The following is a 576,716-nucleotide window of genomic DNA, read 5'->3' as shown; positions in this document are numbered from 1 at the left end:
TCATCTCATCATGTGCCCTCTCCCCACCCACCCCCTTCCACAACCCTTTGTTTCCCAGAGTTAGGAGTCTCTCATGGTTTGTCTTCCTCTCTAATTTTTCCCCACTCAGAACCCCCCCACACCCACCGCTTCTCTTACGGTCCCTTTCATTATTTCTTATATTCCACATATGAGTGAAACCATATGATAATTGTCTTTCTCCAATTGAGTTATTTCACTCAGCATAATACCCTCCAGTTCCATCTACATCGTGTAAATAGTAGGTATTCATCCTTTCTGATGGCTGAGTAATATTCCATTGGTATATTAGATACATATGTTGTAAGATAAAAAGCACATCTTTCTGAACACGTTTAACAAAACAAGAAAACCTTAATAACGTATTGTTAAGGCATACATATGTATCTGCAAAACTATAAATATAAGTATTGCAAAAGCAAGGAAGTGACAAACACAAAATTCAGGATATCGGTTCTCTCTGTGGGGAGGTAGGAAGACAGGATGAGAGAGGAGCGTATAGAGAAATATGAATTGGTGATAATGTGCTAGTGCTTTGGGTGAGGTATTGGATTCATGATGTTCCTTGTACAATTAAAAATAAATAAAAGAGGACCACATATGGATCAATAATGACAGTACATTATGAACCAAGATATGATGATCAATCTAATTGTATACTCGAGTGTCAGAATAAAACAAATGCTTAGCATAATCTTTTGGCATATAGTAAGTGCTCAATGAAGCTGTGAGTGTTGCTTCTATTCTCAGTCTCTCTGACTAAGCCTTCAGCCTGGGTGTTATCTCCTTCTCCAAGAGGCTTTCTCTGCTCCTCCAGGCTGTCAGGCTCCCCAACCCTGAAGTTGCTCAATTCCTTGGACTGGCTCAGATTATAACAGTTCCCAAGCCATATAGGAAAAGGCCTGTTTATTAACCTGCCTCCCCTAAAAGGCCATGCAATCCACGTGGCACTTTTTTGTTGTTGTTAATAAATACATTTATTTTGCCTTTCATACGGAACAACCAGAAGTCTACATCCTCACTTGACAGCTACCCAGGGTTTTACAGACAGTGTGTCCATCTCAACTTTATGGATGTGGGGAGTGGGGTCCACACAAACCCCAAGGGGGGAAGCAGGCATGGCCGAAGTGTATTTCAATTCTTTCTTAAAGAGAAAGCAGTAAAGCACTCTGAGTCACTGAAAACCTATGCAAATGGCCATGACCACCTCTGCATCTCCAACCCTTGCTTCCTGCCTGCTGCCTACCATGTTGTCACTGAGAGATCACGTGCAAGGCAAGTGAGATGGTGCCTGGACCCTAAGGAGGGGACTTTGGTGCAGAGACTGTGGCACAATCTCAGAGTTTCACAGGAGGCAGGGACCAGCCAAAGACAGCTCTGAGCCTCTGTCAGCCCCAGGGGTAGGAAATAAGGGGCACATTGTCTGCAGGCAGTGGACCAGCAGTGCTAAAACTGACAAGTCGATGTGCATTTATTATCACCAGGTGCTGGCAATTCTAAACAATGTCACTGATAAAACACTCCCTCCCAAAAAGAAATTTTTGTTAGTCTTAGTTCTAAAGAATTGTTGTGGGATCCCTGGGTGGCACAGCGGTTTGGCGTTTGCCTTTGGCCCAGGGCGTGATCCTGGAGACCCAGGATCGAGTCCCGCACCACCACCACCCCCGCCCCGCGTCGGGCTCCTGGTGCATGGAGCCTGCTTCTCCCTCTGCCTGTGTCTCTGCCTCTCTCTCTTCTCTCTGTGTGACTATCATAAAAAAAAATAAATAAATAAAGAATTGTTGCCATGATTGTTGAATTTTAATAACAAGCGAATGTGAAGTAAGCTTCCAATTAGCACATTTTTATTACTTAGACTTTAATAAACACTACATTCTACATGCAAGTTGGTTTGGAAAGCTCCCCTGACACTGGGTCCATTTTGAGACTAGTTCCTAACTTTTCAGAATCACTTAAACTCATTTTGAGCCTAGCCCGAATCCGCTCCCCAGGGCACTACATGTATATCCCCATGTTTAGAGGGTGATAGTGGGGTGATTGCAGAGATGAAGAAACAGACTGGGAGCCACTCCAATTCTCTCTTTTCTGTGACCACTTAGAGTTCAGAGCTAAAACATGCAACGGAGTGTAAATGGTGAGATGTGATTTTGTTTGAGTGCAAATCTCAGTTTATACATAGCTACTGAATGTGAATACTATTTTTAAAGGCAAAATTTATTCTTTTTTTGTTAATGATTAAAACAATAATTACTACTGCTTATTATTTAATAATTACTGAGAAGAATTTCAAAATACAGAGGAAGGGAGTTTAAAATTGACCCACGCTGGGTGCCACTGGCTGGGGCCCATGGACCAGAAGCTAGGTCTCAATAGAAACCAAAAGTGTGAGGATGGGTCAAGATCATGGTCCTCAGAGTGAAGTGCGTCTAATGAATCCCTTACCTGCATCCCCTTACCCGCATCCTCTCTTTCACCCCTAGCTACCGTGCCTTGAAAGTAAGCAATTGTCCAGCCCCTCCTATGCATCCTCCAAAGCCCCTGGGGAGGACGTTGGAGGGACACGACACCCACTAGCCCATGTGCTGCCCAGTGCTGGCTGCAGCAGAGAGACAGGTAAAGAGGTAATGACGCCCCAGTGGAGAGTGGTGTGGAGGTCAGTGCGGGGGTCTAGAAGAATGAAGTAGATGGGCCCCAAAGCCAGTCAACCAAGACTTGCAAGGCTTTACAAGCACATCTGCGACGAAGGGCCATTAGAGATGATATACTCCAAGCCCATCAGCATGGCGTGGTGGTTAAGATAGAGCATGCCTGGGGCATCAAATTCTGCTCCATCTCTGTTCCGGTGAGATTTTGACTAAGTCAGCTCTTGAGCTGAGTCCTACATCTGAAAAATAGGGATAGCAATTATTTCTGTGACACAGTGATGATGAGAGGAGGACCCAAAGAGCTCAGCCCAGTGGCTGGCATGAGGAAGCCAACAATAAACAATAGCTATAATCAGCATTTTCCAAACAAAATGTAGAGGCCCAGAGAAGGATGAAGACCTCTCCAGGGTCACACAGCAAATTGATGACAACACTGGGACCAGAATCCAGGTCTGCAGACTCATAGGTTAGTGCTCTTTCTACTGTAGCCTCTGGTTCAAGATGTGTTTGGAGCCTTCCAGAACAGGGCCTGTAGTCTGTCATCTTCCATTCTAGGGAACTGATGGGGTATGTCCTCTAAACCACCCTCATTCCCTTTTCCCAGACACCTGTCTGATTTCCCATGCTGTCTCCTCGCCTCTTTAGATAAAGGTCTGCTCTGATGTCAAGTAGGGCCTTTTATGTGGAGAGATGGGGGGCAGGGAGAAAGAGGGAGAGAGAGACAGAAAAAGAAGTGGGGGGACTGTGTGTGTATATGTGTGCATGTTGACGGGGTGTTGTTTATCTGACTTCAGAGTTGCAGAAGAGGACCTGAAAGCTATAGACATGGAGATCCGTTCACTGGACTGTAGAGGGGTGTGACCCAGCTACGTGGCCCAGATAAAGTCATTCACTCAGAGTGGCAATGCACCAGGCTGTGAGAGAGTTGAAGCTGAACATGATCAGGTCAGCTGGTTTCCTGGGCTGGAGCAGGCAGCTAGGGCCAAAAGTTTCCACCAGCAGAAGGAACCAAGCCCTCACATCCTGACACGTGACTGCCTGCTTGTCAATTCCATCCTATGTTCGTTAGCCCCAACATGCTTCAGGCCCTGAGTGGAGCCTCTGGCAAATCAGAGACCACTGAGCATATGCCAACCTGTGTGCAGGGTCCGAGGATTTGTTTGATAATTTTTCACTGAGCACCTACTGTGTGCTCAGTTCTGGGGATAAAGCCAAGGACACATAGGCGAGATTCCTGCACTGTGCTACGTAATGGCCACGTAGAGACCCGGGGACCGGTAAGAGCCTGGCCTGGCTTCCGTAGAACACTCAGCCTGATGAGGGTGGGAGTGGTGGGGACAGGAACATAGATCATTTCACTGACTCAAGAGAGTGATGGCACCCAAGAAGGCAGTCAGCTCTGCCTGAGGGGTCCGGGAAACATTGCCATGGGCGTGCCCATGAGTCAAGTTTTGGAAGAGAAGCCTGTTGTTTGAGGCAGTGGGAACAGCATGCGCAAAGGCAAGAGGTATAAAGGAACGGGAAGTGGCTGGCTTGGGGCGCTGTGAGGAGTTCTGCGCAGAAGAGCAGGAGCAGCAAGGTAGGAAGGGTTAACTTGTATCCAGGTGACCCACAGAGGAGCCTGAGAGAGGGCGGGGGAATGCTAATTGAGAGACCAGGGGATTATTGCCACGGCAGAGCCTGAGGTCGCTGGAGCCTGCTGGTGTCTCCCACCCACCCTGGAGCCTCAGAGAGCCCAGGCTGGGCCCCCTGCTCGGCAACCATCCCCCTCCCTCGGGCTGTCACCAGCTCTCGGCCTCTCCCTGCTGCTCCAACATTTTCCTCTTGTGATGGATGGAAATTTCCCTGCTTGGGTCAAGTCAAATTTCTCCTGATTTGTTGTTTTATACACACTGAGGCCGGAGGCGGATCCTGCATGATTCATAAAGAAAAACGCGCTGTCTGTGAGGGAGAGTAATTTATAGGTGACGTTTCCCCAGCTTCCAGAGATGGAACTTGCTGGGGAGGAAGAAGAGGAGGCCAAGGGACCTTCATCCACTGTGAGTGGCCAGTGTGGCTTCTGAAACTCCAGCTAGTCCCTCCGGTGGTGGCAGGTCTGGCTGCCCCGGGTCATTTGGCCCATAGCCAGACCTGGGAGACCAGGAGACAAGAGGGACCTGAGGCCCCTAGTACCCTTCCTTGCTCTCCCAGCCCCTCCTGCCCACCTCTCCCAGCCCCTCCTGCCCACCCCCTCTCCTGTATGAAAATAAATGAAGTCAGGTTTCCCAGCACTTCTGATCTGGAGGGGTGGAGGGGATGGGGCAGGCAGCTAAATGACACCCATGTATAGCCCAAGCCATCCATCAGGAGGGTCATGAGGCTGCTATGGACACAGGTGATGGGAACAGGTCTGATCAGTGGCCGCCAAGACCATAGGGTTGGACAGAATTTTATTTGAGGTGGGGTCGGTTGGAGGAAGGGTGTGAACTTTACAATCAGAGGAGAAAGAGACCAGAGACCACATAGGCCATGGAAGAAAGAAAGGAACCGAGCGCTCACTCTGTTCCAGGCACTGTGCCCAACGCTTCAAGTATAGAACCTCATCTCTGACCCAACGAGGTAGCAATAGCAACCCCCGTTTCAGAGATGAGGAAATTGAGGCTCAGCGGGAAGAGAGAGTGACATCACAAGCTGTGGGTTTGACCACATGCCCAGAAAGTGCCAACAGCAGAGCAGAGATCCCATGCATCCTGGGAGAGAGGAGGAAGCAGGCAGAAGCAGGAACCCAGAACGGGTTGGGGTGCATCTGAGGATGGTAGGAGTGTGAATGGGGCACCATGAGAATGAGCTAAACAAGGCAGCCCTCTGCTGGGTCTCATGTCTATATGTGTGAGATGAGAGGTAAGTAACCTCAGGATGGTGATTTCTAGCTGTCCCCAAGTATCCCCAGCCATGCCTTCTTTCCCACCATTAAAGCATACCTCCTAAGCCTGGTCCCCCTAATTACACAAACTCCATACCCAATTCCGATAGACTGCTCCTTTGGTCCATCATCCCGCAGGGCCTCAGCAGTTCCACCAACCTCCCTGAAGGCCGACACTCTTTCCGACCCCAGTCTTGTTCTTGCTCTCCCTCACTCGTGATTCACTGTGTGCCATGCCCTGAGCTGGGCTTTCAGAGGTGCGTTGCCACGGTCCCTGCCTCCAGGAGCTCACGATCTAGAAAGGGACATACCAGGTGGCCTGCCCCCAGATGGATGAACACAGGCCTTAGCAAGTTCCAAGGATATAGGGCCAACTCTGCCCAGAGCATTCAGGGAAGGTTGGAGCTGGGCTTTGAAGAATGAGTAGAAGTTTGCCAGACTAAAAAATAGAAGGATATACTAGGCAGCAGAACAACATGTGCAAAGCAGAAATATGAGTAGCTGTCCCTTCTCCTCATCCTGTCTACCTGCAAGCCTAAGCCCACACTCTGTGATCCTGACCCACCGTCTTCTCCCTTACCCTTTGGCCCCTTTTCTGCTGTAGGACCTGAAGTTCCCGCCAGGATGCAGCCAGGGCCACAGGCCCCTCCAGGATTTCCCACCATGTCCCCTGGTATATGCTCAGGGCACATGGGTGAACCATAAATTAAGCCTTCTGGGGATGGATTCCGCTGAATAAAAAGCACATTCAGTAGCGAGAATATTTGTTTTTGTTTTCCTTCTCCGAGTAAATGGAAACATGCACTGACCTCACTTTTCTCACAAGTACAGTAGCTTTCCTGAGCGGCCGTCAAGCCTGGGGTGCCAGGAAAAAGTGGTGGAACATTCGGCACCAGGAACAAGGGCCCCAGTGGCAGCTGTGGCCGGCCAGTGGAACACAGCTGTCAGGTCGCTGACATGAGTTTCCGAGGGGTGGGGAGGATCCGGCCTGGGCCTCCCAGGGGGCCTTGGGTATATTGCCAGGATGGGACTTCGAGACTGTTGTCTTCCCAGTTCATTTTCTGACAGTGCAGACAGGGGGTCCTAGGCAGCAGGCTGGGAGAAGAGCCACCAGAGGGGCCTTGGCATCAGGCAGACCTGCTTTTCCATCCTGGCTGCCACTTGCTGGCTCTGACCTCAGCTAGCTGTTCCACATTTCTGAGCCTCAGTTTCTTCATCCTCAGAGTGGAGGTGATTATACCAACCTCCTAGGGTCATATGAGTTTTAAATATGTCCAGGTACCAAGGAATATTAGTCCACAGTCCCTTCCTGACCTTCTCCCAACATATCTGACTCAACCCCTACTTCTGTGATGCCCTCCAGACCCAGTGACCTCTCCTAAGCAGAATCTAAGGTTCTTTTCTAGTTACACTGCCCTGTGATGATGGGCACATTTCTATAAGAGCAAGATAGCTATCCACCCACTCAACCATCCATCCATCCATCCATCCATCCATCCATCCATCTACCTATCTACCCACTCATCCATCTATGTATCCATCCATCCATCTATTGGTCCATCCATCTCTCAATCCATCCATCCATTCATCCACCCACCCATTTAGCCGTCTATGCACACAATTACTTTGGTGAGTGACTATTTTGAGGAGCTAAATACGCTCCCACTTTTGGGAAGGTGTGTTGCTTCCTGTGATCTGATCCTCATCACATGTAGACACAGTGCATACTGCCCTCTAAAGATTAAATGGGATCACCCTCAGTTTCCTCTGCAGCCAGCATGGCGGCTTAACACAGAACAGTCACTGGGATGGAAGAAAATCCAGACAAACAAGCTTAAGAAAATGTGAACCTAATGATTCACATAACTGGAAACACAGGTATAGGTCTCGCCGGCTTCAGATACAGTTTGATCCTCAAGTGATATTTCCAAGCCCTCCTCTCTGTTATCAGTGCTCCCTCCCTCCTGTAGCAGCCATGCTGACAGCAGCTATAGCCCCAAGCCCCACATCCATCCAGGTTCAAGTACAGCAGGGAAGGTTAAAAGTCTTCTCCAGAAACTACTGCCAGACCACCTGGTCTGAGAACAGGGACAGGTGGAATCCTGGGGTAAATGGGGAAGGCGATTGGATGCTAGAGAGGCAAACACCACAAGCCTAGGGCACCACCACCATGGAGGTAGTGGGGATCCTGAGTGAATAGGAAAGTTCTGTAAGGACCCGCCAGTGGAGGCAGGCTAACAAAACACAAATAAATACATCAACAAGATTACCTCAGACAGCCATACCTGCTAGGATGATGATAAAACAAGGCAGTGCAGTGGGAGTAATTGGGGGTGAGGTTCTTTTAAATAAATGGTTAGGGTTAGCCTCTCTGAGGAGACGACACTGAGATGAGAGGTTGGAAGGCTCAGACCAGGGAGGGTCTTGTGGATTCTGGTCAGGGGCTTGTATTTCATCTTCCAAGCAATGGGCAGTCGGTGTACAGTTTTAATGACATAGGACATGATCTCTCTTTCTAGGATCCTTTTCTTAAAAAAACTTGTCTTTTTATGAGGTCTAACCCACATAATGTAGAGTGGAAAAGCACATTTGTCCCAGGAGGACAGCTTAGGGCCTTTACTGATATAGACACCCATGTAACGCCCCACTCAGATCAAGAGATGGAACCCAGAAGGCTCCCAGGTGCTCCTGCCAAGTTGATCTCCCCTCCAAGAGATAACCATTATTCCGACTTTGATCATCATAGGTTGATTTTGCGTGTTTTTGAACTTTATATAAATGGAATCTTGCAGTATGCGGTCTTCTGCGTCTAGTTTCTTTTGCCCCACACTGTGTGCATGATTCATCTGTGGTGCTTAATTAATCCTTGTTAATTGCTGTGTAGTCTTCCATTTCTCCTGCTCTCCCAAGGCTGGGAGGAGATTGTTGTCTGCCTGTGACCTGATCGTTGGATGTGGACACCAAATGTACTGCCCCTGGAGGCCAACTGCCTGAGACCACCTCAGTTTCCTCCTTCGCCAGCACCAGGGTGAGCACAGGATGGAAACCATGTTGGCTGAGTAGGGCCAAGCTGAGAATTCCCTCACGACTGGACAGGTGATCTAAACTAGCAACTCCTAGACTCGCCCTCCCCAGGCCTGACACCTCTCAGGCTCTGGCCGTCCCTCCCATGCCCCCCCTCCTAACCAGGTTCAGGTGCTCCCACTTGGGCTCTTGACGGGGCAGGGGTTCTGGTGGTTGCCGAGCCCAGAGTCCCCGGTGGCCAGCGTGAGGGACGTCGCGGGAAATGAGAGATGCTACGGCCAGCCGCCAGGCAGTGACTCTATGCCCCAAAAATGTGCTCTTGGCCAGGCTCTCCTTCCTCTCTCCTCTCGGCCCTTCCAGGCAGTGAGGAGTTGGCAGGCCCGGGTGCAGATAACGGCGAGAGCCCCAGGCCCTCTTCTGTCATCGCCTCCCCAACGTGAAACCCAAGATCTTGTTTATTTATGAGGAAATTCTGTTCTGCTGCTCGACAAATGGTGTATGAGGGCCAGGCACATGGCGCGTGGAGCCGGCCCAGCCAGGCCTCAGCACGCTGTGCCTCTCTGCTGATGCAAGCTCAGAAGGTGCTGGCAGGGCCTAGAGGGCCGGCCGGCTTGGCACTCCCCAGGTGGGGGCTGGCGGTGCAGGGAGGGGTCCTCCCTTCCCCCTGCACGGCCAGAAACCCCCTGCTTCCCCCGAGAAACCCCCAGGAGTCCTCGGCGGGCTGATCAGGAAACCACAGACAGGAACAGCCTGGCGGCCGGTCCACTGAACCCACCTTCTGGGACTCCCTTCCTGCCTCCATTGCCGTGAGGACGAAATGAGATTCCATCAGTCCCCGAAGGATGGGAGAGGGAAAATAAAATTTAAAAATCTACCAAGGAAAAAAAATTAAATAAATAAATAAATAAAAATCTACCAAGGGCCCACAGCACGTTGGGAGTTGACATTCACCATGTCATTCAATCGGCCGGGGGAGCTAGCCGGTAGACGTGAGGGTCCTGGCTTTAGGACGAGGGACTGAAGGACAGAGTGATAAACTAGCTCACCCCCTGCCACCACATGCGGGAGGTGTGACCCCAGCCAGGACCTTCCGACTCTTACTCTACGGTCTGGGTAGAGCTGAGCGAGTGCTTACTCAGAGCAGGTGCCCAGCCGTGCAGACCAGAGTGGAGTTAGTCTGTGCCTGACTCAAAATCGACCTTCCTTCCATCACACCTCCCCGCCTCTCCAAGCAGAGCACCCTTTAGCTGTGTCTGATGGGGCCCCAAGGAGTGAGGCAGCATCAGCTTCGAGATGAAGATTGCTCATTTTAAATTTCCATTTACAACAGGCCTGGCACTAGCACAGCTCTTATCATCCAAAGCAGGGCGGCTCACTGCCTCTTCATTTTCTGTTCACATTTCACCTGCGTGGGTGGAGTTAGTGGCTATGTAGTTGTGGCAGGAGCATGTGTGTTTGCGAGGCCGACCCACTCATCTGCCCTGCCAGAGCTTTGGACCTACAGCAGCAGGGAAACATTTTTAATGACAGTAGTAAGACCAGGGGCGTCAGCTACAATGAAAATATAAATGGCTTAAATGCCTCTAGCAAAAGACAAAGGCTTTAGCTTCAGAACAACAAGCAAGATCATCCTTTTTTCTTAAGTTTTTAAAATATACTCGAACCAAATCTTCCGAGACACATCCCTGTCCTTCCTGGCCTCTGTGGACTCCTATATCTCTGATTTCTCTAACCCCAGCCTGTTTTGTTTTTACTATAAAATAGTTCAGACGAACCTCAAAGGATAGATCGTGTGACATTCATCGATCTACCACTGAGATTTAATAGATGCCGACATTTGCCGTATTTGTTTCAGATCTTTTTACAGGACCTTGTCCCTTCCCTCCCACTAATTTGTAGATGATGCATATAACAATTTCCATGCAAGTTTTATGCCTTTTCTACATATGGGTGTATTCACAAACTATATACGACATTGTTTTGTGTTTTTAGAATTTACCTGAAAATATCATGTACTAGGTATCTTTCTGCAATTTGCTTTGTGGGAGATTATACATTTTGAGACACATAGATGTCTCCCATTAATTTAAACTACCATATAGTGCTCACTGTAAAAATATATAACAGTTCATTTACCCATTTTCTCATCAATGGACAACTGTTTCTACTTTTTTTTTTTTCAATCGCAAACGTGCTTCAAGAGTCATCTTTGCCTGTTTCCTTGCACACTCAAGCTAGTATTTCTATGAAAGTCAAATTTCCCAGTTCGACTGGCTTTAACACTTACCTGGTATCTATTATCTGCTCTCTACTTTCCTCTCCAAGGACGTAGTCAAACAGGACTTCTTAACAGGATTTGAGTTGAGGCTTTAAGAGAGAGAAGTTGTGTTGCTATAAAGGAAAGTGACAGCATTCTAGAAAAAAAAGAAGCCACCGAGACTGAGAGTCACATGGTGTTGTGCCCGGCCACACTCTCTACTGTTAATTAACCCCGGGGCCCGACATGTGCATCTGTTATTATAGCTGAGGCCCTGGGGGAGCAGTCCTCACATTTGTTCTGTTGGCACTATATTAATTCTTGTATCAACTCCCACTTCAGAGCTGATGGTGGTGGTTTCTAAGCCTGGCTGTGGATCATAATCGCTCAGGGGACTTTAAAAATATACAGATTCCTGAGCCCACACCTGGAGATTCAGGTTCAGTGGTCTGGAACTGAGTCTGGGAATCTGTGCTTCTTAAAAACTCTCCCAGGTGATTCTGCTGCAGCCAGTCTGTGGTCAAGCCCTGGGGAAGTGGGTATCTAAACTGCCAGTGATGCCTGTTGGTAAAGCTGTCAAGAGGACGCAGCCTGTGGTTATGTGCTCAGATAACCTTGCCTACTCATCCCACTGCTGCACTGCTATACATCCGTGAGTACCATGGTCATGGCTTGCTCTGGTTGCCCTCAAAGCCCTCAGCTGCTCCTCACAGGGAGTGCTACTCCCTGCATTGCAGGAAACTGGCTGAGCCATGGAGGGACCACATTGTATCTCCCTGACGTGTGGTGGACCCTTGCCTTGTCCTTCTCCCTGTTTCCATGAGACAGGCTGGAGAAGCGGGCTTGGCCATGTGAGAGCCAGCCTGTACCACTGCCCATAAATTGCAATAAAAGCAATACGAACACAAACAACTGTCTCGGCAAGGAGGGAATACTATGATCCCCATTTTACAGACAAGGAAACTGAGGCACAGCTAGGAAATGGTGGAAGCAGGCAAACTGGCTTCAGTATCTGTGGGCAGAACGATTCTGCTAGCCCCTGCCATCTCCCCCCGCCGGTAGGGGAGGTCTCCCAGGAGTGCTGTCTTAAAAGGCACACTTATCTAGTCTACTCTCACTCCATTCTAGGGTGATATGGGGAGTCTCCAGTCTGTAATGCAACTTTTCTTATCTCAGTCTGCATTGAAAATAATTTGTAGCTGTATATATGTGAATAATACAGCAACTACCATTGCTTGAGCCCTTACTGCTACTATGTGCCAGACCCACAAAGGGATAGGTTCTGTGGGTCATCACATGCAACCCCCACTATGTCTGCCCACCAAACAGACACACACATAGCACTACATGGGCAGCTGAACAGTTCTCCTGGGAGAAAACAGCCCCAGAGAAGTGGGGCCCCTTGGCCTAGGGTCACATGGCCACTCTGCTGAGCTTGAAGAGCATCTCACCTTGGAGACTGTTCTTTCCACCACTTCATGAGTATTCTAGCTCCTTCTTCAGGGTGAGGTCAATGCATGTAATAGCAATGAACTGGCAGTAAAGAATCAGCAATAATATAGCCCTTCGCTGGAGGACTGGAACAAAGACCAGGTTTTTGGGACTCTTCTTCCAAGAGCAGAAGAAGCCAAGATGTCTTGACTGTGCCTTCAACTGCCTCATCTGACTCTGGGTTGATCACTGCAATGCTTCCTTCCTGCCCACCGCCCACTCTGAACTCGTGCCCTCAGATCTGTTCTCCAGTCAATACCAGAGCCATCTTCCCACATGCTAATCCAATGCTGTCATCCCCTTCTCAGAGAACCTCAGGAACTCCCTACTACTATTTCTCTTTCTGTGTAAGAAAGCTCAGTATGCCAGCTCTTTGCACATCTCAAATCTCTGAGCTATCCATGAGGCTGTTCCTTCACAACACTGAATGAGTCCCCCTAGGAACTGAGGGTAAAGAGGTAAGTAAAACCAAGAACAATAAATATTGGTGGGGGTGTCCCTTCCTCAACTATGTAACCAAGGCAGGCATTGCTAGCCGATCCCAGCACTTGGCCGCCCCTGTGAGCCCATGGATCAGCTCTCCCTCCTGCGCTCATTGGCCACATGCAGCTATTGAGCACTTCAGATATAGAAAGCACCACTAAGAAATTGAATTTTTAATTTTTTAGTTAATTTACATTTAACAACTGATCGTCTAGTTAGAAAACTTTATATTTGGAATAACTTGAGAATGCCAATCTACTTCTTCAACTACAAATTTTATGAAATGTAAAGAAGCAGCAAGTATTTCTGACGAAAACAGCATCTTCAGTGAGATATAAGTGTAATCCTCACCTGGGAATTGAAGACCTGGTCCAAAAAATATGACGTGAACTATCTCACTAATAATGTTTACATGTATTGTATATTGAAGTAATTGAATATACTGGGTTAAATAAAATGTATTATTGAAGTTAATTCCATTTGTCTACTTATCTTTCGAATGTAGCTACTGGAAATTTTTGTGTCCCCCTTTGCCATTATATTAGAATACTCTGCTCTAACTAATCAGAGCATTTTAGGCACCTACAACTAATCCACCAGAGCTGGGACAGTGATGTAAAATCTGTTTGCCATCCCTGGGTAAGGGATAGGCCCTCCTTAACGGACCCCTCAGGGCAGTTGGCTAACCTGGCATGATAATGAGGAGAGAAATGAGCAGTCAGGTGCAGGAGAGCAGAATGGTGGATCAATTGGTTCTGCCTGGCAGGACGTTTGGGGGGAACCTTGTAGGACCTGGCTTTTGAATGGAAGCCAGAGCAGACTAAGGGCATTCCAGGCCAGGAGAAAAGCAGGAAGAGAGGCACACAGGTGTGAGAGTGTGCAGCAGGTGGCTGAATGGGGGGAGGGTGGCAGCCACACTTGGGTGTGGCTGCAGCTTTGAGCTTGTGGGAGCACTACTTGAAGATGCTTGAGCTCTGTTTCTAGATGCTGAGAAGCAGAAAGGAAGAACCTAGCTTCGGTCCAATACCCACAGCTGACACTTCACAGATCTCTGCTCCTCTTCCTTACTCCCAGCTCCCACGCCTTTGATGAGGCTACACAAAAGTGCAAAAAGGAAAGCATATCCCAAAGGTTTGAAACACCAAAAAATCCCCAAACCCTGAAAGCAAGCTACCAAAGCCAGGGCTGGATAAGAGATGGGAATTAATTCATCTGTAGGAGTCTTGTAATTCATCTGTATCTCCCCTTGAGGCCCACGCTTTGGCTTCATAGGTGGCTCATTATTTTTATCCATTGGTCCAATCATCATCAATGTTGATGAAGCAGCTATTCAGGGCAATAAATTATGAAAGATAAACAAGGGTAAAGTCCAAACACAAAAATAGTTTACCAAGTTAGGGACTCAAGACATGCTTATTAAAAATTTAACTAATATTACAAAGGAACAAAGGGTAAACCTGATATAAAGTAGATGCTTGATAAGTATTTTCCAAGGCATATAAAGATGTTCATTACAGTATTGTTCATAAGAGTAAAAAGTAGAAACAAACTTCTGCCAATAGGGCAGCAGTTCATAAACTAGTGTATATCACCACTAAGTGTTTGTCTTCTGTTGAGAAGATGGATGGATGGGTGGTTGAGTACAAGTTCAGAGCAGAGAGAATGAAAGAAGTGAAAGGGGAAGGTTAGAGAAGGCATCATGGTGGCAACAACATGGGAGAAAATGCCTGGCACATAGTACACAGTCAGTCAATGCTGCCCACATAAACTAACTTTCCCCTGAGGTACGAAGTAAAGTAACCTCCAGCCCAAAGACCCCTAGGTATGTCCTGAGGACACCATGTGGGCCCATGAACACATCCCCTCTGCAAGGTCCTGGCTGCCCACTGTCTCCTGTGGCTACTGCACATAAATACTCAAGTTGGAGAAGTTGAATGGGAGACTGTGACCACAACAGGGAGGACAGCTCACTCCCTCTTTCAGGGCTACTTGGACCCCACTGTATTTTACAGAATTTTCCCTTTTACTGACAGTCTGCTGCTAACTTGTTGCTGAGGCCAGATATGAGTCCAGGGACTTGGGGTGGAGACAAATCCAGGAAGCATCTCTGTGACTTTCTCAAGGTTCCTCTCCTGGTCAGCCCTTTGTGCCCAAGTCTTTCTTCTTTCCCAGGGAACTCCTCATCCCTCCTGTATATCCATATATATGGGCCATCCCGTCAGTGCACCAGACCTGCTCCAAGGCATGTTTGATTTTCATATGAGCTGGGACAGTCCCTCCCCACACCCCCACTATCCTCCAACATACACACTTGTGTGTACACATTCTTACTTGTGGGATTGAATGAATAAACTGACTTTTGAGGAGAGGTGAAAGAAGTGATCATGGAGGTGGAAGTCTCCTCACATGGGGAAGAAATACCCTAAGTTGTCCCTTCCTCTGGTTCTCAAAAGGGAAGGACCATCTCCCTCAGAGTTGAGCACCAGGAGCAGATTCCCCTGGCAGGGGTATCTTTGCCCCACTACTCCTGCGCCCTTTACTCACCACTAACCCAGGGAACAAAGCAAATAGACTGCTGAAGGCAAGGTCTTGTTGCCTTTTAGATGAGCTCCACTCTGGTCAACCATTTTCAACCTCTGAGCTCAGGGGATCCAAGATAATAAAGATTACTCTGGCTCCAGAAGACTTTGAATAGGCATCAATTTGCTTTATTTGCGCCTCAATGCTGGGAAGTGTCAAAGGGAGAATTTTTGTGCCCATTTCATAAATGAAGAACCTTGAGGTCTTGGCTGGGAAGCTGTGTACCTAGAGACAGTCAGGAGCCAGATCTTGAAGAAAGAGCATGGGAGTGTGTTCCCTGGATTATCCACACCTACTCATCCTTGAGGCTATGAGGACATGCTTATAAGGATCAGACTTAGTCTGAATTCCTGAAGGCTCAGGACTATAGTGAAAAGAGCCACCAGCTTTGAGCCAGACCTGGGTTCAAATCCTGACTCTAGCATCAGTTCCCTGTGTGATCTTAGCCAAGTCACACTTCACCCTATAAATGGCCCCACACCCCCATCCCTAAATGCACACATACATATACATACCCAGAGAAGGAGCAAGGCTGTCTCAGAGAACAATTCAGATACCATATAAAAATGCTACACACCTACATTACAAAGCTATTTCTCATGGTGGCTTTATCCACCAACATGGTATCTGGAATTTCAAAGAAAAACCATTGCCAGGAAGGCTATGAGAGTCCTTCTTTGACCTTTAGGATTTGAAGGTTGTAATGAAAAGTAGATAACTTGGGGATACCCAACATCTATTTATCCTCCATAATAACATAAGAAAGTTTTCTCAGAAAACACCCGCACTCCCACCCTTTGTATGAATCCTTGGTAGAAAAGTAAATGCAAGTGCTGGCTTATCAATAAGAAAGCCAAGGGACTATATTCTTTTTTTCATAGGCTTGGTATGGTATGGGGCAGGTTATGGCAGCTAGACTGAACTCCCCATTAGGACTTTGAATCTTGATCCTCCAAGGAAGGAAGATGGCTAGAGGAAACTCACTATGGCAGTGGCAGAGTTTACAGGGCCTGCTACAGAAAGGCTACCATGGCTCCCGGAGATGCCCAGAATGCCAGACAACCTTCCTTTCTAAGCCTGTTCCTCTCATATTCCACCAATTTTATGGTCCTTCAGTATACTTCCTATGGCTACCCAGCCAGCACTGTTAGCCAGCCCTGGTTTCTGTTGCTTACAATCAGAGAACTCTGCAATAAAGGCAGATGCTGAGTATGCATTTAGTAAGTATTTGTTGAATGCATGCATGAATGAGTGAGGAAATGAATGTACATATGAATGAATGTACAAATGAATGAAGAATAATGAATGTCTCTCTATACACTTATCTCAATGCTCTTCCTCCACTCTGGCAATAGCTACGAGGACCTTCTTTCAGTGCTTTGATGTTCCAGGTTCCCTCCTTGTGCAGGGCCTTATCACATGCTGTCTCCTCTACTTGAGATGGTCCTTTGCTCTCCTTGGTAACTTTTAATCTTCAAATTCAGTCATTTACTTGGGAAAGCCCCCTGGCTCCCCAAACTAACACCACACTGGGCCTCCACATTGTCTGTCTCATAAGCCACTGTTGTTTTTCATCAAAGCAACATCTCGGTAAACTAAACATTTTTTTTGTATCACCATTTAATTAATGTATGATTCTGTCTAGACTCTGATCTGCATGAAGGTGGGACAATGCCTGCTTTGCTCAACACTCCCATGCCCAGCCCAGTACACTGAAGGCAGCAAGTATTCAAATGCCCATAAATATCTGTTACATAAATAAATGAAGATGTATTCCCCTCAGCAGGAAAGAACAGAAGATCCTGACCCCAATAAGCCCTCAATAAATGCCTGTTATTGAACTTGAACTTGACAGCTCAATCCCATGGATAGGGTCAGTTCCTGGAGATTAGTTGAGCACTAAGAGAGCCTGAGGTGAAAGTGAAGGAGGGAAGTGGTTATAAAAACCTCGAATGACAGGGGCCCAGAACAGAGGCAGGAGGTGGCCAAATGCCAACTTCTTCCTCTGCTCTTGGCTGTGGGCCAGCCAGGAACCCAGGTGTCCTGGTACCCAGTATGCTGCTTGTTCTATTAGGCATTAGGAAATCTGCTCTGAATATTACACAGCCTAAGCCTTAACTCCAGAAAGAAGGAAGAGCTCAGAGGAAAACAGATCTGTAGACCCCTTTGTTTGGAGTCCATCCTTCCAGACCTATCAAGTCTAAAGGGGGCATCCAAGTGGAAAAGAGCTCCATGGGCTAGATGGATGGCCTACTCTTGGGGTCACAAGCCCCTGTCTGGGAACATGCCTGGCTGTCCACAAGCCTCCTCTCAAGAAGGGTGACTCATCTCTTCATGGACCTTGACAACTCTGGTTGGCATCAACTCTGGTTGAGGAGCAGCTGATGAAGTCACATGCTCCTAAAAGCCAATTCTCCTGCCGAGAGGAGGAGGAAGCCCAGGGAATGGGAGTAGGGGCAAGAAGGCAAACCATGGTTCTGAATTTTAACAATTTTTGAAAGAAAATTAGTAAACTCAAGTTAGCTGCTAGTAATTTAGAATGATGAGGCTGTTTTCACTCTAGTACCTCATAAATAACTTTTGATTTAAAGTTTCCAGGGATTGACTGGGCACTTCAAAGGACCTCCGCAGGGAGGAAATGAGCCTCTCCCTCCATGCCCTCCCCACTCAGGTGAGGACTGAGATCACCAGCTGGAGGGGCACATCAGGGGTGTGACCCAACCAACTCACTGACAACTGACAGACTTACTGACTTACTGACTGACTGAAGAGCTAACTGACCAACAAGCTAATGGAGAGACTGACCAACTGGCTGACAGACTGGTGGAATTACCAAGTGATGATTGAGCCAATGGAGTGGTTGATATGCCAGCGAATGGACTAACAGCCCACTTGATAGACAGATGGATGAATGGCTGGCCAACAGACCAACTGACAAATGGCATATGGATCATTTTGTCAGTGATCCACTGGATTATAATGGCAACCTTCTTGCCTTCCTAAAGGCCTGGTTAACCAGCTGACCAAATGACAAACTGGCTATGAACCAACCTACTCAAATATTGATAGAATTTGTTGAACAGACAAGGGCATCTGCTGGTTAGGCTGGCCAAGCAACCATTGACCAACACAACTCAGAGAGAATGCAGTTGCCAGGACTCCACAAGATGAAGAATATTCTCAAAAGGAAGATCAGATACAATAAGAAAGAGGTAACAGAAGCAAAAACAAAACAAAACAAAACAAAACAAAACAAAAAACAAACAAACAAAAAAAACCCCAAAAACTGAAATGTCCACTAAAGAGTGAAAAAGGGAAAGGATTCTGGTGATCAGGTTGAAAGTAACCCTACATTGTTGATGTCCAGAGGTGCATAAAGGAACTGGAAGATTGCAACCCAATGTCAAGATGTGGTTTCTCTTGTGGTGACTGAATCAAGTTAGCAAATGAATGAATTAAAGCATGGCCTCTCTTTAACATCTTTCTGACCCTTCTCCTATATCCCCATCATGAACACAGCAGACTCATTCATTCTGCTAAAGTCTTAGATGTGGGGGGTCATAAAATGCAGTCATGATGCTGTTCTGGTTGTGGGATTATGAATGATTATTTTTCCTTTCATTTTCTAATTATAGCCATTAGTGGGACTATATTATTTTGCAATGGAAAAATCATATTTATAATTTTAGAAGGAAAAATAAAAACAAATTTGGTCCCTTCCTTTCTTTAGCTCCATACCCAATAAATATTTCTTGATTTATGGACCCAAGGAGTCTTCAAGACTTGCTTCTCCTTACTTTTTGATGTCAACATGGCCTTTTTCCTAGATTACTAGAACAGTCTCCACAGCCTCTCCCTGTTCAAGCCTGTCCTTCATGCAGATACTGAAAGACTTTCTGTCACACTTCTCCTTTTCAAGAACTTTCGTGGGCTTCTTAAAATTTATTTATGTATTTATTTATATTTTTGGAGGGGGGAAGTGCAGAGGGAGAGAGAGAGAGAGAGAGAGAATCCCAAGCAGGCTCACGCCCAATGCTGAGTCCAATGCAGGGCCCAATCTCATAACCATGAGATCATGACTTGAGCCAAATTCAAGTGTTGGTCACTTAACCTACTAAGCCATCCAGGTGACCCAAGAACTTCTATGGGCTTCTTGGTGACTGATTATGAACTTAAACTTTTACACATAGAATCGATGGACTTTGAATAATGTCCTCTCCTTGTGCTCATCTATCCATATCCAAATAAACAAACAAACACATACACACACACACGTACACATGAATGTACATTATTGTGCACACGCACACACACATGAACACTGCCATCCTCCCTATTCTAGCTTCTCATCGCTCTCAGGGTCCCTCTGAATTTTTGATCAGTTATAATCGCAGAGCTTTCCCTCAAACAGGAACAGGAATCTCACACCAGAGTTGTGTCCAGTCTAATAAATTTATCCATCAATCAAAAAGTGTTTACTAAATTTTTAAAATTCACCCACTGTCGTAGGTATTGAGGAATCTCCAAAGAGAAAAGGGAGAAGGGTCCTTTTATTGAGTGCTTACTATTGCAAGCATTGAATTCACACAGGTGATCTTTTAGTTTCCTCAGTGAAATGGTATCCCATTGTATAGATGAGGAAACAAAAACATAGAAAAGTCAGGAAACATCATCTACCCAAGGTCACATTGCTAGGAAGCAACCCAACTGTGATTTGAAACCAGATGTGCCTAATTACAGAGCCTTTGCTTTGCTGTCTGGTGGGGAAAGCCAGGCTATGTTTTTCACCCACTCACTTACTCATTCATCCTTTTAGCAAAAGTTTACTGAGCATCTAACACTATCACTATCTAACAATAATATGCTGGGATACAATCAATAGGAGCGAGATAGTCACGATGCATACATTCTTGCAATTCACTGTTTGGTGAGGGAGATAGACCCACAAAAGTGTGTGTATGTAACCGATGTATATATAAAAGAAATTACATGCCTATTTTGAATATTCCTGGTGAGGGTGAGATAGAGAATAACATAAGAAAAAGGTTTTTTGATTTTATATCATCTATCACAAGTATTGCTTTATGGTTTACAGAGCCCTTTACAAAGTTCATTGTGAACTGATTCTTGAAGGACAAGATTCTACAGATGAATTCAAGGGCAGGCTAAGTTATGACTACAGACGACTGATATCTAGTCCAGAGTTGCTAAGTGTTCCTTTGTGCAGCACAGAGCAGCAGGGCTACCACTGCACGAAGAGACAGCCCAGGTGTGAAGCTATCAGGGTAGCCTTCAGAGGGGTGGTGACCTGAGAGTGAATGGAGGCTACAGATAGACCAGGATGGAAGATGACAACACCTAAGCCTTCAGGACCGGCTTGAGGAGCACCCATCCAAAACCTTTGTGGAGGATCTCCACTCTCTGGGTCCATGACGCTTGAGATGTAGGGACCTTCCCCTAAAAAGAGCCACCAAAAAGCCCGTAAAAGAAGGCGTTTAAAAATAGGACTCTCAATAATGTCAAACTCAAATTGTTTCTGACTTGAGATAGCCAAAATAAAATAATAAATTGTTCGCAAGAGTCCCAACATGAAACACAATATACTTTGGGATTTGGGAAAGATAAGGAAAGGCAAGCCCCTGCTTGTTTCAAGACTTGTGCTTCTTGGCACAATGTAGAACAAGGACCACAAACAGCCTGTGTGGGCCAGGAGTTTCTCCTGGCTGCAGCTGGGATTCCAGGGCCATCTGCGTCTCCCACCCATCCTCCGCATTCTAGTTCCAGACCTGCTGCAAGGCTAACTTCCACCCATAAGGTCCCAACAAGAACCCAGGCTTGGGGGGAGGTTCCCACCCTGAATCTACCACTGACGCACCATGTGGCTTTGGCAAGTTCCCAGACTCTCTGGGCTTTTGTTTTCTATAAAATGAGAAAAAAATCATGACTACCTTTCAGGATTATCATGCGGATAAAGGTTAGGTTGTCCCCCTCTCTGCGTCTGTCTGTGTTTGCCTGCTCAGTACCCCCTCCTCGTTTTCTGGCAAGAGCATCCACTTTACCCTTGGATAATGAATGACTCCTTCTCTCCTCTCAGGCTGTGTTGACTGAGGCGGGGCTGATTCTACTTCCAGGCTCCTGGAATGAATATCTGATTAGGCTTCACATGTGATCCAAGCACATCGAAAGAAATTCAGTCCTAGGGCTTGTATTTGAACCTTGAGGAGGAGGTGATGAGCTAGTGAGTAGTCCTGAAGCTGGGGAGCCATCCTATCATCATGACAACAGAGCCTGCCTGAAGGTAAAACCAAGCTGGAAGAGAGTGAACTTAAGAAATGGGTGGAGATTAGCTGGGCATCTGGATCCAGCCATACCTGATGTACTATTATTCTTGTGAATTAGCTCCTTTATTAGCTTAAGACAGTTTGAGTTAGGTTTCTGTTCCTACAATCTAAAGAGCCCTGACCTATGCCCTCTCATAGGAAGAGATCTCCATGAACTGAGATATTAATGTGTTGGATTGTTCATATTCTCCAAGAATTCTGTCTATGATGGGTTGAAAGAGCCTGGGAAAGAGACCTAGGGACTTAGGATCCTCCTTGAAACTCTGCCCAGAGAGGGAAGAAAGGGCCCTGAAAGTTTAAGAAATGGTAGATTAAAATCATTTCTACCACTGATTGAATACCTATTACAGGCCAGACATATTTAAAATGTATTCGTTTGTCGTATATTTAGTGACACCTGCTGTGTGCCAGCACTGTTCTAGGGAGCTTCCATTCTAGTGGGAGAACCGAGTCTAACCTTGCCAAGCAGGTACTTCAAGTTCCATTTTACAGATGAGGAAAATTAGAGCTCAGAGAGGAGTGAGTTGCCTAATGTCCCACCTCTGGACAAGAGTGGATTCAAGACTCTAACTTGGATCTGTCGGACTTCAAATTCCATGCCCTTGTCATCACTCCAGGCCACCCTCTTTGTAAACTCTGCTCTTAGGAAACATCACTCGGTTCCTATCTTAGCCTGGGAAGGGAGAGGGGGAGGCAGGGGCTCCTGTATATAACCCCTGGCTCAAGAGCTGGGACCCACAGCGTCTCAGTGCTTGGCCATGTTTATGTTGCTGGTCAGACAGGCCTGAGTGTGTCTGCCCAAATGGACTGTGAGTTGCGTGATGGAAGCTAGAGATTTTGTCTGAGGATGCTCCAACAGCCCAAGAAACTGGCAGAGGGCTGAATTTGGCCACCCTGCCCAGCCTGTGGCTTTTCAGTTCACCCAGGATCCCAAGTTCCAAATGCACCCCATCTATTCCAGCCCCCCTCACTTGGGGAATACACTAATGGTAAGATGATAGTGGTAGAGAGACCTGGATTTGAATGCTACAGTGGTAACTGGAGCAAATCACTTAACTCTTCTGTGCCTCACTTACCAACATGAAAAATGGGAATCACGGGACCCACCTTATACGGTTGCTGCAGAAACAAGACAAGGTACAAAAAGGACGTGTTCCCAGGACCACATGTAGTGCATGGTAGGTCCCGTGTGAGCCCTAGTTATTTTCTTCCCCTCCAGGAGTCCTCTCCTTCACGTCTGGCTGGCTCACCTGAGCATCCTCCTGCAGCCCAGCCCCGCCCCCTACCCAGCCCTAACGACTTTTGCAGCCCATCCCTGGTGGCAGTAGCTGAGAGGCCCGGGACTCCCAGGGCCCCCGGGCTCTTTAATCAGCCTCTGCGAGGGCTGCAAGTGATTCAGCCTGCAAGTGATTCGGCACCGGGCGCAACAACAAACAGGCCTGCAGGGAATGGCTTCAGCAGAAAGATGTTGGCATGTCTCTATAGCAACTTGAGGAAAATATTTCATGCAAAAGTCCATCTGCTGTAACATAAAGGGAGTCCCAGCCAATAATCGAGTTGTAACTAGTTATAAATTATTCCTAATTTGCAAGCTTTACTTTACCAAACCACAAAACACAAACACATGCACACACACACACGTGCGTGTACATTAATAGAGAGACGTGCTTCTATATGTGCACACACAGACGTGTAGTCATGAGGCAACAGCAGTGCAAGCGGGTGATCATCTGGGGGCTGGATGCTGGAAGCAGACATCAGTGACCTCCACAGCCACAGTTAAGAGGACAGAGCAAGCTCACTATGTTACCTAGAGTTATTATGCAACCCAGAGCTAAAATCTTTTTGTTAGTTTTGTTGGTTTCTCTTAAGGAAAAAAAAATTTTTTTTGGTCCTGACATCCGTGTAAAGAAACATTTATATTGATTCATCAGTATAAAATGCTTTGTAGAGGCTATCAAAGTGGAAAAAAACAATGTGATAATTCGCATTGTGGTGCTTTTAATTGTATGTGTTGTCAACACTTCAAAGTAGGCCGGAGCCGGGCCTGGGAGATCTGGGGCATTTCTCATTGCACGTTGTATCTAGGCTGCAACTGTCTGCAACTCTAGAGCCTCCTGCACAACGCCTGCTCTGGCTTCAGATCTCCCTTTTTTTTTTTTTTCATTCCCTCCTTTCTATGTCTGCTCTGAAAAACTCATGTGGTCTGGATAAAGACAAAAGGTGGTGGTAAGTGGGAGAGAATGGAGTCAAGCAACACTGAGAGGTACAGCACCTTCTTCCTCTCAGAGAAACCAGTGGCTTCCCGGCTTCCCAGCTGACAATGCAACAAGACAAGGCCTTCCTAGGCTGTCTCAGGAATGGGGACTGGAGACTATGTTGCCACCTTGCTCCTCAAGAAGAATCACCATGACAGCTACCATCCCCCAAGCCACACACTGCGACAAAGGCTTGCAATGCGTGCAACTTAACCCTGTCCTCAACCCCTGGAGGATGGCGGCATTTTTATCTGCATTTTATAATATATTTCATGTAAAGTGGGACCCAGAGAGGTGGAGTGGGCTGAATCAGAATTCAAACCCCGTTTTGTCTGATTCTAGTGCCTTGGCTTCTTCCTGCAATGTCTAGAAAGACACAGAAGAGGCTGTTCCCCAAGAGAGAAATTTCTAGCAGTGGACTTCTACCTCAGAAAGTTAAAGTAGCATCAAAAACCATTTATTAACCTAGACCTGCACTTGTATTTCATCGTCTCATTTTGTTTCAACCTTGACATGTTCCACAGATGAGCACCCCGAGACTGAGAGAGCTCAAGACACTTTCCTGGGGGTAATGCAGCTGGCTAGAGTGTCAGGGAGCTGGCCTCTGCAGTCAGGATGCCAGACCCCAAAGCCCACAAGGCCCCCTCACACCTGTTTCCTTCCATCCGGCTGTCCCCAAGGCTTGGTGGCAGGAGACCGCGGGACGAGCAGGGCCCGTGGCCCACATGTGTGCCCGCTGCGGGGCTGAGCACAGATCTGGCCTGGGCTCTGAGAGTGTGTGGACTTGATGAAACACAGCAGGGGCAGGGCCCAGGCAGAAAGGTCAGTGAGGGGGAAAGGGCAGGAACACCCTGTTACCAGATCTGGAGAAGAAATGGAAAGTGAAATACTTGGAAAGTAACTTCGGCCGGCCCGAAGGAAAGTGTGTCAGGATGTTTCCAAAGGCCTGGATGAGCAAGCCTTTCCCCCCTGCCCCCCCCCCCAATGCCGACACCTCGCCAGAGGCACAGGGACGTGTGTAGAAATCATGGTGGAGGCTGCTTCTGGCCTCAGTCCCTGGGGTTCGGGTCACTTCCAGGGACAGTCTCTGGGGAGCCAAGAGATGCTGTCCGTGAGGCCCCTGGGAGCAGTGAAGACAGCCCCTGCTGCTCCTGACTTTGTCCTGTCCTCCTGGGAGGGTGGGAGCCTCAGCTGCAGGATCCTAGGTCCCCACCAGCCAAATCTCCTCTCAGGGGCCCAGAAAGGCCCTCCCTGCTGGGGTGACTCGATTTGCAATTAGCATCCAAGACCTTCCATCAGACCTGTTGAGTTGGGGCCTTGGAATGGGGGAACCTGCAGCTGCAGAGAAGGAAGGCCACCATCTGTCTGTCGGCGGAGTACTTTAGCAAGGCGGCCTCTCTTGCAGGCATGATGAGGATGAGCGGGTCAAGAAATTGGACTCAACAGACCAAGCCCCTAGTCGGCCTATTTTTCTATTTTTTCTTTCTCTTTCCTTTTGTTTTTTCCTAGCTTTTTTTTTTCTCCCCTAAGCATTAGAAGAAAGAGAACACCTTTCCAAGGCCAGCTTGTGGCCGCCTTCTGTGTGGCTGGATTTCCAGTGCTGAGCTGGTGTCTAAGCTGCTCTGTGGCATGTGAGGGGATGGAGCGGGCCCAGGAGGGCCGTAATGTCCCAGTACTCCCTCCTGAGTGCAAGAGGCCATTTCAGGATCTCTCGGACTGGCTGGGAATCCATCTCCCAGAGGGTGAGCCAAAGGCAGGGCCTCCACTGACCTCTGCCCTCCCTTAGCCCAGCCAGAAAAGAACAGTCCAGAACACCACAGGAAGCCCTTCAGTTAAGCAAGGCAAAAACTCCAGAAACTCCCATGCAAGCCCTAGAAAGCTCAGGCCAGATCTTTTGCGCGGAGGATCTGGCTTCAGTTAGCAGAGGCTTGAAGAGGCAGTGAGGCTCAGCCGCCCCCCCAGTGGCCCCCAACCCCTACCCCAACTTTGGCCTCCACCATCCCTGCATTCTCAGCCAGGATCCATCATCAAAAGCTGCCCTCAAGTGGCAGAAAGGTGTGCTCCCAGGAGCCAAAGGACAAACTTCTGGTGGGAAGCTGTGCAGTGGAGAGGCTAAGAGCCTGGGTTGAACTGGTTCCATCCCACATCTGCCACTGCTAGCTGTGGGGCCATTTATCCCACCTCAGGACACTCAGGTTCCTTATCTGTAAAATGGGCACAAAAATCTCACCCACTTCATGTGGTTGGTGAAAAGGTAAAATGAGATAATGCCATGAAGCACGCAGAACTTTGCATTCTGTGCCCAGGACAAAGAAAGAACGATGGTGGCCACATGTTGCCGTTTATTGTTGTTACCATTTCCAACCTTGGCTCTGAGATGCACTGCATGTGCGCAAGTGTGCACCCGCACACACGGACACAGACACACCAGCCAGTCGAGGAGCACCCTGTGGGCATAAGCCTGTATCTCCGCATCACCACAGGATTGACAGTTGGGTAGGGCCTTGGGAAAATATCTGAAACCAGAGAGGGGATGCGTCCTGGTAGTAGTCACTGGCCACAGCAGAGTGGGACTGAAATGCTATTCTTATTTTTTTAGACTCCCTCTCCTCATGTTATTTCCATTGCCCAGCACCCCACCGGCAGACTCTGGCTGGACCTGGGCCCCGAAGGTGAGCTAGAGGGTATAAGGGATGAGGCCCAGGCTTCCGGCACATCACACATCTATGCTCCCATCCTGTGCACAATTAGAATCTTGAATGTACCAAATGCTTCTGCTGTTTCTTTTCAGTTTGGGGTCTAAACTTGAGGGCAGGCCCCTCATGCCACTTATTCTGGGTAGGGGATTTGCATGTCCCAGCTCAGACCACACTGAGCCTTGCTTGTCCTCCTAGGGATCTGTCCCTCCCCATCAGACTCCATAGGCAGAGGGCTCCTCTGAGCCATAACAGTGTCTGGCACAGAGTTAAACTCAGTACATGGTGGTGAGATGAATGGTGAATGAATGATTGCACAGGGCAAATAGGGTCAGTAATTTGCTTGCTCATTTACTCATTCATCATGCATTTATCCTGAATCTATGCTGTGCTAGGCTCTCAGATACCGTCCCTGAGCTCAAAGAGCTCAGGAGCAATGCTTGACGTGTGTGCAGAGGCCAACGGGGCCCCAAAGAGAGTGTGATCAATTCAACTGGGAGGTGGGAGATGAGCAGGGTGACACCCAGACAAGGTGTGGACAGGCAAGATTACCAGGTAGACATAGAAAGAGAGACTTTCTGCGCAGAGAGACCCATGAGGGGAAAGGCCCTAAGGTGTGATACACTCTAGGAAACACCAGCTTTACCATCTGGCTGCTTTTAAAACAAGAACAACAATAATAATGGCAAATACTTGTGAGGTGCTTTGTGCCTAGTACTATTCTAAAGCTTTGTACATATTGATTCAATAAATCCTCTCCAATAACCGTATGACCCTGTCTTTTATTAGTCCCATTCTTCAGAAGAAAAAACTGAGGCACTGAGAAGTGAAGTAATTTGTCCCCAAGGTCTCATAGCTATTTAATAGCCAAACTTATTGGCAGACAGGAGACAGCCGGCCAGGGCAAAGAGAGTTTTAAATATCAGATAAAGGCATTGAACTCTATCCTGAGAGCAGGGGACAGCCCCTGAGGGATTTGGGGCAAGAAATGTCCTTCTCTGTTTTTCATTTTGACAGTTTCTTCTGGGGCAGTGAGGGGGATGGACTCAAGGTTCCTAGTAGCTGCTGTAACTCTCAACAGAACTAATCTTTCATACATGTTCAATAGAGAACATACACACACACTCACATTCATGCAGGCATTTTCCCAATAGCAGAAACACAAGTGCTTATCAACCGGAGAGTGAATGAATACAGACTCCTAGCTACACATTTTGGAATATTATGAAGCAGTGAAAAGGGATGAACTGCAAAAGCATACAACAATCTAGGCGTATGGGTTGATGATTACTGTGTAACAAATTACTCCGACATTAGTGGCCTAAACAGCCATTACTTATTTAATTCATAATTCGGAAGGTAGGTGTTTGGGGCTGGACTCAGCTGGGCAGTTCTGGTTTTAGCTGGGCTTCCTCATGAATCCAGGGTCAACAGAGAGTCTGCTAGGGTGATGATGTCAATTGGGCCACATGTTTCCCATCACCCAGTAAGCTGGCTTGTTCACATGGCTATGGAAGTTTCCAGGAGAACAAGGAAGGATCTAAAGCCTCTTAGCCTCTTAATGTCTAGCTCAGAAATGGCACAGGGCCGCTTCTGCCACATTCTATTAGTCAAAATAATAAGAAGGCCTGCAGAGATTTAAGAAGTAGGGTAAGAGACTCCACCTCTTAATGCTTCCATTGCATCCAGTCCCCTTGCAAAAGGGATGTGAAGGCAGGGATAGCTCCAGCCTACTTGCAAACAAACTGTGCATGGAAATACGATGTTAAGTGTGAAAAAAGTGAATTCCAAAAGATCACATACAAAATGACACATTTTCATAAAACTTAAAATTAGACTTTAGGGGTGGAGATCGATGAAAAAAGACTTTATTAAAAAGGATACAGCAGAGCAAATGACCCTGGATGTAGGACAGCTTCCCTGGAGGGTAGAAGGCAAGGGGATGGGATGGGGGAGTGATGTACTGGGAGTGCAGGTTACTATCAGAGTCCTCGCCTTTGTTTTCATCATTGAAAATAACACATTCTTTCAAGTGGGCCATATGAAAACTGGATTAGGCACATCACATGTACTTGAGGTCCAGAGAGAGAGAGAAAGAGAGATTGAGAGAGAGGACAGGGTCAACACAGGCCTCATTAAGGATCAGCTTGCCAAGACGTGGGACTCTTTTAGGTGTGAATATAGAGGGGGAAGGAGGATCACTTCTGGAACACCAGCTTGAGTGGCTGGGTGACAGAGTCAGCTCTGAGCCAGGGAACCCCATGGAGGAAGATGGTGTGGGGTGGATCAGGAGTTGTGTCTGGAGACTGTTGAGTTTGAATGCCTGTGAAGATCCGGGAAGCGAGGTCCCATAGGCTGCTGGTTTTCTGAAACTTGGGAGATGGGTCACGGCTAGAGAAACAGGAGCCTCAGCAGATCTAAAATGGAGACCATCCCAGAAAGCCCTGTGTTCCACCAGGATGGAAGGCCTCCCTTCAGCTGAGAGCCACCCCCAGCTGTCTGGCTTTGGTGGAGCCCTCGCCTCACCCAGCCCTTCCTGACAGCTCCTCAGGGCACGTCCACAGCCAGGTTTTCCCTCGTAGCAGTGAGGCCTCCACCCTGAAATCCTGGGCCAAGCGAGTAAGCTTGGGGTTGTGGCTGAGGGGGGCCCCAACAGCAGTCTCCTCCCCCGGCAGGGCCAATGGGACCCCTGAGGGGGCTGGATGTTTGTGCAGATGACATGTTTATGGCCCAACCTCTCCTTACTCATGCTTTTGGCTTCCCCTTGCTGATTTTGGTTGGGTGGATCCCAGTTCTGCTGCTGGATTTGGGAGCCTTGGGGCTGGGGCTGAACAGAGCTTCCTTTAGCGGTTCCAACCAAGGATGATTCCAGCCCCTTCCCCCAGTGCCCCTAGACCTCATATTTTCCCACACCCAACTTTATTACAGACTGCTAGCATCTCAGAGCTGGAAGGAGGCTCCTGCATTCTTGTGTCCAACACTTCCTTTCCTAGACGAAGAAACTGAGGCCCACAGAGAGGAAGGGACTTGCCCAAGGTCACCCAAGCAGGCAGAGACAGAAGATGCAGGCATCCTGTTGCACAGTTCAGGGCCTTGAAACCATCCCCCAAAACCCCAGCTTCCTTGGTTGCTGTTTTCTTTGGGAAAGGACAGTCCAACTTTCTCAAGCCTGCTGCAGTAACTTTCTCCCTTCCCAGGGAGGCAGCAGACAGTGACGGACTCTGCTTTTACACTTTAATTCCATAGGAAATTGGAAATTGCCTGTCAGAGGTGTCCGGGTGGCCCAGCTGCCCCACCTCGACCTGGCCGCCAAAGCCAAAGCGTCGACTTCTCTGTGCTCCTGGCATGGGGGCCTTTTTCAGAAGCTCTTCCGAGGGCTACTGTGGATTCTCTCCTTGCTCTTCCTCCCAGGGCAGGATGCTAGTGCAGAGCAGCCAGGCCTGGCTGGGGCCCTAAACCCTGACATTTAGCTGTGCTCTTTTCCAGCAGCCTCCGGCCCTGAGGTCCAGCCTGCCTTCAGTATCATCTCCTGCCCTGAGTTCCCAAGGACACTGGAGGAAGGGGCTCCCAGCCCTCCTCCGGGAATCCTGTGTCACCAAGTTTCCTTGAGGCACCCCGCCCTGCTCTCCCAGAACTCTTCACCTTCCCAGGGTTTCTGAGACTGCAGTGGGTTGCACTTACCTCTTCCCTTCTCTGAGCATCCCTTTCATTGGGATCTTGTATTGGCATGTCCATCATTTTTAAGAACCAGCCTGGAAGCTTCAGAAGTTCAGCGTTGCTATTGTGCAGTCTTTATAAGAGAAAGTCTCTGACATGTCGTGCCTGAAATGAACCCCCAAGTCACTGCTTTTGAACTCTCCCATTTTGGGTGAATCATTTCACTTCTTTATGCCTTAGCTGTCTCATCTGTAAAGTGGGGGTGATCTCAATACCAGATGTAAAGGGTTGTTGTGAAGGTTATTTTTTTTAGAGATTTTATTTGCTTATTGGAGAGAGAGAGAGAGAGAGAGAGACCAGAAGTAGGGAGAAGGGCAGGGAAGAGGGAGAAGTAGACTCCTCGCTGAGCAGGGAGCCCAATGTGGGGCTCCACCCCAGGATCCTGGGATTAGGACCTGAGCTAAAGGCAGATGTTTGACGGACTGAGCCACTCAGGTGCCCCTGTTTTGAGGATTATATAGGATAGTGCGTGTAGAGCATTCAATAAATGTTAGAATTGCTAATATTCTATTCTAGTATCCACCTCATCTGACCTCTCAGGGCCAAGCCCAGAACAAGGATATGAGAGTCAGTAAGTACTCATGAGCTGCCCCCTTAAACAACTGGTGGAAAATATGCAACACAAGCAGTCCCTAGCTTCCTGGGTCCTATTCAATGCAATGAATCCTCACTGCAGCTTATTATGTGTAAACACTATGCTTGAGACTAGAGACATAGTGATAAGCAAGATGGACACAGTCCCTGCCCTCCTGGCACTTCCATTCCAGAGAAGAGGAGGCAAGTCAGGGAGCACTCAGCACTGGGAGGAGACAACATGGTGGAAGTGAGCTCAGGGGTCTGTGGGCCCAGAGGAGGCAGGCACTCCTAACCCTCACTCAGGGGGCAGGGAGAGGAGTGAGTCTGCAGCTGTGACCTGATGTTTGAGCAGGTGTGTGTGAATGAGTGTGTGTGTGCATGTAGGGATGGGAGGCAGTGTCCCAGGCAAAAGGTGCATCATGCACATATGCCTGAGGGAGAAGTAGGAGAAGAAGGATGAGGCTGGGGGAGTGGAAAGAGGCCGGACCTCAAGGGCCTTACAGATTTGTCCTGAAGGCACTGGCGAGCCATTGAAGAGTATAGAGCAGAAGAGTAGCAAAGGAAGAGTAGCCTTCAGATTGCCTGTTCAGTGTGATGAGTGCACTGGAGGGGTGAGGCCTGGAGGCAGGGAGACACAATGAGGCCACTGAAGTAATCCAAGTGAGAGAAGATGGCAGAATCTTGGATAAAGCCCAGTCTGTAGGATGACACTAAGACCACTCTAAAACTGACCCACTGAACCTTCCCAGTCTCACCTCTTACTGAAACTGAGCTGTAAGAATCAAAGGATATCCATGGGTCTGCACAGGCCTTGTTAAGCGTAAAGCACAAGGGTGAGAAGTTGTTATCTTTGGGACTGTTAATGGTTGGTTTGCTAGACATACTGATATGAGCCTCCTGCTGAATTTAAGAGCAGCATCTCCTCCTTGAGAGAGGCCTGAGGATTTACTTCAGTTTGCCTCCAGAGGATCCTAATGGATCCTTGCAACTGGGGACACAAAATTGAATCCTATACCATCCGTTGCAACTTGATGTTTTCACTGGCCCTTACTCCCATAGGGCTTCTGGCTAACACACACACACACACACACACACACACACACACACACACACATCAGCCTATGAAGGCTGTAGGTGATGGGGAGGACAGAAGCAGTCTCTAATTTTCACTTTGGAGATTGAAGAGAATGTGGTATAAAGGAAATGTTAGAGTCTATTTCTACACTTAGGAACCTCAAGATCATTTAAATTCTAACAAACATGCCCTGCAAGGTTTAGCTCAAAGCTTTTAAAAGATTGAAAGAAATAACAAACTCCCTTTGTTATGATCCTCCAATATGCTGGATCAAAAGTGTACAGAAAAGCTATCTCAGTACAAACACTTAAAAATGCTGCATAAAATATTAAAATTGTCTTTGTATACATGGACAAGTCATTAGACATTCATTTTTATTGCCAGTCACTAAGAAAGGGCTTTTACTTTGAGAAATAAACAAAGAAAAGTACACTTCAGTCTTTACTGCTCTGTATACATAATATCTGGAATATAATAAAAATTTATGACACTTAAAGAGGCAAGGGGGAAAATATTATAACCAAGAGAAGACACAATTGATAGAAACAGATCACAAAGGATAGTTATTGGAATTGCCAGATAAGGGCTTTAGAACAACTATAATACATAAGTTTAAAATTTTAGAGGTGAAGAAAATGAAGAGATTGGGTATTTCTGCAAAAAACGGTAAACTCTAAAAAATAACAAAATGTAAATTTTGAAACTGAAATATGTAAAGTAAAAAAGGAATTAGAGGGAACAGTACATAAAGCTCAAAGAGAACCAGGAATTGAGACTCTTCTCATCAGCAAGACTGAAGAAACTCATAATTCAAGGGACAGAATATTCAGAAGGGTCTTACTTTAGTGGGAGAGGGCGATAATTAGCCTTAGAAGAAATATTGTTCATGTCCCATCTAAGAAATCATAAAAGCAAGACCTAAAAAGGTAAAACTGATTCTAAGTAACTAAACTTTATCCCAGAAAAGAAAAAAAATCCTCAAGACTATAGGAATGTAAAAACGTGCAACCAACAACATCAAATTCAAAATGTTTGGTGTCCAATAAAAAAATTACCAGGCAGGGAATCCCTGGGTGGCTCAGCGGTTTGGCACCTGCCTTTGGCTCAGGGTGCAATCCTGGGGTCCCAGGATCGAGTCCTGCGTCGGGCTCCCGGTGTGGAGCCTGCTTCTCCCTCTGCCTGTGTTTCTGCCTCTCTCTCTCTCTCTCTCTCTCTCTCTATGTCTATCATGAAAAAAAAAAATAAACAAATCTTTAAAAAAATTACCAGGCATTCAAGAAGGAAGACATAAAATACATAATACATAATGAAGGGAAAACTCAATAAAAACTGACAAAGGACTGACACAAACTTCAGGATTAGCAAACAAGGACATTAAATTAGCTATTATAATTATATTCCAGATGTTCAAAAAGTTAAGTAAAGGCATTAAAGATTTTAAAAGTCATGATGAATTTATAGAGATGAAATTTGCAATATCTAAGATGTCAAGATAACACTAAATGATATCAAAAGTATATTAGATATTGCAGAAGGAAATATGGTAACAATAGAAAGGACAGCAATAGAAGCTATGCAAAATGAGACATGGAGAGAAAAAAAAATGAAAAGAGCATGAGTGAGCTGTGGGACAATTTCAAGTAGCATAATATACGTAGTTGGAGTCCATGAAGGAGCAACAGGGACAGAAAAAAATACTTGAAGACATAATGACCATGAACTTTCTAAATTCGGTGAAAATTGTAAATCCAAAGAGCCAAGAAGCTCAACAAATCTCTAGCTCAATAAACCTGAAGAAAATTATACCAAGGCATATCATCATCAAACTATTAAAAAGTGGTGATAAAGAAAATAACCTACGAGCAGTCAGAGGGGAAAAAAGACATGTTACAGGCAGAGGTTCAAAGATAAGGATGACATCAGATTTGTTTTTGAAAACAATACAAAAAGACAATACAGCAACATCTTGAAGTACTCAAAAAAACAAAAGAAAACAAAACTCTAATAACCTAAAACTGTGTATTCATCCAACATATCTTTCAAAAATAGAGGCAAAATAAAGACTTTTTCAAACATGCAAAAACTGAAAGACTTCATCACAAGCCAACTGTAGAGCAAGAAATGTCTTTAAAAATCCTCCTTTAAGCAGAGGGAAAATGATACTAAAATGAAGTCTGGATCTACTCAAAAGAATGAAGGGCTCTAGAGAAGACACTAAACTGATAAGTCTGAAAGATTTCTTGAAGTGGTAATTTGGCTTTTAAGTAAACATGATAATATACAATGGTTCATAACTTACATATAAGTAAAATGCGTGACATTTAGCATAAAGACTGTGAAGGGAGAAATGGAAGCATACCACTATAAGGTTGTTGTACTCTGTGTGAAGTAATATAATATCATTTAAGAGTAGGCTTTGGTAAGTTAAAGATGTATACTATAAACTCTAAAATAAACCACTAAAATTACCAGAGAGCTATGGTTAATAACCCAACAAAGGAGATGAAATAGAACATAAAAAAGTTTCAATCCAAAAAAGGGCAGAAAAATAGAAAAACAAATATTAAGATGATAGACCTAAACCTGATCATATAATCACATTACATGTAAATGTTCTAGACATCCTCATTTAAAGGGCAGAGATTTTCACATTGTATTATGAGAAGAAGAAAAGACTCAACTACATCCTGTCTACGGGAAATATATTTTAAATATAAAGACAAAAATAAATTGAAAGTATAAGGATAAGAAAAGAGACGAGAAAAGAGTTATTCCTAATCAAAAGAAAGCTGGAATGGCTATATGAATATCAAAAAAAAAAAAAGTAGATTTCAGAGCAAAGAACATTAGTAGGGAAAAAGAAGCTCATTTTATTAGCTAAAGCAGATAAAGAGTTCAATTCATTAAGACGTAACAACTCCAAATGTTTAAACACCTGATAATAGAGCTTCAAAATACATGAAGCAAAACTGATAGAATCATAGTACAATGAGAAACAGGCAAATTAATCCTTAAAAATAAAAAATTTCAATGCCCTTCTCTCAAGAGTTGATAGAATAAGTAGACAGAAAATCAGTCAGGATATAGAAGACTTGAACAACACTATTAACCAACTTGACCTAATTGGCATTTATACAGCACTCCACCCAACAACAGCAGAATACACATTCTTTTCAAGTGCACAAGGAACATTTACCAAGAAAGACCATATTTTGGGCTATAAAGCAAGTCTAAATAAACTTAAAAGGATTCTAGTTTTACAAGTATGTTCTCTGACCACAATGAAATCAAATTATAAATTAATAACAAGATCTCTGGAAAATCTGCAAATATTTGAAACTAAATAACACATTTTTAAATAGTGAGAGGTCAAAGAAAAAAAATCAAAAGAGAAGCTAGAATGTATTTCAAACTGAATGAAAGTGAAAAGGCCACATATCAAAATTTGTGAGCTACCACTAAATCAGTACTTATGAGGAAATTTTTTTTCTTATAAGGAAATTTATAGCACTAATTGCCTCTATTAGAAAAGAAAGGAATTCTCAAATTAATGACCTCAGTTTCTATGTTAAGAAACTAGAAAAAAAAAAGAACAAATTAAACCCAAAGAAAGCAGAATTATAGAAATAATTTTAAAAAATTATACCATTCAATGAAATATAAAACAGAAAAACAATAGAAAAATCAGTGAAACCAAAAACTGGCTCCTTGAAATATCAGTAACATTGAAAATTTTCTAATTTAACTGGGAAAAGGGAAGAGATTATGCAAATCGCCAATATCAGAAACAAGAGAAGGACATCATCACAGATTATATCCCTAAAACTCTTAAAGAAAATAAATATTTAAAGATCATCCTAAAAACAAAACTCCAGACTCCATTTAGCTTCCTTGGTAAGCATCACTGAACATTTCAGAAAGAAATAGTATCTGTCGTACACAAACACTTCCAGAAAATTGAAGGGAAGGGAGTATTTTTCCAATTTACTCTACAAGGCCAGCAGTACCCTAATACCAAAACCAGGTTAATAAATAACAATATAAAGGAACCGTAGACCAATATCCATCATGAACATAGATGCAAAAATTCTGAAGATTTTCACATATCAAATTCAACAATATATAGAAAAGATAATGCATCATGATGGAATGGGTTTTAACTCTAGGAATATAGATTGATTTAATATCAAAAAGTAATCAGTGTCGTTTACCATAGTAAAAACTACGAAGAAAAACCATGTGATCTTCTCAATAGAGACGTAAAAGGAATTTGGCAAAAATCCAACATTTACTCCTGATTGAAAACAAAGCAAAGCAAACTCTCAGCAAACTAAGAATAGAAGGGAATTCCTCAATCTCATAAAGAATGTTTGTTTATTAGAAAAAGAGAGCACGTACATGTGGGGGGGGGGTGGGGGAAGGTTAGGGGGAAAGGACAGAGAGAAAGAGAAAATCATTTTTTTAAAGATTTTATTTACTTATTAGAGACACAGCATGAACAGAGGAGGAGGGAGATAAAGGACAAGCAGATTCTCTACTGAGCAGGGAACCAACACAGGGTTTGATCTCAGGACCCAGAGATCATGACCTGAGCTGAAGGCAGCTGCTTAGCCAACTGAACCCCCCAGATGCCTTGCCCATGAGAGAGAATCTTAAGCAGGCTCCATGCCCAGCGTGGAAATCAACATAGAGCTTGATCTCATGACACTAAGATCTTGACCTGAGCTGAAATCAAGAGCAAAAGCTTAACTGACTGAGCCACCTAGGTGCCTTGATAAAGAACATTTATCTTAAAACCCATAGCTAACATTATACTTAATCCAGAAGTACTAAGTATTTTCTCCCTAAGATCAGGAAAAACCCAAGGATGTTGATTTTTAACACTTCCATTTAGCATTATACGTGAGACCATTTGTGCACTTTATAATGTTAATTATAACTCAGTAAGGTTATATTCATAGGCAGAAAATATTGATTAGATTTTTAAAGTGATATTGAACTATATACTACAATCAGCTGATACGAATTATATACCATAATCAACGATCCATTCTAAATATGAACACTTAGAACAAAAAAAAAAAATTCTTACATTTTCAGACACAAGAAGTAGGAGAGATTACCATCAAGAGAGTTCCAAAGGATTTTATCCAAAAAATTATCTCAGAAGAAAAATTTGAAATGTGAGCAGGAATGGAAAACAAGCAGAAAGGTAAATATGGGCGAAATCTAAACATACATTTTTATGAAACACTATATATCTAGTTTGGCAGAAAAATGAAATAGAACAGAAAAAATGATGAAAATAACACTTTAGGAGGAGGTGATTGGAATTATAGCAGTTGAAGATTATTTTATTGTTCAGTAGGAAGGCTGAGATATTAACTTTCTACCTTATTTAGTTCAATATGCATGTTAAAATTTCTGGAGCAACCAACTGGAAAGTTAAAATAAATTTCTAAATAACTCATTGGTGTATGAAACAGCAATATATTCAAAATTTTAAATGCTTAAAGAAAAGTCATAATAAAATTTCCACAACATTGATAAGCTAAAACATTCAATAGCACAACCCTCCCCATTAAAAAAAGAGATATAATATTAAGAAAAGAAATTATTGAAAAATAAAACATATAATAAAAAGGATCAGTAAGGCCAAAAGTTTTCTCCTTGAAAAGGCTACTAGGCAAAAAAAAAAAAAAAAAAAAGAAAAAAGAAAAAAGAAAACCACATTAACATTCCAGTATCTTACAAATTGTTTTTATGGAGTTACATCTAAATGCATACATTCTATGTATACATATATTGTACTTTTTACAAAAATGGGACCATACTATACACATAATTGGCCTGTAACCTTTTTTTCTAATATTATTTTGTGAACATTCTTCTATGTCAACAAATATGTATCCTTGTCTAAAAAAAAACACTAGCTGAGTGAAATAAGTCAATCGGAGAAGGACAAACAGTGTATGTTCTCATTCATTTGGGGAATATGAATAATAGTGAAAGGGAATATAAAGGAAGGGAAAAGAAATGTTGGGAAATATCAGGAAGGGAGACAGAACATAAAGACTCCTAACTCGGGGAAACGAACTAGGGGTGGTGGAAGGGGAGGGGGGCGGGTGTTGGAGGGGAATGGGTGACGGGCACTGAGGTGGACACTTAATGGGATGAGCACTGGGTGTTTTTCTGTATGTTGGTAAATTGAACACCAATAAAAATTAATTTAAAAAATAAATAAATAAAAAAATAAAAAAATAAAAAAATAAAAAAAACACTAATAGGCAAATCTTTAGTTACACCAATCTAAAAAAAATGACATAATAAATAATATTAAGACATAAACACAGACGATATTAAATAGATAATACAAAGATATTATAAAAAATTTCCAGTTTATTTGAAAACCTAGACAAAAGGACAAATTCCTCAAAAATATAGTTCATTAAAACTGATTCATGAATAAAATAGAAAACAAAGTAGCCTAATGACCACAAAAGAAATAAAATTAGTAGTTTAAAATCTTCCTACCAAGAAAACTCAGGGCTGAACAACGACCAGTAAGTATCATAGGTACAGGAATAGGTCAAAATAACAGACCAATATAAAAGAATAGAAAGCCCAGAATGAGACTCGTGCAAATAAGGACACTGGGTTTATGCCAGGGTGGCATTGAAGATAGGTGATAAAAGATGGGCATTGGTATTGGAACTATCACCTATTCATATGGCAAAAGAATTAAATTGGATTCCTATTTTATAACATCATAAAAATCAATTTCAAGTGGATTAAAGTCTTAAATGTAAAAAAAATGTAGGAGAATACAATTATGACTTCAGAGAAAGGAAGGATTCCTCAAACAAGATGAAAAAAGTAAAAATCATTAAATATTAATAAATTTGAGTATGTTAAAATTAAGAACATCTGTTCATAAAATGTTACCATAAAGAAAATGAAAAAGTAAATCACAAATTGAATGTATTTGCAACACATATAACTGACAAAAGAATAATATCTGGAATATATAAAGAACACCAAAGAATCAATAAGGAGAAGACAAGTTGCACAACAGGAAATGGATAAAAGTCATAATCTCTTCAGAGAAGAGGAAACATCAATGGCCCGTGAAATATGAAAATATGCTCAACTCCAATAATCTCAAAATGCCAATTACAACCCTAATGAAATACCATCATACCCCCATGAGGCCTAACAATGCCAAATGTTAGTGAGAACGTAGTCATGAAAATTCTCATAAACTGCTGATGGGTTTTACTTTTCACATATAAATCGCATAACCGTAAACACTCAATAGCATTTGTAATTAATGAACTACGGCTTCTGTGCATGAACATGGATGCCACTCAAAATCACAATAGGAATGAAAGAAGAAAGTCACAAAAAAATACACAGTATAATTCGATTTATATGAAGCTTAAAGTCAGACAAAAATAAACAATATATCTTTTATTACTTCTTTTTTAAAAAGATCTTATTATTTATTTATTTGACAGAGAGAGAGAGCATAAGCAGGGGGAGTGGCAGAGGGAGAGGGAGAAAAAAGCTCCCCCCTGAGCAGGGAGCCTGATGTCTGGGCTCTATCCCAGGACCCTGAGATCATGATCTGAGCCAAAGGCAGTTGCTTAACTGACTGAGCCACCCAGGTGCCCTAAAAAATATTTTTTAGGAATATATATATATATATATATATATATATATATATAGTAAAATGGCAAAGAAGAGAAAATAAATTATAGGCACAAAATTCAGGGTAATCGTTTCCTGGAGTGTGGGTGTGAGGGTTGACAGGGAAATGCAATTGGAGAAGAAATCACAGGGTGCTTTGAAGTTACTGGAAATGATCTATTTCTTAAGTTGAGTGGATACTACCTGGATATTCATCTTCTCATTCTTCTTTATACTTGATAGATGTTATCTGTAATTTTCTTTGTGTGTGATACATTTGATGATATATTTTTAAATATTATAATTTAAAAGACTCTAGGCTTATATTACTATATAAAGCGTTCTGATAAAGTAGTAAGGGGAAGATCAACACTAATAGAAAAGATGAACAAAGCATTTGAATGGTTCCTGAAAAAAATTAATTGAATGACTCTGAACATACAAAAAGGTGCCCAATTTCACTCATAATAAAAGGAATGCAAATTAAATAAGATACAAGCTTTTTCCTGTCTTACACTCTTTTTCTTGCTTTCTGAAATATATGAAGGAAGCAAGCATTTTTTATACAAAGCTGATGAAAGTATAAACTGGTACATGTCTTAGAAGGACAGCTTGCTAAAACCTATCAAAATTTAAAAAATATTTTTAGGAATTTATTCTATAGATATAATTACTCATGTGTGCATAGAAGCAGGTGAGAGATTTAATCTCTCTGTGCCTTGGTTTCCTCATCCATAAAATGACAAAAGCAACTGCCATCTAGATTTACTTTTAAGATTAAATTAATACAGAAAAGTATATGAAATGGTGTCCAGCACTTGTTAAGAGCCCAACAAATGTTAACCACCGTTATTATTACTATTATCATTGTAAGAGTATTTTCTGCATTATTTGTAGACACCGGAAGTGGCAGCACCATAAATGTTCATCAATTCTGGTTTTACTGAGTAAGTTACAGTGCATTCATACAATGGCACACTATGTAGCCAGCAGGTAAACTGAGCCCTGGAAGTTAGAGACGAGAGTGAGATTTCTTTGGAGGATATACCCTTCTGTGCTGTTTGAACCTCTTCCCCAGGTGTACTAGATGTATGCATGAGGGAGAAGAGGAGACGGAGGGAAGAGGGAAGCAGCAGCAGAAGAGGGAGGAAAGGAGCAGGAAGGGGAAGCTGTGAGCATCTGGCCTGAGCCCCCTGAGCAACAGTGCTGGTTCTCACTGTACCTTCATGTTTTGTGCATCAACCTCAGGGACTTAGTCAACATAAGTTCATCCTCAGCCAGGGATCTATTCTCAATGTGGAGGCACCCTGGTGGTGAGATGACCCTGGACGGTGGCAACAAGAGGAGTATTCCCTGGTGGAGGTGGAGCCGGGAAGGTGGTCACATGCTGGCCCTCAGTTCCTACCTGTGGACCCCATCTAGCACTCTCCTTCCACATCTCTAGCGCTCATAGCTTTGCTGACCTTTCTCCTGGGGCTATCTGGCATCCAGGTCCTGGAGGAGTTGCCCACTCCCTGCTTCCACATTTCTGGGCTTTGCCACTTCATCGAGCTCCCAGTCTCTTATTCTGTAGACCAGTGGACTCTTTTTCTAGAGTGTTTATAAAGACAAATCTTCTAGCCACCGTTGCTCAGGCCAGATGTTCACAGCAGCTGGGCCAGCACACTCCACTGGTAGGTGATTCAGAGGACAGCATGGGCTCTGAAACATGGGTGAGAGAGAGGAACTCCTCCCTTGTTTCCCCCTCCCCTTCCCCTGCTTCTCAAGACCAACCAGCCAGCAAAACAATAGCATCCACCATTTATGGAGTGCTTACTAAGTGTCAACCCTGCACTAGTCATTCCATACCCTAATAGTGTTGGTCCTCGCAACTTTGGGGGAATATTTGAGATGCAGAGGGGTCAAATTACATGTCTTGGGTCACACAGCTAAGAAGTACTAGATTCTGGATTTGAAGACATATCTCTGTATCTTCAGAGTTCATGCTTTTAAATTCTGGGACGAAGTGCTTCCCACGGACTCCTCCCAAGGGGCTGCCGGTGGGAAATGTCTGTCCTTGTCACCATTTGTGATGAGTGAGGTTGGAAGATGATAGAATTTTAGTGCTGGCCTTTCTTGTCAGAAATATCTTTTCTAGGGGAAAAAAAATCACTCTGTCCTATGGTGTGTCTTTGGCTTCCTTCTCCTTCGCCAGTGCTAAAGTACAGCATATTCTCCCCAGAGTGTCCTGAGATGGGTGGAACTCACATGGAAGCAACACCCTTTCATTGTAGAGCCAAGCCTTGTTGCCGATACCTCCCCACCCACTCCTGCAACATCCTTCAGAGCAGAGTTTGAGACTAGATTCTCCATCCTGACTCTGATGCCTCCTGGACGAAGTCTGAAGGAGACCACATTACAATTTTATGTTTTCCTCAGTATAATAAACTTGCCCACCTCCTCCCTATTACCAAGTTTCAAGTGAATAAAACAGCCTTTGGTATCTGGACACAGCCGCAGGCATATCTCCCCAGTCTGAGAAAGGGACGCATTCCTTGATGAAGTGACAGAAAAAGGAACCAGGAAAGTGCTGTGTGATCAAAGGCAGGTGTGTCTCTATATACACGGATGGCTTTGAACGCCACCTCTGCTGACTGCATCCCCTTTTCTGGGATCTGGATATGGAAAGTTCTCTTGGGGGTGACTGGTTTGCTTCAAGATCTTGGGTAGGACCTCAGGCAGTTCTGGGGCCTCTTCTCTGGCAGAGGGAGGGATTAGCAGGTGGGGAGATGGTGGACCTCAAATCTTTTTTTTTTTTTTTTTTTAAGCAAAATGATCAAGAAGTTATAAAAAAAAAAAAGAGTCTTCTGAGGGCTGAGGTAGATGGGAACTGCCTGGGTGAAGGTGATAAGGAGGGAGAAATAGCAGGTTCAGTTCAAGACAGAGCTAAAAGAATGAGATGGGGACAGAGGGGTCCAGCTCTGCTCCCATAGAAGCACCCCTCCCGGCTCAGATGCCTTTCCTGTTAGGGTGAGTGGGAGGCCAAGGAATGATCTCAGGGCTGTGTCTTGGTCTCACCCCACCTTCCCCACCACCATATCCACTTCTGGGCAGATGTCACAGGTCATCAGATGCCTCCTTTGTGCTGACTCTGCCTTGTCAGCCTGGCAGGCATGTAAGGAGCTCAGTGCTGGAGTCCTTAGCTGTGTGACTTAGGTCCTTGGTGACTGCATCTCTTAAAGAATAGCAAAGATATCTCTCTGAGACCTGGTCTTTGGGGCTGAGCAGGGTATCTGGCTGGAGTAAACACTCAATAAGTAACATCTTTTGCCATTGTTATTATCATTCCAGTTCTTTTTCCTCCCCTTTCAACCCCACACTGTCCGGAAGCAACTCAGGAAGGAAAATTACAGAGCTTCTACCTACATGACAGAGTCTTCACAAAGATCAGGAAAACATAGGAAAGCAGCTTCTAGCTTCCACCCCTGAAGCTTCAACCCCCTTCAGAAGTAAGAGTTGGAAACACTTTGAATCTGGGAGATCCTCGTCTCCCTCCAACTAGCCTTCGTTTCTTTTTTATTCTCTTCTTTACTTTTTTTTTTTTTTATTGTCAGCTCTATTCTACATACTGAGAAGTATATAAAACATTATGTACTCTGTTAAGGTAGGCAAATGCCAACATGTCAATGGCTTCACTCAAAATAACCAGTCAAAACTGGTACTCCTAAGCAGCAATGGGGTGCCCGATAGGGAAGCCTCTGCTCCAGGGGGTGACTCAGGGATCCAGAATGATGGCATCTCCACCATCTTCATCACAGACTTCCATACTTACCTTGGGAATCAATACTCAGCAGATGAAAGGAGAGTGTGGCTTGACAGGCTAGGGCTAGAAGTGGTATACTGTACTTCTACCCATATTCCATCAGCCAGAATTCAGTTTCATGGCTAAGTTCACTGCAAGGGAGGCTGGGAAATGTGATGTGCTTGTGGTTCCAGAAGAAAGAGACAATGGTAGCCAGCTTTGGCATTTGTGCAGTTTAAAGCACACATCTGCAGAGTCACAGGCCGGGTCCAACAGCAAGAAAACTTAGTCCCTTTCATATCATAAACCCTCCCTTCCCTCAAAACCACCCCTCTGACCCTCCTGTTAATCACTTCCCTGTTTTCTGTTATCATTTTCCATGGAAGTACTCATTACTGGGTCTTTCATTTAAAAAAAAAAAAAAGGTAATAAGTTACTTTGTTTTTGAGGTTCATCTTTGAAAAACACTTTCAATAGTGACTTAAAAATCTCTCTGGGGATGCCTGGGTGGCTCAGCGGTTGAGTGTCTGCCTTTGGCTCGGGGTGTGATCCTGGAGTCCCAGGATCAAGTCCCACATCGGGCTCCCTGCATGGAGCCTGCTTCTCCCTCTGCCTGTGTCTCTGCCTCTCTCTGTGTCTCTCATGAATAAATAAATAAAATATTTTTTTAAATCTATCTGGATGCAAACTAATGCATAATAGCAGTAGTTGGTATCATGTAAAGAGTACTGACTAGTTCAGGCACTGTGCTAACTGTTCTACGTGGATTATCTCATTTAATTCTGGTTATTCTAGGAGCGAGGTATTAGTATTATCACTGGTCTTCAAATGCAAAATGTGAGCTTCAGAAGATCACATAGCTAATAATGGCAGGGCTGAGATTTATCCCAGAGAGCAGCCTAAGCTTTTAATTCACATAATATACTGCCATGAGTATTGTGGGCACCTTGTTGGTCTTACCACCCAATGTCCATTCTCCCTTTCCTAATACATGTTTCTCTCTAAAGAACTATCCTGTTTCCCACACTAAAGAACTATGCTATTCACATGGTGAATATGAGGTTCCATCTCAACTCCCAAAATAGACATGGGATACGGGCCTAGCCAGTTCCATCACTGTATTCCCCTGGCCATGGTAATTAGTTCAGGGATGAGTATGTGATCCAGCCAGAATCAATGAGTTACGCCAAGACCTTTGCAACTAGATGTGTTGTTTGGGTTTGTTTATTGGTTTGATTGTTTTTTGTTTTGTTTTGTTTTTTGTTTTTTGTTTTTTGGCAGAGCCAAGGAATGAAGAAAAAAGAAACTGGAGCTTAATGATCTTTCTTAATGCCCTGGATCAAGCCATTCCTGAAGTCCTAACCATTTTTGTATACATGAACTAATAAACTTCTTTTCAGCTAAGCCAATTTGAGTTGGGCTTCTGACCTTTAAAGAGACCTATCCCAAACTTTTACACTGAGTAAATGATATTCACAAATGCTATAGGAAATGTACTACGTTGAGGGTAAAATGTTCTCAAAATGCCTTCACAGTTAACAGTATTGATCATTTGAAGACTTAGATAATTTCTCTTCAAGGGATTGTTCCATCTTCTCTCCTAACGAAAGAACACAAAAAAGAATCCTGCCCAGCTGTAGAATAAGACCTCCCATTCTACCTACAGCCTCCACAGAAAAGGTAAGGCAGACAGATTTCTCTGTGAACATGGGCCAGTGAGATATCTGATCCCAGGAGATTTGAGGAGCTCAGTTTAAAAGGATAACAAAGCCAAAACTATTCTAAACGATGATTTTTTTCAATAAATATAAATCTAGAAGGATCCCACTTATAAAAAGAGTACGTTTTATTTTGCTATTTAAAATTATTTCAGTTATCTTGATCAGCTATGATTCAGAAAACAAGATTCTTGATTCTTCTTCATTTGAGATTATACCATTCCTTTTTCCACCCGGAGTTAGGAAAGAAAACATTCTCATTTCCAGTTCCTGGTTACCCATGCAGCAACCTCTGCCTACTGGCTCCGGCCCACACTCATTTTTACCCTGGGAGCCTCCAGGCCATAAATCTATCCTTTGGCATGAGTGGTCCCGGGGCTCCCTGAGCCAGCCCTTGGCCAACTCCTCTGTGCAGGGAGCCTCCAGCTCAGGGTCTAGAGTCAGGGAGCCGAAGCTCAGGAGTGAGAGAAAGGCTAAGTCCTGGGGCTGGCAGAAAACAGCTGGCAGAGGGGTGGAGGCAAATAACTTAACTCAGGTTTTAAAAACTTTTTTAATTGAAATATAATTCACATATCATAAAATCCACCCCCTTTAAAGTGGGCAATTGAATGGTTTTGAGGATATTCACAATGTTGTGCAACCATCACCACCATCTAATTCCAGAACCTTTTCATCACAGCACCCCCCCCCCCCCCAAATCTCATAGTCATTAGTAAGTCCATCATAAGGGAGAAAACGCCACTCCCATGTTCCTAATGTTGGGGTTTCCCCTTCCACCTGGACGGGAAGGAAACGTCCTTGTCTATTCTTCATACCAGAGAGGATTAAGTGGAGAAGCCACAGAGGCTAGTCACTAATTATTTCCTTTCCCTTGGGCTTTAACATTCAAACACAAGAACAAGATGCCCAAAGAGGGAGACTTCTAGAGATCCAGGAAACTGCATATGCATCTATGACAGATCACAGCCTGGGAGACAGTAAGTCCCTCCTTACATAAGCTGGGACTACACCTGGGAATGGCTTCTTGCTTTCCAAGTGAGTACTATTGTGAGGAAAGCAAGTGCCAAGGGTGAAAATGTAAGGGGGTCCTTACTTTCAGAGTCCTGCAAGGGCTGGATCCATTCCAAATTGGCTGGCTTTTAATTTGGGATTTTATACAAATCCCTAGAGATCTTGGGCAATTCAAGGGGAGGATGCTGCCCAAGAGGCAGATCTTGGGCTTCCTACCCATTTATCGTTTGAGAATTCCACCTTGTTTTCATGTAGGTTGAAAAATAAAGGACAAACCTCAGGTTTGTGAACTTAATCATAATAACTACTCCAGGGAAATCTCAACTGTGCTCTGTGTCTCATGATATAAACTCTAGGGTATAGATGGGATTGGGAAGAATCCAGGTTAGAAGGACTGACTTAGTGGGTGTAGTGTGCCGTTAGCAGAGAAATGTGTCTACATCTTCCTGACAAAGTGTGCTTTCATGTCAATGACTAACTTTACAAATTCACTTGAAATTATCTTCTGATGGCATTGTAAAGCTGATTTTCCTTCTTTCCTGATACCATTTCTTCATGCAACATTTGCTGAATACCTTCTATGATCCCGGCAGAGCACCAGGCAATTGGCATACAGAGAAAAATAAGATGCTCTTTATTTCCAAGGAGGTCAGTCTTAGAAACAGATCTTTATGATCCAGGTCTGTGACAGATACATGTACAAGAATGGGTGAATATAAAGAACCAACTTTAGGGAAGTTTAACATAGTGCTATTTATGGTAGTAAGAATCTATTTTGAAATAATATAAATATCTAATAATAGAGAAGTGGTTGGGGATAAAGTAAGGGGGTATTATCATTTAGTGTAATTGTATAGAAAACTATGTTCTATTTGTAACTGAAGGAAGAGTTCCACCATCCCCCAACACACACACATAAACACACACACACACACACACACACACACACACTTCCATTTATTTCTTATAGATTACATACAGAAGTCTTAGACTCAGTGCTGGCAAACATGTTAGGTTATACCTATATAGTGTTTAAATTTGGGTGTATCTACATTCTTTAATGAAAGAATTCAGATTTTTCAGAAGATAAAATGGTTTTCTGGCTTCCTTTGAAGCCACATGAGAAGATGTGACCACAGTAAGCCCCATTCCACACAGCAGTGCTTGGCTGGAGCTGTGTGGCGGGCTCCCTTGGTCATGTGCTGACCAGCCTGCCATTGTTCCCACTCACCTGCATCTCCCAAAAGAGGCTGTAGATTACCACTTATCATCCTACAATTGGCCCATTGTACTCTGTGATGTCATCTTTCTGATCACTGTATGTATGTATTTGAAATTTGTCCTGCTTGGAAAAGACAGGATTGTCTCGGACAATGAATATCTGGTAAAGGCATGGTGTGTGTATGTGTGTGTGTGTGTGTGTGTGTAAGAGAGAGACAGAGAGAGAGAAAGAGAGAAGGATCTAGAAGTTTGCCTATGAATGAGCAATTAAAGAAAGAATCATGTCTAGATCTCATAGTGGTGAGGAAATCTTAGAAGAGCAAGGCTTGGTGGACCCACAACAACCCTGGGCAGTTGTGCAGAACATAGCATGTCAAAACCTTACTTACTATCTCTTGTCTAGTGGGCCTTGTGGCCAGCATGGCATTATGTTGTGCCTTAGCAGATTAGACATGTGGGAATGTCCTGCTTTAGGAAAGAGGCATAGGCCCTGGGGCAGGACAAATACCGATGGGTCAGGAAAACAATTTTCCAAAATCTGGGTGAATTTTGAATGGACAGGCTCAAAGAGAGAAGCCAGAGACAGAAACAGAAACTCAGGACGATGTCCAGAAAGACACTTAGAAAAAGGTTAATGGGTTTCATGACCATTGAGGCAACTAACCAGGCAGCCAGATTTGTCTTCAAGGCCAAGGACACACATCTTATTCTCACATAAGAAGACAAACCAGAAGGGCAAAGAGGGCAGCTGGAGAGGTGCTACCTGAGTAATTCTGTGGAACCAGACACAGCAGTGACAGTGATGATCTGGGACCCAAGTTCCACTGCATAATCCCTGGATCTGAAACTCAGGGGAAGCTATAGCTATTGGGGCAGGCCCTTAGCACTCTCATGGAGCTGTATGTGTGTGTGTGTGTGTGTGCACGCGCGTGCACTCGGACATGCAAGTGTGTGTGCACCTCCCCACATCATTCAGCGCTACCTAGAATGGCAGACCACACTCTAAGCACTATGTTAAAGCTTCTGGACATGAAGAGTCTGTCATTAAAAAAAAAAAAAAAAAAAATATATATATATATATATATATATATATACACACACACACACATACATATATATGTATATATATATAAAACATATACAAAAACATATAACAGCATAGAATATATAAACATCTATATAAACACTACATAGATGATGTCATTTAACTAGAGCCCCCACCATGTGTCAAATACTCGTAGGCACTAGAAATGCAGCCGTGGGGCAGATGGACAAGTCCCTGCCCTCACAGACCCCATGTTCTCGTGCGGGATTAAAAATAAACAAGTAAAGCATTGAGTCAATGAGAAAATACATTAGGTGGTGAAAAACCAAAGCAAGTGATATGGTACGTTGTGGTAAGATGGGAGATATTTCAGACCAAAGGATGGAGACAGGCTGTTCCTGACAACAGGTAGGATAAGCTCCAAGCAGAGAGCCCTGCTACTGCAGAGGAACCTGGGGTATCTGGGGACGACCAGGGGACCCAAGTGGTGGAGCAGTGTGTGAGGCGTAGAGTCCAGGAGATGAGCTTAGAGAGGGAGGTAGGAGCCAGGCCAAGGGAAGCCTTGCAGGCCTTTGTGGAAAGTTCCAATTTCATTCTCAGGGCTATGGGAAGCTGTTGGAAGGTTGCAGACAAGGGAGTAACATGATCACAATTATTTTTATTAAGCTTCCGCTGGCTGCTCTGTAACAAGTGGATCACAGAGGGCAGGAGTGGAAACAGGAAGGCCAGGGTGGTGGCCGGCACAAAGGTCCAGGCAGCAAAGTCAGTGGGCAGAGGCCAGCCTCATTTCCCAGCTCAGCCTCAGGCTCTGTGGGGCGGCCGGTGGGTTACCCCTCTTTGCACGTCTCACGGGGAATGGTGCAGTGCTGGCACACACTCAGGAAACCTGGGAGTTAGAATGCTGGGTTTTGGAGTCAGATACTGGCTGACTCTGCGGCCTTGGGTGAGTAATTTACCTTCTCTGAGCCTCTGCTTTGTCAAGCTTTCCTCAGAACAGGGCTGCAGCTAAGGTGTCCCAAATGGAGCTGTGTCCATGTTCTCCCTGCCTTGTCTAGGGCCCCACTGGACAGCCACAGAGAAAACCTGAGTCTGTGCCCCTAGGAGGGAGAGGGAGGGGATAGACTATTGAGCCCAGCTCTAGGGCCCTGGATTACCCAGGCTGAACCCCACTGTTCCTTGAGCCACCTTGGCCTCACAGATCCATCTCTCAATGGGAAAAGTGAAGAAAGCAGGCAGGGCCAGAGTGGGAGCTGGCCCCGCTCTGAGAGACAGGGAAGGGCCAGGTGGAGGGAGGCAGAGAATGTGACTCACTTGGTCAGCCATAGAGGATCCCAGGAGGAGACGTTCAGGAAGTGGATCCACCCTCCTCTTGCTTCAGTGAGGACATGTAGCCAATCCTGCTCATGTCCCCAAACTCCCATACAGGGGGCAGTGGGCAGAGTTGAGCAAATGGAATGGGGTCAACGGAAGGTTAAATGAGAACACAAAGGGTCTTGAGGGAGGTTAGGGTAGGCAACTCATCAGGCATTGATGGACCTGTGAAAAGTCAGCCATCAGGGATCAGTGAGGGGGTCCTCGGGGTAAGAGAGGAGTGAACAATCAGTAGGAGCCCTGGGGGTGGTTGCATTGGTCACTTGGAGGGCTGGGGTGATCAGCAGAGAGGCAGATGCCCCTGCACATATGCCCTCAGCACTCATCATTTCCTTGCACATTGACCAAAAGGACACCAACTTGGAAGCTCCTATAAATCTGAAGGTTTCCTACAAACTGGACAGGCCAAAGTATTAGGGAGTTAACACCTGCTGTGGGACCCCTCAACCAGTAGCTCCTGCCCCTCTGATGGCCTGGGGCAGGTGTTCTATACCATCTTGCAGACTTGGGACATCAGTTGCCTACATTGACCTCCTGCCCTTGCCTGTCTCATGATACCATTTTCCTTGCCAGTACTTTCTGGAATCACCCTCCAAACAAACTATGTGTACTCATATCCTCACTTCAAAGTCTGTAGTGAGGGAGCCAAACTAAGACAAGAGAGGAGATAGAGGAAATGGTTCTAGAAAGTTGCAGATCATCAGTGAGAGAGAGTGGCTGAGGTGAGAGGGAGTAAATGATGGGTAGTGGGAGGTGGGGGTCAGCCTTTATGGTACGGCTGATGCCAAGACATGACCCCAGTGTTGTTGTATGCCCACCTGGGCCAGGCCTTACTCTCTTCTCTCTCTTTGCTCCTCTGTAGGATGGAGCTCATTACCAGGGAATGAGAGAGGATGAGGGTGAGGAGCCTCTGCTCAGGCCCTGTGGAGAAATCTCTTCCAGGACTAGAGTGATAGGGAGGCCATCAGGCTCAAGCCCCTTACCCTTCCCAACTTAAAAGGCCCAGTAGGAGGAATTTCAGAGAATAGGATGGTTGGAATTCCATCTTAGTTTTCCAGATACTCTAGGTCTAGATGAGGGCCCCAAGCGCCAAAGCCTTTGAACTGGGTTCAAAGTGGTTCTTATCAGGGGGTTCAGGACTCAAGTAGCTGCTAAGAGAGCAGTAACTTGGCTGAGGGAGGCTGGACACTGCCTTTCAGGCAGAGATTGTTCAAGAAAATTCACTCCTCCCACAGGAAGCCACCAAGAATTCCCACCTGCTTGTCTCCCTTCTTGAATTTATTGATTCAGCAGACACTGATTAAGCACTCTTGGGGTCTGGGCACCCTGGATGTCATGAAGGTAGTGCAAAGAACAAGATAGACATGCTCCTCACCTTCATAGGTCTTTCAGTTTCAGACAAAACCAGACTAGAATCAAGAAAACAATAAGTAGGGATGTCTGGGTGGCTCAGTGGTTGAGCGTCCGCCTCTGGCTCAGGGTGTGATCCTGGAGTCCCGGGATCGAGTCCCGTGTTGGGTTTCCCGCGGGGAGCCTGCTTCTTCCTCTGCCTGAGTCTCTGCCTCTCTCTCTATGTCTCTCATTAATAAATAAATAAAATCCTTTTGTAAAAAAGAAGACAATAGGCAAAGACTAAGTATGCCTAAGTGGAAAATGAAAAATAAAAAAATTCCTGTAAGTTTTCATTATTGTAGGCAATTGTGTCCACATCACTTACAAAGCTATTGCCAAATCTGTCCAAGGAAGCAGAGTTTGGGAGGGGAAGGGCACAAACTTGCAATAAGTAGTGCATAAGCCCTAGAAACCTAATGTACAGTATACTGAATATAGCTAATATTGTATTACAGCCAACAAACTTGCTAAAAGACTAAATCTTAATTTCTCCAACCACTTAAAAGAAATAATTATGTAACGTGAGAGGGGTGCTAATTATCACTACCATGGCAAACATACCACAATACATAAATGTATCAAGTCAATATGTGGTACACCTTAAGTTTGCACAATGTTACAGGTCAAGTATATTTCAATTAAAAAAAAACAAAACAAAACAAGAAGACAAACCAAATGATTGCAAATTAAGAAAAGGACTAGCAGGGAAACCAGATAACCATCAGGAGCTAAAAGGGAAGTTTGTTCTGAAAGTTGGTCAGGGAGGGCTCCTCTGACTTCCCAGTGACACCTGAGTTGAGACCAAAGAAGAAAAGGAATGAGATGCAGGAATACCACCTGCCCAGGGTGAATGGATCCTACTGACACACACTACTGCACTCAGAGCCTCATTTAATCCTCATAACTCTGGGAGGAAAATGTTGGTATTCCTTTCACAGAGGAGGAAACAGGCTCAGAGAGCGACACAACTGCCCAAGACGAGCACAGCCAGTGAGTGGCAGGATTCCTATCCTGGTAGACCTGGGTCTTGCCTCAAGGTCTTTGCCTGTAATTCTTTTGAACAGCATTCTACACTCTTCCTTCTCAGGTCCTGGCTAAATGCCACTTACCTAACTTGGAAATTACCTCTTCCAAGGAAGCCTTCCTTACTCTGCCATGCCTGAGTTAAGATCCTTTAGTGCATTACCACAGGCCGCTTGCAAAGTAGTAACTGCATAGTGTTAAAATTGTCTATTTCTGGGAATGTCTTTACTTCGTGTCATACACGCAGTGCCAACAGAATCCGCCAGGCTGGTAAGTTGGGCCTTCCCCTGGCTGCTGTGATTGGCTGAGGGGCAGACACCTGACACAAGCAAAGCCAATTAGAAACCTTCCCTGGGACCTTGAAATTGGAATCCAGAAAAAGGAATGGTCTCTGTGCAGATGGCTGAAGCTGAAAGCACGTGTAGGAGGAGCCACATTCTGTGCCTCGGCCAGGAGGCAGGAGAGAGGACTGGAGGCTGCTGTTGGGAGAGAAGTAGAGGTAAGAAAGCACTTCCTGGGTTCCCCAGGCCCAGGCTCAGGCTGTGACTCCAGCCCATCCCTGGCATGCATTCAGCTCTTGGAGGCCAGGACTGCCCACGGGGGCCTTCTCATCTCTGTTACTTATGACTGAATGACAACAAATACAAGTTGCTCAGTAAACATTTATTAAATGAACTAATCAGTCCAAACATGGTGTTGATTCCCCATCTCATCGAGTCCTTTCTTGATGGTATATTAATTTGGAAAAAAACAAAACAAAACAGTAAAACTGTTTTGGTTTGAGACTGAAAGACCCAGCTGGTAGGCTCCCTCAGTCGAGAACTGAGGAAGATGGCAGGCTAAGCCCCAGCAAGAGGCCCCATTGCGTGGCCTGGGGTTGACAAGCACCTCTTCCTAGGCTGTCTCCCCTCTCTGGGGAGGCACTGTCAGACACAAGGTCAAAGGCCTGAAATGGGTCCCTCCCAGTAACCTGGCCAAGCCTTGGATATGAGTTGGAGGAAGAGGCATGAGTTTGCCTGAGAGCCAGAGGTCACCAGTCAGAGCGGATGCTTTGAATTTAGACCTGGGTTTATGAGCCGCAGCGGCCGCCAGCCGAGGACAGGGCCCAGCCCTTCCCAGGCCAAGGGCTGCTGGGAGGAAGGCACTTTTAATGGAGTGCCTGTTTCTCCCAAATATTACGCTAGGCAGGGAGTTTGGACCAAAATGAAAGCAGAGGGTCTAATTTTAGACAGTACCTATGAATGAAACTTGACCCGAGCTGGGGAGGAAATACCTTCCCCAAGCCCGTGCCAGGACCAGTGTGTGTGATTTTCTGCTAAATTGGGCAGCTCCTGCAAACAGGTTACTGCGGGGACTCGGGCTTTTTTTTCCCTTCTCTCTCCACAAAGTTAGTCAGACTCTTTCTTTATAAATATACATCCCTCCTCCCCTTTGCCCCCTCCTTTTACAAAAGCTCCTGGTCACTGCATCCCTGCCTGCTCTGGTTAGTGAACTGCCCACTCGTCCTCTTTCTTCTGCCCTGCCCTTCCCTGGGTGGCCCTCCCTTAGGACCAGGAACTCCAGACATTAGGTCAAGCGACATGGGACTCCAGAGCCCTGCGTCCACAGTACCAGAGCCCAGGGTCAGCTTGGCTGGGATCAAACGGAAACCAGACCCAGACTGTGGACCCAGTGAAGGCAAGGTTCACATCTGCCCTGTGTCTTGCTGCCTCCTAGGTGCCTGGCACTTGGCCTGCCCAGGATTTAGTTTCAGTCAATAGCTATCAACTCTGAAAGAAAGGACATCTGCCTTTCTTGGTGGCTGTATACGGGCCCAATTTGCATAGAGTCCACAAGCCAACCTTTCTTTGCCTTTTTTCTGTACAATGACTTGGCAATGCCACCCAAGAGCAAAAGAAGAGCCTGAACTACCCAGACAGATGTCACAGTGGCAAAGACGGGAAAGGCCACCTTGAGAAGCTTACAGGCCAGGGCCTCTATTATGGTCATGTCTCTTCTGGCCTGCCGTCTTCAGTAAACTGTCCATAAAATGGGGAGAGCAATCCTGGCTTTTCCAAGTGGCCTGACTGGTGACCCTCCCCAGGACATTCCTCCACTTCTCTTCCCAGCTCCAGCTCCAACCAGGGGCCAGGCCAGACTTGGGGGCGAAGGCGGAATCATGTCAGCCAAGCAGGACAGAGGCTGGAACGCGGCTCCATTTTCAGTCTGGGGCGAGGCCGTGGCCCAGCTAAGGATCCGGTTCATCTGTAGCCAGGTTCTGTGGCTTTGGAGTGAAGGTCCATAGAGCATCCAGAGCAGCCTTGCAAACCAAGCAGGCTGGGCTGAGGAGAGTGTGTCAGTAGTGACACTCGTCGTGAAGATGAGCCTGAGCAATGTGGGCTCTCTCCCCAGCAAGCCCTGACCATTTGCTTGTCATATGTCAAATGACTCAGCCATTTGGGACCCATTTTCCCTTCTCTAGAAACCTTCCCGGCAATGTTTCTGAGGAGGGTAGAAGAAACCTCCCTAGATGTGTTTATCTCTGAGCATTTTGCACTTGCCAGCCTCCACAGTTGTGTGAGCCACAATTGTCTTCCTTAAAATAAATACGTCTCCCTCTGGAGAGCCCTGACTAATACAGGAGGAATACATCAACTCTTTTACCAATCCATGGCTTCAACAGAACTGAACTTTCCTCGTCCAGCAACAGCACAGGGGTGCCCCCTGGCCAACTCATAACAATCGGTGTGGCGCTGCCTTCCTCACCGAAGCCCTACCTCACTTCCTGCAAGAGCTTGCTTCTGTAAAACTGGATGTACATCTGGGTTTTCTTTGTGTAAACTGAAATCTCTTAAGTAAACTCAGAGTATCAAGCAGAATGCTTTCAGCAACAAAACCCCAAAACCCCAACTCATAAACCATAAGTAAATATTTAGCTCATGTATTAGAAAGTCCAGGTGCAGGGCAGGCTCTGCAACTGGCTAACTCAGCAGCTCAAGACTGCCATCAAAGCTGGCTCATTCCAGCCATCCTCCCCGTGCCTCACCCTCAGTCTGGTAGTAACATGGCCACGGTGGTTTCAGTCTCTCCACCAGACACCACCACATAAGGGGAGAGTAGGAGAACCTGGTCTTCTGTGGCTCTCGCTTAGGAGAGAAGAAACTCTTCTTGAAAGCCCACAGCAGATTCCCCATACATCTCATGGAGGCCACATGGCCAGTTCTGAAGCAATACCAGCAAGGTGGATGAAATCGTGCTAATTGACTTAGACTAACCACCTTGGATGATGCACTGGATGTTAGAATGAGTAACGAGAACAATTTAATCATCCTCCACACTTGGGGTAACCTCTATGAAAAGAATCCCTCTGCCTTATTCATCAGTGTGGCACAGGTTCTGTTAAAGACACAGGATCAGACAGGGCAGATTATTGCACATGTTAACAATTATTTTGAATTGTGTTTTACTATGTTGTACCCCTCCTCATATTTCTGGAGGCCGTAAATTGGTCACTCTCCACCAACCAAGATGTTGCTTTCTTCCAATGTGGCTTTCTCCAGCCTGTATGAGATCTCCAGTATGAGATCACATCACATCCTATGAGGATCAGGGCAGAAAGTGACAAAAATATACCTAGCACAGGATGTGCAGTGTGTCATTTAATTGCCTTATGAGCTCTAGAAAGTGGCTATCACGATCCCTCATGTTAGGGATGCTTCAGGTGCAAATAACAGAATACCCAAGTCCAACCAAGACTTAATTATCTCCTATAACAAGGAGTCCCAAGTTTGGTGCAATAGTTCAGCATTGTCATCGGAAGTGTTCTGTGCTTCACCTGTCCACACCAGCGCATGAACTTTTATTTATGGGCTCATCATCTCATGGTTGTAAGATGATTGCTTCAGCTACAACTATCATATCTTTGCACAGAGGAATTCAAGACAAAAAAGAAAGGAAGTAAAATGTTTGATGTAAACCTCCAGCCAGACTTCCTATTGTCCTGAACTTGGTTACAAGCCAACTCCTCAGCCAATCATTGTCTTAGACCAAATATAATGCATCCCTCCGTAGTAAGCACATTGCCACACGGATGAACCCTTTCTAGCAAGGAAAATGGAGTAATAGCTATTTGGTGGGCAACTAGGTGTCTGCCACATGCCTATTCTACAAATAACAAAACAGAGTCTCCAAAGGAGACCAGGAAATGTCCAAGGTCACCTGGGCAGCAAAGAGGCAGAAGTAAGGTTCAGACTCAAGTTGAAATGGTCCGGATCAAGCATCTTTTCACAATGCCACAATAGCAAGAGAGGATATATGTCCTGAAGCACTTTTTATTCACATCCGGAACCTTCCATTGGCCAATTACACACTCCCTGGTAGCTCTCTTTGGTCACCCCAAGTATGAACAGGACCCCACACCACATGGTCCCATTGCAGTTGCAGCCAACCCAACAAGGACTTCCAGTTTGCTATTTGGGGGTACCCAGACACACTTCTGCTGCTTTCCAAATGTAGTCATTAACATCCGGCTGTTAAAGGCACTGGCTCCCTATTTGCACTGAGCCATTTTTATGATATCCAGTGAACATGAGAGAACTGCAACCAGAACCATTTATAGACTTCATCCTAGAGTCTGCCATGATATATATGCTTTTTCCAGGTATGGACTGGGGGAGGCTGTGTGTATAAATCTTGAATTGATAGAAGACTGACACAGAAGGGTAGGGGCCACAGAACAACACAATAGACAAAACTTTGGTGAGAGACTCATGGCACCTCCTTCTAGTACCATCCCTGAGGCTTACCAGCTGCAGCGCCCCAAGCTGGCCACTTTTTTCTTCTCTCTGGCTGCTTCCTCTCACCTTCCTTGCTTTCGACCACAAATATACTGGAGGAAAGGAACTAATTCTTATTCATCTTTGTTTACTTTTCAACATCTAATGTCTGGCACATAAGTACTCAGAATTGGTTGAATCAATGAAAGAATGGGTACATAAATGAAATGAATGGACATCTCTCTCCCTTGAGGGAGAAGTAATATTTGATGTCTTTGTTCTGACCTGCAACAGAGAAGGAACTCAACCAGGTTAAATGAATGAATGAAATGTTTCAAATCTGGGGTTGTGTCCACTTAACTCCACTTGGCCACTGTACTTGTTGGTTCTTCTCTTTACAACTTTCCTCCTCTGACTCATTCAGGTCTCAGCTCAAATACCCCTTCTCAGGGATGCTATACCTCCAGTACCTCTTTATGCTTCATCTCTTTGTTCATTTTCCTTCCCAATACTTTTATCAGTATGCAATAATTTTTTTTGTTTATGGTCTATCTCCTCTGACAACAATACAAGCTCCTTGAGAGCAAAGCTGTTTGGATCTCCTTCACTGTAGTGCCCCCACACCACAGTGGAGAATGTCTGGCACATAGTGGAAGCTCAATAAGCATTTATTGGGATGCCTGGGTGGCTCAGTGGTTGAGCATCTGCCTTTGACTCAGGGCTGATCCTGGGGTCCTGGGACCTAGTCCTTCATCGGGCTCCCCACTGGGGAGCCTGCTTCTCCCTCTGCCTATGTCTCTTCCTGTTTCTCTGTGTCTCTCATGAATAAATAAATAAAATCTTTTAAAAAAGCATTTTTTGAGTGAATGAATACATGAATATGCCTCCTAACCTTTTATAAGCCTTTCAGTGGCCCTTCTCCAGAACCACAGGCCCTTTCTTGTCCCTCCATTCCTTTCAGGGCCTCTTGCAATATAAAGCATCTTAAAAGCCTTTCCAGCCTTGGCATCATAACCCCATACCTTGGCCCCTTACCCATCTGATCATGCTTTCGATCCTTCTCCTACCCCCAGGGCCCTACACTTCACCTTCTTGATTACTGGCTATCTCTGGTGCAGCCACACAATGGAATACAATACAGCTATTAAAAATGATAGCAAAGACGTTCATGTGTTGACATGGAAAGACACTCATGATATATTGCTAATTACATTACAACATTTTATATAAGTAGTTAGATTCTATGTCTGCCAAATCTCTATTTGTAAGTATATGTGCTTGCACCACATGGAAATAATCAGAAGATTATACAACAAAATCTTACCAATGATAATATCTGCATATTTCCTTTCTTTATAGTTTCTTCTGTTTTCTAATCTTCTTATGCTTCTGTATCCCTTGTATAATTTCTAAAAAAAATTAAGTTCAATGATATAAAATTACTATTTTGAAAGATCAAAAATAGTCAAGTATTCTCCAGTTCATATGATTAGATGAAATAAATAAACTAAAAGATCAATGAGCATTTAGGTAGAGTTACAGGTGAGGAGGCATTAGAGAGAATATAAACACTAGGAGACCCAAGATTGCATGCTGAGTGGAGCTGCTATAGGGAACAATCCCGCCAGCAGGACCAGGTTTGGGGAAAAAGAAACGGGTCAGGTCTTTTAAAGCCAAAAGACCATGAGTCATCTATGTCCTATATTAAGATAGTATAGTCCCAGGTCACTGTTAATCAACAGGTCATTGGGGTTATTGAGTAGGTAAACAGCAGGACAACTAGAGGTGATTTCCATGGTGTCTATGGCTTTCAGTGTTCCCTGCCTGGGCTCCATAAATAGAGTGCCCAATTTGGGAGTGATGTTGCCCAGTTACCACTTGAGCAGAAGTCAGCTCCACGCCATTGCCAGTAGCCTGGGAGAGTAAATCAAGATTCACCAAAGGAAGGAGAGGAACAGGGAGGAAAGGAAAAGGAGAAGGAAGAAAAATATTTATATTTCCCAAGCACAAAGGTCAATGGCAGGTGCTTTCGCCAGTGTGCTAAAGCCTTTCTACACCATAGTTTCTGAAAGGGGTGGTGACGCCATGCATCTACGACCATCATTTGAGAGAACTGAATGGTCAAAGAGTCTTTTATGAAGTTCCTGAGCAAGGACTCTGATGTGCTGTGGTATTTGTCATAAGGTTTTGTCACAGATAAGCACCTAGCTCAGAAGTGGGAAGCCAAAGGCAAAAGGGTGGAGTCTCCTGGAGGTTGGTGGTTCTGGGAAGAGTCAAAACCAGCCTCAGTCACTGCACCCAAACCACACACCAGTAGGCTTAGAACAATCAGTGCAAACATTCACTCTTAGGGCATGAAGGGAACTCCACCCAGCCTCTGGAAAACAAGAGCCGTGGAAGCCAAGGTGCATTTGAGGAAAAAGAGGAAAAACTAATGTAAGTTACCTGCAGATTAAAAAGAAAAAAGGGCAAAAAGGTTAAAATGAAAATGGCAAGATCTAAAATTTGAAAAAACAAATTTTCAACCAAAAATTACAAAGAACTAAAAAAAAGAATATTTGTTTTAAAACTATAAGGAGAGAGGGAATTCAACTTCAATAGAAATCAAAGAAATGCAAATTCAAATAGGAAGATGTCAATTCTTTGTCATCAAATCACCACCAATTTTAAAGGTTAAAAGCATGTAAGACCACATGCTAATGAGGATGGGTAATCTGGACACTGGATACTCACTTCTGCCCAGATGTGTAAATTTATGTATATAAATAAATATATATTTATCATATGTATTATATATTATGCATATAAATAAATATATTATATTATATTATATTATATTACAATATATAACCAAAGTTTTTTAAGAGTATTCGAGATTCCAGACCTTTGACCCAGTAATTCTATTTCTGAGCATCTACTTAGGAAAACAATCCTTTAAAAAAAAAATCATAAAACTTTAATTATTCATATTTGTTTAAAAGTTGAGACAACTTAAATCGTCAACAGTAGTCACATAAAATACTATTATAAAGATTTACAACAGGGTGACGGGTACTGAGGGGGGCACTTGACAGGAGGAGCACTGAGCGTTACACTATATGTTGGCAAATCGAACTCCAATAAAAAAATATACTATAAATAAATAAATAAATAAATAAAGCTTTACAACAATATATTTATAAAGCTGTATTAATAAAAACAAACACATAAAATTCTTATCATATAATATTAAGTGAAGAAAAATCAGGAACAAAACTGTACATATAGTAGAATCCAAAACTTCTAAAAATAAAATGAAATGGAGTAGAAATAACCCAACATGTGTACATTGGTTGGAGATGATTGAAACTGTCAGTGATTTGGGGGGTTTTCCTCAGACTCATCTTATTACTCAAGGGGTCTTTAATACTTTATGATGAAAAAAAGCCAGTTCTATTTTTTGGCAAGCAAAAAATTAAAAAGATAATTGCCAAATACTCTGCAATTTCTGTGTCACAAAAAAGTGCATGATGCCGAGTTTATCCGTGACATACCTATCACACCTTGTCTTCCTTCCCCGGAAAGTACTCTCACTTCCCTCCGTTAGGATAGAAGTGGGGTTGGGGCCAACTTGTTTAACAAACACATGGAGTGCATAAATATCAGCAAACTGAAACAAAAGGAAAAGAAGGCAAGAATACACCAAGGGGATCATTCTGATGAATCATATAAAGCCTCATCATCTTGATACATCAAGAAATGTGAAGGTAAGGTAGAAGCATCTCTTCTTGACTCGCCCTTAAAAAAAAAAATGAAAATAAAAAAAAAAAAAAAGAATTCCTGAACTGTTGAAAAGTGAGCAAACTAGAAAGAGACCGTAAAAGCAGACTGAAAAAAAATCTCAAAGAGGGTTGAAATTCTTATCTCAAAAGAAATAAGCATTTGAAATACGCAATATTGTCTCAAAAGGAAGGTAAATGGGCATATAATCCATGAATTTGGTGATAGGTAAATGGAAGTTTCTGTTTCCAGGGAAATGAGAACCAGCTTCTGGAATTTAGATCCCCACTGCTTCACATGTTGGCTGGGTGCACTCTGCAAGCCACTTCATCCCTTCCTGGAGGCTCGGTCTTCTCATCTGTAAAATGGGAAAACCATTCCCCCTCTCTGGGTCATTGCCAAGAGCCACTGCTCATTATTGCATATTTATTAAGCACTTTCTCTCTCTGCTGGCAATATGCTTCATGTGCATTATCTTAGTTCATCAATAGTAAGGTAATAAATGTCAAGGATGTATGGGTTTTATGAATTCTCTTTTTACCTCTCCTTGGTGAATTGGTTTCAGATAAACAGCCTGTACCCTGACTGCTCAGCAATAACACAAGAATATGACACGGTCAGTTGGCCCAATTCCCTGCACTCAAGCAGCCCCAGAGTTCTCCAACATCATCCAACGTGCCTTCCTTCCATCAGGACCTACTGTGTGCCAGACATGATGCTGTGTGCTGGAGAAATAACCATAGGCAGCAGTGGGCTTCGTGCTCCTAAAGTTCATAGTCTGGTGAGGGAGACAGACCAGGAAACAGGTCTTTGCAACAGATTGACATGTAAACTATTAGTAATCCCAGCTTCACCATCTACTGCCCACAAGATCTTAGACAAGTCACCCCACTTCTCTGTACCTCGGTTTTCTCACCTATAAAGTGGACAGTAATAATTCCTACTTTAAAGGGTATTTGAGAGGCTAAAATGGACATATAGGCCACTTAGAATAATGTTTGGCACGTATGAGAGCTTTAGGAGTGCTTGCCATCAGTATTAGTCCAGATTAGGGCTGGCAGTGGCAGTAGCAGCAACAAGTAGTAGTAGTAGTAGTAGTAGTAGTAGTAGTAGTAGTAGTAGTAATAGTAATATGACCATAAGGAAAGTGCTGGGGGCACAGAACAAAGATGCTTAATCCAGCCTGGAGGTGGGAGTGGGTGAGGAAGATTTCCTGGAGGAAGTGACATTTAAGCCGAGCCCCGAAGAGAGATTAGAAGGTCACTTGGTGAAGGCAATGGTGGAAATATATTCTAGGAAGAAGGAACCATGAACGTGAAGGCCCCTGGAGCTGAGAGAAAGCAGACTGCAGGCAGTTAACTCCGAGGCATCATGCGTGGCTGACGCAGAGATGGACAGAAACGTGGTGAGAGATGAAGCAGGCTGTCCAGGACAGAAAGGGCAGAGCCTAAGAGGCCTGTGAGCCCCTGTGGGCAGTTTGAACTCCATGGTGAAGTCGCTGCGGGCTTTCAGTAGGGAAGTCACAGGAGCAGCTTTGGGTTTTAGAAAGCTCTTCCTCATGGTCTCCTGGGGAAGACCTGAAGGAGGGCTGGCTGGAGGCAGGGAGGAGGCAGCTGCCATCATCCAGGGGAGGGAGGGTGACGACCCAAACTAGGGCCTTGGCAATGAAGTGAGGAGAAAGGGACAGATCTGAGAGAGTCTGAGGGCTGACAAGGGCCAAGCGGAAGAACCTAGTTTCTGATGGGATGAGGAGGAGGAGCAAGCCAGGGGCAAGCAGGCTCCTGGCTTGAGTGACAGGGACTTTGGTTTTAAGATCTGTTTTTAAGTTCTCATGTTTCCAGTCTTCTTCATAACAAGATAATGAGGTTCTTGGAGGGCAGGGCTGTTTTAAGCATCTGTGAATCCCCAAGGCCTGGTACACAGTGGGCGCTCAATGAATGTCTCCTTGATTCTGGCCCCTCCCAACCACTGGCTGTTCCATTGGACTGAGCCCCTGCCAAGGCCTTTACCACGGAAAACCAAACCGCAGTGGGTTTCCAGAAATGTGGAAAACATCCCCTCAGGAATCCAGACGTCCCCACGGTTCTCCTGTGCAGAGGAGAGGTGGCAGGAGGGAGAAGTCAGGCTGGTGAGGAAGGCTTGGTCCTGGAAGCCACCACTGCCTGGAAGAGCCATAAGAGGTCCATGGGGGATGCCTGAAAGCGAGGTTTGGGAGGGAAGGGAAAACAGTGTGGGTCTGTGGAGGGTCTACACACAGGCTCCTGGCACTCAAGACAGGCAGTAAAAACCCCAGGCTCCTACCCTCAACAGACATACACACACACATGTACACACACGTACACACACAGATCACCTCCTCGCCATAACCTATGGAGCATCTGTGAGGGAGTTAGGGAGGCACTGGGCTAGGGACCTCGCACACATTATCTCAGTGATCCTCTATCCCCTACAGCCCTGAGACTCAGAGATGATGAACAGGACCTGAGGTCCAGTGAGATGGACTCACTTGCCCAAGATCACACAGCTAGGAAGAGAGAAATTGTGGATTCAAACCCAGGCCTGTGGGATCCTAAAGCCACCATTCCAAAAGGCCAAAAGCCTGGAGCTGATGGCCCGTGAGGTCAGTTCAGCAGGCAGATATGTTTTGTTTGGACCTGATGCTGCTTTAAAAAGTGAGAAATTTCACATAAAAGTCCAGATTTCCGGCTTCTCCTTAGAAACCAGGTTTGGCAACCCTGGGCTCACCTTTCCTCCAGGCTGCAACTGACTAGGCTTGTGCCCTCTGCTCCCCGCTCCCAGCCCACAGCCCTCACTGATGTCTACCACCTGGCCCCCAAAGGCATCTGAGTTGGACTTTGGCAGGCCCAGGAGCTCTCCCTCAGGACAGAGACTCAAATCTTAACAGGAAAATTCTGAGCCCTTTTCTCAGCATCCTCTCCATACTCCCTTCTCTCTCTCTCTCTCTCTCTCTCTCTCTCTCTCATTAGGTACGTGATCTTTAGAGTCGGGGCTTTAGCCAGTGGCTTCCCCTTTCTGAGCCTCAGGTTCTAATGTGTAAAATGGGGATCATACTACTTATCTGATCAGACTATAGAGAGAATTACATGAACTTCCAAACTCTGGGTTTGGGTTTCCCCCTTTCTGTGGAACAGGACAGGTTCAAGAGGGTACTAGCAGCAACTCAGGCCCAGGCCTGGTGATGTTCATTACAGTGGAACTGGAACAGGCCGGGTTTGCAGGTGCTCCTGGGCTGGATGGTATCACACCTGGGCTCCTGCGGCCCTTGGCTGACCCTCTCCTGAAGCTTGTCAGCCTAGTGAACTTTTTAAAAAAATTTTGCTTAAATTCAATTGGCCAACATATAGTACCCAATGCTCATCCCATCAAGTGCCCTCCTCAGTGCCCGTCACCCACTTACCCCATCCTTTCACTAACCTCCCCTTCTACAACCCTTTGTTTCCCAGAGTTGGGAGTCTCTCATAGTTTGTCTCCCTCTCTAATTTTTCCCACTCATTTTCCCTTATAATCCCTTTCACTATTTCTTATATTCCACATATGAGTGAAACCATATGATGATTGTCCTTCTCCAACTGACTTATTTCATTCAGCATAATTCCCACCAGTTCCATCCACGTTGAAGCAAATGGTGAGTATTCGTCCTTTCTGATGGCTGAGTAATATTCCATTGTATATATAGACCACAGCTTCTTTATCCATTCATCTGTTGAAGGACATCATGGCTCCTTCCACAGTTTTAGCCTAAAACTGTGAACTTGCTGATTCCTACTATGTCTATCGCCCTCTTTAGAACACATGTTTTGTGAGGTCTGTGACTGTGTTTTCTTCCTATCTGTACCCTGTAGCCCTACTTTGTATTAGTAAAATCTCTTAGAGATGGAGGGCCCAAGGCTCAGGCCTTGGTCCTAATCTCCTCTCTGTTTACACGCGCTTTATTTATTTATTTATTTATTTATTTATTTGGGAGAGAGAGGAAAAAAAGAAAGCGTGAGCACAAGCAGAGGGAGGGGCAGAGGGAGAAGCAGACTCCCCTGCTGAGCAGGAAGCCTGTGGCAGGGCTCAATCCCAGGACCCTGGAATCATGACCTGAGCCAAAGGCAGATGTTTCACCCACTGAACCACCCAGGTGCCCCGACACTCACTCCCTTTGTGATTCTTCCACTCTCAAGGCTTTAAATACCATTCATACACCAGTGACTGCCAGATTTACCTCCAACCCAGACCTGCTCCTGACCCCAGACTGCATATCCAACTGCCCAGCATCATCACTTAGATAGCTAATGGATACCTCAGAGTCAGTGCATTCAAACATGAACTTCTGATCTTCTGTCCAAAACCTGCTCCAACCACAGCCTTTGCTCACTTGGGTGATGGCAACTCGATCCTTCAAGTCATTCAGGCATAAGGCTACCAAGTCATCCTTGATGCTTCTCTTCCTCCCACATCTTACCTTCGGTACCGGATGGTTCTTGCCACCTCCACTGTTATCACCTTGTTCTAAACCAATATCACCTCTTGTCTGAGTTATTATAATAGTTTCCTTACTGATCAGCATCCTGCTTGTACCCTTCCCTCCTTTCTCCCCTGACAAGTGAGTCTCTATACCAGAATCACAGTGATCCTTTTAAAATTTAAGTTGGATTTTGTCTCTCTGCTAGTCAAACCCACCACTGGTGCCCTCTTCCTCACATAAATACCCAGGTTCTCTACAATGACCTACAAAGCCCTCCATGGCCTGAAGCCCTCTCTGACCTCACTTACTGCTCTCCCCCACATTTACAAAGTTTCAGTAACTAGCACAAAGTCATCCAGCTAGCAAGGCAAAGAACCAGGACTAGAACTCAAGTCTGTTTTGACTTTTAGGCCCTTCTATGACAAGCACAACTTACCAGCAAGTCTCATTGCTTTTCCTGCACTATAATTTCCTCATCCAGAAATGAAAATACTCCTACCTGGATTACATAGCGGGGGATTGGACAAGACATTTAAGATGACATTTTATCTTTAATATTGGATGAATCTCAATGGGACTTGATCAGGAGCTGTGTTCTAGTCATTTCTATATCTCTGGCACTTGGCAAACAGGGTTGAATGGATGGAATGAATGTATGGGTAAAAAGATGGATAGATGGATGGGTGGATGATGGATGGGTGGTTGGTTGAATGGATGGGTGGAAGATGGTTGGATGGATGGATGGATGGATGGAGGTAGGTAAGCGGATGGATGAATAAATAAATGAATGGATAGATAGATGAATGGTTGGTTGAATGAAATAAATTAATGAATTAATTGATGCATAAATAAAGGAAACTCAGAAAGTTGAGCAGAGGAGAAAGTGGAGAGAAAATATTGCTGAAAGTGTTGTTTCCTGGACCTCTGGCTTGGAGTCAAAGGACTGAAATAATACCAAAGACAAGAGAGCCTCACTTACTTACCAGATGCTTGATGGAGGACAAAATGGGTGTTTGAGCAGCAGGCTATAACAGAGGACAGAGCCTAGACTTTAGAGTTAGAAGGACCTGGGTTCAAATTTTGTCACCCTACTTACTAGCTGTGTGACACCAAGCCCCAGTTTTCTCAGAGACCCTGGGGATAATATAATTCACCTCCCTTATGGTCCTTGTCAGGACTAAATGAGATATTATATAAACATACATTTTAAAGTGCCTGGCACATAATAGGTATGCATTAAAGGAGCTGCCATCATGGTTATGAAAGGCCTAAACCAGAAAGTGGGGCCTTGGTCGGGTCTGGCACCTCAGAGTGGACTCCCTGTCTTGAGGTTGCCTGAGGAGCTTTGATGAAGGGTTCCAGAAGCACAGGCCAAATACTCTGTCTATATCTGCCCATCTCCTGGCCATTGACTCTGTGGTCCAACTGGCCAGGGTCCTTGGAGAGTACACAGGTCAGGCCTCAGTGCAGAGCAAGTCTGACAGGTTCAGAAGGCTGTCTTAAGGGGCCAGCCACCTGCCCTGCCCCACCCGGCTTAAGGGGAGAATTTGGCATCAGAGTCCAGAGCCCCACTTCTCAGGAAGTTCTCAGACATGAGGAACTTTCCATTCACATTGCAGGAATTTTTTTGCAGAAAAAGGAAAAAACTAAAAACCTTCATCCTTTGGCCTCTGGGAGAATATTCCTTTTATGTGAAACTGGCAGGGAGGAAAATTCAAGATTCCTTCTCCTTCGCCTAATTGATATCAACATGAAATATTCTGGTGTTGTTTTAATAAGACTTTGGTTTTCCAGCAAGAGTAGGGGAAAAAAAGAAAAAAAGATCTTCTCCTGGATCAGAATATTTTTAGCGAAAATATTTTTGCTTGCATCCTCCCTGCCCCCTCCCTTCCCTGTTCCTGCCCTGGCTTCAAAGGCACAGCAGTGCCGTTCTGGGGTGCTAAGCAGCAGAGGCCCACACTCGGCAGCCCCCTCCTCCCCTTGCATGGCAGGCAGGCCGGCCAGGGAGTGCCAAGCCAGGAAGATATTTTTTCCAGAAGCGGCATCTGGCTCCTTGGCAGCCACACAAGCAGTTGTGCTGGCAGCCGAGGCTGGCCGGGGTCTGCCGTGTGTTTAGGCTGCTGCCTCTTCTGACTCTCTCCCACAGACACGATGTTCTCTCTCTTGGGCTGGGCCCCTCCTGCCTTCACCCCTCAGGAGGATGAGGGGGGGCCTCAGAGCACCTGAGAGTTTTGCCCCTCGCCTCCCAACAAGGTTTGACACTGAGATCCACCTGGGCTCCATCTCTTGCCAACTTGACGTTGGGCAGGTGGCTTAACTGCTCTGAGTCCTCAGTTTCCTCAACTGGGAAATATGAGTCATCACCATCTACATAAACTAATCTGCCTGTCTGATCTAGCCTGTCTCTAACTTTCCAACTGAATGTCTTACACTCTTCCTATTATACATGAAACCCCCTGCTAGCATGGCTTCCTTTGCTTTCTCTAGCCTCCAAAGTTTGCAACTCCAGGGCCTTTGCACTTGCTGTGTCCTCTTTGTCCAACTATAAACAGGTGGTTCCTTCTTGCCTTTCAGGTCACCACTCAGAGGCCACCTCCTTCGAGTGGCTTTCCTGGATTTCTCCGCCTCACACAGCCCCTTGAGCTGCTATCACAGTTTCCTGGACCTTTCCTTCAGGGCACTTATCACAAACTGTTCTGTATATTTGGTATTCTTTGCCCCTCCCCCACCCCCAATTTAGGGGCCCCATGAGGGCAGGGATCACATCTGTCTTGTCCATCACAATGCCCCAAACACTCCCACACTGGGCCTTTCCCAACAGCCTATGGATGAATGCAGGGACACCCAACCCGACTGGAGGTGCCTTCTGATTTTCCCCAAAGCCCTCAGGAATCACGATGCCCCTAGATTTTCCCCTCAGAGAAGGGGAAAAGGAAGCATGTGCTTCCAATATAACATATCAAGACTGCCTCTTATACCTTGAATCCTCCCCACCCCCCTGCAGATAGGAATTATCATTGCTGATTTACAAATGGAGATCCTGAGAAGCTGAGGGACTGGCCAGCTGTGCCTGACCCCATTGGCCTCTTTCTTCTACTCCTCATGGCTATTTCTGCCACCATCCCACATCAGTTGGAGACTCAGGCCCAAAGCCACAATAAATATTGATGACAGCTCTCACACAGTCTCTTGTGCTGAATGGGGTGTTTCCCATCCTTCATCTCATGAAACTCACAACAGCACCGCAGTTGACCATGAAAACCCACTGTATTGGAGGAAACTGAGACTCACAGGGGTGAAGTGGTTTCTCTGGGCACACACAAGAAGTAGGGATTTCCTTAAGTAGTCAATGGAATGGACCCACTGCCAGAGTGAGAGCCTTCTAGCATTTATGCCTGCTTTCTGATCACCTTCAGAGTCCATTATTGATCATACAGCTAGAATGTGCCTGTGCTCAACAATTAGTCATTAAGTGGATGGATGGAAGATGGATGGACGGATGGATAGATCCCAGAGTTGGATATGAATCTTGGCCTCCCAAGACAACAAGGACCAAAATCCTTATTCTGCCTCTACTCTCCACCCCAGGTCTAGACAAATGTCTAAACCCCATGGATGTCCAAGATGCCAGCTTCATGCTGTGTGGCCTCTCCCAGGGACTGGCCTCACAGTGAAGCCATTGCAACCAGCCCATGCAGCTGGCAGCCTGCCTGCCCTCAGTACCCCCCAGAGGGGCAGGGGGTGCCAGAACTGACAGCCATGACTAATAATTAAATCTAGTTCTCTAGCCACTTTATATGTGGGCACCCAACTCCACCTCTCCTTGAGACATCAGAATGACAACGTTGGAGAGCATCACTGAGTCCATGGGAAAACTGAGGCTAGGGAAGGGACCTTCATGGCTCAGGCTTAGGTCCTGGGGTTGACCTTGGTCTGCATGGGAAGGGCTTCAAATGCTGTTTTGCAGGCTTAGGTCCTGGGGTTGACCTTGGTCTGCATGGGAAGGGCTTCAAATGCTGTTTTGTGCCCAAGTAGGGGGGCCCTGCAGCTACCTGGACCCTCTGCCCTGGAAACATTACAGTTCTGTCTCTGCAGATGACAGATTTGTGCCCAGACACAGCCCTGGTGCTCATGAAGGGATAGGCCAGTCAGCCTCAAGACACCATTTTGCTTTACGGGCAGCCCTGACTGGCATCCCCAAGATGATCAGACACCTGTGGAAGAGTTTTCTAGGCCAGGAGCTGAGCCTGGAATAGCCCTCAGGTCGAGCAAAGTGTCCCCTTGCTTGCCCCTCCCCACCCTGGGCCCCTCTCCAGGTTTCGGACCACATCCCAGCCTCACGAACCCTGCCGACACTCCAGCAGTGCTAGAGCACTTGGCAAGGCCACCACAAATACTGTCTCTTCTGCCCCACACGTCCTTCTCTGCTGCTTGTCGGCGGATCTGTGAGCTTCATGCACGGAACCCTATCGAATAATCTTGACCCTCACCTCTGCCCTGTGCCTGCACAACCTGATGCATTCGGGAGGTGGTCGCTGAGCCCTGATTGTCAGAAGCCTTGCAGAAGTCAGTCTTGAGACGTGATTCGTTTATATATACTCTTGCTAATTTGGAGGAGCGCAGCCTTCCCTGCTTGCTCAGATAACGGAACGCACACGGGATCTGAGATGACCCAAGGCCTTTGCTCCCCTCGAGGTCCTCTCTTCTCCTTACCACCTCCCTGGCCTGCCCACCACGGTCTCCGCAGCACCCAGCCCCAGCCTGGCACATACATCTTCACAGGACGAAGGGATGAATGAACGCAGCTCCCAGCTCTGCAGCCTCCGAGCTGCCCAGGTTTGCAGCTTCCCCGTCTGCTAAGCAGCCGAGCGCGAATATCTTGAGTCTGGAGCTGAAGGGGCCCAGCCTTGGATCCTCCTGGTGCCTCTCCCCGGAGTGGGAAAGGGGCAAGTCATGGGAGTGACGGTGCATAAATGCGGAGTTTGTTTGAGACTCAAAGGTGTGAAGGCACCGAGCACACGAACGACTGCGGCTTCAGGAGGGTCTGACCTGCCATGGGCTGCCCTGCCTGCCCCGGGCCCTGCCTGCTGCGCCGGGCAGGTGGGTCTGGGAGGGCCTGCAGGCCGTTTCCGCCCCGCCCGCCCGCGCCCGCAGCCAGCTGTGTGGCAGACATTCCTGGGCCTGCTCATTGATATTCAGGAATGGAACTCGAGCCTGCTCGGCTCCGGGTGCCCAGAGCGGGCGTGCACTCAGGCCCTCTGCCTGGGCTCTTCCGCCCATGTTGGGAGGGCCTGAACACCCTCACCAGCCGGAGAGAGCATCCCAGGCCACGGACACCCGCAGCTGGATGGCCGGGGGAACTGAGGCCGGCCGGAGGACTTTCGACAGCCCCAGGGCACTGAGAAGTCAGGGCGGCGGTGGGGGTGGGGGCGGGCGGCCGAGAGTGGCTGGGGTCTCCGGACTCCCTGCACAGTGCTCCTCTTCAGCCAGCCCTCTGAGCTGCAGTGTCCTCGAAACTTCCTGCTCCTCCAGGTGCTTCCTAGCACCACGCGGCTCTCCCAAGGCCCTGCCCAAGGCCCTGCCCGAGGCCCCACGGGGGGAGGGGGGCTAGAGCAGGCCCAGGGCAGCCAGCCTTCCCACACCTTCTCAGCAGGAAGGCTGACCTACAGGGAGGCTTCTCTCTCACAGCCTCCATCCGTTTGCCAAGCCCCCACCTCACACCTCCAGGGTTTTGCAGATGGCCTTGTTTTTCCTTGGGGTGTGAAAGAGCCGGTCATTGCAGGGGCCTCCTCCCCTCTAAGCAGCTGGCTCTGGCTGCCAAGAACTCCCAGCTCCTGAAGAGACAGGCCCCTGACCCAGGGGTCATAGGCTGGGGCAGGGTGGCGCCCTCCCAGAGCCAGCTGGGACAGACCCTAGGGATGCAGCATAAAGGCCCTTCACCCCTTCCCTGGAGCACCAGTTAACCCGCCCCCACCGCCTTGCAGCTTCTGGTCACCCTTCCAGGCCTCAGCTGAGTCCTGCTGGGCCCAGGCACCCACTCTCCCACACCACCAGAAGGAGCCAGTACAAGGCCTCACATCTCTGAAGGGCAGCCCCTTCCTGTGGATTCTCATTCCCACACTCTTGGCATGCTCTCTCCCCTGGCCCAGCTTCCCACTTCCCCTCCTTCCAGAATCTTCTCATGGTGTGTTTCCCATCTCCAGCCCCACATGCAGCACACTCCCTCACATACATCCAGCTCCATCAGACCTGCCCCTCTCTGGAGAGCATTCTCTCCTCTTCCCTTCCCAGAGGAGGCTGGGATTCCTCAGAAAAGGAAAGTAGAGGAGGTGCCCCTTTGCTCCCTTTGGCCACTTTCTGGTCTTCATTGCACTACCCTCTTCCCAAAACATCCAACTTCTTTGGGGCTCAGGCTGACTGACTGCACTTTACCCCTGTGACTCTTGTCCACCAGCCTCTCTGTCACTCCTCACTCAAGGGGAACTTCCTCCCTCTTCCCCACTCTGGCCATTGCTCTGGGTCATCTGGACACCCCCATGGACGCCTCAAACAGTGCCCTGGCCTCTTGGACCTTGGACTTCCCTGGCACCAACAGTCCTTCTTCTGCTCCAAATCAGCTGTCATAACTTGTCACCACCAGAGACCACACTACTCCAACATCAAGGATACGAGCATTACCTTCACCAGCTACACCCCCTCTGTCTTTGGGCTCCCTTGCTCCTGTACCCCGGGTCAGAACAGTTTTCACACACACCCACATCACTGGCTCCAGCACCTCCCACCATTGCTCAGATACCTGAGCCCACATCCCATGGCCAGTTGCTGCCATCACTCCACACTCTCCCCTTCTAGCCCCTCTGCCTCGGTCACCCTCACCCAGTTGAACCAGGCCTGGATGAGCCCACCCTCACCTCCTCTGTTCCAGTCCCAAACAGCTGGTTCAACTGAGGAAGCTCACCCAGGTGGGCGGATGGCTTCTGGAGCCCCCTCCTCTGCCTGCACCAGGTGACCCCAGAGGGTGCACCTGCTTCAGCCAGCTTGCTATGCCTCTGCCTGCAATGGCTCCTGCCCCTCATCCCCACCCCCGGGGCTCTGACGGCCCTTCTCTCTTCTTCCTCACCCTCACCCAGGTCCCTGCTCCTTCCACTCAAAAGATGAGCAGTCTTGATCTTTATAAAGACAACAGAGGCCTTCAGATGGGAATTCAGCTGTCTCCTCTCACCCACCTGCCACCCCCTCTCCTCCTTCTCTCCTCTCACCATGGACATGGTGGCCCACTCTCTGCCCCGGACGTGGGCTCCCCTGTCTCATCTCTTCTGTCAGTCTGCAGGCCATCAGTGCCCTCTCTCCTGAACCTCCATGTATCCTTCTCTGCTGAGGCCCTCCCGGAAATGTGTTAAATGTTCCAGTCTCTCCCATCTTCAACCCACTGCAATCAGACGTTCAACCCCATTCCCAGAGGGTGGCATCATCCAGGCCATGGCGATGGCCACACTCCCAGGACTGCGTGTCTTGGCCATCCAGCAGCAATGGTGCCTACCCTTCCTTTCTTCAAACCTCTCCTCACTCTCCTGGTTTTCTCCCACCTCTGGTTGTTCCTCAGTCTCCTTTAGGGCCAAGATGGTCACATGTCCTGGTTTCCCAGGGACTGAGGTTCATTTGGTCATCCTATTTGGGGTGCTGCCTTCTCTCCCCATACTATGGTCCCTGAGCTTGGTCCCCAGCCCCTTTTATCCACACTCTGCCCTGCTGCTCCAAGGGTTGTCTCCCATCCCTGTAGATTAAATCATTGAAATAACATCAACAGCTCCCAGGAGTAGGTCTGCCACCCAGCCGACTTCCCTCCCCACCCCCCAGATGTTTATGTTGTCCTCGGACAGGGTCACATGTCACCCCATCCGCTGTCTGGTGACTGCACAGGGCCTGGGACTCTGTTGATAAAGTTAGTTTATGACAGCAGCCAACATGCATTGAATGCTCGCCATGTGCCAGGCACTGCCCAGTGTGTCTTATTTGAGGTAATGTATTTAATTCTCCATTTAAGAGGAAGGGAATGGAAGCCATAATGGAGCAGTGACTGGCCCAGGAGCACAGTCTAGAAAGCATGGAGCCAGGATGTGAACCCAAGCAGCCTGGCTCTGTGACTCCCCAGCCTGGTCTCTGTGGTACAGGGCCTCACCTTGCATAGCAAAGAATCATGACTTGTTTACTGAGTTGAATTTAAGTGAGTTACCTTCCCACCAGAGTAGAAGCAGAGACCCTACAGTCCAATCAACCTCCTCCTATTCTTAGAACTGTAGCCAGAGGTACCAGGTGCCAAGAAATAAAGAAATATATAAGGGAGTGGTTAAAAGCTTAATCTGGAGGGAGACATCTGGGTCTGAATGCCAGCGCTTCACTTACCAGCTCTTGGACCTTGCTCAAGCAAGTAATTTATTTCCCATCTCAATTTTCTCATCTTTAAAATGGGAGATAGGGCAGCCCAGGTGGCTAAGGGGTTTAGTGCCGCCTTTGGTCCAGGCGGCATGATCCTGGAGACCTGAGATCAAGTCCCACTTGTTAATTTATTTATTAATTAATAAATCTTATTTATTTATTTATTTATTTATTTATTTATAAATAAAATCTTAAATAAAATAAAATAAAATGGGAGATAGAAATAGTAAAGACTAAGTGAGATGATAGACATAAGGCACTTAACACAGCAGCAGGTACAGAGCTGATGAGCAGCAAATGTTTATTGAGCACCCACTATGTCATTAGCACTGAGCTGGATGCTGGAGTATGGATCGAAAAGCATCGACGGGGTTGGGAGGGGGTGGGGGAGGAGCATTTACAATCATAGGTATAGGAAAACCAAGCCCTATGAGATTTGGTTTCTTTGATAACTGAGTTTCCAAGCTGGATCTAAAACCAGCTTGTGCTTGGGGTGAAGCAGAAGCAACTTACTACTCATGCTCACGCCTCTATGCCTTTGTACAGGCTATTTTTCCTCTGCATGGGATATTCTTTCCTCATTCTTGTCTAACAGGAAAACTCCTACTCAACCTGTAATACCCAGCCCAAGTATTAACCCTTTGTGAAGTTGCCTTTGATTCCCACTAAGTAGAATCAGTCTCTGTTTCCTCCTGCTACTCTAGCACCTTGTATATGTTCTTACCAAAGTAACCCCTATCATTCACAAACTCGATAGATGATGATGATGATGATGATGATAGATAGATAGATAGATAGATAGATTATAGATAATTCTAAATAACAGCTAACCACAAAATCTATTATGTACTTACTGTGAGGCAGGCAGTTTTATTTTTTTTTTAAGATTTTATTTATTTATTCATGAGAGACACAGAGAGAGGCAGAGACATAGGCAGAGGGAGAAGCAGGCTCCATGCAGGGAGCCCTAGGTGAGACTCGATCCCAGGACCCCAGGATCATGACCTGAGCCAAAGCAGACCCTCAACCACTGAGCCACCCAGGTGCCCTGAGGCAGGCAGTTTTAAATGCTTTATGTATAATCTTCACAACAATCCTATAAGATAGGAGCTATGATTATCCCTGTTTAACAGATGGATACATTGAGGTCCAGAAAAGTTAAGCTACTAACTCAGGTCCCACAGCTAGTAAGTGGCAAAGCAGGGATTGCTGCCAGGCTCTTACTCACCCTACCAGATTGCTTCCTGCAGGCTGGATGAGTCAGTCCTTGCCCTAGAGTTTCAAGTACATCCACTGCTTATTTCTACGGTGACCCACCCGCCTGATTTGCCTGGGACTAGGGGGGTTTAGAGGATGTGAGACTTTCAGTGCCAAACATGGGAAAGTCCCAGGCAAATCAGGACAAGTTGGTTCACCCTAGTTTTCCCTCAAAAATGTCCTGGAACCAGATTCACACCCACGTCCATTGGACTCCACACCCACCCTCCCAAGAAGCCTCCAAAGGAAGAAAGGTCCAAGTGGGATCTTATCCAAAGGCAGGGAAGCCCCTCCAGGATGCTTGTCCTGGTCCTCTCAGTCCCCAAGGCCTGCAAGCTGGCGGAAATGGACACAAGGAGGGGCTGGCCTAAGGCCCACAAGCCAGGGAGGTGACCTCAGAGCAGGTGCGGGGCTCACCTCATCCCCAGAGCCAGCCAGAGTCACCGCCTCACCACCAAGGGGCACAGTTCCTGCCTCAACCCACTCCCCTTCCTGGGGCCTCCCCTCCCCTCTCAGCCTGACTGAGATGACGCTTTCCCCAATTCATCCACAAACTGGGGAGGACTTAGCTCTGCTTTCTCCCGGGTGCTGGCTGGCCCTTCTGGGGTAAAGCCTGGAAGAGAAGGCTGTCCAGGTAGGAGAAGATGTCTCTCCTCAGGGGCCCAAGTCCTCTTCCACCTCCACTCTCTGACCCTTGGGATCCACTCCGATACCCTTCTCCTCTCCAGAAAGTAGCTACTCAAGAGTGAAGAGATCTTGTAATCAACGAAAAACAAGGAGTAAACAGCACTGGTGCCTGGAAAGAGAAAGCCTTCAGTAAATGCTGACGCAACCCCATTAGCATAAAAACATGGCAAATTGTACCAAGTTTAAACTTAATTAACTTCTGGACTCCCCCCACACCCCACTGGTGATCACCCTGCTTTTCTTCTCTCCTTATGGTAGAGTGCCTCAAGAGTCTGTGCTAGCTGTCTCCACCTCCTCCCCACCCGTTCTCCTGACCTTGCTTCCATCATGCCTGCCTCCCCTGACTTCTGCTTTCTGGCCTGCCAAAGGCCTCTGGTGGCCACAGCCACTAGCCAGCTGGCAGTCCTCTCTCTCCTCCTCACCCCCCCAGCAGAGTTTGGCACAGATGATCCCTTCTTGCTTCCCAAAACCCAACTTTGTGCTTAGCTTCTGGGTGCACTCTCTCCTGGTTTTCCTCTTGACTTCTGAGCACTCCTTCCCTGTTGCCTTCATCCTGCTGGCCTTAAATAGTGGAGAGCCTCAAGGCTCAGCCCTCCAGCTACACAACTCCCTTGGGGGTGGACCTCTTGGGTCTTCCTCCTTCACATATGCTCTCTGAATATCAACGACTTCCAATGTCTCTCTTCAGTCCGGACCACTTCCAGACTTGCTGCTCTTTGAGTACCCCAAATATGTACCTACGCCAGCATCTCTGCTCTTTGTGTCTCTCTGCTTAATACCACAAATATCTGCAGAGCTAGTTCCAAGACTGCTTCTCCAACTATGCTATATAAACTAGCACACATCTCCATAAACACCTACCCCCAAACCTGCTTTATTTCTCTTCATATCATTTATCACAGCTTGTCATATTATATAGTTATTTGCTTATATCTCATAGAAGAGAATCTCCTTTCTTCAGTACACACACTTGCCTACTTTGTTTCCTACGTTAGCTCCACACCTTTAGTAAAGGCATATGTATATATACCTTTAACATATACACATGATATACTCTCTCCTGCTATATCAGAGCAGTACCTGGCACAGAGTCGTCACACAAATATTTGTGGAGTGGATGAATGAATGAATGAATGAATGAATGAATGAACAAAATCATAACTAACAAATAAGCAAGCCTTTGAATAATGAGTAAATCAATTAGTAAAGTAAAATGGTAGTGATAAATAAAAGGCAGCATACTATGGAATATCAGCCAGCAATTTAAAAGAATAGATTACTGATACATGGGGCAACAGGGTTGAATTTCCAAATCACTCATCAGAGTGACAGAGTCAGACACTGAAGAGTGCACGCTGTATGCTTCCATTTATATAAAATTCTGGAAATACAAACTAATCCACAGTGACAGGAAGCAGATCAGCAGTTGCCTGGGGATGGGGCTGGAGGGAGGGGTGGACTGCAAAATGGAATGAAAGTCTCTTGAGGGTGATGGAAATGTTCTGGATCTTGATCGTAGTGGTGGCTTCCATGGTGCATACATCTGTAGAAACTCATGAAATTATTCACTTTAAGTGGATGCAGTTTATGACACGTAAATCATACCGTCGTTAAGTTGATTTGAAATGAAAGAAATAAGTTAGTGAATGAATGAATCAATCAGTCCACACACTCACCAGCCTTCCTTTATCGACTGCTCCACTGGGGCTCAAAATACATAGATGTAACCCAAACTGGCACACCTTAGGTCAGTTTCCCAGCCAGACTTTTAGCAATGAGGATGGGAATTGGTATTTATTTAGTGCCCATTATGCACCAGACTCTGTTCACAAGTCTTTCAATTCTTCCTCAACAAAGATCTTATGAGGCAGGCAATATTGTTCTCATTTTAAAGACAAGGTCACGAAGTCTCGGAAAAGGAAAGGGACACCTCCAAAATCATACAGCCCCAGATTGGCAGGGCCAGGACTTGAACCTAGGGCTATATCATAAACTTCTTCCCACTGAGGGCCCTGATCGATACTTTGTGTATGTGCACGCACGCCCACATGTGGCCTTGTACACATCTCTCATTTCTCCAGGAGAAAATGTTGCCACTGCCAAAGGGACTAAATGTGTTTCTCATCATTTTTGAGTGTCATGAGAAGACTCGAGAAGAAGCAGTAGCCAGCCCCAGATGTTGTCTCTGGTCCACTGAGGACAGAGAAATCATCCCAGCTGGAACAAGAGGCTCAGCCAGTAGTGTCCTTTTTGAAATGAGAGAGGTTGGGGGGTTGGCGATTCTGTGCCCAAGTGTGGGGCTCGAGGGGTCATATCAGCAATGTCAGAGATATGTTTATGTTACAGCTAGGGGGGGTGGGGATCCAAAGGAGATCTCAGTATGACTTTACCCTGTAAATCATAACCTACCACCCAAGTGTAAGGAGGAAGGAGGGGGAAAGCCAGAGGAATGCAGAAAACTGTCATTTTTTTAGAACTTAATGGTATTCAGGGCACTGTGCCAGACACTTGCACACATATCTCACTTGTGCTTCATAGAACCCTGCCAGGTAAGAGTGTTTTTTCCCCATTTTTAGATCAAGAAATGGAGGCTCCGAAAAATGATGGAACTTGTATAAATCACATGAATGGTACATAACATGTTGCTTTCCTTCTACCAGCACTTTCTTCCATAGTCAAGACCTTGCTGTCTCCAGCATTTCTCAGTTTATCATTTCCCCAAAGAAATTCACTGCCAAATACATTTACCCACAAACCATCCACTCATTTACCCACCCTTTTATCCATTCATAGCTACATCTAATCTATGCACTTAATCATTCAATTATCCATCGATCCACTTCTGTACTCATCCAAGCATTTGCATGGCTATCCATCAATGCATGCATATATACAGCCACCAGCACTTCATCCAACCAGAGGTCCCACTGGTCACCATCCAACTACTCAACCAACCATTCAACCACCTGTCAATCCACCCACTCATGTATTTACTTCCCAACCAATCACTCATTTATATACATATCCACCTTATCTACTTACGTGTCCCCCGACCTGCTCTCTCAACCAACCATTCCACAACCATGAATTGTGGAATTCATCCACCCATCCATCCTCCCACCCAAACACATCACCAATCAGATGCTTTCCATCATTCCAAGCACATGTCCAATCATCCACTCATCATTCATGGATCCATTTGGCCATCCAGCCATATCCACATTCTGTGTATACAAAAATATACACACAGGGCTTGATGGTTAATTTTATGTATCAAGTTGGATAGGCCATGATACCTGAATATTTGGTCAAACACCAGTCTAGATATTTCTCTAATGATAGTTTTTAGATGAGATTAACATTTAAATAGTAGAGTTTGATTAAAGCAGATTATCCTCGTAATATGAGTGGGCCTCATCCAGTTGAGGCCTTAAGACAAAAAAATACTGAGGTCCCTTGAGGAAGAGACAATTCTGAGGTCTATATAGACTTGGGAGATATTTTTAAAGCAGCAATGGCAGGAGTTGGTGACTGAAAGAAGATGAGGTTATTAAGGAGGACCCCATGTTTCTGACTTGAGAGCCATGATAAGTGGAGGTGCCATTGCCCAAGAACAAGTTGATAGGACAGGAAAGAGAGGCAGTGGGCAGTTCAAGCTTGGCCAAGTTGGGCTGGCAGTTCCTGGGGAACCTCGGGAGGAACGTCGAGCAGCTGGGGAGAAGTGAACAGCTGGAGCTTCAGGAGCAGTGAACTGAGTGTAGAGGCCTGAATCCAACAGAATGGGTAGGTGACAATCCTATTTGAACGGAGAGGCCTCAGGGCCATAAACAGACTGCTGCAGGGGGAGTGATGTGGCAAGGGGATCCCAGAAGACTAGTTGCTCCCCTTGTTGGTGTCCTGACCTCCCCCTTCTCTGAGCTCCTGGGAGGAGTCCAGCCCCTACCAGGGGGCCCTCCAAGCCGCTCTCTCTTTCTCCGGGGTTCATGGAGGGTTCACAGGAGCAGACGGACCCTGTAGGGCTCCTGCACAGATGGGAAATGGGGCCATCTCAGGCTCCGGCCCAGGGGTGGGCCCCAGAGCTCCAGCTGGAAACCCCATTTGGGGGCTGCAGGGGTGTGTGTAAAATGCTCCCTGGGTGGTTCAGGCCCATGTAACTCAGAGAACAAACTGTTGTCTCTGCCATAAATCCCCTCGGCCATAAAGTCCCTTCCCCCCTGACCCCTTGGTTGGTGTGAGAAACTGAGGGCAGGGCAGGGCAGGGTGATGACCTCCTGACTCCGGGGCCACTGGCCTTCCAGCCCACCATGTCACTCCTTTCAAGGCCTCCTGCGCCCACCCAGGGGTCTGGCACAGAGGGACATAGGCCCAGCCTGGGAGCCAGAAACCTGGGTTCAAGACCCAGCAGTGCCCTGGATCCCCCCTCAGGTCATTCCCCCATCCGTATCTCAGTTTCTGACTAGCAAATTGTCTTTGAGAGTCCCTGCCTTGCCTCTGGAGGGAAGATGAGGGCCAAGGAAAGGGCAGTTTAGCGGTATCACAGCCGAGAAGAACGTCAGCAGGCCCACTGCCACTAGACCCCTCTGGGCCTCAGGCTTCTTATCTATAAAATTGGGGTCCTGATAAGACCTACATCAAGGGCTTGTGTGGATGTGATAATGCACTGAAGGAGCTGCTTCAGGGAAGGTGCAGGATCCCATGCTTTAGAGCAAAGCCTTTGGAAAGAAGATTATATGCATTTCCCTTTGTAAAAAGTTTAAAGGATGCTAAATTGCCTACTTCATGCTTTGATGATGAGGGAACAGGTGGTTAATCATAATTTTTTTGTAAATTGCCTGAGAAATGACATAGTCTTTTGCAGTTTCTCTTCATTTTCCTCCAATTTTTATTAATTTATTTTACATGTCTGTGTGTATATATGTAAACAACATGGGGAAAAACCAACAGTGGGAGTGAAACATAAGCCATCTCCACACCCCTATTTTCTAGCTACCTAGTTCCCGATGGTTGTTAATAGTTTTGGTGTATTCTTCCAGAAAACTTCACATACACACACATACACATAGAAAGGTGAGAGAAGGAGCCAGTATCGCCACAAGTGATGGGGATCACTGGTGCAGACAATAGGGATAAGAATGGAAGGTGGGGAATGTAAAGAGGAAGCAGTGGTGCTCAAGGAGATGGCTCCTTCCAAGAACAACACACTCATTCTTTGGCTTCACGCAGTGTTACCTGAGGATGGCACAAAGCTGAGTCACCTCTCAGGGAATTGCACTCAGACAAGGTGAGCCACCTCTGGCAAGGCTATCCCTTTCCCAGGGCTGCCCACATCCAAACAGTGGTCCCTGGCCTCCATTCCAACAATTTACAAAGTGGCATCCCAGCTCCAGAGGTCCCCATGGGATTGGGAAGGCCCTTGTTTCCACTGCATGGAGCTCAACTGCTCTTTCTGCTCCTGCTTGCTTTCCCCACCCCTTTGGAGGATCCCCCTACCATGCTGGAGTGGTCCAGCTCTAAAAACTCTCCCTAGTGGCAAAGTATGATGGGACTCCAGTGGAAGGGAATGCAGTACAAGTGCCTCTCAGATGCCCAGACGTTTGAAAGATTGGGGAGCGTGGCCGTAATAACAATCCTCGAGGCAGAGGACTGTTGCCACTTATCAGCAATGCAATGGAGGAAGACAGTAAGAGACTGACGGTGATTAATTTCCAATCAGAGGGGATGCATAAAAACCAGTTCTCGGGGGATCCCTGGGTGGCTCAGCAGTTTCGCGCCTGTCTTTGGCCCAGGGCGCAATCCTGGAGTCCCGGGATCAAGTCCTGCATCGGGCTCCCGGCATGGGCCCCAGCTTGGAAGGACTGGTATGGGGACATGTAGGTGGATGCACTTAAAAATCTAGAACCCTTGAGTTTTTCTGAACCCCATGATTGTCTAGAACCAATGCTTGTTAAAAACTAGCATTTTTCTCCCATTCAAAGGTGATGCCAAAGTCTCCACCTTGCAAAAACAATCTAGCTCGCTCAGAATCTACCCTCATCTCCCTCCTGGCTGCCAGACCAATGATTAGAGTTAATCGTAACATAACCGGGCCAGGGAAGTAACAGGCCTGCTAAAGGAGAACACAGGAACTACTACTAACTCAAGCAAGCAGCACCACTTGCAGCTGCCATGCTGGAGGTGGCATCATTGCTACAGCAGATGAAGATGGCATCAGGTGCATGGTCCATGGCTGTTGAGCTGGCACATGCATGCGCTCTATCCCTAATAAGAAAGAGAAACAGAAGCATTTCATACTCATTGAGTAACAGTGTTTTCCAGGGCTATGATAATTCTGTCATAATCCACTCCAAAGACATGTAGACAATCTAGACATTACATAGATGATCACAGCGGACCATTAAATTGGAAAGCCTGGTATTTTCATTAGATCACATGAACAAGTGGCAAGTATATTGGATACCTTGGTAAGAAAACTGCTTTAGGTTTCTTTCTTTCTCTCCTTACAGAGAGCAGGAGAAAAACTACATGAAGATTCCAAAACCCACTTTATCAGTGACATTTTAGGGATCTGGTAGTTCTAAACATGCTTAGTCAAATCCGTTGAAAGTAAAGAACAATTCATTGCATCTCACAGCTCTCCTACAATGCTTGGTAGGGCTCTCTGGATTCCAGAGGCAGTACATTTCACACTTGGAAATGCTATTCTGATCCATTTGCCAAATGATATGGAGGCTGAGCTGTGCCTGGGAAGTGAGCAAGGAAGGGAAACAGTGGTTGCAACTCTGAGCTCTGGAGCCAGGCTGCCTGGGTGTGAATCCTGGTTCTATCATTTATGGTTCTGTGACCTTGGGTGGGGAATAGCAAAGATGCCTACATCAAAAGGTATCTTGCTTCATACCACAAAAACTTGTGGTATGGTACCTGGCACATGGTAAATGCTAACTGAATGATTATAAATGGCAGAGCTCAGTTTCAAACACAGGTTTGAGCCACAGGTTCTTTCCACTACATCACCCAAGATATGGGACAGACCAGATCACATTAAAGTCAAGAGTGCCCATTAAAGGGAGAGGTGCCCATGTCAGGACTGTGGTAGGGACCCCTCAGCTATCACAGTGCAGCACAGAGTGGAGAGAATGAAAGAGAGAGGGAGCAGATTCCATGGCTTCAGTAAAAATGGCCTGTGAACTGATGACTAGAATATCAAAGTCCAGGCTGACTAGGTGGACTGCGGTAGTCAAGGTGACACTAGATACTGTAAAAAAAAAAAAAAAAAAAAAATATATATATATATATATATATATATATATTTTTTTTTTCAGTACAAAATCCCAAATGCTCTGTGGCTTAACTAAATATAAACTTACTTCTCGGGATCCCTGGGTGGCGCAGCGGTTTGGCGCCTGCCTTTGGCCCAGGGCGCGATCCTGGAGACCCGGGATCGAGTCCCACGTCGGGCTCCCGGTGCATGGAGCCTGCTTCTTCCTCTGCCTGTGTCTCTGCCTCTCTCTCTCTATCTGTGACTATCATAAATAAATAAATTAATTAAAAAAAAATAAAATAAAATAAACTTACTTCTCACTCACATCAAGTCTCCATGATGATGAGAGGTCGATGGCTGTGCTTCATGATGTCACTCAGGGACCCAAGATCTTTCTATCTTGTGACTCCAGCAACTCCTAGGGCCTCAGAGTCTTCTAGATCCTCTGTAGGTAGCTGAGAAATGGACGAGGAGCAGGAACATGAGGCTCCTGCAAGAGGCTGTAGCCTTATGGTGGCACCTCCACCACCACCCCTATTCCATTGACTGAATCTTATTCATGGCCTTACTTAGCTGCAAAGGAATGAGAAAATTTAGTCTAACTGTGACTCCAGGGAAAGAGAAAACAGATTTGGGGCACACTTAGCCTGTCTCTGCTGTAGGTTTTAAGTAGGGAAGCTAGAATGATGCCTCCCCTGGGCCATCTCACACTTGACACACAGCTAAGTGCTTGGAAGTCCCCACTGGTACCTGCCTCCCCGCAGAGCTGACATTCAGCTGGGATTCCTAACACAGAGGGCTGTTGACAGCTACCAACCACTCTGCTGGGTCAGAGACTGTCCTGTCTTTCACTGGATTGAACACTGCCCTGCCTCCCCTGGCTTGGAATGCTCCCCACTTGGAACTGCAGTTACCCCAGAGCACTTCAATATTTGGTTGTTAGAATCAGACTGCTGTGGGTGAAGCCCAGGCTCTGGCTACCTTGTTCAGTGCTCTTAACCTTAACCTTGTCTTTCTTCATCAGGCCCTGTGACCCCACTCATCTACTTCTGTAGCCCTCCATCCCCTCCCCAATGAATGAATGGAGTAGTATTATGAGGTCACTCTGTATTATAATCTGAGATACATCAACATCAACTTCAGCATCAGAATTCAGCCCAAACATACTCTTTGGCTTCAGCTTTGGAAAGCCAATAGTCAAATGCCAACTTCAGTGTCATTTTTAGCATCATTTTTAGCATTAAAAAAGCATAAATGGTTACAATTATCAGGATAAATGGTCATGTAATCACATAGATTTCTCATCATGTCCCATCATCACAGTGGCATCAATAATGCATACAGTAATAGTAGTACATATAAGACATACCATTCAGGCTTCTTGTTAATATCTGAATATTTACTTTCAAATATAGGCAATGATTCTAAGTGTAACTCAGAGTAGAAATTGTCTTGTGTGATTTATATCTTATCAGTCAATGAAAGAAAGGGTACTCTATCTGTTAAAAACATAAATGGTAGGCAGCCCGAGTGGCTCAGTGGTTTAGCGCCACCTTCAGCCCAGGGCATGATCCCAGAGACCCAGGATCAAGTCCCACGTCAGGCTCCCTGCATGGAGCCTGCTTCTGCCTCTGCCTGTGTCTCTGCCTCTCTCTCTCTCTCACTGCGTGCCTATCATAAATAAATAAAAAATTTAAAAAAATAAATACTATCCAGTATAACAAATAAAATGTCTTCCTTGGAAGCAAAAGTCAGGCAAGTTTTCTGCCCATTTTAAAGATCCTGTCCCCTTAACCTGGGGTTCCTCAGCTATGCTATAAGTCCACTGTGTGCAGCAACCACCTAGTCACCTCCACCCCCCTACTATCCATTGGTGAAGTTCATGCTATCTGCTGTGCTGTAGGTAATCATGTCTTCTGTCTCTGACCCAAGGGTCTTGTGTCTTCTGCCAGCATTCATGAAATAGTGAAAGCAAACTCGTTAACTTACAAGTAGGGAACATCTCAGACCCTTGACAGTTATGGACAACAGTTTATTTGAATATTAAGAAAGAGTTTGTCTTTAGATCAGTTCCCTGGGAAACTAAACTGATTCTGAGATTAGAGACATGATTGGATGGATGGATGGATGGATGGATGGATGGATGGATGGATATGTGGATGGACAGATGGAGAAAGAAAGTAGGGACTCCTTGACATTCAGGCAGGAGAGGTGACTCATTCCTCTTCAGGTCTGGGGAAGGGAAGCAGGTATGAAGCAGCAGGAGATGGTGAATTCCCAGATGCTGCTGCCCGACCCAGCACTTCTCCTGTTTCCAATCTGCATACTCACCCTTTCCAAGGAGGGTTGCAATTAAACCCAGCTGAACACCAAGCCCCAGGGATGGGAACTCAACAAATTCTGTACCCCAGTTGACAGGCAGTTGGTATTGTCAAGCAGAAAGAGGGAGGACTGCCCAGGACCAGGGCACAGACCTTTCCCTCTCAGTTGAAGACTTTAATCAAGGGATTATGCACATGACTACTTTTAGCCAGGTGAAATTTGTGGAAAGCAGACAGGGCTCAAAATGCAGCAGAAACCTGCTTTGAATTTACAGAGCAGACCTCCATCGGAGAGGCGGGGAGTTTATTGGGGGCCTCCCTTTCCAAGAGAAGATGGAAAAAATTTGAGAAAAAAGGTTGGGGAGGGCTCACCCCCACTGGACACCCACTGCATGCCAAGTAGGATACTCAAAGGCTTAGAAATGGCATCTCAGCATGGCCCAAACTCCAGTCACCCTTCTGCCATGTCCATATGCAAGGACCACCAGTATGTTGCTACTGCTAACAATGCAAGCTCTGATCAACAGATATAATGCCAGCAGTGGGATTGGCAAACTTTGTGTAGAGGGCCAGATAGTAAACATTTTGGGTTTTGCAGGCCATATGGTCTCTGTTGCAACGATTCCACTCTGCCATTGTAGTGTGAAAATAGGCATGGGAAATATATAAACAAATGGGTGTGGCTGTGTTCCAATAAAACTTTATTTGTATAAATAAAAGATATTTCATTTTGGGCTGAGTTAGGTCCACGTGCCATAGTTTGCCCATCCAAATGTTAACCTAGGTTTACAAAAACACTGTAGCCCATTTTATTTTATTTTTTAAAAAGATTTTATTTATTCATGAGACACACACATACACAAACCCACACACACACAGAGGCAGAGACACAGGCAGAGGGAGAAGCAGGCTCTATGCAGGGAGCCTGATGTGGGACTCGATCCCCCGTCTCCAGGGCCATGCCCTGGGTTGAAGGCAGGCGCTAAACCACTGAGCCATCCAGGGATCCCCTGTAGCCACTGAACAAATTAAGATTTTTAATCACACAAAATGCAAAATAGTCCAAAATAATTTCAGGACTTCTTAATAATATCAATCCATATAGCACTGTGAGCAGGGCAGTTAGATAAGTTGCATAGTGAAATTTATCTTCTCTTAATCCCATCAGGGTGGTTCTAGGGCAGTGTGTAGGGTGACTAGATGAAAAACAGGATGCCCAGTAAAATTCAAATTTCAGATAAATGACAAATCATGTTTTAATATAGTTTTGTGTATACTTAAGAGTTAGAAGAAACTAGAATATTTGGAACATACACTAAAAAAGTATTTGTTGTTTTTCTCAAAACATTTTTGTTTACTAAATCTGGCAATTATTGGCTAAATCTTTTTTTTTAATAATAATAAATTGATTTGTTATTGGTGTTCAATTTACCAACATACAGAATAACACCCAGTGCTCATCCCGTCAAGTGCCCCCCTCAGTGCCCGTCACACACTCACCCCCACCCCCCGCCCTCCTCCCCTTCCACCACCCCTAGTTCGTTTCCCAGAGTTAGGAGTCTTTATGTTCTGTCTCCCTTTCTGATATTTCCCACATATTTCTTCTCCCTTCCCTTCTATTCCCTTTCACTATTATTTATATTCCCCAAATGAATGAGAACATACACTGTTTGTCCTTCTCCAATTGACTTACTTCAACAGCATAATACCCTCCAGTTCCATCTACGTGGAAGCAAATGGTGGGTATTTGTCGTTTCTAATGGCTGAGTAATATTCCATTGTATACATAAACCACATCTTCTTTATCCATTCATCTTTCGATGGACACCGAGGCTCCTTCCACAGTTTGGCTATTGTGGACATTGCTGCTAGAAACATCGGGGTGCAGGTGTCCCAGCATTTCATTGCATCTGAATCTTTGGGGTAAATCCCCAACAGTGCAATAATTATTGGCTAAATCTAACTGTATGTATCATCTCATTTGAACAAACTGGAACATCTGCCTCTGCAGCCCTTCATGATAGTGAGGCCAGGGCCAAATAGATCTAGTGTCCCCAAACTCCTACTGCCACCTCACAAAGGCCCTGGAGCCAAAGTAGAGAAGTCACCTTTGAGGCAAGCAGACAGAGGTCCCTACACAAATTGCCTGGCACCGAGTAGGTCCTTCGTAAATTGTAGCTGTGGTGTTTATTCATTTGCAGTATCTTGATGTATTTTATGGTCCCTTTGTAAACTATCACCAGTTCTGTGACCTTGACCATGTTCCTTAACTTTTTCTGAGCCTTAGTTTCCCCATCTGTAACATGGGGATAATGAAGGCACCTCCTTAAGGGAGTCTGTGCAATGAATTAAATAAAGCAATGTTTGTCAAGTGCTCGGCATAGTGCCTGGCAACTAATATGCTTTCTAGAGATTTTTAGTAAAGCATAATAACTAGGGGTGCCTGGGTGGCTCAGCCAGTGAAGCATCTGCCTTCGGCTCAGGTCATGATCTCAGGGTCCCAGGACTGAGCCCCACATCGGGCTTCCTGCTCAGTGGGGAGCCTGCTTCCCCCTCTCCCTCTGCCTGCTGCTCCCCAGCTTCCCCTGCTTGTGTTCTCGCTTGCTCTGCTCTCTCAAATATGTAAAAAAAAATTTTTTTAAACCATAATAACGAATTCCACCTTCATATACACTCTTGCATTAAATCCTCAAAACAATCAGAGAGATGGCTAGCAAGATTCCTATTCAGACCAAGTAAACTGAAGCTCAAGAACTGACCTCACTCACAGGAAAGAAGTACCAGAAATACTAGTGGCTAGTGGTCCCGGCTACAACCAACCCAACAGCAGGCAGGGGTAGGCCTGCCCGATACCAGCAGGAACAGAAAAGGCAAACTAGGCTGCAGTTTGGCCTCCAAAGACCTCAGACACGAGACTCCCCACCCCCACCCCATCTGCTGAGCAAGCTCCCAGCTGCCCCACAGGTGCCACTTGCCCGAAGAACCAGCTCATTTTTACCTGGGTCAGGTTGAACCTGGAATCAGACCCTCCAGGCTTTACCGGCTGCTGCAGACAAGATGGGGGAGGCCCCCTCGGCCCCTCAATTACCCTGTCTCCCCCGCCTGGAGGATCCCTCCCACTGCCCTGTCTTAGGCCATAGGGCATGGAGGCTTGACCTCCCTTTCCCCCAGGCACCGTCCTTACCCATTTCTAGCCTTTCCCAGATCCTGTACTTTTCTCTAGCAGCACAGAACACACCGGAAATCATCCAATCAAGCCTGGGTAACCTCTGGTTTAGTGCCATCTTCCCCACTGGGCTGTGAGTGCCACACGGGTGGACACTCTGCCTGTGTGCTCCCTGCGCTGTCCCCACCTAGCCCAGTGGCTGGTAGTGGGCAGGAACCCGCCAAACACTTGTGGAATGACTGACAACCTGAGGCAACTAATATTTTCCAGGGACCTACCATGTCCTAAGCACCTGACCTCCACTTTCTTGTTGTGTTTTGAGGTTGGGATGGGCAGTTCCATTTGAGGGATGGAAAACGTAAGGCTCGGCCGCGGGCATAGAAGGCACTCCGACACAGCAGTTAAGAGCGAGACTTCGGCCACTTGCCGCCTGTGCTATCACAGGTGAATCCCCCCGCGGCTAAGCTAGGAACAACGTTACCTTCTGCAAAGGGCTGTTGGGGGGGACTCCGACAGAACACGGTAGAAAGTAATCAGCCAGGTCTCTGGAACCCAATGCCCTGTAATCATTACAGCGGTGACTTTTACTAACTGTCGCCGCGAATGAGTGCTGGTGCTGTGAACTCGTTTCACTGTGCATTCTACGATCCCAGAGACAAGCAAGATGAGAGCGGGGCAGTGGTGAGGCCTGGCGATCCATCCTTTTGTAACTCCAGCCCGACTCGGCTCCACACTGGACCATTCCCTAAGAAGAAAAACCCTAGCTTTGCGGATCCTGACTCAGTGGAGCTGGCAGGGCTGGCAGGTAGCCGGCCGGGAGCTTTGCCTGCCAGGCTTAGCTGTGCTGGGCGGCCCAGGCTGAGGCCCAGGCAGACTATGAAGAGCCCTGAAATGGGACAGGAGAGAAAAGGGAGAGCCCAAGGTCCGTACTTCTCGGCCCCTAGATGAGCCTTTCCTCTCTGTCCTCCCCTAAACCTGGAATGACAGCTTTCATGCTCCTGGGAAAGGCACAGGACTGAGATGAGTCCTCATAATGGGACCAGGCTCCCAGGTGTGCCTCTGACTCAACAAGCATCATGGGAAAGACCCAGGCTCTGGAGCTGGACACACCTGAGGTCAACCCCCCCTCACTGCACTCTCGCCGGAATGTGTCACCTTGGGCAGGCAGCTTTGGGCCTCGGCTTTATTCACAAAATGGGAGAAAACACATTGTACTGGGCTGCTGGGAGGATCAAAGAAAACAGACCGAAGAAATGCACTTGGTACACAGTAAGAGCTCCATATATGTCAGGTGGAGTTCCCTCACCCTCTGCTTCCACCTGTATCTCCTAGGTCTCATCTCCCTCTGGGTCTCTCTTCCCAGCTCATTTCAGGGCAGGAGTTGGAAAGAACAAGAAGACCATCTTGGAGGCAAGCCTTAGGCCCTGCAGAAGAGATCCAGGGCCAAACATAACATTCGATTATTAAAAATGCGGATTGTAAACACCAGCATAACTGGCCAGAACACAGTGGCCACCAGACCACAGCCCAGCTGCTCCTCATGCCCAGGGCCACACCTCCTGCTGCCCCTGGATCTGGGATGGATTCAGCTCCACAGGCATGGGCACAGGCTGGTGTGTTTTCCCTGAGCTGAGCCCAGGGGACCTGGCCAAACCCCATTCTCACAGTCAGAAGTACTGGGAAACAGTTGCAGGGCCTGTGCTCAGAGGAGCAAGGGCCTCCCACCCCACCCCTGACCTTGGCCTTCAGACAGGCCCTGAGGAGGTGACAAGAGACCAGGCCCCTCAGGATCTCTGACCTAACAGCATCATACTTCGTACAGTACACAGACCAGGATGGGAACCCCAACACCCCAGTTAGCAGCTGTGTGAGCTTGAGCAAGTCATTTGACCCCTCTGCACCCTACTTTCCTGATCTAGAGAAGGAGGATTTTAAGAACCACCCACTCCCCAGATTATGCTGGTAGGGTTAAATGAGATCATGCATGTAAAGCACAGTGCCTGGCAAAATAAAAGCATAATCCTCAGTTCAGCCCCAAGCTGGACAAGATCGAGGCTGGAGACCAAGATCTCATCATCATTAGGAGCTATGTGGTCACTGAAGTGACCACTTCATTAGCACCCAAAAGTGAGCAGCCTGGGGACAGGGGTGGGTGAACAAGCTTTGGAGCCAAACAGCTAGATTTGAACCCTGACCCCATGATGTCATAGTTGTCACTGCTCCAGCTGAGTCCAACCACCAAAAACAGTGTTTTCCTGGTGCACTGGCCTCACTTGCTCATTCAAGAAATTACTGAAATGATTACTGAGTACCTACATTGTATGAGCTCTAGCACTCATGGGTAATTAAGGCCAGGCCTCTGTCCTCAAGCTGTTGTAATGGTTCAAGGAGATACCGTGTGGACAATGCCTGGCATTTGGCAAGCGCTCAGTACGTCGCCTTTTCGTCATTCATTACTACCTGCCTCTTTCCTGCTTTTCTTCCTCCCTTCCTCCCCCTCCCTCCCTGCCTCTCCCTCCCATCCTTCCTTCCTTCCCCCTCCCTCCTACAATGAGGCATGAATCAGACATTGGCTCTCTGGGAATAACTCCTTGGAGAATAGGGGTAGAGAGTCCACCACCACCATCCCCCACCCCATGCCCCAAACAGGTGTCAAGTTGTTCTTGGCAGGTACAGACCAGGGCCTGGGAGGAAAAGACAGAGTTGGTGGCCACAATAGGAGAAAGGGTTTTGCAAAACAACCCACATGAGTTGCCTTGTAAAGGACTGCAGCTCTGTCTAGGAGATCTTGCTTGCAGCCCTGAACTTCCCAACCCTCAGCTCTGCAAGGGAAGGCGAGCAGGGGCTGGATGGCTCAGTGGCTCCCAGCAGTGTGTTTCAGTCCAGGGACCTGGGAAATCCTCTTTGAGGTGGGAGAAGACGCTGGTCACACTGCTGGGGCTGGCCTGGGACTCCCCAAAGTCATGCCAGGGTCACGACCTTACAGGGGAAGGGGCTGGGGGGGGCCCTCCCCAGCCACGCTTGGCCTCACCCACCCACCCATCGGCCTGTGTCACCGCCCAGCCTGGCTGAAACCTGAGCCAGAGCCAGAGCCCAGGCTGAGCCAGCCAGTTATGTCTTAATGTAATTTAGCTGTAATCGCAGCGTGTTTTCCTTCGCTATAATTAGTAAAATGTGGTTGTTTTCTGTGTTCCTGGAAGATGTCTGAACCAGAGCCAGCTCCCCGTAGCTTTTCTGACAAGCTCTCCCAAACAGGCCCACTAGCAACACCGTGGGTTTACCAACACTTTTTTTTTTTTTTTTTTTACCCCTTAACCTGAGTCCTCATGATTCTGGAGTTGGGGCTCTCCCTCCTGCCCTCCTGGCCCCTGAGGACAGGCCCTCAGGCTCAGCACAGTGCAGGCCATGCTGTAGGTGCCCCATAAAAGTTGGGTGCGTGACCCAGCCATCAACCCAGCAGCAACAACAAAAAGGTGCATAGGGAAGGAATTCTTTTTTTAGGAATTCCACAAGATCCTCAAAGAAACGTGTATGTGTATGAGTGGGTGGGTGTCTATGCACCGGTGTGTGCAGCTGTCCACACATGGGTGTTTATGTGATAACAAGCACAACCACCTGTGTGTGGGGCTCTACCTGCCTATGACTCTAGGTCTGTATGTGTCCACCTGAAAATGCTGGCGCCCTTGTGTTTAAATATGAGTGCTCTATGGGTTTGGGGGCCACCTGGAGAGTACCAGAACTAACCCTGAATGCCCTGACCACTGTGTGGAGGGTTGGGACAAGGCAAAGGATGTGGGGCACCCAAGTCCCACTGCTTGTAATCCATATCTTACATCCTCTGCCTTGGATTCTAATTAGGTATAGCCTTTTGTCTTGGCATTCAGGCATTCTGCAAACGTTTATTGGGCCCTACTGTGCATTGGCACATATCACTCTCGGTGGCTCTCCTTTGGGTGTCCCTACAGCATCTCACTCCCCCATCTATCCATTAGTTCAATGAGCATTTGTTAAATAATCATATAGGGTACGCTTTAGGATTGTGTGTGTGTGTTGTGTGTGTGTGTGTCTGCTTGCATGAAGGATCAAGAGTCCTCCCCAATGGGAGACATATTTAAGGTAGGTTTCAGATTTCGTATCATTATTTGATCAGTCAACAAATAAAATGAAGTGGTAATAGCCCCCCACCTCACAGACTTCTTGTGTACAGCTCACATCTAAAGTCCCTAGCACAGTACCTGGAACCCAGGAGGGACTCGTGAAACATCAGGAATGACAATTCCTATTTCACAGACGTGGTAGGGCAGTTGGGAGGAACGGCCCCACACCGCTGTGTGACCTCACGCAGGCTACTTAACCTCTCTGAAAGCATTTGGACCGCGATTTATGTGTAAATGCTCAGTGTATGTAAAGGGTGACCTTAGTAATAGTGTGGGCTTTACTTTTTCAATTAACTTGTAATTCTTAGCAAGCGCCCCTGCCAACCACTTCTCCACTTGAGCCCCTAAAGCTCTGTCATCGGCAGAAGTCAATCACCTGCTGCGACAGCCGGATTCTGGATCGGAGGAACGCGGAGCCCCGGTTGGCTGAGTTCCCCGAACGCTGAGCCTTCCGATTGGCTGCAACGCTGGGGCTGGGGCCCCGCTCCGGGGCGTGCTTAGCAGGAAAGCTTGGAGAGTGACGTCACACGGTGGCTTTGTCCTTTTACCTGGGTTATTGTTCTTCTTATCTGTTCTCAGGAAATCTCACCAATGTCCAGCTCTACGATTTCTGCAGATAGTTTCCTCCAAAACACATTTCGTCTTACAAAATGCGTAAACGTTGTGGTATTTACCCCACGGCACTTGCATGACTGAAGGGGAAACGTGCTGGTGTGCTAGGATGTGGAGTTCCACATTCTCACGTTAGGCAGGAGGGTGTTCTGGGGTCCTGGCGCCAGGCCCCTGCTCACAGGAGGAGCCTCCAGCTCTCCTAGCAAAAGGGCACTTCCCTCTGCCAAGCCCTCCTCTGGCCAGGCACAGAGATTCATTTTCAAACCAGGAAACACAATGGGGACGTTTTCCATACCCTGTATCATGTCTCAGGCCTGGAAGTGGTCATGCTTTTTCATTCATTAATTTATTTATTCAATCACCTGCTATGCTTTAAATGTTGTGCCAAGCTCTCAGCAGATATTTCGAAGAGATACAATCCAGGTAATGATACTGAGAATATATACAGCGTGCAATGAACTTTAAAGGTGAAGCAGAGAATGACAAAAGGCCCTTGAAATGTGAAAAAATTCTTCATCTCACCAGTTATCTTAAAACTTTATATTTAAGCAAAATGAATTGTCTGTCTCTTTTTTTGATGAAAATGTAAAAGGTTGATATTAGTACTGAAAGTATAAGAAAATGGGACCTCTCGTGTTGTATTAGTGGGAATGCAAATTGAATAAACATTTTCAGAAGATAATTGAGCAACTTCACATCTCAAATTCAACTCAAAGTAAAACTTGGGCAAACACACAAAGGTAAGAATTTTTGTGGTATTTATTAGAAATTTAAAAGGACACAAAAGACTATCAAGAGAGGATTAACTAAGTAAATTATGGTACAGTATACACCCATTGAAGAGAAGGAGGGGATGTTAATGGCAGTGAAAGATGTCTGAAACAATGTAAAAAGCAAGTTGTAGAAGTCTATAGTGCATATAACATTAATAATATATAATGTAGGTAGATATTTTGTAAAACATTCCAAAAGCATATATGCTGCTCTTGATAGTTATTCATTTGATGGAATGGTTTTTTATTTAATTAATTTTATTTATTAGAGCAATTTTACATTCATAGCAAAATTGAGGGAAAAGTCCACAGTTTCCCATCCATCCCCACCCTTCACATGGACACAACCTCCCCCACTTCCCGCCAGAGTGATGCATTTGTTACAATGATTGATTGACACATATTTATTATCCTAGTCCATAGGTTGCATTAGGGTTCACTCTTGGTGTTGTCCATTCTATGGGTTTTAACAGGTGCATGGTGACATGTATCCATCATTATAGTATCATACATGGTGGTTTCACTGCCCTCAAAATCCTCTGTGCTCCACCTCTTCATCCCTCCACTTCCCTAATTCCTGGCAATTTTTAATCTTTTTACTGTCTCTATAGTTATGGCTTTTCCAGAATGTCATATAGTTGGAATCATGCAGTATATAGGCTTTTCAGATTGGCTTCTTTTGCTTAGTAATACGCATTTAAGATTCCCACATGTCTTTTCAAAGCTTGATAGCTCATTTCTTTTTAGTGCTGAATAATATGCCATTGTAGGGATATACCACCATTTAGTAATCCTTTTGCCTACTCAAGGACATCTTGGTTTCTTTTGAGTTTTCACAATTATGAATAAAGCTTCTGTAAACATCCATGTGCAGGTTTTTGTGTGAACATATGTTTTCAGTTCATTTGGGTAAATATCAAGGAGCGCAGTTGCTGGATCATATGGGAAGAGTATGTTAAGTTTTATAAGAAACTGCCAAACTGTGTTCTATAGTGGCAGTACCATTTTTGCATTCCCACCAGGAATGAATGCGAGTTCCTGATGCTTCACATCCTCGCCAATATTTGGTGTTGTATTTTAGAGGTGTGTGGTGTTATCCTATTGTCATTTTAATTTGCAATTCCCTAATGATATATGATGTTGACTATCATTTCATATGCTTAATTTTCATCTGTGTATCTTCTTTGGTGAGATGTTTATTCAGCAGGTCTTTGGACTATTTTTTAATTAGTTTGTTCGTTTTCTTATTGCTAAGTTTTAAGTGTTCTTTCTATATTTTGGATAACAGTCCATTAGATGTGTCTATTGCAAATATTTCCTCACAGTCTGTGGCTTATCTTCTTGTTCTCTTGACACTATCCTTTACAGAGCAGAAGTTTTAATTTTAATGAAATACAGTTTATCAGTGATTTCGTTCATGGATTGTGCCTTTAGTGCTACATCTAAAAAGTCATCATCATACCCAAGGTCATCTAGGTTTTCTCCTATGCTACCTTCCAGGAGTTTTATAGTTTTGCATTTTACATATAGGTCTATGACCCATTTTGAGTTGATTTTTGTGAAGGGTATAAGAGCAGTGCCTAGATTGATTTATTTACTTATTTTTTGCATGTGGGTGTCCAGTTGTTCCAACAAAATTTGTTGAAAAACTATCTTTGCTTCATTGTATTGCTTTTGCTCCTTTATCAAAGATCAGTTGGCTATATTCATGTGGGTCTATTTCTGGGTTCTCTGTTCTGTTCCATTGGTCTATTTTTCTTTCAACAATACCACACTGTCTTGATTACTGCAGATTTATAGTTAAGTCGTGAAGTTGGGTAGTGTCCATTCTCCAACTCTATTCTTCTTCAATGCTGAGTTGGCTATTCTATTATTATTTTGAACAAAGTGTTATCTGATAGATCAATTAAGAATAAGAAAATAAAAGACTTTACCATCACTTATTCCTTCTTCAATGTTCTCCCTTTCTTTATGTGGATCTGAGTTTCTGACCTATATCATTTTTCTTCCCTTTGAAAAAGTTCTTTTGATGTTTTTTGCAAGGCAGGTTTACTGGCAACAAATTCCCTAGATTATTGTTTGAGAAAGCCATTATTTCCCCTTCACTTTTGGAGGATAATTTCACACAATGTAGACTTCTAGGTTGGTGAGTTTTTTTCCTAACACTTTAAATATTTCACTCCACTTGCTTGCACAGTTTCTGAGAAGTCTGATGAAATTCCTATCTTTGTACCTCCATAGGCAAGATGTTTTGCCCTCTAGCTTCTTTCAGGATTTTTTTTTCTTTATCTCTCATTTTCTGAAGTTTGAATATGATACGGTTAGCTATAGTTTTTGGCATCAATTCTGCTTCATGTTCTCTGAACTTCCTGGATCTGTGGCTTGATGTCTAACATAAATTTTGGGGAAATTCTCAGCCATTATTCCTTCAAATCTTGCTTCTGTCTGATTCTTTCTTTCTCTTCTGGCATTCCCATTGTGATAGGCTACAATTTGTGTAATTGTACCAATTTCTTGGATATTCTGTTCTGAGTTTGTTTAAATTTGGTGGGAGGGCTTTTTTTTTTCTCTTTGCTTTTCAGTTTTGGAAGTTCCTGTTGTCACATCTTCGAGCTCAGAGATTCTTCCCTCGGTCATGTCCAATCCACTAACGAGCTTCACTTTTCTTCATGTGCTTTTCTATCTCTTTTTCATTTCTTTTTCATTCTTTCTTAAAATTTCCATCTTTCTTCTTACCTTATCCATCTGTTCTCATGCGTTGTCTGCTTTTTCTATTAAAGACCTTAGCATATTCGTTATGGTTGTTTTTCTTAATTCCAACATCCCAGCCGTATCTGATTCTGGTTCTGATGCTTGCTCAGTCTCTTCAAGCTGTCTTTTGCCTTTTAGTGTGCCTTGTAATTCTTTGTTGAAAAGCAGACACGAGGTACTGGACAAAAAGAACTGCAGTAAATAGGCCTTTAGTAATGTGGTGGTACAGTGTTGAGGGAAGGGAAGTATGCTACAGCCCTATGATTAAGTCTAAACCTGTGCCCCTGGACTGTGAACTTCACCAGTGCCTCTCAGTTTTTTTTTTTTTTCCTTAGGTGGGACAGGACGGCTGTCCTGTTGCATTTTGTGTTGCTTCAAAATGTGATGTCTGGAAACTTGGTAAAAAATAATGCTCAAGTCACATGTAAATTAAGCTCTAGGTGAGAATGCATGTCCCTTTCCTCATGTAGAAGGCCAGAAAAACTGGAATTGAATATTTCTCTTCCACCAAGTCAGTTGGGTTCTGATGAAATCTCAACAGGTTTGGTTTGGGTAAAATAATTTCTCTGGAGAGCAGGCCTTGTTGAGAAAAATGGAGTCTTCCAGCAGATCTCAAAATGGTACCTTTTCTCCTCCCCCTGCTGGAAGAATGAGGCGTTTTTTCATTCACTGTGAGGACCTGGTAAAGTTCCTGGTAGAGCTTCTGCTAAAACTCATAGAAGTGTGGGGGCCTCTTGGTGACTGAGTCCCCGGGTGTTTTTAACTCTGTGTTGTCCACACTGAGCCCCCAGCAATTTATCAATTCCAGTTCAGGTTCTCCTACCCCAGTACTGGGTCCTGTGGAGACTTGCGCTCATGGTTTTCTGCTCCAGGAAATTGCGACTTTCTATAGCCACCTGCCTGTCTCTCCAAATTTGGGGGCTGTGGTTTTACCTTTTCACTTCTCTGAAAGATCCATGAGGAGTCTTTTATTTTTCAGACTTTTACTTGTTGTTAGAATGGAGTGGGGACTTCGAAACTCCTTACCTGCTGGACCAGAACCCAAAAGTCCCTGATGGGATGATTTTTAAAGAGTATTTTTGCTTTCCATCTGTATTAGTCAAACAGAACCAATATGATGTACAGAGAGAGAAAGTGATTCATTTTAAAGAATTGGCTCACACGATTATGGAGCCTGGCAAGCCCAAAATCTGTGGAGTGGGATGGCAGGCTGGAGACTCAGACAAGAGACAAAGTTGCAGTTCAGGTCCAAAAGCCATCTGCTACAGAATTCCCTCTTGCTCAAGGGATTTCATTCTCTTCAGATCTATCTATGCAGGCCTTCAACTGATTGGACAAGTCCCACCCACAGTATGGAGGGCATCTGCTTTACTCAAATTGCACCAATTTCAACATTAATCTCACCCCAAAACATCTTCAGAGTAATATGAATAACGTTTGACCACGTATCTGGGCACTGTGGCCCAGCCAAACTGACAATAAGATTAACCATCACACCATTTCTACAAGTTCACATTTGCTTGGAATGTTTATACAGTGTGTCTGTTTTGCTCATAATAAGAAAAAAAAAAGAACACAACAAGATTAAATAAAAAGCAATCAAATGTGGTAAGTAATACATTAAAATTCTAGGATGCACTTGTAATGTGTTGCTTCAAAATGTGATGTCTGGAAACTTGGTAAAAAATAATGCTCAAGTCATGTGTAAATTAAGCTCTAGGTGAGAATCCTAGGTAGGAAGACTCTCCAACAAGTAAGGAAAGCAACATGATGACTTCTATTTTGGTTGCTCAGACACCTTTTGTTTTTTCTTCCATTCTTGAATTATATGTCCAGATACATGAGGTGCCATTTGTAAGAGAAAATGTTCCATCTGAAACTGGAAACTGTTGGTGGACCTCAGTCAGGATCAGGCAATAGGACCAAAGAGAGAAGAGAGTGCATGGGAAGTGGAAAGCAGAGGAAAGCATGGAGTAAGTAGGGAGGGACTGGGTGAGAGAAGGAAGGCAGAAAACCTGCTCAGAAGTTGGAGCATCTGTAGCATACCTCACAGAGCTGGTATGGAAGAGAAGACCGAGGGTCCCAGTGGTGCCAGGACCACAGTCATTGTGCCAAAGGATATCCCAAGGACATCTCTTCAAGTGACTCCCCAAAGTTCTCATTTCCCAAATGTGGGTCTCACCTGTTCTCAACCCCCCTCCACCTAATTTAAGACTTTTACTGACTCTCTCATTCCACACAGAATGAAGCCGAAAACTTCTAGCCTGACACCCAAAGCCATGATGGTGTGACCCCAGGTTTTCCCAGCTGTGTCTCTTGCAGCAGCTGCTCCTTGAATGCTCATCAGTCCCCTCAGCCTAGAAGTCTTTCCAATGCCCCCGACACCCATGCGTGAGTCATCCCTCCCTCTGGGATGAGATGGAAACTTCCACCACCATGTGCAATACCTCGGGTCATCGTGGCTACCTCCTCCTCACCCTGCGCCCATGATGACAGAAACCATAGGCATTTATTCTGACATCTCTGGTGGCCGGCTATGCCATAGGTCTATGTCACATGGTTTGAGATCGCTCACCCACCGCTGCCTCCTCCACCTCTCCCCTATTCAGGCTACACTCGGTGCCGTGATCACTGTACATGGACCATGGCCTTCAGGGGGTAGCAGAGGGGAGGGAGGGCACACTAAATGATGCTAGCCCTAACTCTCAGTTACCGCGTGCTTGCCATGTTCCTGGCATGTTTTGAAACACTGCACATTAGTTCATTTAATCTTCATTAAGAACTTTATAAAGTAAAAAAAGAAAAGAATCTTATAAAGTCAGCACCGCTGTGAGCCCCGCGTACAGATGGTGAAACAGGCTGCGAATGTTGTCTTTGCCCCACATCTCATAGGTGGGGATGGTGGGGCTGGGATTTGTACCCACACTACTTGACTTCACAGCCCACACTAACTATAAGACCCCACAAACTTGTAGAATAACCAAAGAAGATCAAGTTTCTGGTCACAATTTTATGAAGTGATCCTAGAGTTCATCTGGAAGGCTAATTGTGACAAAAGCCACAAAATATGTGAGAAAAAGGGATGATTGGGGTGAGAGTGGTCTTGCTCTACCGGAAACTAAAATGCATTATAAAGTCACAATACTTAAAACGGTGGGATTGAGTCTCACCCCCCACCCCCTACCCCCAAGCACTTAGGGGGACAGAAGCATATAACGGAGAGGTTGCTTGGCCTCTATGGCATCTTGCAAGAGGAGTAGGGTGAGTATTTATGACTGTCAGCCTTGCATTGCCCTTTCACAGATGTGGAAACCGAGTCCCAGAGGGTAGGGTGAGTCACACATGACAATCAGGCCCTCTGAGGGCGAACTATGTGAAGTCTCGGAGGGAGGGGAACCCAGGGCAAGAGAACTCGAGGACAAAAACAAGAACTGCCTTTCCTTTCGGGGGTGCCAGCGAGCAGCAAGCCAGGAATGGCAACTGTCCCCGCATCCGCACCCTTAGCAGGCACCCCCGACCCACCTCGCCGCTCCTGGCTGAGCCCAGGCAGCCTGGGAGTCTTGTTCATGCAGAGCCGCGCCGTCAGCGAGGACTGACTCATGAGATGAAAATCCACCGTCTTAATCTGAGTCAAACCACCTTCCCCTGCAGACGATGACCTAGGGCGTGGAGCGGGGCTCCGTTCCACCACGCCGTGTCTGGAGCCCTCCTGGCAGCTCAACCCGATGCCATCTCATCATGTGTGACCCCAAGTCAGCGGGGGCCGCCCTTCCCCTGAACCTCCGGACGCGGCCGCTCCAGCCCCGCCGCTCACGGGGCCGCAGGAAAGGCACATCCAGATCCGCAGCGCCGCCCGCCCGGCCTGCCAGCCCTGTCTCCCCCAAAGCCCGCCGCCAGCCGCAGGTCCCTCTTCACCCCACTCTCGCCCAGGCGTGGAGGCAGCGCCCTCTTCTCCAGTCCCCAAAGCACCCCAAACACAGGGCTTTGAGCCATGAGAATTTGGGAATATTCCTGCAAAGAACAAAACTCAATTTAAAACGAGGCAGAGTATTATCTGTCCTTAGAGTTGGTCGGCGCTTTATCCCAACAAAGAGAATCCTTTGCGGTTTTCTTGGGAGATCCCACTCTCTCTCTCCTTTTCCCCCCAAAAGCCATAACTCCTATTTGGTGGCAGTTTCGCTCACAAGGGCGGTGGGTCACAGGGGCACCCTGATGGAGCCGGTACCTGGTACGTTCACAGAACCCGCCCCACACCTTCACTTAGGTGGTCCCCACTGCCTGATTCACTCTTCTGCTTCTCCTGCTCCCCTCTCCTAATCAATTCTCATCCTCAGGATAGTCTTCTCTTTATGGGAGGACCCTCCTCAGCTCACCCTGCCTCAGGGTCCCACAGAACCCCTTATAACATAGGTTGGAATCAGTCTACAGGTTTATCGGACTACTCAGATTTTTTAAATAAGCTTTTAGGGGTGCCTGGGTGGCTCAGTCGGTTAAGTGCCTGCCTTCGGCTCAGGTCATGATCTCAGGGTCCTGGGATAGAGCCCCATGTAGGACTCACTGCTCAGTGGGGAGCCTGCTTCTTCTTCTCCCTCTGCCCCTCCCCCTGCTTGTTCTCTCTCTCTCTCTCTCTTTCTCAAATAAATAAAATCTTTAAAAAATAACATAAATAAAATAAGTTTTTAATTCATTTTCCAGATTTTGGAAAATGAAAAAGTTCATACAAATATCAACAATTCTGTTTGACTTTAAAAACTAAAGGCTCTAGGGGCGCCTGGGTGGCTCAGGTGGTTAAGCATCTGAATCTTGGTTTTGGCTCAGGTCGTGATCTCAGGGTCATGAAATCGAGCCCCGCATCAGGCTCCCTGCTTAGGGCAGAGTCTGCATAAGTCTCTCCCTCTCCCTCTGTCCCTTCCCCAATGCGCTTTGTCTCTCTCTCAAATAAATATACAAACTTAAAAAAAAACCCTAAAGGTTTTAGTTTTGGGGCCCACGTGACAAGTGACTAGGCTAATAGCAGCCACCACCATTCAACCCTAAGGTGTGTCTCCACTGGTCAGCACAATACCCAGCATTCCCCATTATCCCCACACAGCCCCATTTGGCCCCGTACCATGTGGGCTTGTGGCCCCGGTGCTGTTTGGATCTGCCTTTGTCTCTCTGTCACTCATCTGCATAAAGGGGGTGGAAGGAGGGAGGTCCTACCTCACAGGGTTGTAAGGATTCAGTGCAGTAAGTAAATGCTTAGCATTGGTCTGCTCCCCAGGGGTGCACACATTACTCATTCTGGTGCCCCGAACCCTAGCTTAACCCACCAAGGGCTTGGTGGTCCACACTGCAGTTGAACTGAGTCACCCTAGTGTCAGCACGAAACTCAGAAAATCCCAAAGACTCAACTCTTGCAAAGGACCAGGGTAGACCCAAGGCAGGACCTGGGATGGAGAAGTTCTTACACCAAAAGAGAGCCTCACACAGTGCAGGGACCATATCCTACCCTAGCGCTCCAGTCCTGCACAAGCTGCCATGAGACCATTGGTTCAATTCCCACGGCCAGAGGCTGCTCCAGCATCTTACCCAGGAGAACTTTGGGGCTATACTCTTGGCAGAGGTGGGATTGGGGCTGGTGGTTTGGAATGCTTTGGGAAGAATGACTGAGACATTACAGGGGCCCAGGCAGTCACCCCTGCAGCCACCTCCGCTTCTTGACTACCACTGCCTGGGACAGCCCCTGTGTTCAGAGGTCTCCCGTCAGGGCTGAGGTGTCCTCCCTAGGGGAAAGACATTCACCATTCAGTCACTGGTGCCGGCACTGAGACAGGATTCTGAGCTTGTCTGGAAGTCAGTACAGCACACGGAGCAAGCCAGCAGTGGACAGGGGGCCAGGAGACCTGGGAGCTTCTCCCACTTTGCCCTGAACCGGGTCTGCATCCTCGACCAGGCTCCTACTCCTCTCTGGGACCCAGAAAGGGAACATATCCACCCAAGGGTCTTCCAGCTGTGGCCTGGGGAGTCTCAGGCTTCTGGGTCCCCACCTCTTCCACTTCTGCCTACATTTTGCTCTTAAATATTGGTATCCCAGGTAAGATTGATCTAAAACGAGACAGGCAGCGTTGTGTACCAGTGAACAATCACAAGCTCTGGAGGCAAATAGACCTGAGGGTTCGAATGAGTAAGTTCGGGCTGGCTTTGTTTCCCCACCTGTAAAATGGAAATCATGCTAAACATATCCCCACTGAGTAGTTTTAAGTATTAAGTGAGCTCATGTATACAGAACATTTGATGTTGTGCCTGGCACATGGTAAGTGCTTCAAGGATGTGACCTACTAGTGTAATGATTGACTCTGATGAATGTTTATTTTGAAGTTTACAACCATTCACTTTGGTGGTCTCTGGCCATCTCAGTCTTAGCTGCTATCTCTGGTCTCTATCCCAACCATCATCCTCCACCCACCTCGACGACTGATTCTAGGAGTCATTGAGTCCTCAGTCTGGGGCTTGAAATTGACCCTGGTTGGACATGAATCCTGGTCTCAGCCTTGTCTCTGCCAAACTGAGTGACCTTGAGTAAATCATTTCACTTCTCCCAACCTCAGTTTATCATCTGTTAAGTGGGGATGATGGTACTATGTACCTCCTAGTGGTGCTGTGGGGATTGGCATAGCACCTGATACATATGAATACTCAATGAATGACTGTTATCGTTAAATTCAGTTGGGATAAGCATTTTGGTTTTGTTTTTTAATCATGTTTTGGGGAGCAATGGGTGCCCTCTAGTGGTGGAGCCCCACATGAAGGGGTGTCTTAGCCTTTAGCCAGGGGGATAGGATGGTAGTGAAGGGAGGCTGGTTGGGGCCTAGGTCTTAGAGGTGGACCTTCTTGAGACTGAGAATGAGTCTCCATCCAAAGCCACCACAGGTGGGCCTGGGACCAGTGATCTGTAAGCTGCAATGGCAGGGAGGGCAGAGTAGAGAGGTCCAGTTTGGAACCCTGGGCAAACCTCTACAAAGAAAGAATGGTGCCCACCATGGAGCTAAGGGACAGGCATGAGAGGGTGCAAAGGCCAACTCTTCTGCTTCCTTCTTCTAGTGCTAGATGCACCCTCACCACCATCCTCCTGGTCCATTTTACAGATGGGGAAACTGAGGCCCACAGAGGGGAAGGGACCCTTGTGAGGTCACATAGGGCACCCAAGGCAGCAGACCAGAACTTTAGGTCCAGTGTTCTCTGCCCTACAAGGTCAGCTTGGCCAAGCCAAGCAATGGAGAGCAGAGGACATTTCATTGAATCATAGAGTGAAGTTTCGAAGGAGAAGAAAAAAAAGAAGCAGCAGGCGGAGTTCCCAGGGCTGGAGCCCTGCCCAGTTGGTCCCAGGGCTCAGGGAGGGCGGGAATGACGCAGCCTGGGCCCGTGGCGGTCTCAGGAGCACCATTCGCCGGGAATCTGCCTGAGGAGGCAGCCAGAGGGGCTACAGAGGCTCTGAGAAGGATGGTTGAGCCTGCAGCCTGGACTGACTCCACGGGGGCTGAGTGTGTGTGGTGCAGTGTGTGCTTAGGATCCCCCCACCCTTCAGCACCTCGCAGCACCCCCCCAACACACACACACACACACACACACACACACACACACAAGCACCCAGACCCAGCAAAGAGGGTGTGCCTGCGTGGGCAGCAGAAGCCTCCTCAGCAGGGAAGGGGTCAGCCTGGAGCAGGCCCATGAGAGGGGGCGGCCGTGAGCAGGACTCCAGGCCCAGCTGCCGGCTGAGGCTGAAGTCGGAGTCTGTCAGTGCAGCCAGCTCACTTCCCCGCTCCACAGGGCCCCTATCCTGTCCTCCAACCTGGGAGTCCTCGCCCACTGTATGTCCTAAGAACTTTCTCACTGTAGCTCAGCTGAGACTCACACTGCCTCTGTTGGATCTTCCCAGCCTACAGACAGGGAAGCTGAGGCACAGGGAGGGGAAGGGACTGCGGGGCTCCGGGGGTGTTTCCACCTGCCCCAACTGTCCATCATTCTTGGGATCTGTGGAATTCAGCTGGTGGGAGGGAAGAGTGGATTCTGTTCAGCCAGAGAGGGCCACTGGCCTCCAGGACCCTTGTGAGATGTCAGCTCTAGCTCCCACTCCAGCACTCACCAGTCACCAGCTCCTGAAATGTGTGCAATCCCATGGTTTGATCTATGGAAGGATCCAGCACATGACAGAAAGAAAGCTGGCTTGGGCACCAGCAGGACCTGGGTTCAAATCCTGCTACCATCTATTGTACCTGTGTAGCTGCATTTACTGATGGAATCCTTACAATAATCCTCTGAGACAGTGTCACTGATGGCTCTATTTACAGGTAAGGAAACTGAGACACAGCTGGGGATGGGCAGAGTGGGGATTTGAACTCTGCCTGTCTGGTCCCTTCAATACAAGCAAGCCTCAATGTCCATTTATGAAGTATGAAAAACACATCGTGGATGCTAGCTGTGCTATGGGGCTGGGAACTTTGGGTTGAGTGGAGGTGATATCACCAGAAGAGATGAAGACCTTGAGAGCTGGAGCGCTTGGAGAACAACCTAACCAGGGAACTCCCCCACCTCCCTGCCAGGATCCATTCTGACTGCCCAGGTATGCTAGATTTGGGAGACGAAAAGGAAACTGAGTCAGGGCAGGCCTCTGCTTAGAGTCTGGGGTCCTAATTCACAGCTCCAACCCCATTCCCTCACCAAAGTCCTCTGCTCCTTAGTAATTACTGATGTGCTCCTTTGAGCCTGGCCCAGGTCTAGACACTCAGGACAAGGCAGATGAGGGACTCAACTCCATGGACCTCTCAAGTGGGAACAGGCCCAGTGGGATGCCATTGTGGTGAGGAGGCAAGAAATCATTTCGTGTCTATGAGGGGGAGGCACTGAGCTCTGACCCCAGGGCCAAGAGGCTGGGATCTCTCACTCCCCATACCCAGCCCAAGAGCTGCCCCTCTAAGAGGTCTGGCCCCATCAAGAAGACAGATGGGCAAGGCCATTTCCCACCATGTCCCCCCTCGGGTTGTGGCTATAAGGCTCCTGCCTTCCTCAACCCCAGGCAGAGCAGGGGATAGGGAGCCCCCTGTTCCTCCCTCGACCTCTAGGCTGCCCCACAGCCTGCCCCTGCCCTAGGTCCCTGTGCCTTGGTCCTGGCCTCTCGGCCACCCCAGTCATCCCATCCGCTCTTGATCCCGTTCCCTGGCTAGGACTCCTGGCTGGGCTGCCTCGGCCCTTCCCTTCCCACTCCGTGCTTGGCAAAGGGGTGAGAGTCTGTTCTCAAGCCGGGGCCCAGGGGGCCAGCCAGGGCCAGCGAGAGGAAGGGGGGTGGAGGGCAGGGCTGTCTAGAGGGAACCCCCTTTCCTGAGCAGCTCGCTTCGCCCACCATGGGGCTGTGGGGTTAGGACAGGCAGAAGGGAAACTAGCCCACACTTGAAGGCTGGAGAGCATTTATCTCCATAGAAGATGGAACAAGTGGTTAGGCTTCTAGAAGAACTGATTAACCAAGGAGAGACCAGACTCCTGTGAGAACAGGAAGCCTCCATCTTCCTGGGCAGACTCAGCCTTCCATCACACGAAGGTAGGAAATTGGGAGCCCAGGTGAGCACCTACTCTGCTACCGGCAACGTATAGGCCTGTTGTTATAGGCCTGACAGCAGCCCACACCTATACCTGCCCCCTCCTTCCCACCTCAAGCTCTCACCCAACTAGGAGAAAAAGTTGAACCTGGGCTTTGGAGTTTGATAAATGCTGGGTTCAAATCCTAGCACCGCTTACTACCTGGGCGATCTTGAACAAATCATGTCACCTCTCTGGGCCTTGGCCTCCTCATCTAGAAAATGGGGATAATAGTACCTGCCTTAGCATGTTGTTGTAAAAAATGCCTGGCATGGAGGGTATGCTCACTCAATTCATTTTCATCTCTGTGGGTCTGTCTGCCCTGCACACCCACTTATCCGTGGGTCCTGAGGAGATGCAGGCAAGGATTCCTGACCTCCTCGGCAGTGGGGAAGTCCTTCCCCTTGACTCTGCTATCCTCCTGCCCATATACAGTGTATGTTCAGCAGGGATGCACAGAACTATATTACAGCCTCTTGCAGAAAGAACTGCAGACCCTCACCACAGAGGCTGCTGGGGACCCATCCCACAGCCTCCCCATTGCTGTCACCCACCCTGAATCAAAGGGAGGCAGAGAGGGGCCATGAGAGGGGGATGTTCTCCCCAAATCTGAGTCAGAAGCCCCAAGGTCAAAGCTTTGCCTGCCACTCTTAATAGAATGATCTCCCTTCTTCTGAGCCTTGCTTTCCCATCCTCGAAGTGGAGCACATGGGAAGGTCCCCAGAGACTCCAGCGTGAAGGTCGTTTGCGAGCCTCAGTTGAGCAAGGCCAAGGGCTGAAGATTCAGGCCTCACGGCTGCCCTTGCCTTTGTTTGCTTTATTGAGTAAAAGAAAATACTTTGAACATTTTATGAGGACTTGGGGAGGGGAGGAGGGGTCAGGGAGAGGCTTCATCCAAAAGAAACAGCCTCCAAGGAGGATCCTGCCAAGAAAACCCAAGGGCGGGGGCCAGGAGGGTTCTCCTCTATGCCTGGCCAAGGATGGGAGCTTGAAGGGACACAGGAGCCAGGAGAGAAGACAGAGCACTGTCTGTGCATGGGGGAAGGGACCCCGCCATCCATTGGGTCCTCCCCAAATAATGAGCCAAGACAGCCTCTTCCCCAGCCCATCCAAGCCTCCTTCTCTCCCACTGCTGTGACCTATGGCCCCAGGGCTCACCCCAGGACCCCCCAGCTCACCTACTCACTCTCATTCCAGCAAGTTCATTTATTCCCTCATGCCATCACTGACTCACTCATTCATTAGTACAAGCATCCACTCTTCTGTTCATTCATTTCCTCACTAGTGCATTCACTCATTCACTGATGCATTTGCTCAAAGGTGAACAGTCACAGACCCTGTTATCAAAGCATTCTCGGGTTAAGACATGCTCCCCACAGAATATCTCCAAGGCAGAACCCACCTGTAGAAGGCTGTAGGCTATAGAAGGCCAACAGGCCAGCTGCAAGGGCCTCACAGAGAAGGGTGGGCTCTGGAAAGATGAGGGGAGAGTACCAGGTGGTGCAGGGGGAGGAGACGGTAGACCAGGAAGATGGCAGAGAGGTGGGTAAGAGCACTGTGTGTTTCAGAAGGGAGACAGAAGCCAGCAAAGGGGCAGAGCTCACCATCCACAGAGAGGCTGACCTTGGCTCTAGCAAGGAACTTCGGTGTCCCCTGGGACCTCTATGCCCCTGACCACTAACCAGGTCAAGATCCCCTGGAATTTTCCAGCATTCCCTATGGACCTTCTTTCTCCAGCTGGATCTGGGGTCCTTGCTTCCCAAGGGCCTGAGGTCAGATTCTGGCTGGGCCTATTCCGTGCACCCCAAGGAAGCCCTGGAGTGCCCCATCTCCCCCACTCCTCAGGAACCCCTGGTGCTTCCTACTGTCTGGGTTGCAAAACTAAAAACCCTCCTCTGGGATCCCGTCCTCAGAGGCCCCAGGTCTTGACATTCAAGCTCAGAGACTGCCAAAGCAGCTTGGCAACTGCTCTTTTTCTGAAGGAAGAGGAGGAAGACAGGTAGACAATAAGGGCGAAGAAAAGAGGGAAAGCAGGCGAAGCTGGCTTCATGGTTCTGGGTATGTAAGTCAATGCCTGTCCCCTGCAACACAGGACATCCCCAGGGTACAGCTGAGCCGCTCCATGGTGAGGGCCCTGGTTCTAGGCTATGTCTCCACTCTGGGGTGTCGTTTAACCAATTGCATGTTTCTTCCCTGGAAAGTCATTCAGGCCCTATGCCTCAGCTTAGCACCTGAAGATGCTAAAAACTCTCAGGTCGCCACTTCTGCTGGGAGTACTGGTTGTCACCCAGAGCTCCGGGGAAAAGCCCAAGGTGACAGACAAGCCCTCTACTTACTCCTTAAAGCATAGCAGGAAGAGGAAGATTTGGACGCGAGGGCCATCTCTGCGCTTTACTGAGGGACCTTGGGTCAGTCAAGTACCCTCCCTGAATGCCAGTATCAATGGAGACAATGATAGATATGATGGTAATAAGAGTGTGGTCACCACTTTACAGATCAGGAAGCTAAACTCAGAGAAGTAATTTGCCCAAAGTGATCCAAGCAACAAAAGAAAGAGTGAGGACCCGGACCCAACCACTCCAACTCCAGAGCCTGAGGACTGACCTATCACACCAAAGCTCACAGTGTTTTGTGCATTCATTGAGTGAACAAACACAGAGCATTTCCTTGTCCCGGGCACCGGGCATAGAGAGAGAAATTTTGTGCCTGCTCTCAATGGAGCTTCCATCAAGTGAGATAGATAAGAAATTAATCATAATGGAGCTTGATTATTGTTCTAATAGATAAATGATAAGATGCTGGATGCTGGGTGTATTAAGGCATTCGATGTAAGCTGCTTTAACAAATAACCCCAGCCTCTCAATAGCTTAACAAGATAACACACAGTGCAATGCATTGGCAGGGGCTTCTGCTCCATGTAATCATTATGAGATCCAGGCCTCCTTGGAGTCTTCTACTGGAATCCTCTACTGGATGTCAGCCAACATGCAAGAGAGAGGCGTCAAGGAGGACTGCACAGAACGTTTTATGGCCTGGCCCAGAACTCACGTACCTCACTTGCCCATGTTCCATTGGCCAGAATCGGTCACACTGCCCCCCCTGAACTGCACAGAAGGCTAGAAATTAGGGAACCAGGACTGATGCTCCTCTAGCAGGTCTCTGCCACAATGTGGGAGACAACGGAGAAAGTAGCTAACCCTATCTTAGGGCAGAAGTTTCCCAGAGAAAGTGAGGATCGAACCGAGTCTGGCAGTGAAGTGGGCAGTGAGAGGGTATTTCAGGCAGAAAGAACTGCATGTGCAAAGAACAATGTAAGAGCATCTATCAAAAAATGCTTTGCAATGAATTCTATAAATCTAAGATCTAATGACTGAATAATTTCCTAGGAAGTAGAGGGAAGGAAGTTACCTTAGGTCAGCTGGCCCAGAGTTGTCTCTAAGCTAAGTATTTGAGGGGAAGTGATTTTTAAAGAACTGCTTTCAGGGATGCCTGAGTGGCTCAGTGGTTGAGCGTCTGCCTTCGGCTCAGGTCATGATCCCAGGGTTCTGGGATCAAGTCCTGCCTATGTCTCTGCCTCTCTCTGTGTCTGTCATGAATAAATAAATAAAATTAAATTTAAAAAAAAAAGGAACTGCTTACAGTAAGAAATTGAGAGGACAACAGGGGAGGGAAGGAGCCAAGCCAGGGTGCAAACTGAGGCAAAACCCCTCCCTCAGCCTGATCCCACAGGGAGACTCAGGAGTGGACATTATCGCTGAGCTTGTATGGACCAAGACACGCAGATTGGGCTTCTACATCCCAGTGCTAGTCATGGATGGCCATGGATGGCCTGCTACAGGGTGAATGGAGAATGCAAGTTCTAAGGTACAGCCATTTCTTGGCTGTGGGTGGGGCGTCCCCAGCCAGGCCAGCAGGCACAGAGAACACAGAAGCCAGAGGAGGGGCTCAGGGACGCAGGAAAAAGGAACAGAGTTGGGGGCTAGGTGGGGAAGAAGCCGAGCAGAGCAATGACAGTGTTGGGTGCAGTGACAGAGGGGTACCCCAGGGAAAGAGGGCCTGGCATGACACTAAGGCTTGGCAAATCCTGGTAAAGACCACATCCTTAGAGTCTCTCCAGCTGGAAGCAGGTAGAGTCAAGGAAGCAATGAGATTCCGAATTCTAATCCTGACTCTCCTACTGGATGAAGTGTGTGGACAACCATCTGAAGTCAACACCCTCATCTTCTTTACAAATAAGAATGAAACATTAATTTAAAGGGTCATGCTGAAGATAAGAGGCACGGCTTGGCGTACACAGCAGATGTTCAATAAATGCGGACCGTCCTTGCCATTTTGCTCCTTGAATCCACAGCCCTGAGCCTCAGGTGATCTATAGCAGTTACTTGCACAAGTTGTGAGGGTCTGTGTCCCAGTATGTGATGTGATTCCCATCAGCTTCCCAGTCCTGGAGACCCCAAGGGGAAGGGGAAAGGGAGGAGGAAAACCACAAAAAGCCTGTCCCAAACGGCACCGTCCCACCCAGTGACTTCCAGATCTACCATTCCCGCACCATCAGGAGTGGAAGGGACCTTACAGATCATTCAGGCCATTAATTAATATATGGGAAAACCAAGGCCCAGAGAGAGGAATGAATTTTCCCAAGGCCCCACAGTTCCCAAAACAGGACTGGCAAATAGGTTGCACCTCCCATGCCAACTCTGGTTGATTGGTAGTGGCTGCCTGGAGGATTATAATAAGAGTCCTGGGTCTTTAATCTGGGTGCAGGGGGAAAGAATGCCAGACTCCATTAATCATACTGCTTTGGGAGGGGTTGAGAGGATATAAGAGGAATGAACATTTCTGCAGAAGAAGATGAAACAATGCATTGGCCCGCCTCACTAGCCTCTGCCTTCTCCCTAACAGGTTTAGTGGCGTTCATAGAAGATGTTTCCAGAATAAGTCAAAAGGGACTGAAAGGGACAGAAATCTGATGTTCAAAATTGTGAAATCACTTAATAAATGTTAGAATGTAGCAACTGTAACTCTTGATGAAAACCCTGGAATCCAGTAAGGGGCTCAAGCGTCCTGAATTAGAGCAGTATGTGTTGTTCCTATTCCCCTTCCTAATAGAGTTCTAATTCCCTCTTGCAGGATTCTGTTCTCCACTGCGCACAGTCTACTGTATCTGTTCTAAGCTGCCCCTCACCACACCCAAGCCTACAATCTGAATCTTACACAGACACAGATGCTGGGATGGTGGGGGCTCCTCCGACAGTGGCTTCCTGATCAGCTATTCACAATCTAAATGAAGAGACGCCCCATTACACATATCTCCACTGCCTGTGTCTTCTGTGACGCAGTAAGCTCCTAAAGACCCGGCATTCTCTCTTGTTTACTAATGTATGTCCCAACCCCTAGCAAGATCCCTGAACATAGGGTTGCCTGGGTGGCTCAGTGGTTGAGCGCCTGCTTTTGGCTCAGGTCATGATCCTGGGGTCCAAGGATTGAGTCTTGCATTGGGCTCCTTGAGGGGAGCCTGCTTCTCCCTCTGCCTGTGTCTCTGCCTCTCTCTCAGTGTGAACCTCTGTCTTCTCATCTATAAAATGATACAATCACACTTCCCAGGATGGTTGAGAGGTTTAAATGAGACAATGGATGTGAGAGTGCTTTATGAATTGTGAGTAATATGCAGAGGGTAATTACTCTCTTCACTAAACTAAGGATCTTCCTTAGGTTGATAATAGGCCTGAATAATACAAATAAAAGTTCACCCTAGCATATAACTAGTGTCATGATGAAGTAGGCATTGTCCTTACTCCAAAATAGTCTGTTATTCAATGTCTGTGTCAAGTTAAAAGTCACAGAAAACTTAATTCAAAAATAAGGAGAATTTGTTGACTAAAGATACTACAAAGCTTTTGGCCTTGCTTTAGGTAAGGTTCGATCAAGGTGCTTGCTTAGTGTTAAATGACATCACTAAGAATCTAGTTTCTAAGCAGAAAGACTGTAGCTAAACACCAATTGGTGGCTTGGTGACTGAGTCATAATAAGATATAGAATGTTTTTGTTGAAAAAAAATTGCTCTTAACCTCACATATGGAACAAATAGAAACTTCGATGATTCAAGAATCAGGATCTTTGGTTGCATAGGACAGAACTAACTTAGGCAAAAGAAATTTATTGGTAGAACTGGATAGAGAGGCCAGTGAATAAGGCTTGGAAATGGACAGAAATCAATGATTGGCAAGGCCAGCTCCAGAAGGGCCTTTTAAGCACTGTAAAGAATCTGAAGGTCAATGAGAAAGCAGCCTGAGAGTGACATTGCTTATATTGGCATTTTAGAAAAGTCCCTCTGGCTGAACCTGCAGGAAAGATGGAAGGGAGAAAGAGTGAAAGAGGAGACCAAAGATGAGACTTTTGCTATGGTCCAGGTAAAAGGTGAGAGAGGCCCAGACTGGGCAGTAGTGAAAGCAAAACTGAACAGTGTAAGGACCCCCAGAGATGGTAACAAAGGCAATAAATGGGATATGGAGGCTGATTGGATGTGGCAAGAGTCAAGAGCTCCCTGCAGGATCCAAGACCAGGAGCAGAGTTTAGCAACTGCACCATTCACTAAAATGGGGGACATGAAGAGAAGATGGCTTTACCCCACTGGGTCTTGAGTAAGAGTGGTATAGCTGGCACCATTTGTCCTGCAGAAGGCCTAGGCCAGGCAGTCTGCCCATGGAACCGGCCAGAGAGGGATGGGCTAGAGAAGGATGCCCAGTTTGGTATCGGACGTCAGGGTAATTCCAAACTCTTTTGGGTACAGCGATGGGCCTCCAGAGCCAAGTTCTGGGATGCTCTCTGCCTCTGGCTTCCCGCCATGGGCATCATCTGCAGGGAATATTCAAAGATGTAAACATGATGATTTCATCAAGGTCCAAGTGTCAGGGGACACATGTGCAGGCGATGGCAGCCCATCAAACTGTGGAAATTCTGACCGGGGAGGTTCAGACACAACAATGTGGAGGCTTCCCTCCCCCGCATCCCCTCTGGCCTGCGCCCAGTTCTCAAACGTGGTTAATTAATGTAATGAATTATGACAAACGTGTATGGCGCCTCTGATTTGCTGACAGCTGATACAAACAGAGGTAGTGGCCAAGAATCCCAATGCGTACATTACACGCACACACACACACACACACACACACACACCACAACTCCACCAAAAATAGCTTGCAACTGGGTTTGTAATTCAGTGACTTTTCCATCTGTACTGGAACATGGCAAGAAGTGGCTGTTGCTGCAAAGGGTAAAGGGAAAAATTGGAAGTATGTTGCTCTCGATTTTTTACATTATAAAGCCTCCTTCTCCATACCACTGCCTCTCTCGTGACATACATTCACTGGTTACTTTAGCCAACCCTGCATTCCATAAAGGAAGACAACCACATTCATTGAGGCCCTACTATGTGCCAACGGTTTTCTCTACTAAGTCCGAACTCTTTGGGTTGCAAGCAACAGAATTCCCATTGAATTCTCCTAGGGTAAAACAAAAGGGGGTGGGATGTAGAAAGGACTTGGAAATATATAATCAAACAAAAATGGAATATTCAAACCATAAGAAAAGCAGAGAAATTGCTAGAGCCAGTGACGCAAACTCCCACCAGAGATGAAAGTGGGCTCTTTCTTTATCCATCTATCTTATAGCCATGGATTCTGTATATGTGAATTCACTTACTTGCTAAAATTTATTTGCAACCCCCAAATCAACATTTATAGCATTTTCACAGTCATTCGTGGATATGTGCAGAGTGGTAAAAAATTTGAGTCATCCAACACACACATTCTCAGCTTAGGTCACATGAGGTGGCCAGCTCGTCTCTGCTCTCATAAAGTAAACAAGTGTCCTTGTCATTGTCTATTTAGTGCCACGTTTTTCTCATTTTAGTGCTTTTTGATGGTGATTTCACTGTTGAAAATGGTCCCCAACCATAGTTCTGAAGAGCTGCTTAGCGATCCTAAGTGCAAGAAGGCTGGGATGTGCCTTACAGAGAAAACACATGTGCTAGATCAGCTTCATTCAGGCATAAGGTATGGCATGACTGACCATGAGTTTAATGTCAGTGGATAAACAATGTATATTAAATGAGGTGTCTTTAAACCAAAACACAAATAAAACAAGGTTATATATTGATGAGCTAATGAAAATGTTACAACCAGGGGCTTACAGGAACCTTGCCCTTGATTTCCCCTAGGAGCAATGGGTCAGTGGTCACTAATTCAGTTTGTGGCCGGTTTATAGAACATAACTACCATGAGTAATGAGAATTGACTAAATCTGCTATTTTTCCTTTTTTTTTTTTTTCCTTTTTGCCTGCCTCTGTCAGTCTAGGTCAGTGTCCTTGGTAGGGCAAGGAATAGGCCAACAGCTCTCAAGCCTCGTATTTCATAACATCGGCCACTGGAGTGGGGCTGTTCATGATTGGGAAAATCCTGACCAATTGAATACAGTGGGAGTAGGGAAGGTCATATATACATGGCATCTCCCAGAGAAACCACATAAAGCACAGAAACAGTAGTTCCTAAAAGAACACAAGTCCATGTGATTGAAAAAAGACTGAACAGATAAACGTACACACACATATGCACACATATGCACACATGCACATTATTTAATTATCATTGTGCAAGTTTTACTGTATCCACACACCACTACCAACTAGTTTTCCTAAATTAACTCTTTTTATTTCTTAAATACATTCTAAAGGAAAATTTGCATTTCTGTCATATATAAAAACATATAAAATTCAAGATAAACTCATAACTATCAAAATAAAAACTAATGTTCACCCATGATGTTAGTCTGTGAACCATCTAAAACTCTCTCCCCTGAAACCAAGCACATGTTTAGGATCAGAGGTTCTTGTTTGTGTCTCTGTCCCTGGACTGGGAGCTCCGTTCAGGGGGGGAACTCATTCACTTCAGCCTGGCACAAGGTCTGGCACAGAGTGAATACTGAATACACATTTTATATCTACACTAAGATGGCGTTACCTGCATCTCCCTCCCAGGTACATTTGGAGAATAAACAGGAATAAGAAGAGGACCCCCCTCAGGGGGAATGGAAGGACAGAGGGTGGCAAAGAAGGGACATGAGGTGCTGCCTAACCTGGCCAAATGCTGTCTTACCTCCCCTCTGAGAACTAGGCCTTCCATACACTTACTATGTACACTTCCTATTTTCTCACCACCTTTGTCTACATGCCTTTCCTAAAATGCCCTCTCCCTCTCCTTGGGACACATTCTTCAAATTCTCTCTCCTCCATTACATCAGTTGGGAAGCCTTCAGCAACCAATTAAAAAAGACTTAAATACAAGAACATTTTGTTGTATCAGACAATGAGAATTCTCAAGGAAGGCCCCACAGGGCTAAATCCAGCAGCTGTACCATGACATCAAGGACCCAATTTTATTCCATCACTTTGCTCTTCCATTGTCTGTGCAGCACCTGGTTTTCCTCACGGTAGCAAGATGGCTACAACAGATCCAGCCACCACATCCTCACCAAAATCCAGACTCAGAAAAAAGGATCATGACTTCCTTACGTATGTTTACAAGAGCTAAGAAACTTCACCTGGCACCACTACCTGCATATTTCCCCTCATAGCTCATTGGCCAGACTATAGTCATAGGCCCCTTATTAAGCCAAACACAGGGACAGGGAATGCAATTAGTGACATTGGCTTTGATGAATTAAGACTCAGCTGCTGAGGATGAAGGTGACATAAGGCTTCTCTGAAGTCCCCCGGGGGAGCAGGGAACATGAACCAAGTCTGTAGTCTGTAGTGAGAAGTCTCCCACCTTTCTTTTAAACCATTCGTTTAAACACTTTAAATAGCCATCTTTCAGGCCACTTGGATAAAGACCCTTTTTGGTCTCAGAAGCCTTATGTCTAAAGGTTCAAATGCTTCCACTCTTTTCTCCCTTCCTAGACTCTTCTGCAAAAAGATCACTCCACACCGTCTAGCTCCTTCGTTTGGACCTGTTGGATTACTTTGCCCTTATCACACTGCAGTGTGATTTGTAACTTATCTGTCTCTGTCACTAGGCTGTGAGATCCTTTTGGGATGGGCCAGATTGTACTAGGATCTAAAGGCCAGGCCTGCCTAACACCTGCCTAAGGTGGTGTGTGAATGCTAGTTACACTGAGTTTACCAAATTCGAGTGTGAGAGCAAGAGGAGGGGTAGGAAGAGGGAGAGAGAAGCAAGAAGGACAGAGAGAAGAGGACAAAGCGGTGAATAAAATACAGGCTTTGGCTGCAGACAAAGCATAGGATGCCTGAAGAGCCAATTCACTAACTGGGGCGGAGATACAATTGTGGGAAATAATCATTTGTTAACTTAAATAAACCCTTTTACCTCAATTAGGTGTGCTAAAATACAAAGTATTGACTCAGCCTGGAGAGGAAAGGAGAAGTTCAAACCCACCACCACTTCATTAGCAGGCACTAATTGCCCCAAGGCTTAGGTCAAAGGTTATGGCAGGATTAAAACTGACAGTGAAAACAAAAGCAGGGCCTTGACTCCTGAATTAGCTAATTGCTCCTCTCTTCTGCTTTATCCTGGCTTTTCATGGACGTGCTCTCCTGGCTGGCAGGTCCCTCTGCCCAACAAAGCACTACTTGCAAACCTCCCCTGGGTTACCTGAACCCTCATTATACTCAGACCTCACCCTAGACTGTCTGGAGGTACAGAAAGCAAGTGTTGGAATGTACAGGAGGTCGAGGGGAGAAAGGAAGTTGAAGAAACTTGGCAGAGAACCTGTCTTCAAAACCACAGCACTATGTCCCAGGCACTGTACGAACTGCTTCATAGGAAGCACCTCATTCCACCCTCTGTGAACCCTGACATTCTCTGCGAAAATGAAGCCAGGATCTGAAAGAAGTAGCTGATCCTGTGGTAGGAGGTGGGAAATGTGCAAGATCAACTGGGGACATCTTGCCCAGGAAGCAAAGAAGCCATCCGAATGCTAAGACAACAACAAAAGAACACAAGAGCCGTCCAAAGGAGCACTTACTGGCCAAAGAAAGGTAGGGGAGCTTGACCTTCAAAAAGAATAATGACGGCTATGGATTGAAAGACATTAATTAAGTTTTTGATAATTCCCATGGTAATACTGAAAAAAATGCATTGGTCATCTTTGGAGGATGCCCGTTAACTAATTATTCTGAATGGTGGTAACTAAAGAGAAAGAATCAAACATCTGCCTTTCCTATATGAATTACCTTTGGGGTAACCAAACTGTTCATGGTGGAAAGTTCTTAGTTCATAGGGGGCTCCTAGCTGACTAACACAGCAGAAATGAAAGAATTAGAAATTCATTATTTTGCCCCCCTCTGGAAAGAATGGATCTAGGACAAGTTTTCTAAGCCTCAGCACAAGTAATGTTCAGAGCCAGATAACTCTTTGTTTTCAGACCTGGCCTATACATTATGAGATGTTTATTCAGCAGCACCCCTGGACTCTGCCCCTAGATGCTAGTGGCAGCCCCCTGGTTGTGACAACTGAAAGCGTCTCCATACACTGCCACGTGTCCAGGGAGACAAAGTCACCCTCATTGGAAACCACTGATGCAGACCACCTTATGGCAGCTAAAACCACAAGGTGATATCTAGGAGGAACAGAACCACGCCTGGTTCTTCAGATCCTCCAGAGGTACTTGAGGCAGTACCCACCACAATCATCGATGTCTTTCAGCCTGGGTCCCCAGGCTCCCCCAACAAAACAGAGACCTAAGGTGAATCTTCTGGTGACATCGCTCGGGTTTTGCCAACCAAGTTGCCACTCCTCTAATCATAAATCCTCTCCTGGCCCCTTTCTGTGCTCTTCTGAAGGCTATAACTCTCTCCAGCCAGGTCTTTGTACATGCTGCTTCTTCTGCCTAAAAGCTTACTCCTCCTACACCCGCCAATTCCTGCCAACACTTTCTTATTCTTCAGGTCTCAGGTTCCATGGCTCTTCCTCTGGGAAGACCTCTCTGCTTCCCACTTTGTGCTATGCTTGTCCCTTGAGTCATGTGTCACAATGTGTGGTCACTGTGAACGGTCTGTCTCCTCAAGTAGCACTTGCAGGGGCAGAGACCTTGCCAGATTCATTGTTTTATCTCCCAGGAAGCCAATATAGAGTAGGCGCTCAGAGAACGGTGCAAGGAGGAGGGAGGGCTGCAGAGAGGCACGACCTGGAGGTCTATTAGTGCTGGTGCAGATAGGGTGAGCATGAACACAGATGTACGTGTGCCGTGAAGAAGGGCCATGCAAAAATGGGGGCCTACAGAAGCCACAGCCTTAACTCTCTTGCCTCTCTCCCCTCCCAGTCACACCTCCCACCACTGGACCTCACCTTTGCTGGCTCCTGCCACACCTTCACAGGGTTTTGTTCCTCTGTGCCTTTGCGCTTGCTCTTCCTTCTGCGTGGGCTGCCCTTCCTTGTTTTGCAGTTAAACCTCCACTCAGATTTCCAGTCTCCTGATCCCTCACTCCCCGCCCAGTTTGTCCCCTCATGCTCTGAGCATCCAACACTTCTGAGTCTCCACCTACACACTCTTTTCTTACTGCGTGATGGTCCTCTTGTTCGTAGCACTCAACTGTGAGCTCCCGAAGGGCCACCTCTTAGGGTCCCCACAGGGGGCTATGTTGTGGCACCTCTGTACTCCCAGCTGCAAGCAAGCCAGTGTTTCCAGACTGAGGCTGTACTGTCTCTCTGTGGGTGCCGAGTGCATGCATTGGACTAGAATGGGGTCTTCACATATTTTTTTTACTCATAAAACCCGTAATTTTGAAAATTATATCTTTTCAGTAGAATCCATGTCACGCACAATTAAATTCACCTAAATCTAATAAATACTCACTGAGAATGAGTAAGTGAAAAGGCAGCAGCAAATAAGAGATATACAAATAAGAGATCTATAGTAGCCAGTAATCTTTCTGCAAAAGTTAAAAGGAAAATATTTCCCCTACAAGTCTAAACAAATGTTCCAGAAAATATAAAGCAATAACTTCCACCTGATACAAGATCTTTTACTCAAAGATGGCCTGGAGGAAGTAAGCATGGAACATTTTACCTGCTCCTACTTGATTGGACAAAATAGTACACAGAGACACGGACCAAGAAAAGAATGGATGGGAAACATACCAGGTTCTTTTTCATTGCTGAGAGCAGTGGCAACATAGCAGGTGCACTTGTCCCAAACTCGTATTTCCCAGAATGCTTTTTCCAGGTTGTGAATATTGTCATTCTAAGATGGCTTGGTAGATAGATAGGTAAATAGGCATAGGTAGATGGATGAGTTGATGGATAGATAGACAGGCAGGTGGATAGACGGATGGGCAGATAAGGAATAGAACTTATCCATGACTTTGTGTCTCCTGAATAAGATACTTCCATTACCAATATTTCTTTTCCTTTCACAAGATACTCCTTAGTAGGGGATGAGTTCTAGAACATTTGGGGAATAAAAGAGGAAAAGTAACTAAAGAAAAATTGCCAGTATACCCCACTGTGCAATATACCTGTGTTCAGAATAACCCAACAGGGACCAAAACAAAATGCACAATTTGCCCTGTGACAGAATAGACAAATATTAAGACAGGGACAAGCACAAAGACTTTGCCCAGATTCATGGTGCCATGGTTAAAGGGAGTTCCCCACACTAGCATCTCTTCAATGCATGATCTGGAGTTTCCTACACTCCAGATAATGGTCACAGTTGAGATGCACGCAGGGTGAGAAGCGCACCTCATACCGGAAAGTGCAGGAGGGACTTTGTAGAAAGATTGGGGTAAAGGGGAGCCTGCCAACCACAGGAGCATCCCCCAGCAGATCAATCTAGGGGAAAGCACTCAGGAACGTTGATTTCCTCAAGATGATAGTACCCATGAATCTCTTGGAAAGCCCTTGCATAGCCTGGGGTGTAGTGTCCCCAGTCTGAAGTCCTGGATGGAAACACATAGCATTCAATGATGGATGGAGAGAATGAGAGTAAGGCAGGCTAGTAGTTCTTTTTTTTTTTTTTCTTTCAGGCTAGTAGTTCTTAAAGAATCCTAGGCCAGCAGCAGCAGCAGTCCTTGGCAACTTGCAAATTCTTGGGCCCACCCCCAAGCCTATTGCTGCGGAACTTACAGGAGTGATGCTCAGCTATCTGTATCTGAACTAGCCCTCCTGGGGACTCTGATGTACACCCATGTGGACAAGCACTGGCATTGACTTTTCTGGCTTTTGCCCCTTTTCTTCTGGTAAGAACATTTCCACATTCTTTTGGGAAACCACCCCTTCTTTGACTTGCAGACCTTATGGTTGGGTGGATTGGCCCATGTCTCACCAAATCCAGCTCCAGGATCCGGCCATGACCTACATCTGGCTACTTTAACTATTCTGTTATCCTGATCACAGTGATTGGCTCAAGGATATGCAAGAGAGAGAACTGATCCAGTGAAAATCAGTCCTGGGACCTTTACTGGAGCCTCTGGGAAAAGTATGTTCTCTTTCTTCTGAAGCTATTAAGCCAGTAGGATATAAGCCTGGAACTACAGGGAAAGCCCTCTGGAGAACGAAGCCAACCAAGCAGAAAGCAGAGAGTAGAAGACTGCACTTGGATCCAGCTTTGCCTGAAGCCTGATGCCGGTACATTCTCTTACCAGCTTAAGTAAGTTTTCATATGTTTCTGTCACTTGTAACTGAAAGAATCCCAAGTAACATAGGGAAAGAAGTAGAGCATTGGGAGGAATGGAGAGGTAAGATACTAGAATATAACAGACCTAGTTTCAAATCCTGGCTTCCCTAGTTAATAGCTATGCAACTTTGAATAGGTCACTTCTCTGATCCTCTAACCTTGTTTAAAACAAAGGTGACGCTAACTCCTCTGGATGCTGCTATGTGGTGTAATGATAGTCCTATGCAGGATCTGGGGAGTCAGATGAACTTGAGCAGGTGACTCCCCTTCTCTGAGCTTCAATCTCCTCTTTGGTAGTAAGCAGATAAAAATAGCTATCTCAGGCAATTATGGTGGGAATTAAAGAAGTGAGTAAAATGCCCACACAAAGCTGGTGCTTAACAGATGACCATGAGCCCTGTGTGAGGCGGGCAAATGAGACTTCAGTCTGTGACAGACTTTCAAAATCAGCCAGTGCCTCTGATCCACCCCAGGGGGCAATCCAGGGCCTGGCAGCCTCCAAGTGGTCAACCTGGGAGGTTGGAACCTTGAAGGAGTAGCTCCATCCACAAGCAGAGGAGGTGGGCAGAAATTCTAGCAAGTGCTAATTAGGTCTGAGAAGCTACCAGAGGAAAGGGAGGAATGTCTGGCTAATCACTGGCTTGCTCTGCAGGAAGCCACACCACGGGGCTACCTGCCACCTTCCCTCCTGCCAGAGCCGGCAACCTCAGCCAGGAGGCCAGGCAGTTCTGGGACAGGACAGCCGAGGGTGAGCCTCACCGACATCTGGTCCCAACTCCTCGCCTAATGTTTGTAACAGATCCACTACCTAATTGCATGGTTGGGGAGCAGCCTTCCCATCTTATCACCTAAATCACTATTGTTTCTTTGGAAGCCCGAATCCTGTGCCTGGGAAAGGAGGGCTCTGCCCCTTTATGGGGTTTCAAGCTTCAGAGTCTTGTTAGGCTCCAGCTGTGTGGGCAACTGAGGAAGGCATCTCCATCCCCTCCCAAACTTCCTGCATTCAGCCTAGGCCTTTACTGCCTCCCCTTGCCCAGGCTCACCTGGTTTGGTGAGAACACCCCCAGACACCGCCTCTCCTGGGTGTCATGTCCTTCCCTCCCAATAGGGAGGGGCACTTTATTTCTCTTGCCTCAAGTTTTGGGGCTTTATTGCCCTCTCTACCTCCCACAAAGGGATGAAGAGGAACAGTGAGGAAGTAGTGGAAAGTAGAAACAGGGAAGCCCGGGTTCACATCTCATCTCTGTCACTTGCTACCATGGGACCTGGGTCCAATCACAGTCTTCTACGGGCCTTAGTTTCCCCATCTACAAAACAGGCCTCCTAACATGTATCTTGCCAAGTTCTGGTACCAGTGAAATGAGATCACAGTAATAGCTAAGGTAGCAAGAGCTCACTCTGCACTAGGAACTATCCTGAACAGGGCATGTGCACAGCTATGATCATAAGGGTCGGTCTAGGGTAGGTGCCCAATGAACTTCCCTCTCCCATGCCAGTGGGCAGGGAATGGGTGGCCATAGAGGGAGGAGGAAACTGAATCCAAACAATGCCCAAAGTTGGGGCAGGTAGGTAGAGAGAGTACCCTCATCCTCAAACCCATTTCTCTCCCTTTTGGGGGCCAGCCCTGCTATTCTTGCACACTGGCCCCTTGAAATTCTAGGGTAAGGTTCCATCTTTACTCACTTCTGGCATTTGTCACATGGTACCACTATGGGGCTGAAGAGCAGAGGGGTAGGGGCTGGGACCAAGAAACCTCAGCCTTCTCCTCCCTGCTCTTTGCTTTCTTGGGTCAGAGAAGCAAATTTGGGAAGGATGCTAAGAGGAACCTGGCCAGCCACTGAACTGCCTTGAACTCCCTAGAAGAACTCTGACTCATTTCCCTTTGCCATATTCCACTATGTTTATTAATCACTATCATCACTATTCACTGGTCATCTAATGAGCTCTGTCATTAACTCACTGGGTGCCCTGGAGCAAGTTGCTCTACCTGTCTGGGTTGTGATTGCTTCTTCTCTAAAGCAATGAGGTTAAAGAGAAATGGAGAGAAGACTGAGGGCAAAACACCTGCCTGGGTGCCTTCCAGCTCTTACTGGGCAGGAATAATCCCCAATTATTTACTCTGCTCTCTCTTTTGAATATTACATCGGCCCTGCAAGGTAAAAACAATTGGATTGATGAGGGAGACGTTCAAGGTCACATAGCTGGCAAAGCTGCCAAGCTAAAAATAAACTCAGGTGCCTTGGGTCCCAGATCCCTGGACTCTCTGTGACAGTGACATCGGGAAAGAGTCCAGGGGGTAGGAGAAGAGCTGTCATCAGGGGTCTGGGAATGTGGTCTATATCTGCCTCCTCCCTCTGGTGGGCTGGGTGATGATGGACACCAAGACAGGATAGGGAGGGCCTGAAGTGGGGAAAGTCTGAAACCCTGGACAGGTGCCAAGAGCTCCAAGCTCTAGAGATCAATAGACCTGGGCTCAAATCCCAGCTCTTTTATTAACTAGCCGTGTGACCTCAGGCAAGTGACTGTACTTCTCTGAGCCTGCTCCATAAAGTAAGGCTAAAAATGCCCACCCCAAAGACTGTAGGGTAGATTCAATAAGAGTGTGCTAGGTACATAATAGGTGCTCTGAAAGGTTTCCCTACCCAGCCTGACTGTGAAAACACTCTCTTAGCTCCATCAAGCGAGCATCCTAAGACATCATCCGTGGCTGGGAAATCTTCCCGCCAGTCCACTGTGCCTATCATTAACATAGTTCACATTGCCTAGGAACTATCCAGGAAGCCTGTCTAGAGTAAGCAGAAGTGGGCTGCATCTTCCAAAGACAGGGAGTCTCTAGAGGAGCAGGAAATGAAAATAATCGCCGGCCCCATTGCTCTATGAGATGGAGCAGAGGCAGGGTGCTGGGTGTGCAGGGAGCCCGCGGCCTGGGAGGCGGTGGGCAGAGCCAGCAGCAGCGGGCGGTCCCAGGCTGGAAACTGCCGTCCTGCTCCACACAGTAGCCAGAGCAGTCCCCTGACAGTGTAAGGCATATCGCACGTGGCTCCCCATCTCACTCTGAATGAAAGCCCTGGGGGTGGTCTGGCCCCCTCCAAAACTCTGCCTGCCCCACATTTACCATGTTCCACCCCTGGCCCTTCTTTATTCCATGACGGGCTTCCAGGCCTTAGTACTCTCTGTTCCCTCTGTCCAAAATGCTCTTCCCCTCCGTGTCTGCCTGTGCACTCCCCTGCTCCCCCCACTTCCATGAGCACTCTAGCTAAAACAGCATCTCCATTCCTTTCCATCCCCTCACCCTATTTTAGGATTTACCACTATCTGACATATTTTATACCTATTTGGTTTATTTCTGATTTTCTCCAGTGGAATGTAAGCTCCCTGAGGGCAGGGGCTCTGCTCAGTTCACTGCTGTATCTCTAGCCCCAGGAACAGCATCTGGCACAGACTAAACACCTATTGACTGGATGAATAAATAAATAATTGACTGAATTCTGACTCCACAATTCTCTAGTTTGAATTGCCTTGGGCAGGTCATTTCCATTCTCTGAAACTTTCAGTGCAAAAAATAGTGCACACCCATCTCATAGGGTTATTGTTTAAATTAAATGACAGAGTGTGAAAGGAACTGACACACAGTAGGTGCTTAGTAAATGACAACCACCATCACAACTACTATCCCCAGGGATCTCAGACTCAGTCACCCACTCCCTGAAGCCTTGGACATGTTGATGGTCTCTCTGAGCTTCAGTCAAGAGTACCCATGTCCCACATCGGGACATGTGATGGATGCCCAGGCAGGGCACATGAAGTCCCCAGCAGGCCATCTGAAACACAGTAGGCCCTCACCAAGTGGTAGCTACTACAACTCTGGAGAATGTAGAATTTGGACACCAGCCCCAGCTTTCTTAATCTGTGATCTTGGAGAAGCTGCTAAATGTTTCTGAGCCTCAGTCTCCCCCATCAATAAATTGGGGATAATGATAATATTTTCCTCACAGGTTGTTGTGAGATCATGCATCTGAAAGGGCTTCACAAAGACCCAAGCAAACACGCTGTGACACGGGACAGGCTTCAGTGATGGAGAGAGATCCACATAATGCTGGGAGAAAGGACAGAACCAAGAGTTGTGCATGGCCTGAGCTCTGAGGTGGGTTGCAGAGGGAACACACAGGTCAGAAGTCAAGACCCGGTCCAGCCCCAAGCCCTGTGCAGAGAAGGTGTTCCACCCTCCTCTTTCCTTCCTCTCTGTAGGGCCTCACTGGGGACTTCTCCTGGCCGGTCTTGGCAGGAGGTGGTTTCAAGGGAGGCAGGTGACAGCAGCAGGACCCCACAGGAGGCATCTTCCTCTTCAGTCAGCCTCCTGCCCAATCTGCTTCCCACCCCAAGACTAAGCCAGCCTCTTCCCTACATCCCAACCAGGCCCTGAGAAGACCTAGAAGAAAGGGCCCCTGGAAATTAAAGAGACAGACTCCTTGCACCCTGCCCATGGGAATCTAAGGAGAGAAACACCAGGTCTCCACCCTACCCAGGGCCCTCTGACCCCTCCACCACCAGGCACAGGAGGAGGCCCACTGCTCCTTGCTCAGCCTGTGCTTGGCAGAAATCTGGATGCAGTCTCCATAAATGACTCAAGCAACAATCCCTAGACTGTAAGCTCCAGGAGGCACATGCTTCTTGGGCTGTTTTGATCTTTGATGAATCCCCAGGACCTATAACAGTGCCTGGCACTTAGTAAGTGCTTACTAAATATCTGTTGAATGAGTGGTTCCATCAATAAGTTAATGAATGAAGCAATGAATCAGTGAATCAGTGAAGTTCCCTGGAGGCCGGCACGCTTTTGGTATGTTTTTGGATAAATGCCCAGTGCACGGTAGAACATGGATGCGGAGCAAATGTACGGGAACGTATGCCTGAATCAGTCATCTAGTCAACGACTCGTGAGAACGTAATCTCTGTGAGGGCAAGGATTTCCAGAAGCAGAGGTCTCAGGCTGCATTCCCACGGCCTAGAGCAGTGGGTGGGGCACAGTGCGGTACAGTGAGTCAATAGTGAACGAATGAATGAAGGAGCAAACTAATGAGCGAGGCCCCAGCTCTCAGCACGCCAAGTGCGCAGGCCCAGAAGAAGGAAACACAAAGGGGCCCCCCTGCCCTACCTGAGCCCTACCCCCCGCCACCACTCACCTCATGTTTTTTTTAAATAATTTGTCGATTGTTTTTAATTGTTGAGGCAGTAATACTTGGTTCATGAAACTGCAATATACAGAGAGGTGAAATAAATAGCTTATATATATATAATATATATAATATAGCTGGTTTTAAAATATTCCCTTATCATTGGTGTACTAGGTCACGTGAGTCACGGAAGGTCGATAGCAGCATCCTCCAGAACTGCGAGCAATGCAGGGTCACTTGATTGGACGAGGCCGTCTGTCGTCGGAAGTCGAGGCGCCAGAGAATTCCGAGGGGCACACCTTCCCTGCGCGGTGTCTCGGGACAGCTTGCAGCGGACAATAAATAAATGACTGCAAACCAGAGAGCGATTTTTGTTGGAGTTTGGGGCAGGGACAGGGGATTGGGAAAGAGGGGGGAGTCTGGGGGTGGGTACTACTTTCTCTTTTTTCTTTTTTTCCCTTTTTTTCTTTTTTTGCTTTCTTTTTTATTTTTTCTTTTTCTTTTTCTTTTTTCTTTTTTCTTTTTTTGCTTTCAGAACCTTTGGGAAAAAGGACTTTGGTTTCTTAAAGTGTTGTATTCCTCATTCAAAATCTCCTCTGGGCACTAGTTTAAAGTTGTCTGTTCCTAGAGAGAGACAAGCACCTGTACGTTGACAATAGTCCCTTTTCGTGAGTCTTTTGTCATAGACAGGGGGTTTCAAGTCAACAATAAAATCCTTATCACCCCCCCTCCCCCCAAGAGTTTTGGTTCAGTTTTTGTCTTCTTTTAAACACAATGTACAAAAATAGAGCTTCTTCCTAATTTTTTCATGTAAAAATATTCCTCTGATGCAGTTCTCTGTGAGTGTGAGTGTGGGCCTGGGGGCAGCCTTGGGGAGCTGCGGTGAGGCCAGCCTAGCCGGGGTGCGTGGGGCGGATCCGTCGGGACCTCTTGGTCACCGTGGTGTACTTGAAGGGCTTCTGCAGCTCTGCCTGTCCCTTGGGGTAGCGCTTCATGAAGTGCACGTCCTGCTGGTTCTCCCGGGTCTTGGGACCCTTCCGGGGCCGCCCCTTCTTGGTGAAGCCCACGTACCAGCCAGAGTACTTGGCGGACATCAGGGCTGTATAGTTGTTCTCCAGGACTTTCTCAATGAATACACACTCCTTGCTGGTGCCATCGGGCTGTAGAAAGCAAGAGAAGGAGGAGGTGAGAAGGAGAGGGTGGGCTATGAGGGGCAGAGCTACATGGACAGGGTGTGGACAGGTGATGGAGGCTTGGGACAGTAGAGTAGGGGGCAGTAGAAGGCCTGACCCAAGTTTTGTCGCCACTAATTTCACTTCCTGGATCTATGGAGTGGACTTGTCATATTGGCCCCTGCCTCCTTCCCTACCCACTAATTAGGTAATAGATTCCCGTTGTCATTCAGGAATCCATCCCTTCCCCCACTCACTACCCTACAGCCAGGGGCTTCCACCCCAACTCTACTAGAACAAGAGACCCAGAACTGGCCAAGGAAACATTATTTCCCAGGACTGGTGCAGAGCTGGGTATGTGGCCTGAGCCATCCAATCAGAGTGCTCCTCAAGACCCTCGTATAATCCCCCCAAAACATAGGCTGCTTTAAACTTGAGGAACCCCTAAGGCTGAAGCATAGGCACCTATCTTACCACCATGAGGAGAAACTCTGTCTGACAAGGCCAACACAGAGGAAGGAAAGCCAAGAGGAAGTGAATGAGAGAAACCAAGTTCTGGTCACATCCTTTGGGCTCTGGACCAAGCAGTATCTGAAGCTCTTTACCTCACTGTGATGTGAGCCAATAATATCTCATTTCCTTTAAAGTAGTTGAGATTATGTTCTATCACCTGCAACAGAAAGGAGTCCCTGCAGATGTGTACAAAACCTGTCAGCTACTCTACTGCCACTCAACTCCACTGCAATATAGTTAAATTTAAATTACATTAATGTGGGATATGGTGCATTTTAAATGTTTGGTGTGAAGAGGGGTGGGGACCTCCATGAATAAGAGTTTTTGCATGGCCAAACTCCAAAGCCGATCTATGCCTTTGGTTCTGAGATTTCAGGCTCCCCAGCAGATGTGTGAACTCCCTAGGAGACAAGGGATGCCGGGCAAGGAGTACTAGATTTCGAGTCAGAAGATGAATCAACTCTAACACTTCCTTATGTGACCTCAGGCTAGTTAATTCCACTCTCTAGACGTCAGATTCCTTGTTTCACCAAACCGGGACAGTGACCCCTGCGTCACAGACATGTTGTGAGGAATGATACTTATAAATGACCCTCGTACACAGTAGGAACTTGCTAAATTATTTCTGAAGAGCAGGTCGTTCAGATGGTTCTGGCCTCTCTCCCTGGATCGGATCTGGACAAAGGACGGTGGGAGGCAGGGCTCTGAATCTCCTCCCTGAGACAGCCGAATCACTCTGTGTAGAAGAGTGGGAAGCACACAAAGCTGGAAGGCCTGAATTAGCAGCACTCGAGTTTCCAACTAACATCTCCAAATTTAGGCTGGGCCCACTCCTCTTTACGGACGGATGCCCAGCCAAGTTGGAAGCCCAGCGGTCTGGCTGTGCGTGGTGACTGAGGTGTGAGTTCCAGCCTTTTGTTTGAAGTGGAAAACAGGCTGGGGCTTCCAGGAACGTTCACCTTTGAGCGGAGGGCAAGCTTGCGCCCTGCAGACAAAGTGCTGAACTTTGCAGAAAGGGACAGGCAGGGTAAGAAAACATTCTCTGGGGGCTGAGATCTTTCGAGGAGGTTGCACAGCAGGTAGGGGGTGGGGTTGGGAGATATGTGGGACCCAGAGGACAGTGTCTGGGGGTGGGGTTGAGCAGTGAGGGACTCTTGTGAGGGAAGTGGAGCATATGTACAAGGCAGGTAGAGGGGAGTGGTCTCTAGGCTCCCCCATGGATAATTCTGGAAGCTGCCTATCCAACCTAAATCCAGGTGCTCTCAATGGGACAGTCACGGCAAACTGAACAAATCCCATGCCATGCTTTTCCCCACTATAGAATGCCCGACACTACCTGGGAAACTTCTTTCATCCTTCAAGGTCGAGCTCAGTAACCACCTCCTCCAGGAAGTTTTCCTTCACTGCCATCTATCTCCCTGGGCATTTCCTCTTCTTCACTTAAGCCTCCACTCAAACCTCCAGGTCTTACTGGGCTCACATACTCCATCTTCGCCCCTTGGCATCCCTTCCTCCTCCCACCCTCCAACAGAGCAATTCCACACCTACCTGCCTCCTCGCTAGCCCAAGAGCTTCAGGAGGTCAGGACTATTTGTCAGTTGCCCTCACGGCTCAGCATAGGTCTCGGGTACCCAGAGCATTTGTGGTTGAATGAATGAAAGTTCTGGGATAGAAATGGTGGCCGTGACCTTCAAAGGGCTTTCCTCTAAAAGAAAGTAGACACTGCCTCCCAGATCCCTCGCTAGTGTCCCAGAGACAGTCATGAGCTGTGGGAGGCCCTCCTGAGGGATGTGCTGAGAAAGGGGTACAGCAAGCAGAGGACCGGAGCTCCCGGCCTGGTGCACTTGGTCTCCCTATTAATCCACTCACTCATTCATTCGGCATTTATTGTTGGTCAGTTATAGGTCAGACATTTCCACATACATTATTTCATTTCATCCTCTGAACTTCTCAGGTAGACCCTCCCTGCTAGAAGGAAACAGAGTTCAAAGAAGGCAAAAGGGTTTGCCCAAGGTCACGGGGCTTGTAAGAGGCAGAGCCAGGTTTCAACATGCATTTGCCACTGCAGCTCATTTATCCTCTGTCCAGTTCCATAGAGGTCCGTGAGAAGAGAGGGTGTGGAAAAGTGGGCACTGCCTATCAAAACATCTCAACTCCCCAAGGCCCATATAGCCACCATCAGCATGAAGCAAAGTCTTGGATGTGCAAGGAGTATGCACAGTGCCTGGCACATGTGCTTCCACATGTCTGGGTTTACTTATGAGAGCTGAAATTCCCAGCACCCAGGAGCCCCTTGGGAAGAGCCATGGTACCCATGATGGTCCTAAGCTCCCCCAGTGACAGTCATAGGGCCCTCCTGTGAGCTCAGATACAGCAGATCCAAAGCTAATGGCACTCCGCAGCTGGGCTTGCCCATCCCCTCTGCTCCTGACTACCTCTATGACCCTGCTATTGCTTGCCAAGATTTAAAAAGAACACCTGTGCTTGGGCCTCATCCCTAGAAATGCTGACGCAGTTGGTTCAGGCAAGGCAGACCATCAGTATTTACAGAGTGAGTGAATATCCCATTGCAGAACCTTGGTGATTAAATAGAATTTGAGCATCCCCCCCTCCGCTCCCCCCCCCAAAACACACACACACATCCAACCTCCTCCTTTCCAAATTGGAGTACTTTTCTTTCTATTTGATCTGAAGACTGAATCCTGACGACATCATTTGGCCCCTAGATCCCGTCTTACTTGAAACTGGAACTACCCCCTGGACGTTTTTAGTTACATGAGCCAAAAAATTCCTTTTCTGCTTAAGGCATTTTGAGTTGGGCTTCAGTCATTTACAACCAAAGCAGTCTTCACAAAGATGTGATGGTGGGCAGAGGATCCCTCTACCCTGAAAGGTCTGGGGCCCTGTGCTGCCCCAAAGAGGACTCCAGTGATGGCACAGGCAGGGGCAGATGAAAAAGTAATCAAACTGGGTTGAATATTCAGAGACAGGGGAAAATGCCTAGCACATAGCGCTCCATATTCAGCAGCTGTTTATAGAATGGAAGGATGTACTCCCTCCTGGGCCAAATGGATGTGGGGTCCAGAAAGGTAGTAAAAAGCAGGGGAGCTACCTGAATATGCAGGGGATTGGGGCAGAGCTTTCCGTATATGATCATTACGGTCCAGCAGAGTTGTAGCCACAGCCAGGGGCCCAGAACATCTGAAAAGCCTCTGTTGGGGGCTCAACGCAGGTGCCCCACTGTGGTCAAAGATGTGCAAGGTTGGCACCCGGGGTCAAGACCACCCAAAAAAGCCATTCTGTTAGACCACTCTAAGGGAGTCAGAGCCTAAGATGAAGTCAAGGGTTCCCACAGGTGAAGGAGTAACTTTGTGGCCTGGCTTCAAAGGGGAAGTGAATGAACATTTTTCAGGTGCCCACCAAATGCCAGCATTATCATTGCCATTTGACAGATGAGGACATCGAGGCTCAGCAGTTAGGGCACTTGATGCCCTGTCCTGACATGAATAATTCTGGCTGTGGGTTAAGACAGATGGTAGATGGTGTGGTCCCAGCGATGGGTTTTGAGATGGATTGGGGGTGGAAGACTGGGGATGCGCTGAGGCAACAGTTCCTGTGACGTATGAAGCCAGAACAGAGGCAGTGGCAACACGAAAAAAACACAAGGGTAACCCCAGGACCTTGGAGCCTGACTGCCTAGGAGGCTGTGATGGACCGGCCCCCCAGGAGCCCGTGGCTTCTAGCTGCAGCAGACAGGAGAGCGGGGCGAGGCAGAGGCCAACAGGGCCCCGCTCAGAACCATCCCGGGGCAGGTGGATTTGGGGGGCATCCTTGGAGGGCCCGGGCCAGCCCAGAAGCCCGGAGCCTGCACGGGGATGGGGGAGCTGCCGCGAGGCGAGCGGGAAGGAGGGGCCCCCCCGGGGCTGCGCCGAGCCAGCTGAACCGCCCCCAGTACTAATGACGGGAGAGAGGGCGAGGGGCAGGAAATCGGAGCCGGCTCCTGTGGAAGCGGTGACTCAGCGGCGGCGGGCGGCGGGCGGCGGGCGGCGGGGCTGCTCCTCTGACCCGAGCGCGCCCTCCGGGGCTCACGCTGCCGGGAAGCGCGCAGACCGGGGCGGGGGGGTGGGGGGCACCGGGCTCGGCCGAGGGGCTCCGCCGCGGGCAGTCGGGCCTGGGAGGCCCCGCGCGGGCGGGACGGCAAAGCGCCACGGGAAACGCACGGCCCGGCCCGGGGACCCGCGCCCGCCCCGCCCCGCCGGCCCCGCCCCGCCCCGCCGGCCCCGCCCCGCCCCGCCGGCCGCCGGGCCGCGGGAGGTGAATCACTAATCAAAACCACTCGTGGCGTCCGGGCCGCGCGCTCTCGCTCGGCGGGTTACTCTTCCTGCGCTGAGAAGCCCGCTGGCGAGGGCAGTCGGCGCAACCTCCGCCTTCCAGCCGGGCCTGGAGTCCCCGCAGCTCTAGGGTGGGCCCTGGGACAAGTGCCTGGGACGGCGCCAAGCCTCAGCTTTCTCATCGGCGAAGTGGGGGTGGTAGTGGTTGCACCTCGCGGGATTATTGGGGAGTACTTTTTGCACAGTGCCTGGCAGAAAGTAGGTGCTCAGTTAACAGAAGCTACTGGTGGTGTTATTATTAACAAATAATAAGCAACAATACTCTGCCCCAAGTCCCCGGCCTGTGACACTCTCCCCAGCACTAGGGTGTGGAGTAGGGGAAGAGGGACAAGAGTTGAGGGATTCAGGAAAACAAACCCAGGGCTTGAACAGGAGTTGGGGCTGTGCTTTCTCCTCCCAACAACAGGTAATAAGGACAAATTACCAGCCAGGGCCTTGCTCCCAAGCAGGAAGAGCCATCCTCCTTAGAATCAGGATCTTACCCCCACAACCCAACTCCACCTGTCCAACAGGAGCATTATTACAAGCTGGATATGGGGATGAGTAGGGTCCCTACAAAGGGCAGGGAACATAAAGCATGACCCCATGGAGCTCCTGACAGTAACACCTTCCACTGGAAGACCCAAAGGAAGTAACTGTACGAACTTCACAAACAGGCACACCCAGGAAAAAAGGGGGACACCAGGCAGCACCCGTGGCGTGGAAGCTCAGAGCCCCGGGCATGTGGGTCCACCCCACTCATACCCACACCCCACTCTAATTTCTTACACGCAGCTCTGCTGCCTATTCCAAAGTCATAAAATCTTCCTGAAATGCTGAAACTATGAGGCCCAGCGCTGAGGAGGCAGCTGGGTCCAGGAGGTACTATACTTCACAGCAAATCCCTGGCAAATGTTAAAAAACAATGCTGAAGCCCCAGCCCGCGGCCTGCGGCTTCCCTGTTCTCAGACAGCAGACACACACAGGCAGGGAGCCGCTGAGCCGCTCGGGGTTCACATCCAGCAGGAGAGATCGGGACCCTGCATGCTCCACAAAGTCACAGTCATGGATACCTCATACAGGCAGGCTGTGATGTGGGGGCAGAGAAGGAGCGAACGGAAGAGATTCTAGTTAGAAACAATCTCTCTCTCTCTCTCTCTCTCTCTCTTTTTCTCTCTCTCCCTCTCTCTCTCCCTCTCTCCAGGCCTGTTTTCCGTCTGGGCCTGACAAGGCCCTGAGCACCCTGTTCCAGCTCCCCAGAGTTGCCAGGGGGAACCTGCCCAAATACCCTGGGAATTCCAGACCATTACTCACCTTCCCCACGAGCTTGCCTTTCCGGTTCATACATAGGTAGAATTCCGTCTCCTTGCCCTTGATCCGGACTTGACTACCGAAGGTGTCTGTCTCCACTAGGAGCTGGGCTTCGAAAGGCAGAGAGAGAACAAGATACATTTTTTTTACCAGGGGCAATGGTTTGGCCAAAAGGCTCAGCAGCATGATCCCTGACCTTGTCCTCCGACCCCCTCACTGCTCCAACATCAGGCACGGGGGAGGCTTTGAACAGGTCTCATCCGAGCACCCTGCCCCTTATGCAGCCAGAGAAGTCTTCCAGTCATTTGTTCTCCACCCCCAGCTCTCTTGACTCCACTTGGGACCTAGATGGCTCCCAGCTGGATGGTTGTTCTGCCTCTTGTGGCTAAATAGCAGTGTGTCCTCCCCAAATCACCGACCCAGACTGGCCCCTCACCTCTTCCCCAGAACAGGCTATTCACACAGCCACACGTATAACCCCAGAGAAGTAACAGTCTCTGGAATGAGAGCACAGAAAAATGTATACAAGTTTGCATGGGCATGCTCACACCCTACCCCGCCTTGGGGGAAATCAAACTACTTCCTCCAAAATTTCAGTCAAAGGCCCCTTCCTCTAGGGCAAACATCTAGAACCCCTGCTAGTGTCCCCTCTCCACTCCACACTTTTGCCACCTGGAGTGGGGAAGGCCTCTCAAGGGGAGGTTTTTTGGCCCCTGGGAATGGAGGCTATCTCCATAATATTCTGCTTTCCTCAATCAAGGCCACCAAGGCTGAAATGTAGCTAACTTCCAGGAGCCTGGAAGTCCCAAGCAGGACTCGATATGCCCTGGTTCAGAGTAGGAGACTCCATATTAAACCATTCTCCATAGAGCCTCCCTTAGGAGAGGGTGTCCAGAGCTGATCCCCCAAAGCCCTGACTGAGCAAGGACGTCAAACAGGTCAGCCCAGGTGGCTCAGCGGTTTAGCGCTGCCTTCGGCCCAGGGCATGATCCTGGAGACCTGGGATCCCTGCATGGAGCCTGCTTCTCCCTCTGCCATTGTCTCTGCCTCTCTCTCTCTCTCTCTCATGAATAAATAAATAAAATATTTTTAAAAAATAAATTTAAAAAAAAGGACGTCAAAGGGTGACTGTCCCTTGATTAGGCGTGCTGTGTCCAGAACCCTCCCTGTCCCTCTGCCAATCCACTTTGTCTCCCCAGTAAGGTGCTGTGTGACTTCAGTAGGCCATGCACCCACCATATCTGAGCTCGTCTTGAACTCCGATGCCTGGTTCCCTCCCCAGCACCTCCTCCTACTGCTGCCTTCTTTGCCTATGACCCCCTCACCATTCTCACCCTCCCATCTCTGACCCTTTGCTTTCCAGCACCTGCCCCTCCCTCAGCCACAAACTTTTAATTTCAGTGACAAGGGACTTCCTTCTCCATAACAAAAATCATAGCCCTAAATACAGCATCTTTGGAGCCACAAAGAGTGTACCTCAGTGCCCCTAAAATACACTAGGTATGATTTTAATAAAAAAATTTAAAAATATATACCCTGGTGCCCTGCTGTGAAAATTAAAACCATCTGGAACTCAGGATTTCCAATAATTAATCTAGCCCTCCTTTGACACCACTACTAATTAAAATATGATACCCCACCTTTCCAAGGAAAATAAGAAGAATTTACATAAAATTTAAAGATCTAACAAGAATTCAGTAATTCTAGAAACAGGGAGGGAGGGGGAGGCACATTCTTCTCTCCACCTTCCCCCATCCCTAGTAAACACCGAGAGGAAAATATAAGCAACACGGAGATAGGGGGTTATAAGACCCCCATCCTCCTTGCTCCCCTTTAATTCAAACTCCCTATAACTTTCCCTGGGAGCCCAGGGCCAAACATCAGAGCAGCCTGGGGTTTGCTTTCTGCATCTGCTGGCAAAGCTCAGGCCCCACACAGGACGGAGATTGCGGGGTTCAGGAGGGTCTCCCAATCCCAGGAGCTTCCGAGGAAGAAAACACACGTAAGGGAAAGACAAGAGATTTGGAATATGCAGACCTTAGGTATGAATCCCTGATCCCACCTGCCAACTGTGTGACCTTGGGTCTCAGTTTCCTCACCCATAAAATGGGTATAATCATCCTTACTCTTCAAAAGTTATTGTGAGGATTCCACAAAAGGGAGGCAGAAAGGGCCTAGCACCTGTTCTCAGAGGCCAGGTAAGAGAAGTAACTATTATGTAAGTTTCGTAATAACTGCAAAACAAAACTGTTTTCCCCTAAAAACAAACACAGATACACACAGACACACACACACACACACACACACACACACACACACACAGAGCATAGAGGGGAGGAGGAAAAATCCTTTGTGTGGAAAAGGGTAGAAGTAGAGCCAAAGTGGCCTCCCCAGGCATGCCCTCTCACCTGAACTTCTTCAGCATCCTCCAGGGTCACAGGCATCCCACACTGTGAAGTGCATGAGAAAATGCCTTGGGCTGGGACTTATGGGGTCTGATTCCATTTCTGGCATCGCCACACTGGGCTGCATGACCTTTGAGCAAGTCACACCCACCTCTGAGTCTCAATCTCCTTACCTGTGCAAGGGGGGAGGGGCCCAACCCTATTCTGATTCTCTGGGACTGGGGCAGAGCCTAGGAGACAGGTAGGGATAGAGAGTATAGAAAGGGGGTCAGGCTCCAAGACTATGGCCCAGGCGACCCCAGGTGAGTCTGAGAGAAGACTGCTCTGTCTGCCTCTCCCAGTATGTACCTGGACCTCTGTCCTCAGAACAGTTCCTATCATTGTGGCTCCCACATGAGCCCACGAAGTATATACATCACCTTGAGCGTGGGTGGCTTTGTCCCCATTTTACAGTTTAGGAGACTGAGGCTCAGAGAAGTAACCCAGCAGCAGTGGCTGACATCAGGTCTGCCTACTTTCTGCTGGGGCCCGGGCACCAGGGGAGGGCCTCCAACTCCAGGGAGATGTAGTTCCCTGCCCCCACCCCCCACCCTCCCCTAACACTCATCAGCCACAGCCCACCACAGGAAGCCCTTTGCCTGAGCTGTCCAAAGGGGCTGGGGCTGGGGCTGGGGCTGGGCTGCACCTCCACCCCCACAAACCTAGCTGCCCTCACCCTAGCATGGGGAAGGTCTGCTCCAGATGCCATGCCGGGGAGCCAGAAGTCTGTTCTCCCCGACCACAGCAGGCCTTGCCGTGACCTAGACTCCACTCGGGCGCATGACATAATGAGAAGGGAGCTGGGCCAGAATTATGTAAAGTCTGCGGGGAGTAATAGCAGCAGCAGTTCTCAGAAAGAGAGAGAAAGAAAGAGAGGGCGAGAGATGAAGAGAGAGACCCCACCCATCCAGGCCAGGTTTGCTCCACAGCCTACCTCGTCCACGTTGCCCCTTCTCATGACCCAAGCCCCCAACACGCAGCTCTCAGGAGCCTAGAAACCTCCTCTGGGCTCAATTCCATCCTAGAGGCCTGTACCAGGCCAGGTGGGAGGAGTATGGTTGTTATCTGGCTCCACTCCTCATCAGACCTCCTCTCCAGGCATCCCCTCCAGACTGCACAACTCAGCAGCCTCCTCCCTCTGCCAGAGAGATCCTTTTAAAATATAAAATTAATTTTATCTCTTCCCTGCTAAAATCCTCCGAGGGATCTCCAACTCACTTAAAATCTAGCCTCTTCATGGGGACTCATATGGGGGCACACACTACATCCCACCCTCACTCACAGCCCTCCAGCCAACAAGACTCTTTGCTGCTCCTTTCTGACACACCAACATACTTCCACCTCAGGGCCTTTGCACTCAGCTGTTCCCTCTACCTGGATGCTGCCTTGCCTAGAGCTTCCCATAGAGGCTTCATTTCTCTTAGGTTACCACTCAAATGTCACCTGCTCAGAAATGCCTTTCCTGGTCACACTGTCCAATGTCATACCACCCTCTCCAGTCCAGCTCTACCCATTCCCTGCTCCACTGTCTTCAGAGCTCTTCTCCAAATTGTCTTAGTTGCTGTCTCTACCTACTGCAAGGTAAGCTCCTCTGCAGCAGAGCCTTATCTGTCTTATACATCACAGAGATTTCTAGCACCTCGCCCATTCCTGGTAAATGACCAAGAAGTAAATTTTAGTAGATGCATAAACGGCTTTGTGAAGTAGACATGAGTAACACCAAGAGTTACAGAAAACCCAATTCAGGGAGGTGAAGGGACTGCCCAAGGACACACAGCTGGCCAAAGGAGGGTAGATGTGGAGACCCAGTCTGACTCCACAGTCAATGCTTGGCCAGTCTGCTCCCCACTGATGTTCTCCTGGTACAACCCCTGCCACTCACTAGAACTCTGAGCTCCCACCCACCCGTCCCTGGCCTCAGGATTACTATCACATATACCGACTTGCTGTGTGATAAAGGGAAAAACCCTGTTCATCTCCAGGCCAGGCCTACGTGACCTCCAAGGCCTCTCTCTGTTTTGCCCCTCTAGAAATTATCAGTAATTTACATTTATTTAAAGTTTATGATGTGGTGGATATTGTTCTAACTCCCCTATATGCATTCTGTCCCTCATGATATCCTTACAATAATCCCATGAAGTTAGAACAGTTATTATCATCCCCATGTCACAGGTGAGAAAACAGAGTCCCAAGGTTATACCATGAGGGAGCTAAAACCCAGGCAGGCTAGCCCAGAAGTCTTATCTTGTCCATCGCTCCCTTTACCTTCCCTCTGCATCAGCTCTTCTCCTGGGGGAGTGAGTGAGTGAGTAAGCACCAAAGGCAGGGAAGGTCTTTGCTTTGACCTCACTTTCCTGAGGCTGAGTGACTATCACCAGAGATGCCTACATCTCTAAAAACTCATACTGCTTTTTTTTCCTTCTCTTTTTTAAATGCTGAAGTAACAATAATAATTTAAAAATAACAACAAAGGGCACCTGGGTGGCTCAGTTGGTTAAGCGTCTGCCTTTGGCTCAGGTCATGATCCCAGGGTCCTGGGATGGAGCCTTGTATTGCGTTCCCTGCTCAGTGGGGAATCTGCTTCTCCCACTGCCCCTCCCCCCAGCTCATGCCCCCCTCGTTTAATAAATAAATAAAATCTTTTTTTAAAGTCTTATTAAAAAATTTTTTTAAATAAAAGTTACAACGAATACTTGAGCATTTACCATCTGCCAGGGACTGTGCTTAGTCTAAATGTGCAGTGCCTCACTTGATCCTAAGTCCCAGAGGTAAAAACTATTACACCCATTTTATGGATGAAGAAACTGAAGCACTGAGTAGCTAAGTTACATACCCAGAGTCACATGGTAGGGCCGGGATTTGAACACTGGCAGAGTAACTCCAGAGCTAGTCTGGGATTCAGAGGTAGGCAGAATGGGACGGACACCCTGCAGGCCAGCTATCATAGAGAAAAGGGAAGTGACATTGATTGACTGATTGACTGCTTGCAGTGTGACTCCCTAGCTGGGCCTGCTAGTGTGTGATCCGGGGCCTCACTTTGAAGACTTTGGTTTGAAGCGTAGGAAACGGGGGAAAGACACAGAGAAGCAGCCAAAAAAGCAGACAGAGACACAGTGCAAAGAGAGACACAGGAGACAGGAACCAAAGAGAGGGAGCCTGAGAGAACAAAGCTGGAGAGTGGGGGTTGCTTCCCCCCACCTTCAGCCACAGGCTAAACGCCCCTTCAAGAGCTGCAGGCGAAGTGTGGGAGCCAGGAGTCCCCTGGGTCCCATGTGAGGTGGCCAGCAGCTGGCGGGCCTCTGTGTTTCCAGTGCTGACTGTGCTTCTGGCCACTCCCCAGGTGTCCTCCAGTGAGGAAATATCCTTGCCACAAAAGGCACTGGGAGGTCAAAGCAAATCAGTCCTCCCTCCCCCTGAAAGTGGAGCAGGTGGAGAGGAAGGGGCAGGGCAAGGAAAGCTTTCTGGAAATGTTTCCACATCACTGTACACACACACACACACACACACACACACACACACACAGAGTGTTTCTCCCAAAGTCCCCTTCTCCTAAAGTCCCCCAAGGAGGTTTGCAGGCCACGTGGGCTGGCTGGAAAGGAAGAGGGAAAAAATCAATAGGATTGATCAGGAGCTATATTTAATCCTAGCCATAGCTCTAGTGTGGCCATTTTAGCTGCAGAGTCAGCGAGGTGTGGGTGACCACTCTTCACTGGGGACAGAAGTTATGGGATATGAGCTCAAAGGGCAGGGATTTTAACGCCCCTTCCCAGCTGCAAGAGCCCTGGGGGAAGCCAGGTCTGTTGCTTCTTGTATCCCCTTAGCACGATGCAGAGCCAGCAGGCTGGAAGGATGGAAGGGAGGATGAGAGGACCAGGAGAGGAGGAGGCAGGGAGCACTGATTTGCCAAGTGTCTACTGTGTGCCTGAGCTCTGTGCCAGGCACCTGCCTCAGGGGGAGCACTCCCAGACACACAGATGGCTCGTCCATGCAAGCACTGAGCATATATGCTCAGGCATATATCGAGCACCTGCTTGTGGCTGGTTCTGTGCATGGTGATACAGCAGTGAACAAAATAGACAAAAGCCCCCTACCCTCAAGGAGTTTGCATTATAACAAGAGAGACAAAGAGCAAAAGGCTAAATACATAACAGCATATCTAGTAGTAATAAGAGCTAGGTAGAAAAATATGCCCGAGAGGAGACAGAGATGGGAAGCCTCTGATAAGGAGACAATTGAACGGAAGCCTGAGTGAAAGGAGGGAGCAAGCCATTGAGGATATCTGGGAGGGCAGCATGCTCAGGTTGAGAGGACAGCAAATGCAAAGGTCCTTAGGCAGGAACATGTCTGGCATGTTGGCTGGTGGGTGGGGCTGGCACAGAGTGGGCAAGGAAGAGGCAGTGTGGCAATCAAGAGCCAGGCCATGCTGGGCCGATCCAAGAACTGGGATTTTATTCTCAGTGAGACAAGCGCCTTTGAGAGTGGAGTGACACGGTCTCACATTTCGGGCTGCTGTATGTATGGACTATGGGCGTCAGACTCAGAAGGTACAAGGGTCTCTGCTGTGTCAGCCACATCAGCCCTTGCTCCTTGCTCAAACACAGCCCTCCAGGGGGTACCAGACTGAGGGAAAAACGGGGACCAGAGGACTCCCCTCATCATTTCATCTGCTCGGTAAAACCCCCGGAACACACCACACACCTTCCTGTGTGAGCCACACAAGTCAGTCCTGATTATGCTTTGAGTTGCCCCATAATCATTTTATATCTTCACCCGGCAACCTTTCAGTGGGGACCTGCTTTCTGCCAAGCCTTGTACTGGATATGCGGACACACAGAAGGATCTCAACTTTCAAGGAGCTCATGTTCTCAGGGGGGGCAAGGTGAGCAGGAAGGTGCAGGCTGGTGCTGGGATGGGCTGACTCCTCCCAACCCCACAGCAGTACCACAGCTGGAAGCACAGACTAATCCATGCCTGAGCTCTCGAGGAAGCCAGCATATACCCCACACCCAGTCCCCATGAATGGTGAGGAAGCCCGGGCTCAGGGAAGGAATGAGAAGGACCCAAGGGCACATTGGAAGTTAGAGAACTAGATTCTTGCCACTCAGAGCCAGCCCCTGAGATGGAGCAGAGTCTGGCTTGGGAGTAGCATGAGGGCTGGGACCAGGTATGTCTTACCACCATATCCCAGGCCTCAATAATTCTGTGCTGAGTGAGGGAGGGACCCCAGCTCAGACCACACACAACGAGAAAGTCCAAAGACCCTTCCTCCTCTGACCCGACAGCAGCCATAACAGGCAGTCCTGCTGCTTGGAATCATGCTAAAGAAGCCTCTTTTACCAGCAGCTGACATGGAAGGGCCTCACTGATGCAAGACAGACATGGTCCCTTCTGGAAGCCCCAGGCATTAATCCCTGAGAGGGGAACCTCTATCAGAACCCATGAGGGTACTCCCACACCCAAACAACAGCAATGAGTTCAAGTAGTTGTTATTCATATTTTTCCTTTAATAATCATACAATCTTTGAGCATGAGATTTGCTCTCATTCCAATTACCCCATTTCAGAGAAAAGCAAACAGGATCAGAGAGGCTAACTCAGATCCGAGGTCTCCAGCTTGCAGGTGATGGAGCTAGATTCAAATCTTGTCCAACTCCAGAGTCTACGTTCTCAACCCCTCAAAAGATCACTTTCCTGGCTGACACGACCCCTCCAGGGGGGGATTGCTCAGGGGTTGTTCTAAGGACAGTCAGTCCTGGGAGGCAGGCCTACTGCAAAATGTTGGGTTTGGGTTTTTTTATCACTTTTTTTTCTCTAATAGAAAAAAAAAAAAACAACCTTTTTTCAAATGAAAACAGGAAAGAATATCTAACTGTACCACTTATAAAAGCAGTGTTGCCCCCACACCACCAGTCCCACTGCCGGGGTCCCTACCCACTCCCTGAGCATAGACTCAGTTGGCCCTAGGCCTCAGGCCTCCTCTTCTAAAACTCCAGTTCTGTCACTGGCAGCCCTGCTTCCCGCAGCCAGGAGGACCTAATGCCTCCATACCCCGAGCTCAAGTGCATGGATCCTGGAGGCAGGCAGAGTGGGGCTCTCTCACCCTCTCTTGGCAGAGGAAGAAACTAAGCCGAGAGCCGGACATGCTTGCCCCAAGCTTTGCAGGCTGCTCAGTGGTAGAGCCGCAACAAAAGCCCAGGTGTCCTGCCTCCTGGTGCGCTGCTGTTTCTGCAACATGGTGACTGACTGCAAGACAGAGGTGGCAGGGACCTAGTGCAGGAAGGGGAGGGGCTGATGTAACAATCCTAGGGGGGTGTGGTGGCCCTACCCTGGGCCATGAGCCCGCCAGCTGCCCCCCTACCTAAACCTTTAGCTTCCTGGCTAGCACACCTGTGCCTCCAGAGCCTGGCCTGCCCTCAGACATCTTAGAGTGCTCTGGGAAAGCTTTGGGGAGCCCTGGGAAGGTCTTCTTACAGAACAGCATGGTGTGGGGGCCCCACTCACATCTACGCAGGTTTCAGCAAAGACCACTCACAGATATAAAGTAGGCCAAGAGCTCCTGGGCCGGGTACTAGGACAAAAGTGGGCCTTCTTCATCTTGTGCCTGCCCTGAGTTTCACAGCTCAGGATGCCATGGCACCTGAGTGCCTGTCAGGACTCCAGATCCCAGGTGTTTATGGGGACCCTGTTTATACTCAGCAGTTCCCAGACCACATTATAACTGCATACAAATGCAAGCCCCAGACTGCATCATTCTTTCAGCAGCAGAGTCCTGAGAAGGAGGGACTGTCCTGGGTGGGTGGGGGGGCCTCGCCTGACGGGGGACTACTGGCTGCCCATCCCCCACACGCAGGGCAGGCCCCAACGGCAGCCCCAACCTCCAGGCTGGCTTGGCCACATAAATCACCCTCCCAATAATATTTGTATTGATTATCTAGATTGGAAGCTTCAATTGGCTCCATTGTCTCACTTCCTCTCCCAGGGCTCACAGATGGGGTCCCTTCACCTCATCTGCGTTTCTAATGCGACACTTAAATGAAGCAGTCTCAGCAGCCAGCAAAGCCCCACACTGCCCTGGCTGTGGGGGGGCTGGAGGAGTGGTAAACATATTCCTTGAAAGTGAATGATTCAATCTGGGGTTTGTGGAGCTGGAGAAGCCAAAATGGGCTAGTTTCTGGATATGCAAAGTGTGGCCCAGCCACACCATCTGGGTGTGTGTTAGAAATGCGGAGCCCAGGACCCACCCCAGACCCACCAAATCAACATCAACATTTAACAAGATCCCTTGGCGATTTCCAGACGTGTGAATGTCTAAGAAGCACTGCTCTAGTCCAGCCCTTGTACTGGATAGACAGGAACCTGAGGCCCAGAGGAGGTGCAGGGCTCGCCTGATGTCACACAGCACGTGAGATCCCCTGAGTCTCTATCTGGCTCAGGAAGAGGAAATGAGAGGCAAGTAACTTCTGGAGTGAGGGGGTGGCCATTTCTGGGCTCCTCGCCCGCCAGAGCTCCTACCTCCTGTCTCAGGGCATGGACAGATGGTTCAGACCAGAGTTTGACCCCCCTGTACTCTCCCAGCCTGGAGGGGCCAGAGAGAGCTCCAGGGACTCCCCAGGAGGGCACCTCCCTCCCGCCCCGGCCAGCCAGCTGCCCCTTCCCTGGCAGCAACTGGACAGCAGATCCCAGGGAAAAGCACCACCTGGGTCTGCCCTGCCCAGTGGGGGGCATGAAGAAACAGAGGCCCCAGAGAGGCAGCCAGTGGAGGACCTGGGAGAAGTAGGGAGGAGGGACTGAAGGGAGGGAGGCAGGGAGGACAGAGACAGTAGGGAGGGGGAGATGGAGAGATGGACAGAAACAAAGAGGGGAAGGAGTGAGCACCAGCAAGGAGGGGAGAAGGACTCAGACAGCTCAGTGGGATCAAAGCTGCAGCAGCAGCAGCAAGACTGAGAAAGGAAGAAGGGGACAGAGGGAGGGAGGGAGGGAATGGAGGCAGTAAAGAGTGATGGCACAGGAGAAGGGAAGCAGCTGGCCCAGGAGATGGGGAGCCCAGCCCGGCCCAGCCCTGCCCTGCCCGGCCTGCCCCAGCCCCCAGGAACGGTGCAGCTGCCACACTTGGGCCCTACCGTGAGGTCAGTCCTGCCCTGGGGCGGAGGGAAAATAAATGGTGTCCAAGATAAAAGGTCCAAGAAATTATTTGTCTTGTTGTCATGTCTTGACTGCAATGGGCAGGGGCCGGCGGGCAGGCGGGGCATCATCCCAGAAAAGCCTAGGCTGGCAGGCCCACGGTGTGCATGTGGGACCCTAGCCCCAGCCCCGCGCCTTGGCCTACCCACAGCCCCAACTCCCCTGCCCAAGGCCAGCCTGGGGCGGGGGTGGTGGTGGGGTAGGACAGTGATGGCCTGGGACACCTCCCAGAACCTGGCCGAAGAAGGCAAGAACTGGTGAGGCAGAGTCAGTATTTGCCCAGACTGGTACCAAAAATCCTCTCAAGGCTCTGGGGAAGTGGAGTCCTGTTTCTCTCACTGCTGAGGGCCTTTGTGAGCTGGGGGCTAAGGGTGGGAGGGGGGAGTCAGGGTGTCTCATTCCTCCCAGCCCCCCTTGCAGAGACAGCATGAGGTGAGTGATGGTTCCCAAACATCCCAGAGGAGGGCTGGACAGTTTCAGGGTCAAGGGCAGGTCAAAGGGACAGCAGCCCAAGGTGCTGTGAGCACCATTCTTCCCAGGTGTACTGTACAAGCCCAAGCTCACAGAGCACATACCCACACTCACACCCATGTGCACACATGTGCACCCACACTCACACCAGGCTGATTTCCAGCACTACCAGCAGCATCCAAAAAAGCATTCCCTGGAGGCTCCCCCAATCTGAGCAACTGAACCTGGGGCTGGTGAAGCAATGCCATGGGGCGCAGCTACCTGCTTTAGGCCATGCCCAGGCAAGCCACTGATACCCACGACAGCCAGCATTTACCAGCAAAAGTAATTTTCATTCCCACCTTCAATCAGTACTCCCACCAAGGCTCTCCGGGATACACTACTGCATCTCCAAGTTTACAGATGAGAAACCTGAGAGCCAGCTACGCCAGGTGCGAGATTGCACAGTCAGCACAGGGCAGAACTGGGATTTGAACCTGAGGTCTCAGAGGTGCGCAGTGAGGGAGGAGGGAGTTGGCACCTACCATACTTGTCCCCGTCCTCGCCGCGGGCACTGATCCTGCGGCCCAGGACCTGGATGTGCTTCCCACTGGTCCGGCTGTAGAGCTGGTACAGCCGCAGCTGCTTACGGCTCACATCGTCCCGAGCCCGCGTCTGGTTCTCCACGTGGATGCGGAAGTCCACGTTCTCTTCGGCCGCCAGCACCTGGCCAGGGAGAGGGGCATCAGTGATCTACCTTGGAAGTCCTGGGTGCTCTGCCTGTAGGAGCCACGTTCACACCAAAGAGCCAGGGCCCCCTCCGTGCTGTCTCTGGACCAGGCCCCGGTGCAGACTCTCCTCTGAGAGACTCACATCTCCGCTGTTACCATCCCCATTTCACAGATGAGGCAACCGAGGCTCACAGCAGTGAGGTGTGTTGCCCCCAAGGTGGCCCAGCTGGGAAGTGGCAAATCTAAGAATCAGGCCTAGGTCTGCTGGACAATAAAGCTTGCTATCTTTCCACTAAAGCCTCAAGTTAAAGCAAGAATATGGAGCAAAGATTTCTCGTGTGACCTTAGGCACACAGATTCCTTCTCAATAAAACAGTAGAACAGAGCCCCTACCCTGATGACACTCAGGGTGGCTGTGAGGATAAAGTGAGCAAGTGGGGAAGTATCAAAATCTATAATCTATATGAAGATGGGGGAAGCGGGACGCCATGGCGTGATCGTGGAGACGCGGGATTGAGTCCCGCATCGGGCTCCCTGCATGGAGCCTGCTTCTCCCTCTGCCTGTGTCTCTGCCTCTCTCTGTGTGTCTCTAATGAATAAATAAATAAAATCTTTTTTAAAAAGGGGGGGGGGTAGCCCGGGTGGCTCAGCGGTTTAGCGCCGCCTTCGGCCCAGGGCATGATCCTGGGGACCTAGGATTGAGTCCCACGTCAGGCTCCCTGCATGGAGCCTGCTTCTCCCTCTGCCTGTGTCTCTGCCTCTCTCTCTCTCTCTCTCTCTTTCTCTCTGTGTCTCTCATAAATAAAATCTTTAAAAAAAAAAAAAAAAAGATGGGGGAAGGATGGGAGGCACAGCAGGAAGGGCAGAGGCCTGGTGAGTCCTCCTGGAAAGGAATGGGCCAGAATCCACTGTCACTTGTCCCCCAGGAGTTGATGTCTGGGGCCAACCCTTCCATGTCCAGAGAGTCCTCATGCTCACCACACTCACCCAGCCTTTGCCCACATCCCTGGCCTTTCTTAGAGAACATTTCATTTTGCATCCCCCACCAAAATCCCCCATATCCCCAGAGGTTCAATTCATATGGGACCACATCCTCCAGGAAGCTGCCTCTGGTTTCCTGTGCCAACGTATATCTCTCTAGTCTCCCTTCCTGAACATGCCACCTCCTCACCAGCCTTCTGTTCCCCCTCTTGCCCTCTGGTTGTCTGTCTTCCACCAGACCCGATCACCTTGTATAATGTTCCCCCCTCCCCACCCTCCAAGGCTTCCCATCACATTTAGACAAAGGTCTCCATCAGGACTTCAAGGTCTTCAGGATGAGCCCCCTTTTCATCTTTTACTACTCCCTCACCCCCAACTATACTGACTGCCGTGTTATGCCACTGAGCATTCCAAACCCAAAACACACACCTGCCTCAGGGCCTTTGCACTTGCTCTTCCCTTGGCTTCAGTGTTCTTTCCCATATTTCTACACTCTGGCTCCTTTACCTCATTAGGGTCTCTGCTCAATGTCACATCCTGAGACAGGCCTTCTTTGACTGTTTTTCTGAAGCAGCCCCCACCTCTGTAACTTTCCATCTCTCTACTATGCTTTGTTTTTTTCTTTCTAACATTGACCAACCTGACATAACACCTATTTATCTGGTTTTTGTCTGTCTCCCCTCAACACTACATTGGCAACACCATGAAAGCTGGGGCTGTCTCCTTCTTGGTTTGCTGCTATATCCCCAGCATGTAGCACAGGAGAAACTCAAAAATTTGTTGAATGCATGAATGAATGAACAAATGAACATTGAAAAGATGTGGAGTCCTGTCATTCCATTTACTATTAAATTAGGTTTTATATGCCCTGCTAAATGTCTGCCTGTCCCTTCCCATCTTAACCATAAAGCTGAACAATTCTCAAAGCCCAGACAGCATTCTTGGTTTATTCTGTGTGCCCATGAGGTCGACATGATGCTGGGCACACAAGACCTCACTCCCATGAGAGCATGGCCTACTCAGCCCATCACAGAGCTCTTGGAGCCAGGGCTGCCCAAGCATCTGAATCACCTCTCAATCATGAGCTCCCAAGGGCAGGGACCGTGTTCTCCTCATTGCTACATCCCATGCCCACCCCAGGGTCTCTGTCCTCAAGCTGACCTACACATGTCCCCTGATGCTAGCCTGGGCCTGGCAGGCATTCCAGCTGGATCATATTATTTATCCTTCATTATCATTGTCAGGGCAGAAGTATTATCCCACATCACAGATGAGAAAACTGAGGCCTCGAAGCTGAACTGACAAGGTTCCAGAACAAGCAATGGCAGAGGCAGCCCCAGTTAAAGCCCCTCTTCCAGCCCCACATTGCAGGGTTCCACTTGCCCCACCAGCGCAGTCAGGAGGAGGTCCCGGGGCCAGAACCCAGGGTGTGCCCCTCCCTCACTCAGGGACCCTAGGCAGGTTACCAACCCTTCTGTTCTTCAGCTTCCTCACCTAAAAAATGAGAGAGGTGACAACAGCACCCACCTCATGGGCTGTTATGCAGATAAAATGGATAAAGTCTTAGAACAGTGCCCAGCACAGAGCGAGTACTCAGGAGCCTTAACTAAGAGAACACATGGGTGCCCTTTCAGAGGCTCACAAGGAAAGCCCTGCAGACAGAAGCCTTTCTGGAAATACAAGTAGCCCACACTCCCAACCCTGCAGAGAGGGCACCTCTGCACACAATCGCAGTCTAGGAAGACGCTATTGCCTCTGAGCCTCCAGACAACCCAGCAACAGGGAAATGCTTGTCACCTCCACTTAACAGATGTAGAAACGAGGCTCAGAAAAGTTAACTCAGTGGCTTGGAGCCACAGAGCCAGGGGCATGGGGCCTGGCTGCTGGCCAGCCAAGGAGGCATACCCTTCACTCCCATTCTTCTTGATGGCCAGCCCCTGTCACCAATTCGCAGCCAGAGTCTGACACCTGGGGCCCGCCTCCTCTCATATCTTGATGCTCAGGGAGGGAAGAGCTCCAGCACTCCATGAGGTTTGCACCTGGTGGGCATGTGTCCTGAAGATCACCCCCCACCCCACCCCACCCCCACCCCCCACTCGTGGCCCTCAACCTCCCCTCAACCTCCCTGGAATGAGCTCCTGAGGTAGGCTGGGCCCATCCCCTCCCCCAAGGGCCATCCTCCAGCCTCCTTTCCTGCCCTCCAACTCTCCTCCTGCTCACAAGAGACCTTATCGACCAGAGGTCAAACCAATCTCCTTACCCTGGGTCCCCAAGGGGAGCTGTCCTGCCCCAGAAGCCAGCCTCCCATTAACGATTTTCTCCCTGGCCCACTGGACAGAGGCAGTGCTGGTGACCCAGGGTCAGCAGGGGCTATCCGGTGGCCCTTCCCCAGGATGTGGGGGGAACAATTCATCTTGCCCAGCTTCCACCATTTAAGCCACATTCTGTGGTCACATCCTTCCCAAGGGAGGCAGCAGGGGTGGCTTCTGACACATAAACAGAATCCATCCTTCTGATAATGCAGAGAGACCCCTGGGTTTCCTGGGCAAGACCCTTGGGGAGTCCCAGGCATCTGCGTAGGTCAGGTCTTCTGCCCAGGGCACCCTGCTCCCTCTGCCCAACTGACACCTTCCCTCAGGTGCTTCCTCTGGAAGCCCTTCCTGTCCCCCCCCCACACACACACATCCCACACACAACTGGGTTAGGGCCTCTGGGCACTATTGTAATGGCTTATCATCCCCACAGTGCAGCTCACCCTGGGGTCTCCAGTTCTGGCGAATATTTGCTAAATGACTGTGGCTAGGATTAAGGAAACCTGAAGGCCAAAATCAGCTCCACCACTCACCACCCAGACAAGCAGAGTGCTCCACAGAGGGGTGGCAAGGGGCATTCTTAAAGCTATCAATTGCCAAGCTTTCCTCTGTTCCAGGCACTCTGCCGGAACCTTTATATGTGGTACCTCCTCAGCCACTCCTGGAGGTGGCACCAGTTAGAGCTCACTTCATAGACTGGACCTTTGAGGCACTTCTCCAGGGCCACGGGAGCTGGAATGTGGGCAAGCGGAGCACTAGCATCTGCCTCAGGAACATCCTCTTCCTCCTGTTTTCCTGCTCAGAGTGGCAGGTGACCTGGCCTGAGAGGGGTCCTGTCTTCCAGGCTTTCCCGGAACAGTTAAAGCTGCTCTCCACTGGCTAACACCCCTCCAGGTGCACAGTCATCTGGGGTGTTGAGAAGCTGCAGTGTGAAAAAACGAGACTACTGCAGCACTCACAAGGGAAGCAGGGTTGGCACGTTCAGGATGTGTCCTTGGGTGGAGGAAGGAACCTTTGTTACTCTGCCTTCCCCCACCCCAGCTTCTCTTTTGGGTCTAAGTAGCAGGATAGCCTATAGTGGGGTCCCCCTGCAGCCTAAGGTCCCCCCAGTGCCTCCCAGCCAGCCCCTTCCCTGCCCTGAGAGCTTGGGCTCTGGTGGAAACATTCACTTCCCAATCCAGGAATTGCACAGGGGTGACAATGGCCTGACAGGTTCAAATCTCCCCCAAGGTGTGTTGAGATCTCAGGCTCTGGCACAGACAAGGTGCCCAGTGGGACACAGCCCCCTGCCTAGGGCCCGGCCTGCACTCTCATCCTTGTGGGGCACAGCTCTCTAACACACACGGTGGGGCCGGTTCCAAAATCACAGTCCACCTGGCTCCCCACTGCCCACAGCACAGTGTCCATTTGGGGGCCTTCAGTGTCCATTCAGAGTCCTTCCTGGTCCATTCGGCCAGACTCTCCTACATTCTGCACCTCTTCCCTTCACCCTAGGGGTGAACCATCCATGGGATGAAAAGAGGCTGGGGTGTTCTCAATGCCAGCTCCCAGACATCAACCCAGGCCCCCTCTTACCAGGGCATCCATCAGCCACCCCTGCTCCCTCTGGTTGCAGATTCCGGCTTCACTGACCCACTCATGCTCTGAAGACATGTCTGGGGGCTTCCTATTTCTTCCCGGGCCACACCCCCATCTTCCACAGATGTCCGCATCACTTCTGCACACACGCTGCATAAACGCACACACACCACACAGCACACATTCAACAAGATGACCAGCACTAAAGTGACCTCAGGGGTTGCCGGGCTCTACCCCAAATCACCGAATTGTTTTATTTCTTTAACCCTTGGTTTTCTCACTGGAAGAGTGGGGACTGCATATCATATTTATCCCAGAGAAAGATGGTATTAGTAACAACAGCCACAAATGTTTTCTTTTTTCTTTCTTCTTGTGTTTTGAACAGCCACTACTTATTGAGCATTTCCTCCGTGCTAAGGACCACTTTAGGTAAATTGCCTTCTGTAATTCCCAGAGTGGTCCCATGAGTCAGTACAATTACTGTCCCCATTTCACAGACGAGGAAACTGAGGCTGGAGAGGTGCCATCACTTGTCCAAAGTCACACACTTGTGAGAAAAGAAATCAAGATTCAAGTCCCTGTCAGCCGAGAGCCCAACCTCTCCAGCACTTTGCCCCTACCCGCCTTCACGCTCCCCTCCCTCCACCCCTCCTCCCCCTCTATTCAGGATGGCAACTGGTTCTGGCCACAAGCCATAGTTGGGGCAGGGACTGGAGAGGGATTAAACATGAAAGGGCTGAGGGCCTTGAGCTCACTCCCCCTACTCCAGAGGAGGATGGGGTCACACTGCCCCCTCCCGCCCAGGTCCCCATCCTTGAGGCCTCCTGCAATCCATGCCCCTGTCTCCAGGCAGCCTGCCCAGAAAGGGAGGGTCTTCTGGGTCCCTGGAGGGGCAGCCCACAGACTTCCGGCCACATTCCACCACCGCCTGCCTCCTCCTCCAGCCGTGGAGGTGCTGCCAGCCCTGCGGAGCGCGCTTTCGGAGCTTCTCCAAATTCTCAATTCACCCCTCTGGGAGTGGTCCCTGGTAAGCTCAGCCCCACTCTCCACACCCCAAAACACAGCTCCCCAAACTCTTCCTAGAGAGCAGGCCTGGACTCAGGCCTGGGAGTTGCTGCCAGCCCCAGTGCTCTGTGGGTTACTAGCCGAGAGGGTGAAACTAACGTTGGCTCCCACTTGCTGGGCACTTGCTCTGTGCCAGGGCCTGAGCTAAGCACATTGCCGGCCTGGTCTGCTTCCTCACACAACCTGGGCAGGTCAGAATGATTACCATCGCTAGGACAAAGGGAGACACGGAGAGGCCAAGGGGCATACCCACGTTGTACACAAAGCAACAGAGCCAAGGTCTGAACCCATCTCTGGCTCTGGAGCCCACGAATTTCTCCCAGCTGGCATCTGCGGACAGAAAGGGGAGGAGGAAGGCGAAGCCCATCCCGGGATATGAGTTTGGCTCAGATGCACGCTCCTGTTCACCCCTCAACCCCAGGCTTCTCCCCTCTGTCTTGTCATATCCCCACACCCAGCCCAGCCAGAACAGTGACGTTGCAAAGGGCCTGTCCCGACCCCCAGTCTGTCCATTAAGCTCCCAGGGCTATCAGTGTATTGATTGGCAGGGCTGAGGCATCGGCATGGGAGGGAGATTTTCCCACCCAAGGCACCTGACTAGGAGCCCCTCTATCCACACATCAGCCTTCTCCATACAGATCGTCAATATGGGTGCCTCTGGCAGTCAATCCTGACGCCAGCCTGGGGAAGCAGCCAGGATCCCTAAAGATTCAAGCTCCCTTCTTTTCTTTCTTTTCCCCTTCCCTTAAAGCACATGGGTGGGAGAGTGGTCCTGCCTGCCTACAAGATTATAAACAAGCCCTTTATTCCGGCATTCAATGCCCACCATGGCCTTTTACATCACCACTATTCCTGAACTTCATGCTCTAACTGGCTTGGAGTACCCAGAGCACATCAGGCGGTTCCCTGTTTTCATGCAGAGATGTTCCATGTGCCTGCAATGGCTTTTCCATACAGGTTCACAGTGTCTTCACTCAGTTTATTCCTAATCTAAGGTTCAAATGGGGCATCTTCCCTGGTCAGATCCTCTGGCCCCCAGCCTGGTTTCATGGCCCCTCACCAGAGTACCCATGGCACCCTTGAGCCCGTATCCCCCAGCACAGACCCCTCAGATTTCTCTCCTATCCCAAAGGCTAGGATAGGTCCTGACCCCCCTTGCCCCACACCTGGTGTCAGAAGGGTCCTGAATCCAGATGCCTGCCCCAGCTTCTCTGGGGCCCCTCCACTCACTGACTCAACATTCATCCTGCACACCAGGTCTGTGCCATGTGCCATAGAGCCCTCAGGATGGGTCCAGCCTCCCTTGACTTCCAGGAACCATGAGCTGGTAGACAAACAGGCCTCTAGACACACCAAAATCAAATGCCTACCTGCAGCTCACATTTACTTAACATTAATAATGATCCAAGTGCTGTGCCAAGTACTTCCCCCAGGGTGACCACAGTTCACCCCTATAGCAACCCCAAGAGGGGGTGCTACCCTAATGCCCACATTAAAGATAAGCCACAGAGAGGCCAAGCAATTTGCTCAGTCATGAAACTAATGAAGTGATCAAGACAGGGTATGATCTAATGGGCTGAATCCAGAGCCTGAGCTCCTATGCATCCCTGTGAGCCCCATGGAGAGCACCCTGGGTCATGTGACAGTGACAAAGTACAAAGGGGCTCTAAGGCAGAAGTGGAATGGGAGTGAGGGAGGTAAATAAAGCTGTGCAAAGTGGCAGTCATCTCTTCACAGGGAACACTTTGAGAAAAAAGCTGAATGGATGCCTTCTTGGCATCCCCTCTAAAACCCAGTCCAAGGCCACCCATGCAGCATGTGTCCCATAAATGTTTGCTAATGAGAAGCAACATCATAACTGAGTACCTACTGCATACCTGGCCCAAGACATGACTACAATTACACCTCCCAACAGGTCTGGGAGTGGAATTATCATCCCTATCTCCCATGTGATAAGGAGGCAGAGACTCAGGGAGGTTAAGGATCTTGCCCAGGCCCACACAGCCCGGGAGTGGTGCAATGAGGATTAGGTACAGACCTAAGTCCAAAGGCTGTGCTCTCAACTTCAACAAGAGAAGCCCTGAGGCCACTAATGCAAGGAATACATCCTTCCCAGCCTTCCTCAGCACCCCACAGAAGGGTATGGACCTAGTGCACAGACGGAGCAGCCAACTGAGCCAACAACTACTGTTACTCAGTTATTTCTGGAGTGCCAACCACTGTGCTACCTACTCTGTGTGTATTATCTCAGGTAGTCCCCACAGTGACCTGTGAGAAGTAGGTCCCTCTCATCACTCCACTTTACAGGTGGGGAAAACTGAAGTGCAAAGGACAGTTTGTTAAGAAATTTGCCCAGCAGCACAGACACGATGCAAACCTAGGCATCTCTTATGCTAACGCCCATGCACTCAAGCTCCATCGAAGTCATCGAGCTCACCTCACTGATACCCAGGTATGTAAACTGAGGCCCAGAGAGGGGGATCATCCAATGAGCCAGTGACAAAGCCAGGACGGATCCCAGGGGTCCAGAGAGTGTTGATGCTCTGTGGCCCAAGGGAGGCTTGTCCTTGGCCCCATCTTTGGCACAGGAGCATTTTAAATGGCCCATGGGCATTATACCATTTAGACGTCAGAGCAATAATATCCAAACATCTCCCAGCCCCTATCAGCAAGCCTGATTGAAGCCTGAGGGGCCAATTTACCCACTGATGTTCCAAAATAAGTCCCCATACTCAGCCCCCTCTGAGGCCCAGGGGCTCTCCCCCAGCCTAGGGCCACCCTGGCAAGACCTCTGGCACTGCCCTATCCCTGTGTGTTCAACCACAGTCCTTGGGAGCGGGCAGCAGACCGACCCAGCAAAAAAATATGGAGCACACAGAGATGGAACAGAAAGCCCCTGTCCTCAGAAAGGAACCAATCCACATCTTCCCTCTCCTAGTCACTGGAGGTGACAGCACCCTGGGAAGGGGAGCTTACCACACTGATATGGGTAAGGGGGCAAAAGAGCCCTCCCAAAAGAGACACAGGGGCTACTGCCCCTGCCTTGCACTGGCCCCTGCTCTACATCTTTAGGAAGCAGAGATTGGTTGGTTGGTTGTTTTCTTTCCATCTTACCACGTGCAGAAGCTGACTCTGGAGAGGTTAAGTAACTTGCTCAATGTCATACAGCAAAGATATGGCAGTGTGACAACTGGAACCAGGCTGGCACACTCCAGATCCCTCATACTGCTGTTTAATAAGCCTGGAGCCTAGTGCTAGGTGACCCAGAGTTGAAGCCAGTTCTGCCTCCCTCTTGCCATGTGGCCAGAGGCAGGTTATCTCATGCCTCTGAGCCTCACTTTCTTGTCTGCAGAATTCCCTAATTCCAGGCTGGTTGTGAGGCTTAGCCTCCATGATGTGAGAAAGTGCCTGCCTGTCACACAGTAAGCACACAACGCCTGGTGGTGCCTACAAGTATTGTTGTCAGCCTCACATGCCTGCACCCTGATTACCCACACCTACACCTCTCCTGCTAGAGGATGAGGTCAGAACCAGAAGGTCCTGCTGAGGCTAGGAAGTCTCCTCCCTGGCACCCTCCATCTCCCTTTAGGGGCCCAATGTGCTCTCAGATCTACCCCAAGCCAGTGTCAACTGGCGGTGCTAAGCACAAGATATTTTAACAATCTACCTCCTTATCTCAGAGTGGGTAACCAGCTCTGGGGCTACAGGAATGCTGGCGGGGTCCCTTCCTCCTCTCTGCTACTGGGAAAGAAGCTGAGAGGAGAGTGCCGAATCCCCCAGGTCCTACCCTCCAAAACACCACCCCTGGCTCTGGGACCCTTTCAGTTCAGAACATTCTAGGGAAATCAGGGCCTGCAGACTCCGAGTCAGGAGTGTCAGCAGACACCCATCCAGGCTCCGACCATCTGCACCATGGGGACCCTAGCAGTGAGAATCCAAGGGAAGCTCTCACTGAGAACCCCTAGAATGCCTCTTGGAACTCCATTTCCCCACCAGTATTCTTTCTGAATAATTTCAGTGTTCTTCCTGAAAAAGTCTGTCTGGGGTCATGGAAAGAACACAAGATCTTAAATCCAGAGTCTTGAGTCTTAGCATTGTCCTTGAGCAAATTCCTTCTCCACTCTGTGCCTCAGTTTCTCCAACTGTGAAGTAAGAATATTACCCCTCTTATCAGGAGAAAGAATGATAGGAAGAAGGAAACAAGCTTCCAGATGCAAGAGCCTTGGGGTCTTGCTTAGTGGGACAAAAGCAGGACATGCAAGGCCCCTGTATTTCTCAGGAGGTAGGTAGGATCACAGAAACTCAGGTTTATCTGGCACTCTTCCTTCTAGAATGGGAGCATCTTGAGGCCAGGAACTGACTAGTCTTGTTCTCAGGGCCAGCATGAAGCAGGTTTCTTTCTTTCTTTCTTTCTTTCTTTCTTTCTTTCTTTCTTTCTTTCTTTCTTTCTTTCTTTCTTCTAAGATTTTATTTGTTTATTCATGAGAGACACACACACACAGAGAGAGAGAGAGAGAGAGAGAGAGAGAGGCACAGACACAGGCAGAGGGAGAAACAGGCTCCATGCAGGGAGCCTGACATGGGACTCGATCCCGGAACTCCAGGATCATACACTGGGCTAATAGCAGCTCTAAACCGCTGAGCCACACCAGGCTGCCCATGAAGCAGGTTTCTAGCAAGTATTGGTTGAAGGGACACCTGACTGGACAGATAGATGGATGATATCACCCCATTTTAAGAAGTTAAAAATGCTACCCAATAGATAGTTTCCCATCCTCCTTGTGTCCCAAAGCACTCAGTCTCTGGCTTTCCTATTCTAACCAACGGGAAGAGAGATTCTAAGCCTCACTGAGGAAGCCAGATGTGGGGGGTGGCCAGGCCAATGGAGGGCGTGGAAGGAAACTTCAAAACTTGAACACACCGTGCAGTGGGAGAGGAAGAGGAGCTTGGGAGGACAAGGGGTGGGTGGTAGAAGCCCCCCTTCCCTGGATCGCCTCAAGCCTGGTCTGTCTGGGGAAGGCCAGGACCTAGCCGAGCCTGGCGGTAGGAACAATGTCAGGCAGGTGCCGGCCAAGCTGCGTGAAAGGCCCAGCCCGGTGTCATTGTCAGCGCTCAGCCAAGTGCAGAAAAGCAATTTACTGGTCACGCCGCCTGCTCCCCTCGGAAATTTTTAAAATTCTTCCGATTTGAGCTATCCGCAGTGTCCCAAGTCGTGTGGAGAAGGGATTTTATTAAATTCCCAGCTTCCTGCTTCCTGGGGTGGCCAGCAGGGGCGGGGTGGGGGGAGAAGGCGGGGCTCACCACATGAGGGGCCCAAGGGGAAGGCAGTGTCTGGCATTGACTGTTGTGCTCTCTCAAAAATGTGGCTGGAGGTGGGGGCACATTCTGGACCTGAGGGCTGATGGATGGGGAGAAAGGAGGAGCCCTGAAAGTCCATTGCTAAGAATGGAGCAGTCCCCCAAACCAGGGAGGTAAGGATGGGAAGGGCACAGGTATATCTATTTCTCAGCAGAACAAAGCACCCTCCCAGGTGGATGAAAATTTCTAAAACTTCTTCCACACCTATCATGTATCACATCAGCCTCAAGGCCACCCATCTCACCAATGACGAAGCTAAGACTCACGGAGGCAAGATGAAGCTGGGGCTCCAGCCCAGTCCACCAGACTGCAAAGCTCTGAGCCCTTCCCGCCATGCAGGGAGGCCTCCCCAGCCCCTGCTCACCCAGGGAGCTCCTGTCACCCTCTCTAAGCGTACCCTGGCAGAGAAGTGGCTGGTCTCCCTATGCCTGCCCAAGGCCACCTCTGCAAGGAGCAGACTTCACACTCCCAGCCACCAACACTTGAGGCCTACCCTTCACCTCTACCTCTAATGGCCACTCTACCTTTGTTCCTAGGGCAAGAATGGGCACCTGAGGCTGCCATTTCTTTATCTTTTAGGAATCATAGGTGCTTTTGAAAATCGGCGGGGGAGCTGAGAGCCCTCTCCACAACATGAGCAATCAGGGCACCATTTTGACGTAACATATCAGGAACCTGCCTTCTCCATAATCCCATCCTTAGATACTCTATGGGTGCATGGACCGTGGGTTAAATATTAATATATTTAATGGTATTTACCATCTCATGGCAGTTTAGGTGGGGAAAGGCTGAAAAGAAAGGAAGAGGTAAGAGGAGGGGGAGAGAAGGCTCCATCACCTGCTTAAAGTCCTAACCCAGATGGACCACTCAGCTCTTTCCTGGGAGGCTAGTTCTAGCCTAGCTCTGGCCAGAAGATAGAAGTGGGATGCAAAGTCCAGGTTCTCTTCCTCATGCTTCCCTAGAGAACACAAGGCAATGCGGCAACCCCTCCTGGGCTCTGCTTGAAGGACGAAGAGGTAGCAGGCATCAGGAGGCTAGAGCAACACAATCACAGATCTCTCTACCTCAGTGCCCATCACAGCATTCCCCCATCCCCAGGTGTAACACATGGGGAAAAAGAGCTCTCACCCAGGTCAGGCAAGCAGATCCCCTGGAGTGACCCCGGGGGCCTGCCCTCTGCTTGGGGACTCAGCTGCAAATCAGACAGGCCATGCCTGGCACTGGCCTCTCTCTCTGACACCGGCCATTCCCCACCCCTGCCCCCACCACCACAGGGTCACATCTGCTTTGGCAAACAGCCAGTTTTAAGTTACTGACTTCAGTTATATTGATTCAAGGAGTCACTGGGGACCTCAGCCTGGCCAAGGCTGGGGGAAAGAAGCCATCAGTCCGTCCGTCCATCCATCCATCCATCCATCCATCCATCCATCCTCACAGCCCCCAGCCCCAACTAGCTTCCCCGGGCCCAATGTCTATTCTGATGGTTAACGAACCTCTCCCAGGAGTGGAAGGAGAAGTAAGCAGACCCACCACCACACCAAACACTGAAAGAGGCTGCGGAGTCTCAACAGTACTCAACACACACAACATTCCTTATGCCATAAAGCTGGGAAAGCCACCATCTTTCCTGCTCAAGGCTCTTTTGGGGGCACCACTGGAGCCCAAAAAGCTAAAACCTAAGCATCCTCTCTAACCCCGAGAGGACACCTGCCTTCAACTCAGAGGGGGAAGGGGCAGATAATCTCTTTTGGCCCCAATCCAGCTCCTCCTAAGGCCCCTCCCCTGCAGCTCTAGGTGGGTGGGGGGCTAGGGCAGCTGGCACTTCCTATTCCCCTTCCCTTTGCAACCCCCCACCCCCCCATGCTGAGGCAGCCCTGGTCTGGTTCTAATCGGGTCTGAAGTCTCTCCCTCCTTTCCCTCTTCTCTTTCTCTGCCCCCCGCCCCTTCCTTCATTTCCACGGCTTTGGAAGCCAGAGCGTTCCAACTGTCTGCGTGCCAAGACCTTCCCGAGTCTGAAAGCTGCTGAAGTAACAGATCAGATTTTAGCAAGTGCTTTCCAGGCTGAGCGCCAAGCCCTCTTCTGATTCACAGAGAGCGAGCGAGCGGGGAGCAAAGGCGGGGAACCAGCCGAGGGCTGCACCACCTTGGGCGAGGGTGTGCGGAGCGTGGCCCGATCCGGAGCGGCTTCATGGGCAACGGCCCCTCAGCCCAAGCGCCCGTCTCTGCTACCTCTCATCGGGTCTCTCCTAGACCAGGCTCTCGCCCCTGTCTCTGTCTCTCTCCGTCTCTCCCCTGCAAACGCCTTTGAAACCACAGAGTAATTTACAACTGAAGCTTTCTCCCTGGACTCAAAATCCATTCGGCTCAAAGGAGCCTTTTTGTTTGGAAGAGCGAGCGGAGATATTAAGGGACGGTTGGCAGAAAAAACCCCCAGGTCGCAACTCCTCGCCGGTTGTGGGCAGGCAAGGCGCTTGGAGCCGGGCACGCTGCAGCGGCTGAGCCCGCTGGCTCCACGGATCTCTTCCCAGCCCAGGCCGACAGGGGCCGCGCCAGTCGGAGCCCTGCAGCAGAGCCCCTGGCCCTAGGCTGGTCCCCCGCCGGCGCAGGGCGCGCGCGGAGCCGCCCTTTGGCGCCCTGGGAACAGGTGCACTGGGCTCGGCGCCCAGTAGGGGTGGGGCACAGGGAGGGGGCGCGGCCCAGCGGAGGGGGTCGACCTGTACCGCGAGGCAGGGGCAGGGGGAGGTCGGAGTCGGGACCCTACGTACCTGTACCTGGAAGCACAGCAGCAGGAAGTGTAAACACCTGCGGGAGAGAGATGGAGAGGTGGTCAGTGGGACTTGAAGGAGGGGGGCGCGCGTACAGACAGACGGATACGCAGTCGGAAAGTCAGACGAACGGCCGGGCGGGCAGACAGTCACAGGCACACGGACAGACGGCCAGGCAGGGTAGGCAGCCCCGCGCGCGGGCGCTTACAGGCAAGTGCAGGCGGAGGGCGCTGAATACATCGCTGGGCGGGGGGGAGGCGGCGGCTCCTAGCCCAGCCTGCACATGTCCGCTCCGCGCGGCCGGGACCGGGCGCCTCCGCCGCCGCCGCCGCCGCCGCCGCCGCTGCTGCTGCTCCCTCCTCGCCGGCTGCTGCTGCTGCAGACTCTGCTGCTCCGGGGCGCTCCGCGGCGCGCCCTGCGGCATCAGCGCCCCGCGCGGCTCCTCCCGAGCGCTGCGCCCTCCGGGCTGGCGCGGGGGCTACGGGGCGGCCGCCGCTGTGCAGGGGGCGCCCGGCTGGTGGCCGTGCGAGGAAGCTCGCTCACTGCTGACCGCCGGCCGTCCGGGCGTCCGCGGGAGGCGGCTGCTCGGGTCACTCCGGGGGCAGCATGCGCGGCGGGGCTGGGCGCTGGGGCGCGATCTCCGGCCGGGGCGCGGGGCTGTGCGGGGCCAGGGGTCAGCGCTCCAGGGCCGGGGCGCGAGGCTGCGGCGGGAACGCGTCACGGCCGCACCGTCTGGGCGCCCGCCGGCTCATGTCTCCTCCTCCGCGTCTCTCCGGCCGTGCGCATCGCCGCCTCCCACCGCTGGCGGCGGCCGGGGCGTTTTCTACGCGCGGGCGGCGAGGGGGCGGGGGGCCGGGGGCGGGCCCGGGCCCGAGTCGGCACAATGAGGATGCGGGGCCCGGGGGCTCCCCCCTCGGGGCGCGGCCGGACGGGCGCTCAGCTCGGCTGGGTGCGCCGCGCCCACATCAAAGGCGGCCCAGCCTGCTTGCCTGCCTGCCGCGGCCTCTCCACTGCCTCCTCCTCCTCCTCCTCCTCCTCCTCCTCCTCCTCCTCCTCCTCCTGGCGGCTCGGGGTTGGAGGGAGGCGCTCAGACTCTCGGCGACGGGACCGGCCGCTCCGAAGGGGCCGAGCCCGCGAGGCTGGAGCTGGTGAGCGCCGAAGCCGTCGGAGCTCTGCGCCCGGGCGCAGTGATGCCCCCGCTGGGAAGGCGGCGGTCCCCAAGAACGCAGCTAGGCGCGGAGCGTCCTCACTCATCCACATTCGCTTCTAGCACTCACTCACACCCACTGGCGCTCCAGCGTGGAGCCCGGAGGGGCGGGTCAGGCCCAGCCCCCGGGGCGGCTCCGTCTAAGGGAGTTCGCTTTAGCCCGCCCTGCGAGTCCACGCAGGGCCGTGGCGTGTCCCAGATGCCCTCTCGGACGGCAGGCACTCCAAACGAGAGCCCTGCTGATCTCTGTCCCTGCCGCTGCGGGGGAGGGGGTCTCCAGGACTTCTCTCCCTCGCCCCCCTCCGGAGCTCTCGGTCCGTTCTCCGGCTCCCAGCCGGGCTCCCGGTAGGTGAGCCAGCTTTGGAAACGCGCGGCTGCCACCTAGCGGCCTCGGGGCGTCGCTGCAACACCAGCCCGGGAGGGCCAAGGGGAGCAACCAGCAGGACTCTGGTCAGCGACCACTCTAGGCCCTCCTCCGGCCACTAGGCCCAAATCTCCGGCTGAGATTTGCTTCCGTTGGAATAAGCAGTTTAGTTCCTTTAAGCAGGGCTCCGATGAGCACATCTCTTCTCATCACCTTTCCCCACTTCAGAGGCATCACTCCTGTCCTTTCTACCAACTTCAAAATGTAGGTGTTCTTGTCCTATGCAACTGCTTCACTCTCTAGAGCTCCAACAGTCAGTCAGGTTGTCCTTTGACCTGATGCTAACAGAGAAGTCATATTTGGAAAGAAACTCAAAAAGCAAAATTCAGGAATCCATACTATTTGGTTAAAAACCTGGTGTCACTGGCAGTGGTTGATAACCCCATTTCACTAGAGCATAAACTGAGGTAGCTGCTGTCAAACAGGAAATAACTGTTCCAAGTACCAGCCCTCCCTGCAAGCTCTTGAGGTTCCCTTTCAAAGTTGAGGCTCTTAAACAGGCCGCCTGTTTCACCATTGGACACAAGAGTAGAAAGAAAACCTTCTGAATTCTAGATGCTGGGTGACCGGGAAAGCTCCTGTGTGCGGAATATACTCAGAACATTCTCATTGCCAGGATTGGTCTTGCCATACTATTACTATTACTTTTAAATGGAATGGGTATATGACTATGTTCTAACATTAAAATGCTTCCAAGTTTTTCAATGTTCAGATAAAGTATATCTTGTCAACCTCACAAATAAGACTATCATCCAAATAAGACTGACCAAAAAAGTCCAGTCAAGAGAACAGTTCTGAGTAAGAGCATGAATTCAAGAGTCAGAAATCCTGGATTTGAATATTGCCTCCAACATTGACGTATAAATTCCAGCAAGTAGCAGTCTGACACTCTGCTTCTCCATCTACAAACCATAGCTAAGAACAGTAACAACTCAAGAGTTTTCAGTTACTGAATGAGGTCAGAGTCTGGCACATAATGAAGGCTCCAAAAAGTTTTAGCGATTACTAATAATCATAATTATGATTCTCAGATTTTCACTTTTCTTTACAATTTCATCAAGTAGGGAGGCAGGATCATTCTCAAGTTAATAGTAGAAGAGGTGTCCAACCAGGATGTCTGGACTTCCAAATCCAGTCACTTAGGTCATATCTTCTATTTATACCTCAAGTCTAGTTTCCACATACCTATTTACTTACTGTATATACATGATTTCCTTTAAGGTTTTCCTACTAGAACTTGACATTCATAGAACAGTATGTACCACTAATCTGGTGGCTATTTCTCATTGATTCGACAATGTATCAATCCTGTCAGGCCAGGGGTTAAGACAAGGTCCTATTCTAAAACAAACCACTTCACTTTTAGGGAAAATGCACAGTAAGTGCAGTCAAGAGATAAATTCTAGCTTATGGGTGCTTTGAATAATACCAATGGGACAGAGAACACCTCTTAGTAAATACTTAAGACTATGCAGCAAAGGTGAGAACTAGCCACACAAAGGAATACTGCAAGCAAAAGACATCAAGTGCCTACAAGTAGAAAAAGGCAGGATTAGCCAGGGACGAGTGGCAGTTCAGGGTGAAAACAGGCAAATACTTATCATGCCTCATAGACTCTCGGAGGCCAATAGATAGCTAAAGGCCCTTTTAAAGGGCACTATGTACAATTTTTAAGTCAGTTTTAAGTGTGCTCCGAGTTTGTCACAGATCTATGTAAACACCTAAGGCATCCTTCCCACCACCTATCCCTGGTCCCAAACTAACATTAATTTGTTGGCACTAGATTCTAGTGTAACATAAATTGAACCAGGTGTTAGGTACTACTTTGTGTCCAGCTTTTTATTCAGCATGTTTCTAAGATTCATCCTCATTTGTTGTTTTTATCAGTTTTTTTATTGCCAAGTAGTACCTAACAGTGTGGATATACTAATTTGTGCGGCAACTAGTCTGTCAGACTTTGAAACTAAGTCAAAATAATTTTTTTATAAGATTTTATTCATTTATTAGAGAGAGAGAGAGAGCATAAAAGCAGGGGGAGGAGCAGAGGGAGGAGAAGCTGGACACCAGGACCTCAGGATTGTAACCTGAGGGCCAGAGCCAAAGACAGAGGCTTACCAGACAGCCACCCAAGCAACCTGGAGTTTGCTTTTCAAAAGCTCACCACAGGTGCTAAAGTAAAAAGTGAATTGGAATGCTCAAACTGTGGCAGTAGGGAGGCCAAGGAGTTTATTACCAGTCCAGGCAACTGTAGCTTGGGCTGGATGGCTGTGTGGAATTGGATGTAATTCCTAGCTGTAAGCTAGTGAACTTGCCATTTTCCAAAACTGTAAACCATTGTCTTGAGTGGAACTAAAACTTTAAAGGGAATCAAGAATGTATACTGACTGCTAGTGCAATGGGATAGAAGCCCCGCAGGGCAGCTGTTTTGCTCACTAATCCTAAATACTCAGAACTCTGGGACACAGTATATATTTAAATGTTTTAGGTCACTCCTATCTTTTTCAAGTGTGAAAGTGAATTAGCACCTCAATCTGACACTTACTTTCCAATTCTCTCCAGTTTAAGATTCAGGGAGTCTGTAGAATACAAGTATTTTGGATACAGAAAGATAGGAGAACCCCCAGCCTAAGAACACAGGACAGATGGAACCTCAAGCCTTCAGCAGGACAAAGTAGTTTTTAATAAGAGTAGACAGTAGTTTTTTTTTTTTTTAGACAGTAGTTTTTAATAAGAGTGGACAGACCCTTAGGCAGACGAGGCTCTCAATTTTTCTCAAAACCAGCTCTTAGAACTTTCACAGCATTAAACAGGACCTCCACTGCCAAACTCATGAGTCAGGGAACTGGCTCTTTGGCAAGCAAGAACTGCCTGGAAGGTAGCCTTGGACTTTTTGAAGTAACATTAACCCTTTTATCATTAGCTATACTGAAATTTTTAAAAAAAACTAACCCTTTATCTCCAGAGCCCAGACCACTACCTTTTATTCAGAGGTTCAGTGTATGTGACCCTCAACTTCACTTGAACATTTCAAACAGAAGCCCCACACCTTAGACGGTTTCTCTCCCCTCATTAAGCTACTGGCTGTCAAGACCACACAGTAGCTTCTTGCAGCTTTGTGACACACTATAAACCTAGTATTTGCATGGATCCATTTAGACAGCTGGATCTGCTCTCCCCAAATGGCCTCATTAACTTGTGGTTGAAACTTAGGTAGTGCAACCTTACATGATTAAGATATCAAATGAGAGAAGCTTCCCCTAGTTACCCAACAAGTGCCATCCATCACTGCCCACCAAATGCTAACAATTCCCCTGTTGCTTTTCCAAAGGGTCTAAAAGTTAAGCTAATTGAGCACCACTTACCCAGATGGTTCTAACTGCCATTCTTTCTTATCTTAAAATATTTTGAGAAAGAGAGCAAGCATAAATGGAGAGGAGGGACAGAGGGAGAGGGAGAAGCAAGCAGACTCCCTGCTGAGCCTCACTTGGAATTTGATCCCAGGACTCCAAGACCAGGACTCACAACTCAGACACAATTAACTGAACCAGCCAGGCACCCCTGCCATTCGTTTTTTTAAAAAGAAATGTATCATCCCAGGTCTGACAAAGAAAATGAAGATGAACCTGGAACATTTTCTCACACTAGAAAGCAAAAAGCTATCGTACTGGAATCTGTGGTAGCAGAAACAAGTTAAAAGGGGATTCCATCTGCCAAAAAAAAGGTAAAAGAAAAAAATACATAAAAATTTTGAATTCAGGATACTTAAAACTCACTAGTTTCAATAAGTTGCTAGAACATCAACCCAGCATTCTGAAAATTGGTAAATGAAAATATTAAAATATTTGTTTTTCAAGTCAGGTACAGAAGTAATACAAGTGGGGATTTTAAAGTAAGTGCCTGCAAAAATAGTGAATGGTATTGCCAAGAACTAAGCCATTAAACATTCATCTTCAGCAGACTGGCTTAAGGGAAATACAATTATTCAATCAAAAAGTACTCTAAAAAAGGAATTATTCTTGGTACATCTATTATAAATCCCTCAAATGAAGAATATTCTCTCACAGGTCCCTCTATCACTATGAATCCAGATTAGAAGCCACCTGCGTGGCTCAGTAAGTTAAGTGGGGCTGGCTCCTGATTTCACCTCAGGTCATGATCAAGGGTTTTGAGATCAAGTCCCTTCTCAGGTTCACTGCTCAGTGGGGAGTCTGCTTGAGATTCTTTCTCTCCCCCTGCCCCATGCTGGCTCATTCTCTAAATAAATTTTGAAAATTAGTACTAGGGACAAAGGAAAAGAATTATGTATTTCCCTTATTAGTCCTAGAAAACAAAAAATGCTTTGAACTTTTTTTAGTTATCCCTAAGTACCTTATATATATATATTTATTTTTAGCAATTAAACCAATATTGATCTAAGTATAGCCAATCTCACTTAACAGTTTACACAGCACAAAACATTTTTTAATGAGGAATTTCTAGTCACAAGACTAGGAGCTCAATTTTCAGATTACCATATTTATTAGTTGGCTGAGGTCTAGTTACAAGACTACTAGTGACTGGAGGCACAAGAAAGCATGCCCTATCACCTGTAAACTTTTTCAAAGATGGATCTGATTAGCTTTATTTAACATGCAAGAACAAGACCACCAGTAAGGCCAACTGGCTTTCTCTTAGAATGAAGAATAGTCCTAGTCCCTTTGGTTTTCCTGTTACTTAATTACCCATCAGCTAAAGTCAAAGGTTAAAATTCTACAGAAAGTGACTCCAATTATAAATGTATCAGACCTATATTTTAAGACATTATAATCCAAGTATACTTCTACTTCTGAACATTTTAAGTAACTAATTTCCTAATATACTCCTATATCATCACATACTGTGATATGAAACAGTTTATCTAGGAAAGGAATGATTCAACTTTAATATATTTACTTCTTGATAGCACTCTGTGGCACTATTTAACACAAGTAACTTTTTCAAATTTGTGCGCAGGTTAAGCGTTTTGGAATTCTATCAATTTTTTTTAAAACATTAAGCATAAAAACGTCCTTTAAAATAGTACTTTCCAAAAAAAATAAAAATAAAATAGTACTTTCCAGTGAAATTAAGAACAATGAACATTTGCCATTTTCAACTGAATCTCCATTAAAGATATAATAAAGAGAAGCTATAAGGACACTCTGGAGAGGAAACTGAATAATCAATGAAGAAAATCAAAACCTAAAGTAAATGACTAGAAAGGACACCTGAAGCCTGGCAAGTAGCATTAGAAAGAGCGTATTACTATCAACCCTTCCCACCCTCCAAAAAGGTTACTCTCCGGGCATCTGGCTGGCTCAGTCTGTAGAGCATCTGACTCTCAATCTCAAGGTCATGAGTTCAAGACCCACACTGGACGTGGAGCCTACTTCAAAGAATAAAATAAAAAATGTTACTCTAACAAAACCACTTTAAAGATTAAAAGGCAGATAGGTATCTGCTCATTCCCATCAATGTATCTGGAACTACAGCCTAATCAACAAGAGCAATCCTCTTCATCTATATAAAAGATAAAGAGACTGAGAGGGTAAAAAAAGAAAAGAAAGCATAAACAATGCACAGGGTGAAAAGAGATTAAATACGTCCCCAAACACCCAAGGAAGAGTATTTGAAGTCAATAAAAATAAAACCAACACAAATTTGAAGATATTAAAGTCTTTTCTCTTAGAAGTTTAAAAAAGGAATGGTAAGGAACATCCAAGAGAATGAAACCAAAGGCCCAAGAACAGATAGAAGTTAAGCAGGAGATAATGGCCCCAAACAGGGAGAGTATGGAGAACAGACCCAATCTACTACCCAGGGCCTAGAACAAGACACATTATAGAATTTCAGAAGACCAGCAATAGGCCAATCTTAATCAGTTCTCAGGAAAACTGGTCCTATACAAAAGAACACCTGAAAATGGCAAGAGACTAAGCCAAGAGGCACAATTAAAATTTCCTCCATGTATTGGTAAACTACTGGAGACACCACGGTAAAACAAAAGGAGCAATAGAATCTAACTACAAATGTCATGTAATTAGCATGTGGTAAAATTGATAAAAAGATACCAAAGATTAGCCCCTGAATGTCCTCATGTAACCACCGCTTGCAATAAATTAATCTTTCCCCTGTGGATCTAAAAATGTATAAATTATGTGCTATTTTGGGCAAATTGAGAAAACAGTCAACAGAATTCATTTTTCTGTTCTGGTTCAGATGAAGAGCCCATGTTGAGAAAAGCAGCTGCAAGGTATTCAACATGCCAGATTTTACCAGTAAAAACTGGGTTTAAGTGGATAGGTGGTCTGACTAAACATTTGAAAACACACTTGCATGGTCATAATTATCACTGTTATCAAGAGGTAGGAAACTTTAAGCATTAAATGAAAAATAGAGAAGCACAACTGAGAAGCACAACTATTTGGAGGGGGAGGGCAGGGACTGTTTCTCGGGATTTCAGGATATTAATTTGATACTTTTAACTAAGTACATTTATTTCTTCGACAAAGTATAAGAGTAAATAATAGAAAGAGAAACAGTGCTACTTTATTAAAATACTGAGTTTATTTCACATGTATATTTTTGTCTCCCCACCATTTCCATTTGTCTGACCACCACTACTACTATGTCCTATCATAACATTCCATACATACTTAAAACCAAGCAAAGGGTGGAGTTCCATCTTTAAAAACTAAACAGGCATTTTGGACAACACATTCTTGGCAATGGAACCTGGACAACATTTATCAGACACGGTAGGGAAAGTTCTCACTCTGCATTATAAAAAGGACAGCCAGATATCAACTGTTACAGAAATGAAAGAAGACGGAAAATTTTAACAAACTGTTTAAACTATTTTCTTAAAGAGACTTCCTCCACTGCCAGAGATCTTGAATAGCCTGGAAAAAAAAAAAAAATGTGGTTAAAGAACCACAACACTTCATAGACACCAATAAATTAAACCACAGCTCTTTGTACAGTTCAATGTATCTATCTTTCATCCTACCACCAAAAAGGTTAACTCCAGATAATTAAGAACTAATTTCAAGGAAATGTATACTCAGAATTTAATTTCAATAACCTCAAATCAAGCATAACATGTCAATCTTTGTAGGCAGAGGTACTAGTATGTATTTAACAGCTTAGATAAACAAAATGGAAGAGGTGAGGCCAGTTTGGCCAAATGTTGCCTCAATGTCCTATACTTTAGAGCTGCCAGATTTAGTACATAAAAATATAGAACAGTTAAATACATTTATCTAAGATTATGGAACACATACTAAAAACTACTTAAAACCAGATTAACTACTCAGATTTGCTCTTATCTGATTTGTTAAAGCACTTAACACCCATCTTTCAAGACATAATCTGCTCTTCATTCTTAAAATCTAAGGATTCAGGGAACCCTGGGTGGCACCCTGGTTTAGCGCCTGCCTTTGGCCCAGGACGCAATCCTCGAGACCCGGGATCAAGTCCCATGTTGGGCTCCCGGTGCAGGGAGGCTGCTTCTCCCTCTGCCTATGTCTCTCTGCCTCTCTCTCTGTGTGACTATCCTAAATTTAAAAAAAAAAAAAAAAAAAAAAAAAATTAAAATCTAAGGATTCAAAATGTCAACTGACAAAAAGAACATCCTTGTTCTGTCCTTTAACACATGAAATCTGTAACTTGTTCTCATGCTAGTATTAACATCCATGTAAGAATCATTCTTCAAATGACAGTCTCAATTTATTTTATTAACCACTTTAAATTGGTTTTTACTAGCCAAATCCCCATAAGCAGTTTTCACAAGAAACACTGCATAAGCAATGAAAAATTTTATACATTGTGACCTGTTATCTGTAGGTATGTCAAAAAAACATGAGGCATTTACAGTTTGAGTATCTGTAATAGTAAACTGAACTATTCCTTAGTATTTCATCCTTGCACTTGAAAATAGGCTTTCAGTTTTAGACTCAGAAAATACTTCTGATAGCAGTGAGTTCAGTCATTTCAGCTGCAAGACTAATACTGTGTGGAAGGCCTTCACAACTTTGATTATCTTTCCCTAAATTCTTAACCACAAATCTTATTTTACCATGGTCTTTGACACTAACTGGGAGAAATCATTTGTCTTATACTTCCTTGTTAAGTATATGCAGATTCACATCTTACTTTCCACTATTTGCAATACAGAACAATTGCAACAATTGCATACTCTGGTTTCACAAGGATTTTTAACAAATGTCTACTGTTCAGAAACTTCACAGAATTCACACTTGCATTTTGGGGTTTAATACACACAGTACAGAACAGTCTCTTATAGAAGAGTGTTAAGTTGAATTTCATCTCACAGCCATATCAATAAAGACTGAACTCACCAATACTTCAAACTGGACCAAAGTAGTGCTGCCATTTAAGTCATGTAAGTACTAGGTAACTGGCAGAAAAGTAGCTCATACTGAATAAAGTTGAGGTATAGGGATTCTTGACAAAAAAACAATTAACACAGAATGTTCTACATATACAAAGGTGCCTTTGCAACCTTACCTTTTTACATTTTCCTTTACAATCTGAGTCAGCAACCATAAATACAACCATTAAAGTAAATCATGAATTTTCTATTGAGAAAATAGCATTTAAGAAATATAAAATTCAACAGCTGACTCAAGCTAATATTTGAATATTTACTACAATTTGGCTTCTTGCTTCCAGATTTTATACCTCAGGTTGTTTTCAGCAAAATGTGCTTCCTATAAGATCTACAGAGAAAATGGTCTTCTCTGCCAACTCAAAAGAAAGCAGAAGTCCAGACTACAAGTACTCAAATGGAGCAGCAAGGAAATCAGATGATTTCCTTAGCCAACAGAGTACCAAAAGTAAAGTGAATTCAGTAACCAAGAGATAATTTTATAGAAAAACCGGAGAAAAATGTACTAGAGTTATCTTCTCAAATTCTTACAAGTTTCCAGGTATTTAATCTGAAGTATTGTTTGTGGTTAGGAACCTTTTAAAAGAAGCCAACACTTAAACTAAAAATCATAAATAAGTCACAAAAAATTAGGATTTAGTCACATCTCCTAAAAATTCAGTTACCTCTTGGTCAGTCATCCGGAAGCAATTCTTCACATAATTGATGAACTTGGCTTCCACTTTGGGAAGAGAACCACCCTAGGAAACAAAAGCATTAATAATGTTAAGTACAGAAATACTGTTTTTGAGATACTATGAAACTCCTCACAGATTCTCATGCTATTATGTGGATCATTGGTTCACTCTTTGTCCCTTCAACTCTTCATTTTAATACTTTGGTTTTAGGCCCAGAAACACCTACTGGTAACAATATTTAAAACCTAGGTCTTGGGCAGCCTGGGTGGCGCAGCAATTTAGCGCTGCCTTCAGCTCAGGTCGTAATCCTGGAGTCCCAGGATTGAGTCCCATGTGGGGCTCCCTGCATGGAGCCTGCTTCTCCCTCTGCCTGTGTCTCTGCCTCTCTCGCTCTCTCATGAATAAATGAATAAAATAAAATCTTTAAATAAATAAGTAAACAAGAATAAAAAAATAAAACCTAGGTCTTTCATTAAGGAAGGCACGTGAGGGCAGCCCCGGTGGCGCAGCAGTTTGGTGTCGCCTGCAGCCTGGCGTGTGATCCTGGAGACTTGGGATCGAGTCCCACATCGGGCTCCCTGCATGGAGCCTGCTTCTCCCTCTGCCTGTGTCTCAGAATAAATAAAATCTTAAAAAAAAAAAGGAGGGCACGTGATGTAACGAGCACTAGGTATTATCTAAGACTAATCACTGAGCTCTACCTCTGAAACTAATAAACCATATATAAACTGGATTTAAATAAAAAAGAGGGGGGGGGGAACCTAGGTCTTTCATAGTACTCCTATAAATCTATAAATAAGTTCATGAGTTTTAAATTCTCTCAAACCACTCTAAAAACACAGAACATAAGCTACAGTTGATACTCTTCAGGAATTCAAATATGCCAATTTGACTGCTTGCTCTACTATATAGTACCCAGAACCAAATGCAAATTTATACCCCTTTTTGAGTACCATATACAAAGAATCAAAATTGCTTAATCACTTAATACTTAAGAACCTAGATCCAGCACAACCGTAACCTGGGAGTCAGTCAGTTCAGGGCATATATGAAGTCGAATGGGGGGAAAAAATTAGTCCCACATTTCACTAACCAAAACTTGGCACCTCCTTCAATTATGGACACAGGGAAGAAATCACAAGATTATTAATACAACTCATTTTCAAAATAGTTCATCGCCAAACACTTTCAAACGCTGCAATTACTGCAAATATCTTGCAAATATCTTGATGTGTTCATATTCATCACTACTTTTGAATTATCTTAATACTAAATATAAACCTTTTGTTTCCTCTTTTTGTAACTAAATTTTAATTTTCCTTTTAACCTAAATCTTCTATGCATTTTAACAAGAGCAAGGTTTCAGAATGCCAAAGGAATCAAGGCACAAAATAGGTTAAGATCAGAAGGATGGTTAAGATCCTTAAATTGCCTCTGTAACCTAGAAAATAAACCTCACTGTAAATTCCATTTTTAAATTATCGTCACATACATTCTTATTTGATTCATTCAAATATTTATTGAGCAGCTAGGGAGACACAAAGGCGATTAAAACATGGCCAAAGAGGTAAAGCAAATGCGCAAATCATAGAAAGCAAAGTGTAAAGGGTCACTGAATCACAGCAGTCAAAAGAAAAGTGCTTTAGGAGATCAAGAATGAGATTGCTTCCAGCCTGGAAGGGGGTGTGGGTGGGTGGCAAAACAGGAAAGGGATTTGAGACTTCAGTCTGGATTGTTGATGACAGTCAGTATGGACTATATTTGTCTCTCCTTTTCCTCTCTCCCCAGCTTTGGGTTTATTTTACCAGTAGTGCCCAGGACTGTTCAATTCGCCTGTAATTAAACCAAGGAGATAGGACCATATTAAAATGGGGGGGGGGGGGAATCTAAAAAATGTCATTTTAGCACTGTATGCAAGGGATAAAAATAAAACAGTGATACCAGAAGCTAGAAAGGTATACAGTAGTACTAAAGCAAAAACCAACAAACACATTGTGGTTCTAAAGGTTTCCCAACTGACTCATCACTGCACAAAAAAATTTACTGAAACCAGGTAAACTTACAAAGCAAAGGAAAAACATGGGGAAACAAAGAGTCAGCAACTTTTCCTCACCATCCCATCTTTACTCTGAAGTCCAAGTTTACTAGGTTTAGTAAGCTTAGTTTCTCAATCAAGTAAGTAGCAGGAAGAGAGCTAATTTCTTCTCACATTTCTATTATTTAAGACAAAATGGCAACTAAATATAAGCGTTCAGAGATTCAAGATATTACTATAACTGGTAATATCTTGGAATAAAGAGCAAATAAAGGGATCCCTGCGTGGCTCAGCGGTTTAGCGCCTGCCTTTGGCCCAGGGTGCGATCCTGGAGTCCCAGGATCGAGTCCCACATCAGGCTCCTGGCATGGAGCCTGCTTCTCCCTCCTCCTGTGTCTCTGCCTCTCTGCCTATCATAAATAAATAAATCTTAAAAAAAAAAAAAAGAGCAAATAAAGATTCAAATTTGTTGGAAAATGTTTGACTAAAATCAGTCATGCATAATCATTGTAACTAACCCATCAGCAACCAAGCAATTTCCACTTTTCCCACAGCCTGTAAATTTATAGAAGACTCAAACGCCCTCTGCTGGTTCTATAGCATCTTACAACTAAAAAAAGAAAAACTACTCTCACTGAACTCCTTTTAACATCTAAGGTCAGAATGAATCTTAAAACCAACTTACTGGTCTTTCTTTTATATATAAAAAAAAAGTAAATATATATGTAACTTCAAGTACACACACACACACACAAAAATGTCAAGGTGAGAAATGAATGCAAAAAACAATGTTTCTGAAAAAAGAAAAAGCATAGCACAAAAGGGGCAGGTATATCAAGATTAAAAAAGTAAGGAACAATCTAGTTCCAAAGCCATCACAATGGTATTACTCTAAAAGAGGGACAGGACGCCTGGGTGGCTCAGTGGTTGAGTGTTTGCTTCGGCTCAGGGTGTGATCCTAGGGTCCCAGGATACAGTCCCACATCGGGCTGGCTCCCTGCATGGAGCCTGTTCTTCCTTCTGCCTGTGACTGCCTGTGTCTCTCAAGAATAAATAAAATCTTAAAAAAAAAAAAAAAAAAACCATCTAGGTTTTAAGATCCTTTTATACTCACTTTTTCTATACTTGCTTGCATTTTTGCTTTAATGTCTTCTACAGAACTAGGTCCTTTCGGTGTTTTGGGAGTCTTTTCCTGTTTTTTGAAAGATTCTTGACCCTGAAAAAAAAGATTAAGTTTCAAAAGGACATAAAGGGGTGTCTCTTACGACCCATCCTACCTAACTGGATTTTCTCAAGAAAATCATTCTTATTTACAATCCTTCCTTGTAAAAAATAGAGTTGTTTTAAATAAACATCTCAACAATTGTTTCTTATTCTTAATATGTCATTCCTGAATAAAAACAAGAATAGTTTGAGCTTTTTATATTCAACATCAGATCAGATCAGTTCTACACTTGTACACCATCAAAATTGAAACCAGAAGGCCCCAAGAATGAAGCAAGTAAATGTACCTTGATATGCCTTAAGCCCATCCCATAGCTTCTAATAATCTCCAAGCTGGGGTACTGTGGCTCTTTTAAGTTGCTAGTACACAGCCAGAGTACACAGCCAGAGTTGAGAAAACTCTATGCCATAAAATACTTTAAAGAACACCTTACAGGACACATCTGTCTATAGTGCAATAAAAAAATTTTTGTTGGCATCCTCCACTAGAGGATGGATCCTCCACCAACAAACACAATGTTTTATATATGTATTTTTTATTGGAGTTTGATTTACCAACATATAGTATAATAATACCCAGTGCGTATCCCCTCAAGTGCCCCCCCCCCTCAGTGCCTGTCACTCAGTCACCCCATCCCACCACCCACTTCCTCTTCCACTACCCCTTGGTAGTTCCCCAAAGTTAGGAGTTTCATGTTTTGTCACCGTGATATTTCCCACTTACTTTCTCTCCTTTCCCCTATAATCCCTTTCATTATTTTTTATATTCCTCACATGAGCGAAACTGTATATAATGATTGTCCTTCAAAAATATGGAATGCTTCATGAATTTGCATATCATCCAGGCACCATGCTATTTTTCTCTGTATTGTTCCAATTTTAGTATATATGCAAAGCGAGCACACCAACAAGCACACTTTAGCACTTTAAGATATCAATTAAAACTTCTAATTACTTCAGTAAAGGTTGTGGTTTATGTGTATGCCACTTACTTTTGTTCTTGGTGTTGATGGTTTTGAGTCTTTTCCATTCTGGTTTGATTTTTGTGCATTTTTGGCTGGAGTATCTCGTATAGACTGCAATTAGAAATTAATCTTAATCAATGCTCTCCTACACATAACAGACATATGAGTCCAAGTAAAACAGCCCCAAACCACTTAAACAAAAGCAGTCAGGGTAAGACAAAACAATCACTCTGACAAAAGGTATTAAGGGCTATGAAAGTGGGAGAAGACCACAAGGATAAAGAAAATAGATCACTATTAGGAAAGTTTTTAAGATTAAAATCCTATTCAGGACTAATTTAAGTACAAGATCAACAACTCCTCCCAAACGAGCTTTCGTTAACTACAAAACAAAGCACTAAAAAATTTCCATTTCTGTCAGCCTGTACCATTGTGTTGTACTTACTTTCTTTACAGGAGCCTTTTCTTCAGCTTCCTCATCATCAAAATCATCATCATCATCACTACAAATGAAATGAGTCATTATTTTAAAAAAATTTTTTTTTTTAAAATTTTTAATTTAAATTCGATTTGCCAACATAGAACACTCAGTGCTCATCCCATCAAGTGCCCATCACCCAATTACCCTATCCCCCCACCCATCTTCTCTTCTACAAACAACCCTGTTTCCCAGAGTTAGAAATCTCATGATTTGTGTCCCTAATTTTTCCTCACAAGGAGTCACTACTACTGATCCAATGCACTCATAAGCCTGTGTAAAAACTGGATGAAACTCCAAGTTTAGTCAATCAAGATGTTAAGAATTTCAAACTTTTGAGGATTGACAAAAAGAATTGGAAGCAAGGGTCTCAAAGAGCTATTTGCATGTTCATCTTCACAACACTATTCACAATTTCCAAGAGGTGGAAGCAACCTAAATATCTACTAACAAATGCTAAGAAAATTATCATTTATATATTTAAGGAAATATTCAGGATTTTTGGATAGTTATTAGAATATTGCGATTTTTAAAAAAGACTTTAGAATGAGAGACTCCCAAGGAGATTTCCTTTGCTGAGCAAGGACCCTGATGCAGGGCTCTACCTCAGGACTCTGAGGATCATAACCTAAGGTGAAATCAAGAGTCAGACACAATAGACTGAGCCACTTGGGTGCCCCTAGAATATTCAGTTTTAAAGGAAATCCTGTCACATGGATGAACCTTGAGAACATACTAACAAACATGACAGTCATGGAAAAGACATAGTGTATGATCCTACTTAATGAGGCATCAAAAGTAATCTTTTACTCTATAGAACCCAAAAGGAGATTGGTGGTAGCCAAGGGTTGGAGAATGGTGGAAAGGAGTTTTCATTAAGTAAATTTTCAGTATTAATAGATGAAAAGACTTTAGGATCTATTAAACAACAATATAATTAACACTCAACTGTACACTTCAAAAATGGTTAAGATAATATTGTATTTTCTTACAACTAAAGTGGATAAAAAACTTAAAAATGGAAGTTGTAGTTTAAAGAAATTAAATAGAAACACATGTTCACAGATCAGGAGAAATATTCTAAGGTGGCAACTCTCCAAATTAATCCACGATTCATCACACCCCTAACAATCCCAGGTTCTCTGTAGACATTGATCCTACAATTTGTATTAAAATTCAAAGAACCCAAAAGCAGCCAAAAATCTTGAAAAAGTAACAAAATTGGAGGATGCACTTAAGTGTTTTCAAAAGAAACCCACAAAAATTACAAAGCAACAGAAATCAAGACTGTTTTACCAGCACCTAAGGATACTTATCAATAAAACCAAAGAGTCCAGAAACAAACCCATAATTCATCGTAATGATTCTCAACAACACAGTACTGTCATCCAATGGTGAAAGACGTCTAATAAACAGTGCTGGGACAACTAGAAATCCACACACAGAATTTAGGTTTGTCCCCAACTTCATACCATATACAAAAATGGATTCAAGATGGATCGAAGATTTAAATATAAGACATATAATAAAGGTTTCAGAAGATTTGGCAATGGCTTATTTTAACACCAAAAGCACACAAGCATCAAAATAAACAAACTGGACTCCATAAATCATTAAAAACATAAAAAAATTAAGCTAATATGACACTGGATGATTAAAAACTTTGGTGCAAAGGATTACACACTCAAGTGAAAACACAACCCACAGAACGGGAGAAAGTACTTGTGAATTCTTTCTGAAAAGGAACTTGTTAAGAGCTTTTTTGTTTTCTGACAACTCAGTATATCAAGACAAGTAAAGGGGTAGTTGGGTGCCTCAGTTAAGCATCTGCTTTCTGCTCAGGTCAAGATCCCAGGACACTGGGATCAGGCCTCCAGTCAGGCTTTCTACTCAGCGGGGAGCCTGCTTCTCCCCCCCTCTGCCTCTCTCTCATGAATAAATATTAAATTTACCTTAGCCTGATCAAGTTTAATAAACCTATCATCAAATCGTTTCCCAAAAAATCTTAAATCCTTCATGAAAATCTTCTATCTTTCAGAATCTCATTTTATCAGTAAGAACCAATGAACTATTAGCCAAAATCCTTTGTGGGATAAAAAAATCATTAAGTGACAACTTACAAAATGAAATGTCGCTGGAGCCATTCGGATTCTTTCTACCCAGATCACTTATATACTGTTTAGTAAAAAATCTTACCAGCAGACTTGTCATCACGTGTTTATTAAATCTTCCTCAGGAAAAAAAGTAATCTAGTCAAATACATTTGGGAAACACCGCATATTCTTTTGAAAATTTGCAACACACCGCATTTTAAAACTTTTTTTAAAAACATTTTATGAGCTACACAGCTGTCCCACACTGCAGCATTTTAAAGGCTCTTAAATGCCAGCATTTTTTAATTCAGCTAATTTAATTCAAAGCAACAGCCAATGACCATTTACCCTTTTTAAGTATTGCTTAATTTCAAAGATTGTAATTTTCATAAACTACTCTCCATACAACTGTCAAGCTTCTAAGATCACTTACTCTTCATCATCGTCGTCATCGTCGTCGTCATCATCATCGTCTTCATCAGCAGCAAGTTTTACTTTTTTCTTAAAAAAAAAAAAAAGTTCATATAAAAATACGTACATATATGTACCCATGAGCAAGTGCTGATCTTAATCACCAAAACTAAAGGCCAGGATAAGATAACCTATACCTGTGGAACCTTGCTACCACTTCCAGGGGCAGAACGCTTTCCAGATATACTAAGAAGTTTCACATCCTCCTCTTCTTCATCTTCTGACTCTGCATCTTCCTCTACAGCTAGAACAAGTTTATTTATTAGCCACTACTAGAATTCAACCAATAAGCAAGAACTCAGGGAAAAAAGGGCATAGCATACAGTAATGAGCATTTAAAAATGAAGATTCTACTAGAAAAATAGCAAATAGGGAACAGAAATTTTTTAAAAAGTAATTTTCAGGACTCCTACTCGGTTTTCAAAAAAACAAAACAAAACCTTTTCTAGTGATAATCTCCATTTAAACAATTATAAAGACAGTAGATCTAGCACACATTACAAAGTTCAAATTGGAAACAAGAGAATAAATAGCATAATACCTAATAACATACCTACTAAGTGCTGTCCACTAATATGCACAGGACCGGAACCACACTTCAACCGTAAGACCACAGGTGGTGTTATTTCAAAGCCCCCAAGGGACACCTAAAAATGATAAACTTTTAAGGTTAAATGTTTGGTATAAAAACCTGTTTCATAAGAGACCTAGAAATATGTTTGTGTTAGACAGGCATTACAGGCAAATTCATAAACCAAATGAACCAACCAGCAAACCTCTTTTATCACCTCTGACAAATAGCAAACCAATATGTTCAAGAGTTGATCATTCAACCCCACAGTGATGCAGCTGCTACTAAAAAAAAAACAAAGGAAATTCCCCCTTTTAAGTCCTTGGTGTAACCTAAACAACACCTACCTTAATACAATTAGACCTTGACATAAAATCCAAAAGTCTCAGTGCCCTTACCGTTGGCTGTACAGACATTTTCAAAGTTGCCAGAGTGACTTTAATTGGACTGCCTTCATAATTCATTGCCTCTGCTTCAACAATGTGCAATTCATCCTTTGCACCAGCTCCCAAACTGACCTGTGAACAAAAATACTTTAAATTAAGTTCCTATTTTACAATCCCCCCAAAATTTGCCTTCTAAGAAAAAACTAAGCAATTATAAACCTATTATTACCACGAACAGAAAACTTATCTGTGTACAATGTCGTCTTCAAGTTTTAGGTTGCCTTGCCCATCAATTTTTCATTTGAACAAACGCAGCAAATATATTTAATGGCATAGTTTTATCTGCTACCCACAGAATGGACCACCTAACGTCTACTGTCCACCTATTCTAAGTTAGGCAGTAAGGCTGCAGGCCCCACTATGGAGAACAAAAAAAAAAAAAAAAAAAAAAAGATTTATCACTGCCCTAAAGGGCTTTTTCTAATGCAGCCAGAGAGGCAAAGTACACAAATATGGAAAGTTGAACAGTAGTGTGACTCAACTTCACATTACCAAATGAAAAGTAAAGATGCCAAGTTTTATAGTACAGGTACATGATCACGTATTTATAACACTCAGTTATAAACAATACTACTATGAAAATGATAAGTCACACAAATAGGAATAGGCTGGAATCAAGAAAGGTCAAGTAGTTTATTTTGGAAAGTTTCAGTACCGTTCTTAAAGATAACTGGTGCTCATTTTCATCATTATCCACCTTAAAGTGGTAATCTTTGTCAGCCTTTAGTTCACAACCTGTAAATCAAGGGAAAAAAGCAACAGAGAAAAATGACACTGAAACTTAAGTGAGGATAACCGAAAGGTAACAGTTAATTTGTGACCAAGTTTCCCACTATTCTAGCTATCAGTAGGCAATGCAGAGGTAGCTCTTCCTGGATTTCTTGAACAGCAATGTCTAGAAACATCACATAATATTTATACAGGGCTTTATAAATTCCACTTTCCAACTATACTATTTCATTTTCAACTACACTCTAGTTGTTTCTAGATAGAAACAAGCTCAAAGATCTAGTAAATCTGGATCTGGCAGTATCTGAAACTAAGTCTAATGTACAATATTGATAAACTTTAAAAAGGACTAATTACCTGCCTAAGAAAGAGAAGTGACCAATTTAGAAATGAGAATGGTTACACAAACTACAAGAACAGCCTGTATTCACAGGACATAAACTACAGATGTAAAAGACCCAAAACTTGCTAGAGGGGTCAATATTCCATCTTTGAAGTTAACAGAAATGATGTACTTTATGCTTAGAAATTACGTTTAAGAATAGATATATCCTAGGGATATTTCCCATAGAAAAGATTAACACAAAAATACAGTATAAATTGACCAGAAACCCTAGCAATTCAAAAGGACTAGGAATAAAAGCCGTAACATATGGTGTAAGTTACCCGCTCCCATCCCATCAATAGGCAAGTTGTTTCAAGTACCATCAGAATAACCTTTTAATTAAAGGACTCCATTTAATTGCCCTCTAACAGTTACTGGTACTTAATGCCTAAATGTTACCTCAATTAACAAATCTCAGCATGGTATATAAAGAAACGTGGGGGCAGGATTTGCACTTACTTCAAAGTCTGACAAAGATAGGGCTTCTGACAATTTCACTAAGATTGAAAACCAAAGCTGGCCTCTCTACTATGTATGTAACTGCTTTCTGGAGAGGGGAGGGGAAGATTCCAAAAACAGTACCAGCTCTTACTGAACCCCACACAAATTTCTCATCTTTTCAAAAAAGCTGTTTGCTCAACGCCACAAGAAGGCTGTTTCCCCCAGCCTCCCTCCAAAAATCAACGCACCAGTTCTAGAAGCAAAGGTCTTGGTTTAGATCTACCCACTATTTACCTACAAGTACAAGCCCTCGTTAAGCCTCAAGCCTTCAGTTCTGAGCATCAGTCATGTGCAAATTGGGCTGGTTCAATCTACCAACCAATGTGAGATTTTTTTAACAAGTGCTCTATAAATGAGAACTGCCATCACAGATGTTAAGGACTGAACAAAGACTTCCAGAATCTTGGCTCTACCAGCCTCTTCACGTAAGATTTCCCGCCCAACAGCTTCAATTAAGCCCCAGGATGCCACGCTCCGTGGTGACAAGCCACCAGGGAGACCCGGATGTAGTGCCCACACCCCCTCCTTCCCCCAACCACGTGGCAACCACGTGCTCCCAGCGGTTGCGGCCTCCTCACGCCCGGCCGCGCCTCCCCTCCCCCCGCAACGGGCCGAGGCACCGGGGCTGAAACTCGGCCCTGAAGCTCCGCACTCTTGAGGCCTAAGGACAACGCCAGGCTCTAAATACCCTTTCCCCCAGAAAGGAAGCCCACGCCCCACACCGCGGACTCCCTCAACCTCCAGGACCAAGCCGGGGCCCTGCATCAAAGACGCCGGCCAAGAATCCCAAGCCTATACGAAACCACACAGCTCAAGAGAAAATCAAGCCCGTGGCTCTACCGCGTGCCCCCAAGCAAAGCCGAACCCTCAGCCGGTCGGTTCGACGTTACCTCAGGCCCTGGGCCTGGGATCGTTCCTGCCCAAGGCTTCAGGCCGCCCCTCCTTTCACCGCTTCGTGCTCCTCTCTGGACCTCCCATCTCTTACGGGGCAGGGCCTCGGCGGCTCTCTTCCCTCCCTCAGGCCTCCAGCTTGCCTGGCTTACCCTCCCAGCCCAGGCCTCAGTGGGATTCCCGCCCCCCCCCCACCTCAAAGCCACCAGGCCCTGCCCGGCCTCACCCCAACCCCCCTGCACTTACCAAAAAGATAGTTCTGGGGCCGCAGGGGGCTCATGTCCATGTCCATCGAATCTTCCATGGGGCGGTGGCACGCACTTAGGTGGGAGAGAAGGCGGACGGAGACACACGACTACTGTTCCTCAGAACAGCCGCGCAGGACGGAATCACAGCAGGGAAAGGACGCGGGCTCCCTGCGCACATATATAGCACCGCGAAGATCTCGCGAGAGCTTTCCAAGTCCCGTCTCCGCGCGCGTGCTCGGGAGCCCCCCTCCCCTGACGGTCGCCCTCCCGCGCAAGCGCTCTTCAACTCCACTCCTTTCTACCTCGCCCCCCACCTCCTCCAGGTACTTCGCGGGCTCCCACGGAGCACGCGCACTCGTACCCCGGCCCCACCCCTCCGCCGCCGCCGCGGCCGCTGTGCGCACGCGCGCTCTCCCCTGGTAGCGCGCGCTGCCCCCCTCCCACCCTTCCACGTCCTCTCCGGCTCCGACCCGCCAGCCCAGCGCCGGGAGCCTGCGCTGCCCACCCTGCAAAATGGCGGCGGCAGCCCTTGGCTGTGCTAGGTATGGAGGGCGAGCCGGTTGTAAGAGAGCCAGAGAGCCGCTCGGTTCACCTTTCCCCATCACTTCGTGCCTCTCAGGCCTCCAGGCAGGCAGAACCACCTCGGGATTTTGACTCACCTGAAGGCTTGGGTTCAGAGTTCATTGTTTCCTCAAAGTTAAAGCTTCAGGTGCCAGAGACCATGGATAACTGGGTATGCCTTGTTGGGGAGAAAAGATGTAGCTGCTGTCCCGACGTATTCAGCTGCTTTTATAGCTCTTTCCTTGCTGAGTAAACATCTCTGAAGTTGAAATCCCTCATCTTTATGTCATCTGGGGGCCTAAGGGGGACTGAGTGAGCCTCTTCCAAATGAGCAGGGCGGGAACCAAGCCTGGTTGATCTCTCCAGACACAAGATTTTAAAAAGGGCCACGTACCCACAATACTTCCCCGTGTAAGATCCCGTGAGGCAGATGTGAGTATCCCTTGTTTGGAGACGAGGAAACGGGCCAAGTGTCCAAATGAATGAAGCTATAGGACAGGATGCTCTAGCTCAAAGTCCAATGCTAACATCCCTCTAAGAGTTTGGAGGGATGTGCCTGGGTCCGGTTTCAGAGGCAATGCAGTTTTGTGGAGATAGATATATATATATAATTTGTGTGTGTGTGTGTGTTAATTCATGAGAGATACAAAGAGAGGCAGAGACAGGCAGAGGGAGAAGCAGGCTCCCTGTGGGGAGCCTGATGCAGGACTCCATCCCAGGAGTCAATGCAGAGCTCAACCACTAAGCCACCCAGGTGCCCCCAGGCAGTGCAGTTCCTAATTTTAACGTTGCTAAGACTGTTCTGGCCTGTGAAGAAAACAAATGATTTACAAGAAATGCATTGACCTCGATTAGACTGGAAGTGAGCCTGGAAATTAGTTATAAACAAGCTACATCTTGACTGACGATGCCCCTGCCCTGGAGCCCCTGGGCACTGGAGGATTTTTAAGGATTCCCCTAATTATCTTGGAGAAATCAGTGAAACTAATATGTGAATGGGAACTAATTGTTCCCCACCCCCAACTGGAGAAGCATCTTCACCAGTCCAGTTCTTGGATCTTTTGAGATGCAGAGTATGGCCAATTGCTAGAGAAAATCCTAAGACTTAAAAGGATATATAAGTAAAGAGCTGAGAAAGGCAGAGAAAAGGGAGAAAGGACTACAGCAGAGGATTTGAGATTACTTAAAAATAAAATCTTAAAAAAAACAAAACATGAGAAACTCTTAGGAAGAGATACAGGAGAGTGGAGGATGAGAGAGGTTAGTATTCTTTGAGCCGATGGAAGTATGAGTTGGAACTACTTTGTACTCCTTTCTGGATTCTGGACCATGATTCAGATGCAGCTCTGCACAGAGCCTGAGCCATATAGGAACCATATCTCATGTTATATAAACAAATACATTTGTTTTCTAAATATCTTAAGCACCTAGTCTACATATTATCTCATGGGATCAAGCAGTTTTAAAAAATCGCATTTTTTTTTCATATTTACAATGTAACGAATGCTCACTTTTTAAAATAAAATTATTTAGGCCTATACAAAGCGGAAAAGCAAAAGTGCCCCTCTTTCCATATTCCTATTCCTATACCCAAAAGTTAGTCACCATTAATAGTTGTGTGTGAAAAAAAAAAAAAGTTGTGTGTGATTTTTTTCCTTCCAGACTGTCTACCTACCTATCCATCTATATGGAGAGAGGAGGGTCTATTGTATCTTTTTTAATGTGGGTGATTCATATATTGTTCAAGTTATTTTTTTCAATTTGCTTGCTTTATTCAAGAATATATTTTGGAGGGGTGCCAGAGTGGCTTAGTCAGTTAAGCATCTGACTCTTGATCTCTTCTCAGGGTTGTAAGTTCAAGCCCCATGTTGGAAACTACTTAAAAACATATTTTCCCCCCTACATTAGTACATAATATGAACATGTTATAATTTACCTGTCCATTTCTCCATTGATGGACACTAAAATTATCTCCATAATTTTGCTGTAAGAAATAATGTTTTAGGGGAGCCCAGGTGGCTCAGCGGTTTGGCGCCGCCTTTGGTCCAGGGCGTGATCCTGGAGACCCGGGATGGAGTCCCACGTCAGGCTCCCTGCATGGAGCCTGCTTCTCCCTCTGCCTGTGTCTCTGCCTCTCTCTCTCTCTCTCTCTCTCTCTCTGTCTCTCATTAATAAATAAATAAAATCTTAAAAAAATGTTTTAGTAAATATTATGGACTGAATGTCTATGTCCCCCCCAAATTCACGTTGAAGCCCTAACCCTCAATGTGATTGTATTTGGAGACAGAGCCTATGAGGAAGTGATAAAGGTTAAATGAGGTCATAAATATAAACCCTAATTTTATAGGGCTGGTGCCCTTAAAGAAGAGGAAGAGACATCAGAGTTTGTTGTCTCTCTCAGCTGTGTGAGTAGTAGGAGAAGGCAGCCATCTGCAAGCCAGAAGAGCACTCTTTCCAGGAACTGAATCAGCAGGCACCCTAACCCAGCCTTAAAAACTAAGAAATAAATTTCTGTTATTTAAGCCACCCAATGTGTGGTGTTTTGTTATGGCAGCTGGATCAGAGTGATACAGTAAGAATACTTGTACATATATCCTTATGGATGTCCAAAAGTACTTTCACAAATATATTCTAAGAAATGGACTTGCACAGTAAAAGGGCAGCTATTTGCTTACAAACATATACACATAACTGCATCTTTTTTATTGTTTACATAAATAGAGTCACACTTTATATATTATTGTCTTAGCCTGTTTGGGCTGTTATAACAAAATACAGTACAGACTATGTAGCTTATAAACAACAGAAGTTTATTTCTCACTTTCCGGGGCCAGATTTTCAAGATCAGGGTGTCAGTGTGATCCGGTGAAGTTCTCCAAATCACAGACTTCTTGTCGTCTCCTCATGGTAGAAGAGCTCTGTGGGATCCCTTTAATAAGAAAACTAATTCCATTCATGAGGGCTCCATTTTTCTGACCTAACCACCTCCCAAAGGCCCCACCTTATTAATACCATCACCAATGGGGATTAAGATTTCAACAGGAATTTTGTGGGGACATAAGCATTCAAAGTATAGAAATTATTCCTCGACTTCCCTTCTTGATTTAATGTATCTTACCTATCTTTCCATTATATAATATTTGAAGCCCACTGCTTTCTTTCTCAGGGTTACTTAATAGTCCATAGGACATACATATTTGCAGTTGTTTTAATTCCAGATTTTATTTATTTCTTCATTTGTTAACACATTTTGTGATGGAAATTTTCAAACATCACAAAAATAGAATATTATGATGAATACCCATATACCTATCACTCAGCTTCAACAGTTATCAACATATAACTAAACTTGTTTCATATATACCCTCCCACTACTCATCTCCCCTCTACTGGATTGGGTTTTTTTGTTTTTGTTGTTGTTGTTGTTTTTAAAGATTTAAAAGATTTATTTATTTATCCATGAGAGACACACAGAGAGAGACAGGCAGAGACACAGGCAGAGGGAGAAGCAGGCTCCATGCAGGGAGCCCAATGTGGGACTCAATCCCCAATCTCCAGGATCAGGCCCTGGGCTGAAGGTGCTAAACCGCTGAGCCACCTGGGCTGCCCAATAATCACTAAAATGAATTATCCAGTTCACATTTCCCTGATTGTTTCATGGTTTGTTTGTTTGAACAAGGATGCAAACAAGGTCTACACATTATGCAGTGAAACATGTTGTCACTTAACATATGCCTTTATCCCCTATATTTTTTATAAGTTAGTAGTCAGATCTATAGCTGCTATGTCAAATGGTTAGTTGTTGCCACTAACTACATGTGGCTACCTGAATTTAAATGAGTTAAAATTAACTAAAATCTAAAAGTCAGCTTGTCAGTCTCACTGGCCAAGTGCTCAATACCCATGTATTGGATAGCACATAAAAACATTTACATCACTGCAGAAAGTTCTGTTAGCTCTGTTGTAGAGGCTTTACCAGATTCATGTGCACCTTGACAAGAACACTTCATAGGTGGTAAGAATACTTCCTGTTGTTACAGGAGGCAAATAAAGTCTGGTTGTCTCTCTTTTTTTTTTTTTTTTTTTTTTATTTATGATAGTCACAGAGAGAGAGAGAGAGAGAGAGGCAGAGACACAGGCAGAGAGAGAAGCAGGCTCCATGCACCGGGAGCCCGACGTGGGACTCGATCCCGGGTCTCCAGGATCGCGCCCTGGGCCAAAGGCAGGCGCCAAACCGCTGCGCCACCCAGGGATCCCGGTTGTCTCTCTTTTAATGGTGTTATGTTCAGCTATTGTCAGCCTCATTCTTTCTTTAAGGGGTTCTCCATTCACCTAAGTTTTGTCTGATCCCTGTCTCTGTTCATTATTTTCTAATTTTGTCACCCCCTCTGCATTTATTAACTAGAATTTTCTCTAAAGGAGAATTTTCCCTTATCAACTATTTGGTTACCTGAAAAATAGTCCATAAATGATTGTATCTTTCCTTTCATTTACTTCCTTTCAGAATAATAGGCAGAACCGTACCTGCCTACAAAGATGACTAAGTTTTTTTATTATTATTATCTTCATGTACGCATGATTTTTAGCATAGTTAGTATTTCAGTTTTTTTCAATAATCTTTTTGGTGCTCAAAAATTTTGGCAGTGAGATCCCCTTCAAGTTGGCTTTGATATCTTTCTGAAATGACATTACTTTCTAGTATGATAGAATATTCTAGGCTTACCTTATACATTTCCTGTCCCTGAACTGAATTCAGTCATTTAAGGATCCTCCATTTCTTTAAGGATCCTGATCCCTTTAATGGGAATGGTATTAGAGATCATATTCTAGTGAAAGGTGCTTGCTGCTACTGAATTAGTTGCTTTTCTAGGACTTTCCAATGGACAGAGCTAGGCAATATTTTCTTAGGTAAAAAGCAATATAGTATTCTCATTGTTTTGCTTGTCCTGTTTTCTTTTTTCCTCAGAGGTATATCTTGGATATCACTCCGTGGCACAGAATGTAAAGATTTTTCTTTCCACATCCCATTTTATAGCCACATAGTGTGGATATACTCTAGTTTATATAACCAGTTCCCTATTAATGGACGTTTACGTTGTTTCCTGTTGTGTGCTATTGCAGTTGGTTCATCAGTGAAGAGCCTTGTACATGCATCAGCTTGTTTTTCTCAGGTTTTGGCGGGATTATAAAGGGTCAGCTTGACTAGGCTGAACATCCCTCTATGTGGATAGTTAGGGTGGTTGACAAGAGATATTTTCACTTGAAATTTGATGGGCAGAGGAAAAACAGCAGCCATTTTGGTTTTCACACCCAGAAGGTTGAGGCAGGTACTTTTGTGACTAACACACATGGTGGCTTACTTAGTGGCTCACTGGTTTGGCACGGGACAAAATCCATACCTATAGCTGCTCACCTCTCCTTGCATCATCGTTCAAATTCTACAGCTCCTAGGCCTTGTGGGTGTCTAGCTCAGTGACAAGGACACCACCTTCTGTGAGACACCCAATTCCTCAAGGTTGGAAGCAGTGAGAACTGGCATCAGTTTTGGTGTGTCCTCATGGATTTCAGCTCATATTCATGGATGACTTGTACTTGTGCTCTCTCACTTTACATCCCTCTATGCTTCTGACTGCCTGCCCTGCAAACTTTGAGTTGCAGTATTAGACATGAAGACTTACAGCTCCCGCAATGCATATGATTTTTGCTAGATGTTGCTCATTCCCCTTTGTATGAGATGTATAATTTTGTATTCCCACCAGCCTGTTTCCTCACAGTATCATCTATAGAATATGTTGCAGGACTTTGGGATTCTTGCCAATCTTATAGATAAGTAACATTGTTGTAGACTTAATTTGCACTTGTCTTGCACCCTATTTATTTAACTACTTCTCCATTATTGGACATTTGGGTTATTTTTAGACTGCTGTAGACTATAAAATGATAAACATGCTTTGTTTTCAAGATTTTATTTTTTTGAGAGAGAGTATACACGTGAGCAGGGGGAGGGGCAGAGAGAGGGAAAGAGAGGATCTCAAGCAGACTCCCTTCTGAGTGCATGCAGAGCCCGATGCATGGCTCTGTCCCAAGATACTGAGATCATGACCTGAGCTGAAATTAAGAGTCAGACACTTGACCAACTAGGCCATCCAGGCACCCCAGATGATAAATATCCTTAAACATACATCTTGAAAATTAAAGCTCCAGGTCAATACCATAGCATTATTTTATTGCTTTGTTTTTTTAAGAGATAAATGATACACAGTAAAATTCACCTTTTCTAGTGTACAGTTCTACAAGTTTTGACAAATATATATACTACTACTACAACCAATATAGAGAAACAGTCTCATCGCCTCAAAATCCCCCTTTTTGTAGTCAACCTCACTTCATCACCTCTAGCTCCTGGCAATCACTAAACTGTGTTTTCTCTCTATAGTTTTGCCTTTTCTAAATTGTCATATAAATGGAATCATACAATACATGGGTTTTTGAGTTTGATTTCTTTCACTTAGCATAATAAATTTGGAGTTCATTCATGTATCAGTTTATTATGTTACTGCTAAGCAATATTCCATACTATATATACTGCAGTTTATCTGTTTATCTATTTATCAGATGAAGGATTTATGAGGATTTATTTTTTATAAGGTTAAACATACTATTACAGGGCAGAAATAGTGGAAGCTACATAGTTGATGGTGGTTATGTATTCATTTGGCCCTGATCTAGCCTGATCTAGCCAGGGCCAAATGAATACATAGCCACCATCAGCTATGTAGCTTCCACTATTTCTGCCCTGTAATATATGTTTAACCTTATAAGAAAAGGCAGAAGTGCTTTTCTAAGTATTTGTAGCAAGTTACATTTCAACAATCACTGTTTGAGAGTACCAATGGCTCCTACTCCATGTCAGCAGTTGCCACTGTCAGTTCTTTTTTAACTGTAGCTTTACTGAGGTATAGTTGATATCAATAAACTTATATGTTTCAAGAGTATACAAACTAGATGGCATACCTTGGAATTCAGAAACAGCTCATGTCCAACCGAGGGGAACTAAGTCCTTTCAGAGGAGGTGGCATTTGACCTGACTCCTGAAGCGTCAATAGAGGGAAACCATGTTCTGGCAAGGAAAAGAAAATGAGCAAATAAATGAAGGGAGCACAGGGCTTGTAGGGGATCAGCAAGTTCTTCTTTTGCCCAAGGTTACAGTACACAAAATGATCCTTTCATTGGATAATGGCATTTAGAAATCAAGAGATACATGCTAGATGTATTTATTGGTAGTAGAAAATCATCCGTAAGTGTGTGTGTATATGTATGTGCATGTATTGTGTATATGTACACACACACACACACACACACACACACACACCATTAGCTCATATCTCTATTTCTAAACCTACACCATAGGTTTCATTCAGCCTTACCCTTTATTTATTTTAACTGCTTTCTATGACAGTGAGAAACCTGGCTCTCACTATCCACAGTAACACTGTCCTTCAGGTGGCTGAGGGAGTTTCATGTTTTCTTTAGACATCATTGAGCACCAAAGCTCTTGTAGGACAACTTTGATGATTTACGAATTGAGCCATTTTGCCAGCACTGATATGGCTCTTGCGTCCACTCCATTCACATTCATTTTTGTTACAAATATTCCAAGGTGAGGGGTTCTTCTGAGTATTTAAGGTATTTAAGGCTGTATATTCAATTTCATAATCATAAATTGTCCCAGCCCATGGTGGCTTCCATCTTGCATCACTACTGCTCTTCACAACATTCTTTTTAATTTAAATATTTTATGTATATCAAAACAGACTTTAGTATAATTATACTTCAGCTTAAGTTAATTAAAAATTATTTAAGATTGCCTCTTGGTCAAAAGAAATGATCAAGGAGTGCCTGGCTGGTTCAGTCTAGAGCATGCGCCTCTTGATCTTGGGTTCGTGAATTTGAGCCCCACATTAGGTATGGAGCCTACTTAAAAATCATAATAATAATAATAAAATAAATGATTAAACGTGGCAATTCTTTCAACTGAAACAATATAAACAAAGAAGTAGATTTTGAAAATATTTATGAGTTTGCTTCCATTAGAGCCAAGGGTATATATTTTCCTTTTGTCTAAGCTCCACGTGGCTCACAGGGCATTGTTGAACAGATATATGCATTTGATAATAGCTCAAAAAACTTGAAGTTCACCATGTTTTGCAAATACTAATAAATACAAGGCTAAGACCTGTCAGTCTAATCTGTAGGAGCAGAACCTCTGATTGACCAAAAGGCATGTGGATTTAGGTTCATTTTTTTTGTGTGTCAGACCTCTCTATACTGACCATGGCAAGTTTTTCTGGTCAGTGGCTGAGGTTGCAAGTGGCAGAGAGCTTTGGGCCTGTGTGTACTGCTGTCGTGGGCCTCTCCCTCTGCTAGTAGGGGCTGCAGATGCCTAGTAACCAGCAAAGACGGGGCCCTTTGGGGGCAAAATAGTTTAGTTTCTTATTTTCCCCTTCTTCATTACACTAAAGGTAGCGTACTATTGGCACTCCTTACACTTTGCTTTTTTCCATCCTAGAAACCGTCCCATGTCAGTTCATAGAAAGATGAAGAAATGCTGAGAGGAGTGACCTCTGAAAGGTCAACCAGAGGGTACAATGCTCAACCTAGGCATTGTGCCATATCAGGGGCTATTTGTGAAGAAGTCATGAAAATATCCCATGAGACCCCAGGTCAGCATTTGGGCATCTGCTACAGGAGGACCGTGATGCTAGATTAAACCACCACTATCAAGTTAGACCCTGCTTTTCTTCCTCCTGTCCCCCCTTTCCATCCTGACTCTGAGGTACCCAGAAGCAGCAGGAAACGTAGAGAAGTAATAGTGAACATAGTGAAAAATAGAAAAAAAAGACCACAGTTTCCTTCACTCCCACAGGTTTCAAGCCTATATGGGCCTCAGAAGATTTTATCTATACCAGAAATTGAAGTCTGACTTAAATACACCTGGATTTTTAGCACTTGAAATGAGTCTATTCTAATACCTAACAGTGACAAAAAATCTAAGTGGTCTCCTCAGCATACCACACAGACGGAGAATGGAGAATTGACCAAGTAGATTTAAAGAGTAGTGGTTAGAAAGAATAAAGCTATTTCCTGCTGTTCTCCTACCAAGTCCTGCCCACTAAATGTGCCACATTCACAAGAGAACCCAACTCAAACTAGCCAGGGAAAAAAGATATAAAGCAGCATTCAGCATTCAGCATCATGATAATGCCTTATACCACTGCATAAGTGGTTTGAGTGCATGCAGTGACCGATTATCAAGGTCACTATGACTTAAATTCTCTCTGCTTCACCCTCATCAACTCTGTTCATGGTTTGAATTCCCTCATAAGACCAATGCAGACAAACTTTCTGTTAATATCTGGAGCTGAGGGTTGAGAGGATAGAGACATTTTTCATCAAACTGTCAAAGAAAAGTCTAGGGATTTTCTCTAATTTAATTCTTAGGTCACAGGGTTCTCCTCACCCCCACATATGGCCTGTGAAATACTATGTGATGATTGGCTCAGGCCTAGGTTACCTGTTCATCTAGTCCCTGTGTGATTGGAAATGGAAGGAGAATTACAGTGAAGGGTTTAGGCCCCTCAGAACCCATCCTGGAATTGAGGAAGGGGTCAGTCTTATCCAAGGCACATGGCTAGAAAATTCAGGATCCTCTGGTTCATCAAGTGAATATTGAAGAGGCAACTTCAGGATATGTTTTGGTCCAGTAGATATGTTTGTTGTTGGTTGAGTCTATTAATTTACTTTAAACAGTAATAATAGAATAAGTATTTCTTATTCTCTTTATTATAGAGAATCCCTATTTCTTTCTTTAATGTAAATATTTTTCTGTCTTCTTCACTTGAGTCAAGACTTCCTTCTGCTGTTTGTTGTTCACTATCTATGTAGTGTTGGTGGGTTCTTCACAGGCTGCACCTCTGAAAAGACCTTTTTTTTTTTAAAGATTTATTTATTAATTCATGATAGACACAGAGAGAGATAGAGGCAGAGACACAGGCAGAGGAAGAAGCAGGCTCCATGCTGGGAGCCCGATGCAGAACTTGATCCCGGGACTGCAGCATTGCACCCTGGGCCAAAGGCAGGCGCTAATCCGCTGAGCCAACCAGGGATCCCCTGAAAAGACCTTTATTAACCTGAACGCTCACAAATTCTTTGAAATGGTTTTTACCTAAGTGTCTATACAATTCCATTTTCTGAGGCTCATTCTATATATAACCTTGACCTAGATTTTTAATGTCCAGATATTCTATGTGCCAATCACTATATTAAATACTTCCTGTAAATCATCTCATTTAATCCTCATTACAACTCTATGGGGCTGGAACCATTTTAATCTCTGTATTAGTTTGCAAGGGTTGCTGTGATGAAGTGCCACAGACTGGGTGGCTTTAAGAACATAAATTTAGGGCACCTGGGTGGCTCAGTGGTTGAGCATCTGCCTTTGGCTCATGTTGTGATCCTGGGGTCCTGGGATCGAATCCTGCATCAGGTTCCCCGTGGGGAGCCTGCTCTTCCCTCTGCCTATATACCTCTGCTTCTTTCTCTATGTCTCTCATGAATAAACAAAATCTTTTTTAAAAACAACAGAAATTTACTGTCTTATGGTTGTGGAGGCAAGAAGTCTGAGATTGAGGTGTTGGCAGAGATGGTACCTGGCCTTTAGAAACATCTTGATCTAAAAAAAAAAAAAAAGAAAAAAGAAACATCTTGATCTCTGCCTCTATCTTCATGTGTCATTCTCCCTATTGCATGTATATGTCCAAATATTCCCTCTCCCTTTTTTTTTTTTTAACAATTATGTATTTGCTTTAGAGACAGAGAAGGAGCAGAAGGAGGGCAGAAGGAGGGAATCTTCAAGTAGGCTCCCTGCTGAGCACCGAGCCCAACACAGGACTCAATCCCATGACCCATGAGATCATGACCTGAACTGAAACCAAGAGTTGGACACTTCATTGACTGAACCACCCAGGTACCCCCAAATACCCCTTTTTAGTAAGGACTTCAGTTGTGTTGAATTAGGGACCCACCCTACTCCAGTATAACCTCATTTTAAATTAACTAACTTTATCTGCAACAACCCTATTTCCAAATAAGGTCACATTCTGAAGTATTGGGGGCTAAGACTTCAACATACGAATTTTGGGAGAATAACTCAACTCATAGCAATTGCCATTTTGCAGACGTGAAAATGGGATTAAACAGGTTAAGTAACTTCCCCAGACCCATAGCTAGTGAAAGGGAGAGACAGACCTTTGCTTCTCCCTAAGCCATGAGTTTACCTCTGCTATTGGGCTGCCATCAGATCATCATTACCCAGCAGACTATGATTTTTACAAAGGGAGTGGGACCATTTATCTCATCACTTCTCTCCTATGTTAACCTATTAGAAATAAAGAAAAATAATTTTATATAAGTGCATAAGATGGGTTAAAGATAATTGTTCTATCAGAACTAACTGCCTCTTCCCTACCATCCTCCAATATTTTCAGTCCACCTGCCCAAAGAAGATTTTGAAAAACTTTTCTTTGAATTAAGAGATGTACTTCCCTCTATTTCACTTTGGCATTATCTGAAGAGACTTAATATTTGTTGAACTATATTTAATTGAAAACAGATGCCATGCAAAGACTATGCAATATAAGATTGGAAAGAGGAAGGGGAGAAGGAAATAGTAATCCACTACATTAGGATTATACTAAAGCAGCTCATGCTATTTGAATTCTTTATCTGTTTTCTAAGTCTGATCATTTTTTCCTGTTATTTTTTCTGGCCTGCCATACAACATTAGAAGAATCAATGATACCACCTTCTAATTAACCCCTCTTTTAGAATATTACCTCTTTAAAAAATTATTATTTTCTTTTGGAGAAGGTGGTATAAGTAGAATTAGTGAGCAAAAAGAACAATAGTATACTTAGAAACTATATATCTTCACATTTTTTATTAGGAATTATTCAAATAGGTAATAAGGATTAGATCACTAAAGTTTAGGATCCACAAGAAATCAATATGTATAATAAAGGGAGAAATATTGGAGATCAGCATTTACAATTCTACTCCAACCTCCTAAGGTTGGGAGCAAGGCCCTGAGACAAGGCCCTGAGACAAATATTCAAGTAAAGGTGATTGATTAGGAAGTCCTTCCAGGAAAAGTTGGCCAGGGTGTGGGGAAGTGGGTTGGGAAGGGAATGAAGCCAAGCCAGGGCATGATGCCTAGCCACAGAGGGGTAGAGTTAGCTCAGTTCCACAGGAGAGCTCTGGAAGGCTTCACTGTCCTGATTGGGGACAAGGGAGTTAGAGTATTTATACCTCTATGCCCTTCAGTGATTGGTTAAGGGCTGATATGTGTGTGTTGAGTGTGGGAGAGGGGAGTGAGAATTGTAAATTCCAAACACTTTTGGCCTGTGCCCAAAAGCACAGTGGTAGCAGCAATCGGGGCACCCCTTGGGCAAAAAGATAAAGGTGCTGACTGTTGGAAGAAAAGGCACATGGGAGCTGGGGTGCCCAAATATTATAAAGTAAACTGAGACTATGGGGAGAATATGGGTAATTAAAAATATATATATAGATATAGATATGGATAATTTGCACTACTCTTATTTGTTTCACATTATTTTTGTTTGTTTGTTTGTTTGTTTTTTGTTTCACATTAGATCCAAACCAGTGATTCTTTGGGAAGGTAGATCATCACAATTTCTAGCCAAAGAAGTAAGAGGAGAGATAGTGAATGAGCTACAGCCCCTGCTTCTATAGTTGGTCCTGGGGCTATAGTTAATAGTTATCGTCTCCTTCTACTACCCACCTGTTCCAGATTCCCCCTCACTTCAGCTAGTGTTTTCATTAGTCTGAATTGCTTGCCTGTTGGGGCATTCTAGACCTTTACCCAAGTGGCTTGAGCCTCTGCTTACTGTGTGCTTGTACCATGGTTCCTGAATTGTCCATTCACAGTTAAAACCAGGCATGGCAGCCTCAAGAGATGCCCAACGGATTCCCTCAGTTACAGACATGTTTTCTCCCTTTCCCTGTTATGTCAAAGCAACTGTACATCCCAATAGAAGGAAAAAGTTCAATTACTCCTGACAATATAAATTTTTTCTTTGTCTGCTGCTCTTCTGTCAGGAGAAAGTCAAAGTGACCAAGTAGCAGAGTTTCAAGTTCAGTAGAACATTTATTGTCCCGTGATGGACAATAAATAAAAAGTCTTTGCACCTACTGTATCCCTCTCATCACAGGCCAGGACTTCTAGATGCACCTAACCTAAAGTTGCAGAGATGAAAAGGATAAAGTCCCTAAGAAGGCCACTGAAAATGGTGGACAGATGGCTACTCTTAACTACCATTCCTTGGCTCATGGACCGATGTATTCTATCTAATGGGAAAATAGCTCCATATATTAGGAATTTATATATATCACATCTGAAGGTCAGTACCCCATCCCTACAGAGTTATCGTCAGACCTAGCTGCATCTTGTAAAGGCCATTCCAATGTCCAATTGGTCTAGAATATGTCCATCAATACTCCTCTAGTACCATAAAGTGGGTCTCTTGATCCAAGGTGATATTATGTGGGATCTTGTGTTAAAAACTCAAAGACTTACTGATTTTGGCAGGATAAGTAGAAAGGGTCTAATATTACCAAATCACCACCATCATCAGCTGATAGGATGGATCTTGGAGAATGACAGTACGTTATCATAAGTATAATCAGTGGTAACTTCTATTGCATTGCTGTTCCAAAAATGGTTTCATTTCTGGAGTGAATGAACACATCCCCAGGACCTGCTGTTAAGTTGTTGGTCTGGAGAATGCTTTCGCCCCTTATACCTGTTAAGACCATGAGGTATAGTTTGCTTTCAGCAGGCAGGGCTAGCAATATACTTCAACAGTGTACCTCGGGGCTATATCAACTCTTAGGTTCTCTGTCATAATCTAGTCTGGAAGCACCTCGATTGCCTTTCTGTAGTACATTAAGCTGATTCATACATTGATGATATCATGCTGCTTGGAGCTGGTGTGCAGGAAGTAGCAACTAGGTATCTTGGTAAGACACTTGCATACCAGAGCATAGGAAACAAATCCCACAAAATTTCAGTGGTCTGCCACTTTGGTGAAATTCTAGGAGTCTAGTATTCTCAGACATCTCTAGATATCCCTTCGAACATGAAGAACAAATTTCTGTATCAGTCTCCTTCTAACACCAAGAAAGAAGCACAGTGCTAAGTAAGCAAGCCTCTTTGGATGTAGCAGGCAACATAATAACATTTGGCCATGCTGTCGTAACATATTTACTGTATGACCCAGGCTCCCAAATTTTGGTAGGGCTCAGAATAAGGGAGAGCTCAATCTCCTTCTAACACCAAGAAAGAAGCACAATGCTGAGTAAGCCTCTTTGGATGTGGCAGGCAACATAATAACATTTGGTCATGCTGTCCTAACATATTTACTGAATGACCCAGGCTCCCAGATTTCGGTAGGGCTCAGAATAAGGGAGAGCTCTACAGCAAGTCCAGGCTGTGATGCTGCTCCACCATCAGGCAACGTGACCCAGAAGATCCAATGGTGCTTAAAGTATCTGTGGAACATAGGGATGCTATATGGAGACTTTGGCAAGCCCCCATAGATGACTCATGACTCAGACACTTAAGATTTAGAGGTGAGGTTCTTTCATCTTCTACAGATAACTGTTCTTTTGAGAATGGCTTGCTCTGGGGACACCTGGGTGGCTCAGCGGTTTAGTGCCTGCCTTCAGCCCAGGGCATGGTTCTGGAGTCCTGGGATCGAGTCCCGCATCGGGCTCCCTGCATGGAGCCTGCTTCTCCCTCTGTCTGTGTCTCTGCCTCTCTCTCTCTCTCTTTAGGTCTCTCATGAATAAATAAATAAAATCTTTAAAAAAAAGAGAGAGAATGGCTTGCTCTGGGCACTAGTGGCAACTAAATATTTGACTATGGGTCACCAAGTTACCAAGTGTTGTCTCACTCATCCAATCATAAAGTTTGACATGCACAGCAACACTTCATTTTCAGATGGAAGTGGTCTGTATGAGCTCAGGCTCAGGTAAATATTCAGAAGACACAGGTGAATTTGATGAGCAAGGGACCCAGGTGCCTATGATCCTCTGCTCACATCATTGCTCTTTTCTCTCAATCTGCACTATGGCAGATTATATTTCCAAAGAAGGCCACAGTAATATGTCTTATTCTATGTACTCTTATAGAATCTTAACACTCCCCCTTCAAGAAGTGGGGTCTATGTACCCTCCCCTTGAACCTATGCCTTGACCAATAGAATTAAGGCAGAAGTAATGTTATATGACTCCCAAGGCTCTTGGAACACTCTGGCTTGGAACCTAGCCACCGTGAGCAAGGTGCCTACTTGGAGAGGAACAGAGGCCTAGCCTACAGTCCTGGCTACAACTCAGCCAACAATCAGCACCAACTGGCCAGCCATGTGATTGAGCCAAATTGAAAGTCCATCCTTGGGCAGCCCGGGTGGCACAGCGGTTTAGCGCCACCTACAGCCCAGGGCGTGATCCTGGAGACCCTGGATCGAGTCCCACATTGGGCTCTCTGTATGATGCCTGCTTCTCCCTCTGCCTGTGTCTCTGCCTCTCTCTCTCTCTCTGACTCTATGAATAAATAAATAAAAATCTTAAAAAAAAAAGTCCATCCTCCAGACTAACCCATTCAAACATGGAATACAGATGAGCTAGCCATGCTGAAAGCTCAAATAGCAGATTCACAAGCAAAATAAATTATCATTGTCATTTAAGTCACTAAGTTTTGGAGTGGTTAATTACATACAATAGGTAACTGATACACTCAGGTATGGCTCTAAAGGACTATGAAAAAAGGACATCCTCTTAGCAGGCAGAACTCTAAAAAGTACACCAGGTCATTCATCCTGCCTAGAAAAAGAGGTGGCCAGGGGGACAGATCTACCAAGATTCTTGGGTATTTGTCTGGCTGATTGTTTGGCTGGATGGTCAGGAACTTGAAAGGAGCAGAATTAGAAAATCAGTGCCAAGGAGGTCTGAGGAATAGGTATATGGGCAGAGCTTTCCGAATGGGCACAAGATATGAAGATAATTGTATTTTATGTGAATGCTTACCAAAGAACAACCTCAGCAAGAAGAATCTTAGTCATCATATAGGCAAGATGACCTGTTCTGCCAACATCAGTCAGCCTCTTTCTCCCATGACCCCATCCCTGCTCAAAGCTTATGGAGAAAAAATGGCCAAAGTGGCAGAAATGGAGGTTATACATGGTCATGGAAACATGGACTTTTACAGCCCCACCTGCCAATGGCAAATATCAACAATGAGCTTCCAGTGTGGCCCCATTCCCCCAAGGGATCAGCCAGTCATAAGATGTTAGATTATTTTTATTGGATCACTTCCATATTAGAAGGGATAGCATGTTGTTCTCACTGGAGGAGACACCTAACTTTGTATATAGACTCGACTATCCTATCTACAATGCTTCTGTCAAAACCAACTTCCATGGACTTAACAGACTTTTTCACTGTCATAGTGTTCCATAATGCATTCTTTTGATAAAGGAACTTTTTGGCAAATGAAGTGACACGGTGGATCAATGCCAGTGGAACTCTCTGGTTCCATGTTTGTCATCATCTGGCCTCATTGAATGGTGGGATGGCCTTATGAAGACTCAGTTACATTCTCAGCTAAACGGTAACATCTTGTTGGGCTGGAGTAATGTTCTCCATTATGCAGTATTTGCACTAAATCAAAGGCTAATATATAGCCAGGATTTGTGGAAGTCAAGGAGTGAAACAAGAATGGTTAATCATGCGAAGAACCACTTCCATTTCCACCCCTAGTGATCCCTATCAATTTTCTTGCTTCCCCTTCCCTTAATATTGCTGGTTTAGAGGTATTAGTTCCCAAGGAAAGAAGCCTTCCACCAGAGGTTATAGCAATGATTTCATTAAACTGGAAATTGAGACTGCTACTTGACCATCATGGACTCCTAAGGCAAAAAATAGGAGTTTTTATACTGACTAGATAAGTGATTTTAACTATCAAAGGGAAATTGGGTCTCTAGTACATATAGTGTGAGTGAGGAGGACTACGTGTGGAATGCAGTCATTTCCCTGGGATGCATCTTAGTTTTGTGTCCTACTGATAAAACTAAACGAAAAACTACCACAACTCAATAATTCAATATTTAAATGACAGAGTATCAAAGGTGGAGCATGACTCAGCTAGAGGAAGTAATCCTTTGCAAAAAAGATGGGTCTTTATATAGTGTTTTTGAGAAGCAGCATTATTTTTATTGTATGAGGGATACTTGCAACATGTTAGCCAGAAGCATGATTTTGCTGTTGTCTTTATTTGGAAGATAAATATAGATAATAGAGGTAGGGTGAACTATGGTGGGTTTGTAGGATGCCAGCCTGGCTAAACTGGAACTATGATACCTGGAATTCCTTTCCCTTAACTCTTAGTTTAAGGTTGATCTCAAGAAAAGTATGCCTGAAATTTGGAAGGTAAGGGCAAAATCATAGGCATCAAGGGCTTAAAGATCAGTATAGGAGGGCCCCAGGTGCTACTGCAATGCATTTACCTTGTCCCTCATCTGCTGGATCCTCTTCATTTTCCTCTGCATCCTGGGCCAGGTGCATGACAAGGGCACCAGTTTCCTCTGCAGGTTATCCATGGCATGAAGGTTAGAGGCTCTGAAAAACAGATGTGGGTTCCATCATGTCTTCCTGTGTTCCAGTGTGTCCTCATTCTCTCCTGCTTCACAGTTTTTATTTCCCACTTCTAGCCCTGTTGACCTACAGCAACTTTAGTCCAACATGATACACAAAGATTTTCATAGACTTCTTCATTGGCTGTCCTTTGTGGTCCTTGGCCAATGACTTCTCTCTATTCCTGTAACTGTTCTCTTCTAGATTTTTGCTGCCCCAACTGACTCTAACCCGAACCTGATGCTGACCCTCCAAATTTCTGTAAAAAACAAGACAAAGGTACAAAGTAGAATCACTTATGCTAAGCCCCACATCACCAAACCAAGAATTAATTTAGTTACAATTACAGCTCTCCCAGAAATATAATGTTTATAAGCCAGTCAATTGGGGCACCTCGGTAGCTCAGTGGTTGAGTGTCTGCCTTTAGTTCAGGACATGATCCCAGGGTCCTGGGATGAGTACCATATCAGGCTCCCCTCGGAGAGCCTGCTCCTCCCTCTGTCTATGTCTCAACTTCTCTCTCTGTGTCTCTCATGAATAAATAAGTATTTTAAAAAAAAAAAAACAGTCAATTAGGAATCTCCTAATCAGTACTAGACAATCTGCCCAATAGACCCCTGCTATCCCCTAAAGCAAAGTAACTTTGCAAAAACCAACCCACTTTTTTGCTTAATATAATGTCCTTGTTCCTGCTCCCTTTACCTATAAGTCTTTCATTTTAATAGCTCCTATCTGCTAGGTTGGATGCTGCCCAATTTTAATAGATTTTTGCTCAAATAAACTCTTAAAATTTTTTTCGTATGCCTCAATTTATTTTTAATACTTTATTAATTTTGTTAAGTAACTCTGTGCCCAATGTGGGGCTTGAATTTATGGCCCCAAGATCAAGAGTCCCATACTCTGTTGGCTGAGTTAGCCAGATGCCCCTATTTTTTTAATATTTTAAATACACTTAAATTAAAAAAAAATATTTTTGAAATTCAGATTTTACTGGATGTCCTATATTTTTATTTGCTAAATCTGGTAGTCTTAATTGAGGAATAACAGACAGTGATGTTTGTTATTATATATAGAATTTTATATATATACTTGGTCTTTCATTCTGCCAAAAAAAAAAAAAAAGAGATAGCCTGGGGTACAGATCTACAGTGATTTATAATTAATGGCTAACTGGTAGAATTAGACAAATCATCAATTTTGATCCTTAATGAAATAATAGATTCAGTTCATGATCTCAAGGAACATCCCTATTATTAGGAGAAATGCTGAGAATCTTTATGGTGGAGGGACCAGGGCCACACCACCTGAACCCACTGATAAATCTTAGATTCTCTGAAAGAGGGATAACAGGCAATGTGATGCAATAGAAAGTGCACAATGGTGCTCATGAACTGCTATTGTCGATAAAATTCAGTCTCATCAGGTCTTTAGAACAGCTACCAGTTTTCAGAAAATATAGGTATAGTAGAACAAGTTAGATGATATCAAGAATAAGCAATCAACCAACTACATAATGTGAAACATTCTACACTTAAAAAAAAAATCTTGGTTTCTCCAATAAATCAAAGCACAAAAAAGAAAGGTGGGGCCTGTGTCGAATAAAAGAAACTCATGAGACCACACAACTATGTTTGGATTCAGAATCAAATAAATTAGTTGCAAAACATCTGTGAATATTGACCAGTATTGGATATCTCATGAGTATTGAAAAAAATGAGATTGATCCACAATCACAAGTTTTATACATAATTCTATTTTGTTTTCCTCCCTCTCTCTTACTACATTACATAGAGCAAGTTCAAATATTTAATACAGAGTTTATTGCTTAGCTCTTAGGTTACAGGGTATCAATATATGGTTATACTGGAAGAGGAATGAACATCACTTAGAGATGGATGCACTGAAGTTTGGGTTTCTTTCTGGGGATAAGCTCATTTTTGTTTGTATGAGATATGAGTTCATTAAGAAAGTTTGTTGGTTCTGGCTATTATTTTTGCTTGGAAGATTTATTGACAGAAGATTTTATACAAATGCTGTATTGCTGTATTGACAGAAGATTTTATTACAAATGCTGTATTGCCAAATGGTGGATTGTAGTAGATATTACAGATTGGCTCATTCAGCTCCATTCAGCCATTTTGTGCCTGCTAAAAACTGGAAAGCAAAAATACTGCATTTCCCAGGCTTTCTTACAGCGGGAGTTTTTAAGATGACCTACCTTCAATCTAGCAGTGTGCCCACATGAAATGTGGACAGTAAGAATCAGTATTATAAGACACAAACCATAATTCTTCTGCTTCTGCTAGCAAGAAAGATCATAGAGGCATTTGGACTTTCCATGGCATTTGTAGGAAAAGACCCAGGGTCTAATTCCAGTTTTGTTGGGGCGGAGAGGGTTCCATTTTAATAGTGTTAAATCATGAGAAAGTCACTATGAACCCAGCGCTTGCAGTTGTTGTGACAACTTTCTTATTCCCAACTTTCCAAAGATGGCAGAGGTGCCTACCTTGGTGAGCCAATTCCACACTGTGGTTCTAGAGTTCATTCCTGGGAGCTCAGCCAACTCTTCCAAATCTTGTAATTTTATAATAACTAGTAATAAATCTTGGCTTCTAGCTAGAGTAGATTATGTTATCTGCAATGGCACCTTGACCCATACAATTGGTAATACCTTGAGGGTTCAAGGAAACAGGCCCTTTCACATCCCACTGATTAGAATGAAAGTTGATACAATCAAGTTTTTTGTGCCTTTAAAACTCGTATCCTTTTATCCTATTATTTACTTTTAGAGATATACCCTAAGGAAATAATCAAAGATGCACTCAAAGGTTTGCAGCACATACAATGACAATATTTGGCAGTTGTTAAAAATAAGGTTTTAAACCATAGTGAATGACAGGGAAAAATATTCATGATGTCATGCAAAATGAAAAAGGCAGTTTATATATATACGTATTTCAGCATTACGGGTGAAATGACACAATGCTTTGGATTTGTTTGAAGATACTTAATAAAAAAAAAAAAAGAAGCAAGCCAGTAGAGGGAGAGAGATGAAATATAATTGACAAAACGTTGATAATTATTGAAGCCAGGTGTTGAGCAGATGGAGAGTCATTATAGTTTTCTCTCCTATTTTTATGTATGTTTAAGAATTTCCATCCTATAAACTTTAAAAGTTTAAAAAGAGGGCAGCCCGGGTGGCTCAGCGGTTTAGCGCTGCCTTCAGCCCAGGGCCTGATCCTGGAGACCCAGGATCGAGTCCCATGTCAGGCTCCCTGCATAGAGCCTGCTTCTCCCTCTGCCTGTGTCTCTGACCCCTTCTCTCTCTCTCTGTGTCTCTCATGAATAAATAAATAAAATATTTTAAAAAATAAAAATAAATAAAAATTTAAAAAGAAAACAAAACAGAAAATAAATTGCATGCATAGTATATGCTCACTTTTATAGTGATATTGATATGCACATATATACATAAAGAAGAGACTAAAACATACATGAAGATTAAAAGATCAGTGGTTGTTAGAGATTAGGCAAGAGAGAGAGATGAATAGAATAGATGGAGCACAGAGGATTTCCAGGGCTATTTTTATATATCAAACTATTCTGTATGATACTATCATGGTAGATACACAACATCATACATTTGTCAAACCCACAGACTTGTAAAACACCAAGACCTTAATATAAACTATGAACTGTGGTTGACAATGATGTCTCAATGTAGACTCACTGGTTGTAAGAAATGCATCACTCTGGTAGAGGATGTTGATAATGGGGGGAGGCCTGGATATGGAGGGGGTGGGGAGTATACGGGAAATCTACTTCATTTTGTTATGTATCTTCTACTTCATTTTGTTATGAACCTAAAACTGCTCTAAAAATTAACTCTATTTTAAAAAATACATCCAAGGATTAACAGAAGTTATCTCTGGGTGATAGGATTAGCCTGATGTTTATTTTTTGGATTGTCGATGTGTTATCAAAATGCATATAGGGGCACCTGGCTGGCTCAGTGGTTGAGTGTCTGCCTTTGGCTCAGGGCATGATCCCGCGGTCCTGGGATTGAGTCCTGCACTAGACTCCCCGCAGAGAGCCTGCTTCTCCTTCTGCCTATGTCTCTGCCTCTCTGTGCATGTCTCTCATGAATAAATAAATAAAATCTTTTTAAAAATGCATATTATGAATTTATATATTAATGAGTTCTGTTTAAATTAAATTAGCCAAGATAATTTAGAAGATACCTTGATTGGCAAGTATGCCACATTTTGATTGGCAGGTTCAACTGGTAAACACTAGTGGTCAAAGGGGCCACATAGGTCTCTCAGAACAAGGAAAAAATTACCCTTAGCAAGTGAGAGTAGAAAGATCCCACACAGGAGGGCACAGGTGAGCTACAAGAAGATGTGAAATATATCATGAGATGGCTTGTAAGCAGACTGTTGGGCTTGGCGGCAATCCAGTTCCATTCTAAGAGACTATAACCAACATACAATTTCAGAGAACAAAGAAGGAATGTATTTATCCCTTAGAAACCTAAAACCAGTCCCTTATTCCCTACCTGGCCTGATGGAGGCTGTGTGAATCAAAAGGGATCCTATCATACCTAGATAAGAGGTGGACAGGAAAATGTAAATTGGTGTTGCCCTCTCTCCATGTAGGTCTGCCTACCTGGAAAGTATATGGTGACATTATTCTGGCTTTCATAGATGCCTTTCTGTTTCCCTGAAATTCTGCATCCTGTATCTGCTTCCTTGTTCATTCCATGGATATTTCTGAAGGGTCTGCCACATGCCAGGAGAGGGAAAGAGAGAAATCACAAACAACTCCTAGATTTGGGGGTTCAGTGAATGGTGATCCATGAACAGAGGTGAGAAGACCTGGAGGTAAGGCATGTTTGGGCCTGGAGTGGTAAAATAAGTCTGGCTTGGAGGTGCAAAATATGAAATGTCCTTCAGGGGTGGAGGCAGCTGGATGGAGGAGCCTCGTAGGTTGGGGGAGAGGATGGAGATGGAACGAGATTTCCCGGGAGATCTGTCAGGATTCTTGGTTTCCTGAGCCTGCTGGGATCTGGGTTCCCAGTCAGTATTCAAGTTCTGAACCCTAATGACTGAGGACCTGCCCTGCCCTGTCTCCTAGCTGAGCTCAGCTCTTTGGGTTGTTGGAAGAATGCTAAACTTATAGAGTACAGCAGAGGGCGCTGTGAAACTAAACTGCTCCTAAGGCCGGGCGAAGGTTTATGATGTACTGGGCCAATTTTAGCTTTTAGTATATTAAAATATTAAAATAATTAAGAAGGAGTCTATATCATATCTTGGCTTGTAACTTAAATCAGACTCCGTATAATATTTTACCTTGAAATAGCACTAAATTTGTCCTGAAATACAAATAATGCAATTCAGAAAAATTAACAACAAAAGGATGATTTAAGCGATATAGTTTATGACTTATAAGGTTTCTTTAAATTGACAATGAGTAGATAAGAGCTGTCATTTCAGGAAGGGCATATCATGTCTAATTATATGCAGAGTAAAATTCTGATTAAGTATTCTTTGAGCAAGAGTTAAGAATAGATAAATATGGACACTATCTGCACTAAATATGTTCATTGACAAGAGATATTAGCAAATTTTCCCTCCTCCCCCAGCCAGGTGTGAAGTAGTTCTGATGATTCGTATTTCTTGTGGGCTTAAGTGAAATTAAACCAAAGGAAAAAAGTAGTAAACGTGTACATTCAAAATTTAAAAATAAATATTTCTTCATTCACTTCGCAGCTTTCTGTAGGATTAAATGAGATAGTCCACTAGTCTTTGTAAAACACTGCACACAGCCTGGCACAAAGCAGGCAGTCAATAAACACTAGTTCTTTTCTTCTTTTGTTCCCTTTATTGAATTCTCTTCTCAATTTGCTTCATGTAAAAATATTGTGTTTCCCACATAGATTAGTAACATTAAATATCATTCTCTGTTATTGATTTGGGATGTTAGGAATGCAAAAGATAAAACGGGTGGGGGCTCGTGGCAGTTAGAAAGTAAACTTACGATTGAGAAATCACTCTGTGGGTTTCTTGTTGGTGTTTGCTTTTGATAATGTGCAATTATAGAAATTTACAAAGATCCTTTTAAGTGGGCAATGTTCTGCTTTCAGAGCCAGTTTGCTCAGGCATAGATCTACTCAGAGACTGACTGTCGCCTCACTATTGAATTAGAGCCATACTTTTGACAAGTATGGCAGCCACATCATCATTTTAATCACCCAATAATCCACTGTGTCTCTTTATGCTAATAAATAAAACATCCTTCGTTAAATATTTCCTAGTAAGCAATAGCCGACCTATAATCTCCACCCCTATATGTTACAAAGTAAAATGATATAATAGTAATAAAATCAAATCAAATCATGTCTAGGAGTTTTATAGACAACTAATAGCTGCGATTGCAAAGTGCACATCAGATACCAATTGAAGGGTACTTTTCTCTTTAATATAATGTACTATGCATATTTCACTAACTGTCTCATGATATCAAATGAATTTAACAAGATGATTATGTAGGTCAAATTACTTAGTAAGTTCTTTTAAGAATGGCTTTTAGACCTATTATGACTTTTAATGGTGCAATTTGTTAAATGATTGGAATTTCTAGAATCCTGCCTGCAAGTGCCTGTCAGAGATACTTGCTCTGCCCTGGTGATCTATTTTTAAAACCTACTTCTCGCTTGTGGCAATTGAAACAAAAACGACCACCGAAGAGCTACTTCTCAAAGCTCATTCCTCATTTTCAATTATTTAAACTACTTCTTTATCACCAGATTGTAATTTGAATATTCTCCTTTCAAATAGCCTTCTGACCAAATTTCTTTCAACTTGATATGAAGATGTCCCAAGAGTTCTTTTTTCCCCTAAAATATTAAATGTGGCCTGCTTAATTTATCTTAAGAACTATATACAACTTAGATATTACCAAAGTTTAAACTTTTAAAAATGCTGGATAGTTCTGTAATTGTACATCTGTGATGGTAAATTTAAGGGAACAACTAATGAAATATGACTGAAATATTTAAGTCTTGGGACATGGAGTTCTTTGCCTATATTCTCTTTCAGTATTTTGTAGTTCAGTTCAGTTTAAGAAAGCCCACTATTTGAGGTGCCTGGGTAGCTCAGTTGGTTAAGCATCCAACTCTTGGTTTCAGCTTCGGTCATGATCTCAGGGTCATGGGATGGAGCGCCATGCTGTGCTGTGTAGGGTTCCCCACTCAGTGGGGAGTCTGCTTGAGATTCTCTCCCTCTACTGCTCCCTCCCCACCCTCTCTCCCTCTCCCCCTCCTCCCACTCATGAAAGCTCTCTATCTAAAATAAATAAATCTTCAAGCTAAGTTTTTTTTTTAAATGCACATTGAAAATCACATATATTGGTATCCCTGGGTGGCGCAGCGGTTTAGCGCCTGCCTTTGGCCCAGGGTGCGATCCTGGAGACCTGGGATCGAATCCCACGTTGGGCTCCCGGTGCATGGAGCCTGCTTCTCCCTCTGCTTATGTCTCTGCCTCTCTCTTTCTCTCTCTGTGTGACTATCATAAATAAATAAAAATTTAAAAAAATTTTTTTAAAGAAAATCACATATATTTCATATGTTTAAAACTATTTTACAAAGTATTTGAAAATATCTCAATATAACAATTAGTCTCAGAAGTTAACATCCTTTAAAAGTGAATCTTCTGTCTTTGGTGTCTATGCACTTCACATGGAAATTCCTCTAAAACTCCAAATAGCCTTAAAATCTTAGTGCTTCCTAGTAATTCTGATCAATAACAGAAAGCTTCACATCCCCAAGTTGGACATTCTTCTTACCGTAGAGCAGAGTGTGTTCTGGAGCAGAAGGTCCAGATCCAGCTGGACGCTAGTGATTCTGTTCTTTCTCCACCCCTGGACTCACAAGGTGACCCTGGATGAGAATCCCTCAGCCCCTAGGAGCCCATGGTCACAGCTTGGGAATGAGGCTAACAACTCTTGATTCCTACTCCTTCGAGTAGTTGGAAGGCTTAATGAGTTCATTGCGCACATTTTCATTTTCTCTTTCATGCCTTCAGTGAGTCCTAGGTAGGGGGCAGAGTAAAAGCAGAATATGGAAGTCTGCTTGTATGTCTGGGTGAAAGTCACTATAGCACAGTGTTATTTAATTTTTCTACTTCTTTCAGTTCAATGGATGCAACATTCACAATCCTCTCTCAGCCCATCAACCACAAAAACTTAATTAGATATTATATCTCCTTGGTTTAAAATAGTATTTAATTTTACATAATGTGTTCAGCCAAAATATTAGGATTCCCTAAACAGAAATGTTCCCTCTATTTTTTTCCCTCGGGCTTTTATTTCAATTTTTTTTGTAGCTTTTAAAAAAATTATTCTCCTTAAAGTATGATTTCGGCAGTTTCCCTCTGTGAAACATCACTATCTCCCCCGCTACCACTACTTAATTGAAGATGTAATCCCCACTTAGTGACTGCAGCCTCCCAGATACCAAGTGTGGCAACGAGTAAATATTAACATTCCCGTTAAATGCGCACTGCCTCCTATTCCTTTCCCCCCACAAATTGTCTTCCTGCTCCTCCGAGTGTCATCTGAAGTGAGATTATATTAACTGTGCCTTATATGGGGCTTAGAGCACTGGAGTGGAAATTAATGGGCAAATATCCTGTTCGCTTACGGAGTAAATGAACACTCGATCTCTGGGCCATACCCAGGTGTTACAGAGAGGCGCGGGTGAAGGGGGCACATCAACAGGGAAGAATGCCACACTATGGGCCAAACTAGCACCCTTTCCTTGCTTGATGGACAGAAAATAAAATTAAAGCAAATTTTAAAGTGAATAAAAAAACCCTCAGAACACAATAGCTTAGGGCTGTATTGAATCCAGCCAAGACTAGCCTTTTCATGATCTCTCAAAAAATACATTGGCACTCTGTTTCGGTCCCTGGGAGTCTTGGTACTCGGTCAGGTCGCTTTTCTGTTCCAGGACACCTCAGTTCCATCTGTGGGGTGAACACCGAGGCTGACGAGGCAGGACACCTAGGCCCCATGGAGGAGTATCTGACCTCCAGCCCAAATAACTCGAAGCAGAGCCAACCAAATTCAGGTGGAAACTTTGTTGGTTCGGGAGTGACGGGTTTTCCTTCCTCTCGGTAGACCTAGAGGACTCCCTAAAGAAGCGTTTGTTTCCCAAATGACAGCAGAGGGCGCTAGAGTCTATCACACGGTGGATATGGCTGCCCCCTCCTCACTCTCACCGCAAATGTGTGACACACGAAGGTCAGGAACATCTCCATTAAAAAAAAAACAAAAAACAAAAAAAAAAAACCCAACCTGCTACCTTGTCAGTTATTCGGCTTGTGTAATATGGTCTGTGAGAGCGCCTTGCTGTGGGGACACCCTGCTTATACTCTGATCCACATGGAGGTGTCTCCAGCGCTCATGTCCCCTTTAGCATCGACACATTCGTGTGCATAGATGCACATGGATCATTTTTTTTAATCAAAACTAGAAGGGAAAATTATTACATAACAACAACCTCAATTCTACCGAGAGACCCTGTCCCGGTGATCCTAAGGGGCTCTGTGAACATCTGCTCAGCATCAATCCCCCATGAAGAAATTATTCTTATGCTCATTTGAAAGACAGGTAAGCTAACGGTCATGCCGCTACAGATGACAACAGCAGTCTCCATCAGCGAAATAATCAAGCTTGGGAGCGCAGTTAGCAAAGGCTCTCAGAGTCAGACAAGCGTTCATTTGTTATTCCAAATAGCATTTAAGGCTGACATTAGTTATGAAGGCCAAAAACCATGGTTAAAAGGCTTCTTTCCTAGAGCACCTGGGAAGCTTCCAGGCCATTAACTGTGCTTGGTGGCAGCCCAGTTTCTCCAGAAAGCATTTGTTCCTGAGGAAGAGTAGGAAATGAGTCAGATCGCTTCCTGGCCCATCAAAATGCAGGAGACAGATCTAGCTGTGTCCCCAGCATGGGAATTTTACCCTTATCAGAGGGACCATCCCAGGGCTCCTATGGAGGCAGTCTGTCCTGGGGTTTCCTCTTATAAAAGAGTCTGGAAAAGATTCATTTTAGGATAAGGCTCTTTTCTTCTGTCTTCGTTTGTTGTTCCTTTGCTTTCCTTTGAGGGACTCAGAGTTTCAACATTTTGCAGACTCGGGTTTTTGACATACATAATCATTTCTCTACAAGGCAACTTGGTGTCTTTCACGAGCACTGTTCTGTGCTACCGAGATAAGTTCCTCTTGGTCAGGTCAGTGTTTCTCTCAGCTGCTCTCAGTTCTGCGGGCCATAGGGCATCAAGGCAAGCCAGACACCTGCCCTCACCCATGCTAGCACCTGGGGTGATGACCATGATCCAACCTTGGTCCTGGGTTTGTGACAGCCGCTGCCATCCTATCATTCTCTCACTGCACTCTTCCAGACACCCCCCACCTGGGGCATGTGGGAGTCATTTTACACAGCTTCTGTGCCCTCTGGGGTGCAGGCCACTCTGGGAGAGAGTCTCAGGCCCATCTGTCTAACTATATGCCATTTCTGCCACGAATGTACTTTCTTTGTATGTCAAGCGGGAAGCAAGGCCCAGGCATCCCCTGGGACAGATTTTTCATAGCACTCTGAGTTTTCTGCTGTTCCCTTAACCATCAGCTGCCTTTTGCTCACTTTTCCTCCAGCCTAGACACTTCAGCCAGCTTTGTGGACTCATTATCTTCCTCTCAAATCCTCTGCTCAGGCCCACAGTCCCACAGAGTTTAGGCTTTGAAACTCAAAAGACTTTTCTCATTCTACTGTGATATCCCTTCCCTCAGGCAAAGATGCCACCTGGTCTTACTCTGCTCTGGACTGAATGAGGGAGGGGGCAGGGAGAACAGGGGTACAAGGAAATACAGAGAGGAAAAAAGATCAGTTGAAAACCCAAAATTCTATCTTTGTCCATATACAATAAAAGCAATCAAAATATAAATAGAGAATCAGGGTCAAAGAGCATGCCATAGAGGTAAAAAAAACATCAAGTCTAAAGGAAAAAAGTGTGTAACCTACCATTCACATGGCTAACATATAATTGGGCTTAGAATTTGTCTTTGAGCTTCCTGGCAGCCAAAGAGGGAAAAGTAAAAAGGAGACACATTTTACACACTTGTTTTCAAAGCAGAGAAAATGTACAAACTCATCAAGAACAAAAAGGTTTTCTTTTCCTCTAGATTTCAAAAGACTTGTCACGTGGGACCTTACAGTGGCAGCCCCAGGGGAAAGAGGAGGAGGTTGACAGGGCAATCCAGAGACAAGCCTCAGGGGCAGCCAGGGTCGCTCAGTGGTTTAGCGCCCCCCAGGGCATGGAGCCTGCTTCTCCCTCTGCCTGTGTCTGTGCCCCTTTCTCTGTGTCTCTCATGAGTAAATAAATAAAATCTTAGAAAAAAAAAAAAAGAGAAAGAAGAAAGAAAGAAAGAAAGAAGGAAGAAAGAAAGAAAGAAAGAAAGAAAGAAAGAAAGAAAGAAAGAAAGAAAGAAAACCTCAGACTTTTATGGAGTCCTGGTGGCTCCAGACCACAAGCTTGAAGTCAGAGCAAAAAGGCTGCTTGGCTGGCTCGACATCCTGTTAGCTAGCTTTCTTGCTGGCTCTGCCTACCCCCGCCCCCACCTTTTTCTGAGCATTTTTAAAGGAACAAATGTTTGGAATTGATTTCAAAAATACAGGGAAAAAAGAAAAGAAAATCAGAACACTATTAAAACACCAAAAAAGAGTACAAGTAGTAAATAATTGGTTGTACTTCCCTGTCTCCCATCCCCAGCTCCCTTCTCCACAGCAGTCTTGAAACTAGCTCTTCCTTCCTTCCAAAGTCAGTCTATGCATATGTTAAGAATATTTAGCCCTTCTCACCTTTTTTAAAAAATACTAATGTAAGTTAGCACGCACCTCATTCTGCAGTTGCTTTTTCACTCTACAATCTATCTAGAGACTGTTACATATCAATCCATTTTTTAAATGGTTGCATAGTATTCAATGATATTATTATTCCCTGTGTTATTGAGTCCATTCCTTATTGGTATTTATTTAGATTATTTACAATCAATTGCTTTTTAAAATGGTGCTGCAATTGAATAACCTTGTAGGTACTTCTTTGAAACATAGAAATGTAACTTATATTGGATAAAGACCTCCTCGCGGAATCATTCAATTAAAGGAATGGGCATTTTAAATTAGTAACAATATTGTCAAATTATGCTACAAAAAGGCTGGACAATTAACAGTCTGCCAGCAGTAGTATGAGAATGCCTGTTTCCCATACTCTTGCCAACATAGCATAGCATCATTTTTTTGTCTCGGCCAATTGGATATTATTGTCTATCTTGACTGTTGGCACCTATTTAAAGAGGAAGAAAATTAGATGGGGGAATGCTCAACAGTCAGGAGCAACTAAATTATGCAGACAGGACCAGCTATACCATGTGGGGGTGAACCACACAATGAAAATATGGTCGAAAAATTAAGTATTCCAAGATGGCAACAGTAGGGCACTAAACCAAATGCAGGACTCTTCCAAGTGTGGGGCAGTTGCACCTGCTGCAAGCCCATGAAGCTGGCTCTGCCTATAGAGAAAAAGAGAACAACGGGATGCCAAGTAATCATTAAAAATGACAAGCCCGAGATGTCCATCAGGAGAGGAAAACATATATGAAAAAGGAAACATCAAACTGCTCTTGCACACAGCCTGTAACTTCACGGGCATGGTTATGCTTGTGTTGATAGACATCAGATCAGACATCTCAGGAAACAGAGCTTACACACTAATAATTCCTAGTTAAATCATGTGAGCTTGCTCTGGTTAGAGGTGGAAGTTTCAGAGGGTTGTGTATAGGTAACCCCATGTTGCTGTGTGCAGGTTCCGCAGGTTCCCCCAAAAGCAGACTGCCAGACAAAAATAGGGGTACATGTAACTATTTGGCAGTGTTCCCAGGAGACAATAGCAAGAGAGTGGGGAGACGAGACAGAAGGGGAAGTCAGCCAATGAAAGATTGTTTCATTGCCCTAAGTTTCATTGCCGCACTAGTTTCCCCCTGTGGTAACTGGAGTTCAGTGTCACTGGGGACCTCTAGGAGATGGAGGAACATGCCTCTCAACCCAGGGCCAGGCGGCTGGAGTACTAATCCATCAGCATCCTGCCCATGATTGGTTGAAGGCAATAAGCAATACCTCCGTGTTTGGAGGGCAACAGAGCACAGGCTTCCAAGGCTGAGGAAAAAGCTTTTAGGTTGAGAGGCACAGGTGCGGACCCCAAGGAGAAGGATGACACAGCAAAGCTGTTGGTGGCCCTGTGCCCACATCCAGTCCCATTGCTACTTACCTCTGTGCCCACAACTGCAGTCACTTCAAAGAGTCAGCCACCAGAAGCACAAATAAGTTTGCACCGGTGTTAGTGTTCACATAAGTAGTGGCCCAAAGGACAGAAGTGCAGTGTCATGGTCATTAGGGTGAGCATCCTCTTGCTTGGTTTCTCCTAACGCTGAGCTTACGGCAAACATAGTCTGAGCTGCCTTAGGAATGCAAGACTCAGGAATTGCTTACTGCTGGCTGAGGATGGTGGGTGCCTGTGCTGGGGCAATGTGTGTGTGGAGGGGTGTGGGGCAGCTATACACAGGAGCAAGGAAGGAAGGAACAGCCTGGAGTCCTCGCCAGATTTCTTGTGCAATATTTTGCAAGTACTCCATAGATTACGCACAGTTGGCAGGTACAGCTGTGAGGATTTTCCCTCTTTTGACAGTTTCTCTGTTGAGACAAAATGCTTGTAGTCTCCCACTAACTCAATGCTCCTATTTTGAGAGCTAGTCAACTGACCACTCCATGACTAATCCACCCTTAATAACAGCCTTTCCGTCCCCTCCACGGTACCTGCGGGCTCATTCAGGGGAAGTGTGTCATCCGCCGCAACTCCTGCAGTTCCCCAAAGGCCCACTTTTGGCAAAGGCAAGACATTCTTTGTCTTTTTCCTTAAAGGAAGAATTGGACGCTGAGATTCTATTTAAATAGTGATCTTTTTGTTTGTTTTCACTGGAAAATCTTTCTAGGGACATTTGAGCGTTAAGCGTTTTCTAAACGAATCAAATAAATAGATACACATCTTTAACGTGTGTCGGCAAGGTTGCTTTTGGGAAAGTCTTTTCACAGTTTGGATCAGCATCAGCACTGTTTGTTCTAGGAGCTGAAAACTTGGTACCATTCAAGAGTGGGCCTCCTTTGCAGAGTTATCTGCAGGCTTGTTCCCTGAAGGCCATCCGCTCTGAGTTGCCTGTCGCCTCTCTGGAGTCAGCTGGCGGTATCAAAGCCAAGACTGTATGAAGGAGGCCAGAGGGAGACAGACAGAAAGAACAGCGGGGGCAGGCGGGCAAATGCATCTGTGGTCTCGGGTATTTCTGCCAGAACCGACACGCTGCCGCCTTTTTTTTTTTTTTTTTTTTTACTTAAGAGTCTGCTTGGAAATGAGTGTATCCAGACTGCTGGCTTTCTCTTTCCTTGTTCAAAGTTCATGTTCGGGAGAGCTGGGTGATGAACCCCCCATGGACCCAGTCCACCCTCAGCTCTGGTAAGGGCTCTGTGTCAGGGTGTGGTGCCTGTGGGTGGGCTTCTCTGCAAGTGCATTTGCAGAATGGCCTATTCCACCTCCAGAAAATCATCAGCCCTGCTATTCATTCAGCAGCTAGGATGTGGTGGGTAGACAGCGGCAAAGTAGGTATTGTTATGCCCAAATCACTGGGAAGGACGCTGTACTTCAGAGAGGTTAAGTAACTTTCCCCAGGTCACAGAACTAGCAGGTGGGATGCTGGGATTGGAACCTGCTCCAACTCATTCTTACCCCTGCCTCCCTGTCAGACTGTGACTGGAGTGCCTGCCACACCTCTCCTCTCTCTTCTCAGAGCTTTCTCACTTGGGAGGAGGTTTCTGGAGTCCGGTGCCATCCTACCTCACTCTTCTGGGAACCCCTCTTTCACAGCTTGAACCTTTAGTCCCGCTCTTAGGCTCAGCTGTAGACCCTCCTCCCTGGACCAGAGGGACTTCCCTAAAGCTCAACACCCCTCCCCATAGCACACACACCCTTGCATTGAGTCTTTCCATGCCTCAGCAGCTCACACAAATGGATGTCCCAGCTCCTAGAAAGGAATTCAACCCCCACGAATGGACCCTCACCCACTCAGCTGTCTGGCATCTTCTCCCCCTTTCACACACTGTCCTGCCTCTCTCCACTTCCTGGGGCTCAGCCCTTTTTTTTTTTTTTTAAAGATTTTATTTATTTATGAGAGATACACAGAGAGAGGCAGAGACATAGGCAGAGGGGGAAAGCAGGCTCCCCTCGGGGACTCCATCCCAGGACCCCAGGATCACGATCTGAGCCGAAGGCAGATGCTCAACCACTGAGCCTTGGGCTCAGCTTTTCCACAGGGTCAGCCTCACCTGGACCGTCACAGACCAGTTCTCCTCCATTTCCTTCTGTGCCCATCCTTGTACCTAAACCTCCCTGCCATCGCTACCACCCCTCCCCTGTCTATCTGCCCACCCCCCATGTGAGTTCCCTTAGAAGGGGAGCTTTTTATTGTAATGTCTCCAGCATAGGCCACAGAGTAGAGCCCCCGGTGGGGGAGGAGGAAGTGATCTGACTTCGCTATTTTTTTTAAAGATTTTTTATTTATTTATTCATAGAGATGCAGAGAGAGAGAGAGAGAGAGAGAGAGGCAGAGACACAGGCAGAGAGAGAAACAGCCTCCACACAGGGAGCCTGACGTGGGACTCATCCAGGGTCTCCAGGATCACGCCCTGGGCTGCAGGCGGCGCTAGACCGCTGTGCCACCGGGGCTGCCCTGACTTCGCTATTTGTAAGATGGTAACCACACCTGGAAGCGTTCTACTGATGCCGCCGCCCCCGACAGCGAAGGTTTCAGCAGCAGGTTTTGATCAAGGAAGGGGCAACTGGGAGGTGTCACTAGGAAGGTAAAAGACTGGGAGGGCATTACGGTTGGAAGAAAGACAAAGGAAACTGAACTGATTTCTAAATGGCGCAAAGTACATTTTCAAACTTCCTGTCATAACATTGCCTTTCTGTGCCTGGCTTACCTACTTGTCCAAGGTGACCCTGGGGCCAGGCAGGGACTTTTCTCCAGGTAATCTTCCAGGCTTCTGTCCTTTCTGCTCTCTTGTCATCTGCATTGAAACTGGCCTTGTGTCTTCCAGCAGCCCCCCATCCCCACTCCACACACTCAGCACTGCAACCCATCCAGACCTAACATGTATCTAAATTTACTCATTACTGGAAAAGCTATTGGTGTTGACGTGTAGGAACATCCATTTTAATTATGGAAAGGGACCTCCTTATCAATTATTTAGAGCCCACAGAAAATAATACACTGAAAATAAGAGAGAAAAATTAGCTTTGTCTTCTGCCTCGAAAATTTGACATGGAGGCCGTCATGGTACATGCACACACCCCTAAACTACATACACACACACACACACACACACCACACACACACAGAAACAAACACTGAGGTCCATTCCATTCTCCAGATTCTAACACTGCTATCTTTTTAAAATGGATAAAACAACAGAAATTAAGATGTTGGCTGTTTGAGAAAAGCCACTGAAAAATGAAATAATATCGTGAGTTGGCATAATGAATTTTCAAAGAATATTTAGCTGAAGTAACTGATACCCCTCTGAACTCATCACATCAGTCTGCAGAGCTAGTCAAAACAAAGTGAAAGATTGGAGATAATTATCCAAGTAATTTAGGGTAAAACTACCTTCTGAAGCATCCCAATAACTGAGATAAGAAGGTTTTCCCTAGGCATTAATCCCTTAGGGTTGCTTAGTTAAAAAAGTGTCCTCACGCGTTGCACATATAACAGCCATTTTATCTCATAAACATTTTAGGTTCAGTGTGTCCATTCTGGCTTCTGACAATTGCAGGAAAATGCAGTAAGTTTTGAAAACTTAAAAAAATTGAGGGTTGAGACCTTAGTGAGTTGCTCTCATTTTCAAGGCACGGTGCTGGGCTTCAGCAGAAATAAAGGCCAACTCAGACCCTGCTCAGCCTCTAGTTTTGTCTTTTGATGTCTTACCTTTTCCATGTTTCACCATTTTTAGTTTTTTTAAATCTTGGTGTCCTATGTGTTAAAAAAAATTAAAAAAACCTTTGAGCCATATAAACTAAAAAAAAAAAAGGTTTTGATGGCAGGACTATGGGTCACTTTCTTTTACCCTCACTACTCTCATATCTCTTAGACATTATTGTAACTTTTGACTTAATTCAAAACATTTATCTTCCAGAAATCTTTAATTTTTTGCAAATAACCATGCAATTCAGTACGAAATGAAAGCCGCCTCCCACTCCAGCATTCTTTCCTTGGCAAATCCTTTCAGACTTTCATCCTATGCCTATGTGAGGCACACCAGAAGGTATGTTTTTTTACTGAGTTGTCATATACACAGGATTTTGCAACTAAATTGTTTTACTTAATAATGCATCATGGACATCTTTCCATACTAGTGGCTATTAATTTCTCCCATTCTTTTTTCGTCATGATTTCATTTATTTATCGAGAGAGAGAGAGAGAGAGAGAGAGACAGAGCATGAGCATGAGCAGGGGGAGGGCAGAAGGAGAGGGAGAAGGAGACTCCATGCTGAGTTTAGAGCCCACACTCCGTGCTGAGCAGGGAGTCCAATGCAGGGCTCAATCCCAGGACCCTGAGCCGCCGAAGGCAGACGCTTAACTGACTGACCCACCCAGGTGCCCAATTTCCCCCACTCTTTTGATGGTTGCCTTTTATTCCATAGTATGAATGATGTTATTTTATGTGACCAGTGATGGGCCTATGGCTATTCCAGCATTTCCTTCCTGCAACCACTGCTGTGATGAACATGCAGGTATGTGGAGGTTGGGACATCTATGCTGGTATTCCTTAAGTAAGCTGGTATTCCTTTTTTTTTTTTTTTTTTTCAAAAGAGGTGAAATTCACATAACATATAGTTAACTGTTTTCATCTGGGCACAGCATTTAGTGTATTCCCAATATTGTGCAACCACCACCTTGCTCTGGTTTTAGAACTTTTCATCACTCCAGAAAAACATTCCTAACCCATTAAGTAATCACTCACAATCCCTCCCTTCCCCTGTCCCTGGCTACCACTGATCTCTCTTCTATCTCTATGGATTTACCTTTTCTGGACATTTCATATAAATGGAATGAATCAGGGCAGCCCCAGCGGCGCAGCGGTTTAGCGTCACCTGCAGCCAGGGTGTGATCCTGGAGACCCTGGATCAAGTCCCACGTCAGGCTCTGCATGGAGCTTGCTTCTCCCTCTGCCTGTGTCTCTGCCTCTCATTCTCTCTCTGTGTTTCTATGAATAAATAAAGAAAATATTTAAAAAAATAAATGGAATGAATCATACAATATGTAATCTTTCATGCCTGACTTTTTTTTAAAAAGATTATTTATTTATTCATGAGAGACACAGAGAGAGAGAGAGAGAGAGAGAGAAAGAGAGGCAGAGACACAGGCAGAGGGAGAAGCAGGCTCCATGCAGGGAGCCTGACGTGGGACTTGATCCCAGGTATCCAGGATCACACCCTGGGCTGAAGGTGGTGCTAAACCGCTGGGCCACCCAGGCTGCCCTGCCTGACTTCTTTTATTTAGCATAGTGTTTTGGAGGTTCATCTCGGTTGTAGGATGTATGGGCACTTCCTTCCTTTTGATGGCTGGATAATATTCCATTGTGAGTATAGACCATCATTTGCTCAATCCATTCATCTACTGAAGGACCAAAATCCCTTCTCAGAGGGAACAGCTGAGAAGAGCAAGGGGTTTGGCTGAGCCTCAGACACTGGCACTGGTCTCAGACATTGTTTCTTTTTCTTGATGGAGCCCAGGCTGTATTGATTGCTGCATATCATGGAGAACTTTTGTCCAAGAACTTTTGTTGTTTTTGTTTTTTGTTTTTCTCTTTTAACCAAGAGTAGGATAAAAGAATCATTGGCCTGCAAGTGCTTCATCATACAGAGTTGCTCAAATTGGAGGGAATGTTATAAAACCGGCTTGGTCAAGTTTTTATTATGTGTGCTGGAAAAGAACCAGCTCACCCTACAAAGGATTCCTGCTGCTCCTAGACCTGGCCCTTCAGGGCTGGAAAATGGGGCCCTAGAAACAGCCTCTTTACTTCAGCCAGGGGTGTGTGGGCTCGGTGGCAGGGAGGGGGATGGGTGATGTCCTAAACTTCAATAGAATGTATCTATCTAGGGTCAGTATTTCTCCTGAGCACTACAAATAGAAGTTGTATGCATCTCTCCTTCTCACTTCATTTTTTTCCCCGGTCCCCTAAATCTGTTTAAAAAGCCTATTCTGTGCCAGGCACAGAGGATCTAAAGGAGGTAAGAAATGACTCCTGCCCTCATGTCACAGAAGGGAAGACGAGCACATAAAGGAATAGTGCTGTTCCTTTGAGGCAACAGGACAGAGGAAGGATGAGCGCACACCAACTCATCCAGATAAAAATGGAAGCATCCAATTGCTTGGATGTCCATTTGATTGACATCAAATACACAAAGGTGCAGAGGAATAATGGGGTTGCTCACCTCTCTCACCTTGGTACTGCCTCACCAGAGTCAGTGCTGCGACGTTTCCAGTGACCCGGGTTCAAGTTCTGCTCTTCTCCCTCAGGTGAGGGCCTTACCCTTCCAAGGGTTTTACTCTCTTACCCCCAAAATGAGGCTAATGCTAGCTGTCCAGTGCAGAGGTTAAATATATGTAAACAAATGGCACACACCACTCAGTGGATATCATCCATCCTTTTCCTAGTTCCACATTGATCCGTGTATCCCAGAGCTCATGAGCTACCAGCATCCAGTCTCTCACAGTCCTATTCCCTAAAGACAACGGTGCCCCAGGCAATGTCCCCGAAGGGCCCCAGGCTGGCCTCTATTCCTCTCCTACTATGCAGAAAACTTGGTGTCTTTCAAGTTAGAATTGGCATTCAGAACCCATCCTATTCAGTTCCCAGCAAACTCCCTTTAAGAGCAGAGCCCCTCACCTCCAGCCAGTGCTCCCGGGAGCCCCTGGCAGCTTCTGAGAATCACCCAAGCCTGGCCTCCCACAAGAGGGTTGTCCTCTCCTGACAAATTGAGCCCGAAGCTGTTAAGATCTCTTCTGTTCGAACTTTTTAACGGCGTCATAAATCTTTTATTAACATTTGGTATTATACTAATTAAAACTGTTCTCTGTATGTATTATTAATTTCCCTAGCACTTCTTGCTGGGGTGACGTTTTTAGCCAGCTAAGCAGAATGTAGCACAGTAAATAAGAAGAAACTCATTTCCAGACAATTAGCCTTGCAGAAAAATAAGTTGGTTAATGGAAGGCATGATGATTACAAATTTTACCTAAATAAACAGGGTATCTTAATGGTAACTCTTCAAGCTAAGTAAACAGATTGGGGTGGTAATGTCCTAAGCAATACTTAAATGTAACAGTTTAATAAATTGGTAAATTACTCATTTCATCTTAGAACAAAATGGTAATACTGTAGTAATAACCTAGTATATATTCCGTAAATATGAAGCATTATCACTTTAGCTCTGTAGAAATCACCACAGTGATATGTCAGCATTGATCTAAAACTGCAGCATTTTATCTCAAGTTTATTACCCATTTTTGAGAATCGCTGAGATTTTCAGAGCATAATGGCAATAAAAGAAGAATTTAAAAAGCGCTTTAATGTGCATAAGTTAATCAGAGGTATCCTCGGGGGGAAAAGGAAATTTGGTAAAACATGAATTATAAGCATCATTTAAACTTACTTTGGACACTAGAGATAATAAATGGCACCATAATTTAGAAATAGCTTTTAACATCAATGACGGTAAGTACCACTTTACTGTTCATAAGAATTGCAGAGCAATGGTGCTGAGGCCAATTTTATTAGCCATTTTTTTCTTTATAAAAGCAATCCAGCCCTTTCCACAACCGAGGAGACAGGAACGAGAGTTACGTGCTAATATGCAAAATGCATTTAAGTTTTTTGAAATAGAGAGTAATAAATTGTGCCAAAAGATAGAGTCTGGAGACAAATGAATGATCATTTAAAAAGAATAAGGCGCTCTCAGAGTTTACATATTTGGAGAAACTTGATAAAAAAAAAAAAAAAGCCAACAGATTGTTCATACATTTTCCCATTTGCCAAAGCATGCGGGTGTGCTTTCAAATCCAAGAGATGAAGCCATAAATCCCAGCGATTGGGAGATGCCGCAACAGAAATATATTTTTATAAATTGTTGCCATTGACAAATCATTTTTAAGCTATATAAAGTGCAGGTTCAACTTTCTCTTCAGGGTGCCCTTCCTGCAGAGAAGCCTCAGTCTCTGACCTCTGCTCACCAAGCACAGCCCAACGGGGTGGGGCTGCTGGCTGCCACTCATTTCAAGCCGTGCAGCTCAAGCTGTGGGTGGGACAGTAGCCAGGACTCACTGAACCACCTACTAAGTGCAGTGCCCAGTGTTCTGAACCTTATGGGGCCCAGGAGAAGCTTGTCTGGTACAGTGCAAGGTGAGGTTGGCCAAACCTGGCTTATGTGGAAGACAAATCCAAGATGTCAGCCCAGCCTGTGACCTTCAGGATTTAGTAACTCTAGGCTCAAGGTCTTTAGCTTTTTATCTGATGAATTTGAGGAAAAGTAAAACAATACCCCATACTTGATCTTTAAGTCTTAGATACAAATGTGTAACACAGATACCCCCTGCCCTGCTTTTGCACACATAGGTATAAAGGGCCTGGGAGGTCTTCATCTAAAGCAGCTCCTTCTGGAGGAGGCTGGGGATGGGGTCCAATAGTACAGCGGGGAAGGAAGCAAGGAGAGGAGAGAGGAGGAGCCAAAGGCAGTGAGGACAGCACCCAGCAAGGCTCTTTGCAGTGTACTGGAAGGCAGAAAGCAGGCCTGCAGACCTTTTGTCCATCCCAACCCTGGTTTATCTATTTACGTTCATCTCACCTCCAGACACTTCATCACTGGCTGCTCACAACATATCACTGACATCCCCTCCCTCAGAAAGAGTCAGGAAATAGCCAGTTTGCCCAGCCTCCTTGAGGGAAAAGCCACAAGGCTTCTCATATTTCATGTGAGAACTACACCTTCCATAACCATGGCTATCTCATCTCCGTAGAGTATTCCAACTTTGGTTGAAGACCTCAGCTTCTGAAACAGAGTAGAACATCCTGGGCTAGTAAATAGAGAACTGCCCTAGTTAGACAGCTATGTGACCTTGGACAAATATACTTTCAAGTCATCGAGCCTTAGTTTTTCATCTGCAAAGTGGGGTTTCAAAACTGTTTTAAAAGATGATTGTGAGGGGGCAACCCGGGTGGCTCAGTAGTTTGGCGCCGCCTTCGGTCCAGGGCGTGATCCTGGAGGCCCCGGGATAGAGTCCCGCATCGGGCTCCCTGCATGGAGCCTGCTTCTCCCTCTGCCTGTGTCTCTGCCTCTCTCTCTCTCTCTCTCTCTCTGTCATGTGTAAATAAATAAAATCTTAAAAAAAAAAGATGATTGTGAGGATTGCATGAAAAATTATAAGTGATGTCCTGAGTACAGTGCTTTCAGCATAGACAGGGTTTCTCACTGCTGCGGAGTCCAATCATCTGGATTCCAATCCACATCCTGTTGGATGTTGGTAAGTTATTTAACATCTCCCAGCTCAAATTTCTCATCGTCAAAATGGGATCTACTTTTGAGGTCTGTTTTAAGAGTTAAATTGTGTAAAATGCTTAGTTCACTGTCTGACCCACAGATGTTCTGGAAACGCTCCTTACTGTTATTATTTGAGCAGTTGCAGTGTGCCACACATCAGCAATCCAAGTAAATTGAAGCCCAGAAGGCAGCAGAGAACCTGGTGACTCTTACTTAGAATAATCTAAATCTTCACCAGTCTAGAAGATTCTCTATGGGGAAGATAAGGCACAGACTGAGTCAGAGCTCTAAACTCTGCCATAACTGGGCTTGAATTCTAGCTCCATCACTTAACGTCTGACCCTGAGCAAGCGACGCATCTCTGAGTTTGCTTTCTTCTCTCTAGGAGAACAAGAACAATTTTACCCTGTGAAAATTCATCTACCGCTGATAATAAGTATAGTAAATGTACCACAGTGCTTATTGTGCATCAGGCTCCTGGTGAAATGCTCAATGGATTGTGTCATTTAATCCTCAAACAACCTTGTGAGGAAGATCTATCCTTACAAAGCACAGATGAGGACACTGAAGCTCAGAGATGCAAGGTGACTCGTTCAAGGCCACACAGCTGGTAAGCGGTAAAACCAGGATTTTAACCTAGGCCAGTTAAAACTCCATACCTGCTGTGGGCATCTTGGTACAGGAGGCAAACCACATACGAGTGCCACCCCTCTTCCTTGATCGGAAGTCGTCAGGATCTAGCAGCTGACTGGTATACCATGGCTCATCCGCACCCATGGGGGGCTCATTAGAGACTGTTGGTTAGCCTGGGCTTGGGGAGAGGGCAGTGGAAGACTGCTGAATCCCTTAAGTAAAGTGGAAAACCCAATGCCTTCCAACCACCTTTAGGGGGCTCCAAAGAGAAATAACAGTTTACGACACTCTTGCAAATACAACCCAGGATATTCTGGTTTGTATCTGCAGTTGTTTGAGGATCATAATTTTCAAACCAGCCAGAATTCCCTCTGACAGTCATGAAGACATTGGCTTTAACAACAAGGAGGTTGGAGGGATCTTTTTGGGTAAAAGTCAACGAGCCAGACTCAGTCCACTTGGGTTAAAGTCCTGGCGTCAGAGGATTTGGGGATGTTGTGTCACACTATGCACAGTCTCAGTTTCCTCATCTGTAAATGGGGATTACAGTAGTCCCTATCTCCTAGGGTCCTTATAAGGATTACACGAGAGTGTGCAGGTGTTCTCAGCAAATGGTAGCTGCTGGGCCCTCTCAGCCTGTCCATCATGGGAGAGTACAGGCGGCTGCAGCTCTGCAGGGACTCCAGGTGCTAGAGACTGGGTGGGTGTAGGGCCTCACCCCTGCTCAGGATGTCCCCACCCACCCCCTGCAACAAACTTACTTGAAACTAGAGTCATTAATAAAGGTGACCCCTCCCAGGGCCCTTTCCCTGCTTCTTCCCTTCTTCCTGGAGTTGGGTTTCCTCTCAGCTCTCTCCACCCCCTCCTCCCTAGTCCCATTACTTCCTAGGAACAAAAGTGTGCCAGCTGTGGCGCCCCAGACAGCAGATGCGAGCGCCGCCGTGCTGTTTAGCATACTGGATATTCAAGGGTGCCCCTCTGAGCCCACACCGCGTTCTACAGCCCCAGGGGCTCAGCCGGTCTTTTCTATTAGTACCCATGAGGGCAGACCTTCGCAAGAGGGTTGCGTCTTTTCCTGGAGCATACCGCATTTTCCTGCTGGCTGCATCTCTGTCGGCAGGAGGAAGGAGTGAATTTTTCCTGGGTGGGGGATGAAGGAGGCAAAGGGTGGGCTGCCATCCCGGAGTCCAGGCCTTCCGGAGTCTCAGGGCGTCCCGGATAAATCCATCGATCAATAAGGATTGATAGCAAAGCCCATACATTCCAGGTAGCCGGCCCCCGTGGGGGGCTGGCTTCTCTAACATGGGGGAGTCTGGGTCAGCACAAATCTCTCTAATGACCCCGTGGCGGGTGGAGCTTTAACAGGCTGCGATCTGTGGCCGGGTGGCAACACAGCCAGCTGGGCAGGCAGCCAGGAGTTCTGAATCCAGAGCAGAGTTCCGGCGGCGCGAGGTGAGCCTGGGCGAGTCTCCTGCTTTTCCTGCTCCTGTTTCCTTATTTGTAGAGTGGAAACACAGGACTGTTCTGAGGATATCAGTGGGATGTTGGAAGGTGTTAAAACCTCCGATCAAATATTCCGTTCAAATGTGTTTTTTCGTCTTCCACCCCACCCCCTCTCCACACCAATTGGGAGAGGAGTTTAATAACTAACTCACTAACTGGCAGCCGGTCTGACACTTAAGGAGAACAACTTTATCGGATCATTTTAAGTGAGAGTCAGATATGGCCACTGACCTCAAGGTAACACCAGATACTGACACGTCTAACCCCACCAAGCCAAGCCCAAATTCCGGGATGAATTCTCTGCCAACGACTCCACCTTTAGCGGTGACAGGAGAAATGACCTCAATTGGGGGACACTGCCTTATTTCTGCCCTTTCCTCTCCAAGAGCGACACCTCCGATTAAACACCTATGTTCTTAGTAGGCATCTAATTAGATTTCTTACCCACAAATATATTTTTAAACGCTTTTATTCTCATAAGCTGATAATCAGCTGTACCATAAGCCATGGGTTTTTATTCCTCCTGAAAGAGTCCTTAATCGCTATATAGCCCTAATTTCACAGATGCGGAAACCAAAGCACAGAGAGAGTCAAAGCCACTCGCTCAGGCCCAGACAGAAAGGGAGGGACGGAGCCGAGCGGAGAACTTGGTCCAGCCCGCGACTGGATGGCAAGAGGGAAGGCACCGATCCCTGTGGCAGGCGCCCGAGGAAAATTTGCAAGTTTCTGAACCGCGAGAAGGTGTGCGACTGGGTCTGGGCGTCGCAGAGAGGAGATGCTCGAGCACAGAGCGACTGCTTGCCAGTATGGGGCCTCACCGCTATCGGCCTTAGGAAACCCGCCTCAGGTGTGGAGGAGCCCTCACTGGCCCAGGATGCGGCGCCTCCCCGCGCCGCGGCTCCGCGTCCGCGCTGCGCCGAGGCCGAGGCCGAGCTCTTGGCGAAGGCGCCCAGGCACCGTCGGCGCTGCGGCGGCCGAGGCCCGCTTCTGGGCCTGGCGGTGCTTGGAGGCCGCCTGCGAGGCCCCGGACCCGCAGCGCCCGGCCCGACCGCCGCCTCCCTGGCCGCGCGGCTTCGGCAGCACCGCCCCAGCCGCCGCAACGGCGCAGCGGGCCTCGGCCGGCCCTGGGCGAGGCCCCGTCCTGCGGCCGCGGGTTTTCGAGAAGCGCCGCGGGCAGGAGGAAGGTGCCCAGCCCGGGGCGCTGCGGGGCCTCGGGAGTCCCACCGCCGAGCTGGGGGTGGCCGCGGCTGGGTCCCGGCTCCCGCTGCGAGGGCAAAGGTGCGCAAGCCCGGGCGGCCGGGCGCTGAGTGCCTCGGAGCGCCGGCTCCGGAGGCCCAGCCCAGGCGGCAGGGTCCTTCGGGCCTCCGACAGCCGCGGGGCTCGCGGCGGGGCGGCTGCAGGTGCACCCTAGGCCGCCTCCAAGTCCCCCTTTCCTTCCAAGTATTAGAGAGAGGGCCTGGTTTGGGGGGTGGAGAGCGCGGTCTGCTGCAGCCCCGCGACCCAGACCTAATTCCTGAACTCCTCTCGGCCTTCCTTTTTCCAACTGCAAAGTGGCGCGGGGCGTCCGAACCCCCAAAGAACTGTGTGGGTCATCTAAACCACAGGGTGCCAAGCTCGCTGCCCCGCTGCCCGGGCGGCGCGGTACAGGTTGCTGCTGAAGGGGAATGCTCCCGCTGGAGGGAAGCGAGCAGCCGGCCGCACACCTAGTCTCTTTCAGCGGGTACGTGTGTGCAAGTCGGTCTGTTTGTCTCTCTGAGCCGTGTCCCCCCAGACTCTACTGGCTTTGGAGCCTCCCGGGGAAAGCTGGGCGCTGCCTAACTCCTCGCCCCTCTTGGCCGCCGCTGCCGCGGGGGGTCCAGACCTCCCTGCCTGGTGGACCCCCCAAACCAGCGCACAGGAGAGCCCTCGAGGACAGTCGGCGCCGGCCGACTCTTGCCTCCCAGGCTTGCATCTGTAAAATGGGCGCGGCTTTAGAGACGCTGGGACCAGGCTAGGGAGGCCTTGGGGAAGGGTAGCGGGTCGGTCTTCAGCCTTCCCCCAAGGCCTGCTGCTCCTCGAGGGTGGGGCTGGGCGTCCACTCGCACCCGCTGCCTCTGGAGCCTCTGCCACTGCCCCCTGCAGAGGTGGGGCCTAATACTGGAAGCCGATTTCCAAAAAAGCGTCCATGTGGGTTTCCCTGGCTACTCCGGATTCTCTTGCCCCTACACACAGCCCTAGGGGCGGCTGCCTGGTCTGGATATTGCTGCCCCACAACCACACCTTACAGCCGGCCGGAGGGTGGGGAGTGGGAGCTGTGACCCTAACAGGGCGTCCTGGGGCCCTAGTCTGGCACAGCCACTGGGGAGACCAGGCTGCGCCCATGGGGCGGGGAGGGGGTTCAGCCCTAAACACCCTTGCATCCCCCAGCAATCTGTCCTACCCGCTGGGGGCGCCCACACTGCTCCTGGTGGCTGTGGGGGAGACACAGTCTCCACCCAGCCCCATACGAGTGGGCTCAGTCTCTGGCTGGGCAAGCCTTGCTGGGGCAAAGCGCTCCGAGAGGGCAAAAGCCCCAGAAGCACCCGGTGGGGAAAAAGACTGATGTCCCTGACAGCCCGACCAACACTCGGTAGGTCCCCATCCCCTGGCCTGGCCCAGCGTCGGCCGAGGCGGGCTTCTGGGTCACAGAACTTTTGCTCAAAGCGAGGCACCAAAGAGAAAGAAAAAGACGTGTGTGGGATCCCCAAAAAGGCCCACGAATTGAGGGTGATCCTGGCAAAACGACAAAAACAATTTAGAAAAACAAAACCACTATGCCTTATTATAGAGAAAAAGAGAAAAACAGTGAGGGAAATTGGGAAGCGACGCCCGTCCCTGGGGAAGGGGCGGCTTGGCCAGCAGAGGCACAGAGGGTCGTTCCTAGAGGCTCGAGTCCCCAGCCCAAGGGCCAAAGTTCCCCATCCCGGTGGGGGCGGTGGGGGCGTTCATCACGCTTCCCAGCGGAGAAAACAAGCATTTCAGGAAACCACCCGCCGAGGAGACCCGAAGGTCTGCGTCCCCCGAGTCCCTCTCTGGGGGTGCCAGGCGAGCAGGGCTTGGAGGGGGAGGCGAAGGCTGCAACCGTGGGAGCCCCGGTGGCGTTTCTTAGACTCCCTCCCCTTTCTCGAGCCCTGCCGGTGTAGACAATCCCATAGCCCGCGTACAACGAAGGCGCCCGAACACCCGCGCCCGCAGGGTGGCGCTTGGCCCGGGGAGTCGGGGTGGGGGGTGGGGAGGCGGTGTACCGAGGCCGGGGGCGGCTCTAGGGCCTGTGGGGCGGCCCCAGAACCGTTTCGCCCCAGGGAGCTAACGGGAGCCGGGTCAGGAGGAGGGGACGGAGGCCAGCAGGGAGTGGCAGGGACAGGCACCGAGGAAGTTGGAAGCGGAGAGATTCAGAGGCCAGAGAAAGAAAACAAAAAGGACAAAAGGAGAGGAGGCAAGGAGGAAGAGAGGCAGGAAAGGAAACCTGGAGAGAGAGACAGGACGGGCGGGAGACAGAAATGGAGAGAGGAGGGGGGCAGGGTGCGACAAAAAAAGAGTCGGGAAAAACTAAAAGCAATAGTGAACGAACTATATAGGGAAACAAAAAGCTGTAAAAAAAAAAAAAAAAAAAGTAAGTCACAGTCACACGGAGGCCGGGAGTCACGAGTAGAGTAGAAAATGGAGAACATCGTAGAGAAAGAAGTGGAGCGGCCAGAAGTAAGAAAAAATTTAAAAGACCGAATAAAAGGGAAACAAAAATGAGGGAGCAAGAGGAAACGTTCACGAGCGCTTCGAAGCGCGTTTGTCGGCAGGGACCACCCGCCGCCCGTCCGGTGGTCCCGAAACTCCCAGCCTCCGGGCCCAGGGAAGGCTGCGTGGACCGGGCCTCGCGGCTTTCACACCTGGGCTCGGCGGTCCAGGCTTTCCAGGAGCCCCGCCCCTCTCCTGCCTAGTGACGCCGCCAGGCCAGGCTGCGGTGACGTTGCATGACGTCACGCCCCACCTGCGGCCCCACGTAACCCAAAAGGGTGCGGGTGCCGTGGGTTTGGCTCCGCGCTTACTCCTCAGCCAGCCAGCGTCTGGAGCCCCAGGACGTGCCCGGTTCTGTGCCCTCAGCCCGCCACGGTGCGCCCGGGTGCCCTATTGCCAGTCCTTGGGGTCGCCCTGGGCCTGCGGCCTCACTGGAAGAAGGAGGTCAGGGGGTTGGCGGGGAGGGCTCCGAATTCCTAGAAGTCCGAGGTCCTGGTGCCTTTCACCCGCTAGGTGGGCCCGCGACGACCTAGGTACCCGCCAGAGGGGGCCTTTCATCCCCAGCCCTGCCCGGCCCCGGCCTGCGACCTCTGGGCGCCGAGTGCCCTTGCCCCGGCCCGCCCCACCCCGCCGGCGCCCAGACGGCCCACGGCCGGCGCGCACTGACCTGCACCGCGGGTCCTCCCCGGGCCCCGGCCGCGGTTGGAGCTGAGGCGAAAACCGACGAAGCTTGGAGATGTGGACGCGCCCCCTGCCACGCCGAAGGGGTTGGGGCGCGGGGCCGGGCTCGCCGAGCATTATTGGAACGAAAACGAAATAAAAGCGGCGTTAAGTGAAATAGCTAACTTTTTTATTAAATAAAACGACTTAAATAAAAGGAACGGAAAAGGAGAGGAGTGGACCCAGCCCAAACGCAGGGTGCCCCAGCCCTGGCGCTCCCCCCAGCCACCTGGTCGGCCGCCCCTCCTCCAGCGGCCCCCGCGGGGGAAGCAGGTGGCCGGTTTCTAAAGAAAAAAGCCAAAACTTTTTTTTTTTATTATTTACACGTTTGGGCAAAAGTACAAAGTATAATACAGGCGCCCGGCCCGGGGGGGTGCGGGCGAGGGGCGGAGAAACGTAAGGCGCTTTCTTTGTCAGGCCCGGCCTGGGGCGGGACTGGGCGCGGGGCGGGGGCTCGGATTGTGCAGCCGCGCGGAGCCCGGGCCCAGCCCCCCTCCGCGGCCGGCGGGGATGCGGCCGCGCCCCGGGGCCTACTCGAGCTCGGAGGCCCCTGTCCCTCTCGGCCTCGGGTCCGCCCCAGCCCGGCTGGGGGCCCGGGGCGCCCCGCCAGGTGGGGGCGGCGATCCTTGGCGACTGTGCGCGCTGGTGGCTCACACCAGAGAGGTGACGGCGGGGACCTTGGAGCTGTCCTCCTCCCAGGGCTGCAGATTCTGCAGAGCAAAGAGCGACGAGTTGTGCAGACAGAGAGGGTCGGGCTGGATGGAGTCGTTGAGGCTCTTTTGGAAGGCGTCGTGTTGCAGCTGCAGCATGAGCCGGCTCGCCTGCTGCCGCTCCGCCTCCCGCTCCTCCGCCGTCTGCCGCCTGCACCGGGGGAGGGAGAGGGACAGCACCGTCATGCACCCGGCCCTGCGGGGCCGCCGGCGGGGCCCCGGCCCTCCCGGGAGCCTCGGGGCCGGGACCGTCTGCACCCCTGCTGGCGCCGCGCGCCCGAGGCCCGCGCGTCCGGGGAGTGGGTTGGCAGCGCTTGTTTTCGTTGTTGTGTCGGGCGGTCGCGGGGAGGGGACTCAGCCCGCCGCCCGCCTGCACGTCCGGGTGTCGTGGCTTCGCCAACAACAAAGATGTTTCTTTTGCGGGACATCAAGGGCAGGGCGTGCGTGTAACTGGCCCGGCCCTGCGGACGGCCGGGTCGCTGGGGCCCGCGGGGGGGGGGGGGGCTGGCTCTGCGCTGCCCGCGCAGGGTCCCTGGGCCGGGTCGGCCTCTTCCAGTTCTCCCAGGCCCTTCTCGAACCTCTCTTCCGAACCGCGATCGCTTCGCCGTTCCCGGGTTGGGTGGAAATCGGGATCGGATAAAAACGCGGCTGGGGTCGGGATGGGGAGCCCGCGCGCACGGTCGGAATCCGAGAGGGCAAGCGGGAGGCGACGGGGGCGCGCGCGCGAGGCCCCGGGCGGGGACGGGGCGGGGCGGGGCGGATGCGGGCGGCGGGAGGTGGGAGGAAACCGACCGGGCGCGGAGACGGAGGGAAACACGGAGGGCTGGGGAGGCGCACGAGGGCGACGGGGGCTGAGGATGCGGGGGAGCCGAGGCGCGGCGGCGGCAGGAAGGGAGAAGGGAGCCGAACTTGGGGAGGAGTGGGGGGGAGGCGCGGCCCGGGAGGGCGGGCGCGGGCGCGGGCGCGGGCGGGGGCGCAAGCCGGGCCAAGCCGGGCCAAGCCGGGCCGCTCACCGCCACTTGGTCCTCCGGTTTTGGAACCACGTCTTGACCTGCGCGTCCGTCATTTTGAGGGACTTGGCGAGCGCCGCCCTCTCGGCCGAGGCCAGGTACTTCTGGCGGTGGAAGCGCTTCTCCAGCTCGCAGATCTGCACCCGAGAAAAGGACGTGCGCGGCTTCTTACGCTTGGGCGGCGTCCTGTTCTGGTAGGGGTGGCCGATGCGCCGGGTCACGGTGAAGGGCGTGAGCGCCGCCGCCGCTGCGGAGACACGCGAGGCCCCTGAAGCCCAGCCCGGCTCGGCCGCCGCTCGGGCCCGCGCCGACCCCGGGGCGCCCCCGCGGCCCCGGCGCCAGCCGCGTGGGAGATGCCCCCTTCCCCGGGGCGCCCCGGCTTCCCCCCCGCCCCGGCCCGGCCCGGCTCGGCGGCCTCCGCGGCTCGGGCCTCGGGAAGCGCGCCCGGGAGGGCCCCGCTCACCTGTGAAGCGGTCCTTCACGAAGCGGCGGCTGCTCTCCATCCAGGGGAAGTTGAGGCCGCCCAGGCTGGAGACCGCGGGCACCGAGGGCATGGCGGGCAGCGCGCTGGGCAGGGGCGGCGGCACGGCCCCGGGCAGCGGCCTGTGCGCGGGCACCCGGATCACGCCGGCGGGCGCCAGGCTCAGGTTGACGCTGTAGGATCCCGGGTCCTCGAAGGGCGCGCCGAGGCCCGCAAAGGAGGCGGGGAGGGACGGGTACGCGGCGCCCGCGCGGCCCCCGGGGGGCGCGCCCAGGTAGCTGGCGCCGTCGGGGCCCCGCGGGGCCGGGGCGCTGTCCTGGTCCGGGCTGTTGAGGATCTGGTCGATGCCGAAGCTGATGGGCTCGTGCGGGTGCGGGTGCGGGTGCGGGTGCGGGGTCTGCGCGCTGGCGGGCGCCTCCATCCTGGGCGGGCGCTCGGGCTGGGCTGGGCTGGGCGGGGAGGCGGCCGGGTCCCTGTCACGGCGCGGCCATGGAGCGCCCGGCGCCTCTCGTCGCACTGAAACTTTGCCAAGAGTGCGCGGGCCCGACAGGCTCTGTGTCATCTTTCTTGAACCGAACCTGGAGTTTCCGCTGCTAATTCCTCTCCCGCCGCAGCCATTGGCTGCGATCAACAAGCCTCTCTCCTCCCATTGGCTCCCGGCTTTCAATAAAGGCCTAATTCATGGAAATAGGAGCTTAGGGACTGTTCCAAGGTGACATCATTTTAACAAACGAACAATAGGTCAAATTTATTAGCCGGGATAATGGGCGGCGGATATTAGCGCCCGAACCGCAGCCTCCCAAACCCGAAACCTAACGAAGCTGCAATTAGCAGACGCTCCCCGCTCCTCCCGGCCGGGGCCGGGGCCGCTTCCCCGCCGCCGCGCGGGCCCGGCCGGGGCGCCCTGCCCGGGAGCCGGTCGTTGGCCGAGGGGGGCTTTCGTTTTCTTGCACATTTTTTCTCACCTGGGCAAACCCAAACCGTGTGAAGCCTTTCCCTCCCGATGGAGTCGCCAGCCCGGAACGACCCCGCGGACCCCGCGGACCCCGCGGACGCGCCTCGGACCCTGCACCGCCGCGGGAGCCGCCGAAGGAGCGCACCAGCCGGCGCACGGGCCGCGCCCCCAGCGCGCGGGAAGGGGGAGGCCGCGGCGTGCTCCGCGCTCGCAGGGACGCCGACCCGCGTGGGGAGAATCCCCCCGCCCCGGGCCCCTCTGGAGACACTCCCCGGCTCCCGCCGGGCGGACCGAGGTGGGACTCGCAGGTGCCCACGCGTGCCCGGCCCGGCTGCTCTAGCGACCCAGGGTCGCCCGGTGGGGAGCGGGGATCCGGCCCCTCGGAATCGTTGCAGGATGGACGGGGGTGAGGGCGCGCGTGGGAGCCCGCCCGAGGCACGGCGGGTGTGGGCACCGGGGTGCGCGGGCGAGGCGCGGGGCGGCTCATGCTGAGAGCAACAGCGGGATTTCCCCGGGCGGCGGCGGCGGTGGCGGCGGCGGTGGCGGAGCCGCGAGTCCCCCGCTGCGGCCCGCCCCGCCCGGGCGCCGACCACTCCCTGCACGCTCGGCTCACGCCCCGGGCACCGGCGGGCCGGTCACCCCCGGCCTCGCCCGTCTGCCCCGGGGGCGTACAGAATCGTCGTCCGCCCGCCCGCGAGTCCTAAACTCGTTAGGTGCGAACTGACGGCTGCGCCCCGGCCAGGCCCCTCTCCCTGTCTGCCTGCCCGCGGCGGCCAGAGCGCAGCGGAGCGCTCACACTCGGGTGGGGCACGGTGTAGCGCAGTGACCTTGAGCCAGTGGCTTCCTATCCGTAGGCTTTGGTTTTCTGGTTTGTGAACCGGGCAATGCACGCTTTGTGGGATTGTCCTAAGCCTGGAATGAGATACCCGGAGAGCGCAGGGTTTAGGGCCTGGTACGAAGGGGGCACCCAGTGGCTGTGGCTGCCCTCCCACCCCGCCCCTAACGGGGTGGTTGATGTATTATTCTGATGGTTCTTGTTTGTTTGCAGTTTTGTTATTTGCAGAGTCTGGGTCTCTTGGAGAGAAAAAAATGTATTTGTCTATCTAAGGGACCAGTCCTAAGGGGACCAGGAAGGGGAAGAGGCAGCATGTGGGGGGTTCTTCCTCTAATCTGCCCCCAAAGACCGAGAGGTCTCAGGATTTGCGGTCTTAAGGCCTGGGTTCCTGAGTCAGGTCACCACCGGCTGCATGACCTTGGGCAAGTCGCTGGCTCTTGCTGAGTGGGGAGGATGAGGTGATGAGACCACTGGGGACTGAGGGGTGGGGGGGGGGCTGGGTGAGCCCTCCTCTGCTCCCTGGGGGATGCAAGGGCCTTCAAGCGGAGCAGACGTCATTGTTTTCATGCTGGGGGCCTCCTGCTTCTAATTCAGACTCTGCCACTGGTGGTTGGGGGCTGTTTGCTCCCTCATTGCCTCTCCCGAGCCTCATTTTCCTTATTTGTAAAACAGGAAGGGTAATAGCTACCCCCAGGGTGGCTGTGAGAAGTAAATGAGATAAGGTCTGTGGACATGCCTGTGAGAAACTGGATTATATAATAATAACTTTAACGGCAACGTAGAGCCACTGTAGGTTGAGAACTTCGCATGTGCCAGGCAGGGGGGTGAGCGCTTACTTATTCCTCGCAACAACCCTGTGAGGAAAGGAGGTAATTGATCCCATTTTTTACCTGGTGAGGGAACTTAGGGTCAGAGAGTTAATGCAGCTCGCAGCCCTCCGTGTCCAGGGCTAAGGAGGCACCTCCCGGGCTCCACTTCCCTCTGGCCTCCAAGCCCAGGGTGCCAGGCCTGTCCTCCTCACTTCCCTGCCTTTGGTAGACTGCGATAACAAGGCGCACCCCCACGTGGGGATGTGGGCTTGGGATCAAAGAGAGGTGGGTGGCGTGGCTGGGACTGCGCCCAGGGCGTGGTGGGTGGCCCAGTGCTTAAGGACCAGACTCTGGCCTCTGTTTACCGGCTGTGGGCTGGGGGAATCATTCATCTTTTGTTGCCTCAGTTTCTGGTCTAGTAAAGCAACAGTACCAGTGTCGTGGGAAGAAATGAGCCCAGCCTGGTGAAAGCACTCAGCAGCAGACAGCACTCGGCCTCACCCTGGGGCCCAGCTTTCTGAGGTGCCTGGCTTCAAGGTCTTCCCGCAGTAGGCGCTTTGGGCCCCTGATCACAGCCCGTCTTTCTTCCCAGCCCACACAGAGCAGAGCTGTTAGCCCAGGAAGGCCAGTAAATGGGGCAGAGAGTAGTCCCGAGGACAGGGGTTCTGGGCCAGCAGCAGCAGCAGCACCTGGGAATTTGGTAGAAATGCAAATTCTTGGACCCTAGCCCAGACCTACTGAATCTGAAACTCTAGGGCAGGGCTACGCAATCTGCTTTCACAAGCCCTCCAGGTGCTTGTGATGCCCGCTCACATTTGGCAGCCCGTGCCCTGAAGAGTGTCCGTTTCATCCAAGTTTTCAAATTCATTGTTACAATGCTGTGGGAAGATTCTCCGAGAGTTCCAGACTCTCCTGTGAATCCGACCTAATGTCCTCTGCTCTTTATTCCGTGTTAGTCAGCTGTGCCTCCTCTTAGCATATTTGCCAAAGGTTTGTTTATTTTATGCGTCTTAAAGATAAGACTTTTTTTTCCCCTCTCTTCTTTTCTCTGCTGTGTCTTTGAGGAATGTTTTATTTTCATTAATCATTTTCTTCATTGTTTGTTGAGGTGAAAATTTAGTTTTTATTGGGATTTCTTGTCTTTTTAATAAATACATTTCAGGTCATAACTTTACCTCTAAGCACTTTTTTGCCCAAATGCATTTTGATGCGCATTTGGTCTACGTCTGAGATTGTAATTCTGATTTTGTGCTTTCCCTTCTTGCCTGCTATCAATCGGACAGTGACAGAGACACACGCAGACGCAGATGAAGAGAGATTAGGAAATGAGAATCCTAAGAACCGGGGTTGTGGGGGCCAGAGAGACTTCCAGAATGCAGCCCATCGTGTCTGCTTCCCTAAGGAGAGGCTGGGAGGAGGGGAGAGCTAGCAGAGGCCTTGCTGGGAGACACAGCAGAGAGGGGTGGCTTCAGGGTGGGAGACCGGGTGTGGGATTCCCAACTGCCCCGAGTACAGGAGGCTGGGTTAGTTCAGTCTTGCTCTGCCACCAACCTCTTGTGTGAACTGGACTCCATTTCCCCATCCATGAAATGGGGTGGAGGAGGTGGAACCAGGGCTCTTAAACATATTCGGGTCGGCAGTCCTGTTTGAAAGGCTGATGAAGATTCCGTGGGATACTTCCATAGACAAAGACACAAACACATAATTGGCGACATGCCGCGTCACAGGTCGCTTACCTCTCCACCTTCCATTCTTGGTTCGCGCACCCTAGATAGAAGTCTCTAGGGGCACTGGCAGTTCTCAGGATGGAGGGCGCTAAAGACACCTGTCCAAATTTATTCACTCATTCAACACACATGTACTGAGCCCTTATGCAGATTTTCTGGACCATGTCTCAACTTTGGGCCTCAGTTTCCCCATCTGATAGTGGGAGTAAGGCAGTTTAAGCTCTTCACTGCTGACTCCCCACGATGGGGAGGACTAGGGGAAGAACGTTCCCGAAGAGACCTTCAAGGGCCCAAAACTCTGCCAGCTGGAGGAAGGCAAAGGCCACCTGGTACTGTATGCTGTGTGTCCCCCAGTGCAGGTCATGAGACTCAAAGGACAGTTGGCTTAGGGGAGTGAAGTCCCTTGCCCAGGGACACACAGCTGGGAAGGCTGGAGCCGCAATTTGAATCCAGGACTATATTGACTGGAGAGCCCAGGCTTTTCTCTTTACCCCAGACCCCCATTTCTACTCTGGGAGCAGGTGGTAAGGGTCCCATCACAGGACTGAGTGGGGAGGGGAAGCCAGTGGAGGGGCCTGGTGGAGGAGCTCAGGAGGGGGCGCTGGCCATGGTGGGGCTCACTTCCATCTCCCTGCCAGCCCCAGGTGTCTGAGAGTTCCCTCAGGACAGAACAGTGGTCGCGGCGTTTGATTCCATGTCTTGGGGCAGGGGTCCATCGCAGGACTGTCATCACGAGTTTGTGGTCCTGAACTGAAGAGCACACAGCAAGGTCAGGCCCGAGGGTGGGGGAAGGCATCCCAGTGCGCCCAGGCCTGGGCGTGTGCGGTTCAGCCCTCGCTTCCCCAGCTCTGCCCACGGCTGGTGCCTTTCCATCTCTGGAGCCCCGGGTGGGGGCTCTGCTCTACCCCCTCTCTGCACGCCCTCAAAGCTGCTCCCCTCCCCCACCACTCTCCATCTCCGTTTATTTTCCTCATTGCCTTCCTGCCCGAGGAACCCACCTGATTTATCCTGTTTGGCAGCTCTCTGAAGGCAGAGACTGTCTCATTCTCGGCCATCTCTCTATGGTGGGCGAATGAAGGACTTCCAGGACCTCTTGCCTTGGGGAGGGCCCAGCAGGGCCCAGCCTGGCAGGGGGCCAGGCAGCCACATGAAGCTGGCGGGAGCTGGGTGGGGGCTGGGGGTTAGGATACAGGGTGGCAGACAGGAAGGGAGGGCGGCTGCTGGGCTGAGGGGCACGTGTGCAGGGGCGCTGGGACTGGCCAGTGCACCCAGACCAGGGGGTTGGGGGCGAGGACACCCCGCCCGAGGGCGGCCCAGGTGGGGGCCTTCTGAGGCACCCCCACACCTGACCTCATGCCCTGTTGTTCCCCTCCACCACCCAGCAGCCAATTTCTCCATTTCGTGTTCTACAACTTTCCTCTCTTCCTGACAGATTTCTCTACTAAATTTGACTTTGTTTCAACACTTTGGTTGGGCAAATTACATTAAGATGGATGTTGCAGGTACCCTTTATGGTTTATTTATCGTGATACTGTTTGTATCTCACGCTTATAAATAACTTATGTTATAGCTTTTGTTTGTGGAAATGTAACTTACATATTTTATTACGCTTTCTGTAAACCTCAAAAAGAATCTTGTCAAGGAAGCGCTCTTATCAGCAATCCAAACTATGGGACGTAAAAACCGACACTACCATTATTTTTTAATATGCCAAGGAGGCAGGTTACTCTTGCTGTAGTTTGAAAGGTTTGCTGTCATCGTAAACTTGCACCTCAATAAAACATTAAAAAGTCTCAAGAACGATTTTATAAAGTTCAGGGAGGAGGATGAATCGGTGGCAGAGCCTGTAGACACAGCACTCAGGAGCCCAGGTGTCGGACTGGCCTTTCTTTGACGGTCCAGCCTCATTTGGGGGGGCCCCAGAGGGTTCCAGATCCACCTCCCCACCCACTGTCCCTGATGCCCCGTGGTGAGGTACCCAGCGTCAGGGGTTCGAGACGAAAAGAACCATGAGTCCTAGAGTCAGGCTGACCTGATTTTGAAACCCGGTTTGTCCACTCTTCAAGCTTATGTGGCCTCGGGTTAGTCTTTCCGTCTTGCTGTTCTCATCTCTGAAATGGGGATACTTCTACTTACTTGACAGTCTTATTGGGAAATACTAAATTTAAGTGAGATGGCAATTTACAATGCTCAGTGGGTGCTCAATAAATGATCATGGTTGTAATCATTTAACTTTCGCCTTGAAACTCTTACCACCACCCTCTACCCCCACCCCCTCACCCCCCCCACCCCCCGCCCCTGCCCCGGCCTTGCTCTTCTTTCCAGGTGCTCTTTCCCTTCTCTCTGTAAGGAGCTGAGTTCCCCCAGATGCTACTGCCCCCAAACTGCTGGACCAGCCTCAATCTAGATGGGGGTTCCCATATGCCACATTTTCTACTTAGGCCAATTTCTCTCATCCAGACTATCCTGTTCTTTATTCTCATGCCCCATTCTCTGTTTGTGGGTAGCTAATCGTCCAGAGTCTCAGTTGGTGGCTACCTGCCAGGCCTGTTTTGCATGCTGAAAGAGACCTCCAGTACCATAACCCAACAGCACTTCTAGGTTGGCAGGGCCAGTGGAAGCGAGTCTGGGGGGACGAGATGGCTTTTCTGGGCAGTTGGGATGATCACACAGTGCCCCCTCACGCCCCACTCCTAGAGAAGCCTGAATGAAAAGCACAGAAAAATGGAAACATCTAGAACACATGCAGGATAGAGCTTTCTCAGGGTCAGGTTGTTAAGTCAGTGTGGAAGTCAAAACACCTTCACACTGTTCCTTGCTTGAGTATCAGCTGGAGCAGTTGGCTGGATTTTGAGCCTCCCCCACTCGCCCCTTGCATGAACGATGCCTGTTTGCACAGCAGACTCAGGAGAATGAGGTGAGCCAGCTTTGGCCTGCACCTTCCACCTCACCCTCACTCTGGCCTCACAGAACCGTCTGCACCATTTATTTCTTCCTGTTGCTGAATGTGAATCACACACGCCTGTGATCGTGTGAGAGCACGTAACAGATCCACCGAGTCCTCTTTTTGTAGATTCCACATGTTTGGGTGTCCCTGCAGAGAACTTTCTGCCCAGGGGTCCTCACTATCCCTTCCCAGGGCAGGCTGTGGGAGGGGGCACAGTTGCCAAACAGCTTCGGTGAGCGCAGAGCATGCAGTATAATGCGCTCCTGAAACATCCCAGCTTTCCTACCCCCTTTTCGTCCTCAGGGTACAGAATGGAACTTAGCCCTCCAAAGAAAATCAGGGTTCCTTTCCAGGTTTCAAAGTAGAAACTGGGAGCCAAACTCAACCTCTCCAGCAAAGACAGGATGAGAGAGCCCTGGCAGGCATCTCAGGAAATGGCTTCCGCAGGTCCCTGCCTCCTGGTAGTCAGGCCCTTGTGTAACCCCTCCCCTTAGACAGGGAGGGGCTGGTGCCAGTGATTTACTTTTTTTCTTTAAAGAACGATTTTTGTTTTTTAAGAATTTTTTTAAAAGATTTATTTATTCATGAGAGACACAGAGCGAGAGAGGCAGAGACACAGGCAGAGGGAGAAGCAGGCCCCATGCAGGGAGCCTGACAGGGGACTCGATCCTGGGAGCCCAGGATCACACCCAGGCTGCAGGCCACCGGGGCTGCCCTAAGATTTTGTTTATTTATTCATGAGAAACGCAGGCAGAGGGAGAAGCAGGCGCCATGCAGGGAGCCTGGGTGTGAGACTCGATCCCAGAACTCCAGGATCAGGCCCTGGGCTGAAGGCAGACGCTCAAGCACTGAGCCACCCAGGCGTCCCACCAGTGATTTATTTCTAATGGAATACAGCAAAAGTGATGGGATGGCCCTTCTGAGGTTAGCTAAGAGGTTGGACTTTGGACTGCAGCACTATCTTTTCTCTTTTGCTCGCTCTGACGAAGCAAGGTGCCCCGTTTTGTGCCACTCCATGGAAGGGCCCACTTGGCAAGATACTGTGGCTCTCAGATGGCCAGTCTGTGAGGAACTGACTCCTAACTGTGAGTGTGCATGGATGCAAGTCTGTCCCCCACGGAGCCCTGGCCAACAATGCCGATGGCAGTCTGTGGGAGACCCTTGAGCAGACAACCCAGATTTCTGACCCTCAGAAACTGTGAGACAATCAATGTTGTTCTAAGCCACTGCATTTTGGGGTCATTTGTTATGTAAGCCACAGAGTTCAGAAAAACAAATGGAAGTGGATGTAAATACTAACTGGTTTCAACTCACCGTTCTGAAATACAGGTCTTCTTGGCAGAAACCAGGAATTGCTTTCAGGTGAGAGAGACATGCACCTGTGTGACCTGTGCAGGCTATGTACCCACCTTTGGGCCTTAGCGTCTTCTGTAGAGTGGGAGTAATGCTGTCTATCTTCATAGGGCTCTTGTGAAGACCAAGGGAGAGAACACACATAAGGGGCACGCAGGTGCTCTGGTAAGGGTGTGCTGTGTCTGTTCTTAGACTGTGTGGCCTCCCCGTGCATTCCGGAAATCCCCCACCACGATGAAGTCGGCAGTGGGGGCAGGCCTGACAAGTCCTCCTGTGGGAGCAGCTCTCCAAGGCCGAGGTTGACAGAGCCTTCCCTGGCTGGTGTGAAACCACCAGGTGACCTTTGGCAATGTGGCAAAGAAAAGCAAGTGCACACTCTTACTGTTTTGTGAGCATTTCAATGTAGGTGGTGCAGTGCTTTTAGGTTCTAGACTTTTACAAAGAAGTGTCAGGCTGGGGTAGGCCTTCTATGAAGCATTTTTGTGGGATGAGGATGCAGTAATGAGCCCCTGAAACAGAAATTGTCAAGTCAGACTTCTTCCAATAGCTGATATTTTATAAAATTTAGAGTTTGCCTTCTCAAGGAAAATTTCCTGCTGCTAATGAAATATAGCCAAGGCTTGCTTATCCGTGGAATACCAGAAGCAATGCTTTCTGTGACACACGTTTCTTTGATTTCCTGGGCTCACATACAGAAGAAAAACATTTTCAGATAAACTTGGGTGACTTTGCTTCTGTGTGACAAGCCTGTTGCTAAACTCAAGTATTGAGAAAGCTTTCAAGAAACACTAGTCTGGGAAACGTGATTATAATGGGAGCCTGTGGATTTACTTCTTCACCAGGAAGGCCAACCTTTCATGTCTTATTAGAAATAAAGGGCACAATATTTACTACAAGCCTGAGCCATGAAGACAGAGAAGTGAGGTACAAAAGCCATTTGACAGTGGCAATCTCAAATTAATAGCCTAGTTACAGTCCACCACAAACTGGAAAGCCTCCTTCATGTCCTGGGTTTGGGTTAAGTTGCAATCCTCACAGTGGTAAGAGTTTTTGTGGAGGGATGGAAACCAGCTGTGCTTTGTCCTCTAAAAATCTGAACTTTAGCACCTGTTTTGGGTGGCCCAAGGGGTCAGTGTTGCTTCGAATGTATATTCTAATTAGGCACCTTCAGCTTGTCTTAAAAGTTAAATGGAAGCAGAAGGACTGACTGGGTGCCAGCACCACCCAGCACCTCTTGCAGGGGCTACCCGACTCCTTCTGAAGGAATATCTCTGCAGGCAGTAATTGCACAGCTTAATTCTTCTAGACTGAACCATTTCAGATTTATGCCAGTGAAAAGCAAACGTTGTTTGTAAGTCATTTAATTGTGTTACTGTCTCTCAAGTTTATCAGATGCTGCTGAGGCCAAGAGGGCTATGCGCTGTCCTGTGGGATGCTTCAGAGCGCTCCCAGGCTCGTTCTAAATGCCTACAGCTCAGAGACCCCAACGCTGCTTCTTCCAGACTCATAACAAACTACTAATTTAACGGGTTCAAATGGTATTTGTCTCAACTCAGGGTGCATGTTGAAGGCTGAATCTCCAACAAGTTCACGACCTTGATTACAGAGTACCATTAACTAGTACAGACGTGGGTTCAAACCTGGTTTATTAAGTTCTTTGGTTAAATATTGTTTCTACATCTTTTCGGAGCATTATAAGAACAAAGATAATGGTATTTTATAGAAAGACTGAAAACATCTTTCGCTTTTTCAGAGCAAAGACTGAATTTACATTGTGCACTATTATAAATTCTTACAGTTAGGTCAGACTTATAAAAAGGTAGGGCTTTTGTTGTTGTTTGTTTTTAAAAATAGATTCTCCTGGGCTAGCTAACATCACTGTCCTGGGACCCAGACGCACAAGAGTCTCTGGATAAAGGCTGCTCTTGGCACATGGTCAGGGAAGGTGGTCAGCTCATCATGTCCAGACTGCATGGCTCGCTGCTGCCATCATTCCGCAGGGCCTCCGCCACATCTCTTCTGAAGACGGACAGGTTCTGGGTGAACCTGTGGAAAAGGAAGAAAGGCTGAGGGCAGTGGCAAGGCTGAGGCTGTGTGAGCCTCTGAACGAGAAAGCCACTGTGGAGCTCAGGACCTTGGAGAGCGCCCCGGATCCTGGTTGAGCTCTTTCCCCGCCTCCACCGCTCCCACTACTGTTAAGCCACCAACACCACCGCACCCCTCCCCCATCCCCTTTCCCTTCCGGAAAACAAGGGTTACCACCAGATACACTTGGACCATTTTGAGGGGCGTATTTCGTGGGTGTACTCTTTAAAACCTGTTTTTAAAAGTCAAATTACACATGGGTGGTAAGGAATATAAAAAGAATCAAAGCTTATGTGCCAGGCACTGTTTTGAGTTTATTTTTATTTTTATTTTTTTTAACTTTTTTTTTTTTAAGATTTATTTATTCATTTAGAGAGAGAGAGAGGCAGAAACACAGGCAGAGGGAGAAGCGGGCTCCATGCAGGAAGCCCAATGCGGGACTCGATCTGGGGTCTCCAGGATCACACCCTGGGCTGCAGGCGGTGCTAAACCACTGTGCCACCGGGGCTGCCCTGTTTTGAGTTTATATATAAATTCATTTAAACACCACAAGTCTTCTCAAAGGTAGGTATTTGTATTCTCATTTTGCAGATGAGAAAACCAGGCTAGATTACTTGGGTTCAAATCCTGACTCCACCCTTAGCTAGGTGATCTTGGATGAACACTTAACTTCTTGTCCAGGTCCTCAACTTGAGCAGCTACCTCATGGGTTTGTGCAAAGTGAGAATTTACGAATCAATTGGGACAATGCCTGTAAGTACTCAACATAGTGCATGGCACATGGAAAGCATCTGGTCCTCACTAGCTGTACTCACTTAAACAGGAGGGCTTTCTGACATCATTTCACAGAGCAGCTCAGGGAGTGGTACTCAAATTCCCAAGCCTCAGGTGAAGCAATGTCCCCTCCTCAGGTACCTGTGGTGTCCCCATTCATTGAGTCTCTTCTGCAGGCCTCAGAGGTTGCCCCTCTGCCTGACAGAGGATCGTAGCATGGGATGAGCAGTCAAGAGTGTGTCTACGGAGCCTATATGACCTGGTCTTGTATTGCCAGAGACCAGGCTAGTGACCCCACCACATGCGGCTGTGGTTACTAGGACTGATGCCTTGCACTTCAAATGATGAAGCATCTGAATATTACCAATTCTATTAAAGAATGGGGCAGGCAGCCCCCAACCCCCACCCATTGTTTGTTATTGTCTATTTCTTCCATTAGAAACTCTGTGAAGCAAAACATGGAACAATTAGTTCACCACTAGTGTCTTCAATGCCTGGCACATAGTAGATGGTCAATAAAATTTTGTGCTCTAAATAAATGAATGGATGAAAGTGTACCTGATAAGTCTGGGTTCCTTTCATTTAGATCTCATTGGCAACTCTTAAAGGTTGGAAAGAGGGAGGAACTAATGTTTACTATGGCTCTTATGTCCTAGGCACTATGCTTCATTACATCCTGTCATTTAAGTGTCACAACCAGTTTTGTTGGTGAGAAAACAGAGGATCAGGGCAGCTGACTGCCTTATCCACTGTCACACAGCCTGTAGAGGGCAGGGATAAAATTTAAATTGGAGTCCATCTGACCTCAAAGCCTGTGCTTATTCAAATGCTGGGAAGCCTTTCCTTGACCTTCATAGCAGATCTGAGCTTTCCTTCTTTTGACCTTTGCAATAAGTTATATTTTATATCTTCTGTGGGACTGTAGAGTGTGTAAGGGCACAGGAATGCATTTCATTCATCTGTGCATCCCTATGCAGTGCCTAGGACTACATGTAGTGGTGCTTTAAAAAAAAAAAAAGCAAGTACCCAGGAATATTTATTGGATGGAAATAAACTGAGTCTAGGATTACGAGGTTTCACATCAATGTGTGAGCTGTGCTCAGCACGATGCTGTCATTCTCCACAAGCCAGAGATGCTGAGCTCACCAGGCAGTGCTTACCTGTCTCTGTTCTTGATGGACAGGTTCTGCTCCACTCCTTCCATCAGGTTCCTGAAGCACTGGGCCAGGACCTCCTGCTTGGGGAGAGGCTGGCTGTTTATCAGGCTTGCCCTCAGTTCACTGAAATACTGTGGGGAGACAGAACAGCCTCAGGGCCCTGACTCCAAACCTGGGCCCCCAGGGAGCTGGGGGGGAGGGTCTCAGTGTTCCTCACTCTCAGAGAAGTCTCGGTCCAGGCCCACTTTGACTGTTAAGCCTTCAGAGAAAACCAAGGCAAGGGATACCTTTCTAGGTATAAACTGTACTGTTCCTTCTCATAGAAATCTCTTGAGATGATTATTCTACTGTTACAGAACAATTGGGGTCCTCTGTGGGGGACCAAGCACATGAAGGCCTTCCTGATTCTCATCTCCACTCATCACAGAAAGGATGAAAGAGGAAGTTCTTCCCCTCATCTAAAGCCGAGGGGAAGGACTTAAGAGGGAGAATTTGGGGTAACTGGAGGAGAGGCCCAGGGCTCTCTCAGGCTGCGTCATTGTCCAGGGCTTTAGTGACTCACTCTTCACACGTGCCCGGACTTTGTCACACGTCCCTGTCCCCTGGGTTAGGCGGGGTGGGGACGCTTTGCTGAGGTGGGGCGGTAGGGGGGCTTGCTTTGTTCTGGGAGGGCCTTAAGGCACGAAGAAATGTACCTGTCATACCTAGTCACAAAGAACTGCACACCCCTTCTCCTCTGCTGGGGTCTGCAGGCTTTTATACACACACAAGCTCTCACGCAACACACAGCCCCTGATCACTGGAAACAGCTTAATTTCAGCACAAAGACAACATTTTGCCAGTCATGTGTTTATCCTTCCAAGCCCAAACAGCTTGATATTTAATTTCCATCATACATTAAAACAGCCCACATCAAAAACACACATAATTAATATGTAGTCAGACTAATACTTAAATACTATATATCAGAGGCATTACGCTTAAACCACAGTGTCTTCCTGAACAAGATTGGGAATGCACAAAACTACTTATTTTTCCCTTTTATAATGATGCAGTGACTCACACCAAATAGAAAATTATTAGTTTTTCATCCCAAACCATGAAATATTGCCTCCATCAGTAAAGTATAATATTGTGATGTCATAAGCTTTTTCTAAACACTGAATTTGCCCTTATTCCCTCTCAATCATTTTAAAAGAACTGCTCTCTTTTATAGAGCTTGGATTTAAATCACAATAACACCGAGGGAAGATGAATGACAGTGCTATTGAATGTGGCTAAAATTGGATACTTCAGCACAGGTGAATGATGAGACAGCTCTTCTCTTTTTGATATATTTTCTTCTTCTATTAGTTTCCTTCCAAGGCTGGGATTTCAGTTTGAATTTTAATGTATGCGGCTGCCTCTAATCTCACTGTCTTTCTCCCCAGTACTATCTTATTGTATAGACAATTCATTCTCCTGAGCAGTAATGCACTGTTCCTACTGACTGCTGGGGAGACAGGGGTGGGGTCAGGAAGCTGGAGGGCGTGGGAGGACGCCCAGGGTGGCGAGTGGACTTAGAAGCTGGAGACTTGTGCTCTCAGATGAAGGGTGCTTGAGTCCCTGAGGGGACTACTATCATGTAGGTTAGTGGGGACCCCAAATAGAAGAGGGAGCCAAGCAAGGAGCAAAAAGATTTGTAGCTCAAAATTCCCCTGGAAATAGGGAAGGGGAGTGAGGGTGAGCTTGAAGCACTACTGAGCAAAACACCTGCACGATGACTAATGGGGGCGTTAGATTCTAGAAGTGCTGCTCTTGAGGCCTCCACTGATCTGACGCCTTTGGGGGAATATGGCCTTGCCCCTGAGTGCTCAAGGTCCCAGCTCAAGCTCTGTTGGTTCTTCTGTTCTTCTTGTCACAGCTTGGTCTGGTGTCTGACTTCTCCCTCCCCGCCAACTACCACCTCCTGTGGACCTTCCTGTAATCACACTCACCTTCTCGTTGAGCAGGATGAGCCCCAGAAGAGGCCTGGACACTGACCACTGGTTCCGACAGTCTTCAAAGACAATGATGTTCATGAGGACAGACATCATCTAGAAGACAGAGTCCAATGAAGACCTTGGCTCAGAGGTCTCCCCAATCTCAGGTCTTTTATGTGCTCACCTTCTACCCTTACATCCTGCCAACAGCCATGGACAAAGAGCTTTGATTTTGTAAGCCTCTAATGCTGGGAACTCTTGGCCAAGAATCCCAGCTCCCTGAGGAAGAGTTACTACCACCAAAAGCTTTGGTGAGAACCTTCTGGGTGGGCAGAAGTCAGAAGTTACAGAGCTAAGAGGAGCAGTCCCTGCCTTTCAACCTTGCTATGCTTTCCTCCATGCAAGTAGCCAGGTAAAAGCCCAGCTCGTCTTCCTTCCTGACTCTCACTTCACCAGAGGTCAAGTTACAGAGGGACAACACCTCTTAGAGGGAAGGAGAAATAGGACATGTTCCATGTGACCTCAGAATATCCTGTTCCCTGCGGGCTCAGGCACATTTGTTCTTCATTCACTAATTCACTCACTTAGTTGCTTTGCTTTTATTTATTTTTGTTTTGAAAAAATTTTTTTTAAACATCTTATTTATTTATTCATGAGAGACACAGGGAGAGAGAGAAAGAGAGAGGCAGAGACATAGGCAGAGGGAGAAGCAGGCTCCACTCAGGGAGCCTGATGTGGGACACGATCCCGGGACTCCAGGATCACGCCTTGGGCCGAAGGCAGGTGCCAAACCACTGAGCCACCCAAGGATCCCCCTGCTTTGCTTTTACATGTACATACTCATCCATCTTAAATTCAAAGTCTGCAAGACACATAAGGGAGGTAAGATAACAGGTGTCTACTGCAACCTCTGTTCTGGAGGAACTAGAAGCATCCTGGGGCAGAGCACAGAGAGATACCCAGAAATTAGGCTGGGCCAAGTACAGTGGGCTAGCAGCAGATGGAGGAATGCTTCTGGATCTTTGAGGAGATGACAGGGAAGATTCCATAGAGAAGGTGCGGTTTAAGGAGAACATCATAAATGTGTTGTAAGCAGAGAAAGCAGTGAAAAAAGAGGTTTGGAAAAAAACAGAGTGTGGCTGGAGAGAAGGGAGGGGGTCCAGAGAAGCCAGACGCCAGGGCCAGGCTGGTAGGTCATGCTGGTGAGCCTGGACTTCATCCTGAAAAAGTGGGAGCCCATGATGGGTTTGTGGCAAAGGAGAGACACGTGCAGATCTGCACTTAAGCAAGATCCCCCTGGGGACAAGCATAACGTGTATGGCTGCGGGTGACTTAAAGGAGGAAGGCCAGGGCTGGGGCTGCAGGGGTTGGGTCAGTGGAAGTGAAGCGAGCTTCGCTCCCCTGCATGGAGCTGACAGTACACTTGCCTTTCCTTGGACTCTTTACCTCCCATCTCTAGTCCCGGTTCCACAGCACCAGAGCTCCTGTCCTCCAGAGAGTACAAGGGAAGTGGCAGTCATGTTGCAGAGCTACCACCCACATGACCCGACTGGGCTTTGGTGAAGTCTGCTCTTGTCCTCTGGCACTTCTGCAATCCAATCTGCCCAGTGATCTCAGGCCAGTTACGGAAGCTCTCCCCTCTCTGTGTCAGTTTCATTAGCTATCAAGAGGGAAATAATAATCTAGCACAAGAATGTTCTGAGAATCAAAGGAGATGGTGGAAATAAAAAGTGTTGCAGAGAGTAAAGAGTGCCATAAAGATTTAAGGTATATGATAACAAGAATAATGAGCATCTTTGTAGCTTGAAACATCCGCCATCCTATACATCATCATCATCCTAACAGTGAGGCTGGTTGCAGATGAAATCTGCCAATTTCACATTTACTGTATGTCCAGTCTCTCTGGGGAGAGGCTAGGTCTTAAGCCTGCCACGTTGAACATCCCTTGGAGATTACACATTTCCATGTACAATCTGACAAGCCACCCAAAGTCATAGAGCCACAAATTAAATTGACAACCAAAACTAACAGATCTATGGAGACAGTCTAAAATATTATGGGCTTCACAATCTGAAGGCAGAATGGATATTTTAATGGAAAAGATTAAAGTTAGAGGCACCAAACTCCTCCAGTAACTGACAAAGCATCCTGAAGTGATGTGCCAATTACTTTATACGGTTCTCCCGTGGATTCATTTGTCTGAATGCATGTATTTATGTCTGTAATAAGTAAGGAGATGTTTGAATAAAATGCTTTTCTAAAAATAAAGTTGGCTAAAATGTCTGATTTAAATTTTTTTTTTTTTTTTTTTTTTACTCTTCTAGAAAAAGGGAGATCAGTGAACAAATCTGCTCAAGTGGTATTGATGTAGCAGCTCATTTCCAGAACTCTTTTTTTTCTTCTTTCTAATAATCCAAAAGGGTTTGGGGGAAAAAGCACAAGCAATGTGGTGAATTCCTTTGGAGAAGCTCCCCCATCCCACTCTGGAAGAATACTGGGTGAAATGCTTAAGTACAGAATCCTGTTCCAGGTAATGCAAAATCTCTGGTAGAAGGCTCTCTGTGCTTAATGACACGAACACCTGAACACTGAAAGGAGAACCCTTGGCCACTCCGCAGCAGCGCACCCCAGGCTGCATGGAGTCACACAGCACCACAGGACTTAGTACAAGGAGTCCTATGAGCAGGGCCCCCACTCCCCCAACTTCTGCTCACTTCCTCTCCTGTTATAGGACGGCTGGCATGACCATTTCAGATTTGCCCAACCAAGGCTACATTTTCCAGGCCTTGGTCCAGTAATACACATTATCCACTGTATTATCTCAAGTAGCTCTTCTACTCTACCAGGGAAGGGATCATTTGGGAAGAGGAGTTGTGTGGCTTGCTCCACTTAGAAAAAACCATAATCCACAATGCCTCAGCACTTTCTCCTTTCTTCTTCCCACAAGCTTCGGCATGAGTTTGTAGGAAATGTCTCTCAGTGAAACAAAACCAACATGGTGTGGTAGGGACGGGTTTTGGAGTCAGTCAGGAATGAAGCCAAATCTGGCCTTGCCACTTACCTAACCTAGGATGCTGGGCAAGTCAGTTACTTCTCTGAGCCTTTATTTCCATACATATAAAATGAGAGATTATAGGAACTACTCTGAAGGGCTGCTATGAGGACTGACTTCCTTCATCTGTGTCAAACATTTTGTACTGCCTGCCACATAGTAGGCACTCAATAATTATGAGCAACTATGGTTTCCCTCTGTGGTGTGAACTAATGGAATTTCAGGGCTCAAGGAATCACCCCATTTCATGTCTTATGTCCAGATAAATGAGATTACAGTCTCCTCACAATTATCTAACATCACTGAGAGTTGCAGTCAAAAAATAAGCCACCATAGGAAATAGTCCCCAAACCATCCATATTTGGTCTGGCACATGAATTAGCATGGAGTCTGAATGACAATGTTTCTGCTGTTCTGAAAACTTGTCATCTTCCAAGTCAAACACAAAGCTACTACAAATACCTGACCTGGAAAGGTAAGACAATGTAATGTGTCATCTGGATCTCTGTTCGCCCCTTGGCCCCTCCTATGCTTCCACTCTAAGATGCTTTGGGCACAAGCCTGAAGCACAGTGGGCCCTGCAGCCCAGATATGCTGGTCACACTCTCCCAGTGGCAAGGTGGTGACCACACGCTCTCGCGTCAGGAGCTTCCTGTTCACCTCCTGCTGATGTAGAATAAGCAAAGATGTGGTTTGTATTGAATGCTTTGCTGCTACATGGTGAGCGTGTACACTAAGGAAGTTGGAGGCTCAGTGGTAGAAGCTGTGCAGAGCAGGATGGCTGCAGTCACATGGCCCAAGTGAGTGCACGGTGATGACTGGTAGTGAGACTAGTCTGTAAACCCCGGGGTACTGCGACCATGAGGAACTGTTCTCTGTTTCCCTGGTGCCCGGCATGGCATCTGGCACATATCAGAAGCTTAGAAAATAATACCTGAATAAAAGAATGAATACATGAATGAATGAATGGGAAAGGATGAATAAACTATCAACAGTGAAAGTATAAAGAGCTGAAGAACATTTTGAAAAGGGATCGTATAAAAAACAGAGAGTTCTAGCTTCAATCTCTGGCTAACAACCGAGAAGGGTAAATACCTAAATTAGTACACTGTTCATTTCCAAGGCTCTTGCCTCTGTGTGCAGAGCCTGAGAACCCTCCTAAGCCCCTGGTGTCCCTCCAGCCAGCAGCTCCTGGGGAGAGCCCTCGGGGGCGCTACCAAGGCTGAAGGCTAACCCCCGGTCTTCTTTACCCACCAGCACTTGCACCTAAGAGAAGCTGTGCCCGATGAGTCTTCTCATTGCCCAACTGTCCTAACAGTTGTTGCTTATGGAGAGCCTTCTGGGTGCTCAGCACTCTGTTTGGCACATGCATATGCTGTCTCTAACCCTCAGCCAAACTTGAAGGAGGCATTATCATCACTCTGTAGACTAAGGATCTGAGGTCCCCAGTCAGTAAGCTGCTTGCACGAGGCATCAGGCTACCAGCTATCAGGAAGTGAGGGACAACCCAGGTTTGCGCACGGGTCTGCCTGGGGCCAGAGGCCATGCCTGCTCCATCACGCCAGCCTGCTGCCTGCCACTGTTGGGCTGTTCGCGAGCACAGCAGTGGTGATGGGGCAGTGTATCTGGCTCCTGCTGTGGACTGCTGGAGCACTGATGCTGGGGGAGGGAGGCTCACTTCTGGGCACGGCTCATTCGGGCACCTTCCCAGGTATGATGCCCACATACGTCTCCCCTGCTCAGCCCCCCTGCCACCTGCTGAAGAGTCAGGCAGCTGCTGCAATCCCTGCAATTAGAATCCAGGGCAGCAATTCCTAGAGAGTTTGCCGATCTTCCTGCCTCCTACCTAAAGCTTGTATAAATGTGGTTAATGTATTTTCAGACTCTCAAGATGAACAACTGTAGACATAATTAATAGATTGTCTCTGGAAAATGGTCCATTGAATGTTTTTCTAAAAATAACAATTTCCCTCCCACCAAAAGTACCATGTACACAGTAATTTAAATTAACATCATTGAAAACATTAGTAAATTAAGCTAATTTCCTTTGAGTTACAATGTACCCTACAAGGTGAACACTTTTCACTGTCAGTGTTCTTAGAGCATATTGAATAATGTAACTAAAAACTATTCCACAGAGTTCTAAGAAATAACTCTAACCCTCCTTCTGGCTCCCGGCCTATATCAGAAAGACAAGAACCTGAACCTGGAGTGATGCTATGAGCCCTGACACTGCAGGGACCAAAGCCTTGGTCTAGTGAGGGAAATCCAGCTCTTTCATCTCTAGCCTAGCCTCTTCTTTCAGGGTCATGTTCATTTCAGGTATACTGCAACTCTGCTGCCTGTTGATTGGGGATATGGAAGATGGGAATGGGATAAGAGTCATCTGTCTTGTCTGAAAGATGGTAGAAAGGGGGCCTGAGAAGGAGGCTTTGATTTGACAAAAGAAGGACAGCCAGAGAAAAGGTGAGGGCCATCGATGAAGCCTCCCTGTGTCTGAATCTAAATGGGAGTGGGGGAGGAAGACAAAGCAAGGATGGTCAGGGTTGTGCCCAAGATGGTGTATCTGCAGAATGAGGGGTCTTAATCCATTAGGTAAGGAGCCTTAATGGGAGAGGAGTAGAATATAAAATTATCTGCATCTCTGGCCAAGCTAGATTGTTTTTGATTTTGATACAATGAGCTGATGATATTTTGAGGAGCGACCAATGATAAACGGACCCAAAACTGAAGAGCTGCTCCTGAGTCTCTGGAATCTCTTGGTACATGTAATTGGCCTTTTCAGAAGCCCAAGAAGACAGGAGGGGAAAGGTTGTCCCTAGCTCAAAGCAACGAAATAAAAACAGGATTGCCTGGATAGTGCAGTAGGATCTGAAAAGGCAGAGAAACCTCTTACCCAGCTTCACAGTAATTTCTCCGGAGCCCCATGCCCAGGATGGAGATCCAGGATCTGAGAGAATCTGAATGCTGCCGAAGGAGGAAAAGCTTCCAGGTTCTCAGTGCTTGTGGAAGTAAGGGAGTTACTGTCATTACCGAGTGCTGTTCCTGAGGCCACGTGCACAGCAGATATTGAAATGTGATCCTCCTCAAATTAGATACTACTCATCTTTAGGGAAAAAGAATCAATTGTTCTCTTCGTCTGCTGTCGACCGATGTGATATTAGCGGAATGTTATGAAAAATGAAAGCAAGACAAATAAGCATATATCTTCCTGCCTGGATTAACTAAGCCTCACCATCTATGTTACATTAAATCTTTTAATATCTGTACATATTAAGCGCTTTCCTAAATACCTATTGTGTCTTTACAGCATAATAATAGTACCAAGTATTTAGCACTTTAAATGAAAAAAAAAAAATCGAACAAAATGCAAGATACAGTGAACCTCTTTTTTTTTTTTTTTTTTAAAGAAACGAGATTGCAATCAATTATAGGTGATCCATTCTCCTTTGGAAAGTCATTTGGGATTCCTGCCTACTTGGCCTTTACAGAATGCTAGCTTTGCTCTTGAACTAAAAAAAAAAAAAAAAAAAAAAAAAAAAAAAAGCAAAAAATCCTTTTACCAATAAAGGTATTACAGGGCTGGTTAACTAAGCTGTTTTTGGTCCTGAATTAGCAGTGCGTATTTCCACATCTAATCCAACATCACTCTCTTCCCCCACCCCCTCCTACACAAAGTTAAAGGATGCTTTTTCTCCAAGTGATAAATTGCCTAGGATATTAAAAAAACCCTCTTTCATCCACTGTAAAATCTAAGGAAACACACAACCTAGTTTTGCTGGTGTCTCAATTTTCTCCATTACCAACATTACCCCTAGTTCTGAAAACATTCATTTTAATCATAGTTTATTGGGGAAAGAATTACCTGCCAGTCTTCTGGCTTATAAGAAAGAAGATAAAGTTGGGATGAAACTTCAGGATTAATTAATTGAGAGTACTGCATGTAATGTCTCTACTCTGAACGTTACAGTGCACATCACAATGAAAACAGTTTTATTTTCCATGGTTGAAATAAATTATAATAAATAATTCATTTCAATGGCAGAGATGTACTGGAGAGCAAGAGCAACAAAATTGACTACGCTACACTGTGAGTCTCATTCTTGAATCTTCATTATCCATTTGAAACTTTTTACGAGTAGTAAATCATATTTCAAGTGGCTGCAGATCTCATAAAGCAGCTTGCTGCATTAAAATAAAACCAGAAATCCTGGGGCACTGGAAGTCTGCAGGGTTTGCCACTCAGCACTATTTGGGAAACTCTTTCTCACTCTGCTCTTGCCAGCATCAAACAGAACACTTTTCCATTTGATGTAAAAATTAAACATCACTTGTCAAAAGGATCATCAACAATTCCTCTTGGTGGGAATGTTGGGAAAATCTGTATGTAGAGAAATAGCCTTCACCTCCAAAGACATTTTCCTCTAATTTTTATTCCCAAATGAATGAGTGCCACACAACCAGGTTCTAGAACCTCTAATGACCTCTACTGGCCTCTGGGGGCCCCTAAATTAGCAAAAATGTGTTCAAGCTTTAGAGAGGGGGGCACATGTGCTAGGTGTCTGCCTAAAAAGACCAGTCTATCTTCCTAGGATGGGTGATATTTAACTTGAACCTTAAAAGATGCATGTAAGCATCAGCAGGGAAGAAGGATGTATTAGGAAGATGAAATAAAATGAGGAAAGACAAAGCAGACAGGGCTTGGGATGTCTGAGGAACAGCTAGCCCCTGTATAGGAAGCTTTTAGGAAATTTTCTTTTGAGTAGAAAGGAGCAGAGCTGAGGGCGGGGAGCTGAAGGCTGGGCCGAGTCCAGGCTCTAAAGGTCTTTACAGTCACACTCAATGCAGAAATGAGTCTGGGCCAGTACATTAAAGGGCAGCCTTCAAAGGATTTCTGAATAATGCTGAGCTCCGGCATCTAGAACAATGACTGATGGGAGACTGGAACAAGGCAAAAAGGTAACATGTTGAGATACTACTGCAAAAGTCCAGTGGAGAGATGGTGAGGGCCCCAGCAAGTCTGGCAGCAGAGACAGAGAGGAATGGTCAGAAGCCTTGAGAGCATATTCCATTTTCTTCCCAGGCAACAAGATCTTTCCAAGAAATATAACCTGCCACTGAGGCTGTAGATAGAGTCAGAGCTTTAAGAGCATGGCCTCCAATTCAAGACTGCCCATGGAGAGAAGGGGCTGGGTGCTAGATGGCCCCTGGAGCGCTAAGTGCGGTGGAGAGGCTGCTGTCGTCCACGGTCCAACAGTGAACTCAGAAAATAAGGAGCAGTGAAATGAACCCCAACCAGCGTACATATATATGCATGCTGGGGAAGACTCCAAGCATGTTTATATTAAATATTCAGTGATAAAGTAAACTCTAACTGAGGCCATTCAGAATCAGGGAAGGGAGTGGGAAATAGCATGCTACTTTATTGAACAGTCATCACAACAGTTCCCAATGAATATCGTATTTCAAAACAGAGCAACATCAGGCATAATGGCACGAGGGCATCTCATGCAGTCATCCAAGCAGAGTGCAATGAATATTGTATTTCATAATAAATATATTATCCTTACAGTAGGAGGTTCAATGTTTCATTGTCTCTCATCTGTCACTACATTCTCCCTGATTTCCTGAAGGGATTTAGTTAGATGGACCTAAAAATCTTCATAACCAACAGTGGAGGATTATTTTACTTATTATGTTCAAATGATTTTGTGTGGGTCGAAAAAAGTATTTTTGTGGCACATTCACAGGGCCCTCGGAAGCATTTTCCATTAAAGATTAGTCTAGAGTTTTTGTTTAAACCACAGAGGACAGCAGGCTGCCTTTCAGATTTGAGGGTTTTTATTTATAGTTGTCTAAATGGCAGAGAGTGCTGGCCAGGAGGCCAAGGAGATGATTCAAATACGTTATTGAGATTTGGAAGCTCGTTTGTCCTAATAATTATCTAGGAAGCCTAAGGAATGATAGGAATAGAATGCTGTTCCTTGACTTATTCAGACATTGCCTGACCACCCGCTTTGTGCCAAGCTTTGTGTCACACCCTGGGGACACAGAGATGAACAAGACACAGTCCCAGCCCTCAAAAGAGCTCACAGTCAAGTCGTGAAGGAGATACAGTTTATAAACCATGACAACACAGCATAGCAAGTGCCACAAGCAGAAGCTTGCACTGAAGGCTCTGAGAGCCCAGAAGAGGCTGATGAACTCTGCCTGGGGGTGGGGGACAGGCAAGGAAGGCTTCACAGGTGACATGTGGAGCTGTCGTAGAGAATAAGCAAGACAGGCAGATAGGCTGGAAGAAGGCCGGGTAGGTGCAAAGGTCCGGAGAAGTCTTTGGGGAACGACGAGTGGTTCTGCGGGACTGGACAGGGTGTGGAGGGGGTGGCGGTGGCAGGGGAGGCTGATTAGGTAGGCAGGGACCAGGTCTTGCGAAGGGCCTTGTACTGGGTGCTACAAAGCATGGGCCTTAACTTTCAGGCAATGGGGTGCTATTCAAGTTAAATGAAGCTGGTGGTGACACAGAAGACAGGGAACCTGCTGGTGGAGCCCCTCTCCAGATGGTCTGATGCTTTAGGAGGCCTGGGCCCTTGGACTTCCCTAAGAAAATGCAGCTTGGTTCCTATTGCAGGACTGGGAGACCACAGACACAGAAGGATACCTGCTTGGCTCCTGCACCTCGCTCAGGCTGGATCTCCCCTCCCTCTTTGTTGGCTCTATTGCCAAAACCCTGAGAAATGGCACTGCCACTATTTCCCTTGACCCACAGCACGTAACTTACTAGTGTCCTCTGTCAGGAACGGTTCTCTTTGTCAGGAAGCTTTTTATTGATGTTCAACCTTCATTTTCCCTTTCTTAATAATATCCCATTATGCCAATACTCCATTGTGCCATGCTAAGTAATTCCCTTTCCTCTTTGGCATTTACATCTTCCAAGTATTTATAGACTTATCAAATGCCCTATTTAGTTGTCACTTAGGCAGGCTATACATATTTAGCTTCTTTAATCTGGCCCCATAAACCAGGCCTTCCATTCTCCTAAATCACTCGAGTTCCCTTCCTCCAGGTTTCTGTCAATTTGTTTCCAGCCTCCCCATGATGCAGGGGGCTCAGGGAAAAAAGATGGGGTTGGGGAGGGAGGGTTTGCTCCTTCTGTGGGACAAGAACACATCATTTGTGGAGGGCAGAGCTTCTCCCTTAACGTGCAGACTCCAATACAGGCCAGGCCTCTGGCGGAGGCTATGAGCCCCTCTTGTTATGTACTAGGTTTCTTTCACCTGCACATGTTTCAAGTCACTAATGTTCTACTATCAGTGCTTGCTATGTGCTAGGTGCACATAGGCAACACATACATATTACATGCTTACTATGCACTAGGTGCTGTGCCAGGGGCTTCTCCCTCCCTCTTTTCCTCTCCATTTTCATTTCTCACACTTATTCAATGGTCAAAGCATTACTGAGAGCCTACTGTGTGCCAGGCATTGTGGTATGGAATTGAATAAAATGTGATCCTTCTGGCCTTAAGAAGCTCAAGGAGCCCAAGTATTTATCAATCTCTTACTGTCCACCCATCAAGTCATTTCCTTCCAATCCTAAAGGGTCTTTGAGAAATCATCCCTAAATGCACTTAACTCTAATTGACGCTTTTAGTTCCCTGAGTGGAACTTCTTCATCCTATCTAAAACTAGATGCCACATTAAGTATGGGCATTAACACAGAGCTCTTGCTGAGGGTTTTCTTTCTGGTGCATCTCTCTGGGGCCTGCGAGAATTCTCTCTAGGCCTTGCACTTCTCATTGCTCCTTCTTGGCAGTTTACTTCACATTCCTTATTCGCATGGCCTCAACTAAGTATGCACTTAAACGTTTTTCTTTTCCATGGTAGCAGTGTTCAAAGTTATGGGGCAGGCTGAGGAATGACAGAAAGGGGAAGAGTGAAGATGATGGGTCTTGGGTAAAGTCTTGGGAACTCTAGGCATAACCTCAGGAATGACTAGTTCAATTACCTGAGCCTGGGGGCCAGTTCCAGTGAGGCTGAGGACTACCCTGGTTGAGGTGTTGATATGTTGATAGAGGTAAAATAAATACCCCAAGGATACAGTTAGGAAGTAGCATAACTGGTATTTGAAGCCAGGTGCATGGACTGCAGAATTGGTCTGCTCTGATTGTTGTAAAGCAGAAAGTCTTCACAAATACAGAATTAGAATTAGCAAATCAAACTCTGAAAGGAAGATGGAATTTCCTCAGTCTGAAAGCACTGTCTATAGCTTCCTAAGTATCACGAGATGAAGAATTAACATGCAAGAGTTGCATTCTTGATTGCAAAGCAAGCTACAAAGTAGCAGTGACTCATGACAGGCCAGAGGATTTGGGAATCTTTACCTTGTTCTGTAAGTAGTGATCAGACTGTAATCAAATAAGAAGTTTTCTTGAACATATTAGATGAACTTGTAGCCTCACCAATGGTTGCTGCTGGTTAAATTCTCCAAGAATTAAGACAGAAAATGAATATGAAAGTTCAGTTCACAACTCTAGCATACTAATATGCTTTGGGAAAATTTCCCATTATTTACCCTTCAAGTATATGAAAAACCAGTAATAACTGTAAAACGAATAAATCAAGCCATCATTAAGCTGACTCTAACTTTATACAGTACCATTCTTTCAAGAAACTCACAAAGCTTCTCATACCATTCACAATGTCACTTGGAGAGGTAAAGGCTAGAAAAATGCCAGCAAAGAAGAATAGGTTAAAGCCCTGGTAAGGTAAAAGCTATGTGAGATCTAGAGACAAAAAGCCTTAGTATAGTCTCGGTACTGCTATTTTATTGTTTTTTTTCTGACCTTTGGACAAGTTATTTGCCTAAGATATATATATATATCAATGGAAAGAGTCCTGAAGCTTATTTTCATTCTTGCCATCACAAGGTCAAATGTCTAGGGTGTGTAGGAAAAGTCAGTTTGGAGCCAAGAATCAAATCCACATTACACTGTAACCCACCTCCCCCCAACTAGTGAAGGTTTGTAATCTTGAGAATGTGTATAGCACAAGGAACTCTAAGAAAGGTAGAACACATGTGTGGGACTAGGAAGACCTAGGTAATTTCGCTGAAGTCACGGCCTAGAAAGGACACTTTTCACATTTATACGTATGAACAGCAGGGATATGTTCTCCTTAGGGGACATAAACAAGTTACTGGTACCTGTACGTTGTTTTTCAAGTTTTACATATTTACTAAATCCCTTTTCTGTGTTAAGTGAGTCTATACTCATTGTCCATTTTGTCCTCACACTTCCCTGAGTCAGGAATCTTTTGGCTGTGAGGACAGCAACTACCACAGACAAAACTCAGGTCTAAATGGGGTGACCTGAGGATCCCTGGATTAGGCAGTGCAGCTGGGTCACTCGGTGGCCGGGAAGGCCCCAGGAAGGCCTGTGGAGTCTTTCTCAGTCTTTCTCTGGGGCTGTTGGCCTCCTTCAAGATCCTCCCAGCATGCCAGCTAAGTTTTTCTCTTGTCATCGACTTCTCTGCGCAATGCAGCAGGGGACGGCAGCCACATGGCTCTTGGTTTTTCAAGTCTTCAAGTCAAGTGAAGACCAGAGGCTGACCAATAACTTCTAAATGCCAGTTTCTAAGTCCAGGGAAGAAGACTCAGTGAGCCAACCTGGGTCAAGTGCTTACTTCTTGTCTAATCAGTTTTCAAAGGAAGGGCCCTTGGCTTAATCAAGGATTGACCCATGAATGAATGTGGGGTGTCCCACCCTGCTCCCTCCTGTTCTACCAATCTTGTCTCTAGGTCAAATAGTATTGTATAGTAGTTAAGAGCACAAGGTGCTGCTACTTAGAAGCTGCATGATAGTGACTGAGCTCCCCGACTTCTTGAAGCCGCAGTTATGATATTTTGATTGTAAAATGTAGAAAAGAGTATCTGCCTCACAAAGCAGTGCAACTTTATGAATACAAATACAAATATGAATAAGAAATATATATATTAAAGCACTTAGAACAGAGCCTAGCATATGATAATTATTTCCACTTCTTTCTCATCATAATCATTCATCACCACCATCATCTGAGTCTGAGGTTGCTCCTCCATAGTGACCTCTTAGGTCTTAGCAACCCTGCAGGAAATAAAGCTTCTATTACAGGATGGAGGGAAAGTCTAGATCTTTAAGAAGGAGGTGTGGAAGTTCTTTCACTTCGGGGTGGTAGGGTGAGGATGCACTTGTAACTTAATCTTTTCTGGTCAAGATAATTAGCTTCTTTGTGATGTCCATACAAGTTGGGGATCTTTCTGGTGAGCCCTGGGATGGCTTGGGTGTGACACAGGAAGATGGCCTCAGGTGTCATATTCACGTGTCACAGAAACACTGCTCAGAGTAGGAAGACTGCACTTGTGTTATAACTTGGGGAGTGCTAATCCTGGATAACTTCTGTTTGTGAAATAGACTAACTGCTGCTACCTGCACTGTGTCAGCATAAAAAGATATCATCTGCAGAATTTGTGAGAGCAGACAAAACCATCCTTTTAGAACATAGATTGTGAAGGTGCCTGCGTGGCTCAGTCGTTTAAGTGTCTGACTCTTGATCAGTTTATGATCTCAGGGTCTTGAGATTGAGCCCTGCATTAGGCACGGAGCCTGGTTAAGATTATCTCTCTCTTTCCCTCCCCTGCCCCCCATCCTGTACACGTACACACATGCTCTTGCTCTAAAAAAAAAAAAAAGAAAAAGTAGAAGAAAACAGATTGTGAGCACTTCCCTAGAGTTCATGTCAGTATTTGATCTATAGATTAGAAATTTTCCTTGCAAAGGCTTTCAAAAAGGATACATTTAGGGAACTTTTAATTTATAATGATAGCCAATTACGCCAATCACCATTAATGAAGAGGCTGAAAACTATCTTGCTTGCCATTTGCCATACTGAGTGAAGGATTTGTTATTAGCATGCCTAATTATTTTGGGTGAAACCTGTGTAAAACTGCATTTTTTTCCATATGCAATGTTCTCTATCTGTTTTATATGAATATGAAGGTAAAGGTATGGCTGTTGTTCATCTTTTACAACTCCTTTGCTATTCTGAGAACATTTGCTGCAGACTACATAGCAAAACTGGGCTCAACTGTAGATAAAAGAACAGTGACAGATTGCAGTCACTTTAATTCATAAAGAAAATACTTGGAGCCCCTGGGAATGCTGAATCAAGCCACTAGCACCCAATGACTTCATGCTAAGTCACAAACTACATCATATATTTTAGGTGAAATACAAAACTAATGGACATGTGACTTACTTATTTCAAATTCTTCTTTATGAAGAGCTGGCTCTTTTTCTTTTTTCTAGCTCTTTGGAAAACATTATACTTCCCCTATTCTATAAACATACAAATATAATTGTAAAATGACATCATTCTGTTTTCATTTAATTACCCTTGAAATGCTTTCTATTTAATATTCATTACTCAAAAGCTAATTTAAAAGAGAAAGAGATGCGACTTATTAAAAAAGATGTACTGTCATTCACAGCAATAGTTATCTAATATACAGAAGTTAATAAAGCAGATTAATCTACAAGTCCCTTTAAGCCATTCTTGAGTTTTGAACAACTGCCTCTTTGACCTTTCACCTTCATGCTGTGCACCAGTAGCAGGTGCCAGCTGTACAGAAATTATGGCTGTGCGTTTGAACGCAAAATCTTTTCTTACTTTGCTTCTGACCAGCAGCTGACCCTGTAGGAGTGATTGTTTCTGGTGCCGGCCTAAAGGCTACATAAACCAGTAGCAGATAAACAAAAGGCTACATATACCAGCTGCCTTGCCTAAGGGTACCGTCCTAGGCTGACACCTCCACTCCTTCTCCAGCGTCCCAAATTGCTCCTTGTTTGTTTCCATACATGCATTTCATCCTTGTTATATTGTGCAAGGGGTGGGTGTAGGAGAAAACCCTCTAAAACAACAAAAAACCCTGTCCCTTCCTTCGAACTTGACTTTTGAGTATTCCATGTCAAACTGTGTTATTATGATGCTAATCTAGGCCTGATTTAGCAACTTTAATAAGAGGCTAAACCCTCTTGTAATTAGATAATAAAATTTTATTATGCATTTTAATATTAAAAGTCCTAAAATCAAACTCTTCAAATCATACACTGGTACAGAACTAAGGTACTTAAATATCATAGCCCCAGAAAATGGGAACTTGAAAAAGCACACTGTGGCTAATTTTTCATTCTCAGAAATGTAAACATGGAATTCCTATGTGGTGGCAGGGAGAGCTCCAACACTCTTAATTATGTGCAGGGAAGAATGAATCTATTCAAGTATGAAGCACACTGTACCATTTCCAGCAACAGCATGAGATGGCTTTGACAGTTATTTCTTGGATACAAATTACACAAGTATAAAAACAATCCCCATAATGATTAAATGCAGTTATGTACATAGGAGAATACCAGTGCAAATGGTAACATATTTAAATGGTTTTTCCTTCATTAAAAAAAATTATATATGATATTAAACCATCAATCACTGCTGAGGCACAGGAGCTTCAATGTATTGTCACTGGTTGAAATAAATGACTTGGAGACTGAATTCTGGCTCATTCAATATGGTGTCTCTGCTGTTGCTTAGTCACCCAACTCTCTGCTGGTTTGGGCTACATCTGGTAGATTCCGTCCCTTTCAATTAATAAGGCAAGTTATGCCATCAATGGATTACATCTTTAAACTGTGCTTAGAGGTAGAAAAACACATGTCCTAGTTAAAAAAAAACAAAAACAAAAACCAAGAAACAACAACACTCTGTTCCGTTAACCATTTGAAATAATACCTGAAGTGATTATTATTCCTTTCTTCACCCATGTTTAAGATGAAATTTTCTTGTGGAATTTCAGCAGGCTCATTATATAGTATATAAACACAGAGTCTCATTTTAGCATTACCATCTCGTTTATTACATAGCAGTCTGTGACCATGCTGGATTTGAAGCCTAAAGTCATTGCCTAAGGATTGTAATTCTGCAAATTAATTTTAGGGGGTTTGTTTTGCAGACATTCATTGACCATCACAAAGTGTTAGACTCTGCTAGATGCCGAGACAAATATCAAGCTGGGGGATCTTTGGGGAAGAAAAAGTACTCCACTGAAGACAGATTATTACAGTTTTGATGATAGTTTGATGATTCATAAATCAAGAATAGGTTTTTCTCTTAACTGATTTTTCTGTTTTAAATACCATTTTTTGGGTTATACTTGAAGTAGTCATTCAACAAATATTTCCATAATAAAAATATAACCAAAATGGCAAAGATAGGGTATATAACAAAAAAATTTGGACTAGAATCATCTTTCTAAAGATGGATACATGATTTTATAGTATCACAGATAAGATGCCATTTTAATAAAAAAAACTATGTTTTTCTATTTTTCTTATTACATACTTTAACTTTCTAACCTAATTTTTAGGGGTGGTGGTCACAAATTCATCATTTCATACAAATGTTTTACTCCCTTCTGGACTTTTATTATGTGGCTGTTGCCTAGTTACTTTTCTCCAACCGTGGTCCTCTCTGATATTCTGATTTAGTAATTAGATTGCATGTACACACACACATTTACTTGACCAAACTGAACTTTAATATTTGTCTCAGACAAATACAGTTATTTCAAGATTAAAAAAATGGGGAAAAATGTTTGGGAGGTGTTAACTGAGTTTCATTGCCTGTTTAATGCATCCATTCTGTATGCAAAGACACTACCCAAATGTAAATAAATGCCCTCTTTAAATTTTAATAGAGACCTATGTATAGAATCAAATGTAAGAGCAAAATAACAGCATCCTTTTTAAACAAGTAATCAAAAAAGTGTGCTTCAAAAATTACCCAAACATCAGCACTGCCACATGAGACGGCTGCGAGAAATATCAGGGATCATGCCTGGGGAGATCTTAGTTCTGAAATCCTCTAGGATAACATAATACATTGGTGGAAAACTGGTAACCAGACATATAGCACTGGCCTGCAGAGCATTCTCCTCTTTTGTTTCATTTTAAATTTTCAGTCAGTGGTCAACATTAAAAACCTGGATTTCTGGTTTTCTTTGGGAGGGAGGTAACACTGGGTCCTACCTTTTTGCAGGGTAAGAATGAGCTGGCCCTGTGTGGAGGCTCCTGCTATAGGACCAGGATGTGTACTCAACTTAGGTTTCTTTCCTAAGTTTCGAGTTTTCTGCTTTGCTCTCTAAGGCACCTTAGTTTGTGATACTTTGTAGAATGGAAAGGATAGGGAGAGGGATGCTCAGAGCTATCTACTTTGAGACTTGCTAATGTGAGAAGCTCTTAAGAGCTCTAATGGTACCCAATAGTAGAAGTTTCTTTTAGAGAAGAGAAGCTGTTTGCAACCAGAAAGAGGTGACAACTGGCATTCTATACTAATGAGTCAAGGGTAAGAGTGAGGATGGAGATGCACTGGGTACAGAGGATGGATACAGAGCACCTGTTGCTTCCCCATCTTCATTTCACAGCTGCCATATTGCCTCTGAGAAAAACGAGGTTGGAGCAAACCTCAAGAGCTACCTCAAAGACGTTGAAGGAAAGGAACAAGGGAACATAATGAGATAGTGATGCTATTAGACTCTGGCCTCCTTGAGGTTGCACGTCCCACTCCATTTTATATTTTCGGTGTCAGGCTATAGAATTAAGGCTTAGTTGTGGGTGTAGAGGAAAGGAGAGGAATGTTTGTTTGCTCTGCCTCAGTGATGGTGGGAAGCACAAGACTCTTCGTACCAGCTGGCAAAACAACCTCCCTCTCCCTTGCCCACTGTCTCTTTAGGTCACTGCCCATCTGTTTCACCCTGCTGCAGTACAAAGTTGGGGTATAGGATAACTGCTCTAAATCATTCTACCTTAAGGATGGCCCCAGTGGGACTTGCTGGAAAGCTCAACCTGCCTCAGTGTGAGTGTTGAAAACAAACATACTACCTCACATTAGTAGCCACCCACAAACTATAGCTTTGTGGTTAAGCATGTGAACTCTAGAGTTCAACAGGCCCGAATTTTAGTTTTTCCACTTACTATGTGTGAAACTGGGAAAGTTACCTACTTAATCTTTTCGTGCCTTAGCTTCTATATTTACAAAATGCAATCATAGTAGCAGTGCTTCACAGACATACTATAATGATTAAATCATATTACATGCATATGTAAAAAGCTTAAGCTAGTGCCTGTACACAGTAAGTGCTTATATTTTGCCTATTTTTTCCCCTAGAAATAAATATACAGCCCGTGCATAGAGTACTGTGAAGACGACCAAGATCATGGCAGCATGTGCAAAAACCAGTTCTGTCCTGAAATGTGAGTTCCCATGTCCTACTTTTGGTGTCTACTGACCTAATCCTGGCTTCCTTTAAAACTTCTATATCCATGTTGTCCTCTGATCCAATTGTGAATGTTCCTTCATAATGTGTTTTTGGTACCAATCTACAGCCATATTTTTGCTAATAAAGTGGCAAATCCATGAGACAGAGCTAATGGGTCATGTGGAGGGCACACTTTCTATTTAGGGTCCACTGGAAATATCTTTAGTTAACAATAGAAAATCTAGCTAATTATTTTTAAAAGGATGAGAGGCATGAATATACTTCATCTGCTTAAGTGTTTCCCACTGTGAGAGTGCTGCTGAGGTTCTATAGGCAAAAATCTCAATATCAGTTAAATAGGCGACTGCACTTTCTCCTACTTAGTATTAGGGAATGAAATCTCAAGTATGAAAGATGTCTTGTATGGTATGTCAAAATGTTGAGCAGTATCATTTCAATCTAAACACAAAAATGAGAAAAGAGCAGATGAGTTCCCTTTTGCTATAATTCACTTTGGGATGCATGTCATGAAGAGCACCAAACAAAAGCAATTTTCATTGATTGACTGATTGAGGAAACGGGTGAATGTTCCTTCAGCATACACCCCTACTCAAGTATGAGTCTTATAGCTCCTGATAGCTCTTCACAATTTGCCGTTAAATCCCAAGTTGGGGGTGGATGGGCGGGGGGACTGAAGGAGGAAGGGAAGGTGGGAGTGAAAGAGAGATAAAATCATAATTAGAACTTTTTTTGGGAGGGGGAGGGGGTTATTATAGATGAGGGTGAGATAAATTCAAACCTTAATGTTCTAATTCTTCCCTTCAATGTATTCAGATTTTTGAGAATATCATTGCTAAAAAATCCCTTGTTAGTAAGTTAATGGCATAATCTAACACTGACCACCACATAGTCCTGGTTCTACTTCTGAGGAGGGTGCCCATCTTTCTGGAGTACTTCCTGAGAGCTGCAATTCTGATTTAGAGAAGCATTTGGCATCAGTGTCCTATTCTTATAATCTGAAAAAGAATCAGCCACATCTCTGAACTGCCCCTCTAATTCTACAAGACACACTCCTCCACTTACATAATTTGGACAAATCTTTCCCTCTGTGATATAACTAAATGAATGCTGATCTAAAGCTTATGGATGCAAACACTTAACATGACCAGAGATAAAACTGAAAAGAATTCACATAGAAATTTAATTTTCCAAATTACTGTAGCAGATCGGTGCCTAATCACTGTTACTATTGGCTTATTCTTAAAGTCTTAGTTTATCTTTCTAATGGCATAAAAACACATGGGGAATATTTATTCTTAATATATGTAAACTGGGTTTTCCTCAGTTGTTAAGTCCAAGGAATGCTGGCGAGACTGTAATTCTTATTTGCAATAGATTCACTTAATTACAGTGGATTTTCAAATGGACTAAATTTAATGGTAGCAAAGTTAGATTTGTTTACAGATTATGGAAGAGGGCTTATTTGGAGAATATTTTTAAAACACTGAAGATCTAAAGCTACATAAGGGGTCACAATTAGCGCATTTCCAGGTGAGAGGTGCTGAAACTAGGCTTCCCAGGCTGTTGTACACCAATCGAAAGTCCTGCAAGGATGTTGGAAAACCTTTTAAATGTGGGTTCATGCTTTGTTTGCTATGGAGGCTTGAGGAGAGAAACTTTTGCAGTTTGGAACTGACACCCTTCATGCAATTACACTTCCAGCAATATACATCCAGGTTGGGGGGAAAACAGTTCAAACTAGTAAATAATTGCAGTATCATTGCATCAGTTTAAAGAGCTGACAAATCCTCTCTAAACTCCAAGCACAACTAGTCATTAGGGTCTAGTTTTTCAGCACTGTTAAGCAATTTGTAACCCATTTCTTTTAATAGGGTTAGGCATTACTTAACCGAAACAGATGCCTTGAAAACTGAAACCTCGAGTTATAAAGCAGCCACCTTGTTCATTACCTTCAGTGATAGGCAAATCATCTATAAAAACAGCATTTAATGGGCAACCAATGAATAATCAATGGCTCACTTTTCATCTGAGTGTGAAAATGAGAATAATCTAATACAAAGTCCCTCTGGTAAGATGCCGAATCTTGAGTTCTGCTGCTCTTCAGGGCTGATTTATAAGGTCTTGGAAAGCTGATGTAAACAGATGATCAATGGGGCCCATCCTTGCTCATAATAACCCCCAACTGGCCCACTCCCTCTTTTCTGAGTCCACCCCTTCAGGCTATTAGCTCTGTCCAGCTAATTCTTCCCACTGCTCCTGCCTGCTGCTTTTACTCCGGCCATCCGTTCAGTCCAGCCGACTCAGAAGTAATTTTATACGCAGCAGAGAGCGGGTTGAATTGATTTTTCACTCAGCGCTCAGTTCCCATCTGAATAATTATCAATTTTACTGCCTCATAAAGGGAAGAGTCAAAATTTCAAATCAATTCAAAAGAGCTTTTGAGACGACAGAAACTGTGCATAAGAATAGAGGTCAAAGTTGTCAGTGACCTAAGGAGATGATGTCAGATATTACTATACCCAACAGTTGACATCAGAGGCACTCAAGATGATATAACCTAGTGCTAATGCAAATCATATTTATGCTGACTACCAGAGACCAGTCATTAATATTTAAAATGCTATCTGAAAGCCTACATTCCAAATAAATAGAATGTATTCCACTGTTAATAAAGATATATCACTACTGAGTCATATTCTTATAAAGTAAAGGATTACTAAGTATTATTAACATACAGAAATTACTTAAACAACAAATGCATGGTAATTCTGAGTAAAAACAAACTTGATTGTCTCCTGTACAACCACATCACTTGATCTGCATGGTCTGATGGTATTTGTCTAGGATAACAGCCTATTGATTTGGGTAAAATCTACCAACCTGAAAGTTTCTACCAAAGTTTATGGGACATTATTGTGATCAAGTTGAGTGCTGACAAGAGGGATCTAGTGGTGGACTTATCACTTGCCACGGTGGGGTAGGGACTGGGTCTAATTCTGGCCAATCCATGGGCATTTATTTCTCCACTGGCTACATGCTTTAAATCTGTGGTTTTCAGCCTTCTCCTTGCAGAACACCTGAGGGCTATGACACATTCCTGACAGTATCAGAGTCATTAGGGTCTAGCTCTTCCAGACCCTAAGACATCAGGAATACTTGGAAGTATTAGAGGCTACTACAGGGTAGGTGGGGGAGGGGGAAGAAAGGGTACACCCAAATCTCAATAGAATATATAGTTTAAAATGGCATTTCTGGTGAATCTGAGATCTTATCCCTACCATCTAAGCTCTTGAAAATCAATCATGTAAGTGGTAAGGACCTGGGCTTTTGAGCCAAACAGACCTTGGTTCACATTCCACTTCCCAGCTGCTCTGTGTCTCAATTTATTCGTCTGTAAAACGGGGATGATGATATCCATATTTCAGGGCTGTTGTGGGGGTGTAAATGAGAAGATTTCTCTGAAAGTCCTCACCCAGAGTGCCAATCTCTGTCACCACTATATTAATCAAATTACCATGTAACTGATTAGTTACCTAATAACTAATCAATCATCTCTGTCCCACCTGAGAGAAACTTTTCAAGGAGAGAAATTATGTCCTATGAGTCTCAGTGGCTCTTGCACTTTGTGCACAGAAAGTCCTCAATACATGTGCTACGTATCTCTTCTCTTTACTCTTTATCACCAACATGTCATAACAATTCCAGGGTCACACCAAATACGTACAGGCCTACAGTACATTGTCTAGTTACACAAAAATCTTAATTATGCACCTCCTTGCCAGGAAAACAACAGGTTAACTGAGACATCACCAAAGATAAGTTTATATAATTTGAAGATTTGTGAAAAAAAAAAAAAAAAAAAAAAAGGCCAGGAAGAAAAACTCATCCACAGCTAGCTCATTGTACATTCATCATTTCTTTACTCAAGAGGCACCTTGTTTGTTGACTAATGACCTTCTTGAAAGTGTTTACATTTGTAAACCACAAACTATTACGAAGATAATATTGGCAAACTAAAACAACTGGAAGCAATATAAAGTTTCCACAGTTAGTGGAACTGGAAAATATCATAGTGATGGTATCACCACAGAAAAATGGTATTATTATTCTCTTTGAAATATTTCTGGCATGTGTTATTTACTTTTATGCATGCCGTTACTGTGATTTGCAGAAGTGAGTTTTTCAAAAACAGTATTAAACTCGGACCTAATTCATATTAGCCACTCACAAAGCAAATTTGAAAATAAAAGAAGTTGTGGCTTTATTATTTATTACTTAAATGTTCTGGAGAATATGATCTGAATCTTGATTTCTTATCTTAAATGAGGAGAAGACCAGTTGCAGTATGATGAATGGGAGGTTCTCAGCAAAGCTCCCTGGCACTGCCCAGGAGCTAGGCAAATGGCAGTTTCCTGATGTACCAGAGTACTTACAGGGCAAACTTAAGAAGACATTATTAGAGGCTCCAGGAAAGAAACCAGAGCTTGACTGTTTCTAGTTCTGGCTTTGCCTTTTATTTCTCTCAGCCCTCTGGAAGAGCTATCCTTTTTGTTTTTAGCATTCTAGCTTCACTGGGAGAAGATGAATGACTTAAGAGATTTCTTGAGGTGGGGCTAGTGTGCTACTCTATCTTCTGGGAAAATACTCCTAGAGAATAACTGGTAAAGAGCCTTGACAAGACCATTTACTCTAAGAGATATTCAGGGTCTGGAAAACTCTGTTTCTTAAGCTAGGTGACCAACCACCAGTTACCTGCTGTAGGACATCTGGATTTTGCTGCATAAAATGTAATAGTCTCTGACCGGCCTGGGTAGCCTCTCTGCATCGAAGTGGCTTCTTGCCCTCTTTTGCTATGTGCTTGAAGAGGTAGGTGACGATGTAGTCTAAACTGGTACAGCAGCTGGAGGAGACAACTGTATCTGTACGAACAATAAATGAGAATTCCTTCGCATTACTGAAGTGCTTTTTTCATCTGATTATAATGCCTCCAATTAAAAAAAAAAACACTTTCTGGTTTCAAAGCACTTTTATCAAACTAAATTCCTTGAGGGCAGGGATTTTGCCTTGCTTATCTCTTTAAACCCAGTGTCTACTACAGGACCTGCTATAAAAACTTGTTAGTAAATTATTCTTGGATTGAATTGGACAGAATTTTCCATTTGTGGCCTTAATGACCCTCTGTTTAACTCAAGTGATTTTATTAAATATCTATTGGGTACAAAGAGCTCTGCTTCAGACGAAACAGGGTGTAGACCTGGGGCAAAGTATTCTGTTTCAGGGGTAACCCCTACCTTGTTGTCAAAGCTCTCATGATTTAGTATATAGGTTACTGGAACACAATGCTGGGTACAAATGAGTGACACAGAAAGAGAGAGGCAGAGACACAGGCAGATGGAGAAGCAGGCTCCATGCAGGGAGCCCAATGTAGGACTCGATCCCAGGACTCCGGGATCACAGCCTAAGCCAAAGGCAGATGATTTTAACTGCTGAGCCACCCAGGAGTCCCTGCTATGAGGATTTTGAGGAAGACATCACATTTGGATGGGGATCATAGAGACTTTCTGAAGGAGACAGAACTTGAGATGAACCTGGAAAAGTTATTTTAGTTAGGTATAAGGAAGAACATTTTTCAGATAGAGAGATCAGCACAAGGCACACGGTGTGGTGGGAAGGCAGGAATTCTGGAGTCAGCTCTGGTTTCAAATCTTCTCTTTTCCAATTACTTCCTATTTTGTTACTTCGAAAGAGCCACTCAACCCTTCTCCTTATTTGTAAAATATCTTGCAGAGTTGAATGAGAAAACTAGAAATTCTCATATAACAAAAACAGCTGATATTTACTGTGTTAGTTACATGAATTACTGTTTTGTATCCTCATAATAATAGTTATATTATTATCCTCACTGTAATAATTACTATTATTATTTGCATTTACAGACAAGAATAGTGAGGGATTAAGTGACGTGTCCAGTGCCACATGGCTAGATGACTGTGGAGTTACTGTATGAAAATAAACAAGGAGCTGGAGTTTTTCTTTTTTTCTTTTAATTTTTATTTATTTATGATAGTCACACAGAGAGAGAGAGAGAGAGAGAGAGAGAGAGGCAGAGACACAGGCAGAGGGAGAAGCAGGCTTCATGCACCGGGAGCCCGATGTGGGATTTGATCCCGGGTCTCCAGGATCGCGCCCTGGGCCAAAGGCAGGCGCCAAACCGCTGCGCCACCCAGGGATTCCAAGGAGCTGGAGTCTTAACCACTAAAATCAAGTAGATATTAAAATTAGGTATTGACTAAAAATATATGCAAGCATCAAATACTTTCTTAAAACACAAGGGGCTCAAAAGATGATGTTACTACTAGTTTGTTCTCACAATGAAAAGAGGAGGCTGTATTCTGGAGCAGGACTTTTGGTTTGAGTGAAACAATGTATAGGGAGTCATAAGACAGAAGGGTGACAAAGTAGGGGGAGCTCTTCCTCAAGGGCATCCAATAGTGGGCTGAGACATTACATTTAATTTGAAAGACAACAGAGGTGTTATTTAAGGCTTTTTAAAAATTTTATTTTATTTTTATTTTTTAAGGCTTTTTCTTTTAAAGGCAAGTGAGTAACATGATACAGCAACCACTTATTATCTCCTTTGTACATGAAAATTATTATTCACTTACTTCTAATAACCGCTTTGTATATTGTAGGTGTGGTTATTTGCATTTTTCAAATAAGAAAAATGAATCTCAGAGGTTAAGTAGCTTAACCAAAAGTTTATATTTATGATTCATAGCATGACACTGCCTTGATTTTTTGGTAACACCTGGACAGGATCCTGAGGAGTTTATGATTAGTAACAGAAATATTGCGAGAGAAACAATTAAAAACCTTCAAAAAATGGCCAAAATGGCAGACGCAGTTGAGGAATGTGGACTAGGAGAGTAGGGCTGGGAAGCAGCAGATTATGAACTCCCTAGGCAATCATTAACCTCCTTATAATCTCTGAGCTTCTGAGACACGTGTGCCTTTCTTAGATTAGAAGTGTACTCACAGGGATCCCTGAGTGGCTCAGTGGTTGAGTGTCCTCCTTTGCCAAGGGCGTGATCCCAGGATTCTGGGATTTAGTCTCGGCATCCGGCTCCCCGTGGGGAGCATGCTTCTCCCTCTCCCTATGTCTCTGCCTCTGTCTCTGTGTCTCTCATGAATAAATAAATAAATAAAAATCTTAAAAAAACAAACAAGTGCACTGAATTAAAGAATAATCTTTCTGAAGAATCGCAGATTCTTCTAATCTAATCTAATTAGCTGAATTAAAGAATAATCTTTCTGAAGAATCGCAGATTCTTCTAATCTAATCTAATTCCTCTAAATATAATCTGAGAAAGGTTTTAGTAGGTCCTGAGTTGTGTTTAGTAATAATACTATAGCAGTAGAACTGGTATAACACCAGAGTTTAAAAACTCTTTCATATTTATTGTTTCAGAGAGAATGGCATAATAAATAGAAAGAGGTAGTCTGGGGGAAAGTTCTGAAATACAGATAGATGAATGCATTTAAAATCAGAGATAATGGTAGCTGATGCAGGACTAGGAGGGGTTGTATGGAGGTCTAAAAGATGGGTAGGCACAATAGTTCTGGGAACTGTGGAGCTATAGAAGCTATATATGTAACCAAACTGTGGTGCTATATTTTCCTTTGAAGAAAGGAGCTCTTTTTCTCCCAAAACTATGGTATTTGACTGAATGATTAACTGTTTATTTTCCCCCACTAATTGGGTTACATTGTAGAAAAGGGAGCTTTGGTTGTATAATTCCAGGAGGTAATATAATGCAGTGGAAAACATGTGGGCCTAAGAGTCAGGCACAGACTTGTTGAGCTTGGTTGCTTTTCTCTTTCACATTTCTACGTCTGAAGTCCCAATCATGAAAGTAAATGGATTAAGTAACTTAATATCTACAAAAGGAAGCAGTCAGGAAATAGATATGGTTTCCCTCACCAATGAAGAACAATATGCTATCAATCACACAAAAATTATAAAGACTTCACATAGATTTGGTGACCACATGCCATGCAGGTTGCATTAAAAGGTTCCAATCTACTGAGTCAGCTATGAAAAAGCCAGGTAAACACTTTAGACATGAAGGTTGGAGCATATATCCTTGCAATAAAAGCAAGAAGAGCTTCCATTACGGTTGATTTACGGTTGGGGAGTTCGAAATGGCTAAATGTTAGTTTAGGGTAGATTGAAAGGTGTAGAATCATAAGGATCAAGGGCCATTTGATCAAAAACAGAATGAATAGTGCTGAGGACTGTGTATTATTATTGGTTTTATTTGCAGCTCAAGCTACTATTTGAGATTCAAATAATGAAACTCTCCTGACATAAAAGGATGAGCAGAAGTCATGAATTTTCATATTTTGTCCTAGCTCTTGGTATTCAGAATCCTGTAAGGATTCATCTATGATTTAGATAATGTTAGATACAATTTTTAAACCAGATAGGCACTTTGTCCTCTCCAGCAACTTGTTGTTTGGCACTAGAAACAACCAAATGCTCCTTCTCTCCTGCACCCAGTCTCCCCAGGAAGCCCATGCATCCTTAATAGCCCTTCTGTTCACCAAGAGTCATCATGGAACGATGTTCTGAAAAGTTAACTGTAGAGGAAAGAGTTGCTTAACTGGGTCAGGAGAATGATAACAGGGCTGAGCTAACATTTGGCTTGGGCTCAAAATTTCAGAAACAGAAGGTCTGAATGGGTGGTGTAGTAGTTTTGAAATAGGTGGGTCTAGGTTTGAATCTATATTTTCTAGATGTTTTGACCTTTTGGAGCTTCAATTTGCACCTCGGTAAAACATGCTTGCCACACCTACTTCACAAGATCTTATGAGAAATCAGCAAGAAGCCTGTAAAGACTCACATAGTGCCCACTACACAGCATGTTCCCCTTTTCACTTTCCACGTGTTTTCCTGGCTTGTCCCAATACCTTAAACACCAAGCCCATCGTTTTGTTTGGCTAATTCATAGCTTTCTTCCATCTTTGGCATGTTTTTGGTGGGAGAAACTAATGTACAAGGTCTCAAAATTTCTAAATATTTCCTGAATGATTTGTTCCCATATTATATTCATACAACTTCCTCCAGTTCAAGAATGTGCTCAAAATAACAACATATGCTATTGATGATGAACATTTTCTTGGAGGAAGGGTCTGGTGAAACGTTTACAGTGGTTCAACTTTTTTGCTTGCCTCCACCATTTCTAGTTCTTGCCTTTTGTGCCATCCTTTACTTTTTGTTGGAATTCACCCCTGTCCCTGCCCTGGCTAAACTTCAGAGGCCTTCCCTTATCACTTTGTCGAGGGAAGCCACATTTAAACATTCTCCAATCATTATCCCACTTCAAATCTTTGCTTAGCATGTATCATGACTTGACTTTTTCTTGTGTGTGTGTGTGTTCATTTATTGTTTATCTTCTCCTTTTAGAATCTAAGCTTCACATAAGCAGGGACCTTATCTGTCTTGTTCTCTTTAGTACTGCCAAGTACATAGTAGGTGCACAATTGATACTTATGAATGAATGACCTGAGAGTCATTATTAAGAGCAGCTTTGTAAGTCCTGCACTTGGTCTCTGTATGTAAGAGGATAGTGGTGGTGGGAAGGGGGATGGTGGCTGGGCAATTAAAAAGACAGAACATAGAATTACTTTTCTCATTCACCTTTCTCCTTCCCCATATTATAGCTGGCTGAAACTAAAAATGCTGATTACCAAAATTTTTTAATATCACATTAAGCATATTAGGTGAGTTGCTACTTTATCACTGATTCAGTTTTTTTGTGTGACTCCCTCTCATTTTTTCTAAAAGGCTAATGCAGAATTGAGACCTGCTTGAAATCCAAACAATAACTATAAATGCCTCTTTGCAGATCTATTTTTGTTGGAAAAGGAGAAACCCAAGCGGTTACTCTCAATAGTCTTTTTTCTTGAAGACACGGCATGATTCATCTGCCAAAATGTGACCTATATTAGATAGACAGATCTAGCAGGGTGGTGAGGTAAAGAGGAATGGGTTTTAGAGTTAGAAAGACTCCTAGATCAGGCACTTATTAGTTGTGTGACCATGTGCAAGTTGTTTCACTTCTCTGAGCCACAGCTTACTCAACTGTATAACGAAAATAATATTATCTAATTAATTTAATCAATAAATATTTATTGAACACTTATTATATGCTAGGCACTGGGAATAAAGTAGTACCTCAAGACACAGGTCTTGTCCTTTGGAGACTTGCAATCAAGTAGGAAATAAGAACAAACAGCACTATTAGAGTATGTAACCCAGTTTTGGTATGCATAGCAATTCTGAGAATGACAAAGGCGAAGTACGTATCTTAAAAATACCTATGATAGCATCAGGCACAGAGTACTTGTCCACAAACATACACTCAACAGGTGGTAGCACTGGAACTTACTTAGTATTATCTTCATAATGCCACCCCATCAAGAACTCCCTTGAGAGCTTTGTTAAAATGTAGATTCTTGGCCCAAGACCACACTTCGAGAACAACATACCCATTTGTAACTAATTAAACATCTTAACGTATTACCATGATATGAGACAAAAGAATGTCAAGCCAAACTATAATAAGAAAAGACTAAGCTTCAGTTTCTGTCCATTAAGGATTAACTGCTATGAGAAATTTTCCTTCTGCCATACACAACTAGAAAATAGAACAAAAATATGAAACAGTTTTCTCTTATTGCACAACAAGCAACGTAAACCTATTAAACCAGAGAGGAGGGAAACAAATGGGGTCACATCTACACAATCACTCGAGCTTATTGCCCTAAACACTTTCCAGGCTATGGGCCTGAAAGGAGGAACCCAAACAAAGCCAAGTGGTCTCACTAAGTTGAAAAGAAACTGTTTGAACTTGGGGAGGCTGAGGCAGCTAGAACTCATGAGACGGAGTTTCGAAGAGTGGGAGCCTGTAAAGGAGTCCTTTCCATCCAGTCTTTTTTTTTTTTTTTAAAGATTTTATTTATTTATTCATGAGCAACACAGAGAGAGAGAGGCAGAGATGTAGGCAGAGGAAGAAGCAGGCTCCTTGAGGGGAGCCTGATGTGGGACTTGATCCCAGGACCCCAGGATTGCAATCTGAGCCGAAGGCAGATGCTCAACCACTGAGCCACCCAGGTGCCCCTCCATCCAGTCTTTGACTAATAACAGAGATATGTAACACATGTGTAGTGGGAGTTCCAGAAGGAATGGATACAGAGGGAAAGAAGGAGACTGTGATTATCTGAAGGCAAACTGTGATGATATTACTTGAAGGTGTAGATTACATATCCTGGAATACCATTAAAAATAAAGAAGTCTGGCTTAGTAAACTCATAGAGGATATAAAATGGATTCATAGGAAATATTTAATTGATCCAAAGGAAGGAAGGAAAAATAAAAAACGAAAAAAGAAACAAAGCTCAGTCAAAATGAAAAGAAAATAAATAGCAGTATTATAGATTTATTTATTTATTTTTAAAACCAGCACATGGGTGTTTTTTTTTTTTTAATTTTTATTTATTTATGATAGTCACACACAGATTGAGAGAGAGAGAGAGAAGCAGAGACATAGGCAGAGGGAGAAGCAGGCTCCATGCACCGGGAGCCCGACGTGGGATTCGATCCCGGGTCTCCAGGATCGTGCCCTGGGCCAAAGGCAGGCGCCAAACCGCTGCGCCACCCAGGGATCCCCAGTATTATAGATTTAAACTTAAATACACTGGTAGTTACATCTAATGTAAATGGTTGAAACACTAATTAGAAGGCAGAGATAGTCAGATTTGATATAAAAATATGACCCACATATGCTGCATATTAGGCAAATATGTCCACATGCTAATTCCCAGAACCCATGAATATGTTAGATTATATGGCAAAGAATTAAGTAAGATTGCAGATGGATTAAGACTGCTAATTAGCTGAGTGAAAAATATGGAGAGGGAATCCCTGGGTGGCTCAGCGGTTTAGTGCCTGCTTTTGGCCCGGGGCATGATCCTGGAGTCCCGGGATCGAGTCCCACATCAGGCTCCCTGCATGGAGCCTGCTTCTCTCTCTGCCTGTGTCTCTGCCTCTCTCTCTGTGCCTCTCATGATTAAATAAATAAAATCTTCAAAAAAAAAAAAAAGAAAAATATGGAGATTATTTTGGATTATCTAGGTAGGCCCAATGTAATCCCAAAGGTCCTGAAAGGTGAAAGAGAGAAGCAGGTCAGAATCAGAGGGAGATGTATCTATGAAAGAATGTTATAGATGCAATCTTGCTGGTTTTGAAGAGAGGCCATGAGCCAAGGAATTTAGATAGTCTCTAGAAACTGGAAAAGGCAAGGAAATGGATTTGCTCCTAGAAAAGAACATAGCTGACACCTTTACTTTAGCCTACTGAGACTCATGTCAGATTTATGATCCAAAGAGCTATGAAATGGAGCACCTGGGTGGCTCAACTGGTTGGACATCCGACTCTTGATTTTGGCTCAGGTCATGATTTAAGGGTTGTGAGACTGGATACTGTGTCAGCTCTGTGCTCAATGTAGAGTCTGCTTGAGATTCTCTCCCTCTGCCCCTCTCCCACTTGAGTACACATGCGCACGGGCTCTCTCTCAAATAAGTAAATAACATCTTAAAAAAATAAAAATAGCTATAAGTTAATAAATTAAAAAAATAAAAATAGTTATAATAAATTTAATTGGTTTAAGCCACCAAATTTATAAAAATTGTTACAAAATCAATAGAAAATACCTCTGTCTACAAGAAACCAACTTTAAATAGACATAGGATGATTAAAAATGAAATGATGGAAAAAGAGGCAACACTAATCAAAAGAAAGCTGGAAAAGCTGGTAATACCAGACAAAATAGATATATATATATATTTTAAAGAGTATTACCAGAGATAAAAAGGGCCATTTCATGATAAAGGGGAAAAGTCATCAAAGGGACAGAAGAATCATAAATATTTATATACCTAATAATACAGCTTTAAAATAGTTTATATAAAAACTGATAGAACTGAAAGGAGAAATGGAAAAATCTATAATTATAGCTAGACTTCAGCACTTTTCTCTTGGTAATTCACAAAATAAGTAAAAAACAAACAACTAGTAAGAATGTAGAAAATCTGTGCATTATCAATTAAACCACTATAGAACATTCTTCCCAATAACAACAGAATGCACATTCGTTTCAAGTGCTGATGGAACATTCATTTATTTTGAACCATAAAAAAGATCCAATAAATATAAAGGTTATAATAGGGATCCCTGGGTGGCGCAGCGGTTTGGCGCCTGCCTTTGGCCCAGGGCACGATCCCGGAGACCCCGGATCGAATCCCACGTCGGGCTCCCGGTGCATGGAGCCTGCTTCTCCCTCTGCCTGTGTCTCTGCCTCTCTCTCTCTCTCTCTGTGATTATAATAAATTAAAAAAAAAAAAAAAAAAAAAAAAAAAGATTCTCTCTTTCCCTCAGCCCATCCCCCAACTCACACATGTGTGCTCTCTCAAAAAATATAGACAGATGGATAGATAAATAATAAATAAAAATATTTAAAAAAAAATAAAGGTTATAATAATCATTGAGTATATTCTGTGACCATAATGGAATTAAAATAAAATCAATAACAGGTAACAGGAACACTTCTAGACATACAGAATTTAAATACCGTGCCTCTCAGTAACAATCTATTAATAAAAGAAGAAATGAGCAGGACAATTAGAAAATATTTTTAAACTGAACAGAAAAAAACCCCAAAATACATAAAAATTTTGTGAGGAACAGCTATAGCAGTGCTTAGATGAAAGCATTAAATGTGTATATTAGCAAAGAGGAAAGGTCTACAATCAGTAATCTAAGTTTCTGCCTGAAAAATTAGAAAAGGAAAAGCAAAGTAAACTGAAGGAGGAAAATAATAAAGGCCACATGCGAAATCAATGAAATAAAAGAAAAATAACAGAGAAATCACTGAAAACTAAAACCTGGTTCTTTGCAATAAAGCTGATAAATCTAGAGCCAGAATGATCAGGAAAAAAAGAGAGAAGACACAAATGGTCAACTTCTGGAATGAAAGAGGGGATATCAAAAAAAAAAAAAAAAAAAAAAAAAGAAAGAGGGGATATCACCATAGACCTTACAGAAATCAAATTGTATAACAATGAGATATAATGAATAATTCTGTGTCAATGTCAGGTGAGCTTCAGATGAAATTGAGAAATTCCTTTAAAGACATAAACTACCAAATGCTACCCGAATAAATAACTGGAATAGCCCTATGTCCATTAAAAAACATTTAATTTATAGTTAAAAACCAACTAAAAAAAATCTAGGCCTAATGGCTTCACTGGGGAATTCTATCAAACATTTAAGTAAGAGCTAGTAACAATTCTACAGAAACTTTTTAAGAAAAGAGAAGAAAACAATTCCCTAGTTATTTTATCAGGGCCTTAGACTGACACTAAAACAAGGCAAAGATACAGAAGAATAAACAAAGAATAAAAGGTATGGAAGAAAAATTATAGAATACATCAATATCTGTCATGCATATAGATATAAAAACCTGTATCAAAATTTTAGAAAGCTGAATTTAGTGATACATAAAAAGGATAATGTTATAACCTAGTGTGGAATGCAAGGTTAGGTTAACCTTCAAATATCCATCAATGTGATGATCAACATTATGTAATGTATAAATAGAACTAAAAAGGAAAACCATATGAACCTTTCAGTAGACGCAGAAAAGTAATTTGATAAAACTCAACATTCATCCATGATAATAGCCTCAGAAAAACCACAAGGGAAGAGAATTTTCTCAACAAGATAAAGAGAATCTATGTAAAAACTTACAGCTAACATTATATTGAATGGTGGATGAATGGAGACATTTCCTTGGAGACAAGGAAAAAATGTTTGCTATGATTACTTCTGTTCAACACTGTACTGTGGGTCCTAGCCAGTGTGATAAGATAAGAAAAAATAAAATCTATACAGATTGGAAAGGAAGAGATCAGCTGTCTTTATTTGCAGACACTATATAGAAAATCTTAAGACATCTACAGAAACCACCAGAATTAATAGATGAGTTTAGTAAGGCTGTATAATACAAGGTCAACATACAAAAAAATCAACTGCACGGTAGCCAAGAACAACAGGAAATTGAAAATCAGTACCATGTACAATAACATAAAATTACAAAATAGTTATAAATACAACAAAATATGTACAAGAGTCATACATTCAAAGCTACAAAAATGCTGTTGAGAAAAATTAAGGAAGATCTAAATAAATGGACAGACATGCCATTTTCAGGAGCTGAACACTCAATATTACTAATATATCAATTCTCTCCAAAGTGGGCTAGAGATTCAATGGAATCACCACCAAAATTCCCCTATTCATTTTTTTTTCCTAACAAGAGAAACTGACAAACTGACTCTAAAATTTATATAAAAAGACAAAGGACCCAGAATAGTCAAGACAATTTTAAATGAAGAAAACAAAATTAGAGGGCTATGCTATCTGATTTTAAGAATCAGCATAAAGTTAGGACAAAAAAAACCCAGAAAAGTATAGAATTGGCACAAAGTAATTCAACAGAGAAAGGATATTCCTTAACAAAAGGTGCTAGAGTAATTGAATAACTGTATGTTAAAACCAGCTTTTATCTCATACGTAATATAATACTATATACAAAATATTTAATTGAAATGGATCATAGACCTAAGCGTAAGATAAAAAACTATAACACTTCTGGAAGAAAACTAAGAACAACCTTTTTGGCTTGGGTTAAGTAAAGATTTCTCAGCATAGGACCCAAAAAGACAAGAACCATAAAAGAAAAACGAATAAATAAATTAGACTTTCTCAAAATTAAAACTTTGCTCTTGTGATAAAGGCATACTGTCAAGAAAACAAAAAGACAAGCCAAGACTGAAAAAATATTTGCAAAACATACATTTGATAAAGGGTTTGTATCCAGAATATGTAACAAATGCTTATAAGATAAACAACCCGGTTAAAAAAAAATGAGTTAAAGATTCAAACAAATACTTCACTAAAAAGATACACAAATGGTACACAAGCATGAAAAGATATTCAAATCATTATTAAGTAGTGAAATAAATATTAAAACCACAATGAGATTCTTATTCATACCTACTAGGATGGCTAAGATTAAAAAGATTAATAATAGTAAGTGTTTGGGAGGATACAGGGAAGCGAGAGCCCTCATACACTGCTTGGAATTGCAAAATGGTACAGTCACTTTGGGAAACAGTGTCACAGTTTTCTTTATAATGTTGAAAATATACTCAAGCATCCCACTCCTAGGTATTTACTCAAGAGAAATAGTATTTGTCTATAGGAAGACTTGCATGTGAACATTCATAGTAGTATTGTACAAAATAACCAAGTAATGGAAACGACCCAAATATCCATCAGTTAGTGAATTTAGAAAATAGACTGTGGTATGGTAATACATACAATGGGATAATACTCAGCAATAGAAAGGAATACATTGATTCACAAAACAACATGGATGAATCTCAAAGGCATGATGCTAAATCAAAGAAGCCAGGCACAAAGGTCTACATATCATATGTTTCAACTTAGACAAAATTCTAGAAAAAGGCAAATTATAGTGAAAGAGAGTAGACAGTGGTTCTTTGGGGCTGGGGCGAGGGGGAAGGGATTGGTCAGAAAGGGACATGATGGAGCTTTTTGTGGTGAAGAAAATGTTCCGTATCTTGGTTGTGGTAGTTTATGACTGTATATATACATGCCAGTACTCACTGAACTGCTCACTTAAAATCAATGAGTTTTTTTGTGTGTGTAAGTTATAATTAAGCTGATTAAAAGATAAGCTGTACATCCAAATATAAAAAAAAGGGCATTCTCTCACTTGCAAGTAATAATTATAAAATGTTCTTTCAGTTTGGATATACAATCTTTTCCCCTTTGTAAGATAATCATCTCAGTAGGCACATACGTGAAGAGACTACAATGAAGTTTTTCCTCTGGAAATAATGTTCTCCATGATACTTACCAAGAGTAGTGAGTCCCTCTGAGATAGATGTGAGAACATACAGGAGTACAGGAGGATCTAAGTTGGTGATGAAACTCATGTGGTCCTGCGTAAGACATTCCAGGAGTGGATAATAAGACTGGCTCAGTTTCCGATATTGCTACAACACAGAGACAGCTAAGCGTCAAGGGACAGGGAAGCAAAAGACATCTTAAGGTCTAGTGGAAACTGCCATTTATAATATTGGAAATTGTAAACTTACCTAAACACAAATATGTAAAATAAATACATGGTACAAATGACATCTTGATTCACAATTCAGTATTTAAAGGGGGTCTAATAGGAACTTCTTAATCTCTAGAAATCCTAATTTGAAGCTATAGCATAGTAAGTAATCTCAATTTTACATTATATGGCTAACACTTAAATGCAAATAAAATCTCTGTAGTATGGAATTTAGAAGGCTGAATTATTTTTCTGGATGGGGATACTGTAACACTGAATAATATTAATAGTTGCAAGGCAGCCTTTTTTTTTTTTTAAATACAAAGGTATTTGCTATTATAATAGGACTTGACATAGTCCATTGTACTTATAAAATGCCAATCCACCTAACTAAATCATGATTTGGTCAATGGCTTAGTATATACTATGGGCAAAAGATAATTGCATGAGAAAAATAACCTAAACAACTTAAATGGAACTCAAACCAATTTCAAAGAAGCATAACACTCATAAGAGAAATAAATCAGAACAGTATTTATTAAAGACCACGTCCATAAGCACATGGGGTGCTTATTAAAAATGCAGTTTCCTGATCCCCACTCCAGATCACCACATGGAAAGCTCTGGAATGAGGTCTTGACACATGCATTTTAAACATGCATGCTAAGGGAGTCCTATGCACCCTTATTATTGAGAGATATCAAGTTAAAGATTGCTTGCCTGTCAGAAAAAGGATTAGAGCAATTCCTGAAGCCACAATCAGTTTTTTTTGGTGGACCTCACTGTAGTGAAGAGTCCTCTCAGTGAGGTAAGCTGTCAACACATGCCTGATCTGAGTCAAGTTTCTATTTTATAATTTGTCATATAGGCAGCCTTCAATGAGCATCCCATTCTACTACTGAGGTTAAACCACTCTGGCTTGAGATGTGGTTCTATTGAGACTACTTAGAACAGTGGAGAGGGTGCCACTAGTTCACTGGTCCATTCTTGTCAAAGAGCATTTCTCACACAGGTTGACTAACAAAGGCCCCTGTCTCCCCTTGGCAGGGAGCAGGGGAGAAAGCCTGAACTAAGCCTGAGCATGAATTTGGTTGTTGCTGAAGTAATTACTACAACTACATTGGGCATATATTAGCTTTTTTTGTAATCAGGCAGAGATGTTTAAAAAAGGCGATAATGACAGCTCAGTGGAGGAGCCTGGAAATTTAAAATTCCAACCAGCACCCCTGGTGATTCTCCTGCACCTCAAAGTTTGAAAACCACTGACATAAATCATAGAAACTAGATGGTAGAGTTGAAAAGGGACCTAGAGATCACCTTATTTAATTTACTAATTTTAAAGGTGAGGAAATTGAAGCCTGGAGAAATAGAGAAGGTTATTTATTCAAGGTAAATAACTAGTAAGTGGCAGAGGTGAGACTGTGCACCCATACACTCAACTCTGAGTTCACTCTTTCTGCCACATCAGAACTTTCATGGAAAGGAAGGCCAGATAGTAGGGGAAGCTGATGGAGTAGGAGGAGGAAGGAAGAAAGGAGAAGATCCTGCAGACATTCCTGCATTTCTGCTTCAGGAAACAGACATTTTCTGAATTATGATCATGTTTATAAGCAATTAGTTGAAATTGCTAATTACATTTTCTAGCTGCTGAACCTGGAGCACTCTGAATGACCAACCTGTCAGAGGTGGTAGCTGCAGTTTTCAAAACTATGCATTTAATTATAGAGATACAGCCACTTTAGTTGTTCAAATTATGTAAGTTAAATCAAGATGCTGTCCTAAAACATAAAATGTTCTGGTGCTATCTAACTCCCTGGGCTTCATTATAACCATTCCAAGCCTGTGGTGGTGTTACTTCACATTTCACACAATGACTCCCATGATGCATGATTGCTTACTAGCAAGTCACTGTGGGACACTGACAGCAGCATTTTGACAAAGGCCTGGAGTACATTGTCAAAATGGTTGTCCCCATACAACTTGAAGACGCCAAAGCTGACATAATTTCCACACAAGGCAGATTTGAGAGCTGAATAGCAGATGGAGATGCCCTTGAGTTTCATTGGATAAATCTGATCTTTTGAGAGGCTCCCAAGGGACAGGATCTGATTACCTGTTTTAGGGTAAAAGCAGAAAGAGAAAGTGATATAAGTAGATGTAATTCAAAGCAGTTATGAGGCACATTATTTAACATTTTTACTTTATTCCTAAGGTTCACTTCCTATCATAAGACTTATACCATCCATGTAATGACAAATATAAATATATATGACAATTTACCTGAGAAGTACAAATGGCCCAAGGAAAACCAATCAAGGGTATTGGAAAAGTTTTGTATTTTTATCTGGATGGTGATTATATGAATATATAGATAGATACGAAATATGAATTCATACAATTATATGAATATATAGATAAAAATTCATTGAGTTGTACTCTTAATATTAGTTCACTTTACATACTTTATGTGTTATCTCTTCTTCAATAAGATGTTAAAAAATAGGAGTAAATAACCAACTAAGTCAAGAGAAAAAGATAGCCTAGACTGAGATATTAAGTTACTCTAAATTCTGGGATGGATTTTCAATGGTTTTACATGAATTTGATCTTGAGTTACTTCACTTTTAGAAGACTCACAGGTTCGGTACATGAATTAGATGAAATAAGACACATACGAAGTTCTTTACACAGTTCATAACAAATGTTACTTCTTCCTTTTTTCCTTAGATCATTTTTCGGATGATTATTTAAAAAACTGTACTTAAATTCTATGTTGACGATCAAAGGACAAATAAATACTTACATAATCACCTTAAGATTTTTTAGAGCAGTTAGCATTTATAATCAACAGCTTCTGTTTCTGAAATGTGTGCAAGTAAGCTATGTTTCTAGGCAATACCCAAGAATGCTTTTTGAAAAACTATAAAGTCATACGTGTTTCTTACCTTCATTTTTTCCTATTTAAGTGAGTACTGCTTCTATAATTGAAACTAAATTCAATTTACAATATTTAGAGGTAATACTATTGTGGTTTTGTACTGCCTCAATCAGGCTACCTAAGAATTAAGTTTCCCAGAAGTCATTTCCCTGTATGGTAGTGGGCTAGAATTGGGCAAAAGAGAAACCTGCATTTGTAAGGTCCAAGTGACTAACAGCCATGTTTTTGTGAAAATTACTGTCATCAGAGATGGTGAAAAAAAGAGCATAAATGCCATTGGGTTTCACTTTGTCCTTATTCTTTCCTCCTCTGTGACTAGAATCACCAACTCTGCTGATGAATGACTCCAAGGCCACCACCAACTACTGTGCAGCAAATTTCCAGAATGGCAGCTATGCAGAAGCAACAGTCTTCCAATGACTTCTATCCTACACCAGTTCCCCTCTCACTCCACATCTTTTCACGGCATGTGTCTAGCTTCTAGATTTTTGCAAGCTCCAATTTGTCCATCTATGCCATTGTTTCAGGAGGGCTGATTAGTGATTTTTCTCCTAAACTTTCAATTCTCACTTTTGATCTATTTCTCCATCTTCACCCAAGATGGTGCAAAATCTTTTTTTTTTTTTTTATGATGCAAAATCTAATTCATAAAATAAATTCCCTATTCTGTAAATGTCATAGTGCTTGTCTTTCTCTGTTTGGACCCTGACAGATGTGTGTATTATGGTAATCACATGTGTATCAAGTGGTTAAGAAGGAGCAATACTTCTGGTGGAGCATGAAACACAGGGCCGCCCCATAGAGGTCTCTTCCCCTTGCTGAAACACCGCCACGCACAGGTCTTCTTCTGTGCATCCCTAGAAGCCCACAAGGCTTTGCTTATAATTTACACATCCAAATGACAACACCTGACCCACACCTTCAAACTAGAAGGCTGAGACGGATCCTAGAATTTACTCCATATTAAATTCTGTACCCTCTTTCATGACCTCATCTTAACTTACCTTAGAGATATACAGTAAGTTCCATAAAGATTCAACTCAATATGACAACATTTACTTAACAGCTACCACGTGTGAGGTGCTAGGACAAACAAATGAATGAAATAAAATTTCTGCTCTGAGAAAGTTCAGTCTGGTGAGGGAAATAGACTTATAAATCAATGATCCCATACAATGTGACAAACACAGAGAGGTGTGTTAAAATGTTAGGGGAAAGAAGAAGAGACTGGCTGCTTGGGCAGGAAGGCAGTGGGGAATGGCTTCCCAGAACAGGTTATTTCTCAAGGACCAAACACAGTTTTCTAGGTAGACTGAGAGGGGGAGGAGTGTGTGCTGGGTAGATTAAGTGCATAGGCACAGGGGTCTGAGAAAGCAGGGTACTGCGGGAGAAGAAAGTTGTCAACCACTGCTTTTCTACCTTCGCTCAAAGTCAATATAAACCAAGGTAGACATTCCCCCATTCTTTCTTTCCCAGAAAAAGAAAAGCACTGCTTGTATGTGATGAAAAGAGCTAGGGTAATTTGGGGGTATGTATGGTTTACACATTCTGGTTTGTTGGAAAGGTGCCAGAGTCAAAGGGAGAAAACTGGATCATCTTTTGGGGTCTTTTTATGCTGATGTCCTTATGGGAGAATTAAACATCTTATATTCTGTAGCAAAAGTTGGAATAGACAGACCAAGAACTGTGATGGTCAAAATTTAAAATTTTGATTTTAAAGTGTTGGATAACCTATCATCAGGAAGGATTGCCTATTTAGAATTATAACTTTCCTCTCTGTGTTAAAGTTCAATTTAATATACATAACATGTCTTTTGGACTGTTCAGACATATCTGTGTTAATTTGTGTACCATCATGACCTTGGAAAATTAGAATGAGTAATACTTTTGAAATAGGAAACTGCATCTCCCTGTGCCCAGGTGCCTCATCATTCCATGGTGGTGATGAAAGACCATGGGAGAGAAGGCCTGGCCAAGTCATTTATTCACTGTAATTCAGCTTTATTTAATACATGATATTCAATAATACTTACTGCAATTGGGCGCCCTGCCCCCCAAAAGCTTATCATCTCACAATTAGACTCACATTACTGTAAACAAAAGTGACAGGGCTGAAGTCTGGTTGTGAAGTTCCTTTATAGGTGTGACAACTCTCCTTTGTCTACCCTGTTCACCCCATGCCTGGAAAGTGCTACCTCCCTCTTTCCTTCAGGAAAGAAGCTCCTGGGAGGCAGATCTTATATGACACTGAGGGACAGCTGGCAGTGAAGGCACTGTCAGGCTGGAAGCCACTGAAGCCAGTGACAGTTACCACTCTGGTACCACTGTAGCAGCACAAAAGGAAGTGGTATGTACCTTAATGAAATAAAGATTTCCAAACCTGAGAATCAAAAGAAAAATCTCTAATTGTTTCCCACTGACTATAATGCCATGATTGTGGGCAGGAGAATAGGTACTGTTACCTTAACATTAGGCCTGGGCGAATGGGTGCAGAGGCTGCTCTGGGGCTCAGGGAAAGAACACTGTGAAGTGAATGGATGACCTGGCCAAAGGCCATTGTGGACAAGAGTGGGGGGCAGAGGTATCATGGAATTTCTGTTCTTACTCTTGTACATGTGCAGCAGGAAAAGAAATCTCGCTAAAAATAAGGAAAATAAGGAAAAAACTGAGAAGCTCAGAGGACTCCTGATACAGATAATGCAGCTTATTAGAAACATTTTCCTCATTGTTAGCTCATATTAATTGTTTGGGTTCTTCTTTTTAACCTCTATTCTCTGTCCTTTTTTAAAAAACTCTTTTTGTTGTTTTGTTTTTTTGGGTTAGCTTCTAGCACTCAGAAGTACTCTTCTAGACAATTCTCAAGATCTAGATTCAGAAAAGGACATACATTAAAACAGCAAAACCTCCTCTTTTGTTTATCTGAGATCTACTTCAGGTCTTTAAAAAAAATTTTTTTAAACTTTTTTTTCCTTCTGAGACCCCACCTCTTCCTTGAGTGACTGACTCCATGATGTTCTCTTCCTACACTCCAAGAGGCATGGCCTTCCTTCATAGGCCTCAGCTGGAGAACTATATAAAAGATAATATTCTAACAGAAGATTAACATATAGTGCATGAGGTAATGTTGAACCAGGTTGGCTTCTGAGACATACTGATTGGAGTTTGAATCTTACATCTTTCCTTACTACCTAAGTGTCTGAGCAGACCATCAACTCCTGTAAGTCAATATCTTCATTTATAAAAATAAGGATAATAACAGCACCTATAACTCACAAGGCTCTTATGTGGAGTAAAGGAGAGAGCATATGTAAAGTGTTTACCATAATAACTGGCACAGCACTCAGTAAACGTAAACTATAGCAACATATACAGCTGGGGGTTTATTTCTTTTTGAAGTCTAATAGCCTGTAAGTTCACACATAGGGAGTTATGGCCTAGGAAAGAGGAAGAGGTGAAGCTGGGTGTATGGGGCATAGAAAAGTATACTTCCTTCTAATACATGATTCAGTGAGGTCATGGATATATCTTTGAATACCTTCCCTCCATTTCTTCAGTAGAGAATCAGCTGCATGGGGTCACAGGGTGGTTCTTTACCCCACATTCTACCAATTCTCTGTGTCCTCAAAAGAATACTTAAAAAAGAAGGTTCAAGGGATAAAACACTATAGTAGCATCTTATATCAGGAAGAACTAATAGTATGAACAATGCTATTCCTGGCTTATAAAACAATCCATTACATTGATTTACTTTTCTTTTTCCCTTTTAATCTCTAAAATTTTAAAGTGATATTTAGCTGACAGCTCGATAGGTTGAATGTCTTCATTCATCATCAGAACTGTTATGGAAAGAGAACCACAAGCTTGTTGATATTACTATAGGTCTCTCTGCAAAAATCTTATGAGGTCCCTGGACATAAATGATTTGGGACAGAACTGAAGCTATGAAGAATGGAAAGGAATATAGTATTTCCATTTCAGATGAAAAAAGATTAAAAAAACAGGGCAGTGTTGATAAGGATACAGGAAAATAAACAAATTGTTGGAGATGTAAATTAGCATAATCATTCTAGAGGGCAATTTGATAATATTTATTAAAAATATTAAAAATAAATAAATAAAAATATTTAAAATGTGTAAATCCACTTCTGGGAATATATTCTAATTTTAAAACTTCATTACAATATCTGCCTATCTACTAGCTAGCATCTGCACTCACGTGCACTGTCTCCTGTAAAAGCCCTTCGATATGTTCAACTAGCTTCTATCTCCTCTTATGTACTCAGGACATGGCACCAATAAATTTCTCCCTTTTCCTCCTATGCAATCTCTTTTTCCTATTAGATCATCTCTTTGGAATCTAAGTCATGCCATTATATCTTCCATTAAAAAACAACAACAACAACCTCTTGGCCTTACCTCCCTGCTAGATAGTACTCCCCTATATAATAAAACTCTTCCAAAGAACTGTCTTCACGGTCTTCAATTCTCCTCCTCTCATTCTCTTTTATGCCCACTCCACTGAAAATGTTCTTTTCAAGGTTCCCAATGACCTCTTTGTTGCCAAATGTAATGGTCAATCCTTATCTTGATTCATGGACAGCTTCTGCTCCAGCTGACTACCTCTCTTTCCTTGTCTTCCAAGACACACACTCCTGATCTTCTTTTAACTTCAGTGCTTGCTCCTTCTCACTTTTCCTTTGCTGGATGTTCTTCCCCTTTCCCTTTAACACTGGAGTACCCAGGACTCAAACCCAAGTCTTCTCTATTTATATTCACTCACCACCTAGGTGGTGATCACCTAGGTGATCTTCACTATTTTTGCAACTTTAAATATCATCTAAAAGTCAATGACTTCCACATTTGTTTCTCTAGATTGGCCCTAACTCTAAACTTCAGACTCACATCACCAACTCTGTGTTTCATATCCCCACTGGGATGTCCAATCAACATCTTGAACTGAACATGACCAAAATGGAACTTTTCATTCTCCTCGCATGCATCTCAGTTAATGGTAACTTCATCTTTCCAGTTGTTCATGCCAAAATTTCTTGACTACATTATTTCTCTTGTACCACATTTTCTTTTTCTTTTTTTAAATTTTATTTTATTTTATTTATGATAGTCACAGAGAGAGAGAGAGAGAGGCAGAGACACAGGCAGAGGGAGAAGCAGGCTCCATGCACCGGGAGCCCGATGTGGGATTCGATCCCGGGTCTCCAGGATCGCGCCCTGGGCCAAAGGCAGGCGCCAAACCGCTGCGCCACCCAGGGATCCCTGTACCACATTTTCAATCCATCAAGAAATTTGCTTTACTTTCAAAGTATACCCAAAAATCTAACCACTTCTCACCACTCCTACTATCACCTTAGTCAAAGCCAATATCAAATCATGTTACTCCTCTGGTCAAAACATTCTAAAGTTCCTCTATTTCACTTGGAGTTAAAATCATAGCCCTGATAATTGTCTGCAGGGATGACTTTACATGAAATTGTTCTTGTTATAATGCCCCCTTTTGTTCACTTTGCTCCAGCTACTGATTGCTTGGCTGTTCTTCAGACATGCCAGATACATACACTGTTGCCTCAGGACCCTAAAACTTGGTATTCTATCAGTCTAGAATACTCTTCCCAGAGAAATCCACACAACTAACTCCCTCATTTACTACATGTCTTCACTCAAATGTCACCTTCTCAATGAGGCTTACCTCTATCCCTTTACTTAATTTACTGTAACACGTTCTCCAATCTCTGGTACTTCTAATGTTCCTTCTCCTTCCTTCCTACCTCTCTCTCTCTCTCTCTCTCCCTACTCTCCCTCTCTCCCTCCCTCCCTTCCTTCTTCTTTCTTTAATTGCACTTATTACCTTCTAACATACTAAATGATGTCTTTTTCAGTTTTGCTCACTGATGTATCCAGAGTCAGGAACAGTGCCTGCTGCTCCCAGCATACATTTGTTGAATGAATGAAGCTCACAAAGCTAAATGTACAAAGTTGCTTACTGAAACAAAGTATAGGATAGTAAAAAAGTACATGTTTATAAAAAATCACATTTATTAAAAGGTGAATAATAAATTATAGTATGACCATAAAATGTATACTTTTGCAGCTATTTAAGAAGATGTGGTAAGGATGCCTGGCTAGCTCAGTCAGGGAGTGGGTATGTCCAACTCTTGATTTCAGGGTTGAGTTTGAGCCCTACATTGGGTGTAGAGCTTACATAAATAAACTTGAAAAAAAAAAACCCTTAAAAATAAATATATTGATATATGTTAGCATTGAGCAATGGCCATTATATAAGTAAAAAAGTCAATTACATATCAGCAAGTATATTATACTATTTTTGAAAAAATATATCTATATGTACACATAAAAAGTATGAAAGAGCACACACTAAACTGCAAATAATGGTTTCCTTTGGATGATGAGATAATCAAGATTTTCACTTTCTATTCTCTAGAGCATTTCTGAAATTCTGCAGTTTGCTAATAGACCATGCTAATGCTTTGTATTCATATAATTTTGTAAAAGCTACTGTCTACTTCAAATAGCATCTTTAAACTTCTGGGCCCTATTCTATTCCTTCAAAAGATACTTCCTTATCTGACTCCTCAGTTTGAGTTAGAAGCTTCTGGGCTACCATAGCACTCTGTATGCTTCTCAAGCATAAAAGTGAGTACAACGCATCCTAAGTCTTCATTTACTTGACTGAATCCTCTGCTGGACTCAAGTTCCTCAAGAGAAGAATCAGTAAGATTCTTTTTAGTGTGTTGTAAGTCTTATTCCTTATAACTCTCACACCATCAGACACAGAGTAAATGCTCAATAAATGCTAGCTGCCTGGATGAAAGAATCCACTGCACTCTACACATTTGTTTGGAGATCACTCTAATTTGATAGCTTATTCAGTATTTTCTGCTTGTGTGCAAAGGGGAGGCAAGTCCAACATGTGTGGATCTGCTATGGAATGTGTTCCTCAAGGTCTTGCTTTGGTAAGCCACCTGATCTTGGTGCTGGGATCCTCAAAGTGTTCTTCATTCCACTGCCTCCAGAAGACTTTTGTGAATTTTACTGTACTACTTTGTCACTCTATGTCCCCAACCAAGTTTCTTATAGGATGTAAGGCCATGTACATGGTCCCTGGGTAGTTTGTTTTAGAACTGTTATTTCCTGGTGACATTTTATGAAGTCTCTAGTTATTTCAAGACCAATGCATTCTTCAACTACCTTTTAGTAATCATTCAAACATAAATATACAATCATAATCCTTCATCCTTACAATCCTTGTAATAGTACATGCCAAGTAAATTAAAATAGTAATTTTCAAGCTCTTTTACCAAAAAAAAAAAACAAAACCCAAAACAAACAAACAAAAAAACCAACAACAACAACAAAACCACAACACTTTTCAAAATGGTGATCCCTTTTACAAACAAATCTAGTGCAACTGCATAGCTGGGTGGTTCTGGTCAAGGCGGCAGTAGGTTGCCTTCCTCCGCGCTATCTGAAAGGCCTCCATGGTACTTTCACAGATTTCTTGGGCTGTGCAAAACCCAGTTGGAAAACCACTGGTCTGTTTTCTAGGTCACAATAAACAACAGTGGTTTGTACACTGCTTTACAAATCCAATTTAAGCATACGATTAAGTCATACCTTAAATGCACGTGGAGCATATATACTGCTTTAAAGAACCCTGATGTAAATTCTTACATGTAGTGAATAATCCTAACTGTTCTACTGACTTTTAAAGTTTAGGTTTTCACACACTGAGCTCTCTTAAAATCAGGTATCTAAGGAGGGAATAAAAGCCTTCCCATTTTGGCTAGTCTTACAAGAACAATCACTATTTCTCCCTTCTGTGCACTCTTCAACCAATAGATGTCACTAAAGATACCAATACCCAGAGGCTAAGGGAAGAAAAGATTAGACAAATGGAAATTGAGCATAAGAAACATCCAGTTCTTAAAACTGAGAAGTAGGTTTCCAAAGTAATAACATTTATTACATTGCATGCAACATTTTAACCAAAAATTTAAGAAAGAAATTTCTTTTATTAAGTTGCTCAGGCTGAATGGATCACAGCACTAAGTTTTGAAATACATGTTCTTGAAGCAATTTAAAACTCATTAGAAATAATAGGCTTGGGCTAGTAGAAAATGTGGTAAAATTTAATCCTCATCCAAATGTTACCTGGGCTGTACAAACAGGAAATTGTTTTGTGCTACTGTGGCTAACCTCATTGCTGACCCTGAGCTGTAATGGCGAGAACAGCTGAGAGCTGAAGCAAAATTAAAAACTTACATCAAAGTATATCATGACAGAATGCAGATAAATAAAACAGCATATCAAAAGTATTATTTTTCTGCCAGTCTCATGGAGCAGCGAGGTAGAGGTGTTCTACAAAATATGCAACAAATCAGGTGCATGTGGAAAAGACTCCCCATGACTGCACCGCCCCAATCACTGACTACCCAAACACTGCCCATGAGACGTGAGCAAAGAAGAAAACCAGTGAAGATGGGGACAGAAGGGATCACAGAATGTTCTGGCCTCTTTCCTCCATGGGCTTTCTTGCCTTCTGTTTGCTTACTAAAGAAATAATGCAAAAAAAAAAAAAAAAAGAAAACAAACAAACAAAAAACAAAAAATAAAGAAATAATGCTGCTCTTCTGTGTCCTCCCAGTCACACTCTCCCTCATCTTCCAACCTCCTGGATGGCGACCACATGATCTCCTTCCAGGAGCATATTAGTCTCCAGAGGGAAAAGCATACATAATAAAGCATTATAGGGGTGAAGATAGATCAAATCAGCTTGGCTGATGGGGCCTGCATGGGAATCAACGAAGGGCAAAAAACATTTTTCTATTATTCTATGTAAAGCACAGGTGTCCAAGTCACTACTTACAAAGTTGAAGGACATTTTCCCATTGAGCCTTTGGTTTCCCTTAAGTTTTAGGATAGAAATCACCATACTTTAAAGAATTGTGCTTCCTCATTAATATCCAAGGCACAATCTTCCTGTGGCAATTCCCAAGTGGCAATAAGGACTATGGAATCCTACAGGACTATTGTTTGAAGTTATACAGACTTTGAATGAAATTCCAATTCAACCACTTGCTAGCTATGCAATTTTTGGCAAGTTTCTTAATCTCTATGGGCTTCAATTTCTTCATCACAGAAGCTAACTGGTCTAAAAGCTTGCCTTATGAAGTAGGTATCCTTTTCTCTATCTAATCAGAAACTGAAGCAAGAAGGGCTTAAGCAACTTAGCCAAGGCCAAATGAGTACTGAGTGGCAGAAAATAATAACCACCTTGAGGAATCAATAGGCTAATGAATGATAAATGGTCTAGTGTAGGAGCAGGCATGTAATAGCCGATTAAAAAATAAAAGCTACCATTATTATTGGTCCAACCCAAGGTACAGAGCCTTACTTTAATGTTCTAGTTCTTCCTTAGGGTAAGAAAACGTACTGGCTTTCCTTCTCGAGAATGCCTTGAAGGTTTTTCTCTTTTATGCTTCACCTCCTTTCTCTTCCTCCTACCCTTCCTTTCTCTCCTGTCTGCTGCTCTTCTTTTTCCTCCAATGTAATCCTCAATTAACTTTCTCAACTTTTGCTGCAATGCCTTTGCCCGTGTCAGACAACTCGGTACCTTTTGGAGATTTGGCATTGTTCTGAGATTCTTTTTGGTGTCTCTTGCTGGACGTACATTCTGTACGTAGGGGCCCAGTAATGCTGGAAGAGAAAGTCACTGCTCTTAACAGTCCTACTGTAATAGTGAATATGCCCCAAAGGAAAAATTACACTTAGTGAAAGAAACTGGATCCAGAAAAAAAAGGGAAAGATATAGTCATGATTGGTAACAGAAATCTAACATTTCTGTAGCTAAAGCTCTATCAACTATTAAGAAATTCTTATAAGTACACTGTTTCCTAATAAATATTATTTCCTTTTTAAAAGCAAGGAAATAGAAGCTAAATTCTTATTATAGGCCGAAGGAAGCAGAACAGTGTGGTCCAAGCTGGGGTAGAACAAAAAAATTATGTGGTCAGTGAAACCTTGTCCGAAGAAGTGAGTGTAAGAGAATGACTTTGGATTAAGGAGATGCATGTTCACTGAATGTGACACTCCATGTCACACCCTGTGGGAAGCCCTTTTCCTGGAGGAGCTCACTTAACCACCTCTTCTAAGTAGATGCGTAGGTCAGCACATAGTCTAATCCTAATTTTGTGTATGAGAAAACTAGGCATAAAGGAGCATGGTGTCTTGGTAGAGGGTCATGGAGCTAATAAGGGTTGGCACTATGATTGGTACTCAGATCTTTTAATCTCCAAAAACATGCTTTTTCTTTTCTTTTCCTTTCTTTTTTTTTCTTTTTTAAAGTAGGCTCCACACCCAGCATGGAGCCCGGTGTTGGGCTTGAATTTATGACCCTGAGATTAAGATCTGAGTTATTATCAAGAACTGGATGCTTAACCAACTGAGCCACCCAGGTGTATGCTTTTTCTAAGACACTATTTTGGGAAATGGTGTAGATACGTATCTTTGTATGGTAAGACAACGAAAGGAATTAGATATACATTGGAAGTACAACAAACTGCACTGAGAATATTTGAAAAGGAGTTCATTTTCACCTTTAGGAGGCAAAGCATTTCTATTTTATATGATACTAATGTGTCTCTTTTCAACAGATAAAAAAACTTGTGACAATGTAGTTGTGATACAGAGTGCAAGTTTACTGCCTTATATAGGTGCTTCCTGTAGTTTTTCTACACTTATAATCTCAAACTCTAAAAATCAAATGCACAATTAAGACTAAGCATTTTTTTTTTAAGATTTTATTTATTAGAGAGAGAGAATACAAGCATAAGTAACAGGGAGGGGTAGAGGGAGAGGGAGAAGCAGACTCCCCATTGAGAAGAAAGTCCGACTCGAATCCCAGGACCCTGGGATCATGACCTGAGCCACAGGCAGACACTTAACTGACTGAGCCACCCATGTGCCCCAAGACTGGGCAGTTTTTTAAACAGAGGCCTACAATGCATAGATTATCTTCCTAGAATGGGTTTTGAATTCAAGTGAAAACAATTTAAAACAATTGTTTTTCTGCCTTTTTAAAAAAAATAGGCTTTTACTTTTAAAAAAGAAATACACTCTTAGTGGTTGTTCCTATAAATATGTGTGTACACACTCATACACATACTTAAAGAAGCTTTACAAAATTTTGCAAAATCTGGTTCAAGGTACTCAAAAAGAAATATGAGAACTACAGGCAGCTTTTGAGACCAAATATACTCAGAGTTGGCTACTGATTTGGAAAAGCAAGAACCGACAGGCAAAAAAGAAAACAGAGAATAAGAGAAGAGGGCATAGGGAACCATCTCTGAAGGAGACCACTGCACAGAGCCCCCAGCCTTTAGGCAGCACGCAGCCAGAGGCGGGGCAAACCAGCAGAGGCTTCTTATCCATCCTACCCCCATTCCCAGACTACATACAGTTCTCAGAGAGTTGAGAATGTCATTGATGAAGCTGTCAGAATTGTCAAGTATTAGGGTTTATGGTAATTCTAAGGTTCAATTCTAACTGCTAACTGAATTTTTTGACAATAATTGAATAGGACCAACTTTATTACAGAACTCTGACTGTAAGGGTGCAGTGCCCAAAATTCATTGTAATAAAATATTTACTGCTCTTTAGCAGGATATTTTTCCAAAATTCAGTGCTGGTGACATACTGGTTTAAGCATTCCTTGATTCATCATAGCAAATCCCCGGATGTAATTTCTGGCAATTTTGAATATGCTATAACTTTTCAATATTCTATCTAGTGTATTCTCTTTGCCTACTGATGCTGCAATTTCATCCAAAAGAAATTCATCAAGTTGGTCAGGCATGATTTGTAGTCAAAGGCATGCTGCTTACTTACTTTTGATGCCAATATGACAGCTACCTGGCTTTTTGCACTCCTATTACCCAGTTCACAAATTCATACAGATACAAAGGTTCAAGAGAACAAAATAACTAACATCTTTCTTTTCTCTAAAGAGATAAAGTTATATTGCTGAGACAAATACGGAAAAAGATACTCACCATAAGTGCAAATCATTTTACTAGCTTCTCTGAAGAGAAGAATTCCATTAGGAGATGATACATCAAAATTCAAACGCTGGGATCTAAGAAATACAACAAAAAACCAGACCCTATATGTAGATAAATAAACCAGATGTAGATTTAAAGTGCCTAGCATTTTCATTTATTAGAAGTGGCAGCAGTACAATTATCCCTTTTTTTGAAAAGATTTATTTACTTATTTTTTTAGAGAGAGAGAGAGAGAAAGAGAGATGGCAAACAGAAGAGCATGAACCGGGGAGAGGGGCAGAGGGAGAGAATCTCCAGCAGACTCCCAGCTGAGCATAGAGCCCAACACGGGAGGATCTCAAGACCCATGAGATTATGACCTGAGCTGAAACCAAGAGTCAGATGCTTAACCGACTGGACTGAGCCATCCAGGCGCCCCTGCAATTATCCCTTTTTAAAAATGCCATTCCATTAAACAAGTGTTGATAAAATATGTATGCTGATTTCTCACTATAAAGACATTAGGGGAATTAAGAAGCGTTAATTTCATTCATTTGCTGATTCAAAGAATTCGCTTTTATCTATCAAAACAAAATCTTGACATCCCATCACAGACTTCTTACTCTCCTCTCTTTCCATGCAAAGTGGTTGATAGATAGTAATTAAAAAAAATGTGTGAACATGTATGTTTATATAAATACCTAGAGATTTACATTTGCAATATCCTGTAATGCCCCATACATATTTTTAAAACAAATTCTAAATTCCATCTACACAGATGGAATACCTAGGTACTTTTTTATTTTTTAAAGATTATTTATTTATTAGAGAGAGAGAGAGAGAGAGAGAGAGAGAGAGACAGGCAGAGGGAGAAGCAGGCTTCATGCAGGGAGCCTGACGTGGGACTCGATCCCAGGTCTCCGGGACCACACCCTGGGCTGAAGGCGGCACTAAACCTTTGAGCCACGGGGGCTGCCCCCTAGGTACTTTTAATATTGCTCATATGCATAATGAATCATCTAATACTTCAAGTGTATTTCAAATACATTAAATTCCATTCAGACTATAGTTTCCATTGCACATAGCTCAAATAAAGAGAAAGAAGTCCTAGAAGTTCTCAATGAGAACAATTCTACTTCCTTGGTTTCTGAAAGGTGGAGAAACAGTATGAACAGAATAAAGGATTGACATGCCATCCTGAAATAATATTTGCTTTTTAAACATCAGTTTGGCTTCAGTTGGCTCTGATATGCCTTGTCTCTGTGCTTTTAAGAAACTATGGTATATATATATATATATATATATATATATATATATATATATATATATATATATATTTTTTTTTTTTTTTATGGTATATATTTTTAAAGGACTAGCAAAAAGCATGAAACCAGGTCCTAACATGAAATCTCAAAAAAAGCAAAGATACTTGCTAAAGTCCTTTTGCCAGGAATGGTGAATTGTTGCTTCTCCATGCTTTTTCAAAATGCTTTAGAATAAGGTGCAATGATAACTTACTGGAAATATTGTGAACTTTTGATTGTTGGTATACAATTATTGAATAAAGAAAAGAAATGCACACACATAATTCACATTAGATTCTGGAGAAATATAGACAAGATAACATATTTTCCTGAAATTACGGATTTTCACTAGGTACTTCTTATACAATTTATGCTAGATATGAATCACTTACCTATGGCAGGTATCAAATACTTTACAATATAGAATGCAATGATTTTTCATTTAGTATTAAATGTTATATCAGTAATATATAATATCAATAATCTAGTTGAAAACATTGTAATTTCATAGAAAATAAATCTAATATGAAATACACAACCACTCTTAGTATCTAAGATACATCAGAATTTTTTTTTAAATTTTATTTATTTATTCATGAGAGAAACAGAGAGAGAGAGAAATGCAGAGGCACAGGCAGAGGGAGAGGCAGGCTCCATGCAGGAAGCCTGACACAGGATTCAATCCTGGATCTCAAGGATCACGCCCTGGGCTGAAGGTGGCGCTAAACTGCTGAGGCACCCGGGCTGCCCCATCAGAGTGGTTTTTTAAAAAAACAAACAGTTTTTAAAATGAATCATATTCACATTTCTTTATTTGCCAGGTCTTTTTTCCACCTCTTGTTTAATAGATTTTAAATTATTACTGTGAAAAACCCAGCACAAGAGAGAAAATTACAGCTGCAGTCCATACTCCTTCCCTGTCTGGATACCTCCCTTCCAACACGCAATTTAAGAGAAACTGATGAAATAGGACGGCTATATGACAGGTAATTTGGTACAAAGCCATATTCACAATGACATATTTTAAAGGGGAAAAACCAATTAGCTTTTTGCAGTTTTTCTTTTAGCTACATCTTTGTTAATATTTACATGCAGGGTATCTGAATCTTTGCTAGTATGTGCAAATTAAAAGGTCAACTAGGTATTTTTTTTATTATTAAGTTTTTGACCAGGCAATTTGTAAGAAGTGTTGTAGTTGCAAAAAAATGTGTTATAATAGTTGCTATATGTTTCACTTTGAAAATATTTTTATTAAGTATAAATAACATACAGTGCCATATGAGTTTCAGAACTACCATGAGTTTACACCTTATACCTGTTACTAGAGGTATAAGCTAGAGTAAAAAAGACAAGAAATAACAAGTGTTGGTGAGAATGTGGAGAAAAAGGAATCCTTGTGCACTGCTGGTGGGAATGCAAAATGGTGTAGCCACTATGGAAAGCAGTATGGAGGGTGCTCAAAAAATTAAAACTAGAAATAGCATAAGATCCGGTAGTTCTACTACTGGGTATTTACCTCCCCTCTCGCAAAGGAAAACACTAATTTGAAAAGATATATGCACCTCTATTTATTGTAGTTGCTATTTAAATGAAAATGTTGAGCACACAAATCATCCACATACAAGTATATTGACAAAGAAGAAGTAGATAACTTAGGAGTCAAATCAGGGACAATCCATGGGGCTTCTGAGACAAACTACGTGTCCATGAACTGCTCTGGGACTCAGTTCCCTTCTTCATAAAGGAAGCAGCTCAACTCAGAGACCTCTAAACTTCTTCTCTGCTTTAAAAATCTATGGAATTGCAGTAAGCATGAAATTAAAATTAAATTAAAAGAGCTCCCTTCCTCCATCTGTGCCTTTAAATATTTTAAGTAATGGTGGTGGTAGTCTTCCCATTTTTCCTAGTTCCAACAGTTCCCGTATACACCTAAGTATACTATGCTCTTTCTCCCAAGAGGTCTCAATCTTATGTCTCTAATTCTATTGCTTTTACCAGTTTTCTTAAGATTTTTGGTTTCTGAGTTCTTGCTAAGCCTTGAATGTGCACCTACCAGGCAGGAAAATCTGACTTCCTGAGATGCTGAGAAAGAGCAACTGTTTTTTTCTCCCCCAGTGCACTTCTTACCTGTTTTGCATCAGTTCTGCCATAAGTTTTAAGATGGGGGTGGTGCATGCTGGCTCTCCGTACCACCGCTCGATCGTCCTCTGAAGAATGGGAAGATACGTGGGGTATCTTTTAAAAGCCTGTTAAAGAACTTAAGGGTCAAAAGAAATATTGTTCCTGAAAATTAGTGGCACTTAAAAAGGATAAAAGGGATCCACATTTGTTCTGTGTTTAGTATACAATGGCAATTTTATAAATTGCTCTCCCTAATCTGTACAGCTGTACATTTTTGGGGGAACTGTAAATGATCTGCTCTTCTCTGTAATATACCCCATACATTATGTTCCTTCATTTTCGGTATACACTATAAATAAAAGACACACACTTTACGTATCATATAAGTAACACATTTAAAGAATTGTGCTTAGTGCTGTAGGAAAGGAAAAGGAATTTAATGATGATAAAAAACATGTGAATTGTTAATTCAAATTACTTAAGAAAAAGTGTTGATTATGAAATTTTGAAAATGTATAAAAGTAAAGAGAAATAGTAATAATGACCCCCATGAATCTACCTTTCAGCTTAGAAATTATTCATACTACTCTTATTTTTTTTAGTTGTTGACTCGCTCTGCTTGGTCCCACTGCAGCTCCAAGGAAGACTGGAGATGTTAGCTCAAAGAAAAGCTTTGGGTGACTTTTAATGTGCTCGGGGTCAGCTAACAGTTAGTGTCACATACACCCAAGGAGAAACTCTCAAACATCCCCATCAATGGTAAGATGTGTATGTCTCTGATAAGTCAATGGCCAAGACATTAGTACCTGGACAACTGACTCACCTCCACTGGCCCTTTAACTGATAACTGACCTCCTCCTTGTCAAACGGACATATAAATAGAAAATTAAGGCCAAAAACTGCAGCAGGGAAAAAGAAACCCAAAACTCTTGCTTCATTTCCGTTTTCTTTTCCTATTTCCTATGTCTCTCTCTTTCTGATGTTACCCAGTATACTTGTCTTTTTTGTTTCAGTGAAAGTGCTGAACTGAACCACTGAATGGCATTCCTTCCCCTGTGGCAATGGTATATATAGATCTCCGTGGTGAAAAAGATCACAATTTTCTTCCTTGCTCTTAGAATACATTTCAAATTCCTTAGGATAGCATACAGGGCCCTTTAAGGTCCATCCTTACCTCCAGACTCATCTCTGAGTAATCCTGCCCGAACCATGGTTTGGCCATTCTTAATTCTCTACAAACCTACAGATGCCAACTCTCTTCATCTCCATTCCTCTACATGCTTCTTCTGCTTAACCTGTTTCTGTCTTGCAACACCTCGCTCAAGTTTCACTTCCCCTGGTTTGGTGAAACTCTCTTTTGCCAAAAGGTGTCAATCTCTTCCTCATCTACGTTCAGGGAGCACTCTGACCCTGTATCTCTTACAATAAACTATACTAGAGTTGCTTGCTTGTGTTATCTGCCTGCCCCAATAGATAGTTGAGTTTCTAAAGGGCAAAGACTGTGCTTCCACACCATACCCCTGCTTTTGCTATTTGTCCTCAGATATCAAAACAGATGCCCATTGGCCCAAGAAGCCTCACTGGTCACCCCCTCCCCCAAGATTTAGTTAGGTTTGTTTCCTGTGTATGGCTGTGGTCCCCTGTGCTAGTGCTTTCATATCTCTTTCTCTTTCCTATTATATTAATCGCTTTTTGAGGGCAGGACCTAGGCACCTGAATAGATGGACCTGGCGCCAAGTAGATTTCAGTAAATGTTTGTTGCTGTAAACCTGTCAACCTAAAAATGAGGTATAGCATATTCAATTAGAACTATCTATTTAACTGTGCATTTCACTTTGTAGCTTCAGGAAATAATTCATATTACTTTGAATCAAAATAAGCCTTCTACTCCCTTAAGAGTGGCAAGCTCCCTAAAATAGCAGAAATTAATACTTTTGTCTCCCTAGATATACAATGGTAAGGCTCTGTGATTGTATATATTGTATTTGTATATATTGAAAGAATTTACTTAACAAGTATTTACTGAAGGTATTCTATAACTGTCTATTCATTGTTTTAGGCTCTTTGGAGACACTAGTGAACCAAACATTGAAAAATGCCTGCCCTCATGGAATTTATATTCTGATAAGAAAAGACAGAAAATAAACAAAAGACATATATATTAGAAAGTACTACAAAGGCAAAGAAGGTGAAGAAGGGAGATAAGGAGTGCGTTATGTATGAAGTTTCAGTTGGATAAAAATGAAAAAAAAATGAAATCAATCAACTTAATTATTAATTCTATTTTGGCTATTGTCAGATAACTTACTGTTCTGTTTTTTCCATGTAGTAGAAAATATGCTACTTTTGATAGATCATAGATACTAGGTGTTATTTATACTGTGCTAGGGGGAGTGGGGATCCAGAGATAAGTAAGACATGGCTTTTATTCTTAGGGAATTCATCCACAAGTCTGGGTAGCTGACATATAAGAGGGATGCTCTGAGTACCAAAATTCTGAGACAGTGTCAGAGGAGCACAGGTGAGAAAACATTCCATCAAGAGATCTCCTGAGCACAAACTCAGTGATCATTAGTGGGAAAGCATCTGGAAGCCTCATCAGGAAACTGAAAAACTGAAAAGTCTCAGAATCTGAGAGTATCATAGGCATACGCAAGCCCCTTTGCAAGGCATTCTAAAAGCATTAGGACCATCATATTTTTCAGACCACACTGCATTCACCATTGGAGAAAGCCGGGGGATATGAGAGGATGCTTCCTTTTCTGTGTGGAATGAGAGTGGTGCCAATTCTAATATGCTTCTGACAGAGGTGACTGCCACAGAGAAAATGAATGATTACTGGAAAGCAGAGTAGAGGTCTACCAAGCAGGGAGGTTAAAAGGGCTTCAGAGTGAGAGTGCCAGACTCAGATTACAGGGTGAGAATCAGAACCCACTCTGAGTTTAATTTTCCAGAACATGTGTATATGGAAAGAAGGAAGGCAGGGGGAGCCCTTAGGTAGAAGAGGCACAGATCTAATTGCTTTCAACTAAACCATCTTGATGAATTCCTAATGTCTGCATCAGATAAATGGAAGATCAAAAGCGTTAATGATATTGCCTTAATCAGATGCCAAATATAAAAAAATGAATAGTATGAGGTTTCCTTCTTGACAACAACCACGCATCCATCCACCCATGTAGTAGTTAGTATGACTTACTATGTGGGGGACCCCAAGAAAACAGGAAAAATGCAATTTTTTCCCTCTGGGATCTTATAATAGGGAAAGCACAGTAATATCCTAGAAGACAATAAAGGAGTTTTTCTTAAAACTGTTAGGAGATAGGGATGTGAGGATGTGGTTCCAGAACAGAAACAGCCTACCAGTTCAGAGCTTATTTAACAGGTATTCCATGAAGGCAAATGCTGCTGGAAGTCTTTCCTTTCTCTCCCGTCCAGCAAATCCCTATTTACCTTTCAACACCTTTCCCAACTTTCACTTCCCTGGGATGCCTACATTTTTCTGGTACCAAAAGTGCCAATCTCTTCCTCTTACATTGTTCTATGGTCCTTTGCATACATCTTTGTGACAACACATTGACTGTTCGTTAGTATGTCATACTAACTTCGAAAGAGCAATCCACTTTATTCATTCTTATAAAAAGCAGTCCTTTTAGTCATTCCTTGGCCTGGCACACAGTACCTAAGAAAATGCTTGCCAAACAGTGAATTTTCAGATTTGCTTTCCTCCCTATTTCAGTCAGTCCAACATAGTGCCAATTGCTTTCTTCTTGAAATACAATTCTGATTTTCTAGCCAGTAGAAACAACTGCCTTACACTACCCCTGGGTAAAGGGTCTAAATTCCTTAGCCTGATATACAAGAGTCCCAGGCACCCTGCATTTCCAACCATGAAATAAGTGGTGTCTACAACAAAACATCTTTTCTACTCCCCTTCCAAAACCTGTGCAGAGGCCAAATGACAACCTCTTACTTCATAGTTTCAACACTCTATTCCTACTTATTTGGTAAGATTCAGGGAAAGAGCTGCACTTTGACAGAGCCCTTCCTGATTCCCCAGCTAAATGCAATCACTCTATTTGATTCTGTTGTTACAGCACTCATCACCTTCTATATTTTATTACAGGCATTTATGTAGGTATCTAACAGACTGTATTTAATTAGAAGCTCATTTTGGGGTAGGATTTGAGTCTAAGTAATCTACATCCCTCATGATACCTAGCACAGTCCTTAGCCAAATTTGCTGAATAAGTGAGCAAATGGGATTCCTTTGTCTCATTCCATATTAGGGAAAGGAACTAACAACAGTGGTGCAGTATTTACTTTGTGCCAGACATGAGATTGGGCCCTTTATAGAGTCAATTCACTCATTCACACTATACCTATGAGACAGGTATGATTAGCCCTGTTTTGTGGAAGAGAAAACGGATTCTGACACATTAAGCAAGTCACCCAGTCCCCATAGGTTACCTGGTGAAACCAGGACTGGAATCCACAACTGTTTTATTCTGAGGTTTGTGCTCTTCTATATACCTACATATGGTTTTGACTTGTCTTTGTATAATGTGTTTATGCATAATAATAAATAGCACTGATGACCTGACTGAAAACCAGTGGACTCAGAGATCAGATTATGATGATGATACACTTTCTTTTTCTTTTTCTCCAATTGCTGTCTAGATTTTTGACATTTCCATCTAGGTATGATCTGGGAAAAGTCTAAACAAGGTGACTAAATGCCTTATAGGACTTACTACAAGGTAAAGTGCTTTTACATTGTCGTGTTCTCACTATAGGGGCAAGGAAGTGTATCAATGATTCTTCAATTCTCCAGTGGTGGAACAATTTATCAACACGTTTGCTATGTAGTTTCAGGCAATTTAGTTTTAGAAGGACAGTGATAAGCAATGCAGTTTGTGTAGCGGTTAATGCAGTCAGTGTTTACAGAAATGTTTTTGAATTAAATAGCTAACCACTAAAATATCAAATAATCGCCATAAATAAAATGTATTTTGACTTTAAGATGACATGTGCTCTTATAGGACATTTCTTCTGCATGCTAAGGACTATATAACAAATTAAAGAACACACATTTATGTGGATAAAAGGCAAAAATAAACTTTCCCCAGCAGTAATGAGGGAATCATCACTGACGGTTTGACATATCAATATTTCAGGAAGAATAAATGACTTTCATAACCACTTTTTTATCATATACTTATTCATTTTTTACATTACTAGAATACTTGGAAAAGGATCTATACTTTATCACCTGAAACTGCTTAAAGTATTTCAAAATATTTTAATAAAGCTTTTTGAATTATCAAATAATGTAACTTTTAAACAAATTTTACTATTATTATAAATATTTGCTCTTCATCCCTTGCCCAAAGGAAAACTATAAATCTTGTCTCAACTGAATGAACACCATTTATCATATTCATTTTGTTGTCAATACAATTATGAAAAGCCTTTGGCCTTTTCCCAAGGAAGCTGATTTGCTACTGAAACTCAATTATTATAAGCAAAGCTGGTACCAAGCCATCCTGTTTGGCATCTAACACAGCTTCCTGCATAACTGACACTTTACTCTCCACCACTGACCCTTAATAACATCAACGTCTATGGTCACATGGAGCAGACAATAGTTTCCAGTTCAAAACAAAACATTAAGTCCCAAGGCCTTCCATTTGCTGTTGTCTGCCATCTGCTGGACGAAAGCTTCACTTCAGCTAGGTGCCAAAAAGGAGCTTAGTGAGGAAATGGAAAACAGGCTTAATTAAAAACTTAAATTACAATATGTTCTATGAATTTCAGGCAGTATCAATTATGGCAGATATTTATATTCTTTGACACTGAGGGGGAAAGTACTTGACTCTCGGTTGGAACTGGGAGGAGGGAAACATGAAACAATAATTGCTGAGCATCCTAGAGTTGCAGCTTGGTTTCAAGATCACCAACAATTTTAAAGCACCCAAATTAGGCTTTTATGATTTTTCAAATAAATGAAAGTTTCTACTTTGTGAGCTTCTATTTATGTTTAGATAAATAAAAGGTCATATGTAATTTCAGTTTATTCTTCATAGTTAAAAGAATTTTAGAACTTTCCATGCTAAGAACCACAATCCCTGCAGATGTACTTTGCTGATATGAAGACATGGTTCTTCAATGACATGGAAAATTCCTATCTCTAAACCTTCTATGGACACATATATCTGATGAAGTAGGTTTTAATAGAACTAAAAAATGTGAGTCAGTATTCAAATTAATGTTAAGAATTTTTTTTAATGTGCAGAGTTCTCCCTAAAACTCCCAAAGATTTGCCCAGATACCTTGTAGCTATGTTTTTGGCCTAACTGTGGCATCTGTAGTCAAAGGCTGCCTTTAAGAAGTTTCTTTTGCAGTCTAATTTATGAAGTTTAGATAAGGACTTGAAAGGAGCAACTAAGAAATAGTGCAAGTTAAAACGTAAAATAGCTTTAAGGCTATGGAATTCTTATGTGCTGTAATAGTTTTAGGCATAAAGACATAGAAATGTATTACACTTACATGACCTGTATAAATTGTCACTTCCTGTTAGAATCAAGGAAGATTCATATGATATTAGTAAAACAATATTAGTAGCAACTATTTATGACTCCCAAATATGTTCCAGACATTATACAAAGTGTGTTACCTATTTTAATGGTCACAGTGAGCCATGATACTGGAGGTCTCCTTTCTTAGATGAGAAAACCAAGACTCAGAGAGGTAGAAGACTTGCCTTGGTTTACAAGGTAAGTGAAGAGCTGGATTTCAAGCCTGGTCTGACACCAAAGTCCATGCTTATCTCACTCTCACATGAAGAAGTATTTCTGTGGGGGATGTTTGTTTCTTTGTTTATTTATGTTGCTGTTTGTACTAAGCCTTGGGAAAGGAAAAGTCAGATTTTATACCAAATGAAAAATCCTGACTATTTATTTCCCCTTTTTTCACGGTGGTTAAAAACTGCAGCATGACGAATTAAGCCTCAAAGAGATAAAGTAACCTTCTCAGCCCTGCTAACTGAGATGAGAGTAGAAATTCAAATCTCCTCGAAAATGCCAAATGGTAAGATTCATTGATTCTAAGTTAAAGATAGTTAGCCTGATTATCCCTGCGATCCCTACATAAACAATCATTTGGGGATGTGATTTTTAAGTTGTCAATATTTAATGGCACCAAAAAGTGACCTCTCTGAGCTGGGTCTCCAAATGTTGTGCTCAGTTATCTGCACTGCTGCCACTGTGCTGTAATTTTTAGCTGATTACACATTAGTTCATTTAGCTTTGTTTCCTCTTCCCTACTGTGCCATACTATTAAACGAAAGCGAGGGGCCTGGCATCCCTCTGTGCACAGAGCTGGTATTGTCACAGTGTAATAAGGATACATCCAGTCAAACAGCATGGTGTAGCTGGTCTTTGTGTTCAGTGCAAAGGCAATCCCTCGAAGATCTCTTGCCAGCCCGATCAACATACGCTGTCAGTGGGAAAGAGACACAGTAATTGATTTTCACGTTAGCACAGAGCAGATGGAGTAATAATCAGGCAATAATGACCACATATCTGATTTTGATTCATTAGCTAAAATGTCTCGCTCAGATCCCTTTCTACAGAAAACCGTAGACCCTTTTAAACAAACAGACCATCAAATCTGCTGACCAACTCTATTCTGCTTCTTATAAATTGATCTAAGTCATAATTCCAGCAGTTTAGGAACATTTAGATTCTTAATATACTTTGTTTCGGAATAATGTCCAATTAGAAAAAAAGGGACTTGGAGATTGATAATTCCACAGAACAGAGATGCACAAGGTCTAGACATTAATAATAGCAAATTTTAACCGCATCGGCTTGCATGAAATCAGTCCCACTACGCAATCTAGAGTGTATCCTGGGGATCCCTGGGTGGCGCAGCGGTTTGGCGCCTGCCTTTGGCCCGGGGCGCGATCCTGGAGACCCGGGATCGAATCCCACATCGGGCTCCCGGTGCATGGAGCCTGCTTCTCCCTCTGCCTGTGTCTCTGCCTCTCTCTCTCTCTGTGACTATCACAAAAAAAAAAAAAAAAAAAAAAAAAAAAAAAAAAAAAAAAAAATTAGAGTGTATCCTGGAAGCACACTGGCATTTAAAGATACCTCGTAACTTAGGACAAAATAAAATCGGCCAGGTGACCTACTGCTACCATGACATACTGAGAAGGGCATTCACATTCCCCACGCAAAGAAAAGGTGTAAGGAAAAGAGATCTATAGTGGTTTTTGGAAGACTTGGATTTGAATCCCAGCTCTACTGCTTGACTGTCAGACTTAAGGCAAGGCAGCAACTTATTAGTCTCAGTTTTCTCATCTATAAAAGGGGCTAATATTGCCTCTTTCACAGAGGCATTGTGAGGAATAAATTTCGTAAATTTATGTAAAAATGCCTAACAAGTCCCTGACACGTACTAAGTGTTTCATAAATATTTAGTTTTAGAGACACAGAAAAAAACTACTTGACTCTTAAACAAAAGAGATCTGACTCTGGACTCTTAATTAAGCTGTCCTTAGGATGATGCTTGGGAAGAGAAAAAGGAAACCCAGGAACAGATGCTAGAATGTCAGAACAAAGAGTACAAATAAACATAATTGCAAAACAAGGATAATTGAGATATGCAACTGTGACTTCTGAAGATACTGTTTCTGTAGAAAGATTCTGCCAGGAGATGGACTCTGAACTTTTCTTTTCACCAGATTTTCTTTTTCCTTACACATTGGTAAGAAATGAAAAGCTCTTTATAAGGAAGGCCTTTAAATTACCACCAAGGACTTGGAAGTGAATCCTAAACCTCATCTTAAGGGCTAAATAACATCGCAAAGTAGCAAAGAACAGTTAATCTGTCAGAAATATCCGCAATTTCTGATCGTTCCCCAACACTGTGCTCGATATAACCGGAAGTCATTTATAAAATAGTTTTTAACTGCCTATTTATAAAATGACAGTAATTTTAATTTCCGAATCTGTAAACCTGAATTTTTGTTTCTGCTTCTTTAAGTGACTCATTCTTTTTCCTCTCATAATCTCACTGGTCCTTATTATTCTAGAATCGGCTCCTTACAGTTCTCTCATGTGACTTGGTATTTTTTTTTAAAAAGCCATTTTGCTTTTTATGTAACCCATTTTCATCACCTGGAACCTGTTCCCCTCTGTTGCAGCTTTCCACATTTCCTTTGGCCTCCAGAACAAAATACGTCTTCTAAAAAGCCTTGGTATAATTCTATTCTGAGTATTTAGCTCTGCAGTCTTTCTACGACAGTGGGCTTTTTGGTCTGTTTTTATTACGAATACTTACAGGTTATAGACTACATTTCAAATAATTTTAAGTTTTCACATATACATCAGGCATGCACATTCAGCTCTAAACTGGTCAATGCGAACCATGAGTTTTACTTTCTTCATGCTTAGTGCAAAGGGCTCTTAAAATATCTTTAGACTATCTTCATCACATAAAAAAGGTTAACATCTATTTTATCACAAATTTTTCTTCTTTAAGAGATGCCAAGTTAATAAAAGTGCTCTAAGTGACTCGAATCTAGGAAATTACATCAATCTTTAATTTTAGAAAATGTTACAACACAGCAGAGAAAGCATGTAACAGTATAACAACTAGCTTTGTTTTCAATAGATTCAACTGGACAGGAAAATGCGGTGTTAATGTAAGAAACAGATTTCTTATGTCCCAACAACATCTTTTATCATAGGCAGCAAGAATACTGTAATAATCTACACAGATACTCCCAACACTAAGGGAGTACTTTGTTGGTAGCCAAAACATACCCAGCTCTGTTTTGAGGCAGGATGACTGTTACCAGAAGTTCAACCAGACTACTAAGCAACCTTAGAGAGCAAGAGGTTGTCTGATTGAAATTTAGGGAAGGAGGAGCCATGGTTCACCATCTCATTTAAAACTGTTCAAAGGGATTTATTTTAAAAGTTGCCTTTCTTCTATAGTTGGTCCACATTTGCCTGATGTGTAAAGTGGGAGGCTCATATGTTTTCAGTGAGGCTGTCTTGGGGAGCTGGGTAGGTCTGGGGTTTCTAATCTTAAGGATTCCTTCTGGATAGTTCAAGGAGAAACTGCTTAGTGCTTCAGTAGACTGTATGGTGAACAGTTGTCTGTGTGCCAAGTGTGAGACGGATGGGCTGGGAAACAGCTGAAATGCGGCTCCTTCCACCCTGACCCCCAAAACAGGGTTTCTAATGGAAAGTCTGACAGACCCTTTACTGTAGTGGCACTACTGGGGGCAGCTATAATATTATCCTCATAATTCTACTATATAATAACAACAAAGAAAAAGAAGGTGAAGGGTCATTGTGCTTTGTCTTTAGAATTAAGATGGCTGTCTTCATCCTTACAGCATACTCTTAATTCTGGAGACACATCTTAATAACCTCTAAATAGTTCCAACAAAAGAGCCGTGTCAGAGGAATGAGCAGGCCCCAAGGTGTTTCAACTGGAGTGTTTTCATCTGCCTTTATTGCTCTATCCCTCTCCAGAATTAAGGCAATAACCTGTGATAAATTATTCAGGAACTGCTACAGGGATCAAAGCAAAATCATTCTGTTAAAGTGCTGTTTGCAACATTTGGCACTTAGTGCGAAAACTTTTAATGTGCGCATGCTGAAAATCAAGGATTTTAAATAATTTAACGTTGTGGAGTTTTTACGAAGGGCCTAAAGATAGCAGGTTCCTATTTAACTGCTCCTCTTCCTCTGCGAAGTTTTCATTCATTTTCCTTAAACTCGATGACGTCATGGCCAAATCAAAAATGATGCATGAGTCAAGGGAGTACTGGACTATATTTTACTATGGACACGATTATAGGGGAAACACATATATTTTGAACTAATGCTTTAGAGCCAGGATTTGTCACAGCATTTTCTTTCTTTTTCCCTTTACTGTGAAGAGGAAAAACCCAAGACAAAAATTCAATGTTCTCTACAATTTTATTAGGACTAAGTAAGAAAACAAAGCTATAAATTTAAGAGTTTCGCAGCATTTCCTCCCCTCACAACCATATTTCAATTTGGCAACACAGGTCCTCGCTGCTTATGTTCATCCTGAAAGCTGCATTTGAAAAATATCTATAAATAGGGAGTTAGAAAATGCTAGTAAGGGTTGCAAATTAAATGAATTTGGCAGTCCTGCGGCATTTTCATAGAGATATTTTAACAGCATCACCTCCTGTGGATTGGAATACTAAATACTTTATTGAAGAACAAAACAGAACTGTTTTTATCTCTAGTACTTGCAAAATGAAGTACCTGAAAGCACTTTTGCATGTATTATTTATTCATCATGATAGAAAAATAGCCTTAACCTAATAAATTACATTTAAAAGCATTTAGTGCAAAAGTTTTGTTTATGATAAAGCAACAGATTTAGTTCTTTATCGGTAGCTTAAAGCACCAAGTTTTCTTTATACAAATTAGACAGATGGTGCTTACAGTAGAATTTACTAAAGGTCTGTCACAACAAATGCAGCCAAGCTGCATATTTAATCACTGCAGAATCTTGTCTACCTGCAGCTGCCAACTGCTAATCCAATTTCCCTGATAAATGTGGCAAGAGACACGATCAGCAATAAAGAGCATCTAACTCCATTTTCCTGCAGGGCGTCTTTTGATGAACATTTAGGACGGAAGCACGGAGTGCACTGTGTGGCCCTGGTTCGTGGCAGCTGCATGCATTCTGAGGCACAGTTCTCAGGTTACTCACTTAATTCTGCCACTATCATTACGTTGCTATTGATCTCAGTAGCTGTTGCCTACACAGCATTACTCTAGATGAAGCTGAATCAGGCAGTTATCATGCATCAAACTTGCTCAAAAGCCTGGAGATTTCCCCTTAATTACTTGTGATTTTATTTGCAAATACCGTTAAAGTGTAATCAAGCAGTCACTTTCCAGGGTCGTTAAGAACTTGCTGGTTTAGGGATATATCACTAGAACTCCATTAAAAATGACTCTAGGAAGATGGTTTCTATCAAAGTAGATGGGATTCCATCAAAATGGGCTTGGAGTATAATGAAATCTTCAAGTGAGACAAATGTAATTTTTAGAAAGATGGTGTTTTCAACTCCACTGCTTCTTTCTGATATAAAGGGCACCAATAGCTTTAGAGCTGCAAAGATGTTGTTGGTCCTTCAAAATATTTGGAAGACACCTAAAAAATACAGCTAACCTAAGTAGAAACTCTGCTAAAGAGTTTTAGCAAGACTATGAACACAAAGAAAATCTCTAAGATCCCTTTTGGTTTTAAAATTCTATGACTACCGCATGTTGATAAACATTCATTTCAAAAACTCTGTTTCAAAAGGTATCGCATTTGGCTAATTATTTTTTGGTAGAAAAATTACACTAAAATAACTACCACAGGCCATTGTTTTACTATCTGGCTTCTTACTGCTAATTTTTTTTTTTTTTTTTGGTAGAGAGAGGAGAAGTCATGCAAAATGACGGTTAATATTTTCGACTTATTCCAAATAACAATAAAATATGACTCGAACATCACCGACAAAGGTGCCTACATCCTCTAGAGTACATTTATTAGTCTTTTAAAAATAATAATCAGTGTCAATCTATTTAATATAGCCCGGATACATTATGATTTCAGAAGATGCTACTCCTATTTTGCAGATCTTGTGTTCCCCACCCCCCACGTTAAAATATGGGACTGTTTTGTCACAAACAGCTTGCTGCACTTAAGGATTTTACTAATAAAACATAATGTTGTCTTAGATATTATGACTGTTGCCACAGCTGAACTGACTTGTCAAATCAATCCTAATACGGCTCCCACAGGCACATAAAAACCTTATTTAGCTATCAGTTATCCTAATCACTTTGTTCAGTTTAAGAATGCAATACTTCAAGACCAGCTCCTATTTATACATATATGCCTAGCCATTTAATAAAGTCTTGATTTATATAAATTCTTGTTTAAAAAAATATTTAGAGATGTAGTGTTTTAGCATGTGTATGTGTGTGCATTCCTCCATATAAATATGTTGAGGCATACAGTGCAGGGTGGATAAGGGAAGAGGGATGTTTAAAGCAGTGTACCCATGAGAAGTGTTCTTTTAAAGATACTAACTGCCACAAGAGATAAATCATCTGATCGTAAACTATCCAAAATCACTCACTGACCTCAAAGTCAATTTGTATAAGAAACTAAAGAAGTACTTACATGAAAAGTACAACTCAAAGCCACATGAAGCTGAGGAGGCAAGAATGACGAGGCGTAGAGCACATACAAATATGCAGAAACCTTTTTGTGGATCTAGATAACCTAGAATGAGCAAAATCATCTTTCATCACGTTTAGGAACAAACCCACCTTTACATCTTCTTGTTTAAAGTTGTTGTTGAATATTTGTAATATTGTTTCAAAAGAGACGGTAAGAGGCAGCATGAAATTCTCAAATTCGTCTTCGTCTTCGCCTATTACAAAAACAAAAGGGTCACCATGGTTTAAAATGCGTGCTATTGTACATTAGCCTAGGCAGCAAGTGCTTCATTCAGCCTCAGAAATGTTCCCGAGAAGGGGTCAGCCTGCATTCACACTCATGCTGCATTCTGTACTTTGTTTGGCTCATTGAATATTCTGGTGTTTTGCCTTCCTTCTCTTTTGCACCAAATGAAATACCAAAATTACTTATCAGCCTTTTTTTTTTTTTCTGGCTCTTTATTGGATCAAACAGACTCATGCCCCAGGGATCTCAGCCCTTCAGTTCTTGTGCCCCCAGAGCTTCCCCAATGCCTCAAGGAAAGCCTCTTTCAAAGCCTCAGAGACAGGGGATCTTTTTTTCCCCTTCTCTTTAGGTGCCAAGGCCCTAAAGGGCTCACAGACTCAGGTGCCCAGATAGCTCTAAGTTATTATTCCCTTTTATTTATGTTCTCTTTTATTAATTTGTTAAATAGATAGCAGGGAAACTTTTATCTGCCAAATAAGATGGGGTCCCTCATGGGTCATTTGGATTTTAAGTACATTCTCCATGGATTTTAAGTACACTTCCACTTGCACTAAGCTTCCTTTCTTTATAGAACTGAGCCATTTACTTTTTTTTTTTCCATTTCCTCAAAGATTCTATCAAAGCAGAATCTTCACTTCAAACATGGATATGCACAAAACGCTATATATTTTTTACTAAAAACTTGTATTTGAGTATAGTTGACAATGTTAGTTTCATGTGTACAACATAATGATTCAACTTCCCTACAGTTACGCTCTGCTCACCACAAGTGTAGCCAGAATCTGTCATCACACAACACTATTAGAGTGTCATTGACTATATTCTCTAAGCTATGCCTTTTTTAAAAAAGATTTATTTATTTATTTATTTCTGAGAGAGAGAGAGAGAGAGAGAGAGAGAGACAGAGACACAGGAGGAGGGAGAAGCAGGCTCCATGCCAGGAGCCTGACGTGGGACTCGATCCGGGGACTCCAGGATCACGCCCTGGGCCAAAGGCAAGTGCTAAACCGCTGAGCCACCCAGGGATCCCTTATGTCTTTTTTTTAAAAAAAATATTTTATTTATTTATTCATGAGAGACACAGAGAGAGGTAGAGACACAGGCAGAGGGAGAATCAGGTTCCGTGCAGGGAGCCTGATGTGGGACTCGATCCCAGGACCCCAGGATCACACCCTGGGCTGAAGGTGGCGCTAAACTGCTGAGCCACCTGGGCTGCCCTAAGCTATGCCTTTTATGCCATGACTTATTCATTCCATAACTGGAAGCCTTTATCTCCCTCTCCCCTTCACCCATTTTGCCCAACCACCTCCCTTACCTCCTTTCCCTCTGGCAACCATCAGTTTGTTCTCTGTATTTATAATCTGATTCTGCTTTCTATTTGTTATTCATTTTTTTTTACATTCCAGCAGAGTAAAATCATATGGTACTTGTCTTTCTCTGACTTATTTCACTTAGCATATTACCTTCTAAGTCTATTCATGTTGCAAATGACAAGATCTCATCCTTTTTAATGGCTATGTAGTATTTCATTGTGTGTATATGTGTGCATGTGCGTATATGCACCACATCGTCTTTATTTATTTATTTATTTATTTATTTATTTATTTATTTATTGTGATGGGGTGGGAAGAGGGAGAGAATCTCAAGCAGACGCCACACTGAGTGTGTGGAGCCCAATGCGGTACTCCATCTCATGACCCTGAAACCAGAACCTGAGCTGAGATCAAGAGTTGGATGCTCAACCTACTGAGCCATCCAAGTGGCCCAAGGGGATTCTTTTCTTTTACTTTTAAAAATATTTTATTTATTTGAGAGAGAGAGGGAGTGAGCACGAGCACATGAGTAGGGGGGAAGGGCAAAGGGAGAGAGAGAAGCAGACTCCCTGCTGAGCAGGGAGTGGGGTTCGATCCCAGGGCCTGGAAATCTGGCCTGAGCCAAAGGCAGATGCTTTAACCCACTGAGCCACCCAGGCGCCCCAAGGGGTTTCTTTTAAATGAGAGCTGATTCTCTCCTTCATCCTATGCCACAGGGAATTGTGAGCCCCCCACTCTACTGATCAAGAAACAGGCAGAGAAAGGTTAAGTGACTTACTCAAGGCAGCATACTTAGGAAGTAAAACTATATGGTCCAGACCTCTTGATTTCCAGGCTATCAGTTTTTAAGTAGAGCATTCGAGAGGAAACAAGATGTCAGAGAAGAGTCAGTGGTTCTTAAGTTTGGTCCTTGACATAGCAGCATCAGCATCACTTGGGAACTTATCAGTTGTAAATTCCATCCCAGGGCTACTGAATTAGACACTCTGAGGGTGGGGGTCCAGAAATTTGTTTTAAGAAGCCCTCTTGGTGATTCAGATACATGCAAATATTTGAGAAACACTGGTCTATACATCATTCTACAGATAAGTAAACTGAGGTTCAAGGTCACATAATACAGGTCAGTGGCACAATCACGTCTTCAGACTGTTAAGGGGTGGCTGATGTGGCTAACCCTGATCTTCTGTTACTTCTCTTTCCCCTTTAACCTTATGCACTTTGTTTCCAGAGTCCAAAGGAATCAGGGACTTAGCTTTGTTCACAAAAATATCAAAAGGCCAATGAATCTCTCCTGGTATGCTGTTCTAAACAAGGGTTAGATCTCTAAGGGAAGGGGAAGGGGAAAGGGAAGGCAGATCAAATTATAATCCTTGCTCTGTCAATTGGTTATGCAACCAAGCTATTCCTTTTAGTTACATCCTCTGTCAACTGGTGATAATGTTAGAGACCTTTACAGAAAGTCTTGCTTTTCCATTTTGTTTGTTTAAAATTAGTCTATCACTTTATTTATATATACATATACATATATATATTTATTATTGGAGTTCAATTTGCCAATATATAGTATAACACCCAGTGCTCATCCCATCAAGTGCCCCCCTCAGTGCCCGTCATCCATTTACCTCCCCCCCCCCCCACAATATCCCCTTCCACTACCCCTTGTTCATTTCCAGAGTTCCAAGCCCAGGTGAAACAGCAGCTCTCCCAGTCTGAGCTAAACTCGCTGGCAAGTACTCTCTAAAGCCCCACTGTAAGCATTCCCCCTTCCCGCTGTGGGTTCCCACAGCATTTTGTCTATTCTTGATGATAGGTAACACTGATTAGGCTGCCTCAAATTTACAGATATTTAGGCATATAGCTAATAACATTAATAATACTGCCTGACATCATTCCACCACTTATCACCATTTGATGAGGAGTTACTATGGGGATTAAATGAGATAAAATTTATAACCTGTGTATGTAAATTATTAGATTTGTCAGCTTACACTGATGGTATCTTTGGCTTTGCTTCTGGAGAGCTAAGACTGTACATCTTTGCATTTCTCAATGAAGGAGAATGATGTAGGCAGGTAAGGCTCATCAATAAACAGACCCAATGTCTGGCTCCACCACTTACTGTTTAACTTTGGATGTTCACTAATTACCCAGAGTCTCAGTTTTCTCATCTACAAATAACGATAAAAATATCTATCTTTGTGAATGTTAAGTGTTATAACAGATGAAAAATAGAAGATGCTCAATAGGGCAGCCTGGGTGGCTCAGCGGTTTAGCACGTGCCTTCAGCCCAGGGCATGATTCTGGAGACCCAGGATTGAGTCCCATGTCGGGCTCCCTGCATGGAGCCTGCTTCTCCTTCTGCCTGTGTCTCTGCCTCTCTTTCTCTCTGTGTCTCTCATGAATAAATAAATATAATCTTTAAAAAAAAAAAGATGCTCAATAAATAGTAGTGGTGGTTGCTAGTATTACAGTGTTAGCACCTGGCATTAGTGCCTGGCATGTATTAGGGAAATACTGTATTTGAATGAAAATTTTAAAAATCCCTTATTTTCTTAATATCTGATATGAATAATACAACAGCTAATTGAAGTAGACATTATCAAATCCTTAGATATATATGTACATATTTAAACTATATAATCTTACTCTCCTAAGATAAAGTATCTTTTTTTTAAAGATTTTATTTATTTATTCATAGACACAGAGAAAGAGAGAGAGAGAGAGAGAGAGAGAGAGAGAGAGGCAGAGACACAGGCAGAGGGAGAAACAGACTCCATGCAGGGAGCCCAATGTGGGACTCGATCCCAGGTCCCTAGGATCACACCCCAGGCTGCAGGCGGTGCCAAACCGCTGCGCCCCGGGGGCTGCCCGATAAAGTATCTTCTAAATATGAAATTATTAATGAGAATAGTGGTAACCATCACTGCAGGCAGATAAGGGCACAGGAAAGAGTGTATGCTTTGAAGGTTCTAAACCTGAATCCCTGGCTCTGCTACTCGTTAGCATTCTGATTTTGGACAAATGATAGCCATTAACATTTTTGTTGTTTTGAGGTTTATGTGGACCTAGAGAGGTAATTACAGTGATCAAACAAAGTGTGATCACCAGGTTGTCCCCCAATGTCCTTCCTTTGGGAGCAAAGCTTTCCATAGGTAAGGATATTTCATCAGAACAAAGACAAATTCAGGACTTTAGCGTTCAACCTTTCATTTAATACATGGAGCTACAGATCAAAAAACTTCCTGACTCATCTCCTTCCTCAACTGAAGTTTGAGGCTTATAGGAAAATCAAGGCACAGAAGACAAGCCACCAAAATGTGCAGGAAGAAGTCAAAGAGGAAATACAGAAATGTGAACAGCAATCCTACTTAAAATGTTACATCCTCAAAGATGCCCTCCTTGACCTCCTAAAAACATTACTGCAAAACTCTCTCCCAACCCCCACCCACTTTCTACTTCCATCACCTACTTTAGTTTTCTTATGGGATTTACTATGATCAGACTATATATTCACATATGTATTCATGGTCTTCTCTACTAGAATGTAAGCTGCTCCTTGGTGAAGGAACTTTGTCCATTTTGATCATGACTCTATCCCCAGGGACTAGAAGAGGGTCTAGCATCCAAGAAATAGTTGTGTAGTGACGGAATAACAATAGTTATTTCCTGAGTGCTTATTATGTGAAGGCAATGAGTTTAATACTTGATTTACTTAACAGATACCTTTGTGGTTGTTCCTATGTTTTAAGTACTGCTGCAAGTTATTAATGGTCCCAACAATCCTATGGAGTTGTATGATGATTTTCCTTCATTTACATGTGAACAGGGAGGCGCAAAGGGATTCTGTGGTTTACTCAATGTCCTTGGGCTGGTAAATGTCAGTAGAGGAGGATCTCCAATTACACTATTTACTTTCAGCTCATGGTCTTCTCCCTGTCTCTAATGGGGTGGAAGGTATCAGAGGTGTGGGCATTGAAGTCAGGGTCACAGAATCTTGAGTTTAGAGCTCCATGAAGTTAGAAGAGGGTGAAGAACAATTAGCTTGGTTCTGGTAGGCAGAAAGGAATTTCTCAGCCATCATTTGAGTTCAAGTTAGGAAAATATGACACATTGGTGGGTTATTTCTACAAAAATGTCTATGCTTCAGTTAGCACTGTTCCTCTCTTACTGCAAGGTGATATGTTGTATAATCTAAGCTGGAAAACTGGTCATTTCTTTTTATGTCATGCAAATAAACTCTATACAACATCTATTATAGATTTTGTCCATTATGTCACCATAAAAAGGAATGAAGTACTGAGACATGTTAAACTATGCCTGAGTCTTGAAAACATTATGCTTGTGTGAAAGAAGATAGACACAGAGGCCACATATCACATGATGCCATTTACATGAAACAGCTAGAATGAGCAAATTCATAGAGAAGGTAGATTAGTGATTGCCAGGGGCTGGGGGCGGGGACAGTAAGAAATGACTACTTTAAGATACAGGATTTCTTTTTGAGGTAACAAAAATATTCTGGAACTAGATAATGGTTATGGTCGCACAGCCTTGTGAGTATTTTGAATATAATAAATACCACTGAACTAGCACTTTAACGGGGTGAATTTTATGGCATGTGAATCTCAAAAAAACCCAACACCAAAACAAAAAAATACCACCAACAAAATTCTCTCCACCTTTATTTTTTTTTAATTTTTTTTTTAATTTTTATTTATTTATGATAGGCACACAGTGAGAGAGAGAGAGAGAGAGAGGCAGAGACACAGGCAGAGGGAGAAGCAGGCTCCATGCACCGGGAGCCCGACGTGGGATTCGATCCTGGGACTCCAGGATCGCGCCCTGGGCCAAAGGCAGGCGCCAAACCGCTGGCCACCCAGGGATCCCTCTCTCCACCTTTAAATGTATGTAGAAGAGTAAAACTTCTCCTTTCCTCAAATTAAAATGCAAATAGAGGTTGGATTAGAGGGGATCTGGAGGAGTACTCAAGGAGCAGCTAATAGTACAAATAATTATGGTAATAAGTGATGAGGATTTATTATATAACTATTGTGTGAAATAGTTTGTTATTAGTCATAAGTTACTATGGTAGGCTGAATAATGGCCCCCCAAAGATGTCCATGTCCTAGTCCTTGGAATCTGTGAATATATTAGGTTATAAACAAAGGGGAATTGAGGTTGCTAATCAACTGTCTTTAAACTAGAAGATTATCCTACGTTCTCCAGATGTGTCCAGGGTAATCACAAAGGTCTTTGAAAGTGTTAGAGAAAAGAAGACAGGGAAAACCATAGAGATGGCAGCATAAGGACTTGACCTGATATTGCTGGAGAAAGGAGGCCATGAGCCAGGAAAGCAAGAGACATCTAAGCTGCAAAAGGCAAAGGAACAGATTCTTCTGCAGAGCCCCAGAAAGGAACACTGCCTATTGACACCTTGATTTTACCCCCCTGGACCCATTATGGACTTCTGACCTCCAGAGTTGTAAAATAATAAATCTGTACTATTTTAGGCATTAAATTTGCAGTAATTTGTAATGGGAGTAATAGGAAACTGATATAGTTAGTAAAGGTCAGATCTAATGTTATGAAGCTCTGTTCCAAACTATGGAGAATTAAGAGGGGAGACAAACAAGGAGATATAGAGGCAGATGAGTGAGGAAAATAATCTACTTAAAACCAAGCATCAGGCAGCCCAGGTGGCTCAGCGGCTTAGCGCCGCCTTCAGCCCAGGGCCTGATCCTGGACACCAGGGACCGAGTCCCACATTGGGCTCCCTGCATGGAGCCTGCTTCTTCTTCTGCCTATGTTTCTGCCTCTCTCTCTCTCTCTCTCTCTTTCTTCTTCTTCTTTCTTCTTCTTCTTCTTCTTCTTCTTCTTCTTCTTCTTCTTCTTCTTCTTCTTCTATGTCTCTGCCTCTCCCGCCCCACTCCCGTGTCTTCTTTCATAAATAAATAAAATCTTTAAAAACAACAACAAAAAAAAACCAAGCACCAATGGGTCATATCAAAAGAGCCAGTGACTTTTTCAGGCCTATGCCTGCATCATCTGCAGTTCCCCAGTGCTTTGTTAGAGTAGCACTTCTCAAGTTCTATTAGAATAAAGTCTTGAGAAAGGTGCTTGACTCCATCTAACTTGGGCCAGAATTTAGTTTTCATTCCAATTTCCCCCTACATAGCCTAGGAGGAGTTGTAGCTGGCTGTGATAGGACTCAGCTTCAGGTGGGGCAGGATGTTTTAGAACCTGTTAGGAAGTGTCATCAGCTCCTGCTTCTGGAGGAAAACAATAGCCCAAGTGCTGAAGTAATAAAGGTACTGAACTTAGCTCATTTTGAGGCCTAGTGTCAGTCATGCCCCTGATTGCACATTCAATAAATATTTGTGTCTTAATTAATTAATATACACTTAGTGTTTTGTGATAGGAATTGTTCCAGGCCTTTTCACACATCTTTATCTTATTTAAAGCACCTAACAATTCTTTAAGATAGATATCTCCATTCCATAGATGAGAAAATTGAGGATTTCTTTAATTCCTCTCCCTAGGGAACCAAAATGTTTATTTTAGTTCTCAGAAGAAAAATACACTGCCCATTGTAGACTTTTATATTCCTTTCCTAGGAAACCTACCCTAAAAGTTTCATCCCTGAAGCATATCATTCCCTGGGGTGCTCTGGACTCTCTACCCTCAAAACCAGGTAAGTTATTAAAACTGGATCTGGACTTAATGGGCTGCTTTCTGCCTACAGGGCCGGCTAATTAGTCTTAATTATCTCATTACAGATTCTAAGTATTTCCAGCTGCTTCTTTACCCCTTACTGCCCAGTTCCCCCGCCCCCCCCCATGTCTATTTTCTAGATAGTCTCTGCCAAGTCATGGACACAGGTGATATACTGATGTATCCTTCTTATCTATCAGAACATCAGTTATTTCTGATCAAGCTTCACACTTGCTAAACCCTTCTGGGACATCTACCTCTCTGTTCTTTTTATCCATGAGAATACATACGCTTTGGCCAATTATTAAGACATGAGGACCAATTTTAAAAACTACATTTTGATTTTCATTGACCAGAAAAACCATAATACACCTATATAGAGCAAATAATAAACATGAATCTATCTGTTTACTTGATAGAAGCTTGGAAAGTAATTCCTTCTCCCTTCTTCTCACTGCCCTCAAGCCTCAAATCAATCATTCAGTCCAAACAGTTCAAATAAAAATGACAAAGAAAAAGTTACTTTTCCTAACTGACTGAGAATATGAAAGGTGAAGTCAGTGTAGCAGAAGTGAATGAAAATGTGTGGTCTAGAGGTAGGGCTAGAGGTAATGTGACCTTGCACAAGTCATTTAGTCTCTCTGAATCTCACCTTTCTAACAGATAAACAATGCAATAATAGCTATTTCACATGGGCTGTTGTGAGGATCAAATAGGACAATGTATGTGAGAGTGGTTTGCAGACTATAAATTTATAAACAAATGTTAGTTTATTATTAAAGAAAAGGAAAGTTTCCTTTCTCTGTGTATTTTTACTTTTATCATTAGGAGCTATTTCTAGAATACTCTTCCCTTTTTATTCAAGTCATTTACTTTTTATTTAAAACTTCTCAAATTTAAGTGAGCGATATCTTCAAGTGTCAATTATCTATTAAAAGCCACAAACGTAGATGAATACTATAGCATGCATCTCCCTAAGGAGAAAATATCTCTTAATGTTTATAATAAGTAACATTTTAATACTAGCATTCCCTTGATCATTAAAAGATATGACTTTTTCTTAGAGTTTGAGGGTCTGAGGAAAGTGATAGGATCACTCAGATCCTATCAACATGCTCTTAGTAGTTCAAGATAAGGTACAATCATAAAAAGGCTGAGGAAAAGCAACTGTTAGTGACACCAAGGAAATGACACTGAGTAATTCTAAGTTTGTGGTTGGTAAAAGCTTAATTTGCAATGAGTAATATTTAGTTCTCCACAAAACAAAGAGCCTTGTTGTCGTTCTTTTCCACACTTCCCTTCTCCAATATTTGTCAACTGAATTCACCTCTATTCAAATTAAACAAAATAGAAGGTTTAAAAAAAATAGAAGGTTTTACTTATTCAAGTATTTTACACTGAACAGCTCCCTTGAGGTTCTCCATTTACTGGCTTGGGTAATATTATCTTTCCTTTAGTTTATTAGATTGACAAAGTTAATTTAAAAATAACCTAGGGAACTTTAAGTGATTCTTGGAAGGGCTAACATGCGTGCACATATGGACGGTCACCCATCTTCTTCTGTATGTATGTTATCTTGTGAAGGGAGTTTTTGCATTAATTTTTATAATTTCCTAGGATACAGAAATATATTACCAACATTAAATATCATCATTCCGATGATGAAATGCTTTCAATTCTGTTCTATATACAAGTAAGCATTTTGTCTAGTGTAGCCAAGGAGCAATTTGATAAAATGGTACAACTGTTTATTGCCAAAAAACCCCCCATTTTCATCTGAAATACAACCTGGGGCATATAGCATCTAATTAAATTCATACAAAGTACAAATTATTGAATAGAAACCAAAATGCATTTCAAAGTAAACACCAATCAATGTGACACCCCTTTTCTAATCACTCCAAAATGTGCATGTGGCTCATAAACAACATACTGTTTAGTTTGTTAGATTCAATTAGAATATGCTTTATATTTCAGTCCAAGAATTATAACCCATGCTTTGCAAGCAGGTTGGTGAGGTGTTTCTTCTATTTGATTCTTACAAAAAAAAAAAAAAGTCAGTGATATAAAAAGTTTTTTCCTAATTTTTCTTTGTTTAATTTGAGAAGAATTCTCATTACCTAATATTTTCACTTCTTTCATTTAATGCATGGATCTGTGCTTCTTTTGACAACAGCACCATCTCTTTTTCTTTTGTTTTCATAACAGTGAATACACAATAGAAAACTAGAAAGCCACACACACAGGAACTCTGGCAGCAATGTTCCAGTCAACCTAGTTTGTGAGACAAGGCTTCAAATAATAAAACTGTGTTCAGCAACACTCAACAAATGATCATCTATAAAGTAATAACACTTTGAACAGAGAGCAACAAGCGACTAATCGAGCCCAAGAGTGGCCAACTGTAGCTGATCACTTGTGAAAGTAGTCAGTCATTTGATTTGTTTTGTCTTGGAGAGGCCAATGATCAAAGCTACTCGCAGAAAGTACCTGGCAGGAATTGATGATTACAGAAACCATGATGATGGCATCCTGGTTATAGTGTACTTATGTATCATTCATTCACTAAATATTTACTGAGCACCTACAGGGTAGCAATTGGAGATCGGTGCTAGAAAGCATGAAAAAGGCAAAGTCCATGCCCTGAAGGAGCTCAATGAATTCTGAGAAGAAGAGAAACTCTGGTTCTTAACAAGGAATAGAAGCACTTCCACAAAGTCAGTTTCTATTTCTCCCAAGGTATCCAAAATGTATTTCCAACACACCAGATATTTACTTTTAAAAAAAAAACTATGAACTAAAAAAATATCAATTTATACTTTATACTGTTATGGGTTAAGTAATTCAAAGGAATCTAACTCTGAGAAACCTAATAAGATCCCTTTTCAGTTATTCAAATTTATGTATTTTACTTCAGCTTCTCATACCTTACAGCTTACATTAAGCAATACTAAATAAAAGTAGTCTTCAAAGTGGCAGCATGTAATGCAGGGTCTTTCTGGGCATTATCATGACTCAGTAAACATCACAAGGATAAGTGCAAGAGTGTGGTGAATACTGGTAGCACTGTCTTGTTGTTGAAGCTACCATGGATTTATGGAAGGTTCTTTTGTCTATGATGACTATATGAGAGTGGAGCTTGAGCTACTCCATTTCCAGGTCCTATAAATGTGTGTGACATGAACCTAATTCTAGGAAATCTCCTCCATCCAGTTCTCTATGATTTTGGTTGCCCCATTCCTTTCACTGTCTGGCAGGGTCATTAAAAGAGCATTTTTATGGCTTTCCAAAAGAAATTCAGTCTAGACAAGGGTCTTTGTTAATGCTTGGACAACTGGGAGGAAAGCAAGAGGGCAAGCTCCTTGAGGGCAGGGGCCTGTATGCCTGGCTGGTTTCTGTCCTGCCCCTAGAGCTCACAGCACAGCGTGTTCTCTAAATGATGACTGAGGAGTGACAGAGTCGGGCTGCTCCTCTTCTCTCTAGTGCAGCAGCCAAGAGGTAATACCGGCCAGTGTGCAGTATGCAGAGCTGTCACTCAGATCTCCCACTTGCCTAAGGTAGCAGATGATTGGGTTTTGCATGCCTGGTTTACACTCTTCAAATATTTATAGACAGTTCTCTTTGCCTCAAGCCCTCGTTGTCACTTAGCCAAGTTATACATACACGGCTCTTTTAATCTTTCTTTAGAAATCAATCCCACCAAGCTCCTTAGTCATTCTAGATGTATTTCTCTCAACTTTTGGTTGTTTGTCTCTTTGGTAATTTATTCTGTTGAAATGCATGAAAATAATACAGATGTGGAGCAGAGGGCGGTTTAGTCACCTTTTTACTACAAGGAGGAATGTCTTTTATGGGCAAAAGAAAATTATTTATCCTTTTTCCTTTTGGATGATCATGTTTTTAAAAATTCATATTTAAGTTGATGGGTCAATCAATACATTGCAAGAGAAAGGATGAAAAAAAGTATCATCAGTATAATATATAGTTCTCTAACGATGATATTGTCATTGATTGAACTCTTTCCTGTGTCTATAAACTGATTAATTTAACCTGCAGTATTCAAACATGGGGGGAAAATGGGAACCTGGAGTAACATGGTCACCACAAAGAGACTTAAGTGCCCATCCTCAGGTACTGTCTACCTGTGGATAGGTCTAGCTAACTTCAGCTTTTCAGTGAAAAATTTTTTTTAAAAAGTTCTATTTTTTCCCATTATAGAGTAATACCTTAAAGAAAATTTCAAATAATCAAAATAAGAAAAAGTTACCTATACTTCACTACCACAAAATAACATTTACCGTTTTTAAAGAATTTTATTTAAGTCTCTTTTGGATGCATTCTCCACCCACACCCCAGGCATGCTCATATCATTTGCACAGTTTAACACCTAGCTTTTTCACTTAATATTATAAAATGCCATGTATTGCATTGTTTTAAAATCCCAATTTTAATGACTACAGGCTATTCCATCAAGTAGATGTGCTATAATTTTACAATTCCCTACTGCTCGATATTTACATCGTTTCCATTTTTTCTTTAGGTTAAATGTCATTACAAAGAAAATTTTTGTGTGTAAAGCTTTTCTGCATTTAGGACTACTCTTAGATTCATAGCAGTAAAATTAATGGGTCAAGGATACAAAGAAAATAAATCCTGAGGTAAAGAATTAATGCAGGTTCTATTTGAAGTGAAAAATATCACTTTAAATGCAAAGATTTGTCTTTTGGATCTGATGCTCAAATCATAGAAGGCTGTAGAAAACTGTCAAAGCTGGCAAATTCTAGTCACTTAAGTGTGGTGCTCACTAGTATTCTGCTCCTTTAACTGCACAAGTTTATTGCTGAGCCCTTATTAATCAAGCATAAATTCTTAACCTTACCTAGATCTACCATCAGAAGGCGAGTGAGGGCGGTGTAGAAGGTGGTGCGGCACCTGAAGTCACTGAGGCTATAACTGTCACCGATTCCAAGGAAGGGGAAGTGTTCACTCTAAAGAAAGCAAAGAGCATCCGAAGTTACTAATGCTTTACCTAAACCACACAGAAAATTCTAGTTACGAATTAAAGGAAGTAAGACTTACCGTGTGGTTTTTTAGCATAAATTTCACAGCATCTATCTTCACAAGTTTTTTTAAAAGGATATAGGTAATAGAAGTTAAGGAATCTGGGGAAATATAATGGTCTTATCAACAGATAATAAATCACAAAATAACACTGAACTCTAACAGTATCAAGTTCTATTTATGAAGAATCAATATTATTTCTAAAGAGTATTCCTACAGAAATATCTTTCATTGTGTTAAGAATGATAATCCATTATTAACCAGTGCAATTACTTTTCCTATCTTATACATATTCTAGTTATGGAAAGGAAAAATGAATTTTATAATTAAGACAAAAACTTCTTTACTATTAAAGCCTTGATGGTAGAAAATTAAAACTGACCCTTTTTACATTTTTGGATATAACTTGAGAACTTCTTTTCACTTAATATTACTTCATAAAAAATAATTATAAAAGACTCATAATAGACTATCCAGAAAGAGAAAATTATTCAATTCTAAGAAACAATGGGTCCACTGAGTAGAAATCTAAAGAAATTATGCTTTAGATGAAGAAGATCAGAATACAATTAGAAAGATGTAGCCAACTGCATGTCATCAAGTGTTGGAGGACAGGTTTAAATAACCTAACATTTCTCAAGTACCTACCAGGTGTGAGACATTTTGTATTTGTTCATTTGCCTAATCTTCACAATTATACTGTTAAATACTATTTCTTATTTCTAATCCATAGATAAGAAAATTGAAGTTCACTGGGCAGCCTGGGTGGCTCAGCAGTTTAGCGCCACCTTGGGCCCAGGGCATGATCCTGTTGACCCAGGGTCTGGTCCTGTATCCGGCTCCCTGCATGGGGCCTGCTTCTCCCTCTGCCTTTGTCTCTCTCTCTCTCTCTCTCTCTCTCTGTCTCTCATGAATGAATGAATGAATGAATGAATGGAAATCGAAGTTCAGAGAAATGCAGTTACTTGTCCAAGATCATGCAGTTAGGGCCTAATACTTACTGCTTGAGATCTGAACTGAGGTTTGACCGCAGAGGCTGTGTTGTCTCTACTGTACCACATTACCACCTCAACAGCTCATCTCAGAATGAGAATAAAGTTGAGAAATCATAAACACTGTCGCAAGGCCTAAATAATTTCTGGTGAATGCTGCCATCAAAGATGGAAAAAAAAAAAAAAAAACAAAGATGGGTTGATGTATTTCTAAGACTAGTATATAGACGCCCTCTTTTCTTACTTAGTCACTCAGGCATGGGTGTAAAAGAGCAGAAAAAGCATTGAACACAAGTCAGAAGAGCTGAGCTTTTGGCTTGACTACACCATCCACTCAGCTCTGAGTCTGAGTATTCTACTCAGCCCCTCTGGGCCTTAGTTTCCCCCTCTAACAAATGAGGGTGATACCCAAACCATCTTACAGGATCATTGTGAGGATCAGATAAGGCAAATGTCTTCGCCGATTATAAGTCCAGGAGGAAGATGCAAAGATGCAGAGAATTAACACCGTACAGAATGTTTGCTACTTGCAGGGTTAATTCTCACAATCCCAGGAGATGGACAGGATCACTTCTGTTTTTCTGATTAGGAAACAAATCCAAAAAAATGAAGTGAAATTTTCCAAAAGACAAACAGTATAATTCGGATTCAAATCCCTCTGCCTCTAAAGCAACCATTTCAGTTGCATTTTAAGCACATTCACTTTCATATTAAGACTGTAAACCTTTCTAAGGGCAGGGGCCACACCTGTGCATTTTCTTCAGTGCACTGCCACCAGTGGGTTCTCAGTGCGCTGTGTTTTTCTGGCAGGCTGAAGATGAACAAGATTAGGGCGGAGAGGCAGGAGGTCTTTCCTTGTGTACAAAGATGAGATTTGATGATTTTTCCCCAGTATAAATCACCGAGCAGAAGAACTGCCATTCAAACTTCACTCAGTTAAACAGGGGTGGGGATCAATAAACTAAGAAATATCTTAAGTAATTACCAAATACAATTCTCTTGGAATTGCAAAGTTAAAAGTGACAGGGTCTATGGGTAATAAGAATGCTGCCATTAATAGGAACCTTCCTGTCAGTGCTACTAATAAACAGCAAGTCATGTTTTGACAATAGAATATTTATGGTAGCAATAAACAGAACATTCACAGGAAGAGTCTCATCTGCCAAAGACACATTTTCTGTAGAACTGCATCTGTGCACTTTGTATCAAGGCCAGTCTCAGTGCCTTTTAATTATATTCTAAAGCAAAAAAATGATTAAGAATAATTTTTTACTTTTTTCAATAAAGAAAAAAATGAGAATTCATCTGATTATTTATATTCCCTTATAGGAATTAAACTCAAAGCTATTATGGTCCTTAAGAGAGTCTGTAATGTTTTTTTAAAAAGGCAAATGGATACATCATCTTTATGAACTTTTTACTTTCATCTTGTTCTTCTCTAAGAGACTAGGGTTCTCTCATAAGATGCATGAGAGAGCATTTTTGTTGGGTGGGAGCATTTTAGTTGTGTGACACTACTACGTTAGATTTCGGAGGCCTGTCCAGAACAGCTCCTAACAGTGAACACAGTAATGGTGGCCAACAGTAATAGCACCAGTAGCAGGAGTCTAGAGTGGTAAGAATTTAGTAAAAGTCACACATGGAACATGTAAATGGTAGGGCTAAAATTCAGACCCAGGTCTGTCTGACTTGAAACTATAAGCTCTTTTCACTAGGTCATGGCATATCCATCTGGTTTTAAAAAGGCTGGGAATTTTGAAGAGATCACTAATTTTTTGAGACACTACAGAAACTAGAACTAGGTCCCAGAAAAAAAAAAAAAACGGGAAAACTGTTCTTTTAGGTGGCACCAATTCAATAATAAGCCTTCCTCACATTCAGGACAGAGCAAACTCCATAGCCTGGCTGATGTTAACACACTAAACAAAATTCCTAGGGAATTTCCTGTTGGTATCTATGTAGTTATGAAAACACTGAGGAGGGTGAACAATGTTTTCCTGATAGCTAACATGACAAATGAAGAAAGGAAAGAAAAAGTCAAGACAAATGGTGTACCTTACAGATGGCTGAAAATTTTGAAAATCTGTACCTTTGAAGAAGAGGAAAACCAGACTGGGAATGAATTGTTTTTTTTTCAGTGACAGGAGTACTACACACTTTAGCTGATGGGTGTAGCAGTACCAACTATGACTTCAATTCATGGTATCTAGCCTTTACTGAGTATCAACATTTCATCAAACCTAAAATGTCACTGGTTATAAAAAAATCATTACTTTATGTGCTAAGAAAGAAAAGGTGTTTTAAAATATCAACTGTGGTATTTACATATCTTATTTACATTTACAAAATGTAAAGCAACTTCTGTTTTAGAATCAAAGGAGCAGTCTATTAGGCATATGATCTTCACTAAGTACCAGAGAGTAGATGATACACTGATATAGGCAATTATTTAAAAGCCATAGATGTTTACAAATAGTTTTTTTGCAGACAGAATTAGATCCTGATAATAGGAGAAAGATCAGAGATAAGAAAATGACATGTAAGAAATTATTACAGGTAGGTGATAGGCACAAAGTATAATTACTGAAATATTAGTTTTGTTATTTCAAAAATGAGATTATGTTCATAAACCCTACTAGCCTAAAAAATCCAAATATGTGTAACAAAAATGAAGCATCTTAAGGAATGCTAACAATTACTTAAAAGGAACAGGAGTTAAGGCTTTGTCAATTAACAAAAGGGGTAACATTAATTCAAATGCACACTATGTGGAATTTTGAAACAAGAGAGAAAAAAAGACTCCTAATCTCTAATAACTTACAATTAATAGCAGAGAGGACTAGCCAATACTAAGCTATACGATATTCATTCTCAGATATATAGGTAAGAACTAGGTGTTCAGGAGCATTAAAAAAAATAAAGATGATAGGAATGAAAATGAAAGAAATGAATATTCATTGAGCACCTACTAGGTGATAGGGTCTGTAGTACCAGGTGCCTTATTTTATTAGATAACACAGATGTATTGTTACAGTGCTTGCTTCGGTGGCACATACACTAAAATTAGAACAAGACAGAGAATATTAGCATGGTTCCTGTGCAAAGATATATTTTTACATAGTTACTATTTTATTTAATCTTTACAAAATTCCAAGAGGTAGATAATATTCCCTTTCTACAGATGAAGTAACTGAGACTCAGAGAAATTAAATGACTTGTTCATGTTCTTTCAGTAAATACAATGACAAAGGATCATAACTGTTTCAGTACGGCTTCACTAAGTCTTTAGCAAGACCTGAAAATTTACTTTTTTTTTTTTTTTAATTATTTATTTTTGATAGTCATACAGAGAGAGAGAGAGAGAGAGAGGCAGAGACACAGGCAGAGGGAGAAGCAGGCTCCATGCACCGGGAGCCCGACGTGGGATTCGATCCCGGGTCTCCAGGATCGCGCCCTGGGCCAAAGGCAGGCGCCAAACCGCTGCGCCACCCAGGGATCCCCAAGACCTGAAAATTTAAAAGAGATCTAACTGAGTTGTAATGGGTCAAATGAAAAGAAAAGTGTATGTGGTGATTCAGTGAAAGGTAATGAAGGGTGTCAAGAAGGAAGGTAAAATAAATTTCCTTGGCCTGAGCATAAGGTACAAATTGTGGTTGAGTGGTGGATCAGGAAATTAGTTACGAGAACTCACTAAGTCAAGTATTGTTACAGAACTCAAGTTCTAATCAATAATTTTACTTTGACCCAAGAAGCAAGTGGAAGCGATTCTGGGCTTTTGGGAAGAGAAATGATCAGATCACAATAATACTTGAGGAAGGTAATCTTCTGAAGCAGAAACCTAAAGAACTGAGTGAAGGTTTGAATAAATGGGTTACAGAAAAGGAGCAGAGAGGATTCTCATACTTGATTCTAGTATAAAAACAAATGGAGCAGATAAATTATGAGATGACTTTTCCATGGATAATAGAGACAGAAAACAAGTAAATAAATCAACATTTCTTTTGATGAGAAATGTTAATAGAAGTATGCCTGAGGGATATATGCTGAAACTAGTTTTATTTAACATTCTCAAAACCATCTGGAGATGGTGGTATTCACTGAAATAAAGCAATACATTTTAATACTGTTTCACAAAAGCAGAATTACTACTGTTTGTTACTAAGTATTTCCTGTAACACACATATCCAATTGTACTTCCATCTTCACTCTTATTTCATTCTACACCTTTGTTTCATGTCTCAGCCTCGACTCTTTCCTGACCCCCACCTCCTTCCAGTTTCATACCCCAGTGGTGGGAAGATCAGTGACAGGGTAAGGATGTCTGGTTTGCACATTACTTGTAGACTTAATGGTTTGTATATAAGCTATGTCCAACTGATGTTGAATAAAAAGAGCTCTCTCACAATCACCATATCAAAATGTCAGATATCCACATTATTTTTAATGCACAGATGTACAGAAAATTAGTAATTTATTTGAGTTAAATTTTAAAAAGAAAAAAACTATGTTAATAAAACAATGGACTTTGAATTCTCAGAAAAAATTTGTGAAAGGTGGTCTGGAATCAGGATCAATCCTGTTAGAATTTAAAATCTGTGAGGGCAGGGTCTGTGTCTCATTTGTCTTTTTGCTCTGTACTTAGCAAATGTTAATTAATATCTGCTGAATTGAAAGAGGCCAGTAATAGAAAGTAAATTGTTAGGATGAATATGGAATTAAATTATTTTATTCTAGTGTTAAATCTAAATAAGGATGCAGTTCTGGGTATTGCACTAAAACAACAACAGCAACAACAAAAAACAAACAAGAAAAGACCAATGAAACTGGAAGAGGTTTGGGATTGAAAAAGAAAAGCCTCAAGGTGATCAAGCAGCCTGATTAGGAAACAGAATCTCTGGCTTTAAAATGAAAAAGATTGAGAGAAGCCACTGATAGATTTCTGATACATGTGGGTAGGAATTATATTCACTAAATCCTGGTGTAACAGGAACTAAGGAGAATAGTCCCAAAGTCTTAGGGGGCTAGTGTGAAGCCAAATGTTTGGAATTATTTCTTTAACAACTTGGGCCAGCTTCATGGGATGTCCATGCTATTCACTCGTACAGGGTTCTTCTATGCCTAGAAGGGTCTGTGTTTGCTTCAATGCTGTATTGTTGAGGTCTTGAATTTTTTTTTTTAAGATTTTATTTTTAAGTCATCTCTACACCCAATGCAGGGCTTGAACTACAACCCTGAGATCCAGAGTCACATGCTCCACTGACTGAGCCAGCCAGGTTCCTTGAAATGCTTAATAACTTATGAACAAGGCACCCTACATTTTCATTTTGTACATGGCCCTGCAAATTATACAGGTAGTCTTGCAATAACATGGAGAAGTTATTCATCCTAAGAACTGTAGCTAATGGTAGCAACAGAGTAAAACGAGTTTGGATAAATTCATGAACTAGTGTAGAATCTGTTTTTAAGTGGTAAAGATATTCTGAGTTTTCTTTGAAGATGATGTAGTAAAGGCAACTACCAACAGAGGGCCTAATAGAAAATGAAATTTCCTTTCTCCTTATTATCTACCTGAAACCCAAAGTGAGACATGTTGTTGCTGTAAATTTGAGCAAACAATGAATTAAATAGGAATAATGATCAATTACTTTTCAAGGGAAAAAAACCTGAAATAATGATTACTAAATCAAACAGATTTTTTGATGAAATGTAACACATCCCTCCCTCTTTCTCAGCATGTAAAGCAAGTTTAATTGGTTGCTTTGTAGGACCCTTCTCTCCCCAGTTCCTCCAGAAGCTTCCTTGTTCTATTACTGGAACAATCTCATCTCTTTCCCAGTTAGACAGAAAATAGGATTTATGACTGGAACGTATTTGAAAGAGGGGAAAAGTGTCCACAAATATTAAACCTGAATGTGGAGTTGATTAAAAAGTTACTCAGAGGTATCTGCTAAGTGTATTATATATACCCCCCATGAACTGAATCTTATGGGAAAACAAACTTTCCCTCAAAAAGGCCACTGGATTTTATTTTGTTTATTTATTTTAAAGATTTTATTTATTTATTCATGAGAGATTAAGAGAGAGAGGCAGAGACATAGACAGAGGGAGAGGCAGGCTCCATGGAGGGAGGCTGATGTGGGATTCGATCCTGGACTGGGATCATGCCCTGAGCCAAAGGCAGACGCTCAACCGCTGAGCCACCCACACGTCCCAGGCCACTGGATTTTAAAATTACAGTAGTCTTACCAACTTGGAAAGCTTCAAACCATGGGGTAAAATAAAATGCAACAGCCTCTCCAGTTAAAATCCAAGGATATAATGTAATGGCTTCCTCACACACATTTAAAGGAACTAGGTTAGCTCTAAAAATGTCAAGTCTGCCCTCCCCTAGTGAAGACAAAGTCTTATACAGAGGTACCCGATCTTCTTATTTGGGACATCTAGTCCTATCTTCCAATTATCTTAAAAAGCACAAGTTCTCACAGTAGAGCCCCTAAGTCACCAGCATCCCCTAAATGCACCAAGCTGCATTTCAGCTTCCTGAAAATGCAAATTCTCACACCTCCATCTAACACCTCCTAAAACATAAACTCTGGGGGTGAGGTCCAATTTGTGTTCTAACAAGTACTCTACTGATTCTCACCATCACTAAGGTTTGAGAATACTATTTTTTTATCTTTATTTTTTTAAAAGATTTTTATTTACTTACTCATGAGAGACACATAGAGAGAGACACAGAGACACAGGCAGAGGGAGAAGCAGACTCCATGCAGGGAGCTTGATGTGGGACTCGATCCCGGGTTACCAGGATCATGCCCTGGGCTGAAGGCAGGTGCCAAACTGCTGAGCCACCCAGGGATCCCAGAATACTACTTTAAAGGCAAGTAAACATGAGTCTTTTTAGCATTTCTTAAAAAGAACATCTTTTGTGATTTCAATTTCCAAACAAGTGGTCAGATACAAGAACACCAAAGTTCATAGACTGGTTTTGAGAACCATAAAAAAATACTGAGTAGGATTCACTCTGAAGAAGATAAAAATGGAAAAAACTAAATGAGAATTATCTCAGGATGTGCAATAGAAAGTAATCAGGAACATTTAAAAACTTTGTAGTAAGAGGTTTTTCAGTTATTCCTCACTAATATTTTAAATACAAATATTTTGAATATTAATATGTAAACAGACTGCCATTAATAGAGGCCAGCTGGTAATGATTTTTATCTTGCATGGTTGTTTCTACTGCTGAAGAGTGCCATCTTATTTTTAACATAGATATAATGTATGCTTTAAAATCAGGATTTAAAAACACATTATAATAAAGAAATCGATTGGAAACAACAAAACATGCATTAAGTAACCAGCAACTGCTCTGAAATAGACATACCACTCACATATTCCATTATGTAAATGAATTCAAAGATATTTCATGACTGATCAGCTGGAAGGGACATAATGATTTATAATTCAAATAACTGAGCACTGAAATCAAATTGAACTAATATATATTTCTAAATATGGAAACCTGAAATAATTGTTAGAAAAAAAAATAAAAATAAATCAATGTACCCAAGTTGAAATCATTCGTATCCCTTGGTTTAAATGTTATAGCTTTTAAGTTTTATCTAATAAGTTTTCTGAAAATATGATTTTTTATTAACTTCAAGAAGTGTTCAAAAGCAATAAACAGCTTCTGAAACAAAAGGTTATAATTTTAGAATTAAAGAATATGTAAGAGATATAAGGTGTTAGGAAAAGGATCTTAAATAGTGGGTTGAAATAAATTAGGTGTTATGCAAATTATACCAAAAAGAATACAAATTGAATTAATTTTATATTAGATTTCAATTCCAACCTAAAAAATAGGGTAAATCTAAACAATAGATACGTGCTATAAAATAACACAGGCTTCTTTCCAGATAATATGCTCTCAAAGTAATTCATTGTGAAAAGGCCAGAGTTTGCAAGACTAGGAAGTACTTATAAACCACTTCATATGTTAGAAATAAAGAGTATTTCAGCATTATTATTAAAAAAAAAATACAGGTTGAGTTTTTTTTTAATAAGAAAAAATACATATCTTAAAAAGCCAAAATGACCACTGGAATTGGGTTGTACATCACTTTCCAGTAAAAAGGAAAAACAGCCTGGACAGGTGTAATTTATCATTTTTCTGATTTAATATCAAAGAAATATATTAAAATAATAAAAAGAATCCTGAAATCCTCAAAATTTGTAGTGATAAATAGCCCTCCCTGTCTTTATTGCATTATACCTACTAACAGAAATATTGCATGGTGGATTTTGCCAGACAAGGACGATTATTTTCCAATAAAAAGTTGCATATTAAATTCCAGCACAAAAGTGGGTGTCTAATACTTTGGAAATCTTTTATGGTTTCCCAAGGAACATAATTTTAAACTTAACTAATACAAACATATTCCTGCAGTAAACCTATATTAAAGATTTCCATCCAATGCCACCCATTTTCAGAATGCTGTCCTCATATTTAAATATCAGCTAATCTTGGTGGTTAACTAAACCAACACTTATTTTTCATAACTCCTCTATTTTTGATAGCTAACATATAAAAGAAAATCAACACACTTCTCTCTCATTGGTAGAAACAGGAGAATAGTATTAACTATAATACAATAAGAAATGATGATTCTGGTTTTAGATTTTAAAAACCTGCTAAAGATAGAAACCAAAACATTTAATGCATAATAAGATATCTTATTTTAGAGTAAATAAGATATTGATTTGGTAGTGGCAATAATCCAAGAAGTGGTAAAGCAAACAAACATATAATTTTCTTCCTATTACTTCTTTGTGCCTCTTAAATAATCAAAATAATACTTTTTTTCAATTGAAGAATAGTGAAACTATAGTATTTACTCTTAGGAATTCAATTTTTAGAAGGTAATATTTTTAAAACATTTTGACCTTCTTCAAATTAGTTATATGTTTTCTTTTAAAATAAGAAATCCTTGATAATTAAGAAAAATCATAGACTAAAACAGATGCTGTTGCATACTTTCTTATGTACCCATTTATTAACCTGGATGGATATAAACATAACTTTAGTTAGGAATCTATACATCCATGTAAATTCAATTGTGATTCTAAATAAATGTTCATAGTTGGTGGCTAATATAAATCTTTCAAAAACATACTTTACAGATAAGGATAAATGAAAGGATTTTTTATTAAAAACAATTACAAAAAACAAAAAAACAAAACAAAACAAAAAACCAATTACAGACATTAAGAGCAAGGAAAATACCTGGCCAATAGAATGCACCTGTTTGGGTGTTTCTATATATTACTAGATATATAGTAAAAAGGATATCCAACAGAAAGGTCATTTAGGAACTGGAGAGTCCTTGAAATCACAGGCTCACATCTCCCCCAGTATTTAAGATTCGTAACACTAAATATGAAAAAAAATGGTTTTAATTGTAAGTAAGGCGTTTGCTTGTATAGAGAGAAGATGGAAATACATATATATTTACATAAGTTAGGTGACCTAAATCAGAAACATCTCACTAAGTTGAAAAACGGGCTTAAATACCGCTGGATCATTTTCTATCCTATTCTCTCTAATGGCATAATCAAAATTATATCCAATCAATGTATAATGAACACTGTTCTCCAAAAAAAATTCTATAAATTTAGTTTTATAAATTAAAAAATTGCCTAAGTGTTTCACAAAAGAAACATCAAGTTTGTATGCAAAACAAACATATTAGGTAATGACAGCAAGAGTTACAAAGGTAGTCAAACAGAGGTTCACAATTACACCATGAAATGAACCACCAAACTTGTGGCTCCCATGCTCACTTCTTAAAATCATAATTATTGGTATAGCTTTGTTCTCTGCAAGCAACATAGCACTGTCTGTTACACAGATAAACTGGGCTGCCAACGGGAGGTATACAAATTTAGGCTAAATGTACAAAATTATGCTCATGAGTAGAAACTAGTTAATTCTGCTAACAGATTATAAGGATGATTTAAGGGAAAGTTTCCATGAGGATGTCTCCGATAGCCATAGGTTCCTACTGGAAACAATGAATGCCCTGTCTTAAGGCAATCTAACCTCTCTCAATGATTCCAGTTTGCAAAAATCTCTTTAGTCAATCTTTGAAACTGGGAATTTTCTTCCTAATTAAAAACAAAAATGCTGCCCACTTGAATTTGAAGAGTCAAAGTCTATAAATGTTTTAAAACCATGTTTTGATGTTGCATGCTGCAGTTGTTGACAAATAAGAATGTCTTTTGGGTGGTAAATTTTAAATATGTGAAATTAAGTTTCAATTAAGAACAATGCTGCCATTCTAAGAATTAAAGCATAATTTAAAAAGGTCTTGTATTAAAAAATTAAAATTATTACGAGATTTAAACACAGCAAAAATATCTACTACATTCAAAGCAACAACAACAAAAGAAAAATCAAAGAACTCACATTTTTGTCATGAATGTTTCTAGAACATGGTTGTCATCTGTTATTCCTAAAACTTCTGACATACGGGCATATACCTGGATGAAAACATTTAATTGTTAAAAGCTTTATCATTAACATATATTTTCAAGAGACTATTCAAATTGAACAAATGTGAGGTTTAAAGCATTGCTGAATCCACAATGAAGAAGGGAATGGGTAGAGGGAGCAAAGGAAGGATTTTTTTTAAAGTATAATTTAAAAATTTATTCTCTTTTTCTTCCAGGAAGTACCTCTCTTATTTTGAAATACATACCCACACTCACATACTCATTTTATTCCCAGCATATCACATAATTTTTTTTCTCAAAGTGGTAAACCACCCCCTTCTCAAAGATGGGCATATGTATAAAAAGGGCTGAAACATGGAGTGTCTCAATAAAAGGTTCCAACATTTAAAAAAATTTCCATCTATCCCAGCTATCAGCAAACCATCAAATAATTCAGGATTATGTCAGTTATAAAAAAAAGGATTTCAAAAAGAAGAGGAAGTTAAAGAATTTACATTTTCCTCAAAAATCTCTCATTTAAGCTCCCCCAAATACAGAGATAGGTCTTACTTTCCATGCTGAAACTGAAATCCCAGGCTCAGAGATTCTCTGCTGAATACATCAGGGCCTGGGAATCCACTAAGCTTCCAATTAGGGAGTGTTGGTTGCAGACTTTGGGGTGCAACATTTCAGTCCCAACCCAAGCCACATTGAGCTTATAAACACATATCCCACTTTAAGTGGGAAAATGTCACCAGCGGCCAATGGAATATTCCCTAATAGCCTGGCAAAGCTGAGAGGTGGGTTGACACCTCCATACTCCCTGATGCTCTGGTGTGATTCCAGGTTATCCCTGCCAGACACCAGCTGTATAGGATTTCTCTTCTGTGATTTGATCCCCTGTGATTGTGTTCTCTCACTTTCTCTTGATCTGCCTATTTCCTAGGGTACAGTATGGCAACTTAACTTTCACTCTCTATGCCTTTAGCTTTTCACATGTAAACACCAGCTTGGTATACAGCCATAGGTCACAAAGGTGAGATAAAGATCACAGAGCACCACAAATCACCAGAATTAAAGGGTTATACAGGGGAGGCAGGCTGTTCATTGCAGAGATCTCGTATCTGGATTTTAAACACTATACAAAGCAGAAGTGTGTGTTCTGGGCTTCCAACCTAAGTCCTATAACCAGGAGCTGCTCCAGCCAGTGGTGAGTGAGTGGGAGAGAGAGAGAGAGAGGGAAAGGAAGGGGCAAGTGGAGACGGCAAGAGAAGGAAGGAAGGGGCAGAAGAGTGGATGGGAAAAGCTGGGGGGACAGAAAGGAAGATTGCTATTCACATTCCTGTTGCCTCTTCTGCTAATTTCTGAGCCCTACAGAAAAGCATTTTAATGACTGTATCTAGGAGTTTGCTCACAAGAGTAGGCCTTTGTCTCCTAAGATTGAAGCTACACTGTGTTTGTAAGATGTTTAGAGAGAAGGAGGAGCCAGGGAGAGAAAATCTCGGGAATGAGTTACCACCAATCCTCAATGATCAGAAACCTTGAAGCACACAAAAAGCTCAAAGGAAGACTGGTATGTGGAAAGGGAAGTTTCCCTTATCTCAGCATGATCCAAAACCTCTCTATGGAAGTCAATTGGGCCCTTGGAAAATCTGATACTGATATGATTGATGGCACACGAGGCCCTTCACAACTTGGCCCCAATGTACCTTATCTTCTAGCATTTGCCTCCATCTGAGGTCACAATAAAATACTGATGGATCACTGAGGCTCCTTATACAATTTCAGATTTTTTTAAAAAAAGATTCTATTTATTTATTCATGAGACACACACACACACACACACACACAGAGAGAGAGAGAGAGAGAGAGAGAGAGAATGGCAGAGATACAGGCAGAGGGAGAAGCAGGCTCTACGCAGGGATCGAGCCTGACGTGGGACTCGATCCTGGGTCTCCAGGATACACCTTGGGCTGCAGGCGGCGCTAAACCGCTGTGCCACAGGGGCTGCCCCAATTTCAGATTTCTAGGAGTTCATGTACTGTTCATTTTGCCTAAATCAGCTTTCTTCACACTCTTCCCTTGATTCCCATTCAAAAGTTGTATCTCCTCGGAAGCCTTCTCTGCCTTCCCAGGAGGAACAAGTTGCATTATCCTTTATTTTCCCACAGTCTCTGGTCAATCCTTCTCTTATGGTATTTTTCACACTGTAATTGCCTGGGTGTCCCTCACCCCCACTACACTGTATCATATTTTTGTAAAACCGAAGTTTACATTTTCAAGACTTTATAAATGCTATTTTTTATAGCATAACTCCGCATTAATCTAATTTAGATTTTACCCATGCCACACTGAACAATAAAACCACAAAAACTAAAAAGTGATTTTAAACATCTAAGACATTTTAGCATTTAAAAAATAGCTTTTCTTTAATTGGTAGTAATTACAAGGAAGTTTTCTGTAGTGTCTCTAGCTTCAAGAAAGAAGTAAGCTAGGCAGGCAGGTCTGTTGTGCTCTGCTGTCAAAACAGTTTCTCAGAGCATCAGATTTGACCCAATAAGATACTAGAAAAAACAGTCAACATTGACACATGGCAGTGCTTTAATCCACAATTATCCTTGTAACTTGCACCATTCCTTTTATCATCCATTAGCTTTGATTCCCATTATCCCATCTAGAACTGTGTCAACGCTTTTGTCCCTGGGGATTTCTCTCCACTACTAGGATCTGACAGTCAAGCTGGAGTACTAAACAGGATCATTACCTCTTAAATCCACTTATCTGATCTACTGAATAGTAAATTGAAAAGCTCATTAAGAGCAACAATCTGATTTGTTTTCACGTGTGACAGGGTCATTTAAAATCAATGTATGATTACTGCATTTCTTTTAAAAGACTCTCACATTTTCCAAGGAACTTTATCATTCAGGAAGCATGCAGATAATATGAAAATGTCTTCAAACATTTGGAATTCAATTATAACATAGGCATATAATTTGGGGGTGGGAAGTAGTTTGTCCAGTGAGGAAATATCTTTAAGAATGTTTACCACAAAGCACAAATCAATGAATGCTTTCTACAGGAAAAATTCTAACACGATATTTAGGAGTTTTCAACATTTTCTAAAACTTCTATCATTTTACCAAAAAAATTTTTATTACAGGAAGAAGAAACTACATCACAATACTCATTTTAAGGAAGGATATAGAAGTTGGCATAGGAATACAAGAAAGGAGGAGAAAAAAAACCTTCCTTTAAGTTCATAGATTTCTAATTTTTTATTTCAGAATCATTTGAGGTAATTAGATCATTATGAAAAATAAGCAAAGGTTTAAGAAATAAGAGACTAAGCTCATGTGTGTTGTCCATCCTTCTCTAAGGGATATGGTGAAGTTCAAATTAGCTATGCCTTTCTTTGGTCAGTGTTTCATATAACCAATGTGCATTCATCACAAGCTAGTTTTGCCTGGCCATCTGTGCCTTCTTCCCACTCTTCTTTTTTAAAATTTTACTTTTTAATATGACTGTATTTCTCTATTAGACTATAAGCTCCCTGAGGGCAGAGATGATGTTCTTTTATCTCCCATGCCTGATACTCAATAAATGTTGGTTAAACAAATTAGAAAATGAATATATTGTTAAAGTGCACGTCTTGGTTGATTTCATTTCTTTCATAATTTTTTAACAAAAGCAAAACAACCATAAAGGGTATGGTTTTTGCACAGAACTTTTTCTCTGCAAAAATAATATACCCAAAATTCTACTTACCAGAAGAAACCCTGATAAAATTTTATTATTTAAAAAGCTCTCCCTTCCTTTGATACTGAGAGTATCCACTGTTGCCTGCCTGTTTGTGGCACTTCTCATATGATACAAAAGAATACAATTCTGTTGTACTATTAATTGTCCATGTGCATATGTCTTTCCTCTGCTATTTCAAGCAAGTGCTGAGGGCAGGGAAAATATTTATTTCTTTTAACATCTCCAGAATATTTAGAACATTCACGTGACAACCTTAGCAATGTAGAAAAGAAACATGGGCTTTGGTTCCCAAAGATAACTGAATTTGAATTCTGGATCTGCCACTAACTAGGTTAAAATCTCTGAATCTTGGTTTCCTATCTGTAAAATAGGAATAATAATACCTACTTAATGGCTTTTGGACAGATGAAATGATGATACCTAAATACAGAGCCTGGCATTTGGTAGTTACTCAACAAATGCTGCTTCTCTCCTGGACCCCTTCTTATAAGTAGGTACTAAAAGCTGTCAGCTAATACCTTTCTTCCAAGAGAAGGCTCATTATATAAAAAAAATAACAGAAAAGTAAGAAGGTGCTTATCTCGAAGATTTTCACACTTCACAGATAAAGTTAAAACCTTAAATCTCTACTAACTTTGAAATCTTTACATATATATTCAGTCAATTCACCCTAATAATGGTCAGGGGTATTTGTTAAAAGCATAAAACTTCAAAATTTCATGATACAAATCTGAATTTTTTCTACTTCTACGTAGCTATTATCTTAGAAGCTAGGAAAATTACCATTCTAACCACTCATCCATCTTTTTAGCTCTTGAAATGCAGGAAGTTGTTAAAAATGTAAGAAATCATTATTACAGATTTGAGAAGACATGCTCCTAAAAAAACTGTTCTAATATGTTTGTTTTCTTATCTTTGTTTATTTTACTCTGTTTATTTTACTTTTTAATTTCAGAAAAGAGTATTTGGGTATGTACATAATGCTTCACAATGCATATGTCCTCCTCTAACTCCTCTATTAACCAAAGGACAAATATTGCCTGTGAACAGGCAGGTAGCTTAAGTGATCTTGTGTCTGGCTTTTTAAAAGGGAAACCAGGCAAGATAAGAAAACCAGACAAGGAATAAGCATACAAATAGAAGTAGGATTCTGAGTTGTAAATTTAATTTAATAAAGAATAAAAGCATATGGTGTGATAATTTTTTAAATTGCTTTCTTTTTCCAATCCTAATTCTTGGTCTTGGGTATCTGCAGTGTTGTCTCTAACATTCTGGTTATAACTTTGAAGAAACTAATTATGTCAATCCTTAAATTTGAAGTAGATTACAGAACTGGGAAACCCAGAATATTAGTTCCTAAAGGTTGTATGGATATATAATGACAGTCACAGAAATTCAATAACAGCCCTCTATGAAATGTACTCAAAAGCACCACATGAAACAAATTAAAAAGAACAATGAATCTCTCATTCTGTGCAAATAAGAAAATAAGAGAAAACACTGGTTCTATAGGTTTTCATAAGAGTTGTTATAATGAATTAAGATTTTGGATAATGAATCTTCAGAAAATTACAGTAAGTTAATACCCTTAGGCCTTCTATAAATGTTTAAGATGTTATAACTTCTCAAAGAGCTTTTGTAAGCAGGCTGAATGCAGAAAATTAGCAGTGCTGTGGGAATCAACAACAAAGTATTCTGACATCAGATGATATACTTTCTTGAACCAATCTATTCCCCAAAATTCGCATCTAATAATACAAAATTGATACCACATTTTTTTAAAAACTCCAATAATTATATATTTTAAAGTATTGTTTCAATCTGAAGTGATTTATCAAGATTTTTAACTGGTTGTAATTTGGTAAAACAAAGCCTGTCACCAGAAAGAATCCAATATAGTGAAAGCAGTAACATTCCTTAGGAAAAGAATTTTGGAACTTAGTGTGATATTACTTATTACGAATAAGAAACCAATTTTTGTATTTTTGTCTTAGGCTTCAAGCACCCCTGATGTCAATGTAGTGCTTTCTATAAAAGAGACCCGTTGAAGTGAGAGATGGGGGTGGGGGGTGAGGGGGGGGGAGGAGAAGGAGAGGTGTAAGAGGGAATAGAGGATTTAATGACTTCGATCTAAATCGTTTGGAACTAAAGATACTGAGGTCTTTCATTAATGCTTGAAGCAAGTTAAAACATGATCACAATTAACTTATGACCACATCAAAAGGTATGATGGTACAAATATCATTGCTTCATATTAAATATACAAACTTAGTGCTGCTGAATAGATACACGTTAATCTTGGTTGACTAATTTTCCCATATCATTTAAAGTGGCATCACAAAATATAAGACCAAAATTAGGTAAAAAAAATCTTTTGCCAGAATTTAATTTTAAAACCATAATTAATGATGGAAACCAATTGGTAAAAAGGTTATAATTCTGCTTGCCTGATTCAGTGGAATACAGAATGGCAACTGACAAAAGAAAAGCTGGCTATGGAAGTACAAAATAAATATAAATGTTAAATGTTTATTTCAATTAGAATATCTGAACTCACCATCTGTGGTGGCCATCTTGCTAAGGGGACATGTACCTAACAAATCTCTTAAGAGGCATTCCCAATCTGCTTGAATAAGCCATTGTATAAGAAAACTTGGAGCGACCACTTTGGCCTCATATTTCCTTCGCTCTACATCCTGTGGCACAAAGCACGAACTCAGCAGGCTGGGGTGCAGGGCTGCCTGCTGCCTTGTGATAATCCCCTCTCCCAGTAGGGGCCTCCACTGATGCATGGCTAAGAACATGCTTCCTCTTTTGCTTGCACCCCAGTGGGGTTTCCATTCCTAACCTGGGCCCAAATCCAGACTACTAAGGAAGGGCTCCAGATGCTGCCAGAGATATTTTTGGATTAGTTTCTAAACAATCATTTATTTGAAAGAGGAGTACAGGTACAGCGTGAAAACCAGCAATACTGGTAATTTTGGAGAGATTCTTTCCCTGTCTCTCCCCCCACCCCACCCCCACCCACCCTGCCCAGATCTAAGGTCTAACTACCACCTGTTCAACAGAAGCTGGCTGTTTGCCTCATTTTCCTTCAGGGAGCCACTGACTAAGGATCTCCACCAGCATGAACCTAATGTCTCCCGACAGGCTCTCACTAGCCAAGAGGGACCTGGGTCGAGTGCACCAGTTATTGGTCACAGGATACACAGCTCATAGAAAGCCTCCTGTGGTGCAACCAGCTGAAACCCAACTAGAGAAGATGGGGAGTGTACATTTGTCCTGACACAGCTTTGCTCCTGCTGGCTGCCAACTCACTCCATGTCTGGGGCCAAGCTTCTGTTGGACTAGTCTTCTGTGGCTAAAACCATGGGAAAGCACTGGGTAAATATATTATCTTCCCAAGCTCATACAATGAGAAGCTAATCATGGCTATGGCACAAGTCTACTAGAAGAAGGCCTGATGAATAATTCTGGTGGAAGATTTTGAGACTATGGTTTAAAGGGGGGCATTTCAGGCATTTTATTTATAAATCTTTGCAATAGCAAATTTATATCATGATTAGATTTTGGAGCAAAGAAGTTGATGCTAGTTGAAGTTTGTGATTGGGAAATAAAAGATTTTTTTTTTTTTTTTTTTTTTTTTACTGTAATTCCCCATTCCTTTCAAAGGCGTCCACCAGAAACACTCTGGCATAAGGAATACATGTACTATAGACACCATTCAATGTAGACACTGAATAGATGATATTCAGTGTGGATACAGAAAACTTCCTCCTTTCAGGTATGACTAACTGGTTAGAACTGGCCACTTCAGAAATGTAATTGAGAAACCTACGCTGCTTTCATCACTCTATGCAATCATGCTATGCAGAGTCTTTGCAGTTAATACTGCTTAGTAGCTGAGGACTGAACATCTGGTTATAAAACATGCATACTGTAGATAGGTTATATAGTGCATAAAAAGGGAACTCAGACAAGGTACCCCTACACTTATCACTGTGAGCATGTAGCTATTTTAGTAATAAGAACCTGGGGCTGTGGTGAGACAAGCATAAAGACTGGTGACCCACCACAATAACCAGCAGCTCAACTCACCTTAACTATTTTCCAAGCCTTCTCTGGAACTCTGGACACATCACTCCTCAGGCGTACAACCTAAAAAGCACAGAGTTTAGGGACCTGGCACCTGACGTTAGGGACAAGGGAAGAGCAGAAGGCCTTCCCAACTTCAGATATAGGGAGGATGTGGCTCAGGATCTTTGTGGCTGTCACTTAAAATGCTCTGGGGATTTTGATTTTATTCTGTAAGCTATGAGCAAAGACAACGGTGACGTGCTGTGTAAAGCCTGGATGTGTTTATAAATACTACACAATGGGTTTGCTTCCATGGAATAATTCAAGAAACCAATTACTAGAGGATAGTCCTAGAAAAGAACCAATTATCAATAATAGTTGACAGCTGTTTTTAGGACTCTCTTGGCACTGTTGTTGCTCATGAGGCACTCTCATTAGGCAAGTGTGGCAACCAGGGCTATGGATTTAAAGTAGGCTGAGTTATCTCTTCATGAGTAAGAGTATGTTTTTAATAAATGGAACTCATTTCCATGGTCATTCAGAAGGTAAGTACATCATACAGTCTTCTACCACTTAATCTAATTCTTGCACACACACTTTCCCCCAAATTCTCTACTCTAAATGCAAAATAAATTATAGTTACGTGGGTACTAGGACTTTACCAGATCCCCACCTCTACTTCTAACATCTTTATTTTATTCTTACATGTTACCTATTAATATTCTATTTCTGTCTCCACATTGTCTCTCTGAAACGTGTCCCATTTTCTACATCCCATGCAACTTCTGTATCTTTTTCCTCCTAAGAAACTCTCAACTCTCTTTGGGAAGTACAATCTGACACAGAGTAGAGGAATAATGGCCCACAGAATGAAAAAGGGGGTGTCAATCACATCAGCCCCATTTGTACTACTCTGTCAAATCAGCTATGTTCATTATGTTCATTTTTTCATTATATTCTCTTTTTTTTAAAATATATTTTTTAATTTTTCATTTATTTATGATAGTCACACACACAGAGAGAGAGAGGCAGAGACATAGGCAGAGGGAGAAACAGGCTCCATGCACCGGGAGCCCGACGTGGGATTCGATCCCAGGTCTCCAGGATCGCGCCCTGGGCCAAAGGCAGGCGCCAAACCGCTGCGCCACCCAGGGATCCCCTTTCATTATATTCTCAAATTTTACTCAAAATGTTGTTCCCATAATCTGTTTTGCCTTTCAATTTCTGACCTTCATGCTAGCATAGTTAGTGAAAACTTTACTTAGTGAAAACTTTAACCTACCCCAAATGCAAGTGATCAGGGTTTACCTTCTAGTGGCCCATTAATGCCTTCCAACTCTAACACCTGATTTCTCTGGGTAGGCAATATCTGGGGCAACAGGTTAGGTCCCACTTCCATCTTAGTTTTCCCACTGAACCCTTCTCCATGTTGAAAATTAGCTAAAACATACACAAAATCTTAACTGGTGGACCAAGATGATATGCATTTGCCCTGGAAGTATCATCTTCTCTCAGTAAAACAGAAACAGGCAAGTAATTGTTTAGGTATTTTTGGTAACTTCACCTTGGAGGAAACACAGAATATATGCGTAGTGTAATACACACGGGGTTTTGAGGGAGACTCTGTTACTTGCTAGTGTAGCATAGTACTTGGCAGATAACAGGCATTCAATAAATATTTTTATTTAATGAATTAACTATAATCCTAGTTAAGTTATTTAGCTTCTCAGAGTTTCAGCTTCTTCATCTGTAAAATGGGAAGAATAATAACACAAAAACACAATAACAATATTACAAACTAGGAGTCTAGTGAAATGGTTAAGTCCTACTCTGAAGCCCAAGACTACTTGGATTCTAGCACTTACTGGGTGATTTTTTTTTAAGATTTTTTATTTATTTATTCATGGGAGACACACACACACACACACAGAGAGAGAGAGAGAGAATGAGAGAGAGAGAAAGAGGCAGAGACACAGGCAGAGGGAGAAGCAGGCTCCACGCAGGGAGCCTGACACGGGACTCGATCCCAGGTCTCCAGGATTACACCCTGGGCTGAAGGCAGCGCTAAACCGCTGAGCCACCGGGCTGCCCTTACTGGGTGATTTTGATCAAGTTCCTTTCTGTCTAAACCTCAGTTTTCTCGAATAAAATATAAGGATGATATTAGGACTAATTTATGATATTTTTTAGAGAGTTAGTTAATTCGGAAAGCACTTAAAACAGTCCTGGCACAGAGTATAGTATTAATTATTATTATTGTCATAATATGTTGTAGCACTGCCAGCATAGTGTCAGAAGCACTTAGGAAGTTTTTAGTATATGGTGAGCACCAAATAAACACTAGCTATTAGCCCTCAGAACAGGTGGCCAGTAAATAGCCACTATTATTTTTAAGTAACATCTAGTCAAACATTAGTCTGACTTTAAGATTATGAGGCACACATCAAGATGACAGTCCCTTTTCTTTGTGCTTTATCTGGACCAGATGCTAGAAAGGAGATACATACACCTTCTAGGTTGGTATATGTGTAGCTTTAGTGATGGTTACAGAGAGATTAGAGGGGAGTGAGCCCTAATGAAAGGCAGCCTAACTCCTACTCTTATATCTTCTATCTTAAAGGAGGAGGAACAGAAGAGCAATGGGAAAGGAGACAGGAGGAAAACAGAACGCTCTGTGGCAAAAGGTGAGGTTTGATCTCAAGGGCTCATTTGTATCACCTAAGTTCTTGATTTCAAAGCCCTCATTTTCTTTTTTTGAGTCCTCAGGAGTTTCTGTTTCCCATTTCCAGGGCAAGTTCTCCACTCACTGGGTAAGTAGATGCTTTATATCCTTGGGGCCAATAAATTATCAAAGTCTTCCCAATTTAGATGGGTGAGTCCATCCAGTTCCAAATTTTCTTTGCTAAATTAATGTACACAGAGAAAGGGTTCCAGAACACCATCATTAGAGCTTTAAATTATCAAAAAAGCTTTTGTGTGGTAGGCTCAGTAAGAGCCAAACAGGGCTGCCCTCCATATGTGAATATAGTAGTGGTCTCTGACACTAGACTATGGGGTGAGTTGGTTCTTATATAGTAGGATGGATTATATCAAATTCCTAGGATCTAGAACTAGCTTAGTTCTCTTGTGATTGATGGGTAGCCAGGATGAGAGGTCCAATCTGTGGTTGTAGAGATGAGTTCCCCCCCTTCCCCAGGGAAATAGAATGGCAAAGATGGGGATGAAACATGTGATGTTCGTTTTATCATTCATCATTACACTTAAAACTGAGCACGCCTAGACTCATGCCTAAACACATACACAGGCAATGTGATACAGTGGAAAGGAAACTTGGGTTTAGAGTAGGACCCAGGGTCCTGTCACTGAGCAAGTTTTTAAACCTTCCTGAAATATTTTTTCCTATTGTGTAAAATGAAGATAATCATATCTATTAAGTAGAATACTGCTGAGAAGACTATAGAAAGTGTAATGAATAAACTGTAAAAGCACAAAAGCAGAAACCCAATGCAAGTTAGAGTAAGGTTGAAGACAGAACATATCTTCAACTGATATTTCCTAGGCACTTATAATTCTACATTTCCTGAAAATACAGAATTTGTAACTTATAGCATGGACAATGTTTTAATACTCAGTGCCTAGAACTTTAGGGATTTTAGGAATGGTAGGGTTGAAGAGTATTGTGTAAGGCAGCTGCACCCTCTGGGGAGTGTGGTATTACAGCCTGTATCTCACACATGCAAATGACCAGGAAAAAAAGGACAGTTGAGAACTTGGGACCATCAAGCATGAAAACATTTCTAATGAGTCAGGAAAGTGGGTCAAGAGGGAGTGTGGAAGGAAGTAGTGGTGAATACTTAGATTCAGGAAAGGACAATGAGTGGCTTAAGGCTGAATTGAAAGGGTTAAAACAAAAATTGAGAATTGAAAGCCTCAGCAAATGTAAAGACATCAGTGTACTAAGGTGTTTTTGCATATTTCAGTATTGTCTATCATTTTACTACAATTTTCCTCATCAAAAGGTATGGGAGATTGTTCATAGAAATGCACTTCCAATTTTGTAACAGAAGTCAATCAGAAAATGTAATTCACATTGAAGAAAGTTGCTTCAAAGCCAACTTTGCTTAAACACATCTATTCAGTAAAGCAAGGGATACTGGCGCTGGGGAGCCATGCAGGCCTAAGGGAAAACAAAATCTCAATAAGTATGCCAAATGTGCTTTTATATTTCAAGATTCCTTCAACAGAGACATTATGGGGAGATAAAAATTAGGAAAACACTGAACTTAACTAATTCAAAATGTTGAAAAAATATTTTGCATTTATGTTTTATAACCAAGTGCTTTTCCCACATTTGTCCCAAGGCAGCAGATGAAGCACTATATTCACCATTGCTAATACTAGCAATTGGAACATGCTCTTTGGCAAGGCAGAAATAAGATAATTGTTCAACATAGGCTGGCTTTTCAGAAATACTGGAAGCATTGCCTGTAATTATAGACATCTGTCACTGCTAGCCACTCAGTACTAACCCTGACATCAATATACAACCATAGCACTAAACTGCCTGCAGGCATAGCAATGGAGACCAGATACGCTATGCAGGCAATCATCTGCTTCATCCAAACTATCTGTCAAAGGTTCCCAACCACAAATAGCTCTTACATTTTGTATCCTTAGGATAATATGTTGATTTATTTTAGATTTTCTAATATTTACAGTCTAGGCCATCTACTAAAATAAAGAAACAAAACTTATGGCTAATGGAGGCAGTTACTGTTCACAGTCATCATAAAAGGTCATAGCTCAACCCTCAAATGTTAAAAATTGATGGCAGCTTTAACAATGTGCTATCATACAGATGTTTCCTTTTGTAGAGGCAATTATTTTCAATAGCAATTCAAAATGGTAAATACAATCTTTCATCAGCAAGTATGTTGCCATACTGATCTAATAGAAATGTTCATATTTTAAAGCCTTTTTTGAAAAGTAAAGACAGGTTCAATGTTGAATATTGAAGAATCCAGATTGTCAGTTTGTGTTTAGCTATACATGTAGTACCATATCTGGCAACAGTTTTTACATATACAAATGATGTGATGTCTGAAAACCAAGAAATGATGTTGAAGGATAAAATACTTGGTTAATGAATGAGTCAGCTGACATAATTTTGCTAGGTGTAAAGCTTACTGAAATATACATGTGCATGTACATTCAATATTTTTAAAAGCCCAAAACCCGACTGTAGCTTTACATGTTACTCTCTTTTTTCTATTAAGCAGCCAGAGAAGCAAGCTGAAAATTATTAGATATTTAGACTAATTAGGAAATAAGCACTCACAATTATCATAATGTGTTACTAAAAACACAGATATTTCTTGGTCTGATCACAACAGCCCATGCTGAAGAAAAACTATTAATTACTGACAGACAGTTAGCTTACAAGTGAGCTGCATCTTAAAAACCTCTTTTAAAATACAATTGCTAAATGCCTTACAGTGCTGTAATGTGAGACAGGTTCAAATCTTATTACTTCACTGAAATTAAAACCTAAGTTTTAATACTGTTCAAGTCGAACAATGATTCCACACTTTATTGCTTTTGAAATCCCTTGATGATCATAGGAAAAAATGCCCCCGAGAAAAAAAGACTGTTTTCGATAAACAGAAAATACAGTTTGCACTCTTAGCCTCTTTGTCATCACAAAAAAAGGATTTAATGCCAATTCTTTAAAAAAAGACTTTTTTTCCACAAAATGTGCACCTTGTGTGCCATTTGTAAAATCAGTTCACTTTCTTTTATTTATTACTGCAGCGCGGCAAGGCAATAAAGAAGCTACCGATAGCTAATAAATTACATGCCTTTTAAAACAATTCTCTTGCTACAGAAACATGTAACTACAAACGTTTACATTTACATGGTACATCTCATGAAATGTCTATATTTGTGTCCTATTAACCATTTTGGTAAATTGTGGACTTTTACCAAGTAGCTGACAGAAAAAAAGACAAAGTGAATCACACATGTCGATGTGATAGAAAATAAAAGCCTTTCTAGTAAACTACTCTTATACTATTTGCACTTTCTAAAAATCCTCTAAAATTTATTGAAACACGTTTTGATAAATCATTTTATGCATCAAGAAGGTATTCAAAGATGTTCTAATCAAGGTTAATTTAAACTTAACTCAGTGAACACTGAGACCTAAGTAATTTTTCCCCCTAATTTATGTTCTAGTATCATGAAGTCTTTTAAAAATCATAGCTTCTAGCAGTTACTTAGAATAAATTATAAAAAGGAGGATCATTGTTAGAATAAATTATAAAAAGCAAGATCATTGGATGTAAGGCAAAAAAATGCCCCAAATCTGTTCCTTAACACATTTTCTATTTTTTAGAAGATACAGAAACTTGGCTATTTATTTATGTAATAAATACTCATATCAAACATGTCTTGCTTAGTTATAACCAATCTTCTTTTAAAACAGTCTTATCTTTACATATTCACAAGGACTGCCTGAAAATCTTACTTTATGAAAGTAAACTGTTTATTTTGTCTTTCTTGCTTATCTAAGTATAAATGAATCCTGAAATATCTGTACTTCAATTCCAGGATTAAATTGTTAAATTAATCAGGGTATTTGCTTAATGCCCTCATCCTCTACTCTCATGATGAGCGTGTATTTATGAGGTAGTGTATTGTCTTTTATTATTAATTTCCTCCATTTCCTGTAATAGCTATCATAGCTGTGGCTGTTTTTGGTTTCATACCTACACATTTCAACTTTGCTCAATTATGCATGATGAACAATGCTTCAATTTTCAAAGCATAAACAACTTTGTTCCTTTTCATATTTATTCCAAGAGGACAGTCTACTGTACAAATGAATAAAAATTCTATATTCTACAGCACCCCATTCTTCTATCAGATCTACTTTTCCCTGCTGCCTCTGGAAATCAGCTTATGATGATAAACAATTAGGAAATTTGTGGGAGATAACCCTTTTTGAAGAGTTCAATAATTTTTTTTTCATCTTCACAGATTTTTTTTTAAAAGGAGAGTCATTACCATCATAATGATGACCCATAAACCATATATGTATGTATAAAGAGAATCTTTGTACATTCCCTAATTTATCTTTTGCTTCTTTTTCATAGTAAATGGTTATGTTTATTGAAATCATGACCTTTCCCCATCCTGTAGCTGATTTAAAATGGTAAAATTCTCGATTAGCAACTGAGAAAAATAGGTGACAAAATATCTACTTTCTCTATGGCCCCTGTCTTTCCCTCATCTCATTAACAAAATTTTATTTTAAATATTTAATTACTTGTATTATCTTCCTTTTAGCTGGGAGAGGGCTCAATCATTGTATCATTTCTCTTGGATCACTAAGAATGTATATTCAAAGGACAGGTATCATGAACTCCATTTTTTCAGATGGGGAAAATCAAATAGTGGTTAGGAGATTGCTCAAGATTACACAGTAAAATGACCTCTTTTCCAATTTCCTATTCACAGGTCTCACTATTTGACAACACTGTTTCCTAGCTACTGGGAAAAATATGTATTCACTGATATTTATCCTGGTAAATCCAAATTAAACTTTCTATTGAGTGCTATTCCATTCAATGTATGTAAAATAACGCTGACTTATATTTGGCAACAGTATGACAGAGTGGAACCAGTGGGTGGTTCTTGGTGCAGGGGAATTCATTTGTTTTACCTTAGAAGCGTGGAACGTTTATTTTTATGTCAACCTCCTTAATTTGGTAAACAATCTGAAGTATATTGATACCTAGATTTCTTGGTCTCCTTTTGCAATCTTGAGTGGAAAACTGGAAAAGTGGAAAACATAAAGCTGGACTTTTCTGGCCTCTTTTTGCACCAATATGCAACTCCTAGTTGTATTTTACTTATCTGTTTATGTAATTCAGAGAACTGAATGACACTAAAAGAAATCCTGAGTATCACCTAGAAATCCTTTCAGGACTTGCCCAAGATTAATCAGGTGATTTCCTTCATGTTCCCGCTGTTTTTCTGCATATCAGTTACGGGCGTCATCATATTGAACAATGTTTGCTTGTCAGGTATGTCTGTGTTCTCATCCAGAGCCTGTGATGGCAGGACTAGCTCTCTCTGGTTACATAGTGCCCAATCTGTAGCGCATAGTAGGCAATTACATGTATAGTTGACTCTTCCACAATAGTTTGAACTGCAAAGGTCCACTTACAAGAGCAGACTTTTTATAGTTTGGTACTATAAATGCGTTTTCTCTTAATTATGATTTCAAAAACATTTTATTTATCTTACTTTATTGTAAGAATATAGTATATAAAACATGTAACATTGAAAATATGTGTTAATCCACTGCTAATATTATTGGTAGGGCTTCTGGTCAAAAAGTAGGCTATTAGTGTAAAATCTGGGAGGAGTCAAAAGTTAGACCTGGATTTTTGACTATGTACGGGGCTGGTACCCCCGATCCCCATGTCATTCAAGGGTCAACTGTATTTGTAATTCCAATGTGTATTTTTCCAACACCACCAAACAATTCTCCAATTCTCAGTGAAGACTGATTGGATGTCCCCAAAATTTAACTCAATTCTGACATTACTGACCTTGAGATAGTGTCAAATTTCATGGGTTTAAGGGCTCAGTCCCACAAGGCTGCCCCTAATTCAGGAGCCAAATGAAAGGAAAAAGAGAACAATACAACTTAAGATAAAGATGGTGAGAATCAGCCTGATAGAGGGGAGCTATTGGAACTAAAATTGGCAAGTAGGTGGAGCTAGATTGTAGAGGACCTTAGAAGCCAAAGAGTGCTGGCTTGATGTAGGCAACAGATAAGTCTTTGAGTAGGACAAGACTTAATGATAGAAGTGGTGTTTCAGATTTGTCCAACTAAACTACACTATGTATGATGGACCATAGCCAGAGAGGTCAAGCTTTTTTACCCTTCTTGGACCCTCTGTTGTCTCTAATATCATGTGTTCCCTCTCTTTGATATTCCAACCTTAATGGATGTACTAGTCTTTGGTGTCCCATTTTTCTAATTCTTTATTTTTCATTAGAAATTTCTATTCTCCACATCATTGGATGGAGAGTGATCCCTGTCCATCCTCACACACCCAGTTCCTTATATACACTCAGGAGGCTCATCTGCTTACATAAGATAACAATTAAATATGCACCAAGATAACTAAATCCATAGCTCTAAAAGTAGGTACTGAATGTGGAAAAGAAATCCCTCTTTGCCTCAGCTGTATTACTGAAGAAAAGTAAAAGGGTTGGGAACTGAAAAGAAATGTGAAAGTGGCAACATTATGACAATCTGGCTCTATTTCCTCACACAAGAGAAAGGTCTGAGGTGTGCCAGGAACTTGAAAGAGATTACTACTGCCTATATTAATTATATAATAATACAACATATCAGCTCAAAGGCTCACTTGGTTCCTTATTGTTTCTGACTACAATTCCCATGACCTACCCTCCAACTATGATCATGAACCTCAAAAGGCTGGAGATGTATCCAGATATTTCTATCTTTCCTTAATAGCTACCTCCCAATCTTTCATTCATGGACTTTCAAACAATGTATTTTAATATTGTGGCACTGCTTGGAAAAACAAATTCTATGCATTTTATTATCCATCATCAAAAGTAAAATGTCCTCATTTTTCCTGAAATTGATGTAGGGCGAAGAGGACTCTTGAATTTAAATATTTGAGAAATTTTCAAGTCCTAACAAAATAATGATTTAAAAAAACAAAAACACAATCTTCCCTCTTAACTGTTCAACTTTCTACACTGAAGATGCCTAAGACTTTCATACTGTTGATTTTATAGTGTATATGTAAGCTGTGCTATAAAAAAGTGAAATATATATTATATCTATTAACATTGTGTTTTTAAGTCATTGAACCACTGGGGCACCTGGGTGGCTCAGTCAGTGAAGAGGCTGACTCTTGATTTCAGCTCAGGATCAGGGTCCTGGGATTGAGCCGGAGACTGGCTCTGTACTTAGCAGGGAGTCTGCTTCAGGATTCTCTCTCCTGCTGCCCGCCCCCGCCCCCCTTCTAAAATAAATAAATAAATTGAAAAGAAAAAAAAAGTCATTTGAACCACTGAATCTTTGTCGAGTCTCTTGTCCACAGACTACATTTTTGGGTGGTGACAAAGGTCCAGAAATACATAACAACATAGGCGTTTAATTCTGACTACAATCTTGAAAGGTGGCTAGAGGTCTTAATGCTAACAGACAAAAATGTTTGAGGAAAAATCAAATTAGCTATTGCAAATTATTAGAAACATGCCACAACTGTTTTTCTTCTTTCTTTTTAAGTAAAATCATTTTTAAAAACCTTGGAAAAGCAGAAGCAGAGGAACAAGTGCCAACAGTATTTTTCAGTGACTAGAGAAGAAAATAAAATGCCTATATATGATCAAAGGCTAGAAAGAGTCAGGAACTTCACAAACCAAATGAAGTATGCTCACCTGCAACTAAATAAAATGTACCATCCCCGATTCCTTGTCTAGAAACCTTCTATCACATACCAAATCATCTCCTTAATATGACATTTTTAAAAAATTTTTATTTATTTATGATAGTCACAGAGAGAGACAGAGAGAGAGAGAGAGGCAGAGACACAGGCAGAGGGAGAAGCAGGCTCCATGCACCGGGAGCCCGATGTGGGACTCGATCCCGGGTCTCCAGGATCGCGCCCTGGGCCAAAGGCAGGTGCCAAACCGCTGTGCCACCCAGGGATCCCTTAATATGACATTTTTTAAAAGCAGTGTAGAAGAGTCCAAATTCCCAGTCTCAAGTATGACCTGAACAATTTTCTCTATTTCTCTGAGCATCAATTTCTTCATCTACAAAATGAAGATAATACCTACATCTTGTAATGTTGTAGAGAGGACTAGCAGTAATTTGGACACAATGCCTAGTACGCTATCTGGTGTGCAATAGGCACTTTATAAATACTATTTATACTGAGAACGTAAGTTGCATATCTAGAAAATAAGCTTATAAGGGATTAGGAGTTTTTGTTCAATTGTGCAGTGCTTTTCTTTTTCTTTTTTAAACAAGAAGGGATAAGTAAACCATCATTTGTATTCAATCACTACGCATCTGTCATTAATGTATGCACCATGGCCAAGTATCTATTTAAATTTAAATTTAAATTTTGATGGCTGAGAGTAAGTAATTGGAAAGGGAGAAAAGCATTTTCATTACATAACATATAACATACTGCACCTAAATTAAAAAGTAACTATTCTCTTGAGCATTAAATGGGAATATGCTAAAAGCACCAGGTTTTTAAAGAACGGTAAGGATTCCTGGCTTACTGTGAAAAATTCCCAATCACTTTTAAAGCTTTTAAAAAAAACTCCAAAATGGCTGACAGTAGGTAAAGAGAATATAAAAGCAGATGGTTCGGACAGCCTGAATACAAAAAAGCAGGTCTTAGCAAAACAGAAGCATTTGCCAGTTTGCCAACGCTGCTGGTTCCTGCTTCCACATCCCACTTGCATCCCTCCCACATCTGCTCACTGGTGTTCACGTGACACACTCAACTGAAGCAAAGGATGAAGAGCAACAACCTGCAAGTCAAGAGCCTACTGAGATCTGTTATTTAACAATGGAACTCCCTTGTCTATGCAGGATTTTCCTCACCATTTTAATCTTACAGAGGTGGAAGAATTATCTTTATTCAAAATGAAGACATGGTCCTCAGATCTAAGATAACTATTTTAACAATAACACAATAAAGGGATATTAATATCTAGTTTATGGAACACATTAATAGAGATAGATGCAAACTAACCAAATCTTAAACCGTGTTTGCAGATTATACCCTCTACTACCCCAGTGCAATAAAAGAAGAAATTGCTATAAATAAGCTTCTAGGAACAGAAAGCAGTCACAGCATCTTAACCAAACTGCACGTTCTTACAAAATATATTTTTGTTTTGCCCTGAAAAAACTAAGCTAGGAACTTCAAAGGAGAATATGATATAATTTAGAAGAAGGCTGAAAATACACTAAGTTAAAAGAATAAAATTAACAGTCATGTGGTGAGAGGACACAGATAGGAAACAGAATTCTCTTCCCTTTCAGATTCCCTTACTGGTGTGAAATGGGAGTTTGGAAAATCCCATAATGGACACTTGTGAAAAATGAGCATAACTCAGACACCAATAAAAAGGAGTAGTGTAAAAGATACAGATAGAATATCACCAAAAGGGGTTAGGGATGCTGAGAGTAGATGCTGGTAGATATCAAACTAAGGAAGGAGACCTGGTAGAGGAAGCTGAGGTGATTTTATGAAATTGGTAAAGTCAGCATGAAAAGTGAGATGGCTCAGACATATTAACTGCAAAACCCACAGTCAGGTTCGCTTTGCTAACACTCAGGACCTCTGAGTTGGCCCCTCTAGCTCTTTTACCCTACCACTGTGGGTACTGGACTTTCAGGGACAGGGATGATGAAAATGATGATGTAGATAATATAAGCAACTATGATTTACTGAGTGTTTATTATGTGCTAGGTACTATTTTAGGCACTTCAAATGCCTTATCTCATTTAATCAATATAACTCTATGAAACAGGTGGGCATTAGTACCACAATTTTACCACTAGCAGAAACTGAAGCTCAGAGAAGTTATGTGATGTGTCTTACGAGTCACATAGTGTATTGACTGAGTTGGGATTTGAACTCAATTAAGAATAATGCCAAAGACTATACTCTTTCTTATGTGATCATGAAATGCTCTAAAATATATAATAGTTACATCAATACCAAATAGGATTAAACTATAAAACTTTTTGCAAAGCACATATAACAGCATCAGTCATGGGTTCATAATCACTTATACTATCAAAAAAATCACATTCTTGAAATGGGTTTTTCCATAGAACACTGAAGTTCAATGAATTAAAGTAGTTTACTATCTGATATTTATTTTTTTTACTTTTTAGTTCCCGAGAAAAGATAAGCATATCATAATTTCACTTGTTCTTCCATTTTTCCATAGACATTAAGATACAGTAATTACAAATACTTACTAAAGTGTCTATGTCAGTCATTGTGTTAAGCCAGGGTTTCTCAACCTGAACACTACTGACAGTACACTATACTACTTCTCTAACAAAATAAATTAGGTTTCCCAGCCCTGAAGGATTGTGAAGGATACTTTTTTTCCTGGTTTAACTTAATACTATTACCTGGGGGAAATTTTTAAAAAAGAATATAATATAAAACAAGGCTCACACTACTCTAATTTCCTTGACTTGCTCCTCTTATGCTAAGGTGGCATGCGGTAGAAGTTCTTAACTTTTGGGGGGGGTCATGGACTCCTTTGTGAATGTTAAAATACTGACCACCCTTTGGAAAAATGTACATGTACAACACTTTGTGTGTTTGCACTTACCCTACATGATGGCTGTGAGGCTTAAATTGATTTTATTGCTGAGCAGCTCCCCGAGCACTGGCACCTAGAGCTACACAACAGCTTTTTGAGATTTCTATTTTCTTGTTCTGCTTCTTCTACAAAAAAGGGCCTCATGCACTCTCCAGTTTGCTCCTGATTTTTAGTGGTCATCATCTAGGTTTCCCTTCAACTCTTTCATGCATGTCATACACACTTGATCTTTAGCCTTACTATGCGCTCACTTCACCCCAATGCCCAACATGAAAGGAAATCTCCTTGGATGCATTTCCTTACCAATGTTAGAGATAGACTCTCATGAGATTGTTGCAAGGAATAGAGAAAATGTATGTGAAATGTTTGGCATTGTATATTATAGGAGATCAATAAATGTTTATTCTTCCTCCTGGGGCCTATGAGACACAATATGGGATTTCTTCTGCAGTACTGTTCTTAGAGTACTTAAAAATCCACCTTGATAATTAATGTTTTTCCCTGCTTTGTGGGGGAAATTTGTTTTTAAAGGAGAGGTAAAGCATTACACAACCTCATGGAAACACTTTTCTAGGGAATAAAGTAGAGAGCCTACCTTGTGACTTTCAAAAGAATAAACATGACAGGCCTGTTCTCCTTTATAGTTTTATTACTGTCATGGGCAATTTTTGTGGTGAGACTTGTAATTGGGTTTTGCTTGTTATTTTATCTGTCCCTTCTCTATAACTCTAATAAAAAGACATATTTTTATTTTTGCTAGTATCAAAACATTTAGAAATCCCCAAAAACCTTTGAAAAGTTTAGAGGGCCAGGGAACACAGGGATCGTGGACACAAGTAAGGGCAAGTCAACTCTGGGAGCTTTTCGTATATGAATTGTCCCTAGGAATTTATATCAAAGAAAAGTGTTCCTTTTCTGTTTTATTAAAGACAAAGGACTCTTGGTTAGCACAGGATGAAATAAAAATTTTTATTTTTTTAAAGATGTATTTATTTATTTAAGAGAGAGAGAGAGAGGGAGAGAATCTCAAACAGACTCCTCACTGAGCAGGGAACCTGAGGAGGGCTTAATCTCATGACTCATGAGATCAGATCTGAGCTGAAATCATGAGTCAGACCTTAAGTGACCAAGCCATCGAAGTGCCCCAAGATTCTTATTTTAAAACATAGGTGGTCAAGGAGATAAATACAAGCTTATAGACAGAGGATGGTAAGATGACAGCTTACCCCGAATGCTGGCTGAGTCCAGAGTATAATGCCAAGAAAAATGGCCCCCAAAGACAAACTGGGGCTTCTGATGAGAATGAAAGCCTTATTATGTTTCTTAAGAGCCATTGCTAAGGTTACTAACTAAAATAATTCAAGCTAAGAAATCTGGGTTGACTTTTCTTTACATAGAAATCCTGGTATTTAATGTCTAGACTTCATAGTAAATGCTAAAGCACCTCTTGATAAAACAATAGCCCTTTCGATTTAATATCATGCAAGCATCCCACAAATCATTTAATACTGCATTTAGTCACAAAAAAGCCAAGTGAAACATAAAATGCTCTCCCAGTAGGCCACTTCTCCATACATCTTTATGCCTGGAGGCAAAATCTATCACAAGCAAGAACACTCAAGAGAAATAATAATATAAAAATCATGTGTCCTTCCCATTCTCAGTTCCCTAGAACCAAGGCAGAGCACTCCATGGTCTGTGACATCCAAAGAAGATGATGACAAAGGAAACTACAAATTACCCCGTCTCACAGTAAGTCATAATGTCATTTCAAGTGAAGCAAAACATGAAAAGGGATTTCATAGAGTCAAACACTCCGTTTTGAAAGGTCCTCCAAATCTGATCTATGCTGTGTTGTAGCAGGCAGATACTCTAAAGGACAAAACACCTTTAACAAAACATATAATAGATACTTGTTGCTATTGGGGAAGAGGCTGGAGGCACCACTGGCAGATACTAGTGACATCAGTAAGTCAAAGAGGCCGAGGTGGCTCAAGGGCAACATACAGTTTGTATTTCTCCCCCCTCCAGGATGAAGACACTGTCACCAAAATAACTTCTGAAATTCATAAATTTTCAATAACTCCTCTTATCTAGTTAAGTCTTCAATGGCACCCTATTTTCTAGAGGATAAGAATCTTTCTTTACCCTGCTGCGGAGCACTCCTCTTAATTTGTCCCTTTCCCAACTGCAGTAAAAAAAAAAAAGCTTTCCCTTAACTTCCATTCTATTGCCCAGAATTTCACCCTACTAAACCTTCTGGCATAGGCTGTTGGGCTGATTGTGTCATGCTCTCATACATCCATGGCTTATATACTCTGTTACCTCAGTTGAGAACAGTCACCTTACCCTTTTCAACCTGGCAAAATCATCTCTATCTTAAAGACTTAGTTCAAATGTAACTTCTCATGGGATACTTTTCTTGACTTCTTTCATATAGTACTTATAAACTTCCTTTGTCATACTGACCTGTCAATTATTTGTTTATCCATCTGTCTCTTCCACTAGTCTGTGAGCTCTAAGCATAGTAACTCGGACACAGCAGGTATTCAATAAAAAAAAAATTTTTTTAAAAGAAATGAATAAAACCATTTCATTGAAAATCCTAGTCCAGCAACTGAGATTACTTTAGAAAGGTAATTTGCTTCTCTGGGCCTGAAATTGCCATCTGTAAAATCAGGAAATGGTGAAGAATGTTTTAAATATGTGAAACCATTTTTTCAAATAAAAGTTAACCTGGAAGCTTATTACTGAGAGATGGATTAAGGCAAAGTGCTCTGGTTCATGGAAGGGGAAGATGACCTGTCAAGCTCTTTCTCCCATTGCCCAAAACCACAGAGCAAGCTGGAAAACTACTGGGCTACATATTTTATGAGTTTTTCCACTTCTAATATTCTATAATTCTGTGATGCTCTTCACTGTGTCAAAGAAACATGTACAAGGATTATTAAGTGGAAAAATTCCACTGTTGTATTGTCTTTTAGGAACAAAAACTTCAATTTGAAAGCATATTTTCCCACAGTGGATTAGTCTGTTGATATATCAAATTTGGATTTACTGTGCTACACAACCGAGTAATTACAGAGCCGTTTATCCTATTAGCTTACCAGTTAAAATCAGGTTGTGACAATCATTAATTTAATTTTATTTTTTTTGACAATCATTAATTTTAAAAGCAAAATGTTTCAACTGATCAAATATTTTTTAAATAGAAAATAAACTTTAATAATATTTTAAGAAATCAGGCCTTTGGGATGCTTGGGTGGCTCAGTGGTTGAGCATCTGCCTTTGGCCCAGGGCGTGATCCTGGGGTCCTGGGATTGAGTCCCGTATCGGGCTCCTGCATGGAGCCTGCTTCTCCCTCTGCCTGTGTCTCTGCCTCTCTGTGTGTCTCTCATGAATAAATAAATTAAAAAATCTTAAAAAAAAAAAAGAGAAATCAGGCCTTTATCCCTTATGCTGGAAAGAAGAGGTAAACACCTATGAAAATTTTAGTCTTCATATGCCTTTGTAGTTAGTTATGAGCTCCAGGTCTGAAATATTGTTCTGTCAGTCATTAGCTATCAATGATGATCACTTATTTTGAGACTTAACTTCCTTATCTCTAAAACTGATACAATATTTGCTTTACATTGTTGTTAGAAGGACTAAAGTAAATTATCTAGCAGACTGACTGGCACATGGAATAGACTTTGAAACAGTCTAAATTTTATTCCCTAATGAATACTAATGGACTAAAAGAGACAAGGTTTACTGGAGTTCAATTAAGAAAAGTAATTTGTTTGGTCATCAATAACATGCCCACTCATCTTACCACTGGTAACTTTATTACTATAAAAACACTATGTTTGAATATATTCAATATTTGCATTATAACTGAAAAGTAAATCTGAAATAATTCCATTATTCCAGGTAGAACATTTGGTTGACTCCATCATGAACAGTGATCCCAGCCAGGGCTCTAAGGCCTCACCACACAGAGGAGCATATATTTAGTAGATATTCAGTTAGTGATACAGCATTGTACATCTGGTCTCTAATATTTTTTTTCTCAATCACAGTTTGAACAATTGAAACTACTTTTTAAGTTATAGGAAAAGAGATCAGTTTTGTTTTCAAGAATCATCGATTATCTTGAGCAAGGCTCTATAAACATTCTAACAGAGATATAGAGCACAGAAACCAAAAATAGCAGCTTTATTATCATTACAAACCAGAAGTAAACCAATGGCCAGGCCAGGTAGGAATTTAACACCTCTATTTCCAATATCAATATATAGGAAAGATTCTGAACTAATGATAGGATCTTGTATAATTCAAACAATCTACAACTGTTGGTATTTCACAATGGTTTGAGTTTCTTAGCCTTGATTTTACTCTGAAACAATGTATTTCTGCATTTTTTTACAAGATAAATACTAAATATAGAGAAAAGAACCAAAGACTTAGATAAAAATAGAGGTATATAAAATCTGTGGCGAATATATGCCAACTATTCTATGATACAGGTATTACTCAGCATTAGGTCATCATTCATAATTTTAAAAATGAAATCTTCAATAAGCATACAACATTTAAAAATTGAGTTACTGGATTCAGGGCTGACAGTAGTAAAAATTAGTATAGATACTCTGCAAATTAGTTTCGCAAAATAACCATTTTGATTTTAGTCTTCTCTAAATTAACCAATTCTCCATTTGAGACATTTTGGTAGATTGAAATATGGATTTTACATTTTTTGCTTCATCCTTGGTAAATCAACATTAAACACAACCTCCAATAATTGAATTCTTATGTCTGAATATATTTTCTTTTCAATGGGAAAGATATCTTGTCTTCATTCAGTGGAAGAACTATAGTGAAAGGTCCTCTTTGACACATTCATTTCAAATAAGCAGCTATGCCAGTAGAGGAGAGGAGGGAAGAAAAACACTGAAACTTTTGCAAATGTTTCTTAAATGAATGGTATAAGGAAGAATCAGATGGAAATGAGTAAGAGCAGCCTATCATGGGAATAAAATGGCCTTAGGGCTGTCCTAATATGATCAAGTAGCCAACAAGAATTTCTATTTTTCATTCCTTCATTCAACTGGGATAAAGAGCGGGGAGAAGACTTAGGTAGTTAGGAATATTCTGGACTTGAAATAGCTTTTCATATCTTCATGACACATGAATGCATTTCCACAGTAAGGTAAGGATAGGTTGAAGAGATTTTTGGATACAGAGTAGACGCCTACTTCAAATTACTGAGGATTTTTTAAAAAATTGGATATAATTTACATAGGATAAATTCGACCCTTTTCATAAGTATACAGTTCTGTGAATCTTGAAAAATGTACATGGTTGTGCAACTACCATCACAATCAATATATGTATCAATATATCTATATTAATTATTTCCATTATCCCAAAAAGTTGCCTTGGGCCTCATTGTAGTCAACCTCACTTCTATCCCAGTACTTCAGGATCTTCAAGTCCAATAGGATTTGTACCAAAGAAACAGATGACTGACCATCAAAGAGGATTTGGATTAGAGTTTCTTAAACTGGGGCATGATATGATATCTGCTCTTTATAACCCAAATTCTGCCCACAGAAGAGATAGCTAATCTAATGTTTGGTAAATGTATTCAGTTGCAGTTCCAGTTCTACCACGTAGCATAATATAGCTTATTCATTTAATAAATGTCAAACTGAAGTTGATAAATTTGAGCTTGATAAATACTCCAACATATGTCAGGTACCATGGTGCTCGTATGAACAAAATCAAATATGATCTCCATTCTCATGGAGGTTACAGTTCTAGTGGAAGAGACAGATGTTAATCAAATAATCATACAAATAAACATTATTACAAATTGTGAGAGACACTAAAATGAAAATGTAAGACGTTATGACACTATACAGAAAGGTAACATAACCTGGTCTGGGAGATCAAGGAGGTCTTCTATGATGAAGAACAATTAAGTTGAGAGCTGAGAGGCAAGTAGGCATTAACTGGGTGAAAAGGGAGGGTTGGAAGAAATGGAAAAGAGAAAAGAGGATTCCAGATAAGAGAGGTGATAGGTACGAAGGCCGAGAGTTATATGAGAGTATGGTGATTCAGGCTCTTAAGGAAGGCCAGGAGCTGGCTAGGCAAGTGGGAGCTACATGCAGTTAAAGAGTACATTGGGGTTAGATGAGTAAGGGCTGTGTAGCAACATCCTAAAAACACTGGGAAGCATTTAAACAGATGGAAAGAGTCAGATTTATATTTTTGAAAAAATTACTTTGGCTACACTGTATAAGATAGGCTGAAAGCATGAAGTGGGAGGGCAAGAATAGAATGAGGATTCAAGCTGGGAGGGTAATGTAATATTCCAAATAAAAAGATGGTGACTTGGACTGGGGCTGTTGAGGAAACAATAGGAATGGACAGACTGGTGAGAGACTTGGGAGGTAATAAATCCCAGAATTTGGTGACGGTGCATGAGGAAGAAATGAAATAGAATTCCTAAGCCTCTGGCTTATGCCAGAATGGTGACATTCATCAAGGGGAGTAGCAGTGGTAGAAGATCAATTTATTTCAAGAAATATTTTTGGGTGTCTATCATGGACCAGGGACTGAAAATGTCCATTCAAAATAAGCATATAGAGGAATCTCACATAAAGGGATGAGAACCATGACAAGGGTCAAAGAGAAAGGATGTCCAAGCCAATAGTGTGGGGCAGAGGGGAAGGATGGCTACAGAAGACTTTCTGGAGTTGCTAACTACACAAAATTCTTTTAATAAGAATTTAACTTTTCATGTTTTAATCTTCAAAAAAAGGTGACTATGTCTACTTCAAAAGGGGGAATTGGTTGCTTATTTTAGAAACTTTCTATTTCAAAATAATTTTAGAATCACAGCAAAGTTGCTAATACAGTGCAAATAATTTTTGTATGCCCTTTACTCAATTTCCCCTAACATTAACATCTTACATAATCACGGCACATTTGTCAAAAATAAAACTTTGGCAAAATACCATTAACTAAACTGCAGACTTTATTCAGATTTCACCTGTGTTTTCACATCTTTCTTCTGTCCCAGGATCCACTCTAGGATTCCACATTGCATTTAGTTGTCATGTGAAAGTTCCTCAGTCTTTCTTTGACTTTTAGGACCTTGAGGTAATTTTGAAGAATACTGGGCAATTATTTTGCAGAATGTCTATTTATTTGGATTTGTCTGATGTTTCTTCATGAATAGATTGAGGTTATACATTTTTGCAAGAATACCAGAAAGGAGTGTATGCCAACAGATCTCATTACTTGTAATGTCAACCTTGAACTCTTGCCAGGTTTTTCCATTGTACAGTGACAACTCTTCCTCTTGTAATTAATAATTATTTTGTGGAAGATACTAATTTCTTGTGAAAGATTAGAAAAATAATACATTTATACTTAACCTTATGCACACTAATTTTGGCATCCATTGGTGGACCTTGCCTGCAACAATTATTATCAGGGTATGCTAACAGTGATTTTATATTTCTTTCATTCCTTCTAATTTATTAATTGGAAATCACCCAAAAGGAAGAACTTCCTCTTCTCTCCCATTTGTTCAATTGTAATATGCATATCACATTAACTCATAGATATTTGTCTTGTTCTCAGAGTTATAATCCAATACTATCATTCATTTTGTTGCTCAAAATTAAAAATCCAGTTTTGGCCATTAGGAATTCTTTCAGGGTGGCCCCTTTTGGCATGTCTACATCCTTTTTATTTCTTCATTTTTTAAAGTATCTCTTTTATAGGCACTACAAGATGCTTTAGGCTCATCTGGTATTTTTCGATGCTCAGTCTTGAAATCAACCTTTTCTCTAAGAAGAATTGATTTTTTAAATCGTAAAATGGTATTTAGAAATCAAGATCTGTGATCTAGGCATGTTCATTGTTATCAGGGTTTCCATGATTCTCAGTTCTTTCAATGTCAAAGTAAGGAAATATAAGTATGGTAAGTATTGTGTGTGTGTTATAACATGTATATATATACACAACACACATCTGTACTTATTTCTGCATCGATCTATATACATAGGAAATGTTGATATCTCCAATTCTGATTCAGTGCCAGAACTCATTTCTAGCCTTCCTCTTTCCTTGTAACTCTTTTCCCAACAGTGAGAAATCTGTTTCTTATTACCTACAAGATTTGATATTATAAGTTTTTTCAAATCTTAGTCATAATAATGGAGTTGTAGTATCTCATTATGGTTTTAATTTGGATTTTACTACTAATAATGATGTTGAGCTTTTCCTATGCTTATTTAACATTTGTATAGTTTCTTCACTAAAATGCCTGTTTAACTCTTTTGTCCATTTATTTGATGTGGTGTTTCTTACAGCTGAGTTTCAATGGAAGACTTCTTTATATATTTTAGATATAAATCACTTTTCAAAAATGTAATTTCCAAATATTTTTCCAATCTGTTACTTGCCTTTTAATTAACTTTGAGAAAATTTTTGCATAAGGTGAGCTATGGAGAGAAATTCATATTTTTGCATATGGACATTCAAATGATCCAGAACCATTTATTGTAAAAGGGTATCCATTCTCCATGATTTCTTTCGCATTTTTGTAAAATTCAGCAAAGTATATTTTTGTAAAATTCAGCAAAGTATATTTGTACGGGTCTATTTTTTATTTTCTATTATGTTCCATTAATCTATATGTCTAAATTTTCTCCAGTACCACAATCTAATCTTTTGATTACTATAGCTCTATTTTAAGTCTTGAAATTGGATATGTATATCTTTCACTCGTGTTTTTTTTTCCCAAAACTGTTTTGACTATTCTTTCTTCATTTTACTTTTTGTTGTTGTTGTTGGATAGTCAACACACAATGTTACATTAGTCTTTGGTGTACAAAATAGTGATTTGGTAACTCTACATGCTATGCTCACCACAAATGTAGCATTGACTATATTCTCTGTGCTGTATTTTTCATCTCCATGACTTATTCATTCCATAATGGGAGATGGGTGCTCTACCTCCCACCCCACCCCACCCCTGGCAGCTACCAGTTTGTTCTGTGTATTTATAGGTCTGTTTCTGCTTTTTTTGTTCATTTAGCTTATTAATTTTTTTAAATTTTAAAGATTTTATTTATTTATTTATTTATTTATTTATTTATTTATTTATTTCTTACTTACTTACTTGAGAGAGAGAGAGCAAGAAAGCATGAGTAGGGGGAGAGGGGCAGAAGGAGAAGCAGGCACTCTGCTGAGTAGGGAGCCCGATGCAGGCCTTGATCCCAGGATCACAGGGTCATGACCTGAGCCAAAGGCAGACGCTTAACTGACTGAGCCACCCAGGTGCCCCTTCTCAGATAAATTTTACAATTAGTTTGTTGATATCTACAAAACATCTTGCTAGGATTCTAACTGGGAATACATTGAATTTATAGATTAACTTGGGGGAGAATTAACATCTTAACAATACTGAATTTTCTGACTATGAACTCTGTATATCTGTCTTCTTTCATTTAGGTTTTTTCTTTCATCAGTGTTTTATAGTTTTAGCATGCAGACCCTACCTATATTTTGTTAAGTTTGCATGATAGTATTTGGAGGGAGTATTATTTTACACAGTGCTTAAAAAAACAAATTTCAATTTTTCATTGCTAGTTCATAGAAATGCAATGAATTTTTTTTATAGACCTTGGATCCTAAAATGTTGCTAAATTCATTTATCAGTCGCAGGATCTTTTTTGTAGACTTCTTGGCATTTTCTCTATAATCATGTCATCTGGGAATACAGTTTTACTTCTTCTTTTCTAATCTATACGTTGAAGAATTTGTCTGTCTCACTGAACCAGATAGGACCTCTGGCATGATGCTGAATAGGAGTGGTGAGAAAGCACATTGTTGGCATTATTACTGATCTTAGAGAGAAAGCATTCCGTCTTTCAGTATTAAGTCTGATGTTAGGTTTTCATAGGCAGTGTTGAACAGATTATGGGAGGTCCCTTCTATTCCTGGTTTATTGAATTTTTATTAAGCATGAGTGCTAAAACTTTTTCTGTATCTCTTGAGAAGATCATATGGTTTTTCTTCATTAGCTTGATAATAAGGTGAAGTTACAGTGACTGATTTTTAAATGTTGAACCAGCCATGCACTACTGGGATGACTGCATGTCATTGTCATGTATTATCCTTTTTAAATATTGTTGGATTTGATTTATAAATATTTTGTTGAGAATTTCTATGATCATGAAGAATACTAATCTTTAATTTTCTTTTTCTTATCTTTTGTAATGTCTTTGTCCAATTTTGGAATGATGGCCTCATAAAATTATTATTTTTTTATATTTTAAAGATTTTATTTATTGGTTGATTTACTTATTTATTTGAGAGAGAGAGAGAGCAGAAAGCATGAGTGGGGAGAGAGGTGCAGAGGGAGAAGCAGGCACTCCGCTGAGTAGGGAGCCCGATGCGGGGCTTGATCCCAGGATCCCAGGATCATGACTTGAGCCAGAGGCAGACGCTTAACTAACTGAGCCACCCAGGTGCCTTCTCTTATTTTCTGGAGGAGACTGTAGAATTAGGATTATTTCTTCTTTACATGTTTAGTAAATTCTCCAGTGAAACCATCTGAGAATAGAGTTTTCTTTATTGGAAGGTTTTTAACTAAACTAAATTTAGTTTCTTTAACAGATAGAGGGCTATTCTCATTATCTATTTCTTCTTGAATAAATTTTGACAGTTTATGTCTTTCACAGAAATGGCCCACTTAATTCAAATTTGTCAAATTTTATTACTTTATTATTCCTTAAATGTTTGTGGAATCTTACTGGTATTTATACTTTCATTCTTGATGTCAATTTGTGCTTCTTTTTTTCTTGGCCTGTTAAGATAGGTATTTCTTAATTTTATTTATTTTCAACTAGCTTTGGTTTCAATGATTTTCTCTATGGTTTTTCTGTTTTCAATTTCACTGATTTGTGTTCTTTATCATTTCCTCCCTTCCTCTTGCTTTGAACTTAATTTGCTCTTTATTTTTTAAATCAGGGGCAATCTATGGTCCATGGGCCAAATGTGGCCCATGACCTTTTATTATGACCCTTAAACCAAGAATGGTTTTCACATTTTTAAAAAGTTGTAGAAACAAAACAAAAACAGAAAGGAACAACATACGTCAGAGACCATATATGGTCTGCAAAGCCTAAAATATTTACTATCTGGAAAAATGCCAATTCCTATTCTAGATACTGATTTGAGCCCTTTCTTCTTTTTCTAAAATGAACATTTAATGCTATAAATTTTACTCTAAGCATTTTTTAGCAGTATCCCACAAATTATGATATTTTAGATTATATTTTCATTTTTATTCCACTCAAAATATTTTTTGAGACTTCCTCTTTGGCCCATGGACTACATAGAAGTGGTTGTTTCATTACCAAACATTTGGTGATTTTCCATATATCTTTCTATTGATTGAAAGTTTAATTTTTTTATGATCTGAAAACTTATTTTATAGGTTAAATTTGCTAACATTTGTTTTATGGCCCAAAATATGGTCTATCTTGGTGAATATATTACATGCATGTGAAAAGAATGTGTATTTTACTGTTGTTAGATGAAGTGCTCTAATGTCGGTAGGTCAAGTTGGTTGACAGCTTATAGTAAAGTAATTCACTAAGATAGCCTGTTATTACACAAACTATTAATGATCATTGTATCCCTGGTTGACTCAGTTAATGTCAAAATACGTACAGCCTAGGTGACAAAATCCTTTCAAATTGGAAGGATTCTTAGTAGTTTGTCCTATCATCTCATTTTAGATATGAAATAGATCATGATAGATACTTTGTGAAAAGTATAAGTACAGGCAAGTTAAATTCCTACTCGGTTTAAAAGGAAGTCTTTGAAAACCCAGTGAAGCTGATAAGGTATTTTCTCTTTAGGATGCTAGTGATGTCAATAATGGAACTTTATAGATATTTTTAAATAATTCATAGGAATTAGAAACATACAAAAAGGAAAACAAAAGCCAGCCATAAGCCTTCTGTACTGCTAACAATTTTCTGGAGTGAAAAAGGATCAAAATCTAGACAGAAAGACCAGAAGAAACTGTGAAGCAAAAGAAAATGAAGAGTCACCCTAGGGAGAAGATTTACTACAACTCCTCCAAATTTACAACTTCACAGCTCCACATTCAGTCTATGATGATTTTTTAATTTAATTTTATACATCTAATGGAAAACTAATAATATCCAAATTTCTGATTAACCACCGAATGAGAGTGACCTAGAAAGGACCTAGGCAGAAGTAATACATATCTATACATAAGAAAACATTTAAAGAAACTCCATTTGCACATGACTATGACTAGAAATAAAAAAAAAAAACCAAACTCTGCTACAGAGACACACTGAGTCTCACTTTAAAAGAGTCCTGACAGTCTCTGAAAAAATACAAGATTGGTTTTGGATACTGTTCAAAATACATCTGCTGAAAGTGCTGGAAAGACCACCTCTTTATAATACAATCTTACCTCAAATGGATCCTGCATTATGGACCCAGGGGACAGAATTAGAGAGAGACTCCAGCTCTCTCTCTTTAAAAAGGAAAAAAAAAAAAAAAACAGGTGGAGAGATTTGAGTAAAATGAAAATTTTATATAAATATGTAGGTCTATTATACAGACAGCTATTACAAATATGAACATCCAGTTAATATTCTTGGGCATCTTGACAGGGAGAAAATAATTTCATTTCCCATTTGGCATTAGCTAACTCATGTTTGAAAAAAGTAAACATTTATTAATAATGCTCAGATAAGAAGAATACTTCTATAAATTAAAGGGAAAGAATGTTACTTTGGATCTATAATCCTACAGCCTTTCAGTTGAAATGTTAGTTGATCTTAATGAGCGAAATTATTTGATCCAAGGATCAACTAAATAGAAATTAAGATGAACATAAATGCATAAAAACAAAATTAACTATATATGGCAAATGCATGCCTCATAGCACCTGTCCTCACATGTAGAAAAGAACATCAGCCTTTGACTGATTATTTCTTTTTGACATGATTTATCGCCCGGTATTCTTTAAACTTGATAAAGCAAATTAATCTTTGATTGCAGGCGGCACTGGAGGTTGCCATTAGTCATGTAGTTTGGTGAGGTTCCTTGTGTTTCATTTACCAGGCACACAGAAAGAGAGCCCAGAAGCAATTGCCTCAGCTTTGACTTCTTTCCCAATCCACCCAGGAGAAATGATCAAAGAATTCAATATACGGTATTTTAAATTACTTCTATAGAACTGACCAACAAGGGAAAAAAGAATTTTCTCTTTACCCTATTTTTATAATTATTTTTTAACCAAGGACAAAGGAACAATTACAACTTGTAATTTCAACATTAACAACTCAAATGGACTTTGTTTTTGAAACCAGAATCTTAAGAAAGGATATTTGCAATCAACTATGCAGGAATACAGGAACAGCAAATATCCAATATTGAAAAGATTCTTGCACCAAAACCATCGTTCCCATCTTTTACTAAAAAAGAAATATCTTCTAGATTAGTAAACATCCCATCCTAAAATATTATACAGTTTTGTCTTTTCTTTTCTTTTCTTTCTTTCTTTCTTTCTTTCTTTCTTTCTTTCTTTCTTTCTTTCTTTCTTTCTTTCTTTCTTTCTTTTTTTAAATAGTACAAAATGACGGGAAAACTGCCCTATTCTGGGCTTCCTATTTTAGCATTTAATATTAAAAGAGCGTTAAGTTGGCCTAATACTCACTATTACTCATTTTATTATCTTAGTGTGCAGAGGAAAGAGATTATCTCATGAAATAACTACTAGGGAAGAATGTCTGAGTTAGAATTTAGGGCTTTCAAATGCTTTTGGTCCTCTACTTAACTGACAATTGCCTATCAGAGACATTTTCCTTATTTCAAAAACACAGATTCTTCTATTATACTACTGTTAATAAACCATCACTTCATATATAATGTGGTTATCTCAACAACATATTTCTTTAATCTAGCTTGAAGTACAGGACTGAAAAGTTGATCCCTAAGAAAAGTGACAATCTAGTCTATTAGGCTAAATGTTAAATCTTCTGAAATTGCAGAAAAAACAATTTGAATAGAAAGCCAGAGAACTTAATAAACCTCCAATATTTATGATAGCCTCAACTTCCAGTTAGTATGCACGGAAGACATTTGTACACCTAAACAAGAGGAAGAGTTCTCTGTGTATCCTAAGCCCACCCTTTAAAAATCATTTATTCTTTTAGAAAGGAATCCAAAGGAAAACGAATAATCATTAAAAATATCAAACTCCATTTAAGATTTATGAAAGGTCTTCATTTTCAAAAAATAATAATATTCCATTAAAATTAACTGACTGAAGTAGGCCTAACTGACACCAGTGTTTCTAGCATTTAATTTTAGGTGATACCATCTACCAGTTCATAGAACAAAATTCTGCAAGTGATCTAAATGCGCAAATAAAGGCATGCCATGTGAGGATGCTTAGAAGACCTTTTCTTAAATGAAACATATGAGCAGTTCTCAAAGCACTGCAATGCACAGAAGCAAGCTTGAGTACAACAATGCTCTTTTTCATCAAAAGAACTATTAATATGCTTATTCCAATGTCTGATGAATCATACTAACCAGGTTCCTGGTCATACACTTAAGTGCAAACTAGTAATGCAGTAACTAGGTTTCTGTCAATTTTCCTACCATCTGTATATGAACTGATGATTTACAGTAGTCTATATCCACAGATATTCACAGACTGAGCAACAATATGATCCTTTGAAGCATTTATTAAAATAGTATTACAAACTGCATTTCCTAAAAACAATCCTCTATTTCCTTCGTATGTCTGAAAATTTGTTGGAACAATCATATTCTAAATAAGTTGTAAAGAGTTAGGAATAAATCTTTATAAAACAATTACATTAAAATGCATGAATTTGGCATATACTATCTCTAACTGAAAATAAAATATATCAATTTGTTTGGCTAACTTAAAAAAGCTGGCGGGAGTAATTATAATATTCACAATAATCAGAGTTATGAAAACTATATCTCTTTATACCAAATATTATGATATAAAGAAAATATATGTATAATTATATATTATCTTTTAAATATATGTATATATATACACATATCAGAATACATAAATATTACAGTTTAGAAAATCAGGGAAACTGTCAGAATTGAGTGATCAAAAGAACCTCAAATATGTATATTAAAACAAATTTTAATCTTGTCCCTCCAGATAACTCAAAGGAAGGTAAAGTGAGAGAAACTTGCTCTGTAAGGGGGATTTAAGCCTTTTTTCTTTTTTAGGAATAAAGGACATTTCAAGAAGGAATAAATTCAGTATGACAATTAAAAGTATCTTTCCCTTTTTATTAACACTGTCACTTGTATGCTTATTTAAATAAAGCAAGTTCACATTACAACAGCTTACTATATATATATGAATATACATTTACTGCTTGGCTCCATTGAGAAACTATAAATTTCATCTATTGAACATTAGCAAAAAATTACATGTGTTTATCATCTGGATTATTCTCAGATTAATAGAGATAAATGACAAAACATAATCAGTAGCAGCTCCGCAACTTAATCATTGCATCTGAGCTATAGGAAGCACTTAATTACTCTCATTTACTAGGTTCAATCTAATGAGAAAGCATTAGCCAAATGAAAAGAATGCAGTACAAACAAACAAAATAGTTATACCATCATTAAAAAGAAACTCTGACAGTGCAGGTGACAGCATAGGCAGGATAAATTACCATAATGTTCTAAATGCTGAGCTGTCAGCATGCTAATGCCATGATCAGATACCCTGGGAATCTCAGCACTATAGCTGTCAGAAACAGGTATCATAAATCACCTCTCTCTACTGTACTGCTCATTATCACAGCAATAGTATACATGTTTTTCAGCATACTTCAGTACAAATTTGAAGGCAACACTTATTCTTATGAGTGGGTCTGTTTACTCTTGCAGACATTGTAGACAATCCCTGCCTAATAAATGGATACTTTATTTTTCAATAATGAACTACGGAATCTTAGAACATGATAGGCCTCTACTTTAATTCATAAACCATTTGAATGAACACTGCAAAAACAGCACATTTTCCCAAGCTATCCTATACAGTAGCAGTGAGCTAGATAAATTAACATCATTCCATTTAAAGAAGTATCACTATTTGGAAGCTATTCCTGGATCTGGAAAATAGTAGCAGATACAAATTAGAACTACCAACAAAATGACCAACAAAATGAAAAGGCAACCTATGGAATGGGAGAAAATATATGCAAATCATATATCTCATAAGAAGTTAATATCCAAAATATATAAAGAACTCCTACAACACAACAGAAAAAAAGTCAAAAACAAACCATCTGATTTAAAAATGGACAAAGGGTCTGATTAGGTGTTTTTCCAAAGAGGACATACAAATGTCCAACAGGTACATAAAAAGGTGCTCAACATCACTCATCATCAGGGAAATGCATACCTGTATGCATAACTGTATACCCTTATCACTAGTGGAGTTAGCAAAGGGATTTTGGATAAAAAATGAGATATTACCGCACATCTCTTAGAATGGCTATTATCAAAAAGAAAAAAAAAATAACAAGTGTTGGCGAAGATGTGGAAAAAAGGTGCATTGTTGTGTTTGTTGTGCACTGTTGGTCGAAAAATAAATTGGTGCAGCCACTCTGAAAAATAATACGGAGGCTCCTCAAAAAATGAAAAATACAACTACCACAAGACCTAGGAATTTTATTTCTAGACATCTATTTGAAAAAACCCCACAAAATCACGATCTCAAAAAGACATCTGCACCCCTTTGTTCAATGAAGCATTATTTACAATAGCCAAGACATGGAAATAACCTAATTGTCCATTGATGAATGAATCATTAAGAAAATGTGGTACGTGTATGTGTGTTGCAGGATATATATAATGTAGTATATATGTAATGGAATATTATTCAACCATTTAGAGAAGGAAATTCTGACATTTTCTACAGCATGATGGATGGACCTTGAAGGCAAGTACGTCATATAGAGAAAGACAAATACTGTATGATCTCACACAAATATGTAATCTAAAATTTAAAAAAAGTACTTGAACTCACAGATACAGAGAACAGACTGGAGGGTGCGGTTGGGAGAGGTGGAGGGTTCGGCAAAATGGGTGAAGATGGCCAAGTAAAAAAAGAGACATAATCTTAACATGTTTTAGGGACATGTATTATTTTATAGACCAAAAGACCTAATATTTTTGAGAGCCGATTATATGTAGTCTCCTTTAATCCTCACAGTAGCCTTGTGGGTTAAGTATGATTATTCTAGCTTTAGAGACAAACCTGTGGATCTCAGAGTTTGAGAAACTTGCCCAAAGGACTAAGTAGTAGAACCATGTTGGAATCCAAGTCTGTATAACTGAAAACTGTATACCCTTATCACTAATGGAGCTAGCAAAGGGATTTTGGATAAAAAAAAAAGTCTAAGAACATATGAAACATCACAGATTTGTCAAAAAATGTGGTATGAATAAAAACATATATACTGTAAGTCCAGTATAAATAAATCATACCAAATTGCTAATTTCCATTCATCAAAAGAAACAGCTAGAAGAGAAACTAGCTTTTCATCTTCACAACACACTTTGTGATACGGTTGTGCCAAGGTAACAGATGCTTATGGTGATATATCTACATTCCCAAACTGGTTCTTACTATAAGACACAAGATATATTTAAGAGGTAAGGTGGATTTACATGCACACAAAGAGTATTTTTAAAGTATTTTGATTGAGTATAAAAAAACGCAAGGAAAAGAAAAAAATATTATGGCATATTCAGTAAGAAAAGCACAATTTCCAAAGAAAATAAAAATGATGAATGACATTTTCTTATAATCTGTTTAAAGGTTCTCCCGTGCTTATTCTAAGAAAGGAATGGTGTTTGTTACTGGCTTCTTGTGCCTTGGTGGGTGGTGAGTGATGAAGGAGAACAGAACTGTTTTAATGTTCTTGTGCAAAGTACAATTTAATTACATGTTTAAACCTTAGTCAGTTTTACTTTGATGATTATATAGTTCTATCTACTATGGTGTAACCAGAATAACTTATTAATGTGAATTTAATTCCTTTCCTGATTTAGATATACAACAAAGCCTATGATCCTTCTTTTTAAAAAGTAGAGCCCCGACACCAAGTAGATCTGCTTAATGTTTATTTTCTTTTATGCTGCATAAAATAGTTTCATTATTTTTGTAAAATTTGATCCTATTCTGGTTCCATCTAATTTTGTCCATATGATTCTGGGACAGAATACTATGATTCACTTCTAGGGGCCTACTATATATAGCCCAAGCACCTTATATACTATAAGGGGAAAAAGACTACAAGCCCAGAGGGTGTCTTTGAATCCAGGTCAGTCTGGGACAAAGCTTGTATGATACTATTCATTGTATAATACTGTTTTCTTTTCTGTCATGTGTATACACTTGTCTTCTTAGATTGTCAAGAAAACTCTATCACACTCATTTGTTTCCCAAACATAATTTTACAGAACTGTTAAATGAAAAAGGCAGCTCTAATGGTATAGGTGAACTCAGAACTATTAGACATGATTGGAGGTGGGGAGGAGAGTTCTAGAAGGGCTGAAGCAGCAAGCTTTGGGGAGTGCTCTCCATCACCTCCCCTGACTTCTAGATGGCGTTATGGGCTAGACTCCAGTGCCAGACTGGAGTAACCCAGAGATTGGGGGAAGGTCTGGGGCACAGGGAGGAGGAATTCAAGGAAGAAAACCTCTCCTGTAAATTAAAGCCCACACAGCTTTCCTTAACTATGAGCCAGCTATCTGAAATGCCATTTGACTTAGGCACAGAGTTATATTTCATTTTTATAACAAAACGTGTGGCAAGAGAATGCTATAATTGATTCCTATTGACCCATATTGTAACTTCAAAGGTGAGATGGATAAAATTTCATTTTTGTTTTGATTGGTTCTCAGAAACAAAAACTCCTAGGCTTGTAGCTTTACATTTTTCTACCCATTCTGCCCTTTCCCCCCTTTCCCATCACTATGTAGTCAATGACATTAAAACAACAAACAAAAAACAGGTGTGCCTGGGTGGCTCAGCTGGTTAAATGTCAGACTCTTGATTTTGGATCCAGTCATGATCTCAGGGCTGTGGGACGGAGCCTTTCTTTGGGAGTGGACCCTCAAAATTCTCTCTCTGCCTCTTCCTCTCCCTCTACCCCTTCCCACTCTCTCCCTCTCTATAAAACAAACAAACAAAACCCTAAAATAAACCTCTATGACACAGAATAACAGACTACGCTAGACAGGAGGAATACATATATATATAGAGAGAAACACCTTTTCTCGAGGACTTCATCCACTAGTGTAGGAATCTAATCTCTTCAAGCTAGGTTACAAAATCTCTTAGGAAGGGCCAAATTAATTAATTAATTTAAAGACTCAATAATATTATCTGTTGAAATAACAAGTTAGCAAATAAGATATCGTTATTTACGAACTTAGAGGGCAGAATTTTCATCACTGAGATTCACTTTCACACTTTTTTCTTGAAATTCACAGGCTAGTTATTGACAGTATTCATGACCGGAATCTACTCTGTGTAGATTCCAATGATATCAACCTTATTATTTTCATGCTTATCACACTTTTCCCTCTCCTTCCACCCTCCATCACCATTTTGATAAACATGAAGTTCTCAGGTCATTCTGGGCTAACTCTCTCTTCACAGGAGTAGGGGAGGAATTCACCCTTCCTATAGAGGGAGAAAATAAAAATCACAATATCTTCATTAGCCAATATTTTATTGAGTATAAGTGGTGTTAAACAAAACATATTTAAAAAACATTTCCCCAAATTAGCAATATGATGTTGAATAATTTCCTAACTATATATCTCCTTTGTCCCTTCACAGTAGCAGAAAGCCATGAATGTTGTTTATTTGTCCTTAATTCTCTCTATAAGTAGTAAAACTGTCAATCATAAGGCATTTAAAAATTCATATTAAAGTCATGATTTCATTAAAATGTACCTCTTTCTTGGTTCATGTCCACTTTTACTGAGCCCCCAAACTAGGTAACCTGAATATTAATGCTAGGGTTCAAATGCTGTCCTAGTTAATTGTGTACCTCAAAAGATGTTAGCTTGTCTTAGGTCCCACTCTCATTTCATTGGAATAAAATTTATAGCAGTAAAACTAGCAGATTTTAAAAGATTTTAAAATATGTCCCTAAGCAAATTATCACCTAATAATATTCATCATACAGGAGTCCCAAATCCCTTTGACCATGAAACACTATAATGTTTGTTGGAATACTGCTAGGCTGAGCACTAAGTAAGTTAAGTAAGGTAGACCCATAAAACACCACTTGCTGCAAAAATGAAACTAAAACCTCTCCTCCCAGCATAAATGGGGTAATTCACTATAATGCATGGTATGTAAAATCTACACCTGTATGTTCTTCAACTTTCTAAGAAATTAGGATATTGATCTCTTTTAATGATCAGTTGGTACAACTTAACTTGGAAATAAATTTTGTCTTACAGTGAACATTTTCCTGAGTCCATTTTATAAATAAAGCAAACAACATCGTCTCATTTTATCTTGAGGGAGATTAGATAAAGAACATGCAGTCATTGTTTTAAAAAATACTTTAGCACTGCATTAGATTGCAACAATCTCTATTTCATAGAGAAAATAAGATGTTATTACTAATTAAATTATACTCATATAAAATAGGCTATGACCTTTTATTCACATAAAATCAATGGCAAACATCATAAAGAATAAGGAAGACATTATTTCTGAGAAACTTTATACTTGTTTGGCAAAATAAATAAATAAATAAAAATTTTTATTTGTTTTCTTTTCTATTTCTCCCATCTAACATAACCAAGACTACAGCTGATCTGTCTCCCCACTACTTAAACACAGAATCTGGTGTATGCTTAGTAACTCTCAAATGAAAGCTATACACAGTTCCTTTAGAAACCATTTAGTGTGTCTGTACTATGCTATGCTTCTGAAATGCTGAAAAATATACAATTGATAAATCCTATTTAGAACACTCATTATTTAAGAAAACAATATTCTCTTCTTGTGACTGGATAAACTTCTGGAGGTGGTGACATACTAGCTGCAATACCAGTCATATACTAAAATATAACATTTAAACATATTCTGCTTTAATTATGATGTGATTGTTTTCATGTACTCCATAAAAATTAACTTTGTAAATCTGACTTAAGTATACCAGAATCATGATATTCTGATATCATGTACTATAAGCTCTTTGAAAAGAAAAACTGGATCAAAGAATATACAAGGGTCTCAACTATTTTTTTAAATTTTTTATTGAGTATAGTTGATACACAGTGTTACATTAGTTGTAGGCATCCAACACAGTGATTCAACATATCTATATGTTATGCTCTGCTCACCACAAGTATAGCTACAGTCTGTTACCATATAACACTATTACAATATCATTGGCTATATTCCTTATGATGTAGTTTTTATTCTCACTTACTCATTCCATAACTGGAAGCTTGTATCTCACACTCCCTTTCACCCATTTTGCTCATCCTCCTACCCTCCTTCTCTCTAGTAACTATCGTTTATTCCCTGTATTTATAGTCTGATTCTGCTTTATAATTTATATTTTATTTTTCATAAGTATTACTGGTAACAATTTTGACAACTTGTAAGAAAGCATTTTAATAGAATGGATTCTTTTAAATTGGGAGGTCAACTTAAAAGACTCAATTGTAGGGGTGCCTGGGTGGTTCACTCGGTTGAATATCCAACTCTTGGTTTTGGTTCAGGTTGTGAGATCAAGCCTACGGATGCTACATGGGGAAGTGGGATGGAAGAAAGGAAAGCCACTTTTATTAAATATTTACTTTATGCTTGCCACCATTTTGAGAAGTAGGGATTTTTATCCCCACATTACAAAGGGGAAACTAAGATTCAAGTAAGTTATTTACCTTCACTTTGGTTATACAGTTAACATATTTTTCCTACCATTTCTTGCAATGTCTTCAAACATTTCTCCAGAGCTCTAATTCCTTGTATACTATATTATCTTCAATGAAGACCTACAGAATGAAGATGGCAGATTGCATCCAATCCAAAGGAGATGGCTTATTAAAAGAAAAATAAAATCCCATTATGGAAACACAGGATATCATGCAGCAAAGCAGGTCACCATCACCAACAAGAGCCAATACTTTTTCAGAACTCTTTAGAGGGAGGGAGGTTTATATACTGCCACCAGACGATGAAAAAAGAAACACAGAATGACAGATTTGGTGAAGGAACAAAAGTAGAAGATATGGTTTTGATTTTAACTTTGTTTTAGAGAAAAGTGATCATTTGAGGATCACTCTTATTTCTGCTCAGCAAGTATTATATTATTAACTTTCCTGACACAGTGTGTCTACCATTGCCCACAATTATGAACAAAGAGGCAAGAATGATTATTTTTAAAGACAAGTTATTAGAAGAATAATGATGGTCATGATGGAAGGAACAAGATGGCTTAGTTCTGTAAGAACAGGAGATAGCCGGTAATAGATACTATTTTATAAGAAACATTATTCATCAGCTGTAACCTGCTATTTTTCTATTAAGTTCATTCTTTCATTCCGGGTTTACTTGGGTGCCTGTCATTCTTCTAGGGATTAGATATATGGAGATGAATAAGGCATGGTTCCTAAACATAAGAGGCTCATGTCCTAAAGAAGACCAGAGACAAGGACAGACAATTACCATAGTATATGATAAATGCTTTTATGGTTTTGTGCCTTGAGCTAAGCCAATCTGGAGGAATAGCTAATGCACAGTTATCACAGAAGGTGATAGCATTCCGCAGAGAAGAACATGTACAAGGGCCTAGAAGTACTAATGGAGCATAACATGTTCAAAGAATGGCAAATAACTCAGTGAAGCCATTGTCAGGTAGAATGAAGATAGTTCAAAAAAGGGGCTAGGTGTTAAGGTTCTGGATTTCACCTTGAAAGCATGGAGAAATACTGAAACTGACATTGCCCTAGTAGATCCGTCTAGGATGCTTGGGGAGGGAAAAGTCAAACCTGGGATTAGAAGACGAGAAATAAAGATGGTCTGAATGTGGCAGAAGGGAAAGAAAGAAGCAGAAAAATTCAAGAGAATTCAGGAAGACAGAAAAGTCTAAATGATTTCCATTTCCACATCTTTCCCATTGTGACTAAGGTGAGAATGACATTCACTTAGCAGGAATGAGAGATTTATTTATTTTTAGAGACCTGTAATTAATTTTTACACTAATTTTTTTCTGGTAAGAGTAATAATATTCATAAACAATTCTATTTATAAAAACATAATTTACTTCTAAATTAATTTATATAATGCTATAATAAATACTTTAATAAAATATGTAAGAAAAAGGCATATAATACTACCACCTTAAAGCAACTAATATTCACATTTTAGTATATTTCCTTCCAGTTTTTTCAATGACTTTCCTTTAACCCTTGAATATGCAAGTTTTAGCCTACTTTTAAAAATTTAAGATAACATAACTATTTCCTCAGGATATCATAATTTCTATCCTATCATTAATGGCTATAATATTTCTTCAAACCATTAATATAATTAACAAACGCCTTAGTGTTAGACATTTATGTTGTTCTCAATCTCCCACAATTATAAAAACATTACAAAAACATTTCTGTACATGTTTTTTCTGCCCATAATTAATTTAAAAATAAATTTTCTTAAGACAGCTTCATAGATGATCTTAAAATAACATGCATACTCAGATAGCAGTGCATAAAAATTATAAATAAGACATGAGAGTAATTTTTTTTTTTTTGGTTAAGATTTTATTTATTTATTCATGAGAGACACAGGGAGAGGCAGAGACACAGGCAGAGGGAGAAGCAGGCGCCCTGCAGGGACCTTGATGCAGGACTCGATCCCAGGACCCCGGGATCCCGACCTGGGCCGAAGGCAGATGCTCAACCACTGAGCCACCCCGGTGTCCCAAGGGTAACTTTTTTAGAAACAACTTCTAACACATATTGACATTATTCCATTTTAATTGCAAATTATTTTAAAAACTAATATAATGAGAACATAACAAAGAGAAATACAGCAAAAAAAGCCAATAGCTTCTTAATTTGAGTAATTCTCTTTAAATTATAATAGATAATTTGAAGTGCATTAAAACCATATTGTTCCCTTGATTTGGACTGACAATATTTTCAGTTTTATTTAACACACATACCATTAAGTTTTTCCAAAATTAAGTGAAATTCTGCCAGCCATCTTTCTGATATTTGAGTAGAATATTAGACAAAAAACGAAGTATAAGACACAAAACACTTAATAGCTATATGAATACACCTGAACTTCAATCTTTTAAACTTATGCTTTAAGTATGTTGCTATACCATATATGACTCTTTCTATCACAAGTTGACATATTATGTAATTCTAAAAGCTCATTAGTAGTTGCACTACTTCATACTTAAGAAATTGGAAAAAATACTGAAAATTGAGACCAAACCTCTTTCTCCCTAAATTGAGGCACCCTCTCTCCCCCTGCCATACATCCACTTGGTTACTTATGTAACTGTTTGTTTGGCAAGGCACCTGACATACAAAAATTTCCCTCCAAAAACAAAAAATGGAAAAACTTTGCCATGTCAACTTTATTTTTAATTACATAATGGAAAGATGAGTAAATTATAATATCCATCACCAATAAGCCTTCTTTGAGTAAACTATCAATTGACTCTGACCATAATTGATAACCTAAGCCAATAGTACATTCTGTTACAATTCCAGGTTCAAAAGGTTAATTATGGCCTAGCCACAGGCTCATCCGGAAACTTGAAACTGATTGCTATATGCCTTCCTAATGAAGATGTACTGCATGTATTACAGGAGCATACTGACAAGTGATTGGAACCTCCAACATCAATGTAGCAAGCAAGCATTAACCTTCACCACGTCAATTTAACTGTCATTCTCACAGTTTATATCCGGATCATCAGGTCCTTTTATTTTATGAGAAAGAGTCTTATAACTGTATTTCCCTTGCAAAAGCAAGATTTCCCTTTTCATTCTAATGAATACAGGAATCAATAATGGTAAGTCAATCCAAACTATGTTATGAATTAACAATACCCAGGAAAGTTAAGAGGAGATTAGACTGATGATGAGAGTTATCATTTGTCACCAAAATCTTTCATTTGCATGCAGATTTACTGCCCCAGTGCACAGGACATTAGAAAAATATCAGCATCTTTTCTTTCCAAGAGGCACTTACACTGCTCCCTTATTTACAGGCCAAGAAAAGAAAATGGTAGGCATTCACAAATAAAACCAATTTAGCAACTTTCATGGCTTGCACCCAAAACTCACTGTCAGTTAGAGGAAGAAGAGGAACTAGTGTGGTCTAAAACAGAGTTGTAGGACTAAGACGTCATCAAGGTAGCATAATTTCTGAACAGATCATGTGACAATAACTAGCAACAAAATCATTCCTTTGATGGTGGGCAACAGAGGAAGCAGAGTGGTATAACAAAATGAGCACAAGACTATGAGGCTGACAACGTAATGAAAGTGTTCTCTACTATCTGTGTGGCCTTTATTTTATTTTTTTTTTTATCTGTGTGGCCTTTAAACAAAACATTTAGCCTTTTTGGGTCTCAGTTCTCTACCTGAAAAATGAGAACAATAATTCCTGCTAGGTTTATCTCATGGAATAGAGGTCTTCAACCATGACTATACACTAGTATAAAAAGAACTTTATTTTTTTTAAAGATTTTATTTATTCATGAGACACAGAGAGAGAGGCAGAAACATAGGCAGAGGAGAAGCAGGTTCCCCACAGAGAGCCTGACGCTGGACTCAAACCCAGGACCCTGGGATCATGCCCCGACCCAAAGGCAGATACTCAACCACTGAGCTACCTTGGTGCCCCTTCACTGAACTTGTAAAAAAAAGCAGAAGAGACCTAGATCTTACCCCAAGAAATTATTATTTTTTTAAGATTTTATTTATTTACTCATGAGAGACACACACACACACAGGCAGAGACACAGGCAGAGGGAGATGTAGGCTCCATGCAGGGAGCCCGATATAAGATTCGATCCCGTGACTCCAGGATCATGCCCTGAGCCAAGGCAGATGCTCAACCACTGAGCCACCCAAGCATCCCAAGAAATTCTGATTGAGTTGGTTTAGGGTGGGGGACCCAGGCATAGATATTTTGGCTATCATTCAGAAAAACTTCTAATTTTACTTTTTAAACTTTTTACTATGGAAATGTGCAAACACATACAAACATATGGGAATACTTTAATGAACCCCAGGTACCCATTGCTAAGCTTCAATGATTATCAATATTTTGCTAGTCTTGCATCCTCTGTTCCCCAATCCCCCAACATTTAAAAATTTCTGTTGGAATATTTTACAGCAAATCCACACTGGCATTAAAAAAAATCCCTATGTGATTATATTGTACAGCCAGTATTGAGAACCACATGAGAATTTTGAAAATATTACAAATTACAAAAGAGTAACAACAGAAACACACCCATGCCCAAATGATTAGGCTTTAAGTATTTTTACTGAAATGGACTGATGAAGTCAACAGAATAAAACAATCAGTGAATATCATTTCCATCATTTTTCTCTTTTGAACTGACTCATTGTCTCATAAAACAGACATCCAACGTCACAATAAAAATCTAATTTCTTCTTTCATGCCCAGTATTTTTAACTTCACTCCTCTGTCTTACAGTTTCCCAATGTGTTGGCTCTTTCAAACTGGAAAAATTTACCCCCTTTCCATCCTTACCCTATACCTACCCAGACATTTCCTACCTGGCCTCAAAGCCCAGAACAGATACTACCGTCAAAGTCCACAGACTCCCCAATCTCATCTGTCCTGTTCTTCCTCAAGCCCAAGGGAAGCTCTTCCCAACGGCTGCTGCAGCCCCATGTCTATCTCTGTCACAGCTTTATGCTGTCATTCTCACCACTAAAAACAGGATTGTTAAAGGTAATGATGATTTCACAACAGGTCTGCTCCATGACAGGTATTCAATATGTGAATGCCTGAGTTTCCAAAAATGTAGGGCAGACACTTCATCCAGGAGCCCAGTTAGATATGCTTAACAGTGTTCACTCAGCTTACTAAACAATTTACCTATTGCAGTCACACCTCAATTGATGGCTTAAAGCACAAAAAGGAGGGGTGATTTCTTGATAGATAATATACAAAGAAATGTAAGGATATATAGTGAATCCTAAGTACATTTTTTCCTAGAAACAACACCCCCAATCTCAGAATGGCCTGCTGCCAAGAATCTAGGGTTTCTGTATCAGGCTAATATCTAGAGATACTAATTTGAAAAAATACAGGTTTTTCCACTCAGAGATATAAAACAAAGGAACATTTTCAAATAGAGAAAATCTTACTTCCCTCTACAAAAGTTTTAGTTCAAAGATATTCACAACATGCTAAGAAGCAAAGCTTATTAACCTATAATATATAATACATGGCCAGCACTTATATGAACACATCCCCTGGGATTGTGTCCCAATGATTTTTTCCTTGATTTAGTGGACTACTGGGAAAAAGAAATGACTGTATTCAAAGATGATAATAAGAACAGTTGTAATAATAACAGCAATAACAACATCAACAATAACAGAAGCAACTAATTCTCAATGAGCACTTTGTGTATGTCAGTTATCATGCTAAGCATATTATCTCAATCCTCATAGCAGCCCTATAAAGTAGGTATTATTATCCATGTTTTGTGATGAAACTGAAGTTTAGAGAGCCAAGGAACTTGCCCAAAGAAGAACTAATAAGTAGCGGTTTAGGGACTTCGTCTAACACAGTTACAGAGGAAAAAACTAAAGAGAGAGAGACTGAAAAAGGAGCTAAGATGATTCAAATTTCTTCCCTTCACTGGTTACTCTCACTGGTTACCAGCCTGTAACAATTTCAGCTCTAGAGGTAGAAAATGACTAAGGGAAATTTCTTCAGTAGCTCCTTGAAGCAGAAAGCAATAAAGTCTTTTATAAAACATCAGTTTACAAAATAAGATATGAAGAATCACTGTCTCTAATCACATGGCCACAATTAATGTTTCATAATGTAATCTAAATCCATCATAATTGCTTTTGTACCAGGATATGAATTTCCAAAAGTTCTAGTGTATAGTTAGGATTTTTCATTAGGATCTCAGAAATAAGTCATAAATATCGCTCTTCTCCCTCTTCCACCCACAACTCTTGTTGAGAAACTAGCCTTTGTAGGCACTACTTTCAGACGCAAAACTTAGGCCCTCTCCTGGTTTCATTGTTATTTCCCCCAAATTACTCTTTCCTTGTAAATTGCAACATTTCCTCTAAGTACTCAGAGTGAAATTCATAATTTCTTATCCTATCTAACCTTTACCTCCTCTTCTTAAGATTTTATCTTTTTTTTTTTTAAATGTTTTTTTTATTTATTATTTATGATAGTCACAGAGAGAGAGAGAGAGAGAGAGAGAGAGAGAGAGAGAGGCAGAGACACAGGCAGAGGGAGAAGCAGGCTCCATGCACCGGGAGCCTGACATGGGATTCGATCCCGGGTCTCCAGGATCGCGCCCTGGGCCAAAGGCAGGTGCCAAACCGCTGCGCCACCCAGGGATCCCCATCTTTTTTTTTTTTTAAGATTTTATTTATTTATGAGAGGCACAGAGAGAGAGAGAGAGAGAGAGAGAGAGAGAGAGGCAAAGACACAGGCAGAGGAGCAAAGACACAAAGACACAGCAGGCTCCATGCAGGGAGCCCGACATGGGACTCGATCAGGGGGCTCCAGGATCACGCCCTGGGCTGAAGGTGGCGCTAAACCGCTGAGCCACCAGGGCTGCCCAGATTTTATCTTTTTATAGAAAGGAGATCTCCACATTTATGGTATGTTACTTCTCTTTTAAAAAATCACTCCAGGGGTGCCTGGGTGGTTTAGCTTAGTGTCCAACTCTCCATTTCAACTCAGGTCATGATCTCAGAGTCCTGAGATCCAACCCAGCGTCCTCTGGCTCCATGCTGGGTGCAGAGCCTGCTTAAGATTCTTTCTCTCCCTTTCCCTTTGCCCTTCCCTCCCTCTATAAACAAACAAACAAACAAACAAACACCCCTATCTGCCAACAACAATCTAATTTGCACATTTCATTCTACCTGTGAGATTGTGCCTCCTAAATACTTATTACCTATACAACAAAATAATTTAACATCCTCACAAGATATTTTCCTCCTCGGGTTTCTTTTTTCTTTTTTAAAGATTTTATTTATTTATTCATGAGAGAGAGAGAGTGAGAGAGACACAGAGACACAGGCAGAGGGAGAAGCAGGCTCCATGCAGGGAGCCCGATGTGGGACTCGATCTGGGGTCTCCAGGATCATGCCCTGGGCCGAAGGCAGGCGCCAAACCGCTGAGCCACCCAGGGATCCCCAGGTTTCCTTTTATTTCACACCTCTTGCCAAAAACAATCCCTTCAATTTAATGACTTCATTACTGACCTCTGCTTCACATCCTTTTTGGTAGAAGACAGGCAAAAGTAAGTTAATAAATATGATATACCAACACTTAGTCTCTACCCTCAAAGGTAATAAGGCCACTAATACTATATAATCATAAAGAGTGTAACACTTTTTAGGATGGGCAAATTCCTTTTACATGCATTTCACATAACTTCATCTGATCTTCACATGGTCCACTGAAATCCAAAGGGCAATTAACATGTCCATTTTGGAATGGAGAAAACTAAGGTCCAGAAAGTTTATAAGTTATAAAAAGTAACTATACTACTAAAACCCTTCTAATTTCCAAGCATTTCTTTATCTGTGTCCACAATGGATTTCCTTTGCTGGGGGCTTTTATAAACCTAATACCAGATGGAAAGGACTGTGCTTTCTTTTTATTTATAGCCAGTAATGTCCTCTAGATAAGCTCAACTTTAAGAAGATAAAAACAGAAAGACTCACACAACCATATAAATAAAGTCTATGGCCCACATCAGTCCCAGTCATAACCTTTTCTCCATGCACCATTCTAAACATGATTAAAGTCATCCGAGTAGAGAAAACACAATGAAGTAAAATAACAAACCTCCATAGCATTATTTTTAGTGAGAATGGATTTGGAATTCACAAATCTGACCTTATTCGGGGTTAATGGATTCTGAAAAACTAAGGGAAAGTAAAATGAAATGAAATGATCACTAGAAAAAGAAAAGTAGGGTGGGAATACAGAAAATTTGCCAATGTGAGTAAAGGAGGACTGACAGTCAGATAAAGACTGCACAAAGCAAATGGACTACTCTAGAGATATTACCATATACCAAGATCAGCGAGATAGAAAACAGCCATAAGCTCTTCTATGTGAAGACAGCATAGTTCTGACAGATCAGAAGAATCAGTGTTAGGTGACAGGCTTAGGTGAGAAGAATAGAAAGTTAAGAGACTATGGAATCTGATGAGGCATTTTGCTTTCAGATGTCTAGAGAAGTTTTGTGGTTACTCATTCAAAGGATATGAGGAACAGAGAAACATTGGGAGGATCAAGGTACAAACCCACCTTGAATGCAAAGATCATTATATAAAAATGCCCATGACAATGATGATGCTAATAATAACAATGAAAACAAAAGATTCAATTTATAGAACAATTATACAGTGCCAGCCACTTGGACTGGTTGTTTTGCAGACATAATCACCAATCCTCAAAATAACTCTGCAACACACGCATTATTGGCCTGATTTTCACTAAACAAAATGTAACAGAGCTGAGTTCATCTAGTACTCAGTGACTTGCCTAAGGCCAAAATCTCTCATCACCTAATGTACAATTAAAAACCATATGCATGTTGGCTGCCACCACCTAGAGTGGGATCTGATAACCATTATCTTCGCTAAAAAAAAAAACAAAAAAAACCCAAGGCCTTGCAACAGAGTTAGCTCATTCTTTCATTCCTTGGTCTGTTTCAGAACCTACTGTGCAGCTAACACATGCCAAGATATCTTAAAGGCTGGTAAACTATACTTTCAAGGCAATGGACTTTACATCTTTAAAATAGTTTTTCATTAAGGACTATTTTTCACAACATACCTTTTAAACTAAAATAACATTAGCTACCATTTACAGAGCAATCTACCATGATACAGTACCATGTTTAGCATTTTATGTATGTTACCTCAATTAGTGGCAATCTAGGTCAAGATGATTATAAAACCAGGGATCTTTCCAACTCATCATGTTGGCTCAAGCCCAGCTTTGATTTAGTCTGCATTACTTCACCGCTCAAAGCACTGAGTTTGACCAATGCAGATAGGGATTATTGCTGCAAGTCAAACAGTGCATGACACACAATCTGATTATATTGCTAGACTGCATATGAACTAAAGTGAAAATAACTAATAAATTTCTATAGTCATTTACAAAATACACAACTGTTTACGGTCCATGAAAAATATAGCAGCAATTGTAACTATATTTGTACTGTGACACTGAAATAACATATTGATATATTAGACAGTGACAATGAGCAGGTGCTTTTTCAGAAGTTCACATCTTATATAAGGTATCACAGAAACTGGGTTCTTGATGTTCTTTCTTGTAGGGAGGAACCATTACAAAGGCACTACAAAGGCAGTGATTTTTTCTTCCAGTAACAATTCAGCTATGACACCATGTGTATGATTTTACATAATCATCAACTTAGTAAACATAATTGTCTAATTTGTGCTAAATTGTAATAAACACTAAAAGATAACAAATTAATAAAGCAGAACGGACCTCAAGTAGCTTATAGTTCACAAGGGTCAGGGCTATATATAAACCTGTGCTGTTGATGATATGTAAAACGTATTTCTATATTTTATAACAGATTTGGGGGACTAACCCACAGCTGTGAGGACTTCCAAGAAAAAAAGAGGTGGCAGGAAGTTGACTTTACAATACACTTGTCTTCCCACAAATTCAAAGACACACATATAGACCTTACATACAGATGAGAACTTTCCATTATACGAAACCCAAACCAAACTCCCTATCAGTAGGTGTTTGCTAAATGCCAAGCACTGAATTTAAGACTAGAGATCAAAGGTGAATGACAATTCTTTTCAGCATAGAAGAAGCTCCTGAAAGTGTGTGGTTCAGGCTCCTCAAGTACTGCCACTGGGGGTGAGGTACAAGTGACAGGTTGTTTTAGAAGCTGAGTGGTCTCTCAGCAAAAATACAGGTAGGTGGTAGCTCTTCTGGTTGAACATTTTTCCAGCTAGACAGAATGTTAGCAAATATCCAGTATAAGCCCTCATTTTATAAATAAATCCTTAACAGAGTATGGTCACACCAGCTAACTGGAAGTAGAACCTTATACCTGGTGAATCCTAATGGCTGGGAGAGAAGTCTCAGCAAAACTCTTTTATCTTAGTTTATTATGATGACACTATTATAAAAGGTAACTTTATTATGGAAGTATAAACATGACATTACAGACCATCGGTCACAAATTGGGGAAATTTTTGTTTTAAGAGTCACTGCAATAGAACTTGTTTATGTAGCCATAGATCAATTTGGCAAAGTATTTTTAGATCTTCAACATAATTTGAAGTATCATTCAATATATTATTGGAAGTTCACTAAATGCCAAATGCAGAGCATATAGACTAGAGGTCAAACTATTTACTCTGAGAATTCTCAGGACTTAAGAAGCGCTTGATGGTGCACAGGCCAGACACATAAGTGTGCAATATAACTGCTGCAATAAGAGAATGTACAAGGAGCCATGAAAAGAGAAAAAAAGTAATACCAATTTTGGGGAAAATAACTCCTATTTTGGTAGAAATTGATGACTGTTATTAAGTTATTTAATAAAGCATGAAAATTATTTTGCATAACTTAATGATAAAATATTCAAATTTAGATTTTGCCAAGAAGAGAAGAAATTTGTGTATTCTTTAAAAGAAACAAACATGGAGTGCCTGGGTGGGGCTCAGTCACTTGAGTGTCAAACTCTCGGTTTCAGCTCAGGTTATGATCTCAGGGTTGTGAGAGTGAGCCCTGAATCAGGCTCCATGCTCAGCATGGAGTCTGTTGGAGACTCTCTCTCCCTCTTCCTCTGCCCCTCCTCCTGCTCTCTCTCTCTCTCTTCTCTCTCAAATAAATAAATAAATCTCAAAAAACAAAAAAAAGGAACAGATGTATATAGGTAAGACCAACACAGACATAATCGCCATTTACCAGTATTTAGCATTAAGTATTATTTTGAAGCAAAGAAAATTATTTGGTTTTACTGTAATTTTTGGGGCATCAAATCATATTTTCCTACTGACTTCAATACATTTAAAAAATGTTCTTGGACAAGATTTCTGGTTCCCAAAACAGATGTTAACAAAAATGAACCATTAAAGAACACCTCATCAAAATAAAATATTTAAATATGAAACCTTATAGTAACCAACTCAAAATATAAAAACAAAGAACTGGAAAATGACTATATATTTAACAAGAGGACTGAAAGTTCAAAGACAAACAAGGAAAGGAACTGGACTAAATAGAACACTATATGCTGAAAAGCCTTCTCTTCATTTGTTGGATCCATAACACCATATCATATTGGGGAAGCTAGTGTCTTCTTTTAAATGGACATGTTTATTTGGTAACTAGGGCAAGAATGAAAACTCTGAAACAGTAAGTGAATAAATAAACTCAGCAGTACTTGTTTTCCTTAGAAGTTATACTTGGTCAGACCCCAAAATTCACAGAAGAATATGAGGTTACACATCAAACTCAGGTAAAAAAAAACTTGCATTGGCAAGATATCTAAATAAATTACTCTCCACCAAAGCAATTATTTAGGAGTTCAAATGCTTTCATATGTTAATTCACAAAACTCACAATAATCATGTGTAGTAGGCATTATTATCCCCAGTTTGCAGGTGAGAAAACTGGGGCCTCAAGAGGTTATATGACCTTTCAATTTATGTGACCAAAGAATTAGGGAGAAGAATCAGACCAGAATGGAGCATTCCTGATTTCTACTACACTCTTTCAGAGGTTCCGAGTGAATGTAAACTTGAGTAAAGGGAAGATAAGACTATAACTTTGATCCTCAGATGCGTGTGTTTCTTACAGCTTTTCCTATACTGAGACTGCCTGAGTATCATCCTTTCACTACAAGTTCAACTATTTCCCACAGTCCAGGAGTTAGTTACCCAATCAAATTGATCAATTTACTCCTTTATCAAATAAAGAATTAATCACTATATGCCTGAAAACTTCTTAGTTCCCAGAGAACACACAAAAATTGCTCATCAGTCATTCCTTGAGATCAGCACCTTTAGGATGCCTGGAGTAACAATGTTTTTTTCATATGAGAAACAAAGGTTATATTACTCTACTTGAAGTGAAAAGTCAGGTAGGCAATACAATACTTCCAATTCAGAGAAGACCAGTAGATATTAGAAAAAGGTCTGCTTTTAGGGCCTTTGGGTGGCTCAGTCAGTTAAGCATCGGCCTTCTGCTCAGTTCATAATCCCAGTATCCTAGGATCAAGCTCCCACGCTGGGCAGGGAGCTTGCATCTCCCTTTCCCTCTGCCTGCCGTCCTCCCTGCTTGTGATCCCTCTCTCTCTCTCTTTATGTCAAATAAATAAATAAAATCTTTTTTTTTTTTTTTAAAGAAAAATACCACTTTTCAGGGGAAGGGGAGGAATACTTAAAAATGTTTTGAGAGGGATGCCTGGGTGGCTCAGTGGCTGAGCGTCTGCCTTTGGCTCAGGGCATGAAACCAGGATCCGGGATAGAGTCCCACACTGGGCTTCTTGCAAGGAGCTTCCTTCTCCCTCTGCCTGTGACTCTGCCTCTCTCTGTGTGTCTCTCATGAATAAATAAATAAAATCTTTAAAATAAATAAATAAAATAAAAATGTTCTGACAAAAATTAAAGATTGTTTTTGAGTTAAAAGTATGTGATAGAAAAAAATTACTTCAAGTCAGAATTCTAAGCCTAAGGACTTATATAGAACTTTAGAGTTAGCAGGATCCTCAGGGAATTTAGTTTATATCAGTTTCTCAATAAGGAAATGGCGGAATACAAAAGTTAAGTGACTGGGGACACCCGGGTGGCTCAGCGTCTGCCTTTGGCTCAGGGCATGATCCCGGAGTCCTGGTATCGAGTCCCACATCGGGCTTCCCACAGGGAGCCTGCTTCTCCCCCTGCCTATGTCTCTGCCCCTCTCCCTGTGTCTCTCATAAATAAATAAATCAGGAGGTTTGTGTGAAAATTTTTATTTATCAGTATGTTTCATGAGTATTTACATTAAAAGACTGAGTTTGAATTAGAATATTTCCAAATTACAAAATAAGTATGTTACTTTTTCCAAGATAACAGCAGCACAATGATATATATATATGAATCGGTTGAATACCTAGAGAGTCAGCTATTCTACAATAGCAAGTGTTTCATGTTTTAACCTAGTATTTAGAATAGAAGTATTTTTTACAATAAAATCCATAATTTGATACCTTGAAACAAAGGACACTGCATGACATGTTTGGTTAATATTTGAACACTTACATCAGATTCAGCTTATTGTGAATATACTGCTAAATGCTATATCAATCTAATATCTTATAAATCATGCATGAAAAACAAATCTGCAGAGTATACTGGGAAGCAGTTCTCAACCCATATCCCTTTATTCAATGACCATGATGTAGCTCTTATCCTCTTATTAAATGATGTGGAAATCTGTCACTTAAGTCAGTTTTACTGACTGAGGGAAAAGAGGAAAGACAGAAAATAAGAGATACCACTACTAAAGAAATAGAGTCAAAGGTCTTAGCATACCTATTGAGTGCCTGTCCTCAGAGATGTAGCTGGAAGAGTAGTAAAAGCATAAGCTTCAACACTATGGACTAGGGTTTTAAATACCAGTTATGTCACTAGTTAGATGACCTCTGACAGAGCCTTTAGGCCTCAAGTTCATTGTCTATAAAATGGAGTCCTATGATCTACCTTAACATATCACACAGCCAATGACCACTATAATGGAGATGCTCAATAAATAACGACGACTATTATCATGTTGAGGAAAAAGTTTGGTGTATGAACTACACCTAAGACAAAAACAAAATGGTGAGAAATGGCCTCCCTTTTTCATACAAAACTGCCCCAAAAGGCTCTATATTACCATGGGCAGTCATATACAATTTCTTTCTTATAATAATGATGAAGAGTGTTCTATGCAGAATGTTCTATTTGCAGCAGTGATTCATTGTGTGCATGGAAAAAATTGCTGACACGTTGAGAAGATATTTTCCCGTAAAAGGTTGAAGTCCTTAAGCAGCAAAAAACACCAACGTCCATCATCTTTAAACCCTATTGATTTCTGGTGAAGATTTAAAAGGCTGTTTACTTATTTCCCATCATTTCTGTCAGAGCTGTAACAGTTCTCTTCCCACTGAATAAACCTCTCATGATCCTCCTGGTGATTAAGGTCAGACAAATGTCAAACTCCTAATGCTAAGTGCTTTTGCATTAAAAATTCATATCAAATCACCAAGTAAAATCCAAACAAGAAGTCAGACATGTAAACAGTTCACAAAAAAGGGTGGCAGTGACCATTATAGAATGTATGTGCAGTGTAGATACAAAGAAGAATGAAAAAAAAAAAAAGGGTTGGCAACAGGTCAGAAAACTTCCCCTTTCCACCTGGCATCTTCACTGTCATTTCCTATTTTAGAATTAGTGGCCATGCTGGACTTAAGTCTCGTGTGTGTGTGTGTGTGTGTGTGTGTGTGTGTGTTTAAGAGAGACAGAGAATATCACCAGTATCACTTCAAATCATTAGCAGGTATTTGGTTATACAAGTTCAGCATGGTCTTTTGTTTTCAAGCAGGGAGTGGGATCAGTATCTGAAATAACCATTGCTAGATCATCTTACAGGCATGGCTGCTTCACTGGATCCAGAGGCTAAAGAAACAGCATCAGGATCTGGTCTCTCTCCATCTCAGTGTTTCTTTTCACTTCCTTTATTCACTTTTAAGCTGGCTTTCTGAACACTGTAGCCCTTAGCAGCTTAAGACTTAGATTTTCCCAGCTACAAATTCAGTGGAGTGAAAGCTTCTTTTACCAAAGAGTTCCAACAGACCCCAGAAATTAAACTTCATTTACCTGAACTCAGAGTAGTTCACAGACTCATATTAAACCAGTACTTGTGGCTGGCAGAATGGAGTGATCTGACTGGCCAGGCCCATGTCCATGTCTGCATTCCCCAAGGCCAGGAAATGGGGTCAGTTCCCCATGGACCAAGAGTAACACGGGATTTACTTGATAATAATAATAATAATAATGAATGTGTAACTATAAACAAGTTTATTCCCTGAGGGGAACAACAGGAGATTTTAGCTATCAGCTAGTAGTAACTTTGGGCAAGGTATTTCACTTCTTGGAGCCTCAGATGCTTTATCTTTAAAACAGGGATGATAGAATCTATCTTGCAGAGACTACATGCATAGGTAAAGCACCTAGTTTTATATCTAACTCATAGAAAGTATTCATTTTCTAGGCAGAACTGTACTAACTAGAAGTTGTGGTGGCATTAGCAACTCAAGGTCATTACCCACACAAAGAATAAAGTACACGGAAATGAGTATAAGATCTGTAACAACACAAATGACAAAATAACTGCACCATTACATGAAAAATGTATATATACTTAAATTTATATATACCATACTGTTATATATTTAGCACAAAAGTAAAGACAAATTTTATCCTGTGGGAACAGCATAAGAATTAATGGTATATCACATATCCCATTTTTTGTAGATAGGTCTTTGAAAGAAGAGTTCATTTGGAGAGATTAAAATTCCAGATTTCTTGATATCTCTTCTGTCAACCAAGTTTTCCAACTCAATTGTTAGGGTGCCTTAAATTTCCCTAGAACAGTTATTCTTTAGGGTTAAACAAGGGTTTATCTTAAAAATGTTAACGCCACTGAGGAAACAGGATATATTTTTTAAGAAACCACTGTAAACAAAGTTAATACACAAACTAACTAGGAAAAACTAGTGACACATGACAAAGAGCTCTTATAAACTAGAATGAAAAAAGATAAAAATCAGAAAAAATGGAAAAAGAACATAACTAGGTAGTTTATAGATAAAACTACATGGAAAATAAATATATGAAAAAAATTCACTATTACAGAAATGCTATGAAAACATCAGTGAGATAATATTTTTCACTTATAAGATTGGCAGAGATGAACATCACCTAGTATCCGTCAGATTGTGTGTGAACAAAACTCTCACTGTTCAGTAACTGCAAAATGAATAAACTATAAATAGATGAAAGTCTTCCTAATCACATATAAGAAAATAATCCTTAAATGTTATAGTAAGTATGGAAAGGACAATGATGATTTGATTTAATACAACACTGTTGGAGAGCAATTAGGCACTTTCTATCAAAATTTTAAGTGTATATAATCTTTGATCTAGCAATTCCTCTTATAAGAGTTATCTTACAGCATTTATATGCTGAGCAAATAGCACAAATATATAAACATAAGGATGCTTACTGTAGAAATATTTGTAAGAGAAAAAAGAAGCAACTTGATTATCTAGTAATTAAATATGACTGGTTAAATAATTTATTGTACACCTGTACAATGGGATAGAAGTATAGTACATATATACTATTTGACAAGTAAGAATATCAATCACGTAATCCACACGTACTAATACAGAATGATGTTTAATAAATATATGTGAAATGATTCCATCTGTATGAAAATAATGGCAAAGATAAACACAAATACTTGGATATACATAAGACTCTCTGAAAGAATATAATAGAGGATATCATACTGGGAGTAAGGGGTAAGGAATTGGACTTTTACTTTCATGTTTTTTTTCTTCATCTTTTTTCAAATTTAATAAATGCTACAATTATTTTTAAAATAAAACTAGGAAAAATAGTCCAAATGCCTATCAATAAGGAGAATAGATATACAAACTGTGGTATATTCATAAAACAGAATACCACCTTATAATTGAAGGAGGAGGGGTGCCTGGGTGGCTCAGTCAGTTGAGTGTCCGACTCTTGATCTTAGCTCAGTTCATGATCTCAAAGTTGTGGGATCAAGCCCCACGGCAGCTCCACACTCAGTGAGGAGTCTGCTTGAGATTCTCTCTCCTTCTCCATCTGTCCCTCCTTCACTGTGTGCAAGCTCTCTCTCAAATAAATAAATAAATCTTTTTTTTTTTTAAAAAAGGGAAGGAATAAACTGCTATATGCTTGTCCACATAGAAAAATCCAAAAACCTTATGTTGAGTAAAGAAACACAAGATTTAAAAGAGCACATACATTATGTTTCCATTTATATAAAGTCTAAAAATTAAGTTAACACTAACTTATGGTAGTAAAAATTAGAAAGTGTTCATCTGTGGGCTGGGGGAGAGGGATACTAACTAGAAAGAGAAATGAGGAAATTTTCTTAGGTAGTAGTTACCTTTATGTATAGATTTTCTGAAACTCATCAAATCAAACACTTAAAATCTGTTCATTTTACTGTCAGTAACTTATACATCAATAAAATTTAAAATAGTTGCTACAATCACTTCTGTAAGAAGATAACTGGCAAACAATCTACAACTAACTCAGAAATGACTCTAGCTACTTCTCCTGAGAGAAAAGGGTCAGTGTGCATCAAACAGGCAATAAAGATAGACATGAGAGAAGAATGCAAAAAAAAAGAAAGAGAGCAGAGGAAAGCCATAAGGCTAGAAATTCCAGCAGAGAGAACACAAAGAAAGAAAGTAGACATGATTCAGATAGTAGAGAAGTGCTCAAATGGAGAAAGGTGATGGACTGAGACGGAACTAAAAAGAAGAGAAAGGACTGTAAGGAGAAAAAAGAATTAGAAAAGGAAACATGAAGGAGAAGGGCTTAAGAGATGAAGCTATCCTTGACTTTTATAGACAGACACTGTTAAAACCAAGATGAAATTGCTTCATGATGATGATATGATCTTGTATACAGAAAAAGAATTCACTTAAAACTATTAAGAGTTTTAACAAGGAATTAGGATAAAGATCAAAATAAAGTCAATTTTATTTTTATAGCAAAGAGCAAAATACAATTGAAATTAAAAAATTTCCACTTACAATAGCATCAGAAAGAACAAAATATTTGGAAATAAATGTAGCAAAAGAAGTATAAAAATTTTTATTCTGAGAATTACAGACATTACTGAAAAAAATTAAAGAAGACCTAAATAAATGGAATGACATCCCATGTCTATAGATTGGAGGACAGTATTGTTATACAGATAATACTCCCCAAATTAATCCAAATTAATCTGTAGATTTAGTGTAGTCACCGTCAAAATCCCAGCTCCTTTGCAGAAGTTGACAAGCTGATCCTAAAAATCACATGAAAATCCAAAGGATCCAGAATAGCCAAAAGAATCTTGAAAAGGAACAATTCCTTCCCAATTTCAAAGTGTATGACTAAGCTATAGTAGTCAAGACAGTGTAGTACTGGTATAAAAAGACATATAAGTCCATGGAATAGAATTTAGATCTAGAAATAAATCCTCATATTGCAGTCAAACCTAAAAACATACACAGTCTAAAAGTGAGGGGATAAAAAAGATTTTCCATGTGGAAGAGAAAAAAAAGCCAGGGTAAATATTTATATCAGACAAGATAGATTTAAAACCAAGACTCTACATCTGAAACTAATGATGTACTATATGTTGGCTAATTGAAAAGCAAAAAAAACAAACAAAAAATATATATGTGATATTATTTGAAAAAAAATAAAGGATGTAGCAAGGGACAAAGAAAGGTACTACGTAACAATAAAGGGATCAACCCAACAAGAGGATGTAACAACTATATATATCTATGCATCCAATATAGGAGCACCTAAACACAGAATGCAAATACTAACAGACATAAAGGAGAAAAATGGCAGTAATTCAGTAATAGTATGGGACTTTAACACCCCACTTACATCAACGGATAGATAAAACAGAAAATCAACAAGGAAAAGGTGGCTTTGAACACCACATTAGACCAGATGGACCTAACAGATACACACAGAACATTCCATACAAAAACATCAGAAAACACATTCTTTTCAAGTTATTCTCCAGGACAAACCAAATGTTAGGCTTCAAAACAAGTCTCAATAATTTCAAGAAGACTGAAATAATATCAAGCATCTTTTCCAATGACAATGGTATATAACTAGAATTCAAGTACAAAAAAAAAACCTCACAAATGGAGGCCAAACAATATACTACTAAACAACCAATAGGGAAATCAAAAGATACATGGAGACAAATGAAAATAAAAACACAACAGTCCCAAATCCTTGGGACACAGCAAAAGCAGTTCTCTTTTTTTATTGAAGATTTTTATTTATTTATTCATGAGAGACACACAGAGAGAAGCAGAGACACGGTAAAGGGAGAAGCAGGCTCCCTGCAAGGAGCCTGATGCAGGACTCAGTCCCACGATACCAGGATCACAATCTGAGCCAAAGGCAGATGCTCAACTACTGAGCCACCTAGGCGTCCCTGAAAATTCTTAGAGCTCAAACTGTGGTCTATAAATACCACTTTCCACTCGAAAAACAAGAATTTCTGGAAGAAATGGCTCATTCCAGGCTTGTGGCAGGAATGTACATGGTAAGCTTGGAACAATCCTGTCAGACCAGATAGCAAGGAAGGCACTGAACATTACTACTAGGTTTATGTTAAAAGGATTTAGGAGAGGCTGGATTTGCAATTGAATTCAACTTGAAGAAGTATCCAAGGAAAACAGAGAGGATAATTAGAGTATCAATACTAATTTCAATTATGTTTGATTTCATGTATTCACAAGGATACTAAAGAAAAAAAAATCACTTGAATGATATTAGAGAAAAGAATCCAATATTTATGTCTGCCTTAACTATACTCAACTGTACTCTGGGGTAAGGAAATAATTGACATATGCAACAAATAAAGAAAGAAGGAATGAAAGAATTAGAATATCACTAGTTTTGCAATCTTTAATGATGCAGGCCAAAGTCATCAGTGGCTGCTAACATAGCAATGGAGAGACATTATATGGCTCCTTAAAAAAGTATACAACCTAACTTAAAAGTAGTCTTGACCAAAAACATAGAAAAAAATTCAAGGCTGAAATCTCTAGCTCTTACTACTAATATGCAGGAAATACATGGACAGAAGAACATGCCAAACTATACCACAAGGATATAATCACCAAAATCTATACTGTGGGAAACTCTACAGGACAAACCATCTGGCTTGTTGATTACATATAAGTTTAAAACATCTTTAAAAGAGAAGATATTGGACACCTGGGTGGCTCAGGGGTTTAGCGCCTGCCTTCGGCCCAGGGCATGATCCTGGAGTCCCAGGATCGAGTCCCACATCGGGCTCCCTGCATGGATGGAGCCTGCTTCTCCCTCTGCCTGTGTCTCTGCCTCTCTCTCTCCACTCTGTGTATTCTCATGAATAAATAAATAAAATCTTAAAAAAAAAGTTGCAAAGATAGTATAGCATTCCCAGATACAGAGAAGGTAGTTTCTATACCTTATCCATAGGAAAATATTTAAGATATAAGGCAGTTAATTTTTGCAGGTGCCAAAATAAGAAAAAGACTATTGAACTAGTAATCTCTATATTAGATGCTCTGATGTTTATTTGCTTAACTTTTAAAAAATACAATTTATATTATTTATATATTATAATATATATCAATAACATTAATTGATAATATTGTATATACATTCCTGTGAAGCTCCTCCTTAGTCTATGGGTCTTTAGTGGTCAACTTTGTGTTTTATTAGATGGAAACAGAACTCAGGCACCAAGATAAGATTCTTAGAGATTATTTCACTATGTTACAACCTGCTGGGATTGAAAGTCTTTTTCCCTTGGAGTCCCAGACAAGGGATTAAAGTATATAAGAGGATTTATGTTATATTTTCAATAAGTATATGCAAATATACTATCCTACTTATAATGATGAAATAGGTAATATTTTATACACATGGGTATTTAAATAACAAAACTGAGTAAGAAGCAGAGCTGGGACTCAAACCAATGGCTGGTTTCAAAAACTACACTAAACTGCCATTTAACAAAGAAAATGTCTTAAAGAGTAGCTTTACTTAAATTGATAAAATAAGTATGGTATGATCACAGTCACAAAATCTAAGTCCAAATCCAGAGACATTATATGCTGTATTTCTTGATTTTCAACAAGTTGCAACTGTTGATCAAACTGTTATTAAACCTCAAATTCCTCAAATCCCAGTAGTATATTATTTTATTGCATATTAATTTATTTAATTTTTTAAATAAAAAAAATAAAGTTAAAAACCACAGTAATTTTCTGATAACATTTTGTTCACTTGACCAATCTAGTTTTTAGTTTTTAAGTTCTTCAACCAAATAGGCATATTTGCAGGTAGAAAAAAAGATACAGGTTTTGGCTTTACATTTTGTTTTTACATTTTGTCATTTGATTTTAAACGGTCAAAAATAATTTTTCTGAGGTTTTCCTATCATACTGCAGAAAAGGAAATTTACTATACTGGAAAGAAAGGAACTACAGGGATGCCTGGGTGGTTCAGCAGTTGAGCATCTGCCTTTGGCTCCTGGTGTGATCCAGTCCCAGGATCAAGTCCCACATCGGGCTTCCTGCATGGAACCTGCTTCTCCCTCTGCCTATGTCTCTGCCTTTCTCTCTCTGTGTCTCTTATGAATAAATAAATAAAATCTTTAAAAAAATAAGAAAGGAACTACAGCAGGACATAAATTTAAATCCTGTCCCTGTTTTTGTTTCTTGGCAAGTTACCAACTGCTAGCCTCAGCATTCTTATCTGCAAAGTGGGGTTTGAAAAAAAAAAAAAAACACACATGGATATTATTTCACAAGGATTTTAACAGGGCTAAGTAACCCAGCCTCTAAAACATGGTCTTAAAATGTGTGGAAATGAATAAAAACATAAGCTTTTCCAGTTATTGATACAATTAGTACAGAGCCCAAACCAAACCTATGTGATGATAGCAACCACATGTAAAAGTGTACCTAACCAAAATACAGGTAAAGATTAAAATGAGCAACTCACAAAAGGATGATCAATAAATGAAGAGATATTCACTTGCATAAATATTTTGAATATATCTGCTCTAGGATCTAGTCAGGGATTGCACTTCACTGAGTCATCATGTTACCTTTGTCTCTTCAGTGCTTGATGGCTTCTCAGACTTCCTTTGCCTTTTCCTTTTCTGTCCTTGATGCTTTTGAAGTCGGGGAATTTTTTATTTTATATAATTTCCTTCAATTTTGGTTTATCTGGTATTATCTCATGATTAGAGAGGGATTACAGGTTATGGGAAGAATACCATAGCTCTGTTACCCCTTGACCTATCACTGGCAATTTCACCTTGATCACTTGTCACTGTTTCTAGACCTCCTGACCAAACAAACATATACATACATATACTAACCTATTATACATACACTTTTATAGTTCATGTATCTATACATATTTTTTAAAAGATCTTATTTATTTATTCATGAGAGATACAGTGAGAAGCAGAGACATAAGCAGAGGGAGAAGCAGGCTCCCTGAGGGGAACCTGATGCAGGACTCGATCCCAGAACCCTGGGATCATGACCTGAGCCAAAGGCAGACTAGACGCTCAACTACTAAGCCACTCAGGCATCCCTGTACATACTTTAAAGTAACCATCAATTCACTTAGATAAATATCTACATGTAATACATAAGAAACTGTCAAACTATCTTCCAAAGTGGCTACATCATTTTACATTCCCACTGGCAATAAGTAAGAGCTTCCATTGCTCCAGATCCTTGCTAATATTTACTACTGTTAAATTTTTTGTGTTTAACAATTCTAACAAGTGTGTAGTAGTATCTCATCATGGTTTTAATTTGCATCCTCTAATAAATGATTCTGAGTATTTTTTATTTTTTTAAAAAAGATTTATTTATCGAGAGAGAGAGAACATACATGTGAGCAGGGGAGGGAGGAAGGGATGGAGGGAGAGAGAAAATCTTAAGCGAGCTCCATGCTCAGCACAGAGCCTCATGCATTGAGCCTGATGTGGGGCTCAATCCCAGGACCTTGAGATCATGACCTGAGCTGAAATCAAGAGTTGGACACTTAACTGACTGAGTCACCCAGGCACCTCCTGAGTATTTTTTCCTATCACTACTAGCCATCCATATGTCGTCTTTGGTGAATTATATACGCAAATTTGTTGCCATTTTTAAAAATTGGTTGCTTGGTTTTTTGTTTGTTTTGCTCTAGTAGTTTTCTACTGTTGCTACAGTAAGTTATCACAAATTTAATGATTTAAAATAACAGAAATTTACTATCTTACAGTTCTGTAGGTTTGAAGTATAACACAGATCTCACTGGGCTAAAATCAAGGAGTCTGCTGAGCTACATTCCTTTCTGGAGGTTCTAGGGAAAGATCTGTTTCCTTATCTTTTCTAGATTCTAAGGACTACTTGTGATCCTTGCTTGGCTCATAGTCTTTCCTCCTTCTACCCTCATCCCTTACCATTTTCAAAGCCAGCAACACTGGATTCATTCCTTCCCATACCACATTGGTGTAACTTCTACATCATTCCATTTTTAAGGACCATTATGACTACACTGGGCTCACCCAAATAATCCAAGGTATTCTATCTTATAGTCAGTTAATCAGTCTTAATTCCATCTAAAACCTTAATTCTCTTTTGCTATATAAAATAACATATTCATAGGTTTCACACATTAGGATGGAGATATTGCAGGGAGGGGGGCAATTATTTTGCCTCCTGTACTGTTGAATTTTTAGGATTCTATGTATATTTTGGATACAAGTCCTTTGTTGAACATGCAGTTTCCAAATATTTTCTCCCATCCTGTGGCAGTCTTTCATTCTTATAACAGTGTCTTTCACAGAGCACAAGTTTTAAATTCTGCTAAAGTTCAATTTATCCATTTTTTTCTTGTTTTATGGATTGTTTCTGGTGTCAGTTTCAAATATTCATCACCTAACTCAAGATTACACAGGTTTTCTCCTATTTCTTCTAGAAATTTTATATTTACATTTTAGGTCTATGATCCATTCTGAATTGACTTTTGTATAAGTTGTGAGTGTGAGGTACATGTCAATGTTCTTTTTTTTTTTTTTTTTAAATTTATGATAGTCACAGAGAGAGAGAGAGAGGCAGAGACACAGGCTGAGGAAGAAGCAGGCTCCATGCACCGGGAGCCCGACGTGGGATTCGATCCCGGGTCTCCAGGATCGCGCCCTGGGCCAAAGGCAGGCGCCAAACCGTTGCGCCACCCAGGGATCCCTCAATGTTCTTTTTGCATGTGAATGTTCAATTTTTCCAGCACCATTTATTGAAAAAAAACTAACCTTTACCTATTAAATTTCTTTTTAATCTCTGTCAAATACCAGTTGGTAATATTTATGTGGGTCAGTTTTTGAGCTCTCTATTCTGTCTCATTAAACTGTGCATTTACCCTTGTTTGTGTTGTACGGTATGTTTGTAACTATTTGCATGTTTGTCTCATTTATTAACCAGAATTTCTCAGAATCTGGGATGAAATCGTTTTCCTATTTCACTGGTATCCACAACACAGGGCTTGGCAAAATATGAATGCTCAATAAAGGATGAGTTAAACCAAACTGACTCCTGGAATCAAGTAGTTTGAATTATACTTTTAATGATCTAAGAACTGAAACATATCAGGGTGCCTGGGTAGCTCAACCGATTCAACATCTGACTCTTGATATCTAAGTTCAGGTCTTGATCTCATGGTTGTGTTCAAGCCGGGTGTTGGGCTCCATGCTGGGTGTGGAGCCTATTTAGAAAAAAAAAAAATCAACAGTAATCCCTATAGCTAGAGGAGAAGATAAAAAGGCTAAATAAGTCTGTTTTCTAAATAACCAGAAGTTGAATTATTATTAAAGCTTAGAAAGCTAGATGTCAGGAAAAGATACTGAATTATAAACAGTCATCTGAGGAAGCTGAAGAAACATCATCACTTAGAACATCAAAATGCTAAATTTGAACATTAATGGAACTGCAGTCTAAAGGAAGACCCCAGGGCAGCCCGGGTGGCTCAGCGGCTTAGTGCCACCTTCGGTCCAGGGTGTGGTCCTGGAGACCCAGGATCCAGTCCCACGTCGGGCTCCCTGCATGGAATGGAGCCTGATTCTCCCTCTGCCTATGTCTGTGCCTCTCTCTCTCTCTGTGTGTGTTTCTCTCATGAATAAATAAATAAATAATCTTTTAAAAAAAAAAAAAAAAAAGGAAGACCCCTGGTTTCATACCAGATCCAAGAGGTTTTTAAGGATGATTCCATCTGAAGTTTCTATAACTATATGAATCACTTCTGCATGATTGTACATACAATCTAACAGAACTAATTTTGAGATGAGATAGCCTTGAAATTTACAAAAGATCTTAATATATCAAATTGTATAAAATTTGTCCCATTTTTAAGCAAATACTAGAGAATATGTTTCTTTTTTTTTAAGATTTTATTTATTTATTTGACAGAGAAAGAGCATTAGCAGGGGGAGTGGGAGAGGGAGAAGCAGGCTCCCTGCTTGAGTGGGGACCCGACGCAGGGCTCCATCCCAGGACCCTGGGATCATGACCTGAACCCATGATCATGTCTGAAGGTCAGACACTTAACTGAGCCACCCAGGCACCCCAAGAATATGTTTCTTTTTGATCACAAAGTTTCCATTTTTTCTAAGTACTTCCTTGTGGTCACTAATAGCTAAATTTATAATTCAATGACCTTTTAGCAACAATTTATAAATTGTACTTATAATCCTATCGAATAACCTTTCCCGTGCTTTACAAAAAAAATTACTTAATCGTTTAAAAATAGTTGCAAAATATTTTTATTATTTTCTGTCCCAATATGTATACATAATTTCTTCAATAGAATGAGCACTCAAATTGAACTTTTAAAGTGCTTATTCAAATGCTATGAAGCTTATTTAAATGGTCATATTTATTATAAGCACACAAATCTCAAGATGATTCATTTTTACCAAACGTCAAATGATATTTCCATTAGTTATTAGACGTAAAAATCTTAGAAATTTAGTTCTTAGAAGAAAATATAGACAATAATAAAATAAATCTAGATGATGTATACCATTACAAAGACACAGATCACATAGACACATACTCAAGTAATACAGTTCATTTCAAGTAGAAATTCAGAATGCTACATAGAGCTTTTTAAAAATTTTTCTAACGTATTAGTGTTTTTATTGGGAATTGTATTTTGTGCCCTTTTTCAAGATTACTGACATTTCCATTCAGAAGAGATATGAAAGAAACCATGTTAATCACTAAATAAACTCACATATAAACAATCATTATTACATGTGGGCATGTTAATCTGGGAACACATTTTAGGAATACAAACCCCTAAAGACAGTAAACTAAATTAAATGTTCTATATATTTTTAACTTAGATATAATTGACATATTAGTTTCAGGTGTACAACATAATGATTCAATATTTACATTTACTGCAAAGTGATCACACAATGAGTCTTGCTAACATCTAACACTATACTTGTTTTTTTTCCCTTCTGATAAAAACTTTTAACATCTACTCTCCTATCAGCTTTCAGGTATATCATACAGCATTATTAACTATAACCCCAATGTTTTACATACCATTCTATGACTTGATTAATTTACAGCTGAGAGTTTGTGCATTTTAACCCCCTTCTACTCATAATATATTTTGTGTTTTGCTCCAAGTTTTTATTTTAATTCCAGTTAGAATAATATACTTAAAATTTTTTTGAGTATAGCTGACTCACAATGTTACAGTTTCAGGTGTATAACACAGTGACTTGACAAGTTTATACATTACACTATGTTCACAAGTTTAGCTTCCATCTGCCACCATACATCCCTATTACAATTTTTCTACATACTGCTTTGTCAATGCACACTTACCTGAAACTGCAGATAAATCCTTACTTCAAGAATGTCTCATGCCCTTAACAATTGGGTAGAATAATTGGTTAATAAATACTTAATTGGGCACAAATAATGTGCCACAGATAATGTTTCCAGTCTGGAAAAATCAAATGTGTTTTTTCTAGAGCAGGGAGGCATATAGCTTCACAGTATGAAAGGTTTAATGAGGTTCTGAAGCTCAGAAACATGAAATAAGTAACTTATATGCTGCGCAGAAAGCATGGAGAAGCTATCTGAAGACTTTGAAAAGGGAAAGACAGTGGTCAGATTAGGGGAGAGGACCACAATTCAAAGTACCACCAAACCAGTGATAAGTTTCCCATTATCTTTTCCTTCAATATTGCTCATTCTGGACTCAAAGGCACCTTAAAACCTAGAATCTGTACTGGGACTGGAAAGAAAGAACTTCAAGAGAAGCCTTCCTTGGACCAACAAGTAGACTCATAAAGCACCATGAAAAGTAGGGAAATCCCCTGTATTTCTTTTATTCATTCTCTCTGCCTTTGCATCAGGACAATCCCATGGTGGTACAGCAAGAGGAAGGCTGTATGAACACCTAAAAGTCCTCTCTGACCAGAGGAGCTGTGGTTTTAAGAGAGCAGGGCAAATTTTCCCATTGCTTTTTTTCCTTTGTTCTCCTGCCCCTTGGTCCCGGATTCAGACACAGTCACAGGACATATGTGGCAGAGCAGAAGAACTAAAGCCCTTTCAGGCCAGAAAACTATTGAAAAGGAGTCCCAGAGAAGAGTGAAGTATCCAGAATACTGCAAAAAGGAGGGAGTTCAAAAAGCTATCCCATTAAGTGATATGTGAACACCTGGGTTCAATGATAATCTGTACATGTGTAAATCTAACACTACATAGCATACCAAAAGCTTTGAGAACTTTACTGGGCTTGATTACTGACCATTGGGTAACACAGACATAGGACAGATTTTAATGGCACTGCATAGCTTCTGAAAATTAAACTGACATAGAACTACAGCCCATAAAAGAAGGGCTGAATCTAACAAGGTCAGGTGTCTATTAAAATAAAAAGATAATAGTCTCCTAAGATTTTAAACAGGACCAAGATTCTTATCACATAATATACAAAATGTCCAGGATCCAACCTGAAATCACCTCTCATACAAAGAAAAAGGAAAATCTCAAATCTCAAGTGAAAAGAAAATCAGGACTAAAACCCTGAAATGACATGGATTATGACTGTAAAGTAGCTATTACAACCATGTTCCAAAAAGTAGGGAAGAACATCTTAAAATAAACTGAAAGAAATTCTCATTAAAAGAAAAAATAATCAATTGGAAAACTTTACAAGTGGATATGTCCATGAAATTTAAAATTCACTGATGGATTCAACAGCAGGATGAAGGAAAGATTCAGTGAAAAGTGAAGACAGAACAGAAATGATCCAATTTAAACAGAATAGGAAAAAAAAACAATTAATAGAGACTCAATGACCTGTGTGAAAATAACAAAAGTTCCTGTGGCTCAATGGAGTTTAGGAAGAGAAGACAAAGAGTGTAATGCAGAAAAGACATATTTTAAGATAAATGTCACAGAAAATGGCAGAGTAAAAGCCCCAGGAATTGGTCCCTTCACTGAAACAATTACTAAGCTGTCAAGAACCATCAGATTCTCAGGTATCTGGGTAGTTCAGCTGGTTAAGTGTCTGATTTTTTATTTTTTCTCAGGTCATGATCTCAGGGTTGTGAGATTGAGCCCCACATTGTACTCCACACAGGGCATGGAACTCGTTTAAGATTCTCTGTCACTCTTCCTCAACACCTCCTCACCCCAAAATACTATCAAAATCAACTATTTCAGAACTCTGGAGTCTAGCTGAATACTTAAAGCATTCAGGGAAGTTTCTTACAAAAATGAAGCTGGTAACTTTTAGTATTTTGCATAGCAGTTAACACCACATCACACTCCCAGACCTGTGGCATGCAGAGAGAGGTCACATTCTTAGCGCAGCTTGCTGTTTCCCTGGTGGGAAATAAAGACCATGTCTACCAAAAACTGGGCTAGTATGTTTCACTGAGGAGGACAGCACAAGGGCTAGACATTGTTTCAGCCTCAATTAGAAGCAAATTCCTGGATGGTCTCTATTGAAAGAATTTAGAAAAACTTAGAAAAAATTTAGGAATAGGTGTTCCTATTCCTGGATGGTCTCTATTGAAAGAATTTACAAAAATTTAGAAAAAATTTAGGAATAGGTGTTCCTATTCCTGGATGGTCTCTATTGAAAGAATTTAGAAAAATTTAGAAAAAATTTAGGAATATTTCCTACCTTTTATCCTACTAGATCCTGGTAGTCAAGTAAATCTGTCAGGTCACTGGCTGGCCATGGAGTTAACAGAACAGAAACTTCAGTGACTGCACATCACAAGGCATAGTCTTTGCAAATATAATTTGAAAAAGTCACTAAACAAATATAATTTGAAAAAGTCACTAAACAAATGGATAAATGCAGCCCTCAATAAGTAGCAATAGAAACTTCTGGTGAGGGAAGAGAATCTGATTTCCAGAGTTAGCACAGTACAATATTCAAAGTGTTCAGTGCTTTAAAAAAAATTACAAAGCATACAAAAAACAGGAAATGATGGCCCACTCACAGAAAAAAAAAATTGACAGAAATAATCCCTGTGGGAAGTTCATTCACTGGACTTTCTAGACAAAGATTTAAAGTAGCAGTTTTAAATATGCTCAAAGAGCTAGAGGAAAGCATGAATAAAAAACTAAAAGAATTAGAAGAATGCTACAAACAAGTAGGACTATTAATCTAAAAACTAGAAATTATAAGAAAGAGCCAAATAAAAATTCTGGAGCTTTTTATTCCATTGTGTATATATACTACCTCTATATCTATTCATCTGTCACAGGACATTGTGGCTTCTTCCACATTTTGGCTATTGTGGACATTGCTGCTATGAACATTAAGGTGCAGAGTCCTGTTGTTTTACTACATTTGTATCTTTGGGGTAAATACCCAGTAGTGCAATTGCTGGGTCACAGGGTAGCTCTATTTTTAACTTCTTGAGGAACCTCCACACTGTTTGCCAGAGTGGCTCCAACGGTGCAACGGGGGGTTCCTCTTTCTCCACATCCTTGCCAACATTTGTTGTTTCCTGTATAGTTAATTTCAGCCATTGTCACCGGTGTTAAGTGGTATCTCATTGTGGCTTTGATTTATATTTCCCTGATGACAAGTGATGAGGAGCATTTTTTCGTGTGCTTGTTGGCCATGTGTAGGTCTTCTTTGGAGCAATGTCTGTTCATGTCTTCTGCCCATTTTTTGACTGGATTGTTTGTTTTTTGGGTATTGAGTTTGGTAAGTTCTTTATAGATCTTGGATGCTAGCCCTTTATCTGATATGTCATTTGCAGTTACCTTCTCCCATTCTGTAGTTTTCCTTTTAGTTTAGTTGCTGTGCAGAAGTTTTCTATCTTGATGAAATCCTAATAGTTCATACTGCTTTGGTTTCCCTTGCCTTTATAGACATGTCTTATAAGACATGTCTTGGGTATAGCTAAGTAAAAAGGGTTGTTGCCTGTATTATCCTCTAGGATTTTGATGGATTCTTGTCTCACATTTAGATCTTTCAACTATTTTCAGTTTATATTTGTGTATGGAGTAGAGAATGGTCCGATTTCATTCTTCTGCATGTGGCTGTCCAATTTTCCCAGCACCACTTGTTGAAGAGACTGTATTTTTTCCATTGGATATTCTTTTCTGCTTTGTAGAAGATTAGATGGCCACAGAGTTGAGGGTCCATTTCTGGGTTCTCTATTCTGTTCCATTGATCTATATGTTTGTTTTTGTGCCAGTACCATACTATCTTGATGATCACAGCTTTTTAATGCAGCTTGAAGTCAGGCATTGTGATGTCTCTAGCTTTGGTTTTCTTTTTCTACATTTCTGTGGCTATTCAGGGTCTTTTGTGGTCACATACAAATCTTAGGATTATTTGTCCCAACTCTTTGAAGAAAGTCCACGGTATTTTGATAGGGATTGTGCTGAATGTGTAAATTGCTCTGGGTAGCATAGACATTTTCACAATATTTATTCTTCTAATCCATGAGCATGGAAAGTTTTTCCATCTCTTTGTGTCTTCCTCAATTTCTTTCATAAGTGTTCTGTAGTTTTTTGAGTACGTATTCTTTACCTCTTTGGTTAGGTTAATTCCTAGGTATCTTATAGCTTGGGGTCCAATTGTAAGTGGGATTGATTATTTAATTTCTCTTTCTTTGGTCTCATTGTTAGTGTATAGAAATGCAACTGATTTCTCCATATTGATTTTGTATCCTGCCACATTACTGAATTGTGTATGAGTTCTAGCAATTTCAGGGTGATGTCTTTTGGGTTCTCTATATGCAATATCATGTCATCTGTGAAGAGGGAGAGTTCGACTTCTTTGCCAATGTGACTGCCTTTTATTTCTTTTTCTTGTCTGATTGTTAAGGCTAGGACTTCTAGTACTATGTTGAACAATAGGGGTGACAGTGGGCATCCCTGTCATGTTTCTGACCTTAAGAGGAAAGCTGGAGAGCTGATTTTTGATAAGGGTGCTAAAATCATTCAAAGGAGAGAGAACAGTATTTGCAACAAATGGTAGTAAGATAAATGCCAATCATATGCAAAAGAATGAAGATGGACCCCTTATCTCACACCATAAATAAAAATTAAGACAAAACAGATCAACAAAGCTAAATATAAAAGCTAAAACTATAAAATTATAAGAAAATAGGACCTCAGAGTTGGCAATGTATTATTAGATTTCACACAAAAGCATGAGCAATAAAGAACAAATAAATAAACCACACAACAAAATTAACTTTCTGCTGCAAGGACATCATCAAGCACGTGAAAAGACAATCCACAGAAAAGGAGAAAATATTTTCAAATTATATATCTTTTTTTTTAAAGATTTTATTTATTTATTTGATGGGGAGGGGACAGGGAAAGAGCGAGAGAGACAGAGAGAGAGAGCCAGCATGCACACACCAGCAGGAAGAGCAGCAGGCAGAGAGAAAGGGAAAAGCAGGCTCCCTGCTAAGCAGAGAGCCAGATGTGAGACTTCTTCCCAGGACTCCAGGATCATGACCTGAGCTGAAGGTAGACACTTAACCAACTGAGTCACTCAGGTGCCCTGCAAATCATATATTTGATAAGGATTTAGTATTTCGACTATATGAAGAATTCTTACAACTCAACAAGAAATGGACAAACAGCCCAACTTAAAAACAATGGGCATAAGACTAGAATAGATACTTCTCCAAAGCACATGAAAATATGTTCTACATCATTTGCCATTAAGGAAATGCAAATCAAAACCACAATGAGTTATCACTTCACACACATCATATATAGTTACATATTTATATATAATTGTACACACACACACACACACATACACACACACATATATACACACACACAAACAACCAGAAAATAAAAAATATTCATGAGAATGTAGAGACACAGAAACCCTTGTACATTGTTGGTAGGGCTATACAACAGTGCAACCATTGTAGAAAACAGTTTAATGGTAACTCAAAAAGTTAAACTTAGAATTACCATATGACTTAGCAACTCTACTCCTATACATGTATCAAACAGAAAAAAAAAACCCACAGAAACTTGTACAACATTTATAGCAGCATTATTCATAACAGCCAATAACTGGAAAAAACCCAAATGCTCACAACTGATGAAGACATAAACTATGATATATTCATTAAATGAAATATTCAGCCATTAAAAGGAATGCAGTATGATATACCCTACAACTTGGATAAACCTTGAAAGTATTACACTAAGTGAAATAAGAGAACAACAAATATCATAAGATTTCCTTTGTATGTGGAATTTAAGAAACAAAACAGATGAATGCTGTGTGGGATGAAAGAGGTAAACCATTAAACAGACTCTTTTTTTTTTAATTCTTTTTTCTTTTTTCTTTTTTTTAAGATTTTATTTATTTGTTCACGAGAGACACAGAGAGAGATAGAGGCAGAGACACAGGCAGAGGAAGAAGCAGGCTCCATGCAGGGAGCCCGACGTGGGACTCGATCCCCGGTCTCCAGGATCACACCCTGGGCTGAAGGCGGCGCTAAACCGCTGAGCTACCAGGGCCACCCTAAACAGACTCTTAATGACAGAAAATAAACTTAGGGTTGATGGATGGAAGGGGTTGGGGGATGGGTTAGATGGGTGATGGGTATTAAGGGGGGCACTTGCTGTGGTGAGCACTGGGTATTATATGTGATGAGTCACTAAATTCTACATCTAAAACTAATATTACATTGTATGTTTATTAGCTGGAATTTATTTATTTATTTATTTATTTATTTATTTATTTATTTATTTATTTATAAAAGATTTTATTTATTTATTCATGAGAGACACAGAGAGAGACAGAGAGAGAGAGGCAGAGACACAGGCAGAGGGAGAAGCAGGCTCCATGCAAGAAGCTCGATGTGAACTCGATTCCGGGACTCCAGGATCACACCCTGGGCTGAAGGCGGTGCTAAACTGCTGAGCCACCTGGGCTGCCCAATTAGCTGGAATTTAAATAAAAACTTGAAAGTACAAAAACAAAACAAAATATTATGCTCGGTTGAAGACACCAGCCACAAAGAGTCACATACTGCATGATTCTTTTCATATAAAATAACCAGAACAGGTAAGTCCAGAGAGAAAGCATATGAGTGTTATCCCCCAGGAGATGGGAGGGGCAAAATGAAGATGACTGATTAATGGGCATGGAATATTTTTCTGAGGTGATCAAAAATATTTGGAACTACAAAGAGGTGGTATATGAACAACACTGTAAATGTACTAGATGCCACTGAATGGTATACTTTAAAATATTCAATTGTGTGTCATGTGATGTTTACCTCAATGAAAAAAGAAAGAAAAAATTACTGACATCTTCTTAAATTTGGCAAAAAACATGGAACTATAGATTCACGAAGAATAAACATGAAGAAATTCATGCCCATACAATTTTAAGAAACTGATGAAAAGCTAAGGCAAAAATAAATTTTTAAATCCTAAAAGCAGCTGGAGAAAAAGAGCCCATAACATGGTGGGAATAAGAATTCAAATGACTATGGAAACCATGCAGTCATATGTAAGTGAAACAACATTTTAAAAGTGCTGGAAGAACACTCAGAACTTTCAACCCAGAATTTATTCAGAGAAAAAAATTCCTTCATGAATAAAGGTAAAATAAAGACATTCCTAGATGATGGAAAACTATGAGAATTCATTGTCAGTGGATCAACTCTTTAAGAAATGCTAAAGGAAGTGTTTGGAAAGAGGGAAATCATATGAGGGAAAAACTTGGAATATCAGGAATGAAGGCAGAGACACAGGCAGAGGGAGAAGCAGACTCCATGCAGGGAGCCTGACGTGGGACTTGATCCCAGGATTCCAGGATCACACCCTGGGCCAAAGGCGGCACTAAACCGCTGAGCCACCCAGGCTGCCCTCTGAGGGGTTTTCTTTTCTTTTCTTTTTTTTTTAAGGGGTTTTCAATGTAAGTTGATATAATACATTATTCAACTACAACATAAAGAGTGGAGGATAAAGGGACCTATGTTCCACTTGAAGTGAAAAATATTAATGCTAAATAGACTGTTCTAAGTTAAGTATGTAGATTATAATTCCTACAGCAATCATGAAAAAAACCATTTGAAGACATATGGTAAAAAAAACCTCAACAGATAAATAAAATAGAATATTATAAATATTTAAATAATCTAAAAGGAGGCAGGTAAAGAAATGAAAAGAGAACAGAAAGCAAGAAGAGGGCGGATATACATCCAAATATCTATATTTATTAAATCTAAATGGTTTAAATATACCTATTAAAGACAGAGATTGTGAGAATGGATAAAAATATAAGACCAAATGTTGTCTAGTAGAAACCACAGAAAATGTAAAGATACATATATTTGAAACATAGGTTAAAGCAAAAGGATAAAAGAAAAGATATATCAAAGGCATACACAAAACTATACAACTTTTGAAAAACTATCTTTGTGTCCTGGAATTAGGCAAAAAGTTCTTATATACCGCTCATTAAGTATGAATGACACCAAAAGCATGATCCATTAAAAAAAATTGGCATTAGATTTCATCACAATTAAAAACTTTCGCTCTTTAATGGAAAAGACAAGCTATATAATGAAAGAAAATATCTGTCAATCACATATCTAACAAAAGACTTTTATCCAAATCTATAAAATATATCGATCAAATTGGAGACAACTGACACCTTAAAATTGAGTTCAATTGCACTAATGTTTAATTAAATACAACTTAAAATAAAAGTAAGATCTTTTCAATTACTAGACTTGCAAAGAATACAAAGAAGGATAATGATGGCAAAATAAGGATGTATACAAATTGGTTCAACATTCTAGAAGGCAAATTACAATCCTTACAAGTTTTTTGTGTTTATTTTTTCAGCCTAAAATTCTTAGGAGTTATTGGATGATATATGTACAGAAAAGATTTGCCCAAGAATAATTACTGCAGCATTAAATGCAATATTAAAAAAAATCTATGTATCTATGTTGAAGACAGGTCAAATAAAGTATGGTGCAGCCATAAAACTAGAATGCAGACATTAAAAAGGTAGAAATCTATGTGTGAGTAAGAGCAAAAATCAAGTTCTAGTTATTATGGGGATATGCTGAAGGAAAAACTAAGTTTCCCTCTGGGAAGATCAACTCTATTAACTGGACAAACCAATACTGATATTGCTATATTCAATTTTGGGAGGGGTAGACAGGAAACAAATTACTGATATTACAAAAACATGGCATTAGATTAAGTGAAAGAAGCCAATTTCAAAAGGTCAAATACTATATGATTCCATTTATATAACATTCTGGAAAAAAGCAAAACTATAGTGATTGGGAATAGATTAGTGGTTGCTAGAAGGGAGGGATTGGCGAAGGGTGTGGCAGCAGGAGGGAAGTTTTGTTCTGTTTTGTTTCTTTTGGTAATAGAACTATTCTGGATCCTGACTGTGGTAGTGGTTACATGCATTGATACTTGGGTTAAAACTCATAGTACTGAATAACCCGCAAAAATTAAGCAGTGAATTTTATTGTATATTAATTTTAAAAAGAAGAATGTTTTAGATTGCATACTCTCATGGAGGTTATTTTGCTTTTTTCCCAGAAAGACTAAATTAGAATGCATTTTTTACAACAAAAGTCTTCGTTCTCATTCATTTCTGATTCAAAAACAATTAGAATTAATCTAGTAAGTGAAAATGATTAAGAAACATATTGTTTCTGACATCCACAATGAGTTATGGATATAAATCTTTCTGTTTAAGAATGTAGGCAGAATACTTCTATCTATACTAAGGGCATAAAGAAAACATTTCTAGCTCATAAAAAAAAAGAAATAATCAAATCTCTTAACTACACCTTGTCTTCAAATGCCAACTAAACACCATCTTAAGATAAACTAATGAGTCACTGATTTTATCTTCTCCTGAATGAAATCTGTTCATTTTTCTCATGCATATAATTATGGCAGTCAGCACATTGGATATTGAGCAGTTTTTATTCTCTATTTACACAAAAATTGCCATTTTTTTCCTCTGAATTTATGTTAGACCTTTATCTTCATGCAAACTAGACATAAGGTTTTCTCTTGCACGAGAGAACATTATAAGCATTACAAAACTGTTCAAATTGTTTGTTAAGTTATACATTATAATTAGTTTGGCAGAGCTAATACAAATCACATTTACAGACTAACAATAATAAAATTGAAGTACCAGTTAAATATCCAAAATAATTAAAGGAATCATTTTTAGCCTGGCATAATTAGCTAATTCACTTTACAAGCATTTATTAAAATGAATTCACATGTTATTATTCCATAGGTAGTTACACAATAGTGTTTATACAGGAAAAAATAATGAACCAAACTCTTTGTATCCAGCCCTCTACAATTAAAACGAAGACTCCCCAAGTAATATCAATCTAGGATAGACTAATTAAGTTTGGTTTGATAACCATTCATTTCTTCTATTGCCTCTGAGCAAATTGTTTATTAGAGAAAGTTATTTTACACAAATCAAATCAAACTGGGTAAACCATTATATTTGAGGGAAACTTTAGCCATCAGTCAATTAATCCATCATTTTCTCCAGACACTATTGTTTAACGAGCAGATCATATTATCAACAATTTAGAAATCATATGATTCAATTATAACAGTAAATTTATTGACAGTTTCTCTAATACTTTTATTATGAGTAAATTTGGATTTCTCTTTACCTTTGTGAGCAAAGCAAAACCAATTCAGGTATTACAGTCAAATATCAAATAAATATAAAACTCTCTACAAAGTTTATAATAATTTGGTTTATTATTACAAAAGGAAAAATAAACCTTAATGAATTAACTTTGCTAGTAAGATAAAATCTTAACATAAAAATAATTACTAAACTATTTCTTTAATGTGCTACAATACATCTATGAGACCTTAAAGTTATATTAAAAATTCATTTACAAAATGGACCTAAGAAAATATGAATTTGTACTTATAAAAAATTAGGAAAAGCTTGTCACTTTAATATTAATTTTCAAGTCAACTGAATTTATATGAACTGCCAGAGCCATAGTGTGGCTCATTAAATTTCTAAAAATAAGATATCACAGAAGGCATTAAGATAAAAATGTCATATTATTAATATTTATTTATAGACAGCATGAGAAGAAAAATAACACCTTTCTACACCTGCTTGAAAGACCACATTTAAGATCATAATAGAGCAACAGGAGTGATTTCTAGTTCTTAGTAGGAAATGCGTATAACTTTGCTACTTTACCTAAATTAGAAGAAATTTCAGAGAATTTTTAATCTAAAGATTTTAAAATAGATCCTTTCTATATACACTTGTCTCTTTATAATTTTGGTTGTTAAAGTCCAAAACAATTTAGTAATATGTTGTTAAGAGGTGTTTTCTAATTGTTTTAGGTTGACTAATTTTATCTTGCCAATCTGAGTTCAAATCCTTCAGAGTTAAGATTATGACTGAGACTTGTTTTCTATCTCATAAAAGGAGAGTTCTAGACTCACCGTTGAATGACAGAATAGCAAATGCTTGGAAGGAGCTTCTGATTTGATCTAACCCAATTCTCTCACTAATTATATACATAAAAAGAGTCTAAGCCCAGACCACATAGCTAATTATTATATATCAGTGCTGATTAGATAAACATGTTGACTAAAAATAACTTGCATATTCAATAAACATAATCCTGTTGAACAACTACAGTTGCTGCTCATAGCCTCTGTGATCTAACAGTGATACAAGGGCAGAGTCATCCAACAGCCAAAGGAACAGCATATGGCCTATGAATTACAAATTCCTAAATATGTCCACAGTTCTCAAAATGCACTCCTCAGAGGCTTAGGATGCCACAGAAACACTTCAGAGCCCCATAACAAGAGAATAAGAACTGAGCCATTGGAACATCTTGCACCCTGAAACTCCTGCATTTATTCCAGTCAGAGTTACTTGCTTTTGTACAATATTTCATTTAAAAAACAACTGACTGTAAGCCAGTCTGAAACCACTATCCTACCCTATGTATATTCCTGGAATCTTCAGAATAAAATATTTTAAGCAAGAAAAGAGTGATCTTAAGGTTTTTATTTAAAGGATACTACTTCATTTTAACATATTTGCCTTAAAAAGATTTACTTGTTACAAAGTAATTATAGGAACATCTGCATGAAAATACTGTAGTCAGTTGTTTGATAGAGGTCGATATTTGCAAGGTACAAATTGTTTAAGTACAGGAAAGCAGTCACTAGTCAATAAATGACATCAGCTATATCTCTTTTTCTGAAGTCCTATATTCATCTACTTTTGTGCCCATTAAGTACTTTCTTATTATTAATTTATTTTAAGCAAATTACTATATCCTCTTTTAAAATACTGCAAAAAGGCTTTTATGTTACTTTTTCTCCAAATATCTGTAATATACACTCCCTTCATATAAAGCACAAATTTAAGAGCAGGGTTCTTTCTGTGATTTTAGTTTCCCTGACAAAAAGATAATGCCACCTTCTAGAGTGGGTTATGACAAACATTAAATAATTCTTGAAAACATTTAGCTCTCTGTAATTTTACTTGTTTTTTATTTATAGTTATAATTAAGAAAAGCAATGTAAAAAGGACACTAGTTTGAACCTTTTAATCCAAAGATGATTCATATGTTCCTGATCATCCTCAAGATATTAGCAACAGGAAAATTCCTCTTTGATCTAAACAACTTATCAGCATTAATTAATCATCTCTTTCACTACAAATATTTCATTAACACTGAAAACAATAATAATATTTAAGTATAGCATGTGCCTAGGGTGATGTATTTCAAAAAATTATTTCAACTGGTACATACAGGACTTCCTTTAACAAATAAAAATATACTTTCATATTGTATCACAAATTAGATTGTGAAGAGGGTAGTGGTAGTTAGCCTCCTTTGTTTTGGGAGATATGTTGCTCTGTGCCCACCAATGGTTCAAAAAAACTGAGGAACCATAATATACAAAAGAAGTAAATGGGTGATATCAATTACTGAAATGGCTCACTGCTTACTAACTATGACGTAATATAATCCTGAATGTTTACAGCTTTCTAGGGGATAACTTAAATGCCTTTAGATATTCAATATTTACCACTATTTCATACCATCGTAGGAAAAACTGAGGCATGACAGTACATAGTCAATGGCTCAACACCAGCCAGTGGGAGAATCAAGATTTAAGTCTAGTTAGCCAGGTACCCCAAGATTAAGGATTTTATTACAAGATCATATTGCCATTGAACACATATTGTGCATTTAACTATCCATGAAAATTACTGAGTATTTACAATAGGACTGAAAGTTGCTATGATATATATTATCTACATTATTATATTTTAGGCTTTCCATGGTCTTTTCTTATTATTATTAAGCATAGATCTATTTTCAAAAATAGTACACTAATGCTCAGAGATGTGACAAAGCTATTTATTTTCTATGTTTTATCTAAAATTACTTTAGACTTACAGAATAACTGTAAAAATAGTTACAAACAATTTTTATGTATCCTTCACTCACATTCCCTATATGGTCACAAAGCTCTTAAAAGAAGTGGCTAGGCCCTAAAAAAAGCTTTCTGACTCCAAGTGACATGTGTCTTTCAATTACACAATCAGTCCAACTACAGATGAGCCATGCAAAGTACAAGAAATTATCAGGTGGTATGACAGTCCACTACAAATATTTAGGTATTTTTCATAGAGTATGCTAAAGTTTAATAATCCCATATTAGAATCTAAAAGTACATATAGATACTGATTTTCAATACTAAAGAGACTTTCACAAGGACCTCAGTAAGAAGCAAAAGTATTGCAGCATCATTTCCTCATCTGTAATTTCCTACAGTTTTGGATCTTTATATGGATTAAGGTGACAACAGAAGTATAGTGCCTGGAACAACAGCAGCCACTAAGTAGTTGGTAGCTGCTATCATATAATGGATATTCTGTTCAAATATGTTTCATGATATATTATGTTTCAGGCCCTTTGATACACAGAAGAATGCCAGAGTTGTAATCACTGAATCCCTATCAATGGGATTACATTATATAGATAGAAAGAACTAAATGTTCTTAGGCTTGCTAAGATGCCAGCTATTAACAATAACCTGTATATGTCATTCAGGTTGAAGAGAAAAAGCTATCAATTCTTTGACACTAAAAGTGTCACTCAAGTGGAAGAGCAATAGCTAAGAGTACTATTATAAAAGTTTTATTCCTCCAACAATTTACTATGAGAATTTTCAACACAGAGAAAAGCTAAAAGAACAGTACAAGGAATAGCCATCATCTAGATTTTATAATTAAATTTTCTCTATGTCACACTATTCCATATCTTGCCATCCGTCTATCCATCCATTAAACCATCAGTTAGGTGTTTTTAAGCCCTTGAATTCATCACAGTTTTTAGTAACTACATGAATATGGTCGCTGTTAGATGGGCTCCTGAACCTCAAAACTCTAATCACCTCCATGATTATGAGTTTCATAGGGAGATAATGCAAAATACATAGCCAGAAGTCATCACTGTTTTAACTAGAGCTTTGGCCATAAATCTCTATTAGGATCATAATAAAGTAGACTAGACTACACGTGAGCTGTAAAGTCTTCTACTTAGGCCTATGGCTCCTTTCAGCCAGACCTTACTCCATGGGATCCTACTGCTCAATAGTGACATAAAGCTGAGGAAATAAAAATCCAGGAAAACCCACATTCTAGGATTGGGAGAGGGAGAGCTAAGAAGACTTAAGGAGGACTGTCTATATTTCCTCTTAATTCTAGACTAGAGCACCAGGTTCTAGAGTACCAAGTGACAGCCTCCATGCAGATCAGGTGGGCTGATGCTGGTATGGGTAAGTATGATGGTTTTAAAATATTTCCATACATTCTTTGATACCCCTTTTTCCAAAATGAAGAGCTTAATTCCACTTCCTTAAGTGTGGGCTGAACTTATTGACTCACTTCTAACCCAAAGAATATAGCTTTTGTACAATATTTCATTTAAAATATATACAGTGCGTCACTTCCAAGAGTAGGTCATAAAAAAGTATAGTGGCTCAGTCCCTGCTCTTTCTCTTGGATCACTTACTTTGGGAAAGTTAGCTGCCATGCCTGAAAGACAGTCAAGCAGCCCTCTTGAAGAGCTTCATGTGGCAAGGAAGTAAGGCCTAATGTCAACAACCAGCAAGGAACTGATGAGGCTTCCTATTAACAGCAAAGTGACCAAGTCATTCTACAAGCTGATCCTTCAACCCCAGTCAAGTTAGCAGTGACTACAGCACCAGCTGAACATCTTGACGGAACTTCATGACAGACCCTAAGCAAGAGCCACTCAGCTAAGCTGCAAATTCCTGTCCATCAGGAACTATGTGCCATCAGGAACTATGTGAAATAAAATGTTTGTTCCTAACTTTGAGGGTAATCTGTTCCCTAGAATTACATAATGAATGTAGGAGGCAACTAGAAAGAACACTGCCTTTTTTCTTTTAAGACTTTTATTTCTTAGAGAGAGAGAGAGAGAGAGAGAGAAACACACACAAGTAGGTGGAGAGGCAGGAAGAGGGAGAGAGAGAGGGAGAGGGAGAAGCAGGCTCCCCACTGAGCAGCAAGACCAATGTGGGGCTTGATCCCAGAACCCTGGGATCAGTATCTGAGCTGAAGGCAGACACTTAACTGCTTAACCTACTGAGCTACCCAGGTGCTCCAGAAGAACTCCTTCTACAGTAGCTTCCTCTTCTCTGTGTCAAAACTTAACTTCTACACATTAGAAGTTTAGCTGCTTTCCTCTCTTGGAACCTCAGACTTCTCTTCAGGTCTTTTCACCTCAGTTTTCCCATGTCTGGTTCCTTTGTTCCCCACCTTCTGCCTTAGAAGAAGGCAATTAGTTCTCAAAACTTTCTTCAACTCAAGGACCCCTTTTTACAGAATGCAAGATTCCCCCAAACTCTAGATCTTATCTATTTCCATTTGTCAGTAACTCAAATCAATAAAGTAGCAAGACTTTACAAACTTTCGTGGACCTATAGACTGCTTTGGAAGGGCCAGTAAATGAAAAAATGTTTGTCTTCATGGAGTGCTAGAAATAAATTGCAAACCTATCTAGATTACCAGTAAAAATACAAGGATTTCCCAATTTTAAAGTTCCAAAAATATCTAGAAAAGTCTATGGCTTACACTCTGAGACTTTCTGCTTATCAAAAATAAAAATCTAGAGGCTCATGAAAAGATATACATGATAGGGTGAATATATGAAAAGTTTTTATATTTAAATAGTTAAAAAACTAGGTCACTAACAGTAAATTAAGAAAGTTACTGGATCATCTGAGTTTGAATGATCTCTCCACTAGCAAAAAAGTCACCAAATAAAAAAATCCTTAATGGTGTTGAACTCATTATAAATATTAAAAATTAGTAAGAGATGATTTTTCATTTCCTTCCCCCCTTAATTACTTTCCTGAGCTACAGTATCCTTGCTGTTTTGCAAATACACCAAACAAGCTCTTGTGTCAGACTCCTTGTATTCACTGTTCCTGGCATTACCACAGATATCATTATGACTTGTTTTGGACCTTATTTAGATTTTTTGCTAAAATGTCATCAGAAAGACCTTCTATAAATATCTTATATAAAACAATCCCACTCCCTGGCCTCTATATTCTATTTTATCTTCTTCTTGGCACTTATTGCTTATTTTTTTATTATTTTTATTTATACTATCTCACCAACTAGACTATTAAAAACAATAAAAATAATTTACTTTATTCTTGCTCTTCCCTGTCTCCCAAAAGATTTTGAGACAGGTTACAAATTTAACACAACTTCAAATTCTACTTGAAGTTATATTAAATGTAACATGAGTCACAGATGATTTTAAACCTCCAAATTACATCTTTCTAAGGTCTCTAAACTTTGCCTGTCTCTATTTGGCATTTTGCTTTGCATTGTTCCATCTGCTTGTCTTTAACATGGAAAGTACTCCCAAGAAGTGATGAAATGAATTATGAGAAAGTCACAAAAATATTCATGTGGTTCAGAATGGCTGCGTACTCTGGAAAGCAAGGAATGCAGTTTGTTAGGTCGTTTTACAGTTTCTTACATTTTCAGAAGATACTAGTTGGGAGTTGGTTGAGGACTATGTCTATGTCCTCTTGGCCAATTCCAAACTCTCCTTTTATGCAGCACCTATCACTGTAGTCAAGACATACTATGACAAGTCTTCAGGTTTTATAACACTGCAGCCATCATATGCATTATAAAGAAAAAAAATACAAGTCACAAAGAAGGTGGTAATTATATCATGATAAGCCTAAGAGTAATGCCTTTTTGACTTGGGTTTTTTTTTTTTTTTAGAGATTTTATTTATTTATTCATGAGAGACACACACAGAGAGAGAGAGAGACAGAGAGACAGTGACACAGGCAGAGGGAGAAGCAGGCTCCATGCAGGGAGCCTGACATGGGACTCGATTCCAGGCCTCCAGGATCATGCCCTGGGCTGAAGGTGGCGCCAAACCGCTGAGCCACCTGGGCTGCCCAGCCTTTTTGACTTGTAAGGATATTATAAACTGAGAATGGGTTATTTAACCTCTTTTGGAGAATATGCTGCCATTTCTAACTTTGCAGTTGGTATTACTGCTTTGGCTAAGAATTTATACGTGAAGGGCTATTATAAAGCCCTTGATTATAACATGAATATATGTCTCATGGCAGCTTCTGTTCTTTATTTTATGTTGTTATTTGCTATTTAAATTGCCATGGTGCTAAGCCACAATGAGGCTGAGATCAGAAAGCCACACTGAACTAAGGAGAGCTTCAAATCCAAGCAATGATCTTAGCTCAAAAGTCAGTGCACTGGGCTTTTTACTGTTCTAAATAATGCTCTCAATGTTATAACTCATAAACAAGACTCAACAGGGATAGAATGAACATATGCACAATTTAACTAACAAGTTTTAGTGTCATGGGATTTTTTTTTCTTTAATATGGAGGCAATATATTTCTTCCATTTCCCTCTTTGAGACATCAAAAGTCTTTTACAATCAGGCCCCAGGCAACTGTTCCATATTTTACCTCTCTTCATTGCTTAGAATATTGTTGCATTCATACATTTATTATTTAATCTGAAGAGCCAGAAGACTACTGACCTATTCTCATACTGTTAATAAAATATATAGAGTACTGAAAAATAGCCTAAAGTTTAAAGGGTATTACCTACCCACAAAAATGTTAGGCTTAGAAATAGTATAATATCTATTCCCTCAAGTGGCAAAATGCAGATTCCAAATCCAGCCCTGAGCATTCAAAGTGCATGAGGCTACAGACTTTGAAAAGATGTATTTGGGGGTGGGGGAAGAAATCTTTACAAAATATCAAGAGGCTATGATTCATGTAATACATAAACAATAACCTGAGTATAACAAATGCATTTGACCTTCAAGGTAATAAAAACAAATGTAAAAAGAGTCTCCAGTTTTCTATTACTGCTAAGTTTATTTTCCTCATAAGTTTCACCCCATTATGGTACAATAATCCCTCATTACTGTAGCACAATAATGCATAGTCTATACTCCACCTATAGTTGTCTTGTGTCTATTTAGTTTTATAGCAAGCAAGCAATTTGAGAATATGGTAATAAAGCCTCAATCACAGTAATGATGTATGATGGGTTGTAATTTCTCTGTGCTAATGGGTTACAAACAGTATTACAGTGATGACGGGAATCTCATTGATTCATTATATGACTGCAATAATATCAAAACGACTTAATATAGATCACTATTAAGTCATGTACATGCTACTAACAACCTCTATATTTCACTATATAGATATATAGGGAAATAAAATTAATACTAGTCTTTCTATATAAAAGTTCACACAGCACAAAACATTTTGTGTTGAGTACCCTAAATCAATGTTTAAAGTTGGAATTACTGCATTGAACTGGTTCTTTGAAAAGAAAACCATTGATTTTAATCTGCTTGAAGCAATCAATTACTCCCTGTCCTCTTTATTCCAAACTGTAATGAAAACTAAACTGCGTTGTCTTGAAAACTAAATGTGAAGATGATCATAAACAGAATTTAAACTCCATGGATTATTCATATCTACCCATTTAGATTTGCCATTTCCATTATGAGTACATTTGCCACGAGCATTTAATGGACATCTAAAAGGGAATTCATTAAAGCAGGAGCTGTTGGCAGCACTTATGGGCTTCAGACTGCTTTATGCTTGCCTTTAATAGCTCACTATTATAAAAGTGATATATTGTGTTCATCCCATTAGTAGTTTGCAGAAAGGTCTGCAAGAGATAACAAATCCTTCTGAATATTTTCAGAACGGAAAGTAAATCACTGTTTGTTTGTTTGAAGTATCATATTCTACCAATACACAATTTTAGAGTCTACTAAATTTAGTTGTTTTAAGCCAAATAAGATTTTAGCAACCACAGATTCATTTTATGAAGCAGGCACCACCTTTTTGGAATATTCTATAGTTATTAACCTGAGGTATTAGTAGATGTCAGGCAATCTAACCAATTACTTGAAGGTATGGTATGCATTTCTATGAGTTAATAGCAAAACATCATCACCAAAAGCAAAGCTAGTTGGAGTATTCCTATACAATTGCCTACTGCCACTATTCAGGAAGTATGAAAGGATTCTTTCTGATATCTTGGATGCATTATAAAAGAGCTTCTGAGAAGAATGACATTCATAGGTCGTATTTGTTTTTTGCCCTAGAGTAGGCACAGAAAATGGATGTGAAGAAAAAAAAAAACACGATTTTAATATTAAAGCTCATTAACGGGATCCCTGGGTGGCGCAGCGGTTTGGCGCCTGCCTTTGGCCCAGGGCGCGATCCTGGAGACCCGGGATCGAATCCCACGTCGGGCTCCCGGTGCATGGAGCCTGCTTCTCCCTCTGCCTGTGTCTCAGCCTCTCTCTCTCTCTCTCTCTCTCTCTGTGACTATCATGAATAAATAAAATCTTTAAAAAAAAAAAAAAAAGCTCATTAACGTAATGCAATAAAATCCTAACTGGGCCTTTCTCACTCACGGCCATTTTGGTGGCTGCTGTTGGTTGGGGCCGTCCCGCATCTAAGGCAGGAAGATGGTGGCCGCAAAGAAGACGAAAAAGTCACTGGAGTTGATCAACTCTAGGCTCCAACTTGTTATGAAAAGTGGAAAGTACGTGCTGGGGTACAAGCAGACCCTAAAAATGATCAGACATGGCAAAGCGAAACTGCCCAGCTTTGAGGAAATTTGAAATATAATACCACACCATGTTGGCCAGAACTGGTGTCCATCACTACAGTAGCAATAATACTGAATTGGGCACAGCATGTGGGAAATACTACAGAGTATACACGCTGGCTATCATTGATCCAGGTGATTCTGAAATCATTAGAAGCATGCCAAAACAGACTGGTGAAAAGTAAATCACGCAAAATATTTCTTTAATAAAACTGGCCAGAGCTTGTTTAAAAAGAAAAATCCTAACTGGGAAGGGAGACTTGGAAAGGATATATGCAATTTCAGCATATAACCTCTATAATGCCTGGGCCTGAGCCATGCTTTATTTCAAATCTAATATATTTTACTTAAAAGATAACTCAAAGTTTATAGTGGGGTCAGCAGCAATGCCTCTATATTAGAAAGGGCAGATCAATTTTATCAATATAGGGAAGAGTCCCAAAGCCACATATTTGATTTTACAATTCATCAGCTACTTATTTTTCACAGAAAATTTGCCTTTCTAATCTTGTTTTGCTTATAGTAAATTAGCCAGTGTATCCCTTATTTTTTTTTTTTAAATTTTTTTTATTATTTATTTATGTAGTCATACAGAGAGAGAGAGAGAGAGAGAGAGGCAGAGACACAGGCAGAGGGAGAAGCAGGCTCCATGCACCGGGAGCCCGACGTGGGATTCGATCCCGGGTCTCCAGGATCGCGCCCTGGGCCAAAGGCAGGCGCCAAACCGCTGCGCCACCCAGGGATCCCCAGTGTATCCCTTATTACACACACCAGGCATCACTGAAATGTGTTAATTGTTGTAGAATGGAAATATTATTAGAGGTAATCTAAATTTATATATTTAACGTCTATAGATCTCTGTGCAGATAGTTAAGAATGGATCTCATTATGATGTTTTAAGGACTAAAAACTGATCTTTTAAGTCTCTACATTATAAGTTCCTTCATTTATTGAAACTGATGGTACAATTGATTTCACTGATATAAATATGGAAATGTCTAAAGTTTACATATACATCTACACAAAAATAATAATAGGTACAAAAGTAAGAGTATGAGAAGGATAAAGGGTTATTTTAAAGCTTACACTCTTTAGAAATACAAGTACTTCCAAAGCCAATCAAATGCAATTCTCAAATTTCATTCATAGCTTCCTAATTTCTTCAAAGTTACAATCTCCAATAATGTAATTGATTGGCCCAGCCCAAGAACAGTATGGGAAAGCTGGGCTGCTTCCTAAGCCTTTGGAACATGACACCAAATTCATCACAATTCAGATTCTGATATTTAATCTTACAGTATCTATGATATTCCTGGTTAAGTAATATAATTCATATTTCTAAATATTTAAGTTACTTCATCTATTCATATGATTGGGTTAGAATGTTCATACAATGCACATATAGGAATCTAATCATACAATGATACTCATATCCTGCATATACTCATACAATGCACATATAGGAACCTAATCATATTAAAAGTTATGATCTAGTGGGAAATAACTTTCCATTAGAATCTGAAGCAGAGTTAAGTAAATACCTCTTCTGCTTGAGAGATACTATAGAAATATTCTAATATCCAATGAATATTTTCTGCTTCTCCACATGTTATGCTAAACACGGGCATAAAAAATGGGATTTATACCCAACAAATTGTATCTAAGTCCATGCTGACTTAATTACACTGCTGCAGAATCAAGTAAACAACTACTTATTTAGGTCCCAAAGGTAAAATATCAGGCAGTTCTGAATAATGAATGCTTGTTGCTTTCCCATCCAAAAAAACTTCTCTTACTCAAAATTAGTACTGACATTTTTGAGTAATAAACACAAAACAATGCATCTCAAAAAGCTAATGTATTAGGGTAAAACAACTAGTTTCATGTCTGGCAAAATTCTAGAGGAAGATAATCTCTTCTTCCCAGTGACTAGGAGTCACTCTTTACTATAGCAAACTCAATGAAATATATTAACTTCAGTTCATAACTTATAAGTCATCTGGAGAATTAACCAATAGAAAGAAATAAAAGCCCAATTTATTCTTACCTATGTGTTGGTAAAAGAGACAAGGCATATCAGAGTAGAATTACTTTTGTTTTCCTCATAATTAAATGTATACAGTGTCATTATCATGATGAAACAAATTAATGTTTTATAAGATCGACAATGAATTTATTATTATATATAAAGGTCACCTATAAGACAAATTACATAATGCACAAGTGCATTTTAAGGTCAGACTATCAATGTCAGAATACAAGGCAGATTTTTTTTCCCTCTAACTAAAAAAAAGCTTTTGAAAAACAAGTTGTCTTGAAAACAGCCTCACAGCTACAAAGTTAATTCACCTTCCAACTTAAAAAATAGCATCAAGGTGCAAAGCCAAACTTCAATTAGCTAAGATCACTTGCCTGAAGAACAATCATAAATTTCTTCTTATACCTAGCATATGGAAGTCATTAGATACAGAACAGGGAGATTCTTGTTTCTGCCCTTAATCATTCTGACATTAAATGAAAGAATCCATGGCAATCCAAAATAGACCTTCATGGTGACCACGCATGTCAATGTTACTAGCCCTAGTTTTCTGAGTCTACCTTTGGTTTCAAGACATCTACAAACACAGTCAAAAACTATCAAAATTACAAAGGTGCTAGATGGATGGATTTTAAGTCTCTCTAATATCTTACAAATTCAAACTGCAACTAGGAAAACCTATTTGTTTCAGCATATGTCTTTCTCACCACATACACATAAATCCTTTTAAGACTTCTGGAATTAAAAATGAGTAAGTATCCTAAAAATGATTATATTATATAGCAAAGAGAATTTTTAAAGATATGATTAATCATTAATAGCTTAGGTGGGTTGGAGAATTAATGGACAGATGATTTGTGTTTCTCTCTGGGGACCAGGAAGCTTTAAAAAACTAAGGCTGGCTGATGCTGAGTGAGATCATGCCTGAGTGTGACTTACCTGACCAGAAAAGAAATTGGCTTAACATATAGACTGACTTGCCCTCACCTGGACCCTTAGACTGTGATCCCTGGTTCAGATGATGATGGATCAGATCGTTCTCAAGGTGGAAGAAACCCGAGTTGGATAGGTTTGCCACAAGCCCTTCACAGGAAGATGTCAGTCTTCTGTGCAAGACAAAAAAGAAAAGAAAAAGTACAGTGGCAGTGGATGAATTCTCCTTTCTTAGGAGAAGAAAAAAGTCAGGTATGCATATTCTCCATTAGCTACCTCTTTTCTGTACACAGGCAAAGAAAGTCTCTGCAAAAGTTGGGAGAGACAAAGGTATCAAAAGTCTGAATCACTCTGTAATGGAGATTACAATAATAAAGATGCTAATTATAACTGATTATTTTCAATGGCTCCTTAAAATTTCATTTTGGGAAAATTGATAATGAAAAGTTTGCTTTCATGGGCAAAGTAATTAGTCCTAGAACATTTTTAAAAATGCTTAAGTTTGAATATGGAAGATGTCAACAATCCAGTGTCAATTCAAATGATTAAATTATTTTCAGATATTGAAGCTACTGTAATGGTGATTTAAAAAAATATATTTTTCCAGGGTTCAAATTATCTGGCATTTGGAAATTCCAGTATTTGATATGTCTCTAACGTGTTCTAGTCAAGTTTTCCATAGGTATAAAATATCCTTACTGAAGTTTTCAAACAAGAATTTTAAAAATACTGTGTTTTTTTTTCCTACAAAATTGATGATTTTCTTCCTTTAATTTTAGAATTTGTATTCAAAAACATCTTGTCGGTGTTTTTTACAGATATGCACATTTTATTTTAGAGAATTAGTAAACTCCAGGATTTTACAATGTCCATTTTGCCCTCCTAAATACAATTAATTTCTTATTTTTATTTGGCTTTTTTTTTTTTTCATTGCTTCATCAATTCTAAAATTAACTGTTCTCCTTCATGGCCAAGTCTGGAATTTCAATGTTCTGTATGTATAGGTATCACTTAATCTTTATTAAAAAAAAATGGATAGGCCAAATCTTCATTTCACATGAAAGAGATGACATGAGATGATACAGAAATTAATTTATAAGTAATACCTTAATAAAGGACTAGAAATTAGACTGGTTGCAAAAGTTCAATAACTATTATAAAAATCTAGGGATCCCTGGGTGGCGCAGCGGTTTGGCGCCTGCCTTTGGCCCAGGGCGCGATCCTGGAGATCCGGGATCGAGTCCCGCGTCGGGCTCCCGGTGCATGGAGCCTGCTTCTACCTCTGCCTGTGTGTCTGCCTCTCTCTCTCCCTCTCTCTCTCTCTGTGATTATCATAAATAAATAAAAATTAAAAAATAAATAAATAAATAAAAAATAAAAAAAATAAAAATCTAGTAGACCAACTAATTAATAGCTGACAAAATTATATGAAATCAAAATTCCTTCCTCAATTCTAGTTCTCACCCCCCATTCTATAAAATACCCAGAAACTACTAGGTCCAGTAGTCTATGTTCTTTATATAGTTCAAGAAGCAAATAATAAACTTGTTATCTGTGCTGAATATCACTATAAAAGCTTACAAAATTTAGTACTTAAACTGAAGTATGAAAGGAAATTATTATAAAACAAGACTTGACAACAGTATTATTATTCTTAATTATAATATGATGCTAGGTTAGTTCAAACACTTTATGGACTCATTTTGCATATATAAGTAGATGAAGGGTTTTTTTTAAGGAGGGGGGAGTTGTAAAATACAGGAAATTCCAGAAAAGAGCCAAAATACTCTCTACAAAGCACAAAAATAGAAGAATCAGTATTTAGCTTTACCAGAATATCATGGGTAATTCTATTTATACTTCATGAGCATTATAGATCAATTAAGATACTCCATGTTTAGTTAAAATGAGTTTGCCAATGCTGAAAGAAAACTCAAGAATGAATTCTTCATGATACCAATTTATCATAGAAATAGCTGAATCTTTAAGACTCCTAAACCATGCAGTATAATAGAATAAAGCTAACCTGTGCTTTCTCAAAGCAGTACTTGCCTTACATGATAAATCAATTTAAAAAATGGACTATTAAAGATCCATTTAAGTTTTACTACATGTTCAAAGGTAGAGAAAATGTGAAACATTACATTATTTAACCTGAATTCGTGATTAGTTTCTCAACTTAGTATCAAAATTGTTAATGACAACTAAGAAAAAAATTGAATACCAAATGAAGTAAGTTCATTTGGAACCTGGGTACAATTTTTGCCTAGCTATTCTAGAGCATATCTTCAAAGATCAAAGCCAAATTACTAAATTTCAGTGTTTCTCTAGTATTTTATAGCTGTTTAACAAGTATTTCCACAATCATTATGTGAATATTAACTATTAGTGAATATATGAGCTAGTATGTATAGATACTAACTTTAATTCCTTCAGTTAAATAGAAAGTAAAAGAGGAAAATTAGATGAAAGTAAGGTTAGAAATGGCAGTAGTTTTCCAGCAAGAGGCTGGAACTCAAAGAGTAAGAGTGTACAAGCCTCTGAAGGAAAATCAATTGGGTTTGAATCATGGCTCTCCAACTTACTAACTGTGCAACACTAAGCAAGTGAAATAACCTCTCTGAGCCTCAGTTTTCCCACAAAACCATGGAGGTAAGGTTAAGTATACTGTAAGGCTGTTGTGAAAGTCAAACTCAGATTGTGCATGTGGCACAGTAATAAGCAAGCACGCAGAAATTGCTAAGTAAATGGCAGCTATTATCATTATTCTTTACTGAATTTTTCTCCCAAGGGATTTAAAAGCCTCCCAAAGAGAAATTATAAATTACAGGTTTTTTGTGATAATTAAAACATGTAATATACTCATTTATTATTTCATTTCATAAATATTTACCATCAGAAAATATGCCAGGTGCTGGGGATACAATGGTGAACAAGAGACACAATTCCTTCCCTTATAGAGTTTTATATTTTTGTGAGGACAGACAAATAATTCCATTAATTATAGCTACAATTAATCACAAGGTGATAAGTGCTTTGGAACTAAAGACCAAGTGATATGACTTCATATAACTAGAGGCCCTAAGATGGGAAGGCAGGGTGAGAGAAGGCTGACCACAGAAAACATGTAGCTAGGCAAAAAGAAGACAAAGATCATCCCATGTAGAAGAAACAGTACATGCAAAGGCCATGGGAAAGTATTTGGAGAACTGAGGAATTTAAAAAATGCCAGAGTACCTACAGAAAAGAGAAAAAAGGGAAAATGATACAGGATAAGGCTGGAAAGGAAGATAGAAAACAGCTTCTTCAGTAGATTCTATAAGCCAAGTAAATAAGATTTTGGTCCTAATCCTAAAAACAATTGGAATCTACTGATTTTCATTTTAATCTTTGGCTATGGCATATTATGAACCACTTGGAAAGATGCAAGAATGGATATGGGTAAACTAGCAGGAAGCTGTCACATAGGTCACAGAGAGGTGGCCTGGACCAGGAACATACCAATACAGATAAAATTATACAAAACCAAATATTTTCAAAGAGAACTGAAACGTCTTAGTGGCTAAAACAGTACATTCTAGGTTACTGACATGAGCATCAGGTGCTTTTATTGAATACAGAAATCTAAAGCAACTTTTACAAGGGATGTAAATGAGTTCTTTTTAGAGACTCTTGAATTTACAGTGACATGTAGATGTCAAATAAACAACTGGATACATACACCAAAAGTTCAAGAGGTGCCTGGGTGGTGTAGTCAATTGAGTACCTGACTTTTGGTTTTGGCTTGGTCATGATCTCAGGGTTGTAAGATCGAGCCCCACTGAGTGTGGAGTCTGCTTGAGACTCTCTCTGCCTCTCCTCCTTCAGTTCCACCACCACTCTCTTATTAAATAAATAAATATTAAAAAAAAAAAAAGTTCAGAAGACAGGCCTAGCTAGAGATACATATTTGGACTCATCAGTAAATAGATGGTAACTGAAGACACAGGAGTTTATGAGACTAGAGAGAAATCAGAGAAGAGAGACATGACAGACCTAAGCCTAGCACTGAAAAACTCCAACATTTAAAATAGGTCAGATTTAGGATAATTACTATACAAAGCTGAGAAGAAATTGTCAGAGACCTTAGAAAAAAAAAATCAAGAGAGCATGGTGCCAGAGAACCTAAGAGAAGGAACTGTTTCAAGGATAAAGTGGTTGATTACATTGAATGCTGCTAAAAGTTCATTAAGATAAGGGTAGGAAAGTAGCAGCTTTATAAGTACTGCAGTCATAGGTGATCTCAGCTCAAGCAACAGTGGTGCAGTTATTTTATGTCAGGGATGGCAAGCTGTTTCTTAAAAGATCAGATAACAAATATTTTAGGCATATGGGCCAATTACTCAACGCTGTCATTGTTGCCCCAAAGCAGCCATAGGCAATAAGTAAATGAATGGGGGTGGTTGTTTTCAAATAAAACTTTATTTATAAAACAGGCCCTCAGACCATAGTTTCAAGATTGTTTTATATCAATCAAGTCTCTGATCAAATATTACCAGTTCAGCAAGGCCTTCCATGTTCTCCTAATGTAGAGTCTTCCTCCCATCACTCTATTAATCATCCTGCATTACTGCATTCACAGTGTTTATCTGTTACCTTAAATTGCCTTTCTGATTTGCTTAGTTACTAACTGTTTCTTTCTGCTTCCTCTGGAACGTAAACTTTGTGAGAAGAGAGATCAGGCTTACACATTTCAGGTTTTCATATCTTTAGCAGCTAAAGCAGGAATGTAGTTCCCAGCGCATTCAATGAATATTTATTTTTTGATATTTATTTTTTTTATAAATGAATATTTATTCTTTTTGGAAAGAATGATTTCTTCTTCTAACCATGATGCTCCAGGCTTACTCACATGCCTTAAGCAACAAGAAAACTGGATTGAATCAAAGAAGCAACAGTTTTAAGACACTGGAAAACAGGCAGTGCAGGACTAGGATCCCTGTGAAAGGGGAAACAAACAGGGTGAGCCCTCTAGACTGTGAAGAAGGGGTATCCTAAGTATAGCACAACAGTTTCAGGAAGTTGAGAAGAGTTCAGAATCTGAGGGAACTTGAACTTTCAGGGCAGAGTTCCAGAAAGTTTCAGAATGTTCAAAACCTTCTTTTCAGAAACTATAAAAGCCAGAGGACAATGAAACATATGTTTAAGTAGTTGAAGGAAAGAAAATGTCAAACCGGAATTCTATATCTAGTGAAAATATCTTTCAAAAGTAAGGGCAAAATAAAGAATTTTTCAGCCAAAAGAAAAAAGCTGATAGAATCTACTTCCATTAAATGTAAACTATAAAAATTGTTAAAGAAAGTTTTTCAAATGGAAAATAGATACCATGTAGAAATTTAGAACTGAGGGATCCCTGGTGCCTTCGGCCCAGGATGTGATCCTGGAGACCTGGGATCGAGTCCCATGTCGGGCTCCCTGCATGGAACCTGCTTCTCCCTCTGCCTGTGTCTCTGCCTCTCTCTCTCTCTCTGTGTGTGTGTGTCTCTCATGAATAAATAAATAAAATCTTAAAAAAAAAATTAGAACTGTATAAAGAAATGAAGTGTCAAATAGCACATGTGTGGGCATATATAAAAACTTTCCCCCTCAGTCTTCAATTTCTCTAGACCAATAATAGAGAATTTAAAAATAATAATGTATTGAGAAGTTTATAAATGTAGAAGCAAAATCTATGAGAACAAAAGCATAAAGAATGAGAGGGTTTAAATGGAAGTATATTGTTATAAAGTTCTCATGTTATCTCTGAAATGCTGTAATTTTATTTCAGGGTAGATGAGTTAAAATGCATTCTATAAGCCACTGAAAAATTGTTAAAAATAAAAAAGAGGTAGAGTTAATAAACCAATAGTGGAGATACAGTGGAATAAAAAAATGCTCAGTTAATCCAAAACTAGCAGGAAATGGAACAAAGAAACAAAACACAGATAGGACATACAGTATACACCAGCAGTCAGCAAACTACAGACCACAGGCCAAATCCAGTCTGCCATCTATTTCTTTATGGCCTATGAATTCAGAACGACATTTACATTTATAAATGGTTAAATTAAGAATAATATTTCATGACAAATGAAAAATTTTGGAATTCAAATTTCAGTATCTATAAATATAGTTTTATTGGAACAGAGCCAAGCCAAATGATCCACATATTGTCTATGGTTACTTTTGCATTAGAATTAGAGAGTTGAGCAGATGTGATACAGATCACCTACAAGGCCTAAAATACTATCTGGTCTTTCACAGAAAAGCTTTGCTAATATTTAGTCTAAAAAATTCAATTATAATGCAGTGGTTTTGAGAGGATACTATTATGAGAAAAGCACTTCAAATAAAATGAAACAGGTAGGTTCAAAAGTAAAAGGACAGGAAAAAATAAAACCTTTAGCCAATATAGAGTAACAGGGACTATACTTACCCACTGTCCTGAAATAACTAAAGATCTAGACAGTTAAATAGATAGAACAGTAATTTCCAAGACATTAGAGTCTGACAATAACCAAAAAAGGATCCCCGAGAAACATGTCAGTCCTGGGACTGGCTCTGGGAAATGCAAGCTTGGTGAACTCCAGCAGACCCCCTAAGTTCAGAAAAAAGAAATGAAAATGGAAGTTCAGAGAACTGAGGTAAGTTTGCAGGGAACAACTGGAGCTTTACAAAGAGAGAACTTCAGAGATGTAGAGAGCATTTATCAATCCACATACATGTGAGGAAACTAATGTCAGAGAAAAAAAAAAAAAGCAAAAGGGAAAAAGAGAATAGTACCAGGGGTTCATATAGGGCCAAAAGTAGTTCCTGCACCCAACAGCCATTATGAACACCTTGTAATTCATGGCACATTGCATAGAAATCTAAGTCTATAAAAGACTCAGAAAGGTTTTGTTTTAGCACTGAGGTGAAATTAATCCTGGACTACATTCTTTTCTCTTTCTGCTTATTAGCAAAGTTTAAAAGCAAGATCTGAAAGAATCACACTGTTTCCAAGTAATTTAATTGCTTCCCAGAACAGAACCCAAGAGTATTTATAGGATACAAAAATATGTCCGCCATTCAATAAAAAAAATAATAGGAATCCAAAAACGAAAATTCTATAAATGACAGAATTAGTATACAATGACAAAGAAGTGTTATGATAAAGTATGTACTTGATATGTTCAAAACATTAGAGGATAGATGTTAAGTAGAGATAGAAAAGATACCAAAAAAGGCCAAACTGGACTGTTACAGAAGAAAATGATGTCTGAATTGAAAAATACACTGCATGTGATCAACCACAAATCAGATATCATGAAAAAACATATCAGTGAACTCGAAAACAGCAAAAGAAATAATCCAAAATCAAATACATAGAGAAAAAAAGACCTCAGTAAGCTGCTCTACAACTCCAGGTGGCCTCATGTAAAATTGGAGTCCCCAAAAGAAAGAAGGGGGAAAGATAGAAAAAAGTTCTGATAAATAAAAGCCAAAGTTCTCCCAATTTTTTTAAACTGAAATTTCACAGGTTTAAGAAGCCAAACAATCTCAAACACAAGAAACATGAAGAAAAGAACACCAAGGCACTTGATAATCAAATTGCTCAAAATCAGTGATAAGGACAACATCTTAAGAGGCAGAGAAAAGGGGTGGATAGCAATACACAGGACTGGAGAAAAGGCTTACAGCAGATTTGTCATCGTAAACACTACAAATGAGGAGGCAGTATCAAAACTTCTTTAACCTATTGAAAGGGAAAAAATGTCAACATATTGATATACAGTGGAAATATCTTCCAAAAAGAAGGCAAAATAAATGCTTTCCTGACATACAAAAGCTGAAAGACTTGTCATTAGGATTTTGCACTGAATAAAATTTTACAAGAAATCTTTCAGACAGGAAGAAAATTATGTAACATGGAAATCTGGATCTACACAAAAGAATGAAAAACTTTAGAAATGGTAACTACCTGGGTAAATATAAAATGCTTTTAAAATATTTTATTTATTTATTTGAGAGAAAGAGAGAGAGTGAGAATGAGCAGGAGAGGGACAAGAACACTGCACTAAGTGTGCAGTCCAATGTGCAGTTTGATATCACAATCCTGAGATCATGACTTGAGCTGAAATCAGGAGTCAGACACTCAACCAACTGAGCTACCCATGTGCCTCAAGCTTTTTTCCTTCTTATTCAGGTGTCCTTAAAAGATATTTGACTATTAAGGCAAAAATACTGTCAAGATATTATGGGATTGATAATATACATATGTAAAAGTAAAATGTATGACAACAAAGCATAAGGCCAGAGGAAAGATTGAAGTATATTGTTATGAGGTGGTATATCACTTGAAAGGGAACCATGATGAGCTAACAATATACACTTATAAACCCTAAAGGATAACCTAAAAACTAATAAGTTATAGCTATTAAGTCAAAAAAGGAGACAAACTAGAATAAAAAGTATTTGATCCAAAAGAAGACAAGACACTGAGGCACTTGATGGGCACTGGGTGTTATACCATATATCGACAAATCTACCTTAAATAAAAACAAATGAAAAATAAATAAACAAATAAATAAATAGACAACAAAACAAAAACAAAAGACGAGAGAGAGAGAGAGAGAGAGAGAGAGAAGGAGAAAGAAAAGAATGAAAAAGAGGGAGAGAGAGAGAGGGAGGGAATCAGTTGAAGCAAATAGAAAAAAGCAACATAATAGATTATATCCAATCATATTAATAATTACATTAATGTAAGTGGTCTAAACAGCTCAATTAAATGGTAGCAATTATCTTCTAAGGTTAAAAAACACAAGATTAAACCACATGCTGTCTACAATATAAATAATGATACAAATAGGTTAAAAGTAAAAGAATAGTAACAGAATCAAAAGAAAGTGCTAGTAGCTACATTAACATCAAAGTAGATATCAGAACAAAGAATAATATCATGAATAAAGAGGGTCATTTCTTAGCGATTAAGGGGTCAATTCATCAGGAGGACATAACATTCTAAAAGTTCAATGATTTGACAACAAAAATTCAAAATATATGAAGTCAAAACAGAGTGTAAGAAATTAACAGTGCAAAATTATACTCAGAGATTTCAACATTTCCCTCTCAATAATCAACAAAATCAAGTAGCAAAAAAAAAAAAACAAAAACAAAAAAAAATCAGAAAGAATATAGAAAACCTCAATCTGAACTCTCTCCTTGGACAGATCTATACACTTAATGCAATTTCAATAAATGATGACTGATAAGCTGATTGTAAAATCTATACAAGAGGAAAAAATTAGAATAACCAAAGTGATTTTTAAAAAGAACATAGAATTTAGAAGACTTACACTACCTGATCTTAAGACTTACTAAAAGTTAAAAGTAAAAGTATGCTATTGGCATAGGGTAGGCTAATAGATCCGTGAGACTGAATAGAGACTTCAGAACTAGATGTATACATACATAATGAATTAGTTTTCTACCCAAGATAATTCAGTGGAAGAAAGGACAGTCTTTTCAACAGTGGTACTAAAACTACCTGATACCCATATGGTAGGGAGAAAAAAACCTCAACTCCAATCTCACACCACAGACAAAAACTAACTTGAAATGAATCACAGGTATAAATAAACGTAAAAGCCAAAAATACTTCTAGAAGAAAATATAGAAAAGAGTTGTGACCTTGCAATAGGTAAACATTTCTTAGCACATAAAAAGCAAAAAAGAAAAAAAAAAAAGATAAACTGGAGTTTATCAAAACTTAGAACGTCCACTCTAAAAGACACCATTAAAGAAAACAAATAGCGAATCACAGATCCAAAGGAAATATTCATTATACACAAGTCTGACAAGGGACTGGCACATAGAATTTGTCAATAACATTCTATAATAAAAAAACAAATATCACAGTAAGAAATGGGCAAAAGAGGTGAACAGACACTTCACAAAGGGCAAAAGGCAGTAAGTCCATAAAAAGATACTTCATGTCATTAGTCACCAAGAAACTGCAAAATAACACTACAGTGAAATTCTACTATATTCACTATAATGAATAAAATTTAAAAGACTGACAATATGACTGACAATGTTGGCAAGTATGTAGAATTAGTATACAAATGCATTGTCAGTGAGAATATAAAATGGTACAATTGCTTTGAAAAAGTTCAACAGTTAACATCCCCTATCCTATCGCTTGGCAGTTTTACTCAAGAACAGTGAAAGCTCCAAAAGAAATGAAAAAATGTGCCCTCACAAAGACTTGTGAGGCAGCAGCTTTATTCACAGCAGTTTTTTCATAATAACAAAGGGGGAACGGGATTAAAAAAAGCCCATAAACAAGTGAATATAAATATGTCGTGGGATATGCAGACAATGGAATACCAGCTAGCAATAAAAAGAAACAAATACACAATTACATAGATCAATCTCAAAAACAGGATGCTGAGATAATGAAACCAGACTGTGTGATTCTATTTATATTTTTAAAGAACCTACAAAAGAAAAATAAAATCAATAGTGAAAAAAGTAGATTATTGATGACCTGGGCCTATAAGTAGGGTCTGACTGGAAAGGGATACTGGAAAGGAAACTTTTGCAATGATGGAAATATTTTATATCTTGAATGTGGCAATAACTATAAATGCATTCTCTATATATGTCCCCTTTTGTCATAATCATCAAATTGTATACTGTGTATAGAAAATATATCTCATTAAGTTGATTTTTTAAAATGTAAAAGGGAATGGACTAGAAAGGGCTAAAAAGAATGAATTATGAGTTTGAATAGATGAGAAATGAGCAGGTCATCAGGACATGACGGCAAGCAGTTTAGGTAATACATCTACAAAGTCTGGTTATGAAGGAGAATAAAAAATGAGGTAGTAACTAACAGGGGAGCAGTGTGGTTTCTCACCAAGGAAACTAGCTGGATTATGGTTCAAAATCCAACAGTTTAGGGTTCTGCTTCAGTTTGGTGTTCCACTGTGGTTGGGGGCTGAGCTGGTATGGTAGTAGAAGATCAGGCCAGCCAATGCTGGCATACGATGGATGCTCAAAATAAGAAGCTGGATGTTAGATCATCTTTTGAGTTCTGGAAGTTGGTTCAAACAAGTTCATTAGGAACTGCAAGCAGTATCTACTAAATGATTGTTCAGGAGTATTACTGTCATTTTAAGGCAGTTCCAAAATGAGTAGGTACACAAGCTTAATGGAATATATCTTCTGAAATGTAACCCTAGAATCAAAATAGACATTTAAAGTTTCTGCACGTGTTTCAAAAATGGACTGATTTTTTGTTTGTTTGTTTAGGTTAACTAGAAAGCTGACAGATGAAAGATGAAGCTATTCAGGATGTCTTAATATGATGGGAGTAATTAAAATATAAGTAGTCTGTGATTTAATTATATCTGCAGTAAGCATATACACTGCTGTTTTTAAAAGTATTCTTTAAATTTAGAATCTAAGTCAAATTATTTAGTTTGTGGAGAAAGTCCAAGTTAGAAAGTGATTATTTCAGAACAGTAAAACTACCATAATAATTAGAGGCAACTGAAAGTAGAATAGCAATAACAATTTAAACACTTTCTCTTTGGGTTTGAACACTGAAAATTTCTCGTTTGTTTATTTTAACAATTTCTACTTTCACTTATTTCACAATTTTTGCTTTCACTTCTCAAAAGAGAACGAGATACCTTACCCAAATTCTTCCTCCCCTCCAGGAAAGGGTCAGAATCCTTATCAAAAATAGTTTTCTCAAAAATATCCTAGGAAAATATAAAACAATAACTATAATATTCAAATTCTGGGAAGTGGGCTTTTCAGCAAAGGCACATATAAACTAAAGAAACATGAATTTAAAAATAATTGTAGGCTTTTATCTTGGAAGAATATTTAAAATCTTCCATATAAAAGATCCGTTAAGAGAAGGTAGGCAATAACACTGTAATGAAGAACTCATAGTTGCAGGATATAAAGTTTGCTGTTTCTATCATTTTATCTATTTGCTCCACAGTTCATTGTTGGTTTCAAGTGCTCTTTTGCAAAAATTTTTATTAAGATTTGTATTTCCTCAATCAGAGGCCTTAAAGAGCGTGGCAGTGATGCCAGTGGTTGCTACAGACAGAATTTAGAGTTCCAGTTCCACTCCAGTTCCTCAGAATATTGCCCTGTAAGGATTTGGGATAAGCTTGTATTCAGACTCTGGGGTTTCCCCACTGTGTGCCTTCTTCCTGTCCAGTAGCCCTCTCATTTTCAGCTGCTCCAAAACTCCTGATTTTCAAACTCTAACTCATCAAAAAAAGATGGTTGGCTTCTGCATGAACTTTTAAGTTTCATCTCAATCAGTTTTGTTCTTTTTACTCAAGGAACATCTACTCTCTGGCTTCTATTTCCTTTTGGTCACCCTCCAGTGTCTTAAAAAAGTGATTAAAAAAAAATACTTTGTCTAGAAGTTATAATTCATCCAGGCTAATACTAGTACTTCAAAGAAGCTTTATTCACAATAGTTGAAATGCGGAAGCAATCCCAATGTTCATTGACAGATGAATGGATAAACACAATGTAATATATACATAACATGGGGTATTATTACCTTAAAAAGGAAGTAAATTCTGACACATGCTACAACATAAATGAACCTTGAGGACATTAGCTAAGTAAAAGAAGCCACTCACAAAAAGACAAAAAACCATATGATTCCATTTACATGAAATACTTAGACTAGTCAAAAATCATAGAGACAGAAAGTAGAAAGAAGGGTAGTTGCTAGGGCTAAGGGTAGGGAGAGTGAAGTTAGTATTTAATGGGCTTAAAGTTGCAGTTTTACAAGCTGAAAAAGTTCTGGAGATGAATGGTGGTGATGGTTGCACAACAATATGATTTGATATACCTTATACCACTGTACATTTAAAAATGGCTTAGACAGTAAATTTATGTTATGTGTATTTTACCAAGATAAAAAAAATTGTAAAAAAGATGACTTCAGTAGGAATACATGTATTAGGTTATAGCAGCTATATTAAAATTCATCTATCTCAAGTAACATAGTTCAATCATCTTTGAGAATTCCCATCATATTTTTCTAAGCACATGAGAAAACAAATTGAATATATATATAGTATTTATTTTTAAGTTTGTAAAAAAATGGTTATCAGTTCCGAATCATTTAAATATTAGTTTACAAATATTGCTTATAGCTTAATAGCATTGTAGATGTAGTTTCACAAAGATATTGGCTCTAGACAGTAATTATATACTCAGCCTAATGTTTCAGTTAATGGACGAGCATTTCAGTGATAATTGCAATGCTTGAACATAATGTGCTTTTATTAGCAGTATAAAATAAAGCCAGCTTATACCAATAGAAAAAACAGGCTATTTATTTTTATAATTGCTTAATTTTATTGTAAAAATATTATCAAATGATAAAAGAAAACCTGTAAAAATATTAGCATTTTATCTACAATTATAGAAATATACTTAAAAATTTAATTATGGTAAACAGTGACATAAGCTGTATTTGTGAAAAATTCATTAATGTAATGATCCAAGAAAAAAATTAGATAAAATAATTACATTAGGAAAAATAAAAGCCTTGATTCTAGTTTTCTCTCTATACTTACTAGCCATGAGACTTTGGGTAAGTCATTTATTTACTCATTTAATAGCGCCTTACTATTAAGGTTAAAACATTTCTAACTGCCTCAAGGTAGCAAATGATTTGTCAAGATCTTTTCTAGTTCTAAACCTTATAATGATATTATATAGTATATAAATAAAAAAATAATGGGCAGCCCAGGTGGCTCAGCGGTTTAGTGCCGCCTTGGGTCCAGGACCTGATCCTGGAGACCCGGGATCGAGTCCCACGTCGAGCTCCCTGCATGGAGCCTGCTTCTCCCTCTGCCTGTGTCTCTGCCTCTCTCTCTCTCTCTGTGTCTCTCATGAATAAATAAAATCTTAAAAAAAAATAAAATAAAAATAAAGGATCAAACAAAATTTAATAAATAAATAAGACTCAAAAGTAAAATATCCTAAAATGTGATATTCTACCTAGATTCATGAACAGTCCTTTATCTAGAAAAAAATACCTGCAAATTATATATTTATCATTTATCATTAAAAAATTCAGGAATTTCCAATCGAAAATAAAAAATATTTTATAAAAATTTAAAAACCATAGCCCAAGGCCTGTATATCCCTCTGATACTTTCTTTTCATTGAAACTGTAATAGATGATTTAATTCCTCATTAGCAAAAGCATCTGGATAGACATCCAGGACATAAGTAAAAGCACAATAAAACAGACCAGTCAATAGGTCCATTTTTTTTTTTAATAGGTCCATTTTTAATTAGCAGTGATTAAAATGTCTCATGGACCTTAAGACTATTAAACTGCTGAATGAGAAGAGCTTACCAGCAAGTTAATATTATTGTCAAAGTTCTCTAATACTTTTATTACTGATGTTATTGTCTTGTGCATATATACATTTTTCATATATACATTTTTATATTGTATGTACACATACAGTATTTAAATACTGTAACAATGTAAAGACTAACCAAAATCATTTAGGTAATCTTACATGGATATGCCTAAGAACAAAATAATTTTTTAAAAAGCAAAGAAACCCAAAATTTATAAATGAGCTTCTATTTATGTTTTCTTTTTTTTTTTTTTTTTTAAGATTTTATCTATTTATTCATGAGAGACAGAGAGAGAGAGAGCGAGAGAGAGAGAGAGAGAGAGGAAGAAGCAGGCTCCATGCGGGGAACCTGATGTGGGACTCGATCCCAGGTCTCCAGGATCACGTCCTGGGCTGAAGGCAACACTAAACTGCTGAGCTACCGGGCTGTCCAGTATTTATGTTTTCTAACAAAAAGCTTCACTCAACAATGGCCTGAGTGTTCCTAATATTTTGAAATGGCAATAGCTCCAATCTGACAATTATCTTTAAAAAACATATTCAGGGAATCCCTGGGTGGCTCAGAGGTTTGGTGCCTGCCTTTGGCCCAGGGCGCGATCCTGGAGTCCCGGGATCGAGTCCCACATCGGGCTTCCGGCATGGAGCCTGCTTCTCCCTCTGCCTGTGTCTCTGCCTCTCTTTCTCTCTCTCTCTGTGTCTATCATAAATAAATAAATAAATAAATAAATAAATAAATGAATGAATGAATGAATGAATAAATAAATAAATAAATCTTTAAAAAAAAACATATTCAAAAAGGTATATATATGACAACAACATTCTCTAGTCAATGAGCAACTAAGAAATGATAAACAGCCTAAGATATAAAACAGCAAATTTACATGCATTTGGCAGAGTTCATAGCATACTATGAAACTAGTATGACAGAAAGTAATGTGAAAATCCTTAGACTCTCGTCTATATAATCAAGTTAATTGTGAAGACATTAAAAAATGCTTATTTTTAAATTAATGTATTTCTTTTAATAGGAAATAATACTGGGAAATGTAGAAAAATAGAGAAATACTTAAAAATTCTCTTTAACTGTAATGAGAAACAAGGAAAATGAATATTTTGGTTCCTTTCTTTATAGTTCTTTTGTTCCTCCTTTTTTCATATAGTTGTATATTTTTTTAAAAAAAGATTACTTATTTATTTGAGAGAGACATACAGACAGCAGGCCCACAGGGGGAGAGAGTTGGGGGAAGTAGGCTTCATGCTGAGAACAGCCCACATGGTGCTTGATCCCACCCAAGCCAAAATCAAGAATCAGATGCTCACTGACTGAGCCACCCAGGCGCACTGATCTTATTCTGTATTTAATATTATATACAATTTTCTATTAACATTATAAAAGCAGTATTTTTAAAAGTGACTTCAAATTTCATGCTAACAGAGATGAGTTTCTATACCAAATTTACTACTACAATACCAAAGCAATGACAACTGACAATTTCCTAATAATAGATTTCTAGACATGGCATTACCAGATCAAAGGGTATGCACATTTTTATGACTCCTAACATGTTCTGCAAATAGCTTAACAAGAATATTGGATTAGTATATGGTTTTCTAACTGTAAAATAAAAAGCCTAAAGACATGGATATCGAATAACTATTTAGTCAACCAGCATTTATTTAACACAAGAGTGGATATGTAGGACTTCACTAAAGCAAACAGGCAAACAGCAATCTATACTTCTGTGGGAGGATTTCTAAAGTTATCCTTCACCTGTTGGTAATATATCCAGTATATGGCCTAACAGGTAGAACTTTTGGATAGTGCTACGTGAAGTATAGTACAGGGATCACCTACATCAAAATTAATAGGAGTACTTATTAAAATATAGATTTCTGGATTCTGGTCCAGATCTACTGTTACCTGAATCTCTGAGAAGTACAAGAATCTGCATTTAAGAGACTCTAGTCCCCCCACAGGACTCTTACGTACAACACAGTTTGAGGAACCACTTTCCAGAAACATCACATCATTGGGGATTTGGAGTTATAATAAAGCTTCTGGGACTTAACTAAAATTGATTTTTTTCTTTGGGCTAGTAATTCACTTTCCAATTTTTTAGAAACTACTGTATAACAAATAGGAACACAGAGAAATCACACTCTCTTTAATAAGCTATAAAAAAATTAACCCTTTCCAATAAGAATAGTAATGATAACAATATATCTTGAGATATATCTTTTATTTCCACAGAGAGTATGTTGTAGGTAGAAATTAGGATCCTAAGCATGATGCATCTATACAGCCCAGTGCTCTGGAGTCTGACCAACCTAGGTCTGAATTCTGTTTTCACCTCTTTTTATCTGTGAAAACTTTTGGCATAACTATGACATCAAAATCTTCCCAAAGAGAAAACAAAGTTTTCTTTATTTTCACCTAGTATAATGACTGAAAAGCTTCTGTTTAGCAGAGTAAGAATCAAATAAACTCCCAATTTGAAATAAACAAAATAACCACTCTCATAAAGATCATTTTTGCTTCCTCTGAAATCCATTTCAAGTATTACAATCATTCCATCCAACTCATATTTCCATGAACAATTTCTCCACTTCTCCTAGCTTGTATTTCATTGAAACCACTGTGTCCTTACCTTTTCATTCACTGACTTCCTTTTTGGGGGAAAACAGTTTCAACTAAAATTTAAATTTAATAATGATGAGAAAAAAGAGGATCTTTTAGGCACTTTCAGACTTTAAGATTGATTGACTTTAAGATTTTGATGTAGGAAAATTATCCTTTATCTCTGAGCTTTTTTTTTTAACTACTTGGAGGACTGTGGAAGACAATTTAAACTATAGAGACCCATAAATAAGCATTATTAACATTTTAACGTATTTTCTTCTAATTTTTTTTGGTGAGTTTATATTATTTATATTTATAATTTGTTGTCCTTTAAAAAACATAACATTATATCAAAAGCTTTATACCACGTCAATAAAATTTTCTCAAAAGAAAAAAGTATGGAATAATGGTTATGCCTAGAAAGATAAAGTACAGAGAGTTAAGAACAAAAACTTTCTACATTCAGCCTAAACAAATTCTACTGTCTGCCTGATATTTCCTCATATGTCTGTATCATAACTTGTTTAATCAATCTTCTTCGCTTTTTTTTTAAGATTTTATTTATTTATTCATGAGAGACACAGAGAGAAAGAGAGGCAGAGACACAGGCAGAGGGAGAAGCAGGCTCTATGCAGGGAGCCTGATGTGGGACTTGATCCCGGGTCTCCGGGATCATGCCCTGGGCTGAAGGCGGCACTAAATTGCTGAGCCACTGGCACAAATTCGCTTGTAACTATCACTGGGATGAATACCTTGGTACACTGCATTTCAGATTATTTCCTCTGGCTACACTTTCAGATACTAGGTTAACAAAGGTGAATATTTTTAAGGCCCCTGATATTATAATTTGGTTTGATTTCTCTGAAGCAAATCATGAAGGAAAAGTAAACTATAAAATAAGCTGGAGAACAAAAGATAAACAGTATTATTATTTTGAAAGTCAAAATTTCACAAATGTACTGTCAATTCAATAGAGATTCTAATTGACAATTTGTAATAAAAATGCTAAATGCGAGAATGTGTATGAGGTTGGTCATAAATTCCAAGATCTTAAAGATAATGCATATAACAAAGAGCAGAAACATTTCACCCATAACACAGAATCCCCATAAATGGTCAGAAAAATCATTGTTTATAACAATATACAGTTTATATGTATTTATTTCTCCCAAATAATGTCTGACTTCCTGAAATTGACTGATATACTATGAATATTTATTTGAAAGCAGATCATTTAAAATATATCAGAATTAATTTTTATTTCATTGAGAATTCTGTCTTTATCAGATATAAATAGGTATATGAGTTATAAAAGCTATATTATTACTCCAAATACTATCCATAGTTTTCCAAAATTTTTCATGTAGAAATTCTTAAATGTTTTCTAACATAAGGAGACCTAGATTTAAGTTTAAATCTAGACATCCTAGACATAAATCTAGACATAATTAAGTTTAAATTATAGACATCCTGTCCCTTTAACATTAATTCAAGAGTTGTGGTCAAAAAGTAAAAAGTGAATTGAATGAATAATGAATTTATAAACAGAGAACTTAATAAAGCTTGCTGATAATCTATTAGCTTTATAAAAATGCATAGCTCTAAACACCACAGCTACCTTAATAGACAATTTCTATAACTGCTTTAGGTAATGGCTACCAGAGAGTATTTAAAGAGAAGACAACAAATAAGCCAGTACCATTCTTCCCCACAGATACATGACTTTAAGATGTGAGTGTATAGGAAGTGAAGTTTATCTGCATTTCTTATCTTAGAAGCTGGTCCAGGGCAGCCCAGGTGGCTCGGCGGTTTAGTGACGCCTTCAGCCCAGAGCATGATCCTGGAGACCCGATATCCAGTCTCACGTCGGGCTCCCTGCATGGAGCATGCTTCTCCCTCTGCCTGTGTCTCTGCCTCTCTTTCTCTGTGTCTCTCATGAATAAATAAAATCTTTAAAAAAAAAAAAAGCTGGTCTATTTTTTAAAATTTTATTTATTTGAGAGAGACAGAGTCAGAGACAGAGCATGCATAAGGGGGAGGAGGCAGAGGGAGAGGTAGAAGCAGACACCCCCTGAGCAGGGAGCCGGATGTGGGGCTCCATCCCAATACTCTGAGATCACGACCTGAGCCAAAGGCAGATGCTTAACGGACTAAGTCACTCAGGTGCCCAAAAGCTGATCTGTTTTGAATCATTTTTTCTGCCAATGTAGAAAGATAATACCAATTCCCTAGTCACTTAAAATGAAAAGTCTCTTACAATTTTAGAAGGATCCATTACTGGAAATTCTAATCTACTTATATATGGCCTAGCAGTGATAACATACTACACTTCTATAAATGAAAATTTCCAGGAGTATGGGAATCTATATTTTTACAATATCCTAGACTCCCTTACAATTAGGCAAACATGAGATCCACTATATTAGAATTATCTCCCAATCCTCCTTCCTTGCCATCCTACATTATAGAGTTATCTTCAAGTTTCCATTCAAAGCATTTTCCTTTCTACATTCAAAACTGATTAGAAAAAAACAAATGAACATAAACAGGAAGAGTTTGGGTTCCATACTGAATCTACAGTTGTGTGACCTTACATAAGTTATCAATTTCTATGGAATGGAATTGCGGAGATACTTCTTTATGTAAAGAAGTGATTGGTTTAGACAGCATTTCCCAGAATGTATTTTATAAACAGATATTCCCCAGATAAAAAGTTTCTATGGTTAAGTAATTTTGATAAATGTTAAGGATTATTTAAAACAGCCTTATTAAAACCTTTAATATGCCAATATGCACAAAAAATTTCCAAGAGAAATATAATACTTGGGCTCTTCCAAGTTTCCAATTTTATTTGGCAAAACAAAAACAAAAAACCCTTTCTCTAAAGTAATATTACCCTGTTAATTTCTGTTTTCAGGAGCCTTATAATATGTAGAAAATACCTTGGAAAATGCTCATTTAAATTATACCTGGTCGCTTCCAGGCTCTTATTTTGTAACTGAAAAATATGGCATACTGGTTAAATTGCAGTAGAAAAGTGACAGCCACCATTGCTGTGGCCACCAATGTCAGTGTCATTATCACCATTAGCAGTTAACATTTATCGAGCACCATGTGTCAGGCCATGTGCCAACTACTTCATACACACTCTCCTTTACTCTCAAAACTTTCCTCAGAGGTAGACACTCTTATTCTCATTTTCTAGATGTAGAAAGGATGGCTCAGAGAGATTACATATTTGCCAAAAATCACAAGGTAAGTAAGAGAGAACTGGGTATTACATCCAGTCAATCTAATTGTAGCAACAGGAAAAGAGTGACTTCTGACGTATTCTTGCTACAGTTTTGAAGGACTTTTCTCGAAAAGTATTAATTTTTTTAAAAGATTTTATTTATTTATTCATGAGAGACACAGATAGATAGAGAGAGAGGCAGAGACACAGACACACAGACAGAGGAGAAGCAGGCCCCATGCAGGAAGCCTGATGTGGGACTCGATCCCGGGACTCCAGGATCATGCCCTGGCCCGAAGGCAGGTGCCAAGCTGCTGAGCCACCCAGAGATCCCCAAAAGTATTAATTTTTAAAAGTTAATGAGTTCACAGATCACCAGTAACACACATAAAAAATGACAAGAACAGGGAAGAATCAGAACATTTGAGGACTCTTCAAGCATTAGTTCAGATTGCAGTTTTCTTTAAAAAAAAAAAAAATCCATATACTAAGAGAGATTAGATGTAGAAAGTTCCTTTAAGAAAAAAGTGTTCATTTTAGTCTTACTTATAATCCTCTACTGACTTACACATTCCCCTAGAGTATTTTATTTTAGCACAATGTTTAACGTATAATGAATAAGAGGTCATTTTCCCCCTACCTTTCTCTACATCTTAGGTTAAAATATAAGCAAGAAAGGAGCAGGCATTTAGGTTTAAAAGAGGGTGGGAGGAATTACAAACAGACCTAGTTCCTTATGATGATAAAGACAAAATACAACACAGTATCTGTATTCAAGCAAATAATCCAGTGGTTTTCAAACTTAAGTGAGCATCAGAATCACCTGAAGATCTTGTTACAATATAGATTGTTGGGCCCACCCTCAGAGCTTCAGGTTCTGATCAGATACAGTAGGGGCCTAGAATTTCCATTTCTACGAAGTTTCCAAGTTGACTAATGCTGCTGATTTGGGGCCTCAGTCTGAGACCACAGCTGTGATTCAATATTCCAAACCTTTCAAATACCAATCTCTTCCGATGAACAGAAAGATCTTACACTTCCTTTCTTTCATTCTGAGATTCTTTCCCAATCTCCTTTAACCTCAGTAGAAACAAACCCATTCATTTTCCTTCTCTTCAGAATCACTGCTTTCAGCAGTTCTTTTTAATTAGTTCATAAGCAGTTAAAAGGTAGTATTCTAATTTTCCTGAAATTATAAAGATTTTTTACAAGGCTTCATAGCTTACAACTTACTTTCAAATATATTTATTTAGTCAGTATTCATAATTCTAATAAGTATTCTGGCAGTGCTTATGGTTTAAGGTACTATTATTCATATCTCGAGAAAGTATAAAATGTTCCCCCTCTTTTCTCTTCCAGTGATCCATTTTTCCCTATTTGAATTATCTAATTTTTTGATAAAAGATACAACATAAATGATGTCAGCACAATTTGCTGTGATACACAATGCATTATGATACAATTTACTGCCAAAAAGAGCATTGTATGAATATTATGACTTTTATTTTAATGACAAAGAAAACAAAGTTAGCAAGGTTTAGTGTTACAGACCTAGTTGATAGGCTGTGCACTGCATGACTGATCCCCAAAAACAGGAGAAGAGAAACAGAGGAGGAAGAGAGGAAGAACAAATTCAACCTAAGTATCAAAAGTAAAAGAAGATAGAAAAATAGGGATTCTGAATCAATTATAGATTTAATTAGGTCAGAAGTCACCACTTTTGTCTTTTTCTAGAGAGGCTTCAGAATCAGACCATCTAGTTTTAATTCCTAGTTCTGCTAGGCCACATGAACTTAGATTACCTACTGATCCTACAATCACTGTAAATATCTGCTTCAAAGAGAAAATGTTTGCAAATTCTCCACACACAAAAAATCAAACTGTGATCTGTTGGCTTCAAAAATACATCAGGAATTACGTTAGATATTCTAAAGATTAGAGTGTATGAAATTCTTTCAAGAAGAATTTTGGTGTTACATTAAATTCATAGAGAGAGAATTTTTTTAAACATTGAGTCCTGCCTTGTTATTCCTTACAGTAATGGCAGTTTTTTCCAAAGTATCTATATTGTATCAAAATTTTTTGAAGATTTTATTTATTTATTTGAGAGATAGAGAGAAAGCATGTGCCTGGGCACAAGTGGGAAGGGGCAGAAGGAGGGAGAGAGAGAGAGAGGGAAAAGTAGACTGCCTGCTGAGCAGGGAGCCCCATGTGGGGCTCTATCCCAGGACCCTGAGATCATGATCTGAGTAGAAATCAGACACTTAACCAGCTAAGCCACTCAGGCACCCCTACATTGTATTAAATTTCATGTTAGGCACTTGTTACATATTTTACTTAATCTTCACAATTCTCTGTAAAAAGCATCTCTCCTGTTGATAGGTGAGGAAACTGATACTAAGTTTTGTTTTGTTTTGTTTTGTTTTTGATACTAAGAAAAGTTATTGGATTTGCCAAGGGTAATAATAGAGATAGAAGAAGCACAGAACAGGCTTGAGATCTATAGGATTATAGAATCCCAAGCTACTACCCACTACAACACTGGATCTTTATTCCAAAGGGATGAATTTTTGCTTAACTGTATTGTTTGATAGTGACCATATTTGGGGAGGGGGACACACAGCCAAGTTTCTAAAATATATGGCCTCTATTTCTCTAATATTGCCTGCCAAAAATAAAAAGGTAGCTATATTTATAATTTCCACCTTGGACTGCTTTTAAATATTCAAAATAAGTAATCACCCTTATCTTATTATAACACATGACAGAGGTTATATGCAGTTCTCATTATGATGCTTTCTTAAACTCTAACTGCTAAACTTAAATGAGAGGCATTTGGTACAATCTGAAAAATATTCAGTTCAATTAAAAGTAATTGATGCATGGTGAAATAATTCTTCCCAAAGCTGCTGTAAAATCTTCAAAAAAATAAAGCTACTTAATAATTTTCATCTCCTACAGGCTAGAGAGAAGCATTATTGCATATTAAAAATTGGAGTGTAGTTTTCCCAGAGGTAAAAGAAAGTTATTAAAACAACCTATTTATTGTTGATATAACTATCCATTTGTGCCACACAAAAAGTAACAAATTTCAGTACATTAAAAGAAAAGCTAATTAAGGTATAATTAGTATTTTCTGTATTTTGATAATTAGGGGTTAGTTGGCTATTCCTTTTCAAATTTCTATTTGATGTACCCCGACAATGCCTTTAATGAGCAACTAACGCTATTGAATCCCTCATGGCAGAGGAGTTTAGTGACCACTACTACATTACTTTCATTTATCACTGCCTCTTTACCTATAAATTAATCTAGCCCTGTAGCTATGTTGATCTACTTTATATCAATTTCTTCATCCATATCAGCTGAATATGTATGGCATTAACCTCATTTGCTAGTTGAGAAAAGCAGAATTAAAATGAGATCTAATTTCTTGTGCACAGCACAATTTCAAAACTGCCTGCTAATTTCCACCACCTGTCAGTGTGAAGAGCCTTTACTTTCTTGTAATTAAATAAAACAGTATATTTTTTTTAGCAGCTCTGAAAAATGCTAATCTTTCAAAAGTGTTCAGTGATCATTAATCATTAGGACAGTAAAGGAGCCTTATTCAGAATGCTCATTTATCCTTTGTTTAAACTAAAATAAAAAAAAATTTTTTGGCCTTTTCACAAGAAAGAAAAAATAACTGTACTAGATGGAATATAAACATTAACTATTATGATCTATGCTACTGAAGTTTCTATTTATCTTGTTTACTGCCACATGGTGGTAAGAAGCTTAACATTACATAACCTGAAGCTAGCTAGTTTGATAAAATAAGCAGAAATATAATAAGCACACAATATTCTCTGTAATCAGTAGAAATCTAATAATTGCAGATTGTACCCATCTATATGTAGTAAAACCTAAATGTTGCAAGACTTAGAACATAGTATAATTGGAGAATAATTTTTGACAACACATCTGAACAAATTCATTCAATAAACTGTCTCCTATGCTATGCATTAAACTGTTGCCTATAAGTATCATTTGAACAAAAGCAGTGCCATTCAGACTTAGACAAACATAGTTAAGCACTTTTAATTGACTTTACTGAATCTCCCAAATATATATAATATAACCAACAGGGAAAATTTTAAAGTATTAAAAAAAATAAAAAAAAACACTGCCTGTCATTACAGCAAATAGTTTATTTATATTATTTTATTATATTTCTTTTGTCTTTTCTCTAAAACTTTAGTTTTTACTGTTTGTTTTACACTATTATAATCATGCCATATATGTCTAAGTTAATAAATAGCCTGAAATCCTGGTTTACTATTCATGCATATTTTTCAGTTACCCTACTTCGTTAATTTTTCTTCCTGGTTAATAGATTAGAACATCAGTTATCAATGAACATTATATATTTGAGAAAGAAAAACATAAACACACACACAAATATATTATTAAATGATTAACTACTTAGTACGAGGCTTGCTCTTAGGTTAAAAAATACCTACTCTTCAAATACTAATGTGCCTTGGAAAGAATATCGTGTTTACTTTCTTATACTTATCCTACCAAAAAAGCACAATGTATCAGTACATAAGTGATTAATATAAAACACTTTTAAAGAATGATCAAAGTCAATGATTAAAAATGAAATGATCTACAATATTCCTCTTCAGTTCTGCAGGAAACATTTAATGCTACAGGATCACTATCTTAGAGTCTAAAACTTGGAATATTTTCTAAGAGTCTAACTCTTGGAAATATTTCAACCATATTTATTCAAAAACTTGTAGCTAAAAGACTTTTCTTATCATTCCAGTTAATCAAGTCATCATAATATGTAATAGGTGTTACACATTTCTTGAAGCAAAAAGGAACAAAGATGTGAGATGGATTATTTACAAATACTGAGTAGCTTCAAGGTTTCTACAGCAGAAGTAGGATGGATCCTCTCTCACGTGGATTCCCTTTAAGCAAGCTACTTAAAGCAATTATGAGCAGAAGAAAGAAAATACTTTCGGGGTACAGTAGGTGGCTCTCACTGATACCTATTTTGACACTAAAGTTAACCAATTTTAGCAACAGCATCACAGGTGAACACATTTCTAGTAGAAAATCTGCATATGCCTCTATCACTGAGATGCGAAAGTCAGTGAAATATTTTTACAATGTAAGTTTCTTTTAAACAACTCCAATATTTTTAAAAAGATTTTATTTATTTATTCATGAGAGACACACAGAGAGAGAGGCAGAGACATAGGCAGAGGGAGAAGCAGGCTCCATGCAGGGAGCCCGATGTGGGACTCGATCCCGGGACTCAGGATCACCCCTGAACCGAAGGCAGACACTTAACTGCCGAGCCACCCAGGCATCCCACAACTCCAATATTTTTAAGACAGCATATTCTACCCCAAGACTCCAGGAATTAAGTTCACTATCTCCATTTTACGAAATGGCCGATGATGTATTTTATTTGGCAGATTCTCTGAATTTTCATCATTATCCCAGAAGCAAGAACTATCAAAGAAATGTAGACATTGTGTATATATAAATCATGAACTCTGAACATAATTTAAATTACAAGAAATATTTTTCAGGAAATGATTATTTTGTATGCCTCACCTTTCAATTTGTGAGGGAATGTCTTGTGCAGGATTTGCACAAGACCCAGTGACTATTAAGAAAGACTACAGACCAATGGGGGGGGGGAGAAACATTTTTGTAAAACTCAAAAACTAAAACCTTTTTAAACTGAGTTCTTTTATAGAGCTGAAGACTCTTCAAGAATACACCTTAGTCACCTATCACATAATTCATTTATTATTTTTTATTATGTTTTCATTTTAATTCCAGTATAATTAACATACAGTGTTACATTAGCTTCAGGTTTACAATATAGTGATTCAACACTTCCACAAAGCACCCAGAGCTTATCACAAGAGCCCTCCCTAGTCCTCCCCACCACCGGGAATCCCTGGGTGGCTCAGCGGTTTAGCACCTGCCTTTGGCCCAGAAGGCGATCCTGGAGTCCCAGGACTGAGTCCCACATCAGGCTCCCGGCATGGAGCCTGCTTCTGTCTCTGCCCCCCTCTCTCTCTATGTTTATCATAAATAAATAAATCTTTAATAAAAAAAATAAAATGTTTAAAAAAAATCCTCCCCACCACCTATTTTATTATCCTTATCAGGACAATTTCTTAGAATCATTAGGAAAATTTTAAACATCCGAAGATAAGCCAGATAAATACACCTGAGGCAGAAAATATAAAATCATCACCAGAAGAAATTATTACCTTCCACCTTACTTTTTAAACATTAATCAAGAGAATAATCCAGAAAGGTCATTCATAATTTGTGAATGCACATGGAATTTTATTTTGTCCACAGAGGTCAAATTTTATAAGTGCTTTAGAGCTTATAATCATTAAAAGTAGATGGAAAAATGAAAAAATAGATATTAAAAATACCGTGTGAATTAGCATACACTTTATCAAATAATCACAAAGAATCATTATTTTTGTGTTCTTCTAGGGTCTAGCACACTGTTTGACACAAGGGAGATAGTGTTTAACAAATGTATAAAGAATTACATAATGATATATAATTCACATAAGACTTGATACCAAACAACGGTATATCTGATTTAATGTCATAAATAATAAGTCAGTTAAAAAAATCTAAACCAGTTTAAAAAAATCTAAACCCATAGTGTTTCCAACTTAATCCTGTATTTCTCCAATTTACATCACAATTTCAATGATTAGTGGCTGCTAAGATTTTAACTTTAGGTTTTCCTGCTCCAAACTTCCTTGTTTAGTACGTCATGGTCTTGAATCAACACTTAATTGCACTTAGGGAGTTCATATTTAAAAGTGTAACTTGGCAAATGCATTTATAACGCAAAAACAGTTTCAAAATCAAATAATTAGGTCTTTTATCTGCTTTGTTCAATTTTCTGTTTAGCAGGGGCACAGAACATGCTTAGGTTTTTTACTAGTTAATATTTATTATCATGTAAGATGAATTAAGCAGGTAAGAGTGTAGAAAATTTCCTTTAAAAAAGGCCTATCTAAATATTGATATATGTATTGTATACATATGTATTTTATGACAGTTAAAAGAATAAATCTCTAAGTGATAAAACAATCCACCATAATAAGCATTAACCTGACCTATAAGCATGAGTCATTCTCTAAGAAAGAAAACCTAACTCTAATAACACTATCACAAAGACACATTTACATAGTACATTTAGAGTAAATGTGAAAGCATCCCAGTATTAAAGTCTGAAAAGTTTTAAAACACTTAATAGAAAAAACCCCAAAAGTCATCAATCATTATTTTTTAACACTCAAACTTCAGGACAATCTTAACTTCTGATAGTACTTTTTTCCCCTATAAATGGCATGACACATTTGTTATGCTAAAATATTTTTAAGTGTTTACTGTTTAAAATGTTTTAAAGCTGCTACTTATTTTTCACCAAAGTAAAAATTCTATGCCCAAAAACAGTTTTCTTGTGATTGAATTTAAGTGCTTTCCATAAAATTTAGTGTTATCAAATACAAATATATACTTTGCCAACAACTGAAATATATCCACGTATCTGGAGAAGCAGCAACTACATTATTTCAACACTGGATTGCACTTATATAGTTACAGCAGTCCACTGAAGTTACTGTTACAATATGTTTTTGTTTCCTTATTCAAAGGCTTTCCTACTCAATTTACCAGTAACTGTTAGTAACACTCTACTCAGGAGGACCTAAGAATTGTAGGGAGAGAATGCCATCTGCTGCTTCATATGTGTACTCAACAGGAAGAAACAAGCTGGATAACAGGTAGATTAATTACACCAAACAATTTAGAAATCCATATACAAAGCTGATGCTTAAAAGTTGGAATATTCCCATTTCTATTTTTGAGAACTTCAAAATTCATCAATGGGGTTATTCAACAGAATTATAAGCATATAATGTGCTTATATGTCACCAATTCTATTAATACTTATAAACATGGCTTTTATTCAGGTAGAGAGTCAAAGAAAAGGATCATTTCTCTGGGCTTGACAAAGTTATTTCCCATTTCTGAATTACTACAATATCCCATTTATAAACATATGACTTATATACAAGGTGACCATATAACTTATCATCAAAACAGGGACACCTCTGAGAATGTAAAGTGGGGCAATTAACTATCAATTATGCCAGGACAAATGTGAACCAGGACTATTGTAAGCAAATCTAGATGTATAGTCACCCTATTTATAAATTACTATGCTGCCTTTACTCTCTCCACTTAAAAACCTTCTCAATGCCTTAAGAACCTTCCTGAAAAGCAATCTGGAAACTTTTAGGAATTAACTGGATTCAAGAGGCTAAAGGAGAGAGAAAAAAGTGGGGGGAGGAGGGGACCAACATGAGAGCGCACTCCTAACCATATGGTACCCATATCTAGGTAGCTATTACAACTCAACTTATTTTTACTTACTTAGTTACATCATTTCAAATTCTTTGGTACTGCTAAATACCTTTTTTAGAAAAGGCAATTCCTTTCTAGGAAAATTCATTCATACATTAATTGGAATGCTTTCCTTTTGCCATTTGGCATATGCTAGGTGTTTGGAAAGAAAGCAAGTTTGTAAGGTTGTGTGTTTATGTGTGTGTGTGTTGCAGTGTGCACTGTGGTGATGGCAAAAAGAAAGGTACAGATTATTTTATTTTATTTTTTTATTTTTTATTTTTTTGGTACAGATTATTTTAGAGGATGAAATCCCCCTGGTGGTGACTGACTGGACAAAGCTTCCAAATACGTTCTACGTGCCAGCATTACAGAAACCAAAACCAGACAAAAATACTACAGAAAAAGGCAACTATAGACTAATAACTCTGATGAACACTGATGTAAAAAACCTCAACAAAGTATTAACAAACAATATTCAATAAAGCATTAAAAGTATCATTCACCACAGTCAAGTAGGATTTATTCCAGGGATGCAAGGATGGTTCAATATTTGCAAATCAATCAACAGGATACACACCAAAACAAAACATAAAAACACATGATCATTTCAATAGATGTAGGAAAAGCATTTGACAAAATACATCTGTTCATGATAAAAACTCTCAAAAAGTGGGTTTAGAGAGAACATACCTCAACACAATAAAGACCGTATATGAAAAACCCACAGTTTTAATATGCTGTTAGCATATTCAATGGTGGACAATTTAAGCTTTTCCTCTGAGATCAGATATAAAGACACAGATGTCCACTCTTGCCACTTTTATTCAATATAGTACTGGAAGTCTCAGGCACAACAATCAGACAAGAAAAAGAAGTAAAGAGGTATCCATATTGATAAAGAAGGAGTTGAGCTGTTACTACTTGTAGATGATATACTGTATATAAAAAATCCTAAAAAGTCCACCAAAAAGCTACTAAAAGTAATAAATGAGTGCAGTAAAGTTGTAGGATACAAATTAATACTCAGAAATTGACAGCATTTCTATACACTAATAATGAAGTAGCAAAAAGAGAAATTTAAAAAGCAGTTCCATTCACAATTTCACCAAAAAGAATAAAATACCTAGGAATATGGGTGACGGGCACTGAGGTGGACACTTGACGGGATGAGCACTGGGTGTTTTTCTGTATTTTGGTAAATTGAACACCAATAAAAATTAATTAAAAAAAAATAAAAAAAAATTAAAAAAATTAAAAAAATAAAAAAAATAAAAAAAATAAAAAGAAAAAAATAAAAGAAAAAAAAATACCTAGGAATAAACTTAACCAAGAAGGTGAAAAGAACTGTACTCTGAAAACTATAAAACACTGATGAAAAAACTTGAAGATGATATACACAAACGGTAAGATATATCCCATGTTCATGGATCAGTAGAATTAATATTATTAAAATGTCATTGCTACCCAAAGCAATCTACAGATTTAATGCCATCACTATCAAAACACTAACAGCATTTTTCATAGAACTAGAACAAATATTGCTAAAAATTTGTATGGAACTACAAAAGAACCTAAATTAACCAAAGCAATCCTGAGAAAGAAAAACAAGGATGTTAAAACCAGGAGTGAAGAAAGAGAAAATTTTAACTTTGCCTATTTCAAATTTAAAATTTTTTTTTAAAATTTTATTTATTTATTCATGAGACACACACACACACACACAGAGGCAGAGACACAGGTAGAGAGAGAAGCAGGCTCCATCCAAGGTGTCCCAGGTGGGACTTGATCCTGGGTCTCCAGGATCACGCCTGGGGCTAAAGGCGGTGCTATACTGCTGGGCCACCCGGGTTGCCCCAAATTTTAAATTCTAAGAGGAAAAAGAAACTTGCTTTCTCTTCAATTTTTGGTGCCCTAGCCTAGGAGGCTAAAATTCAGACAAGTTCTATTAATACTATGGCTTATCAGTGCCATTGACTATATAGATTCTTTGGAGGAGGGCACAGGATATGATGAGCACTGGGTGTTACATAAGACTGATGAATCACTGAACTTTACCTTTGAATTTAAATTAAAAAAAAAAAAAAAAAAAAAAAAGCTCCTGCGGATCTATTTTTAAAGGAAAATACATTCCAAGATCTAAGCAACCACGTTTTAACTAACATTTGGTATTCGCTTATTAGTGAGATTCTATAACCAACCAACGCAAAACTGATGTTTATGATAAGGTTGGCTCAAATAAAGGGATTTAGGAACAAAATTCAAAACTTCCAGGGGCTCCTGCGTGGCTTAGTTGGTTTAGCATCTGCCTTCAGCTCAGGTCATGATCCCAGGATTCTGGGATGGAGCTCCGTATCAGGTCCCTACTCAGCAGTGGAGTCTGCCTCTCTCTCTCCCTCACCCTCCTCCCCACTCCTATGTTCCCTCTTTCACTCACTCTCTCAAATAAATAAATAAAATCTTAAAAAAAAAAAACAAAAAACTTCCAGTCTTTAGTAAATATTCATAAGCCAAAATATGTGTGTGTGTGTGTGTGTGTGTGTGTGTATGTTTTAAAAGGGTTCTTCCATTTCTACTTTTTGTTGGATTAAAAATTAAAATGGACTTTTCCTAATAAATGAATGGATATCATATTTTAAAATGTAAATGTAACACTTAAAACAGGTTCAATTAACAAGCTGAAGCAATGTCTAATTGTGGTAGATAGTGGCATCTATTTTTATAATGAGATCAAAGGAAGCTGGTAATATTTACTACAGAACTGATGTAATACAAAAATAAAAATACAGAGACACCTGGGTGGCTCAGCGGTTGATCGTCTGCCTTTGGCTCAGGGCATGATCCCGGAGTCCTGGGACTGAGTCCCATATTGGGCTCCCTCGATGGAGCCTGCTTCTCCCTCTGCCTATGTCTATGCCTCTCTCTCTCTCCATGTCTCTCATGAATAAATAAATAAAATCTTAAAAAACAAAAACAAAAAAAATACAGCAAAAATTCTTATATAACCTAAGGCTCTATTACAAAGAATTATGTTTTAAATTTTTCCCTAAAATTTTACATGGGTGATCTATTTATATATACAGTTAAACTATCAGCTACATTTTAATTAGTACTAACTTTTGGTATTCGCTTATTAGTGAGATTTTATTCCAAGAGCATGCTACATTATTGTAAATTATACTGTCACTGAATTCCAGAATATTTATGTATCTCAGAAACAACTCACATAATTTGACAACAAACTGGTCAGTTTGTAGATGCCTAAATTTGCTCTATCCTCCTGCCTAGACTTCTGTTGCTCTAGATATAAGGTAGGCTTCATATTTCTGTCATGTATTTATTTCCTTTCCCAGACTTCTCACTCTTAAAAATCGCTTTCATCAACCATGTATTCATTAATTCAATAAACATCTAATGAGAATTTACTAATGTTAGGTTCTGTAATGGTCACCGGAGATACTGCAAACCCTAGCTATAGTGATCTATTTGGATTTCTTCCAATGTGGAACATTTGAGGCTTTACTCCTGCCTACTAGAACAGGCATCCTGCTTTCCTTCCTTTCCATGGCTTCTACTGATTTTCCTGGATTCCATTCAAGAATTCCCTCTGCCAGAAGACTTCTCTGATTCTCAATATCTGGACTAGTACCCCGTCCTCTGTGCTCTTATAACACCTTACGCTTACCATTATCACTACATGTATGATACTGCAATTTCCAAATTAATTCATATTTCTATTAAAATTATATATACACATCATTTGAAAATCAAATAGTAATAATGAAAAGCTACCATCCTGACATACTCCTTTTCACTTCTGATTTAAATAGTAAAACCACTTTCAACATTTTTAGCTATTTTAGTATTTTCATGTATTCTTCTAACATGTGGATAACAGCTATTTCTCTTTACTTTTGAACTTTAGACATTATCTTTGGACTCCCCTAACATATATGACAATGTACCGATTATTCACAAATAAGCTACATAGCACTATGACTGGATTTCCTTTCTTGTACAAACATTTAGTTGGATTCACATTTGCCGAAGTTTTCTATGTATCATGAATCCACGTATGTAAAATCCCTTATTCCTCTCAATATGATCCAACATATCAGGCAATTTATCAGTCTCTTTAAAAGAAAAGAAAAAGAAGGAAAAGAATAGGAGGAGAGGAGGGGAGGAGAGGGGAGGGAAGGAGGGGAAAAGAGAGGAGAGGAGAGGAGAGGAGAGGAGAGGAGAGGAGAGGAGAGGAGAGGAGAGGAGAGGGGAGAGGAGAGGAGAGGAGAGGAGAGAAAAGAAAACCCATATGTGCTCTCTATGCCGGAGGCACAGTTATATTAGAGTTTCCTTTGGCCATCAAGCTGGAACTTTCCTTTACCTCTCTCCTGTGTTAGATTCCCTGACTCTCAGATCCCATGTCTTCCTTCCTCTTCCTGGATTTACTCTCTTAATTTGGTGGAACACAGCCACCAGCAGCTTCCTGGTAAAGGATATAGGGGAAGTAAAGTTTGAGGCTTTGTCTGTCTGAAAATGTCTTTTCGGGTTTTTTTTTTTAAAGATTTTTATTTATTTATTCATGAAAGACACAGAGAGAGAATGAGAAAGAGAGGCAGAGACACAGGCAGAGGGAGAAGCAGGCTCCATGCAGGGAGCCCGATGTGGGACTCAATCCCGGGACTCAAGGATCACGCCCTGGGCCGAAGGCAGGTGCTAAACCACTGAGCCACCCAGGGATCGATACCCCTGAAAATGTCTTTATTCTACCTTCATACCTGTTTAACTTTGGATATAAAACTTCAAGCTGGAACTCATTTTATTTTCCAAAAAAAAAAAGTGAAGGTGTTGTTCCACTGTCTTCCATTTTTAATGTTGCAACGGAGAAGGACAAATAATTTTCATTCCTCCTTTGAATGTGACCTATTTCTTCTCTCTGGAAGCTTTTAGGATCTTCTCTTTTACCCTCCCTGACAGTTTCAGTTTCCAATATGTGCCTGAATATGGATCTTCTTTCACTCACTTTGTTGGACTCCTGCACTGTCCTTTTTAATATGGAATCTCTTATATTACAAAAAATTTTCTAGTACTCATTCATATTCTCTCATTAGCACTCTTCTTAATCCATTGTTGGGCTTCTTAGATTGTCTGATTTTCTTATTTTTTTCTTCTATTGTCTATTTTTATTTTAACTCTCTGGATATGTGCTACTTTGTCTTCCAAATGGTCTACTAAGATTTAATTTATGCTATCATGTCTTTTTTTTTTTTTAATTTTTATTTATGATAGTCACAGAGGGAGAGAGAGAGGCAGAGACACAGGCAGAGGGAGAAGCAGGCTCCATGCACCGGGAGCCCGATGTGGGATTCGATCCCGAGTCTCCAGGATCGCGCCCTGGGCCAAAGGCAGGCGCCAAACCGCTGCGCCACCCAGGGATCCCTATGCTATCATGTCTTAAATTTCAAAGAGTTCTTTCTTCTCTGAATTATCCTCTTTATGGAATCTTGTTTCATGGTTGCAATATTATTTTGTTTTGCTCCAATTTCTTATTTTCTGTTTGCCTTTCTGATTTCCATTTAAGAGGCTTTCTTCAAAAAAGCTGGCAGTTGTAAACTATCTGTTCACTTCTTAGAATAAGTCACTTGAGACTCTTTGTTCACAATAGGTTTATTATCCAGTAAACTTCACTGTAGGTTCATGAAATAGGCTGATTTTTAAATTGGGACCTCACATACTTGTATTTTATAGGACTCTCTTATATATGTTTCTTATTCCTAAAAGCATTTTACCAATCTCCTGCTTTGGGGTTTCAAGCCCAGCTAACAGTGTTAGGATAGCAAGAACTGGGAAGTGTCTGGGAGGACTTTCAGTCCAGTGTTTCATTTCCTTTGCATCCCAGGCTATCCAAACTTCCATGAAAACAAAACAAAACAACAACAACAACAAACATTCCTGTGTCCTGCAAGAAATGGGGAGGAGTCTCTTGCTGTGCTGGAATGGGTGGGAGCCATCAGAATTAAACTAATCCAAATACGTATTTCAAATCAGTTCTCCTATTTTCAGCCACACTCCGAACCCTAGTCTTCAAAGTATCTAGCATCTCCAACTTCTGAGCTTTCCCAGGGTTCTTAGTGCAAACTGTATGCCTGATTATTAGCCTTCTCTACTGCAAGCATGTGAGTTGTATTTGGCTTAATATACCTGCAATTCATCAGGTATATTAAGCCAAATACAACTTATATATCTGGTTGCCAGTTCCAAAGTATTTCATAGTCTAGCATCTCTCCCATTTTTTTCCTTATAAGTATATTGTTGTTGTTGTTTTTAACTCCTTTACTGTCATTATAGTAGGTTTTCAAAGTGAGGAGGAGGATAAATGTGAAAATTCAATTTGCTATGTTTAAGTACAGTCACTATAATTATTTGTTTTATAGATTAAAAATTCCAAATATAGTAAAAGGAATAAAATATAACAATAAATACTCCTGCAAACCCAAGACACAGACTAAGAAATAAAACATAGATACACATAAGGTCTTTTGTATCTTCTTCTCTAATCCCCTGCTTTTCCTCAACCAGAAATGACTATCATCCTGAATTCAGCTTTTAAACAATCTCACGTACATCTTTATATTTTTACTATATAAAGAATTCATGAACATATATTATTAACATATTTGATAGAGGGAGTATCATATTATATATGTCCTTCAACAACTTTTTTCATACAACAACACAGATGCTTTCTTGGATTTAGCCAAAAATGAATGTAGCTTAGACCATTCATTTTCATTGTTGTACAGAATCCCATTGTACAACTATACAATAATCTATTTATCCATTCCCCTACCAATTGGCAGGTTTCCTTTTAGTTTTGCAATTACACATCAGGCTTCTATAAATAATCTTTTGTTTAAAAAAATCGAATTTAGGTGTAACATACATAAAGTACATAAATCAGAATTATGACCTAAGTAAATTTCTATTTATGTATACACACATAGAACTTCTATCAAGATAAAAGTATTTCTAGCTCCTCAGAAAGCAACTCTGCTCATTTTTGTGGTGAATATACTATACTTCCCCAAAGGTTATCACCATTCAGATTTCTATCACCATAAATTAGTTTTAACTATCATTAAATTGTTAATAGAATCAAAAAGTATACACACTTTATGTCTCTTTTCATTCACCATCATGGCAAATTGATTAATATAAATTCATCCAAATTTTTGCATATGGCATGTTTTTTCCCCCCTTTTTTTACAGCTTTTTGATGGACAAAAAATGGGTTGATGGACATGGGTTTCCATTTCTTAGGTGTTATAAATGAAGCTATGAACATTCTTGTACATGTCACTTGGTGGATACATAAACTTATTTATCTAACTGTGAAACTGATCAATTATGGAGTAGGCTACGTTCACCTTTAGCAGATATCACCAAAGAGTTTCCCAAAATGACTACATCAGTTTACACTCCCACCAGTAATGTATGATAGTTCATGTACTCCACTATCATCATCAAGCCCTGATTTTATCCATCTTTTTCATTTTTAGCTATTATGGCTGGTGTGTAACAGTATTCACTTGAGTTTTAATTAATATTTCTCTGATAATTAGCAATGTTAAGCATCTTCTTGTGATTATTGGCCATTTAAATACGATCTTTTGATAAGTTTGTTTAAATCTTTCCCCCGTTTTAAAGGTGAGCTTTGTCTTTTTTATAATAGCTGAGACACTCACCTACTATAAAATTCACACATTTAAAGTGTACAATTCAATGGTTTTTAGTATATTCGCAGATTTTTGCAACTATCCTCACAATCAATTTTAGAATATTTTCAACACCGTAAAAAGAAAACTTTACTAGGAAACCAATAATTTCTTTTGTTTCTACAGATTTGCCTATCCTGGAAATTCCATATCAACAAAATTACATGGTATTTGTTCTTTGGTGCCAGGCTTCCTTCACTTGGCTTAATGTTTTCAATAATCACCTATGTTGTACCATGTATCAACATTTCATTCCTTTTTATTACTGAATAAAAATTAGTCAATGTTTCATTTGGGGATATACTACTTTTATCTACTCAGCTGATGGGCATTTGGATTTTTTCTACTTCATGGTATTAGGAATAATGCTTCTATGAACAGTTGTGTAAAATTTTTATGTGAGTGCATTTCTCTTGGGTGCATACATAGGGACTAGAATTATTGGATCATATAGTAACTGTCTGTTTAACTTTTTGAAGAACTTACAGGTGCTTTCCAAACTGGTTGTACCATTTTTACATACTTACCTCTACTATATTAAGGTCCAATTTCTCCACAGCCTCACCATTATTATTATTATCTGTCTTTGCAATTATATTCATCCTAGGGGTTGTGAAGTGGTATCTCATTGTAATAATGACATGAAGTTTCCTGAATTACAGTGATTTAATTGTTCATGAATTATAGTGATGTTAAACATCTTTTCATGTGCCTGTTGGCCATTTATGTGTCTTCCTTGGAGAAATGCGTATTCAAAGCCTTTGTCCATTTCTAAATTGGAATATTTATCTTTTTATTATAGAGCTGTAAGAGCTCTTTATAAATTTTGATGCAAGTCCCTTTTCATATAAATGATCTGCATATATTTCCTACCATTCTGTGGGTTGTGTTTTCATTTTCTTGATGGTGTCATTTAAAGCACAAAAGTTTTTAATTTTGATGAAGTTCAATTTATCTCTTTTTGTCTTTGGCTGCTTGTGCTTTCATTGTCGTATCTAAGAAATCATTACCCAATCCAAAGTCATGAAGATTTACTTACATGTTTTTTTCTAAGAGTTTCATAGTTTTAACTCTTACATTTAAATCTGGTTCATTTTTATTTAATTTTTGTGTGTGGTGGGAGATAGGGTTCCAACCCCATTCTTTTGCTTGTGGATATCCACTTGTCCCAGCACCATTTGTTGAAAAGATTACTTTTTCATCACTGGCTTGTCTTGGCATCCTTGTCAAAAATAAACTGCAAATGTGAGGGTTTATACCTGGACTCCCAATTCTATTTGGCTGATCTTTATGTATATTCTTATGACAGAACTACACTGTCTTGACTATTGTTGTATTATAGTAAGTTGTGAAATTGGGAAGGGAGTGTTCATCTTTTTCAAGATTGTTTTAGCTATTCTTGATCCTCTAAATTCCCTTATGAATTTTAGGATAAGCTTGCCAAATCATGCAAGCTTAGACAGCTTAGATTTTGATAAAGATTGTGCTGAAGCTATAGATCAATTTGTGGAATACTGCCATCTCAATAGTCTTTAAGATTTATGTATGGGATCCCTGGGTGGCACAGCGGTTTAGCGCCTTTGGCCCAGGGCACGATCCTGGAGACCCGGGATCAAATCCCACGTTGGGCTCCCGGTGCATGGAGCTTCTCCCTCTGCCTATGTCTCTGCCTCTCCCCCTCTCTCTGTGTGACTATCATAAATAAATTTTAAAAAATTAAAAAAATAAGATTTATGTATTTACTTTAGAGTGAAAGTGGGAGCAAGAGGAAGAGCAAAGGCGGAGAAAGAGAAGACTCCCTGCTAACATAGGGCATAATCTCACAACCCTGCGACCAAGATCTCGACCAAAATCAAGAGTCCGATGCTCAACCAACTGAGCCACCATGTGCCCCAACAAGTCTTCTGATTCATGACAATGGGATATCTTTCCAGTTCTTAGATTTTCTTTTATTTATTCCAACAATGATTTGTAGTTTCCAGTTTATAAATTTTGTACTTCTTTTGTTAAATTTATTCTTAAGTATTTAATTCTTTTTGATGCTTTTGTAAATGAAATGTTTTGTTCATTTCATTCACAGGTTTACTGCAAGCGTATAGAAACTCAAATGATTTTTTTTATACTGATCATCTATTCTACAAACTTAACAATTTCTAAAATTAGTTCTAATAGTACTTTAGGTGATTCTTAAGATTTTCTATATTTGGGATGCCTGGGTGGCTCAGTGGTTGAGCGTCTGCCTTTGGCTCCCAGTGTGATCCCGGAGTCCCAGGATCGAGTCCCACATCCATCTTCTTACATGGAACCTGCTTCTCCCTCTATGTCTCTGCCTCTGTGTGTGTGTCTGTCTGTCATGAATAAATAAAATCTTTAAAAACAAAAAAAGATTTTCTATATTCAAGGTCATGCCATCCGTGAACTTCCTTTCTTCCAATCTGGGTGCCTTTATTTAATTTTTATTGTTTAATTTCCCTAACCAGAACCTCTAGTAAAATATTTGATATAAGTAAAGAGAGTATCTTTGTCTTGCTCTTAATCACAAAGGAAAGTACTTAGAAGTCATTAGATTCAGTTAGCCTGTATTTTTTTTAGGTTTTCTTTTGCATTTATATTCATAAGATAAATTGGTGAGTATATGTTTTTGTACTTTTATGGTGTTGGTATCAGGGTAAAGTGGCCTCACAGAATGAGTTGGGAAGTGTCCCCTAATCTTCCACATTTTTTAAGCATTTAAAGAACTGGTATTTATTCTTTGAGCATCGGGTAGAAATCACTAGGGTATCCATCTGGGCCTGGGCTCTCTGTAGGTAATCTGATGACTAATTCAGTCTCTTTAGTTGTCATACTTTTATCAGATTTCTTTATTCTCTTGAATAAGTTTCAGTGGTTTATATTTTTTTGGGAAATTTGTCCATTCCATCTAAGTTATCTAACTGGCATTCAAATGTTCATAATATTCCATTACAGTCACTTTTATTTCTGTAATGTCAAGAGTAATGTCCTCTCTTTCATTCCTGTTTTTTTTTTTTTTTTTTTTAAGATTTTATTTATTTATTCATGAGAATACACAGAGAGGAGAGAGAGAGGCAGAGACACAGGCAGAGGGAGAAGCAGGCTTCATGCAGGGAGCCTGACGTGGGACTCGATCCCGGGTCTCCAGGATCATACCCTGGGCTGCAGGCGGCACTAAACCGCTGAGCCACCGGGGCTGCCCCATTCCTGTTTTTAGTACTCTCTTTTTAGTCAATGTAGCTAAAGATATGTCAATTTCACTTTTTTTTTTTTTTTTAAAGAACCAAGGTTGGAAATCATTGACTTTTGCTATTGCTTTCAAATTTCTATTTCATTAATTTTTACTCTAATCTTTATTATATCCTTCCTTGTGTTTCTTTAGGTTTAGCTTCTTCTCATTTTTCCAGTGTGTTAAGGGGGAAGGTTGAGCTACTTATCTAAGATATCTCTTCATTTTTAAAGTAAGTATTTATAGCTATAAAATAACCTCAAATACTGCTTTAGCTAAATTTTGTAAGTTTTGGTATGTTGTGTCATTTTCTTTCCCTGAAAGTGTTTCCTAATTTCCTTTGTGATTTCTTCTTTGACTCACTGGTTATTTAGAAGTGGGTTGTTTAATTTCCACATACTTAAGAGTTCCCCATATTTCTTTCTGTTACATTATCTATGCATTCCATAGTGATTAGAGAACATATTTTGTACTATTTCAATTCTTTTAAGCTTATCAAATCTTGTTTTATGAATGAACATATGGTCTATTCTGGGTAACGTTCTGTGCATACTTGATAGGAATGCATATTTGGTGGGGGGCAATGGGGTGGCTCAGTCAGTTAAGCATCTGCCTTCAGCTTAGGTCATGATCCCAGGGTCTTGATCAAGCCCTCACACGGGGCTCTCTGCTCAGCAGGGAACCTACTTCTTCCTCTTCCTCTGCCTGCCACTGCCCCTACTTATGCTGTCAAATAAATCAATCAATAAATAAAATCTCTTTAAAAATGCATATTCTGCTGTTGTTGGGGGTGGTGTTCTATAGATGTCTATGGTCTAGTAGGTTTACAGTGTTGTTAAAGTCTACAACTTCCTTACAGACCTTCTGCCTAGTTGTTCTATCCATTATTAAAATTACATCATTAAAGTCTTCAACTATTATTGTTATTTCTGTCAGCTTCTGTTTCATATATTTTGGGCTTCTGTTGTTAGGTACATATATGTTTATAATTGCTATATTTCCTCAAGGGTTGACACTTTTAACATTATAAAATGTTCCTGTCTATCCTTAGTGGCATTTTTTGTTTTAAAGTCTACTTTGCTTGGTATTAGTATAGCCACTCCAGCTTTTTAATGGTTGCTGTCTATGTGATATATCTTTTGCCACCCTTTTATTTTCAATCTATTTGTATCCTTGAATTTAAAATGTGTGTTCTATAGATAGCATGTACAAGAGTAATTTTTTAAAAATCCAGTCTAATACTCTCTGCTATTCATTGGGTTGCATAATCCATTCTGAATTTAATGTTATTGATATTCTGAGATCTATGTCTGCCGTTTTTGTCATTTTTTTCCTCTAGCCTCCCTCTATTGCTTTTACATTAAATGAATATTTTTTAGTGTAACATTTTAATAACCTTAATTTTTAAAAGATTTATTTATTTATTCATGAGAGACAAACACACAGAGGCAGGGACATAGGCAGAGGGAGAAGGCTCCCTGGCAGGGAGCCTGATGAGGGACTCAATCCCAGGACCCCACGATCACAACCTGAGCCAAAGGCAGATGCTCAACCACTGAGCCAGCTAGGCACCCCCTACTATATACTTTTTAGTTACTTTCTGGAGAATTTCCCAGGTCTCACCATATACATCTTATCAGAATCTATCTCAAATTTATATTACTTAATTCCAAAGGATAAAGAAATGTTTTTCTTTAATTTTTATTTATTTATGATAGTCACACAGAGAGAGAGAGAGGCAGAGACATAGGCAGAGGGAGAAGCAGGCTCCATGCACCGGGAGCCCGACATGGGATTCGATCCCGGGTCTCCAGGATCGTGCCCCGGGCCAAAGGCAGGCACCAAACCACTGCACCACCCAGGGATCCCAAGAAATGTTATTCCTATATAACTCTATTTTTCTCCTTTTTTGTAATATTATTATCATATGATAAAATATACTACATTTTTATATATTACAAATCAACAATAAATCATAATTATTTTTTAATTTCATTTTATATCTTTTAATAAAGTTGAGAGACAGAGCAAAAATATATGTCTAAAGTGTTTGTTAAAAAAAATAAAGTGTTTGTTATATCAACATTCTTATTTATCATTTTTGGTTCTTTTTTATTGGTTCTTGTGGATTTGAGTTGCTACCTTGTGCCATTTTCTCTGCCCCCAACTTTCTTCCCAACTATCTTCTTTGTGCTATTATTGGCAAATATATTACACATTATATATGTTATATGCCATCAATATAGTGTGTAAAATATGTAATTAATGGCTTTTTAAATCAGTTAAGAGAAAAAGTACTATATTTTATAACTGCTTACTTACCTTCACTAGTGTTCTTTGTTTTCATGTGGATTTATCTGAAGTCACTTGCTTTCAGCCTCAAGTGTTTCCTTTCCTTGTTTTCTTACAGGGCTCTAAAAGCAATGAATTCTGTTTTTTGTTTGCCAATGTCTTTAAAATTCCAAGGTGGATATGGAATTCTTGGTTACTAGTTCAGCACTTTGACTATATCATCCAACTATCTCCTGACCCCTACTGTTTCTAAAGACTAGTCAGCTGTTAATCTTATTGGTGTCTCTTTGCATGTATTAAGTAGTTCTTCTTTTTCCTTTATTTTTTTTTAAGTTTTTATTCAACACTTCCATAAATCACCCAGTGGTCATCACAAGTGTCCTTCTCAATCCCCATCACCATTTCACCCATCCCCCCAACCACCTCCCTTCTGGTAACTGTGATAAATATTTTTTTCTCTTGCTGCTACCAAAATCTTCTCTTTGTCTTTCAATATTTTTACTCTGATGTGTTTTTTTTCTTAAAGTTTTTATTTATTTATTCATGAGAGACACAGAGAGAGAGAGAGAGAGAGAGAGAGAGAGAGGCAGAGACATAGGTGGAGGGAGAAGTAGGCTTCATGCAGGGAGCCCGATGTGGGACTCGATCCCGGGACCCCAGGATCATGCCCTGGGCCGAAGGCATGCACCAAACTGCTGAGCCACTCAGGTATCCCCTATGATGTGTTTTTAATGTGGAGCTTTTTTGTATGTCTTTGATGTGTAATGTTTCTCATCAAATGTGTAAGTTTTAAGCCATTATTACTTTATCTATTTTTTAAAGATTTGAGAGTTCACATGAGGTGGGGAGGCACAGACAGAGAGGAGAGAAACTCAAGCAGACTCCCTACTGAACATGAAGCCCATCTTGGGGCTTGATCTCAGGACCCTGAGATCACTATCTGAGATGAAATCAGACACTTAAGACACCATCCTCAAGTTTGTTAATATACTGTTTAAATATATACTATTTAGGCCTTCTAATGAACTTTCCATTTTCAATTATGATACTTTTCAACTGAAGAATTTCTATTTTTTCTATTTTTAATAATTTCTCTTATTGAAGTTCTCTATTTGATGACATTTTGTTATCTTACTTAACAAAACTTAACAATATTGAGTCTTCCAATTAATAGATCTAAGGATATATGGTATGTATTTATGTAGGCTTCATTTAATTTCTTTCAATGATGTTTTATTAGTGTTCTCAGCTGTCCCAAGAGTATATATATACATTTTCAATCTCCAAGATACTGCTAAATTACTTTCTAAAAACATTTTACTAGTTTCCACTAACAGTGTATAGGAGTGTTTGTTATTTTACTTCCTCACAAATATATGATTTCATCAGACTTTTAAGCTACCTCCAGCTAATAGGTAAGATATGGTATCTCACTATAGCATTAATTTGCATTTTCCTAAGTCCATGAAAGGATGAACATTTTTTTCATGTTGACTGGAAACTGATTTTCTCTTCTGTAAATTATTTATTCATATCTTTGGCCCATTTTTCTACTAGGCTGCTTTTCTCTTATTGATTCATAGAGACTGTTTACATAGCTGGATATTGATTCTCTTTAAGTTACATGTATTGGGTCTTACTCTATGTCTAGCTTGTCTTTTTATTTTATTGTGTATTTTGAGCTCAGACATTTTTATTTTTAATATAGATAGAATTAATCAACCTTTGGGTTCATAATTTGGGCTTTTTATGCCTTAAAAAATATCCTTCTTATCCTTAAATCATAATCTGCTTTTCACACTAAGAGTCTACTGACTTACACAGATTTGATTTTTGTATGCTGTGAATAATCCAAATTTTTACAGTTATAACCAAAAGTCCAGCATCCTTTATTGTAATAGTCTGCCTTTTCCTTATTTACATGCCATTTCAACATGTAAGTGGGGTAAATTTTATAAGTTTTTTTAAAAGATTATTTATTTATTTATTTATTTATAGAGACAGAGACAGAGACAGAGAGAGAGGCGCAGAGACACAGGCAGAGGGAAAAGCAGGCTCCATGCAGAGAAGCCTGACGTGGGACTCGATCCAGGGTCTCCAGGATCACGCCCTAGGCTGCAGGCAGCACTAAATTGCTGCACCACCTGGCTGCCCTATAAGTTTTTATCTGCTGATCTTCTTTAATTAAAAACTTAGTTGAGGGATCCCTGGGTGGCACAGCGGTTTGGCGCCTGCCTTTGGCCCGGGGCGCGATCCTGGAGATCCGGGATCGAATCCCACGTCAGGCTCCCGGTGCATGGAGCCTGCTTCTCCCTCTGCCTGTGTCTCTGCCTCTCTCTCTCACTGTGTTCCTATCATAAATAAATAAAAATTAAAAAAAAATAAAAAAATAAAAATAAAAACTTAGTTGAGAGATGGACCATCCTATGGGTCATTGTATTCCTGGTCTTAATATACAGTAGTTACTTATTAATGTTCATTGGATAGTAAAAATAAATTGGCAAGAGGGAAAGAAGTGTAGCACACACAAAACATGTCATAGAGTAGAATGCAGTGTCAAAAAAAAAAAAGGTTGCAAAGGTAGGCAAAATCTGACCATAATAAGGTGTCTATTTTATACATACCGAGAAATCAGTAAGAATTTTAAGCAGAGAAATTCTGCAAATTTTAAAGTCTAACAAAAGCAAGTATTAAGACAACATACAGCACTATTCAAACAACTACAAACTATCCAAACACTTGGGGGAGGGGGCAACTTGATAATATCTGATCAAGCTGAAAATATGTAGTCTACAGCCCAGCAATTCCACTCTCAGTATTTACCTTCAAGATACTCATACATATGCATAAGGAAAAAGGTATTAGAATGTTTACTGTAGAATTTTCTGTAATCTTTAAAATTGGAAACAATCTAACATATATTGACAGAAAAATGAGTATGTAGGCACAGTAATATACAGTAATACCATTCAATAATTAAAATAAATTATAAATATATGTATTACCAGGCATAAATCTCAAAAACAATGTTGATCAAAAACAGCAAGCTCCTGCATACTAATTTTCTATAAAGTTAACAGTACTATTTTTTGTTCATAATTACATAGGGATGCAGAATTGAACAAAATCATGCATGAAAATGACACTAAATTTAGGATGACAATTACTTTGGGGGTAAGAAGAACAGAATCAGAGCAAGAACAGGCCATTAACTTTTTTTTTTTTAAAGATTTATTCATTTATTTATGATAGACATAGAGAAAGAGAGAGAGAGAGGCAGAGACACAGGAGGAGGGAGAAAGAAGCAGCTCCATGCCTAGAGCCTGACGTGGGACTCGATCCCGGGACTCCAGGATCGTGCCCTGGACCAAAGGCAGGCGCTAAACCGCTGAGCCGCCCAGGGATCCCCTAACTTTTTATTTAAAAATATACAGAAGCAAATAGGGCAAGGCATTCAGATCTTACAAAGCTGGACGGTGGGTACATGAGTGTTCATTACATTATTCTCTCTGGTTTTCTACTGAGGGAAAGATTACTTTGGAGGCAGTATGGAAAATGGACCGGAGTGGGGAAAAGGCAAAAAAGGAAACAAAGAGGACAGTCAGAAGACTTTTGAAATCCAGTGTGAAATGACAAGCAGTAATAATGAGGATAAAAACTGAGGACCTGAGAAAAAAGTGAAACTGAAAGATAGTTAGAAAATCAGCAAAATTAGGTGACAGATTAGATATAAGAACAAAGTGGGGGATCCCTGGGTGGCGCAGCGGTTTGGCGCCTGCCTTTGGCCCAGGGCGCGATCCTGGAGACACAGGATCGAATCCCACATCGGGCTCCCGGTGCATGGAGCCTGCTTCTCCTTCTGCCTATGTCTCTGCCCCCTCTCTCTCTCTCTCTCTCTCTCTCTCTCTGTGTGACTATCATGAATAAATTTAAAAATTAAAAAAAAAAAAAAAAAAGAACAGTGTGGAAATTTTGGGTTCACAGTCAGTCATTTTTCCTCAAAACTGGAAAAGAGGTGGAATGGGTTTCAGGATGTGTTTAAGACCTACTGAGACTGAAGGGCCTACTCAGTATCACAGTGAAAGATCCAACAGGAGACAATACAGAAAAGTGATTAGCATCACAGGCTCTGTTATCATAGGTGTCCTGGGTTCAATTCAGATTCAACCACTTAAACACATTAATTAACCATTCTAGACCTCAGTTTCCAAATCTGTAAAAAGGGGTGGGCAGGTGTCAATAAAAACAACCATTCGCACAGGGCTTTGTGAGATGAAATTAGATATCTGTCAAGTGTGAAGTCTTTGACACAGACTACTTCTTTAATAAATGTCTACGGCTACCATTTATGATGCTTCTTTCTCATTTATAGCATACACTTCTATTCTATACATTACTTAAGATTCCTCTATGATTCCACCTGGGTTCCTGAAGCACTTATTATGCATACATAACTTCAAGATGCTTAGCAACACATCTTATTTAAACTTGCTTAATAATTTCACTAAAGTCAGCATCATTTTCCAACTCAAGAACATACCCTTTATCACATGAATGTATTATGTATGAGATTTATTCTCCACCTTCAAGTAACTCATCTGGGACTTTTAAAAAATTTTTTTAATATTTTATTTATTTATTCATGAGCGACAGAGAGAGAGAGAGAGAGAGAGAGAGAGAGGCAGAGACACAGGCAGAGGGAGAAGCAGGCAGAGCCTGATGTGGGGACTCGATCCCAGCACTCTGGGATCACGCCCTGGGACGAAGGCAGCCGCTCAACCACTGATCCATCCAGGGATCCCCTCATCTGGTATTTTAAAAGAGGCACCCTTGTATAAGTTTCATACCATATAATTTTTGTCTGATTCTAATTTGTCTTACTATCAAACGTTTATTTCTAGTTACTCCTTTTTCTCCCTAATGGCCTCATTCAATGGCAGCTAAATTCTAAGAAAATTTTATTGAAGTTAATCCTAAATGACAATAACATATCACAATATATTTGACAAAGGAAGCATCAAGCTATATCACTTTCTTAAAAAGCAAAGAAAATAAACCTGAAATATACTAAAGGATAAAACTAACAAAATCAAACAAAAGTTTTTCCACTATTATATGACTATAACAAACAGAGAATCATAAATGTACTAAAGGTTACACTAGATTTCCCATAGGAAAAAAGCTCAGTTCAATATAAAAAGCTTATTCTAAATATTTCCAATAAGAAATCCTTCAACATTGCTAATAGAATCTATAAATCCACAGGAGATAAGTCTATCCTTAGGACTTCTTAACAGAGAAGGCTTGGAAAGAGTTACTATTTCAGAAGAAGAAGAAAACTTCATAGATCTTACTCCATGTCACAGTATTACTAAATATCCAGTTAGGGTTCACATAAATGACCTCGATAATCCCTCATTATGCCTTAAGATCAATTCATCTAAATTTGCTGATGCTAAACTTTCAATTATCATACTATGAGTGTCCTCTACATTAAGGTGATTTAACTGTGGCCTCTCAAAAACATGTCTAGTGCTCCTGGTCCTCAACAGTTTTGTAAAAATGCTGAACAATGAGAGAAAAATATACTGGAAATCACATAAATAAGTGCATGCCCCTAAAGTCTCAGAACTACTAAAAGAGTAATAAACCTCTTGTCTTAAACCTTGAGATAAATATAATAAGGTAAAATCTATTAAAATGTTTAAAGTAATCTTAATTATTTGACTAACCACATAAAAAATATTCACTAACTCTGCCAATCATTCTTCGAAGAAAATGGTAAATCTAGGTACAAAACAAGCAAATTAATCTCACATTGTCTTCAATACCAATTAGTCAATCGACTTCTACCTCTTAGGTAGAAATTACATAAATGTATCATTCAGTTTAGAACTGTTAGATGTGAACATCTTTCTTCATTTTTTGGTAACATTTTTTAAAAATCTAGTAAATCTAGTAAAAACCTACCTTTGAGGTTCTTTGAAGTTGATCACCAACATATGTTTTACGAAACTGATCCAAAAACCACAGAATTGCAAGCTCTATTTTCTCATTAGAACATTGAGGCAATCCAGTATCCATTAAAGATATAAGCTGAAAAACTCTTTTCGTGAAGGAGAAAAAAAAGCTTCAGTGACAGTTCTTATAGAAACAACATTAAAACATTTATTGTCAATTTAATGTAATATATAATCACTTTAAAAAGTGGAAAAATACAAAAGCTCATAAAAAATATTTTTAAAACCATCTGAAATCCTACTACTAAGAGATACTACAATTTGGTCTAATTCCTTTTAGTCTTTTTCTTAAAACATACACATACACATATATACATAGAAACCTACAAGGACATACACTTACTATTTCACTAAAAATTTATATATTAATGCATAAGGCAATATACATATATCGTATGCATATATATATGTAAATCCCTAATTTTATATTATATATATATACATAGATATAAATATTTGTATCTATATAAAATTTACCTTTTAATAAAAGAAAAATGATACTGAACATGTAGCTTTATATTTTACCTTTTCATTAAACCTATAATTTTTATATAATTATCTATTTGGGGGATCCCTGGGTGGCGCAGCGGTTTGGCGCCTGCCTTTGGCCCAGGGCGCGATCCTGGAGACCCAGGATCGAATCCCACGTCAGGCTCCTGGTGCATGGAGCCTGCTTCTCCCTCTGCCTGTATCTCTGCCTCTCTCTCTCTCTGTGTGACTATCATAAATAAATAAAAATTTAAAAAAAAAAAAAATTTAAAAAAAAAAAATTATCTATTTGGGGGTTACATGATTCAAAACATTTTTAAAAAATCAAGAGGTCCACCAATCAAGTTATTAGCATTTTTTCAATGAATAATAAAAATTTCACCTGGAAAAACTTACAAGATAATCTTAATAAGATCAAGTATTTTTAATACAAGTATACAACTATTATTACCAGATAATCATAAGTGAACTGAAGGTTAAGTCATATTTCCTAGAGAAAAAAATTTAATTCAATATAATGAAAAGCTTGGTCTAGAATTTTCAAGAGAAATCCTTGTATTACCTATCTATTTTCATTAAAAATTTCCAGGGGATGGCTGACAAGTGCCTGGTGTTAACAAAATCAGATTATAATCATCTTTTAAAAGCCAAGAGGCAGAGGTCGTTGGGGAATAGCACTTTTTTCTCCTTTTTCTAACTATACACAAAGGCAGCTATGTCTACCCTGACACTTCCTTCCTGCACACTTCCTTCCATGCATGTACATAGGAACATACACACATACTGTTAATAGTTTCTATGTTCTTCCAGAGATTTTTTTAAATGTATATACAGTCAAATGCAACTATATATTCTCCTTCCAACTCCTTTAAACATATGGAATATACTATAGTTACAATTCCAAATCCAGCCTTTTCCATTTAACTACCTTACAGATCTTCCCATGTCAGCCATCAAGAGCTTCCTCATTCTCTCTTGCAGCTGTTTAACATTTTATTATATGAATACACCATAATATTTTCAAATACTCTCTACAAATGGGCATTGTTTATAATTTTTTTGCTGTTGCAAAAATGCTGGAATTATCCATCTTGTACACATCATTTCACACATACATTACAATATACACTACTAAAAGTAAAACCACTAGTTTAAAGAATTTTATTTTTTTATAATCTTGATAGCTATTATTAAATTGCTCTCCATAGTAATTGAAACAATTTATATTTCTATCATTAGTCTATGAGTGTAGTGTCTATATACACTCAGATAATTCAGATGACATGAAACTATAAAATTCATTGAAATCTGAAAAACGACATCCAGTACAGTTTTATTTTGTATTTCACTCATGTATGTGAAGTTAAAATTTTTCCATGTTTTTAAGCCATATATATGTCTTTGTCTGTTACCTGTTTGTCCATATACTTTGCTAATTCTATTAGGCTTTTTATTTTATTTTATTAGGCTTTTTATTGTTGATTTCTACAAATTCTTTACATATTAGAAAACTGAGTCCTTTGCCTGTGATTCAGCTTTAATATTTTTCCATGGTTTTAATTTGTCTCCTGACTTTATTTTTTTTTTATGCCATGCAGAAGTTTTTGTTATACTAAATTTGTATTAACTTTTAAAGATTTATTGATTTATTTTAGAGACAGAGAGCATGAGTTTGTGTGTGTGTGTGGGGGGGGGGTACGGAGAGAGGGAATTTTCAAGCAAACTTCCCATTAAGTGCAGAGCCAGACTCAGGGCTCAATCCCACCACCCATGAGATCATGACCTGAGCCAAAACCAAGAGTCCAACACTTAACTGACTGAGCCACCCAGGTGCCCCTTTAATCAATTTTTAAACAGATTTTGCATAGTAACAAGGTCTTACCTAAATCTGAGGTATTTTTGTTTCTTTTCTTTTTTTTCTTTTGTTTTTTTACATTTACCTTTTTGATACATTTGAACTTATCTTGAACATGTCTTGTGAGATATGGATCAACATTTTTTCCAAATGGCTACTCATGTGCTTCAACACCACTTCTTTCTTGTATAGTCTATCTTTTGCTCACTATTTCAATTATACCCCTTATCATATACACTCAATTATATCCCTTATCATATACAAATATATCCCTTGTCATATACCCTTATGCATTCAGATTGTTCTTTTTTTCCTAAGAAGATGTGTTTGTTCTGCAATTTTGAGAGGAGTGATAAAGCTTTTAGTCTGTGTATTTTTGAATTAGCAGATTACTGGGAGTAATTTTTAGTTAAAAAAAATAGATATATACATCAAACTGTGTCTAGATCCAGGTGATTTTTCAAGTGACTTAAACAGACATATCTTGTTTTTAATTCTTTCCTAAGTGAGACTTCCCTTTTCCTACTCTAGCTCTTTGTTGATTCTATGTACTCGCTCCTTCATTTTTATTTCCTTTTAAGAGCATACCAAAATCCTAGGAAGAGGGAAAACCAGAAGACAGTTTGTTGGTATGTCTTTACAACTCAAGTTAAACTGGCGATTTGCATCTGCCTAAGAGGAAATGGGATCCCAGCAGGAAAGCAGGAAGGAGTTCCCAGCACAATACATCATCCATTGTCAAAGAAGTTTTGGTAGTTGTAAAAGAAGTTCGGCTGCAACATTCTAATGTCCAAATAACCACGGCCTAAACAATATGGATATTTATTTCTCTCTGTGGCAAATATCCAAGGCAGTGCTCCAAGACTAGCTAGTGCTCCACAGTGTATCAGAGACTCAAGTGCCTTTCATCTTGTTACACTTGCCTCCATTCACACAATCACTTTTTGTCTACGATGGCTATTTTAGCTCCACCCATTATGTCCATATGTCTTGCACATACCACATCTGCTTACATCCATTTGCCTAGAGCACAATCACTTAGCCACATCTAGCTGCAAGAGTCTAGTAAATCTTTAATCAGGTGGCCACACGCCTGGCAAAAGAATCAGGTATTCTATTACTTCAGAAGAAGGAAGGAATAAACACTGTACAGCTAGTAGTCTCTGCCACAGTGCCATTCAAAGATTTGTGGCCACTTTGAAAAGTACTTAAGACCAAAGCTTGTACCGCATATATAATATTCACTTTCAGTTTTAATTTATTGTCCTGCAGCTATTTTTTTCTTCATGTTAAATTATTTTTGGTAAAGAGCATGGAGGGAATAAAAAGACAAATATATCATTAAATATTGTTAATCCAAGTATAATCACCATTTAAAAATTCATTTCAAATTCAAAGAAATGAATTTTGTATACTCACTTGTTTGTATCTCTCTACCTACCCAAATAAATAAGTATTCATGCAGTCAATAAATTTCTGAGGGCCTACTATATGGTATATGTGCATTAGAAGTTCGGAATATAATAGTGAATAAGCCCTCCAGATATCTATAGTCTATACAGGGAAAGACATATAACAAATGATTCAGATAAAGAATGACAAGTGCTGTAACAAACAATACAAAGAAATTAACGAAGATTCATAATATTCTAGGATGGAACAGGGCAAAGAGTGTGTTGAGGGAAAGGAGAAAGCATGTGTAACTACCTAGAGAGGGAAGAAAAAGCATGGCTCATTTAGGAGCTGAAAAAGTTAAATATGTCTATAAAGCAATCCCTGGCAGGAGATGAGGCTAATAATAAGACAGGCAGGAGCCAGATCATGAAGAACCTGATAAGCCATGTTGATTTTAATCCCAAAAGCAATGGAAAGCATTGCAAAGTCTGAGCAGAGCCTGCTTCTCCCTCTCCCACTGCCCCTCCCCCTGCTCATGCTTGCTTTCTCTCTCTCTTTCAAATAAATAAACAAAATCTTAAAAAAGAAATAAAAAGAAAAAGAAAAGAAAAGAAAGCCAGAGAGGAACCAAGGTGTCCATTTAAAACTGTAGCATGAACCCCAGAGAAAGATACAGAGAGCTAAAATGGCAGGGGACATAGAAACAACTGGACCAACTGGCCTAACTAGAAGGCAGAAGTGACAGGATATGAAGATGAAGACTATGTGGATGTTGGTGAGAGAAAAAGAAAAGTTAAGGATAACTCCTGGGATGCAGGCTTAGACAAACTGAAGAGATGGTGAGACACATGAAGAGAGTCGCGGCTGGGAGTGGAGGGAAGACAGCTTAATTTTAGTCACTAAATTGAAGACACGTGCGGAGCAGAACATGCAAATGAACATGCAACAGCTTTTTGAAAGTCAGAAGACAAGAATTACTAAAATAGGAGAAAATCACTGAGCAATGCTAAGGGCTCAACTGAGGTAAAACATGGTATCTTAATTGACAAATGTTACCTTTATGCAGAGATGTGCAATTTCTTTTTTTTTTTTTTAAGATTTATTTATTTATTTATGATAGACAGAGAGAGAGAGAGAGAGAGAGGCAGAGACACAGGAGGAGGGAAAAGCAGGCTCCATGCCGGGAGCCTGATGCGGGACTCGATCCCGGGTCTCCAGGATCGCGCCCTGGGCCAAAGGCAGGCGCTAAACCACTGAGCCACCCAGGGATCCCCTGTGTAATTTCTTTCATAATCACTCAACAAATTAGTGAAAACTCTGAATTCCTTAGGGTTAAGGTTTGGCTAGGCAGATGAGATAAAAATACAGCCGTGCACAAAGCAGATGAAGCTTATTCCTCCCTTACTCTAGAGGAACAAACAAACATCAAGAGGTAATAAGTATTGTGGAAAAAATAAACTAGGATAAGGATGTTAGTTTGGATTGGGATGTCAAAGCAGGAAGAGACAGCTGCATACAGACCTAACTGAAGTGAAGGAGTACTATAGAAACATCTAGGAGAAAGCATTCCTAGCAGAAGTGCAAAGGCCCTAAAGTGAGAACATATTTCCAACACTCGAAAACACCAAGGAGGTCAGTGTGGCCAAACTGAATGAGAAAGGGTAGGAAAGGAAGTCAGAGAAGTAGTACAGGAAGCTCTGAGCCATGACAGGGACTCTGGAATTCTCATGTGTGAAAGGAAGCCTCTGGAAGCTTATGAATAGAGCAGAGTAATATGATCTAATGGGAAAGAAGTTGAAGTCATCCATAGGATAGCAGAGTTTGGGAGAAAGAATAAAACAAAACTCTGAGCTAGCTGTCAAAGGTGTTGATGAATGATGAGGGATGACAGGGAGACTAACAGGCCAGAGAAACAACGAGGGAAGGAGGGTATCATAACTGAAAGAAGCAGTCATTCTACTAGCAAGAGCAAACTGGGAGGATATAAGATGAATAAAACAAAATCTCCGGGTAATCTCTCAAGAGGTTTATATTCTGGTAATGATGAATGAAACTGAAATGACTATAAAATTATCTGTATTTAATTAGAACTGCATGACCTGAGCACAAATAAATTTATTTGCTAAGTTAAGGAAGCATATTTAAATGTTAAAGTAACAAGTTTTAATTAAAATTATCACAATATTGGGAGCTTTTATGAATATTAACCTTTTCCTGATAAAATAGCATATAGGTTTTTGGCAGAAGCTTCATGATCTTCCAATTTGGTAGTGTTTTCTCAGGAGTGAGAAAAGTATATACCAACACATTGAAGGCAACAGTATTACAGTGCCAGTTACTTCTTCATATGAAATTGGTATTTTAAAATTCTACATAAAACATCATTCTTATTTAATTTAAAAGCTCAGATTTTAAAACATATTTATATCTTTTTTATGCCTCAGTTTGAATCTGCTTAGCCCTGTTTACATACCCACCCACCTCACCACTATCTCTCACCCTCTCTCACCATTCCTTCACCACTACCTCACCACTACCTCTCACCCACTACCCTCAACCACTTGCCTTGCAGCTCCCGTAAAGATTCCCACAGTTCCTGCAGTTGTACATCCTCACTCAGGGGAGAAGAGAGACCTCTGACAGCTCCAGCCCCTACCTCCCAACTCAGCAGGACAAAAGTTCTGGTTTCCCCAGTGGCACCTCAGAGAGGCCAGGGAACAAAACTACTCCCCAGGAGGAGACTTTAATAAGAAATGGGACACAGAAATAAGCCAACGGAAAACTGGCTTGCCTACAGTCCGTCCTCCCACCACCATCATGGACTGTTCAAACACAGTGGTTCTATGTGGCCTCTGGGGAAATCTCCTGTAACAGTGAGCAACCAGTGTGTAATGCACCACCTTATACATTTGATTCTCATTATTCATGGCAGTTATGTTCTATAAAGGCATTGTGAAAACTGAATTAGTGAAGACTGAACCACTGCATTCCCAGAGGAGATACGGGTTAGGTTCCTAAGGAACTATGATCATAATATTTTCATCAACTAACCCACACATAATTTTGTTCTTTGTGTGTTTCTTTTTAAAGACATCTTATTTAATATACTGTTGATTCATTAACATTGAACTCATAGCCAGTACCACAACAACCTGTGCCTGAACAAGGCTTACCTAACGTACATATTTTCTCTGTAAGGTACTTTACAGCTTTTCCGTTGTGCTTAGGAACACTAGACAGCATTTCAGCACTACATTGGGGACCACTGTAAATAGCAAAACCACCAACAAAAAGCACAAAAATGTGAGATATATGGGACTAAAGAAGACAATGAAAAGGACACTTATTTACAGTATGAGAGTGTGAACCAAAAAGAGCATCTGATCAACTTCAGCTGGAAAGTGGGTATCAGGGAATGCAAAATTTTCACCACCAAGCACATATCCACAAATGACTATAGTAGCACGAGTATTGGTTCTGGGGTTACCAATAAATTTTAGCAAGTACACAAATCTGCAAAAAAGGAATCTGTGAATTAGGAGCACTGACTCTTTGTTTTCTCTTACTCTCTCACTCTTCCTTTTCCTTCATTTTATTTTTCCCTTGAAAATGCACCTTTCTTCCCATCCCTCAATAAAGCCTTAGACCATTATAGACTTCATCTAACATTTTGTTTTCCAGGGAATGGCTAAAACATAAATCAAATCTTATTTAAAGTTAAATATGTTGCTTAAAGAAAAAATTAAAAATTTCTACTTGGCAAATATACACCTGCTTTTGTCTATTTCCCTGCATATATACACCTGCTTTTGTTTATTTCCTGTTGTATATTTCTCAGGAAAATAATGCCAGTGGGTATTTCCCTACGTGATGATGAAAAAACTTTTAAAATGATGATGAAAACTTTTAAAAATCAAACTATAACTATAGTAAAAAGTATACTTACTTTGCACTTTACTAAATTATGTCATATCATATTAAAGATGGCACAGAGGCAAATTATTCACTTTGTTTAAAATTAACCAAAGCATTCTAAGAATGCCTCTACCCATATTTTAGAGTTATTTGATATTAGAAATAATAAATCTTAAGAAAGCTAAAATATTTATGTTCCATTCAGACTCAAGTTTCACTCAAACAAGGGCTAGTTTACAGGTTAAAAAGAGTATGGAAGGAAAAGAAAATTTCTGTTCAAAATGCCAACAAATTTATTAAATACCTAGGACTCTATTTAAGAATAGTAATCGAAAATGCCACAGCTTGGCATAATAATTTTAAGGACTTTGGTAGGGTGATAGTGGTGTCTATTGGATGGTGGCAAAATCGGGGTGACATGCATGTGGTCAAAAAGCAATAGATAGTCAGTTACCCGATATAAACTTTGTTTACGATCATTGACTAGATTTTTCACCTCATGACCAAAGCCTTAATAAAAAGCAATGAATTGCTTCTCTTATATTTCTATTCTACACAGAGGGAACACACACTTCTAAGATCAGTGAAAAAGAATGAAAGCTTAGAAAAAGACCTAAGAATTTTGTGTAAACATATAAGCAGCATTTCAAATCAGTAAAGGGTGGGGTTTGCATTAATTGGTTAACAGTATGGAAACTTTGGAAAAAGTATATAAAACAAACATCAAATGTATTAAAAATTAAATATAAAAATCTGAAACCATAAAAATAGGAGAAAATCTAGGTGAATATTTTTATTATCTAGGTGTGGAACAACCTTTCTAAGCATGAACAATGGGGAAAATATGAAAGGAAAAGATTCAGCAGTCTGAATATATAAATATTTAAATCCATTAACAGAGATATTTCTAAAACGCATTAAAAACATGGAGAAAACATTTTCAAAATGAATACTAATTATTAAGATCTTTGATATATACTGAGTTCTTATAGATATATTAGGGGAAAGATCATCACAAAAGTAGCTAAATGGTACAATCTAGATATATTTAAAAACCACAAAGAGAAAATATAATTGGGAAAAATAGGAATGGAAAAGAGTGTTTGATACCATTTGTAACCAAAACAATACAAATCAAAACAAGACATTTTTTATCTATAAACTGGCAAAGATAATGATCCTATAATCTAGTGTTCAACTGCAAAAAATGGTAAGTCTCAGAGCTTTTGAGTTCAGAGAATAAAGTGGTATAACACTTCCAAAAGGTCATTTGGTAGTAAGTACTGAAACTCTTTAAAATGTTGCAGACCATTCAACCAGCTATTTAGCCTTTAAGAATTATCTCTAATGAAATGATTTTTTGTCTACATTAAAGACATAACTGAAAGAACACTCACCTCAAAGAAGTTTACAACAAAGAACAATTTGAGAACCAACCTAAAATTCCAAAAACTGGGGTATGTATAAATTATGGTATAGCTTAGAATATTTAACATCTAGGTAAAATGTTCACAATATTATGCTTGCTATTTTTTAAAAGAAGTGTTTGAGTGGGGGGCAGAGGAGCATGTGGTAATATAGTGCTTACTATTTGCCAGGCACTGTTCTAAGCATCTTACAAATATTAACTCATTTAATCCTTATAATAGCCTAAAATGAATAAGGTATTATTTTTTTTTTTAAATTTTTATTTATTTATGATAGCCACAGAGAGAGAGAGAGAGAGAGAGAGAGAGGCAGAGACACAGGCAGAGGGAGAAGCAGGCTCCATGCACCAGGAGCCTGACGTGGGATTCGATCCTGGGTCTCCAGGATCGCGCCCTGGGCCAAAGGCAGGCGCCAAACCACTGCGCCACCCAGGGATCCCTTTTTTTTTTTTTTTTTTTAATTTTTATTTATTTATGATAGCCACAGAGAGAGAGAGAGAGAGAGAGATGAATAAGGTATTATTATCTCCATTTTAGTTTACAAGACAGTAATATAGTATAACTTTTGTTCAAAAAATGTTGAAAAAGACACATGTAATGTACATATATCCTCAAGCATTAACTAAAAAGACTCAGTAAAAGGTATGCAACAAAATGACAATAAGTTATCTCCAAATTAATATACTTTTTATTTGAAATAGTTAAATGTTCAATAAAAACATATATTACTTTATTATAAAGTAAAATGTTATTCAAAAATAGAATATATTAAAAACCAAACTCACGTGTATTATTCACACATAGCAATTTTCCTCAGTGTTAAGGTAAGTAATTCATTGCTTCTTATTAAGACTATGGTCATGAGGTGAAAAATCATAAACAAAGCTTGTATTGGGTAATTATCCATTGCTTTCTAACCAGATGGATGTATGTCACCCCAATTTTGCCACCACCCAATACACAGTAATTCTGCATGCTTTATCGGGTCCTAAGAAATAAAAAGCTACCTAAATCTTCATCACACTATTCAAATACGAGTTTAAAATATTTTGACTGTAATACTTCCTAGAGACTTGACTTCTACAAATCACTTAACCTCCATTCCTTGGTTTTTCTCACCAATAAGAAAGAAAATAATACCTTCCTCAAAAGGTCAAGTATAAAATGTTCTAGCTCATAATACCAGTTCAGTAACTAAATTTCTTAAGTATTTAGTAAATTTTTGTAAATTTTATGGCCATTACGTACCGGCAGGATAATTCTCCATCCATAGCATCATGTTCATCTGTACTGGTATATGTTAACCTTCCTCCAACAACTGTCCCAACTAAGTATACCAGCCATGCAAGACGTCCTAATATATAACAAGAAAGAAAAATGTTTAGGAGATATTGACAGAAACAATGCTCATTTTGCAGAAAATTCTAAAGTTGGCCAAGTGATCTATTCTTCCAAATAAGTGATAAACTATGATGACCTCAGTCCCTGACAGAGAGTGGACAGTGGGTTTTAAGTTTAGCAAAGCAGTATAATAGTAAAAATGACAGACTTTACAGCCAGGAAATGCTACATTCAAATCCCACCTCAAACAATTTGCTATGTGATCTTGCTTAAGTTACTTACCTCTTAACATCTTTGGGTTTTAATTTGGAAAATGGAGAAAATAAGATCTGTGAAGACTTATGATTAAAATTAAATTTGTAACAAAAACACCAAAAGCAATCTAGATCCAGGGCGGTTAGTAAGTACTGATATGATCCAATAAGCAACATCTTTTCTGAATGGTCAATGTCATAATCATATCAGTCTTAACATTTTTAATATTATTTTTTGTTTGAAGTAATAGATGGTAATAAATTTATTGTCTCTGTATACATATGCATAACTTTTTAAAAATCCAAGACTGTCACCATTCAAATCACATAGTCTGATAACAAAATTAGCTTCACAGGCAATACTACCAAAGGATTAAATAACTTTACAACACTGGCACTTGTGGCATCTACAGTTTTCACAAACCTTATTTTGGGGCAGCCAAAATAGAATAGCTCAGAGATGGAGTTATTTATTGAATGATTTTTGTTTAAGGCGTATTATTTTACATCTCTAGATTCATTGATCTATGTATAAGATTCTCCAAAATTTTCAAGACCTTTATGAATAATTAACAACTTACCAATTATCTTGCTAAAAAGAAATTTTGTGCTGTTCCTAGGGACTGATTTTTCAAAGATGACCAGGCTATTTCATAATACCAAAATCAATTACATTTCTGTACTGAGAAACCTTCTCAAATGAACTAAAATATTTTTTCACAAGGTATTGATTGGAACAGTCATAAAAAAGGCTGTCTGTGCTTCTTGGAAGACTTAGGAAAGATAAATACCAATAGAAATAGAGCACATTCTTCCTATAGTCCTGTGAATACCAGCAATCATTACAACTTATCAACTCTCTCTGACTTCTGGAGAGACATCAGCCCTTGAGGTGACAAACTTCCTGTAAGTTAGAAATATAACTTGCCACGTAACCACATCCCATATTCCATCATAAAACAAATGAATAAATCAGAACAGACTAATTATGCAGCTTTGAACATTAAAAATGTGACACACAGGGGATCCCTGGGTGGCGCAGCGGTTTGGCGCCTGCCTTTGGCCCAGGGCGCGATCCTGGAGACCCGGGATCGAATCCCACATCAGGCTCCCGGTGCATGGAGCCTGCTTCGCCCTCCGCCTATGTCTCTGCCTCTCTCTCTCTCTCTGTGACTATCATAAATAAATAAAAAATTTAAAAAAAAATTTTAAAAAAATGTGACACATTCACTCAAAAAACACTAATTTGCTCAAGTAATGTACAGAACAGATTCATGCTTCAAAACACGTATAATTAGTTAAAAAAAAAAAAAAAGTAACAGGACAAAAAGCCCATGTAGGAAACTGAAGGTATTAAGAAAGTTACCTACGTATTTCAAAATTGTTTTACAATCAGTATAAAAGACTATTAATAACATGCACTATGCCCTGATGACCCTACTTCTTCCTCTGCAGGTCCTCGCAAGTGATTTCTCTTCCACACTTCTTGAATCTCAGGCCTCCAACATGGAAGTAGGTGTTCTTTGATATTTCTCATTTCCACTTCGAAAGCATACTCCCTTCTCCATCCTAAAAGCACTCAGCTTTGCATCTTATGTCATCAAACTATACTACCAAATACCCTTTCTGGTTGCAATAATCTACTCTCTCTCAGGTTATTTTCCCTTATTTTTTGAATGTGTTAATTCCAGGCTTGCTGCCACTCTTTCCAATAGTATTTCTATCAAAATCAGCAGTAATTTCAATATGTACAAAGACGAATCTTGCAACCCCAGCAATCCTTTGTTCTACTGGGAATCTCCAACACATGAACCTACCTCTTTTTATGTTTTTAACAGGTTGACTGAAACAGAATTCACATACCATACAATTCACCTACTTAAAGTATGTGATTCAATGTTTTTTAAAGAAATTCACAGGGTTGTACAACCACTACCATGACCTAATTTTAGAACTTTCAATCTCTCAAAAGAAATTCCACTCCATACTCCTGATCCCCACTCCATACCCCTGATCCCCACTCCCAGCCCTAAGTAACTACTAATCTACTTTATGTCTCTTCAGGTTTTTCCCATTCTGGACATTTCAAATGAACAGAATCATTTAACATGTGGTCTTTGTAACTCCCTTTTTTCACTTAGTATAATGTGTTCAAGGATCATCCCTATTGCAGTTTATATTGGTATTTTATTTTTCATATCCAAAAAAAACATTATTTGAACTGATGGCTGCCAGAGGGGAGGGGGGCTGGAGGATGGCCAAAATGGGTGAAGGGAAGGGGGAAATACAAACTTCCAATTTTGGAATAAATAAGTCATGGGAATAAAAGGCACAGCATTAGGATTATAGTCAATGATACTGTAATAGCATTATATGGTGACAGAGAGTAACACCTGTGATAAGGATACCATAAGTATAAAGCAGCTGAATTACTATGCTGTATACCTGAAACTAACGTAATATTGTGGGTCAACTAAACTAAAAAACTATCCATTGTTGGACATATCACATTTTATTTACCTATTCATCAACTGATGGGCATTTGGGTTGTTTCTACATTATGGCTTTAAAAATAATGCTGCTACTTATAGATACAGCCCAAGTGTCCATTAAATGATGAATGGATAAGGAAGACGTGGTATACATATGATGAAATACTACTCAGCCATAAAGAGTGAAATCCTGCCATTTGCAATAAAATGGAGTTATAGAGTATTACGCTAAGTGAAATCAATCAAATACCATGATTTCACTCATATGTGGAATTTAAGAACAAAACAAATGAGCAAAGGGGGAAATAAAAAAGAGAGGCAAATCAAGAAAGAGACTCTTAAGTATAGAAAACAAACTGATGGTTACCAGAGGGGTGGTGGGTGGGTGGGGAGTTAAAGAGGTGATGGGAATTAAGGAGAGCACTTGTTGTGATGAGCACTGGTTGATATATGGGAGTGCTGAATCACTATATTGTACACCTGAAACTAATATTATACTGTATGTTAACTGGAATTTAAATGAAAACCTTAAAAAATAATACTGCTATGAATATTCATGGATGTGTTTTCTCTTGGGATATCTAGAATTCGAATTACTGAGTCACAGGATATCTAGATTTTTTAACATTTTGAGGAATGGACAAACTGCTTTCCAAAGCAGCTGTACCACTTTACATTCCCACTAGCAATATAGGAAGGTCTAAATCCTCTCAACACTTGTTATTGTCTATCTTTTTTACTATATCCATCCTGGTGAATGTGAAGTGGTATCCTATAATTATGATATGTCCTTCCCTGATGACGAATGATGTTCATCATCTTCACATATGCTTACTGGCCATTTACATGTCTTCTTTGGAGAAATGTCTATTCAAATCCTTCGATCATTTTTAAGATTTTATTTATTTTTTTTGAGAGAGAGTAAATCCAAGTAGGGAGAGGGGGAGAGAATCTCAAGCAGACTCTGTCTGCATGGAGTATGGAGCCCAACATAGGGCTCAAATGCCACAACCCTGAGATTGTGACCTCAGCTGAAACCAAGAGTTGGATACTTGACTGAGCCACCCAGGCACCCCTCCTTTGCTCATTTTTAAATTGAGTTGTGTTTTTTATCACTGAGCTGTAAGAGTTCTTTACGTATTATAGGTGCAAGTCCCTTCCTTATAAGATATATAATTTGCAAATATTTCCTCCCATTTTCTGGGCTGTATTTTCACTTTCTTGACAGTATTCTTTGAAGTTGTCTATGATTTTTAACTGATGTAGTCCAAATTCTGAATTTTCCTTTTGTCCCTTTAGATTTTGGTGTCGTATCTAATAAACCACTGCCCAGCCCAAAGTCATGAAGATTTACTGTTTTCTTCTGAGTTTCATAGGTTTAACTCTTACATTTAGGTCTATGATTCATTTTGACTTAATTTTTGTGTATGGTGGGAAATGGTGGTTCAACTTCATTCTTTGCATGTGGTATCCAATTTTCTCACCACCATTTGTCAAAGACTATTATTCTTTCATCATTAAATTGTCTTGCCTCGATTGTCAAAGAGCAACTGATTATAAATTGGAGGACTTACACTGGGACTCTCAATTCTATTTTACTGATATAATGTCTATCTTCATGTCAATTCCAACTTGTCTTGATTACTGTTGCTTTTTAATAAATTGTGTAACCAAAAAGTGTGAATCTTTAAACTTCATTCTTTTTCAAATTCATTTTGAATATTCTAGGTCTCCTGGATTTCCTTATGAATTTAAAGATCAGCATGTCAATTCCTGCAAAGAAGCCAGCTGGGATTTTAACATATTCCACAGAACCTGTAGGTCAATTTGGGAAATAATGCCATTTTACCAATATTAAGTCTTCCGTTCCATTACCATAGGTGTCTTCCCACATAGATCTCTAATTTATTTCAACAATAATTTAGAGTGGTCCGTACAGAAGTCCTATGCTTCTTTTTTTAAACTCATACCTGTATTTTTTTCTTTTTGATGCTATTGTAAGTGAATTGATCCTCATTTTTTGATTAATTAGTAGTATATAAACATACTGTTGATTTTCATTAATCCTTGCAACTCTGTTAATCTCTTATCAGTTCTAACAATTTTTTTGGGATCTGCCATTTCTTCAGTCTCTTACAAGCTTCATGTCTTCTCTACCCTGCTTAACTAGCTTCAGTTCTACGGTCAATCATTATAATCTCTGCTTTGCATACCACTTCAATTCCTCTCTTGCTCTGACATACTCATCTTACACAACCATAATTTTTTTAAAGGTTTTATTTATTCATAGAGACAGAGAGAGAGAGAAGGAGACACAGGCAGAGGGAGAAGCAGGCTCCATGCAGGGAGCCCGATGTGGGACTTGATCCTGGGTCTCCAGGATCATGCCCTGGGCCGAAAGCGGGCACTAAACCATTGAGCCATCCGGGCTTGCCCAACCATAATTTTTTAATCCAATTCCCCACCTACTCTTTGCCTATACTCACACTGTTTGATATAACTGGAGAAAGATAGAACCATGCTGAATAGTCTCACTTTGGATTCACCTTTTCAGTAAGCCCTTGCATTATCCACTTGCAATTGCAAGCCCATTGCTATTGATATCCTATCAATTTTCAATACTTAAGAGTAGGAAGCATACCTTCCAGATAACCATCATCAATTCCTTCTCTTCATGTATGCATAAGCCATCAAAAAGTAGAGTGTAGGGACACCTGGGATCTCTCTCTCTCTATGTCTTTCATGAATAAATAAATAAAATGTTAAAAAATAATAAAAAATAATAAAAAATAAAATAAAATAAAAAATAAAATGTAACTCCAAAAATACTCATGACCATTCAAGTGTATGTACATAATAACAAAATAATCTGAGCAGCCCAATGTGTACCTTCAAGCTTAGGCAGAACAAAGCAACTCTCTGCTTTCTTGTTTCATCTTTCTTACTGCAAAAACTAAGTATTCTTTCACGGTCTTTTGGTGCCCCATTTTTTTTGCACTTTTGTGCTTTCTGTTGGTGATTTTACCATTTAAAATACTCCCTAAGGGCAGCCCCGATGGCCCAGCGGTTTGGCACCGCCCTCAGCCCGGGGTATGATCCTGGAGACCTAGGATCGAGTCCCACATCGGGCTCTCTGCGTGGAGCCTGCTTCTCCCTCTCCCTGTGTCTCAATCTTTAAATAAATAATAAATAAATAAATAAATAAACAAACAAACAAGCTCCCTAAGAATAGTAAAGTGCTGCATAGTGCTCCTACATGAAAAAAAAAAGGCTGTTATATGCCTCATAGAGAAAATACTTGTATTAAATAAGCTTCATCCAGGCATGAGTGTTTGGGATGTTGGCTATGAGTTCAATGTTAGTGAATCCACAATATACACTAAACAAGTTGTCTTTAAACAGAAACATATATAAAACAAGGTTAGATGTTCATCAGTCAATGAAAATGTTATGACTAGGGGCTGCAGGAACCTAACTTCATTCATTCTAGAAACAATGGCTTAATATTTGCTAATTCAGTGTTTACAGCAACTATAAAGAATATAAATACCAAATGAGATTGACTGTATTTCTCAGAATCTTTTAGAGGTTATTATTAATAGATTATGCTGCAATGTGCATGAGACACACATATTTGAGTAATGGATGTGAATCTGAAACACTACAAGTATAATTTGTGGTGAATGCAGTGTAATAATTTACCTATCCAATGGGAGTCATTATTTAAAAATTAAACTACGCCAAATTTTCTCAAGATGAAAAAATTCTTTAAATATAAATAATAGGGATCCCTGGGTGGCGCAGCAGTTTGGCGCCTGCCTTTGGCCCAGGGCGCAATCTTGGAGACCCGGGATCGAATCCCACGTCGGGCTCCTGGTGCATGGAGCCTGCTTTTCCCTCTGCCTGTGTCTCTGCCTCTCTCTTTCTCTCTGTGTGACTATCATAAATAAAAAAAAATAATAATAATAAATAAAAAATAAATAAATATAAATAATAATCTTTAAAAATAATAACCTTCTTTGTATGTTTTGTCAATTTAGATTTTTTAGATACCGGTTTTTCTTAAAGCAAGCTTGACTATCACTAAAAATAACAGCAAACATTTATATGGTATTCTTTATCCACTGGGTGTTATTCTAAGCATTGTATCTATTACCTATAATTACAGTCATTTAATGTCACAAATGTTCCTATTAAAAACTGCAGAGCTATGATTCCAATACAGGCAATGAAGTTCCAAAAGTCCATTCTCATACCATTAAGAGATACATACCACTACCTCTCAAGATCATTAAAAGGGAATACTCAATCAACATAGTTGTCAGCTGGGCAGACTTTGATGATCCAACAATATCTTATGATCCAGGAATCTCTCAAGTGATTATTTAACACATTTCAATTCCCAAACCAGAATTTTTCTCTGTCTCCAGAGTCTTGACCACAAATGAGATTGCATTTCCCTTGGGGTCATGTCTAGGTTCTTTTATACTTTGACTCCCAAATCGTCCACAATAAAACCAAGTATATGTAACACATGAAATAAGTATGTGTTGAATAGCTGAATTTAAAATAAGAAAGTTTATTTTGGGAGTTTATCACCAATGTAAATACAGAAACATTTGCCTACTACCACTTGATAAAAACAAACCTACCAGAAAATAGTAAAAAAATTCACAATGCATGTAATTTTTATATTTCTCCAGTGAAATATCAATTTTAAAAAACATGGAGGAAGTACAGTTTAGCTACCAAGAGCACAGGTCCAGTTCAAATCCTGACTCTAGTATTATGCCAGTTATTAATTCCTCTTGGATTTAATTTCCTTACTTATAAGTATGAAGATGATAATTATACCTGGCTCATAGGCTTGTGACAAACACTAAATAGTATTTTGCTTGAAAACTACTCATAATAATACTTCTTACAAGTCTTCACTAAATACTGGCTATTATCACTATTATTATTACTATAAAATAGCCATCCCCTTTTTAGTTCTTCTATATCAAACCTACAAAAACCAAAACATACCAATGTTACTTTTTTATGTTCATTATAAGTTTTACTTTAAAAGCTGCTCATGAAAATTAAGTCACACGGGCAGCCCTGGTGGCCCAGCAGTTTAGTGCTGCCTTCAGCCCAGGGCCTGATCCTGGAGATCTGGGATCAAGTCCCACGTCAGGCTCCCTGCATGGAGCCTGCTTCTCCCTCTGCCTGTATCTCTGCCTCTTTCTCTCTCTCTCTCTCTTTCATGAATAAATAAATAAAAATCTGTTTTTAAAAAAAAAAAAGAAAAGAAAATTAAGTCACAGTATTTAAAAGTTAAGGTCTTTCCTCTCTACCAGAGGCCTGTTACAATTGGAGCTAGTTACCATTAACCGTATGTATTTGCTTACTGGTGTTTGTAAAACAAGCAAAAAACTGTAAAGTGAAAAAAAAAATTTCCAAGTAAAATACACTTAGAAAAGCATATGCTTTTCTATGTGTCATGTTCTGCCATAGGGCTATAACTAAATATGTTTATTGTGGAGTAGAATGAGAAAGGAAGAATCCCCATGCCCAAAGGATTCAACCTAGTGATAGACAGATAAAAGGGAAAAATGATCCGTTCAGTGCAGATGATGAGCATCACTGTCCAATAACAGACAGATAAAAGATACTACATATAAGACATGAATTTCTCGAATTTAAAGTTTTTATTGTTTAATTCCTTTAATCCTATGACTTTGAAATTAAGTCTTATATACCAAAAAACACTAGGCAAAAATAACATGGGATCAATAATTGTATCTTTTTTCTTAAATTATGGTAAATTCTGAATGGAAGTTTGTTTATTCAAAGGAAAAACAGAATGTTTATTTACTCTCCATGTTTTAGAAAGCAGTGATTTCTATCATACAAGAAACAAAAAGCAGGCATTTCTTAACCCTTAGAAATTTAACAACCACTGTCTGAATAAATTAGGATTAGTGTTAGAAATCAACATTGGAACATAAAGGCATTATTATTAAACTATCAAATGTAATTTTTATATTTAACTGAATGAGAAATATTTCTCACACATATCCTTTCCCTAAACCTCAACAATTTTAGACTCAGAATATTCAAAATAACATTACTTTGGTTATAGAATTTTGTCCACAAAGTATAAAGAACCATGTAAATCTATACATTCAAATTACATTTAGAAATTTAAATATCCAATACACGAGTTTCATACCTATAATTTGTTTTGAATCTCATCTTTATAATGAGACTAAATTTCCATTATAATTTTCCATTTTTCTGTTTATTCTGAAATGTTCAGGGCACTTGTTTTATTTAGCAGCTGTTCAAGCACAGAACATCTTTTCCTTTAACAAAATAATTATTGCTGTAATAATCTGTAATTATGGTTTATAACTGCAATAATCCCAAAGAAATCAGTCATTACCATAGATCACAAGTAATCGTTAACTACTGTTAATGACCTATTTCTTAGGGATTATTGTTTTCGTAAACCATGACCATATCACCACAAATATGGAAGAGCAAGACAATATAATACAAATGAGATCATAATATAATAATAAACTTATTTTGTAACATTAAAAGCCATTAAGCATCTAAATTAAAGCACACATAACGAGAGCATATAATTTTCTTTGTTCAACACTAACTGAAGTGTTTAGTCTGCACAAAAGAAATTGAATACTGCTACATATGGTGGTACAAACTAGAGCTACATTAGGCACTTTTCATAATATAAAACAATCATTCTGAAATAGACCACAGATATCTTTAAAAGATAGATTCCTTCACAATGACCAAAAAAAAGGAAAACAAATGTAAAAAATTTCTATGTATTAGAGATTGAAATGTTATTAAACCTACATAGTATATCCAACTATAAAACTCCTTGGAATTTTTATTAATCAAGAATCAGATCTGACTTAATTCATTCAATAGACCTATTTAATATCAATAAATTATTATATTGAAGTTAATTGCATTTATGTATCTCCAAGCACCTATATTTTCATTCAGCACCTAAACAGTATTATTTTATAACTGAATCTTTTTACTTTTTAGATTACAATGCAATATTTGATATATGAAGCTATATGTACTGGATATGAAGTGTAATAAAACAAACACCTGGGGATCCCTGGGTGGCTCAGTGGTTTAGCGCCTGCCGTAGGCCCAGGGCGTGATCCTGGAGTCCCAGAATGGAGTCCCTCATTGGGCTCCCTGCATGGAGTCTGCTTCTCCCTCTGCCTGTATCTCTGCCTCTCTCTCTCTCCCTCTCTGTCTCATGAATAAATAAAATCTTTAAAAAACAAAACAAAACAAACACCTGTTCAACCCGCTATACAACTTAAGAACCCAGACGTTACCCATACTGCACACCTATCTCCATACCAATCCTCTGGTATAGCCCCTTACCTGCCACCCTCGAGGTAACCATGATCATGTATTTGGTGCTTACCATTCTCTTGAAATTTTTTTTTTCGTTTTATCATTTATGCATGTATTCCTAAACAATATATTTTTAGTCTCATTTGTTTTGAGGCTTTATTAAGTGTTTCATACTACATACAGTTTCCTGAAAATTGCTTTCACTAGCTATCGTACCTCTGACATTCATCATAAATACACCTGTACTTCATTTTTATTGTTATATAATACTGTATTGTATAACCACATTATGATCTGTATATCCATTTTCATGTTTACATGTATTTGAGCTGTTTCTACTTTGTGCCTTTAGTAACAAGTAGACTAGGAATATTCTTACACACGCCCTCTTGTGTAGAAGAGATTTTTCTAGAGGACATTCCTAAGACTGAAGTGCCAGGTTAGCAGGGATTCAAATGTTCCACTTTGCAAAATTACACCAAATTGATTTCTATTCCACTTCTAATGATTTACTTTATATTCCTCCCACAAGTGTATAATTCCCTTTGATTGGCATTCTCCTATAAGATTTCTTATTTTTGGGATCCCTGGGTGGCGCAGCGGTTTGGCGCCTGCCTTTGGCCCAGGGCACGATCCTGGAGACCCGGGATCGAATCCCACATCAGGCTCCCGGTGCATGGAGCCTGCTTCTCCCTCCGCCTGTGTCTCTGCCTCTCTCTCTCTCTCTCTCTCTCTCTGACTATCATAAATAAATAAAAATTTAAAAAAAAAAAAAAAAGATTTCTTATTTTTGCCAATCTACTGGGAGTAAAACAGTATCTCATGTACCTTATGTTTCTAAAATACCCAAATATATGGGTTAATTTATTATTATTTTTGCAATTTAGTTTTAGTTTAATTGCAAATTGGTAAGAATATGGACACTCTGATGCTATGTGAAATTTGTTGAGACTTGCTTTATATGGAAATACTTGCTCAATTTTTTTTTTAAAGATTTTATTTACTTATTCATGAGAGACACAGAGAGAGGCAGAGACACAGGCAGAGGGAAAAGCAGAGGGAGAAGCAGGCTCCATGCAGGGAGCCCGACACAGGACTCGATACCAGGACTCCAGGACCATGTCTTGTGCCCAAGGCAGGCGCTAAACAGCTGAGCCACCCGGGGATCTCCTACTTGCTCAATTTTTAAAAATTGACATACAATTGATATATAACATTAGTTTCAAGTATAAAATATTATGATTTGATATTTGTATATATTAGGAAACAAATCACCATATTAACATCCAGTTAACATCCATCACCTCACATAATTACCAACTTTATTTATGGTGAGGGCTTTTAAGATTTACTTCAACAACTTTCAAATATACAATACAGTACTATTAATTATAGTCATCATGCTGTATACTACACCCTCATGATTATTTTATAAGTGGAAGTTATAAAATACCTTTTGACCACCTTTACCCATTCTGCCCATCCTCCAGTCCCCTCCTCTGGCAACTACCAATCTGTTCTTTGTACCTATGACTTCAGTTTTTTGTTATATTTTACTTTCAGATTCTGCATGTAAGTGAGATCATATGGTATTAGTCTTCCTCTGTCTGACTTATTTCATCTAGCATAATGCCCTAAGGATCCATCTTTGCTGTCACATATAGTAAGATTCCATTCTTTTATATGGCTGAATAATATTCCCTTACACACACCCTACGTTTTCTTTCTCCATTCATCCATCAGTGGACATTTAGATTGCTTCCATGTCTTGGCTATCATAAATAAAGCTGCAATAAACATGAGAGTGTAGATTTCTTTTCAAGTTAGTGTTTTTGTTCTCTTTGAATAAATACAGACAGGTGGAATTGCTGGATGATATGGTAGCTCTATTTTTAATTTTGTAAGGAACTTCCATACTGTTTTCCATAGTGGCTGCACCAAATTAAATTCCCACCAACAGCGTACGAGGTTCCCTTTTCTCTACATCTTTGCCAACAATTGTTTTCACTTGTCTTTTAAATAAAAGTCATTCTAACAGGTGTGAGGGGATCTTTCACTGTGGTTTTGATTTCCATTTCCCTGATGACTAGTGATGTTGAACACCTTTCGATATACCTCTTGTTGCTGAGTTGTTTGTATGAGTTCTTTACATATTTTGTGTATTAACTTTTAATCAGATATGTTCTTGCAAATATTTTCTCTCATTGGGTAAGTTACATTTTCATTTTGTTACTGAGAGCTTTTTTTCTCCCCGTTTTCTTTTAATGAAGAATCTCGCAAAGATCTACTGGCAGAAAACATTCTGGTTTTGTTTCTGAAACTGTTTTTTGTTCATCCTTGCTCTTGCAAGATACTTTTGGGACATATTATAGGATTGCTATTATTTTGACTCAATTTAAAATATATATATATTTTACCATTGTCTTGCTTCCATTTTTACTTTTGGGAAGTGAATTTATCAGTCTATTGTATGCTCCTCAAGCTGCTTTTGAGATGTTCTGTCTTTGGAAATACATGGTTTGATAAAAATGTTTTGTTGTTTTTGACTGGTATATGTTGGGGATCCTAGATTGCTGGATTCTCAGAGTATCTTCAGTTAGTGCCTCTGTCCCATCTTCTCTATTCTGGTTTTCTGGGATTGATTTGACCTGACATTTCATCCCATCTTTTAAGTTTTAATATTCTCACTTCCTTGTTTTTCCACATTCTTGAAAATTTCTTCAAACCTAAACTGCCAATTTGCTAATTCTTTTCTTAGCTAGGTGAATTTACTGTTTAGCACATCCATTAAATTTTAGATCACAAAATTTTTTCCTCAGTATTAAAAGTCTTACCTGAGTCTTCTTCAATCTGCCTTGGTCATCTCTCATACTCTTGTTGGCTCATTTGTGATTCTACTTTTTATTTCTTTAAATATTTCATATGTAATTATTTTATATTCCCATCCAATTCCAGTATCTTAAGTCCTTGGGCAGGTCTAAGTCTAATAGGTAATTTATTACTTCTGTTAGTGCACATTGATGACATCTTGTTTCATTACTTGCATGCTTGTTATTTTTAAAATTATGAACACTCATTTGGTCGATTTGAATTGCCGGATTCTCAAGGCCTTATATCACAACTGCTACTCATCAGAGAAGGTTTTAATTTACTTTTTTGCTAGAAGCCAAGAGGCTATAACATTTTGGGACCACTTTATCCCTTTTTGAGGGTCCCACTTAAGATAAGAATTTTAAATTCAGTACACATACCTTGCTATAGGCCCAAGGCTTTGCCACCAATTTAATTAATTACTGATATTGATAATTTGCCTTTGAAAGCAATACTGCCTTTTGCCCTTGTTTGCTGTTGACTAGCCCATTCTGGTTAAAGTTTATCTTTCCCAGGGAGAAATACTCAGAAGGGGGGGGGGGGGCAGGTGGACAGAGGAATAGAAAGTAGAAGGGAGGAGAAGGAATCTCAAAAATCTCATGTACTTATTGCCCAGCAATGCTTTAAAAAGTTTATCCAGGAGCTGTTTTTGCATCTGAATAGCCTTTCAGATGACCACAAAGAAGTGAAAGCTACTACTAATTCTTTACTATTAAAAAGAAGCAAAGACAGCAGCCCAGGTGGCTCAGGGGTTTAGTGCAGCCTTCAGTCCAGGGCCGGATCCTGGGACTCGGGATGGAGTCCCTCTTCAGGCTCCACAGGGAACCTGCTTCTCCCTCAGCCTGTGTCTCTGCCTCTCTCTATCTCTGTGTGTGTCTCTCATGAATAAATAAATAAAATCTAAAAAAAAAAAAAAAGCAAAGATTATTTGGGATATAAACTAAAAAGAAAAATATGATTTTACAAGTAGCTAACGAAATTATAACATAACATAATCTGAGTTAATGTAGAAAACAAATCTGGAAAGATACTATATGGGGACACCACTGAGTCATTAGACAAAAAAAAAAAAAAAAAAAAGAAAAGAAAAAAAATCCTTTTAAAAACACTACAATCCAGGCCTACAAGGCAACAAAAAGACACCTAACTGAAAATACATGGAGGGATCAAAATCCAGCCTGTACTCTACTCATGAATCTGCACTCTACTATGGTGCATCTACACCTAATTTGCACAAAGGTACCACTGAGCTGGTAAGAAAGTAAAATAAATCCTCAAAGGCTAAAATGATTTGAAGGCTAAAATCTAGAGACATAAGCATGGAAAGAACTATAGAACTGGAGTTTTTCCTTGATGGACAAAGGACAAAGCCCAGGGCATGCCCAATGTGAGGAGTCCAACAAAAGCCGAGACACAGTTATACCCTTAGTGGAACAAATGAACTGGAAAGGGAAAAAAACCTACCATTGGCAGAGAAACACAACAGAGAAACTTGTCTGACTTGACTATAACATTAGGTAGAGAGTAGGAAAAAACCCTCAAGTCAGACCTCACATGGTTTGTGGCCTTAATACAGACTACCAGTGTGATACAAAGAACCTTATTCTAAAGAAATAGTTCACATGATATTGCGTTGGTAGTCCTCTTCTACCTCATTTAGTTAATGGACTAAACATTCCAAGTAAAGGACAGGATGGTCAAAATAGGTTTTTAAAAAAGAAAGAACTATACTAATAGACTGTCTAAATGAGATGTACTTTAACTATCAAGACACAGACTGGAAGTAAATACATGCAGAAGGATATAGCATATAAACAGGATGCATAAGAAGGCATTGACTATAGTATTATCAGATAAGATTGATTTCAAGATGAAAGATTTTAATTAATAGGAAAGAAAAACAATTATAGATACTACTTGATGCAAAAAAAATGGTAACTAAAAGTAGCTAAGACAATTCCACAATTACATTTGGAGATTATAATTAGTCTGTCTCTATAAATAATAGAAACAGATCAAGACATAACATAAAATTAATAAAGACAAGCAGTACCTGAACTATGCTATTAATCATCTTGACTTAATTTCTATTTATAAAGTGCTATTCCAAATGGTAATACACATATTCAAGTGTACGTGGTATGTTTACCAGGGCATACCATATGCTAGGTCATAAAACAAATCTCAATAAATTTTAAAAGTCTGAAATCCTAAAAGATAATATTTGACCAAGATGGAATTAAATTAGAAATCAGCAATAATAATACAACTAAGAAAACCCCTAATACTTGAAATAAAAGCGTATACTTCAAATTTTATAAATTGATAAATACAGATTAGAAAATATTTTTAACTAAATGATTATAAAAATACAAGATCAAAATTCATGAGATGCAGCTAAAACAATGCTTAACAATGAAATTCATAACTTTAAATGTTTCTATTAGAAAAATATAAAACTCAAAATGTGGAATCTCTAATACGGGGGGGTGGGGAGAGATGAAAGTAAATCAACAGTATAAGGCAGAAAATAATGAAGCTAAAATAACTTATGAAATAAATAAATGAACAAACAATGAAGAAAATCAATGAAACTAAAAGTTGGTTTTCTGAAAAGATTTTAAAAATTGATGAATATCTAATTGGGGTCAATCAGGGAGAAGAAAAAAAAGGCAACAACTGTCAGTATCAACAAAGAGGGATGGGTGGGTAAATTGGGTGAGCAGGGTCAAAAGTTAAAAATTTCTAGTTGTAAACTAAGTCATAGGGATGTAATAGATCGCATGATGACTATAGTTAATACTGTACTGCATATGTGAAAATTGCTTACAGGGTAGATCTTTAAAGTTCTCATCACAAGAGAAAATAATTTTGTAACTATATATGGTGACGGGTTAATGAGGCTTACTGTGGTGATCATTTTGCAATATATACAAATATCAAATCATTATGTTGTACACCTGAAACTAGTATTTATGTTGTAGGTCAAGTATGCTTCAGTTAAAAAGAAAAAGAACAAAAGGAACACCATTTCAGATCCTATAGAGAGTAAAAGAATACTAACAGGATATTAGACATAAATTTATTTCAATAAATTTAAAAAGAAGACATTCCTTGAAAGATATAAATGACTGAATTTAAGCCAGGAGAAAGAGAAAATTTAAACAGTCCTATGTCAATTGAAGAACCTGAATTTATAATTCTAAACTCTCTAGGCTCACTGACTTTGCTGGTGAATTCTATCAAATTCTTACAAAAGAAATAATACTGATACTACACAAACTCTTTCAGAAGATAAAGAAGAGGAAATATTTCCTGACTCATTTTATGAGGCAGTATTATCCTGTTGCCAAAATCAGGCAAAGGCATCACAAAAAAATAAAACTATAGACAAATATCCTTCATGAACATCACTATAATATAAATCTTTTGCAAATTGAATCTAACACTCTATACATGAACATTTTATCATATCCAAGTAGGATTTATCCCAGGAGTAAAAAGCTGGTTTAACACAGAAAAGTCAATGTAATTCACTGTGTGAGTAAAAAAAGAAGAAAAAACAGGTCACCTGAATATGTAGATAAGAAGCATTAAAAAAAAAAAAAATCAATGACCCCATTCATTATAAGTAGAGGAACAGAAGGGAACTTCCTCAAATTTATTATGACCATCCTTTAAAAACCTACAGATAACATCCTACTCAATGGTGAAAGGCTCAGTGCTTTGTACAGAGAACAGAAACAAGGCCAGACTATCCACTCTCACCACTTTTATTCAACATTGTACTGGAGGTCCTACCAATGGAATAAGACAAGAGAAAGAAAGAAAATGCATGAAGACAAGACATAAAACTGTCTTTATTTGCAGATGACATGATCATATATAACAATCCAAAAGAATCCACAAAAAAGCTGTTAGAATAAGTAAATTTAGCAATGTCATACGACACAAAGACAAAAATCAATTCTGGTTTTATAGAGTTTTCAGAATAATTTAAAATTTTACAATAGCATCAAAAATATATGCTAATAAATTTAGTGAAACATTTTCAATACCTATGCACTGAAAGCAATAAAACATTCAAAGAAAATTAAGGGACAACTACATAACTGGAGCAATATACCATGTCCATGAACTGGAAGACTCAATATTGTTAAGACTGTCCAGATTGATGCATAGATTGAGGCAATCCAAATAAAAATTCTAGGGAGATTATATGAAAGAAATAAACAAGCTGATGCTACAATTAATATAGAAAGGTAAAAAACCTAGAACAGACTCAACTATTTTGAGAAAGAACGAGCTGAGAATACTTAGATTACCTGATTTCAAGACTTACAGTTAGAGTAACCAAGACAGTAGAATACTAACACAAGGATAAGACATATAGATCGATGGTACAGTATAGAGTCCAGTAATAAACCTCAGCCTTTTATAATCAATTGATTTTGACAAAGGTGTTACGATAATTTAGCAGGGAAAAAGATAGTGGTTTCAGCAAATGGTGCTAGAACATCTATAAAACTATGAGTTGGGGACCTGGCCTTACCCTTAACTCATAGTATTCACAGAAATTAACCTAAGTCGTTCACAGACTTAAACATAATAGCTAAAAACTATTAGACTTCTAGAAGAAAACATAGAAGAACCTCCTGCAAGTTGGGTTGCAAATTCCTTAAATACAAAAAGCACAAGCCAGAAAGAAAATCTTGAAAATGTAGATCATCAAAATTTAAAACTTCTGTTCTTTGAAAAACGGTTAAGAAGACATACCACAGACAGGGAGAAAATACTTACAAACATATGTGAAAGAGAGATTATATACAGAATATATAAAACAGTCTTATAATTCCAATAAGAATATGTGTAAAAGAACCACTCAATTTAAAAATGGGCAAAACATGTGAACACACATTTCACAAAAGAAGACATGTAAATGGGCAAAAGGTACAGCACCATTAATTATCAGAGAAATGCAAATTACAACCACGATAAGACACTATTAGATACCCAGTAAAACTGCTAAAGCTAAGAAGACAATATCAAATCATGATGCAGATGTGGAGCAAATGAAACTCTCATACATTGTTAATGAGAATGAAAAATGGTAGGTACACTTTGTAAAACAGTATAGTGGTATCATCTATTACATATACATTTTCTCATATGACCCAGGAATCTGTCTTAGATATTCACCCGTAAGAAATAAAAATTTACTTAAGTAGATACAACGATTTGTCTGCAAATGTTCATAAGCACATTATTCATAATAGCCCCAAAATTGAAAGTGGAACTCAAATGTCCATCACATAGTGACTAGATAGACAAATTGTGGTAAAGTCATACTACAGAATATTATGCAGCAATAAAAAGAAACAATATTAATATACATATTTTAAAACTTGTGCTAAGCAAGGTCAAACACAAAAAACTACTTATTGTATGATTCCATTTATAAAGAAATCTAAAAGATTTCAAAACACAGTGATAGAAACCAGTGGTTCCCTGGGTCAAGAGACAGGGAAAGAGATCAAAGAGCATGAGGAAATTATTTGGAGTGAAGAAAGGTGTTCTCTATCTTGAGTATGGTGATAGTTAGATGGCTGTGAATAACTGCTAAATTCACCAAACTATACACTCAAGAAGAAAAAAAAGAATAAGAAAGAAAAGAAAAAGATATTTGCAACTCTAATCAGAGACAAGCTCATTTTTCTAAAATACAGAGGTTGTTGAAAAAAAATCAATTAAGGGGGCACCTGGGTGGCTCAGTCAATTAAGCATCTGCCTTTGTTTGGCTCAGGTCACAGGGGATTGAGCCCTTGCATCAGGCTCCCTGCTCAGCAGGGAGTCTGCTTCTCTGGCTCCCTTTGCCCCTTACCCCTACATATTCTCTCTCTCTCTCTCTCTCTCAAACAAATAAATAAAATCTTAAAAAAAAAATCAGTTGGTCAGTAAGGACCAACAACCCGATAAAAAAATGAGCAAAGAAATGAATTGGCCATTACAGAAAAAGATGACTAAATAGCTCTTAAATAAATTTAAGCAATGCCTAACTGTGCTGGTATGAGAATGTAAAATTATACTGAGAAGCCATTTTTCACCTAGAGAATTTTTAATAATTCAAAAGGTTGGTAATATTATCCTGTGAAGGCAATATGGAAACACTTCTACAGACCTGATGGATAGGTAAATCGATATAGTCCATACCAAGAGTAATTTGGCAACATTTATACAAGTTATAAATATATTTACTCTTTCTTCAACAGTAATGTATATGAGGCAATCTCAGTTAAAAAGAAAAAAAAAAATATATATATATATACATACTTGCATTCATGTAAAATGACATATTTATTATTAATCTATATGGAATTAATTTTTTTTAAATTTTGGAATTAATTTTAATAGCTGACAGTGATAACTCAAATGACTTTCAGTGGTGGAGGGAATGGTCAAATAAATTATGATACAATATGATATATTCCATAAAAAATAAGAATTCTCTATATAATGATTTGAAAAGAGCTATAAAATACATTGTTAAATTAAAAAAAAGGGCAGGAATAGAACATTAAGGGTGGTATCCCACATCCAAAGTACATAAAGGAAGATAAAAACTTATAAATTCATAATTGCTTGTATATGCACACAGAAACTTTGAAGATATATGTAAAACTGGTAAGAATTGGTACTTGGAGAAAAGAACAAGAGGACAGGTCATAGAACTGAAACAGAACACATTTTAATTTCTTTTTTCTGGACAATGTACATACATTACCTCTTCCAAAAGATCAAGTGAATTAATTAAAATAAAGTTTGATATGAAAAATAAGAAAATAGATATATTAAAGTGATATGTAAAGACAGATCACAAACTTGGGGATAATATTTACAATTCAAATATCTAGAGTATTAGTGTCAAAAATACATAAAGAACTCAATCAGTAAGACAAAAATAATCCAAAAAGTGAAAAGAAATTTAACAAAAATCATGTATATATATATCACTAAAATGACACAATAGTCAACAAACATAAGACAACAGTAAACTTCATTAATAATTACAGGAATAAAAACTAAAATACCCATGAGGTATATATCAACTAGTGTGGTATAAATTTAAGTCCAGCATTATGAGCTGTTGGCAAAGATCCAGATCAGGGTAGGCAAGATGTAAAGTAGTAAATCACTCTATAAACTACTTTGGCATCATCTACTGAAATTAACTATGTAATAGATACACATAACAATCTTTATGGTAGCAATTACTGTATTATCAAAAAGACAGAAAAAAACACAAATATCCAATGACAAGAAAATGCATAAATAAATTTGGCATATTCAAACAACAGAGAACAGTGGCAGTGTAGCTGAAGGAACCATAGCCATAACATCAACACAAATTCTCATAAACGTAATACTGAGGGGAAAAAACATGTAAAGCAAGTAGTACAGTTTCATTCCAGTTGTACAGAGTTCAGAAATTTGCAAAACCATGCATTATTTTCAGAATATATATTAATATATATGCAGTAATACTATGAATAATAAAAGGCACCAAATGATAAACACAGAATTCAAGATTGCAAGTACTTTCTGTTGGTAGGAAGGATTTGGACCAAGAACAATAAGAATAGCAAAGATACCAATACTGACCTATTCTTTCAGCTATATGATGGTGTTTTTGCTAGTCACTAGGTCTAATATATGTTAATGACCTTTTGTATGTATTTAAAATTTAATAATTTTCAAAACTCTACTGAAAGAAGAAATCAATCATGAAAAGACTAAATGCTGCAAAAAATACTGCTCCTCAATTTAATTTACAAATAATGAGATCTTAATAAGAGAGAATATCTGAAGTAGAGAATGTTAACTACTTACTCCACCACCTAGCCCAGGAGCAGTTTTTTAATGTGTGACTCCAAAAAAAGAAAACAGAAACAGATAATAAAAGCCATTTTAAGAAGATACTATGTAAATGTAAAACAGTCTTTTAAACAATTAAAAAGAGTTTAGATAGGAAATCATTGAGAGTGTGATTATCATCCTTTACCACTCACTTTCCAAAATGATGAAAGGAAGAAATGTAAAAGAAAAAAAAATTCCAGAACTATAATTAAAGCGTCTCCTATTAGAAATATATAAAGCCAATTCCATTCTCATATTCATTTTTTAAAAATGTGAAAAATGTGTTTACTTAATTTTATTCCCTGCTATGTTCCCAGTAGGATTTAAAGGAACATACAGCAATAAATAAATCCTCCTTCAATAAACGATTAAAGAAAAATAATGAGGAAATAGGGCAGCCAGGATGGCTCAGAGGTTTAGTGCTGCCTTCAGCCCAGGGTGTCATCCTGGAGACCTGGGATTGAGTCCCACATCAGGCTCCCTACAGGGAGCCTGCTTCTCCCTCTGCCTGTGTCTCTGCCTCTCTCTCTCTCTCTCTGTCTCTCTCATGAATAAATAAATAAAAATCTTTAAAAAAAGAAAAGAACAGAAAGAAAATGAGGAAATTGATGATTTAAAATATAATAATAAACCAAACCCATAGCGAAAGCTAATACACAAATGCAAAACCATAATGAGATCTTACTTTTATTGGATGAAATTGAGCTCTGAATTGATAGTCAACTATAGGAAACATGATTAGTTAAAAGACAGTTACAAGTTAATGAACTCTACTCAAATACCATTATCAGCTTTTCTTGATACGGATTCCAGAAAAATATTTTTCACGTATCTTACAAAGAAGAACTGAAAATTAACCATCAAGCAACCAAAATACCCAGAAGGTTAATACAATTAATGGCTTATTAGAGGATGAGGAATTGGGGGAAATACATAAAAATAATTTGCAGTAAAATTATTAAAGTGACTAATGAAGCTACTTAAAATTCAACATAATACCATATACAGTCATATAAAATGTACTGACCTTCCTGAATTGCCTTGTCCACAGTTATTGCAGAAGGTGAATGCAGAAGCTTTTGGTAATTTTGAGCATTTTGGTCAAACAACTGTACAAGAAGAGTGCATGTCTTTTCATATTCACATCTGCTGACAGTGCACAACTGCTCCAGCTGCTGAAACACAGTAGCAGTATCATCCAGTGGATCATCTAAATTATCTCTGCAAATAGAGAAGAATAAGTTTGCAGACAAGCTTAGAATGCGATATGCTTTTATTCACAAATAAACTTTATGTTAAAAAAAATTCTATTATGGATAAAGAAACAAAAGACAAATAGATTGGAAGATAAGAAATGAAATGTCTGTATTTGACGACATGATTGTACACATTTAAAGTCCCCAAAAAAGGATAAAACAAAAGCTACTACCTCTCATAGGTAAGTTTACCAAGGTCCTAGCATACAAGGTCAATAGACAAAATTCAACTGTATCACTATATACTAGCAATGAAGAACTGCAGATTGACATTTAAAAAACTGCATCTTCCAAAGGCACCAGGAAAAATCTAACTAATTAAGTGTACTTAAACATATTAAAATCTGAAGGTGGAATACCACACAACAGTGAGGAAAGAAATCACCAAAGAGCTAAATAAATTAAAAGAGTAAGATGCTCACAGACTGAAAGACGGAACTACTGCCAAGGTGTCAATTCTTCCCCAAAATTAATCTACAAATTTAAAACAATCCCAGTCAAAATCTCAGCAGGATTTTTGGGTAGAAACTAACAAGATGATTCTAAAATTTACATGGAAAAGCGAAGAAGTCAAAGAGGCAAAACAACTGTGTAAAGGGAAAACCAAGGCAAAAGACTCACACTACCTGATTTCAAAGCTTGTAAGGCTACAGTATTCAAGACAAGGTACTGGCAGAAAGAAAAACACATAGATTAATGAGAACAGAGCTCAGAAAGGACATGTATGTGGTCAATTAATTTTCTGAAGAGTATAAAGACAATACAATAGAGAGAAGATAGTCTTTTCCACAAATGGTGTTGGGATAATTGGTTATCCATTAAAAAAAAAAAAAAAGGACAAAAAATAAAAAAACCAACTTCAACTCAAGCCTTACCTCATATATCACATACAAAAATTAACTCAAAATGAGTCAGAGAAGTAAATGTAAAGTATAAAACTATAAAACTTCTAGAAGAAAAAATAAAGGATAAATCGGACTTCTTTAAACTCTCAAACTTTTGCCTTTTGAAAGTTTTTTTGTTTCTTCTGTGAGAGAAATGACAAGGCAAACTATGGATTAAAAGATAATATTTGCCAAACACATACATTAAAAAGAGTTGTGACCAGAATATACAGACCTTTCAAATTTCAATATAAGGAAATAAACAACCTAGTTTAAAAAAAGGGGGGGGGGGCAACAAATTTAACAGGCATTTTGCCAAACAACACAAATAGTAATAAATAAGCACATAAAATGATGCTCAACATTATTAGTCATTAAGGGAATGTAAATTAAATCCAAAATAAGGTACCACTACACACCTAATAGAATTACACTCTTAAAAACTGACAATATCAAATACAGATGAGAATAAAGAGCAATTGGATCTCTCATATATTGCTGGTAGGAATGCAATGATACAATGACTTTGAAAAATAATTTGCCAGTTTCTTATAAAGTAAAACATATACTTACCATTCAACCCAGAAATCTCCCACCTAGATATTTACCCAAAAGAAATAAAAACTTATATTCATACAAAACTGTACAGAAATGCTTACATCTGTTTTATTCATAAATCACAAAAACAGAAACACCACAAATGTCCACATGTGATGTGATGAGCAGTGGATGTTATACACAACTGATGAATTACTGAACTCTACATTCAAAACTAAGGATGCACTATACGTTGGCTAACTGAGTTAAGTTAAAACAACAACAACAACAAAATTCCAGGTGAATGGATAAACAAACTGTGGTACATCCATAAAATGGAATACTATTCAGCAATAAATTTTAAGAACTCCTGATGCAACATGGAGGAATCTCAAATGCATTATGCTACGTGAAAGAAGCTGGACTAAAAGACTACATACTATATGATTTCATCTATACAACATTCTGTAAAGGCAAATAGTATAGAAAAACAAAACAAATCAGTAATTGCCAGAGTCTGAGGGTGGGGAAAAGGCTGACTACAAAGGGACACAAAAGAATTTTCTAGTTTGGGGCACATGGGTAGCTCAGTGGTTGAGCACCTGCCTTTGGCTCAGGTTGTTAATCCCCAGGTCCTGGGATCGAGCCCTGCATCAAGTTTCCTGCAGGGAGCCGGCTTCTTCCTCTGCCTAGGTCTCTGCCTCTGTGTGCCTCTCATGAATAAATAAAATCTCAAAAAAAAAGAAAAAAAAAAAGAATAGAAAAAAAAGAAAAAAAAAGAACCCAGAATTTTCTGGGTTGATGGGACTCTTCTCCGTCTTAACTATAAGGGTAGTTCTACAACTGTATGCATTTGTCAGAACTCACAGACTTGTCCACTAAAAAGGGTGATTTTACACTAGGTATATTTTACCTCAAATTTTTAAAATTCCAAGATGCAAAAGATAAAAATGCAACAGAAACATTTAGTTTTCAATACCTCACAACTATGGCAACAGATTCCAACCGAGAAGTGATAAAGGCCTTCGTGATTTCTGGTGCGTAAGTGTCTAATAAGTGGGGTTCAGTTGATTTCACAAAAGGCACTGATGCTACCATCCTTTGCCACAGAGTTAATAAATAATGAACACTGTTGGGAGCAAATTCCCAATGCTACAAAGAAATAAAGCAAAGGTTACTTAAAATGACATATATCTTCCTAGAAGAAGAATTATAAAGACAAAATTACTAAGCAGTTTTTTTTTTTACAAAATTACTAAAAACAGACTTTAAAATTAATTTTTATTCTTATTATATAGCAAATGAATATTTATCATAGCAAATTTTGTAAATGCAAAAAGGCATAAAGAAGAAACCAACAATCTCTCATTATTCTACCATACTGGGATGATCACTATTAAAATGTTAGTGTACTTCCTTCTAATCTTCTTTCCATGAATATTTTTCAGAGTTCATATCATGTGGAAGATGTGGTTTTAAAACCTCTCCCAAACCTACAAAAAGAAGTTTTTCAAAAATGTCTTATTTCACAAAGATTTTATTATAGCTTCTCAATTCATTCTTCAATTACTAGATATTCAGAGAGCCTTTAAATTTTTATTATAAAATATGTTCCAATGAACTTTTACCTAAAACCCTGGAATAGAGGATCCCTGAGTGGCTCAGTTTAGTGCCTGCTTTCAGCCCAGGGCGTGATCCTGGGGTTCCAGTATTGAGGCCCACATCAGGCTCCCTGTAGGGAGGCTGCTTCTCCCTCTGCCTGTGTCTCTGCCTCTCTCTCTCTGTGTCTCTCATGAATAAATAAATTTTAAAATATTTTTAAAAAATTAAAATAATAAAGAAATAAAACCCTGGAATAAGTATTTTTAGCAAAGTACTGTAACAAATGTTAAAAATCCCCACCAAATCTTACCAAGAAATAGTTTTAAATTTATCTATCATTTAACATTAATTATATATTTTTATTTACCTGCAGGCTAGTAATGGTAAAGTTAGCAATCAATCTGATAACTTCAGGATATTCCTTCACCATAACTAATTCTCCCAGCTGATAATTTGTCTTTAAACGAGCCAAAAATCGGCAAAATTCATGATAATTACCTGGATCAGACAAACCCTAAATTATGAGAGAAAAAGAAAGGCTTTTAAAAATACTTAAAAACAAACCAACCCAATTAGCTATCAATAAAATTCCAGGAGTATTTTATTAAGGTTTCCAGTTTTCCTTCGTACTTGTGTCAACTGGGTAGATTATTAATGAAAGAAGACAAATGATTCTTGCTGGATTTAATGTCATCAATGATTCATAATAAGAAATTCGAAGTAGTGGATGTGGAAGAAGTTTTGCACTGTGATGACTAAATTAAGTTTAGGAATCCACAGTATTATACAAAAAATTTGCATGCGTGCATGCTTGTGTATATGTGTTATGTCTATATGCGCTGCAGCTTAAACAGAAGTCAACAGAAGACATGCGAAATATTTAAGACGAAAATTCAGAATGGGTTCTTAAAACCCTAGAAAAGAGTGATACCAATTGAACCAAAGTTAAAATGGTGTTTGCGCACACAAAATAGAAATTTCTTTTAATTCAACAAATGTTTATTGAGTATCTACAGGCATTGTGCCCTCAAGCAACTCCTGGTCCCTAAGTACAGTCATTCAAATAATTTAATGCAAAGTAGAGCAGAAAGTTTAACCGAAGTACTACAAGACATTGAAGAAAACTTGAGGAAGGAAAGGTTAAAAGGAAAGACCAAGAAAGAGGTCTCCAGTTGTCTGTGAGAGCTCCTTGAAGATAGGACACAATTGTTATCTTTACAAAAGTTCAAACACTTTGCATTGTAGCTGGTATGAAAGAGAATTCAAAAAGTGTCTGTTTAATACTGAGAAAGTTTGTAAGAAATTGCATTCATATGAACTCCATGAAAATATAAAATAGTGTCTAATTATTAAGAACAAATTACAAAAAAATACTTCATACTCATAGGTATTTTAACCTATTTGTAATTCCAAAATAATATAATATTCAAACTAACTTTTACAGACATGAAACATGAACATGAGGATGCTGGAAAAAATTAAGACAATCACTTGATATTGACATATTTTCCACATACTGATTGATGACAGATAAACAACTAAAAATTTTAAAGTATATTAGTAAAATCCCATTTATCAATAAAACATGTAAATTTCATGATTGTGCTAACACTGAAAGGTAAAATAAAAGTATAACACAGAAAATCTAAAATATTCCTGAGAATGACCTACAAAATCAATTGCACCTTACTGAGCAAGCACATTTTTTTATGTACAGATATATGTCCCCTCAAATGTTATTAATAACTAAGAGACAGATAAATCTCCTTAAATCATTTTACCTTTTAAAATTCATACTTTCATTACATTCACTTTAAACCAAAAACAAAATAAAAAGTAAAACAAAAAATTTTTATCTATCTAGGCAGCCAAAATCACTAATTAATAATGGCTTTGTAATCTCTGAAATGAATATTGCTATTGAAGCTTTGCAGTTAAAGTATAGATTTTTAAATCTACAAACTCTTATTTGTCCACAAGAGGGCAAAAAGACATTATCTCATAATTCAAAGCCACTTAATCCAATATTAACATTCAGATTTATATTGTCTTCTAGTTCAGAAGGTTGCTATAACTTTGAAGAAATTACTTAAGTAATTTAAGAAGTAAAGCAAAGAAATACAGTACAATGATATAAAGCAGAAGCATCATAAGATATATACCTTCTATTCTTATTCACCTAAAAGAATGGAAAAAAATTTAAAAAGGAAGAACACAGAATCAGGAAAGCATCCATTTTTAAAAACTGTCCATTTCTACTACAAGTGAGATTTAAGGAAGATAGATATGATACTTCATATCTTCTTCCAGAATAATAATCAAGTCATGAGTTTATTACATCTTTCAGCAGAAAAACTGTATTTCTACATACTAAGTATTAATTAAATTACTTCATAAATACCTGAGGGTTTTCAAGTATCCTTTTTACTCCCTTAATTAAATTACCAAGGTACTTGGCACGTTCAGGACTGCTAAATAAGGACCTTCTTGTAGAAGCAAACTGAACTAAACATGAAAGTGCCTAAAAATAGGAACAACAAAATTCATTTCAATTTTAAAAGTAACTACGGCCACAGGTAAGGAACACTAGTCTTCACATAAAAAAGTATTTTTTAGTTTTAATGATCGAAAAATATTATAGAATCCAAAAATAATGTAAGACACATCATTAGTCACCAACACCACCCATCACTCTTTAACCTCACCACTAAAATTTCTATTTATGTGTATTCTCTTCTAGTATATTTTCATCTATTAAAAATGCCAAAGCAACCTGAACATGCAAACATTCAAAAGGTTCCCAAATGCTTCTGTTGCCCAGCTCTATTCATAGACCAAGAAAATAGGTGTTCTACCAAAAATAAAAGATGGTTTTGTGGTAAAATATGTCTGAGAAATACTGTACATTACGTACGGTGGTATCCTGCAAGTGGGTAAACTTTAATATAACTGGTGTAACTTTACTTAAGCCAGCATATCCCAAATTTATTTGGTGATTGTACATCTTACCCATACCACCCATTAATATCTTGAGGCACTATTTGGAAACATTAGATATTCTACAAAAATGGCCTAGTTACCTTCCAAAAGTCAATACTTTACCAGACAATTTCACTACTTGGATTCCTAATTCTACTACTGAAAACCACTGAAGTCTGATCATTAAGTGACAGGCCCAAAATTCGCAACTTTTCAGGCCAAATGGGCCCTGATAGGTTTTGTTTTGGTCCACATATGTTTGTTCACCCACTTCGTTTAAAAAAAAAAAAATTAGCTGTTAATAGTCAATATTTAAATATTTCAATTAAGAGATATTACATAATGTCTGGCTCTCTTAGAAAGTTGAGAACACGAACAGGAATCAGAGGATAGCCTTTTAGACGTTCTTCCAGTTTGCCACAGTCCTCACTTGTTAAAAAAAAAAACAAACATGAATGAACAATTCCTTAAGCAGTTCTGATGTATGGAAGGTTTAGGAACCACTAGTGTATTAAAAATATCAAGGGTTTGGGGTCAAAAACATCTGGGTTTGAATCTCAGCTTTATTATTTAGTTTGCTGCCCTAATGAAATTCAATTAAGCCAGTCTGGGTCTGTTTCCTTGTCAACATAGTGAGGGTAATAATACTTACCTCGCAGGGCCACTTTGAGGATAAAGTGAGATAAGCAGATATAATAGGGCAGACCCAATAAACGTTACTTTCACCTAAAGCAGTTGTTTTCCACTTAATTTTTAAAGCACCAGTAGCTTGTTTTATTGCAAAACATAATTGTACATGAAACCATGGTTTTTAAATAACTAAAAACAAAACTACTCTGATTAAAAGACAGAAGGCTGAAACCTTGCCACCACCTGGAAACATGAGTATCCTGTGAAACTCAGTTTAAAAACCACCACCTCGGGACACCGGGTGGCTCCGTGGTTAGGTGCCTGCCTTCGGCTCAGGGCATTATCCCAAAATGTGGGATCCAATCCCGCATCGGACTCCTTGCGGGGAGAGCCTGCTTCTCTCTGCCTATTTCTCTGCCTCTCTCTCTCTCTGTCTCTCATGAACAAATGAAATCTTTAAAAAACAAACAAACAAACCCACCACCTCAAAACCCTAGATTGGAGAGCAGACATGTTTTTTTGTTTTTTAAAGGGGAGGGGAATAGAGTATTTTTGTAGATCTATTGCTCCCTTCTAGACAATAACATACCTAAACAAACACACCACTGATACGTACTTTAAACCTGGAACATCTTTTTTCAGGAAATGGCAAGATCAGAATTCTCCAACTTTAATTCTAGAAACTCAGATATTAAACAGACTTTTTCTCTTTTTTTTTTCAATCTGGTCTCTGTTTTAGGTTCCACAAAAGTAGGGTTCATATACTCAAAGTTACTATATAACTAAAGAGTTTTAAGATTTTTTAAAGCACACAAAAGAATTTAATTCAAAAAGTAAATGAACAACTGGAGAGGTGAACACAAAATCAAATGAGCAAATCCCTTGTGTTTCTCTTTAGAGATACCTGATAGGGGCTGCCTGGCAACCCTAGGACATGAAAGGTTGAAGAAGAGTTAGAGGGTAGGAAAAGGGAAAGCAACAGACGGTTGTGGCCAACTACTGGACAGAGATCCAGAAGAAAGGATGGGGAGTGGGTAGAAAGGAAGGTACAACTAGAGATTGACAGGTTTTCTGGCTCTGGGCAGGAACTAAATCAACAGCTAGAGGTTCTGGGTTCACTCATGAAATGGAATGCACTGGTGATTATAAACAGAATCTGACAAGTAGTTCAAGTAACATTAATCCCAGGAGATGTAAGAAAAAATTGCTTGTAAGAGGTAAATCCAATCAAGAGTATAAATATGACTTTTTACATAAATATATACCACCCTTAGATAAAGATTGCAGGTATCTTTCAATGAAGTAATGAATGATTTTTACTTACTAATTGAGATAGTAGTGGTGGAAGTGTATGATACAAATTGAAGAAAAGATCCAATGTTTCTGGTTCCAGGAGAACTGGAAAAAAAAGGATTTTCTAATACCATTACTTCCATTCAGTGAGCTTAATGTAATATTAAGACATTATCACACAAACAAGAATTCCAAGGCCTCTGCATATGGCCACTCTTACCAGTTAGGTATAATTCCTTTTTAATTCCTAGCTATTTTCTTTTGAAAAATGAATACAGAAATAGAAACGAATTAGCTAAAATATTCCTTATTTCTATGTAGCAGAACTTATTTCTATAGTTCTTACTAGGAGAATCTTCTTACCATTTTTATTTGTATTAAAGTTATATGAATTGTATAAATATAAAAATTCAAACAGTATCAAAAAGTAAACACTATTAAAAAATGTATAACAAAAAATAGCTGTACCTAACCTCATTCCAAGTACCTTTCAACTCTTATCTACACTTATATACATCATTCCAAATAACATGCTATATGACTATTTTTTTTATTTGTTTTACCTCAAAGATCAAATGAATTCCTGTTATGGTATATGAGATTTTGCTCCTCCCCCCTACGTCCTCTCTCAAAAACCATACACTATTATTTGGGATTAAATCAATTCTAAGTGTTTACATTTATTATGGCTATGTAAGTAATGTTAACAGATGAGCCAAGGAGTACACTATAATACATTTCTAACACTTTCTGGACTTAATTATAGCATCGTTTCTGTGCTTAATTGTATATCTATCTGTCACTAGTTCTTTCCAAACACTCTGACAGATCTGTACAATGTTCTTCATGCCATTTTTCACATGATCAATAGCATCAAGTAACCTGTAATTTCCCTTCCTTTCCCCTCCCCAACTCCTAGAGCCTTCAATTTGGGATTGGTTGTTGCTAAGTTTGTTATATAATTATGCCCCTTTTTTATGTCTGTTCATTGTCATTTTGTGTTAAAGCTCCCTTTTCACAAACCCCTTACCTTCCATGTTCTTGCTTTTTGTTTTCATGTAACTTTCTGAGAGTAAGCACATAAGGGATAAATTCAAAGACGATGTGCATGTCTGAAATTCTACTTTCCACTTGATCATTTCAGTCTGGTTTGAAAATTATTTCCCTTCAGAAGTCTGAGGATACTACTCCATTGTCTTCTAGCTTCCAGTGCTAATGCTGAGAAGGCCAACACTGTTCTTGACCCCAATCCTTTGTAGGTGACTTATTTCTCCTTTCTGGTAGAACTTAGGATATTCTTTTCATTATTTTTACTCTGGAATGATTATGATTATGAAGCTCAGTGTTTATTTTTTTCATTCATTACAATGGGCACTTGATGAGATCTTTCAATTTGAGAATTTAAGTCTCAGTGCTGAGAACTTTCATTAGTGTTGTTTGCAAATTTTCTTGGTTTTTGTTTTTTTTTTTTTCCTATCCTCTTTCTCAAACTCCTAGTAGTCAGATGCTGGTCTCCTATTTTCATGCTTTCATATTCTTGTATTTTTTTCTATCAAATCTCTCCTTTCTTTTCTGTTCTACTTTCTGAAACATTTCCTTAATTTTCCCTTCCAACTCTTTTATTAAATGTTTTATTTTGGCAACTGCCTTTTATATTTGGAATGTTCTCTGAACTTTCCTTTTTTTTTTAATTTTCATTTTTTTTTAACTTTCCTTTTGTTTGTTTTTTTAAGATTTTATTTATTTATTCATGATGGACATAGAGAGAGAGAGAGGTATAAACACAGGCAGAGGGAGAAGCAGGCTCCATGCCAGCAGCCGGACGCGGGACTCGATCCGGGGACTCCAGGATCATGCCCTGGGCCAAAGGCAGGTGCTAACCGGCTGAGCCACCCAGGGATCCCCTGAACTTTCCTTTTGAAAACAATTGCTATTCCAGGTCACCTGTGGCTCAGTTGGCTAAGCGTCCGACTCTTGATTTTGGCCCAGGTTATGATCACAGGGTTGCAAGACTGAGTCCCACTTTGGGCTCCACACTCAGTGAGGAGTCGGCTTAGCTTTTCTCTTCTCTCTTTCCCTCTGCCCCTCCCTGCCATGTTCTCACACATGTGCTTGCTCTCTCTCTAAAATAAATAAATAAATCTTAAAAAAAAAAAAAAAAGGCAATATCCTATTCTTGTTTCAGAAATGTGTTATCTCCCTGATGACATTAACTATACTTTTTTTGACATTTACTTCTGTGGAGGCCGAGAAAATTAAGACCATTCCACTTTAAGTTCAGCGTTACCACAAGTACAGCCATCCCAGGCCCCTGTGAATAAGAGCTGAACTTTACTTTACTTCAGTTACAGGAAGAAAACAGCTTACAGCTAAACGTCCTAGAAAGCCCCATATTAGAATAAAAACAGAGCCCAAGCCAAGGGCAGGAAGCCCCTATTAGAGTAAGAACAGAGCTCAATGCCTGAAGGCCCCATATCAAAATGTAAACAGAACTTGAGGAATTGCTCCACCCCTTCTGGATGTCCCCTAGACCAGTCCTTAAAACCCAGCTGTAACCCACTTCGGGGTCCAAGTCCCTGCTCCGCTGTGTCGGGTATACTTGGACCCAAGCTTGAGCTTGTAAATAAACCCTCGTGTGTTTGCATCGGTGTCGGCTCCTTGGTGGTTTCTCGGATTCACAATCTTGGGCACGAAACTTCAACTCTTTACTTTGTTTCTATAAAATCTCCCTTTAAAAAATACTTTTTAGGATAATTATAGGTGCATACAGAGTCACAAGAAATAATACAATGAGATGCCAAGCACCCTTTACTCGGTTTCCTCTAATAATCAATTCTTGCAAAAACTACAATATCACAGTCAGGAAAGGGCAGTGAAAAAAAAAAAAAAGGAAAGGGCAGTGATATAATCCATCAATCTTACTGATATTTCCCATTTTTACACATACTCATGTGTATGTACTGGTGTGTGTCTGTGTGTGTTTATGTGTAGCCTTTGCAATTTTTATTACATTTCTTGGTTCATGTATTCATCATGATACTAAAAATACTAAGCCCCTTTTAATTTGTTTTAATCTCTGATTTCCATGTTAGCTTTCACAAAATCTGTGGTGTTTTTCTACTAGTTTTGATATCCTTGAATATCCAGTTTAATTTCTTGGGAGAAAAAAGGTCTGGTCTTGGGAAGTGTGAGGTACACACAGGGAAGAAACGAGAAAAGGCACAGGTGGCAGTTGCACCTCTGGCAGTGGAGAAGACTCTAGGGACTTTGTGCAGAATACATACTTTTTACCAAGCCCTTTCAGCCCTATTCCTCACCTCTGATTTCAGGAATACCCTAGTACCATCATCTTTCTGAAATGTGTGAGAGTAAATCGGCTTGCTTTTTTTCTTGGTATCCTTCTCTGTAAGAAAATAAATTGCAACTTCGCTTTGCTATGTCACTTACTCTAATTCATTCTCTTTTTCCAACTTTGAAAAGTATTTTTTCCTTGCCAGTGTTATATCGTCTCCCACTGTTTATCTGCAAGTTTCAAAACAGAACTCTTCATTTGCCCTCCCAAACCTGTTATCCCCTTAACTCTAGAGCTATTTATCCTATTTTCCAATATCAAAATATGGAAGCGCCTATGATATGAATTAAGGAATACAGATTTCAATACTGGGCATTAGCAACTACCTTCTTTACAAATCTTTTTGAATTTTTTGATACATATGGCAACTGTATTTAATTCTGTTCTTTTACTCTGACCATCCCTCACACTCAACTTTCTTCTTACTTGTTCTCCAGGTTGTTGGAATCTGGACTGTGCAAAGATCATCTGCAGATTCATCTGCTGAACTGCCAATGAAGTCAAAGTTAAGGCAGTTGAGGACCAGTTTCAAGACCTGCATTACTAGATTTTGTTGACCTTGATCCTGAAGATTTAAAGGTTTGGCCAACACCTGAAAAAAGTTGAAAGTCAAACAACACATGGAATATGTCAATAAACAAATTTTCACTTCACTGATTTAAATTTTTCTTCAATGCCAAATTAGAACTAGGAAGAAAAGTTTGCATAGTTATGTTGTATATTTTAGGAAAAGTTGCAAAATCACTTTTGACAAAAATCTACAATAAATTATTTCAAGTTATATTTTCTAAAGTGAGAATAAGACCTTTTACACTTAACTGCAAATTGTAGGTCATCTTCTAAAGTTATATAAAAAGTAACTTTAGGACAAATACTTTACTCAGCACAAATCTCTGGGATTCATTAGCTCAAAGGCTGCTTAGAACAAGCTGAAAATATAATATTCTTCAAGTGGGGAAACTTTATGTATAAATGATCCATATTCAGCTAACAAAGGTTGTCAGAGCTGTCTGAATGAAGAAGGACACTCACAAGCTTTTGGAGAACAATCCTGACTGCACCCTGCCTCTACCCGCCACACCTCCCACCCGAGCAAAATGTCCTTTCTGACACAACCAGAATATATTATTATCTTCTAAAGACACATTGTGAAGTATCTATGGAGGAAGTGATAATGAAGTTTGGGATTCTGCTTTAAGAATAACACAAAAAGAAAATTGTTAGAAAAGTACCAAGATGAAACAAGACTGGTCATGAACTGTTACTGCTTTAACTGATTGATATGTCCAAGGGAGTTCATTATTACTCCTCCACATTCCTTTTGTATATGATAAAATTTTCCACACAAAAAGAAAATTTTAAAAATAATAGAGAATCTTTCAGTCTGGTCTATTGCGGCAGTTATCCTATTACTAACTATACCATAGAACTGAAATAATTAGAAACTGGTATTTAGTGGAACCTACTTTAGGAAATGCTATACTAAGCCAATTAAAAAGCTTGAATAGTATGACGGAATCCCTATACTACAAGCAAACACAATACAATTATGAATTGTACTATCCCCAATGTTCAACAGAGCACTAAGGAGCAAATTTCCCAAAGAAATTATTACCATTAACCATCTTGGTTCCTCTATAAATAAATATTGATAATTGATGAATTAGGAAAACTTAGAGTCATTTCATTGTTCATCTGCATCCCATAAAATATAGGCAACTAAAATAAAGAAAAAAAGTCTCAGCTTCTATAATAAATAATCTACAATGTAGGAAAGCAATGAAATTACTACCTAAAGACGAGTTACTAAATTCCCTTTGTATTTTGTTTTCTTATATCCCTGGTAAATAAAAGTGAATTTTTTGGAACCTCTCACAGATTTGTGGAAATCTACTGTACTTAAATTAAGATAACTCTTCAAAAGGGTCCAAGTCCCTGCTCCACTGTGTCGGGTACACTTGGACCCAGGCTCGAGCTTGTAAATAAACCCTCATGTGTTTGCAAAAAAAAAAAAAAACAAAACTCTTCAAAAGGCAGAATGGGGGATGGAGAAGAGGGACTCATTTGAAATTCTTTTGAAACTTAAAATTTCCTAAATACTCTAAGTAGGATATTGAATGATTAAATAACTTACCTCTTTTAGAAGAGAGCATGCTAGCACTAAAATGTCTTTGAGAGAAGTGTCGCGAAATGAGGTAGCTATTTTCCTGTGTTTTGCTGAAGGTCTAGAATAATCAACCTAAAGAGAACAAGATGAATTTATTTAAGCAGACTTACAAATAGCAAAGCAAAAATTTACTAAGGAAAGGAATGGAAATAATGATTAAAGAAGTATCAAATAGAGAGTTGAGAGCTTTTGAAAATCTCCTGGGATAAATGCCTTGCTTACTGTTACTCTAAGAGTTAATGGCAGACCTGCAGGCAGGATCCCTGGATTGTTTCAATTCATTGGTATTTCTAACCATTTCAATTCCAAAATTAAAAACCAGAATTGATCATACTTTCAGAGGCAATATAAACATAGATTATAAAATAATAGATGGATCCTAAGACTATCAACTCCTGAACCATGTACCATTTCACATTAGACAAGTAACAACTTCCCTTTCCTCAGATTTCACCTGTAAAATGAGAATCTCTTAAGATAATCTTCAAATTCTAACTTTCTGTGAATCAGTTAATAATCAATTACAGAAAAACTCTTCATAAAAAAGTAATATTTCTATATGTACCAGAAATGCCACTGGTTCATATATCCTTGGTGTTTTAAAAAGAAAGGCAGAAATTATAAATAACCTGAAATCTTATTACATAAGGAATAGTACATTCCCTCTGAATATTAGTTAATGCTAAATAATTTTTAATTTTTTTTTAATTTTTATTTATTTATGATAGTCACAGAGAGAGGCAGAGACACAGGCAGAGGGAGAAGCAGGCTCCATGTACCGGGAGCCCAATGTGGGATTCGATCCCGGGTCTCCAGGATCGCGCCCCGGGCCAAAGGCAAGCGCCGAACCACTGTGCCACCCAGGGATCCCCAATGCTAAATAATTTTTAAGAATACATTCACAAATAGTTCTTGAGCCTCTAATCTAAAATATGATATGGTCAAAACTACACTATTAATGCCATTAATATTTCCATTTATCAATAGCAAACAGTAAACGAAGCTGAAGTCTGATACCCAAATGACTATCAACACTGTGGGCTACAGTCGCCATCGCATTCTTTTTGCTATTTGGAAGAAGAAAATAAACTGTTTTCTTTGCTAATGCTTATAGATTTAAAAAAAAGCAGTGAGCTCAAAATTGATTATCTGATACTTTCTATGCTCTATCATATAATTTAGACTATACTTAAATGCCAGATTTACTTATAGAAATATGAAACATAACAGAAATGACTACAGAAAGCAGTTACTAGAATCTATAACCAGTATGTAGGATTCAAATTAGCATTTCCAGCACTCTTCCCTTCTTTTGCTTTTATTTTTAATTTTTCTTTAAAAATGTTTTCTTTTAATTTTATTTATTCATGAGAAACACAAAGAGAGAGGCAGAAACAGGCAGAGGGAGAAGCAGGCCCCACGCCTGGGATGTGGGACTCGATCCCAGGACCCTGGGATCACGTCCTGAGCCAAAAGCAGATGTTCAACCTCTGAGCCACCCAGGCATCCCTCTTCCCTTCTTTTAAATCAAACTTCCGTCTGTCTCTCTGATATTTCCCTCAATATATTAAAAAAAAACCTTTTACTTAATACAAATTAATAATAGCATACAGTATATTACAAACGTGATTTATGAAGTACTCTTCACATATTATTTCGATTATTCTCTTTTTACACAGGAAAATTAAAGTTTATAGGCACACACTATCTTAGACCAATCTCTCATTACTACCATATCTATAATATGAACAGAAGAACCTCCTATGGGGGCACTTGTACAACTAGGCCCTACGCTGCTAGTAACTTATCTAATTTTAGTTAAGATCCTGGAAAGTGCCATTCCCACTTTACAGACAGTAAGTCTGTAAGTTTAAAGATATTCAGAAGTTTGTACAAAGTAGTAAGCAATAGAACTTAAATACAAATCCAGGTCTTTTTTTTTTTAATTTATTTTTTATTGGTGTTCAATTTGCCAACAAATAGAGTAATACTTAGTGCTCATCCCATCAAGTGCCCCCCTCAGTGCCCGCCACCCAGTCACCCCTACTCCCCCCATCCACCTCCCTCCCCTTCCACCACCCCTAGTTCGTTTCGCAGAGTTAGGAGTCTCTCATGTTCTGTCTCCCTTTCTGATATTTCCCACTCATCTTTTCTCCTTTCCCCTTTATTGCCTTTCACTATTTTTTATATTCCCCAAATGAATGAGACCATATAATGTTTGTCCTTCTCCGATTGACTTATTTCACTCAGCATAATACCCTCCAGTTCTATCCACGTCGAAGCAAATGGTGGGCATTTGTCGTTTCTAATGGCTGAGTAATATTCCATTGTATACATTGTATACACCACCTCTTCTTTTTTTTTTTTTAATTTTTATTTATTTATGATAGTCACAGAGAGAGAGAGAGAGAGAGAGAGAGAGAGGCAGAGACATAGGCAGAGGGAGAAGCAGGCTCCATGCACCGGGAGCCCGACGTGGGACTCGATCCCGGGTCTCCGGGATCGCGCCCTGGGCCAAAGGCAGGCGCCAAACCGCTGCGCCACCCAGGGATCCCCCACCACCTCTTCTTTATCCGTTCATCTTTCGATGGACAACGAAGCTCCTTCCACAGTTTGGCTATCGTGGACATTGCTGCTAATAAACATCGGGGTGCAGGTGTCCCGGCGTTTCACTGCATCTGTATCTTTGGGGTAAATCCCCAGCGGTGCAATTGCTGGGTCATATGGCAGATCTATTTTTAACTCTTTGAGGAACCTCCACACAGTTTTCCAGAGTGGCCGCACCAGTTCACATTCCCACCAACAGTGCAGGAGGGTTCCCCTTTCTCCACATCCTCTCCAACATTTGTGGTTTCCTGCCTTGTTAATTTTCCCCATTCTCACTGGTGTGAGGTGGTATCTCATCATGGTTTTGACAAATCCAGGTCTTATTTCAGTTATCTTCAAGGCCTACATACTTACTTAACTTGGACTTCTCACTGATATCCAGTCTTTTAAGAGGGACTATGTATGTATTGTCTACTATATATTTATACCTCTATAATGTAGGTAAAGGGTATTTTACTTCTTGATGACTATATATTGAATATCCTTTAGGAACAGTAAAATAATAGGTTTGGCTTTGAAAAAAACAAGATAGCATACAATCCTCTTTTAGGAAACCTCAAGTTTAGATGTTTTTCTTTAAAAAAATACATCTTGTTATTGATATTATATGAATTTACCTGGCTCACATTTAACAATGATAGTGTTTGATTTTCATCATGCACTGTAGATCTATCTCCTTGCTGCCTGGTTCAGAAGTACTTAGTGACTTCAACAAGTAAACACTTGTTGAAACTATAAATGCCATAAAATTAGACTAAGTAAAATGTGTCCACAAAGGCCATGTATTTTTTTTTACCATACAAAACCAAAATCAAACTTCAGACCTTGAAGCTTTATTCAAAAGGCACTTGGTGATATATAAGCCTAGAATATCTCGTGTCAGAAAGTAAGAAAAATATTCAGACTAGTGAGTGTCAAATGGACAGAGAAGCTAGCTTGAAAAGGTTCCTATTGGCCAAATCTTGCAAATGTGAGCATCAAAATATAATGTTAGTAACAAATTATAACCTATTAAATAAAAGAGGAAGCCAGGAATCCATGCTGATAAATAAGTGAATAAACTGAAAGCCTAATGAGGAATGGGTCTTTTCAGTCTTAAATACTTATTATTTACAAAGGAGAAAAAATAAATCTACAATTAGAGAAGCCTGGTAGAGCCCATCTTCATCAAGTAACCAAAGTAAACATCATTAGTAATGTAACAAATCAAATCACGTTCTTCCTGACTGGAAACAGTGAGAAGATCACAGTATCATTTCTTTAATTTTTTTTTTAAATTTTTATTTATTTATGATAGTCACAGAGAGAGAGAGAAGCAGAGACACAGGCAGAGGGAGAAGCAGGCTCCATGCTTTGGGAGCCCGACGTGGGATTCGATCCCGGGTCTCCAGGATCGCGCCCTGGGCCAAAGGCAGGCACTAAACCACTGCGCCACCCAGGGATCCCAACAGGCCTGTAATTTTTATAAATGTCAAGGTCATGAAAAGTGAGGGAAAGACTGAGGAATTTTTCTAGATAGATGGAGACTAATAAGACATGTCAAATAAACGAGATGCACAATTCTAAACTGGTTCCTTCCTGGGACAAATGGTGAACTCAAATAGAATATGAGAGTAATAGTAATAGAATATGAGAACTCAAATAGAATATGCCACTGTTAGCTTTCTGATTGTAATGGTTGTATTAGAGTTACACAGGAGAATGTCCTTGTATGTAGGACATACACAAAAATATTCAGGGATCATGCTGGAAACTTAGTATCAAATGGTTGAGAAAAAAATTTTTTTTGTATTGTACTCAGGAATCTTATGTAAATTTGACACAGCTAATTCAAAGAAAAACTTGGTTGCTCTTTGAATCACATTTTTATTAGAATACCATGTCACCTAGACCTGTCTCGATAATAATCTAAAGATAGCAAACCCTTATTACCAGAGCAATTTGTACTCCTGTTAGGCTTTTATAAAACAAGAAATGAAAAAAAAAAATGCTGGTTTTAAGATTAGCAAAAAGCTGATGGTTGTATAAACTAGATGATGGATACATGGGGTTGTTGTACTATTCTCTACATTTTTATGAGATAAAATTTTCATACTAAAATTATTTTTAAATATATTTTTTAAAAGAAAGCCACAGTTCTTTAGATGTTTTTATAGACCCTAATAGGATTAGCCAAAGTCCTTGTCATTATATACCTGCTAACACAGTAACTCTGTTCCAGGTACTATTGTTATTAGCCCCAGAGATACATACATACATGCATACTGGCATACAGCCATAAGTGAAAAATCTTTATATACTCCGGGGCAGAGGCGTCTATGATAAATTAAGAGATCACTTTAAATTTAAGATATCCATCCAATAAAACTAGAAATATTTTCTAATTCCTGACTGAACAAAGATGAAAATAGTTATTTTGGGTGATTTTTTTATGCAAAGGAACTATACTGACACTCCAAAGGGAGTTGACAAGTAGTCCTGGGTATGCAAGCTCTTCATATTTATATACACAGACAGACTACTTAACATGACAATAGTTTTAAAATATAGACACTACCTTTAGTCCCCTTTATTTTAACATTATCTCATAGAGGACCCAATTTCTGTTTTTGTGCTGTTTAGAACTATGATAAGTACAAAAGTGAGCAGAAACAGGTGACAATGTGCTCAGCTACTGAGCTCATAAAGGCACTGTTGAGGGGAAACTCTCCTTGTACAGAGTGAAAATCCATGCTAGCAAGTGGCCAAGTGCCAAGTGGCCTGTTCTTTGAGGAGTCCTGCTGTGTAGCCGTTATTGAAAATTCATCCGCCAAACTCTTTTATTTGTAAGCAAATAAAGATTTGTTTCTCTTCATATCATTTATTTCTTATGGTTAGTATATGACTATACAGAGAGGATAAAAGGACAATTCACCAACTGTCTGAGCAATGACCATGTCTAATTCTCTTCCTTGTAGCACTTTACACTGTTGCTGTTACTTTCAATAATAAATGTTCCAATACTCAATTATCCCACAATAACAAAAGATTTGATTATTCAGAGTTTCATGCCACACAAACATTTTATATGAAAGAATCAGCATTACTCAGCAAACTTCATGTCACTATTAGATGGAAGGCTTACCAAGTTCATTTCCTGAGTCAACTCGGAAAGGATTATTACTCCTATTATGCAGTGCTCCACAGTACCCTATGGAGAAAACAACCAAGTATACCCTAAGTACAGACATATTATCAGTTCTTAATGTGTAAACAAATAATTAAATACTGAAACATCACATTTTTCTCAATAATGTATCTACTAAAATATGTACAAAAATCATTAGAAGGTCTACAAAAATGATTTCAAGTTCATTTTTTTAAAGGATAAATTTAGGTACACACAGAGTTGAGTGGGCAAAAAAGCTCACCTTAGAACTGCATAATACTCTACAAAATGTTTATAGCACCTAGGACTTACATTCAACCCAACCCTAAAATACAAGGGTTTAACTTTTCATAAGACTCTGCATAAGAATGAACCAAAAAAAAATGCCTTTTAGTTCCATAAATTTGCTTGAAGGCTACTGAGATAGCTGCACTCAATAAAGAGCTTAAGAACTAATCTAAATCTATCAATCTAGTAACAGATAAGATCACTTAGGCCCTTCTAATATTATTTAACAGTGCTTTGTGTATACATTTATTATGGTATCTAAAATGAAGGCATCTAAAATGCCCAATGCACTGGGGTAAATAAGTACATGACTATCAATATGGTACACAGTTTCATAGCCTCATAACATGATAATGTTTTTAATTTAATCAGCTTCCAATTTAATCTCAAAAACTTCCTTCAAATCAAAATTCAGATTTTTATATGCACCATTACTTACAAATTACCCTGCTGCAAAATCACACTAGAAGTGTAAAAATTAAAGATGTGACATCCAGGAGTGCCTGGGTGGCTCAGTCAGTTGAATGATGGACTCCATTTCAGCTCAGGTCATGATCTCAGGGTCTTAAGATTGAGCCCCACATCAGCCTCAGAGCTCAGTACAGTCTGACTGAGATTCTTTCTCTTCTCCCTCTGCTCCTCCCCCTCCCATGCATTTCTTTAAAAAAAAAAAAAAGTCTAATTGAATTTAAGTAAATAAAAAATAAAAATAAAAAATAAAAAAGTAACATCCAATTATAGTATAATCATAAAAAAGCATTAATACAGACTACACATTTTTCAAGTCTTAATTTTATAGTCGGTCATTCTTCTATTTATTATCTCAGGATAAAAAAAATAAACAAAAGACATGGGCCATAATTTTGACATTTTAATTCTTTACGGTCCTTCACAACTATCTCAACAGTTTGAACTGAGCTACAGATTTCCTGTTCTTTTTTTTTTTTTTTTTTTTTTTTTTAGATTTATTTATTCATGAAAGACAGAGAGAGACAGACAGAGGGAGAAGCGGGCTCCATGCAGGGAGCCTGATGTGGGACTCAATCCTGGGATCACGCCCCAGGCTGAAGGCAGGCACTAAACTACTGAGCCACCCAGGGACCATGGCTGGTCATCTACAAACTCACTGCTAATCTGAGAACGGTTGGTACTGGTTCATGATGAGACAGAAAGAGTTTGCACAAGATTATAAAACAGCTAAATCCCTACTAAGTACACTCCTTAGTTTAGCTGGCATTTTTTTCATAGCAAGTCTTCCTCAGTGAAGGAAGCACCACGTTGATTTACATTTGTTCTTTATCTTGTTGTGAATTAGCAATTTGACTAGCACTGTCATAAAGAACAGGAGGCTCTCCTGGGTATGTATATAGAAAGGAAGCTCATAAATGTTTGTAGTATGGCAGCAATAAGACTGCAATAACAGAGAAAAGAAGATGTACAAAACTTCAAGCAATTAAAGATTTTAGCAAATTTAAAATAATTTTTAGTACAAAAATCACAGAAGCTGCTAATACCCAAAGGAACCATGTGGTACTACTATATTTGAGTACTTAAAGTCAGTCGCCTTTCACATGATTCAAAGTTAGGTTAAGTCAAACCAGAAAGCAAGTGCTTTTTTTGTGATACGCTGATAAAGCTTGAAGACAAAACATTTTCTGTTTCTTCTGGTTTTCCAAAATTGACAAAAACACACTAAAAGCTCAACTTTAAGTTCAACTTACCAGCCATTGGAAAGAGAGCTTGAGAAATGTTAGACAACACAAATGACTTCATTCCATTGTTTCCGACCTTAATTTTATTTAAAAAAAAAAACTCTGAGGTCTATTCTTGCCTACTATACTAATGATTCTTGGTAAGCTGTGTGTGATCTTAGAAAATAACAAGAAAGGGTTGCTATTTTGTTAGGCAAAATTATGAGTACAACCCTGGAGTGAGAAATTCATTTGTCTCTGAATAAACTCCCACCACCCCAGGGCTGCAATCCTCAGGGCTAAAAATACATTCATTCCTGTGAAATTTTAGATGATCAAAGATTTATTAACCAGGGTTTTAACAATCTGAATAAAAAAGAAGCAACATAGTTTAGTGTTTCGTATTCTGAGGTTTCTAGAATTGCACTGCATGGTAGAGTTACACCTTACACAGGGATTTATTGCCTAAGAAATAAAATCTCAGAAAGTCCAAATTGCCTCTAATTGCCAATAAACCAATACTGAACCATCTCTCAACCCAAACTGCTGGTTTTTGCTCAAGAACTGTAACAGATCACTGCTTCTGCAGCAGAGCACCAGCTAAAGTCCTTTTCTTGCAATTAGGGATAATGTTTATATGAAAAAATATGTATCTTTAAATATCTGAATCACACTGAGTAAGGCAGGATGGTCACCCTGAGAGGCATGCAGAGACTGGAAATGACAGATCTAGGTCGGCCACATCACATTCCCAGACATGTACTACTCTGTGGAATGGCAAGTGGAATCATCAGCACAATTTATACGACTGTCCTCTTGCTTATTTTTCTTTTTCTTATTTTTTGCAGGTCAAATATGTAAATTTGTGTAGGTTAAATGCACATATGCCATAACTTGAAACATTTAGGTTAAAAATAGAGAAATTAGCATAGTCAATATAGTCTAATGCAAAAATTAAATATATGTATCTTTTAAGTTAGAAAACTTGAAGTGCTTGCTCTATGCTTTACTGGGTCACTGTGCAGTTACACAATTTACCTAACTTTCCTAAGCCTCAGTTTTCTCATTTGCAAATGAGATCCACTTCACAGAGATATTACGAGCATTACATCACATAATACATGAAAAATATTATATCCATTTTGTTTATATGTAGCACATAGCCAACCATGTTATAAAGGACAGAACATGTTTTTTTTAAGTTTCTAATTTTTGTGTATTTTCTAATTTTCTGATGTTTCTTAACATTCTAATTTTCATTTCTCTGGTTTGGAACTTTTATAATGGCATGATCCTCATTTATTGGCAATAAAAAATAAAGGATCCAGAGGATAAAAAAATATATCATAATTAATATGGTACTGGTAGCCACAGAATAACTCATATGGCTTTAAGAAAAAAGTTTTATAAATCAAAAAAACAAAACAAAATAACCAACTAGTGATGTTCTAATAATGTAATAATGCCTTCTTACCTGAAGGAACTTCTTCACATCAGCAATAATTTCTCTGAAGACAAACTGGTCTTTCTGAACCTCAAACCATCCCAATTTAGTGATTTTAGCAATGACTTGAATTAGAGCTTGGATAACAAAGGGTGCCAGCTCGGGTTGTGATGCCACATAATTAAGAATGTAGTTTCCTATAAGAAAATATTCTGTGATCATTTGAACTTTTCAGTAACATACTGTGAATCATGTTAAGAAAAATAGCTGGTAATGACACATTCTTTGACAAAAAGTTAATTCCATTCTCCAAAATGGTCATTTCTACCATAAGGCTATTGTGAAAAGGGAAATTTGCTCCAATTTAAATTTAATATTAGGGAGAATTTGAGTCTAATGAGAATGTCACTTTTGTTTTTGCATGATTTCATGTAGAAAAAACTGCCAGGTGAATAAAGAAAACTGCAACCAGGCCAAATGAAGTAAACTATACACAAAATGCATACACTTCAAACATCTAGTAGCTATTTCAGTTCACCTCATGTGTTATCAGCCCCATGCATCCTTATCTGGTTTTATACCTTTCTATTCTATTTCTGATCACCTTCCACCACTTCATTATAACTCACGAGTCCATATCCAAAAACAAAATTCAGATCTTCTTCAAGATAAAATATTTATTTTACCATTTAAGTATTTAACCATTTAAAACATGTAAATCTCTACTAAACCTTATATTAGATTTCTTTTTTCTAATGTGTCACTGACAAAGTACCTGAGTTTTATTTCCATATCCCATTTCTCTCATGAGTCTTGCAAAACAATGCATAACACAGTCACTTTTAGGGATGCGTATGTCTGTTACAGCAAAACTGACTGTATACCATCCTGTTTAAGTGGCATAAAAAATACAAATAGTACAGTATGATAAAATTACGTACATAAGGTTACAGAAAGTACAAATAGAATAGTAAATTAAAACTTGGAACAAAGTTGATACACCAAAATCATTAAAAGTGGGTAGCAAAGTCAGCTATGAGCTTCCTAGTGGATTGAATAACTGAGGTCAGATAACACATATGCCAAAAGTCTAACAGAAAAACAAAGGAAAAAAAATGTTTAAAAAGGCTGTCAGGCCATTAGGGAAAAGAATGAAGGAGAGGTAAATACTTCAATATTTAACTAAAAACAGCTGTAGTGAGATTCCTGACATTAAAAAAAAATTCGCATGACTACTATATTTCAGCCTTTTTATTAACATCAAGATTAGTTATACAAATAAAAAAATTAAATCTTTTTTAAAAAGCACAGATTTTCCTAGAATTAGGATAAGCCTGATAAAGGTTTCTCCAATGGATTATGGTAATAAGGATATCCTAAGCTTCATTACCTATGTTTTATTTCAATAATGAAGCTTAAGAAGATGACACTGCTTCTAGAATATAAAAGAAAATCTGGTTTATTTACTTCAATTATTTTTACTATCTTGAAATATTTTAACCTGGAGGGGATGTGGGAAATTTGTAGGTGGGTAATGATAACCACAAGGAGGATAATCTCAAAATAATAACACAACTAAATAGGAAATAAACCAAGTTTCACATTTAAGCTAGGTACCAATAAATAAACCTTCCCAGACTGCCCAAGTTAAGACATTGACTAATGAGTTATTATCTAAGGCAGAAAAAAACTTAATAGACTATATTTTTATTATTTCAGCTGAATACTTTACATAAAATACTGTTATGTTTTTTTTTTACATGAGTTCTAATATTTGTCCAGTTTACTAAGTGTCTGATAACGACCAAGTAAAACAATACCCATCTCATCATCACCAGCCCAAGATAACAGAGAAAAGCCATACCAAGAAGAAAATGCAAAACTCAAGAAGACACACAGGAGAATAAAATAAAACAGCTAAAAAAACCTCTCACATAGACGTTCAAAAAAAGTTGGAAAGCTCTGCATTATCAAGAGAATGAGAAGACAAGCCACAGAATGGGAGAAAAATCTTTGCAAAAGACTTATCTGATAAAAGACTGCTATCTAAAAATACACAAAAGCTCTTAAAACTCAACAGTAAGAAAACCACCTGATTTAAAAATGAGCAAAAGACTTAGACACATCATCACAGAAAATTATACAGACAGTAAACTGAAGTATGAAAAGATGTTCAGTCACAGTCATATGTCATTAGGGAACTGCAAATTAAAACAGTGTGATACTACTATACACCTACTAGGACACCCCAAATCCAAAACACTGAAAACACCAAATGTTTTAGCAAGAATGTGGAGCAACAGTAACTCTCATTCTTTGCAGATGGGACTGCAAAATGGTACAGCCACTTTGGAAGACAGTATTATGATTTTTTTACAAAATTAAACACTCTTAATATACAATCTAACAATCACTCTCTTTAGTAGTTACCCAAATGAGATGAACTTGTGTCCACATAAAAACCTGCTTTAAGCTATATTCATAATTGCCAAAACTTGGAAGCAATCAAGTAAGTGAACAAATAAACTGTAGTACATCCAGACAATGGCATATCATTTAGTGCTAAGAAGAAATGAACTACCAAGCAATGAAGAGACATGAGAGAAGGTTAAACACATATTACTAAGTAAAAGAAACCAATCTTAAAAGGCTACACATTGTAGGATTCCAACTACCTCACATTCTGGAAAAAGCGAAACTCTCCAACAGTAAAAAGATCAGTGGATGTCAGGGGTTAAAGGGGAGGGAGGAATGAATAGGTGGCACAGAGAGGATTTTTTTCTGAGGCAGTGAAACTATTCCGTAGAATATTATAATGGGGGATATATTTCATTACACATTTATGCAAACCCACAGAATGCACAACACCAAGAGTGAACCCTAATGTAAACTATGGACTTTGGGTAATGATCATGTGTCAATGTAGGTTCCTCAATTATAACTAAGTACTTCTGGTGCAAGACACTAAAAATGGAGGAGGCTCTATGTGTGTGGGGGACAGAGGATATAAGAACTCAACTCTCTGCATAATTTTAAAACTGCTCTAAAAAAATAAAACCTAAAGTGATTGTGTGTGTGTGTGTGTGTGTGTGTGTATAAAAGTAAGTCAAGAAAATAATGTTTTATGAGTTAGGTTTATAATGTTTGAACACTAATTTTTAAAACTGTAAATTTGTTTTGCTTTCTTAATCACCCAAGTCCGTGAACACATAGATAAATCCTCCTCCAGGCTTTCCATAGTGCCTATGGTTCTGATAGGATACTTAAAAGAAGTATCAAATACATGAGACAAATGACATGTCATTGTATAATTTGATCCTTCAAAAATTGGGCTTCAGATCCAACATACATATACATTTTAATTTTTCTGATACACGAACACAAATAATGTGAACTGTGAGGCTAGAGAGCACCAAAGAATCAACTGTCCATTTCTACCATAAATAAAGATAACTGAAAATTTATTTTCCCATAACTCAATTATTAGACTTCTGCCCATTTGAAAAGCAAATACACACAAACACAAAATCTTAAAATACATTACTTCCAAAAAATATACTACTTCATAGAATCAGTTCTCCAACTACACTAAGCTCCAAATACTATTCTTCCATATACCCATTATCTTCCTAGTAAGTAGGAACCTGCTTTTGATTTGACATTCATCCCAAATGATTTTGTGTGGCATCCTGAGAAATAAATGGAGAATTGACTTCTTTTCTATCATTCAGTTGCATATGAAGTTAAAACAATGACTAAGAACAAAAACTCCACACAAATTGTGTGGATTTGAATCACAGCTCTCCTTCTTCCGAGCTATGTGATCTTGAGTACATAACAAATCCTATCAAATCTAGTTTCCTCATTTATAAAATGAGGATAAGACTGCCCACTTTATAAGTGCAGTAGATATAATGAGATAGTACAAATCTTATCACAGTCCACACAATAAAATGCTAGTTATTATTTATCATTCAGCTAAACAAATTCTTTTTTATTACACATTGTTGTGTAACACATAACTTCATCACTAGATGGGTAAAGCAGACTTGACAACTCATCTTCAAAAATTAACAGAATTTTAAATAACTTGCATACCTGTTAACAGCTTAACATATCTAAAAGGAAAAAAAAATATTTGAAAGTGCAATGTTAAATAATGTAACATTGTGTGTCAACTATACTTAAATGAAAAAATAAAATACAATTTTATAAAAAGCATAATAAAACCACTTACTGATATCTACCCTCTGTTCAACTGGCAAAGGACTGACTCGGCTAACAAGTTTTGAAAGACATGTTGCTGCAAGGAGCTGAGCATAGGATGTCTGCAAAGAACAATAAATTTCATATATTATTATCACAAATGAAATTAGAATCATCAAAACACTATGACAGAAACTTTTCCTAAGCAAATATGGAAATGTTTCTGGTTTTTCAAACTGGCAGATTTACAATGAATAAAGTATATACACAAATATACGCATATATGTACACAATCTCTCCTAAGGGTTCAGTGGTTGAGGAAGGTGTAGGTCACTTTTTCAAACAGCAGCAAATAATTGACAGAAAAAAAATTATCTTGAGCAAGTTCAAATAAAATACTCTTACATGTCTACACAGTCCTGTATGTTCTGGCCTCTGATTATCTCTTCAAATTCACCTGGTTCTATTCTTCACTATCCTGTGACCATCACAGCCATCTTTGTCCCTTTCAATGCCTTTTCCATCGTGACTTCCCTACTCCTTCAGATCCACGTCTTAGACTATCGTATTCTCTTTGGCTTCCAATTGTTTTAATAGTATACTCAATCTTTCAAAATTTGGTTCAGTTCTTCACTATACCTCTAGCAGTTTCTTGTAAAGACAGTCCTTTCTTTTCTCTTGACTAGATGTCAGAAACTAAGGCCCATGGATCAAATCCTTTCTGTTTTTGCAAGGTCCAAGGGGTATCAGTGGTTTTTACTATTTAAACAGTTGGGGGAAAAAATTAATATTTTGTGACATGTGAAAAATATATGAAATCCAAACGTCAGTGTCCATAAATAAACCTAGAACATAGCCATGCTCATTCATTTATATATGGTCTATGGCTGCTTTCACCATGACAGCAGAGCTGAATAGTTAAGACAGACTGTATGCAACACTCATTGCCTCATACTGCTGCTCAATGCATTATAAATTGCAATAAAATAGTTATAATTCCACAGCATCTCGAGTACCATGGGTATCACCATGACATGTACCTTCGATTATTACCAGGGCATAATCATCATGTCAAAACAAGATGAATGCAGATTTCAAATATCTCACTTTTAAGACACAGTAGAGTTTGAATTATTTTGTTACTGAATGAGATAGGGCAATGTGCTCTTTATGAAATGGCACTATAGCTGTCCTAAAAGATTATATGTTGACAATATCAGACTAAGTATTCATGACAATGTTCCTAACCCACAGGAATCAACAGTCAGAAAAAGTAGAAAATTAGAACAGAGTATCTCATCACAGTGGAATTTCCTCACAAAAATAAAATGGGATGGAAACCAAAGTTCTGAAGTCACTCATTTGTTAGCCAAGCAAGGAAAGTTGTTTACCAATGAAGAATTAATTAAATCACCACTACTTTATTGTAGTAGCGAAGTTATGTATGCAGAGAAAATAAACCCCAAACTACTAGCCTTTCAGTGAGAACAATGCTCAAATAGTTGAAGACATGGGAGCAACTTCAAAAGTCAATTTCAAACAAGGTAAATGATTTGGAAGTTCTCTTTAATTTCTGATGAGCTGACAGATGTTGCTAATTCTGTTCATTCTGTTATCAACACTATCCATTTATTCCAGAAGTCAATGCTAAGTTTGAAATGACTAAAGACCTCTGAAGAGTCTGGAACTTCAAGCCAGAAATATTTTCAAAGAAGTTGAGAAAACACTAATTGTGTACAACCTGAAGTAGTAGCTGCTAAGATGCATCACAAGTGATAGTAAAAATATATGGAGCAGAAAATGGCTTAGTTGTACAAATTTATAAAGCTTATAAAAATCTAAGAGTCTAAAACCTATGGTTATCCATTATATTATTCATCAATATATACTCTGTAGTAAATATATGGGTCTGCCATGTGTTAATGAATCAGTTTTGTTTTTTTTTTTAAGATTTTATTTATTTATTTCATGAGAGACACAGAGAGAGAGGAGCAGAGACATAGGCAGAGTTTTGGAAAAGAAGGCTCCATGAAGGGAGCCCAACGTGGTACTCGATCCCGGGACTCCAGGATCATGCCCTGGGCCGAAGGCAGGCACTAAACCGCTGAGCCACCTAGGGATCCTGAATCAGTGGTGTTAATAGTGGACTTCAATTCACTTTTGTGAACTTATCTTCAGTTCTGTGAATTTCTGTCAGAAATAAAAGCTGAAACTCCTGATTTGCTCCACCACACAGTAGTTCAATAGATTAACAGTGGTAAAGTTTTACTGTGATTTTTTTTGGCTCAGGGCCAAGACTGAAATTTTTTTTGACACCCATCCTAAACTATTGTTGAATGCTCAAGGGCTTTGAAAATTAGCTTTTGCTGCAAACTTGATAATGTATTTAATGAATTCAACCTAAAGTTACAAAATTGCCTAAAAAGGGAAATGAGTGCTTAGTACTTATACTACAAAATTGACAAGGCAGTAAAGTTATTTCAATAATAACTAACACTATTTCAATCACAACTAATATTAAGCTTTAAGCTGCTTTATACACTTTCCACATTACCAAAGTTAAAGCAAGTAGCAAGATCTCTATTCTTGAGTATATTTTCTGAGCTCATACTATAGTTCCAGCAGCATTTTTCAGACCCTGATGCAAGTGCAAAGGAAATTTCCATATCTTAAAATCTATTTAACTGAGCAATTGAGGAGCTTCCACCTAACCTTCAATTGGAAGTGATTAATCTGCAATGTAATGACATTCTGAAAGTCAAACATCAAGACAAGTTCAACAGAATTCTATAAATGCCTCCTAAGTGATGAATATGCTTAATTAAAACCATGTGCTTGTGGAGTGATACCAATATTTGGCAGTATCTATCTATGTGAAAAGATATTTTCAAAGATAAAATATAAAAATCTCATCACAGATGAGTATTAACACATGAACATTTATAATCAACACTGATAACAGAAATATTAATTTTGAACCACAATTAAGCTACATGTTATCTCCAAAAGAATAATTTCATTCTTCTGATTAGTAGATCTGTATTACAAAAAACTGTACTCAATTATTATACTTTAAGTTTCATTAATAAAACTTTATGGAAGTTTGTCTTCTCTCTTCTTATAGATGCACTTATAAAATATCCTTGATTTAGCCTCTTTGCCTACAAAATCTAAAATATTTATAGGGATCCCTGGGTGGCGCTGCGGTTTGGCGCCTGCCTTTGGCCCAGGGCGCGATCCTGGAGACCCGGGATCGAATCCCACATCAGGCTCCCGGTGCATGGAGCCTGCTTCTCCCTCCGCCTGTGTCTCTGCCTCTCTCTCTCTCTCTGTGACTATCATAAATAAATAAAAATAAATAAATAAAAATTAAAAAAAAAAAAAAAAGAAAACCAAATGGAGAAAATGTTTAAAAAAAAAAAAAATAAATAAAAAAATAAAAAAAATAAAAAAAATAAAATATTTATAATCTAGCCCTTAACAGAAAGTTTGTTGACCTGTGCTCTAGCCCCTCCAGTCCCCTACTATAGTGCTACCATATCATTTTATAGCTATTTATTTACACTTATGCCTCACCAACTAAACTATAAATTACTTTAATACATGTACATAAAGCAAGTAGGTAGTACTATACCTAGTTTCACATCTAAGTATTTGCTGCATGACTGACTGAATGGCTAAGAATCTCTAGAAGGGAGGTAGGCAAGAGGTAGTCAGCATTCCTGTAAACCATTCCTTCATGCTTTAGACTTAATTATAACCTGTGTCTCTTACGCGGCATTTTTTTTTTTTTTAAAGCTGTTAGTCAACTTTCGAAAAATGCAACCTTTGCCCATACTGATATGAGACATCAAAAGGGGTCAAGAAGAATCAAGAAACTATTTCAACTCATGGTCAACTCAGGTCTATGTCTACCTCTTGGGCTCTTCTCTAAGTGTGCTTTTCAATTCTTTCTATGATTAATCTCTCTGACAGTAAAAGAAACTAAACCAAAAAGATATACCAAAAGTAATATCTATCAATTACTGCTTACCTACACAACTTCAATAACACGGACATATATCTACTGATTTTTCATGGTTAATCGCTATTATCAAATACTTACTGTTCCTTGTTCTAATAAAAGTTGACACTTGCTGAGACATTCTGGGCTGTCAATAAGTTCCAGGAGTGCTTTCTCAGCCTCTATTCTTTGTGTTAGATCCGTCCCTACGTAGAGATGAGTACATAACACTTCCAATTCAGCCAAGCTCTTAAGAAAAATAAATAAATAAATTTTACTTGAAAGAGAAAAATAAGGTAAATATATCAATCACAGGGACCAAGGGATGCAAATATCATGCCTGAATTCATCAATTCAATAAATGCTCATTGAGCTACAACTACTTACTAGAGGTCACAGTGGTAAACAAAAAAGGCCTGTCTCTTTCCTCCAAATTATTTAATTATAAATTGACAGTACTGTAGTGGAAAGGTAAGAATATAAAAAGAGAAAGAGTTGCCTAAACCAAGGAGTTTGAAAGGCTTGCCTGAAGTAGTAACATTTATCCTAAAAGGGTAAAGCCAGATGAAAAAAGACTAGACAGCAGTCTAGGCAGAGTAGCATTTACCAGGGCCCAGAACAGAGCGTAATCATTTCCAGGCATTAGAAGGTCAATGTCACTGGGTAGACAGCAAGGAGATGCCAAATGACGCTAAAGAGATAGGTGGGGGGAATTATCATGAGCAAATTGCAGACACTACGCCAATTACATTATTTCTCAAATTGTAAGAACGTCAATGGTTCCATCCATAAAAAAGCAAAGATAATTATAAATATACGCTGATTTGGGGCTTCTGAACTAATGACTCATAGTGCTGCAGGCAAATTCTGTCATGATTTTCTGGAACTATGACCTAACCCCATGTTATTTCTAGCAGTGTAATAACTAGTTATCATGTTGTAGGCTCCTATTTTATAAGCACAAAGAATAATTCATTCTGTTTATAAATATAATTTCATCTGAAGATATAAAACACATGGATAAGATCTGAAAAAAATTAGATCAGCATTCTTCTCAGCTTAAAACAATTTTTGTTAAAGGTACTTGACTAAAACAAACTACTTCACTTTGAACTTAGAATTCTTTGGAGGACAAAAAAAAAAGGCACAGATTTCACCATCAATTAGTCATATGAAGGTAATGGGTTATTCCTAAAGAAATGCTATTTTTTTTTATCCTTTCTGGTCTGAATTTTTATGGGTAGCCTTAGAGCTACACTAGTCCAAACATTTTCTCAAATACATACATCTCTGCCTAATAGAAATGCCACCCCCCCCAAAAAAATGAGAACTTCTCTAGCTTCCTTTATCCTTTCACTCCTCTCTCCTTAGATCCTTGATGGCATTTTCTACTTTCTATCCATGTCAAAGCCCAACATCCCAGACTTGGAAAATTTCTGCTAGAATGAAAGTAAAAAGGAAGGGTTTCAAATGAATAAATTAAGATAAAGGACCTCAAATGCATCACATTTTAAACGTTTCTCCCACCCAGATTGGCCCAACAAGCCCTCAGAGTACTGCTCCATAATGGTCATGATATTAAAATGCATAGAAAATTTATGGTTCATAAATACATATGAATTCCATATTTTCTCCAAGGGTAAGAAATACAAAAATAGAAAGAGCTACCTTTTTCCCTCTTTTGCTTCATGATCAACCTTACAAGCCTTTTCCTTCATCTAATAAATCTGAAGGGCTGAATTTTAGAACTGGTAATACCCAGAGTAAGTTAATGATAAACTAATCCTGCTGTCATGCATTCATCAAGGTCTAAGAGTCTTTGAAGAAGTAGACTTTGAATTCAAAAAGAATTGGGCCAGAAATAGTGACAAGACCTGTTTAAAAGCAGAAGGCAGCAAAAAAGTGAGACTCAAATCTATCTTATAGGTTTTTTTGGAGAACTAAATGAGTAAGGGTCACATAACTTCTGGCACAGGGTATACCCTATAAAGGCTAGTGGTTTGTTATTAATATGACTTAATACTGTAATGAGTAGTAATGGTATATTCCCCTAAAAGATATGCCCAATTCCTAACCCCTAGTACCTTTGAATGTGCCCTTATTTGGAAATAAAGATCATTGCAAATCCTTAAATTAGGGATATTAATGATACCATCCTAGATTTAGAGTGGGTCCTCAGTCTTAATGACTCATAAAAGAAAGAAGAAATACACGTGAAATGCAGAGACACAGAGATACACAAGGGAGGTCATATTAAAGAAGGAGTCAGAGGCGAGAACGATAAATCTACAAGCCAAAGTACACCAAGGATTGCCAGCAGCCATTAGAAAGTAGGAGAAAGTCATGCGGCAGCTTCTCCTTCTCCAAGGAGTCCAGAAGGAACCAATACTACTGGCATATTAGCTTCAGACTTCTAGCCTTCATAACTCTAAGACAGTAATTCTCTGTTGCTTTAATCCACCTAGTTTGTAGTAATTTGTTATAGTAGTACTAGAAAACTAATATAAATATTAATATTAACCAATTCAATAGTACCTAAGTAAACCTATTCAGAAGGATTCTGGAAAAATTCTGGAAATTATTTTGTCTGTTTTGCTATACTGATTTAAACAACCTCAACACAGACTAACTCTGGAATATGTTCAAATAGTATTTGTTTAAGTCAACAATATTATAAATTATCTTTTTCTTTTCAAAGGTATTTCAAAGTATTAACTGAAAGGCAGTGCAAGATAAAAAGGGAAAGGTTTGAACTTTCTCTTACGAAAGACTGAAACTAAGGGGCGGGGGGAATCAAGTCATTCTTTCACTGTAATGATAATAGTGAAACACATGCCAGGCATATCAAATCTTTTGAGAGAAAAGGATACATCCACAAAGATCCTTATCCTGGTGGAAAGGCATTATCTAAACATTTAAAACACTTAAACTCACAATGTGGTGAATGCTGACTGACCAAGCAATCTTCTGATTACCATTTGACTTTCCAGAGAATCTATAAAGAGAGATTTTATTTTTCACAACGAATTGATACATTTGCATCTTAGTTTTACACATTGATGTCTACGCATATGGTTAACATTAGAATGCCTCAGAGAAATGGATCCCTTCTCTATTTGCTGACAAATGAGGTTTGAGTTATTAAAGCTCCTGCAAGGCTTAATATCAATATCAGAAGCCCATAAAAATAACTAATAGGTAGAATAAGTAGAATTGGACATCACCTAACTCCCAGAGAATAACTATCATTTATAAACAGCATCCAACTTCCATAGCATAAGAGACAATCACACAATTCTCCCTTAAGGATCTACCATGTTATTCTGAACTCATTTCTAGTCTTTGCACTTGACATACAAATTAACCCCTAAATGATGTGACTTCTTTCTATTCAGTAATTCTCACACATGTATCCATCAATGGGTAGATGCTGAATAAAACAAACAAAAAATAGATAAAAATAGTATATACTGGAGGGTATTATAGGAACAGAAAGCAGATCACAGGTTGCGGATAGGAAGGGAGGAAAGAAGAACAGGATGGGGGGCCAGCAATGGAGGGTTACAAAAGAACAAGAGGAAATTTTGGGGGGTGATAGATATGCTCATTATCTTGATTTTAGTCACGGTTTCACAGATGTAAACATGTCAATCTCCTGCACAATTTAAATATGTGTTGTTTATTATTTGTCAAGTACACCTCAATATTAAGCTAAAAAAAAAAAAGGATGGCTTTTGTTCTAGGGAAAAGAAATGGCCCCTAATAAAAATAAATTGATGAGCCACAAAAATCCCACCCCAATTGAATTTAAAACTCTTTTCAATTACTTCTCTGTATCTTTCCTGCCATCTGGAATTAAAGTTCTTGATTATCCTTAATAGAAAACACTTTCATCCTGAAGTCACAAATCTTTGTTTCTATTTCCCTTTACTACTTTTTCCTGGGTATACCTGAAGGCTTATTCCTGGGTCTTCTAGAACTCTTCCTTCTACAATGAATTAGATAGTATTTGTTTTTAAAGTTTTACAGTTTACAAAAGAATTTCCATCTTTTATTTGCAACCAATCCTGAAAAGTAGACTCCTGCAGAGTACATATTTGTAGTACACCCATTTTAAGACCAAAAAAACTGAGGCTAAGAGATCAAATATATATATAAGTTACTTAAGATCAAGTGTGGAGTAAATGGTCAATTTTGAGCCAAATAAATACAAGTCTACAGACCTCAAGAACATGTCTCCTTATCACCTTGCCATCTTGCCACCCTTTATCTTCAGTCTGTAGGGAGAATAAGCAGGAAATGTTCTACTCCATACCTTCAACCCTGTCTGCTCACCATCTCTGTATCTACCAATTTCTTTCTCTTGGAAATCCAGAAAGATGCTAAAACCACAAAAATGTCAGACACTGAATTGAACATACTTCCCACAGATTTCTACTTCAAGTGGCTCTTTATTTTCAATGGTTTCAAAGGTCTAGACCAGGATCTAGATTTACAATTTTGATGTTAGCTTTGCCTCTTCCTTCTCCTTAGTCTCTCTTGTATAGTTAAGAGTTTGGCCTTGCCCAAAGGAAAATCTAGCCTTTACCCTCAGATTCTGGAAGCTTAACCTAGGTCATACCTGATCAGCCTGTTTTTGCTTAGGGGCCAGGAGTTGGGAGGGTACACACTCCACAGTCTTAAGCTGGGAGCTGGCCACACCAGAAAGACCAATCACGTGTTTGGGCGGGGGGGGGGGGGCGGGGGGGGGGTGCTTTGGATCACATTAGTATTAGCCTAAAGACTGAGATCAATTATGTGGGCAATCAATACTCAATCACTACATAATGAAGCCTCAATAAAAAGTTCCCAATGCATACTGTCCTACATACAGGCTGGGAGAGTAACATGTCTTAAAGACAGCAAGAGCTTTGTTTTGGAACCCCCTCAGACTCTGCGCATTGCATCTCTTTTCATCAATTTTAATCTGTGTACTTTCCCAGGAATAAACTGCATGTATATGACAACTTTCAGTAAATTATTTGAGTCTTTTTGATAAATTATCAAATCTAAGCATGGTTCTAGGAAAATCTCAAATACGCAGTTGGTGTCAGAAGTGAGGGCACTCTGGTGAACTATGCCCTGAAACCCCACAGTTTAGGTAGTTTCTGGTATACACCTAATTTGTAATAAAATCCTAACAATTCTTTTTTAACTAGAGCCTCAGACTTAACACTTCTACATGATATTCATGGACAACAGAGGAATAGAATAATATATTCTAACTGTTGCCTCTAGTGCCCTGGATTTTTTCAGCAGCTTCTTCGGGAATGAGAGTGGAAGCTTTGGAATCTGCCTCTTATTGATCCCAAGCAAATTACTTAACCTTTCTAAATCTCACTTTTTTTTTTTTTAAGACTTTATTTTTAAAAGATTTTATTTATTTATTCATGAGAGACACAAAGAGAGAGAGAGAGAGAGAGAGAGGCAGAGACACAGGCAGAGGGAGAAGCAGGCTCCCTGCAGGGAGCCTGACGTGGGACTTGATCCTGGGTCTCCAGGATCAGGCCCCAGGCTGCAGGCGGCGCTAAACCACTGCACCACCAGGGCTGCCCTAAATCTCACTTTTGAAACTGCAGGTAGTAATATCCATCTTCCAAAATAACTGTGAAGAATAAGATAGAAGACAGAAAGCTAAACCCAGTGCCTGGCACACGGCAGATCAAGAATAAATTGTAAATAATTCCTTTGATTCGTGATAAATTATAATACCCTATATTGATTGTCTGTCTATAACTTCTCCCATTCAAGTCCATGCTGTCATGATCTTTCCCAAACCTCTTTCCCATCTTGTTACTATCATGTTCAAATATAACAGGGCACAATCACATCTAGACCAAATCAGGTGGCCTGGCTGGGTATTAAGAAGCATAGCCATAGTCCTTGGTTCTGGAACAATTCTGAGAACAAGAAGATCAACCAAATGAGTACTCTATAAATTTTTCCTGACATTACCTTTTTTTTTTTTTTTTTTTTTGCTTTTTCAACTGCTTTATTAATTTTACATTATGAAAAGGATAGTTTTTTCTAAAACTGGGTGAAATTGTCCTGCTAGACAGAAAGTTTTACAGAGACAAAACAGTATTTAATTACAAACTGGTAACTGGAAACACCAAAAGGTTTACAGAAGAAGTAAATCACAAAACTACAAGCCTGTGGAGCAGAGGCCACATTATTAACCTCAAGGAAAACCTTAACATTCAAGGTATAAGGCAAAAGTCATAATGATTATCAGGTTCAGGAGTTTGGGAGTGCTTATGATGCCTCATTTGCTACTCCTTAGTCTTTCTCCTGATCGCCATCATTTGCCCTACAAACTTTTCCACATCATCTCCCATTTCATTGTGATCAATATGCTTGTTAGGTATGGCCCATCGAAAATTAGGGACAAGTCGTCTCACTTGCCCCAGTTTAACATTTCTTCCATTCTTCTGGCTCTTCACTCCCTCTCGAATTGCATGATTCCTCTTCATTCTGCACAGGGCCCTGTTCTTCATTTTTCTGCTGGGCATTTTCCATGTTGACATTTTTCACCACTTGTTTCTCTTTGGACACCATTGCTCTTGGGCCTATCCTTGCAGTCTCCTCCCCCTCCTCCAGATTCTCGCTGCATGAGTGCAGCTCCTCAACACTTGGACCAGCACACCTGCTCCCCCTCCGCCTCCTACTCTTTGGGGCCGCCCCTGGCCCACAGACCTTCAGGGCCACCGGGAGCAGGTACCGACAAGCGAGCAAGCGAGCGAGGGAGCGAAGGCCCCTGACATTACCTCTTGATTTTCACATCAATCTGTTCTAACTGAAATTCTTGTATCTTACCCGTTCCCAACTCTATCTTTCCTCACTCTGTCTTCCTCCCCCTAATCTGGACTGTCTCCTCTCGGATGAGATAATCCAGATCCATTGCTTCTTTTGGGATAAAGTACTCCAACTCACTCACAGCTTCCTAACTAGAATGCATGTACCTTGAATGATATGCCTGGCATATTGATTCTTCTACCCTTTAGGCAACCAGGCTTTTGGCTGTGAGCAGTTTATGTCAATGAACAAGACAATTACCATTTTTTATGTATGCCATGATATGAAAAAGATTGTGAAGAAGTACTCTAACCTCACCTCACACAGGTCTACATCTTTACTCATCACCCTAATGGCATAATTTTTTACTAGCTACCCTGGTGAGTAGATGACAGGAAGATATTGATGTGAAAGAATATGGAATTACGAATTACTAGGGCTACTCTATAGCCTTGGGAAGTCACAAATGTTCTAAGATTCAGTGTCTTCAAGAATAATATATATGTACACACAGGCATACCTCTCAAATTAGTTGTGGGGCTCAAAAAACTAATAAGCATGTGAAAATTCAAAATGCTAGGTACCAGTTATTATTAGTAGTCAATGTTCCTTGAATTAACTGCAGAATATGGTTTCATATGCTGGAAATACTTCAAACTGAGAAATTTCAGAGCTTTTTTCTAGCTCTCAAAACTGATCTTTTATTTGTCCAACTACACTTTCAAGCTGCTGTGAAATACATTCCTGGAAAACCAGTTTTTCCAACACCCTACCTAAATATGAAGAAGTCTTCCAGGACTGAGGTATTTACTTTGATGCATCACCTTTCTAAGTCTGAAAACTTCCAAACTTCCACCACAGTCTTTACCCTCAAGATTTACATCAGAACTATGAACACCCGATTACCTATTGACAACCTGTAAGTCCTCCCTGTGAAAATTTCCCAGGGGGCATGTTTACCAAAGTGGAAATAAATAACATTATTTTGACATCCTTAGAAATGGCAAGGAGTCAAACGGTAATGTGTGGGGCTCACTGCTTCCTGGTCTAGAAGTCCTGAAGCTGTCAATTACCGGACAGGAGAGTGGCTGGTTGGAAAGAAAAGATCCTTTGGAAGAATCAGTAAGAATCAGAAGAAATGAGTCAGTCTGAGCACAGGCAGTCCAAAGAAGTCTACGAGAGGAACAGGACACACAGACAGACTGTCACCACATTATGAAACTGACAACCCCTCCAAGGTCACTCCTGCCATCCCCGCCTCCCCCTCTCTTCCAGTTTATATGAACCGTATGCTCCTGCCAGACCACACTTCCTGCCGTGTGCCATGTTCTTCCACAGTTCTTGGCCACCGCGACATGGTCCTTCTGCCTCTGTAACTTTCCCTTCGCCTTCACTTGGCTGGCTCCTGCAATTCTTTCAAGGCCCACTAGGCTGCAAGTTCCCTGAAAGTAGAAGTCCTAGTTCTGTTGGAGCCGTCTGCAGTGCAATTCAACACACGACCGGCCGAACGGGCGCTCAAGGAAATTCAAAGCATCTCCTCCGCCAAGCCGAGCAGCTCCGCCGCCCTCCTCAGCACGCGCGCACGCACACCCCCCCCGGGAGGCTGCCATGATAGCCTGTGATTAATTCCACCCTATCATCTTCACACGTACTGTAATTCTCTGCGAATTCTAGGAGCGCACGGATGGTACGATGATGTAATCCTTCATCCCAGAACTGGGCACCGTGCTTGAGACGCGGCGAGGGGCTCCATTAATGTTTGTTGAATGAATAACTGGCCGCGCACGCGGGCGCAGCCCGGGAGTACGCGAACCTCCTCCTCCAGCCCGCGTCCCGTCCTGATCTCGGCGCCCCTCGGGCACGCGGCCCCCGTTTCCTCCTCCAGAAGGCGGCTGCAAAACACTCCTCCACACCCGCCTGCAGACGCAGCCCCTGCCCGCTCTAGCCGATTAAAAGCGCACCCGCGGCCGCCGTCCCCGCGGTGGACCCCGGCCCCCGCCGCCCCGGCGTCGCAACCGTGCGGGGGCCGGCGACAGAGCAGCGGCGGGAGGGACGGCCCGGCCCGGCCCGGCCCGGCCGCGCTCCCAGCTGCCCCGGCGCCGCCAGAGCCGCCGCTGGCGCCGAGCCCCCGCAGCCGGTCCGCGGCCTCCACACCTCCCCGAGGGGCGAGCTCCGAAGCCGGCCCCGCCGCGGCGCCCGCCACGCAGGGGCCCGGGCCGGGGCGTGAGCCCAGGCCAGTGCCCGAGGCCCCGGCCGGGGAGGGGGCTGCGGCCCCGAGGCGGCGGCCCGCGGCCTCCGCCGCCGTCCTCGGGCCGCGGCCCTCGGCCTCCGCGCCGCAGCGTCCCGCCGCGCTGCCGGGGCGGCGGGCGGCGGAGCGCGGGCCCGCGGTGCAGAGCGCACTGACCTGGAAGTGCAGCGCCATCTTCCCGGGAGGCGGCGCCGGCCGGCCGCCCCGAGCGCCCGAGGGGAGGGAGCGCAGGCGGGCGCCGCGGAAGCCCCAGCCGCCCGCGGGGTCCCTGCGCCGCTGGCTCGCCCAGCGCGGTCGTCGCCTCCGCCGCGCCGCCGGTGCGTTTGCGGCGCTGGACGGGGCGGGGCCTGACGGGACGGGGGGGGGGGGGGCGGGGGGCGGCGCGCGAGGGGGGGCGGGCCTGAGGGGGCGGGGACCCGGAGCCGGAGCCGGAGCCGGAGCCGGGCCTCCCAACCGCCCGCGCACGAAGTTTGAAGCGCCGGGGGTCCTAACGTCCCGCAGCTTTCCTTGGACCCTGGCCCCGCCGCCCAACCGTCGGCCCTGACCCCTGGCCTTGAATCTCCCACAAACTGCTGATGCCTAAGCCCCACGGTACAGCCGTTGCCGTGGCTTCCGTCCGCACCGCGCTGGCTCCCTGAACAGCCCACCCGCCCGCGCACCCAGCCAACCCCTGGCGCCCTGGCGCCAACCAGGCGTGACCCCTGTGCTTGACCCTGACTCCCGGAGCCCAACTTCCATCTCCTTTTTGACTTTATTTACTTTAAACTGACACTGTCTACGGGGTGTTGACTTGTAAAATTCTAGCTCACCTCTTACTACTTCTTGCCTATGGTTCACTTAAGGGGAGCTTGTATTTTACACCAAGTGATTCCGTTGGAATGACAATAAGAGTGGGTCAAAGTCACTCCTTTCTGGTGCTCTTCATTCCTTCTTGAAGATTGAAGCTTTCAGCTGGGGGCGTTGCACCGTCGTGTGAAAAATTGCTTTGCTATTTCTTATAGTTCGCGTTTATTAGTGACAAATCCAGCCTTGGTGAACATGAATACATCGTTATTTCACCTGTATTTTTTTAAAGGACAGTTTTGCTAGGTATAGAATTCCATTTTTGTCTTTTAAAACAAATGTTCTCAGCATTTAAAAAAAAAAAAAAAAGTCTTTTCCCTTGATTCCTCGTTGCCATTGTTTCTATTGAGAAGTTAGCCAGTGGTCTGACTATTGCTCCTTTGCAGGTAAAGCAACTCCTTCTCCCACCCCCCCTGTTTTAAATTTTTTTCTTTCTTTTTGGTCTTCAGCAGTTTGAGTACAGTGTAACTGTGTGTGTGTGTGTGTGTGTGTGTGTGTGTGTGTGATCCTGGTTGGGATTCATAAGGCTTCTTCAGTATGAAATCTGATATTTTTTATCAGTATTTGAAAATTCTCCATTTCTTTAAATATTACTTTTGTTCCTTTCTCTCTCTTCTCCTTTTGGAACTTCAGTTACATGTATTTTAGACCTTTTTTTGAGTATTCCATATGTCTCTTACACTCTTTTCTGTATTTTATCTTTTTTTTCTCATCATGCTTTAATCCGCATAATTTTTTAACTGACCTGTCACCCATTTAGTAAAAACTCTATTCTGCTGTGTCTGAACTGCTACACAACCCTCTATTGGAATCTTAATTTTAGTAATAGTATTTTCAGTTCCAGAATTTTCATTTGAGTCCTCCCCTTCCATTCTTTAAATAGATTCTAAGGCTCTGGTGAAATTGTTTATCTTCCCTCTATTGTCTTGAACATTTTAATCATATTATTTAAAGCCCCTAAAGATAACTCCAATATATGAATTTCCAAAAAGTCCTCCTGGTTTTTGGTATTTGGTCCTATTTTTTAAGCATGCCTTATAATTTCTTATTGAATGTTAGACAGTATGGAAGAAAAATTGTAGAGGCTATGGATGATACCAGCTTTCTCCAAAAAGGATTAAGTTTTCTTATTGTAGTAGACAGATAGAATACAAGTGAATCATCTTAATCTAATTGAGACTTGGTTTTCAGCTTTTAAATTCAGGTTTATTTTAGTTTTGCCCTTATTCCTAGGTCATGGTTCTTACTAGATCTTATTAGATCTTGAAAGCCTGAATATTTGCCAAGATACTGCCACATCATGGGGCTTGAACTATAATCCCCATTTCCTCCATAGTGTGACGCTGCTAAAATCTCTGTTTAATGCTTCAGGTGCTGCTGTTTGGCTGTTTCTTAAAGTTGCATACTGAGCATATGCATCTTAAGAATTTCCTGACATTGTAAGGGGAATTTGTACAATGATTTGGAGGTCCACATCTCTGTAATTTTCTCCTCTCTAGAATTGTCCTTCAAATCTCAGCTGCTTTTGTTCCTATCAAAACTATCAGACTCCCATCTCTGCTCCTAGACCACTGAGATTGCTGTTATCTATTTAGCTCCATTACCCCTGTGCCAATTCAAAATGCCCCGGAGGTGGGAAGTGACCTGAATGTAGATCTTGCCCTTAGTGCTTTCATGTACTCAAGGGTTGAAGCCAATCAAGTCTTGTCTCAATTGGTTGCTCTCTAGTGCCTTCAAGCAGTTGTTGTATATATATCTATATGTGTGTGTATGCCTTATTAATACACAGTAATTGTCAAATTCATTTATTTATAATTGCCATATATGTAATATATTAACATATATGTTAGATGTATACATATATATGCACATGTATATACATATATATAAGTTTATCCTGCTTTTTAATTGATTTAAGTGGGAGGTTTAAGACCAGACTGCATCTTGATTTTCATAGCTCATCCACAGCCCATGAATCCTCATTCCCATAACCTAACTCCTTTTTTTTTTTAATATTTTATTTATTTATGAGAGACACAGAGAGAAAGAGAGAGAGGCAGAGACACAGAGGGAGAAGCAGGCTCCATGCAGGGAGCCTGACATGGGACTCGATCCAGGGTCTCCAGGATCACACCCTGGGCTGAAGGCAGCACTAAGCCGCTGAGCCACCTGGGCTGCCCCATAACCTAACTCCTAAACTTGGAGGGGGATACCCTCATCCTACCATTTTTTACTCCTATATCCCAAAGTTTTTGATTCCTATATTCTAATACCTATTTCCATGCTTTAAGACTTTTGATATCCAGTCTCATTTGTGACTCCTACATCCCTAGCACCAGTGTTAATTTCTGACCTCTCCATTGCATCTGCCATACAATACTACATTATTTTAACTTTCTTTTATCTAACGTCTGGATTCCAACCACATTTTTAAAGCTGTTGTTTTAAAGTAGCATTTCTGTTACCTCAAACTTTAAGCCATTAAATGGGGAGGAATAATTACTTGAGATTTGATCATATTGCTTTTTTCTCCCATAGCAGAATATCTTTGGCACAAATACAAGATTATGATAAGAACAACAGCTGACTATTCTGTGGATTTACAAGGAAACTCAGCAAATAAAAAGCCAATTATTTTTTCCCATAAAATGTGAGTAACCACTTCAGATTTCTGTTTATAATGAACTCTCCCTTCCATGTTTTTCTATCAACAAAATATGCATACAGGTCCATATCTTTTTTGTCAATTAATAAAATCTAAGAATTGTGTCACCACAGCTATTAAAACTAGCAAAAAGATGCTACAGGATGTCAAATAATCTATTTCTATCACAAAATCCAATTAAAGGAGGGACATTTAGAACTCTTAGGAGGGGATCCCTGCGTGGGTCAGGGGTTTAATGCCTGCCTTTGGCCCAGGGCGTGATCCTGGAGTCCTGGGATTGAGTCCTGGGATAGAGTCCCACATCAAGCTCCCTGCATGGGGCCTGCTTTTCCCTCTGCCTGTCTCTCTCTCTCTCTCTCTCTCTCTCTGTGTGTGTGTGTCTCATGAATAAGTAATAAAATACAATTTTAAAAAAAGAACACTTAGGAATTACAAAAGTATCTTTTTTAATGGCAAATGGCCTTCTAAAAAAGACGGATCTTTGACCTTGTATCTTTTCAGGAAATTCGATTAACATTTGTAATTAATTCTGGTACCTTAGGAAAATTACCTAATATCTTTGAGTTAGTGTATGTATGTGTTAGCGTGTTTATTGTTATTCTAAGATCAAGATAATAGTAAGGCCAAAATTCAAAGATTTTATAAGAAGTAACATTGAGATTAGAGCACGCTGGTTAGGAAAACAGACACTTGAGCCAAAAAACCTGGGTTTGGATGCCAGCTGTATCACTTACTAGCTGGTAAACTTGGGGAAGTGGCTTAATCTCTCCATGCCTTTGTTTCCTCATCTGTAAAATGGAAACTAACAGTATCTAACTCATAGGTTGCTATGATGATTAGATGAGTTGATGTATATGAAGTACTTAGTACTTGGCAAATAATAAGGGCTACAAAAATACTAATTATTATAATCACATCCACATTCTCTGAATGTCATATTTAAAAAGATATTCTTAATGAAGTGGGATTATAATTTTAATCAAACAGAATAAATTATTCCAAAATCTTTTAGTTTGTAAATTTACAATTAAGCTATTTCCTCATTTTCCCTCCCACTCACTCTATCAAGCTTCTCTACCCTAGAGAATATTGAAAGGCTGTGACATTATCTCCATTAACAACATTTCGATTTCCTGTTTCTATAGAAGGACTTATATGGGACTGAAATATGGGACTGAAACTTCAAAATATCCAACTAACTTAAACCACAAACAAAAAAAACACAAAACATCCAATTAAAATTCTCACTTTATTAATACTTAAAATATAAAACCTATGATCAATCATTTACTTTAGTAGCACATATAAACAAAAAATAGGAAACATTAGTATGTACCTCCCTTAAAATATTTTACAAATGTAATTTTATTAAGTACACTTACTAAGATTACTTAATACCTCAGTAAGTTTTGGGAATTCAGCAGAAGGCAGGCAAGTGAAAGAAACAGGAGGAAAATACATCCAAAAATACAGATTTATATAAAATCTCTCCAAAACATAGCAGCTGCATAAAATATGTATACTTGTATGTATTTATTTCATATTGGTTGATTTCAACTATGTTTTTATTTTGTCAAGTCATTAACCTTAAACTCCGTTTTGTAAAATATCCAGTGTAAAACCAGAGTAACAAAAAACATTTCTTCTTCTCTGGTGATGTAAATATGAGTTATTTAACAAACTTTATTATTACACACATACACATAAAATCCATACCTGCTTTTTCTTTAAATGATTTTACACTTAAACATACTGATAATAATAGGGGTATACTACTATGCTTAATAATGCTATCATTTTGACAAATAAAAACTAATATTTTTTCATTTGTATATTACCTTACATTACTTGCATGTTAGCTCTTTCACATACTAACAGATAGTTTAAAGCATTGATTACATCAGTAAGATAGCAACAAATGTTAACTATGTATCCTTAAAGTTCCCCCTAAGCAAGGTCATAGTAAAATGTCACTGATGTATAATGCTATTGGATAAATAAAATAGTATACTCATTCTGAAAAGTACAATATATTAAGAATCCTGAAAATGTTTATCATCTTCACCCAACTTCTAGAAAGTGAATCTAAGAAAATAACATAAACTGCAAAAAAAAGAAAAGAAAAGAAAAAAAGAAAAGAAAAAGTGTTTTATATGTGAAGGTATTTATTAAAGCATGATTTATATAATAAGGAAAAGCTGAAAAGGTTAAGTAAATTATGGTATAGCCTATGGCATAATCCTATACAGTCATTAAGGATTATATTTATGGAGAGTTTTGTAAAAATGTGGAAACTACTATGTTAAGAGGTTAAGTGTAAAAGACAAGATGGAATAGTATATCACTTTCCCCTGGCTGGCAGCGCGGAGGCCGCAGATGCCTGGAGTTCCTGTAAAAGGAATCTGAACCAGCAGGAGTTCATCCGAGCTCTGGCAGCCTTCCTCAAAAAGTCTGGGAAGCTGAAAGTCCCTGAATAGGTGGACACTGTCAAGCTGCCGAGCATGAAGAGCTGGCTCCCCACGATGAGAGCTGGTTGTACACACGAGCTGCTTCCACAGCCCGGCACCTGTAAGCCCAGGAGTCCGGGCGTGCTGGGGTGGGCCCCGCGACTAAGCTCTGCGGGGTCAGAGAAGCGGGGTCATGCCCAGCCACTTCAGCAGACGCTCCAAGAGTGTGGCCCGCAGGGTCCTCCGAGCCCTAGAGGGGCTGAAAGTGGTGGAAAAGGACCAAGATGGGGGCCGCAAACAGACACCTCGGGGACAGCGGGATCTGGACAGAACTGCCCGACAGGTGGCAGCTGCCAACAAGAAGCATTAGAACAAATGCTGGGTTAATAAATTGCCTCATTCGTAAAAAAAAAAAAAAAAAAAAAAAAGAAAGAAAGAAAGGAATAGTATATAATTTCAATCAAATGAAATAAGGCATAGAAAAAAATTAATGGAACAGAATACAAACGAATGGTAACAGGACAGGGAGTCAACCTGAAGGGGCTCCCACCTGCCAAATCCAGAACAATTCAGGCATGTAAATAATGGTAGTGATAGATTATCACTTATTGAATAAAATAAGAAACCTTAATAATATATTATTATTAGTGCATATTAATATAAGTAAATGAATGAATAAATGGAAAGTTTACATAGTCTCACAGTAGTTCCTCACAAAATACTAATTAATTACAAAGTAAAAAAGAGTAACTTTTCAGCCCAGAAGACTGTCATCCACCACTTTTAATTGAGTGATTAATGTGGATAACGTTAGTAAGGGAACAAATCTAAATCATGTGCCATTTGACAGAATGTAGTAGGAAGAACACAATGCCATCTCTGTAATAGCCTTGTGAAAGGTGCATACCCTGAGTCTAAATGTGAGGAAACATTGAGGCAAACTCACATTTAGAGACATTCTACAAAATAACTGGCCTGTAATCTCCACAAATGCCAACCTGATGAAAGTCACATCTTTCAACTCCCTGGTTAAATTTATTTCTAAATATCATATTCTGTTTGCTCTCATAACGTCTTTTTCTGATAGTTTGTTGTTAGTGTATAGGCATACAACTGATTTTTGTATATTGATTTTGAATCCTGAAACTTTACTGAATTCATTTATTAGTTCAACAGGGTTTTTTGGGTGGAGTATTGAGGGTTTTCTACATATAATCTATCATCTGCAAACAAGACAATTTTATTTCTTCCTTTCTGATTTGGATGCCTTTTATTTCCCTTTATTGCCTAATTGCTCTGGCTAGAACTTCTAGCACTCTGGTAGAGTAAAAGTGGTAAAAATGGCCATCCTTATCTTATTCCTGATCTTAGAAGAAAAGCTTTCAGGTTTTCACCATTGAGTATGATGTTAGCTGTCATGTATATGGCCTTTATTATGTTGAAGTACATTCTCTCTATCCCTAGTTTATGGGGTTTTCTGTAATGAAAGGATGTTAAGTTTTGTCAAATGCTTCTCCTGCATCTATTGAAGTGATCATATAATTTTTATCCTTCATTTTGTTAATGTGGTATATCACATTTATTGATTTGCATATATGAATCGTCCCTGCTTTCCTGAAATAAATCCCACTTGGTCATAGTATATGATTCTTGTATTGTTGAATTCAGATTGCTGATATTTTGTTGAGGATTTTTGCATCTATGTTCATAAGGGATATTGGCCTGTAATTTTACTCTCTTGTAGCATCCTTTGTCTGGCTTTAGTATCAGGGTAATGCTGGTCTCATAAAAAGACTTTGGAAATGTTCCCTCCTCTTCTAGTTTTTGGAAGAGTTTGAGATGGACTGGCATTAATTCTTCCTTAATGTTTGTTAGAATTCACCAGTGAAGCCACCTGGTCCTAGACTTTTCTTTGTTGGAGAGTTTTTGATTACTGACTCAATTTCCTTACCAGTGATTAGTGTGTTCAGATTTTCTGTTTCTTTATAATTCATTCTTGGCAGCTTGTATGTTTCTAGGAATTAAGCCTGTACTTAAAGATTATCTAATTGGTTGACATATAATAATTCATAGTAATTTCTTGTGATCCTTTTTATTTCTGTGCTATTGATCATAATGTCTTTTATTTCTGATATTATTTGAGTCTTCTCTTTTATTTTTCTTAGCTAATCTAGCTAAAGATTTGTTAATTTTGCTTATCCTTTCAAAAAACTACCTCTCAGTTTCATTGATAGTTTCTATTGTCTTTTCAGTCTCTATTTCTCATCTTTGTTATTTCCTTCTTTCTACTAACTTTGGGCTTAGTTTGTTCTTTTTTTAGTTCCTTGAAGTGTAAAATTAGGTTGTTTATTTGAGATCTCTCTTTTTTTTCATAATGTAGGCATTTATGGCTATAAACATCCACCTTAGAACTCCTTTTGCTGCCCATAAATTTTGGTATGCTGTGTTTCCACTTTCATTTGTCTCAAGATGTTTTTTATTTATTTATTTTTTCATTTCTTCTTTTACCCATTGGTTGTTCACGAGCATGTTGTTTAATCTCCATGTATTTGTGAATTTTCCAGTTTTCTTCTTATAATTAATTTCTAGTTTCATAGCATTGTGGCCAGAAAAGATGCTTGATATGATTTCAGTCTTCTCAAATTTATTAAGACTTGTTTTGTAATGTAATATACAATATATCCTGGAGAATGTTCTATGTGCACTTGAGAAGAATGTGTATTCTGCTGCTGTTGGATGGGATGTTCTATACCTGTCTATTAGGTCCATTTGGTCTAACATGTAGATTAAGTTCAATATTTCCTTATTGATTTTCTGCCTAGATGATCTATTTATTGCTGAAAGTGGGGTGTACAAATCCCCTACTATTATTATATTGCTGTCTATTTCTTCCAGAATAATTCTTTACACACAAATTCCAGTCTATATGCATAGAATTAATGCTAGAATTAGAACATCACTATTTTGTAACACCTAATAAAGAATTGATTTAGGCAATAATCTTCAGTTGGTTGAGATTATTCATTGAAAGATGATGGGGAAATTTATCACAGTGGGATCAGGTTTTTATCTCCTGAAACAACTGACCAATATTAGCATTACTGAAAGTAGGACAAACAGACCTGTTGTGCCTTCTACTGTGATGCAAGAGGATGTCCACAGCACCCCCATGAAGGGCTCCTGCCCAAAATGCTGAACCTGAATCTAAATAAGTCTCAGAGAAAACATCCACTTCTAGGAAGTATGGAGGAATTGAAAAACAATTTAAATGTCCATCCCCACTCCCAAGGGAACCCACAGACAAATCCAGAACGTATAAAATTTATGTAAAGAAATTGCCTGGTTTTTGCAATAAGCCAATGACATAAATAATGATGGGTGAGGGCATTTTCTAGATTAAAGAAATTTGCGAAACCAAATAGCCATCTGTGATGTGTAGACTGAGTTTGAAGTCTAATTTTTAAAAACTATAAAGGGACATTTTTAAGATCATTGGGGAAATGTGGAAATTATGGACAGGGTAGTAGATGATACCAAAGAAATACTGTTAACTTTTTTAGGTATGACAAATGAATTGTGATTATGTATGAAAGGGTTGTGTATTCTATGGACAAATACGAAGGGATGGAAGGTGAAATAACATGAAAGCTGGGGATACCTCTAAGATATTTTGGCAAAGAAAAGAGCAAAGTAAAAAAGAAATGGATAAGTCAATGTGACGAAATGTTGGTAATTATTGAATCTTGAGTATTGTGTATATACTGCTTTATTATATTGTTCTACTTTTGATGATGCTAGAAAATTTTTATAATTAAACAATTCTTCAATGGCTTCATGGCTTACTGTGAAAAATCCCAACTCTGTACTCTGAATGTAGTGTCCTCTTATCTAGCCCAATCCTTCTTTTCCAGATTTATTTATTATTACTCCCACTCACTCCCCCTGCACAGTTATAGTGAGTGATTTGCATGACATGATTGCCCTTTCTGTTTTGCATACACTGTTTCTTCCACAAAATGCTCTCCTCACCCATTATTCTGAGAAGAATGCCCTAGAGGTGTTGTTTAAAAAACTAGTAACTGCTATTTATTGAGTGCCTACTCTGGACAAGGCAATGCACTGGGTGATTGACATATACTCATTATTAAACAATCCTGAGATGTTCCCGAGAAGGTGAGACAATGGGGTCAAAGAAGTTAAGTAATTTGCTCACTATCTTTTCATTCTGAAACATATTATGTGATTTATTTGTTTGTTTAACTACACCAGTGGTTGTCAAACTTTAGCATGAATTGGGGTCATCTGGAACAATTATTTTAAAACGCAGATTTGTGAGGCACATCCCCTGTTATCTTGGATACTTTTTGGCTACAATTGAGTCCTGCAGTTAGTCTTTTTGCTAGGTTGTCAAGATGATCCTATGACTGTGGTCTCTGAGCCACACTTTGAGAAACACTACACTACCCTTCTCATCCTTTTTCTCTGTCACCATGTACAGACCTCTAAGCCATATTGATGAGATCATATATGTGAAATGATTTTGTAAGACCAATGCCTTGAATATATAAGTTATTATTATATTGTGACATGACTACAGTGGAAACATTTTAATATTCCAAACTTGAATCATAAAATGTGATCTGGAGGAAAGCATTCATTAACATCATCAACATGCCTATGTGTACTGCGCAAGTAATTCAAATACCTGCATTGAAATATGCCTTTTTCCTCCACTTTAGATATGGTACTGGATAGGATGAAACTTTACAACCAAAAGTGACATTATTTTTTAAAAAGATTTTATTTATTTATTCATGAGAGAGAGAGAGAGAGAGGCAGAGACACAGGCAGAGGGAGAAGCAGGCTCCATGCAGGGACCCCAGTGTGGTACTCAATCCCAGGATCATGCCCTGAGCCAAAGGCAGACACTCAACCGCTGAGCCACCCAAGCGTCCCAAAGGTAACATTATTTTGAGTAAAGTTCTCTGTGTTTTGAGGAGGCAAATAACAGGAGCTAATAAGGAGCTAATAAGGAAAAAAATTAAGAAATTTATGTCAAGAAAATCACTCTAGTGCCTAAAGAATTTTTTTCTACAAATAATTTGTCCATGTATATATTCAATTGGCATAAATAATTGAGGACTCTTTTTTTCCTACTCAAATAGTAGACTTTTAACCAAAATTGCCACTAAAATATATATGGTATTTAAGCACATGGAAAGGGGAATCCTAATGACAAAATACCTTGCATTAAAAACTTATTTCATCACATTGACTTAAAAACTTATTCAGAAGTGCCTGTCATTTAATTGAATATGAATTACTTAGGATGGGGGAAAAATTAAAAATTCTAAAAGACCTGGTAGGAATAAAGCTGTGAAGATGTTGTACTAAGTTGGGTGGGGAATGTTGAGGTGAAAAAAATGGGAAAATAATGGGGGGAAGGAACCACATATGTGATAAGGGACTTATATCTAGAATATATAAAGAACTATTAGAATTCAATAGTAAAAAGACAAATGACCCAACTAAAAATGGACAGAAGATCCTAGTAGACATTCCTATGAAGAAGATATACAGATGGCCAGTAAGCACATGAAAAGATGCTCAACATCATAAGCCACTTGGAAAGGCAAATGAGGGCATGATCCTGGGATCCTGGGATTGAGTCCCAAATCAGGTTCCCTGCTGGGAGCCTGCTTCTCCCTCTGCCTAGGTCTGCCTCCCTCTGTGTCTCTCATAAATAAATGAATAAAATCTTTAAAAAAAAGAAAGAAAGGCAAATGAAAAAGACATTGAGATACCACTTCACACACACTAGGATAGCTATAATTTAACAAAACAAAACAGATAATAACAAGCGTTGGCAAGAATGTGGAGATAGTGGAATCCTAATAACACTGCTGGTAGGGATGTAAAATGTTGCATGCAGATACTCTGGAAAATTGTCTGGAAGTTTGGCAAATGGTTAAACAGAGTTACCATATAATACAGCAGTTCTACCCAAATGGAAACAACCCAAATATCCATCACCTGAAGAATGATAAATAAAATGTGGTATAAAATACAACAGAATATTATTCTAATAAAAATGAATAAAAAGGAATGATATTGACATATGCTACAACATGGGTAAATCTTCAAAACATCATGTTAAGGGAAAGAAGTCAGTCACAATTGACCACATAATATATGATTCCACTTATATGAAATGTTCAGTATAGGAAAGTCAAGGGATGAACAATATGGGAGGATTGGAGAGTGATGACTTAAGGGGATCGAGGTTTCTTTTTGGGGATAATGAAAATATAAAATTGATTGTGGTAAACAGAATTGATTGTTGCCATGGTTGCACAGTTCTGTGAACATACAAAAAGCCATTGCATTGTATACTTTAAGTGGGTGGTGGGTTGTATGATACATGAAGTAGAGCTTGATAAAACTGTTATTTAAAAAAATGGACCATATTAGAAAATACGAAATCTGTCCTTTTAAATATCATATAAGGGATAAAAACAGTCATTACTCTAGGATCTCATTTTCTCTGTGGATGGGAGAAAGGGAAACATATTTTTGAACATTTGTGTACCACGCTTTGTTCAATTCTTATTTAACACTACCAGCTGGCAAGGTAGGTATTTTCTATCTTACAAGTGACTCTAAGAAAGTTAAGCACCTTACCCAAGGTCAGTCACATCATTAGGTAGCAGAGCCACTTAATAAGGTTTGTCTGTCTACAAAGTAAATATTTTTCCCATTACGTTTCCAATAACATTTTCCCATACATCTCATTTTTCCCATTACACCATAACTAGCTTTATAATTTTATTTCAATAATGGAACTAAATCTAAAACAGACCCTTTATCCAGAAATGAAATACAGCAAGTAAGAATATGGTAAATTCTATTTCAGTGTTATTTTTATTTTTTAAAAAAATCACATTAAAAATATCCTAAACTTCTATAAGTTGCCACAGAGGACATTTTTATCCATATGGAGAATAAAATTCAAAAATATATGCATACACATATGTTTAATTAATATTTAATTATGTATGCTAAAAGTTCTTTCTGAAAAATAATGCAATATCATTGTTGCATAGCTTAGTTTTATCCTTAGTGATATAACACCTTGGAAATGACTTAGTTATGGCCCAGGGTAAAAAAAATGTCGGCCCATCTTTAAATCTAGCTATATGAATTTTCTTGCCTGCTTATTTAACTCTTTGTTGGAGTCTAGATAGCAACTGATATAAGCTGACATCCTATAATGACAATGGCTGATATGGGCCTTTTAAGGCAGATAGCTTTTGTAAATTTTATATTTCATAGCTTCTATTTCTTAATATTAAGTATTTTTTCATTAGTAGTAATCTCAGGAAATCAGAATGGGCCATCAGTCAATTTAACATTAAAGTAATTTTTCTTTTTTGTCCCAGGAAAGTAGGCGATGCCAAGGGCACCAAATAAAAAAAGCTAGAAATCACATTTATCCCCCTTTTCTAGGGCAAAGCTACTCTATGTGGCCCTTGGAAGTATTAAGTTGTGAACATCCAATCAAAAATAAATGGGATAAGAAATAAAACAAAAAGTGGACTGGCGTTAAATTGTTGCTTCTCAACATTAGGGAGTACATTTTATATCAAGAAACTCATAAAGAATAGATGGTTTAGCTTAGCTCTCCTAACTACCAAGTTTTTTTGTTCTATCTTGTGCTAAAAGCTCCTAATATTTGGTAATACTTTTTTTGTTTTGTTTTTACTCTTTGGGGAGTACTTTTTGATTGCTAACAACAGTAACCTTTTCTTGGACATAAATGAATCAAACCTATTCAGTTTTAAACCTGAATTGCCCACAAATCAATTACTTTATGGTTGGCTAAAGAAAACTCATGTCTGACTTCTTTGTTCAGCTAATGTCACATATTAATCAGCAAAGCTGGCTCTTTAATTTTTCTGTGTATTACAAACAATATACTCACAACAACCTGTGTTAATATTATTCATGATAAATCTACCTGTCTTGTCTGCAAAAAGGTCTCACAGACTTTCCATAGCCAGTGATCAAAGTTCAAACTCAATCTATCATATTATTTGCCAAAACCCCAAAGAAAATCATACCCAATGGACTGTTAAACCACATTAGATTTGTATTATTTAACTCAAGAACATTGAATCAGAGTTAAGTAAAAGCAGTCTTGGAAATATTTTAAAAGATTTTAGCTTATTTCTGCTAAGTATATATCAGTACGTTAAAATAATTGCAAATGATTTCTTATGAATGTAAAAAAAAATCATAATTATGTTGGCAAATGGTCATCTTGCAAAGCATGTGAATTCAGGCCAATACAAGAAGGTACTAACATAAATGAACAGAATAATGGTTAAATATATTTTTGTAAATGTAGTGAAGTTTTAGAAACTTATCAGAAGATTTTGAAAGAATTCTATTCTGTGAATTCATTTTCTTGATCTTTAATTTCAAATAACATTATTATCCATGTAGAAATTAGAAATGATGGTATGTAGGGGTGGATAACCAAATAAAAAATGGTAGGATTGTATATTCCCAAATCATTGACATCACCAGCTCTTTTAGACTCATCTTCTCAGCTCTAGGAACTTGGAGATTGCATTGAGAAGTTGTGATTCAATGATACAAATGATGTTGAAGATTTCTGAAAACTAGTTTTGATGGGTTTAAAAGTGATACTAGAGGACCTACCCTAATTTAAAAAATGTAAAGAAAGAGGAGGAGGAGAAAGAGAAAGAGGAGGAAGACACTGGAAAACCTAATCTTATGAATACTCATTAATAATATCAGGATCACTAGACTTCAAGTGTCACTATGTTTCTATTACTCTGGAGAAAACAACTCTTGTTATTCATTTACAACAGAATACATTCCCAATAATAGGTTACTGCTGAATGGAGAGATTTTGAACACATGGATCTTAGGCAAAAATATTGTCTTTGCTAAGCTATGTAATTCTCCAGAGTTTTGACTTTCAGCAATCCAGTACTGCAATGCTTTGCAAACTGTGTATCCGTATTTGCAATTATTATACTGTATTGAAATGGGTTAACATTATTATAGTGGGGACATTGCTGGTTAAGCCTTATTTCATTCTGGGAATCTGCTTCTTGAGATCTCAAATTTTTACTTGTGGGAAACAAATGTAGTCGGATAAATTGCACCGATGGTCTTTTGGAAACTAAGTGGAATGATTATATTCTGAAATACATGTGTTTATAGAATGAGCATCAGATGACACAGTAGGTTCTGCGTACTGATGTAACTGTTGAACTTGCCCTATTCCATTAATATCTATCTCCAGAACTGTATTTTGAAGTGTTTAATGAACAATTTAGAGCTCTGGAGAGCATGCTTTAAGACATTTGAAAATCTATAAGATATTAGAATGACTCATTTTTGGAGAATGAAATTACATTAATGTGAGGATGTTAAACTACGTCTGTGAAAGTTGCTTTATTTTTCTTCATCTTTCCCAATGAGTATAGTAGTTTTATGTTTACGTTGGCTTCTGTATCCTGTCAGGAAAAATGCAGCCTTATAAGAACTTTATCTTGTTATGGTGCTTAAGTGCCCCAAAATAAATGCAAATGACATAGGAAGTCTTTCCTACTTACTTAGTAAGTAATGTAGATTTACTATCTATTTAATGTGGTCCTTTCAAGTGTTATAAGTTTTGGCTCTTACACTAAAATGAAATTTCATCCAATTGATTATATGCCTTGTCTACACTTAAAAAAAAAAAAAGTGTTAAGTCCTATACAGATATAATTCATATTTATCAAGGCATTTACCTTGTATTGCCTTTTATTATTTTTAATTCCATCTAGATATCACTAAATTAAAGTTTAGTTGATTTTGCATGATAACTATAGAAAAGATCTAGAAAGCTTTATTAATGTTTTGAAATGTAAAAACAAAAACATTTCCTATTACTCAATAAGGTCACATAGTTGAACTCTAGTACAGTTAATTTTTTTATTCTTGTATAATTTTATCTAGGGAGCATTAAATCAAGTTTGGGGCAATGAATTCCTTATACCTGAGTTTTTTAGATCTGCGGGAGGTCACATAACCTGGAAATTAAGTCAGATTGTAACTACAAGAAAATATCAGGCTCTTCCATCATTTCAACACACACAGTCAATGTCAGAAATACAAAACATATGCAGAGATATATATTCTTTATTCTTTAAAGATTCAAGGGGGTGGTATGGGGATTTTGTATTACCTGATTCATGAGATCCTTTGTATTTCATGCAAATATTAGTGCTCTTCTGAAGGTTTAGCTCCTTAAACTGGCAGACATTCTCATAGGTCTTTCCTTCAGGCCCACAGACCCTTTCCTAGTTCACACAGATGCCTCATGGATTGGGGGGTTTTCCATCCATCAGCTCCTCTGCATTCAGGACACATATCAGATGGTGCCCAAAATAACCATAGAAGTGACTTTTTCTGTCCAAGTCACAGAGCTTACCTTCCACATTCTAAGCAGCAGCCGCATTGATCAAACATAGTCGCAGACAGGTAGTTTGCAGGCTAGAAGCAAAGTTTTAAATCCTATTTTCCTTGGTCATCTCTTTCCTTGAATAATGTCAGCCAGCTCGCATGATGCAAACTGCTGGGGGGTAGGGGGGGCGGGGGCAGGGAGGCTGCAAACCATGTAGCAGGGCTGCAAATACCACTATACTCACCAGAGGCTTTATTCAAAGGAAAGTGAACACAAGTCTTGAATATTTGGTTTTGAGTGAAGAGAAAAAAAAGTCCTCATGTCATCCTTTTATTCTTTTCCTCTTTCCCTTCAAAAAAAAAAAAAAAAAAACACAAAACAAAAACAAGACAAAACCTCACAAAAAAACCCAGAACACCTAAAAAACCCATGAGTCTGTCACAGATGATTTCAAGCCAATATTGACATCGAATTCTAAGTCTACAGAAGATACATAGGATATTTTAAAATCCACAAATCCTCTTCTGGGCTGCAGTTTTACAAGGACAGCTTTTGGGTTTAAAACAAATTATACTCCTGGCAACGAAAGTATAGTTTTTGCCACCTGTTGGTTCTGGAAGCCAAGTCTCCAGACAGTTCTGTGAGAATAAAATTGTTTTATACCACCTAATAGTGAAGCCCAAGAAGTATTAATGAAGAAAAATTGTGTAAAGTATAAAGTTTATTTATTATCCTGTGTGATTAAAAAAAATTAGGGACTTATCATTCTTTCCTTTCTTCCTCCCTCCCTCCCTTCTTATCTTCCTTCTGCTCTAGTCATAAGAGTTTTAGACAAACACATTGAGTACACCTATGCTACTATTTTATGAAATACTAAAAAATATCTATGGCTCAACCTAATTTACCTCTGTTTATTTGAGAGTCAAGTGAGATTTTAAGCCATTATATAATACACTATGATTCTAAGATAACTGCTAAACAAGAATAAAGCATTGGACTTGTGGTCAAACACGGTAAATGAGTTCTCATATGTATTTCTGTCCCCTCCTCACATCCCACTAAAATGATAGTGAAGGAATTTGAGAAACACACATAAATGAAGACAAAGAGAACAGGAGAGGGCTCCATAGCAAGTGGGGAAATCAGTGTTGGAAGCTGGAAAGCAAATGAGCTGGCGGTTACGGATTTAGCACAGCAGAGGGAGTGGGAAGCCAGATACCTACAGTAGGAGAGGGTGACAGGAAGCCAGCCACATTATACTGCAGAACTCTGTAATGTCAAGATATGACAGCAACAGGAACCTCTAGAGACAAAAGTTGTGGAGCTGAGCAGAAAGCAGGTTTTGAACGATAGCATATAGAACAGTGAGATCTACTCTCTGGTAGCTGTTTAAAAACAAAACAAAACAAACAACAACAACTTGGAGTTTAATTTATTGCAAGGTTTGCTTAGCTGACAGGGCTCAAGAGCTGGACCAGGAGATTTAGTGTGAATCAGCTTCTGGAACTGCAAGACCGCATGCCCATTTTCCCTCTGGGCTCCAGGGATGCTGGCAGCCAGGTTTCTATCTTCCAAGGAAGAAATGGGTGTCCTTGGGAAATACATAACCTTTATATATATATATATATATATATATATATATATATATATATATATATATATATATAACCTTTGGGTAGTGACTTTGAATATCTGTGAAAAAGCTGACCCACCACCTCATCATTCTTTTATTACTCTCTAGAAAGTTCACTAGTTGGATGTTCTGTCCATGCACAGAGCTTCTGTGTCATATTTAAGAGCGCCTCAGAGTGGTACAGGCAAGAAGAGAGCCTCTCATATGGAAGATGAAAGCAAAATAAACTGGAAAAATACTGCTTGAGGAAATAGAAACTTCAAGGAAAAGAAAACTTTTTTTTAGACTATACTTTTAAAAAGCCTATAATTAATATCCTTAGAGAAAATAAAGTGTTGCCTTTCTGGAGCATGCATTGGATGCCATAATAGGAAACATTCAGAGAAGAAATGATCTTGGAAATGAAAAATAAAATACTACAAATAACCCATTAGTTGGAAGTAAAAGTTGAAGAAATCATCTAAAATATACACTAAAAAGGCAAAAAAAGGAGGCAAGAAAAAAATGAGACAGAGGATCTTTTCTGAAATTCCCACATCTAACTAGTGAGAGTTCAGAAATAGAGAACAGAGATACTATCAAAGGGAAGAATATTATTAAAAAAAAAAAAAACCATACAGGAAACCTGAAGGATGTGCAGCTGTGGGTTGAAAGAGCCTGCTAAAAGCCCAGCACAATGAATAAAGCAGACTTCAAGAGCAATCAGTGTGGATTGGTAGTTTAGGGCTGTTGGATGAATGTTGGGGAAAAACAAAACAAAACATGCACAAATTGAAAAACCATAAATCACTTGGTACATTTGACCATACGGAGAGTTTTATGGTTCTGGCAAAGAGCTGGGGATGAATTAGTAACAGAAAACATGAAATATTAAAGAAGAGGAATGGTGATGCAATTATTAATTCCAAGAAAAACTATTATACAAGAAAAGTTATCAAACCGGACTATTACTATTGCTTAGCTGTGAATAACATTTCTATGTCCAAATCAATATAAACATTGACTGCTGATTTATTTTTTTTTTAATTTTTAATTTTATTTATTCATAGAGACACAGAGAGAGAGAGAGAGAGAGAGAGACAGAGACAGAGACACAGGCAGAGGGAGAAACAGGCTCCATACAGGGAGCCTGACATGGGACTTCATCCCGGGTCTCCAGGATCACGCCCTGGGCTGCAGGCGGCGCCAAACCGCTGCGCCACCCGGGCTGCCCTATTGATTTAATAAAAACAAATCTTATTATATTAGGAGGAGGGGAAAGGCGAATTATTGAGGACATGTTGGTTTAGAGTTAAATTTTCATCTTTCATAGTAATAAGTCCATTATAATTCAAAAGTTGAAAAATTAAGAAAGCAATTAAGCATATTTTAAAAGAAATATAAAGATAAATAACAGAAAAACAGTCAAAAGAGGTTTCCTCTGGGGAATGGGAATTACAGGTGGGAGGTATAGGCAAGGGACTGCGGCTATTTACTCTAAGTCTTGTGGAATTCTTTAATATGTGCACATCTTACTTGGCTAAACAAATTCTAAATTAGAAGTAATAGTAATAGGGGACATCTGGGTGGCTCAGTCAGTTAAGTGTCCAACTCTTGATCTTATCTCAGATCCTGATCCTTAGGATTGTGAGTTCAAGCCCTGCATTGGGCTCCACACTGAGCATGGAGCCTACTTAAAAATAAAAGATAGTAACATAACACAATCAGATAATCATGTATGGCTTGGTTTGAATTTTGGCTCAGCCTATCACCAACATATGACTTTGACCAACTTGATCTTAAAATCTTCTTACAATTGGAGAAATTTTGTAGAGTCGTAATGAGGACAAAATGATATACTCATGTAAAAGTTTCTAGGGGATACAGATGCACTTAATAAATAGCAGCTTTTTTTTTATTAGTTCATGGCAATCAATAATTATAGTAAAAGTAAGTCCTTTTAGAATAATTAACCTACTCTGGCATAGTAACCTCTGACCAAGTATCACTCTAGGCAGAATATTATATTGGCTTTCTTTAGACTCTTGCTAAGTGGCCCGGCTGTTGCCTGAGAAACAGTGATTTAAACTAGACGTATGGATTTCTGTCTAAGTATGATAGACGAGGTGAGATAACAACTGGAAAAGAGGGAACTTCAAGGAAGGAGGGGAGGGAATTGATTTTAGTTTTCTTCAAAAGGCTTGTGTCATTTTTCTTAGATTTGTCATCATGTCTTGTTTGATCACTTGAAATCTAGGTGTCAAATGCATGCTGCATGCTTCACACAAAAAAGCAGGTTTTATAGAGAAAATGTGAAAGTTTGGGAAATAAAGAGGAAAGGAGCATTTCCTGTCTGATGCTGGTTGCCATCCTGGAGAAGGACAGCTATGCAGGACAGAGGGCATTGAGAGATGCCTAGAGGCAGCTGGATGTGAGTTTGGAGGGGACTCACGTGAAGTATCTCTTATGTTCCAAGTCTTGGCTAAGTCAGTTTCTTTTGAAACCGTACCACCCCAACCTTCACTCAAAAACTAGCTCATGATGCAGCTATTTATACTCCCCTTTGACAAATGAGAAAATTTAAGCAAAGAGGTTAAGTAATCTGTCCAAGATTGAATATTTGTACCCAGGTGTATTTCTCTCCGAAGTCCATCTACTTTTTTCACATTATCATTCTCTCCTCAGACATGAACTTCTATTTATGAAATAAGTGCACTGCACGCAAGCCCTTTGTAAGGCATAAAGTATTATATAAATCCAAAACATTTTAGATGTTATTTAACATCTGAAAGGCAAAAGACACTTGAAAACCAGAGAGGTAGTTATGCTTGTGTAACGTTCAACATATTTTAGTTTGTGGAACAGGTCAAGAAAAGATAAGGGAATATGGTAACAAAATGGAGATGAAGTGAAGATGGAGATGAAAGGCAGTAAGTTTTAGTGATTCAAAAAAAAAAAAAGAATAATGCACATATTTTTGAGTAGTAGAAATTTTAAAGTTTAAATATTTGTCTCTTGCATGAAAAATTATATAATATGAATGTTCTGGGAATAAAATTAAGGTATTACTTCAAGGTTGATCCTCAGAAAGTGTTGGTTCTTGCTACTCATAAAGTGTAGCTCAGGAACAACAGCTCACCTACTTCCCCTGGATGTTTGTAGGAAATGCAGAATCTGGGCTCCACTGCATGAGGGTGGGCATTTGACTGTGACCCCGGATGACAGATCTGCACAGTGCAGTCTCAGAAGCATTGCTTTGGGCCAGAAGCTAATAATGGCTGTGGATGAAGAGAAAGGGCATAACTTTGGGCAAGGGGTTTATGTTTTAGATCTTCTAATGAGAAAAATGAGTTTCAGTATTTTGCATGACTCCAGTTGCCACAGAAGTGTCTTGACTGTGGCTGGGGAGTGGGGTGTGGAGGGAAGTTATGTTGTAAATAAAGTTCATTAAATAAACAAAAAGTTTAGGGACTTAAAGGGGTAGGAACTTTAATTCAGTCTGTCATTTACCAATTATATTTTAACTGATGTAGTTAATTAAATAAATATGCCAAGGAAGACATAAGTGAAATCTTGAAAATTTAGCTTAAAATCTTCCCTCTATAACATTATATACTGATTAAAACAAAAGCAAAACTTTGTGAATTTCTCACTTGTCAAAGCGATTCAGTATTTTATAAAGAAGATTAGTTTATTCCTTTGGTTTGCTGAGGTGGAGGGAAAGGGTATCTGGAGTATCTGGCACCTTGTGAAGAACCCAGCAGTCGGGCAGGAAATGGTACCCTTAGGTCTTCTGAGTCCCTGCTAGGGGCTAGGCCAAATTTCCTGGCAGCCTGCCATTACCATTTATGACTGCACTCTCAGCAGAACATTATATTGGAAGAGATTGGTGGAGGCATGAGGCAGGGATACAGAGATTCAACAATTTGCAGCAATTGCTATGGTCTCTGATTTTTTTTTAAGATTTTATTTATTCATTCATGAGAGAAACAGAGAGAGAGGCAGAGACACAGGCAGAGGGAGAAGCGGGCTCCATGTAGGAAGCCCGACGTGGGACAGGATCCTGGGTCTCCAGGATCACGCCCTGGGCCGAAGGGAGCGCTAAACCTCTGGGCCCTCCGGGCTGCCCTATGGTCTCTGATTTAAAGGAAATCATAATCCCTTAGGTCCTTAAGAATTTACACTCTTTCAATCAATTCATCAACAGGTATGTAGTGGGCACATACTTTGTGAAAAGCTCAATGCTGTAAATCAAAGTGTAAGCCATCATTCTTTTCTTCCAGAATATTTAACCTCCATGCCAGAATTGGCAGAATAATTCGTGGAGAGGTGGGTGATGTACATTTGGGTAGGAGGCATCACCAAAACAATATGCTGACTGAATTTAGGATTTGACAGTGAACAAAGGACCATCAGAATTTGTTTTCACATCTTAGAACTATGGAAACAAGTTTGGAGAGGTTTCATGACCCTCTTAAGGTCATCCCCACTGGTACACTGGCAAAACTGAAAATAAAATCCAAGATCTTTCATTGCTTAATTCCATGAGAAAGAAGAATCCAGGTGATGGTGGTGATAGTGATGATAGCAATAATAACAGTGATGGTCATGATGACCATCAGTAATGATGGTGGTAGACATGATAGTGATGATGGTGTGGTGATGGCAGTGATGATGGTGATGCTGATGACAATGATGGTGGTGCTGCTGCTGACGGTGATGATGACGATTATGGTACTGGTAGTTAGAAAGGATATCAGTTCAGAAAGGCAGCGCTAGGGACTCTCCTCCTTAAACAAAGAACATTCCTGCTGCTCCTTCCACCAATGTTGCTTGTTCTGGCTGAAGGAGAAAAATGAGTGGCTTCGAGAGAATGAAACTGAGGACAAAAAGAGAGACTTGGGCAACCCAATGTGATCTTAGTATGTATGGGGCTTCCCAGAGTGCCATGAAATAGATATAAGTGAATAATCCTCATTGTGACCTGCAACTGAGGTTAAAAAAATCAGAGGCTTCACTAAATGCATGTGGCAAGCATTTCGTCTTCCCCTAAATAAAATAAATTCCCTTAATAAAGCCAATGGAGGCAGGGTTGGTGGCGGGGGTGGGGGTAGAGAGGGTGTGAATGATTTATTATGGAGCAAGAAGAGGGCCTTGATGGCTCTGAACTATCTATTTAGAACTGCTGGCTCTGAAACCAAGTTGTACATTGGTTCCTCTTTTTGTGCCAATCTTACATTTTTTAAAAAATATAACTTTTATGAATATCATCATTAGTGCTATAAGCACAGGGAAGTATAAGTTAATTCTACAGTAAAGTGATTATTAAATCCATTAGTCATATACAGGGAATCCATAATTAACTTATTCTCCAGCATCAAGTAAATGATTCTACTGTGTGCTTTAAGAAAGCAATTGTTCACTAATATGCAAAATACAGCAGAACTATTAGATCATAAAGCTATGCAATCTTATAATTAAATTATAAATTTTACATATTTTAATAATGTGCTTTATATACTTTAATTGTTTTCTACGCAAGATTAAAAGGAGGTGCCATGGTTTTTCTCAGACATATTATATCTTGACCTGAACCGTGCAATACTTAATAATAATTGATGAGTATCTACTAGGGATGACAGCAGTCTTTCAGCAGCATCAGATATTTCTTTGGGTTATTGCTGAGGACAAAAATAAAGATATGCATTAGTCTTAAGTGGAGTCATAGCTCTACCCTTGGGCTTTCTTTTGTTTCCCCCCCGCTTTTGCTGTTATAACAACCATAGGCATCCATGTTTTCTCTTCCCAGGCCACAAGAATGGGCTAGCCCCCATTCCCACTGCCTTGGCTGTATATGTGGGTAAAGGCAGCATGCACATTAAATTCTCTGTAGGGGACTTATGCGCCTACATGAGCAATCTATTGTTGTTATTGTATTTTGGATTAAATAATGATGCCATTCTTTTCCACGTGCACAATTAAATGTGCTTGAAAGACCTGGGAAATACCACAAATCTGTGCCTCGGGGGGTGCCTCTGTAACCTTCTGTTTTTCCAAGTTCTGATTGCTGCAGTGGGAACTGTAGTTCTAGTTCCTTTTATTCTCTCTGAGAGGGAGCCAACCTTTCTTTCAGATGATTACACTATCCAGCCTGCTTTCCAGTTTTCAGAAGTAATGTTGCATTGATGATGCCTTCCACGCAAGTGGAATAAGTGGTTCATTCATTCCTTCACTCATTCAGTAAACACTGACCAAGGGTTGACCACTTGCCTGGGCTTGAGGTCAACATTGGGGCGTGGGAAAATTTTAAAAGATGAGGTTTTTTTAACGTAGGTCCATGAAGCAGGTTTATCACTAAGGCTTGCTTACATAGGATGCTAAGTTTGTTAGTTTGCTAGGGTTGTCATAAAAAAGTGCCATAGACTAGGTGGCTTAAACAACAGAAACTTATTTTCTTGTGGTTCTAGAGACTAGAAGTCCAAGATCAAGGTGACCACAGGGTTGGTCTCTTCTGAGACCTCTCTTCTTAGCTTGCAGATGGCCACCTTCTCCCTACACCTTCATGTAGTCTTCTCTGTGTGTGCGTCTGTGTCTTAATCTCTGTTTGTACAAACACCAGCCATATTGGATTTGAGCCAGCCCAATGACCTCATTTTAGCTTAATTATCTGTTTAAAGACCCCCACACTCAAATACGATCCCATTTTGAGGTACTGGAAGTTAAGACTTCAACATATGAATTGGGGGCTGGGCATACAATTCAATCCATAACACTAAGGGATCTCCAAAGGGCTGTTCCAAACCCTGCTTCAGATGAAGAAGACTTCTTGGAGGGTAACTCTAATCTGAG

At 40.7% G+C, this 576,716-nt stretch overlaps 4 protein-coding genes and 5 pseudogenes across 9 annotated transcripts; 3 read left to right on the top strand and 6 right to left on the bottom strand.

Annotated features, from left to right (window-relative positions):
• Window positions 1-125,831: 125,831 nt before the first annotated feature.
• On the bottom strand, window positions 125,832-159,758 carry FGF18 (fibroblast growth factor 18). Its single transcript, XM_041747066.1, has 5 exons — window positions 159,629-159,758; window positions 159,421-159,457; window positions 145,176-145,356; window positions 133,560-133,666; window positions 125,832-127,350 (listed from the first exon to the last, which is right to left on the bottom strand). Exons 1-5 carry the CDS (start codon window positions 159,658-159,660, stop codon window positions 127,084-127,086), a joined length of 624 nt encoding a protein of 207 aa, XP_041603000.1. The 5' UTR covers window positions 159,661-159,758; the 3' UTR covers window positions 125,832-127,083.
• A 7,856-nt stretch (window positions 159,759-167,614) lies between these two features.
• NPM1 (nucleophosmin 1) lies at window positions 167,615-181,420 on the bottom strand. The gene is made up of 11 exons (XM_041750464.1): window positions 181,192-181,420; window positions 179,095-179,174; window positions 178,392-178,511; window positions 177,976-178,069; window positions 177,560-177,666; window positions 177,385-177,452; window positions 174,826-174,883; window positions 174,408-174,491; window positions 173,306-173,407; window positions 170,145-170,219; window positions 167,615-167,971 (listed from the first exon to the last, which is right to left on the bottom strand). The coding sequence occupies exons 1-11, from the start codon at window positions 181,247-181,249 to the stop codon at window positions 167,933-167,935; spliced, it is 885 nt and encodes a 294-aa protein (XP_041606398.1). The 5' UTR covers window positions 181,250-181,420; the 3' UTR covers window positions 167,615-167,932.
• On the bottom strand, window positions 174,222-174,318 carry LOC121488495 (annotated as a pseudogene).
• Window positions 181,421-229,517: 48,097 nt separating the features above from the next.
• Window positions 229,518-232,094, bottom strand: TLX3 (T cell leukemia homeobox 3). Its single transcript, XM_041746819.1, has 4 exons — window positions 232,052-232,094; window positions 231,069-231,760; window positions 230,609-230,852; window positions 229,518-229,746 (listed from the first exon to the last, which is right to left on the bottom strand). Exons 2-4 carry the CDS (start codon window positions 231,646-231,648, stop codon window positions 229,536-229,538), a joined length of 1,035 nt encoding a protein of 344 aa, XP_041602753.1. The 5' UTR covers window positions 231,649-231,760; window positions 232,052-232,094; the 3' UTR covers window positions 229,518-229,535.
• Window positions 232,095-241,341: 9,247 nt separating this feature from the next.
• Window positions 241,342-552,115, bottom strand: RANBP17 (RAN binding protein 17). Of its 6 annotated transcripts, none has more exons than XM_041750025.1 (29): window positions 551,974-552,115; window positions 542,838-542,984; window positions 538,764-538,854; window positions 534,557-534,723; window positions 531,080-531,145; window positions 525,316-525,420; window positions 523,608-523,773; window positions 519,861-519,934; window positions 517,329-517,448; window positions 515,295-515,441; window positions 514,305-514,477; window positions 511,676-511,869; window positions 489,630-489,735; window positions 479,251-479,386; window positions 345,767-345,826; window positions 337,881-337,954; window positions 336,765-336,845; window positions 326,442-326,505; window positions 326,242-326,350; window positions 313,203-313,306; window positions 307,220-307,308; window positions 299,818-299,925; window positions 296,399-296,481; window positions 283,273-283,487; window positions 281,171-281,309; window positions 268,857-269,023; window positions 245,705-245,803; window positions 243,732-243,859; window positions 241,342-241,758 (listed from the first exon to the last, which is right to left on the bottom strand). In XM_041750025.1, the coding sequence occupies exons 1-29, from the start codon at window positions 551,989-551,991 to the stop codon at window positions 241,662-241,664; spliced, it is 3,327 nt and encodes a 1,108-aa protein (XP_041605959.1). In that variant the 5' UTR covers window positions 551,992-552,115; the 3' UTR covers window positions 241,342-241,661. The 6 variants fall into 6 exon arrangements, 4 of the variants coding, with proteins under 4 accessions (XP_041605959.1, XP_041605960.1, XP_041605961.1 ...); XM_041750026.1 differs by having other exon boundaries at window positions 243,732-243,805; XM_041750027.1 differs by lacking the exon at window positions 345,767-345,826.
• Window positions 330,449-330,549, top strand: LOC121488514 (annotated as a pseudogene).
• LOC121487911 lies at window positions 428,031-428,827 on the top strand (annotated as a pseudogene).
• Window positions 548,754-551,527, bottom strand: LOC121487910 (annotated as a pseudogene).
• A 5,586-nt stretch (window positions 552,116-557,701) lies between the features above and the next one.
• On the top strand, window positions 557,702-558,200 carry LOC121486460 (annotated as a pseudogene).
• Window positions 558,201-576,716: the final 18,516 nt, after the last annotated feature.

The sequence above is a fragment of the Vulpes lagopus genome, chromosome 3 (assembly GCF_018345385.1).
Source record: "Vulpes lagopus strain Blue_001 chromosome 3, ASM1834538v1, whole genome shotgun sequence".
Taxonomy (NCBI): domain Eukaryota; kingdom Metazoa; phylum Chordata; class Mammalia; order Carnivora; family Canidae; genus Vulpes; species Vulpes lagopus.
The sequence above is the reverse complement of the archived record's forward strand: the minus strand, read 5'-3'. Positions and strand labels throughout refer to the sequence as shown.

Excerpts from the sequence above, each read along its gene's own strand:
- RANBP17 (XM_041750025.1), bottom strand. Across the intron at positions 525,421-531,079 it reads TGACTCAGGAAATGAACTTG|GTTGATTATTCTAGACCTTC; the intron begins GTAAGCCTTCCA and ends TGTTCTCTTTAG. Across the intron at positions 269,024-281,170 it reads AGAGGGACTCACTACTCTTG|ATACAGTTGTCTCCTCCAGC; the intron begins GTAAGTATCATG and ends TTGTTCGTACAG.
- NPM1 (XM_041750464.1), bottom strand. The coding sequence starts at position 181,249 with ATGGAAGATTCGATGGACATGGACATGAGCCCCCTGCGGCCCCAGAAC. Across the intron at positions 174,884-177,384 it reads GATGACGACGATGATGAAGA|TGATGATGATGATGATTTTG; the intron begins GTAAGTGATCTT and ends TTTCATTTGTAG. Across the intron at positions 173,408-174,407 it reads CATCAACACCAAGAACAAAA|GGTCAAGAATCTTTCAAAAA; the intron begins GTAAGTGGCATA and ends CTTTTTTTTCAG.
- FGF18 (XM_041747066.1), bottom strand. The coding sequence starts at position 159,660 with ATGTATTCAGCGCCCTCCGCCTGCACTTGCCT. Across the intron at positions 145,357-159,420 it reads TGCTGTGCTTCCAGGTACAG|GTGCTGGCGGCCGAAGAGAA; the intron begins GTACGTAGGGTC and ends CTCCCTGGCCAG. Across the intron at positions 133,667-145,175 it reads CGAGGACGGGGACAAGTATG|CCCAGCTCCTAGTGGAGACA; the intron begins GTAGGTGCCAAC and ends TGCCTTTCGAAG.
- TLX3 (XM_041746819.1), bottom strand. The coding sequence starts at position 231,648 with ATGACACAGAGCCTGTCGGGCCCGCGCACTCTTGGCAAAGTTTCAGTG. Across the intron at positions 230,853-231,068 it reads CGTGAAGGACCGCTTCACAG|CGGCGGCGGCGCTCACGCCC; the intron begins GTGAGCGGGGCC and ends GTGTCTCCGCAG. Across the intron at positions 229,747-230,608 it reads AACCGGAGGACCAAGTGGCG|GCGGCAGACGGCGGAGGAGC; the intron begins GTGAGCGGCCCG and ends CCCCCGGTGCAG.